Source organism: Ovis aries, chromosome 1 (assembly GCF_016772045.2).
Source record: "Ovis aries strain OAR_USU_Benz2616 breed Rambouillet chromosome 1, ARS-UI_Ramb_v3.0, whole genome shotgun sequence".
NCBI classification, from domain to species: Eukaryota; Metazoa; Chordata; class Mammalia; order Artiodactyla; family Bovidae; genus Ovis; species Ovis aries.
Window position 1 is genome coordinate 185309248 of NC_056054.1, and position 469858 is coordinate 185779105.

Genomic DNA, 469858 nt, shown 5'->3' on the forward strand with positions numbered 1-469858 from the left:
AGGGATTTCCAGAAAAGCATCTATCTGTTTTATTCACTATGCTAAACCCTTTGACTGTGTGGATTACAACAAACTGGAAAATTATGAAAGAGTTGGAAATACCAGACCATGTTACCTGCCTCCTGAAAAACCTGTATACAGTCCAGGAGGCAACAGTTAGAACTAGATATGGAACAACAGGCTGGTTCAAAATTGAGAAAGGAGTTCATTAGGCTCTATATTGTCACCTTGCTTATTTAACTTATATGCAGTGTGCATGGGTGCTAAGTCACTTCACTCATGTCCAACTCTTTGCAACCCTATTAACTGTAGCCTGCCAGCTCCACTGTCCATGGGGACTCTCCAGGCAAGAATATTGGAGTGGGTTCCCATGCCCTCCTCCAGGGGATCGTTCTCATCCAGGGATCAAACCTGCATCTCTTAAGTTTCCTACATTGGCAGGTGGGTTCTTTATCATTAGCGCCACCTGGGAAGTGCCTATATGCAGAGTAGTTGTTCAGTCGCCCAGTCATGTCTGACTCTGTGTGATCCCATGGATTGCAGCATACCAGGCCTCCCTGTCCCTCACCATCTCCCAAAGTTTGCCCAAGTTCATGTCCATTGCGTAGGTGATGCCATCCAGCCATCTCTTCCTCTGATGCCCTCTTCTCCTTCTGTCCTCAATCTTTCCCAGCATCAGGGACTTTTCCAATGAGTCAGCTATTCTCATTGGATGACCGAAATACTGGAGCTTCAGCTTCATCATCAGTCCTTCCAAGGAATATCCAGGGTTGATTTCACTTAAGATTGACTGATTTGATCTCCTTGCTGTCCAAGGGACTTTCAGAAGTCTTCTCCAGCACCACAGATTGAAGGCATCAATTCTTCGGTGTTCTGTCTTCTTTACCGCCCAGCTCTCACAACCATACATGACAGCTGGGAAGACCATAAATAAGCCTTGACTACACAAACCTTTATCGACAGAGACATTACGTCTCTGCTTTTCAATGCACTGTCTAGGTTTGTCATAGCTTTCCTGCCAAGAAGCAATCGCCTCTGATTTCATGAATGCAGCATCCACAGTAATTTTTAGAGCCCAAGAAGAGGAAACCTGTCGCAACTTTCACCCTTTCCCCTCTATTTGCCATGAAGTAATAGGGCCAGACACCATGATTTTAGTTTTTTTAATATTTAGTTTTAGGCTGGCTCTTTCACTCTCCTCCTTCACCCTCATCAAGAGGCTCTTTAGCTCCTCTTCGCTTTCTGCCATTAGAGTGGTGTGATCCACATGTCTGAGGTTTTTCACATTTCTCCCACCTATCTTGATTCCAAATTGTAACTCATCCAGCCCGGCTTTTCTCATGACATGCTCAGCAAACAGGGTGGCAGCAGACAGCCCTGTTGTACTCCTTTCTCAGTCTTGAGCCCCGTCAGTAGTTCCATGCAGGGTTCTAGCTGCTGCTTCTTGACCCACAGACAGGTTTCTCAGTAGACAGGTAAGATGGTCTGGTATTCCCATCTCTTTAAGAGCTTTTCACAATTTGTTATGATCCACACAAAGGCTTTAGCGTAGTCGATGAAACAGAGGTAGATGTTTTTTTTGGAATATGCGGAGTATATCATGAGAAATGCCAGGCTGGATGACTCATAAGCTGGAATCAAGATTGCTGGTGGAAATATCAACAACCTTAGATACGCATATGCTGCTGCTGCTAAGTCGCTTCGGTCGTGTCCGACTCTGTGCGACCCCATAGACGGCAGCCCACCAAGCTCCTCCACCCATGGGATTTTCCAGGCAAGAGTACTGGAGTGGGGTGCCATTGCCTTCTCCGAGATATGCATATAATACCATGCTAATGGCAGAAAGTGAAGAGAAACTTAAGAGCTTCTTGATGAAGGTGAAATAGAGTGAAAAGGCTGGCTTACAACTCAACATTAAAAAAATAAGATTGTGGCATCTGGTCCCAACACTTCATGGCAAATAGATGGGGAAACAGTGGAAACAGTAACAGATTTTACTTTCTTGGGCTCCAAAATCACTGAGGATGGTGATTGCAGCCATAAAATTAAAAGATGCTTGGCCCTTGGATACAAACCTAGACAATGTATTAAAACACAGAGATATTAGTTTGCCAACAAATGCACATATAGTCAAAGCTCTGGTTTTTCCAGTAGTCATGTATGGATGTGAGAGTTGGACCATAAAGAAGGCTGAGCACCGAAGAATCGATGCTTTTGAATTGTGTTGCTGGAGAAGATTCTTGAGAGTTTGATGGACTGCAAGGAGATCAAACCAGTTGATCCTAAAGGAAATCAAACCTGAATATTCATTGGAAGGACTGATACGGAAGCTGAAACTCCAATACTTTGGCCACCTGATGTGAAGAACTGACTCACTGGAAAAGACCCTGATGTTGGGAAAGGTTGAGGGCAGGAAAAGATAAGGGTGACAGAGGGTGAGATGGTTGCTTGGCATCACTGACTCAATGGACATGAGTTTGAACAAACTCCAGGAGATAGTGTAGAACAGGGAAGCCTGATGTGCTGCAGTCCGTGGGGCTGCAAAGAGTCAGACACAACTTAGTGACTGAACAGCAACACAAAGAAGGAAAGTAGTAAGGCAGCTCGGCTCTCTCAACCCTGCACCCACCACAAATGATGACAGCTGAACGAGAGTAACCGCTAGTGTAAGCCATTTCCTCTTGAATATCACATTAGCTCCCAGTGTTTTACGCTCAGCATTATTTGCCATCTTATTGTCCTTCCTACCCCCTTCACTGATGTAGTTAAAAGACATTTGAACAATCCAATCCACAAGTCTTGAAAAAAAATTCCCCACTACTCATACCTCACCCGACTCAATTTAAATTCTCAATTTATAGCTCATTCTCTTACTGATTTGATTTCAGTATGAATTGTCCAATCATAGGGCAAATATGCCAGTTAGTAAAACTGAAAATTGCCTTTTCCTTGTTATTTCTCAAAGTCAAGTAATACCTATCTTCCTAGGTAGTTAAGTAAACTGGTGCTTATGTTACTTGCAATAAAATGCGCATAGCCACTGCTTTTTTCCCTGCAATGAATTGTTGGAGGAAGAATGAATGTATTTTTTAAAGCAAGATTTCCATACATTATTTAAGTAGCTGCCTAGAGATAGATATTTTGGGTGATCAAGCTTTCAGGATCACCTAACTGAGGTTTCTTTCTGTATTTCAGAGATTTAGCTTAGGGAATCCTGAGGTGTATCTGTGACCTGGTGCTGTGGAGTAATTTCTATATGTACATTTTCAAAGATACTAAAACCATACCCATTTTGTCATCTAAAAACTACTAATAAGCATGATTTTTACTTCATTCTGGGCTGATATGTTTAATAACACAATATATTTGTTGTTGTTTAATCACTAAGTCATGTCTGACTCTTTTTCTACCCCAGGGGATCTTCCCAAGCCAGGGATTGGCTCCTGCATTGGTGGCATATTCTTTACCACTGAGCCACCAGGTGAGTCCTTACATTCTCTCGAATTCACCTTTATCCACCATTCCTTCAGCTAGCTGTTCACTCCCATTGTTCAGTTATCTTGTTATTCATACAGTGCTTCTTGAACTAGCAACATCAACATCACTTGGAAATGGAATCTACAATAAACACAGTTCAAGTCAATGGGGAAAAGAAAAATAAACTAGAAAAAATTAAGTACTGCATCTACATGTAAAAGACCAAACTATACCAAGAGGTGGGGAACTACCTTTTTGACAACACTTCAAAAGCATAAATTGTAAGTAAAAAACTTCATGAAATTGATTACATGAAAATAAAGGCTTGAGGATGTACAAAGGACATGTTAAATTACTTAAACTGTACCCATACCTGCCCCCGAGAATTAATGGATGCTTGCCTTGATTTATCTCTTTACTTATTTCAAAACACCTGGTGTTTGTCAAGGATGTTTTGCAGCTGTGCTTCAAGAAATGTGCAATGGTCAACCATACTGGGCTGGCTCTGACATAACCACAGGAATCTTTCGGAGTAGATGAAACCTGGCAGAGTGCAAAAGTTACTTTTTGCTTCATTATTATGTTAAAATCTCCACCCAGGCAGGAGACTTGTGCTTTGCTAGGCATGATTCATGCTGTGGGCAAAGAAGCATGGAAGACTGTGTGTGCCCCAGCTGCCACTGAAAATCTCCCCCCATTTCCTAGAGCCTTGATGATGTCCCTACCTCCTAACCCATTTCCCCCTCCCCCAGGGGAGAAGGTGTATTTAGAGAATGAACTCTCTCTTCTCCATTTCTTGATCAATGAATGAAGTGTATGCTTTGCTATACTGAACCCCATGTTTGTTTGATTGGTATTGGCAACTCAAGGCCAAGGACCCACTGAGGAGGTCACTGACCCATTGGGGATCTGTAACAATAAGGAGACTGTTAGACTCATGTGGTTCTGATGCCATGACAACCTATGTAGGCAAACCAAAATTTAAGCCTATTAATGCCTCAGAGTTACAGACTTAAAATGCTAAAGGCAGAGTACATCAGGAGAAACCCTGGGCTGGAGGAAGCACAAGCTGGAATCAAGACTGCCCGGAGATATATCAATAACCTCAGATATGCAGAGAACACCACCCTTATGGCAGAAAGTGAAGAGGAACTAAAAAGCCTCTTGATGAAAGTGACACAGGAGAGTGAAAAAGTTGGCTTAAAGCTCAACATTCAGAAAACTAAGACCATGGCATCTGGTCCCATCACTTCATGGGAAATAGATGGGGAAACAGTGGAAACGGTGGCTGACTTTATTTTTCTGGGTTCCAAAATCACTGCAGATGGTGACTGCAGCCATGAAATTGAAAGACGCTTACTCCTTGGAAGGAAAGTTATGAGCAACCTAGACAGCATATTGAAAAGCAGAGACATTACTTTGCCAACAAAGGTCCATCTAGTCAAGGCTATGGTTTTTCCAGTGGTCATGTATGGATGTGAGAGTTGGACTGTAAAGAAAGCTGAATGCCGAAGAATTGATGCTTTTGAACTGTGGTGTTGGAGGAGACTCTTGAGAGTCCCTTGGACTGCAAGGAGATCCAACCAGTCCATCCTAAAGGAGATCAGTCCTGGGTGTTCATTGGAAGGACTGATGCTGAAGCTGAAACTCGTACATTTTGGTCACCTGATATGAAGAGCTGACTCATTTGAAAAGACCCTGATGCTGGGAAAGATTGAAGGCAGGAGGAGAAGGGGACAACAGAGGATGAGATGGTTGAATGGCATCACTGACACAATGGACATGGGTTTGGGTAAACTCCGGGAATTGGTGATGGACAGGGAGGCCTGGTGTGCTTCGGTTCATGGGGTTGCAAAGAGTTGGACACGAGCGACTGAACTGAACTGAACTGAAAGGCAACCAATCACAAGTAGTTAACAAGGCTTTATACTGCAGCCAGGCCATAACTAATATCCTTACTTTTCCTTCACCTTTTTTCTGTTAAAGCATCTCCCTAAGCTTATGCCAGTGAAGCTTTCCTAACGACTTCTTATTTGGTGCTACTGAATGGAATCAATTTTTGCTCAAATAAACTCTTAAAAATTTTAATATGTCTCAGTGTCTTTTAACAGACACTGTAGACCAAGTTAACAAGTTGATGACAAACTGGTAAAAGATACCTGAAACAATCAAGTCCAACAAGGTAGTAATGTCAAGAATATTTAAGGAACTTACATAAAATAACAAGAAAATAACAACCTCAATAGGAAAATGGAGAAGAGATATTAAAACTGTGTCTCAGATTGGGACTTGAACTCAGTCTTTTAACTGAGATCACACCTGATGTCAGGATTTAATGAAGCTCAGGTTCTTAATGTCTCATCACAGCTTGGTGAAAGACAAAGTGATAGATAAGAAGTAGATTTATCTAGAGAAAATCCACTTCATAAACAGAGTGTGGGTCATCTCAGAACGTGAGAGTGGCCTTAGGGTATAGGGGGTTGTCAGTTTTTATAGGGGTGGGTAATTTCATAGCCTGTGAGTAGGAGTAGTATTCCAGCTATTTGGGGGAAGGGGTGGGGATTTCCAGAAATTGGGTCACCGCCCACTTTTTGACCTTTATGATCAGCCTTGGAACTGTCATGGTGCTTATGGGTGTATCATTTAGCTTGCTTGTGTTAAAGTGAGTGTATGAAAGTGAAAGTGTTAGTCATTCAGTCATGTCTGACTCTTGGCAACCCCATGACTGTAGCCCACCAGGCTCCTCTGTCCATGGAATTCTCTAGGCAAGAATACTGGAATGGATAGCCATTCCCTTCTCCAGAGGATCTTCCCAATACAGGGATTGAACCTGGTCTCCTGCACTGCAGGCAGACTCTTTATCATCTGAGCCACCAGGAAGCCCAATGAACGTATTAGTGAGGCTCAAGGTCTAGTGTAAGTGTACTTGCAGCCCATTCCAGAATTCTTGCCTGGAGAATCCCATGGACAGAGGAGGGGTCACAGGAGTCAGACACGATAGCAACTAAACCACCTGCAGAAGAATGGAAAGGGGAGCAGGAGCGCTAATGTTGTTTTGGGACTTCCCTGGGTGGCTTAGACAGTAAAGAATCTGCCTGCAATGCAGAAGACCTGTGTTCAATACCTGGGTCAGGAAGATCCCCTGGAGAAGGGAATGGCAACCCACTCCAGTATTCTTGCCTGGAGAATCCCATGGACAGAGGAGCCTGGTGGGCTACACTCTATGTGGCTGCAAAGAGTTGGACATGACTGAGCGACTAACACACACTTGTCTACCATCTTGGAGCTCTTTGGTTCAAACTAGTTTATTTTGTGTCCTTGGGCTATGTCATTCTTTTAAAGGCTGTGTCCTGCCCCCTTCCTTCCTGTTTCAATATGAACAGACAATATATAGAAGCACAAATAGTCAACCAGTTTTTTTGTTTTTCTGCTTATTTAACACAGGAGAATATGTAGAATATATAGTAGCAAAAAACCAAGGTCAACACTCATGAGCTGTTCCAAGAGTACTAATCATAAAAATGGAAAATAAATTAACAATGAGGTATCACTTTACAGCCATTAGACTGAAATTAAACAACTGGATAATGCCAAGTACTCGTGAGTATGCAGGAATCCTTGGGAATGGAGACTGGTCCTGCCATTTTGGAAGGCAGTTAGGCAGTACCTAGTTAATTTAAGAATGGGTGCATACCTGCTGCTGCTGCTGCTGCTAAGTCGCTTCAGTCGTGTCCGACTCTGTGCCACCCCACAGACAGCAGCCCACCAGATTCCCCTGTCCCTGGGATTCTCCAGGCAAGAACACTGGAGAGGGTTGCCATTTCCTTCTCCAATGCATGAAAGCGAAAAGGGAAAGTGAAGTCGCTCAGTCGTGTCCGACTCTTCGTGACCCCGTGGACTGCAGCCCACCAGGCTCCTCTGCCCATGGGATTTTCCAGGCAAGAGTACTGGAGTGGGGTGCCATTGCCTTCTCCAGGGTGAATACCTATGACACAGCAATTCTATTCCTGGATCTATATTCCAAGTCCATAATGGAACATGTTATCGCGATCATTGTCATAGCATATTTATGTAGCAAGGAATTGAAGGCAATCCGGGCATTCATACTGGGGAGGTAGATAGGTATATGTGGAGTTCAAGGCCCAAACTAGAAGAAACTAACAACATACACACAGAGTGAAATGGATGCATTTTAAAAATGCATGGGTAGTGGGAAAAAGTCAGAACGAGAATAGATACACAGCCCAATACTATTTGCATAAATTTAAAGAAGGTGTTTGGGGGCAGGAGGAGAAGGGGATGACGGAGGATGAGATGGCTGGATGGCATTACCAACTCAATGGACATGAGTTTAAGTGAACTCAGAGTTGGTGATGGACAGGGAGGCCTGGCATGCTGCGATTCATGAGGTTGCAAAGAGTTGGACACGACTGAGCAACTGAACTGAACAAAAACAAAAATACATGTTTGAACACAATGTGTGAAACAGTTTGCTTATTTAAACAGAGTGGTTGCTTATAAGCAGAGGTAAGTTGGGGCAGAGAACAGAGATAAATGCAAATAAAGTGCCCATGCAGGGACCAATAATGATAATGCGTCCTGCACAGAGGAGGACAATTAAGTCAAACGTTTGTACCTGAGGTCCAAGGACAACTATGCTGACTGCATCCTACTCCATGAAGTTTAGAAAGCACTGCTTTATGGGGTAAAAATGGAATTTAATCATTTTAATATCCTCTTTCCTTGCTTTTAAGTGAAAACAGTCATGTTGTCATGATCAGATACTGTGACTTTCTAGATGTGTGGTCATCCTGTCATATGCGTTTTGGCCTCCCAATAGTAGTGAGCACATGAGACACGGCACAAATGTTTTTACTCAAATTATTCCCCCCAAACTATTTTTCCCTGCCAAGAATCTAGAAGTCCTTTTTCCCATAGTAAGAGCTCTCTTAAATAAGCAGAGAAACAAACAAAAGAAAGAAAATGTTGTCTGAACTGATTTTCTCTTCTAGTACTGTCCAATAACTCATATTGGCACAGAAAATTCTTAATAGAGAACCCAGATTTTTTAGAATGTGCTTACTTAGAATGAATTATCAGTTGAAATGATGACATAAATCTTCAGCTACATTACCTTCTTACGTATAGAACTACATACCTTCCTTACATATAGAACTGTTGAGTTTGTCAGCCATCATTTAATCTTCACAGTAGTTGTGAAACCGAGCAGGGACCCTTTGGGGCCTTCCTGGGTACAAAAGTCTTTCTAGGTCCCCCATTTCTTGTTTATAGGAAAAATGCTTCAGCCTCTTAGACCTTGAGTTCTCGAGGTACAGAGTCAAACAGTTAGTGATTAGAAATAGTTTCTCCTAAAGAGATATACCGGCTCAGAGGTTAAAGTGTCTGCCTGCAAATGCAGGAGACCTGGGTTTGATCCCTGGGTTGGGAAGATCCCCTGGAGAAGGAAATAGCAACCCACTCCGGTATCCTTGCCTGGAGAATCCCATGGACACAGGAGCCTGGTGGGCTACAGTCCGCGGGGTCGCAAAGAGTCGGACACGACTGAGTGACTTCACTTTCACTTTCAAAGAGATATACATAACAACCTGATACAGATCGCAGTTCTACTACAAGAACTAAGGTCCCCACCCAGGTGGAGGATGGTATCTTCAGGCTGAACACAAGCACATGGACCTCCGACTGGTTGGAACCGGAATGCTGATTAAGATTTCTGGAGCACTACCTCACCACCAACCAATCAGAACAAAGTCACACACCCTGTGGCTATCCCCACAAATTTGCCTGAAACCCTTGGGGGAGTTCAGGTCTTTTCCACAGGAGCCGCCCATTCTCTTTGTTTGGCCCTAGCAATAAACCTTTCTCGGCTCCAAACTCCAGCGTTTCAGTTTGTTTGGCCTCATTGTGCATCCAGCATGTGAACCTGGGTTCAAAAACAGTTGAATGTGTTATCTACATCTCAGTCGGTCTAAATGAAAGATGAATATCATTTTAAAATCAATCATTATTATTACATATTTAATTGTGCTACTGAACTTTTGTGTCTAGCAAATGAACAAAGAAGAAATGAGAAATAGCCACGTGTTTAGGAAATTAAGAGAATTGTGATAAGCTGTAGATGCAGGTTATAGACTGAAAAGCTGAAGCAGCCTTTCTGTAACCGAGGAAAGATTTTTCTTGCCCACTGTCCTTTGGTGCTTCAGTGAAGACAGGGTTCTTGCAGTGACCACACTGACTTTCTCAGGGTAAGCTAGTGTCGGCAGGTCTTGTCCCACCCACACTTCCTTTAAGCTGTTGCATTCAAGACATAAACAAGACCTTGTTTTCCTCCCTGAGCACTGTGGGTCTTAAACTCTTTCAACAAGCACTTCTTTCTGATGAATGTTCTCCTGCCCTTGAATACCAAGGATATTCCTTTTCAAAGTGAAATATATAGCCATTTATATTCAGCTACTGAACTCTTGTTTCAGAAAAGTACAGCTAACCTACACATGTGGGTTGCTTTTTTTCTGCTTTTTAATCTATGAATAAGTAAGATTTCAGATCAACTGTTGATTTTTACTTTGACATCATGCTTTACTTTTCTTACCCAGCTTAAATGCCTTTAGATTTATGGTGACCTTAGTTAAAGAAAAAGGAGGATTATAAAATATTGTAATTCAATGTTTCCCATTCTACCCTAGGGAAAATCTCAATAATTCACTTCCCCCTGGAAAAACACAGCAGTTCGGGAAACCTGTAATTGGAGATTAAGCTGAGTAGGTAGCACATGGAGACAAAAATGAAAGATTGGATTCAACCAGCCACCTCTGTAAAGATGGGGGACACTTGGAGGTTCTATCTGTGGGGTTCCCTGGTGGCTCAGGTGGTAAAGAATCTGCCTGCAGTGCAGGAGACCCAGGTTCAGTCCCTGGGTTGGGAAGATCCCCTGGCGAAAGAAATGGGTGGCAATTCACTCCAGTGTTCTCACCCAGAAAATTCTGTGGACAGAATTTTGTATCACATTCTCACTTCCCAGTTACAGTTTTACCCAGCAGTACTTTACTTTTAAGCCTCTGGCACTCTTCGCTGTTGCTGTAATTGCTAAATTAGTAGGCAGCAAGAGTTGCAATAGTTACTGTAATGGATTTTTCACAATACAGTGGATATATTACTGTATGGTGCGATGGGAATGCGAGCTACAGATGGAACTAAGCGGGCATCTGTGGCTAGGATGACCAGCCTGGTGATATAACAAGCAACAACTAAGGGAATACTTTCTAAAATCTCTCCCATGATCAAGGTATTAGCCATTTTTCAAGCCTAACTAACTCCAGGTGTGGAGACTATTGAGGGTGGGTAATTGAGGTTGGTAGAGAAGGAGTGACACCATATGCTGAGAGAGAGGAATTACAAGGCTTGAATTCTCAAGTTTCGCTAGAAATAATAGGTTCAGTGGAAACTTTGTATAGTATTTACATTTCTGCCCCTGGGGGGAAAAATGCTTTCCAATTGCCGCAATAAATACGTGCTGTGCATAAATTCTCAATAGCTTTTTAGGAAGTCTGAAGGGTCTGAGATTTACTGTGTCTGCCACAGTTTCATGAATGCTGGTAGAAACCGGCAAACTGTTGAGTCAGAGATGAAGGATCATTTATTATTTATAGCAGAAATGGCAAGTATCAGTATTTTTGCAACACTTCTCTAAGCCCCGAGTTCCACAGAAAGCCTGGTGACATCACAGGTGTTACAACACAGGAAAGGAAGCTTAGGAAATTCAAATCTTTGACAATGGGCAGTGAGAAATATTGCCATTTGCTCAAAGGGAGACAGGATCTCTGATTTCTAAGGCAGCAAGCCAACTTGCCCCTTGCTCCAGAGACAGACACTACCTCTATTGTCCAAGGTTACTCCCTACACAAACAAAGGAAAAGACAGACAGCTACTTCCTTGCAAGACAAGTAGAAGCAAGAGACCCATGGAGAACTGTCTCCCAAATGTGCATGGTGTATGTGCATGGTATAATTTTGATTTTAATGAAGCTGTGTTATTAAGGAGCACCCCTCTCCAGCCTAATTTCATAAAGATTGCACATTTGTCACTTTTTGCTGTGCAATATTGTTACCACAAACCTAGTTGTAACACATGTATTTTTTTTTAAAGGTAATTGGATTCTTTAAAAAGTTTTTTTTAATTCATTTTTTAATTGAAGGATAATTGCTTTCCACAATTGTGTTGGTTTGTGCCATTTCACAGTTTCTGCACTCAGGCACCTGGGAATGGCTTAAATGGCTCCTCTGATTAGGGTCTCACAAAATGCACTGAGAATTTTGGCTGAGACTGTGGTCTCATCTGAGATTCTACTGGAGAAAAAATATGCTTTTAATCTCATTCAGGTTGTTGGCAGTATTCAGTTTCTTGCAGTTATAGGACTGAAGAATTTGATTTCTTCCTTGCTGTGGTCAGAGGCCACCCTCATTTCTGAGAAGCTACCTGTAGTTCCTTGCCATTTGGGGTTTTCAAATACGGCCACCTGCTTCCCCCAAGCCAGCAAGGGAGAGGTTGAGCAACTCCAGCAAAATGACCACTATGGTGTATGTAGAACAATCATGTTTGATATATATTAATATAATATATAAACCATTATGTTTTACATATTCTATTGGTTAGTGTCTTCCAATATGTTTATCAAGGGGGCTGGCTGTTGGCTACTTCAGATAATTTATCTGAGAGATGAAAAGTCTTTCTGAGGAGGGGACATCATTCTAGCTGAGACCACAGATGATGAGGACAGGATAAGATAGGGGTGAGGAGCATTTTAGGGAAAAGGAACAGAAAATGGGAAATGCAGCTGTCCCCAGAGATAGAAAAATATCATCATGCCATTATAAGACCATATTTTACATGTTTTTTAAATCTGTTTTTTCCCATCATACAGTGAGTTGTACCAATATCTTAGATCTTCAGTACCTATTTCATAGTAGACAGTGTTGTTGTTATTCAGTCACTAAGTCATGTCTGATTCTTTGTGATCCCATGGACTGCAACATGCCAGGCCTCCCTGTTCCTCACCATCTCCTGGAGTTTACCCAAGTTCATGTCCATTGAATTGGTGATGCCATCCAATCATCTCATCCTCTGCTGCTCTCTTCTCCTTTTGCCTTCAATCTTTCCCAGCATCAGGTGGCCAAAGTATTGGAGCTTCAGCTTCAGAATCAGTCCTTCCAATGAGTACTCAGGGTTGATTTCCCTTAGGATAGCCTGGTTTGATCTTGCAGGTCAAGGGACTCTCAAAAGAATCTTTTCCAGCACCACAATTCAAAAGAATCAATTCTTCAGTGTTCAGCCTTCTTTACGGTCCAGTAAATTTATATAATAAATGGATAGATTTATTCATTTAGGAAACATTTGACTAAGCTTTCATGTACTAGGTGCCAAAGAATGCTCAAACTACCTGCACAGTTGCACTCATCTCACACGCTAGTAAAGTGATGCTTAAAATTCTCCAAGCCAGGCTTCAGCAATACGTGAACCATGAACTTCCAGATGTTCAAGCTGGTTTTAGAAAAGGCAGAAGAACCAGAGATCAAATTGCCAACATCCACTGGATCACTGAAAAAGCAAGAGAGTTCCAGAAAACATATATTTCTGCTTTATTGACTATGCCAAAGCCTTTGACTGTGTGGATCACAATAAACTGTGGAAAATTCAGAAAGAGATGGGAATACCAGACCACCTGACCTATCTCTTGAGAAACCTATATGCAGGTCAGGAAGCAACAGTTAGAACTGGACATGGAACAACAGACTGGTTCCACATAGGTAAAGGAGTACGTCAAGGATGTATATTGTCACCCTGCTTATTTAACTTACATGCAGAGTACATCACAAGAAATGCTGGGCTGGAGGAAGCACAAGCTGGAATCAAGACTGCCGGGAGAAATATCAATAGCTTCAGATATGCAGATGACACCACCCTTATGGCAGAAAGTGAAGAACTAAAGAGCCTCTTGATGAAAGTGAAAGAGGAGTGAAAAAGTTGGCTTAAAGCTCAACATTCAGAAAACTAAGATCATGGCATCCGGTCCCATCACTTCATGGCAAATAGATGGGGAAACAGTGGAGTGGCTGACTTTATTTTTCTGGGCTCCAAAATCACTGCAGATGGTGATTGCAGCCATGAAATTAAAGACGCTTACTTCTTGGAAGGAAAGTTATGAGTAACCTAGACAGCATATTTAAAAGCAGAGACATTACTTTGTCAACAAAAGTCCGTCTACTGAAGCCTATGGTTTTTCCAGTAGTCATGTATGGATGTGTGAGTTGGACTATGAAGAAAGATGAGCGCTGAAGAATTGGTACATTTGAACTGTGGTGTTGGAGAAGACTCTTGAGAGTCACTCGGACTGCAAGGAGATACAACCAGTCCATCCTAAAGGAGATCAGTCCTGAATATTCTTTGCAAGGACTGATGTTGAAGCTGAAACTCCAATACTTTGGCCACCTGATGCAAAGAGCTGATTCATTTGAAAAGACCCTGATGCTGGGAAAGATTGAGGGCAGGAGAAGAAGGGGACGACAGAGGATGAGATGGTTGGATGGCATCACTGACTCGATGGACGTGAATCTGAGTGAACTCCGGGAGTTGGTGATGGACAGGGAGGCCTGGTGTGCTGTGGTTCATGGGGCCATAAAGAGTCGGACATGACTGAGGACTGAACTGAACTAGGTACTTCAGAGATACAAAATGACCATGTGAAGGCCTGTGCCCTCAATGAGCTCACAGTTGCGGGGAGCAAAGTTACAATTACTAATACAAAGTGGTCAATGCCACTGGTGCTACATAACAGCACTGGAATAAAGAAGTCTGGGTCTACTTGCAGAACTTGGGAGGCTACATAAAGGTGGCAAAATTAGCATTAAGTCTTGAAGGATACCTAAATTAATTGAGGGGCATAAGTACGAAAAGGCATTTTAGGCAAAGCAATCAGTTTGAGCAAAGGCTTGGAACTGGCGAAATACATGGCTGATTGGCAAAAAAACCCAAGAAGTTCACGAGTAGAGTAAAATAAAACCAAGAATATGTGTGAAAAGAAGAATAGAAGGCAGGAGGCTTGTTGAAGTGCCGATGGATTACATGAAAAAGACAAAGAAGCTAACTAACGTGTGTCACTAGCCAAATGGGATAATTCAAACATCACAAAGTATAATGATCATAACGGACGAAAAGAATCTGATATGTAAAATGCACTCATTCCTAGTGATACTAAGCAAACAATATCTTTTTGGTTAACACTGGTGGTTACTAGGGCACCACCAATTTCTCTTAAATTTGATAACTAAAGTGTAAAAATCCGTATCAGTTTGAAATGCAGAATCTGCCTGCAATGCAGGAGACCTAGGTTCCATTTCTGGGTGGAGAAGATCCCTCGGAGAAGGGAATGGCAACCCACTCCAGTATTTCTGCCTGGAAAATCCCATGGAGAGATGAGCCTGGAGGGTCACAGGCCATGGGATCGCAAAGAGTTGAACACGGCTGATAATCAGGACCAGAGCTCATAGTGTGCCAAAGGCTGACGCTCAGATTCTTTAGTTCGAACAAGCCCTGCGGAAAGGGGATGTCCGAAATGAAAAGTCCCCAACTATTCTAGAAGGCTCTAAGATTTCCCAGGGATTCCCGAAAGAGGCTACGGAGTGTGATTGGTAAATGGCTGCAAGGATTTCAGCAGCAACCTTCTCCCCAATCTGCGGCCTCCTGGCGTTGACCGTGGGTGGGCCGCTAAATGCTCGTAACTTTATCACCGGAGTGCAACTGGGAAGTGAGGCAGTCCCTCTCCCACCCCGCCCTTCTCTCCCCCTCCTCGCCTTTCTCTCCACCGAGCCCTCCGTCCTTCTCTACCCTCGCCCCGCCCTTCTCTCCTTCCCCTCCCCTCCCTAGGCCAGCCCCTCCTTTTCTCCTTTCTCCCCTCCTCTTCCCCCACCCCTCACGCTCCACCCCTCTGCGCACGTCCCCGTCCTTCCGCTTCTGCTCCTCGCCCCGCCCCTTCCTGTCGTCACTCGACCCCGCCTCTCTGACGCTAGTCCCGCCCCTCTCCTCTGGACTAGCTGCCTATCTTCGCCTGGCGTTTGCTCTCTGGTCCCTGCGGAGGTTACCATAGCTACGGTGCACGCAGCAGCTAGGTTTCCCTAGTTGAACCTGGCTGGCGGCAGGGAAGAGCCGGCACCATGAGTCACGTAGTGACTATCGAAGAACCCCAGGCCAAGTCGCAGGTGTCTCAAACCCGGTTCAGAGGGAAATCAGGGGCCTGGGGCAAAGTCTCTGCCAGTCGAACGTATGATTTCTTATACGGTAAGGGCGGCTCCAAACCTCCCTCCTGAGTTGTCGACACCTGGGCCAGGTGGGCGTCGAGACTGTCGGACCTGGCCGGGAACGCGGCGGACGAAAGACAAACCTCAGGAGGGATCTCTAGCCCGGGTTGTCTTTTGTTGTTTAGGGGCAGCTCCACGCCCTGCAGGAGGTGGCTCTTGGGCTGGCTGGGGGGAGGAGGCGGTCTCGGAAGCCGCAGGTGCGCTCTGCATCTCAGAGTAGCGAGCAGGAACACCTCATTCTTCTTTACCCTGACAATTTGCACAGCCCTAAGCAATTGTCCTGAATGCCGTTCCTGGCGTTCTGACTTGGAGATTCACACGACACTCCGTCATTCAAACTGCATAAAATGCCCAATTCTCTGGGCAACTTCAAACCTGTCATTCTGGGTAGGTAAAGGAGGGCCAGGTTGTCTCATCTTTGTTTTTAGGTTTCTCTTTTTATTTGAGCTTGTTCTTATCCGTCAAAGTATTGCTTGTAAACTAGGTCCACTAGGTCTTTTGGGCCAGTAAAGCCCCAGTTTATTTAATGCCCTGATTGTTCATTTATATTCTGTCTCTTCTACTGGACCATAAATTCCTGAGTTAAGTTCTTGTTCTCTCCATTTTTGTAGCTTTCTCAGCACCTTTTCCAGTGCTGGTACATGTGTTGGGTGCTATATAATTTGTTATGAATCATTTATTTAATTTACTACTACAATAAGTATAATCAGTAAAGCATGATTTCCCTCCCCCGCTCCCCGTTTTGCCCTCTTTGCCCTTCTTTTAACGGTGTGGTATCTCCTCTGAGAATCCCAGGGTTTCCTTTGGATGGGAGTCTTTAGGGTAGCCGTTCCCTGCTGTTGGGAATATGTAATGATTGCTTACATTTGTGTATGCTTCACAGTTCATAGCATTCTTTTCTAAATCTTACCTCATTTATATACTGTTTCACATTTGACTGAATGTTACATGAATACTTTGTATCTCTAAAGTGCCTCACTTGAAGTGCCTACAGTACTCTGTCGCTTCCCTGAATCTACATTTGTTGATGGATTAATAGCTACACTATTGCACTGCTAATTATAAAGTCTTTTAAATATGATATATTTTCCTAGCATCCAAAAATATCGTTTTTAAAAATATTTATTTATTGGTTGTGCTGGGTCTTCATTGCTGCGAGGGGGCCTTCTCTAGTTGCAGTGTGAGGGCTTCTCATTGCAGTGGTTTCTCTTGTTGCGAAGCACAGGCTCTAGGGACAGGGCCTTCAGTAGCTGTGGGCTGTGGGCTTAGTAGTTGTGGTGCACGGGCTTATTGTCCCATGGCATGTGGGATCTTCCTGGACCAGGAATCGAACCCATGTCCCCTGCATTGCCCGGCACATTCTTCACCACTGAGCTACCATGGAAGCCCCCAAAATATCTTAAATACTTCTTGGGTTTATCATTTATCATGAGCTCTTTTCCTCCTTTCTTTTCTTTCTCTATAGAATAAACAACAAGGACCTACTGTATTTATGTTAATTCCAAAGTCCTAATTTATTTCTCCCCTCCCCTCCTCTGCTATCCCCTTTGATAACCATAAATTTGTTTTCTATTTCCATGAGTTTCTCTGTTTTGTAAATAAGTTTATTTGCATTTTTAAAAAATTCTACACATAAGTGATACAATATTTGTCTTTGATTTACTTCACTTAATAGGATAATCTCTAGGTCCATCCATGTTGCTGCAAATGGCATTATTTCATTCTTTTTTATGGCTAGTAATAGTCCATTGTGTGCTTGTATACATATGCATATATATATGTTATTTATTTTATACATTTTCTTTATCCATTCATCTGTTGATAGACATTTAGGTTGCTTCCAGGGCTTGGCCTTTGTAAATATGAGTTGCTGTGAACATTGGGGTGCATGTATCTTTTCAAATTAGAGTTTTCTCTGGATATATGCCCATGAGTGGGATTGCAAGATTATATGGTAACTCTGTTTTTAGTTGTTGTTTTTTTTTTAATGAAACCTCCATGATCTTCTCCACAGTGGTTGCACCAACTTTCATTCCCACTAACAGCGCAGGAGAGTTTCTTTTTCTTCACTCTCTCTCCAGCATTTATTTGTAGGCTTGTTAATAATGGCCATTCTGATGTGAGATGATACCTCACTGTAGTTTTGGTTTGCATTTCTCTAATAATTAGTGATATTGAACATCTTTTCATGTGCCTGTGGGTCATCTGTATGTCTTCTTGGAGAAATGTTTAGGTCTTCTGGCTATTTTTTTAATTGGGTTGTTTGTTTTTTTGATGTTAAGCTATATGAGCTGTTGGTATATTTTGGAAACTAATCATTGTTGTAGCATCATTTAGAAATATTTTCTCCCACTTTGTAGGCTGTCATTTTGTTTATGTTTTCCTTTGTTGCGCTAAAGCTTTTAGACTTAATTATATACTGTTTATTTCTGTTCCAGAAACATCTTGCTGCAGTGTATGTCAGAGTCTTCTGCCCATATTTTCCTCTAGAAGTTTTATCCAGACTTATATTTAAGTCTTTAATCAATTTGAGTTTATTTTTGTATATGGTATTGGAAAATGTTCTAATTTCATTCTTTTACATGTAGCTGTCCAATTTTTCTCAGAACCATTTAGTGAAAAGGCTGTCTTTTCTCCACTGTGTATTCTTACCTACTTTTCTTAGATTAATTGGCCGTAAGTGTATTGGTTTACTTCTGGACTGTCTGTTCTGTTCAGCTGATCTCTATGTCCGTTTCTGTGTCAGTGTCAGACGGTTTTGATTATGGTAGCTTTATAATATTGTCTGAAGGCATAGAGTGTGATTTCTACAGCTCTGTTCTTCTCTCTCAAGATAATTTTCATTATTCAGGGTCTTTTGTGTTTTCAAACAAATTAAAAATTCAGTTCAGTTCAGTTGCTCAGTTGTGTCTGACTCTTTGTGACCCCATGAATCGCAGCATGCCAGGCCTTCCTGTCCATCACCAACTCCTGGAGTCTATCCAAACCCATGTCCATCGAGTCAGTGATGTCATGCAACCATCTCATCCCCTGTCGTCCCCTTCTCCTCCTGCCCCCAGTCCTTCCCAGCATTCGGGTCTTTTCCAATGAGTCAGCTCTTTGTATGAGGCGGCCAAAGTATTGGAGTTTCAGCTTCAACATCAGTCCTTCCAATGAATAGCCAGGACTGATCTCCTTTAGGATGGACTGGTTGGATCTTCTTGCAGTTCAAGGGATTCTCAAGAGTCTCCAGCACCACACTTCAAAGCATCAATTCTTTGGCGCTCAGCTTTCTTCACCATCCAACTCTCACATCCATAAATGACCACTGGAAAAACCATAGCCTTGACTAGACAGACCTTTGTTGGCAAAGTAATGTCTCTGCTTTTCAACATGCTATCTAGGTTGGTCATAACTTTCCTTCCAAGGAGTAAGCGTCTTTTAATTTCATGGCTGCAGTCACCATCTGCAGTGATTTTGGAACCCCCCAAAATAAAGTCTGACACTGTTTCCACTGTTTCCCCATCTATTTCCCATGAAGTGATGGGACTAGATGCCATGATCTTCATTTTCTGAATGTTGAGTTTTAAGCCAACTTTTCCACTCTCCTCTTTTACTTTCATCAAGGGGCTTTTTAGTTCTTTTTCACTTTCTGCCATAAGGTGGTGTCATCTGCATATCTGAGGTTATTGATATTTCTCCAGGCAATCTTGATTCCAGCTTGTGCTTCCTCCAGCCCAGTGTTTCTTGTGATGTACTCTGCATAGAAGTTAAATAAGCAGGGTGACAATATACAGCCTTGATGTACTCCTTTTCCTATTTGGAACCAATCTGTTGTTCCATGTCCAGTTCTATCTGTTGCTTCCTGACCTGCATACAGATTTCTGAAGAGGCAGGTCAGGTGGTCTGGTATTCCCATCTCTCTCAGAATTTTCCACAGTTTATTGTGATCCACACAGTCAAAGGCTTTGGCAGAGTCAATAAAGCAGAAATAGATGTTTTTATGGAACTCTCTTACTTTTTCCATGATCCAGTGGGTGTTGGCAATTTGATCTCTGGTTCCTCTGCCTTTTTGAAAACCAGCTTGAACATCTGGAAGTTCACGGTTCACATATTGCTGAAGCCTGGCTTGGAGAATTATTTTGTCCTAATTCTGTGATAATGCCATTGGTAATGTAATAGGGATTGCATTGAGTCTGTAGATTCCATTGAGTAGTATGGTCATTTTAACAATATGGGTTCTCCCATTTCAGGAACACATATATCTTTCCATTTATTTGTGTCATCTTCAGTTTCTTTCATTAGTGTCCTATAGTTTTCAGAGTAGAGATCTTTTGCCTTCTTAGGTAGGTTTATTCTAGGTATTTTATTCTTTTTAATGCAATGGTAAATGAAATTGTTTCCTTAATTGTTTTCGATATTTCCTTGTTAGTGTACAGAAATGCAATAGATTTCTATATATTAATTTTGTATCTAGCAGCTTTATCACATTTATTGATGAGCTTTAGTAGTTTTCTGGTAGTTTCTTTAAGGTTTTCTATGTGTAGCATCATGTTATGTACAAACAGCGACAACTCTGTTTTTTTGTAATTTGGATTCCTTTTTTTAAAAAAATATACTTATTTTTATTTATTTGGCTGCACTGGGTCTTAGTTGCAGAATGTGATATCTTTTGAATGGTAGCATGTGAACTCTTAGTTGTAGCATGTGGGATCCAGTTCCCTCACTGGGGACTGAACCCAGGCCCCTTGCATTGGGAGCACAGAGTCTCAGCCACTGGACCAGCAGAGAAGTCCCTGGATTCCTTTTCTTTTTCTCCTCTGATTGCCGTGACTAGGACATCCAAAACTATGTTGAATCAGAGTGGTGAGAATGAGCATCCTTGTCTTGTTCCTGATCTTAGAGGAAATATTTCAGCTTTTACGTTGAGTATGATGTTAGCTATGGCTTTGTCATATATGGCCTTTGTTATGGTTAGGTAAGTTCCCTCTATGCCCACTTTCTGAAGCATTTTTTAAAAATCATAAATGGATATTGAATTTTATAAAAAGTTTTTTCTGAATCTATTGAGATGTTCATATGGTTTTTATCTTCAGTTTGTTAATGTGGTGTATCACACTGACTGATTTGCAGATATTGAAAACTCCTTGTATCTGGAATAAATCCTACTTTATTACGGTGTATGCTCCTTTTAATGTGTTGTTGGAGTCAGTTTGCTGGTATCTTGTTGAGAATTTTTGCATCTATGTTCATTTGTGATATTGGCCTTAATTTTCTGTTTTTGTGATCTTTCCTGGTGGCTCAGACAGTAAAGAATCTTTCTGCAGTGTGGGGGAACTGGGTTCAATCTCTGGGTCGGGAAGATCCCTGGAAAAGGAAATGGCTACCCATTCCAGTATTTTTGCCTGGAGAATTCCATGGACAGAGGAGCCGAGTTGGATACGACTGAGCGACTAACACTTTCACTTTTGTTTGGTTTTGGTATCAGGTTGATGGTGGCCTCGTGGAATGAGTTTGGAAGTGTTCTTTCTTCTGCAATTTTTGGGAATAGTTTCAGAAGGATAGGTGTTAACTGTTCTCTGAATGTTTCATGACATTCCCTTGTGAAGCCGTCTGGTCCTGGACTTTTGTTTGTTGGGCTTGTTTTGTTGTATATTGCTTTTGGCTGTGTCATGTAGCTTGTGGGATCTTAGTGCCCTGACCAGGGATTGAACCCACACCCCCTGCGTTGAAAGGCAAAGTATTAACCACTGGACCACCAGGGAAGTCCCTAAAATACATTTTTTCATCCATTCTCTCTTTCTTCTTCTAGAACCCCTATTATGTGTGGGTTGGCACATTTTGTATTATCCCGTAGAGTTCAGTTGTTGCCTTTACTTTTTTCATTTGTCTTTCCACTGTTCTGATTGAATAATTTACTATTCTGTCTTCCAGATCACTTATCATTCTTCTGTGTCCTTTAGTTTGCTATTCATTGCTTCTAGATTGGTTTTTATCTCAGCAATGGAATTGTCTAATTTTGATTGGTTCACCTTTATAGATTCCATTAATAGTTCCTTGTTACAGAGATCTGCATTTCTTTTGATATGTTTCTTAATTCATTTAGCATTTTTATTACCTTCTCTTAACTCAAAAGTTTAGACCTTTTAACTCAAGGTCTAAAAGACTGATGAGGACTGTTTCATTATTTGTTCTTTCAGGGCATTTCTCTTGTTCTTTTGATTTGAAATAGTTCCTATGCTTTTTAATTTTACTTACCTTTTTCTGTCTCTCTGAATTTAGGAGAATCTGCTCTCCACTGTGGTCTTGAAGGGATGTTTTTATGTAGGGTTGTCCCTGCATAGACTCTGTGTCTCCAGTCCTTTGGTGGGAGACTGATTTTGGTATGGATGCCCACCATGTCTTTCCTCACTCTGGACTGGTTGTTATCCCCTGGATAGGAAGTGTGGTTGGCTTGTAGCGTCTACAGCCTGTGCTGGATGTGAGGCAGGGCTTCTTCTCAGCTCCATGGCTGTCATCATCCTATTGGGAGTGGGGTGCACTCCCCAGTTGTTTGAATAGAAGGCTTGAGGGTTATTTGATCATGCTCTGTAGCCCTTGAGTGTGCACGCTGCCCCAAGGGAGGTGAATCCTGAAGCAAGTAAGGTCTGTGAGGTCACAGAATACCTGTGTCTCACCTGTGTAGACATTGTGCTCAGAAGCAGCCCAGATTCACGTCCCTTTCTCTGTTGTAACATCCCAGATCTAGGGCAGGGCTGTGTTGTGCAGTGACTGGGAGTCAGGTGGTTGTGGCTGCAGGAGCTGCTTTGCCACCTGAGATCTGGGCTGCCTCTATGGTGGTCTTCTCCCAGTCTTCTCTTTCTGCCCCAGATGTAGTGCTGAGCTGTGGTGTGGTGTGGAGTGGGTGGAGCCACTCCAGCACAGCCAGCGTGCTCTTGCTGGGAAATAAACTGCTGCGTACTAGTATCTGCACCCTCTTATGATGCCACCAGTTATGCATGCTGGCAATATCTGCCCAGCTAGACCCACAACCCGCCATGCACCCGTTTATAATGGGGCCTGCAGTGCCCCCAGATCACACCTCAGGCCCTCTGGTCTGTCTCTGCATGGCTAGACCAAGCCTCTGCCCAGATCTCACACTAGGCTGTGGTGTAGACTGAGGGGGCTGGGGCATTTGCCTGTTGGGGTTGGAAAGTGTGGTAAAGTGGCAACCATCACTTCCAGTGGCTCTCTTGGCCCTGACTGTTAGTGAGCCGGCACACATACACTCCTTATGAGTAGAGTCCAGCCTTCTTCAGTCTGTCTGTCTCAGTGAATTTCCTCGCAAATGAGGGGGTTTTTCTTGTCTGTGCAGGAGCCCAGGAATGGGATGCCAAAATTGTGGCTTGACCTGCTTGCTCCCCAGAGTGAAGGTCCACCCATGTGGACCTTCTCTTCCTTTCAGATCCCTCCCAGGGATGCAGGTCCCAACCTGATGCCTTTTTTTTTTTTTTTCCCACATCCTACCTTGCTTCCCAAATGTTGCTAGTAGTAAAGAATCCACCTGCCAATGCAGGAGACTTAAAGAGATGTGGGTTTGATCCCTGGTCAGGAGGATCCACTGGAGGAGGGCATGGCAACCCACTCCATGCCTGGAGAATCCCATGGACAGAGGAGCCTTGTAGGCTACAGTTCATAGGGTCGCAAAGAGTTGGACATGACTGAAGCGACTTAGCACACTCCCTGTTACATGGAGCTATTTGCTGCAGCTCCGGTTGTTTGTATAGAAGTCCTGCTGCCAGTTTCCAGCTAGTTTTCACTGAGAATTGTTCTGCATGTAGATATATCTTTGATGTGTTTTGGGGGGAAGGAGAGCTCTCTGTCCTCTTATTCCACCATCTTGATCCCCTTGGTTGCTGACTTCTTGAAGCCTTGGTTTCCTTTTCTGTAAAATGGAGGCCTCGTGCTTACCTTATTAACTTTTTGAGAATTAAAAGGAATACCACACACGAAGCACTCAATACTGTCTAGGAATAAGTAAGTGATAACCGGGTGATTGCTATTGCTTGGGGCTTCCCTCCGTGACTCATGTTGATGTATGGCAAAACCAATGCAATATTGTAAAGTAAAAATAATAATAATAAATTTAAAAAATCTACAAAAAAAAAAAAAAAAGAATACACTTGCAATGCAGGAGCCACAGGAGATGCGAGTTTGATTCCTGGATTGGGAAGATTCCCCAGAGGAGAGCATGACAACCCACTCCAGTATTCCTTTTTTAAAAATATTAATTTATTTTAATTGGAGGCTAATTACTTTACAATATTGTAGTGGTTTCTGCCATACATTGACATGATTCAGCCATCCACTCCAGTATTCTTGCCTGGAAAATTCCATGGGCAGAGGAGCCTGGCAGGCTAAAGTCTATAGGGTCACAAAGAGCTGGACATGATTGAAGCGACACTGCATGCATGCTATTGCTTGGGCATCTCAGAGGCCTCTTCAGTGCCGTTTGAGCACTGATTTTGAGCACAGTTGTAGACTATGCTTATTTAACTTATGCAGAGTACATCATGAGAAATGCTGGGCTGGTTGAAACACAAGCTGGAATCAAGATTGCTCGGAGAAATATCAATAACCTGAGATAAGCAGATGACACCACCTTTATGGCAGAAAGCAAAGAAGAACTAAAGAGCCTCTTGTTGAAAGTGAAGAGGAGAGTGGAGAAGTTGGCTTAAAACTCAACATTCAGAAAACTAAGATCATGGCATCTGGTCTCATCACTTCATGGCAAATAGATGGGGAAGCAATGGGAGACAGTTACAGACTATTTTTGGGGGCTCCAAAATCACTGCAGATGGTGACTGCAGCCATGAAATTAAAAGACGCTTACTTCTTGGGAGAAAGGTTATGACCAACCTAGGCAGTATATTAAAAAGCAGAGACATTACTTTGCGAACAAAGGTCCGTCTAGTCAAGGCTATGGTTTTCCAGTGGTCATGTATGGATGTGGGAGTTGGACTATAAGGAAAGTTGAGTGCTGAAGAATTGATGCTTTTGAACTGTGGTGTTGGAGAAGACTCTTGAGAGTCCTTTGAACTGCAGGGAGATCCAACCAGTCCATCCTAAAGGAAATCAGTCCTGAATATTCATTGGAAGGACTGATGCTGAAGCTGAAACTCCAATACTTTGGCCACCTTATGCGAAGAACTGACTCATTTGAAAAGACTTTGATGCTGGGAAAGATTGAAGGCAGTTAGGAGAAGGGGACAACAGAGGATGAGATGGTTGAATGGCATCACTGACTCAATGGACATGAGTTCAAGTAAACTTCAGGAGTTGGTGATGGACAAGGGAGGCTTGGCCTGCTGCAGTCCATGGGATCGCAGAGTCGAACATAACTGAGTGACTGAACTGAACTGTAGACTATGTTGTAGAATGTATAGTCACAAATCATACAGTATTGTGTTGTTGTCTGTAGATTAAAAAATGTTTCTATAGATATCATTTTCACATTCCTTATGGAAATATTAATAAGAAGAGAATGGTTCATTATCCAGACTTAGGGGAAATGTGGGTTAAATTAATTTCAGATGACCAGCACAATTGCAGCCATTGACCCAGTGATATCAAGTTGAGGAGTGATGGAAATTGGGCTGATTAGGAATGAAGAGGCCAAATTTTATGCCCTCAAATTATAGGCTACTGAATTTGGAGAATGAATGCACCTATTTAGACAGAAGAATATATCTTCATCATCGCTAATATGTTGGAAATCGTATAAGACAAAGTGAAATTTCTACATTCTCTTGTCTCTTGTTTTAAGTGATTTAGAAGGTATCACTGGACCAGTGGTTGTGATTGTTTGTGTTGGCCAGCTGGGTCTTCACTGGTGCACGGGTTTCTCTGGCGGCGAAGCACAGGCTCTAGAACGTGTGGGCGTGGTGTGTGCAGGATGCAGGCTCAGTGGTCGCAGCTCGTGGGCTTCTCTCGTTGTGGTGCATGGGCTCAGTTGTCCCACAGCATGTGGGATCTTAGTTCCCAGACCAGGGATTGAACCCATGCCCCCTGTGTTGGAAGGTGGATTTTCAACCACTGGGCCACCGGGGAAGTCCTCAATGGTTGTGACTGTGCTGTTCGCCTGAAATTGGGTAACTGAGGAAGTAACTAAGTTCCAGAAATTGACAAATCGTCTAAATTCAAGAGACTTAATTCTAAATCACAATAACAATTTAATGATTTCTGCAGAGAAATATACGTTACCAAGATGTCTAGACTAGTTCAAGGTATTTGTCTAGACATATCTACTTGAGAAATCAAGTCTATATCTGAAGATTGCTTGTGATTTCAATGTCAAATTGTTTGATTTTTAAGTGATAGTAAAATCAATCATGAATTTCATTGTCACTTTAAAGGTATACCTAACAAATACATACTTACAGCAACAGGGCAATCTTATTTAAACTTGGAGGAAATAGCTTTGTTCCATTTTAAGGGGTGAATTCTAAAAATAGCTGATCTTATTTATGTCTTACTAGAGAATGACTTTTTTTTTTTGACCCTGTCTACCAGCTCTGGGTGATACACTGTTAAGTTTGTATCTTCCCTGTGAGCTGAAGATGGGAGGCAGTGCCCAAAGTTATTGTTTCTTTACCCTGGAAAAGGGTGTAGTGTCTGTGTACACATGGTCCTTCCTCTTAGAGTATTTCCAGAGCTACCCAGACCCAGAAGGTGGTTTGTTCATAAGAGAGGAGAGCCTGTTGAGGTTATGGTGCTTGAAAACATGTTCAGCCTTCTTTTTGCATTCTGATTCTATTCACTGACATTGGAGCGTACAGCGAACACATGCATCTCACAGACTCACTGATGGTGAGTAATAGAGCTATGAGCTGCTGCAGAATTAGATGATATCTGAATTTTCTAATTTGTTTTCCAATTAAGAAATTACATTTCTTTACTGTTTTTTTTCTACCTGGGAGTAGATATGTGCTAGATTTGTGGTCTTCCTTATACTGCTTTATTGTTTATTTCACAGACCCGTTGTTTATTGTATCAAGCGAGAAAGACCACAACCAGGCAAATATTCAGGCCACTGTGATTCGAAGCAAACTGGTAGGTCTTACTCATCTGCTAAGGCAGCCTAATGAACCTGAACCATCTAGTTTGGCTAACTGTGCTGATCAAATTTTCTAATCACCAAATCTCCACTGGATTTTATGTTCTTCAGAAATTTCTTTGCCATGGTTACCAGGGGACAAGATGTTTTAATACTTGTGGCCTAATGTGAGGATTAACTAACTAATAGTGAATAAAGGATCAGACGATAACCTAAATTATTTCAATGAGAAAAGTAATAGATGTCTGTGTTGAAAAAATTCCAGTAGTGCAAAAGCATATATAGTATAAAATAAATGCTACCCTTAGCCCTCTTCACATAATCACCCCTTGTCATCAGTTTCTTCAGTATCCTTCTAGAGATAGTCTATACATATACCAATAGCCTATGCCATATAGATGGTTTTGTACCTTTCAAAAGTTTGCAGTAGTAAAATGCTTTAGAAAATCTGGTGTAATTTTGTCCTTTTTCCCTCTGCCCTCCTGTCTTAACATTAGAGAAGGGTTCCCAGGTTTAGAACCATGTTCAGCAGCATGTTCCATTATCCAAGATATTCTGTTTATTGGAGCAAGGCAGATCCTGTTCCATCATTCATCAGCCGGGACTGGAAGCGACATGAGCAACGGCACAGAGAGGCCCTCCAGCAACTTGCCGCGTAAGTGTCAGGTGGCTCCAGCTGCTATTCATGTGTTTGATGGATGCATTTTTCTTCTTAAAAAGTTTTGTTTATTCATTCTGTATTATTTTAAAATGTACAATTGTGATGTTATACCTAGACCAGTTGAGCTCAAGTTCTCTTTCTTAACCCCTTTGACCAAAACAATCTGGATTTGGGAGCAACAGTTATAGGTTTATTGGTTAGTAATAGGTTGGTACAAAAGTAATTGTGATTTCAGACTGTGAATTTTAAATCATTATAACGAGGCTCAAACACATCTTTATTAATCACAATAGGAACCATTACAGTCAACACATTTGTGCCAATGAGAAATAAGTTGGTTGGTTCCTGTAGTGTAAAAACACATGTTTCAGGATTTGATGAACTCTTGGAAAGCATTTTCTGCCTTCTGCTGGTTTTGGAAGTGTTTTCCTGGCAAAAAGTTGTTGAGATGCTTGAAGAAGTGGTGGTTGGTTGGAGAGAGGTCAGGTAAATATGGCAGATAAGGTAAAACTTTTTAGCCCAATTTGTTCAAGTTTTGGATTGCTGGTTGTGAAACTTGCAGTCAGGCACTGTGGAGAAGAACTGGGTCCATTCTGTTGACCAATAGTGGCTGCAGGTGTTGCAGTTTTTGGTGCATTTCATTATTTGCTGAGCGTACTTCTCAGATGTAAAGGTTTTGCTGGGACTCAGAAAAATGTAGTGGATCAGACAGACAGCAGACCACCAAAACAATGACCATGACCTTTTTTTGGTGCACGTTTGGTTTTGGGAAGTGTTTTAGGAGCTTCTTCTCCATCCAACCACTGAGCTAGTTGTTGCCAGTTGTTTTATAAAATCCACTTTTTGTCATGCATCATAATCTGATCGAGAAGTGGTTCAGTGTCGCGTAGAATAAGAGGTGACATTTCAAAATGATGGTTTTTTTGATTTGCAGTCAGTTCATGAGGCACGACTGAGCGACTTCACTTTCACTTTTCACTTTCCTGCGTTGGAGAAGGCAATGGCAACCCACTCCAGTGTTCTTGCCTAGAGAATCCCAGGGACGGTGGAGCCTTGTGGGCTGCCGTCTATGGGGTCGCACAGAGTTCGACACGACTGAAGCAACTTAGCAGCAGCAGCAGCAGCATGAGGCACCGTTATCAAGCTTTTTCACGTTTCCAATTTGCTTCAAAGGCCAAATGACCATAGAAAGGTTGACGCTGAGTTCTTAGGCAGCTTCTTATGTAGTTGTATGAGGATCAGTTTCGATGATGGCTGTCAGTTGGTCATTGTCAACTGCGGATGACTGGCTACTATGCTCCTCATCTTCAAGGCTCTTGTCTCCTTTGCAAAATTTCTTTAATCACCACTGCACTGTATGTTTGTTAGCAGTTTCTGGGCCAAATGCATTGTTGATGTTGCTAGTTTCCTGCTCTGCTTTATGACCCATTTTGAACTTGAATAAGAAAATTGCTTGAACTTGCTTTTTATTTAACATCATTTCCATAGTCTAAAATAAATATAAAATAAACAGCAAGTGATAAGTCATTAGCAAAAGAAAATATAAAGCAAGAAATGAGCATTAAAATGGTGTATAACATAACCACATTCCAGTATCAAATGGCAAAGTTCAACAGTGCAAAACCGCAGTTACTTTTGCACCAACCTAATAGGTGTTCTCCAAAGGTTATAGTATATATTACATGATAACTTACCACCAAAGGTAGAGGTGACTGCATTTTGATCCATCAAATTTCTTTGATCCGTCTTAGAAATTGCAAGTGTACTTTTCTGCTAGTATCCAAGTAGACTTTTTGGAGACCTGCCACCAAAGTACCTTCAGCGATAGGTCTGTCAAATTCCTTATTTGTTTAAAGAATATTTACAAGTTCATACATAGCAAATTTCTTTTACAGTGCTACCTTACAGCCTAGACATAAAATTTTGTGGTTTTTTTTTTTAAATTTTGTAATTCTCATGCACTGTTAACTAAAAATGAACATTTTTGTATGTGGAATTTCATAAATTTACTCATTTATTAGCTTTCAGCTCCTCTTGTTGGCTCCTGGTTTCCTGGCTCAGGAAAAGTAATTATTGAGGTGTAGGACAGTAAGACACATGTTATAGAAGACTTTGCTCTCAGTCTCACGTGTATCTCCTACTTTATAGACATATAAATATGAAATAGGGGCTTCCCAGTGGTGCTAGTGGTAAAGAATCTGTCTGTCAATGCAGGAGATGCGAGAGACATGGGTTCGATCCCTGGGGTGGGAAAATTCCCTGGAGTAGAAAGTGGCAACCACTTCAGTATTCTTGCCTGGAAAACTCCATGGACAGAGAAACCTGGTGGGCTATAGTCCATAGGATCCAAAGAGTCAGACATGATTTAGCAACTGAGAATGAATATGAAATAAAAATTATATTTGGAAATAATATGTTTGACTTGAATAATGTTTTCCTGCTTCGTTTTAGAATTGATGCTTCTTTTCAGATGCCTAAAGTTTATGAAGATCCTGATGTTACTGGAAAGAATCGCTATAAATATTTTGAAAGGTAGGAAATAATTACTGATGAATATGAGCCCTAATATTATTAGAGACCTCTTTGTAATAATGATAGCAGCTCTCATATTTAAGTCATGCAATACGCCAGGTATCACTTTATAAGTGCTTTACGTATATAACATCAATTTTCAGAACAGAAATATAGGATAGGATATATTATCCCCATTTTACCAGTTAGGAAGCTGAGACCAAAAGAGGAGAAGTAAATTGCTCAAGGTTACTCTATTATGAATTAGCAAGTGTAGAGCTGCGATTCCAACTAAGTCTGCCTGACCTTAGAGATACTAATTGCAAATAAGAATGTATCTTTGAGAACAAAATGAAGTCATCAGATGAGGTGAGACAGAGGAAAGACACATGACAGCGATAGTGCAGGGAAAAGTGTTAAAAGAGGGCAAGTAGGTGACATTTGCTGTCTTTGTGTCAATGTTACCAAAACCAACATGGTCAAAAGATTCACCTTGTTTCATTCGCAATGAATACACACATGTGATAATCATACACTCAGATTAGAAAAAAATTAGATGCGGATTTCCCTTTAGGTCCTATCTGAGTTAGCAAAATAGCTAACTTAGATGTATAACTTGATGTCATACCTACATAAGTTCATTAGAGAAAGTAAATTTGTAATGCACATTATTTATGAACAACCTCCTTATGGATGTTTTATGATGCTGAGTTTTTCAGAGGAATGAAATTCTTTACATAGCATACTCAGTTCCTAGACTTTCGGGGCGGGGGTGGGGGGGCGGCCTAAAGTAAATCACTGGAAATTTCAGAACATCTCAGGGCACTTGAGAAGTTGCTGGGAACTAATGACCAGCTGAAGCCTAAGTATAAGGCACTGTTTCTCAGGTGTGGCTTGTTTCCCATCTGCAGCAAACACATGGGGATGTTTATTACAAATGCAGATTAATTGGCTCTACCTTGTATCCACTGAGTCTGCTGGGCTAGACCTGTGGATTTGAATTTTAAACAAGAATCTTCCCACTCCCACCCACTCCAGCGTTCTTGCCTGGAGAATCCCAGGGATGGGGGAGCCTGGTGGGTGCCGTCTCTGGGGTTGCACAGAGTCGGACATGACTGAAGCGACTTAGCAGCAGCAGCAGCAGCTTTCCACTCCCCAGTGATTTTGTGTGCCAAAGTTTGAGAATCGCTGATACACAAAGTATTCAAACTCACTGATTTTAAGGGACAAATATTGGCAGTGGCAGGAAGCTTAGCAAACACACAGTGCAGAAGTCCCACGTTTGTGTTTTCCTTTCTTCCCCAGGCCTTTCCTTCCATTTTATCAGCAGATGCCATTCAATGTTGTTTTTGCATCAACCAGGTAAGTAACCATTATTTTAAAACTTTTTTCCAGTTTATTTATTATTTGCTTCCATATTTGTTTCTAGAAGATAGTTCTCTGAATCATTATTTTTAAAGAATGGATCATAAATCATTAGAACATTTTCTGGTGGTCATTAGCAGCATTTAAAAAAACAAAATAGAAAATAACCAAGAGCTTCAGATGTATTGAGGGTAGTTATGTCTTTGCTTATAACTTTTGATTTAAATAGATAAATGTATATGTTCATAGGTATATAATTGTTATGGTATATAGTGTAGTTATTATGAGTTATGGTAAAAATGAAAGTTGAAAGTGCTCTAAATGTTCTCTTTTGCTTCTCTGAAGTGTACTTATTTGACAACAGTTCTTCAACGTTTGATCAAGAAAACCAGTGAAAATATTTTTTAATAGTAGAATTTATAATTTAATCATCTAATGGACACAAGGCAGTGTGCTATACAAAGATACATCCAACGTGGTGTCTGTCCCACAAAGGAATGTGAACCAAGGTGAAAAGAAAGTAAAGGACAAGAGCTGACTCTGGGATTATTGTGCAGTTCCTGGGTCTTTTGTTTTAGGGCAAGATAGCAGGTTTGGTAAAGTGTCCCATTAAAAAACTAACTTTTGCTATACTCTTCCCCATGTCAATATAACTTAATGTTTCTATAAGAGAAGAAAATCCAAGGTATTCATGAAATGAATGAGAAGATAAACATTTTTCAAGGCCTAAGATTTCTGAATAGAAAGTTAAATAGGTCTGGATTTTCAAACATGCATGCATTTAAAAGGTATGGTTACTCTTAATGATACAGCATCTTATAAATAAGATATATGTTATCAAAGGTCTGTAATCCTCAATATAAGTGCCAATTATGATTCCAGTTTCTCAAATTTTTTAAGACTATGTATGGATTCCTTTGGCTCTTATATGGATGTAGGAAAGATGCTTTGCTTATTGCAGCAATATTTTGGGGGATCAGTCTCCTAAAGCAAAGGAAATAAAAGCAAAAATAAATAGAACATAATTAAACTCAAAAGCTTTTGCACAGTAAGGGAAACCATTGACAGTATGAAAAGATAGCCCACTGAATGGGAGAAAATATTGGCAAATGATATGACCCATAAAGGGTTAATGTCCAAAATATATAAACAGCTCATACAATTCAACATAAAAAAATCCAAAGCAACCTGATTAAAAAAATGTGTGGAAGACCTGAATAGACATTTCTCCAAAGAGGACATGCAGATGGCCAATAGGCACATGAAAAGACGTTCAACATTGCTAATCCATCAAAACCATAAGGAGATGTTACTTCCACTCCTGGGTGTGTGTCTGAAAAAACCCACTATTTTGAAAAGATACATGCACCTCAATGTTCATAGCAGCATTATTCACCATTGCCAAAATATGGGAGCAACTCACATGTCCATCAACAAATGAATGGATAAATAAAATGTGGTTTATATACGCAATGGACTATTTGCCATAAAAAAGAATGAAAATTTTCCACTTGGAACAACATGGATGATTTAGAAAATATGCTAAGTGAAGTTAGCAAAAGACAAATGCTGTATGATATTACTTATTTTTGGAGTCTAAAAAATACAACAAACTAGTGAATGTAACAAAAAAGAAATAGACTCACAGATTTAGGGCACAAATCTGGGTGGTTAGCAGAGGGGAAAGGGAAAAAGGAATGGCCAGTATAGGAACAGGGGATTAAGAGATACAAACTACAATACATATTACATAAAATATTATATAAAATAATCTACAGGGATATATTGAACAACACAAGAAATATAGCCAATATTTTAAACTATAAATGAAATATAACATTTAAAAATTGTGAAATACTATATTGTATTTGTTGTCGTTCCATTGCTAAGTTGTGTCCAACTCTTTGTTAACACCATGGGCTACAGCACGCCAGGCTTCACTGTCCCTTCACTATCTCCTTGAGTTTGCTCAAACTCATGTCCATTGAGTCAGTGATGCCATCCAACCATCTCATCCTCTGTCACCCACTTCTCCTGCCCTCTGTCTGTAAGTTCTTGGTTCACGTGCTGATGAGGCCTAGCTTGAAGGATTTTGAGCATATTCTTGCTAGCATGTGAAATGAGTGCAATTGTACGATAATTTGAACATTCTTTGGCATTGCTCTTCTCTTTGGGATTGGAATGGAAACTGACCTTTTCCAGTCCTGTGGCCCCTGCTGAGTTTTCCAGATTTACCAGCGTATTGAGTGAAGCACTGTTAAAGTGCTGCTAAAGCATCATCTTTGACGATTTGAAGTAACTCAGCTAGAATTCCATCACCTCCACTCGCTTTATCTGTAGTGATGCTTCCTAAGGTCCGCTTGACTTCACACTCCAGGATGTCTGGCTCTAGGTGAGTGACCACACCATTGTGGTTATCCAGGTCATTAAGACCTTTTTTGTACAGTTCTTCTGTGTATTCTTGCCACCTCTTCTTAATGTCTTCTGCTTCTGTTAGCTCCTTGCTGTTTGTGTCTTATATTGTGCCCATCTTTGCATGAAATGGTCCCTTGGTATCTCCATCTTGAAGAGATCTCTAGTCTTTCTCTTTCTGTTGTTTGCCTCTGTTTCTTTTCATTGTTCATTTAAGAAGGCTTTCTTTTTTCTCCTTACTATTCTCTGGAACTTTGCATTCAGTTGGGTATATCTTTCCCTTTCTCCTTTGCCTTTCGCTGCTCTTTTCCCAGTTATTTGTATGGCCTCTTCAGACAATCACTTTGCCTTCTTGCGTTTCTTTTTCTTGGGGATAGTTCTGGTCACCACCTTCTATAAACAATGTTCCGAACCTCCATCCATACTTCCTCAGGCACTCTTGTCCACCAGATCTAATCCCTTGAATCTGTTTGTCACCTCCACTGTATAATCATAAGGGATTTGATTTAGGTCATACCTGAATGGCCTAGTAGTTTTCCCTGCTTTGTTCAATTTGAGCCCAAATTTTGCAGTAAGGAGCTGATGATCTGAGTCACAATCAACTCCAGATTTTGTTTTGCTGACTGTTTAGAGCTTCTCCTTCTTTGGCTACAAAGAATATAATCAATCTGATTTTGATATTGACCATCTGGTGATGGCCATGTGTAGAGTCATTTCTTGTGTTGTTGAAAGAGGATGTTTGCTATGACCAATGTGTTCTTTTGGCAAAGCTCTGTTAGCCTTTGTCCTACTTCATTTTGTATTCCAAGGCCAAACTTGCCTGTTACTCTAGGTGTCTCTTGGCTTCCTATTTTTGCATTCCAGTCCTTGTGATGAAAAGGACATCGTTTTTTGGTGTTAGTTCTAGAAGGACTTCTAGATCTTCATAAAACTGTTCAACTTCATCTTCTTCAGCATTAGTGGTTAGGGCATAGACTTGGATTACTGTAATGCTGAATGGTTTGCCTTAGAAATGAACTGAGATCATCCTGTAACTTTTGAGATTACCCCCAAGTACTGCATTTCGGATTCTTTTGTTGACTATGAGGGCCACTCCATTCCTTCTAAGGGATTCTTGCCCACCTATAACATGTTATACATCAACTATATTTCAGTAAAAATGTTAAAAGAAAATAAATGGATAGAGGAAAATATAGCATGCTAACATTAAAAGAAAGCAACAGTAGCTATAATAATTTCAGACAGAGCAGACTTCAAGGAGGATTATCAGGGATAAAGAGAGGCATTATGTAATGAAAAAGAGGTCAGTTCTCCAAGAAGACATAATAATCCTTAATGTATATATACCTAATGACAGAGTGTCAGACTGCATGTGACAAAAACTAATAGAATTACAAAGTAAATGAATCACTATCACAGTGGGGGCTTCAATACCCTCATGTAGAAAGTGGATACATCTAACAGGCAGAAAGTCAGTAAGGCCCTAGCATACCATTTATCAGCTGGAGATAATTGGTATCCATAGACTACTTATTCAGCAACAATAGAGTATACATTCTTCTGAAGCTGGAACATTCAGCAAGATAAACCACATTCTGGACCATTAAACATACTTTAATAAATGTAAAAAGCACAGAAGTTATACAATGTCTTCTCTCAGATCATAGTGATATTAAACTAGAAATTAAGAACAGAGAGATAACTGAAAACCCCCAAATCTGTTGATATTAAACAATACATTTCTAAATAGCATGGGTTAAAGCAGATGTTTCAAGAGAAATTTTAAAATATTTTAAACTTAATGAAAATGACAATGTAGATTATGAAAACTTGTGGAATGAAACAAAAGCAGTGCTTAGTGGGAAATTTATAGCATTGAATACATGTATTAGAAAAGAAGACAGATTTAAATCAATCATATAAGCTTCCACCTTGAGAAACTAGAAAAAGAAGAGCAAATTACATCCAAAGCAAGCAGAAGAAGATAAGAAATCAATGGACTTGACCAAGGAAATTGATAGAAAAAGTAAATGAAACCAGAGAGTTCTTTGAAAAGCTCACAAAAACTGGTAAGTCTCTAGGCAGACCTAACTAAGAGAAAAAGAGAGAGGACACAATTTACTAACATCAGAAAAGAAAAAGGATCACTATAGATCCTATGGCACTAAACAGATAATGAAGGGATATTGTGAGTAACTCTTTGCCTACAATAGAATTGATAATGTAGATGAAAAGGGCTAATTACTTGAAATACAACTTGCCAAAACTCGGAAGAAATAGGAAATCTGAATAGGCCTTAATCTATTAAACTTCTTTGACACAATAATTAATAGCTTTCTAAAACATAAAGCACCAGGCCCGGAAGGGGTCTCTGGTGATTCTACCAAACATTCAAGGAAGAAATTATACCATTCTCTACAATCTGTTTCAGGTAGTAGAAGCTCACTCATTCTATAAGGCCAGCATTACCCTAATACCAAAATCAGACAAAGACATTAAGAAAGAAAGAAAGAAAGAAAGTGCTAAGTCATGTACCTCTCTTGAGATCCCATGAACTATAGCCTGCCAGGCTTGTCTGTCCATGGGATTCTCCAGGCAAGAATACTGGAGTGAGTTGCCATAAAGAAAACTACAAACCAACATCCCTCATAAATGTAGGCATGGAAATCCAACAATGTATAATAAGAGTTATACACCACATCCAAGTGGAATTTATCCCAGGCATGCAAGGTGGCACTGCATTTTAAAATCAGTTAATGTAATGGATCATGTCAACAGACTGAAAAAGAACATGATCATATTAATAGAGGCAGAAAAACTACTTGACAGTACCAAATACCCTTCATGACAAAAACTCTCGGTTATCTAGAATTAGAGAGGAGCATCTTCAACCTTATGAAGAATGTGTACTAAAAACCTACCTCATACTTAATGGTTATTCTGCCATTTTTGTAGATTTTTGAGTTGCACATCAAATCTGGGCTGATCACTCCACACTTACTTAGCCTGCCTGTGAGGTTCATGACAGTTTCCCTAGCCCTGTGATCATCAATGATTTCAAACTCACCAATGCAACCATGCTTCATCGTTACAGTTAGAAACCCGGTGATGACTTTGGAGCATGGCCTAATAGGGACCTGGCGTTTGCCTCTCTTTTCAGCATTGTTGATACTCTTGAGAGCGTCAGCCAGGACATTCATGTGCACCATTCTGGCAGCATGGAAAGGTGGCGGAAAGAGCAGTGATAAAACTTTTAGCAGGTGGCATGTTCATCTTTGTAGAAAATCAGAATGAATTGACTTAAAAAAAATAAGTGGGGTTAATAAGTAAACAAGTGATTATAGCAGGGTTGTAGGATGCAAGGTTAGTATACAAAAGTCAGCTGCTTTCCTATATACCTATATAGAACAAGTGGAATTTGAAATATAAAACACAGTGCCATTTAAATTAGCATCAACAAATGAAATACTTAAGTATAAATTTAATAAAATACAAGATTTATTTAAGGAAAACTATAACAAAATTGGACGAAAAGTGGATGAAATCAGAGAACTATTAATAAGTGGAGAAATATTCCATGGTTGTCGATGGGAAGATTCAATGGTGTCAGTATGTCAGGTCTTCCCAGTTTGAAGTACAGAGTCCGTGTAATCTCAACCAAAATTCCTGCAAGTTATTTTGTGGATATTGACAAGGTGATTCTAAAGCTTACCTGAAGAAACAAGAAACCTGAGAATAAGCAGCACAGTATTAGAGAAGGGCAGAGTTGGAGGACTGACACAACATGACTTCAGGCTATTATAATCAAGAAAGGGTGGTGTTGACCTTCCCTGGTAGCTATTATAATCAAGAAAGGGTGGTGTTGACCTTCCCTGCCCTCCTCAACAAGAGAAGCCACTGCAAGGGAGGCCTGTGCACAACGACTAGAGAGTAGCCCCTGCTTGGTACCACTAGAGGGAAGCCCCCCTAGCAACAAAGATCCCGCACAGCCAAAAATAAATAAATAATTTTTTAAAAAGCTGCAATGTTACAGAAAGAGTAGACAGATGAAATAGCCCAGAGATAGACCCATATCCTTATAATCAGCTAATCTTTCACAAAAGAGGAGATGGTTCGATAGCATCACTGACTCAATGGACATGAATGTGAGCAAAGTCCAGGAGGTAGTGAAGGACAAGAAAGCCTGGTGTGCTATAGTCCATGGGGTCGCAAAGAGTTGGACATGACTTAGTGACTGAATAACAATCTTTGGCAAAAAGAGCAAAGACAATACAATGGAGCAAAGATAGTCTTTTTAACAAGTGATGTTGGAACAACTGGACATCTACATTTAAAAATGAATTTAGATACAACTCTTACACCTTTCACAAAATTAACTTAAAATGGATCACAGACCTCAGTGTAGAATACAAAAATATAAAATTCTTAGATCACATGGGAAAAACCTAGATGGTCTTGGGTAGGGTGATGACTTTTTAGATATAACATCAAAATCACGATCCATTAAAGAAATAATGGGTAATTTGGACTTCATTAAAAAAAGGTCAAAGACCATAACAGACACCTCACAAAAGAAGATATACAAATGGCAAATAAGTAGAAATGCAAATTAAAACAATATACCACTATACAACTGTTAGAATGGCCAAAATCTGGAACACTAACACCACCAAATATTGACCAACAGGAATTTTCATTTTTGATGGAAGTGCAAAATGCTATAGTCACTTCACGTTGTCAGTTTCTTACAAGACTGTGCATACTCTATACAATATGTTATTATCTTCTGTTCTGAACAATGCACTTCATGGAAATGAGACATCTGTAAATGACTATCTGGATTGAACTTTAATCCCTATGCACTCAAGACACATTTATTTAATGAGTGAAAATTACTAATACTATTATGACTCATCTGTAGAAATGTTAGTGATTCTAACTTGAATCATGAATGTTAATGTATTGACACACCAAAATAAAATTTCTCTAAACTCTTAAAAAAAGTCTATACACATACTCTTAACATATGATTCGGCAGTCCTACTCCTTGGTATTTACCTGAAGGGGTTGAAAATTCATGTCTACACAAAAGCCTGCACACAAATGTTTATAGCAGCTTTATTCATAGTTGCTGAATCGTGGAAGCAACCAAAATGACCTTCAGCAGGTGAGTGGATAAGTAACCCATGGTACATTGAGACAACAAAATATTATTCAGCACTAAAAAGAAATGAGCTATCAAGTCATGAAAAGACATGGAGGAACCTTAAGTGCATATTGTTAAGAGAAAGAAGCTAATTGAAAGGGCTGCATATGTATGATTCCAACCATATGACATTCTGGAAAAGGTAAAACTATGGAGATGATAAAAAGATTATTGGTTGCCAGGGGGCTGGGGAGAATGGGGAAAGGATGAATAGGAGCACAGAGGATTTAAAGGGAGGGCAAATATACATCATGAGAAACGCTGGACTGGAAGAAACACAAGCTGGAATCAAGATTGCCGGGAGAAATATCAATAACCTCAGATATGCAGATGACACCACCCTTATGGCAGAAAGTGAAGAGGAACTAAAAGCCTCTTGATGAAAGTGAAAGTGGAAAGTGAAAAAGTTGGCCTAAAGCTCAACATTCAGAAAACGAAGATCATGGTATCTGGTCCCATCACTTTATGGGAAATAGATGGGGAAACAGTGTCAGACTTTATTTTTTGGGGCTCCAAAATCACTGCAGATGGTGATTGCAGCCATGAAATTAAAAGACGCTTACTCCTTGGAAGAAAAGTTATGACCAACCTAGATAGCATATTCAAAAGCAGAGACATTACTTTGCTGACTAAGGTCCGTCTAGTCAAGGCTATGGTTTTTCCAGTAGTCATGTATGGATGTGAGAGTTGGACTGTGAAGAAGGCTGAGCACCGAAGAATTGATGCTTTTGAACTGTGGTGTTGGAGAAGACTCTTGAGAGTCCCTTGGACTGCAAGGAGATCCAACCAGTCCATTTTGAAGGAGATCAGCCCTGGGATTTCTTTGGAAGGACTGATGCTAAAGCTGAAACTCCAGTACTTTGGCCACCTCATGAGAAGAGTTGACTCATTGGAAAAGACTCTGATGCTGGGAGGGATTGGGGGCAGGAGAAGAAGGGGACAACAGAGGATGAGATGGCTGGATGGCATCACGGATTCGATGGACGTGAGTCTGAGTGGACTTCGGGAGTTGGTGATGGACAGGGAGGCCTGGCGTGCTGCGATTCATGGGTTCGCAATGAGTCGGACACGACTGAGCGACTGAACTGAACTGAAATACTCTGCATGTTACTATGTGGTGGATACAGATTATTATACATGTCTATTTCAAATCCTGAAAGATGATGCTGTGAAAGTGCTGCACTCAATGTGCCAGGAAATTTGGAAAACTCAGCAGTGGCCACAGGACTGGAAAAGGTCAGTTTTCATTCCAATCCCAAAGAAAGGCAATGCCAAAGAATGCTCAAACTACCGCACAATTACACTCATCTCACATGCTAGTAAAGTAATGCTCAAAATTCTCCAAGCCAGGCTTCAGCAATACGTGAACTGTGAACTTCCTGATGTTCAAGCTGGTTTTAGAAAAGGCAGAGGAACCAGAGATCAAATTACCAACATCTGCTGGATCATGGAAAAAGCAAGAGTTCCAGAAAAACATCTATTTCTGCTTTATTGACTATGCCAAAGCCTTTGACTGTGTGAATCACAATAAACTGTGGATAATTCTTCAGGAGATGGGAATACCAGACCACGTGACCTGCCTCTTGAGAAATCTGTATGCAGGTCAGGAAGCAACAGTTAGAACTGGACATGGAACAACAGACTGGTTCCAAATAGGAAAAGGAGTACATCAAGGCTGTATATTGTCACCCTGCTTATTTAACTTTTATGCAGAGTACATCATGAGAAACGCTAGACTGGAAGAAACACAAGCTGGAATCAAGGTTGCTGGGAGAAATATCAATAACCTCAGATATGCAGATGACACCACCCTTATGGCAGAAAATGAAGAGGAACTAAAAAGCCTTTTGATGAAAGTGAAAGAGGAAAGTGAAAAAGTTGGCTTAAAATTCAACATTCAGAAAACAAAGATCATGGCATCCAGTCCCATCACTTCATGGGAAATAGATGGGGAAACAGTGTCAGACTTTATTTTGGGGGGTTCCAAAATCACTGCAGATGGTGACTGCAGCCATGAAATTAAAAGACGCTTACTCCTTGGAAGAAAAGTTATGCCCAACCTAGATAGCACGTTGAAAAGCAGAGACATTACTTTGCCAACAAAGGTCTGTCTAGTCAAGGCTATGATTTTCCCTGTGGTCATGTTTGGATGTGAGAGTTGGACTGTGAAGAAAGCTGAGCGCCGAAGAATTGATGCTTTTGAACTGTGGTGTTGGAGAAGACTCTTGAGAGTCCCTTGGACTGCAAGGAGATCCAACTAGTCCATTCTAAAGGAGATCAGCCCTGGGATTTCTTTGGAAGGAATGATGCTAAAGCTGAAACTCCAGTACTTTGGCCACCTCATGCGAAGAGTTGACTCGTTAGAAAAGACTGATGCTGGGAGGGATTGGAGGCAGGAGGAGAAGGGGACGACAGAGGATGAGATGGCTGGATGGCATCACTGACTCGATGGACGTGAATCTGAGTGAACTCTGGGAGTTGGTGATGGACAGGGAGGCCTGGTGTGCTGTGATTCATGGGGTTGCAAAGAGTCAGACATGACTGAGCAACTGAACTGAACAGTGACATGTAAGGATTTGTCTATACCCATGTAATATACGACACCAAGAGTGAACCTTAACAGGGAACTATACTCAATATCTTGTAATAAACTATAATGGAAATAATCTAAAAAATTATGTGTGTATATAAAAAAATATATATATAACTGAATCACATTGCTGCGCACCTGAAACATTGTAAGTCAGCCATACTTTAATACAGTATATATATTTAAAAAAGAAAAAACTGAACCTTAATGTAAACTGTGTATTTTGGGTGACTGTGAAGTGCCAGTGTAGGTACATCAGTTTTAACAAAGGTACCGCCTGGTCAGTGATGTTGATGGTGGGTCAGGCTATACACATGATGGGGAAGGGGTATATGGGAAGTTTTTGTGCCTTCTCAATTTTGCTGTGACTTAAGATTGCTCTAAAAATTGTCTTTAAAAATGCGAATGTTCAATAGAGTTCATAATAAGATTTGCTAGCTTTGTGAAACTCCTCTTTGTGTGTAGGTTTTTAAGTGTGTATTTATTATTCATTTTTAGTTGAGTGGGTCTTTGTTGCTGTGCTTGCTTTTCTCTAGTTGCAGAGAGCAGGGGCTCTTCTTTGTTGCATTGCAAGGGCTTCTCATTGTGGTGGCTTCTCTTGTTGACGGGCTCTAGGGCACACGGGCTTCAGTTGCCGCGTGTGGGTTCAGTGGTTGTAGTCCCTGAGCTCTAGAGCAAGCCTTAGTAGTTGTGGTGCAGGGCTTAGATGCTCCATGGCGTGTGGGATCTTCCTGGACCAGGGATCAAACCTGTGTCTCCTGCACTGGTTTACCGCTGTATTCTTTACCACTGGACCACCAGGGAAGGCCTGCATGTAGTTTTGTTGAGACTAGAAGGGGAAAATTTGTGGGTGTGGCAGACAGTGTCATTATATTTTCATATCATTGTTAGAAGTTTTACTTTTTGTTTTCTGACTGTCCTTTACTCATTTTTCTGTGGCTATTTAACTGTCTTATTGATTCACAAGGGCATTTTACATAGAGAGACTATTTAACTCTTAATCATATATGGTGCAAAACCTATTGATAGGTATAAAGTGATTATATCAGGTTTCAATTTTTAAAATAATTTTCCCTTTTAGGGCAGATCCATATACTTTTCCTCCTCCTCCAACTAAGTACCTGCCCCTTCCTTCGAAGTACACAGTGGGCACTCAGACTGATTATCGGGATGCTGAAGTTCAAACAGACCCATATTCTCCAGAATATGTAGTATGTCAAGATTCCATCCCTGAGCTCCTGACCCTGGCTACTCTCACGTGGGGTGAGTTGGAAATTCTTTTGAATATTTGCAGATGACAGTCCTGATGACCACGCATGCTATTGAGTTCTTGGAAATGACACACACAGGCAACTGTGTTTTAAAGTATTGCTGTTTAAAGTGTCTTGCTCAGTAGAGCTACTTCATGGACTCATACACTTTCTGATAGATTTGTTCAAAGAGAGATACCCCATTATCATTGTAAGGACACTTCTTGTCCTTTTTCCCTGAAGTTGAAGTTACATTTAGACTTAATTTTGTGGTTACTTTGCTGACGATTCACCTCCCGCTTCTCACTGTTTCTCTCAGTGAATCAGCTCCTTTTCACTGAGAAATTTATATTCTTTCTTTACACATAAGTTTTTTTGAGTATATAATACTGAATGCATATTCCAACATGTAATAAGCATGACATATTCATATTCCAACAAGAAATAATGTTGTCTTATAATATACATTATGTATATTGTAAATATAGCAATAATATGCATTTTGCATTTTCCAACAAGTAATAATATCCTCTTACTTTGCTAAAATATCTTGGGATTTATCAAGACTCTCTTATATACTTTATTTGATGATTTGGGTGATTTCTTTTGATATTATATCTGAAATGCTCAGAAATTCACTCTCAGAGTATAGAAATTCACTCTGGTCTAGGCCTTTATAATGTGAAACTATAAAAATTAATAAGAGAAGGGGCCTTTAGAAATTGTTAGAAATTACCTTATTAAACTCATTTGATTGTGCTTAGGAAGCTGAGAACCAGAGACTGATCCCTTAAAGGTCATGGAAATACTTAGTGCTTTGTAATGATTTTTATTAAAATCATTTTATCAAAATGAGGTTGCTTTTGTTTCCCCAATGTAATGAATTGCTGTGATCAAATCTGTGTTAGTAGCAACAAGGATGTTCACGTCTGAGTTCTAGTTTTGATTCTTGTTTCTTGGCTCACTTCTTAGATCCAGATTAAGCATTCTTGACACCCACAGTTTAAAGGAGAGACTCTACCTTAAGTCTAGATGACAGATTCAGAGTATGCTGAAATCTTTCCTTCTCCTTTGAACACACAGAAAACATAATTATGAAAATTAATAACCACACTTAAAATCAAGAAAATCGATCATTTAGCAGTGAAGACTTCTTCCTAAAAGGGAATCTGTGATGATGAGCAGGGACTCTGAATGGTGAGGAGCCAGACCTGAGTTACCTGATTAAACTAAAGGAGGGAGAAACTTCTCTCCTGCCCGCAGGTAGGACTGAAGCCCAGTGCTTGCCAGTCTTTGCCAGGTACTCCTACCTGCGGCCTTGAGCTTTACCTCTTGGTGTGGGAAGGGCTTAGCTTTGAGCTGCAGACCGACTGGGGCCACACCCTCGAAAACAAGAGGTTTAGGTAGGGGCTCAGAAATGCTTCACTTGGTAAAGACCTAATTGGAGCCCTGCCCTGGCAGCTCGGGTTGAAGTATCAATAAAAAGCTCCATGAGTCAGGCCTACCTCCTTGTTGGTGAGGTCCTGGGTAAAAGTTTAAATGGAGGCCTACATATTATGTGTGTAGACGTTTAAACATTATAAATCAAGCTACTGTCCTTTAGATACAATACAGTCTATATTTTTCACAATTTTTTCTAAAAAGCTGGAAGGACAAGTGTACATTTGAAACTCTTAGACTCCTTGGGATTGCACGCTGGCATGTGGCCGCAGTGGGAGAGGCTGCCTGGTGGCTGGCCCTTTTCTCTGGCTCTGTTCCTCATCATGAGGGCTTGCTGTGCATGCCTGTGATTGCCTCTCCTGTCCTGCTCTTCCATTTTCTGTTTAGACATCCTTGCAAACAGCTGCTATGTGGCCACCCCTTGGGCTTAAGGGTGAACAAACAGCAGCATGTAGTCTGCCCTCAGGAGTCTGAATCCTGCAAAGTGGCCCATATAGATTTTGGAAGTGGGCATGGGGCCGTTTACACAAGGAATTCCAGGCTCCCTAAGAGATGGAGTACCTCCAGGTGGGCATTCTGTAGTATCTTTAAAGTGCTGTGGGAGAATAAGCCAAATCTAGAATTCTTCCACCAGCCAAACTCTTACTCAGGAGAGAAGGTGAAATAAAGACACTTTCATAGGACAGAACATTTCATAGGTCTATCTCATAGGATATTGTAAACACTAATTAAATTCATTTATGTAATGTGCTTAGGCCAATGCCTAGTATGGAAATAAGCATTCTATAAATGTTAGCTATTGATCTGAATAAGGTAAGAATAAAAGGACATCCTTGAACATACTTCCAAGTTCAGTCGCTCAGTCATGTCCAACTCTTTGCAGCCCCATGGACCGCCAGGCCTCCCTGTCCCTCACCAACTCCCAGATCTTACTCAAACTCATGTCCATTGAGTCGGTGATGCCATCCAGCCATCTCATCCTCTGTCATCCCCTTCTCCTCCTGCCTTCAATCTTTCCCAGCATCAGGGTCTTTTCCAATCAAGTGGCCAAAATATTGGAGTTTCAGCTTCAACATCAGTCCTTCCAATGAATATTCAGGATTGATTTCCTTTAGGAAGGACTGGTTGGATCGCCTTGCTGTCCAAGGGACTCTCAAGAGTCTTCTCCAACACCACAGTTCAAAAGCATCAATTCTTCAGTGCTCAGCTTTCTTTATAGTCCAACTCTCACATCCATACATGACTACTGGAAAACCATAGCTTTGACTAAATGGATCTTTGTTGGCAAAGTAATGTCTCTGCTTTTGAATATGCTATTTAGGTTGGTCATAACTTTTCTTCCAAGGAGTAAGTGTCTTTTAATTTCATGGCTGCAATCACCATCAGCATTAATTTTGGAGCACCCCAAAATAAAGTCTGTCACTGTTTCCACTGTTTCTCCATCTATTTCCCATGAAGTGATGGGACCATATGCCATGATCTTAGCTTTCTGAATGTTGAGTTTTAAGCCAGCTTTTTTCATTCTCCTCTTTCACTTTCATCAAGAGGCTCTTTAGTTCTTCTTCACTTTTTGCCATAAGGGTGGTATCATCTGCGTATCTGAGGTTATTGATATTTCTCCTGGCAATCTTGATTCCAGCTCGTGTTTCTTCCAGTCCAGCGTTTCTCATGATGTACTCTGCATAAAAGTTAAATAAGCAGGGTGACAATATACAGCCTTGACGTACTCCTTTCCCTATTTGGAACCAGTCTGTTGTTCCATGTCCAGTTCTAACTGTTGCTTCTTGACCTGCATACAGACTTCTCAGGAGGCAAGTCAGGTGTTCTGGCATTCCAATCTTTTGAAGAATTTTCCATAGTTTATTGTGATCCACACAGTCAAAGGCTTTGGCAGAGTCAATAAAGCAGAAGTAGATGTTTTTCTGGAACTCTCTTGAAAAGATCTCTAGTCTTTCCCATTCTATTGTTTTCCTCTATTTCGTTGCACTAATCACTGAGAAAGGCTTTCTTATCTCTCCTAGCTATTCTTTGGAATTCTGCTTTCACATGGGTATATCTTTCCTTTTCTCCTTTGCCTTTCGCTTGTCTTCTTTTCATAGCTGTTTGTAAAGCCTCCTCGGACAACCATTTTGCTTTTTTGCATTTCTTGGGGATGGTCTTGATTCCTGTCTCCTGTACAGTGTCCCGAACCTCTGTCCGTAGTTCTTCAGGCACTCTATCAGATCTAATCCCTTGAATCTATTTGTTGCTTCCATTGTATAGTCATAAGGGATTTGATTTAGGTCATACCTGAATGATCTAATGGTTTTTCCCTACTTTCTTCAATTTAAGTCTGAATTTGGCAATAAGGAGTTCAGGATCTGAGCCACAGTCAACTCCCAGTCTTGTGTTTGCTGACTGTATAGAGCTTCTTCATCTTTGGCTGCAAATAATATAATTAATCTGATTTCGGTATGGACCATCTGGTGATGTCCACGTGTAGAGTCTTCTCTTTTGTTGTTGGAAGAGGATGTTTGCTATGACCAGTGCATTCTCTTGGCAAAACCCTGCTTCATTCTGTACTCCAAGGCCCAATTTGCCCATTACTCCAGGTATTTCTTGACTTCCTACTTTTGCATTCCAGTCCCCTATAATGAAAAGGACATCTATTTTGGGTGATAGTTCCAGAAAGTCTTGTAGGTCTTCATGTATGCATGCATGCTAAGTCACTTCAGTCATGCCTGATTCTTTGTGACCCTATGGATTGTAGCCTGCCAGGCTCTCTTGTCTAAGGGATTCTCTAGCCAAGAATACTTGAGTGGGTTGCCACTCCCTCCTCTGGGGGATCCTCCAGAACCAGGGATCGAACCTTTGTCTCTTGCATCTCCTGCATTGGGAGGTGGGTTCTTTACCATTAGCACCACCTGGGAAGCCCATAGGTATTCATAGAACCTTTCAACTCAGCCTCTTTGGCATTAGTGGTTGGGGCATAGACTTGGATTACTATGATGTTGAATGGTTTGCTTTGCAAACAAACAGAAAATTCTGTCATTTTTGTGATTGGACCCAAGTGCTGCATTTCAGACTCTTTTGTTGGCTATGAAGACTACTCCATTTCTCCTAAGGGATTCTTGCCCACAGTAGTAGATATAATGGTCTTCTGAATTATTTTTGCCTTTCCTGCCCATTTTAGTTCACTGATTCATAAAATGTTGATGTTTACTCTTGCCATCTCCTGTTTGACCACTTCCAGTTTATCTTGATTATGGCCTGACATTCCAGGTTCCTGTACAATATTGTTGTTTACAGTATGAGACTTTACTTTCACCACCAGACATCCACAACTGGGCATCATCTCCACTTTGGCTCAGTCTCTTCTTTCCTTCTGGAGCTATTTCTCCACTCTTCTCCAGTAGCATATTGGACACCTACCAATCCAGGGGGCTCATCTTTCAGTGTCATCTCTTTTTGCCTTTTCATACTGTTCATGGGGTTCTCAGGGCAAGAATGCCGAAGTGGTTTGTCATCTTCTCCAGTGGACCTCGTTTTGTCATATCTCTCTGCCATAACCCAGCAGTCTTGCGTGGTCCTATATGGCATGGTTCAAAGTTTCATTGAGTTATACAAGGCCACCATTTTGGTTCATTTTCTGTGATTGTGGTTTCCATTCTGTCTGCCCTCTGATGGATGGGGGTGCAAGCTTCCTGATGGGAGGGACTGGCTGTGGGGGAAACTAGGTCTTTCTCTGGTGGGCAGGGCCATGCCCAGTATATCTTTAATCCAGTTTTCTGCTGATGGGTGGGGCTGTGCTCCCTCTCTGTAGGTTGGACTAAGGTGGCCCAGTCCCTTGAGTTTGCAGGCACTATGGTGGAGCTATAGGGTCTATGGGAGGGGTAATGGTGACCTCCTCCACAAGGACTCATGCCAGTACATTGTGCCTCCCAGGACTATTGCTGTCAATACCTCTGACCCTGTGGCAGGCCACTGTTGACCCGTGCCTCTGTTGGAGACTCCCAAACACTCATAGGCAAGTCTGGCTCAGTCTCTGTGGGGTCACTGCTCCTTTCTCCTGGGTCCTGGAGCACATATGGTTTTGTCTTTTCCTTCCAACAGTTTATTTCCCCAGTGCTGTGGGAGCTTTATAATCAAATCCAACTGAGATTCTTATCATTAATGATAAGGCAAATGGGTTGGGTTTGGGGGAGCTAGGCTGGTGTGGATACTAAACATCCTGCCCTGCATGGGGCAGGCCCATCCAAAAATTAATTGTTGGCCCAATACGGTATTAATAGCATCCTGGTTGAGAAATAATTGAGTTAATGCAGTAAAGTAAGAGAAGAAAAATTAGGTTTGTGGATTAGAAAGAAGAAGCAAAACTATTTTCACTTGTAGGCAATGCACTCATTTTAAAAATTTTAATGAACTGAACTAAGAACCTCAGTTCAGTAAGGTAGCTTATTGTGAAATCTGCATATAATTTTACTTCTTCCTTCCCTGGTAGCAGTACAGGAGACACTGGTTCTATCCCTGAGTTGGAAAGATCCCCTGGAGAAGGTCATGGCAACCCACTCCAGTATTCTTGCCTGGAAGGCAACCCACTCCAGTATTCTTGCCTGGAGAATTCTGTGGACAGCCCATGCGATTGCAAGAAGTCAGACATGACTGAGCGACTCACACTTTCACTTTCTGACTTGGATGCATTTTTCTTTATTTCTTTCTCTCTCTCTCTTTTTTCCCCCCAATTTCTCTGGTTAGGGTTTCCAGTACTATGTTGAATAGGAGTGGTGAGAGTGTGCACTGTTACCTTGTTCCTGATCTTAGAGAAAAAGCTTTTAACCTTTCACTGTTGAGTATAGTATTAGCTGTGGGATTCTCTGTATAGTTCATTTTTGTTTAATATTTGTTTCTAGAGAGGGAGTATAGTATAGTATGTAAGACTGCAAGGGCCAGATTGTCATGGGCAAATTATGGGTTTCTTCTGCAAGTTATTTTGATATTTCTTTGTATTTCAAAAGATGGATTTTTCCAATACGGAACGTTCCAAGGTGTGATTATTTAGTAATCACCTAATATCTTTAAATACTTCCATGCAAATGAAATGTCTTCTGACTGAGTTGCTAATAAGAAAGAGTGCAGGGCACAGATACTACATTCTCAGGCACATGTGGAGACGTATTCCAATATCATTTCATCTTGTCATAACCTTGTATTTAAAGAGGACAGGAGCTGAGAGGGAGTCAATTAAATACTAGTAGGTATGTGAGTGTGTCTGTGTGTTTATTAAGTGTTCTGCCTCATCCTCTAGGTCGAGGTCTCCCGGCAGGACAAGCTGAAGTAGAGATGATAGAACGTGCCCGGGAGAAGCGTGCTTGGGAAGACACCCTGCCCTCTCTGAGTGACACCTCCCAGTTTGAGAAAAGGAGGCGGATGATGAATGCCATGGAGAGGAAGGAGTGGGCCTTCAGAGAGCAGGAGATTGAGAAGTAGGTTCTCAGTTACCCAGACAATTGCTCCTACACTGATGGGATTACTGTTAATACTTTTATTTATTTATTTAAATTTTTAAAATTTTTTAAATTTTAAAATCTTTAATTCTTACATGCGTTCCCAAACATGAACCCCCTCCCACCTCCCTCCCCATAACATCTCTGTGGGTCATGCCCATGCACCAGCCCCAAGCATGCTGTATCCTGTGTCAGACATAGACTGGCGATTCAATTCTTACATGACGGTATACATGTTAGAATGCCAAGCAACAGAGTAAATAGAGTTCCCAAATGTAAGGGTTTAAAAGCAATCCTTAACCTGTAGAGTTAGGAGACTGGGTTTCAGGAGCAATAACTCCATTATTTTTTCTCCAATAATATAAACATATATATAATGCCTTCTTTATGTGTGAAGTTCAGTGTGGAACCCAGATTTGAACAACTCCTCACAGCATCTCTGATCTTCTCTTTTCTCTTTAGTAACTTATCTAGACTGTCACAGAATTCCACTGATTTTTGCAAAATGTCTTTCAGACTGATCCTTTCTGTTCTTTACCAGCTCCAGGGTCCCTCGACTTTGACCCTCTTCCTATCCATCAAACAGCCTCCTGGCTGACCCTGTCTCTTCCCCCTGGTACCGGATTCAGTCAGGACCTCTTGGGTTCTAGCTGCAGCTAATAAGGCATTTATGTTTAAAAGACAAACTGTGGAATGTTTCAGTTAAGAGATGACCTCACAGTACATAAGTAACAATATGCTAGGGTATTTCTGGTTGAATTTTTAGCCATTTTAACTGATGTATTTTCAGTAATGAGATTATCTCTGAATATGTAGAAATGATGAGGACCAAAAAATTCCAGCTCCTTAGCAAGAAGAGGGGAGAGGGAAATTCTTGAGGTGCCCTTTGTTCCTGTGCTGAGGTGCTTCATTGCTCATAGCATTGCTACCAAGCCCCTGACAATGTACTGTCTCTGCTGAGGCCCCACTTCTCGCTTGTCAGTGTGGCGAATCTCAACCCTTTTGATCCTCAAGTGCCGAGTTAATGGCTACTTTTAAGAAGCCTTTCCCACTACCCCGCTCCTTCCTTCTGATCAACTGGGAATAGCACTGAAAGGTGCTCTGCCATTTCTTCCCCTGCAGGAGTCTTTTCATTCTCTACCCTGGGGTTTTGATCCCTGTATTGTAAATGTTGGCTTATAGGCCTACTTCATAGAAACAGTGCTCCTTGAGACAGTGCATTTTATCTTGTTCACCATTGTTTTATTCCCTGCCTGGCATACGTGTTTGACAAATAAGTGATTGGATAAATTATGATGTAAAATTTTAAGTAAGAGTAAAATGTTCACATCTCCATTTTAGAAAGGAAAATCTTGACCACGACATGGAGCAAAGATTGGAAGGTGGCGAGACTAGACTAACACGTAGAGTCCGAGTCAGGAGAGAGGTGACCAAGACATGAGCTAGGGGACAGGTGCAAGAAGCGTTTCAGAGGAGGGAAGGAGGCAGGAGAAGGAGTAGGTTTCCGGGGGAATAAAGTGAGTGAGGTTTCTTTGAAGGGATGATTGGAGATTCGAGTAGATGGAAGTTCCGGTTCAGAGCTATCTGGGCTGAAGCAGATACTTTGAAGTCGTATGTGCACATAAGCAAGGTAGTCCTGGAGGACAGTGAGAAGGTGAGGTAAAGGGAGTGAAGAATGAATATCCGTATGTGTCAGATGCTGGCATTTTCGCACTCACCACTTAAGGTAGCGTGCCACAACCACGTTTTTTCTCAATCCTCCTGTTTCTTAACTCTCCAGCAATACCTGTCGGCCTGAGACTGTGGACAAACATTTTTCTGTTCACTTAGGCCCTTCTGCCTAGAGATGCACCCATATAATATTCTTCTTATATAAAGCCTATAGAGTGCCTACCCCAACCCCCAACTCATTTCCCACAGTTTTGCCAGAGTGGTCTTTTTAAAATGCATGAATATGGTGCCAGCCTGAAGAGAAGGTCCTATTTATGGCAAATGTTCCCTTTCTCTAATAGAGCATCCCGTTTGAGAGACCGTAGGCTTCTTTATGATTGTAATTTGCTTGAAGATTGCAGGAGATTCGCCTGGAAGTTCTAAAAGAGCTGCTGAAGAAGCGTGACGAGAATCAAAAAGAAGTGAACATGGCACGCTTGAATGCCCAGTGGTCTAAACTACAGGAAGCGAAGGAGGCAAAGTTGGCGCAGATTCAGCGCAAGCACGTGTCAGGTGATGGTGCAGCACCAGCCCGCAAGGGGTGGAAAAGCTGGCTCCGCTTTGGATTTTTGGCCAAAGCTGATTTAACAGTGATAGAATTATTTTTTGGTCCTAGTGTTATTTAACTGATAAGTAACAATATGATAAGGAGATGAGTTATTTCTCAAAAGTAGAAAAGTGGAGGAAAATTCATCACTAAGAAAATCAAGTAATGGTATTCTAACAGGTAGCAAGGTGTTGGCATTTATGGACTCTGTGTGTGTGTGTTGTGTGTAGGTATTGGGCTACCCACATTCATAGGCTGAAGCCCTGGATAGCTTTATTTCTCAACCTGTTTTTCATTGTTTCCCACTAAAAGAGGCATTCAGATATCTTTTTTCCTATTTATCCCCCTTCCAGGAAATTAAAATTTTTTTAAAAGCCCCCTGTGCTGGGTCTTCTTTTCCATGCAGGGGCTTCAGTATTGTGGCACGTGGGCTTAGTTGCCCCATGCCTGGCGTGTGAGATCTTAGTTCCCTGACCAGGGATCAAATTCATATCCCATGCATTGCAAGGCAGACTCTTAACCACTGGACCAGTAGGGAAGTCCCTCTCATGAAATTTTAATACCATAGGTGTACTATATATCTGTTTATATATTATAAATATATCTGTACTTTATACATAAAAGAGAAGTCAGTGGAGGATTAAAAATGACTTAATAAAAATTTTTAGTTAGAATTTAAAGTAAAAAATTTTAATTTAGCATTTAGCTTTATAGCTGTAGTTGCTGAGTAACTTTTAATATAATTTATTTACTTATAAAAGTTATACTGTACCATTTATATATGCAGATTAGCAATCTCTACACATAATAATAGCAATGTAATCACAGTAAAGAAGTATTCAAAAACTTCCTAGTAAAACAATTACAAAAATTAATTTCTTAAAAATTATTTTTAGTGAACTTTTAACTTTATTGACGTGAGAAAATAACTTTTAACTTAATTAGCTGCCGCATATGCATTTAGATACTGCCAACATTTTTTTCTGTTCAGCAGTTGACATAATTAGCAATGGGTTGACTCTTTTTTTCTTGTTACTCCTTCTATCCCTCTCTCTCCATCCTCTGGGATCACCTCCCAATAAACTACCCGCACACATGCCCTTATCTCAGGTTCTGTCTTTGGGGGAACCCAGGCTAAGAAACAACTCAAATGTCACTTCCTCCCGGAAGACCTTCAAGGACCCCTGCCCCCAGAAAGTCAAGTGCTTGTTGTCTGCTCTCAGTGTTATATGCCCCTGAATTTTTTTGAGTGTGTAAGAAAATGACTTTTCACTTAACTGGCTTTTAGGTATGCATTTAGATATTGTCAACAGTTTTTTCTTTTCAGTCCTTGAAATAACCAGTGATGGGTTGACTAATTTTCATAAATAACTAAGGCTTCCCAGGTGGCTCAATGGTAAAGAATCTGCCTGCTAGTGCCGGAGACACCAGTTTGATCCCTGGGTGAAAAAGATCCCCTGTAGAAGGAAATGGCAACCCACTTCAATATTCTTGCCTGGGAAATCCCATGGACAGAGAAACTTGGCGGGTACAGTTCATGAGGTTGCAAAAGAGTCGGACACAACTTAGCAATTAAACAAAAACAAAATAAAATATACAGTATTTTAATCATGAAATTCCAACTCACACACAAAAGCCCTGAGGGTCACATATAGATAACATTCAAAAGGCAGCAGTGGTACATGCAGCCACCTCTTACAATATGGCTTCAAAATCTCACAATCTGATTTTACACCCGTTGAGAGTACCTGATGTAGAGCCTTCAAAAGGGGGTGGGTCTGTGATGGGTTTGAAAGAAAAGGAGCATGTAGAGGTAGTAATCCTGATTCCTTAAATTAGTAAACTAGTATGTACAGCTGAGCCTGCCAAATAATTCTGAAACTATAAGCTTAGGTATATTCTAATTTATTCTGGTGTTAGCCAAGATGACCAGAGATTTTTTGAAGAGCTTGTAGCCTTCCTTTCCTTTTAATTATTCTCTTAGGAGAAAATAATTCCCTCATCTCTATTGAAGACATGTATTTTTCAGTTACTTTGAGTTTCTTTCATTCATTGCACAAACTTATTTCTGGCCCAGAGCTTAGAATGCAGTTATAAAAGATTTTTGATGAGTACCAGTTGAGGACACTAGCTGATTCAGCTTCTGTCATATCCACCTGTTCTTTGTCTTAAGTGTTATATTCGGGCTGCAGTTAGTGATCATGATGAAATTTATTCAGCTCAATAATCTCCTTGTGAATAAAACTACAGCTGGTTTACTAGCCTGTATTTGGATCATTCAGAAAAATATTTTAGAGATAGTCATGGAGGTATGTTTTATTTTAGCAATCAGAAAACTTATGGGAAAGGGAAAGAATATAGAAGGGAAGTTGGAGAGAAGAAATATCATCAAGGATTATTGTGATTATGCATCACAGGTCTATGGACCTCTATCTCGCCTTGGTCGTTTCCCAGACAACAATTCAGAGGACTTTGTAGTAAAAAACCACTATCTCAACACCTATGAAGGTAAGCAGTTCCCATAATTACAAGCCTAGTATAAGAGAGTTATCTTAGAAATATGAAATATAGCAATTTAGATTAAAAGCTAATCAAAAATAAAATATTTGCAAGAAATAGCCATTACACATTTAGTATTATTAATAATGAGTTCATAGAAACCAATAAAAACTATAAAGACCCAAATAAATGGATACACTATGCAACAATTTACCAAGCAGTAAAGTCAATAAACTACTAAACATTTAAACATGTTTAATGTCACTAAAATCAAAGTTATGCAAAAATAAAATAGAAAAAGTTTTTATACCAGGTTTATGATGCAAACAAGAAATATGTAATGAAATCAGCCCTTTATGAAGAAACACCAGAATACTAGTGGGCAAGGGAATGGATAAACTAGGGGATAAATTAATGGAGAGGGTTATACCTGTTGTATACCTGGAGAAGGGAATGGCAACCCACTCCAGTATTCTTGCCTGGAGGATCCCACAGACAGAGGAGCCTAGCAGGCTTCAGTCCATGGGGTCACAAAGAGTCGGACGACTGTGTGACTACCACCACTATGCTGCTAAGTCACTTCAGTCGTGTCCGACTCTGTGTGACCCCATAGATGGCAGCCCACCAGGCTCCCCTGTCCCTGGGATTCTCCAGGCAAGAACACTGGAGTGGGTTGCCATTTCCTTCTCCAATGCATGAAAGTGAAGTAGCTCAGTCGTGTCCGACCCTCAGTGACCCCATGGACTGCAGCCTTCCAGGCTCCTCCATCCATGGGATTTTCCAGGCAAGAGTACTGGAGTGGGGTGCCATTGCCTTCTCCAACCACCACTATACCTGTTGTAAAGTCCAAGAGAGCCTTAATTAAATTATTTAAATTTCAGTTGAGAGGTTGGAGAATCATATGGCCAAGATCGTGCATTGACGGTCACACCACTGAACTTGTACCTCTGGCTGACCCTCTCTAGAGCTGAATATGATAACCTGGTGTACAGCCACTTTAGAATGGTGGTGCCATGTATCATATGATCATTAACTTCCTGTTTATTATTGTGGTATTATTACTTTTTCGTAGGACAGTGGTTTCATTTTAGACTGCATTTCTTATTTTACAATCTAAGTTACCAAGAATATAAGTTAATTATATAGAAATTTCCTTTGTATTTCAAGGACAATTCAATTATATGAGGTCAATAATTCTAAATAAAACCACTTGGCAAACTGCTAATAAAATTAACAGTATGCTTTCAAATGATATATTTAAGCACCAGATGCTAATCATGTACTTCCTTTCCATAGGATTAGTTGAGCTTGAGTCATGTCTCCCAGATTTTGTGACACAACCCCGAGTTAAACCACCAAAACCAAAAGTCACTACTACCAAAGATGGTTTTCTAAAGAGGGCTGCAAGGGTGGACCGTGAGTTGGCAGAGGTTCATAAGGTATGCTGCTGCTGCTGCTTCTTTTTTTTTTAACTTTCTTAGCAAATTTTATTTATTTTTATTTATTGGAGGATAATTGCTTTACAATGTTGTGTTGGTTTCTGTTGTACAACATGAATCAGCTATAAGTATACATATATCCCCTTCCTCTTAGCCTCCCTCCCACCCCTCTTGATCATCACAGAGCACTCAGGTGAGTTCCTATCTGGATGACAAGATGCTTCTAGTGGGGCTTTTGCAGAGTTATACTACACTCCAAAACTGCACTTTGTCTTGGGCAGCAATGGGCACAACACACAAGCCTACATTTTTTTTCTCCTCTCTAGACCTTTCTGGTGGTTGCCTGTGTTGTGCTGAATCAGAGTTTTACCCCCACATTTCAAAACGTAGGAAAACCTCTTGGAGTGTATTCTCCCCATTTGCAGAAGTCATGGTACTTTCTAAAAATGGTTCTGACTTGGTATCTACCCAATAAAATATGACACAGCATTGATGCATAACAAGTTTCTAGCATTCAGGATTACTGTTGGTTTTAATAGTGTAATAGGCCTTATTTTTCTCCTTTAAATTTGTTAGCATCATGAATAAAGGGAGTCATGTTCAGCATCCCTCTCATCTAGTTTAAACTCAGCTAAATAAGAAAGTTTGGTGGTCATCCCATGAGCCAACTGTACAGCTTCATCCATTAGCTGGCCTTTCTCTTTTCTTAATTGGACTATAGGTGTTCAGACTTGTATACTTTTGAATCTGTAGGTTATGATTGTAGTGCTCAGTCTTTATGCTGCATCAGAATCACCCGGAGGGCTTGTTAAGACATGTGCTGCTGGGCCCCACCCCCAAAGTTTCTGATTCAGTAGGGGAGAGAGGCCTGGAGTATTGGCATTTTTCGCAAGTTTCCAGGGGATGCTGATGCTGCAAGGACCACACTTTGAGACTCACTGATTTCTGACATACCCTCCTCACTGGTCCAAGCATGTTTGTTCAGTTAGTAGTAGCATAAGGATCCAGGGCTTCCCTGGTGGCTCAGACAGTGAAGAATTTACCTGCAATGCAGGAGATGTGGGTTGAATCCCTCAACTGGAAAGATCCCCTGGAGAAGGAAATGAACCTGCTCCAGTATTCTTCCCTGGAGAATTCCATGGATAGAGGAGCCTGGTGGGGTTGCAAAGGGTCGGACACTACTGAGCAACTAACACTTCCACTTTCCAGGGAGCTCACACTGAAGATAAAAATTAGGTCCTTGACAATATAAGAATTAAGACATTTAAATAGTATATCTATGTGGTTCTTTCCTACCTCATCCTGCAGTCTCTTTACTGATTCTAAATTCTATATTCATCATTTTCTCACTTTCTATAAGATTGTTTTGTAGATATTCTTATTAGAGTGTGGAAGTTCCCATCTATTCCTAACATACTGAAGCTTTTAATGATGTGTTTATGTTGAATTTTATCCGATGTTTTATCTGCATTTATTGAGATAATTATACAGTGTTTCTTTTAAAAAATTACTATTCTAATAAGGAACATTTATAGCTTTTTATTAATGTTAATTTGTGCTCACATACTTAGTACTTCCCTGAAGTACTTCCCTTAGTACTTCACATACTTAGCCATATTTGGGCTTCCCTGGTGGCTTAGCTGGTAAAGGATCCACCTACAATTCGGGAGACCTAGGTTTGATCCCTGGGTTGGAAAGATCCCCTGGAGAAGGGAAAAACTACTCACTCCAGTTTTCTGGCCTGGAGAATTGCCTGGACTGTATAGTCCATGGGCTTGCAAAGAGTTGGACATGACCGGGTTACTTTCACTTAGTATGAACGTAACATGGTCAGAGTGTATTATTTTTATTACATTGTTGGATTTGATATACTGATATTTTGCTCAGAATTTTTATTGTATATTCATGAGGGAAATGGCTTTATTTTTCTTAGAAAGAAGAACTATATGACTGTATGTGACACTGGTCTTAGAGTTATACATATCTTCTGAAATGGACTGGAGAGTATTCCTTCTTTCTTCCTTTGGAAAGAGTTTAAATAAGTTTAAGATGATCTGTTTCTTCAGTTTGGCACCTATTCGTATAAAATTATCTGAGACAGATGTTTTCTTCATGGGAAAAATTCTTAAATACTCCTTCAGTTTTCTTACAGCTTACAGAACTTTGTGCATCGTATTGGTAAATTATATTTTCTTTACAAATTCTATTTCACCTAACCTTTCAGTATTTTTGCATATGGTTGTTGATAGTATTACTTTAAAATCTTTTTTAGTGTTTATCTATAATCATGCCCATTCTTTTCATTCATCAAGTTATTTATTTGTCCTTTAACTCTTTTTCCGTAATCAACTTTACTGAGGGGTTGTTTATTTTCTTGGTATTTTCTTCAAACATTGAACTTTTGATTTTGTTGATTTTCTCTGTTGTGTATATATTTTCAGTTTCATTAGTTCCCACTCATATTTATTTTATCTTTCTTTAGACTTTCTTTGGTTCTGTTTTGTGGTTCTTTTCCTAACTTAAAATAGAAACATAGCTCATTAATTTTCAGGTACTCATCAGTTTCGTTTAATATTTAAAGCTAACCATTTTCCTTCAAAACACTGATTTTGGTACTTTCCATTAGTTTTGGTATATAGTTTGACATTATTGTTAATATCTTTTTAAAAAAACATTCATTATGATTTTTGAAACTGTGAGTATTTAACAATGTGTTTTAAAATTTCCAAACATGCAGGAATTGTACTCAATTGCTCTGTGGTCAGAGATCCTACCTAGCCTGTATGATACCTATTCTTTGAAATTTAGTGAGACTTGCTTTGTGAACTAGTATAATGATTTTACGTATAAAATAATCTGAGTCCACCTTCAAATAATATGTCATGTGGTCACCGTATAGCAGATTATTCTAATTCCTCCGTACCATCCCTGTGACGTTGCTGTCATTTATTTCACTGATTCCTATGCCATAATCACCCAGTACATTTTTACTCTTACAGTTTTAGCAGTTATCCTTTAGAGCAATTAAAAATAAAACATTTTATTTTACCTTTATTTATTCCACCTCTTCCACTCTTCCTTTTTTTAAAAAAAAAAAATTATTTATTTATTTATTTATTTATGGTGGCGCTGGGTCTTTGTTGACGTGCTCAGCTTTCCCCAGTGGCGGAGAACAGGGAACACTCTCTAGTTGCAGTGTGTGGGCTTCTGGTTGTGGTGACTTCTCTTGCTGTGGAGCACAGGCTCGAGGGCTCACAGCCTCAGTAGCTGTGCTCCCAGGCTCTGGAGCACAGGGGCTTACTCCATGGCATGTGGAATCTTCCCAGACCAGGGATCGAACCCTTGTCTCCTGCATTGGCAGGAGGCTTCTTTACCAATGGGCCGCCTGGGAAACCTCACTCTTCCTTTCTTAAATAGATCCAAGTTTCTGACCTATGTTATTTTATCTCCTTCCTAAAGAACTTGTTTCACTATTTATTACAGGGCAGGTCTACTGGGAGTGAACTCCCTCGGTTTTATCTGGAAGTCTTTACTCCTCCTTTACTTTTTATTGAGATATAATTCATGTACCATAAACTTAACCTTATAAAGTATACAATTCATTTACTTTTAGCATACTTAAAGATTGTTCTCCCACTTACCTGTGGTAATAGGATGATAGGCAGTTTCTGAAATTATGAGAGAAAAGCATTCAGTATGGTAATGTATTGGAGAAGGAAATGGCAACCCACTCCAGTGTTCTTGCCTGGAGAATCCCAGGGACGGGGGAGCCTGGTGGGCTGCTGTCTATGGGGTCGCACAGAATTGGGCACGACTGAAGTGACTTAGCAGCATGGTAATGTAATTCTTTGAAAGCAAAGTTATAAAACAGTAATAAAACTTATGTTAATTTCATATTAAATGTCACTCACCTTGTGTCTGTGTTAAGATAGGCTATCCATTCCAAGACAGTCTTTTTTTTTTTTCATTAAAGTACAGTTGATTTACATTGTTAGTTTCAGGTATACAATACAGTGATTCAGTAGGTTGTCTTTTCATCTTGTTGATGGTTTCCTGTGCAAAAGCTCAAGTTTAATTAGGTCCTGTTTGTTTATTTTTGCTTTTGGTTCTTTTGCCTTAGGAGTTGTGACTGTTGTTTAGTTACTAAGTCATGTCCAACTCTTTTGTGAACCCATGGACTGTAGTCCACCAGGTTCCTCTGTCCGTGAGATTTCCCAGGCAAGAATATTGGAGTGGGCTGCCATTTCCTTCTCTAGGGGATCTTCCCAACCCAAGGATTAAACCCGTGTCTCCTGCACTGGCAGGTGGATTCTTTACCATTGAGCCACGTGGGAAGCCCTTGGCTTAGGAGACAGATCCATAAAAGACATGGCTACAATTTATGTCAGAGTGTTCTGCTTATGTTCTTTACTAGGAATTTTATGGTCTCCAGTCTTAGATGGAGGTCTTTAATCCATTTATTTTTGTATATGATGTGAGCAAAGTTTCTAGTATTATCCTTTTTAAAAATTATTTATTAATTTTTTGGTTGGACTGGATCTTCATTGTTGTGCGTGGGCTTTCTCCAGTTGCAATGAACAGGGGCTACTCTTTTTTGCAGTGCACAGACTTCTCATTGCAGTGGCATCTCTTGTACAGCACAAGCTCTAGGCACACAGCCTTCAGTGACTGTGACACAGGGGCTCATTAGTTGTGGCTCACAGGTCCTAGAGTGCATGAGCTCAGTAGTAGTGGTGTATGGGCTTAGTTGCCTGCAGCATGTGGAATTTTCCTGGACCAGTGATCAAACCTGTGTCTCTTACACTGGCAGGCAGATTCCTATCGACTGTACCACCAGGGAAGTCCTCTAATATTATCCTTTTACATGTTAGTGTCCAGTTTTTGCAGCGCCACTTACTGAAGAGATTGTCATATCTCTATTGTATATTCTTGTGTCTTTCGTCAAAGATTAATTGAAAATAAGTGCATGGGTTTATTTCTGAGCTCTTTATTCTGTTCTGTTGATCTATGTGTGTCTCTTCATGGCAGTATCATACTGTCTTGATTACTATAGCTTTGTAGTATAGTCTGAAGCCAGGGAGCATGTTAATTCCAGATTTATCCTTTTTTCTTAAGATTGCATTAGTAATTTGGGGTCTTTTGGGATTCATATGAATTTTGGGGTTGTTTCTTTTGGTTCTGTTGAAAATGTCTTGGATATTTTGATAGGGATTACATTAAATATGCAGATGGCTTTGGGTAGTATGGACATTTTAACTATTAATTCTTCCAATCCAAGAACACAGGTTATATTTCCATTTCTTTGTATCATTTTCAGATTTCTTCATCAGTGTTTTATAGTTTCAGAGTATAGGTATTTGACCTCAGTGGTAAGTTTATTCTTTGGGTATTTTATTCTTTTTGGTGTGTTTTCAAATGGGACCATTTCTTTATTTTCTCTTTATGATATTTCATTATTAGTATATAGAAAAGCAACAGATTTCTGTATATTACTCTTGTATCTTACAACTTTAGTGAATTAATTCATTGGTTCTAATAGTTTCTTTTGTGGAAACTTTAGGTTTTCTATATATGGTATCATATCATTTGCAAATAGTGACAGTTTTACTTCTTCTGTTCCAGTTTGGATGGATTTTTTCCTTGTCTGATTGCTGTGATGAGAACTTCCAATACTATATTAAATAGAAGTGGCAACAGTGGGCATTCTTATCTTGTTTCTGATTTTGGAGAAAAAACTTTCAGTTTTTCACCATAGAGTATGTTAGTCCTTGTGGGTTTGTGATAAATGACTTTTATTATATTGAGATATGTTCCCTCTGTATCCACATTACTGAGAGTTTTTATCATGAATGGATGTTGAATTTTATCATGAATGGATGTTGAATTTTGTCAAATGCTTTTTCTGTGTCTGTTGAAATGAATATATGATTGTTGCCTTTCCTTTTGTTAATGTGGTGTATCATATTGATTGGTGAATACTGAACCATCTTTGCATCACCTCAAACAAATCCCATTTGATCATGGTGTGTGATCCTTTTTATTATTGTTGATTGGGTTTGCTGATATTTTGTTGAGGATTTTTGTATCTATATTCATTAAATTTATTGGCTTGTAATTTCCTTTTTTTTCAGTCTGGTTTTGATATCAGGGTAATGGTAGCTTGAGAATGATTTTGAAAGTGTTCCATCCTCATCTATATTTTGGAAAAGTTTGAGAAGGTTACCTTGGTAGAATTCCCTTGTGAAGCCATCTCATTCTGAACTTTTGTTTCCTGGGAATTTTATTGTTTTTATTTTGTTCATTTGGTTTTGATGGGGTTTTTTTGTTTGTTTTTACAAATTCAAGTCACTAGTAGTGATCTATCTGTTCAGATTATCTGTTTCTTCCTGATTCAGTCTTGGAAAGTTATATGTTTCTAGACTTTTGTCCATTTCTTTAGACTGTCCAATTTGTCATATAACTATTCACATTATTTTCAAAATTTTGTTTGTTTTTAGCTGTGCCGAGTCCTGATTGCTGTGCCAGCTTTCTCTTGTTGCAGAGAGCAGGGGCTGCTCTCTAGTTGCAGTGCACGGCTCCTCATTGCAGTGGCTTTTCATGTTGTGGAGTGCGGGCTCTAGGGTGCACGGGCTTCAGGAGTTGTGGCGTGTAGGCTCAGTAACTGTTGCAGCTTCCAGACTCTAGGGCACAGGCTCAGTGGTTGTTGCACACAGGCTTAGTTACTCCACGGCATGTGGGATCTTCCCAGATCAGGGGTTGAACCTGTGTCTTCTGAATTGCCATGTAGATTCGTTACCACTGAGCCACCAGGGAAGCCCAGTATTTTCTTATTTTTGTGTCTTTGTGACATCTGTTGTTATTTTTCCTCTTTCATTTCTCTTTGTGTTGATTTGGGTCCTCTCTCTCTTCCTCTTGATGAGCCTGGCTAAAGGTTTGTCAGTTGTGTTTATCTTTTCAAAAACCAGTCCTTGGTTGTTGTTTTTAATTGTTTATTTGGTCTCTGTTTATTTCCTAATGTTTATTATTTCCTTCCTTATGCTGACTTAGGGCTTTATTTGGTTTTCTTTTTCTAATTACTTTTGATGGAAGGTTAGGTTGTTCATTTTAGATTTTTGTTTGTTTGTTTGTTTCTTGAGGTGGGCCTGTATCATTATAAACTTTCCTGTTAGGACTGCTTTTGCTGAATTCCATCAGTTCTGAAAAGTTGTGTGTCCGTTTTCATTTGTCTTGGGGTGTTTCATCTTTGACATCCTTGTTGACCTATTCTTTTTTTCAGTAACACATATTTTAGTCTCCATGTGTTTGTGCTCCCCCCTCCTTTTGTTTTGCTATAACTGATTTTTAGTTTCATAGGTTTATGGTCAAAAAAATTTCTATTCTCTTAAATTTACTGGGGACTTGTTTTGTGGCCTAACATGTGATCCATCCTGGAGAATGTTCCCTGTGCATTAGAAAACAAAGTATATTCTGCTGTTTTTGAATAGAGCATCCTTCAGTTCAGTTCAGTTGCTCAGTTGTGTCCGACTCTTTGCGACCCCATGAATCACAGCACATCAGGCCTCCCTGTCCATCACCAACTCCCAGAGTTCACTCAGACTCACATCCATCAAGTCAGTGATGCCATCCAGCCATCTCATCCTCTGTCGTCCCCTTCTCCACCTGGACCCCCTCTCCCAGTATCACAGTCTTTTCCAATGAGTCAACTCTTCGCATAAGGTTCTTAGATATCTATTAAGTCTAACTGGTTAATTGTATCATTTGAAATTGCTATTTAGTTATTGATATTCTGTCTGGGTGATCTATCCATTGATATAAGTCAGGTGTAAGCCCCTACTATTATTATATTATTATCAATTTCTCCCTTTATGTCTATTAATGTTTAATTTAAATATTTATATTTAGTTGTTCCTTTAATGGGTACATATATGTTAATGAGTGTAATATCTTCTTCTTTATTGATCTTTTTTCTTTATATAAAGCTCTTCATCTCTTGATAGACTTTTTAAAAAACCCTATTTTATCTGATATGAGCATTGCTACCCCTGCTTTCTTATTTCTATTTGAATGAAGTATCTTTTTCCACCACTCACTTTCAATCTGTATGTGTCTTTAGCTATGAAGTGAATCTCTTCTAAGTAGCATGTAGATGGGTCTTATTTTTAATCTTCTAAGTAGTATATAGATGGGTCTTATTTTTAATCCACGTCTTTTGTTTGGACCCTTTATTCCATTGATATTTAAAGTAATTATTGGTAGGTATATATTTATTACTATTTTATTACTTGTTTTCTGGTTGTTTCTGTAGTTCTCCGTTCATTCTCCTTTTTGCTTCTTCTCTAGCAGTTTGATGATTTCCTTTAGTAGAATGCTTATGTTCCTTTCCTCTCCATTTTTGTATATCTATTGTAAGGTTTTGATTTGTGGTTACCATGGGATTCATACATGTTGATCTATAACTAAATCTGCTTCTTTCAAACCGGTAGTGACAAGTTCAGATACATTCTAAAAGATTTACCTTTTTCACTCCTTCCTCACATTTTGTGTTTTAATATCCTGTTTTATGTCTTCATGTTTATACCTTCTTTGTGTGTCGTAGTTACAGTTACTTTTGCAGTTGTTATCTTTTAACCTTGGTCCTTGCTTATTCAAGTGGCTGAAACTTAGCCCTTACTATTTGCCTTTCTTAGTGGGATTTTTCCTTGACTATAGTTTCTAAATTCTTGTCATAGGGTTTTTTAATTGAGAGAAGACCCCTTAACATTTCTTTTAGTGTAAGTCTAGTACTGAACTTCTTTAGTTTTTGTTTGTCTGAGAAATTCTTTGTCTCTCCTTCAATTCTAAATGATAATCTTGCTAGATGACAGATTTTTCTCTTTGGACACATTATAAATATATTATGGCCCTCCCTTCTGATTTGCAGAGTTTCTGCTGAAAAATCAGCTGACAGCTTTATGGGGGTTCCGTTGTATATGACTCTTTGTTTTTCTCTTGCTCCTTTCAGAATCCCGAGTTTAACCATTGCCATTTTAATTATGTCTTAGTGTGGGTCTGTTTGGGTTCATCTTGTTTGGGACAGTATGTGCTTCCTGTACCTGAATATATTTCCTTCGTCAAGTTTGGAAAGTTTTCAGTCATACTTTTAACAAATATACTTTGACCCCTTTTTCTCTCTTTTCTTCTGCAACCCTTATAACATAAATGTTGATATCTTTGATGTTGTCCCATAGATCCATTAAACTATTCTCATTTTTTTTTCCTTTTCCTGTTCTGATTAAATGACTTCTGTTATTCTATCTTCCAGATCACTTATGTCTCTTCTTTATCACCAGTAACCTATTCATGCCTTCTAATGTGTTTTCTTTATTTCAGTTATTGTATTCTTTGTTCTGACTAGTCCTTTTTTATATTTTTTAGTTCTTGTTAAAATTCTCATGATGTTCATCTATCCTTTTTCCTAATTCAATTAGCGCACTTATTACTGATGCTTCAAATTCTTTATCTGGTAAATTGTTTATTTCTGTTTAGTTAGTTGTTTTTTTCAGGTTTTTTAAAAAATGTCTATATTTATTTAGTTGGCTGTGCTGGGTCTTAGTTGCACTGTGTGGGATCTTTAGTCATGGCACACTGACTCTGCAGCGTGTGGGATCTAATTCCTAACAAGGGATCAAACTCGGGCTGCTGCGTTGGGAACATGGAGCCTTAGCCACTGGACCACCAAGGAAGGCTCTTTCAGGGGTTTTGACTTACTTTCAATTAAGACACATTCCTCTGTCTTCTCATTTTGGTTTTCTTTCTGCTTCTATGGAATTAGATGAAACAGTTACCTATTGTGGTCTTGAAGGGGTGTCCTTATGTGGGAGCACCCCTAACAGCCTGTCTGTACCCAATGGCTTTGGTGGGAGAGTTGGGTTTGACATGAACTCAAGTGATGTTTTCTCAGGGCATGTTGGCATCTATCCCTTGGTAGGAGGTGAGGCTAGAGGTGGAGGTGCTAGGGCTGAAGCCAGTTGTAAGACAAAGTTTCCCTTCTGCTTGGTGGCCATACTGCCCTGTTGAGGGTTAACTCCTATACCATGTTGTAGCAGAAGCCCTGAGGATCGGGTCAAAGCTGGCTCCATTCCTTCCAAGTGTACACTCTCCCCCTTCTCAGCTCTGACATGCTTGCCCCAGATGAAAACAATGCTGAAGCAAGGGGGGTGGCAGGGGTAGTTGGCATGGATTAAAGTGCAAACCTTGGCACAGGCCATAGTGGCCCACTAGGACCAGAGATCTGGACTATCCCTGCTGCCCTGCCTCTGTAAGCACCAGAGATGGCTGTCCCCCCACCGTGTTCAGATGCTGCTTTATGTTGAACCACTTCTGTATCTCACAGCCACGTTCCCAAGAGGGCTGGAGTGTTCTCTTGGCTCAGGCTGGTCTGCATGCCAAGGCATTCATGAGAAACCAACCAGCCACCCATGCGATTTTCAGCCCACCCTCTTTGTTCTGCTTTATGAGCAATCAAGCATGCATGTGCTCTTTACAAGCAGAGTCCAGGCTTCCTACAGTCCTCCTGTTACTCCCACTGGCTCTCTAACCAGCCAAGGAGACTTGTCATCCCTGTGTCAGGGATGTCCCCTTGTCACCCCAGGGCTGGGATGCCCAATATGTGACTCAAACTGTTCACTCTCTTGGGAAGATCTCTGCCTGTGTTAAACTCCTCCTCTTCTGAAGCCCCTGGGAAATCTTGCCTTAATCACTTCTCTTTTCTTTCTGCCCAGTTCAGTATAGGTCTTACAGCTGTGTTTGTGCAAGAGTCCGTGAGTCTCCAGGTAGTTTTCACTGAGAATTGTTCCACATGTATATTTGTAGAACAGTTTTTGGAAAAATTAAATATATTTTTGATATGCTCAGTGGAGGAAGTGAGTTCTGTGTCCCACTCCACCATCTTGATCTCTTTCTTCGGACAAATTAGACTTTAAAACAGACTCTCCAGTGAGTCTGCTGTTGTCCAGCAGTGCCCTCTGCATTGCTAGCTCCCACACAGCAGTCAGATCTCTGTAGTATATGACTGGTGATTCTTTCCTTCTTGAAACTTTTTTCAATTGAAATCTGTAGCACAGCTTCCTTATTTGGCCTTACTTCACTGAATTTAATACAAGTCTTGGGCACGATGCTCCATATGATAAATACTTAGGTGATCATGATGACATGAAAATGTATAGTTATTCGATTTTTACACAGAGACAGTTGCACGCGTGCATAACAGATAAATTTATTAACTGTATGGCATGGTGATTATTTACCGTTCATTAGATGGAAGTGGATCACAATAAAGGTCTTCATCTTTGTGGTCTCTGTGTTGAATAGACTGAGGATGAGGAAGATGAGAGGTTGGTCTTGCTGTCTCAGAGGAGGCAGAGATGGAAGAGATAGAGGAGGTGGAAGGGGAGGCCAGAGAGGTAGGCACATCCAGTGTAACTTTACAGAAATACATTTAATTGCTGTCTGACTTTTTTGGTTTTTCATTTCTCCAAAAATGTTTCTATACAGTACCAATCCTTCTTTCATCATTTGCTTTTTGTTTCAGTGCCATAGCACTGAACATAGAAGGGTCTGTGTCTTACATGAAGTCACGTGCAGCCTTGAGTAATCAAAATTGCTCTCCCGGGTCATCCATCAGTTGTTTCCTGTCGCTGGCTCTTCTACACGCTCTTCCTCACTGTGTGGCCCTCATTTGGAAGCAGTCCCCTCCATCAGGTCATCTTCTGTTCATTCCTCTGGTGTGGTATCCTTCTGTTGTTGTTCAGTCACTAAGTTGTGTCTGACTCTGCGACCCCCATGAACTGCAGTCTGTGAGGCTCCCCTGTCCTTCACTGTCTTCCCAAGTTTGCTCAAACTCATGTCCATTGAGTCAGTGATGCCATCCAACCATCTCATCCTCGTCACCTCCTTCTCCACTTAGTGTTTCCCAGCATCAGGGTCTTTTCCAGTAAGTCAGCTCTTCACATCAGGTGGCCTAAGTATTGGAGCTTCAGCTTCAGCACCAGCCCTTCCAATGAATATTCAGGGTTGATTTCCTTTAGGTTCCTGGTTTGATCCACCTGCTGTCCAGGAGACTCTCAAGTCTTCTCTAGCACCACAGTTCAAAAGCACCAATTCTTTGGCACTCAGATCCATGTCTTGAAACCCTTCACCCCCACCACCACCTGTTTAGCCAACTCCAGAATCTCTTTCGTGATTTCCTTGAATGGCTTTGTCATAAATCCTGTGAAGTCATGCATAAAATCTGAACACAGTTTTCTCCAGCAGGAATTCATTGTTTGGGGCTTATTGACTTTTACAACTTTTTCTGTAACAGTGATGGCATCTTCAATGGCAGACTTGCATGGTGTCTGCATTAATAATCCTTTAATAAATAATCCTTTCCATAAAGTACCATGTGTAACAAGCCTTAAAGGTCCTTATGGCCCACTGATCTAGAGGCTGAATTACAGCCATTGTGTTCAGGGGCAAGTAGATCACTTTGATGCCTTTGTTGTTGAACTCATGGGATTCTGAATGGCCAGGTATGACCTAAATCAAATCCCTAATGATTATACAGTGGAAATAACAAATAGACTCAAGGGATTATATCTGATAGAGTCCCTGAAGAACTGTGGATGGAGGTTTATAACACTGTATGTGAGGCAGTGATCAAAACCATCCCTAAGAAAAAGAAATGCAAGAAGGCACAGTGGTTGTCTGAGGAGGCCTTACAGATAGCTGAGAAAAGAAGAGATGAGAAAGGAAAAGATATGTCCATCTGAATGAAGATTTCCAAAGAATAGCAAGGAGAGGTAAGAAAGCTTTCTTAACAATGCAAAGATATGAAGGAAAATGATAGAATGGGAAAGACTAGATATCCCTTCAAGAAAATCAGAGATACGTTTCATACAATGATGGGCGCAATAAAGGACAGACATGGTAAGGACCAAACAGAAACAGAAGACATTAAGAAGAGGTGTTAAGAATACCCAGAACTGTACCAAAAAAGGTCTTAATGACCCAGATAACCACAATGATGTAGTCACAGACCTAGAGCCAGACATCCTGGAGTGTGAAGTCAAGTGGACCTTATTAGGAAGTGTTACTACAAACAAAGCTAATGGAGGTGATTGAATTCCAGCTGAGCTATTTCAAATCTTAAAAGATGATGCTATTAAAGCACTGTATCAATATGCCACCAAATTTGGAAAACTTATCAGTGGCCACAGGACTAAACAAGGTCAGTTTTCATTCCAACCCCAAAGAAGGGTAGAGTCAAAGAATGTTTAAACTACCATACAGCTATGTTCATTTCACATGCTAGCCAAGTAATGCTTAAACTCTTTCAAGCTAGGCTTCAACAGTATGTGAACCAAGAATTTCCAGATGTACAAGCTGCTGGATTTAGAAAAGGCAGAGAAACCAGAGATCAAATTGCCAACATCCATTGGATCACAGAAAAAGCAAGAGAATTCCAGAAAAAAACATCTGCTTCTGCTTTGTTGATTATGCTTAAGGTTTTGACGGTGTGGATCACAACAAACTGTGGAAAATTCTTCAAAAGATGAGAATACCAGACCACCTGACCTGCCTTCCTGAGAAATCTGTATGCAGGTCAACAGTTAGAACTGGACATGGAACAACAGACTAGTTTCAAATTGGGAAAGGAGTACATCAAGGCTGTATATTGTCACCCTGCTTATTTAACTTATATGGAGAGTATATCATGTGAAATGCTGGGCTGGATGGAGCTCAAGCTGGAATCAAGATTGCTGGGAGAAATATCAACAACCTCAGATATGCAGATGACACAACCCTGATGGCACAAAGCAAAGAGGAACTGAAGAGCCTCTTGATGAAAGAAAAAGATGAAGGTGATGAAGGTGAAAGAGGAAAGTGTAAATACTGACTTAAAAATCAACATTCAAAATATTAAGATTATGGCTTCTGGTCCCGTCACTTTCATGGCAAATAGATGGGGTAAAAATGAAAACAGTACAGACTATTTTCTTGGGCTCCAAAATCACTGCCGATGGTGACTACAGCCATGAAATTAAAAGATGCTTGCTCCTTGGAAGAAAAGCTATGACAATCCAAGACAGCGTATTAAAAAGCAGAGACATAACTTTGCTGACAAATCCTTTGAGGATTTCCCAACCCAGGGATTGAACCCACATCTCTTGCATTGGCAGGCATATTCTTTAGCACTAGTGGCATCTGGTAAGCTCTTTTGAATCATATTAGAGTCTATAGATGTGCCTTTCTTTTTTCCCCAAAAAACTCAGACTTTTGACTCTGTTGAGTCAAAGTATGGTTTTTCCATTGGTCATGTATGGATGTGAGAGTTGAACTATAAAGAAAGCTGAGTGCCAAATAATTGGTGCTTTTGAACTGTGGTGCTGGAGGAGACTCTTGAGAGTCCCTTGGGCTGCAAGGAGATCAAACCAGTTGATTCTAAAGGAAATCAACCCTGAATATTCTTTGGAAGGACTGATGCTGAGGCTGAAGCTCCAATACTTTGGCTACCTGATGTGAAGAACTGACTCATTGGAAAAGACCTTGATGCTGGGAAAGATTGAAGGCAAAGGAGAAGGGGACAACAGAGGATGAGATGGTTGAATGGCATCACTGACTCAATGGACATAAATTTGAGCAAACTCTGGGATATGGTGAAGGACAGGGACGCCTGGTGTCTGTAGTTCATGGGGTTGCAGAGTTGGACATGACTTAGTGACTGAAAAACAATGAACGTCAACAGGGACATTGTCCAATATCTAAAGAACTTTAAGAGGCAGTTCTTTTTTGGCAAGGTACTTCCTGACTTTAGGAACAACACATTAATAAATGGAACCAATCCAGAAACCTGGAACCTGTCCAGGCTTTCTTTTACAGCTAGAAGATTGGCAACTGGTGATTGTCATTTTCCCTTCAAGGCTGGGGTCTTAGCAGCTTTGTAGATAAGGCAGTTCTGATCATAACCTAACTGCATTTGCACAAAACAGAGTTAGCATTTCCTCTCCTGCCTTGAATCCTGGTGCTTACTTCTCCTCCTTACTAAAAAGTATCTTTTGTGGCATTTTCCCCCAGAGCAGGGTACTTTCATCAGCATTAAAAACCTGTTCAGGAAGATATTCTTTCCCCTCAATGATTTTCTTAATGGTGTCTGGGAATCTTCTGCCTTTTGGTCAGCAGAAGCTACTTCTGTTACCTTGGTTTAAGCCAAACCTCTTTAGAAAATTATCAAACCATCCTTTGCTGACATTAAATTCTCCAGCTTTAGATCCTCACCTTCCTTGTACTTAAAGTTCTCATATAATGACTTCAATTTTATTTTAATCATGTGTGTGTGCACGTGCATGCTCAATCATGTCTAACTCTGTGCTACCCATGGAATATAGCCTACCATACTTCTCTGTCCAGGAATTTCCCAGGCAAGAATACTGGAGTGGGTTGCCATTTCCTACTCTAGAGGATTTCCCAACCCAGGGATTGAACCCACATCTCTTGCATTGGCAGGCGTATTCTTTACCACTAGTGGCATCTGGTAAGCTCTTTTGAATCATATTAGAGTCTATAGGTGTGCCTTTCTTTTATCCCCCCCAAAGCTCATCAAATTATGCTCTGTCCTTTACTTTTGACTGTGCCGGTCTTTGTTTTGCATTTCTCCAGTTGTAGCCAGTGGGCTACTCTCTGGTTGAAGTGTGCAGGCCTCTCATCGCAGCGGCTTCTCTTGTTGCAGAGCACGGGCTCTAGAGCACATGGGTGTCAGTAGTTGCGGCACGTGGGCTTAGTTGTTCGATGGCAGGTGGAATCTTCTTGGACCAGGGATTGAACCTATAATCCCTGTACTGGCAGGCAGATTCTTAACCCACTGAACCACCAGGGAAGTCCAAGTGTGCCTTTCTTATAGCAATCCTGCATCCACATGAAAGCTTCATTTTCAACATGAGATAAGGTGTTTTGCAAATGGTGCAAGGTTTTCAATCTGCTTGTAACCATGGCTTCTTGAATTTCCTTTTCTTTTTTCACAGTGGTCCTAACACTAGATTCATTTATCCTGAAATGGTGGGGAACTGCGGCTGCAAGCCTCCATTTATGGTGAATATAAAGCACTTCACCTTTTTCTTGTTAATATCATGACTTTTCTCTCCTTCTTGGGAGCAAACCCAGCATCACTAGTGGCATTTCATATGGGTCCCATATTGTTATTCAAGGTTTATGGTATTGCACTAAACACAGTGAAAAATATACAAGAACTGCTAGAGATCACTTGTTACCATGACATGCAGGTTATTGCAGAGACGAATTTCTCCTTCAGATGCTTGGCATCACCTTACATTTTAAGTGGACACTCACAATGCTTGTTGTTCAGTCGCTCAGTCATGTCCGACTCTTTGTGACTCCGTAGACTGCAGAACACCAGGTTTCCCTGTCCTTCACCATCTCCTGGAGCTTGCTCAAACTCATGTCCATTGAATTGGTGATGCCATCCAACCATCTTGTCCTCTATCGTCCCCTTCTCCTCTGCCTTCAATCTTTCCCAACATCAGGGTCTTTTCCAGTGAGTCAGCTCTTCACATCAGGTGACCAAAGTATTGAAGCTTTAGCCTCAGTCTCAGTCCTTCCAGTGAATATTCAGGGTTGATTTCTTTTAGGATTGACTGGCTTGATCTCCTTGCTGTTCCAGGGACTCTTCAAGTGTCTTCTCCAGCACCGCAATTCAAAAGCATCAATTCTTCAGCACTCAGCCTTCTGTATGGTCTGACTCTCACATCCATACTTGACTCCTGGAAAAGCCATAGCTGTGACTATATGGACCTTTGAAGGCAAAGTAATGTCTCTGCTTTTTAATGCCTCTAGGTTTGTCACAACACTTAAGTTCATAGCAAAAGCAACAGGAGTTAGTTATGAATTTATTATAGTAGTATAGTATGTCCTACAGCTTTGTGCAGTTATCATTTAATATTGCATCTTTGTTTACGTTTCTCTTGACTTTGAATGGCATCATGTATGGTCTGTAAGTGTCTGTGTGCATAAGTTCAATAAACTTTAACTTTTCATAATAGATTTGTGTGTAGTCTTGGGAAAGATTGAGGGCAGGAGGAGAAGGGGGTGACAGAGGATAAGATGGTTGGATGGCAACAATGACTCAATGCACAAGAGTTTGAGCAATCTCTAGGAGATGGTGAAAGACAGGGAAACCTGGTGTGATGCAGTCCATGGGGTTGCAAAGAGTCAGACATGACTTAGCGACTGAACAACAACAAAGGGATAACACAGAATAATAGCTACAAATATTTTATGCATTCATGACATACCTGACTTTTTCTATATTTCTGGGCTGTGTGGTTCATATGGAAGTTTCTTCAAATTGTCAAAAATCTCCAAAAAATTTTCCAATATATTTATTGAAAAAAAATCTGTATATAAGTGGATCCATGCAGTTCAAACCTATGTCATTCAAGGGTCAACTCTACTTTTAAACCACTGCTGCTTCCTGTTGATCCGGTAGTTTTGGCTATTATAGAGCTGTTATATATATATATTTGCCATCAGATTTATTTTCAAGAAACTCAGAGCCTCCATTACAGCCATGGTAATTGGATGTGGCTCCAAATTTTACTCATAATTAGCATATTTTTTATAAATCTTAACTCTTGACTTAGTGTTTGTTTTGTCACTTATTTATGTTTTTGTGGAAAAATAGTGTAAAAATTATTAAATGATGAAAAAGTAATTAAAGTGTGGTTTTAAAATTTAAAATCACAGAGATCACATTTTTTGATACTTTTAAGCTAAAAACATCCCCCTATGTCTGAAAATGGAACCAATGAACAAAACCTTATGTATAATTCTGTCAGGATTTTTTGATGATCAAAAGTAAAATGTATGTGTATATATATATATATAATGCATGTTGAAATAGAAACACATTCTTTCACAAGGAACCAGATTTAAAAAATTTGATGTGCTTGGCTTCAAGCCCAAAGTCAAGCTGTCTTCACTTGAAAACAATTGCCAATTAATACTCTTCATTTCCCCCATTACAATAAAATATATTCTATGTTTCAGTCAGACACTGCACAGGACAATTTTCTATTGCCCCAGGCAAGTCATTTAAAACAGCAGATTAGCTTATGTGCAAGAACAGAAGTTGGGGGATTTGCTTGCATACACACATCATAGAACCTTTTAAAAACTCAAAAACATTTTAAAAGTCTCTAAAACGTTTCATTAAAATGGACGCATCCAGAATGTTTCATGTTTGTTTAGTGGTTAACTTACTCATGGAATATCATAGGTGCACCCTGGTTTGTACTTTCTCAAACTGTCCTAGCATGGCCGTAGAGAAGATTGTTTCTGACTGATCTGGTAGTAGGAAAAAATACAGATGTAAGAAATGACACTGATTTTTTTTTTTAAAGACTTCACTTTTCAGAGCAATTTTAGATTCACAGCTAAATTAAGAGGAAGGTAGAGATACTTTCTTATTCCCACATACGTATAACCTTCCCCATTATCAATATCCACCACCAGAGCAGTACACTTGTTACAGTTGATGAACGTATATTGACATATCATTGTCAGACACTGGTGTTATTTCAGGCACTGTTGGAAAAGAAGAATAAGGATTTCGAAGCAAAGAAACCTATGCGTTTTCTTCAAAGAAAGCCAGTACCTCAACCTCGACTTCCAACTCCAACCCTGGAGATGAGTTCCAATGTAAGTTTGAGGCTTTTTTAATTTGAAAAGCTAAATTCAGCTTCGCTATTTGTTTGTTCTCCAGATAGTTTGGGTTAAAAACAAACCTAATATAACCATGTTCATTTCCCAAGATCTGAATTACATTTCCTTTATCCTTATATTTAAAATGCACACAGGAAAAAAAAAGCAAAATGAAATCTAAATCCAGTCCTTTTCAAGAATAAAAACACAAAGAATGAAATCTTCCCAAGAAAAATAGGCATCAGAAGGTAATCCTGATGTATGTCGAACAAGAAGATAGAATGATGATCAGATACTGTAACTGTATTCCCACATGAAGTGGTTGATGATAGCTGGAATTAGCAAGGAATCATCAAGACAGGCCAGCTTCTGGGTTAAGATTGGCCAGAGAGCTCACTCTGACTCCAGGGCTGTGCCTTACCTTCTCAGGGCCCCCACACTCAGTTTAGTCAGCATTTCCAGAGTTGATTAGGATTTAAAGGACTGACTCAGAAAACTCACAAGAAACTGCTGGAGATGCCACAAATTTGCAAGTTTGTTATTTATAGTCAAAGCTATGGTTTTTCTAGTAGTCATGTACAGATGTGAAAGTTAGACCATAAAGAAGGTTGAGCACTGAAGAATTGATGCTTTTGCACTATGGTGCTGGAAAAGACTCTTGAGAGTCCCTTGGACTACACAGAGATCAAACCTGTCTGTCCTAAAGGAAAGCAACTCTGAATATTCATTGGAAGGACTGATGCTAAAGTTAAAACTCCAATACTTTGGCCACCTGATGCAAAGAGCGAAGTCACTGGGAAAGACCCTGATGTCGGAAAGATTGCAGCCAAAAGGAGAAGAGGGCAGCAAAGGATGAGATAGTTAGATAGCATCACCAACTCACGGGACATGAGTCTGAGCAAACTCCGGGAGATGGTGAAGGACAGGGGCCTGGCATCCTGCAGTCCATGGGATTGCAAAGAGTTGACACAACTTAGCAACTGAACAACAACAACATACTTTACTGAGAGAACTATAACTGCCTGGTATATCAGGATGTTGCTCTCGGGAAGTCAGCTTGTTCTCTCCCAACACAGGGACATTCTCACACAAAGCCAAACTGCACATAAGGTTGTGCTTTGCCAGAGCGGGGGAGTTGATGGGAGACCTCACTAGCACCTCCAATGGCTCTGAGATCTCTGGAGGAGTGGGAATGTTCCTGCTGACTGGCCACAATGCACTTCTGGGCAGCATCCTCTCTTCTAGACTTTGTGCTGACCACTGCCTGTGGTTAACATGTCTTTCACAAGTGTTAATGCCATTGATTCCACTATTGATGTCTTTTGCATTCAGAGGGGCTTTAATTTGTAGACTCTGCTCTTTTTGCCTGTACACATACTTATTTAAGGTGACTTTTGTAGATTGCTGATTTTGTCCATTATATTCTGATTTTACCAGTTTAGCTAAATTCTTCTGAAAAGCACCTCATTTTTGACTCCAATGTACCCCATCTGCATTCTTTGTCTCATGTTCATGCTCAATCACTAAGTTGTGTCTGACCTTTTCAACTCCATGGACTGTAGCCTGCCAGGCTCCTCTGTTCATGGGATTTCTCTGACAAGAATACTGGAGAGGGTTGCCGTTTCCTTCTCCAGGGGATCTTCTCCCTTCTCCCAGGGATCAAACCCTTGTCTCCTACATCTCCTGCATTGACAGGTAGATTCTTTACCACTGACCCACCAGGGAAGCCTGCATTCTTTGTCTACTCATGATTAAACATGAAAAAAAAAAAAACTATTGCAAAAGGGTTGTTATTAACAATACGTACTGCTTCAAGAAAGATTTTGTTGGAAAGGAATATAGAAAAAATGAAAATGGCTTAACTTGTAAGGATAGCATGACAGTGGGTGAATTTTTTGCTTTTGATATAATTTACCAATGAGATCTTATCATGAAAAATATAATGAATTTTGACAATACTTTAATGTCATGTTTAAAGTCCTATATGTTCAAAGAAGGGTGATTTTTTGCTTCTCTTTAAATCCTTCTGATGTCTAGCTTTTTTGCTAGATATAAATCTTCAAAAAAGTATTTGATGCCAACTGCTGCAGTTCTCAAGCTGCTTCATTCTCTCTTTGTTTTTTTAGGAAGAAGAAGATATAGAAATGGCTGTGATCTACCTTCAAAAGTTGCTCCGGGGCAGAGTTGTTCAAAACATGGTGTGTAGGGTGGACCCTGGTCCTGTTCTTCTCCTTTGAGGCCAGATTCACAGAGTGCACCTGTGCTTGTTTCCTTGGGGTGAATTGCCTCCCACACCCTGCTGTCCTGTGGAACGATGCTGTTGAGTTACCTACTCTTTCCCTTTTCCTGCCATAGCTGGCCCAAGTGAGTGGCGCAGTATCAAGGAAAGAAAGGAGCCACCTGCTGTTTCCTGTGTGTAACCAAAGCAGTGTGAAGCTAGTGTCGTCCATGGAACTGCTGAATCCAGCAGTTTTCATACATGAATTTTGACTATTAAGCATTGCAAACTAAGTGGATTCTCTAATTTTCCACAGTCATAATAATCTGAGTTTGTATATTAGCTAGCAATGCATGAATAATAAATGAAATAGCTAAGTAAATAAATAACTATAGTTTTGAACTCTTAGTGTATGCTCACATTATATATTCTTTGCTCTACATATATCAGCATATTTTTTTTCTATCAATTACCCATTTTATAGGTGAGTAATACGAGCCTGAATGAGATTATGTTAAGTGCCAGCAAATTCAACTCTGGTCTTCCTGACCGTAAAGCCTTAGTCAGATCATTGTGCTTCTTAAGTTTAAAAAGGGACTATTGTAAAGCCTCAGCTAAAACATTTTTTCTTCCCCAGACAGCTATAACTTAAGAGACTCAGTTATGGTGAGTCAGTCCAGGGAGGCTGGATGAGCGTCTTGTGTTCACCGCTATTCCCTGTCCTGCCAGTATTTCTGCAGGAGAAACGCCGCAGTGAAGTTCAGACAGCAGATTGTGTGTTCCAGACCAGGAGCAGATCTCTCAGAAAAGAAAAATGACAATGAAAAATACCCCCCAGGCTTCTTAGGGGAAGAGCCAGGAAACGAAGGGAAGGTTCCAGTTTCTTAACATGACCCTAGAATTGTCACCTTGTCTTTGAGAGGCATTTTAAGAAATTCAGTCAACGGTTACCTGATAGTTGAGTTCCTGTCTGCCTGAATAGCTGAAGGAGCTTTAGAAAACAGGGCTGACGCCTGGCTCGGTGGCATACACCTGGTGCATGGCCCTGAATGGTGGAGCAGAACCCGCGGTTCATGAGCGCCTCACCGATCACTGCCTGCAAGGCCTTGTGCTTGCACTGGTAATGCTGATTTATGGGTCTCTGATTTGATTTGATACAGATGTTTGAAGGTAAAGAGAAGCGACTGGAGTTGATCCAGGAGCTGCGCACCAGCCACGCACTGCAAGAAGATGACAGGCTGGTGAAGAAAGCGGAGAAGCAGGTGACCCTGGCCCTGCAGCGGCAGAGGAACTTGCACGAGCACAAGGTTCTTTCCTCTCCTTTCTTCTCCCATTTTCACCCTTGATTTTTATTACTGTGCAAACAACAGATGAGGTGATGTAGAAGAAACACCCCCCACAATCCCAGCATTTTTCACCAGTGGTACGACAGTCCACAATTTGAATGGACTGTATCCTCCCTGAGTTGAATGTGCTTTTCTTTTTTTTTAATTCGCAAAAAGGAAAGGAAAAAAGCTTCACTGTTTTAAAAGGTTTTCTTTTCCAATTTTTCTTAACTATTTAGTGACTCTATTACATTTCAGTGGAAGCTAAGTAGAATGAATAAATGCTGAAAGCAATAAGAAAAAGTGAGAAATGAGATTTTAAAAACTGTCCACACTCATGTATGAGTTTTGGAGCTGTACATAGCTCATGCTCCTTAAACTGCACATTAAATATATTAATGTGTTATTCTGTGACTTTCCTCAGGTTCTCTGAGCTCTGTGTGACTGACAGTAGCTGGTGATTGCAGGTCTAACCCAACAACTGGAAATGTGTTTCCTACTTTCTGCTGGTGTTTGTGTATATATACACAGTATTTAACATTGACTAAAGTGGAGGTATACTTTTACTGTCTCTCCCACTTATCTGTAAATCAATGTGAAAAGAATCAATTTGCAACGTGTTGTAAGGAAGTAGACGTACAGCAAAGTTAATATTACCCACCTTTAGTGACACACACAGCTCTGGTGCTGTGAACTGGGCACAAATGGTCAGCAGCTCTGAAGCGAGCATCCCTGTGCTCCCTTCATGCGACAGCAGGGCTGAGAGTGCTCTCTGAGTGATGGGGGCTGGTTTAGGGGAGGGAAGAAGAAAGCCACAGATGGTGAGACCCAGCCAAGGGACCAGAGAAGGAAGAGGAGAATGTAGTCGCTGGAGTCTCTGAATCTGGGGGCCCTGGAGCCCTGGATATGATGGAAACGAGCTGCACATCTGTTCAGAGAGAGAGCAGAATGCTCAGGCAGTGGAATGCCCAGGACCTGGATGCAAGAATGCCCGCTTTGGCCCCTTCAAGGTTTCTGATTATAGACTTGAGCGGCTATAGCTAAGACAATCCAGAGTTTTTAATTCATCTATCCCATTGAGTGGATAAATACTTGACTGATAGACATGATGACGGCTAAGAGCTAAGAGAGGAATTAATGGGAAGAGCTGTCACATAGCCACAGACGCGCCCTGTTTACCTTCGGCTGCTCCTGGCTACGCCTGTGGGATGCAGGCATCTGGGGCAGTGGGCGTCTCGCGTACCTATAGCAGCTCTGATCCTCTCATTTTCTCCCTCTCTTATATCAAGGGGAATCGTCAGTGTGAGAGCAGCAAGTGTCTGGGAGAAGAGCCTTTCCCCCTTACCACTGAGGCTAGGAGCAGGAACACAGTACAGGCTTCTTAAACACTTTTATTCTCATTGTGCCAAAGCCAGGACAAAGGGATCCATAAATAAACACAGTGGCTTATTCCTGGCCAGGAACTCTGGGCCCCAGCTACCTCAGTGACTATATAGACATGTAGGCTTATTTCCTACTCTGTTTCAAAGGCAGTTCTTAATGACTTTGAAGTTACTTAAATTAATAAAAAGTACCAAGGTTTTCTACTTTCATGTTACTGAAAAGCTTGAAAACTTGGTGTTAAAGGACCAAGCATTGAAAAATTAAAAGGTATCATGAGTGAATTTCTAGGAGATTCTATTTTTTTGAACTCCAATATTATCTTTTAATCAAAACCTTGACATTTCCCTTCATGTCTGGGGAGACAGAAGCACTTTACCTTCTGGATAAAATTGAAAGGAAAAAAAAAATTGTGTGGATGCTAACTAATGTTTTGCTAAACGATCATCCATTGCTGAACAATCCGCTTTCTCAAGTCTAAGTTTGTATTGTAAGTTTTCCTAGTAAAACCATTGCGTCCTGAAAGGGAAGTGCCTGCCGAGGGTAATCCAGCATCCCTCCTGATGAATCACACTTCTTAGTGGAATCTGTATCCTCATAGTCATATTATTATTTTTAAGGTGTCGCTGGTTGAAAACCACTTGGCTGGACTGGAAGGAAGGGTGCTGGCAGACATGTTTGACTTCCTGTCCAAAGAGCTGGTGAGACTGCAGGAGGAGAGGCGGGTCCACGCCCTGGCCATGCTGGCCGAGCGGCAGCGCCGGATGCGCGAAGCTGAAGAGAGCGGCCGGCGCCAGGTGGAGCAGAGGCGCCTGCAGGAGGAGGACCAGATATTTAAGGAGGCAAGTGGGGACGTCGTAAGGAAGCCGTTTATAAGGAGCTGAGTCAAACCCAAGGAACCTCAAGATAGGAGATGGCTTTCATTTCTTAATTGTCTTCAACAGATAATATATTGGGTTCCTAGGATATGCCCAGCAGTATGTAAAGGCATTGTGGGATACTTTGGAGGGAAATACCAGGCATGGCCCCTTCTCTCCTGGAGCTTAAATCCTATATAACATGCAAATAAGGGTAGAATAAGAAAAGATGGTGTTTTGTGTGGTGTTTCATGCGGGAAACAAATGGGGCCCAGTGACACATTTTTACAGAGGTCATTGGGGGTACTTGTTGTATGAACAGGTTGGAGGGAGGACAGGGTGGAAATAAGGGACTTGAAAGGAGGCTGATGAACTAACTTAGAGCAGAGTGAGAAATAGGGTGAAGTCAAGTATAAAGTCCAGTTTCCGGTGTCAGTGAGTAGGGAGATGACGGTTGTTTTCCGAGGCAGGAAAGCTGAGGGCGGAATAGGTTTGGGGCAGGGGTGGAATCAGGAGTTTGATTTACATTAGGTTGAGACATCTTGGTAGAGGTGTCATTTCAGCAAATGAATATATCAGATGGAATTTAGAAGAGATTTTTTTGACTAAAGATACAAACGTGGGAGTTAGGAATGCCAGGCTGGTAAATTAGAATTCTGACCGAGTCCCAGTGGATGTGAAATTCCAGACTGACCCAGATGCAAACTCAGAGGAAATTTGAGGAATCAATAATATCTCAAAGCACTCTTGCCCTCATCAAGAATGCAAAAGCTCAAGTGATAAAATTGGAGGGAATTTGTGAGGAAGATTTCTTTAAGGGGAGCTGTGCTGTGACTAATACCCGCCCCCCCATATCACACCTAGAGTCTGGGGAGTGCATGTCCCCTTTCTTGGGGAGCTTGATGTGTGTTCTTTCAGTTAGAGTGTCTGACCCCCAGGAATGCAGAGGTGGAAGCTGGGCAGGCTGAGGGGTTTGAGCACAAAAGAGGCTGCGTGGGCGGCCAGCACACCCAGAATATGTCAAAGCAAAGACTGTGTGAGTCTCCCTTGGGCCAGATGGGAAAGATGGAAAGTGCCAACCTTTTTTAAAAAGTGCCAATTTAAAAAAAAAAAAAAAATTCCTGTCCAGGAGGCTATCTGAATTGTAAATATGGATACTACTTTTGAGCTCCTCGGGTAAGAAAAAATAATGCTATGTCAACTGGAGGTTTTATTTGATCTGTGATCTTAAGGATTTACCCAATTCCCAGGGAATTAGGATTGATTCATAAATAGTATTTGCTGTTTTTTCTAATTAAAAAATTGATTAAAATTAAAGATTTTCCATCTTCTGTACAGCTTAAAAACTTGTAGGTTGTATATTGTCAAGTTCAGCTTTTTTTTTTTTTACTTAACAGTGTTATATTGGTTTTGCCATACATCAACATGAGTCCGCCATGGGTGTACACACGTTCCCCATCCTGAACCCCCCTCCCCTCTCCCTCCCCAAGTTTTTAATTGGAGTGGAGGATCATTTCTGGTGTCAAACAGCCTATAATAATAATTCGTATTCTAGTTTCCTGTCATCCTAACAGCTTTTCTTTAAATAGGATTACTGAGATTTAGCAATTTTTAGCAAACAGGAGCATACTATCCCCTACTGAAATCACTAAGGAAAAACCAGCTGGGATGGGAAGAACCAGTTGGGAGTGAGAATAAAAGGAGAGAGACAAAGGAACTACTATACTCAGAAATACGAAGAGGAAGATACTGGTCAAAGACTTCTAGGAAGGTGTCTTTTAGATGGGAACAGCCCCAGGAAATGTCAGCACGTCTGGGAGGGGCATGAAAGGGTTAAAATGACCCTTCTGGCCTGATTTAAGGATCGTTTATGTAAAGAATGTATCCATCCAGGGACGCCCCCATGCATCATTTAAATTCCCTATCTTCCGTCATATGATCCTTTTCTAGATAAATATACTTGCATGCACATAAGTATACCAAAAACTAGAAATGTACACATTAGTAAATTTCCAGAAAAATAACATATATTGAGAAATATAGTCATAGACTCATATTTAAATGCATATGCACTTCATGTCCATACATGAAGACACATTCACAAACATGATCCCGTGAGCACAGTATTAGCAAAGATGTGGAGGAACGTATAGACACACACACAGCCACCCGAGCGTTTCCTTTACTCACTTATGCACATACAAGCACAAATGTGTCCACACACACACATTTATAGAGATGCATGTAAACACACAAGTACATATATTGTTAGAAGTAGACCACATTAAACTTCCCACCTCTGAACAAGACTCAACTGTCTCATTGTTCCGTTCTAGGTGTGACTTGTCTCCTGAATAAGATTGTGGTCTCCATGGTAGCAGCCATGTTGTATATCCCTTTGTGCCTTCCGCAGCGCCAGCGTAGCCCTCTGTACAGAACAAGCATTGAGAAAATATATGTTGGTTTGTTGGTTGATACCATATTGAACTATGGTCCCTGGGTCTCTCCCATAGGGAGCCACAGGGATTCAAGGATATGGACTTGGTATTTCACGGGTAGATACACAGTAGACATGTCATATTCAGAGTCCTGCTGCAGTGCCAGTCAAGATACAGGTACTAAGTTGTTACTGAGTCCCAAGCATTATCTCAGATATAAAGAAATATTTAGACATTAAATAGAAAGTACTCTTATCCCCCAAAGCTCAAAATCTATTGAGACTACATAGAGAACAAAGTATGCCACCCTTGATGTTTGTGATACTTCCTGGGTATCTACCTATCAAACAGGCAAAACTAAATTGTATTATTTATGACTGAAATCTTAAGGAGCAAACCTCTAAAGAAAATGAAGTCTACCATAAACTCATGAGAATGGAAAGGAGCTGTGCTCAGATGGAACCCACTGTGGCCTCTGGGCTACTACCAGTGGCTTGACCAGAATTCATTACACTGTACATTTGTGTGCTGTGCACTTTTCTAAATGTATATTCTATTTCACAATTTCAGAAAGCTTTAAAAAGAAGCAGTCCAGGACTGGTATGATAGTTTAAAAAAGTTCATCAGAGACCCAGAATCCTTCTAGACTTGTGCTTTTCTGTCCCTGGGGCGTGACCCTCACGGCAGTTTAAGATGACTGGTGCCTCCTGCACTTTGTCCCCATGAAATGAGAAATGAGAAGAAAATAAGCTAGGTCTTTCCCTTTAAGAATCCTTTAAGAGGAAGGAGAGAAAGGATGTTGCGTAAGTCTTAGTCTCTGCCACAATTAGGTAGCCTGACCAAGTCACACTGCTGTAAGAACAAAGCCAGGACCTAAAACAGAGTTCCTGAGGCAAGCCTGTGATCTTTTTGCAGTGTTTTGTATTGCCCACCCCAAACTGAGACCCATAATTCTAAAATGAGCCAAATATGTAGGGTCTGCCCAGAATGGGTAGATATAGGTGGATGAGAAATGGACTAAAGGAACGTACAGTGCAGGGACTGTGGACTGGATAAATGAAATGGGGATGCTAAGAATCTTGGCCAGTGTTTGTGCGTTTTTCTTGTCTTGTTTATGGTAGTAGCATCCCTTTTCTGAGTAGCCGGCGTATTTGGGACTTTTGCAGGTGATTAAAGTTCACCAAAGCACCGTGACTTCCTATCTGGAGGACATAATACTGAACACTGAAGAGAACACTGCAGAAGAACAAGCCAGGGCGGAAATAGAGAAGATGGCTGAGGAAATCAATGACATTGCTTATGAAATGGAAAGCCGGTGTGTACCAAGGGGACAGATGGTGGGATGGACAGCCCCTTTGCTGTTACTCATGTGTGTTTTTCAAGGGCCTAAGATTTCACCACCAAGGAGAAACAAATAACTGACTCATGCTTCAGCATGCTTTGTTTTAACGGCTGCCAGCAGACCTGTACTTTTGTATGTCAGGAGCCACACGCTGGGAATAGAATTTTCAGTTATCCTCTGCAGTCTGGATCACTTTCATATTTCTTACTTTTAGAATATCACAAAGCTTGAAAGAAATGTGAGTATGTCCAATTTTACTTGGCTGTCACCCCAAGGTTTTTGGCTTCCATGTGTAAATTGTGTCTCTTAACACTCCTTTCCTGGGAGGCAGGGGAAATAAAGGACAAATTTGGATTTTCCATGGAGTTAAGGAAACTCACCAGGAATGCGCTATTTCAGATCACTCAAGGAAAAGGCAGTCATAGGAGCTGAGCAGTGGAGCTCCTTAACACGCGAGTAGGATCCAAGTGTCAATCGGCAGCTCAAGCAAGGCAGCAAAGGAAACGCTTTTAATATGTTCTTATTTTTCAGTCGCACTCAGCTTCAGTCAGAGGAGATTGTGGCCGAGCTGGTTTACAGTTTCCTAATCCCACAGGTGCAAAAGGACTTTGTCAAAGAAAAGGGTAAGTCAACATAAATGCTTCATTTGATAATCTTTTTAAAGATAGAAGCTATTTTCAATATTACAGAGATTTAAAACTGAGCAGAGGTATGGGGGAAATTCTGAAGAGGAATCAGAGTTATCTTCAAAGTTTGTCAAGTTCCCTTGATGCTGTCCAGTGGCAAAATATAATCTCCTCCAGTATGGATGCGTGCAGTTCTAATAAGTTTGATGAAGCATTAAATTCAAACCAAACCTTAAGATACAGTTCTCAGAAGAGGTGTATTTTGGGGTTTTTGTTTTTGATTGAAATAGTTGATTCACAGTATTATGTTAGTTTCAGGTATATAGCAAAATCATTGTTATTTATATATGTATATATACACACACAAATCTTCTGATTCTTTTCCACTATAGGTTAACAAGATATTGAATATAGTTCCCTGTGCTATACAGCGAATCTTTGTTTATTTTATATATACTTGTGTGTATATGTTAATCCCATATTCCTAATTTATCCCTCCCCCATCTCGTTCCTCTTTGGTAACCATCAGCTTGTGTTTTGTGATTTGATTTTTTTCAACGTGAAACAAATGTTGAGAGTATGCAGGGTTTTCCAACTGTGGCCGCCTTTTGGAGGCAGGGCATGTGCAAGTCAGGTGCTGAAAAGCAGGAAGCCTGACAGACCTAACGCTATTCTGCAGCTCTGCTGAGTCACAATATCTTTTGTTCCTGCCAGAGCTCATCTCAGTAGAAGTAGCCTCACTTATCATTTGCCAAAAGTGGCATGTTTTTAAAGATTGCTGCTTTTATTCAGTAGAGGAGGAGAAGGAAAAAAAAGGGGTTTTAAAGAAACAATGTTCTTCCAGAGCTTTCAGGGTACTAGTGATAGTCCTGAGCCCAGAGGGAGGGGGGCGACCAGTAGATCAATATTAAGTGAAATACGAGCCTGGGAGGTTTCAAGAGTTTGCAAGAGAATTCTAGATGAGTTTGAGAGAAATGTAATATTTCAGATCATGTAACTAGGGAGTAAGGAATGGTAGAGTTCTAATGCATTAGAAGAGAACAAAGAAATACCCTGTTTTCCCATTACACGATTGTACCGTAGTTTTTAAACCACTACCCCCAGCAGTAAGCACTTAGTTTATTCCTGTGTGTTTTCCTATAAAAAGCTGTGAACACCCTGGTCATTCGTCTGAGAGTAAACTCCTAGTAGTACAATGCTGGAAATACAGTGTGTGTGTTTTACATTTTGATAGATACAACCAAACTGCCCCCAACAAAAAAAACTTCAATTCATATCCCCATCAACAATGTATGATAATGCCTCTACCGAAAGAACTTCAATTTTCAGATCAAATAATAAGTATCCCTGTATCACTTTTTATTATAAAAGGGATCTTATGTTTTCTAGATCCTTAAGAAAATAAGTAACTCCTTTCTCCTCCTCAGTGCAAAGTGAGGCCAGCCTGTTTCATATCAGTTCACCTGAAGAAGAGGAGAAATCCTGTGTTTAACAGTTACTGGTTTATGACCCTCTCGCCCAGCTTCTCCTGACTCTGAGAGGAAGGAGCTGAAGGAGTCTTGATCTATAGAGATCAGTGGAAGTCATCTGTAGGCAAACTGAGCAAACCTAACCTCTTCCCTTTATATGGATGTAGCCCAAATGAAGAAAGCCATCTGGATGGGGAGTACACATTATATTTCTTTCTCTTTCCAAGTAAGGTGTCCATGCGTTATAAATACTCTATACCCCAAATTAAGAACTATCACATACAGACCGTTTGAGATATCTCATTATTGATTTATTTGGATGCATTAAAAAAAATTTATTGAGGTCTAGTTGACTTACTCGTTTCAGCTGTACAACAATGATTTAAAATTTTCATAGATTACATTGTTTAAAGTTATGATAATATATTGGCTATATTCCCTGTGCTGTGCAATATATCCTTGTAGCTTACTTACTTTATACATGGTGGTTTGTATCTCTTAATCCCTTATCCCCATCTTGCCCCTCCCAGCTTCCCTTTCCTCACTGGTAACCACTTGCTTTTTCTCTGTATCTGGGGATCTGTTTTGTTAAATTCATTTGTTTGATTTTTTGAGATTCCACATGTAAGTGATAACTGCAGTATTTGTCTGTCTGATTTATTTCACGGAGCACAGTACCGTCCACATCAATCCATGTTGTTGCAAATGGCAAGCTTGTTTTCTGTATATGGTTCTGTAGTATTCCATGCGGCTTCACTCTCACTTTTCACTTTCATGCATTGGAGAAGGAGGTGGCAACCCACTCCAGAGTCGCAGAGTCGGACACGACTGAAGCGACTTTGCAGCAGCAGCAGCAGCAGCAGCAGTATTCCATTATATATGTGTGTAAACACACACACACCCATGTCTTTTTATGCTTTCACCTGTTGATGGACTTGTAAGTTGCTTCCATATCCTGTCTATTGTAAATAATGTGAGGAGCCAGCTCATTGGAAAAGACCCTGATCCTGGGAAGGACTGACGGCAGGAGGAGAAGGGGAAGCAGAAGATGAGGTGGTTAAGAAGCATTCCTCCCGCAGCAGTTTTTTGAAAAGTTTGAGAGTAGGTATTTACCTGTGAAGCCATCTGGTCCAGACTTTTGTTTGTTGGGAATGTTCTTTTATTACTTATTCAATTTCAGTAGTGGTACTTGCTCTTTTATACTTTCTATGTTCCCTGTTTTAGCCTTGTGAGATTCTACATTACTAGTAATCTGTCCATTACTTCTTGGTTCTTTATTTTATTGGCATACAGTTGTTCATATTGTTCTCTTATTTCTGTGGTGTTGGTTATAGCTTCTCCTTTTCATTTCTGATTTTATTTATTTGGTCCCTCTTTTTTTCTTGAATTTCACGAAGGATTTATCAATTTTATCTTCTCAAAGCAAGAGCTCTTATTTTCATTGATCTTTTCTACTGCATAAGAAATAGGCTACCTTTCAATTATTTCTTCTCTGATCTTTGATTTCTTTTCTTCTGCTGACTTCTGTTAGTTGCTTGGTGTACGATCAGGTTCTTGGTTTGAGATATTTCTTTCCTGAGGTAGGCTTGTATCACTTTGAACTTTTATGAGCTGCTTTTGCGACATCCCAGAGATTTGGATCGTTGCATGTTTTACTTCATATGTCTCCATGTATTTTTTAAATTTCTTCTTTGATTTCTTTAGTGATCCATTGGTTGTTAGTGGCATATTGTTTGGCCTCTGCATGTTTTTAGTATTTTCTCATAGTTGGCTTTTAGTTTCAGAGTTGTACTTATAAAAGATGTGAGATTTAAGTTTTATTAAATTTATTGAGACGTCTTGTGGCCTCAGTTCAGTTCAGTCGCTCAGTCATGTCTGACTCTTTGCAACCCCATGACTGCAGCACGCCAGGCCTCCCTGTCCATCACCAATTCCCCGAGTTTACTCAAACTCATGTCCATTGAGTCGGTGATGCCATCCAACCATCTCATCCTGTCGTCCCCTTCTCCCACTTTCAATCTTTCCCAGCATCAGGGTCTTTTGAAATAAGTCAGTTCTTTGCATCAGGTGGCCAAAGTATTGGAGTTTTAGCTTCAGCATCAGTCCTTCCAATGAATATTCAGGACTGATTTCCTTTAGGATGGACTGGTTGGATCTCCTTGCAGTCCAAGAGACTCTTAAGAGTCTTCTCCAACATCATGGTTCAAAAGCATCAATTTTTCAGTGCTCAACTTTCTTTATAGTCCAACTCTCATGCCCATACACAACTACTGGAAAAACCATAGCTTTGACTAGACAGACTTGCTGGCAAAGTAATGTCTCTGCTTTTTAATATGCTGTCTAGGTTGGTCATAACTTTTCTTCCAAGGAGTTAGCGTCTTTTAATTTCATGGCTGCAGTCACCATCTACATTGATTTTGGAGCCCCCCAAAATAAAGTCTGTCACTGTTTCCCCATCTATTTGCCATGAAATGATGGGACCAGATGCCATGATCTTAGTATTCTGAATGCTGAGTTTTAAGCCAACTTTTTCTCTCTCCTCTTTCAATTTCATCAGGAGGCTCTTTTGTTCTTCTTCGCTTTCTGCCATAAGGGTGGTGTCATCTGCATATATGAGGTTATTGATATTTCTTCCGGCAATCTTGATTCCAGCTTGTGCCTTATCCAGCCCAGTGTTTCTCATGATGTACTCTGCATATAAATTAAATAAGCAGGGTGGCAATATACAGCCTTGATGTACTCCTTTCCTGACTTGGAAACAATCTGTTGTTCCATGTCCAGTTCTAACTGTTGCTTCCTGACGTGCATACAGATTTCTCAAGAGGCAGGCCAGGTAGTCTGGTATTCCCATCTTTTGAGGAATTTTCCACAGTTTGTTGTGATCCACATAGTCAAAGGCTTTGGCATAGTCAATAAAGCAGAAATAGATGTTTTTTTCTGGAACTCTGTTATTTCTTCGATGATCCAGCAGATGTTGGCAGTTTGATCTCAGGTTCCTCTGCCTTTTCTAAAACCAGCTTGAACATCTGGAACTTCATGGTTCACGTACTATTGAAGCCTGGCTTGGAGAATTTTGAGCATGACTTTGCTAGCATGTGAGATGAGTGCAATTTTGCGGTAGTTTGAGCATTCTTTGGCATTGCCTTTCTTTGGGATTGGAATGAAAACTGACCTTTTCCAGTCCTGTGCCCACTGCTGAGTTTTCCAAATTTGCTGGCATATTGAGTGCAGCACTTTCACAGCATCATCTTTTAGGATTTGAAACAGCTCAACTGAAATTCCATCACCTCCACTAACTTTGTTCATAGTGATGCTTCGTAAGGCCCACCTGACTTCACATTCCAGGATGTCTGGCTCTAGGTGAGTGATCATACCATCATGATTATCTGGGTCATGAAGATGTTTTTGTACAGTTCTTCTGTGTGTTCTTGCCACCACTTCTTAATATCTTCTGCTTCTGTTAAGTCCATACCGTTTCTGTCCTTTATTGTGCCCATCTTTGCCTGAAATGTTCCCTTGGTATGTCGAATTTTCTTGAAGAGATCTCTAGTCTTTCCCATTCTATTGTTTTCCTCTATATCTTTGCACTGATCACTGAAGAAGACTTTCTTATCTCTCCTTGCTATCCTTTTGGGACTCTGCATTCAAATGGATATATCTTTCCTTTTCTCCTTTGCCTTTAGCTTCTCTTCTTTTCTCAGCTATTTGTAAGGCCTCCTCAGACAACCATTTTGCTTTTTTGCATTTCATTTTCTTGAGCGTGGTCTTAATCCCTGTCTCCTATACAATGTTATGAATCTCCATCCATAGTTCTTCAGGCACTCTTAGTTCTAATCCCTTGAATCTATTTCTCACTTCCACTGTATAGTCATATGGGATTTTATTTAGGTCATACCTGAATGGTCTAGTGGTTTTCCCTACTTTCTTCAATTTAAGTCTGAATTTGACAATAGGCATCTTGTGGCCTAGCATGTAATTTATTCTGGGGAATGTTCCTGTGCACTTGGAAGGAATGTATATTCTTCTGCTTTTGGATTACATGTTCTGTATACATATCTAGTAAGTTCATCTGGTCTGGTGTGTCATTTAAGGCCAGTGTTTCCTTATTAATTATATATGTGGATGACCTGTTCATTGATGTAAGTGGGGTATTAAAGTGCCTAGTATTGGAAACCTGGAAGGAGTCAAACAAACAAAGATTAAAATGTTTTGGGGTTTTCTATAAATATGGAAATTTCTAGATGAAGAGAAGACTGTTCTTGCAGGAAAGCTGTTTGTAATTCACTGCAGAGAAATTTCTGAATAATTTCATTTTTCATTGCCTGTGACAGAGGGACCCATATCCTAGGTCTTGCTGTAAAATAAATTCTTACACACACACATACACGCCCTAGTATTGTGTGTTACTGTTGACTTCTGTCTTCATGTCTGTTAATATTTGCCTTATGAATTAAAGTGCTCCTGTGTTGGGTATATCTATAATTATTTCTTCCCTTGATTATTATATAATGTCCTTCTTTGGCTCTTGTAACAACCTTTGTTTTAATATTTGTTTATAAGTATTTCACCCCTGCTTTTCTGTTGATTTCTTTCTGCATATAACACCTTTTTCTATCCTCTGATGTCAGGTGAATCTTTTTTTTTTTTTAATTTATTTTTATTTTCGACTGCACTGGGTCTCCATTGCTTTGTATGGGCTTTTCTCTGGTTGCGACAAGGCGGCGCTATTCTGTTGCAGTGCTCAGGTCCCTTGTTGTGATGGCTTCTCCTGGTGGAGCATAGGCTGTAGGCAAGCGGGCTTCAGTAGTTGCAGCGTGCAGGCCCAGTAGCTGTGTGCATAGTAGCTGTGTGCACAGGCTTAGTTTCTCCGAGGCATATGAAATCTTCCCAGACCAAGGATCGACCCCGAGTCCCCTGTACTGGCAGACAGATTCTTATCCAGTGCACTATCAGGGAAGTCCCAAGTGAGTCTCTTATAGGCAGCATTTATATGGTTCTTTTGTGCATACATTCAGTCACTGTGTCTTTTGATTGGAGCATTTAGTTCATTTACATTTAAAGTAATTATTGATAGGTAAGGAAGATCCCCTGGAGAAGGGAATGGCAACCCACTCCAATATTCTTGACTGGAGAATTCCAGAGACAGAGGAGCCTGGTGAGCTACAGTCCATGGGGTCACAAAGAGTTGGACACAACTGAGCAACACGCACGCACGCACGCACGCGCGCGCGCACACACACGTTGATAGGTAGGTATTAGCATTTTGTTCATTGTTTCGGGATTGTTTTGGTAATTCTTTTGTTTATTCTTGCCTTCTCTTCCCTTTTAATGATTATTCTTTGTGTTATTTGGATTTCTTTCTCTGTGTGTATCTATTGTAGATTTTTGGGTTTTGGGTACCATTAGGTTTATACATAGATGTAGACAACTCTGTCTATATATAATTAAGTGCTTTATCTCTTAATTTCAAATGCATTTTAACAAGTCTGAATTTTTATTGTGCTCCCTTCATAATTACTGTTTTTCTCATATTTTGTGTCTAATTGCTTTGTGTATCCCTTAGCTGCTTATTGTGGCGATAGGTGATTTTAGTGCTTTTCTCTTTTAGCCTTCCTACTAGCTTTCTACGTGGTTGATTTGCTACCTTAACTATATGTTTACCTTTACCAATGAGTTTCCCCCCCACCCCATGATTTTCATGTTTCTAGTTTGATCTTTTCTTTTTTACTTAGAGAAGTCCCTTTAACCTTTCTTGTAAAGCTGCTTTGGTGGTACTGAACCCTTTTAGCTTTTGCCTATCTGAAAACTTTTGATCTATCAAATCCAAATGAAAGCCTTGCCAGGTATAATATTCTTGGTTGTAGATTTTCCCTTTCATCATGTTAACTGTATCTTGCCACTCTTTTCTGGGCTGCAGAGTTTCTGCTGCAAAGTCAGCTTGATAGCCTTATGGGAGTTCCCTAGTACATAACTTGTTTCTTTTCCCTTGCTGCTTTTAATAATCTCTATCTTTGATTTTTGCAATTTTAATTACAGTATGTTTTGATGTGGTCCTCTTTGGGTTGACCCTGTTTGGGGCTCTCTCTGTGCTTCCTTGACTTGCATGTTTCATCCATTTCACAGGTTAGGGAAGTCTTCAGCTATTATGTCTTCAAGCATGTTCTCTGCCACTTCCTCTGTCTTCTCTTTCTGGGACTCCTGTAAGGTAAATGTTAGTGTGTGTGGTGATATCCCAGAGGTCTTTTATACTGTCCTTATTTCTTTTTTTCTGTTTAGCTTGAGTAATTTCCACTACTCTCTTACAGCTTACTGATCTATTCCTCGGTATTACTTAATCTTCTGTTAATTCCATCTGTTTAGCTATTTATATTTTCTAACTCTTGGTTAAAAACATTTACTGCTCACTCTGTTCATCCATTCTTCTGTAGAGTTCCCTTTTTTGTTGCTAGTCTGCCTATTTTTTTTTAATTGAAGTATAGTTGATTTACAGTGTTAATTTCTGCTGGACAGCAAAGTGATTCAGTTATACATATATATACATCCTCTTTTTACATTCTTTTCTGCTATGGCTTATCACAGGATCGTGAGTATAATTCCTTATGCTTTACAGTAAGACCTTATTTATTCATTCTGTGTCTGGTGAATGGGGGCTACATTCTGGGGAGGCTGTCTGGGGGGCCCAAAGTGTCTCAGAGCTGGTGGTGTCCTGTTGGTTGGTGTGGCTGGGACCCAGTGGGTCCAGGACTGGTGCCAGCCTACCAGTGGGTTGAGCCAGGATCCAAGGTCTCTTGCTGTAGTAGGCCCTGGGGGTCCCAGTTCTATATTACCTGTGTCCTGGTGTGTAGGGCCAGGTCCTGGGCCCTCTGGTGGACAAGACTATGTCCATGGGTGGCTGTGGGCTTAGGGTGTTCTAATGCAACCTGCCCACTGGTAGGTGGTGCTTAGTCTCTGCCCACCTACTTGCTTGGCCTGAGGTATTCCATTACTGGTGCCTATAGGCTGATGGGTATAGCCTAGGTCCCAAGGCAAATAAGTTACAGGGAGGATTACAAAATAGTGCTCACTAGCACTAGTATTCATGTGGTAGGGCAAGCTCCCCCAAGTAGTTCCTGCCAGTGTCTTTATCCCCAGGGGTGAGGTCCTGTTGCCTTCTACTACCCCGGGAGACTCTCCAAGATTAACGGGTGGGCCGGACCCATGGTCCTGTCAGAGTATTTCTTCTGCCCTAGATTGCACAATGTATAAGATCTTGTGTGTGTCCTTTAAGAGTGGAGTCTATTTCTCACAGCTCACAGGGTCTGCAGAAAGCAAGCCCTGCTGGTCTTCAAAGCCAAATGTTCCAGTACTGTCTTACCAGTGCTGGTACCCTGTGCTGTGGAGCCCAGTATGGGGCTCAGACTCCTCACTCCTTTGGTGAATCTCTGCAGTTGTAGTAATTTTCCTGTTTGAGGGTCGCCTACTAGGGGTACGGCTCTTGACTATAACACAACTCTGCCCATCCTACCCATCTATCATGGTTTGTTCTATATTATCTTTAGTTGTAGAGGTCTTTTCTGGTAGATTCTGGCCTTTCTTATCCATAGTTTCTCTGTAAATAGCTGTAATTTTGCTGTGCCCATGAGAGGAGTTGAGCTTAGAGTCTTCCTAATCCAACTCTTATTTTTCTAAAATTTGATAGATGGGAATGACCTTGAAGACCTGTATATAGATGAAAACAATAGTAACAACCAAGGTTTAAATGCATACCAAGTTCCAGAAAATGTATTAAGCATTTTTAGAAATACCTTATCTAAATTTCTTATAACTTCTATAGATGTGTTCTCATACTTTAGTTAAGGAAATTAGTGCTTAGAGAAGTTACACAATTTGCAGATTGCACCATGGTCTATGTGGCTCCAAAGTCCCCATTCTTTCAACCATACTACTGTGAAGTGTTCTAAGTTTCTATGTGATTTACCCTATATAAACTAGCTGACATCTGAACAGCATAGAAGCCATGGTACTTATTGTGCTTTACTAGCTGTATGACTTCGGAGAAGGCGATGGCACCCCACTCCAGTACTCTTGCCTGGAAAATCCCATGGACGGAGGAGTCTGGTGGTCTGCAGTCCATGTGGTCACTAAGGGTCGGACACGACTGAGCAACTTCACTTTCACTTTTCACTTTCATGCATTGGAGAAGGAAATGGCAACCCACTCCAGTGTTCTTGCCTGGAGAATCCCAGGGACGGGGAGCCTGGTGGGCTGCCGTCTATGGGGTCACACAGAGTCAGACACGACTGAAGTGACTTAGCAGTAGCAGCTGTATGACTTTAGGCAAATCACCTAATCTCAGCTGCCTCATCCGAAAATGGGGATAGTAATAATACTCTTTTAGGGTTGTGATTAGTTTAAATGAATAATTATATGCCAGCTATTTAAAACCATACCTGGCGCGAAGTAAGGACAAATGCTAACTGCTACCCCCATCATCATCACGGTTACTACTTTTCAAAAGGGAAATGGGATGCTTAATGTACTAAGCCTTGATAATAAATATTCTTAGAATGTAACACTAAGAACAACTGCTAAAGCCATGAACTCAAATTCATCAGTCAACAAGTACCCTTCATATTAGGGACTGAAGCACAAAGAGAAGCGTGAGACAAGATCTTTACCTTTAGGTCATTTATAATCTAGGTGAAAAGCAAAATGAAACTCCCCTGAAGCACTTGAATACTGAATAGACTGGCACAGACTCAAGCGTGGTCATGAGAAATGTGAGCTGCCTCAGTCAAAGACTTCCTGGAGGAGCTGGACTTGGGCTGGGCTTTGCAGAAGGGCAGGATCTGGAGTACAGGTATTCCAGGTGAGGGAGGCCACTCAGCCGTGGAGTGAAGGCCAACCTAGTGGGAGGAACATGACTGGACTGAACAGAGAGTGAGCAGCAATATTGAGATTTAGGTTGAATTACCTTTGGAATGTGTCCTTCCAAAATCACAGAAAATTTTCTTTAATCCAGTTAGCTTTAAGCAAGAGAATATGTGGCCTGCAAAGTTATCATTTCTGTCTCTACTCTTTTGAAAACCTTTGGGAATGATCTGTTCTGACGTCCAGAGTAACACGTCTCCCGTCCCTTCGGCACAGTAAGGAACTCTCAGCGGAAGCACATCCTGGCAGCCCATCAGATCATCCACAGGCACACAGAGGACATGCTCAAGACGCATTTTGCTCAGCAATGGCGGACATCAGACACTGAGCTACTTGAGGGAGAAACTGAAAATGAGCAAGATACCTAAGGTGAGTTTGATTTTTCCTTTGGAAGGGAGCAGGAGGACAAGCAGCATCACTGAGCTCTGTGCTGTACGCTAACAATCATAATGTGGAAAATGAAGCACTCCCATTTAAATTGGTGCATTTCATGCATCTGTTTGACAGGCCTGAAGCAGTTCCTGTCTGCCAAGGTTTCCACTACAAATTCAAGAAAAAAATACCCTTGTGCTTTCTGTCTGTGGCAGCCCAGACTGAATGCAGGAATACAACAGGGAAAATATTGGTGCATTGCATCTCGGTTATGGAATCTGCTATTGAGACTGTTAGTTGATATGACAGCAGTTAGACTGTTTTGACCAAAAAACAGGACTCAAAATTATTTTTGTAGGTTTTGTTAGCAAATGACTATACTCTATCACAAATAAAGCTACAAAACATGTTTGTGTTATTTAAAACAAAAGCCTTGTTCTCATGGAGTTAGATGAGGTACCCCTGTCGCACTGAGCTGGATGCTCAGCGTGGCATGAGGCACAGCCTGCCCAATTCGAGCCCTGATGCCCTCTACAGTAACCACAAGGCTGGGTCTTAGGTGCACCTAACATTCATACTCACAAGATGAACACAGGCCATGTTTGGTATGATTTGAGTATCGATCTCCTCAGAAAGCCATAAGGCCCCACAGCTTCCAACAGCACAGCATCGGGGGTCTCTCTTCCTGTGGGAGCTCTTGCTGAATCTACACAGAGGACCATGTATCAGAATCCTTTAGTCCCCAGGTTACAAAGCTCAGATGCAAGGAAAAGAGCTTCGCGTTGGATGGGTGCAGAAGCTGCCTTGGTTTACATGCCCTGGGACGACTCTCTCTCATAATTCCATTGGCATAGTTTTCAGGGTCCCCCCAATGGATCTGCCTAGTTGCAAAAGTCGGCACACTCAGGAAACCTCAAAGTTACAGTTTCCTGTTAGGTATTAATAGTTTATTTAAAATCCCTCCCTGTCAGATGCTAGTTACTAATTGGGTCATTTTTACCTTTAGTAATGTTGCTTACATGTGTTCAGTCACTCAGTGGTGTCCAGCTCTTTGTGGCCCCATGGACCATAGCCTGCCAGGTTTCTCTGTCCATGGAATTTTCCAAGCAAGAATACTGGAGTGGGTTGCCATTTCCTCTTCTGGGGGATTTTCCTGACCCAGGGATCGAACCCACATCTCCTATGTCTCCTGCATTAGCAGGCAGATTATTTACTACTAGCACTACCTGGGAAGTCCAGTGTTGCTTAGTGACGTAGTTGACACATATACCGCCTTACCAGATTACTGGAGACCAGAGCTACCCTCTAAAATTTCAGAGTAAAATTTTTATGAGAAGGGGTACAGAATGAACCTTTACCTGTAACTTTTCCCTTAAGCCTTCCATGGTAAGAGGCACACTGTTTGCTATTTTACCCTTGAGGCTGTGCTATCTGGTTAGGGAAGGCACTAAGGCCTAGGGAGCAATCTGAACCTGGCATTGAGGAGGTTTGGGTGTTGGCAGCCTACCACTAACTGTACAATCTTATTCTTTCATTGAGGTTTCCTTAAGGAAATTCATTAATAATGAAATAACCTCTGAAATCACTGAAAATATAAGCCATATATTTACATGTAATGTAACATCTATATAATAGCTATATAGTATAAATTCAAGAATCAAAGCATTTTGCCTAACTTACTGTGTTAAAAATCAGCCTTAGAAGTGCAATTCCTCCGCTGGGTCCCTTGGATCTCTCCCTATCCAGTTGATGTATGAGAGTGAGGGAAAGAATCTGAGCATGCACTGGGAAGAACTCAGCTGTAAGGCATTGCCAGCCAGTGCTCCAGATGGATGAAGGACTGAGTGCTTTGGTCTTGAAACAGTGATCTGGGCAGCATATCACAGCATCCTGTGGACGTATAAAGACCCAGATTTCTGGTGGAAGATAGGAGATGGTGAAAGGGAAAGTCGCTCAGTCGTGTCCGACTCTTCTCGAGTCCACGGACTATATAGTCCATGGAATTCTCCAGAGAGGTGATGAGGGCTGACTTAAGGCAATAATATAAATTATAACAGTGAGCCGAGACACACCACTGAGACAGGATGGTGGAGTAGGACATGAGTTCACCTCTTCTTATGGAAACATCAAAATCACAACTAACTGCTGAAACCCCATCAGCAGAAAATCGGAACCTATCAGAAAAGATACCCTGCATCCAAAGACAAAGCAGCCACGGTGAGACGACTGGAGGGGCACAATACAGTCAAATCCCATCCATGCCAGGTGGGCGACCCAGTACTGGAAAATAATTTTACCGTAGACGCTCTCCTACATGAGTGAAAGATCCGAGCTCCATGTCAGGCTCCCTACCTTGGGATCTGGCAGTGGGAGGAGGAGCCCCCGAAAACCTAGCTTTGAAAGCAAGCAAGATTTGATGAGAGAAATTCCACAGGACTAGGGAAAACAAACTCTGCGTGTGGAGGGTGCACTCATGGTCTCATGTGGCCCAAGGGGAAAGCGGTAACCTCTAAGAGACTGGGCCAGACTTCTCTGCTAGTACTGGAAGTCTCCTGCAGAGGCGGGGAGCAACTGTGGCTCAGTGTGGGGACAAGAACGCGGGCAGCAGTAGTTCTGGGGAGTGCTCATTGGTGTGACCCTCCTAGAGGTTGCCATTTTCTCACTGAGACCTGGCCCCACCCCACAGCCTGTAGGTTTCAGTGTTGGGTGCCTTGGGCCAAATAGCCAACAGGTCAGGAACAAAGCCCTACCCATCAGCAGACATGCTACATGTAAAAGGATGAAATTAGAACACTCAACACCATACACAAAAATAAACTCAAAAGAGATGAAAGCTCTAAATGTAAAGCCAGACACTATAAAACTCTTAGAGGAAACAAAGAATATTCTTTGGCATAAATTGCAACAAGATCTTTTTTGACCCACCACCTAGAGTAATGAAAATAAAAATAAACAAATGAAACCTAATTAAAAGCTTTTACACAGCAAAGGAAACCATAAATGAGGCAGAAAGACATCCCTTAGAATGGAAGAAAATATTTGCAAATGAAGTAAGTGACAAGGGATTAACCTCCAAAATATACAAACAGTTCACGCAGCTCAGTATCAAAAGCACAAACCCAATCAAAAAAAAAAAAAAAAAAGGAAGAAGGCCTAAAAAGACATTTCTCCAAAGAAGATATATAGATGGCCAATGGCCAAGAGGCACATGAAAAGGTGCTCATTACTAATTATTGGAAAAATACAAATCAAAGCTACAATGAGATCATCACCTCACACTAATCACAATGGCCACCATGAAAGAGCCTACAACAGTAAATGCTGGAGAGGGTATGAAGAAAAGGGAACCCTCCTGCACTGTCGGTAGGAATGTCAGTTGGTGCAGCCACTATGGAAAACAGTGTGGAAGTTCCTTAAAAACCTAAACAGAGAACTACTCTGTGATCCAGCAATTCCACTCCTGGGCATACATCCAGAAAAAACCATGGTTCAAAAGGATACATTCACCAATGTTCATTAAAGCACTGTTTACAGTAATCAAGGCATGGAAGCAACCTAGACGTCCATCAACAGATGAATGGATAAAGATGTGGTGCATGTATACAGTGGAATATTACTCAGCCATAAAAAGGAGTGAATAAGCCACTTGCAGCAGCATAGGTGGACCTGGAGGTTATCATATCAAGGGAAGTAAGCCAGCCAGCCATTATCATGATTATCATGCTGTCACTTACACATGGAATCTTTTAAAAATGATACAACTAAACTTATCCACAAAACAGAAATAGACTCACAGACTTAGAGAAAAAAAGCATGGTTACCAGGGGGGAAGGCTGGGAGGGATAGATTAGGAGTTTGAGACTGACATGTACACATTGCTATATTTAAAATAAAATGCCTTTCCCTGAGGAAAAAAGAAAATGTAGCAGGAGAAAGAAAAGTATGGTACTGGCAAGAAAAAAAAAGGAAATATAGATCAATGGAACTAGATAAAAAGCCCAGATATAAACCTGCACCTGTGGTCAGTTAATCTACAGCAAAGGAGGCAAGAACATAACAGTGGAGAAAGAGCAGTCTCTTCAGTAAGTGGTGCTTACTGAACTGGATAGCTACATGTAAAAAATGAAATTAGAGTATTCTTTAACACTATACACAAAAGTAAATTCAGAATACACTAAAGACCTAAATGTAAGGTCAGATACTATAAAACTCAGAGGAAGACACAGGCAGAATACTCGGACGTAAATCACAGCAATAACTTTTTCAGTCCATCTCGAAGAGTAATGGAAATAAAAACAAAAATGGATAAACGGGGAATTAAAGGCTTTTGCACAGCAAAGGAAACCATAAACAAAACAAAAAGACAACCCACAGAATGGGAGAAAATATTTGCAAGCACTGTGACCAGAAAGGGGTAAGTTTCCAAAATTTATAACCAGCTTATGAGGCTCAATATAAAAAAACTCAAACAATCAAAAAATAAATTATGCTTATCAGTGAGGAATGGTGGTGGGGGAGGGATAAATTGGGAGTTTGAGACTGACATACACACACACACACACACACACACACAGCTGTATTAAAATAGGTAACCAATTAAGACCTATTGTATAGCACAGGGAATCTGCTCAGTACTCATAAAAACCTACGTGGGAAAAGAATCTGAGAAAGGATACACAGGTGTGTATAACTCAGTCACTTTGCTGGACACCTGAAATGTACACAACATTGTTAAGCAGCTATACTCCAATATAAAATAAATTTAAATAGTAAATCAGCCTTAATGTTAGAGCAGTCACTATTTCTACATGCAAATTTAATAAGATTAATAATTATTCTCATAATAGGTGGCTGAAAAGCTGAGCAGTGCTTCCACAAGCTTTATAAGACCAGAGGGACAAAAACTGGAGTCAAGGTTGAGACCCTGGTGAACGTCCTCTGTTTAGGCTGGGACTCCACAAGGCTGTGCCCTAGTAGAAAGTGTCCATTAGAAGTAACCATCCTTGAATAGACTACAGTTTAGCTTCTAATCACCTGAATGATCCCCAGAACCCTCAGTTGCACAAAATGAATTTAAAAGATCCTTGATTCCTGTTGCCTCAAAGAAATTATCAGAAACAAAACTTAAATTCTCCTTGGAGAAAGTTGGCATCATCCTAGACCTGAATTTATTTTCAGAATTTTTCATGAATAATTTCCAAGCAAGGATATACAGGTACATGAAGGATATACAGGTCCATGACAGCTTGAGCAAGTAGCAGAAAGCACAGATAATAGAAACAAACCTAAAGGGATCTAAAATTGGAATTATTAGACACAGACTTTAGAATAACTATGCTTACCGCTATACACTCCTAGCCTCCAGAATTGTGAGAAAATACATTTTTGTTGTTTAAATCACCCAGTGCATGGTATTTCATTATGGCAGTCCGAGCCAAGACAGATTTCGGTACCAAAAGTGAAGCTGCTGTAATAATACCTAAATCTGTGGAAGCAACTTTGGAACTGGATAATGTGTAGAGATGGGAAGATTTTTGAGGTGCATGCTGAGAATATGGATGTTAAGGGCAGTTCTGGCGAGGTCTTAGATGGAAATGTGGAATGTGTTACTAGAAACTGGAGGAAGGGCAATCCATGTTATAAAGTGGCAAAGAACTTGGCTGAACTGTGTTCTAGTGTTTTGTGGAAGATAGAACTTCTAAGCAATGAAACGATATTTAGCTGAGAAGATGTCTATGCAAAGTGTTGAAGGAGCAACTTGGTTCCTTCTGACTGCTTTTATGGTAAAATATGAAAGGAGAGAGATAAACTGGAGAAGGAATGGTTAAGCAAAAAGACAAGGATTTGTAGATTTGGAAAATTCTCAGCCTAGCCATATTTCAAAAAGTGAGAAAGTCCATTCTGAGAAAGAATTCTAAGGGTATAGCTGAGCAGCTATCTAATAAAGAGTCTATGGAATTAGAAGAGCAAGAACACTGCTGGTTTGGAATGAAGGAATGGATACGCTGTGAAATGAAGGAAGGCTGTCAGACTTGTCCGGTTTGACAGGATTATACAATAGAGCCATTATGCTGCAAATGTGCACCATTATTTAAGAAGAGAGAAAACTAATGCTAAAGGTGATTCAGAGCTTGTCAACCAGTGTTCCAGTTTCCACAGGTCAGATGGCCTCTGCCCAGAACTGAAGGGCAGGACTGCCCATGGCACCCACCTGGATCTCCGAAGTGGCCATGAAGATGGGGTACACCAGAGCTGGAGGGGCGGGCCACTCCGAGAGCCATGGAGAAATGCTGCCATCCCAGTGGACCTAGTAGGCAGGACATTGCACCAAAGGGAATTAAGCTCAAGCTTCAAGATCCAATAGAATTTGTCTAGCTAAACCTTGCACTTGCTTGGGACCCATTAGTCCTTTCTTCCTTCTGATTTCTCCCTTTTGGAATGGGACTATCTTTCCTATGCCTGTCCCACCGCTGTATTTTGGAAGTGCATAATGTATCTGGTTCACAGCTGGAGAGGTATATTGCCTCTGGAAGAATCATACCTTTGAGTCTCCCCCATTTCTGATTTAGATGACAATTTGGATTTCAGACCTTAGAATTGGTGCCTGAATGAGTTAAGACTCTGGGGGCTGTTGAGGTGGAACGAATGTATCCTGCATGTGAGAAGAACATGATTTGGGGAGGCTTTGGTGGAATGCAATACAGTGAACTGTGTCCTCCCCAAATTCATATGTTGAAGCCCTAACCTCCTATATGATGTCATTTGGAAATGAGGACTCTGAGATAGAATTAGATGGGACACAGCAAGAAGGCAGCCATCTACAAGCCATGAAGAGAGTTCTCCCCAGAAACTGATCATGCTGGCACCTGATCTTGGACTTCAGCCCTCCAGAACTGTGAGAAAATAAATTTCTAATAACTAAAACAATCTTGAGAAGAATAAAGCTGGAGATATAATTCACCCTGATTTCAAACTATACTACAGGGCTACAGTAATCAAAACTGTATAGTACTGGCATGAAAACAGACAAATAGATCAATGGGAAAGAACAGAGAGCCCATAAATCTACACTTATATAGGCAATTAATCTACAACAAAAGAGGCAAGAATATACAATGGGGAAAATGCAGCTTTTTCAATAAACGGTGTTGGGGAAACAAGACAGCTGCACGGAAAAGAAACTGGACTGCTTCCTCACATCATGCACAGAAATAAATATAAGACCTGAAACCATAAAACTTCTAGAAGAAAACATAAGCAGGATGCTCTTTGACACTGACCTTCATATTATACACATATAAAGAGAGAGAGAGGCGCAAGGGAACCAAAGCAAAAATAAATAGGACCACATCAAATTAAAAATCTTTCCATCAGTTAAAGAAATGATCAACAAAATGAAAAGGCCACATACTGAATGGGAGAAGACATTTGCAAATTTATGCATATTTGCCAGATGTTTGCAAGTTTATAAATATATATATTTACATATATATAAGGGGTTAATATCCAATACATATGAAGAACTCACATAACTTCAGAAAAAATAATAGAGGATCTGAGTAGACTTTCCAAAAAAGACACACAGATGGCCAACAAGCACATGAAAAGATCCTCAACATCAATAATCAGAGAAATGCAAATCAAAACCACAGTGAGATATCATTTCATATCTCACATTTGTCAGAATGGCTGTTATAAAAAAGACCACAAATAACAAGTGTTGGAGAGGTTGTAGAGAAAAGAGAATCTCGTGCACTATCAGCAAAAATGTGAATTGGTACAGCCACTATGGAAAACAGTATGGAGATTCCTCAAAAAATTAAAAATAGGCTACTGTATGATCCAGCAATTCCATTGCTGGTATTTATCCAAAGAAAATGAAAACGATAATTAGGAAAGGTATGTGTACCCCTATTTTCATAGCAGCATTATTTACAATTGTTAAGATGTAAAAGTAACATAAATACCCATTAGTAGATGAATGGGTAAAGACGTGGTAAATATACACAGTGGAATATTACTCAGAAGAAAGAAGGAAACTTTGCCATTTGTGACAACATGGACGGAACCAGAGACTATTATGCTAAGTGAAATAAACCAGACAGAGAAAGACAAATACTGTCTGATTTCACTTACATGGGAGATCTAAAAAACAAAAGGAGACAGAAAATATAACCATACAGAAACAGTGTCGTAGCTATAGAGACAAACAGGTGGTTGCCATGGTTTCCAGAAGGGAAGGGGTGGGTGGGAGAGAGAAATAGGTGAGGGAGATAAGAGGTTCAAACTTCTAGCTGCAAAATAAATGAGTCACGGGTATGAAATATACAGTTTGGAGAATATAGTCAATAATTATGTTATATCTTTGCATGGTGACAGATCATAACCAGACTTATCATGCTGATCATTTTGACATGTATAGAAATTGAATCACTTTGTTATGTAACTGGAACTAACATAATTTTGTAGGTCAAGTATACTTGAAAAACAAACTCAGAAAAAGAGATCAGATTTGTGGTTACCAGAGGTGTTAGGAGGAAAAGGGGAAATCGGACAAATGCAATCCAAAGGTATAAACTTTCAGTTATAAGATAAATAAGTACCAGGGATGAAATAAACATGATAAATATAGTCAACATTGCTGTTTGTTACATATGAAAAATTTTAAGAGAGTAAATACTAAGGGTTCTCATTTAAAAAAGAAAAGAAAAAGAAAATATGTTTCTGCTATTTAAGCTACCTAGTCTAAGGTATTTTGTTCTGGCATCCTGAGCTAAGGCACTTAGTATGTTCAAAGAAATGAAAGTCAATATTGAAATTTTTAAGAGAAAAAGAAATGACTTAAAAAAACAATATATAGCAGATTTTGAAGAAAGTAGGAATTCTAGAATTTAAAAATATAGCAGTCAACATGAGAAACTCAAAGAGCAGGATATATACAGCTGAAGGAAAACTAGCAAAGTAGATCAGAATAATTTATGTAGAAAGAATCAGAGAGCCAGAGTTGGAAACGACAGAAGAGGATAGAGTAGGATGACTTAATCCTTAGGAAGGGACAAAAGAGTAGTAGGCATGGGCTAATTCAAGAGCGTTGACTTCTAACAGAAGATATGTGTTGGGAAATTATATAAAATATGAATTTTCTGAAACTGATAAAAGTCAGTGTTTTAGAAGGCTTCTCAACCCTGAGTAGACAAAAAGAAATCTATATCTATATACATGTTAAAGTGACTACTGAAAAGAAATCTAAAGTGTTAAGAAAGAAAAGATTAATTACCTTCAGAAGAGTAAAAATTATGCTGGCAGTTAACTTCTCACCAGAAACAAAAACAGAAAATAATGGAATGATATATTCAGTGTGCTAAAATAGTGCTAATAAAGTAGAATTCTATACCTTGCAAAAATACTCTTTGAGAATGACAGTAAAAAGACATTTTCATATAAATGAAACAAAATTTGTCACTATGAGATGTTCTTTAAGCAAAAGGAAAATTGGAAGGCTGGAGATAAATGAAGGATTAACATATGGATAAATATGTATTGACTGCATATAACAACAACAAGAAGAAACAGCAACAATGGCAGTAACTCAGTTATACAACAAGAGCAGTATGTAAGTTAGAAAGGGCATAGATGGATTAAATTGTCCTAAGGCACTTGCTTTGTCTAGGAGGATAAAAGTATCATCTAATATTATGACTGATAACTCAAGGATACATTTTGTATCCTTTAGGGTAACTCCTAAAGGATACTGAAAACATTTAAACCAATAGAAGAAAATGGAATAAACAAAAAACATTGAATACAAAAGGAGGGCAGAAAGGACAGGAAAAAGGAAACAGAACCAATAGAAAGCACTGAATAAAATGATAGGTGTTTATCACTGATTTGTCATTAATTACACTAAATGTCGATGGACTAAATGCTCAAAATCAGAATTTGTCAGACTGAATTAAAAAAAACTCAATCGTATACCTAAAATTTTATGAGACATATATAAAGTCTAAATAGAATGGTTAGAAAAAGAGTAAAAGATACCATGAAAACATCATCCACAAGAAAGCTGATGTAACTATATTAATAACAAGGTTTTAAGCCAGAAAGCACTTATTAGAGCAAAAGAGGGACATTTCAAGTTTAATTCACTGGGAAGGCAAAGTGATTCACACTTTTAATATATCTAGTAACATGGCCTTTTTGGAGGAGGCCAAACTACAGGTTGCTGGGAGGGATTGGGGAACAGGAGGAGAAGGAGACGACAGAGGATGAGATGGTTGGATGGCATCACCGACTCAATGGACATGAGTTTGAGTAAACTCCGGGAGTTGGTGATGGACAAGGAGGCCTGTTGTGCTGGGATTCATGTGGTCGCAAAGAGTCCGATAGGACTGAGCAACTGAACTGAAACTACAGGGAGGGAACACAGTCCCACCCATAGCAGAAAACTGGATTAAAGGTTTACTGAGCACAGCCTTGCCCACTAGAGCAAGACAGAAAAGGCAGAGGAACCAGAGATCAAACTGCCAACATCCGCTGGATCATGGGAAAAGCAAGAGATACCGGGGTCCAGCCCCGGTGGATCCAGGGTGATTCGAAGGTGGGGGGACGGAGTTGGCGTCTTTGGAAAAATACATATTTAATCACAGATATAGAGAGATTAGAAATGGATAGTGTAGTAGGAAGATTAGTGGAGAAAAAGAGGCTGAATAACTTGGATTACGTGGAATAGCATCCATGCTCCAGATGGGAATTCAGCCAGAAAAACGGGAGCAAGAAAGAAGCGACATGAGGGAATCAGTCTTTCCGGAAACTGATCTGATGTCTTTATTTTTGGGTTAGCTTATATACCTTTTGTTACACATAGGGATGAATACAGAGTCACGCGGGGGTCAGCAGTCCTGACCTTTATCAAAATCAGGTGCTTCACATAAATGTATAAAAAAAGGTCTTTAGGGATATTACATCATCTTCCGGCCATGAGTGAGACCTGCTGACATTTTATGATCCTTTCTTTCTGATAACCAAACAACTTATTTCTTCCAAGGGTGTTTTTTCTTAAACCAGGCACCACCCTCCAAATAAAGTTACATTCCTATAGGGTGAGGGTGTAGTGAGTTACAATCAAGAAAGGAATTTATTTAACCCAAGGTTAACATGATTAATCTTAAAGGTTAATACTTATTTCTCCTATATGTTAGTTATATGCATTATAAGGGTAGGGAACATGGAGATTTAGCAGCAAACATCAGCCCAACAAATGAAAATCCTTTCACCAATGCTCCCCTTAAGATCTATTTAGTCTTAAGATATGATAGAGTTACATTTTTACATAGCAAGGACACAGTGATTTATAACAAAGTACAGTGATCTATTACAAAAGAGAAAATCCATTAACTCAAAAAGTCTAGTATTGCTAACATCAAAAACTACTATATTTCCTTTGCTATATTCCAAATACAATGATTAATATATTCCCAGGTGCCTAAGGATATAGAGGCCTGGCGGCAATCATTGACTCAACAAGAAGAAAAAGCCCTATGCTAATTAAGACTCTCAAAATACTCCAAAACTCTCTGTGCTGTTTACGGTTGAGAGGTAGTAAACAATCATGTGCCTAGTGGCAGCAGTATGGATAATCCTGTCACACAAGCTAGTCTGTCAGCAGAGAGGTTTGACCTGAGACATCCTTGTCCTACCCAGAGCAGGGAATTAGCAGCAATTATTGACACAACAAATGAAAAAAACCCTTCACCAATATAATTCCTAACCAACAAACTATACTAATAATTTCTAACTCCCTAAAATAATTTGCCTTTAGTAAGTCTAAAACATCTCATGCCTCTCAGATTTGGAGGCTGTAAACAATCACATGTGGCCGGACAAACCTATACAGGTGGGCTAGATAACCTTCAGAGGAGTCCGTAAGCTGAAACACTCTTGTCACGCCCAGGAATTTTTATTGCCTTGGAGCTGCACGTTTACTCCTTCTCTGAGAGAAACGGTTATGGGGAGAGCCCCCCGTAAAGTCAGAGGAGTAGGTGAGAGCATAAAACAGACTCTGGCTGTGGGGTTAGATGCTCGGGAACAGGGGGTTTCCTGAGGCTTGATCACGCCTTTGCGTATGCCCAGCCTCGTTCCTCATGACCTTTGCCATGGGCGGAGTTCCTCACGCTGGCCCCCGGCAAAGAGAGTTCCAGAAAAACATCTATTTCTGCTTTATTGACTATGCCAAAGCCTTTGACTGTGTGGATCACAATAAACTCTGGAAAATTCTTCAAGAGATGGGAATACCAGACCACCTAACCTGCCTCTTGAGAAATCTGTATGCAGGTCAGGAAGCAACAGTTAGAACTGGACATGGAACAACAACAGTGGTTCCAAATAGGAAAAGGAGTACGTCAAGGCTGTATATTGTCACCCTGCTTATTTAACTTATATGCAGAGTACATCATGAGAAACGCTGGACTGGAAGAAACACAAGCTGGAATCAAGATTGCTGGGAGAAATATCAATAACCTCAGATATGCAGATGACACCACCCTTATGGCAGAAAGTGAAGAGGAACTAAAAAGCCTCTTGATGAAAATGAAAGAGGAGAGCGAAAAAGTTGGCTTAAAGCTCAACATTCAGAAAACGTAGATCATGGCATCCGGTCCCATCACTTCATGGGAAATAGATGAGGAAACAGTAGAAACAGTGTCAGACTTTTATTTTTTGGGGCTCCAAAATCACTGCAGATGGTGACTGCAGCCATGAAATTAAAAGACACTTAATCCTTGGAAGAAAAGTTATGACCAACCTAGATAGCATATTCAAAAGCAGAGATATTACTTTGCCGACTAAGGTCCATCTAGTCAAGGCTATGGTTTTTCCAGTGGTCATGTATGGATGTGAGAGTTGGACTGTGAAGAAGGCTGAGCACCGAAGAATTGATGCTTTTGAGCTGTGGTGTTGGAGAAGACTCTTGAGAGTCCCTTGGACTGCAAGGAGATCCGACCAGTCCATTCTGAAGGAGATCAACCCTGGGATTTCTTTGGAAGGACTGATGCTGAAGCTGAAGCTCCAGTACTTTGGCCAGTTGACTCATTGGAAAAGACTCTGATGCTCGGAGGGATTGGGGGCAGGAGGAGAAGGGGATGACCGAGGATGAGATGGCTGGATGGCATCACGGACTCGACGGACATGAGTCTGAGTGAACTCTGGGAGATGGTGATGGACAGGGAGGCCTGGCATGCTGCGATTCATGGGGTCACAAAGAGTCAGACACGACTGAGCAACTGAACTGAACTGAACTGAACAGACCCTCCCATCAGGAAGCTTCTATAAGCTTCTTATCCTCATCCATCAGAGGGCAGACAGAATGAAAACCACAATCACAGAAAACTAACCAAACTAATCACATGGACCACAGCCTTGTCTAACTCAATAAAACTATTAAGCTATGCTATGTAGGGCCACCCAAGACAGATGGGCCATGGTGGAGAGTTCTGACAAAATGTGGTCCACTGGAGAAGGGAATGGCAAACCATTTCAGCATTCTTGCCCTGAGAACCCCATGAACAGTATGAAAAGGCAAAAAGATAGGACACTGAAAGATGAGCTCCCCAGGTCTGTAGGTGCTCAATATGCTACTGGAGAAGAGCCGAGAAATAGCTCCAGAAGGAATGAAGAGGCTGAGCCAAAGCAGAAACAGCGCCCAGCTGTGGATGTGCCTGGTGGTGAAAGTAAAGCCAATGCTGTAAAGAACAATACTGCATAGGAACCCAGAATGTTAGGTCCATGAATCGAGGAAAATCGGAAGTGATCAAACAAGAGATGGCAAAAGTAAACATCGACATTTTAGGAATCAGTAAGTTAAAATGGACGGGACTGTGAGGATTTAATTCAAATGACCATTATATCTACTACTGTGGGCAAGAATCCCTTAAAAGAAATGGAGTAGCCCTCATAGTCAACAAGAGTCCAAAATGCAATACTCAGGTGTAATCGCAAAAAACAACAGAATTATCTCTGTTCATTTCCAGGGCAAACCATTCAGTATCACAGTAATCCCAGTATGCCCCAACCAGTAATGCTGAAGAAGCTGAAGTTGAATGGTTCTATGAAGACCTAAAAAAAAAAATGTTGGAGAGGATGTGGAGAACCTAGAAAGCATATTAAAAAGCAGAGACATCACTTTGCCAACAAAGGTCTGTCTAGTCAAAGCTATGGTTTTTCCAGTAGTCATGTATGGATGTGAGAGTTGGACCATAAATAAGGCTGTGTGCCAAAGAATTAATGCTTTTAAGTGTGGTGTTGGAGAAGACTCTTGAGAGTCCCTTGGACTGCAAGGAGATCAAACCAGTCAATCCTAAAAGAAATCAACCTTGAATATTCATTGGAAGGACTGATGCTCAAGTTGAAGCTCCAATACTTGGGCCACCTGATGCAAAGAGCTGACTCATTGGAAAAGACCCTGATGCTGGGAAAGACTGAAAGTGGGAGGAGAAGGGGGACAACAGGACAAGATGATTCAGTGGTATCACCGACTCAATGGACATGAGTTTGAGCAGGCTCCAGGAGATGATGAAGGACAGGAAAGCATGGTGTGCTACGGTGCACTGGGTCGCAAAGAGTCAGACATGACTGAATGACTGAATAACAACATGATTCTAGGAAATGTTAATCTGTATCAAGGACTGATATACTGAGCAAAGGGAAAAAAACATTTAAAAATGGAAGATTTGAGATACATAGTTAAGAAACTTAAATGGGCATTTTAGAATACAATACCCAACAACTCCAGGATGCGTATTATTTTTAAGCACACATAGAACATTTGCAAAAACTGATTATATACTGTGTCATAAAACAAGTATCAACTATTTCAAAGAGTTGAAATCATGCCCGTGTGTCCTCTGATTTAAAAAAAAAAAAAAGCAATGAAACTAGAAATCAACGACAAGATAATTGTAATATGTTTGGAAATTAAATGCAAATGTAAATAATCTGTTCAAAGGAAGTATCATAACAGAAACTAGAAAATATTTTGAGCTGAAAATGACAAAAGTGCATCCAATTTGTGAAATGCTGCTGATGTGATGCTTAGGAGGAAATTTGTAGGCTTAGAGGCATTTATTAGAACAGAAAAGATGAAAATAAGATTAAGGATCCTTTTTTAGAAGTTAGAAAAAGAAATTAGATGCAAAAAAAGTAAAAAGAAGGAAATTAAATTAACAGAAAACAGAAAATAAACATCTTCTGGTGCTGGAAAGGATATAGTAGGTAGCTGCAACAATTAGAAAAAATAATTGATATATTGTAAGTGTCATTTTTAAACAGGGAAGAGCTGTGGAAATAAAGGGGACTCAAAGAACTAAAGGATAGACAGGAAAGAGTTCTAAGTGATCTAAGATCACTGGCCATTTTTTCCCCCTCAGGGCATCGGTAACCTCTAGGCACAAGACTTCACTAGGGGAAACAGAAACCAGCAAGGCTTTTAGAGTCTATGGTGGGGGGTGGGGGGTATGGATTGGAATCTAGAGGAGCCCCAAATGTAAGGCCGATTTCCCCCCAGAGCTTTAGGGTTTTGGTAGACAACTCTTTTACTAATGGAAAAATGTTTGAATCTATCATGTGTTATTTACCTAGCTGTGTTAATGTGATCCTCACTCAGTCTTGAGGATTTAATCATTGTTGAATCCATGTTCCACGATTTTTTCCTTTTGTCAGAAATAGTGGAATATCTTAAATTGCCCTGTGACTCTGATGTTCAATGGCTTAGCAATAGTAACACTGTAGTGTGATTTTTTTTTGAACTCAAAACAAGATTGAGATTTTTCTAAGTAAGAAAGCGACCCTCAACCACTATCATGGAATACTGAGTGACTTTGGAATCAGCTTTTGCTACAGACTTGGTAATATTTTTTTAATGAATCCAACCTAAAATTACAAAGTAACACAGAGCTTACATGCAGAATTTATACTATGGTAAAGCCATTTCAGTGGCAACTAACAGTGTCTGAATCACAAATAATGGTAAGCTACTTTATATACTTCCCCTGCTGCCAAAGCTAAAAAAATAAGGTCTCCATTCCCATGTGTATTTGCAGTGAATGTATTTTCTGAACTTAAACTATAATTCCAGGAACACTTTTTGGACCTTGAAACAAGTGCAAAGAAAATTTCCATATTCAAAGTTATTTAAGTGTGCAATGGAAGCATGTCCACCTAACCTTCAATTGGAAGTGATTAATCTACATTGTAATGATGTGCTAAAAGGCGTTAAATATCAAGAGAAGAAGTGATTGGAATTCTGTAGGTGCCTTCCAGACAATAAATATGCACAATTAAAAGTATGTGCTTGGGGCTTCCCTGGTGGCTCAGTGATAAGGAATCTGCCTGCTGATGTAGGAGACTCGGGTTCGATCTCTGATCCAGGAAGATAAAGCCCATACACAATTATTGAGCCTGTGCTCTAGAGTCTGGGAGCCTTTGGCACAACTATTTAAGCCCGCACGCTCTAGAGTCTGTTGTCCGCAACAAGAGAAGCCATGGCAATAAGAAACCCACACACCAAAAGTAGAGCAGCCCTTGCTTTCTGAAACTAGGGAAGAGCCCGCATGGCAGTGAAGACCCAGCACAGTCAAAAATAAACAAACAGTATTTCTTTTAAAAAAGCATATGTTTAGGGATTGAGATCAGTACTGCCAGCACCTATCTGTGAAAGACTTTTCTGAAATTGATTTACGCATTGTGTTGGTTTCAAGTATACAGCAAAAAGATTTGGTTTTAAAATTGTTTGCCATTATATGTTATTGCAAGCTACTGAATATAGTTCCCTGGCTATACAGTAAATCCTTGTTTTTTTATACATGGTCGTGTGTATCTATTAATCACACATTCCTAATTTATCCCTCCTTTGCCCCTTTCCTCTTTGGTTAAGTTTCTTTCCTATGGCTGTGAGTCTGTTTCTGTTTTGTAAATAAGTTCATTTGTACTGTTTATTAGATTCCACATATAGGTGATACCATATATTTGTCTAAAAACCATTTTCAAAACTGAAATAGGGGAAAGTCTCATTGCCTATCACCATTAACAGATGATCATCTGCAGTCAGGTTTAATATGTGAATCCCAATTAATCCAAATGGTGTTCCCTACATAAGTTTCATTCTTTTCTTCAGGAGATGCGTATTGCAAAAAAAAAAAAAAAAAACAAAAAAACCTGTAGTCAGTTATTATTGCTATCTTTTGAGTTTTATCAATGAATTTGTTTTCTTGTTATTTTAGTACCTACATACTATGCGCACTTTTGTATTTCGGCCCATAAAGTCTAAAATATTTACCGTGAGGCCCTTTGAAGAAAAAGTCTGTTAATTCCTATCCTACAGCAGATAAAAGAATGAAGAACTAAATGTAAACACATGGATGAATCTCAAAAATATAATAAGTATTGAAAAAAGTGAAATTAAGAAAAATCTACAGTATAAGACTATATCAAGGTCAAAATCAGCACTAAACTCCTGTATTGCAGAATAGTGATTATTTTTAGAGGGTCAGGAGAGGGTTGTGACTGGGACTAAGTGGGAGCTTATGGGATTTCTTGACCTGGGTGATATCTACAGAGATTAGTAGTACACATTTATTCATTAAGTTGCACATTGATTTTTTTAATACTTTCCTTTATGTGTCATATTCTGTAGTTAAAAGTTAGAAATATCTATGTGTATATACAAACATGTACACAGATGTCTTATGCCTGCATATACAGAATAATCCTGGAAAGGTCAACAAGATCTTGACAAGCAACTATTGCTGGGCATGGAAACTGAGGACTGGAGGTCAGACTGAAGGGAAAGAGGCTTACCTTCCTCACATTTCTGTCCTTTTGTAGTCTCAATTTTTTTTTTTTTTACAATATGTATGTATTAATTTTTCAGTTATAACCCAGTTAATATAAAGTGTTTTTAAGTGCTAGAATTTAGAAACTGAGACCCTCTGAGTTAGGAAATGTTTGGATCATGGGGCCCCAAAGCAACAGAACTGAGCTATGTCTAGACTCTGTAATTATATCACAGTAATTTTTTGGATGTGTTGATCTGATAATGGTTGTTTCTAGAAAGATGACAAAATCATAAACATTTGTGTGTGTGTTTTTTACAGACTATGATCTTTTTAAAGAGAAGCTGTACAAATCACCGTCATAGAGAATTCCAGTTGTCTGCCCTTCTACCGAGATGTGCAGCTCTTAGGGCTTGTCAGTGTGTGATGCATGAGGAAACGGATTTCTTTTCTTTAAACTCCCAATGGTTTAAAGTGGTTTTCAGTAATAATCAAATGAAGGAGGTTTATTCTCTCTGGTATTTCCTAGATGCTCTACTTAAAGAGAAAATTTTCTCATGTCTCATTTCAACATTTTGTTCACTACAAAGATATACCGGCTTGTTGAGTCAAATATAAATAAGTAAAAAAAAAATGTTACTGAATACTTCTTAAGTGGTTTTGGTTTGCTGTTCAGAGTGTTTGGGCATTATCTGTTAAGGTTGAAAATATGCAATCCCCATGGCCCAGCATTTCACTGTCCAGTAAATGCAGAGTATGTGCGCTAACAGGTGTGACAAGACTGCCGTAGCAGTACTGTTTATGCTGGCTCAGAACTGGAATCCAAACATCTGGCTACAGAGAAACAGAAAAACAAGCCCTAGGATATCCATGCGATGTCACGTCAAGTCACCATTGAGCTCTAGCTCTGAGAAGTATATTCATGAAACACCCATGGAGAGGGTGCTGCTGGAGAGCTATCTGCCCATCCCACATGCTGACAAGAGTCGGGGTTGGATGGAACTCTCCTCATTTAAAGATCAGAAAACAGGAAAAACAGGGACTTCCCTGGTGCTCCAGTGACTAAGACTCTGCATGCCCAGCGCAGGAGGCCTGGGGTTAGATCCCTGGTCAGGGAACTAGATCCCACATGCCACAAGTAAAGAGCCAGTGTGCCACAAGTAAAGCTAAATGGATGGATAAATATTTTAAAAAAGAAAATAGGAAAAACAATATAAAAAAAAAACCCAAAGCATCAGCAAAAAAAATCAACATGGGACTCATGTAAAGAGCTTATAAAAGAAAGTGTATGTTATGTGAACACAGAATAAAAGCCTATCTTAGAAAATATCTTACTATGGAAATAAGAAAAGCTTCAGACTATCTGTTTGGTGTTTTTAATAGGATGCAAAAAGAAATGGCCCCTTAGAAAACTGAAGCAAGGATTAATAAGAACAGAGGTTAGCCCTGAATGACCAATCCTACAAGCAACTAGAATTCTTTTTTTTTTTTTTTTTTAAGAATTCTTATAATAAGAGTTTTTCTGAGCTGAAAAAAACACTGATCATACAAACCTGAAAGAGTTTTACCTTATCCAAGGAAAACTATGACTGGGGCAACATTTTTATATTTTTGTTTTGTTTGCCTTGAGGATCACTGATCAACAGAAAAGTAGTACAGTTAAGCGGCAATTTAAAAATGCTAACCCGGGGTCTTTCCTGGTAGTCCTGTGGCTAAGACTCCACACTCCCAATGCAGGGGGCCTGAGTTCAATTCCTGCTCAGGGAACTAGATCCCACATGCCAAAACTAAGAGGTTCACATGCCACAATGAAAGATTCCACATGTCGCAACTAAGACCTTGTGCAGCACCCCCCAAAAATGCTAACATTAACTAGGTAAAGGTATTAGTCACTTTTGAAATGAAAAATCAGGAAGACAAAATGAGAACACATGAGTCGGATGATGGGAGAGAAGGTGGGAGGAAGACTGTGGTACAGCGGGGAACATGACACTTTCGGTCAAGAGCCAGTTAGTAACTTTTTAGACTTTGCAGGGAAGATGGTCTCTGTTGCAGCTACTCAACTCTGCCATTTTAGGACAGAAAGGGTAACAAATGAACACTGCTGTGTTCCAAAAATAAGCTTTTTATACAAAAATTGGCAGGCCAGATTTGGTCCCTGAGCCATAGTTTGCCCGTCCCTGCTATACCGCAGTGAACTGTAAAATCAATACCTACTTTAATAAAGGATTTAAAGCAGCTTATAATAACGTAAAATGAAATTGCAGTTCAGTTCAGTCACTCAGTCGTGTCCAACTCTTTGCGACCCCATGAATCACAGCATGCCAGGCCTCCCTGTCTATCACCATCTCCCGGAGTTCACTCAGACTTACATGTATCGACTCCGTGATGCCATCCAGCCATCTCATCCTCTGTCGTCCCCTTCTCCTCCTGCCCCCAATCCCTCCCAGCATCAAAGTCTTTTCCAATGAGTCAAAGTACTGGAGTTTCAGCTTCAGCATCGTTCCTTCCAAAGAAATCCCAGGGCTGGTCTCCTTTAGAAGGGACTGGTTGGATCTCCTTGCAGTCCAAGGGACTCTCAAGAGTCTTCTCCAACACCACAGTTCAAAAGCATCAATTCTTCGGCACTCAGCTTTCTTCACAGTCCAACTCTCACATCCATACATGACCACAGGAAAAACCATAGCCTTGACTAGATGGACCTTTGTTGGCAAAGTAATGTCTCTGCTTTTCAACATGCTATCTAGGTTGGTCATAAATTTTCTTCCAAGGAGTAAGCGTCTTTTAATTTCATGGCTGCAGTCACCATCTGCAGTGATTTTGGAGCCCCCATAAATAAAGTCTGACACTGTTTCCACTGTTTCCCCATCTATTTCACATGAAGTGATAGGACCAGATGCCATGATCTTCATTTTCTGAATGTTGAGCTTTAAGCCAACTTTTTCACTCTCCTCTTTCACTTTCATCAAGAGGCTTTTTAGTTCCTCTTCACTTTCTGCCATAAGGGTGGTGTCATCTGCATATCTGAGGTTATTGATATTTCTCCCAGCAATCTTGATTATAGCTTGTGCTTCTTCCAGCCCAGCTTTTCTCATGATGTACTCTACATAGAAGTTAAATAAGCAGGGTGACAATATACAGCCTTGACATACTCCTTTCCTATTTGGAACCAGTCTGTTGTTCCATGTCCAGTTCTAACTGTTGCTTCCTGACCTGCATATAGGTTTCTCAAGAGGCAGGTCAGGTGGTCTGGTATTCCATCTCTTTCAGAATTAATTTACAACAGAATATTTTCTAAAAACTCTTTTTATCCTTATATTATCTTCTAAACTAAGCTTTGTGTTTAGACAAGAAAAAAACTATATAAGATATTACAACATTATCATTAGCTAATTGAAATTTACTAAGAAAGGAAAGCTTTTTCTTGATACTGGCAACTCTGTTTTTAATGACTTAAGTCAAAACACCCCCACCTTAGTCTTTGCTCGTGATAAAATATCCTGAGTGATGAGCAAAACTTGTGTTTACAGCCCTGTGAGCGCGATAGCTGGAGCCATGAAGTGGGTTAGGGCCGCTACACTAGTACAGTCAGTAGTAATGTACAATCACAACAGACTAATTTCTGAGGTAGGAAATGGTTTTTGCATGGAAGCATAATTAGTTACAGTGAATCCGTGTGCTTTTTGACAAAGGCATTGACTCTCTTCAAAATGCTTAAAAATAGGCAAGGTGCAGTCCAAGGAAGAAGTTTGTAGTGTGACTAAAGGATCTTTTGGGGATGAGAAACTGTTGGCACGAAATTGTTGGGGAGTCCAAATTCCTGAAGCGCAGAGCTCTCAGGCAGATTGACTTCTGAGTATATGTTAGTTTAGGACAGCTCCCGCTACTAACTCTCATCCCTCTCCTCAATCCTAGATCCTGGTACCCACCTGGAAGTAGAGTTGCATCTTCTAAGACTTGGAGTGCTTTTATACAGCAAGCATACATGGAAAGTAGCCCAGTAGATTTCAGTCTCTAACCAGTCAGATGCGTTTCTCCATCTCACTTGAAGAAGAGTAAGAGAGAGAATACAGATATGCTGTCCTAAGTGGGGAAGGGGGAGGAGTGAGTGCCCCATGTTCTGTAAAATCTTAAAGTGTTGACAGTAAGGGATCCCTCACTACCAGATGACAGAAGAATTTCCCAGAAAACTAAAACCATTGAAGGAGGTATCTTTTATTCAGTTCAGTTGCTCAGTCGTATCCAACTCTGTGACCTCATGTGCTGCAGCACGCCAGACTTCCCTGTGCTTCACCATCTCCTGGAGCTTGCTCAAACTCATGTCCATCGAGTTGGTGAGGTCATCAAACCATCTCATCCTATCATCCCCTTCTCCTGCCTTCTATATTTCCCAGCATAGGGTTTTTCTAAGGAGTCAGTTCTTTGCATCAGGTGGCTAAAGTATTGGAGCTTCAGCTTCAGCACCAGCCCTTCCAAAGAATACTCAGGACCGATTTCCTTTAAGATGGACTGGTTTGATCTCCTTGTAGTCTAAGGGACTCTCAAGAGTCTTCTCCAACACCACAGTTCAAAGGCATCAATTCTTCAGTGCTCAGCTTTCTTTATAGTCCAACTCTGACATCCATACATGACTACTGAAAAAAACCATAGCTTTGACTAGATGGACCTTTGTTGGCAAAGTAATGCTTTTTAATATGCTGCCTAGGTTGGTCATAGCTTTTCTTTCAAAGAGAAAGTTTGTCTTTTAATTTTATTGTGGCAGTCATCATCTGCAGTGATTTTGGAGCCCAAAATTAATTAATTAATTAATTGTAGGTATCAAATATTAAGAAAACTGGAAACAAGGGCCAGTTCTCAACTGTGGCTGCATGTTAAAATCATCTGAATCCTTTAAAAAACTGGCTCTTCAGCCTCTCTCTAGACCATTTAAGATAGATCTTTAGAAAAGGAACAAGTTGGGGTATCTTAAAAAAAAAAAATCTTTCTAAGTGATCTGCTGTGCATTCAAGGTTTAGAATTGGAAAAGACTTTCCCAAAGACACTGTCCCTCCCCAAGCATTTACCATTCAGAGAGATTTACCATGGAAGACATGTCATCAGTACAGGTTTCAATGATATTTTGAAGGGGAGGGCAGGAGCTGTATCTCATATGTTCATCTGTTTATATCCTGGTGCCTGGCACAATCTCTGGCACGTTACTAATCTCTCAATAAGCATTTACTGCATGAAGTTCTACATACCTAAGGTTTGTATTAGGTCTTGAAAGTCACTCAGTTGTGTCTGACTCTGTGACCCCATATACTGTACAGTCCATGGAATTCTCTAGGCCAGAATACTGGCGTGGGTAGCCTTTCCCTTTCTAGGAGATTTTCCCAACCCAGGGATCGAACCCAGGTCTCCTGCATTGCAGGCAGATTCTTTACCAGCTGAGCCACAAGGGAAGCCCAAGAATACTGGAGTGGGTAGCTTATCCCGCCTCCAGTGGATCTTCCTGACCCAGGAATCAAACCGGGATCTCCTGCATTGCAGGCAGGTTCTTTACCAACTGAGCTATCAGGGAAGCCCAAAGCAAACATTTGTGTGGTTTTGGAAATCATTTATGATGTCTTGGTATTTTATGGTATGAGTTTTTAAGAACATAATTCTAATTTATAACATCAATTTCAAGTAAATAATATTTAACTTTTTATGATTCAACTGCTGAATATTATCTAGAAATCAGGAAAATCATAAAAGGAGTAAGGGATCTCTGTATTATATCCTGAAAGGGACTTATCCCATTTATCCTTGCGTAAACAGCATTCAACAATCTGAGAAACCTCCAACAGAGGATTTAGAGAAGATGCAGAGATATTCTCACTGTTTTAATTATGACAGAAAGAAGAGGTCAGCAATCCACTTTACTAAAAAAAAAAAAAAAGTATATAACTGGACAAAACTGTCAAAAGCACCTATTTTAGGGTGGTAGAAAGCTACCAAAGATGGACAAAAAATTGAAAACCTGCTGAAGATTCAAGTAAGAATAGCTTAAGTCTAGGAAATAGCACCCCACTCCAGTGTTCTTGCCTGGAGAATCCCAGGGACGGGGGAGCCTGGTGGGCTGCTGTCTCTGGGGTCGCACAGAGTCAGACACGACTGAAGCGACTTAGCAGCAGCAGCAGCAGCAGCAGTACCCACCCCACCCCACCCAACCCCTCACCTAGCTCAGTCAGCAAAATGGTAGTCTTCTAACCGAGCAGCTTTTGGTGCCAGACTTGGAAGACTTAGATTTAGGGTAGACAGTGGGGGTGAAATCTTGTGACTTCATATGAGAATTAGTGAACTTAGTTAGAAATGAACAGGGAAAATCCACAGCTGTGTTAGCCCAAAGATGTAGTCTCAGTTGGGATGAGTAGCAGACCAACCAGAAATTAAATGGAAGAAATCACAGAAGTGTTAAGATGAGTTCTCCATGCATCATTAGGTGTCTAGGAATACCGAAAATTGACCCAGATGTGGGAAAGAATGGAAAACAGAAAACCGCAACACTGGTGGGACAAATAGAAAACAAAAAACAAAATAGTGCACCTATACTCAACTATTGTTCAGTCACTGAGTCGTGTCCAACTCTTTATGACCCCGTGGACTGTCTAGCCCCCCAGGCTCCTCTGTCCACAGTATTTCCCAGGCAAGAATACTGGAATGGGTTGCCATTTCCCTCTCCAGGGGTTCTTACCGTCCCAGGGATCAAATCTGCATCTCCTGCATTTCAGGCGGATTCTTTACAGCTGAGCCACCAGGGAAACCCGAACTCCGCTATAACATGCATTAAATACAAGTGGATTAAGCACTCCAAATAAAAAGCACACACTGTCAAAATGGATTTTTTTAAAAGAAATGCAAAACCCAACTATATGATACTTATAAGGGAACTTTAAGTATAAAAAGAGAAATAATCAAAGTAAATAGATGGAAGAAGTATACCAGGAACACATTTAACATAGGGAAACTAGAGAGGCTCTATTCTTATGGTTGGTAAAGATATTTTCAAGGCAAAGAATATTAACAAAGATTTAATAAGTTGTTTTATAATGATAAAAGGATCAATTCATCAAGAAAAGGAATCTTAATTATTTATGCTTCTAATAACTGAGCTTCAAAACTCATGAAGCAAAGCTGACACAAGAAAAAGACAAATCTAAAATCACAGTTGGAAATTTAATAGCTTTTTCTCAACAGATGACAGAATAATTAGACAAGGAATCAGTAAAATTATGAAAGATTTGAAAACACTGTCCACCACCTTGATCTAATACTAATCAGAACACTACACCCAACCATGAAGGCTATATTCTTTCAAATGTACATAGGGCATTTACCAAGATGGGCCATAAAACAAGTCTCAATAAATGTCCAAAGAGTGACAGCTTATGGAATGTTCTCTGATTGCAAAAATAATTAAATTAGAAATCAGGAGCCCTGAAAAATTGTTTTAAAATCCCCCAAACATTCGGAAGTTAAATAATATATTTCTAATCTTTGGTTCAGAGAACTCACACTGCAAATGAGAAAATACTTCAACCTTAATGCTTGAGAAAATACAACTTTGGGTTTTATGGGATGCAGCTAAAGCAGTGCTTAGAAATGTACAACTTTATATACTCATATTAGAAAAGAAGTTTAAAACCCAATTAACTAAGTCCCTACCTTGGGAAGACACAAAAAGAAAAGCAAAGTAAATTCAAATTAAGCCTTAGGAGGGATATTTTAAGATAAGAGCAGAAATCAATGAAACAGAAAACTTAAAAACAATAATCAGCAAAATAGAAATTTTGTTTTTTAAAAAGATTGATAAAATTAATAAAGCCCTAGCTTCTCTGGTGGCTCAGATGGTAAAGAATCTGCCGGCAAGGCAGGAGATCCGGGTTCAATCCTTGGGTTGGGAAGATCCCCTAGAGAAAGAAAGACAGAAAAAGAAAGTGAAGTCGCTTAGTTGTGTCTGACTCTATACGACCCCATGGACTGTAGCCTAACAGGCTCCTCCCTCCATGGGATTGTCCAGGCGAGAGTACTGGAGTGGGTTACCATTTCCTTCTCCAGGGGATCTTCCCAACCCAGGGATCGAACCCAGGTCTCCTGCATTCCAGGCAGAGGCTTTAACCTCTGAGCCACCAGGGAAGAAAATAGCAACTCCAGTATTCTTGCTTGGAAAACCCCATGGACAGAAGAGCCTGGCAGGCTGCAATCCCTGGGGTCACAGAGTCAGACACGACTGAGTGACTTTCACAGCAGTACTGATTTTAAAGAGAGATTGTAAATGATCAATGTCAAGAATGAGAAGAGACTTCAATCAAGAGGGTGAAGTAAGAGGATGTAGAACTCACCTTCCCCCACAAACACACCAAAAATACATCTACATGTGGGAGAATTCTCACTGAATACTAACTGGAGATAGCAGAAAAACTCTTGTACAACCAAGGGGGAAAGAAAGATGCCGGCAGAATCAGGTAGAAAGGGAAGACAAGGGGTCAGGCCAGGATCTGTGCCCATAGGAGCAGAACCAGGGGAAAGGAAGATTATATGGGGGGACTCTTCCCTAGGGAGTGAGCAGTCTGAGCCACTTATTGAGTTGCCCAGCCCTGGGGTCTGACAAAAAGAAGAGGAATTCTGCTGGCTGATCAGAGGGCCAGTGGGACTAACAGGAGGGTTGTGGAAAACCCAGACTCTGCCCATGAGAAGTGAGGGAATGGCTGTTTGCTTGCAAAGCAGGGCGCAAATGGCAAATTGAAACCACGAGGTTGGCTGACTGGTTTTGCATGATAGCACCAGCACAATCCCAGCCTGACTGAGTGGATGTTGCAGCGCTGATCTGCCTCACATTGCAGCTCACACTGGAGGGATGGCTGCGATAACCATGGATCACTATAGTGGCTCAAACTCCAAGCAGCATCTGAGCTGAGGGAGGAAGCCAAGCAATGGCACAGGCAGTGCATCAGAAGCAGACACATCTCTGATACTGGCCTGATCACAACACCCTCTGAACTAACCCTTGTCAAATACCCAGTCAGCCCCTCCTGCTCCAGCACTGGTCCCCTTGGAGAGGAGGGCGCTACTGTCTTGAGCAGGAAGAGCACACACTTAAAGGGAACTGAACCTGCTTGGGCCTGAACCTCGGGGCTCGGTTTCCAAAACTTGGGTCCAGACCCTGCCCCCAATAGGTGTGTGACAGTCACTGAGCAGAGAGAAAGCCCCATCTCACATCCTGTTACTGTCTTCAGTTCAGTTCAGTTGCTCAGTTGTGTCCATCTCTTTGAGATCCCATGGACTGCAGCATGCCAGGCTTCCCTGTCCATCACCAACTCCTGGAGCTTACTCAAATTCATGTCCATCGAGTCAGTGATGCCAACCAACCATCTCATCCTCTGTCTTCCCCTTCTCCTCCCACTTTCAAATCTTTCCTAGCATCAGGGTCTTTTCCAATGAAAAAAGGTTACTGTCTCAGCCTCTTCTTCTCCAGACCCACCTCCAACCAAGGTGATAACTGCTAGCACAGCCCGAAGACAGGCATGACTTGTGTTCACATCAAATCCAGCTCTCCCACCAAAGCCACTGAAAACACACAGGCAGTATAGGGATGCTCCCACATAAGGACACCCCTTCAGGACCACAATAGGTAACTGTCTCAGCAATTTCATAGAGAAAGAGAAACGATCATAAGCAAAATGAAGAAAGACGAATATATCTCAACTGAAAGAGCAAGAGAAAACCCCTGAAAAACAACGAATGAAACAGAAATAAACAATTTACTAGATAAAGAATTCAAAGCATTAGTAGTAAGAATGCTAACTGAATTAGGGAAAAGAATAGATGAGCACAGTGAGAATTTTGATGAGGAATTAGAAAATACAGAAAAAGAACCAGTCAGAACTGAATTATACAATAACTGAAATGAAAAACACACCAGAAGGAATGAATAGCAGACTAGGTATTACAGACCTTGTAAGTGATTTGGAAGACAGAATAATGGAAATCACTCAATCAGAATGGCAAAAAGAAAAACAAATTTTTAAAAATGAGACCAGTTTAAGGGATTTCTGGATAATATCAAGTATACCAATATTCACAGTAAAGGGGTCCAGAAAGAGAAAAGGGGGTAAAGAATGTATATAATGAAATTATGGCTAAAAAATTTCCCATGCCTGAAGAAGGAAATGGATTATGTAGGTACATGGAGCACAGAAGTTCCCAAATAGATGATCCCAAACAGATCCACACATGTATGTCTATACCATAACTAAAATGGCAGAAGTTAAAGAAAGAATTCTAAAAGCAGCAGAAGAAAAACAAAGAATCACATACAAGGGAATCCCCATAAAGCTATTAGCTGATTTTTTCTGGTGAACTGTTGTAGGCCAGAAAGAAGTGACATGATATACTTAAAATGCTGAAAAAGAAAACCTGCAAAATAGGATACTCTATCCAGAAAACTATCATTTAGAACTGAAGGAGAGATAGAGAACTTTTGAGTCCATCAATATCAGGCTAACTGTAAAAGAAATGTTAGAGGAGCTTCTCTAGAGGAAAGGAAAAGTCTATAATAAGAAGGAAATATCTACAGGAAAGGAAAAATCCCACTAGTAAAGGCAAATATAAAAGGAAGTCTGATCATCAACCACTCAAACTGGCAAGAATAGTGAAACACCAAAAAAAATTATAAAATTAAGTGTAACTACAATAATCAGTAATGGGATAAACATGAAGATGTGAAATATGACATCAAAAACACTAAGTGTGGGGGAAGGGAACAAAAAGCTGGATTTTTAGAATGTTTGAACTTAAAGGACTACCTGTTTCAAAAAACAGATATATATATACCCCATGGTAACCACAAATCAAAAATCTACAACAGATACACAAAAACAGAGAGGAAAGGAACACAAGCACACCATTAAAAGAATTGTCACAAACTACAAGGGAGGAAACTAAATGAAGAAGAACAGAGAACTACAAAAACAAACAGAAAACAAGAAACTGGTGCTAAGTACAAACTGACAACTACTTTAAATGTCAATGGACTAAATGCCCCCATCAAAAGACACAGGGTGGACTGGTTAGATAGGAACACACGGCCCATCGACACTCTGTTTACAAAAGACTCACTGCGCAACTAAAGACACACGCAGACTGAAAAAGAAGGCATAGAAAAATATTTCATGCAAATTAAAATGACCAAAAAATTGGGGGTAACATTTTTTATTAGATAAAATACACAATAACAGAAAAGTAACCAAACTCACATGGGTCACAGCCTTATCTGACTCAATGAAACTACAAGCCATGCGTGTAGGGCCCCCCAAGATGGACGGGTCACGGTGGAGAGTTTTGACAAAACGTGGTCCACTGGAGAAGGGAGTGGCAAACCACTTCAGCATTCTTGCCTTGAGAACCCCATTAATAGTATGAAAAGGCAAAAAGATAGGACACTGGAAGGGTTAGGGTTAGGGTTAGATGGAAGATGTACCATATGGGGTACCACCTGGTGACTGACCTAGTGAGTACCCAATATGCTATGGAAGAAGAGCTGAGAAATAGCTCCAGAAGGAATGAAGAGGCTAAGCCAAAGTGGAAACAATGCCCAGTTATGGATGTGTCTGGTAGTGAAAGTAAAGTCCAATGCTATAAAGAACAATAGTGCATAGGAACCCGGAATGCTAGGTTCACGAATCAAGGCAAATTGGACGTGGTCAAACAGGAGGTGGCAAGAGTAAACATCGACATTTTTGGAATCAGTTTACTAAAATGGATTGGGTTGGGAGAATTTAATTCAGATGACCATTGTATCTACTAAGGTGGGCAAGAATCCCTTAGAAGAAATGGAGTAGCCCTCACAGTCAACAAAAGAGTCCAAAATGCAATACTTGGGTACAATCTCAAAAATGACAATGATCTCAATTAATTTCCAAGGCAAACCATTCAGTACCACAGTAATCCAAGTCTATGCCCCAGCCACTAATGCCGAAGAAGCTGAAGTTGAATGGTTCTATGAAGACCTACAAGACCTCCTAGAACTAACACCAAAGAAAGATGTCCCTTTCATCACAGGGGACTGGAATGCAAAGAAGTCCGGAGATACTTGGAGTAACGGGCAAATTTGGCCTGGGAGTACAAAACAAAGCAGGGCAAAGGCTAACAGAGTTTTGCCAAGAGAATGCACTGGTCATAGCAAACACAGGAACACAAGAGACGACTCTACATATGGACATCGCCAGATGGTCAAAATCAAAATCAGACTGATGATGTTCTTTGCAGCTGAAGATGGAGAAGCTCTATACAGTCAGATCATGAACCTCTTATTGCAAAATTCAGACTTGAAGAAACTAGGGAAACCCACTAAACCATTCAGGGATTACCTAAATCAAATCCCTTAGAATTAAACAGTGGAAGTGACAAATAAATTCAAGGGATTAGATCTGATAGACAGAGTACCTGAAGAAATGTGGACAGAGGTTCATAACACTGTACAAAAGGTGATCAAAACCATCTCCAAGAGAAGAATTGCAAAAAGGCAAAATGGTTGTCTGAGGAGGACTTACAAATAGCTGAGAAAAGAAGTGAAACAAAAGACAAAGGAGAAAGGAAACAATACACCCATTTGAATGCAGAGTACCAAAGCATAGCTAGGAAAGATATAAAGCATTCCTAAGTGAACAATGCAAAGAAATAGGGCGAAACTAGAAAGTAGAATGGGAAAGACTAGAGATCTCTTCAAGAAAATTAGGGATACTAAGGGAACCTTTCATGTGAAGATGGGAACAGTAAAGGACAGAAATGGTATGGAAATAACAGAAGCAGAAGATATTAAGAAGAGGTGGCAAGCATACATGGAACTGTACAAAAACCTCTTAGTGACCTGGATAACCACTATGATGTGATCACTCACCTAGGGCCAGACATCCTGGAATGTGAAATCAAGTGGGCCTTAGGAAACATCATTATGAACAAAGCTGGTGGAGGTGACGGAATTCCAGTTGAGCTATTTCAAATCCTAAAAGATGATGCTGTGAAAGTGCTGCACTCAATATGCCAGCAAATTTGGAAAACTCAGCAGTGGCCTCAGGACTGGAAAAGGTCAGTTTCCATTCTGGTCCCAGGAAAGGCAATGCCAAAGAATGTTCAGACTACCACACAATTGCACTTATTTCACATGCTAGTAAAGTAATGCTCGAAATTCTTCAAGCTAGTATTCAACAGTATGCGAACCAAGAACTTCCAGATGTACAAGCTGGATTTAGAAAAGGTAGAGGAACCAGAGATTAAATTGCCAACATCTCTTGGGTCATAGAAAAAGCAAGAGAACTCCATTGCCTCATTGACTGTGTGGATCACAACAAACTGTGGAAAATTCTTCAATAGATGGGAATATCAGATCACCTGACACGCCTCCTGAGAAAACTGTATGCAGGTCAAGAAGCAACAGTTAGAACCGGATATGCAGCAATGGACTGGTTCCAAACTGGGAAAATAGCACGTCAAGGCTGTATACTGTCACCCTGCCTATTTAACATATATGCAGAGTACATCATGCAAAATACTGGGCTGGAAGAAGCACAAGCTGGAATCAAGATTGCCGGGAGAAATATCAATAACCTCAGATATGCAGATGACACCATCCTTATGGCACCTAAAGACCCTCTTGATGAAGGTGAAAGAGGAGAGTGAAAAAGCTGGACTAAAATTCAACAGTCAAAAAATTAACATCATGGCATCCAGTTCCATCAATTTATGGCAAATTGTTGTTGTTGTTCAGTCACTCAAGTCTCGTGTCCAACTCTTTGTGACCACGTGGACTGCAGGATGCTAGGCCTCCGTGTCCCTCACCATCTCCCAGAGTTTGCCCAAGTTCGTGTGCATTGCATCAGTGATGCCATCCAGCTGTCTCATCCTCTGACTCCCTCTTCTCCTGCCCTCAATTTTTCCCAGCATCAGGGACTTTTCCAGTGAGTCATCTTTTTGGATCAGATGACCAAAACACTGGAGCTTCAGCTTTAGCATCAGTCTCCCAGTGAATATTCAGGGTTGATCTCCCTTAAGATTGACTGGTTTGATCTCTTTGCTGTCCAAGTGACTTTCAGGAGTCTTCTCCAGCACCACAGTTCGAAGGCATCAATTCTTTGGCATTCTGCCTTCTTTGTGGTCCAGCTCTCACAACCATACATGACCACTGCAAAGACCATAGCCTTGACTATACAGACCTTTGCTGGCAGAGTAATGTCTCCACTTTTCAACACACTAAGTATCACTTTTTTTTTTTTTCCTGCCAAGAAGAAATCTTCTGATTTCATGGCTTCAGTCACCATCTGCAGTGATTTTGGAGCCCAAGAAGAATAAATCTGTCACTACTTCCACCTTTTTCCCTTCTATTTGCCATGCAGAAATCCCATGGATAGAGGAGCCTGGTAGGCTGCAGTCCATGAGGTCGCTAGGAGTCAGACACGACTGAGCGACTTCACTTTGACTTTTCACTTTCATGCATTGGAGAAGGAAATGGCAACCCACTCCAGTATTCTTGCCTGGAGAATCCCATGGACAGGGGAGCCTGGCTGGTTTCTGTCTATGGGGTTGCACAAAGTCGGACACGACTGAAGCACTGCAGCAGCAGCAGCAGCAGCAATGGGGCTGGATGTCACAATCTTAGTTTTTTTTAATATGGCAAGTAGATGGGGAAAAAATGGAAATAGTGACAGACTCTTTTCTTGGGCTCCAAAATCACTGCAGATGGTGACTGCAGCCATGAAATTAAAAGACGCTTGCTCTTTGGAAGAATAGCTGTGGCAAACCTAGATAGCATATTAAAAAAACAGAGACATTACTTTGCCAACGAAGGTATAGTCAAAGCTATGGCTTTTCCAGTAGTCATGTATGGATGTGACAGTTGGACCATAAAGAAGGTTGAGTACCAAAGAATCAGTGCTTTCGAACTGTGGTGTTGGGGAAGACTCTTGAGAGTCCCTTGGACTGCAAGCAGATCAAACCAGCCAATCCTAAAGGAAATCAACACTGAATATTCATTGAAAGGGCTGATGCTGAAGTTCTAATATTTTGGCCACCTGATGTGAAGAGGCTGAGTCACTGGAAAAGGCCCTGATGCTGGGAAAGATTGAAAGCAAGGGCTAAACGGATGATAGAGGATGAGATGGTTGGATGGCATGAGTTGAGCAAACTCTAGGAGATGGTGAAGGACAGGGAATCCTGGCATGCTGCAGTTCATGGGTAGCAAAGAGTCAGACATGACGGAGCAACTGAACAACAACAATAACAGAAGACAAAGCATTATGTGGTGACAAAGGAATCAATACAAGAAGAGGATGCTACCCTCATTAACATATATGCACCTGATATATAGAGCAGATATTGACAGATGCAATAGGAGACACTGGCAAAACAATAAAATAGGGGACTTTAACACTCCACTTGTATAATGGACATATTATTTAGGCAAAAAATCAATAATGCAATAGTGGTCTTAGATGAACAAAACATCAGTTGAACTTAATACATACAGGACATCCATCCAAAACCAGCAGAATACTCATTATTTTCAAGTGCACATGGAACATTCTCCAGAATAGATCACATGAGGACAAAAGAAGTTTCGACAAATTTAACAAGATAGAAATTATATCAAGTATGTTTTGTAACCACGATGGTGTGAAAGGAAAAACTAATTACAGAAAGAAAAATGAGAAAAGTGCAAACAATGGGAACATACAACTAAAAACATCAGTGGGTCAATGAAGAAATCATTGAGGAAATCAGAAACTAACCTGACAAATGTAAATGGAAACACAACCATCGAAAAGCCTATGGGATGCAGCAAAAGCACTTCTCAGAGTTAAGTTTATAGCAATATTTGAAACAAAAGAAAAATCTCAAATAAACAACCTAACTTTCCATCTAAAGAAATCAGAAAAAGAACAAATGAAGCCCAAAGTCAGCAGAAAGAAGGAAATAACAAAGATCAGAGAAGAAATATATAACACAGAGATCAAAACTAAAGAAAAAAAAGATCAGTGAAACCAAGAGGTGGTTCTTTGAAAAGATAAACAAAATTGATAAACCTTTAGTCAGTCTTAGCCAGTCTCATCAAGAAGGAAAGAGAGTGGGCCCAAATCAACAAAACAAGAAATGACAGAGGTATCAAAACAGGAAATAACAAATGGTATCAGAGAGATTTTTTAAAAAAATTGTAAAAGAATACCATGAACAGTTTAATACCAACAAATTTTACAACCTAGAAGAAATGGACACATTTCTAAAATCATACAAACTTCCAAGACTGAAGCAAGAAGAAATTGAATCAGGAAGAAATTGACAATCTGAACATACCAATCACCTGTAGTAAATAGAATTGATAATAAAAATATCAAAGCAAACAAAAGTCCTGAACCAGATGGCTTCACAGGGGAATCCTACCAAACATATAAAGAAGAGTTAATATCTATACTTTTCAAAATATTCCAAAATGTTGAAAAGGGACAGAACATTTCCACATTGATTCTGTGATGCTACCATTACTCTGATATCCAACACCAGACAAAGATAAAAAAGAAAATTATAGGCCAATTTTTTTATGAATATAGATGCAAACACCCTGAACAATATATTAGCAAACTGAATCCAACAATATAAAAAAAGGATTACACACCATAATCAAGTGGGATTTATTCTAAGGATGCAAGGATGGTTCACAAATCAATCACTGTTACACCACATTAACAAGTGAAAGGATAAAAATCACACAATTATCTCAACAGAGAAAAGCATTTGACAAAACTCAACATCCTTTCATGATTAAAAACTCTCAAAGTGCCAACATAATAAAGGCCATCTATGACAAACCCACAACTAACATTATATTCAATGGTAAAAAACTGAAAGCATTTCCTCTAAAATCAGAAACAAGACAAAAATGTCCACTCTTGCCACATATATTTAGCAAATTATTGGAAATTCTAGCAAGAGCAATTAGACAAGAAAAACAGGGAAAGGGCATCCAAACTGGAAGGGAAGAAGTAAAATTGTCACTATTTGCAGATGACATAAGACTATATATAAAAAACCCTAACATCTCCACCAAAAGCTATTGAAACTAATAAATTAACTCAGTAAAGCTGCCAGACACAAGATTATTATATAGAAATCTATTGCTTTTGTACACACAAATACTATCAGAAAGAGAAGTTAAGGAAACAATCCCATTTACAATCACACCAAAAAGAATAAAATACCTAGAAATAAACTTCACCAAAGAAGCGAAACAACTATACTTTGAAACTATAATATATACTTATGAAAGAATTTGAAAATTGATAAAGAAATGGAAAGACATCCTGTGTTTTTGGGTTGGAAGAATTAATATTGTTTAAATGAAGATACTACCCAAAGCAATCTATAGATTTAATATAACCACTATCAAAATAGCCAGGATATTTTTCACATAACTAGAACAAAAAATTTATATGGAGCCACAGAAGATCCCAAATTATCAAAGCAATCCTGAAAAAAGAGAGAACAAAGCTGGAGGTATAACTCATCCAGACTTCCAGACTATAGTACAAAGCTACAGTAATCAAAACTGCATGCTGCTGGCACAGAAACAGATACACAGACCAATGGAACAGAATAGAGAGCTCAGAAATAAAGCCACACATCTACAGCCAATTAATCCAGAACAAAGGAGGCAAGAATATATAATGAGGAAAAGACAGTTTCTTCAACAAATTGGGCTGGGAAAACTGGACAGCTACATATAAAACGAGTAATTGGAACATTCCTTCACACTATATACAAAAACAAAATGGCTCAAAGACCTAAATTTAAGACATGAAATAATAACACTTCTAGAAGAGAACATGATGGTAAACTCTTTGACGTAAATTATACTAATATTTCTTTGGATCAGTCTCCTAAGGCAAAAGATATAAAAGCAAAAATAGACAAATGGGACCAAATTAAACTTAAGAGCTTTTGCCAACAAAGGAAATGACTGACAAAATGAAAAGGCAATCTACAACCAAAGAAAACATTTGTAAATGATATGACAGATTAGTGGTTAGTGTCCAAATTTATAAACATTTCATATAACTCAACATCAAAAAACCAAGAACCCAATTAGAAGATAGGCAGAAAATCTGAATTGACATTTTTACAAAGAAGATATACAGATGGCCAACAGGCACATGAATAAAAATCCTCAACATTACTTATCATCAGAGAAATGTAAATCAAAACACACAATGAGATATTACCTCACACCTGTCTAAAACCGGGTACCATCAAAAGTATACAAACATTGGTGAGGGTGTAGAGAAAAGGGAACTCTAGTATACTATTGGTGAGATTTTAAATTGGTATAGCCACTATGGAAAACCGTATGTAATTTCCTTAGAAAACTAAAAGTAGCACTGCTGTATGATTCAGCAAAGCCACTGCTGGGTATATATTCAGAGAAAATGAAAGCACTAATTCAAAAAGATACGCACACCCAAATATTTGCAGTAGCATTATTTACAATAGCCAAGATACAGAAGCAGCCTCAGTATCCATCAAGAGATGAATGGATACGTAAGGTGTGCTACACACACACACACACAGAGGAATATTACTCATCTAAGTAAAAGAACTGAATTCAACTGCTTGCAACAACATGGATTGACTTAAGAGAATATTAGGCTTAGTGTAATAAAGACAAATACTCTACATTAGTACTTGTATGTGAATTCTGAAAAATGAATAACAAAACAGAAACAGACTCACAGATATAAAGATACAACTAGTGGCTACCAGTGGAAAGAGGGAAGTGGGGAGGGGCAAGATGGGGTATAGGCTTAAAAGACACAAATTACTGTTATAAAATATGTAAGTAACAGGGATATATTGTACAACACAGGAAAAATATAGCCATTATTTTCTAATAACTTTAAATGGGCTACAATCTATAAAAATATTGAATCACTATATTGCTTACCTGGAACTAATGCAATATTGTAAATCAACTATGTTAAAAAAAAAACAAAAACCCTAAGGTTACCATCCAGAAAAAAAAAAGAGAGAGAGAGAGAGAGACTAGGGAAGGGTATCACTACAATGAAGAAAAGAATGTCACTACAGATCATATAGGCATTAAACAACTAATAAGAGCACTTATGACAATAAGTTTGGTAGTTTAGCTGGAATGGACGATGCCCTTGAAATATAGAATTTACCAAAACAGATATGAGAATAGAAAATCTGAATAACTCCATACCCATTAAGTAAAATGAATTCATTATCAAAAAACCTCTAGGACCAGATGGTTTAAATGGTAAATTCAAATATTTAAAGATTCCAATACCAATTTCTTCAAAAAATAAAGAGGAAACATTTAACTATTATATTTCAAGGACCAATATAAGCATGATACCCAAAAAATAACAAAGAAAATAAGTTTACAGATCTATATGGGTCATTAATGCGTATGCAAAAGTCATGAACAAAATGTGACCAATTCAAGTCCAGCCCTACAAAAACAAAAACCTGGACAATATATCAGAGCCAAGTGGATTCATTCCAAAGATGCAAGGTTGGTTCAACGTTCAACAGATCAGTATAATTTACCATAATAATGGAGAAAAGGGGGATTATCATTATGATCTCAGTAACTGAAGAAAAAAATTCCACTCATTCAAAGTCAGAAATTCTCAAAAAAAAAAAAAACAAACCCAACTAGGAATAGAAAAATATTTCCTCCATTTGGTGAAAGCATCTTAAAAAAACCCTAAAACTAATATCACAGACAATGGTGAAATAGTGGATGCCCCCACCTCAAACCTGAGAACAAGACAACCCCCATCACACTTCTATTTGATTTTGTATTAATGGTTCTAAATGGTGTCATAAAGAAAGAAAAAAGCATAATGATTAGAAAGGAACAAGTGAAACTGTCATTATTTGCAGAAAACTTTTTTTTTTTTTTTAACATGGAAGACCCTAAGGAATACTAAGGAGCAACTACTGGAACTACTTAACAAAGTCATGGGACATCGGGCAATATACAGAAGAAGGAAAACATATGTATATGTGTGTGTATGTATTTACATACTTGTAACAACTAGATGAAAAATTTTCATTTATAATAACAGTAATGTAAAGAAATCCTGAATACTTAATAATAAATTTAACAAAAGACATGCAAGATCTCTGAACTGAGAAGTATAAAACACTGTGAAACAGTGACCTAAATAAATAAATAGATGTAACACATTCATGTATTGGAGCACTTAACATAATGATGATGTTGATTCTCCCTAAATTGATCTATAACAATAAAAATACCACAAACACTTTAGTAACTTTGGTAAGTTTATCTTAAATTTTATATGGTAATGGACATAGGTCAATTTTAAGCACAGTTGAATGGTCCATGCTACCTGATTGCAAAAATTTGCCGTAAAGCTTTCATCAAAACACTGTGATACTGGCATAAGGAAAGATAACTAGATAAACGTTACAGAATAGGGAGGCCAAATTTAGGCCCAGACATATACAGTTAAATGATTTTTGACTAATGTGCCAGAGCTGTGTAGTAGGGAAAGAATCCTCTTTTCAACAAATGATGCTGGAACTATTGAATAAATGAAAGGGGGGAAATTAATCTTAACACCTATATCACACCAAACAATTAATTTGCAGTGGGCCTCAGAATTAAGTTAAGAGCTTAGCTTACAAAGTTCCTAGAAGAAAACACAGAAGAACATCTTCATGATCTACTTGCACAGAAACCAAAAAATACTAATCATAAACAAACAAACTGACAGATGCCTACAGCTCCTTTTGGGGAGAGGCCATTCATCATTATGGCCAATGTGGACACAAAGCCCAACACAGAAAGTCTTTGGCTTACAGACCAAAAAAAAAAAAAAAAACCAAAAAAAAATGTTGTCAGCCGGTTTAGAAAACAAAGAATGCAACCATCAAGCCATCAGTCACGGCAGCTACCACCAGTGGGAAACCCCGAGGAACATTCAAGACGGAAAAAAATAGGCTATTGGCCCTAGATACTTAAAATGCATATCAGAGGAATAATTTCAGTGAAACTAGACTCCTGCATCTTCCCATATATAGAAAGGCACGAAAATTATGAACTTGAAATGCCTGGGTTTTTTTGTGTGTGATTAAGGGCGATACAGGAGGGAAGGGGACAGGGCACAACCTTGGAAAGAATGGCAGAGCCACATGACACAGACTGGTTAGAATCAACTAGGTTCAAGGTGGTGGAAGATGCGACTTCCAGAAGACCTTGAGTCTCATTAAACACTCCCTGTGATACATTAGCATGCTGAAAGACACATCCCCCAGCACCATGACAGTTCTGAGGCTACCCACCAAAGACCAAGAACTGGCAGTGGCCCAATTCCTGGAAACCCCCACCATTTTCCCCAAAATGATTGGAATAATCCTCCCACTCATTAGCCTATGAAATTACCCCAGTCCATAAAAACTAACCACGCCACATCTGAAAGCTCACGCTCTCTTGCCTTCTGAGATGGCCCACACTCTGCCTACAGAACGTAATGCCCTCTAAATAAATACACTTCTTATCTATTACTTCATCTCCAAATTCTTGCACAACAAAGCAAGAATCTCAAATTCACTGGCAATAGCAGTAATCTCTTCATGTTCAACTACATTTTTTTCCCCCAGCAAAGTCTGCTTTATATCCTGGCTCCTCCCTTACCTCTTTGGAAACTTCCACAAAGCTATCTGAGAGGCTGTTTACATGCTATAGTCCTTAGCAAGAGCCTCAAATGAACTGTAATTCTCAACTTTTAGGCTGTGTGTTTTTTTCAGTTGACAGACTTCTGGGTTAGGCTCTTGTTTTGTTTTATCGGTCATTTCTCTCAGAAGGAAAGCCTCACTAGTAGCTACCTATCTCATCTCCTGTACAGAAAAAAGAACTGAGACACAGAAGTTGAGAAATGAGTCATCCATGAGCATTGGTGATGTCAGCAAAATGGCAGAGTGGGCGGCTCCAAACTCCTATCCCTCCACATAAACACTGAAAAACAAGCAGCAACTGTGAGAATCAGTTTCTCCAGAACTTTTGAAAAGGGTCGAAAGTTTATAGCAACAAACAAATGCTGAATTAAGAAAAATGCAACTTTAAAATGGTAGGAAAGCTTTGTGGCATTTTTACTTGTTCTTGCTATATCCCATCCCTGGCTCAGCAGCAATCTTGACATCAGCAGCCTCTACTCCCACTGTGGCGCCCTGTCCCTGGTTCCAGAGGGAGCAGAACAGACCTTACTCACAAATTATTGTTTGTCTGTCCTAACCTGTCTAGGGGGTGACAGAAGGACTGCTGCACAGCGCTCTCTCTGTTTTTTGGTTCATTTAGAACCCACACAGGGAAGAGGGTGTATGTGACAAGCACTGCTGAGAACTCTCTAAAACAAACAAAAAATCCACAGCTTCCTGGGCACAAAAGATTAAGGCTGAGGTGTACAATAGAGTGCCAAAAGCCTGGGAGGAAAGCCAGGGAGAGATTCTTTGGGAAATTAAGGCAATTCAAAGTGTCTGTGTATACTGGAAAATTCAGAAAGCAATATCCATGCCCGGTTCAGAAAAGAACTGAGAAGACCCTAAGCCTTTACAGTTGGCTGCTCTCCAGGCTCAGGGGAAGCAGGAAGTGAGGGCTGACAGAGTCTAAATCATTAGGTGTAAAGAGATGGAAATACCAGGCCACCTTATCTGTCTACTGAGCAACGTGTATACAGATCAAGAAGCAACAGTTAGAACCAGACTCGGAACAACAGACTCATTCAAAATTGGGAAAATGGTCGTCAAGGCTGTATACTGTCACCTGCTTATTTAACTTATAAGCAGAATATATTATGTGAAATGCTGGGCTGGATGAACCACAAGCTGGAATCAAGACTGCTAGGAGAAATACCAACAACCTCAGATACACAGATTACCACTCTAAATGGCAGAAAGCGAAGAGGAACTAAAGAACCTCTTGATGAGGGTGAAAGAGTTAGAGTGAAATGCTGGCTTAAAACTCAACACTCAAAGACACTAGGATTGTGGCATCCGGTCACATCACTTTATGGCAAATAGAAGGGGAAACGATAGGAACAGTGACAGACTTTATTTTCATAGCCTCCAAAATCATTGTGGACAGTGACTGCAGCCATGAAATTAGAAGATGCCTGCTCCCTGGAAAAACTATGACAAAACTAGATAGTGTATTAAAAAGCAGAGGCATCACTTTGGTGGCAAAGGTCCATCTAGCCAAAGCTATGCTTTTTCCAGTAGTCATGTATGGATGTGAAAGTTGGACTATAAGACAGCTGAGTGCTGAAGAATTGATACTTTTGAACTGTGGTGTTGGAGAAGACTCTTGAGAGTCCCTTGAACTGCAAGGAGATCAAACCAGCATCCTAAAAGAAATCAGTCCTGAATATTCACTGAAAGGACTGATGCTGAAGCTGAAACTCCAATGCTTTGGCCACTGGATGTGAATAACTGACTCCTTGGAAAAGACCCTGGTGCTGGGGAAGATTGAGGGCAGGAAGACAAGTGGGCAACAGAGGATAAGATGGTTGGGTGGCATCATCGAATCAATGGACATGAGTTTGAACAACCTCTAGGAGATAGTGAAGGACAGGAAAGCCTGGAGTGCTGCAGTCCATGGGGTCACAAAGAGTCAGACACAACTGAGTGACTGAACAACAACACATGTTTAAAGCAGTGCTCTCAACACAAAGAGTAGGAAAGGTATAGGTTTTGTTTGCTTTATTTAGTTTCTGCATTTCAAGAAAATCTGTCAAACACTAACTGAATACAAGCTAAGTCTTCAACAATTAAACCCTGGGGGAGAGGCAAAATCTATCTTCCAGAGTTAACACGTTATAATATTTGATTGTCCAATTTTGAGCAATAACAAAATTATAAATCATATAAAGATTCAGAGAAGTATGATCCATTCAAAGGGAAAAAAAATGAATTGTCCATGAGGAAACTCAGATACTGGACTTATTGGACAAAACTTTTAAGGTTATTTTAACTTTACACCTAAAGCAACTAGAAAAAGAAGAATAAAAAACTCCAAAATTAGTAGAAGGAAAGAAATCATAAAGATCCAAGCAGAAATAAATGAAAAAGAAATGAAAAAAAATAGTAAAGATTAATAAAACTAAAAGCTGGTTTTTTGAGAAGACACACAAAATTGACAAACCCTTAGCCAGATTCATCAAGAAAAAAAGAGAAAAGAATAAAATCAACAAAATTAGAAATGAAAAAGGAGAGGTTATAACAGACAATGCAGAAATACAAAGGATTATAAGAGACTATTGTGAACAACAACATGGCAATAAAATAGATAACCAGGAAGAAAAGGACAGATTCTTAGAAAAGTTGAATCTTCCAAGACTGAACCAGGAAGATAATAGAAATTGTGAACAACCCAATTATGAGCACTGAAATTGAAGCTGTGATAAAAAATCTCCTAAAAAACAAAAGCCCAGAACCAGATGGCTTCACGGGAGAGTTCTATCAAACATTTAGAGAAGAGCTAATGCCTATCCTTCTAAAACTCTTTCAAAAAATTGCAGAGGAAGGAACACTTCCAAATTCACTCTGTGAGGCCACCATCACCCTGATACCAAAACAAGACAAAGAAAACACAAAAAAGGAAAACTACAGGGCAATATCACTGATGAACATAGATGCAAAAATCCGCAACAAAATTTTAGCAAACAGAATTCAGCAACACATCAAAAAGCTCATACACCATAATCAAGTTGGGCTGCAAGGATTCTTCAGTATACGGAAATCAATGTGATACACCATGTTAACAAATTGAAAGATAAAAACCATATGATCACCTCAATAGATGCAGAAAAAGCCTTTGACAAAACTGAGCACCTATTCATGATTCAGTTCAGTTAAGTTCAGCCTCTCAGTCGTGTCCAACTCTTTGTGACCCCATGAATTGCAGCATGCCAGGCCTTCCTGTCCAACACCAGCTCCTGGAATTCACTCAAACTAACGTCCATCAAGTCGGTAATGCCATCCAGCCATCTCATCCTCTGTCCTCCCCTTCTCCTCCTGCCCCCAATCCCTCCCAGCATCAGAGTCTTTTCCAGCGAGTCAGCTCTTCACATGCGGTAGCCAAAGTACTGGAGTTTCAGCTTTAGCATCATTCCTTTCAAAGAACACCCAGGGCGGATCTCCTTTAGAATGGACTGGTTGGATCTCCTTGCAGTCCAAGGGACTCTCAAGAGTCTTCTCCAACAACACAGTTCAAAAGCATCAATTCTTTGGCGCTCAGCCTTCTTCACAGTCCAACTCTCACATCCATACATGACCACAGGAAAAACCATAGCCTTGACTAGATGGACCTTTGTTGGCAAGGTAATGTCTCTGCTTTTGAATATGCTATCTAGGTTGGTCATAACTTTCCTTCCAAGGAGTAAGCGTCTTTTAATTTCATGGCTGCAGTCACCATCTGCAGTGATTTTGGAGCCCAAAAATAAAGTCTGACACTGTTTCCACTGGTTCCCCATCTATTTCCCATGAAGTGATGGGACTGGATGCCATGATCTTCATTTTCTGAATGTTGAGCTTTAAGCCAACTTTTTCACTCTCCACTTTCACTCTCCTCAAGAGGCTTTTTAGTTCCTCTTCACTTTCTGCCATAAGGGTGGTGTCATCTGCATATCTGAGGTTATTGATATTTCTCCTGGCAATCGTGATTCCAGTTTGTGCTTCTTCCAGCCCAGCGTTTCTCATGATGTACTCTGCATAGAAGTTAAATAAGCAGGGTGACAATATAGAGCCTTGACATCCTCCTTTTCCTATTTGGAACCAGTCTGTTGTTCCATGTCCAATTCTAACTGTTGCTTCCTGACCTGCATACAGGTTCCTCAAGAGGCAGGTCAGGTGGTCTGGTATTCCCATAGTCAATAAAGCAGAAATAGATGTTTTCTGGAACTCTCTTCCAAAAATGGGCATAGAAGGAACCTACCTCAACATAGTAAAGGCCGTATATGATAAGCCTAGAGCAAACATTATTCTCAATGGTGAAAAACTGAAAGCATTCCTCCTAAGATCAGGAACAAGACAAGGGTATCCACTTTCACCACTATTATTCAACATAGTTCTGGAAGTCCTACCTACAGCAATCAGAGAAGGAAAACAAATCAATAAACAAAGGAAATCCAGGTTGGAAAAGAAGAAGCTCTAACTGCAGATGACATGATACTGTACATAGAAAACCCTAAATATAGTATCATAAAATTGCTAGAGCTAATCAGTGAATTTAGCAAAGTTGCAGGATACAAAGTCAATACACAGAAATCACTTGCATTTCTATATACTAAAAATGAAAAATCAGAAACAAAAATTAAGGAATCAATCCCATTCATCATTGCAACAAAAATAATTAAATAGCTAGGAATAAACTTACCTAAGGAGATGAAAGAACTGTACACAGAAAATTATAAGACACTAATGAAAGAAATCAAAGATGAAATAAACAGATGGAGGGCTATTCCATGTTCCTGGATAGGAAGATTCATTATTGTGAAAATCGCTATACTACCAAATGCAATCTACAAATTCAGTGCAATCTCTATCAAATTACCAATGGCATTTTTCACAGAACTAGAACAAAAACTTTCACAGTTCATATGGAAACACAAAAGACCCCGAAGAGCCAAAGCAGTCTCAACAGAGAAGCATGGATCTGGAGGAATCAAGCTTCCTGACTTCAGGTTATACTACAAAGCTACAGTCATCAAGACAGTATGGTATGGGCAAAAAACCAGAAATATAGACCAATGGAACAAGATAGAAAGCCCAGAAATAAACCCATGTACCTATGGGGACCTTATTTTTGACAAAGGAGGCAAGAATATATAATGGGGCAAAGACAGCCTCTTCAATAAAAGGTTCTGGGAAAACTGGACAGGTACATGTAAAAGAATGAAATTAGAACACTTCCTAACACCATACACAAAGATAAACTCAAAATGGATTAAAGACCTAAATGTAAGACCAGAAACTAAAACTCTTAGAGGAAAACAGAAGCAGAGCACTCGATGACATAAATCAAAGCAAGATTCTCTATGACCCACCTCCTAGAGTAACAGAAATAAAAACAAAAGTAAACAAGTGGGACCTGATTAAACTTAAAGGCTTTTGCACAGCAAAGGAAACTATAAGCAAGTTGAAAAGAAAACCCTTAGAATGAGAGAAAATAATAGCAAGTGAAACAACAAAGGATTAATTTCCAAAATATACAAGCAGCTCATACAACTCAATACCAGAAAACAACCCAATCAAAAAGTAGGAAAAAGACCATACACAAAGATAAACTCAAAATGGATTAAAGACCTAAATGTAAGACCAGAAACTAAAACTCTTAGAGGAAAACAGAAGCAGAGCACTCGATGACATAAATCAAAGCAAGATTCTCTATGACCCACCTCCTAGAGTAACAGAGAAGATGTACAGGTGGCTAACAAACACATGAAAAGATGCTCAACATCATTCATTATTAGAGAAATGCAAATCAAAACATTAATGAGATATCACCCCACACCAGTCAGAATTCAGTTCAGTTCAGTTCAGTCACTCAGTCGTGTCCAACTCTTTGAGACCCCATGAACTGCAGCATGCCAGGCCTCCCTGTCCAACACCAACTCCCAGAGTTCACCCAAACCCATGTCCATCGAGTCAGTGATGCCATCCAACCATGTCATCTTCTGTGGTTCCCTTCTCCTCCTGCCCTCAATCTTTCCCAGCATCAGGGTCTTTTCCAATGAGTCAGCTCTTCACATGAGGTGGCCAAAGTATTGGAGTTTCAGCTTTACCATCAGTCCTTCCAATGAACACCCAGGACTGATCTCTTTTAGGATGGACTGGTTGGATCTCCTTGCAGTCCAAGGGACTCTCAAGAGTCTTCTCCAACACCACAGTTCAAAAGCATCAGTTCTTCGGCACTCAGCTTTCTTCACAGTCCAACTCTCACATCCATACATGACTACTGGAAAAACCATAGCCTTGACTAGATGGACCTTTGTTGGCAAAGTAATGTCTCTGCTTTTTAATATGCTATCTGTTGGTCATAACTTTCCTTCCAAGGAGTAAGTGTCTTTAATTTCATGGCTGCAATTGCCATCTGCAGTGATTTTTGGAGCCCCAAAAAATAAAGTCAGCCACTGCTTCCACTGTTTCCCCATCTATTTCACATGAGGTGATGGGACCAGACACCATGATCTTCATTTTCTGAATGTTGAGCTTTAAGCCAACTTTTTTTACTCCCCTCTTTCATTTTCATCAAGAGGCTCTTTAGTTCCTCTTCACTTTCTGCCATAAGGATGGTGTCATCTGCATATCTGAGGTGATTGATATTTCTCCCGGCAATCTTAATTCCCGCTTGTGCTTCCTCTAGCCCAGCATTTCTCATGAGGTACTCTGCATATAAGTTAAATAAGCAGGGTGACAATATACAGCCTTGACATCCTCCTTTTCCTATTTGGAACCAGTCTGTTGTTCCATGTCCAGTTCTAACTGTTGCTTCCTGACCTGCATACAGGTTCCTCAAGAGGCAGGTCAGGTGGTCTGGTAGTCCCATCTCTTTCAGAATTTCCCGCAGTTTACTGTGATCCACAGTCAAAGGCTTTGGCATAGTCAGTAAAGCAGAAATAGATGTTTTTCTGGAACTCTCTTGCTTTTTCCATGATCCAGCAGATGTTAGCAATTTGATCTCTGGTTCCTCTGCCTTTTGATGCCTTTCAACCAGCTTGAACATCTGGAAGTTCGCAGTTCATGTCTTGCTGAAGCCTGGCTTGGAGAATTTTAAGCATCACTTTACTAGTGTGTGAGATGAGTGCAATTGTGTGGTAGTTTGAGCATTCTTTGGCATTGCCTTTCTTTGGAACTGGAATGAAAACTGACCTTTTCCAGTCCTATGGCCACTGCTGAGTTTTCCAAATTTGCTGGCATATTGAGTGCAGCACTTTCACAGCGTCATCTTTCAGGATTTGAAATAGCTCAACTGGTATTCCATCACCCCTACTAGCTTTGTTCATAGTGATGCTTCCTAAGGCCCACTTGACTTCACATTCCAGGATGTCTGGCTCTAGGTGAGTGATCACACCATCGTGATTATCTGGATCATGAAGATCTGTTTTGTACAGTTCTTCTGTGTATTCTTGCCACCTCTTCTTAATATCTTCTGCTTCTTTAGGTCTCTACCATTTCTGTCCTTTATTGTGCCCATATTTGCGTGAAATTTTCCCTTGGTATTTTTCTTGAAGAGATTACTAGTCTTTCCCATTCTGTTGTTTTCCTCTATTTCTTTGCACTGATCACTGAGGAAGGCTTTCTTATCTCTCCTTGCTATTCTTTGGAACTCTGCATTCAAATGGATATAGCTTTCCTTTTCTCCTTTGCTTTTCGCCTCTCTTCTTTTCACAGCTATTTGTAAGGCCTCCTCAGACAGCCATTTTGCTTTTTTGCATTTCTTTTTCTTGGGGATGGTCTTGATTCCTGTCTCCTGTACAATGTCACAAACGTCCATCCACAGTTCATCAGGCACTCTGTCTATCAGATCTAGTTCCTTAAATCTATTTCTCACTTCCACTGAATAGTCATATGGGATTTGATTTAGGTCATACCTGAAAGGTCTAGTGGTTTTTTCCACTTTCTTCAATTTCAGTCTGAATTTGGCAATAAGGAGTTCATGATCCAAGCCACAGTCAGGTTCCAGTCTTGTTTTTGCTGACTTTATAGAGCTTCTCCATCTTTGGCTGCAAAGAATAAAATCAATCTGATTTCGGTATCAACCTTCTGGTGATGTCCATGTAGAGTCTTCTCTTGTGTTGTTGGAAGAGGGTGTTTGCTACGACCAGTGTGTTCTCTTGGTAGAACTCTATTAACATTTGCCCTGCTTCATTCTGTACTCCAAGGCCAAATTTGCCTGTTACTCCAGGTGTTTCTTGAATTCCTACTTTTGCATTCCAGTCCCCTATAATGAAAAGGACATCTTTTTTGGGTGTTAGTTCTAGAAGGTCTTGAAGGTCTTCATAGAACTGTCCAAATTCAGCTTCTTCAGATTTACTGGTCCGGGAATAGACTTGGATTACTGTGATGCTGAATGGTTTGCCTTGGAAACGAACAGAGATCATTCTGTTGTATTTGAGATTGCGTCTAAGTACTGCATTTTGGACTCTTTTGTGGATGATGATGGCTACTCCATTTCTTCTAAGGGATTCCTGCCCGCAGTAGCAGATATAATGGTCATCTGAGTTAAATTCACCCATTCCAGTCCATCTTAGTTCACTGAGTTTCAGAATGTTGATGTTCACTCTTGTCATCACCTGTTTGACCACTTCAATTTTCCTTGATTCATGGACCTCACATTCCAGGTTCCTATACAATATTGCTCTTTATAGCATCAAACCCTGCTTCCATCACCAGTCCCATTCACAACTGGGTGCTATCTTTGCTTTGGCTCCATCCCTTCATTCTTTCTGGAGTTATTTCTCCACTGATCTCCAGTAGCATATTGGGCACCTACCAACCTGAGGAGTTCATGTTTCAGTGTCCTATCTTTTTGCCTTTTCATACTGTTCATGAGGTTCTCAAGGCAAAAATAGTGAAGTGGTTTGCCATTCCCTTCTCCAGTGGATCACATTCTGTCAGACCTCTCCACCATAACCAAGAGGAGCTACCCCACATCAGAGGTAAGGAGCAGTAGCTGTGCTTTGCTGGAACAGCTGTGAAGAGAGACCCCACGTCCAAGGTAAGAGAAACCCAAGTAAGACAGTAGGCACTGAGAGAGGGGATCAGAGGGCAGACTGAAACTACAATCACAGACAACCAGCCAATGTGATCACATGGACCACCAATCAGAATGGCCCTCATCAAAAAGTCTACAAACAATAAATGCTGGAGAGGGTGTGGAGAAAAGGGAACATTCTTGCACTGTTAATGGGAATGTAAATTGATACAACAACTATGGAAGACAGTATGGAGATTCCTTAAAACACTAGGAATAAAACCACCATAGTGAAGTTGAAGTTGCTCAGTCGTGTCCGACTCTTTGCGACCCCATGGACGGTAGCCTACCAGGCTCCTCTGTTCATGGGATTTTCCAGGCAATAGTACTGGAGTGGATTGCCATTTCCTTCTCCAGCAGATCTTCCCAATCCAGGGATCGAACCCAGGTCTCCTGCATTGTAGACAGACGCTTTACCATCTGAGCCACCAGGGAAGTCCTAAAACCACCATATGACCCAACAATTCCACTCCTAGGCATATACCCCGAGGAAAACAAAATTGAAATAGAAACATGTATCCCATGGTTCATTGCAGCACTATTTGCAATAGCTAGAACATGGAAGCAACCTAGATTTCCATCAACAGATGAATGGATAAAGAAGTTGTGGTATATATACACAATGGAATATTACTCAGCCATAAAAAGGAATGCATTTGAGTCTGTTCTGATGAGGTGGATGAACCTAGAACCTATTTACAGAGTGAAGTGAGTCAGAAAGAGAAAGATAAATACCATATTCTAACACATATATGCGGAATCTAGAAAAATGGTACTGAAGAGCAACAATGGAGAAACAGACAGAGAATAGACTTACAACATGGGGAGAGGGGAGGAGAGGGTGAGATGTATGGAAAGAGTAACATGGAAATTTACATTACCATATGTAAAATAGATAGCCAACAGGAATTTGCTGTATGGCTCAGAAACTCAAACAGGGCTCTGTATCAACCTAGAGGGGTGGGATGGGGAGGGAGATGGGAGGGAGTTTCAAAAGGGAGAGGATATATGTATACCTATGGTGGAGTCATGTTGAGGTTTGACAGAAAACAGCAAAATTCTGTAAAGCAGTTATCCTTCAATAAAAAATAAATTAATTAAAAACAAACTTTTAAGGTTATTTTAAATATATGCAAAGTATAAAGGACTTCCCAGGTGGCACTAGAGGTAAAGAACCCATCTGCTAATGCAGAAGACATGAGAGACACAGGTTTGATCCCTGGGTTGGGAAGAGCTCCTGGAGGAGGAAATGGCAACCCACTCCAGTATTCTTGCCTGGAGAATCCCGCGGACAGAGAGCCTGGTGGGCTATGGTCCATGGGGTCACAAAGAGTTGGACATGACTGAAGTGACTTAGCACACATGCAAAGAATAAAAGAAAACTAAGGACTAAAGGAAACAAGCTACAGCTGTTGAGAGAAGGTCACTGTCATTAATATTGCCAGAAAGAGGCACTGTTGTGTTATCAGATTCCAGATTTTCACCTTTTCCCCTCAATTCCTTTCTCCCTCTTAAACATTACAGTGGTTTATTTTAGTTTTTAGATAATTCTGTTAGAGGAAACACTAACTGAAACTGCCCTCACTGGACAGGCAAGACAGTAGCCACTTGCACGAATTACCAGGAGGTGCTGGTACGGAACACGGAACTAACAAGCTACCACCAACTGGAAGAATTCAGGAAAGGTACATATGTCCTACCAGCCTCCCAGAATCCTTCTCACTGGAATCCATCTTGGCTAAGCAATACGCTCACCACCAGGAAGGACTCTGAGTCAGAATGATTGGCTGAAGACAATCTGGAAACTAATCCTATCACCATAAAACCTGAGACTCTGAGCCACATGGCAGAGCAGTCCTCCTGGGTTCCCTTACCCTTCTGCTCTCCACCAAGTGCCCCTTTCTAATAATCTCTTGCTTTGTCAGTCCTTGTGTCTCCTCTGACAATTCATTTCCAAGTGTTAGACAAAAGCCCTCTTTCGGGCCCTGGAATGGGTCCCCTTTCCTGCAACAATTCCATATATATATTTAATATTCAATTATTTCATTATTGTCAAAATATAATTTATCTCTACTATGACATCTACCATCACTGTGTAAGTTTTAAAAATTGAAATTTAAGAGGTTCTACTCATTTGAGTATTAATTAATTTAGTAATAAATCAAAAGTAGGTTTTAATGATGTTGATTATGAGGACTACGCCATTTCTTCTATGAGACTCTTGCCCACAGTAGTAGATGCAATGGGCATCTGAATTAAACCCATTCCCATCCATTTTATTTCACGGATTCCTAAGATGTAGATGTTTATTCTTACCATCTCCTGCTTGACCATGTATAATTTTCCTTGATTCATGGATCAGACATTCCAGGTTCCTATGCAATACTGTTCTTTGCAGCATCAGATTTTACTTTCATCACCATCAAAGGTTTTGCGTTCATTGTCAGCAAATCTGGAAGACACAGCAGTGGCCACAGGACTGGAAAAAGTCAATCTTCATCCCAATCCCCAAATAATGTGCTAACCATCCAACAGCTGCACTCATCTTCCATGCTAGTAAGGTCATGCTTAAAATCTTGCATACTAGGCTTCAGCATTATGTGAACCAAGAACTTCCAAGCTGGGTTTAGAAAAGGAAGAGGAACTAGAGATCAAACTGCCAACATTTGCTGGGTTATAGAGGAAAGCAAGGGAATTTCAGAAAAACATCTACCTCTGCTTCATTGACTACAATAAAGCTTCTTTCTGTCTGGATCATGATAAACTGTGGAAAGCTCTTAGAGAGATGGGAATACCAGACCATCTGACCTGTCTCCTGAGAAACCTGTATGCAGGTCAAGAAGCAACAGTTAGAACCCTGTATGGAACAACTGATTGGTTCAAGATGGAGAAAGGAGTACTACAGGGCTGTCAGCTGTCACCTGTTTGTTTAATCTATACACTGAGCACATCATGAGAAATGCCAGGTTGGATGAGTTACAAGCTGGAATCAAGAGAGGCAGGAGAAACATCAACGGCCTCAGATATGCAGATGATACCACTCTAATGGCAGAAAGCGAAGAGGAACTAAAGAGCCTCTTGATGAGCATGAAGGAAGAGAGTGAAGGAGATGGCTTAAGACTAATTATTAAAAAAAAAAACTAAGATTGTAGCATCTGGTCCCATTACTGCATGGCAATTAGGAGGGGAAAAGGTGGAAGTAGTGACAGATTTCCTCTTCTTGGTCTCCAAAATCACTGCGGATGGTGACTGCAGCCATGAAATCAGAAGACGATTTCTTCTTGGCAGGAAGGCAATGACAAACCTAGACAATGTGTTGAAAAGCAGAGACATTACCCTGCCAACAAAGATCCATATAGTCAAGGCGATAGTTTTCACAGTGATCATATGTGGTAGTGAGAGCTGGAGCTAAAGAAGGCAGAACACCAAAGCATTGATGCCTTCAAACTGTGGTGTTGAAGAAGACTCCTGAAAGTCCCTTGGACAGGAAGATCAAACCAGTCAATCTTAAGGGAGATCAACCCTGACTGTTCACTGAAAGGACTTATGCTGAAGCGGAAACTCCAGTGTTTTGTTCATCTGATGCAAAAAGATGACTCACTGGAAAAGTCCCTGATGCTGGGAAAAATTGAGGGCAGAAGGAGAAGAGGGAGTCAGAGGATGAGATGGCTGGATGGCATCACAGATGCAATGAACATGAACTTGGGAAAACTCTGGGAGATGATTAAGGACAGGGAGGCCTGGTGCACTGCATTCCATGGGGTTGCAAGAGTCGGACATGGCTGGGCAACTGAACAACTCATTTGAGCATTAATTCATTTAATAATAAATTAGAAGCATGAGTTTCATTTAATGATATCATGAACTGCAAAGAAAAGTCTTTCAAGATGGTTATGAGCTGATTTTTTTTTCTCCTTTTCATTCAAAACAGAGCTCATTGTCAGGAAAGACTATCTTTAAAAGAATTGCTGAACCAAACAGAGCACCCACCAAATGAACGTGGTACAGGTCAGGGGCTCCACCCTCAGGGGGATTACCATCAGGGACAGGTATCATATTCTGCAGTATAGTTCACAAATGAGTTCCAAGACTCTGAGAAGATAGATACTGGGGCTCCAACTGATACTGTGAGCAGGACCTGTGGGGCTCACGGGCACAAAAGCCTTTCTGTGTCCTCCACTTACTGATTACAGGAAACAGGCTTCATTCAGCCTCCATGACCTTCCCTGAGTTCCAAGGGCAGCTTCAAACAGATGCTAAGTAGGGAAGAGAGGGATTATAGAGACAGCGGAGAACAGTCAAGAAATAGTAGTGCAATCTCAGGACAAGATTCTGGTTCCCCCTCAAGAGATATACATAACAATATCTTTCAGCTGTTTTGCAGATACAGAAACTTCACCAGATGGGAGAAGTTAATGGCATGCTGCCCACAAATACATAGACCTCAGAAGACATAGAAGCTTGATGGTGCTGACTCCCATTACCTACCACCAACCAATCAGAAGAACAGCCGCAAACTGATCACACCCTCTTTGAACCATTGTAATAAAACTCTTCACTACCCCCTCTGCATAAGGACACACTGCATTTGAGGGGCCCACTGTGGCCCCCTTTGCCTGGCAGAGCAATAAAGCTGTTCTTTTCTACTTCACCCAAAATCTGTCTGCAAGATTTAAATTGGTGTCGGGGTACAGAGGCCAGACTCAGCTTCACAAGTATGATTGATGATGGTGCCTTGGAGCAATTATAGGGTCTGAAACAGCTGAAGCTCAAGTTTAGTGACTCCCCTAAGTCATTTCTAGGAAGGGAATATTCTTGGCACTGCTTCCACTTATGAAAAATGGAACCATGTTCAAAGAGAAGGTTCCTATTCTTAGTCTTCTTGGGGCCTCCTCTACTGTCTCCACCCAAGGACAAAAAGGGAGAGGGTTCCCCCAAGACCGCCCCATGAGGACAAGAGCTGCACCTCCATAAGCCCTGCCTGGCTGCCCCCTTTTCCAGGGGCCTCCTTGAGCACACCCCAGAGGAATCCCAAGAGATTTTGAGAAGGATACCTGTCTGGCTGATTAATATCTATTTCCCTCAGGCTCAACCTGAATTTATACCATTGGTGAAAATTTTTACTGAGGATTATAGCCTCCTGAAAGACAGCTTCTCAAATAGCACTGGGAAGCTACTCTGAAGAGGTAAAGGATGAGCCAGGATATAATGGAGTTCGAGGTTGGAAAACAAACACATGGTCAAGCATCAAAAGATTACTGTGAATCACAAAGAACAGACATCTTAAGTGAATGATGTTAGTGCTTTTCTATACAGGAAGATGCAAGAGTCTGGACACTGAAATTACTCCTTAGATATGCATCTTAAGTATCAAGGGCCAGTGTCCGAAGCACAGGATGCTCCCTATTTTTCTCCTCCCTGAACTCCCCTCAGGAGCACTGCTGCAGTCCTTGTAGACCTGGGAGGGGCGCCCAACATTCCCTGTCCACACATGACTCCTTTAGTTGACTCTCTCTGTTCTGTTTTTAAATACAAATACTCCACCTTACATTGGTCACCCTATATCTGGAAGAGGATGACTTAACCTGCTGCTCTTGAAAGCACCACTGACTGCTATGAAAAGTGTAAAATACTGCCAAGGATTCACAGTGAAAGACATTGTAAACTGGAAGAGGAAAGGTGAGACTTATCTGATTCAGAAAGAAATGGACTATGTGAGCCATAAATAAGGTGAAACGACTATGCTTTATGATCTCTTCTTTGCCTTCCTACAAATAGGAAACTACAGAGGCCAAGAAGATTACTGAGGTGGTGCAGTGGTAAAGAATCTGCCCACCAGTGCATGGACTCAAGAGATGCAGGTTTAACCCAGGGTTGGGGAGAACCCCTGGAGAAGGAAACGGCAACCCCCTCCAGTATTCTTGCCTGGAGAATCCCACGGACAGGGGGTCATGTGTCCATGGGGTCACAAAGAGTCGGGCACAACCGACCAAGCATAAGCACAATTCCTCAGAGGGAGGTAAAACATGAAGTGGATTCACACTAAGGAAACTCCCTATGCTTATTAGATCTGCTTTTCCCTTGCCAGTGGCTTAAGGGTTTCACTCTTCTTCAGATCAGCTCAGTTCAGTTCAGTCTCTCAGTCGTGTCCGACTCTTTGCAACCCCATGAACCGCAACATGCCAGGCCTCCCTGTCCATCAACAACTCCCGGAGTTCACCCAAACTCATGTCGATTGAATCGGTGTTCTGGCTGCTGCAAAAGAACGGAGGCCGAGAACTCACATTTCTCCTACTTCTCAGCTGTGCTTGAGGCTGCTATCTGGGAGCATCAGTGTGGTCTTCTTAATAACTAGAGTGCACTCTCTGGTTGTTTCTTAGTTTAGAGCTGAGTTAAAATTGCCGTTACAGACTCCAGAAGCCAGGCGGTCCTGACACCTTTCTTCTGCCTTTTGCTCACACAAGAGATCCAGAGGAAAAGGAATCCAGAAGATCCTGCAGAAACCTGAGAGCAGTTTCTCTACCTCATGGTTTTATGACCACTGAGTGGTTCTCAGTTTCTGCTCCTCCTGTAAATAATCCACTGTTTTTATAAGAGAGATAAGGCCAGGACCGTGTGAGCCAGGAAGAAATGAGAGAGGAAAGCTATGTTTTTCACCTGTGACTCAAGCTTCTGGCAAGCTGCCTTACCTAAGCTGTGTGCATGCCAAGTCGCTTCAGTCGTGTCCAACTCTGTGACTCCATGGATTGTCGCCCACCAGGCTCCTCTGTCCATGGGATTTTCCAGGCATGAATCTTGGAGTGGGTTGCCATGCCTTCCTCCAGGGGATCTTCCCAACCCAGGGATTGAACCCATTTCTCCCATGTTCCTGCACTGCAGGCAGATTCTTTGCTGTTGAGCCACCAGGGAAGCCTCTAACTAAGCTGGGATCTGCCTTTGTTTTTTTTTTTCCCTGACTCTGGAAATGCTTGTCTTTACAAAAAGGCCTAGTTTTTTCTTCTAAGACTTTGGGTATTTTTAGAGAAGCTTTAGTTTCACAGCAAAATTCAGAGGAAGGTACAGAGATTTCCCATATACTCTCTGCTCTCAACATTCACAGGGTCCCCATTATCAACACCCCTCACCAAAATGGGACATTTGTTACAATCAATGAACATACATTGACATATCATAATTACCCAAAATCCAGAGTTTACTGTAGAGCTCACTCTTGGTGTTGTACATTCTTTGGGTTTGGACAAATGTATAATGACATGTATCTAACATTACAGTATCTTATAAGAATATTTTCACTACCCTTAAAGATCTTCTGTGCTCCCAGAAAGACCTACTTAGAATCTTGCAAATTAAGTTTCCTGGGATGAGCTCTTAACCATCTTCAGCTTTCCAACCCCTAAGGCTGTGTTCAGGATCTTTAGATTATAGCTTCTCAGGGCACCAGAGGCACCACCACCCCCAGCCAGCACTCCCCAGGGCACACCAGAGAGGCTGCATCCCCTGGGACCCAAATACAGTATTTCACTAGGTCCTTCCTACCCAAGTCCACCTCCCAACCATGTAATTCCACATTTCCCAGTCTTAACAGAATCCCCTGTGGACAATCAGAAACTTGACTGAAAGAAAAGAGCCCCCTGCTCGGGGGTGCAGGTCACCACCCCTGCTGCAGACCTCTCACAGCGGGCTGTACGAGCTGCTCTATTTTCTGCACTTGGCTGGGAAGAGCAAAGCAAGCAAGCACTTGAGAAATGCTCACCCCTGACTCACTGGAAAAGACTCTGATGCTGGGAGGGATTGGGGGCAGGAGAAGAAGGGGATGACCGAGGATGAGATAGCTGGATGGCATCACGGACTCCATGGACGTGAGTCTGAGTGAACTCCGGGAGATGGTGATGGACAGGGAGGCCTGGCGTGCTGAGATTCATGTGGTCACAAAGAGCTGGACACGACTGAGCGACTGAACTGAATTGAGGAAACCCTGGACTCAAATCCTCCTTATCCCTTGGGAGGGGCAAAATGAGTGGAAGAGAAGAAACCAACTTAACTAAAGACCAAACAAAAACTGTACTTAGATATTCTTGCTTTTCTCATCAGGAGGACTGGATTAAGACATGAGTTCAAAATAAAAACAGTTTAAATCAGGAAATAGTGTGAGGAAGCCCCAGTCTTCACACAGCTCTCTCCCCCACCTGTCTAACCAGCAGGTCTTCTCCCCTTTCTCTCCGCTTCCCCCGTTCCTTTCTCTTCGTGGCCAGCACCCTGCTTACTGTTGTCTGAAGCATGTACCTAGCTCACTCCGCACATCTCCATAAAGCATCCTTAAAAACAGAGCAAGTGAAAAACATATCCTGTGACACTCAGCACTTCGGGCTCTCGTCTCCTCTTTTCCCTTGAGAGCTAGAACAGCCATCAGCAGCTGGTGCTGGGAACCTGAGGCTCAGGCTGAGGAGTAAGGGGCTGCTGGGAGGGCCTGGAGGAAGGAAGAACCCTGAGAACTTCTCCCAGTGGTCCATGCAGGCTGAGGAGTAAGGGGCTGCTGGGAGGGTGTGGTGGAAGGAAGAACCCTGAGGACTTGTCCCAGTGGTCCATGCTGCCTGCTCCTGGTCAGCTGGCTGTCCTTAGGCCAGAGCCACAGGTTACACTCCTGTGAGCTGTGCTCAGACCCCTCATTTCACAGTCTTTCCCTCTCCCTGTATGCTTGCCGCTCTCTTACACAAACATGCAGTATCAAGTCAAGTAACACTGTCAGGCAAAGTAGCTTCAGACAAAGGAAGAAGTGTTTGAGACCTAAGTTCAAATTAACTTTACCTCAGGGTCTAAAATGCAAAGCCCTTCAGACACATGAAATTTGCTCAGAACTGATTAGACAAAGCAGAAGCTAGCAACATTCCTCCCCTTCTCCTGTTTTACAGTGAAGACATCTGAGGAAAAGTAGGGGGCACATAATGAGAGTAAATACGGTAATCTGGTCATTTGCAAGTTCAAGCGCTGGACTTGGGACTTAGGAGTGCCAGATGGAGGCCATTACAGCCTACCTCTGGCCTGGACTGAAATGTGGGTGAGAGACAAGATTGGCTCAGATCCTGGGAAATAATAACCTATGACTATAGTACAGGGAAGAGGAAGCACTGTCCTGACTGCAGCAGGAGCTGTAGCCGTAGCCTCTTACCCGAGTGAAGTGTTCACTCCTGAGGAAAGCTAATGTTCCAGTCTTTAACAAGGCAGCTACTTCAGGGATATTGATGTTCTGATTGCTCCTTTATTCCTGATTGTTCAAAGTGGACCTCAAAGGGGAAGAAAGTAGACCTCAAAGGAGAAGTCGGAGCAAAGAAGTCACTACCTAACAGGTATGGTTTTTCCTCTCTCTTTTGCTGATGGCGAATCACCCCCAGTTCCATGTGAAAGAAGCGTGGGAACACAAGTGTATCTCAAGTTTGAGGTCAGCAGTCACAATGGGGTGTGTATGTATTGGCCTTGCTGTTCTCCACATTTCCAGAATGAAAAAAAGCCACAAAGGCAATCACTTAATATTGTCTCATTAATGATGCTTCCTTATCCCTCACTTGCCGCCTAGAGAAATAATCACAGTGGAAGCCTCAACCGCACATGCACCACCATAAGTCATACATACAATCAGCTCTGTTGTACAGTTGGAGTCTCCTGATCCAGAAAATACCAGTGTCGGGGACTGCAAGCGCTGGAGCTACAGGAGCCGGGAGCGCCCCAGCCCTGGTTCCTCGCAACCTGCTGAGTTAGAGCTGGCAGACCTTGGAATCAAGGCTGAGACAAAGCAGCTTGACCGTCACAGGGCCTCACACCCTCAGAGTGGGGTCCCTCCAAGGCCAGCCGCACCCTGTGTAGCCCTGGGGCAGAGCTGGCTTTGGACCGGTGAGTTTGCTGTCTCTCATGCCAGGAGAGGCACCTTGCCCCACAGAATGGAGCCTCTCCTCCATCAAGCCCTCTTAACCCCACCTCACAGCTCAGCGTGGCTGAGCCTATGGCCAGAGACTCTGCTTTAAGGCAACTCCACATCTGGGGAGGTTCAGGAGTCACCTCTGAGGCCACCAAAGCTTGACTCTGTTGGCAAGCACTGTCCTCCCCATTGCCATCCCATGGATAGTTGTGCAACTCTGAGGCTGGGAAGGGTGCTGGTCACCACCAAGATGGTCATGGTCAAGGGATTATCTCCACTGCGATGGGTGTTTGGTCTCTAATGGCAGCCCACCAGGCTCCCCCGTCCCTGGGATTCTCCAGGCAAGAACACTGGAGTGGGTTGCCATTTCCTTCTCCAATGCAGGAAAGTGAAGTCGCTCAGTCAGGCTGACTCTTAGCAACCCCATGGACTGCAGCCTACCAGGCTCCCCCGTCCATGGGATTTTCCAGGCAAGAGTACTGGAGTGGGTTGCCATTGCCTTCTCCAATTAGTTGGTTAATAAGAAAGATTATTTTTCTATAAATATTCAAATGCATTTTAAAATATTTAAACGCATTTAAATATTTATTTAAAATAGTTTTAGTTATGTAATAAACTTAGTCTAAACAAGGAATTGGCAGACTACGGCTCACAGGTGAAATGTGAGCCATGTTTTCATAAAGTTTGATGAGAACGCAGCCGTGCCCATTCATTATGTGGCATTAGCTATAGCTGATTTTGCCTTATAACAGTGGAACTGAGTAGTTACAAAAGAGCTGATGTAGCCACCAAAGCCTGAAGTATTAACTGCCTGGCCTTTTACAGAAAAAGTCTGCCAATTCCTAGTCTCAAAGTATTAACTTGTCTCTCAGTTATTATGGAATAAACCTAATAGACAACCACAAAACTGACTAAACCATGGTTAGTAATAGCTTGTAAAAATTACAAATGCAAGAAGTGATACACACTTCTTGTGAAGTGAAAAAGTCTTACAGATGAAGCGAAATTCTCTGTTAGCCATCCTGCTAGTGCAGCTCCCCTGTTCCTCCAAAAGTAACTGATCAGTTTGGTGTGCTTACTGCTGGATGGTCTCCTTTGCATTCACATACACATATATGTCCTAACATACTACATGCATCGTCTTATTATTCTCCTTGATATTCCACTCAAATTTTCCCTTCCCATATTCCATATGGAGACTTTCTGTATTTACGGAAATTTTAACTGCTACACACTATTGCAGAGCACAATTCTTTCATTTAGCCATTTCCTTTTTGATAAATATTTTAGCTGTTTCCAAGTTTTTACTCTTACCAACAACACTACAGTGACTTTTCCTGTTTACGTCTTCTCATGCCCACCTTCAAGTGTTTCCCTTTAGGAGCTACTGAGAAGCTGGATCACTCCATCATAGAATACATGCGTTTTAATTTTTAAGACTGTCAGATGGCCTGCCACAGTGCCTGTACCATTTTATATTCCCTCCAGCTGAGAACAACAGTTACTATTCCTCCACACCCTGATGCTTGCTACTTATTAAACATTTGATTACTTTCCCAATTGGATGTATCAGAATAGTAGCCCATTTAAGAAAATATTCAAATTTCCCTGATTACTAATATATTAGTTTGCCAGACTGGAAGTACCACAGACTAGATGGCTTACACTAAAGAAATTTATTTTCTCACACAAAGGGCAGAAAGTGCAAGATTAAGGTGTCGGCAGGTTTGGTTTCTCCTGAGCCTTCTTTCCTTGGCTCACTGATGGCGCCTTCCTCTGTGAGTCCATCCCGGTGTCTCTCTGTGTCCACATTCCTCTTCTTACAGGGAGACTCATCACATTGTGTTAGGGCTCAGCCTAACAACCAGACTTGAGCTTAATCCACTGTCTAAAGAGTCTGTCTCCAAATACAGTCTGAGGTCCTCGGAGACACAATCCATAACAACCAGTGAGGCTGGGCATTTAAAAAAAAAAATAATTCATCACCATCCTATTTCCCTCTTAATTGTCTGTTCTTTAACTCATTTTATACCGCTCTGTCTTTTCCCACTCATTTGTAGGAGTCTGATATTTCTTCCTGATGACAACCCTTTGATTTACATACAGTACTCTAAAACTGTCACTTGTGTTTTTAACTTTGCATCATGTTTTTAGTCAGCAGAAGTATTTACTAATTTTGCTATTATTATTTTGATGTAGGTCTTTTTATTGATTTTCTCCTTTATGGACTATGCTCTTTACTTCTCATATGAGAAAGCCTTTTCAACAGCTAAGATTATATCAATATTTTGCCACACTTTTATCATTTAAAAAATAGGCTTTCCATCTACCTGGAACTTATTTCTATTAATTATTTCAATTGCATTTATTGAAAAGTCTGTCCTTATTCATTTGAAATGTAAACCTCTATCACATACTAAGTTCTCTGTTTTGCATGTCTATCCTTGGATTCTATATTATTTTGTATTTATTTCCCATTCTTGAGCCAGTTTCCATTATAGCTTTATTGTTTCTAATTTATTTTTTTCCACTAAAATCTGTTTTGTTTAGATTTTCCATGATATTTCATCTTGTTACCTCACTGAATTCTCTTAACTGTTGTAAAAGTTGATCTGCTGATTCCTTTGGAATTTCTTGGTAGACTTCTTAAACATATGTAACAAGCATTTTGCTCTTTCTAATCTTTACACAGTGTTTTTTCCCTCCTGGTCTTGCTGCCTTCATGGCCTTCTGGCACAGTGCTAAATTGGAGCCATGCCAGAGGACAGCCACAGGGCTGATGCACCCAGTTGTATATGTTGTACACTGCACAATTCTAGGAATACCGTTTGCACTTAGATGTCTTAATTGTTTTTGTCACGTTCCTGATTTTAATTCATTGTTATTTCACACTGTGAACTCATATTTCTTGGAGACGTCTCTGCAGGATTCTTTGGGGCTGGGGTTGTGCCCTGGTCACAACCTGGGAATAACCCAAGAGTGTGTGTGGGACTCCTTCTTGCACACTGGGGCCTTTTGATCTGAAGAGGGTTGGGAAGAATTGTCTGCCACCTGATACCCGCTCATCTACCTGCCATACCTCCGGGAGCGTCTGTGAAACATCAAAATAACAAACTGAATACCCAACTGATAGTTAAGATGAGGAGACACAGCTAAACCTTTCATGTAATATATGAAACAATTCTCCTAGGTCTCTATGGATTCCAAACAAAGAGCCAAACTATAAAACTACTGGAATAAGAGCACTTCACATGCATGTTTAAGAGACAGGCAGCTAAATCAGAGGTCAATGTGCCTTGTTAAATATTGGAAGAGCGTAGAGGCGTACTTTTGACTTGGGCTGATCCAAGTCGAGGAATGAACCTTCTGACCTCTTTGATGACTGTGTCCCAGGAAGCACAAAGGCCAAATTTCATTTATGGCCAAAGATAGCAGCCAGCCTCTCATAAGCAAATTCATACAAGGTGATTTTTGCTGTTTCCTCTGGGTGTCTGTCCCTTGCCAGGGCCAAGGAGTGGGAGTCTTGTTCAGAGTATTTGATTTATTTGAATAAAAATTATAAATATATGATCTCATTTTATCTGCATGAGTTTTGTGACAAAAATTTAACTTACATATTGTATCTATTTGCACTATAGAAATAATCAGAAAACAGAGGAAAGAAAAGGCCTATCACTTACTACCTTTGTGACCTTGGACACACTTCGAAGCCCCAATTTCCTCATTTGTTAAAAACATAATGCAACCTGCCCTGCCCAACTGGGGATAAGCCCTGCTCTGCCCACCTCAGTATCTCCACATGAGATGATTTTGAAATCATTTGGTAAACAAAAAAACCTGTGTAATGTGAGTTGGTAAGTTTACCAAACATCTCCCTTCATTGAACAAAACAAAGGTTTTTAAGCTTCACTGTTGATTTCTTAAAAATTCAGTTCTTATGTAATTTCCTTTAACCTGCTTTTTTTCCCTCTTTACCCTCTGGGCACACACACACACGTGTGTGTGCATGCACAGATATATACATGTTATAAAATATACATGCTACATATGCAGAAATAAGAAGTATTTACACAAAATATAAAAAAACAATCCTGCTGTTTCTGAGACTTTCTATACCTAAGGACACGATTTTTCTACCATTTTCCCTTTCATTTAGACTCTCTATGGCTTCAGCTCCAAAATGCTCACTCTTTCTTCCCCTTAATCTCAGTAACCAGATTTCAAAGCTTTTCAACTCGACTCATTTCAAGATTAACTGTATATGTAACTCCTCCCCACACCCTTTTCCTGGGAAGGGTCTGTCTTACCCCAAAATGGATGTTGACTTTAAACAACAATTTATGACGCCAGTCATTTTGTGTGTATTTGCCCATCTCCTCTATTTTCCAGAACGCCAAAGATGTTTTTATTATCTTACCCTCTACCCACTACTCCATCATGTTCTCCATCACATCCTTTTTGTGTCCTGCTGATTTTCTGTCTGGCTGGTTGACTCCGTAGGTCTTTGCTGCTCAGTGTGGATGCAAACCAGCAGACCCAGGAAGTGGTCAGAAAGGCAGGAAGGGCTCAAGCCCACCCTGATCCGGGGATTGGAATTTGCATTTTAACAAGCTCCTCAGGTGATCTGTATTCTTGGAAAGCTGGAGAACCCGCATCCTAGATGAGAAGCAGGTGCAGGGTTAGCTTAAGCAGTGGAGCTTCTGAAGCAGCCCTGGAGAGAAGGGGCACAACTTTCATGCCTCACGGAGGCTAAAATGTGGTTTAAAAACTAAGGCCATCCAGGGTCAAATGCAGCTTAACTCACCTGGGTACCTTTTGATCCCTCCCTGTAGAGCTTTTAGCCACTGTTGGTACTTTTCCTTTTTGCTGCTTCCCCGCCTCATGGCTCTGGCCTCCTCACAGCCCTTCCTGGCTGTCCACCTTCTCTGTGTGCCTGGGATCTGTGGCACCCACACTGGCCCAGTATCTTGGCTTTTCTCTCTTCTTTGAAATAGAGTATAATCACTTTTAAAAACACATGTTTATTTGGCTGTGTCAGGTCTTATTTGCAGCCTGTGGGCTCTGTAGTTGCAGGAAGCAAACTGTTAGTTGCAGCATGTGGGATCTAGTTCCCCGAACAGGGATCAAACCAGGGCCCCTGCATTGGGAGAGCGAAGTCTTAGCCACTGACCAGAGGAGATACTTGGCTTCTCTTTCCACATTCTCTAAATATTTGATCAACAGCTGCTTGGTGACATGTGATTTTTTAAAACTGTGTACAATATACTGAGTATTCACCTACTACCTTAACATTCAAGTCTGTGGTTTGGTAATGTTAGGTGTATGCATATTACGCAATCATTCTCCAGAATGTTTTCATCCTATAAGACTGAAAGTCTATACTCACGAAACAACAACTTGCCTTTCCCTTCTTCCCACAAGCCCCTGGCAACCACCATCCTACTTATTTTAACTTTATTGAAAAAACAATTGCACTATAATTGTGTGAGTTTAAAGTGTACAACGTGACGATTTGATATACGTTTACACTGTAGAGCAATTATCAAGGTCAAGATAATTAACACATCTGACCCCTCACAAAGTGAACAAAGTTAACTCCTGTGTGTGTGGTAAGAATGCTTAAGACATGCTCTCAGTGACTTTCAAATAATAGTGTTACTAACTGCAGTCACCACGCTGTACACTGCCACCATTCCACTTCCTGTTTCTGTGAGTTTGATTACCCTAGGTACGTCATGTAAGTCAAATCATACAGTATTTGTCCTTTTGACTGGCTTATTTCACTTAGCATAATGTTCTTAAGTTTCATTCATGTTGTAATATATGTCAGAATTACCTTCCTTTTCAAGACTGAAAATATTTCATTATGTATATATCATATTTTATTTATCCATTTATCTGTTGATGGATATTTTGGTTGCTTCTTCCTGCTGACTGTTGTGAATAATGCTGTTGTGAACAAGGGTGTGCAAATATCTCAAGACCCTGCTTTCAATCCAGAAGTAGAATTGCTCAGTCTTTGGCAATCCTATTTTTTTTTCTGAGGAATCTCCTTACTGTTTTCCATGGTGCCTGCACCATTCTGTATTCCCACTAGCAATACACAAGAGTTCTAACTTCTCCACATCCTTGCCATCACTTGTTATTCTGTTTTTGTGAGAGCAGCCCTCCTGTCTGTAAGATAGGATGTAAGATGAGTTCTCATTGTGATTCTGAGTTGCCTTTCCCTAGTGATTAGTAATATGAGCATCTTTTCACATGTCTGTGGACGTGCTCTTCACAGTCAAAATATGTCATTTATTCTGCACAGTTTTCCACCCAGATGACTTCTTGAAAAGTAAAATGTTTAGATAATAAAGTAGTCCACTCATTCCATGCCAACAGCCCTCCAGCACACACGACCCGACTCCGTTTCTGACCCCGTATGCCTCCAGGTGGTCGGGTGAGTGGCCCTGTGTATAGGCACAGGAGTGCTCCTGGACAGAGAGTAGTCGGCACTGTTAAGGAGGCTTTAAAAAAAAATTTTTTTTTTTTTTTTGTGGTAGGAGTCACATAATATAAAACACACGATTTGAACCATACTTAACTGTGCAGTTCAGGGGCACTAAGTACATTCACATTCTTGTGCTCTCTCGCTGTTACCCACCTCTTGACTTTTCACCTTCCTAAACTGAAACTCTCTCCTCATTAAACATTAACTCCCCATTCCCACTCCCCGCCTCCCAGCCCCTGGCATCTACCAGTGTCCTTTCTGATGCTATGAATTTGACTATTCTAGGTACTTTGTGTACGTAGAATCAATATTTATCTGCACCTAATGTCTGTTGGAATTCATCTTTAAGGTTAACTTAATATATGTTTTAAATCTGCACCTCAGGGTGAGGACTACCTTGGTAGGGAAGAAAACAATTTAGGCTTGCCTCATTACTGATCTGTTCCAACAACATGATAGTATTCTTGGAATCTGGTGGCCCCCTAGGCAACAGCCCAGACATCAGGCCCTTTAACTTGGCCTCGTCTGTGTTTCTGACATTCAGATTCACCAGGAAAGGATCTGAACAGGTCAATAGATCCCATGCCACTGGAGGGAGCAATTACCCCATGCCCCACAGGCCCAGGAAGCTGATGGACCACTGGCAGGCACTTGGACCTGGTCCAACCAGCAGCCCCTGTGAGGGCAGTGTGGGTGGGACAGGCCTACCTAGCCTCATGCTCCGCCAGCAGGCTCAGACTGGCTAGTTTATGAGTCTCTTTCACAAGGACAGAGACGGGAGGCTTTGAACATGCGAACGTAACACCGTTTAACCCCTCATATAACTGTGTCACAAACAGTGGCACTTTATCTGACACATCCTGTCTTTTTCCAACATGAGGAGAGGGGAAAGTAGCACTTTTTTCTAACAAAAGCTTTCTCTGATCTCATGCATTTCAAAATCTCAGATCTCACTGTAACTCCCACTTGCTGCCAATCCATTCTTCTCCAGTGGAAGCCCACTCCTCCCGCCTCAGAACTGCTAGAAGGAAGTGTGCATGCCAAGTCACTTTAGTCACGTCCAACTCTTTACGACCCCATGGACTGTAGCCCACCAGGCTCCTCTCTCCAAGGGATCCTCCAGGCAAGAATACTGGAACGGGTTGGCATGCCCTCCTCCAGGGAATCTTCCTGACTCAGGGATTGAACCTGCGTCTCTTTTGCCTCCTGTATTGGCAGGCAGGTTCTCTATCACTAGCGCCACCTATGAAGCCTGCCAGAAGGGAGTGCCACTCAAGCAAGAAGAAGGGTTAATGTGCAGCAGGGAAGCAGCGGTGTTGACCACAGGCCAGGCAGTCCCTCCCTCTCTGATGCCTGATCCATAGAAGGGGCCTCTCTGAAACGCTTTGTTTTGACACTTTTGTCAATGTGTTCAGACCTGACAACAGCATCAAAATGGAACACAGAGAGACTGGGCAGTCAAGGCTTCATTGGTCTGAGGTGTAAGCTCCCCTGGAGACTGCAGCAGGCTATGCGGCTTAGTTTTATAGGGTGTATATGTGTGTGTGTGTGTGTTTTATACATATATATGTGTAGTTTTACAGGTTTTATATTATATATATATATATATATATATATATAAAAAATACATATAAACATGTAGTTTTATAGGTGCAACAGAACCAGAGCAGAGGTGGATTTTAGATAATGAGGCTTAGGTTTCTGGGCCCTCATTCACATGTACTCTTCCGAATCACATCATATGCTTTTGTAACATTTTCAAAAGTCAGACATGAATCACAGCTGTTTCGGAGATTTCTACTCACCGTCACATTTTCCTTGAAGTTGAGTGGGGATGGAATGGCCCTGGGCATGTCCGGGGCCAGGCTAAGGGCAATGATCTGGGGACACACGCAGCATGGGCGCGTGGCTGCAGCTCCGGACGCAGAGCAGGGCTGCTAGCCAGCCAGCGTGGCTGCAGTTCCAGGAAGGCCCCCTCCGCCGGCTCGCCCACCGTCCTGACAGGGAAGCACAGGGCCTGCCTGTGGCCACATCACCACGCCCCGTGGCGTCCAGCACAGGCTAGAGGAGGGGACAGAGGTCTGAAATGGGTGAAGGCAGAGTTTAACTGACGGAGAATTCCTCCAAATATAAAACTTCCATGAAAAATATCTTGACAGAGGTTTTCTTAAGTTGACAACAATCCTTGACTTAGTTGTAAAGATGAAACTTTTCTCTATTATCATAATAAAAAGCAAATTTTGATCACCAGTGTTAGAGGAATGATCTTTCTACTCTTTATATTTAAAATGACATTACAAAATCATTGTTCTACAAGGAATATAATTCACTCACTATTGCTGTTATAGTAGTACCAGAAACTGGTGGCTTAAATAATGCAAAATGAACTGTCTTATAGTTCTGGATGTTCTAAGGCCAAAATCAGTGCCACTGAGCTAAAATCAAGGTGTCGCCAGACTGGTCTCTTCAGGCAGGGACCCCCTTGGCTCTTCTAGATGCCACCCACACTCCTGGTCTCTTCTCCCATCTTCAAAGCCGGCAGAACTGACCTCTTGTCCGTCATCACATCTCTTTCTTTGAATAAATCCAAGAAAGTCTTCTGAGGATTCAGGTGATTAGACAGAGCCCACCTGGGTAATTCCCCATCTCAAGGCCTGCACTCTCAATCACAGCCGCAGAGACCCTTGTGCCACGTAAGGAAACATATTCACGTGCTCCAGGGATCAGGACACAGACGTCTTTGGGTCGTTATTCTGTCTCCCACAAGGAGACAATCAAAGATACCATAGAGGAGTGTCAGACAGTTAATCAAAATGTTACGCTGTCTTTCTGGATTTCATGACGTTTGCTACTATCCTTTTTAATATTTGTAATTTATTGTGATTTCTCTTCTCATTCTTTCTCACAAACGCATATTTTCTTGATACCTAACTACACATCTGCAACTCTGCATTCTGTTTTATAAAGAAAACGCCCACAATTGTATAAGCCTCAGACCCCACATAAGCTGACTCACGGCACCTCTACTCACCCACTGACTTAAATGAAAACTTGATGAAGTCTCTCCCACGGCCAGCTGGAGAGAGTCTGCAGCTGGCCAGAGTGGGTGACTTGTGGACTCATGGGCCAGAAGGAAGGCCAGGGAGTGCCAAGTGGGGCTGACCGGTGTCTCAGAGTGACCCTCCTCCCATCTGTGCCCTGGAGAGTCACCTCCTGAAGCAGATGCAGCGTGTGGACACTCCCCAAGACAGGGGTCCCCAGCCTCCAGGATCTAATACCTGATGGAGCGGATACAGTAATAATAGAAACCGAGTGCACAATGAATGTGATGTGCTTGAATCCCTCTGAAACCATCCCTTCCACCTCACCCCCGACTCCTGGTCCTTGGAAAAACTGTCTTCTATGAAAACGAAGCCTGGAAAGGTGGGGAACCGCTGCCCTAAGCGTTGCCCAGAATGACAGATAGGGCCTGGGGGTGAGGAGAGAGTGGGCCAGGCACAGAGGGACTCGGGCCTCTGAACTGCTACCCTGGGAACAGCATAAATCTCCTGCTTGGCAAATGTTAGGATTCTCCTGGGTTCAGAGTTAGCTATTTCTCCCTTGTTATGGCTAAAACTCTGCACTTGGTCTGATTTTCTCTCTGGGGTTCTTTCTGGGGCTCAGCATGAACCAGCAGCCCCCAAGCCTTTCTCGAGCTCCCTTACGAAAAGCATTCGTCACCTGCGGTTTCTCTTCCACTGCCGTTCATCTGCCCTTTTTATCTCCTAACCTGCCTGCACTCCTCCCCTGGAGCAATGCTCACAGCTGGGACCCTCATTCTGGCTTCAGTTTCTTTCACTCCGCTCTCGACTCTTTCCAAACCACAGTTCCCCATTCTCACTTCTTCGGTGATTATTCTTTGTGTCTCTCAAGCACATTCCAACACCCTGACGAGGGGTCCTCTCCCGCTCTAGTGAGAATTCCTCCTTCTTGTTCAGTTCAGTCGCTCAGTCGTGTCCGACTCTTTGTGACCCCGTGAATCACAACACGCCAGACCTCCCTGTCCATCACCAACTCCCGGAGTTCACTCAGACTCACGTCCATCAAGTCCATGATGCCATCCGGCCATCTCATCCTCTGTTGTCCCCTTTTCCTCCTGCCCCCAATCCCTCCCAGCATCACAGTCTTTTCCAACGAGTCAACTCTTTGCATGAGGTAGCCAAAGTACTGGAGTTTCAGAAGAACACCCAGGGCTGATCTCCTTCAGAATGGACTGGTTGGATCTCCTTGCAGTCCAAGGGACTCTCAAGAGTCTTCTCCAGCACCACAGTTCAAAAGCATCAATTCGTTGGCTCTCAGCCTTCTTCACAGTCCAACTCTCACATCCATACATGACCACAGGAAAAACCATAGCCTTGACTAGATGGACCTTAGTCAGCAAAGTAATGTCTCTGCTTTTGAATATGCTATCTAGGTTGGTCATAACTTTTCTTCCAAGAAGTGCGCGTCTTTTAATTTCATGGCTGCAGTCACCATCTGCAGTGATTTGGGAGCCCAAAAAAATAAAGTCTGACACTGTTTCCCCACCTATTTCCCATGAAGTGATGGGACCGGATGCCATGATCTTCATTTTCTGAATGTTGAGCTTGAAGCCAACTTTTTCACTCTCCTCTTTCACTTTCCTCAAGAGGCTTTTTAGTTCCTCTTCACTTTCTGCCATAAGGGTGGTGTCATCTGCATATCTGAGGTTATTGATATTTCTTCCAGCAATCTTGATTCCAGCTTGTGTTTCTTCCAGTCCAGCGTTTCTCATGATGTACTCTGCATAGAAGTTAAATAAGCAGGGTGACGATATACAGCTTTCCCCTCCTTTTCCTATTTGGAACCAATCTGTTGTTCCATGTCCAGTTCTAACTGTTGCTTCCTGACATGCATACAGATTTCTCAAGAGACAGGTCAGGTGGTCTGGTATTCCCATCTCTCTCAGAATTTTCCACAGGTTATTGTGATCCACACAGTCAAAGGCTTTGGCATAGTCAATAAAGCACTACATCTCTGCTCAACTTCAAAACCCTGGACCTCCTACTGGGCATCTTTCTTGCTCATCAAGATGTCCAAGGCCCACATCAATACCTTATTTCTGGACTGCTGGCCCAGATATAGCCACAGCACCGCTCATATCGTCTCCATGTGACTCCAAATGTCACTAGCTGATGGCTTCCCACCTTCCTACTCGGCCCCAGGCAAAGTCTTCCCAGCAGCTTCTGGTCCTTCCCTTTCACGTGTTCCTTTTGCGGCTGAGCAGCATTCACATCATGTTTTTTTCTCATGTTTTCTAATCTGGAGTCATGATCAGCCACCTATCCTGTATCACTGGCCATCTCAGATCGTTTTAACATTGGAGCTGGGGGGCGCTGCATCTCACAGCTTAACCCCAAGGATCCTGAAATCCCAGGTCCTGAAGCAGAGTCTCAATCAGCTAATTTCAGAACCTGAAACTTCCGGGTGCTCTCACAGCACCAGGCTCCCGTTGTGAGCCTCCTGTAACCCATCGTCCTTCTCTGTCGGTCCCGGTTCGCCCCGGATTCTGTCTAGCTCCCATCCTGAAGCCTGCTTCTGCTGTCCTCTCCTTGCTCCCCTGTCACCTGCGAGCCCTGTGCTGCTCCCCTCGCTCCCCACTCCAGGGATCCTGGCTCCTTCTACAGCAGAAACAAGTCACATGTTCTTTAGAATGTGCCCCCTTAGCCCCTGGTCTCTGGACACACCACTCTCCTACCTTTCTCCCCAAGTTCAAATCTGTCTCCCTGAATAGCCTGCCCTCCACTCCGGGGGTCCCTCTGGGCTGGCTTCTGAGTGGCATGTGTCTCCACAGACCCTTCTTCACTTCTTTCCCTGCTGGATCAGCCTATGGATAGACAGGTGAGCTGGTAACACCCCCAGAACAGCACGCTCTGCTCTTCCTTTTCATTCTTGCCAAAGGCCATGTAGGCCTTTTCCATTTTATTTATGAGGCTCCCGAGAACCAGAGAAGTGAGTTGAGTAGAGAAAGTGAGTCAAAGGTCAGTGGCAGGGGCTAGGCCATCTTGACAGCGACAGCGGGACAGTACCTGCCACATCTCACGCCCCAGGGAGCAAAATCCAAAGTCCTCTGACCTTCCAATGTGGGACAGCTGGGTCCTATTTGGTTACGGTTAATCATCCCCATGTGTACACCCATGTATGTCATTCCCTTCTTCCTAATTTAACAGCGACCTGCAGACCGTAGCAGATGAAGTAACTGTATTCTTTACATCAGCCTGGTCAGGCCACGCTCCATGCACAGAGGACTGAGCCTTCAGCAGTCTCAGCAGTTTCCTACGCAGCACGCTGTGGAACCAGCCTGAATGTGCAGACCACCCCAAAGCTCTCCAAAGAGCCCTCGCTGAAGCTGGTTTTTCTAAGGGCTTAATTAAGACCATGACGGGTGAGAAAAAAAGGAAAAGGCTCCAATATATACAATGACAAAAACATTAATACAAAGGCTGAGAACCAATGAGTCCGCATCAACCCTGGAAAAAATGCAGGTGCTTTTAGTGGTATGGCCATCTGCTCACATGAACCTCTGCTTAGAAAGTGAAGGATCTGGAATACAGATGGAGCTTCCCTGCAATTGGTCAAGAGCCAGTGGGCAGACACATGCTCCTCTGACTGTGAGAGGGAAGACCCGCAGCTCTCCAGAGGGTGTGGGACCAGAAGCCTCTGGATGTGGTTGGAGCGGCAGCAGAGTTCCTTGGTTCCTCCTGCTATAATCAGCATTGAGATGGCCAGACCTGAGCATCTCAGGGAATCGCCTTCTGCCCAAGAACAGAGAGCTACCTCAAAGGGATTCCATGACATGGAGGACCTGCCTAGGAACAAGTCTGCGCAGAAAGTGGGTTTAACAAATGGCTCACCCATTCAGAAACACACCTTGTGAAGGATAGAGCAGGATGCTGAATTAAGAACACAGGCTCCGGAGTCAGGCTGACCTGGGTTCAAATTCTGGCTCCACCTCCTTCTAGCTAAGCAATGTCAATTCATCACTCACCCTAAGAGTGGGTGAGGACGTGTGCACCCAGGGCAGCAAGCCCCAGTCATGTATAACTTATTAATTTATTCAATCAGTTATTGATGGCCTTTCCTTGCTGAGAACTTAATTTATCCCTTCTTTAGTATATTCAGCCTTAATACTGCATTTTACAATTAATTATTTTTGCAAAGCCCTCACTAAAGGAATATTTTACTTTCAGGGAATACAAGAATTGTTCATTTCAGTCCTCTGCTAGAGTTCACACTTTCACAGGCAGCGAGGCAGTTGCACTTTCACAGTGCAAACCTCAGAGTAAACACGGCTAGATTGGATGGAAGCTGCACAGGTAACTGGTCTTATTAAATTCATATGAAAGAGAGATGTGGCTGGCACGTACCATCACCTAGTCGCTGTCATTTTCCTGCCCACACAGTGTCATTCTATAAGGAGGACTGATGTGAGAGTGGAATAGGAACAAGTCTGGGGGTGCCAGCTGGCACCCTGTTCACCCCAGTTCAGGCCTACATCTAACAGAGCTCCAAGTGACCTGCTTCCTTAATGTCTTGCCAAGTGACAAACCTCCCCCAAACTTACCAATTAAACCAACCACCATTTCACTTTCTGTCGAACTACTGTGCCTTGATGGGGCTCGGCTGGGAGTTCTTCCACTCTACATGACACTAAGCTGGGCTGGGACATCTGAGACTGCTCACTCACATGTCCAGAGCCTGATGGGGACAGCTGGCAGAAGAGGCAACAGGCCTCCACCATCCGGGCCATCCCAGACGGCCATCCCTCTCCATGTGGACTCAGTGTGTGGCATCAGGGTAGACAAACTTTCTCACATGGTGGTCAAGGCTCTCCAAGGGGCAAAAGCAGAAGCAGCCAGACCTTCCTATGACTCGGGCCCAGGACTGGCACTGTGTCACTTCCACTATTCTTATTGGTTTTAGCAAGTCACAGACCATCCCTGGTTCATCCTGAGAGGGATGATACCAGGGTATGCAAGTGAGAGGTATGCTTTATTGGGGACCATCTTCGGAGAAAACACCTTTTACACCTCTCATATGACACCTGTTGTTACACCTCAATTTGAGAGGATGAACTACAGAATGTACTAGATCTGCTTATTTAACTTGGGCCAAACAAAGCAAGCTACATCAAAAGTACTATGGACTGAGATCCTGGTGTTAACTCTAATGTCACCTCATTAGGAGCTGGGGGATGCATCAGTCAGACGCGGATTAAGTGTATCTCCCTCCTCTGTCCTTTTGGAAACAGTTCTTTCACCCTCTTGATGTGTCTCTACTGAGCTCCTGCTGTGACACATGCATTGCGTGTCACACCCCCTCTTAGGAAGGGCACTCATGCCAGTGGCGGACCGACTGCCACCTGTCTCCTACTCCAAAGCTGCTAGTTTATGTGCAGAATACCTGCCACTGTCTCCGCAGCCCCAAGTTCCGCCATGCCTAATGGCTCCTGAATGAAGCTGAACACCTCCTCCAACAGCCTCAGTTCAGTTCAGTTCATTTCAGTTGCTCAGTCATGTCCGACTCTTTGCGACCCCATGAATCGCAGCATGCCAGGCCTCCCTGTCCATCACCAACTCCTGGAGTTCACTCAGACTCACGTCCATCAAGTCCATGATGCCATCCAGCCACCTCATCCTCTGTCATCCCCTTTTCCTCCTACCCCCAATCCCTCCCAGCATCAAAGTCTTTTCCAACGAGTCAACCCTTCGCATGGGGTGGCCAAAGTACTGGAGTTTCAGCTTTAGCATCATTCCTTCCAAAGAACGCCCAGGGCTGATCTCCTTCAGAATGGACTGGTTGGATCTCCTTGCAGTCCAAGGGACTCTCAAGAGTCTTCTCCAACACCACAGTTCAAAAGCATCAATTTTTCAGTGCTCAGCCTTCTCCATAGTCCAACTCTCACATCCGTACATGACTACTGGAAAACCATAGCCTTGACTAGACGGACCTTAGTCGGCAAAGTAATGTCTCTGCTTTTGAATATACTATCTAGGTTGGTCATAACTTTTCTTCCAAGGAGTAAGCGTCTTTTAATTTCATGGCTGCAGTCACCATCTGCAGTGATTTTGGAGCCCAAAAAATAAAGTCTGACACTGTTTCCACTATTTCCCCACCTATTTCCCATGAAGTGATGGAACCACATGCCATGATCTTCGTTTTCTGAATGTTGAGCTTGAAGCCAACTTTTTCACTCTCCTCTTTCACTTTCCTCAAGAGGCTTTTTAGTTCCTCTTCACTTTCTGCCGTAAGGGTGGTGTCATCTGCATATCTGAGGATATTGATATTTCTCCCGGCAATCTTGATTCCAGCTTGTGTTTCTTCCAGTCCAGCATTTCTCATGATGTACTTTGCATAGAAGTTAAATAAGCAGGGTGACAATATACAGCCTTGACGCACTCCTTTTCCTATTTGGAACCAGTCTGTGGTTCCATGTCCAGTTCTAACTGTTGCTTCCTGACCTGCATACAGATTTCTCGAGAGGCAGGTCAGGTGGTTTGGTATTCCCATCTCTTTCTGAATTTTCCACAGTTTCTTGTGATCCACACAGTCAAAGGCTTTGGCATAGTCAATAAAGCAGAAATAGATGGTTTTTTTGGAACTCTCTTGCTTTTTCCATGATCCAGCGGATGTTGCCAATTTGATCTCTGGTTCCTCTGCCTTTTCTAAAACCAGCTTGAACATCAGGAAGTTCACAGTTCACGTATTGCTGAAGCCCGGCTTGGAGAATTTTGAGCATTACTTTACTAGCGTGTGAGATGAGTGCAATTGTGCGGTAGTTTGAGCATTCTTTGGCTTTGCCTTTCTTTGGGATTGGAATGAAAACTGACCTTACTTATAAAATTTTCCCTTCCTGTAAAGCTCTTTGATTTGGGAACACTTTTTGCATCTGTGGAGCAGTTAGAGTGTTTCACAGCAGACCCTGGAGTTCTGCCAAAAGAGTGACTTTCAGCTCCTGGAGAATCTGAAAAAAGACCAGCATAACAGAGTATCTGGTGTGTGCAAGATATTCAACACATATTTGCTGTTGTGATAATTGTTATGATGAATAAATGAGTTATCTTTTGCAAAGGACCTAGAACACTGAGCTTCAATAATTCTTAGTAATGATTTTAGTATCTTTCTGCCTCATCCCTTTAAAAAAGTATGTATGTTTATGTGTTTACCACGGAGAAGGCAATGGCACCCCACTCCAGTACTTTTGCCTGGAAAATCCCATGGACGGAGGAGCCTGGAAGGCTGCAGTCCATGGGGTCACTGAGGGTCGGACACGACTGAGTGACTTCACTTTCCCTTTTCACTTTCATGCATTGGAGAAGGAAATGGCAGCCCACTCCAGTGTTCTTGCCTGGAGAATCCCAGGGATAGGGGAGCCTGGTGGGCTGCCGTCTATGGGGTCGCACAGAGTCAGACAAGACTGAAGCAACTTAGTAGTAGTAGTATGTGTTTATCGAGGTATAACTGACATAAGTTTACACTAGTTTCAGATGTAGAATGTAATAATTTTGTACTTGTACATATTGTGAAATGATCATCACAGTCAGTGCAGTTAATATCCATCACCATCCGTTATTCTCTAGCACTAATCCTGAACCTTAGGTAGCCCCAGGTATCTGTTGAAACCATTTGTCTCCTTTAAAGAGAATGTTTAATATACAGTAAACTGCCTGAACAACACAGGGGTTAGGGGCACTGATCTGCACAGTCAAAAATCCATTTATAAGGTTTGACTCCCCCACAACTGCATTACTGAGTCTGCTGTTGACCGAAAGACTTACCAATAACAACCACTGATTAACACGTGCTTTGTATGTTATATATATCAGTCTTCCAAAAAAGTATCTCACAATAATGTAGACTAAAGAAAAGAAAATGTTATTAATAAAATCATAAGATAAAATAAATTTATAGCACTGTACTGTATGGATACTGTAAGTTTCCATCATCTGCTTACAAGATGAATTATTGATCAGTAGCTACATCATTATGATATAGATGTTATACATATTACTAACAGTAGATATAAAATGAAAAGATAATGTGAAAAAGAAATTCATATTTATTTATAGGTATAATGATTCATGCATTGATAAGTAAGAAACAGCAATATGATTGTTTTATGATTGTCTAATGCAAGTGAAAGGGTTGTTTCACAGAGCCTGGACTATACTCTAAATGAATCATCATTTGGTTTTTATGGCAAACATATTATTGAAAGCACTGTGACATTAAAAAAAGTACCTGTGATGACAGGATACCCAATGTTTTCAATTACAAGAGCGGCATACTGTATGGGAATGTAAACAAAGTTATAAAACAGTGAGAGAACTAACACATTACTGATTTTTATATTAACTACCTCTCATCTTATGCCTATGTAAGGAAGACTAATATCTACACATGTTTTATGCATTCAGGAGATACCTTTAATTTTTTCAATATTTCTAAGCTATGTGGTTCATCTTATGAGTTTTTCAAATTGCCACCCATCTCCAAAAATTTTTCCAATACATTTACTGAAAAAAATCTCCATACAAGTGGACCACCCAATTCAAACTTGTGCTGTTCAAGGATCAACTGCATTTACATATAATTATCAATATATTTGCTCTTTCCATCATGCTATTTCAGTTTCTCTTCTCTCTATGGTGGACTTTTCTTTATTCTTCCATTTTTTCCCTTTCTACGAGCTTTTAAGCTACGCATTCTATTTCCAGACTTTTAGGGGTTGCCTAGAAATCTTATGCAGTTTCAGTCCCTGAGTTGGGAAGATCCCCTGGAGACAGGAATGGCTCCCTACTCCAGTATTCTTGCTTGGAGAATTCCACGGACAGAGGAGCCTGGTGGACTACAGTCTACAGAATCACAAAGAGTTTGATATGATCGAGCAACTAAAAAACTTCAGGAATCTTAACAGGCACACTCTACTAATTAAAATCTGATTTATTATCTTTCTCCTCCCTCAACAATATTGAACCTTAGAAAACTTTCATAGTGATCATCCATCTTCTGACTTACATGTTTTTGCGTATTTTAGCTGTGTGTTGCTTTTCAACTCCCAAGCATTGTTATCATTGGTTTATATAGCTGTTTGTTCAGATTTTATGGTCAGTTTTTATTCATTTTACAAATCTGATTGGTCAGTTGTTTCACAGGCTTTTTCTCTTTCTTTGATTGTCAGCCTCTTCTATTTATTTAAACATTCTTTGCTTGATAATTCAGGCGTCTTTGCAGATCTAATCTTGCTGTAAATTGTTTTCACTGTCTCCTGCTCATGGTGCCATGTTAGCTTTTTATTCATGATTATGAGTTTTTGCTCATATTCCTTGAAAATTACTTGTGTGATTCTTTGTGTCCAGGTGGAAGGTGAGTTCCTCTACGGGGTGAGGTGGGGGGTGGGGAGGATTAATTCTGCTTCTGTGGATGTCTAGGAGCACTAACAACCTACAATCAAATTCTTTGTGGCTTTTCTGGACACACAAAGTATATACATTTTTTTTCCTGCAAGCCTGTATGAGGTCAGAATTATAATTCAAAAAAATCAGAAAAAATTTCCACATACCTGGTCAGTTCAAGTTTCCAGTCAGTCAATTTTATTTGCAGTTTTCTGAAGGGTCAGGGTCATGGAACAGATTCATTTCTAATTCATTCTTATATGTGAAATGGTCAGCTCTCATCTGCTATGCTGTTAAAAAACAGAAATTTGTGTGTTGAAATGTGGTGTGGTGGCCTAGAGAGTCTCTGGGGAAGAGCAGCGAATAGGGCAGTTTCCAGTGTCTGCCCACCATCCGCTATGCCTACTCCCAGGTAGAACTAAAGTCACACCCTCCAGGTGAAAGTCGCCTGGAGAGGACATCTAGAGTACAGCTCTGTGAGTGGGTGTGAGTTCTTGACTCATTTACCCCCCAGCTTGACTGGGACCTGGGTATTCTCTCTCTGCGCTGTGAGCCTGGCTCCTCTCTCTCCTCATCTGCTTATTTACGCAATTGAAAACAGGTTTTCTGCTCAGCCTTTCCAGTTCTCTCTGGGAGTCTGGGCCACAACACACTTGAGGGGCCAGCTCTTTGGGTCTCCTCAATTCCAGAACAAGTGTCCTGTCCCACAGACTTCCCTGCGTTCAGGCCGTGTGACCAGCTCATGGCCTCCTAATCTGAGTCTATCCAAGTATTCATTCTTTGGTCCAACCCAGAGACTCCTTTCTTTTTCCTTCTCATTTCTTCCTCTACCTTTTCTCTCTCCCATGTTCTTCGTCCATGTGTTTTACTCCAGGGCCCCCTTATTGAACACAAATATCACGCTAACATCTTTCTCTCTAGCTCTAGTCCTCTACCCCCGTTTCTTCTATGGAAAGTCAGCTCTTGTGTCCACAAAACCAAACAGGAGAGATGCACACTGCGGCTGCCTCCGCACACCCCCGTCCAGGGTTCTCATGCTCTGTGGTGTCCTCACTTCTAGTCCAAGAGGCTCAGAAGCAAAGCTGGAGGTGGGCCGTGAAGAACAGTGGAACCATGCTGACCTCGTGCACTGTGGAGAAGCTGACTCTGCATCTACAAATCCCATCCTTGGCGCAGACGAGGATGAAGAGGGTCCCCAGATTTGCCGTGTATGTGGGGACAAGGCCACTGGTTATCACTTCAATGTCATGACATGTGAAGGATGCAAGGGCTTTTTCAGGTAGAGTTACCTATCAACTTTCACCCACCTGCTGCAAAATGGGTCACCTCTAACTGGGGCTCTGCCACTAGTTTCCTGGGTACCATCTCAGGGCCTCAGCTTCAGAGGCCCAGGTTCAGAGCATGGGCTGGTGGCCCATCCAAAGTCCTCCTAATTAGTCTCAGGAGAACCATTAACATCTGAGAGGAAATCATCTTCTATTTTCCTACTCTACTCAGGAAAGGCCCCTTTCCATTAAGATCTCCCTTTGTTTCTCCATGTGCTCTTGTGTAAGAATTGAATCGCCAGTCCAGGTCTGTCGTAGGGTGCAGCATGCTTGGGGCTGGTGCATGGTGGGGATGACCCAGAGAGATGTTGTGGGGAGGGAGGTGGGAGGGGGGGTCATGTTTGGGAACGCATGTAAGAATTAAAGATTTTAAATTTTAAAAAATTTAAAAAAAAAATAGCAAAGACAGCAAGTGAGTCAGTAAAAGAGGAGAAAGAATTTGAAAATCCACAAAATTCAAGAGTTCAAATCACTCTTAAGGAGCGGTGTTAAATAAAGAATGGCATAAAATAACCAAAGAATATGACGCACCCGCTCACCTAGAAACAGAGATCCAAAATATTAAGGACTAAAAGTCCCAGCTCATAGCAAGACAGGCTCGGACAGAAAGGTCACATTGTTCAGCTGACGAAAGAACAATGACACTGCTCAGTGCAGGCTCAGACGAAGAGGAAGAGAAGCCAGCCAGGAAAGAAGGGAGGGCCAGGTGTGTAGAGGGCAGCTCCCGCTGCAGGGGCACACTTGGGCCCCTCGTGCATCCTGAGGACAGCCAGCTGACTTGACCTCTGCAGAGTTCCTCCTGATGGCTGGACATTTAAATGGAAATGGACCCCAGCACAAAGATCCAGCTTGCAGTCCCATCAAAGCTGGGCTGCCAGACAGTTGGGTGTAGGAAAAAACCCACAGTGGGGTGTCCAGGCCAGGAGGAGCCCAGTAATGCACTGCAGCAGCCCAGGACCCACCCAGCCCCGCCCCGACTCCTGACCAGAGTGAAGAAACCCTGGTTTAGGAGCCGATGGGGTCAAGTTTGAGGTCCCAGGCATGAGGTCAGCTCAGGAAGCCCTCATGCTCCAGGGAGAAATGAACATCCGTGTGGGGTGCTCAGCCTATGCGAAGCTACGAGCAACAACTCTCCACTCACGGTGCTGAACAACAAGGAGAACATGTCACCTCTCACATCTAGAAGTCCGAGGCCTTCAAGGCGTTGGTGAGCCCAGCAGTCAGTCCTTTTTCCTCTTCTGCCATCAGAGAGTGGCTACCCTGCCTGCTCCACTGAGGGCAGCAAAGTGCCAGGGGTTCAGGCTGCGAACCACAGGGCTCAGCTGAGGAATAGAAAGGCCCCTCTTGTCTTCTAAGAGCAAAGAAATCTTTCCCAGAAGATCCTTCAATTCACATCACCTAGACCAGAGCCCCAGACAGCTCTAGAACTGGTCACTAGCAAAGAGCCCCAGACAGATCCCTGAGCTGGGCATCCACCAATGAGGTCGCACAGAGGAGGAAGGACACCTGAGCCAGATCTGGATTCTCCCTGTGGCTCACTGTAGGGGTCAGAGCTTGGATCCTGGTATCAGGCAGACCTGAATTCAAACTTCAGTCTGTCCTCTACCTGAGGACAGCGAGCGGTGTCTTCTCACAGACTCCATTTCCTCATCTGTGCCAGGCAGATGACCAAATGAATTTCGTAGGGTTCTAAGAACTAAGTTTGCAAAGCTCTGCACAATCTGTAGCCCTGCATCCAATCCACAGTATGGCTGATAAACGTGGGCTCCTTCCCTCAGTTACCAGGGGTCTCTTACCCAGCAGGGGAGGGGATGGGGCCTGAGAAATACACCCCCTGGCTGTCTGGCTCCTGGCCTTAGGTCTCCCGGATCAGCCCCAAGGGTCCACTCAGTAGCCACAACTGTCCATTTTTCATTTTCCACACTGCTGGATCAGAGCCAGAGGCTAGATCCAAAGAAGAATTTGTTTCCATCTATTCAGCTGTGAACGGAGAAGGCGATGGCACCCCACTCCAGTACTCTTGCCTGGAAAATCCCATAGATGGAGGAGCCTGGTGGGCTGCAGTCCATGGGGTCGCTAAGAGTCGGACGCGACTGAGCAAATTCACCTGCACTTTTCACTTTCATGCATTGGAGAATGAAATGGCAACCCACTCCAGTGTTCTTTCCTGGAGAATCCCGGGGATGGGGGGGCCTGGTGGGCTGCCGTCTATGGGGTCGCACAGAGTCAGACACGACTGAAGTGACTTAGCAGCAGCAGCATTCAGCTGTGAAAACTCGGGACAGGGGGATAAAGTTAGGGGCCCACTGGCTGGGTCTTCTGGTGAAGTGCAGGATGGCTGGGCTGTGGGGGAGGATGTGTGTGTGCTGGGGTCTCTAGCAGGAATTTACCACCTTGTCTCCCATCTGGCACAGCTGTCTGGGGACACGAGGATACAGTGCCCAGACACTCCACCATTATGGGGCTCTGAGCCTCCCTTTTCCCCTGCGGCAGTTAGCAAGGTGAAGCCTTTTTCCAGTGAGGTAGAAAGTTTCCCGTAGCGTACGCATCCTCTGACCTCCCAATCTAGAATGGGGACTGGGGAAGGCAGGAGGCTTATGTTTCTTACACACCCGGGGCCAGATTTCCTCCAGTCCCCTCTTCCAAGGAGAAATCCAGGAAGAAGCCACCTCCACAGAGACTTGGTCCAGTTCTCCTGGGGTTCCTGGGCATTAGGAAAAAGAAGGGGAGAGGGTACGGGCCTCAGGGTGCTGAAGCATCCCACGAAGCAGCTCCGGTGCAGGCCCTGAGCAGCATCCGCCTCCCATGTGGAGGCTGAGGACAGTCTAGTACCTAGCTCCCCTTCTCCAGCAGGCTTGGAGGCCTCTGGGCACCCACAGAAGCCTGAAGAGCCCTGGTCTGTACCTTTCCTATGAACCCCACCCAACTCAGAGGCAAAGGCAGAGCCCACAGAGGGTGTGACCAGTGTCCGTGTCAGGGGCGGACAAGAAGCCAGGGTACACAACGTGTCCTATCTTCTGCTCTCTGTCCTCTTGCAGAAGGGCCATGAAACGCAATGCCCGGCCCCGGTGCCCCTTCCGGAAGGGCACCTGTGAGATCACCCGGAAGACCCGGCGTCAATGCCAGGCCTGCCGCCTTCGCAAGTGCCTGGAGAGCGGCATGAGGAAAGAGAGTGAGCAAAGGCCACGGGAGCGGGAATGGGCATGTGAGCCACGTGTGTGCAAGAACATCCATGTGCGCGTGCACACAGGGGCAGACAGCAACCTGAGGTCCCCGGCTTGTCCTGGAGGGACTGGAGAAGTGGAGTGTTATCGCCATTCTCTGTTCTTGGAGGCCTGATTCTCTCTGGCCAGGGTCGTACCCCACTCTGCCCTCAGTTGCACTCGCGTGATTCGTGTTGTGCCCTTCATAATAGTTTTAGCCAAATCAGGGGAGCTGAATTGGGAACGAGAAGCTGGAGACTCATGGTGTGCTTGACCTGCACCTTCTACCAGTGGCCCAGACCTAGCATCCTCAAGGAATTGTGTGCAGCCAGTGACAGAAGGGTTCTCAATTCCCCTGTCCATCTTTGGTATAATTGTGCTCCCAGGGACTCTGAGATTAAAGAGCATGGGAAAAGGCTGGAAGTTTCCAAGGTGTATTTCTCTCCAACAGTCACAGAGGGCTGCGAGACCTTGGGCAACCTTTAAGGGGCCAGGTTCCCTGGGCACTGGCAGAGAGCCTTTCCTACAGACGAGCTGTGCCTGTTGTCCCCTCCCTACCAGGACCCCCTCCCCCAGAGCTCTGCTCTACACACACAAGTGGGCTCCAGAAATCCGTGGATGACCTTAAAGGCCCAGGCTACACAGGAAGTGTCTGGAGAAGATACCTCTTGCTAAGCAGTAGCCCCGCTCTCTGAGACCCAGAGATCTTGGGGGACTCTCGGGAGTCTTAACGGAATCTGATACACCAGAAACAAATAATCAGGTACATTTATGAAACAACTATGACATAGAAGCAGTTATATTAGGCACTTCCCATGCAGTGTCTCATGCTACGAGCAGTGTGAGGTGAGCACTGTCACTCCAGCTTACCAGGAAGGAAAGAGAGGGAAGAAGCCCATCAAGGTCACCACTACAAAGTGGCAAAGCCGTCAGTGAAGCCTGGTGCCTTAAGATCCAGAAGCCGGAGCAATAACCACTGTTCCACAGAGTTGTCTTGAACCCCACGGTCATAGGCAGCACACCCGTCCTTCCCCGCAAGGGTTTCTCCAGAGGAGCCCAGAGTCTTTGACTGTCTGGAAAAGGGCAGGATTTTTGTCACCAGGCTGTCCCCATCCCCTGCTGCTGCCTGAGTCTGCTCCTGGCTGTCTTTGCAGTGATCATGTCCGATGCAGCTGTGGAGCAGAGACGGGCCTTGATCAGGAGGAAGAAGAGAGAACGGACTGAAACTCAGCCCCCTGGAGCCAAGGGTCTGACTGAAGAGCAGCTAATGATGATCCAGGAGCTGACGACTGCCCAGATGAACACCTTTGACAGCACCTTCATTCATTTCAAGAATTTCCGGGTATGAGGCTTTCGAGATGGCTCTGCTCCTGTGCTTGCTCCTCAGAACCCCAATCTCTTTCCCAGGGATTCTCGAAGAGCGGCCCCTGGACTCTCAGGAGAAGCAGCGGCACCTGGAAACTTATTAGAAAAGCAGATCCTCAGTTCACCCCTGAATCAGAACCTTTGAGGGCAGGGCCCAGCAGTCTGTGCTATGACAAGACCCCTCAGGTGATTCTAACTCATGCTCAGGTCTGAGACACTCTGCTCTCTCCTTCTACAGCCTGTAGAAATGGAGTCTGAGTCAGCAGTGGAGTTACGGACGGCTGAGTTGCACCAGGGTTGCTGGCATTCAGACGCAGAGGGGACATGGCATTTGTGCACTGCTTTCACTGATCCAGGAAACTTCAGTGACCTCAGCAATGGCAGCTTGTCTGACCCCAGTGCCCCTTTTCACCTGCGCTCACAGGCATCTCATGACCCACCCAGCTCACAGACTTGGTAGCCAGCGGCCCCCAGAGTCTGTTCTTTCCATCTCCAGCTCTCAGATCCTTTTCTGAGTTTCCTGAGTGCAAGTTCAGGGACACTCGGGACACACCCCTCGATGGAGGCCCCCTCACCTTCCACCAAAGCAGGAAGCGAACCCATCTCTGACCAGGCAGGAATGTGAGGGATCGTGAAGTCAGAGGCCCACCAAAGAGAAGAGAAGAAACCAGCGCTCTGTGTGTGTGTGGGGGGGTGGTGGGCGGGGTGGGGGCTGGACACGCCGGCCACGGTGCGTCCTCTCAGGGAGCAGCTGTGGTTGCGTGCACCTGTCTGGGCCGAGGGGAAATTCCTGTTTGGGAGAATATATATTCTGTCTCTCCTCTCTCCTCTCCCACTTCCGGCTCATGCCCCAGCTGCCAGATGTGCTCAGTAGTGGCCGCCAGAATCCAGAGCCTCTGCAGATTCAGTCCAGGGAAGAAGCCGCCAAGTGGAGAAAGATCAGGGAAGAGCTATGTTCAGTGAAGCTCTCCTTGCAGCTTCGGGGGGAGGACGGCAGCGTCTGGAACTACAAGCCCCCAGCCGGCAATGGCGGGAAAGAGATCTTCTCCCTGTTGCCCCACATCGCTGACGTGTCCACCTACATGTTCAAAGGCATCATCAACTTTGCCAAGGTCATCTCCTGTTTCAGGTAGGACACGGGCTGGGTGGACGGTGTGGAAAGGAGCAGGGTGTGGCCAGGAGGTTCAGAGGGTCTGGGATGGACTGCTCTGCATTTGGAGACACTGGTGCCAAAAGACACGCCTTTACCTCTGCCCCCAGGGCACCTGGTCGTGTGGGGGAGTGGTGCCCTCTCTGTCTATGTGGCTCATTAGCTTTCTGACTGCGGCCTGCTATCTAACCTGTGGCTCAGCTGCCTTATCTGCTGCTGCTAAGTCGCTTCAATCGTGTCTGACTCTGTGCGACCCCATAGATGGCAGTCCACCAGGCTCCCCTGTCCTGGGGATTCTCCAGGCAAGAACACTGGAGTGGGTTGCCATTTCCTTCTCCAATGCATGAAAGTGAAAAGTGAAAGTGAAGTTGATCAGTTGTGTCCAACTCTTAGTGACCCCATGGACTGCAGCCCACCAGGCTCCTCCGCCGTAGGATTTTCCAGGCAAGAGTACTGGAGTGGGATGCCATTGCCTTCTCCAGCCTCATCTGCTAGACTGGGGCTAATGATGCCTGCCTTGCAGGGCTGTTAAGTGAAATAAAAAAACCTCTGGAAGAGCATTCAGCACACACATGTGGATGTTCAGAGAGTGATGCCCCTTCCCCATTTTCCTGCCAAGGGGTGGGAGTCACAAGTTGATAGTTCAAGAGCAATGGAAGAGTTGGAAGGAAAAGGAAGGAGGCCCACAGAGAGAAGAAGAGGGCTAGGAAGAGATGCTGTGTCGCCAGCAGTCTGCTGCTAGAGAAGGCTGAGAAGGAGGACAATGGGCTGGGACTCCCCAACTAGGCATGTAGGCAACAACCACCGGGCAACTGGGGTGACTGAAAAGCTCTGGGCCCTACTGGTGTGGTGGCAACCACAGCCCCACAATAGGGAGCCTGTCACAGTGTGAGGCAGCACCAGGCGTGTCTTCCCTGGGGGTCAGGCCCACCAGGCTGGGCCTGGGCAGGTGGAACTGAATCACACAAGGAGCCCTGACTCCATCCGCTGGCAGAGGGCAGGTTCTTTTCCAGGAGCCCATGGGTTCCCCTGTGGGTGACATGCAGGACTTATTTACTGGAGTGAGGGTTGTCACAGGCTGGAGTGGGGTTCAGATTGTGGCAAAGTAGGTCAAGGGAGCAGGGAGAGGGACTCACTTTCACCCATGGACCCAGCAGATCCCCCTTGACCATCCGATGACCCAGGACTTACCACCAGGGTGGGAGGGCACTCATTTCTTGTGACGATCAGCTTTGAGCACAACCACTCCAGGAGGCAGGTGTTACTCTCACCTTCATTCCACAGACAGAAAACTGAGGTTCACCGAGGTTAAGGCAGGTGCACAGGATCTCAGTTAATCAGAGAGGCCAGCTTTGGAAGCATACAGCCTTCAGAGCTGGCCCCCTGCCAGGTCCTGGGCAGGGGACTGGGGGGGACACAGAAGGAAATGATCAACTTTGTGGCATTTGTGGCTCAACATTGCAGATCTAAAAGAAGAGGCTAAACGCCTGAGGAGACCAAAGCCAGGCACAGGTCCTCCTCAAGGACTCCCTCCTGGGCTTTTAGGTAGAATGCCTCCGTTAGTGGGGCATGGTGGTGGGGGGCTTTCAGGTAGGGAGGGCTTCCCTGGTGGCTCAGACGGTAAAGAATCTACCTGCAATGCGGGTTTGATCCCTGGATTGGAAAGATCCCCTGGAGGAAGGCATGGCAACCCACTCCAGTGTTCTTGCCTGGAGAATCCCCATGGACAGAGGGGCCTGGTGGGCTACAATCCATGGGGTCACAAAGAATCAGACATGACTGAGTGACTAAGCGCAGCACAGCACTCAGGTGGGGAAGTCACTGTGTCAGTCTAACACAGAGACTGGAAGCAGCCACTGTGGCTGGGCCTGTGCTCAGTGCTGGGGGTGGGGTTCAGGGCACTCAGCCTGCCTGGAAAGAGCAGACACAGCTAATTCATAACAGACAGCAGGAAGCAGACTGCCCTGCTGCATGGCACTCACGCTGGAGGCACCTGCAGGACTGCACTCCGGAAAGACCTCTAGGAGGCATAGGGACTGCTTGGCCTGAAGGACTAGCAGGATTTACTTAAGTGAAACTAAAGGGCTTCCCTGGTGCTCAGCAGTAAAGAATCTGCCTACAGTGCAGGAGACCTGTGTTCGATCCCTGGATTGGGAGGATCCCCCAGAGAAGGGAATGACTACCCACTACAGTATTCTTACCTGGAGAATTCCATCCACAGAGGAGCCTGGTGGGCTACAGTCTATGGGGTTGCAAAAGAGACATGACTGAGCGACTAACAACACTTCACTTCAAAGGCGTAATCATTCCAAATGGGGAAACCTAGGCAGAAAGTATGAAGCCGGGAACCAGGAGCCCAGGCTGTGCAGGGAGCTGGAGGAGATGGGGCTGGGCTGTAAGGGGCCCAGACACCCAGCCACATCAGCAGTGGAGAGTCCCTGAAGGTGGCAGGGGCCCTGAAGGTGGCAGTGAGGAGGAATCTGCTTGCTGGATTGTGAGCGGGAGAGAGTGGAGGCAATTCGAAGGCTACTGCAATCGTGCTCAGGGGCAGGACCCATCCCGCCTCTTCTCTTCGCCACCCCTACCCTGATTCAGGATTACAGGAGTGGGTGCGGGCCTGTGGCAGCTTCCTTGGAAGCCAGCATCCCCTCCTTATCCTTGCTGCCAGGGACCTGCCCATAGAGGACCAGATCTCCCTGCTGAAGGGGGCCGCCTTTGAGTTGTGCCAGCTGAGATTCAACACGGTGTTCAATGCAGAGACCAGGACCTGGGAGTGTGGTCGGCTGTCCTACTGCGTGGAAGACCCTGCAGGTGCCTGAGAGATGCCTGTCTGTCCTGCCAGAGGGTGGGAAAACAACCTGGAGGGAGGAGAGGAGCCATACCAGGATCCGTGGATCCTGGGATCGCAGTGCAGGAGATCGGGCCATGGGAAAGGGGGCCTTGGTGAGGGAAATCTGAGTCCTGGGTCAGTTCCCTGAGAAGTGGCCCCTCCAGCCTGCACCCACCCACAGGTGGCTTCCAGCAGCTTCTCCTGGAGCCTGTGCTGAAATTCCACTATATGCTGAAGAAGCTGCAGCTGCATAAGGAGGAGTACGTTCTTATGCAGGCCATCTCCCTTTTCTCTCCAGGTGAGAGCCACATCTGCCTTGCCTGGCTTCCCCTTGCCCCTCCCTTAGTCTCCCAGGCTTGCTCACACCCCATCAGCTTCAGCCAAGGGCGGGGGCAGCATTCCTTCCTTTGCTTTCCCCAGGGAAGGCTCCCAACTGATGGCCTTGCCTTCCACTCACTGCTCAGCCAGGAAGGGGACTGCAGCTCTTTGCTCCCAGGGTCAGAGGGTGATGCAAAGCCCTCTTAGCAACCCCCTCACTTCCTTGCCTGGGAATCCTTGGCTCTGGAAGGTGGTTGGCTAGCCATTTGTCCCCTCTGGGATGGACCAAGCCTATCTTGGCCCCCGTGGCCTTCCCCTCCCCACCAGACCGCCCAGGTGTGGTGCAGCGCCTCGTGGTAGACCAGCTGCAGGAACAGTTCGCCATGACCCTGAAGGCCTACATCGAGTTCAACCGGCCCCAGCCCGCCCACAGGTGAGCCGCAAACAGGGAGGGTGAGGGTGTGAGCCCTGCCCCCAGGGCCCTGCTCATCCTGAGGCAGCCTCTGATTACCAGGGCTTTGGGGCCCTGTTTTGTGGCCTTCATTGAGGTCTCCAGTCAGTCAACTAGAACTACTATTTGTTGAGAAGAGCCAGCCCTGGTGCCAAGCAGTTTACATGCACATCATATTTAATCCTGAAAACAGCCCCATGCAGCAAGTGCTACCATATCCTGCCAGGGACTGGAGGCTCAGGGTGGCTGACCCCGGGGCCCACAGCCAGACAGGTGGGGTCGGAGGAAGGTCCTTGCCGGTCAAGTCTACGGCCCACACCCTGGAGCACTAACTGCCTAACCACCTCCCAGGACAAACTCCAGGTAACAGGGGAGGAAACTCCTTGGACCTGGTCACCCAAGGGAGGAGGGCTGCTTGTTCAGGGCTTGGCCAGACAGGGGCTCCCACCCTATTCACTGGGCCCCACATGGCCCCAGTACCGAGCCTGGGCCATGACCAGGGAAGGCCAGCGCTGGGTGTGCTTGCGCGAACGTAAAACCTCGAGTCCTTACTTGGCCTGCTGCGGCTGGCTTTTGAGCTTGGCTTCATGGGATGCTGGGTGTCTTGCTTTGCTCAGTCCTCCCCTGTATGGAGCCATGAGGCATCGTGGGGAACCTGAGGCATGAGGTGTGTCTCAGACACTGGATCCCAGGCTAGATCCAGGGAGGGATTGCTGCCTGCAGCCCCCACCTCCATGGCTTCTCCCCTTGGTCCTGATGCCCATTCATTAGCCATGGCAGTGAGGATCCCCCCAAACTGTCCTGTTCATGCAGTGTCTGGATTGCCTGTTTCCCCATGATGTCCCTGTGTGCGGAGACTGAAGCCTGGAGGAGGAGATGTGGGTGGGGAGAGTGGTCCACACCTCAACGGTGCCAGGCTGCTCTGCCCCCTTGTCCACAGACTGCCGTGGAAGCTTAAGGAGTTCAGCTGAGCCTTGTCTCTTGGCTTACCTGAGATGAAAACCCTCAAACATGCGCAGTTGCAGAGGGGCTCCAGCTCTGGTGGGTGGGGGCAGGGCAGGCTGTACTGCCAACTGTTCCCCTGATTGGCCGGCAGGTTCTTGTTCCTGAAGATCATGGCCATACTCACCGAGCTCCGCAGCATCAGCGCCGAGCACACCCAGCAGCTACTGCGCATCCATGACGTTCACCCCTTCGCCACCCCACTCATGCAGGAGCTCTTCAGCACCACAAATGCCTGACTGGCCACCCCAGGGCAGGCAGAGCTGGGGCCCTCGCAGCCAGAGCCGCCATTCCTGGGGCTAGACAGACGGACGCTGACAGTGACAGACGGTCCTGCCTCCCCAGGGGTCTCACAGAGACAGCTGTGATGACGGCGGGCTAGCGTTCCTCAGCCCCCAGCTCGGTCTGGGGAGAGCCAAGCCCAAGTGCCTTACATGGAGACTGTGCTGGCCCCTAGGTCAGGCCCTTAGAGAGGCAAGGCACTCCTCTCCCCTTAGAAGGGGCCCTGGGTCTGGGCATCTAGTGTCATGGTGGGAGAGGGGATAGGACACCTGGGGCTGGGCATTTGAGGGTCTGTGCCCACACCCAAGTTCATTAGCTTCTTGGGTTTTTTCACTGCTTCATCTGTTACCCCTCCTCTCCCACTTGCCAGCCATTCCCAACCCACAACCTCTAGTCCCAAGTTGCTCTGTGAGTTCCAGGCCTGTGTGCGCTAATGCAGGTGCATTAGAGTTGAGGGAGTCCTTTAAAGAGAGGCCAGAAGGCCTGCACTCAGTGTCACAAGCTTGTCATATCCTCTTCTGTTTATTCTTCCCTCATCCTGTCTCCATTCATGAAAACACATCATTACACACAGACAATATGCTACCTGTTGTGGGGAGTACACGCTGACTCAGACATGGATCCTGACCTTGATGGGGCTATGTGACTTGATGCAGGTCAGCTTCACAACCGAACTGGGACTGGTTCCTCCTGAGACTGGAACACTGAGGACTCCGTGGTGAGGCTATACGGACAGCAGTTAATAAATGTGTTCCTGTTTACACATGTTTTCAAAGCTAAAGAGTATGACAGCCTTTCCTTTATAACCATTTTGAGTAAAAATGTTTCTGTATTTTTCACAAATTATGGGCATCCCATACCTAAGAACCAGGCTTATCATATATGATCCTATGTTTAATGTCAAATCAGGGCAAGAGGACTTAAATAACTAACTTTTGGTTAGAGATTTAAACTTTTTTGGCCTTCCTTTCTGGGGGGAAAAAGAAATACGGGGATGGTGAAAGAGAAATATATTTGTATATATTTCTATTTTTATAATACATATTTTACTATTGCCCTTTACATATATGAAGACTTTTGGTGTGAGAACATAAAAAATGCATTATTTAACTTGGCTTGTTCATAAAAATAATTATTCCATATAAAACCTTTACATACCATTCAAAATGTAGTAATTTTAAATGATTGTTTTTATGCAAATGAAGCTACAAGTTAACTGAATTTTAAGGAACAGATATTCACTTTTACCATTTTTCAAGATCACACTTGGAGAACTTGTCATTAAGACTATACATCAAAGCAAACAAACATATTCTCTGTCACCCCTCCAGATTCCCCAGCCTCTTCTGCATCAAGGGGATGTAGAACCCACTAATTTTTAGAAAAGAATCTGAGGGAAAAGTTCTTCTTTCCAAACACATTGCAGATTTTGCCCCCAGTAATTGTGTCTAATTATACTCATTTAGAAATATAAATATATTCCTGTACCATATACATCTCTTCTTTCCCATTGAAATAATTTTGAGTGTGCCATTCACTCAAGAGTCTGAAATGGTTGTTAAGTGTAGACTATGGTAAGGTAAGAGCAAGGTGATTAAGGTGGGATGTAGAAACACCCATCTCCCAGTATTGATTTTAAAAATACCCGGGCAGTTTCACAAATATTGAATTGATATGTACGTATGGATGACACATATTATAAAAACTAAGTGTAGTCCAAGTGCAGTTACGGTTCAAGGTTAGGTGCACCAAAGAGCTCACACAGCAGTCTTCCTTTCAGCAGCTTTGTGGATGTCCAGTTTATAGGGCTAGGAGCCAAAGTCGACTTTCCTGCTCTTGAATGTTTGGATTTCCCTGTTACTCCCTTCACTGAGCTCTTGAGCAGTAGAACTTAGCATCAGTTTCTAGGTATCCCTGAGACCCCCATTCTTTTTCTAGGTCTTGCCTCAGTCAGGTGAGGATGGAGTCAGTCTCCAAAGCTCAGGAGAGAAGCCCAAGTTAAGTTACTGCTTACCTTCTGGCTCCATTAAGACAGAGCCACTCTGCCACCAATCTCTACCTGGTCTGGACTATAAGGATCCAGTTAAAGCTTGGATATCAGCAACTCGTGAGAATGCCCATTGTGTCCTCTTTTCTGAGAAGAGAAACATACACTTAATGGACCATTCCTTCACAGCCTGTGACAACTCGTGGGCTTCATCATACCATTTTCCATGACAGCTTCAGTCTTCCCCTTAACATAACTGCAACCCTCCTAAACCTAAAGGTGCTAGTGAGTGGGTGAAATAGTCCTGTACCCGAGAGAGGGGTGAACACCCCACTGCTTTTGTTCACTTCAGACTTCTCCACAAAGGGGAGTTGCAACCTGAGTGCTCCTTTTCATAACTACCCTTCTCAATGGGCACCCAGGGTCACTGCTCACCTGAGAGATGATCTCAAAAGACGGGTTCATCACTACTTCTTTTAAAGTCCTTAACCCATTACACAAGTGACATCTTGCCTATTTGTGCTGACACCCACCCTTCCCCCCAAACCCCTGCAACTGGTAAAAGTGTTTATTTTATAAATATTAGCCAGGCCGACCACCACAACAATAAATACAGGACCAGACTTTATCCAATATAAATTTGTTTTTATTGAAGCAGCAGTCACATGACTTTATATCTAGCCTTTAGATTAGGCCTGACGGAGTGAGCCAGCCCCCCAAAAAAGATGTTTCTTTTTGCACTAAGAGACATAACATGTTTACATACATCATCCAGTATTGGAAATGAGCAGACTCAAACACAACATGTGTTGGTTTACCTGGGAGGTACAGCCCCACTATTTGTGGTGTTCATATAATTCACAGATACTCCCAAAGACCATTACTAATGGGATGAAAGTTAAAAGAAAATAACAGCTACACCAGACCATGAACACAGGAATCAAAGACAGCAGCTTATACACATTTTAAAAAACTTGTCCCTTTCAGGCTTGTATTCTTTCTTTTCAAAGCAATGTTTGCATAGCTTCCTCAACATCAACTCCAAAGGTTTCCAAGATGGAAGCTGCACCTCTTGGGGCTATACAATGGAATAAGATCATTTAAGAGAATGAGAATTAGTGTTCATATCTTGACTTTTGTTAACAGCTTTGTGTTTCTCTAATTCGAGGAATGAAGTGGTGATGTGACTACATAATGCATTGGCAAAATAGATAGGGTGAAGGAAATAAGGTTGGGTACTGAAATAAAGACCACACACTTGTGAATTTTAATTTCATTTCCAGGCTAACCTACTTTTTATTTAATGCAAATTACAGTACCAGTTAACTATTTCCAAACCAAGTCACATAGAACGAAATGTATTTACAAGGGAATGGGGGAAGGGAAAAAAAAACATTGAGCATACTTTTCACAAAAAAGTTTATATTTAAAATGAAAAAAAAAAAATCAGTCACAGAGGCATTCAAGTAGTAATAATGTTATACAGATTTTGCTTTTCCTTTATATCAAGACAGATTTGCACAAGTGTTTGCAATAGTTTGTATACAACCCACAGTCCTTTATATATATATATATATATAATAATAAATTTTGTTTTTTAGATTTGATTTTAAGATGGAAGTGGTCACGCTAATTGGTATGTGTACAGGCCCAAGTGATCCATCGGCAACACATTTATGAATGCAAATTTTACAGGCAAGCACATTTTCATACATCTATCTGTATCTGCCTGTAGACAGATATAGTTAAGAAAAAAAAAACTTAAAAATTAACACAAGGAAGTCTACTTTGTCAAGTTAACCCCTTATGTACTGGTTGTCATTTTGCTTTTATTGCAGAGGTGCAAATGGAGCAACAAACTTGAATAAAACGTCATAACCCTTGTGAAAATAATCCAAACCCCAGAGATTACTTTCAAAGCCTCTCAAACACAGACCTTAGTCTGGGGCTCTACTCTGCTTCTAGTTGTCTTATTTTCAGTGGCTCAGGTTTCTACCAGAAAAGACAGATTTTACTGTAAAGCATACTTATTTTTCTATATAAGGGATATAAGGGAGAAAGTGTTCGACTCTGTGATTAGATGATCAACTAACATGAACAAGAAATCCGATACAATTTTGGTTTAAAACAAAGAAAAACCCCCAAGCTCCTGGGGATCTGGCATTGGCCAAACTTCCTTTGGAAGATTCCAAAGTTAAATCCCTTAAAAAGGAAAGGGAAAAAGAAATGAAATGCCAGTGTCTTTATATCCACAGGGATAGAGAATACAATAGTCCTCTTAGAAACCTTTGCATTGGTGTAGACAAGATGACGGGTTAGGCAGGCTTTGTTAAAACACAAATAAAAAATATGTGTCTAAAAATTAAGAGGACTTTAAAAAAAGGACACAACATGTTGCTAGAAAGAAGGTGCAGTCTTCTGCCTTGCTGGAATGAACACATGATATTTCAAAAATAGCAAGCTTTGGTTTGGTAAAGTTTTTTTTTTTTTTTTTTTTTCTTCTACTTGAGACATCTTATATGGAGTACTTGGAGGCAAAACAAGTAATTTTGATTTTTTTTTTTCTTTCAAAAAAGGCCTTCATGATGGGCACACAGTAAGAAACAGATTTTTTAAAAAGATAAATTAAAATGACATTTCATTGAACAGGAGTAGAGGTGACAGGGGGGAGGAAAGTTCCCTTGTGAAAACAACAGTCCCCACCGCGCAGGTGGCAATCATGCAGCGGCCGCTAGTAATTGCACCACAGCATTTTAGACCACTCGTGTATCAAAACCGATACAAGTATTAAGAAACATCGATTTACAAAAACCAGTTCTCTCTCTCTCTTTTTTCTCTCATTTGGGAGGGAAGTAGATGAAATGGAGAGAGAGAGAGAGAGAGAGAGGGCAGAAGGCTCCCGGAATCTGCTGTTTGTAAGACCCATGGTTAGGGTTTAGGGGAAGAGACGAGCAAAATCTACTCTATTCCATATTCTCCGGCTCGAGGGCTCCCTGGCACTACACTAAGTCCCTGGGTGAAATGGAACTGGTCACTGCTACTGAGGAGGAAACAGATGTTCAGAACCAAAACAAAGGTAGGGCTTGAATGAAATGAGATTATGAAAATGATTATGGTTTCCTCTTTCCACTCCTGAGCATGGTAACTGTGGAAGGGGCAAAGACACTGTTATGAGTGAGCCATTATTTCAAAGGGAAGGGGGTGGGACAGGGAGACATGGATATTGAGACCAATTAGTATCTGCAAAATGAAAAACAGAAACGAAAAAACAAACACATGGAAGCGAAGGCACTCCAAACTATATAGATACACTATACATTGCTAGAGTTATTGTTACAATAATACAGGCCGGTACCTACTGTACAGAGTTAAAACTATATGGCTTTAAAAAGCTCGTCTACAATTTGTCTGATTATTAAACAGAATCACTGCCCTGAACAGTAACTTTTTGCTCATTAATAACAGTTCCTGGGTCCACATATTTACATACAAAACAATAGAACTTAAATTTAAAAACATTGAAAGAAAATATAATGTACAAGCTTGAATTTGGTGAGGAGCTTTTATTATTATTATTTACAAAAAACATTATTCAGAGACCTGGATCCCACTTGTATAAGAGTTCTGTGATCCCACCATGATCCTTGAGAAAGAAAAATCACGAACCTCAGCCCTCACACATACACAATTAAAATGAGAGAAAAACTTGACTTTTCTCTCTTCTCTTATCCCATTTACGGCGGGAAGTGTTTCCTAAAAGAAGCACAGATTTTTGCATTCTCCAGCAAGTATATCAGTTCAGAGCACTGTCTGTGTCCACGTCTGGCTGGGTAGTTTGGTCTCAAAGTAGGTCCACTTCTCTGTCACAGACCTGCCATCCAGCTTCTTTATCAACCCTTTCTGAAATGGTCTATCAAAGCCATTCCCTTTAAGAATTAATGCTGTCAAATACTTTGATTCAGACTTCTTTCAAATCTTAATTTGCTCTCAGAAGCTCATTACGAAAAGTAAAATGCAATTTGTTTGATTTGGTTTGAGTGAGTGTGTTTCCTTTCTCATGAACTCTGATATAACCAGAGGTTGGAGAAACCCTTCTGTGGCTTAAGAGCTTAGCTAGACAGTGAGTGAAAACCAGGATGGCTCACAGGTGCCTCTCTGGGTACTGGTTCACGTCAGCAGGCAGTACGACTCTCTTGGAGAGTCACACACACTTGGTTAAGAAGCAGGACAGGGTGCTGGGACCTGCGTGAGGGCTGCCAAGAGACTCCACTTCCGAATCACCTGGAGGGCAACGCCCCTAACATGACCTAAGGTGACAACAAGGAGGGTGAAAGGTTACAGTCTGGGGCTCAGCTCTGCAGCCCAACAGTTATCAGCTAACCTTGGAAAGGTGTGTGGGGAAGGAAGGTAGGCGGGAAAGGCGGCCATCACTCAAGTGATCTTTAAATGTAAAGTACAACTGATTGTGCCTTAAAGATTCATAGGTCAAGTAATGGCCCATAAGCACCAAGGTGTCTAAGGTTCATTTTAGAGTATATAAGGCCCACATAGATGTCAACCTTAAAAATATAAAACAAACCAGCTGTGAAAATCTATTTCCTTACTGCCAACGTAATCCTTCAATTCTCCTTGCTTTCCAAGGAATATTGCTTTTTCTTCAAAAACAGAGACTGAGTCTTACACTGTTCACTGATTATATGAAGAAAACAAAAACTCTTAACTAGGTGTAGGGGGAAACATCCTCATGCTTCAACTGGTCAATTTTGATATTGTGGACAAAAACAGAAAGACAGAACAAAACAAAAAAACCCCAAACAAAAGGCAGTACTGAATCTATGTATATAACACATATACACACATTTATATAATCAGCTTTCCTATAAAGTCAGCAGGTACAAGTGACTGTTTATGTCATTTTCATGTGTAGTTTTTACTATTCCTACCATCTAAAATCATCACGGCCTATCTCACATGCATCAATAAATAAAATTTAAAAAGCTTGAGGTTAAAAAAGCTGAAATTAAATACAGATTCTGGATTTGGAGTTAAAATTAGAACTATATGCAGAAAGTGGCAATTTCTGCAAGCTCAATTTGCAATTAAAAAATAGGAAAAATAAACCAGTAGACTGTTACAATTCACATTATTTAACTACAATGTCCTCTCAAGTGTATCTTTCCAAGGGAAGCAACTTTAGAAAATAAAATCTGGACAAGTTCATTCACAGTGGTGAGATCTGCCCGGCCCACCCTTCTCCAGGTTCATCAGCTTTTGACCTCTGCAGCCAGAGTGGCCAGCTCAACACCCTTCTCAGTCTTCTCCTAGGTCACGAGATTAAAACTGTACTAAGTTTTATAGAGAACCTTTGGTCAGGCAAACAAAGACCCACACAAAGAGCACACACGCTTCTCCCCTGACAGCTTCGGAAGTTTCTTTACCTACAGAAGTTTCTTCACTACTAGCACTGATTAAGAGTAAAATAAAACCTTGACGTCAATTAAGAATTTTCCCCATATAGATTCAAACTTTATTGACCTCCTGGGTTACAAATGACACACATTTCCTTTGTCTGCCACACCTGCCATTGACATGCCAAAGGCAAGTCTTCAAGTACCCGAGGATATGGATTAATTTTACAAGTGACATTTAAGTCCCCAATGAGTTACACCTGCTAAGCTCCCAACCAATTTCAAGCTGTGCACTATACCCAAGTCTTACACTTGACTTTAAAAGAAAACAAAGTTCAAAAAAACTTCAGCACAGAACAAAGTCTTCTTTTGTGGAAGGGGCATGAGGCAGGAGTCCTGTTTTTAAAGTATACAACAGCAGACTTTTGATAAAAAAAGATTGTCGTGGGAGAGAGATTGTGTGTTCTAGTGCTCCGCTTTCCCCCTCCCCACAACCCCTCCCACCCCCTGGATCTCCCTCAAGTGAGAATACAATGAAACTGGTTTGTATTTATAGATATTTTACAAGGTTAAATAAGAACAACAATAATAATAAAAAAAATTGAACACTAAAATGAATAGGTTTTTTTTTCTCTTTTTAATTTTCTTTCCAATCGTGACCAGTGTTGCTGAGTGACACTCAAGTAAACTGGTGGTTGTTCCTGTGCAGCTGGCTGCTCGGGACTGTTCAGGAGGAGTCGGAAGCTGATGCAGAAGCGGCATTATTGGTCTGTCCACGGTCTCCAGCATTAGCATCTGCAAATTGAAAGCCCCAAGAGAGAGCATGAACAGTGCTGTAATACACCAGAGAGAAAAGAATGTGGCCTCAACTGTGGACTGAGAGCTGTATCTGGAATGCTGTTTTAAATATGGCCAATACTATGATATTTCAGTCCCTCTGCTGGATCCTCAGGTTGGGAAATCTGTTGTGGGCCCTAGAACTTTTGCAGCAGTGCGAGAACTTCTTTGGTATAATTGTTCTCCAGTTTGTGGGTTGTCTGCTAGGCAGTCTACGGTGGGGCTAATGGTGACCTCCTCCAAGAGGATTTATGCCACATGCTGCACCACCCAGGTCTGCTGTAGCCAGAGTCCCTCTCTCTGTGGCAGGCCACTGCTGACCCGTGACTCCACAAGAGGCGCTCAGACACTCAAAGACAGGTCTGGCTCAGTCTCTTGTGGAAAATTCTTAAAGAGTCGGGAATACCAGACCACCTTACCTGCCTCCTGGGAAACCTGTATGCAGGTCAAGAAGCAACAGTTAGAACCAGACAAGGAGCAATGGACTGGTTCCAAATTGGGAAAGGAGTACGTCAAGGCTGTACATTGTCACCCTGCTTATTTAACTTATATGCAGAGTACACCATGCGAAATGCAGGGCTGGATGAAGCACAAGCTGGAATCAAGACTGCTGGGAGAAATATCAATAACCTCAGATAAGCAGATAACACCACCCTATGGCAGAAAGTAAACAGGAACTAAAGAGCCTCTTGATGAAGAAAAGAGTGAAAAAGCTGGCTTAAAACTCAACATTCAAAAAAATTAAGATTATGGTATCCGGTCCCATCACTTCATGGCAAAGAGATGGGGAAACAATGCAGTGACAGACTTTCTTTTCTTGGGCTCCAAAATCACCGTGGACAGTGACTACAGCCGTGAGATTAAAAGACATTTGCTCCTTGGAAGAAAATGATAAACCTCAACAGCATATTAAAAAGCAGAGATGTTACTTTGCCAACAAAGTTACGTCTAGTCATAGTTATGGGTCATAGTTTTTCCAGTAGTCATGTATGGATGTGAGAGTTGAGATATAGAAGGCTGAGCACTGAAGAATTGATGCTTTTAAACTGCAGTGTTGGAGAAGACTCTTGAGAGTCCCTTGGACTGCAAGGAGATCAAACCAGTCCATCCTAAAGGAATCAGTCCTGAACATTCATTGGAAGGACGGATGCTAAAGCTGAAGCTCCAATACTTTGGCCACCTGAAGTGAAGTGTTGACTCACTGGAAAAGACCCTGTGCTGGGAAAGACTGAAGGCAAGAGGAGAAGGGGACAACAGAGAAGATGGTTGGATGCCATCACTGACTTGATGGACACAGCTCCAGGAGATGGTGAAGGACAGGGAAGCTTGGCATGTTGCCGTCCACGGGGTTGCAAAGAGTCGGAGTCACGACTGAGTGACTGAATGACAACAACAATGCTATGAAATATGAATTTCTTTCTGCATAGATCTAAGTATGTGCCTTGGATGAGTCTCAGTGCAGGGAAGATGGTGCCTCTGCATAAGCTACAGACTTATGCCAGAGAACATTTCTATCAAAGCTCTTGCCATAGCTGGGATTAGCACAGGATGAATATGCAATTGGAATCCAGCTTACCTGAAAATAAATGAACAGTGCACAGCTTGGAAAGCTTGCTAGAAATTCTGAATGGTGTTATAATATGCCATCTGCTTAAGTGGGTGAATGAGTGGAGGCAATGAAAGCAATATGGGTCAGTGTTGACAGGCAGAAGCACTAAGCGTAAATCAAACTCAACTGCTTGCTTTCTAAGTATAGTCCTTCTCCATTTTTCACAGAAATGGAAGACACAACCAGCAAAGAAATAGCCACTGAAGGACCAATTTCATTATTCAATTCAATAAAGCATCTTAGAGTGAAACGTCAGAGAACTTGAGCTTACTTTGCCTAATACTCTGGGAATACATATATCTTTACTACTTAATCCACGCCCTCCCCCCAACACATATACTTTTTAAGCTTCACTATTATTTCATAGCCTCCAGTAACATTTAAAAAGGTATTTAACTGTGTCCAGATTGGCTCTCCATCGTGGGTAGGCAACATACTGCTGTTTCAGTGGCTAGTCAAGTTGCGTTTGTCTTACACACATGACTGGGATATATGGCTAGGCAAATTTCCTCTCAAAAACTTCACACTAAGCCCTGATCAAGATGAGAGGTGGCCTGACTGAGATGGGCAACTTCCAAGAGCCACCATCCTAGAAGTCCGCCACTCTTGGCCATTCAGGCTGGTGACACCAACAAAACAGACTCGAAGTTCTATCTCCCTCTGGAGACTGTAGCTCTCTTGTATCCTGAGTAAATTTTATGCAACATTTGGTCCTTGAATCTTTCTACTTTGAATTTTTTAGCTGAACAGGAAACGGACCCCAAGGACACACAGCAATTCTAGCTTAAGGAACTCTTGCTGTTCAGTTGCCCAGTCGTGTCTGACTCTGCGACCCCACGGACTGCAGCACACCAGGCCTCCCTGTCCCTCACCATCTCCTAAAGTTTGCCAAGTTCATGTCCACTGGATCGGTGATACCATCTTACCATCTCATCCTCTGACACCCTCTTCTGCCCTTAATCTTTCCCAGCAATAGGGACTTTTTCAGTAAGCTGCTCCCACCAGGTGACTAAAATACTGGAACTCTTAAGGATTAGATACTCAGCTTATCATTTTGATAGCTACTCTTTAAAAACTATACTTCCTTCCAAAGTATCTGATTATTCCTTTAAACAATCTGCCCTTAAACTTAACTCAACCTTTGGGGAAGAAACGTTTCCATCTCTTAATATGAATGGTTGTGTCCATTCGTTTTATTTCCTTCAAAACAGCTTCTAATCCTCTTTTCATGCAAGTAAGTGCAGGCATTATGACATGAGGGTCCATCCATTAGGTCCACATTGCCCATGGCATGGCATCACATTAATTTATCTGTACGGCTCAAGGACAGGTGGCAAGAAAGGATACATCTTATTTAACGTAGAACCTATGTTCCAAAGGCAGGTAAACAGTCTCTCACATTAACCAGTTAGTAACTGTACCTAATACTTCATTCATAACCCCTGTTTTTTCTTGTACATGCCCTGTTTATCAGGAGTTTTGTTCTCAATGATCATTCAAATTCTGTGTCTCAATAACCTAACATCAATTCCTATTCAGGCCACAGGTTCCTATAAGGCTTCTGCAGGAAAAATGTTTGTTTTCATAATTTAGGCACAGGCTGTGTTAAAAACTCCTGAGAAAGCCTGGAAGGCACGAACGTATGTCAGAACATAACGCTCCTCACAAGCCCTGCCATTGCAGCATCTCTCATGCTCTGGACGGCCCTCAGAGCCTATGCATGATTGTCATCAAACAGAACTTCTCTCTCCTTTTTAACATGTAAGGGTGACAGGTGAAACTGTCAGATTACGGTCTTCCTCAGGTCTTCGAGATCCACCAGTCATCAGTAATTTATCAGCACACATACTAGCATCGTCACACCCCTGGCCATGCTGGTCATTAGCTATCGGCCAGCACTCACCAGGACTCATCCACGTTTCCAGCCAGCCCATTATTACTCTTTGGCAATATCCTATTTAGCTACTAATCTGCCAATGACCTTGCATTGGCTACTACCTATGACTTTATGACATTCCCAAAACTAGTCTCCTCTTCCTTGGATAAATCCAAAGACCTGCTGAAATGATTATAATAAAAAGCACAAGCCTTTTAAGTGGACATATAATCAGAAACAAAATCACCTTCTGAATGATAAAATTTAAGACATTCATATTCCTCAGGTTTGTAATTTAATGATCTCTTATTTTTCTTTGAGTCATTTCCAAATCATCTGATAAGTAAAATTTTAACAGCTAATTACTTTGATTAAATTATTCCTGATATCTAAAATCACAGCACTGAATTCATTCATCAAAAACAAAACCGAAAAAAACCCCCAAAATCTTTGCCTAGTGCAATGAACTCTACTTAAAACCAGGTTATAAAAGTCTTTGCTGAGAAAAAGAACAGAGTTCTCTATTTTTCAGAGGGATATAAAACAAACATAGGGAGGAGAAAAGCAAAACAAAAAAACGATGTGAACTTCCGTAAACTCAACAGTAGCTCCAACAGACTGTCTGGTTTATTGAATTAGCAAAGCTATGTTTTTAAAGTTCTTCTTGGTATATGCTTATTTTGATCCCACTGTCAGTTTTGTATATTTGTTTACAGAGTTGAATCTGAATTAACATGGACCCTCTATAATTTAAATGTTCATTAATTTAAAAATTCTGATAAATGGTCGCTAGACTTTGTTTACTGAAATTTCTATAACTTTTCAAACATTTAAATAGTAACTATTTTTTTATATTCTTTTCTAAAAATATTCTTTTCCACTATGTTTAATCATCGGATACTGAATATAGTTTCCTGCGCTGTGCAGGAGGACCCTCTTGTTTGTCTGTCCTGTGAAAGAGTTTACATGTGCTAATCCAAAACTCCCAGTCCTTCCCTCCCCTCCCCTCTTCCGCTATGGCAACCGCAAGTCTGCTCTCTATGTCTAAACAACAACTCTTTAAAAGCAACAAAACTCATCTTGATTCTTCATTCCCTTCCCTTTACATATGTACTGATAAAAGTGATGAAATCTGGCATTATGATTTTAAAAAAGGCTAAGATTGTTTATCTTCCTTAAGTCGTATCCAATTTCACAAATGTTTTTTCACAAATATTTACTAAGTATGAAACTCCATTGTACAACTTAATAGCTGTGTGATTATGGAACAAGTTATTTAACCTCTCTACCCACAATTTCCCCATATGTAAAATGGTGATAATACTACCGTCTATGTAATAAGGCCTAAGAAGTGCTTAGTAATTGTGCAATAAATGGAAAGATAAAAGAGACATCTAGAAATACACAAATGTGTAATTTAGTGTGACTGCAATAACCACCACCATCACCACAGCATCATTGATGGCAGCTGCTGACATCTGGGTGCTTATCAATGTGCCAGATACCATACCAAGTGCATGGCAAACATGTCATTCAGCCCACACTATAAGAAATAGGCACAATTGTTGCACTCATTTTGAAAACAGGAAAAACGAATGCACAAAGAAATGATATAATTTGCCCAAGGGTACAGAGGTAACAAAACTGGGAGAGCAGAGCACAGAGGGAACAGAAGAACAGAATGATTACCTTTAAGGGCTGTAGGAGACAAGCAGAAAAGATTTCCTATCAAAGGGAGAAGAGAGGGCTTTTATTCAGACCTAACCCCTATGTAATCCAATATAATTTACAGAGTCTACTTCTATTAACCAAAGGGTTATTACATTAAAATAGATCAGTGAATTTATAATAATAAAAATCACCAGTATGGTTATTTTATTATCTAATTTTCAAATAGTTTGAATAGGATACACAGAGATAAAGGTGTTTTGTAAACAACTCTAAGTGCAGTCACTCACTCTTTGTGACCCCATGGACTGTTGCCTACAAGGTTCCTCTGTCCATGGAATTCTCTAGGCAAGAATGGGTTGCCATTTCCTTCTCCAGGGAATCTTCCCAACCCAGGGATCAAACCTGGATATCCCACATTGTAGGCAGACACTTTACTGTCTGAGCCACTAGGGAAGATTATTTACTGATTTCCAACATTCCTAGAAACCAATGCTCATGACCAGCCCTCTGATATACCATAAACCAACAAACCAATGATGGATTTAAGGGTGAAAGGTGAGAACAGTCAGCTTTGGGGGAAGAAGGGATAAGATCATTCTTTTTACACTGTGGTAGCCACCCTCCAAGATAGCCTCAATGAGGCATGCACCTCTTGATATCTATATCCTCGTGTAATCCCTTCCTCTAATAAATAGGGCCGGCCTATCTAACACACAGGATATCAAAGAAATAATGGTGTGTGACTTCCAAAAGTCTGGACATAAAAGACACTGTGGCCTCCACCTTGTCCTCCTTGGATCACTTGGTCTAGGGGAAGCCAGCTGCCACCACATTAGAAACTTGTATAGTGCTACAGAGAGGTTCACACAATGACGGGCTGGGCCTTCTGCAAATGCCAGCACAGATTCACTCCCCACAGGAATGAGTCATCCTGGAAGTAAAGCTTCCAACTCCAGGCAACAATCCTTCAGATGCCTGCAGTCCTGGTCAACATTTTGGCTACAACCTCATGAGAAACCCTCACCCAGAATTTCACAGCTAGGCTGCACAAAAGCTGTGTGAGATAATAAATGTTTACTGTTAAGCTGTTAAATTTGGGGGTATCTTGATACATGGCAGTAGATAACTAATGAATACATTTTCACAAGCCAATGAGAGCACTACCAAGCAAGTTCCTCTACATTTGGTATGCTCCTGATAAACTGTTTAAGACACGAAGACTGCACCAGTTGTTCATTTGGTTTTCCCCTAATCCTGAGAAGAGTCTATGGTTCTATGGCTCTGGTACTGGGTATGGCAAAGGGAGCTTGTACATGTATTGAGACCCATTTTATTCTGTATGACCTCAGAGGTAAAAATGACAAGTTGGGCAATCCTATAGTGAAACTAAGGGCAAAGCTCTAAAGTATTAGGTTCCCCCAAGAGTACACCAGGCTGTGACTTTTGTCCTAGAGTAGATTTTTATGTACAGAATTCCATATCTGATATACATATTTTCCAGGAGAGGAGTCACAGTTTTATTTTCAGAGTCTTAAGAGATCTGTAAGAGCTGCTAGATAACTGAGTCATGGATTTGATGGGCAGCTGTCTCAATACTGAGGAAACTGCACCATCTGGTTGCTTAGGTGGTAAACCAAAAGTTCTCACTGTGATCCTTTACTCTTACACTCCTGCCAACGCATCACCAAGTCCTGTCCATTCTCCCTCCAAATGTGTCTGATCAAATGTGCAAAATGGGGAGGGGAAGGAGTGTGAAGGGAAGGTCCCACATTTATAAACGGGCCAAAAGGTTTAAACAGAAAAGCAGAAAATAAAGGAACAGGTCAGGTGGAAAAGGACGGAGAACAAACAAGGGAGCTGGGGTTCCAAGGGTTCAATATTCCAGAACTATAAGTCTATAAAAGTTAAACCTAACTGATACAAGTGTTCACCGTCTGGCCCAACAGCAATAATGGAAATGTTCTATCTGTACTCTCAAATAGGATGACTGCAAGCTACATTTGGTTATTTAAATTTAACTGAAATTAAATAAAAATAAAACAAAGTTCCTTATTTACTCTAAACACGTTTTCAGTTTCTCAAAAGCTATAAAATCATTATTGGCATATCAGTGAAAGAGCACATTTCAGATATATCAAATCCTTTTTTGTGCTTTATGTGTAAAATATACTTGGGAACTTTAAGTATACTTTACTTACTTTATTATGCTCACCTAAGCCCATTTTGTGCATTTCTATTCATGAGCCATCCTAGTTTTATAATTTAGAACTGGCTCATGACAGCTCAACTCCTCTAAAAGATAAAGTTTTGGAGCCTTGGGCTATGTTGTATGTACTGTTTACACCCTAAGATCCTAAGCCTCTTGATGAAAGTGAAAGAGGAGAGTGAAAAAGTTGGCTTAAAGCTCAACATTCAGAAAATGAAGATCATGGCATCTGGTCCCATCACTTCATGGCAAATAGATGGGGACAGTGGAAACAGTGTCAGACTTTATTTTTGGGGGCTCCAAAATCACTGCAGATGGTGACTGCAGCCATGAAATTAAAAGACACTTACTCCTTGGAAGGAAAGTTATGACTAACCTAGATAGCATATTCAAAAGCAGAGACATTACTTTGTCAACAAAGGTCTAATCTAGTCAAGGCTATGGTTTTTCCAGTATGGATGTGAGAGTTGGACTGTGAAGAAAGCTGAATGCCGAAGAATTGATGCTTTTGAACTGTGGTGTTGGAGAAGACTCTTGAGAGTCCCGTGGACTGCAAGGAGATCCAACCAGTCCATTCTAAAGAAGATCAGTCCTGGGTGTTCTTTGGAAGGTATGATGCTGAAGCTGAAACTCCAGTACTTTGGCTACCTCATGCGAAGAGTTGACTCACTGGGAAAGACTGATGCTGGGAGGGATTGGGGGTAGGAGGAAAAGGGGACGACAGAGGATGAGATGGCTGGATGGCATCACTGACTCGATGGACATGAGTTTGAGTGAACTCTGGGAGTTGGTGATGGACAGGGAGGCGTGGCGTACTGCAATTCATGGGGTCGCAAAGAGTCAGACATGACTGAGCGACTGAACTGATAAGGTCCTAATCTTAGATGTTCCCATTCAAGCCTGTTCCAAGTGGAAATGCCTCTACTTAAAACTAGGTCTCACATTAGTGTTATTAACTGACACATGAACAAGCAACACTGTTACTCACAAAGAAAGGTATATCCCAATGTTACATTTAAACTAAAATCATACTCTACACTAATGAAATCAAAGTATCAGCAGTAAGGAAAAGGATTTGATTTTTGTTTTTTCTCTTTATAATGTCTATCATGATTTTGATAATTTTGTGTGTATCATAATGAGGAAGCACTTCTCAGCAAAATTATCAGCACCTCTCTTATCATAATAATATTACAAGGAAAAGGTGTGGCATGAGATACCATGGTGCATCCAGTCATTTAAAAAACAGAACCGAAATTCAGGAACCAGTGAGGCAATCAATCCAGCAGCAAACCTGGAGGGCTTATCAACAATACTGTTTATACTTGGTCAGCTGGCAGCAGAGAGATCTTAACTGCTGTTGTGTTCAGGGGCAGAACACTTAATTAGGAGGCTTGGTTGTTCAAGGTAAAAAACTGAAAGCCATGGAGACAAAGGATGTGTTTTCTATCTTTTAAGTTAAAAAACTTAGTTGAGGAATGAAGAATAAGAAAAGGCATATGAATATAAACAGGTGACTTCAAGTAAGGAACTGAGGAACACTGGAAGAATACCCAGAAGAATGTCTGATAGGATATTCACCAACTCAATCAAGATTTTACAATACTTTTGGAGGAAGGAGGAAAAACCCAGGTAAAAGTTTTGACTTAACAGGAAACAACATGTTTTACATTAAAATAAGCAATTTCCTAGAAGTGATACTTGGTACTGCTGTGGTGAAAATAATACCAAGATGGTATGACTCTAGGTATCTATATGCAAACTCAGTAAGTGAACTTGAAATCCTAACAGAGGGTAGATACAGTCTTAGATACAGTCTCATCAGTGTCAGTGACATATGGATGGAAGTCTATACTTCAAAACTTCAAACACAGAGCCAATAGGAGGAAATGGGCATAGAACTGTCCCTAACAAAGATACCCACCTTCTTCATCTACTAAGTTGGAAATGCATAAAAATACAGATGTGCTCATGTACATGCTGTCCTCCCACCTCCCTCACCCTGCCCCCCACCACTCTGGGCCGGCTAGTGCTGAAGTAATGGAGAAATGAAAAAATATGTGCATTACCAGTATAAAATGGGACAAGCTTTCTGGACGACAATTTGACAGTATGTACTAAAAATTTTAAACTTCCTTACACCTTTTGACTCAGGAATTCCTCTAAAAACTGAGGCACAACTCAAATGTCCATTAAGGAATTAGTTAAATAAATTATGGTATAGGCTTAGAATACTAGTTGAATACTATAAAGTCATATATCACCTTCCTCCATATACTATAAGCCCATTAAAAAAAAAAAGCCAGTCTCTGCCCACTCATAACTAGACTAAAATATACAATATAGTGTTACCTTTGATTTTCTTTGGAAGTGAGAATATGGAGAGTCTTATTTTCTACAATAACTAGATATTATGGGTTTTTTTTTCATACATAACTAGACACTATGTTTTTAATAGAGAAAAATCCTTACATTCAGATTAAGATAAAGCGAAAACAGACAGGAAGAGTTCCGAAGACCACTACCTGAGGGCATGCACTGTGGATTCCACAACTAGACAGGAGATGGGTGCAGCTTTCCCAGTGCACATTAGGAAAGTGCCACAGGCCGCGATACTTGGGGAGGGGGTGAGGGGAGGGGACTGTCACTTCAGAAAAGTAGATATTCAATACACTGACTCAACGTAACACTTTATTTGTCAAATGCAGTGGAGACAAACAATCGGAGAAATTATTCTGGGTTTAATTCTGTCCAGCTAGAAAAAAACTGGCTGGTGATGGAGAAGGTGGCAAGGTGACAGGAATTCTGTGGTAAAAAATAAGTGTAACAGAAAAAGGGACCACTAGTCCTGGCTAAATCTGAACCATGACTTTAGCAAAATGCATTTCAAAAAGTTCAGGGAACAGATAAGTATGATTTTGTAGTTAGAATCTTCAAAAGGGGCTAATACCTGACAGGAAATAGAAAATTATAAAAACCAAAATTCTGACCAACCAAATAACTGCATACACTCTCTCTGCAAAGTAAAACGAGAAGGACCAAAGAACCCAAATAAAAGGGTTTTTCTTGATGAGCTCATAATTTATAAAGTAGGGCACACATCCCAGGAAGAATAGAAAAATAAAACTGTGAACCTGTCAGAACAAGCCAAATTCAGTTTAAATGAGGTTAACAGTAAAAGGTTTTCAAAGCAAGACCAAGAAAAGTTAAGCCCCCTGACCAGGTAAAAAGACAGAGAAGACAGACCTTGTCCAACTCTTATCATGATTCCCTTTTCTGTTAGAAGGGTTTTCAACCTGGAAAGGATATAACAAAAATCCTAATAAACAAAATGCAGCCCAAGGAAGGTGAGGGAAATCTATACATTTTAAATGTCTTTAAACCCAGAATCTATAGTCTAAAAACACATTCTAAAACGAATTACAGAAATTCAATTTACAAATATTTAAGCACTAGAAATTCCCTGTAAGTCTTCAACAAAATTTTTTCATTTCCATCTTTGACACAGTTTCTTTCTTGATGGAAAAAAATCTGAAAGTTTTCTTGACAAAAACAAAGATTTTTTTTACTAATTTCCATAACATTAGTATATAAATGAATATTGTACAGTTGGTCTCTAGTTAAGCAAACAACAAGAAGGGTAATTTAGAGTTATTTACAGAGCATTAGAAGAATAATCCCTAGTAAGCCTTGTCTAGTCCCATTTAACATCAGTAACCTTGGTAAAGGCAAAAAAAAAAAAAAAAAATCTAGTAGGCTCTACCTTGTCCTCTTTGATATATTTTATTAGTTGCTTAGAGACAGGCCAAAAATTGGTATGTTTATAAAATGTGCAGATGACAAATAACTATATAGAAAATCTAACATTCTGATATTTTAGAACATATTCAGGATTAGGATTTAAAATTCTCATTAGTATGGAGAAGATGCTAGCCATAGCCATTATTAAAATCTGAAGGACTTTTGCAAATAAGAATTGGGTTGGTTTTCTATAATGCCAGAGTAGGATCATTGAGTGGAAGAGATATATATAAGGGAATAAATTTCTAACAAAGTGATATAAAGATCGAATGTGCTACTGAATATTCTAGTTTCTGAATATATACAAGTATGGGACACTAGCTTTCAGGAGATAATAAGGAGAGTAAAATGAAGTCAGTGGTTTTCAAATTTCTTTTAATAGCAGAACCAATGCACTGGAAGAAACCTTACCCAGAGGACTAATACGAAACAGAGAGAAAATTGCTTCAGCTGAAATTCCCAACTACATCTTATACTTATCTGGCACTGGATCAGATGATCTCTAAAGTAATTCATATATGATCAGTAAAACTATAACTCCTGAAGATTTACTATTCTACAGGGTCCAGATGAATGGTCTCCCAAATGGAATGAATGGGAGGATCTGTTGGGGGTGTGGAGAAAAATCAGATAGATACAAACACTGAAATCAGAAATTATACCTTATGGTCTGAGAACAGTGTGTACACTTTTCAGAAGTTTCTTGTGTCAGTCAGAGCCATGGTCAGATATAATGCCCCCAGGAACTGACATGTTTTAAAAACGATTTAAACAATGAAAGTTTTTGAGAAAAAAACCACCTCCATATCCACTGATTAACCACAACTGTTTTAATATTTGTATATTTCTATCTAGTCCTATCCACATGCAAATACACATTTAAGTCCAGTTACCAACATGGTTCGTAGGATTTTAAACTTTTCTCCACATAATTTAAGATGAATACTTCCACAAATCTAAGTTTTATAATAACTGTCTTTTATAGTTACATAAAAATGGAGATTTCATAATGTATTGAATCATTTTCCTACTGCTGACCACTCAGGTCATATTTGCTCTCCTTGTTGTTATTATGTAACTTGTTTACTCACTAAGTCTGACTCTTGCAACCCCATGGACTGCAGTGTGTGTCCCATGTCGGTAACTGCCTAAACATATATTTGCATGTGGACAGGACTGGATAGAACTAACTACTCTTATTTAGTTAGAGGTACATATTGCAATTCATTCACCCAAACGTGAATTACTGTGATGCTGTAACTAGGGTGGGTGATTAGAAATTCTAATTTTGAAAATTCTAAATTAGAAAAACTTCCAGGTTCAGATTTTCAAGGTCAGAGGCTTTGGAGTTTTGTTTTTTTTTTTTTCCCCACGGCTTTGGAGTTTAATATTTTACTTCTTCATACCTTGAAGCAGACCTGGAAATGCTTTGTCATGTCGGCAGGCATTCACTTCCTCCCTGCTTGGGTGGAGATGGGATGTCCATTTATTCAGGTGAAGCGAGTCATATATTCTTTTGTCATAAAAGGATGGATGTCAACCCTGTCTTTCACATGGTTGGTTTTTAACATTTACGAATCTGTCCTTACTTGGCAATAACAATAAAATGGTGTTAACAGTTTCCTTTCACTGAAGGCCCACCATGTGACCAGGCAAAGTGTTAAGCAGTTTGTACACTTTATATCTTACTTCTCATAACTCTATGTGGTGGCTATTTACTATTCCTATTGTACAGATAAAGAAATTGATGCTAAGAGAGACAGCAAACAACATGTATATTTTAAGATCTTACTAAAGAATGTAACTTATACTACCAAATACTTATTTAAAATATGTATACATGCACATACATATGTATTTACTTAAATCTGGGCCATTAAGGCCATTCAGTCAACCCCTTCATCTAGATGAGCATTTCCTAAGTTATGTTAGGTGACATTACTTGGCTCCCATAACTTTGGCCCCAAAGAAAACTGTTTTGCTTTAACCATATTGTAGTGTTGTGCCTTCAGCTCATACTGAGGGGCATTTAAAAGTTTCCAAATGGAGTCACCATTACATTTACTGCTGAAATAGTGACAAGAGTTTCATTTACTCTCTCTTGTGTGTGCACATGCTCAGTCGTGTCCAATTCTCTGAGACCCAGTGAACTCTAGCCCACCAAGCTGTTCTAGCCATGGAGATTTCCAGGCAAGAATACTGGAGTGGGCTGCCATTTCCTCTTCCAGGGGATCTTCCTGACCCAGGGATTGAACTTATACCTCTTTCGTCTCCTGACTGGCAGGCGGATTCTTTACTACTAGCTTATAGTACCAAATTTGCAGCCCTAAAGGAGAACTACTTCTCAAACAGCAGGGTCAGAAATACTGTGCTTCTCGTAAGCCACCAGTGTGCTTTTCATCTAATGAAATATATGGGAAATTTTAAACAGATAACACTTTTTTATTTAGCCACTAGGAAGCTTACTGAAATATCTGAAATCCTTCCTGGTATTAAGATACACAAGGCATGTATTTCTTTAAACTAATTTTAGCTCTGCCCTTAGTCTACTATTCCTATAAAATTCCTCATATCCTGATCTACTTCAACTTTAAAGTAAACCCTCAGGATCAAAGCCCAATGCCAGTTTCCATATTTATGTTGAAATCTGATTTCAACAGCTATAAAAATGTATATACAGCAGTAAAATTATTTTTTGATGACTGCTGTAACTTGTATCAAAGCAACATCAAAATCAGATTATACTACGCTCCTACCAGGCAGACAATTTGCCCCAAATCTTAGCTATAATCATTAACTAGTATTTCACATTAAGAAAATGATTTAAAATTACCCAAAACTTACCAATCATAATTCTTATTGTATTCATAGTCTAAAACAATTCCTATAAACTAGCTCAACAAGTCAATGTGCTAGTTTGGGATTAGGGCCTATTCAATGTTTTAAATAATCAACACAGTCTATAACCTAGGCCAGTGATTTAAGTTGATTAATAGCTCACTGAAGTAATTCTGTTTTCCTTCTAAATACAGGTCATAGTTAAAAGCAAAACAAAAAACCTCTATTTTTTCATTTAAAAACTTCAAAGCATATTTCAGTACATATTTGATTTGTACCATATTACTTGAGGAGAGCATTGCCACTCACTTTATAGATTGAGAAAATGAACAGGATATTACTAAAATTAATGAAGTTCAAATGACTTTCTCAAGGTAGCATGTGCTGATGAAACTAGAACTAGAGAAGAGACCTTTTTTCCTAGACTTTTTCTGGAATGAAGATGGGCCACAGATTAGAATGAAATGTTGTCAATCTTTATTAGCAACATTCAAAAGATTAAGATTGGATAGGAACAAACAACTCTGTCAGACAACAGGAGGTAGATTTTGACCTCACTGTTGAATGCTAAGAACTAGTAAAAGTGAAGTGGCTCAGTCGTGTCTGATTCTTTGCAACCCCATGGACTGTAGCCCATCAGACTCCTCCATCCATGGAATTTTCTAGGCAAGAGTACTGGAGTGGGTTACCATTTCCTTCTCCAGGGGATCTTCCTAACCTAGGGATTGAACCCGGGTCTCCTGCATTGCAGGTAGATGCTTTACCATCTGAGCCACCAGGGAAGCCGTAAGAACTAGTCAATGCAAGGTTTTATTTCCTGGAGCATAAATGCCCCTGGGCAAACATTAATCTGATCCAACTAGGTTCAATGCAACAGATGATTAAGTAAAAATGGAGTCAGCTCCTGACATCTGCATTTTGGAGGCTGTGGGGGGAGTCCAATTGTGCTACCTATTTCTAACTTCATTTTAGCTGTCCTTCGGAGGACCTTCAGTTCACTCAAGGGTTGAGTATTTTCAGAACATTGTAATGCGAGTAATTTTAATTAAATGAGGTCCCAACATGAACCAGCTCCAGGACCAGCAGTATGCTGCTGCTGCTGCAGTATACCTGAGCTCTAACCTGGGAGATCATTTGGGTATTTTTGGGGGGCAGGGGATAGAAAAGATTTAGTCATATTCTGATCTAAGTCTTAGCTAAATGAATTTGCATTGCAGTTTCAGCCCTTTAAATGATTAAATTACACCAATCTACATTCCAATTTCTTGAACATTTGCCTCTTTAGTATATTAATATAATTTACATTCAGGGTAATGGAATTAAAGTGAATTATCTTCAATAAGATTACATTTCTGAAGACCATTTTCTGCTATAAGCATCTCATTTAATATATTAATCAAGAAATTATACGGAAAGCATGACTTTTAAAATAACAAAGTGACATCACTTATATTATAATAAGATATTTATACCTTATATATAAAGCATTTATGGGGTCCTTTCAGCTTTTTGGAAATTAAAGCAACACTTTATTCACATTTAATCATTTGGCTATGCTATGTTTTTGATAGCTGGAAGGTACTAAACATTCACATTCAACAAATGAGATAAAATGGAGACAAAACCAAATCATGTGTTTTTAGAAGAGACTTCTGTGTCCTCACCTGAGGCTGCTGTGGTATTTGAAGGAGTTGAAGCAGCTGCTTGAATCCGAGCATGAGGAGGAATAAGGATGGTAGCTAGAGGTGGATTACTTGACAGTTCTAGAGAAAAGGTAAAACATATGTGTTAGAGTCCATTCTTAACCCTGTTGTGAAACTATTTTATTGGTATCACTAAACAGAAGACACGGCATTACAACACTGGCTTAACAGAAAAAAAGACACGGTAAACCTGCATCGGAAACTGAATCATGAGCTAGTAATTGGCCTATAGAGAAAGGCCACCAGTATGTTGTGATACACGACAAAAGCACTGTCTGCTAAAATATCCGTGTATCTCTGAGAACTAAAGATAGGCTGGGGGAAGATACTGGCCAGAAGTCTGAGGATAAGCGTATTAATAAGCTATATTTCCATCGTTCATTAACTTAAATATACTAGGTTTCCCCCCGCTACTCTAACAATATTTGACTGCAGGAGTTGACAGTGATAGGGTCACAGAAAAGAAAATATAACTGCAGTCTGTACACTGGCATGCACAGACCAACTTACTTGATAGCAGGTATGATTTATCCAAACAGTAGTGGAAACAGGATTTAAGAAACATGTTAATTCTCATTGCTTTTATTGAAAACAAAAATGTCTACTGAATCCTATTTTGCTTTTTAACTTACTGAGACTGTTACTTTTTAAAAGTTAAAAGTAGGCTTTTATCTGCATGTGAAAGTCTTTGTCAACTGTGTACAAACTGGCTTTCTTTAAAGAATCAAGTGCTGTATATGAATCTTGAGAAATAATTTTAAGATGATATTTGATCTAATAATGTAAACAGTTACTGAGATGTGGTGGTGAGCTTGTACATAAAAGCATCTGGTGTTAATTTCAGGTAACATGATTGTTCTTCCAGTCTGCCTGGGATAACCCTGGTTTGTTCTGGCATTTAACTAGTGAGCGCTCATTTCTACTCTAGTAAGTGTTATTATAAACAATTCTACCTATTATTCTAATAATTTAAAGGAATAATTATACAACCATACTAGCTACAGGAAGGTGTTATCCTCTGAGCTACAAGTAATAATTACAGCATGAACTAAAAAAGTCAGGAAATAGTGTTTTCTTTAAAGCAAAATTCATATAATGTAGAATTAATAATTTTAAAGTATACAATTTTGTTGCCAACCAGTCCATCCTAAAGGAGATCAGTTCTGGGTGTTCACTGGAAGGACTGATGTTGAAACTGAAATTCCAATACTTTGGCCACCTGATGCGAAGAGCTGACTCAATGGAAAAGACCCTGACGCTGGGAAAGATTGGGGGCAGGAGGAGAAGGGGACGACAGAGGACGAGATGGTTGGATGGCATCACCGACTCAATGGACATGGGTCTGAGTGGACTCTGGGGGTTGGTGATGGACAGGGAGGCCTGGTGTGCTGCAGTTCATGGGGTCGCAAAGAGACAGACACGACTGAGCAACTGAACTGAAATGAACTGAATTTTGTGGCATTCAGTACATTCACAATGTTGTACAACCATCACCTCTACCTAGTTTCAAAAAATTTTTATCACCCTAAAGGGAAACCTTTAAGCAATTACTCACCATTCATCCCTCCCGCCAGCACCTAACAAGGGGAATGTCATTTTAATGCAGAACTTTTAAAATGTTCTGGTACAAAGTCCCTGGAAATATTGACTTATTCAACTTGGTGCCTAAATATCTAAATTTTGTACTAAATCTGATACTCAGATTCTGGTAAAAAGAAGCAACATGCTGATGTCAAGATATACGGAAAATGAATGGCAGGAAAAGCTCAAAACTGAGAGAAGACTATTCATTATCTTTTCCCCTTCAAAGAGAAGACTTAGGTCATCTCATCAAATAATAACCTTCTCTGAGTTGGAAAACCACTGCCTTAATGATCAGGTTTGAAGAAATGCTGTTTTCTCATAATCAGCTGTAGTAGCTATTTCACTTCTCACTGAGATACAGAAAGAAGCTATGTAGTTTTACTTAAATCAGTCCAATTTTAACGCATCTCACACCTACAAAAACAGGAGAATCCCTGATAATTGTCGGGGCTGATGACTTTACGGTTCTAGGAACAGAAATTAGTGCAAGATGTGGTAATTACTCTTTGGTAATCTAAAAGACCGTCAGACTTACCATCCCAATTAAGACTAAAATTTCCTAAAATAGCTTCTTTAAAGTCCACCCATCCATCTACCCACCCACACCCTCATCCAACTAACAATACTGAGCATGAAAGACTGTGTTAGGTCCCGGATAAACCGATAAAAAGATAGTTGTCTCTGTCTATTCAACAGAAATAGAAAAATGGAAGGACAATTATACAAATAAGCTGGCAAGAAAGGTACTGAATCAATTCAAGACAGGTGCACTTTTAAATTAAGAGATCCCTATGGCCATGTACCCAACATCTAAAAGAAAATCCAGGGACTTCCCTGGTGGCCCAGTTGCTAAGACTTCATGCTCCCAGTGCAGGGAGCACAGGTCTGATCCCTGGCCACCAGGGAATTAGATCCCACATGCCACAACTAAGACTTCACACGCCGCAAGTAAAGATCCCACCTGTCGCAAAGAAGACCGAAAATCCTGTGTGCCACAACTAGGACACAGCACAGCCAAGTAAAAACATTAAAAAAAAAATAAGAAACCATATTATCTTCATTTAAATATTTTTAAAAAGCATATACAGCCTTTTAATTACAGTCCTGTTGTTGACTTTGGGGCACAGATGCTGTGAGGCTATTTTCTTCCTTTTGTAAAGGTATTTAAATTTATTTACTTTTAATTGGAGGACAGTCGCTTTACAGTATTGTGTTGGTTTCTGCCGTATATCAGTATGAATCAGCCAGAGGCATATGTATGTCCCTCCACTCAAGCAAAACATTTGAAAAAAAGTAAATGCAAAAAAAGAAAAGATGACCAGATATTTTAAGAGCTACCGTTGAGATAATCTTTAAAATAAATTGAATATAAGTGGTTTGTGGTCACATACTGCCCACTTTCTCCCATTCACTCACTCATTTACCAAATCATCTATTCTTGTGTATATGCATATCCAATTGAGGGCCATGGTGGTTCTGCATCTAATTCTGGGTAAGGGTGTATATATGCGTGTATGTGTACACACATACATGTGCAAGGCTTGAGAAAAACAATCTTCTTTTTCTCTAGATAATATAGGAAACAAGGAAGCCCATAATAGTACAGTGGGGCTAGCCATGGAGAAGAAGTGGGAAGAATGAGACTGTGTTATCCCAGAGACATGGATCAAAACAAAATGGAAACAGGTTCCAGAAGGTTTTAGAAAACTTAATGTGTGATAATGATTTCTTCAACCAACTAAAGATGCCATAAAACTACTCATTAAAAAAAATCACAGTTTATCAGTAAACATTATGAATGCTTTGACGGTGAATTAATCATTATATGGTCCACCATCAAAACACAATGCACAATTTGAGCAAGATCAAAATGAATTTAAAGATAGCTATCAATAAGCCAACCAAGATAGGTATCAACTGACCAAAAAGATAACCAAACTCATTAAACTAAAATTGGCTGCACAGTTTATATTAAAAGCTATAGAAGAAAAATTCCCATGAAAAGACCACCATTAAGTTAAGCAATCTTTTTAAATGTTAAAAACAACAAAACCTAAATCTAGTTGCTGATAAAACCTGAAGTTTTCCTTAAAGTCTCTTTTCATCTAAGTGTAAGATTTCCAAATTTATTGATAAGGCCAGGTTTTTTATTTTTAATTTAAATTTTCGGGGGTAAGGGGTAGGAGTAGGTGTAGGAAGAGGTAACATATATATGTTCAAACTGTGTTGAATGAAAACTGAGGATAAATTTGAGAACAGTAATCAATGTAGAAACCAGAAGGAAGAAATCAACCCTTTAGTAACTAAACCTACTCTTATAGTAATAATAAAATACCAGGCATAGGGTAGAAGGGGATCTTCTTTCTTTGTTAACTTTGAAAGGGCTCAACCTGCAAACCCCCAGAAAGAGTCACTAAGAGAGGCAAATTTTCTTTTTCCTCTACGAAGAATTTGAGGCCTTCATGTGTGTATGAGGTCTCTTAAGTATAGATGAAAATGGCCAGTGGTTGTCTATATAGTCAAAACCGCTATTTTTTTTTCTATTCACAAAAAGGTTTAAATGATTTAACAATGGCATGCACATTTTATTTGTACTTTTCTGAGGGGTAATTCAAATGTTAGGATGGTACACTTTGCTCTTACACATAATGAATTCTAATGTTGCTTATCTGAATATATACTGTTTAGATGAACAAGTAACTCCATCACAACCGCTTCTCTCCTAACAATTTCAAAGTGCCCAGGAAACCTCTCAGGTTTCTGTTGTTGACGACATACTCCACACTCACCCAGAAAAGTAAACACTAAACTAAACAGAGGATCAGACAAATAGTCAACAAACTGCAAAGCCTGCTCCTGATGCTTGATAATACTGGCAATGTTTCATAAGCGGACTACATGATAGCTGTATAATCCCATGACTACTTTGCCTTGGAACTGCCCAAGAGGGAGGGTCACAATTTATACTAGTCATCCAAATATGTGTGAATGTATTTTGTACTAAATTAATAGTAATGATACACTTAGAAGTTATCTAGCAAAATGTTAGTATTTTTAAAGTCCTGGTGATTAAAAAGAATAAGCTTTAGTAACCTGAAAATGTTATATTCAGAACCCCATTCTTTTTCTTTTTAATTAGAGGATAATTGCTTTACAAGGCTGTGTTGGTTTCTACTGTACAACAATGTGAAGAAGCCATGTGTATATATAAATCCCTTCCCTCTTGAGCCTCCTCCCTCACATCTCATCCCTCTTGGTTGTCCCAGAGCATCGAGTTGAGCTCCCTGTGTACACAGCAGCTTCCCACTAGCTCTTTCACACATGGTAATGTATATATGTCAATGCTTCTCTCTAGAGAATGGACCCATCCATGGGCACAGTGGGGGAAGGAGAAGGTGGGACAAATGGAAAGAGTAGCAGAACTCATTCTTAATGAAATGTAATTAATGTAACATTACTGTAAGTTCTTTTATCCAACTAAATATAACCTTTTTGAGCATTTAATAATACCAGGTACTGCTAATATGTTGAATTCTATAGGAATTATCTTTTTTTGGTATCCATTTATACCATAATTTTACATATCACATGCTTTCAAGCTCTGTGTTTTTAGCTTTATTTCTCATTTTTTCCTTTGTCTTTCTGGAGTCAATTCATTTTTATAATCAGAATTCTGGAGCTATAAGTGTACTTAAATATCTTTTAATCCAACTACCTTATTTTTGTTAAATCAGGAAACTCAGAAATAGTGCATGGCCAAGGTCTGCACCTAGTTAGAGAGAGACTAGGAAGGAGACTTTAGGTCTGACTTATTCTATATGCAATACTGCATCACTTTATTATTGCATCTTTATTACCTTGGCTATAAATCACATACCACTAATATTCTGATCTTCCTGGAAGTGTATCTGTCCAAACTACCCACAGAACTTTAAGTCAAGATATTAGTCTTTCACCGTTTGTTCCTACACCATTCCACATTCTCTCTAGTAGTACAGTTAAGGCAGCAGAGCCACTCAAACTTCTGGGAAAGAGAAAACAATTCTTACAAATAGTTTGATAATTTAGATCCTAAAATTCTGAGTACATTCAATGTTATACATCAGTAATACTCTGGCTGCCACTGCTGCTAAGTCACTTCAGTTGTGTCCGACTCTGGGCGACCCCACAACTAAAACTAACTTGCCCACCTTTAGCAGCACTCATGACTTTCCTAGGCATTCCCTGCAGTGTATTTCCCTGGTTTAGTTTTCAATAACCTAGAAGAGTATAGCTTACCTAGAAATTTTACACTTCTAAGTTGACTCTTACTCTAAATTTTACTCTTCTCTTCTTTAGCTATAGAGTATGAAAGAATAATTCTGACACCAAATCCTCTAATAAGTATAAACAGCTCTTATCAGAATATCCACTTACTTATACCCAGATTTCCTGAAGTCCATTTATAAAGATCTTTTATAGATATTTTTCATCCAAAAGACCACAACAGAGAAACAGGGATAGTCACATTAGAAGTCTATAGTTTATTTATTTTTAAAAAGGGACTTCCCTGGTGGTGCAGTGGATAAGAATCCACCTGCCAATGTGCCAATGGAGGCAACACAGGTTCAATTCCTGGTCCAGGAAGATACTACATGTCATGCAGCAACTAAGTCTTTGTGCTACAATTACTGAGCCTATGTGATTCAACCACTGAGCCCACGCCCCACAACAAGAGAAGTCACCACAAGAGAAGCCTGCACACTGCAATGAAGAGTAGCCCCTGCTCGCTGTAACTAGAGAAAAGCCTGCGTGCAGCGATGATGATCCAGCACAACCAAAAAATTAAAAATAAATATTTTTTAAAAATTAAAAAAAATTTTTTTTAAGGAGGGGCATTGTAAATTAAAGCAGTGCATGAGTTTCTGTTCAGGATTTGATTTATTTGTTGTTGTTTAGTCTAAGTTGTGGCCGACTCATCTGTGACCCCATGGACTGTAGTTGGCCAGGCTCCTCTGTCCATGGGATTTTCCAGGCAAGAATTACTGGAGTGGGTTGCCATTTCCTTCTCCAGGGGATCTTCCTGTCCCAGGGATCGAACCCACGTCTCCTGCATTGGCACGGGGATTCTCTACCACTGGACCATCAAGGTAGTCCCATTTGACTCATATCCTACATATTAATATAAATCAAGAGCCCCTATCTTATGTAGACTTATTCTTGCTATTATCAGTTCAGTTCAGTTCAGTTCAGTTACTCAGTCATGTCCGACTCTCTGTGACCCCATGAACTGCAGCACGCCAGGCCTCCCTGTCCACCACCAACTCCCGTGTTTACCCAAACTCACATCCATCGAGTAGGTGATGCCATCCAGCCATCTCATCCTCTGTCATCCACTTTTCCTCCTGCCCCTAATCCCTCCCAGCATCAGTCTTTTCCAATGAGTCAACTCTTCACACGAGGTGGCCAAAGTACTGGAGTTTCAGCTTTAGCATCATTCCTTCCAAAAGAACACCCAGGGCTGATCTCCTTTAGAATGGACTGGTTGGATCTCCTTGCAGTCCAAGGGACTCTCAAGAGTCTTCAACAAATAAATCAAACCCCCAAAAGCCCCTACTCGACGTAAGAATATCAGAAGACATTTTACAATCTCAAGGTGGTTGAAGTACTATATCTACCACTTTAGATGTGGCCTAGGATAAAGTAGGCTAGAAGAAAATGCCCAGGATATAGAAAACCTGATAAGCAGGCGGGCTGATGGTATTTCTGTGTATCTCTATTTCATAACAGAAAAACTGATTTAAAAATCATTGCCTTAAAGATATGGAGCCTCCAAATCATCAATAACGAGTCACAATAGATTTTATCAACAAGGAGTCTACTACTCTCAAATGAAGAAGCGCAGCACTCTCGTAAGCTGGCCTTCTCGAACACTTGCTGTGTTGCTACCTCTAACATGTCCTCAGCCCCAACACAATCCTGCACTCATCTAAGACATCTTTCTTTGATCCCTTCCCCATTTCCTTTTGTTTTCTGTCACTCTTCCTTTACTGTCCTTTTTTTATTTGTCCTGGAACTCGTCTGCTATCTCATCATTGCTTTCCTCATGTCTGGACACTCCTGTTCCTGTATTCAAAGACATCTGCAGCCTGCCTGAGTTTCATGTTGCTTTCCAGATGCTCCAAATATCCTGTTTTAACTTGCATTTAAGCAGCTGCCCCTTCTTCTGGCCTAACCAATAAGCCACTATTCCTCCTACTTCCCCACAAATCTACCATCCCCTCAGATAATCCAGCTAATTGGTAGAGTGGTAGATTCTTCAAACTAAGTCACACTAATGTAAACAGTTGATAATCTTTACTTGTATCTGCCCAACACCCATCCTATGATATGACCTTGGAGGGAGCAGGGAGACAATGTTTTACTGGATAAAAATCTCATAAAAATTGGACAGAAAATTTGAATTGAGGATGTGTGTGGTGGAATTAGTTGGAAACTCATCTTTAAACACACAAAATCACTTATTTCCCTATACATTTCAGCCTTGGAATAGTAAAGAATTGGTAAACAAAGAAAATTGATTTCTGTTGGGAATTCCTGATTCTATTTGCTTCCTAAGGTCTTACTCAGTCATGTCTAACCTTTGAGATCCCAATGACTGAGGGAAAGCAAGAGAATGGTTACTTTACAGTATGCTGAAGGTCTGTGCTGGCCTCCAAGTCCTGGAAGTAGATAACACAGTCAGTCAGGGGATCCTAGTACACTGAAGCCCTAGTTCTAGAAAAAAGAGAGGTGTAAGAGTCTACGAGTTATAGATCCAGAAGGTCAGAAAGATCTCAAAGTTTTTTTGTCCGGTATCTGTTCACCTCTCTTCTCCCTCTAGTTAATTACAGAAACACTTGTTTTGATTATATGAAAGTAATATTAATTACCATTTATGGCTATTTACTTATGGCACAGTAACAAACATCAAATTGTAGTTAGCTATAAGCTTGACTATATTTTGTGGCTTCCCTTGTAGCTCAGTTGGTAAAGAATCTGCCTGTAATACAGATCAGGGTTCGATTCCTAGGTCAGGAAGATCCCCTGAAGAAGGAAATGGCAACCCACTCCAATATTCTTGCCTGGAGAATTACATGGACAGAGGAGCCTGGCAGGCTACAGCCCACGAACTCGCAAGAGTTGGACACGACTTAGTGACCAAACCACTACCAACTTACTATATTTTACTCAAATGTTTGATCTTTGTAGTTCTGTTCATATGGTAGTTTGCTTTACTAATTAAAACAACAGTTCCAACAAGAAAAAGGAAAATTAGAAATGCCCAACAAGTATTGGCTGAATGGATTAATAAATATTGTGTATATTTAAAGTGGGTATCAACTGCTCAAACATTGAGCAACTAGTATATGTAGATCAAGGACTACCTTTGGTTCATCTGGGGAAAGTAGTACAGACTTCACTGAAAATTTGCTGAGGATAGAGAAGGGTTTTATTCTACCTACAGTAGGATACCCACTAATGACACCCACCATCCCTCTATTCTCTCTAGCTATACAACCAACTGGAAAGTTAGTTCTCTTTCTTTAATGTCTTATTCTGATCATCCATTAATTGTTATTCGTATGATTCAGTAATACCCCCCAAACTGAAAACGTGTAATCAAATGAATTCATACTTGTACACAATAGTCATAGGAGAACTATTCACAATAGCTGGAAGGTAGTGACAAACCAAATGTCAATCAACAGATGAATGGATAAACAAAATGTGGCATATCCCTAAACGGCATATTCCATGGACTGAATGTTTGTGTCCCCCATGCAAAGAGTTGACTCATTGGAAAAGACTTTGATGCTGGGAGGGATTGGGGGCAGGAGGAGAAGGGGAGGACAGAGATGAGATGGCTGGATGGCATCACTGACGCAATGGACGTGAATCTGAGTGAACTCCGGCAGTTGGTGATGGACAGGGAGGCCTGGCGTGCTGCGACTCATCGGGTCGCAAAGAGTCGGACACAACTGAGCGACTGAACTGAACTGAACTGAAATGAAAACTTCATATGCTAAAGCCTAAATCCCCAATGTGATGGTATTTGAAGGTGGAACCTTTGGGAGGAAATTAGGTCATGAATAGGATTAGTAAGAAGAGACACAAAAGAGGTGATCTGTCTCCACCATATGAGCAAGAAAAGTAGCTGTCTGCAAACCAGGAAGCAGCCCTCATCAAACACTGAATTTGTCAGCATCTTGATCTTGATGTTCCCAGCCTCCAGAACTCTGAGAAATAAATGTTTGTTGTTTAGTCACCCAGTTCATGGGTGTTAGAGTTGCCTGAACTAATTAAGACATGATATAACGAAAATTATATTTGTTGTTGCTTAGTCACTAAGCTGGGTGACTCTTTTGCAACCACATGGATTGTAGCCCACTAGGCTCCCGTCCATGGGATTTCCCAGGCAAGGATACTGGAGTGGGTTGCCATTTCCTTCTCAAGGGGATCGTCCTGACCCAGGGATCAAACCTATGTCTCCTGCATTGGCAAGTGGGTTCTTTACCACTGAGCCACCTGGGAAGCCCATAATGAAATATTATTCTGCCATAAAAAGGAATGAAATACTGATACATGCTACAACATGGATAAACCCTGAAAACATGCTAACTGAAAGAAGCCAGACACAAAAGGTCACATATTATGTGGTTCCATTATATGAAATATCCAGAAGAGGTAAATCCATAGAGACAGAAAGCAGACTGGTGGCTGCCAAGGGTCAAAAAAGGAGATAGTGGAGACTGAATGCTTAATGGGTATGGAGTTTTCTTCATGAGCAATGAAAATGTGGAATCTGAGAGAGCTGATAGCTGTATAACACTGTGAATGTATTAAACACCACTGGATTGTTTACTGTAAAATGGTTTATCTTATGCTACATGAATTTTATCTCAGTTTTTAAAAAAGCTTAGAAATTCATAAAATAACTTAGTTGTTTTAAACTTTATTTTCTTTAGTAATAATGGAAAATTATTAGTGAGTGACTAAAGAATCAAATGTGATTACTTAAGAAATGATGTATGTGAACAGCGAGACAATCTTGATTTTTAAAATCTGAACAAATACAAGGTTTAAGCAGTATCTCAGTTTCAATGAATACAAACAGGTGCACACACACATTGAAGAGTATGGATCAAAATATGTCTCAATTTAAGGAGAATTATTTTCCAAAATCTATCCATCACAAATATCACAAGATGCACCATGTGTATGCATCTGAGTTTCTACCAAGTTGTTTACTTAACAAGGGGCTGTCTTGATTTGTATATTTTGAGAAACAAAGTGCTTGCTGGAGGAAATCCTTACCGTGGAAAAAAAAAGATCAAGATACCCTTTAAACTTTGGGAAACTTTAGTTATCTGACAGAAATGGTAAAAAATGAGGCAAAAAAAAAAAAAAATCTAGCACTGACTTAGTAGTTTCTCATTTCAAGATCCACGGTTTTACTGGATGTCACCGTATTCAAACGAAATGCAGTGAGTGCAAACCCAGTGCTCTATGACAACCTAGAGGAGTGGGATGGGGTGGGAGGTGGGAGGGAAGTTGAAGAGGGAGGGGACATATGAATGCCTAGGGCTGATTCATGCTGATGTATGGCAAAAACCAACACAATATTGTAAAGCAAATATCCTCCAATTAAAAATAAATAAAAATTAAAAAAAATCTCATAGATACTACTTTATAAAGCAATCCACTAGTTATATTATGCATAACATGATACATTTATGTAAATAGATAAATGTAGATTTTCCAACAGTGGTCTGAGATTCAAAAAGAGCTTCATATCAAAAAATTTAGGTAATATAAATAAAAAACTATATAGATGGTTCAAAAAGTAGCTCTACTGATTACAAAGACACAGATGTGAAAGATGCATATAGAGTTTGAAAAAAATTGTTCTATAAAATTTGAGATATAAAAAACAATTCTTAAAGTACTGTGTGTGTGCTCAGTCTGACTCTTTGTGACCAACCCCATGGACTATAGCCCACCAGACTCCTCTGTCCATGGATTCTCCAGGCAAGAATACTGGAGTGGGTTGCTATTTTGTTCTCCAGGGGATCTTCACGACCCAGGGATCTCTTGCCTCTGCTTCACTGACAGGTGGATTCTTTACCACTGAGCCATTTGGGAAGCCCAAACTATATTAACTTTGTATAATATATAATTTAAATCTATTTGAATTAACAGAAAGAACCCTTCTGGGATCTTCTAAATGGGAAAACAGAAGATCACTTTATATTCAAGGGTTATCAGCATTAGCATTAGAAAAGAGCTACACGATAAAATCATAAAGTGATTTTGAAAGCTAAAAGTAATTCTTTCAGGACTGTGATTGATTAAAATTTCTCTACACTTCCTCTATATTTTAAACATTTTCTTCCATCTAAACGTATCACTCTTGATTAAAACAAAAGCAGTTAAGAATTAAAAATAAAATTTATTTTAAGATCTCTAAAATTTTTATGACACAGAATTAATGAATTTCTGTTGTGGAAGAGAACAACAGTCTCCCAGTCAAACCTTCTGCCAAACTGGAATAATCTTACCTACAATATTTGACATCACCCAGCTTTTCCCTGATATACAGATCAGTATTTTGAAAACATCTTGTTCCACTATTATCAGTTGAAAACATCTTTATTGATTCCTAAATATTTATTTAGTCTCTCTTTATTTGAGGTATTTTTCTCAGGAGTCCCTTAAGTCTTCACTTTCGAGGCTCTATATTTAATTCTGCCCCTTTGCATACTCTACCTGGTGTTCATTAACATCTTAGAGGCACAGCCAGGACTTAAAACAACATTCCAAATGATTTCTGATCAGCCCAAGTTAAAATTAACAGTCGCAGGAAACCTGCAGATTTTCTTTGATGAATGAGATTACATAAGCATTGTTAGTAGCTACATAATATTGACAGTTAAGATTATAGTCAACTGAACCATCCTATAGTCAACTGAATCATCCAAATCTAGTCTACTAGCAACTCACATCTTCCACATCTAAAGTTTAAGAAATGCATTTTCCCACAGTTTTAGAAAAGCTTAAAAGGGGAAAATTTTTTACTTTATAATAAAGTAAATTATATTTATTTCCTGATCACAGAAAGCTTTCTATCCCCCCTTCTATATTTTTAGCTTGACTAATTAATCAAAACAAGCAATCTATTTACTCCTTGTTTTATCCATAGGGAACTGTACATGTTTAATGTTCATCTAAGGAAGAAAACCACAGCATCAGAGGCAGTGTGGCTGATGAATGAATGAAAAATGACCATCCCTGGGCTTTTTAGAAATCACTAATACACAAACTCAGTTTTCTTATCAGTGTTTTCTTAGCAGCAGCAATGATGCCAAAGCTCAGAAGGGAAGAAAATTTCTCTTCTATATCCCTTATATAAGTGCTAAGATGGGCTTTATAAGACTTCAGTTTTCTCTGTCTGTATGGCATCTAAAATTACACAAATATAGCTACCAATTTACTTCCAGGTTAAGAAAACTTGATATACATCCTTGGGAAGCAAGAAATTTTAACATTCTAGACACAAATCTGAAGATTAAATTGTACGTCAATCTTATTATTAAACCTTACTCAGGGAAATCTCTGTAACTTCTCCAGTACCAAGATTTATCAGAACCTGCTAAAAATTAGAGAAGCTATGCCTATTTGAAAAATTTAATCTGCTTTTATTTTGTTCAAAACCATGTAAGTGTGGTAGCCTAGTAAGTGGTTATATAGGATGCTCCCTTCCTGTATAAGTACTTAATATGCTTACTTTTACCCTACAAAGATTTAATAGAAAATTAAAGCTACACATGTGTAACTTTCCCAGAAAATGGTAAAAGGATTAAGTGTTAGGAGCTACCTTGAGTGGTGAAGTTGAAGAGTGCAGGTGTGTCTCGCCCATTTGGTAGTTTGACATTTGGGTCCCGTAATTCATCAAAAAATGAATGTGCACAAGCTTCCAGTGGTGTCAGTCGGGCAGTTGGTGTATACTCCAGCAGACGGCTACAAAGTGCAATCGCCTCGGGTGGAGTTCGGGGTCGGAAGACCTACAGAATACAAAAAAAAAGAGAGAGAGAGAAAGTACAGTTAATGTTTCATGTAAGAATCTTTGCAAATTATCGTCTGAGTACTGAGTTAATTCCCACCATGTACAAAAACATGGTTGCATTTGTGAAAGAAACCTTTTAGAATGAAAGGAGTTAACTGCATACAATTTACCACATTGGGGTGAACTGCTAATTAAAGACTATATGAAAAAGGCTCAGAGAAAAAACTGGGGAAAATAGGGGGAAAAAAATCTATACAAGCTAATCATAAGGCAGTACAATCAAACATGCACACAAAATATGACAAGCACAAAAGAAAGTCTCGTTTCTGGGAGCAGTCACAACTAGAAGAATGCGAAGTTAATGGTAAAGTTTTGACTGCTGCGGTAATAGTTATAAAGTTTGCCTCTTTGGTGTGACTTTTCTTTTTAGCAGAACAATTGTTGATAATCAACAGCACTGTACAAATCTGGCAATTAATATCTTTTAAAAAGGAAAAGCTGTTTATTCTTCATGATTTGGTATTAACTTTTCAATAAACAGAGCCTATTATTATTTGAAGAAATTCTTGAATATCCAGAACTTCTCAAAATGTCCAAAATTGTTTTCTCAGGTAGCTGTTATCTTAACACGGCCAGTTTACCCCTCATTTGAATAAATATTCTAGGGTTTTAATCAGGAATAGAGAAACTTATTTTTCATTAAGAACATTAACTCACAGAAAAAGTAAACTGAAAGCTATAATGAGGCAAAATGCAAATAAATAAACTTATTTAAAGGAACAGAAAGCTTTCTACTCATCTATGTCTTAAAACTCCGAATAAATACACAGAACTATGAAAAATATACTTTGTTCTAAATTATGGATAGTTAAAGAATAAAAGCAGAAAGGGAAAAACAGAAATAAACATAAACATCTTGGCAGAAAGCTTTTGAAATGAAAGAAAAATGAAACACATATCCCTTGACAGAAGAACACAGACTCAAATAGAAGGTTAGTAGTGGCAATGGTGGAAGTTGACAGACACAAAAAGGAAAACAGAGGCATAAAAATGGAGGGAGAGAGACCTACAGGTGAGGAAAGGACATGCAGACTGTGACAAGGCACAGAGGCGTCTGAGAGGCTTAGGTTTCCTAATGAGAAAGGCTCATATAACATTTGGCTATCCACCTAGGCTGAAAGCAGGAGAACTGGTTACTACTACAGAGCTCATTCGATTATGAGACTATTTGTAAGAGTACTTTCTACACTGAAAATCCTTTTTTCACTCTGAAACAAAGTTTATTATTAACAAAGATATTTTCCTTGGAAATTGAGAAATTTTGGCTTGAGTAGGATATTAGAAATTTATTTCTGAACATTAAAGATCTTAGTTAATTTATTTGGTTGTGTTAGAAAACCCTGTCCACAGTTACAAGCTGCTTTATCTTTATTCTTTTGAATAATCTGACTTGCCTCAGTCAAAGAGCTAACGTACTGTATTATTTGAAATGTTTAGATCTTCCACTGTTTGTGGTCATTTCCCCCGTCTCTTGCTTCCCAGCCAGAACCATAATCAAACTCAAAATGTAGAAGAAAATAATCAGTGGAAATATTTAGAAAAAATTTTATGAAAATACTAAGCACTACTGACTCTCCCCTGAGGGAAATCTGTATTTATTTGACAGCATATGGATTTACTTTGTTAGCCAGTCTAATAAAAATGCCTCTGACCAATATGGAAGCACAGAAGTAGGATTAAAAGCACCACCACCAAAAGTGGAAACAAGAACCTTTTAACATTCAAATGTAGGACAGGTGGACAGTGAGTATATTTTAAATGAGAAAATTCTGTGTTACGTCTATTAATAAACCACTATTGTAAGCTTACTTCCGATTACTAAGAAGAAAATCATCCACATCTTTTTTGATTTCTCACTGACTAAAAGTCACCATCCATGTTGGTACTAAGATACATAATAGCTTATTCTGCCAGGGAACCCTAACTCACAGAATCAAAGAGTTAGAAAAATAAGGATAAGAATTCATTTTAAGAACCTACATTAAAATCAAGACTTAACCTGCCTTTTAAAAAAGTACCCATTATTATTTCTAATCCTTGAGAGATTCCTGATGAGAAAAGCCTTGGTTCTGTAATATACAGATAAAGGTTAAGAAAATTATGTGGGTCAAATCCCAGCATACCCAAAGTCCAGATTTCTGACTGTAAGACAGGGTGTGGTAGCATGCAACTTTCAAAAATTGTAGGCCAAACTAGAAAAAGGTTTTCTGAATTATCTTTGTGTCTAAAGAAAAGGAAAACAATAACTACTGTCACTTGGCTTTTAATAATGAAGTTTCTGCTGCTTTTCATTCCATACCAAATTGTTTAACACTCGAAATCTTGGGTTCTGTGGGGTTTTGTCAATATTTATTCTTGTAAAAATACTTTTCAAACCCCACTCCTAAACTTCAGCTTAGTTATCAATAAATCATTCAAGAAACTGAGAGTCTAAATATATACCACAAGCGAAACCTATACCACACAGCTACCTACTTTGTTTTTATCATTAATTTCAAGAATGAATAACTCAGCTTTTCAAAAAAGTTTTCCCCCCGAGTTTTATCGACCTGCCCTGAAATTTTGGGAAAAAAAAATTAAGTACATACCCGCACTCCTGAGGTGAAATGTCCTGTTCCTGACGAATCCTAAAGATGAGAATGCAGTGAAATAATCCAAACAGGGGAAGTCAATCCAAAAGAGAATAGTCCAGCAAGGAAAAATATATCCAATGTTATAAGAAATCCATGGTGTGGAGGGGGGGACATAGAAAATGTTTATACAGTTATAAACTTTAAACATCAGTCTGCACAGTAGCAAGTCCAAGTTTTAAAAATTATTTCACCACAGTGTATGCAAAAAAAATTTGATTGCGCAATGGTGAGGCACAGTAAAGAAATTAAATTTTAATTTAATTATGTTCCAATGCCAGTGCATTTATTAAAAAAATACAAAACCAAAAAAAGTTAAAATCAAAATGAAATCTAGAAGTAAAATTCCCAAAGTAAAGTGTTTGGTCTTCTACGACCTGGATTCATTGTCCATTGACATGGCTGGGAGGGGGCGTATCAGCCTGCTTGTCAAGATGTGAGTTCCCAATATGCTAATATTTCTCTATTAATGAATTCCAGTAACACAGTATAAACATTTTTGCTAAATTATTAGTGATGAGAGGAAAGTGATAAATTTATTTAATTTATAGATTTCAAGCCAGATATTTTAAATTTGTGTGAGCTAAGAAGGATCAGGCCACCGCGGATTATTCTCCATTTTGGATTGACTTCCCTGATAAAAGATATTTACTGACATTCTCATTATCTTAGGACTCTTCAAGAAACTGACATATCACCTCAGAAGTGCGGGTATAAACTTACTTTTTCTACTGTGGGCTTTGCCCCCTCATACCCGTTCCTTTTTGGAAAAACTCACTGAAAAAAATTCTGTACCTCTGAGCACTATAAATTCAACACAGTTCCATCTGCAAATATGCCCAATTCACCCACCAAAAGCTAAACAAAAATATATACAATGAACAATACAACTAAGGGACAGTCACAGTTATAGGTGACATGCATAGTAAGTAATGTAAACCAACACCTAGGCACAACGGAGCCAAATATGCAAAAGGGAGGTAGCAGGGTCTATTATGTCTAGGTATTGAGAACAAAAAATGGCAGAACTCACCAGTAGCTGTGAATTCCCTTGGCTATTCTAAGAGAATTTAACATTCTTTTAGGATAGTTTCCAGTGGGGGAATTAAATATTTTGCAAAAATAAATAATCCGCGGATTACTTTTAGTCTGCAGACTAAAATTTAGTTCACGGATTAAAATCCGGCCCATCAGGATAAAAATCTCTCATGAACTTAAAACACAACCAGGTGGACAAAAATAGAAAACCAGACTAAAAAAAATGAGAGCACAAAGTAAGACTCAACTGGGCCAACTAACAATTAGTGCGCAGACTAAATATGGCCAGCCAAGAATGTTAGCAAGGCCATGAAGAGCCAGCCCAAAACACTCCCTGTAAAAACTAAAACCAGAAGTAAATAAATAAAACAAAACAGAACAAAGCAAAAAATAAAGAAATAAACAAAAGGAAGAAAGAAAACAAAAGAGAAAAGAAAAACTGAAAAGAACCAAAACACTGACATGAACTTTTAGGTGATTCAACTTCTACCTCACCTGTGCAGCAACTCATTTTCTTAAATTGCAACAAACTCTTATCACAAATACTAGTCTAGAGAAGAAACTAGGAGGAAAAATAATTTTTTCCCCCAAAAATAAAGTCTCTGTGGTACTGAACAAATGCAAATGAGTTCTTAACGGAAGAATTATTCAAAATAAATTTGCATTTGGATAACTCAGAAAGGACACAGGCCATTTTCTCCTTCACATGTCCTATAATAGACTTTTGCCATCAGACATCAAATTTCAACCTGGAGCTAACTGTCATGACTGAATCTTAAGCCCCTTAAAATTACCATTTATATACCACATCAAGGCTTATGGTTGATTTTCATAGCATCAGCTCTCAACAATTCCACTATATTAAACAGCCAACCAGAGCAATGTAAAAATGCCTATGGGGCAATGATAATTAATCTAAGTAGAATGGAGAACAAGTACTGTGCCTTGTTCAGTAGCTCAAACAGCTATTCCTCTTCAAGTTTTCATTGTGATAAATGTTCAGTACAGACACTGTTCGCTGGTCATACACAAAATACACAAGCATTCAATGTTAAAAACCGATAAACCATGAACACTTCTGAAGAGCAACCCCAGTATATAAAATTATTTGCAATTTGTAAGGCTATATGCAGGACTAAAAGTGAGACAATGTCATGGATTTGCTGACTAGTTAATTAACTGAGTTAATTAACTAAGAAAAGAATTTAAGTCTACTGAAGCGCTCATGTACAGCACATAATTCATAAGAAACACAAACACCCTTTCCTTAGCCACAATTCAATAAATTTTAGCTTCACTAATTAAAATACACATAAGAAATATAATGTTGGTATCAGCATTAAACTATGCCACAAATTCCTCCCTCTAATCTCATTTGCTCATAAAATACTACAGAAGTGTGATTTACCAAATGTCTACTTATCTAACTTAATCTTTCATTGTTCATAAAATGGTTACTATAGTCAGGTTGATCTCCCTAAGAATATAGAAATATTTCCTTTTCATCCATACCTCCTTATCTTAAGGGATAGTCCCCTAAGCTACAATTCCTAACTTTAGCAGCACCTAAACAAACCCAAGGGCTTCCCAGGTGTAAAGAATCCACCTGTTAATACAGGAGACACAAGAGACGTGGGTTTGATCCCTGAGTCGGGAAGATCCCATGGAGCAGGAAATGGTAACCCACTCCAGTATCCTCGCCTGGAAAATTCCATGGACAGAGGAGCTTGGTGGGCTCTAGTCCATGGGGTTACAAAGAGTGCGACACGATTAAGCAACTGAGCACACAGGCACACAAGCAAATCTAGACTGTCTGTCAAAAGGACCCACCCTCATTCACCAGTCCTATCGCCTTTAAAGGAGGCCCCTTTTCTCCTCCACCACCCACACTGAAGATCCTCCCAATGATACCTATAGTACGTGAAACACCTTGGAACACCAACCGCACATAATCAAGGATATGGTTATTATTCAGTACTTGCTTCAACTGACTCAGATATATATCACCCTTAAGTGTTTCAAAGATGGAGACTAAATATTTCAGGCGGTTTTTTTTTTGGTATCCTTTATGGTGTCTAGCACAGCACTGATACACAGGAGGTTAAGTGTTTTAAAGAACAAATGTTAAGTCACAAATTTTTTCCTTCTTTTTTAATTCACCCTCAACCCTATCCTCTGCTCCCCACAAGTGATCCATTCTTTCCTTTTTACCTTATTCTTCTCACATATAGATTCACCACCTTAGTAGTTGGATTTTAATGTGCAATAGTTTCCAAAGAAGTAGGGTAAAGCCAGTATAAACAGAAAAGTGAGGAGGTCTATTCACATAGCAAAATAGTTGTTAGAGAAGAAGTGATTATTCTAGCACTAATGAAGATGGAGGTAGAAAATTCAGTAGGGAACACAGTGCATTTATGAGACAAGTGATAATCTACTAGTTGGCAGATGGGTTGAATAGTAATATTGAAATTGATTACCTGAACAGCAGACAAAACAGACAAATGACAAACTTAGGAACCAACAGAAATCCCCAACATAGTTTCATGCTTCCTGGAATACATGAGCAAAACAAGGCAGAAAGGCCAGAAAAGGTAGAGTGGATCAGCAAAGCAACAACAAAATGTTTGACAGGGATTTTTGCTTTGTGCTAAGACCTTTTGAGAAGGCAATGGCACCCCACTCCAGTACTCTTGCCTGGAAAATCCCATGGATGGAGGAGCCTGGTGGGCTATAGTCCATGGGGTTGCTAAGAGTCAGACACGACTGAGTGACTTCACTTTCACTTTACACTTTCATGCACTGGAGAAGGAAATGGCAACCCACTCCAGTATTCTTGCCTGGAGAATCCCAGGGACAGGGGAGCCTGGTGGGCTGTCATCTATGGGGTCGCACAGAGTTGGACATGACTGAAGCGACTTAGCAGCAGCAGCAGCAGCAAGACCCTTTGAACGTATTTTTGGTAATGGATGAAACTAGTTAAAACAGGTAAGTTTACCAAATGAAAATTCATCTTCTAGTCAAAGACTCAGGAAAAAACATGAAGAAAGTCATTAAAAAAAATTATAGTGCACCTTTTGGTTTAGCTTTAAGCATAGCGAATAATACATGTAATAACTAATTCAGCTAGTCTGATTCCTTTGATGGCTGAAATGACCTCAATTTTTTGCTTACTCTGTTAGCTAGTTAGAAACACTAGTATTCACTCATTTCACAGCATGTGGACTGTGTTCTAAGAAATCAAGTATGTAAGGATTGATTTTTGTGGATAATGGTTTCTGGGATACTTAAATCAATGATCTAAGGTCCCTGCATATCCTACGGACAATTAGCTATTAATCATGTATACCCAAGTCTCAGCAACAAACATTTTGAGGTAACATATTCATTTTATTATTAACAGAAGAGAAATGAGAAGCTGCTATGGTACATATACGGTATGACTTAGAAGGTACTACAGGAGTTATACGGTGGGAATAATCACATAAGAGCTTGGATAATTAGATGTTTCATGGGAGAAGGAGATCTGAAGTCTTGACAAAGGTCAAGACTTAGTAAGCAGAGAGAAAGAACAACACTCTAAGTGTTCACTAGTAAGATGTAGAAATGAATGTGGTTTTTCCGGGGAACAATCAGGAGAACAGTTTGATCAGATCAAGAAATTCAGCATGACTGCATGATCCCTTCAAAGTGAGCAGGACAACACTCTCACATGTAGCTAAGTTATTAAACTACTCAGTCAGTTGAAAGAAACCAAGGCCCTTGGGATTCTAATCTACTTCCTCTACTAACTAGATATGAATTTCATTACTCTGAAAGAATATACAGACATCTGCGTTACCTAACTCAGGGGTCCCCAACCTCCAAGATGTAATGCCTGATGATCTGAGGTGGCGCTGACGTAATAATAGACATAAACTGCACAGTAAATGTAATGCGTCTGAATCATCCTGAAACCATCCCACCCCTGGTCCATGGTCTTCTCTGAAACCGGTCCCAGGTGCCAAAACGGCTGGGTACTGCTGATCTAACTGACCTCACAGGATTATTTAATACTGGAATAATATAGGGGACTATCTGCTTTAACTTTAACAAAAAGTTAGCACAATCAGATACTCAAAATAGGGAATAAACATATACAACCATTACAATGTTAACTTTATTAGAAATCCTTAATCTATCCTAACCGAACACTAAACTTTTAAATTCACTGCCTAATTACATGCATTTAAGGGTGAGGGAGCTGGAGAACTTGGGAAAGATTAGGTTTAACTGACTAAATGCCTCAGGAAAGGTTAAGAGCAGGACAAAGAACTAAATTTCTCGTTTTTCTGGAAAGAGAAGCAGAAATAATTAGGAAGAGAGTGACTGGATAATCATCTGAACTGGGACAGTGAAGAGTGTGAAGAACATGCCATTAATAATCATATTGGGCAAACATAAATTGGGACATATAAGCACTCTTCTCATTATATGTATGGCATATAAAATTTTTCCTATAGGCAAAGAGGAATCAGAAATTTCAGACAAGAGAGACAGTATCACATGTGCTTTAAGGAAGATGACTTTGACAGCAGTGAGGATGTGAAAGATATAAAGGGGGGAAATCAGGAGGTAGGAGGTTGTTTCAGCAGTTCTATGACATGATGTTGGGCTAAAGTCAGGGCAGTGGAGATAGAGAAGATAAATCCTCTATATGCATATTTGTTTTCAAAAGAACCTGAAGAAAAGACACAACAGCTAACTGCTTTCCTACAAAAGCAAAAAATAACATGAGGGACAAAGAATGGGAGCAATGCTTATACTAGATCCTTACTTCATACCTAAATAGACTGTCATTTACCCAAATCTCCATGTACCAAATGCAGAATTTCAGCTTCTTCTCTTCTTCCAACCGACCTCCACCTCTATGTAATTCTCAATTTGCTTTCGCTATCATTTCCTTTTGTGTCCCATCTGGCTTTTATTCTTTTAACTGTATAACATACACCAAAAAGCAAGTATTTATCTTCCCCACCATCACTCTCAATACTGGTCCTCTTTTCAAAACATTACTCTATATATATATTTCCTTTCCAACTTAAGTCACAAATGCTTATTCAATGAATTAGGTTGTTCTGGCTATCAGGGAATAGTCAAGAGTATCTTACAGGATTTCTGAATTCTCAAGATCCTTGCAATATATCACACTAGGATTATTTCATTGTTTTGTTCTTCTGTTTGCTATCTTTCTTATTCATCTGAATACCCTCACTCAGTGCTTCCAAGGAAGACATTTTCTCCCTTTAACTTTTTGTCTGCCTACTTTTTTTGAGAACAGGAGCTCCCAGTTCTGAGGATATAGCTGTACTACACTATAACATGGTAGGAAAAAAAAAAGGGTTTCAGCAAATGGGGCTAAAGTAGGTTTTAACAGAAGACTTCGATAAAGGCAAAGCAGATTTTGTTTCCAGACTCCCGTTTACCTGCCTTCCAAAGGCAAAAAGCTTTTTCCTTTAGAGAACAACATTATGTACGTTTTAAAAAAAAAAAACAAAAAAACCCAAAAAACTCCACTGGCTGCCTAGCATAAAAGAGTATTTCTCAAGCTGACATTCACTATCACAAAGGGGGAGACTTTCCTCTAGAAATTTAAAATTTTGTATTCTTATTTTGACAATAACCTACTCTTAATAATCAATGTAAATATATTCTGGATCATCTGCAAGACAGAGTACTGCCACGGAATTTCTATGTCTGAATTTGGTTTTATGTTTACAACCACAGTAACAGCAACCTAATGGTGTGCACTAATGAGAAATTAATGTAAGTGTCCTATTATATAATAAATGCATTTGTACCAAGTGAGAACCAAATTATGGCACATATATGAGTGAAGAATTCACAAGAGTTTGAAGACACAAAATAGGTGGGAGAATTGAATTATTATTCTATATATGGTACAAGAATGGAAGCCTAAATAAAACAAAAGGGCTTTGTGTATATTATTCAAGTTGGAAAAGCATCAGTGTGAGCTACAGAAACATCTGGAATTCACAAGGGTAAAAGATGTAAAGCATGCAAATTCACCATTAATCTTCTATTGCTCGTATGGTAATTATAATGAATCATTCCTCACATTCCATCCTGGCTAATACTTGAAGAGATATAATCAAGGGGAAAAAGTACAGAATATGACACACACTAATACTGGTGGCAGTCTTGATTTAAAAGAAAAACGAGGATAAGGACTACTAAATAAGATCTCATGACCTCATTTCAGCACTGTATTGCTTAGAAACCCTATACACAGGATGAACACTTAGAACAGATTTGACCAAAAAGAATTTTACTTTTCTTTCTACCTTAACATGCTTATTAAAAAAAATATATATATGGAAATGCAGAACAAAGAAAATAAAATCACCTATACTCTTCTTATTCAAACTACCATTAGCATTTTGGAATACTTCCCTGTATTAATCCAATACACAGAATTCTCTTTGCTTCTTGTTCTTTAACATGGCTGAAATCATAGTATACTACAAATCACTTATTACACTGTAACTTGGAATGACTTTGTGGATTCAAACTGCAGCTCGATTCTAAATCCAAATAGGGCACCTACGATTCTCTGAGTTTAGTGAGAGAACCTAAATATCTTCTGACTCAGATTCAAAATAAACTTTAAATACCAAGACCAAAGGATGACTTATCTCAGAACATTTAGTGTTTACTGAAAACTTAAAAAGAGGGTAGGGGAGAGAGCAATATCTTGGTCAGTGAAAGCTACAACTTATAATTCTGGCAGTAAAATTATTACTGAGGTCTTTGTTTTTAAATAATGAATAATTGGTAATAAGAGGATTTTCTGAAGTGAAGAGATGTGAAGATATTTGACGAGTTGAAGTAAAGAAACTTGAATAATACAACTTAGCAAGAGACCTACTTTGAATCTGTTAAATTACTTTACCTCTTATTATAAAAGATATATAACCAATTAAATGAACTTGTTAATGTTCAAAACAAACTGTTCTATGTACATTTTTAAATATACAAGATCTCTGATTGAAATATGTATTAAAAAGTTGAATATGTCCAACCCACAAAATATATAATGAAATATAAGAATAAACTGGGAAGGGGGATATATAGATGGCACATAACTAGAAGGTTAAAAAACTTGGTATTAAACACACACACACACACACATACACACACACACAGAGAAGAAGCTTAATCCTGACTTTGTCAGTCACATATGGAAACATGGATAAATCATTTGGCATGTTTAGCTAGAGTTTCAGAATCTATAAAACAAAAGAGTCACTCTAGCTCTAAGCCTTATTGAGATTTTTTTCCCCTCTGCATACAATCTCACAAATCAGACATGAAAAAAACTTAATAAAATCTCTCTACAATCATTTCAATTAACTATCAAAACAAAAGCTAAAGTCTTCTCATAAGTTAGTACTTATGCTCTTAGAATGGGCTCCAACTAAAAGTTGAAGTTAGGCTTTTCCAATGGCTAGTGACATCCTGTGAGTATTATCAACTGCTTTCAATGTATACTATTCATGAGACCAAATCTTCATTTTACTATTGCTCCCAAAACACCAACAGGAAAGTAAACAAGAGAAGAACACAAAATATAATCTATATATTAGTAGTTTAAAAAGAATAAAAATATATGTGATACTGAATGCTATATGATACTGAATGTATGTAAGTACCCCTAACTATGTAAAGAAATTACTTCTGAATTTTAAAGAGTAAAAATTTACATATAAGATCCTGTACTTAACGAAATTCTTTATTTGAATACTATGCATATGTACTGTCCTCATCCTACAAATAAAAACCCAGACTGGAAACTTTCTACAGGAAATCAGTGGGAATGAAGCTATTTACAATCAGTAAAACACTGATGTATAATTATCCAATTATTTTTACATGCAGAAGTCCTGTTGTACTTTGTATTCTGATAGCCACCTAGTCTCAAAATAGTTTAGTTCAAGAACAATGAGAAATCCAACTTCTAATTAACTACTGGTTAATGTATTTTTTAAAAAACTCTTTTTGACTCACCTTAGTCCAAGGATGTGCCTTAATTTGAGGGAATTTGAATTCCGTGTAGTTTGGGTTCATTTCTCTAATTTGCTCCCTTGTTGGTGTTCCCAGGACCTAGATAAAGAAAGAAAGAAATTGCCGTAATTTTCTATATACTTATAAATATAGTCTTTATGTTTTAATGTACTGGTTTCACTGGAAAAAGGAATTCCAAAGTTATAAAATATGTAACTCATTAAACAGAGCAGACTTTATAAAAAACTTCAATTTCTGACTAGAGGACCCAAGCTATAGGTAGTATACAGACTGTTATGGTAACAGTCATCAAGTTTGTATAAGAAAGGTCACTCAAAAATATTCAACTAAAAATCAGGCATCTTCGTTCTGTCTAGAAAAACAATCTATTGTGATGGCATCTGAAATGAGAGTATCTTTTATTCATTTATTCATCAGTAAAGTAAGACAAAGGTTTTATTATCAAAAAGCTAATTAGGAGAACCTTAGTCAAACATGGTCATCAATAATTCCATTCAATCACTGAATATTAAGTGAATGTCCCCGTGTACTAGGAACTATATGAAGAATACTAAGAACAAGAGAGATTCTAACTATGAGAAACTTACATATTTGTGTGCAAAAAAGTATAATACAAGATGAAATTATATTGAGCACTTCATTACCTCCAGAGCTGTATTAGGCATCAAAAGAAGGAAAGTATACGGATTTGACTGCATAAGACAGATGATGGGAAGAGACATTAAGTACTAAAAGGAGTACTTTGAAGAAAAATGACACTTATTACGTATCTTTATAACTCTAGTACCCAATATAAAACAAGTCTGTTGAAATAAAATGTTAATCCATTTAATTCAAGGACAGCTGCACAGAGGAGCAGAATGTAAAGTACTTGACCAGTGGTGAACAAACAGGGCAAACTAAGAATTTCAGGTGTTTGTTGTTATTGTTTCTAATTCTCTACTGCATTAAAACTTTCAGAACTTAGGCAAATTTTTTAAAGTTTTATTCTTCAAAAGACACTCATATGAAAACAAAACGTAAGCTAGACTGAATAGGTACTGTATAATTTAATTAATATAGAATTCTAGAACATCTTCTGCCTACAGTGACGGAAGATTCATGGTTGTGAGGAGCTGGAACAAAGTATTACAAAGAGGTACTAGGAAATTATTAGGGGTAATAAATATAATACAACTTCCTTTCCTTCCTGTAGTAGAATTCCAGCTTTACAAGAAACAAAGAGTATTGAGAAGGAAAATATCTGGTCTTTGTAACTGTAGCTATCAGATTATTTGTAAATTGGACTCTTGATGAAGGGTGTGTATGTGTACATGTATGGGAAAAAGGGGAAAGAGTGAAAAAGAAGAGAGAGTGAACTTATTGATAATTCTGCCTTCCAAATCCAACTCCTCTGGATTTTTTTAAATGCTAAAGAAAAACAACAGCAATGTTAAAAAATGAGTATTTAAAATGCATCCTTTTAGTGATGCTACAATCCACTAATTTCATTTTAAGACATATACTCTAATCTAGAGAAACTCTTTATAATGTATATTAGTCTGTAATAGGGGCCTCCCTGATGGCTCAAGCAGTAAAGAATCTGCCTGCAATGAAGGAGACATAGGAAACGGGGGTTTGATTCCTGGGTCGGGAAGATTCCCTGGAGGAGGGCTTGGCAACCCACTCTAGTCTTCTTCCCAGGAAAACACCATGGATAGAGGAGCCCCGTGGCTAAGGTCCACGGGGTCACAAAGCGTAGGACACAACTGAAGTGACTGAGCACACACACAGTCTGTAATAATACAGCACTGCAGGCAAAAGCAAAAATCCAAAAGTGGAATTAATAAATAAAGTGTGGCACAGTCATACAATGATATACTAACCGGCAATGAAAATAAATGAACTAGAGCAACACATACCTTATTGGATGAATTTCACACAGTGGTGAATTTTCACTCAAGAATAGCTTTATGTAAAGTTTAAAAACTGGAAACACTAAACTATGTTTTAATTTACATGAAAGTGAAAGGGAAGTGAAGTGAAAGTTGCTCAACCATGTTTGACTCTGCGAATCCATGAATTCCATACACTCCATGGAATTCTCCAGGCCAGAACACTGGAGAAGGTAGCTGTTCCCTTCTCCAGGGGATCTTCCCAACCCAGGGATCAGACCCAGATCTCCCACACTGCAGGCAGATTCTTTAACCAGCTGAGCCACTAGGGAAGCCCAAGAATACGGCAGTGGGTAGCTTATCCCTTCTCCAGGAGATCTTCCCAACCCAGGAATTGAACTGGGGTCTCCTGCATTGCAGGTGGATTCTTTACCAGCTGAGTTACCAGGGAATCCTTTAGTTTACATAGTTAAACTAAATCAAAAGCATGGGAATATTCACTAGAAAAATCAAGTATAGATTATTTAGCTTACTAGAAATAATAGAGGAGGAGGGACTATGCCTGGGGTGGGCATAAGTAGTTCTCTAATTCTAATTCTTAGTATGAGTAGTACTTACATGGATAGTCATTTTATTATTATGCTTTAAACTTAATACATTTTTATATATTTTTGTATTATGATATATTTCACAATAAATAATAATGACACTTAAGAAATGCCCACTCTCAAATCAGTATTTTTTGTGCAGTCTCCCCTTATTTATTCAGCACTTTGTTAGCACAAGGCACAGTCCTAACTCCCTACAAGCTGGTAGAAATGCCAAAAGAAATGAAGGGTTGTATATAGACCATCAGTAAATCCATCTTTTTACTGTATGAACATAGACCATATGAATTTATCGGCTATTTGGCTGACTTTTCCATATTGCATAATGGAAAATGTATAATACTGTATAATGAAAAAGGCAGGATGCTCCTTGAAGTGAATGTTTCAATTTGTATATGCTTTTTATTATAACCTAAGAATATTCCTGGTGGAAGTAAATCTGTGAAATACACAACAAACATGTGTGAGAAACACATGACATGAACACAAGGTTTGCTTAAATAAACATATGTTACAATAACTTATTTTATGTGAAAGCAAGAAAGTATATTATATGTGTGCATATGTGAAGTCACTCCCATATTCTCCCTAAACTGTCTCACAGCCACTTAGATCTAAACATTTATCCCAAATTTTATATGTGAAAAATTTCACATATGAAAAAGCTGCATCTTTTTTAAAACAGTGAAAATGTCTTCCCTTTATACTACCAATTCTCTAATATTTTTCAATACTACATTTGTTTCATCACATTTCCACTCCTCCATGCATATATCAATCCACTTTATTTTCTGATGCATCTGAATATCAGTTGCAGACATTTAATTATGTAGTATATATATAATTAACTAAGGTTCAGTATTTCTGACCTTTTCATCTAAGCATTTTTTATATAACTAGAATTCTCACTCAATATATACCAGTGCATGGATGTGGAAAAAATCTTTTATCACAATGGGAGATTATCTGCTTAGATGAATAGTTATGATACAAAAAAGATTCTTAATTATACTTCTGATTGATGGTCAGAGTTTGTGTTCTTTATCTTTAAACTGTGGATATTTGTGACTTTTAAGAAACTTAATTACTATTAATATCTAGTAAATGGAATCATTGATATATTCACTATTAATTACTTAAAAGCAATTAACCAAATAAACTAGCATATCACCACAAAATGGCAAAGGGTATCTTATTATTGTTACAGCCACATGACCTTGAATCACTAGAGCTATTTGATGGACAAAGTGAAATTCCAATGTAGCTATCTGTTTTATGTTTAATTTCTCCTGTCAAATATACAACTATTGTAATAATTTTTCTATTCTTTTTCTTGTCATCTTGAAAAGCACATTCTCCCCAGGCTAGCTAATAGAGATGAAAAGTAGATGGGAGATCCAGGGATTAGCCAACTTTTTTTAAGGGCCAGAAAGTAAATACCTTAGGCTTTGTGGGCCAGAGAGCCTCTATTACTAGTCACTTCCACTACTGTAGCACATGTGATTATTTCACATGTAGAATTTTGATTGGAATGTTAAATGGCAGGAAGTCCTATGGATGTGCACATTGTAAGTAATGTATTGCCTAGAATTTTTAAACTCAGGGCCTAAGTTGTAGAACATCCTTGTTATAGAATTACTTTGTGTATAAATACTGTGCTAACTAACAGCCTTACATAATAAAGTATAATTCTGTATAAGTTGGCATCAGTAGCTCAATAAATCTGGAATATCATGCAAAAGTTTGCATTATTTTAAAAAAGACATCTCTTTTTAGTAATTGCTAAGTAACTGATATTAGAATTATTCTCTACAGTAAAACAATTAGAAAACTGACTGACAAAATATTCTTTAAAGGAGAAGGTAAATATGATTCAAAAGAAGGGAGTAGGAAACTCGTCAACAAATATAGGTACAAAAATGACAGAGGGCAGAATTGACAAATGAGGGCATAAAACAGCTATTATAATGAGGAGACAAACAGAGGATTAAAAAAGAAATACAGTAACTGCACAGTTGAAAAGTATGATATGTGAAGTTAAAATTTTCCTGGAGGTCTAACAACAGATGAGACATCACAGAAGATAATCAGTGAACTTAAAAAACAAAACAAAACAACAGAAACAATCCAAGCTGAAGCATGGAGGTACAACAAGCTCGAAAAACATAGGTACATGTGACTGGAGTCTAAGAAGGGGCTCGGGGGAACAGATGTCAAAAAAATATTTGAAGAAATAGTGGCCAGCATTTTCCCAAATTTGATGAAAATGCCATGAAATCTAAACAGTATAAAAGCCACTGATAAAGGGAAAGTTTTCACCAAAGCAAAGAGATACATTTTATACAGTCAACAATAATACCAGCCAACTTATCAGAATCAATGCAAGCCAGAAGAAAACAGAGACCCCTCTCAAAAAAAAAAAAAAAAAAGAAAGAAAGAAAGAAAGAAAGAAAGAAATGAGAAACTGGAAACCAAGAAATTCCATATCCAGTAAAAATATCCTTCAAAAGAATGACGGGAACAGAACCAAGATGTCTTGATTTCCAGTTCTCTCCATCAATCAAACCACATAATAAAACTCAGGGCTACTTCTCTCCTTGAAACAGTGAAAAAAATAAAATAAGACATTGTTAAGCGAACAAAAGCTAAGAGAGTTTGTCTCCAGATTTTCACTACAAGAAAATACTTTAGGATGAAAGAAAACGAATGGTCATTCCTATCTACACTAAGGAATAAAGACCACCAAAAATTATAAATATGGACTATATGTATGACATTTCCCTTTTGCTTTTATTTTTTTGAGTTGGTCACTACTGTATTCATTTGTTTTTTATTTTTAATTGAAGGGTAATTGCTTTACAGTATTGCATTGGTTTCTACCAAACATCATCATGAATCTCCCCCTTGCTTTTAAACTGGTTTAGAAGAAAACAGTGTTTAAAGCAAAATAAAGTATTATAGAAGTAAAATGTATGACAACAAGAGCACAATGGACAGGAAGGGGAAATGGAAATACACTATTGTAAGGTTCTTACTTTATATGCAAAGTGGTATATCTGTATACTGTGGTATATTTGTAGACTGTATCTGATAGAGTAGGATGCCTATGTTCAATCTTAGAACAAATTTTAAAAAATGTAACATGGCAATCAATATAGCTTAAAAAGCCAACAGGGAAAATGAAAAACACTCATTATAAGCTACAAGATAGCAGTAAAAAGGGAGAGGAAGAAACAAACAACAAAAAGAAAACAATTACCAAGGTGGAATACTTAAACCCAACCATATTAATAATTACACTGAGTGTAAATGGTCCAAACACTCCAATTAAAGGCAAAAATTATCAGACTCAATGCAATATCAGGAAACTGTAGACTTCAGTACAAGGAAATTAAACAAAAATAAAAAGGGACATTTCCTAATGATAAAGGCAAGTTTAAGACTAAATTTAAAATTATTATAAATACTGTATGTTGATGAAAATGTAAAACACTGAAACTCTTATACACTGCTGGTGGAAGTGCAGAACAGTGAAACTGCTCTGGAAAACAGTTTGATGATTTCTTACAAAGTTTACACACATTTATCATACGACAGCAATTTCAGTCCTGTTCTTTATTGAAGAGAAATGTAAACACAGGTTTGTTTAGACAAAAAGAGAAGCTTTACTCATAACAGCCAAAACAGAAACAAGTCAAACACTAATCCACAGGTAAATGGATAAACAACTCTTAGAATAGGTAATACAAAGATGGAAAAATCACAAAAACATGATGTTGAACTAAAAAAGCCAGATACAAAACACACACACACACACACGAAACCATTCATATGAAATTCTAGAACAGGAAAAACTAACCTGCAGTGACAGAAAGCAGACTAATGGTAACCTGAAACAAAAGATGGGAGACTGCAAAGGTACACAAACAGGGTGATCAACTGTCCCAGCTTACCTGGGACTATCCTGGCAGATCCCTCAGTCTTGAGACATTTGGTTACCCTAGGCTGTACACAAGAACATGTTTGGGTATGACGGAAATGTTCTAAATCTTGACCAGGACAGTAGATATGTCTGTCAAAACTCATTAAACTGTACACTTAAAATTGTTATATTTTATTGTATGTAAACTACATCACTATGAAATTAATTTAAAAAGTAAAAAACAGACCATTATGTAATTCGTGATGCCATTACTATACTAAATACAACCATGTTTATCTTTCTTCTGTTGCTATTTTAAGCCTAGCATTAAAAGTATCAGAGTCTGCCAAACCTTAAAATCAGAATTATTTTATATACAGTACACAGTCTTTAAGAAAGCAAAGATGTGAGTTAAGATGCAAAGGAATGTAAGGATGCAAAGGTAAGACATAATTGAAAGGCATTAAAAAATTTTTTTCAGTCTAAGTCACTCCACTCAATAAAAATATTTACTGAGTGCCCTTGCTCAAGGAACTATAGGGCAGAAAGACTTGTACATTATAGTTAGTTGTTCAGTCATATCTGACTCTTTGCGACCCCATGGACTGTAGCCCTCCAGGCTCCTCTATCCATAGAATTCTCCAGGCAAGAATACCCACTGGAGTGGGTAGCCATTCCCTTCTTCAAGGGATCTTCCCAACCCAGGGACTGAATCTGCGTTTCCTACATTGCAGGCAGATTCTTTACCACCTGAGCCAACAGGGAACCCCCGTACATTATAAATCAACTTCAAACAGCCAAGATCAGTACAACAAAATAAGCACAGACATCTATGAGGTGAAAGTGCTACAATGAACTGGAGTAAGAAAAAGTTTCAGGAAAGGATGCTGGAAAGAGAGACAAGAGCTAATTTTACTAAAGGAATCTAGGAAGCAAATGAATCAGATGCACGTTCTATGCACTCTAGATATGAGGTAGGAAATAGCATGATTTGGGTAACTGTATCAGTTGAGTGTTGACAGAGAATAAGGATTAGATAATGGATGAATGGCAACATTAAAGTCTTAAAGGTTAACAAGTGAAAGATTATGAAGAGCAAAGATTCTGAATGCATCATAATCTGCAATCAATAATAAACTACTACAACAAAAAACAAGTCAACTATCCCATTTCTATTTCTGAGTATATCTTTCATATATTAAGCTTCTACTAGGTTCAGAGTATATTTCTACTTGATTTATTTTAGCTGATTTATATTTGGAAACCCTGAAATCATATACTTAAAACTTTTCCATTTTACAGATTAAAAAAAAAAAAATGAATGTTTGACATGGACCTTAACACTTCAGACACAAAACAAGTCTCAGGGTTCCCTCAAATTTTAAGAGATGGAAGCTTAGTTTTTCCCCAGAAACTTTTAAGACTAAAGGTACATTTAAAAAATAATTATTATTTCTGGACTTTCTAAAAACTGAGTGCCCACAACTTAAAGGAAATGAAACTGCACATAATAGTTTTACGTACTTTTCTATAATTATGGTATCTCTTACATAGTAAAAGGAGGGGGATGTTCAAAATAATCACACTATTGGAAAGAGTATGTACTCTGAGTTATCTGCTAATTAGAATATGATCTTTCCATTTATTGCAAAAAAGCATTTTTTAAGTCTACTATCCTAGAACGTCAAGGGGGGTAGGTGGTGCAAAGACTCAAAGATCAGAGATTAGCCTGTCACAACCCTTTGGGAAGTTGCTCATCTTTTATGATTAAATCAATTATTCCAGTCCCGTCACATTTGTTGTACCATTTTTTTTCATTCATTTAGCTTCAAGTTTATCTAGACACCAATAAATATCAAGTGATGAATTACGATTCATGTCTTCAAAGAAATAAAGCCAAGAATCATCTGACAAAAGCTCTGAAATACACTTCTTTCACAGCTTTGCGTTTTAATAGCCCAACACCAGAGGTCGCCAAACTTCAGCAATAGAACTTCACGTGTGGCCTTTAAAACAAACGTGAAGCCAAAGAAATTCTATTAGAAATCTCTGTTACTCCTCTGCTTAAAATCCTTCAGTGGCTTCCAAGTGCTTACAGGCTAAATGAATGAAAAAAAATGGTACAATACAATAGACCTGACTTCACTAAGCATCCTTGTCCAAATTAGCATGTACACCCTCCATTCCCTTCCTTTCTCTCAATGGTGAGTATCTTTGCATGTTTCAAGATTCAGTTCAAGAATTTCCTCTTAAATGAAATCTTTCCAGATAGGATTCTCTTCGAATAGCATACTTCTGCCTCTGTACTCTGATCGGACTTCTGGGGTCAGACCTGCCTTACCTCCCCTCAATAAGTCTCTGAACTCCTTGAGGGCAAATAGGCCCAAATGGTTCACTAAATCAACATGCTGTTAACGTGATGTACCCTGAACGACTGAAAGGATACATGGCCATAATGAATTAAATCAAAGCTTTTAAAATAAGCAGATAAAAAATTGTATAACAGAGGCAAGAGGGATTTCTGCATAAAAGAAATGTTTATTCAAATTGGATAACTGTCAGGTTGACTGTCTATATCGTAAATGTGACAATGTGAAAATCAAAAAACATGTCACTGAGCTACTCTATTTCAAAATATCAGTACTCTACTGACATTCCTGGAATCACCACATTTTCACTTCCAAAGGACTGATATGATATATTATGCTCTCTGGTATATCCCTACAAGTTACAGGTTTTAAACTTTTTAAATACACTATAGGTAGGCAGCTAAAATCCATCAAAACAAGACAAGTGAAGTCGCTCAGTCGTGTCTGACTCCTCGCAACCCATGGACTGTAGCCTACCAGGTCCTCCAACCCATGGGATTTTCCAGGCTAGAGTACTGGAGTTGGTTGCCATTTCCTTCTCCAGGGGATCTTCCCAACCTAGGAATCGAACCCGGGTCTCCCACATTGCAGGCAGACGCTTACATGCAGATTTTATACAGTTTCTATCGACCTCTCCTATAATAAATGAGTGAGATTTTGGTATAAGGATTTTTTGGTGAGGTTTGCAATGTTTCTTTCTCAGGGTTTTCCTCTGATTTCCAAAAGGCAAGGAACCCACCCCGCCCAACCCATCCCCAAAGCTATAGCAGCAGCAGTAGCACAATCATTAAAATCCCATTAGGAATATCAGTGAAGAAAAGAACATCAAGCTGTCATGTTATTTTGAATACAACAAAAGTATCTGAATAAATCATTCAAAAGTATTTGGCTAAAGTATTTATTCAACCGAAACTAGTACAGGAGGGTCCCTTTATGTGTCCATGATTTACTCTATTTACCCCCGTGCCACCTGTCACTTAACTGGATCTGAGTGCTTTGCAAAGCTATGGTCAGTTTACTGCCTTTCTTAAAATATGGTGGAAACAGCAACACACCCTTATTGGAAGTTCTGCAGGTAGATGTCTTCAAGCTTGTCTTAAAAAACAAAGCTTTGAGATTTACACCCCTCTACAGAACTTCCTTCTTTTTTAGTATATTCAGTGCTGTACAACCATCAACTGCTATCTGATTTCAGAACATGTTTTCATCCCCAAATTAAACCCTGAACCCATGAGCAGTCACTTCCATTTCTACTCTCCCCAATTATTGACGACCATTAATCTACTTTCTGTCTCTACAGATGTGCTTATTCTGGACATTTCATATAAATGGAATCACATTAACATGTGTTCTTTTGTGTTTGATATTTTCTGTGATAGTGTCTGTATTTGACACTTTTCATTCATCAGCTGATGGACAACTGAAATGTTTATACTTTTTTGGCTATAAATAATACTGCACAAACCTTTATGTGTAAGTTTTTTTGCAGATAAATGTTTTCAAATTCCTATGAAGGGAATTGCTGGGTTGTGTGGTAACCCTATTATTTTGAGGAAGTGCAAAACCATTTTTTGTTTATACCATTTTACCATCCCTCGGGCAATGTATCAAAGTTTCAACTTCTCCACATCCTTTGGTAAGGGTTCCCAGGTGGCTCAGAGGGTAAAGATTCCGCCTGCAACGCAGGAGACGCAGATTGAATCCCTGGGTTGGGAAGATCCACTGGAGGAGGGCATGGCAACGCACTCCAGTAATCTTGCCTAGAGAATCCCATGACAGAGAAGCCTGGTAGGCTACAGCCCATAAGGTTGCAAAGAGTCAGACACAACTGAAAAACTAAGCACGCACAGTACCAATACCAGTCATTGTGGGTCTTTCTAATACCAGTCATTGTGGGTCTGTATCTTGGCCACCCTAATAAATATGACCTAGTACTCACTGTGGATCTGACTTGCGTTTCCCTAATGACCAACAATGTCAAGCATCTTTTTGTGTGTGTCCTCACTGGTCACCTGTATGTCTTCTTTCGAGAAATGTTAATTCGGATCTTTTGCCCATTTTTCTCTTGGGCTGTCTCTTTATGGTTGAGTTGTAAGAGTTTCTTATCCTAGATACAAAGTCCTTATCAACAACGTTCTGTGTATTGTCTTCTAATTTTCTGGATGGTAGCCTTTGGGAAACAAATTTTTAAATTTTGATGGAGTTCAATATGTACATTTTTTCTATTGTCACTTGTGCTTTTGGTTTTGTATCTAAAAAAAAAATCATTTACACTTATGTTTCTTTCTAAGAGTTTTACAATCTTGGCTCTAGGCCTATACATTTTGAGTTAATTTGTGTACATGGTGTGAGACGTAGGGGTCCAACTTCATTCTTTTGCATATGGATATCCAGTTGCCCAAATATAATCTGTTAAAAAACTACTGTTTCCCCATTGAACTGCCCTGGAACCCTTGTCAAAGGTCATCGGACCATAAACATAAAGATTTATTTGTAGACATTCAATTGTACTGCATTGACCTACATGCCTACACTCATGTCGGGACTAAACATTCTTACCCCCCTTTCTTGAGGTTTAACTGACAAAACTGTAAGACATACTAAATGAACACAGTGGTGATTTTATATACATACACATTGTGAAAGTATACTTATCATCTAGTTAATTAACATATTCATCACCTCACACTTTTCTTTCTTCTCTTCCTTCTTCTGGTGAGAACATTTAGGTCAATAGTGTTATCAACTATAACCACCATGTTTTACATCAGATTCTCAGACCTCATTCATCTTAGGAAATCTGTCCTCTTTACCAACCTCTCCTCATTTCCTCCACTCCCTAAACCCCAGGGACAGCCACTTTTCTACTCTCTATGATTGACTTTTTTCCTTTTCCTTTTAGAATCTACATACAGGTGGATGCCATGGAGTAGTTGTCTTTCTCTGTCTGGCTTATTTCATTTAGTATAATGCCCTAAGGTCCATCCATCCATGTTATCAAAAATGGCAGAATTTCCTTCCTTCTAGTGGCTTAATAATATTCCACTGTAGATGCACTATCTTGATTACTGCAGTTATAAAATGAGTTTCAAAAGTGGGAAGTATGACTTTTCTTCCCTAATAAAATTTTATATTTGGCAACAAGTACTTTCCTTCCCCCAAAAAGTTGATTACTGTTTCGATTATGCAAATTATTCACCATAAAGTAAAACAAAGTCATTCTTGGTTAATACATATTTATGGTGGTCATTTTTTTTCCCCCTAGGTGAATGACAGCTATAGTTGTATGTTCAAGGTAAGGGTATAGAACAAAAAGAGGGGTGGCAGATGGGATGAGAATCCCTTGGGTTAAAAAAAAACAAACACCTCACTATATTTTCCAAACTTGTAAAAAAAAAAATCACACTCCCGTTTGAGACACGTAAACATTTTATACACACATCCCCCAGCTCTTGCTTCCTCTGAGAATCACTAACACTATAGTTCTTAGTGTTATAGCTTTTGTGGTGGTACAGCACCACAAGCCAAGATTTTCTTTGTGTTTTCCTTCTATTATACTTATCAATAAAACAGTAAGAATTATGTTTTTTAAATATGAAATATCAATCAGTATGCTTTTAACAAAATAAATGCCCCTCTACAAGAGTCCAGTGTTTCTTTATGTTGAACCCTGAAAATAAACAAATATACAGAGGAACTCAAATTGCCACCATGGAGAAGAATCTACAGTTGGTAAGTAAAGTGTATTATATTCCTCAAAGAGTAATTTTGTGGATGGTCTTCTGACTCAGGTTCTAAAATCTAACTATTAACACAACAGTTTTGACGTGACAATGTCATGAAACTTAGGTTTATGAGAAAAAAGTTTCTTTGAATAAATAAAACATATTCTGGCAACTTAGTAAATCATTTTATATACTTATTTTGGGTAAATTAATTTCAAATGAATGTCATTATTCTCAAGTCAAAAGCTAACTAGGTCACATTGCCATGACACCACTTTTTCATGCCTGGGCACACTTACATAGAAGCATATAGCGATTTAACCAAGTATGAGTAAGTTACTACAGAGTCAGTAAAGTTTCATAGTAGCAACATAAAATTGATGTTTCTTCTGGCCTATATACAACATATTAATGTAAAGATGCAGTTGAGAAATTTTACATTAAAATGATTTTTCTAACACTCATTTACTTATTTTTAAAATGTTGACATTATGTGTGTAGTATTTATACTGCAGGCAGTTACTATAAACTGTAACCATTATCCTTTGCATCTAGTATAGGGATATTTAATCTAGATATTAGACATGAGCTTCAGGAAGTCCAAGGTTCACCTAATATTATATGCCAAATTTTGGCATATATGTTTTTCTGGGGGAGAGTCCATTGCTATGAAAGATTTTCAAAGAGGTCCATGATGCAAAAGTGACTAAAAGTCACTGCTCCAGTCAGTAATAAACACAGAAAAATGTAAACAATAAAACAAGAATGAAAAAAGCAATAAAATATTTACATATATATTGCATATTATATATTACAAGTAAAAATCTGTACCATGTGGTATGCTTACTAGTTCTGGCGAGTGGAAAAGGAAGAGAGAACTAAGTTTAACATGTTGTCCCTGTAGTCTGTTAACAAGAAGAGCTCTATGACAACAAAAGAAATACCATCAGGTAACATATGCTGCTGCTGCTGCTGTTCCAAATACATGTTAGCAAAGATATATCATGGATCCATCAAAAAACTTGGGAAGAAAAGTATTTTATACTTATTAAATTCTCATTAAATTAGTCTCTTAGACCTCTGTCTGAAAGACTATTTGATGGTGAAAATGTCAAGCCAGGAGACAGGGCATACACAGGTGCTAAACAATCCATAATATGGAGATAACGGAAAGCTAGTGTTTGCAAAGCAAAGTGATGAAGATAACACTGAGCTGTACTTGAAAGCAAAGGAATCCACTTTTATAACCTTGACTAATTTAGATGAAGTACAATTAAACTTAATCCAAAGACATCATAAACTGATTTAGTATATTCATTACAATAGGATTTAGGAGCATTTTCCTTTATTTTGTGGTCACACTTGAAAAACACTAAATTAAGTGGGTTCTAGATAATAAGCTGACATTAAGTATTATATTGTTTCTCCTAGAGCTACAAAATTCCATGAATAGAGGACACCAACTTAGCTAAAGATGAATCAGACAGGATTTTCCTACCACCCAACCCTTCCCAGATATGGCAGTCATAATATTCATCTTCATCATCATCATCACCTTGCTAGGATTAAACGGTTAAATGTGGTAATATGTGTAAAGTGCTGAGGTCAGTGCCTGGTGCAGAGGAAGTTCTCACTGAGTAGCAGCTTTTATGATTAGCAGTATTTTACCAATATTTGAAAATGCAGACTTCTGAGGGGGCAGATAATCACTCATCTATTTGTCTAAATTATCCTGCAAAGCCCCTGGTGGCTCAGACAGTAAAGAATCTGCCTGCAATGCAGAAGACCTGAGTTTGATCCCTGGGTTGGGAAGGTTCCTTGGAGAAGGCAATGGCAACCCACTCCAATATTCTTGCCTGGAGAATTCCATGGACAGAGGAGTCTGGCAGGCTATAGTCCATGGGGTTGCAAAGAGTCACAGAGGACTGAGTGACTAACACATACTGCAAAGAGCCATCAGTCAAATCGAAAGACCAGGAAAACAATGATTTAGATAGATATTTGTAATAAAATGCAGCCCTCTTAACTCTATGTAACTGTATTTATTTGTTTACTAACAAAAGATTCTGGCATAAAACAACTGAAAACATCTATTTTTTTCAGTTCCTGGGATTACAAAAAGATGATTTTTTTTTTTAAAAAATCAGTATCACAGAACAGTAAAAAATGAACCCCCCGACTCTCTTTTAAAAATAATTTTATTTTATTTGTTTTTGGCTGTGCTTGGTCTTCACTGCTACATGCAGGCTACTCTAGCTGCAGCGCATGGGCTTCTCACTGTGGTGCTTCTTCTGCTGCAAAGCATCGGCTCTAGGGTGCATGGGCTCAGTAGTTGTAGAGCACAGGCTTAGTTGCCCTGTGGCGTGTGGAATCTTCCCAGATCAGGGATTGAACCTAATCCCCTGCACTGGCAGGTAAGACTCTTAACCACTGAACCACCAGGGAAGTCCCTCTCTCTCTTTAATCTCACTCTCCACTGCTAAATCTTTTTCTTTCTCAAGCTTTTTAGGTACCACAAGAAATGAAGTTCACCTACTTAACTATAATAAAATAATCGAAAGATTATTTGGATCTCACTGTTTTCCAGAAACTTTCAAATTCCTAAAGTTTCTGCTAGAGGTAAGATTCTGCTAGTTCTTACCTGTCTAAGAACCATTTATGTAAATATCTAAAATGAGATTTAATTACTACTAAGAGAAAAGTATGACATGAACTTATTTACCAAAGAGAACCAAACTCACAGACTTTGAAAACAAACGTATGGTTACCAAAGAGGCAAAGGACAGGGGAGGGATAAATTAGGAGTTTGAGATTTGAGATTAGCAGATACAAACTACTATTATATATAAAATGACATACAGCAAAGTCCTACTGCATAGCACCGGGAACGATATTCACTATCCTGTAATAAACTATAATGGAAAAGAATACACACACCCCCACACACACCCGAATCACTTTGTCCTACTGCATAGCACCGGGAACGATATTCACACACACACACCCGAATCACTTTGTCCTACCGGGAACGATATTCACACACACACACACACACACACACACACACCCCCGAATCACTTTGTCCTACCGGGAACGATATTCACACACACACACACACACACACACACACACACACACCCCCGAATCACTTTGTCCTACCGGGAACGATATTCACACACACACACACACACACACACACACACACACACCCCCGAATCACTTTGTCCTACCGGGAACGATATTCACACACACACACCCCACCCGAATCACTTTGTCCTACTGCATAGCACCGGGAACGATATTCACTATCCTGTAATAAACTATAATGGAAAAGAATACACACACACACACACACACACACACCCACCGGGAACGATATTCACACACACACACACACACACACACACACACACACACACACACACACACCCCCGAATCACTTTGTCCTACTGCATAGCACCGGGAACGATATTCACTATCCTGTAATAAACTATAATGGAAAAGAATACACACACACACACACACACACACACACCCCGGAATCACTTTGCAGTACATCATAAACTGACACAATGTTGTAAACCAACTATACTTCAACAAAAATTTTTTAAAAGCATCTACATGCTCAATGTCATGTTTTTCTAAAAGACATCTATCCAAATTTAAAAGTCTAGTTACTATAGCTATGAAGGCTATAGAGAAAGTCTATTATCAGAGAGGTGTACTCTAACTACTTCTGCCTTTAAAACTTCCATTAATTAGAAAGACATGGTCAACTTATTACAAAGCATAAGTAAATATTTATGAAATAAATTATATCTCTAGGAACATTTATACATTTAAAATTAGAAATTCTACAAAATGACTGGTTTCTATCAAACATTCAGTTCTGTGATATTTTAATCCCAAAACTGAACTCTAGACTGAAGCTCACCTTTCCTTACTTGAAATTTGTGTTTTAAAATTTGGAGGGGGAAAAGAAACTATTAGTAAAAACTACAGCAGTCCCAGTTCCAGAATTTCTAGACTGCATCATCTTCAGTTCATCTGGGGAATTTGAGGGACATCTTACATTTATGTAAGGAGTTAATCAAATCTTTGAGAAGCTAAATATATAATTTTTTTAAAGCAATCATTTATCACTGTACTTTCACATTATTCTTCTCAGAATCAATTATATAATTCAGAATAGAATCTACAGTCAAATCCATGCAGTCAAAAAAAAAATCATTTCGTCAACATACACTTCTTCACATGAGAAATACAATTAATTATTTAGTAAAACAAAAAAGTCCAGAAAACAGATGGCACTTTTGTTTCATCATACATATGCACAGAAAAGAGTATAAAATATTCATAGAAGTTATTTTTCATGATGTACTAGAACAGTGATTACTTTTGTTCTTCTTGTATTTGTGTCTGGGTATGTTTTCTGCATTGAGCACATAAAATTATAGCATACATAATGATAAAAAAAGCAATCAACATAAAAAAAAATACTACCTTCTTTAAATCTTCAGAAGACTTTTTCTAAATAACCCCATTGGTATGACTGACGACAGAGGTGCCAATGGACAATGCTATATCACTGAACCTATGCTTGTGAAGTTTCTGACAGATGTTCTCCCAAAATGTTTTATTTTCCCCAGGTATCTGAAACCACATCAGATATTTCTTAAGATTATTTTAACTAGTATGTTAAGGAATAATTTAAGAAATCTTATTATCTGAGCCTTCCCAAACAAAATCTCTCTTATCTACAAATGCTTTGAAAAGTTAAGAACTTTTTGATACTCGGAGATTAAAAGGTAAATGAGATTCTGATTTGATAAGCCTCTGTATGAAATCAGTCTCAGAAAGCTAGGTGTTTTTCATGCTTAAAAATGATTTTTCATGACTTTCAATGCCATATTGCCCTATACTTCAAATTTACTCTGAAGATATTTTAATTTTACTCTCAATATTCTGTAAAAGCGTTGTTTGAGGATAGACAGGGAGAAGACTTAAAGGTTATGCTAAGTTAGCTCAGTTTATAATACTCTATGTTACTTATTCTATGAATTATTGGCATTGACATCCAAGTCAATGAAGTTTAATAAACAACATATACAATAACAATCACACTAACTTTTCTTATTAATTCATAGATAATTCCAAATTCATGGATGAACACTAATCTAGCAGCTTAATTTAGCTTAAATATTCCTTCAAAACTATTGTGGTGCCTCTGGATATTAAAACATAACAATAAAAGAAAGTTCCTGCTCAGAAAGTTTGTCGTTCAGTCACTAAGTCATGTCTGACTCTTCGTGACCCCATGGACTGCAGCACGCCAGGCTTCCCTGTCCTTCACTATCTCCTGGAGTTTGCTCACACTCATGTCCATTGATTGAGTCAATGATGCTATCCAATCATCTCATCCTCTATGGCCACTTTCTCCTCCTGCCCTCAATCTTTCCCAGCATCAGGGTCTTTTCCAATGAATCAGTTTCTCACATCAGATTAGAGCTTCAGCTTCAGTTCAGAAAGTTTATAATTAGGCAATTCTACTACTTATAAAATTTATAAGTATGATTGTTCCTTTTCTGAATAAACTCAAATTCAAAGAAAAGAGTGACTATTTTATGGGTTTGGGGGTATATCAGCTACCTCCAGATACTCAAGAGGAATATGCTCATGAGGTTTTCAAGAAAGAAAATGGACAGAGAGCAGAGAAGAACAGTAACATAGATTCCCTAGTTTTCAAAAGAACTAAGGGCTCATGACTAATATCTCAGAAAAACTGAGACTGGAGTTGGGCACCTGGGAGATCACTTTTCACAGAAAACTCAGATTTATTCTTGAAGTCCTGATTAGCAGAAATGGCAATATTTGCTTAAAATATGAAACGTCTTAATAACATTTAACTTTGAAAGCTAACCTATACAACTCTTTTCTGACATACAACTTAGATCAGGAAAACTGGAACAGTTACATTAGAATTAGTTATGCATTCTTATTTCAATGAAACATCATAGATATTCAATATGTAAAGTACAAATGTACAGATAGGATCAACAAGATTTAGAGCAATATTAAACACATAAAATTACACGCACAAAATTCCTACAATGTTTATTAACTTCCATGCAGTAAGATTTAAGAGCTATACTACAATGTTTATTAACCTCCATGCAATAAGATTTAAGAGCTATACTACACACACACCACACCCTTACAATGTCTATTAATTAACCTCAATGAAATGTATAACTTTGGGTCACCAAATGGGTGGTAATTAATACTGATATTTTATCTACTCTGGGTGGTATTGCTTAAAAACTGTAAAAAGGGCTGAGAAGTTTGATATTTCAAACTGCCCTGGGATGTTGTTTAACATCCATTATAACACCTTCAAAGTATCTATAGATAGTGATCTCGGACCTTATCTAGGTGATGACAATGTATAAGCGCAAGATGACAAGATAATATATAAATGAGAAGTGTTTTGTTTTAGAGTTGTCCTACTACAACAAATTAATCATGGACAACCTGCAACAAATAAGCCCTAAATAAAAATGAAGTCATAAACCATCAATAACAAACTGACAGTGTCTACTAAAATTAAATAAGAACAGATATTAGTAGAAAACAGAATTAGGAAGGCTGACAAAAAGTGGTAAAATAAGATTTGGACTTAAAGGTTTGTAAGATATGATGGCAAGCATGAAATATATGACTTATCATAGTTATCCAGCTTAGCTTCTAAGCAATTTCATCTGTGTTAATCTCATGTATGAATTCATCAAAATTAGTGACAAAGAATAAACCATCACACGGTTCTAAACTATAACTGGTAGAGAAATGACACAGTTCTAATAAGCTAAATATAAATGCCAAATTGAATGGTGATATGTACAGAGAACTGCAGTGTGGTAAATTCAAATACATCAAACTGAAAGCCTGGGGATAGAAGAAATGCTGATTAGTTGTGCTGACTTGATTGGTCAGTAAACTATGGCCCAATCCTGTTTACATAGGACCCATGACTGTGTGGACCACAATAAATTGTGGAAGATTCTGAAAGAGATGGGCATACCAGACCACCTGACCTGCCTCTTGAGAAACCTATATGCAGGTCAGGAAGCAACAGTTAGAACTGGACATGAACAACAGACTGGTTCCAAATAGGAAAAGGAGTCCGTCAAGGCTGTATATTGTCACTCTGCTTATTTAACTTATATGCAGAGTACATCATGAGAAACGCTGGGCTGAAAGAAGCACAAGCTGGAATCAAGATTGCCAGAGAAATATCAATAACCTCAGATATGCAGATGACACCACCCTTATGGCAGAAAGTGAAGAAGAACTAAAGAGCCTCTTGATGAAAGTGAAAGAGGAGAGTGAAAAAGTTGGCTTCAAGCTCAACATTCAGAAAACTAAGATCATGGCATCTGGTCCCATCACTTCATGGCAATTAGATGGGGAAGCAGTGGAAATAGCGGCTGCCTTTATTTTTGGGGGCTCACTGCAGATGGTGATTGCAGCCATGAAATTAAAAGACGCTTACTCCTTGGAAGGAAAGTTATGACCAACCTAGACAGCATATTAAAAAGCAGAGACATTACTTTGCCAACAAAGGTCCGTCTAATCAAGGCTATGGTTTTCCAGTAGTCATGTATGGATGTGAGAGCTGGACTATAAAGAAAGCTGAGCACCGAAGAATTGATGCTTTTGAACTGTGGTGTTGGAGAAGACTCTTGAGAGTCCCTTGGACTGCAAGGAGATCCAACCAGCCCATCCTAAAGGAGATCAGTCCCGGGTGTTCATTGGAAAGGCTGATGTTGAGGCTTAAACTTCAACACTTTGGCCACCTGATGCAAAGAGCTGACTCATTTAAAAAGACCCTGATGCTGGGAAAGATTGAGGGAGGGAGGAGAAGGGGATAACAGAGCATGAGATGGTTGGATGGCATCACCGACTCAATGGACATGGATTTGGGTGGACTCTAGGAGTTGGTGATGGACAGGGAGGCCTGGCGTGCTGCAGTTCATGGGGTTGCAAAGAGTTAGACACAACTGAGCGAATGAAATAACATGAACTAAGAACTGATTTTAAAGATAAACATTTGCCATCAATTCGAGGCTATGAAACACTGACTTTGAACCATGATTAAGAGAAATTTCACAGGCTCCTCAAAAGAAATTCATTCTTCTAATCAGCAGACTTGCATTACTCAACTATTACATTAATTTGAATTTCATCAATGAAAAATTTATGAAAATTTGTTTTTCTGTTTTCTGTTCTGTATCTCAGACATCCTTGACTTCCATTTTTGCCGACAAAGCCTAAAACGTTTTATCTAGCCCTTTACAGAAAGTTTGCCAACTCCTGTATTAGAATACTAATTTGAATAGTAACAAAGAATACAAAGGCTTTTAGGAAACAAGAAAATCAAACTATCTGAACTTAGATCTGAGTGTAGTGTAGGCATCAGAAAGGAAGCAGACCTGCTGAACTAAGCTGAAAGCTTCAATTTGAAACTGAAAGATGAGTTACTGAAAAAAGACGGCAAATATCAGTGATCTCAGGTTCAAATCTTAAGAAACTATATGGATAGTAAGGAAGATTCTTGATCACACATGGTGTTTTCAATCACACTTGCACAGAGTGATACCTAGCAAAATCATTTTTTCAAAAATATTTTTGCAAATCAGGTATAAGGATTTTAAAACAACTTAATCACAGTCCAGGGAATAACTAGCAAAAGTTAAAAAGAACCAACAAGGACATACTGTACAATACAGGGAAATTTGTTCAATATGCTGTAATAACCTAAATGGGAAAAGAATTTGAAAAAGAATGGATACATGTATATGTATAACTGAATCACTGTACCCGGAAATCAATGCAACAGTGTTAATCAACCACATGCCAACATAAAATAAAAATTTTTTTAATAAAAAAAATAAATACATAAAAACAAAAACTTCTGAGGCTCACTCAGCACAATAAAAACTAAATTCAAGCTGTCCAGATACAGAACAGGCTGCATTCCAAAGCAGTGCTATGATGCTTGAAATATTCAAGAAAACACTGAAAAACCACCTCCCAGGAATGTAACTAAGTAGGTTCTTTCAATGGATAGAGAATTGGAACTATAAAACTGCTAAGGAGATTTTCAATTTTCCACTTCTATGAAACATTTGGAAAATCAAGACTAAAACCCAATAGAAGGTAGGTGTTGCTTTAGACAAATTAAGCTTATAATCAACCATCTAGTGGTCTAAATATAGAAACACTGCTGCTGCTAAGTCGCTTTAGTCATGTCCGACTCTGTGCGACCCCACAGATGGCAGCCCACCAGGCTCCCCCGTCTCTGGGATTCTCCAGGCAAGAACACTGGAGTGGGTTGCCATTTCCTTCTCCAATGCGTGAAACTGAAAAGTGAAAGTGAAGTCGCTCAGTCATGTCCGACCCCCAGCGACCCCATGGACTGCAGCCTTCCAGGCTCCTCTGTCCATGGGACTCTCCAGGCAAGAGTGGGGTGCCATTGCCTTCTCCAAATATAGAAACACTAGATATTTCTAAAGGGGGAGGTTTAAGAACTTATTTAAGATATCAATATTAAAAGCTTTAAAATCTTAGTGCTGGTATTCTTAAGAGATAATATCCAATATCCAAGATAATAATACTTTGCTATGATGTTGTTAACAAAGGTTTTGATAGACCTAATAAATAAAATTATATTAAACCCATATGTAAAAATTCTGCTTCTATCAAGTGGTCTAGTAATACATACTCATTTTTTCATTTTATAAATATTTAAATACTGACTAAATATAAGCATCTCCTATGTGCTCAGCAGAGTATTACGAGCAGAGCACATGATGAACAAAAACAGAAAACAGACAGTTTCTCACCTTGATTATTTCCACCAATTGATCCACACCACTGTCTCCTGGAAATATTGGCTGTCCTAGCAACAGCTCAGCCAACACACAGCCTGCAGACCATACATCTGAAGAGAAAAGAAAATAAGAGCTTATTAATATTATACTTTGTAGCTTACATTGTGTTAAAAACTGTTTGATACATTTTTAAATTTTACTTTGATCAGAGTAAATACCATAAGGAAAAGATGGTATAACCCAAAGCAGAGGGGAAAAGTCATCAAATAATCCTTAATAGATTTTAAAACTGTGTTCAACTTACGAAACAGGAAACAGGGCAATAAGAATATTCTAATAAAGGGTAATATCTTTATTATATGTAATATCTACATTAATTATACAGTATGAGATGTTCAAGTCTTCAACAACCAAGACAGAGATTATAGTATGAAAGCATAGAGCATGATTATTTACTCATTATACTTGAAAATAAGTTAAAGTAATACAATCTCTGCACATTAGCAGGTGCTTATAGAGAGTAGCAAGAAGGGTTCAATCTCCTATACACAGGAGAGTAAGCCAAATGCACATTTCAGAAAAAGAAAATTTTAATATTTTAAATGGCTAACTTTTGTCTTATAACTGACAGAAAATGTGCTTAAATATATGAATATTTTAAAATGCAAAGACAGAAGAATACATTGTATTTTACAAATTGTACAATATAATTCACTTCTGAGTCAACAAGAAACCTCAATCTTGACAGAAAACTTAAATAAATGAATTTTAATGATTTATAAATAAATTTACAAAAGGAAAAAATAAAGCATATATCCTGGCTTACCCACAACAGTCAGTCCTGGTCTAGATGACTTCCTGATAATAATGAAGAGCATCCCCTTTATCTCTTAAAAGTATTACCAAATGGAAAGATACATTTTATGGGCACTTTATTTAGAGCCCACTACTTAAGAGTTCCTGCCAAAAAAAAAAGCTAATTTTCTGGATTCCTCGGTTTTATATGAACCAACAAACATGGCTTTAGGGAGATGAACATAAATCGTCGCTGGGCTTTCCATCTATCACTAGGGAGGGAGAAAAATGACTAATGGCATGCGTGACAACAAATAATTTAATCAGTTTAATGCAATAAGATGCACTATCATGAAGAATTGGAAGCTAACACAATATTGTAAATCAGCTATCCTCCAATATTTAAAAAAAAAAAAAAGAATTGGAAATCCTTGCTCCAATAACTACTTTTTACTGGCCTAGACAAATAATGATACAAAATTCATTTAAGAAATTTAAGTTGATTTTGCCCAGCAACTCTTTTAACATCATTGTTAAAAAATATTTCTAAAATGTATTTGTATTAGTACACTTTTAAATATCTTTTTGTTTATTTACAAATCTTTCAGAGTCTTAAGAAGCAAGTACCCTAAATCTAAACAGGGAGGCCAAATCTTGGCTTGAGAGGGTTCAATGGCCCCAGCTGCGTCAGGAGACTATGGGGAATCCTAAATTCAGCAAGTCAGAATCTGGTTTTAGGAGATTTACTTTACTTTAGACAAGTAAATGTGAAGGTGACTGCTGGAAAGCAGGTACTCATCCAAAAAATGGATTCCTAGTAGAGAAAACACACTACACTGGCCCTTCTTCTGTGAGAAGATTCCCAAAGAACTGCTAAGCACATGGACATTTACAGAAGTAATAAACTCTTAAGAGGGTCAAAGGTTTATATAAACATGCCTTAATACGTCAGATGATATTGTCATGACTTTTTAGAAAGAAGCAAACCACATTTATTTTAGGTGAGGTTGGCAAAACTCACCCCAGTATGAATCTCATTCCTGGTATGCAGATGATTAATTTCATATATGCGAATAAAACATAAAGCATCTAGAAAATCCAAAGACTGTCCAAAGATAAAGGGCTGAAATTTGCTCTTTGGGAAGAGTCAAGTTAATAAATACCACAAAAAGAACACCACTTTTTCTACAGTACTTTCACTAACATTTTATTTAACCCTCACGGCCACTCAGAAAGGTAAGCAAAACTGTTACTAATCTCTTTTACAGTTTAGCTAAGTAGTAATAAACCTGGAATTCAAATTCAGGTCTACTCTTAACCAAAATATCCCTTTCACTATTTCTCATTTGTTCCTGAACAGAATAGGCCATATAACATAGCCATGATGAAACTCTAAGCATTATGAACAACACACACTCTCTCTCTCTCTCATATTCTCTATCCAGGGGAGCGGGACACACAAATACTCACTCACTCACTCACTCTATTATACTCTCTATCCAGTGCAGCAGGTCTCAAAGTATGATCTGTAGAGCCCTGAACCTCCTGGACTTTTTCAGAGCTACTGAGGGCAAAGTTATTTTCATAAGAATACTCAGATGTTATATCTTTTTCACTATGCTGACATTTGCACTGATGGTGCAAAAGAAATGGTGGGTAAAACTGTTGCCTCTTGGCACAAATCAAATTGTTCCTTGGCATTTAGCCCTTGGGCAAAAAAAAAAAAAAAAAAGGTAATATTAGTAATATATATTTCTGTGTAGAGGTCTTTGTTCATATTAGAGAATTTTAACTTGTATAAAAGACAAATGGTCCAAGTTCTGATTTTTCCTTGACTTTCTGTTATTGTGGGTTTTTTTTTAAATTTTTTGGTTGGTCTTTGTATGCTTTGTTTGTTTTTAGACTAAGGAATTCTCTTCAAAAACAACATATAACAATAAGGTAAACTACCTGCATGCCTAAGATTGTTCCTTTCTTAGCTTCTTATTCACATCCAACTGTTCACACTCTGTATGTTCACTCCTACTAGTGGGCTAAAATGAGGTAGAAGAGGTGATCAACAAAGAATGAAGCAAACTGTCTCTATTCAATGCCTTCTATCCTTAAAGATCTTTTGTGACAACTGCTGCAGAATCTGAATTTATTCAAACCACTAATGAAAAAATTAGTGAATTTTTCAAAGCTGACTTAAAATTAAATAATCAATTGAGTCAGCACAGTATGAGTGTCAGTAATATCATAATCCTATCACTTTAATCATAAACTTAATGGATGAAAATTCTCCAACTGGTGATCAAGCTCAGAGAGAACTATTTCAGGGGAATTTTTTAAGTGAAGAAAAGGTATACTTAGAATTTATTTAAAATTTTAAGTTTAAAATAACTGTAATCTTAAATCATACAATCACAGAAGAGTAGCTTTATTATTCTCTCATAATCCAAGAAACCTAAAAGTAGAATAGTAAATATATTTTAAATTCTGTATATTTTTACAGAATAAATCTTCAGGAAGAAACATATTTCAGGGCATATTTATCTTTATATTTAAGTATAGATTGGTACTACTAAATTACTAAAACCAAGATATAATGCATAATTATAAGCTATTATATTCAGATACAGTACTTACCTATACTAGAGGTATAATCAGTGGCTCCAAAGATCAACTCTGGTGCCCTATAGTACCGAGAACAGATATACGAAACATTGGGTTCTCCACGGACCAGCTGCTTTGCACTAATAAAAAAAAATCAAAAGCAGAAATTCCTTAAATTAAATCTAAACCATTAAAGAATCTTAACTGCTATCATTTGCAATACAATATTTAATCTAAGAGTCTCATAATTCCAATCATGCAACATATAAAAAAAGAAAATATGAGCCGTAACTCTCTTATAACAAAAGAAACATAATTTTAACATATCACTCCGAAAAAAGAATAGTAACTTTTAAAGAATGCATTTGTCAACTATCACTTGAAGAAAGAGTTTAAAAAAAGTTTAAAAATGATAAATGTTGAATTTCTTCTGCTATTTTCCCCTGAATTTCACTCTAAAATACAAAGAAGGAAGGTCAGAAATATAAGAGGTACCTTCCCTCACCAAAAAGCACTATAATTGATTATAAGAATGAATATTGCTTACCCAATATGTTTTTTAAATGGGTAAGAAATTGGCCACTATTAAAATTTGACTTCTGATTCACAGCGAGTATCCCATGGCTTGCAGACCCAACCTACTTTATTTTTTCCACCATTTGGTCAATTTATTAGCTGTCTTAACATCTGCTATCCAATAAAAAAGATAGGTCCTTTCCTGTAGGGCAGAGATAATTCACAGCCTATGAATTCTAATTCCACTGTTGTAAATTATTAACAAATCACATATTCTCTAATTCAACGTTCCTTTCCAAATATTTTGTGGCATGTATTTTAAATATTAAATTAAAATTAGTTTCTTTTGAAATGTCTCAAAATTACTTAAAGATACACTGAAATAAACTGCTATAGAAGCTAATCATTTTGACATACAATAACAGGGAAGATAAATACAGCAAATAAATACAAACAACAAAATTAAAATAGTAAAAAATAAAGTAACAAAACAAGTAAAAAAAAATCTTTTTAGGTAAAGGTACAAGAAAATCAGAGTAGAGGCAGATGAAAATAGTCACAAAGGTTTCAGTTTGGGCGTTCTTTTCTTCCATTTATTTCTGTTCACTGATAACGCTGACCATAACCTGATCTTTCTTCATCACAAGTTTTGAAGGTGGGAAACAGTTTATCCACATACAGCAACCACTTCATAAATTAATAAATACTAATCCCTTAATGAAAATTAAGACACTTTCATAGCATAACTGATAAAAGTTTCTACCTTATAAAGGATTTATTAAATTAACAAGACAGATTCCAATTACATTGTCAGAAAATTCACTATAAGATAAAGGTAATATTAGAAATACCACAGCCTACAGATTTTTTTCACTACTTGATGAAGCTGCCTTCAAAGTGTGTCCCAAACTCTACTTGCTCAAATCAGACGTTAACAACAAAACAGTAGCTCTGTTATCAGAGCCATTAAAAGTGAACTCTTCTTACCACAGAAATGAAATCCCTATTCCAAACATATTAAAACAAAGTGATTTCTATGTCCCAATAAAACTCCCATAGCAACAGTGTTCTAAAACTATGGTGAGAACAGAAACTCCACTAACTTGGTATCTCAAAAGCATTTTTACAGTGCACACAAGTCACTCTCAAGCAGGGGAAAGACATCCCATAACAATAAAATTCATCTGATTTGGGCGTTTTATCCTATAGACGCTTGTTTCAAGCACCAAATAAAGAGTTTTTGATTTAAAATCCTTTACCCATTTCTTATAGTCGAAGGAACAGTTAACAGCCCTGCAAAATGAGTTGGATCCTGTGATAGATGTCTGAAATCAGAAAACTGTGAAAAGGAGATGATCTAAAAGGACACTTTTGTGAGACTAAGAATTAACTCATGACAAAACAGATGTGTATTTTTTTTAAAGACTTTTCCCCAAGAGACAACCTGTGGAAAATATATACTGTAATAAAACCAAAATTTAATCTGTGGGTTGACATAAACAGCATTACAAAGAAGGAATACCAATATTAGCAGGTGTGGGTCAACATTTATAAGCAGCTGAGATAGAAAGCAAGAATTTGTGAGGATAAAAAACTGGTGAGAATTCAAGGCATATGATGTCTTGGGGATTACAAGAAGAGAGAGTGCTAAAGGTAATTACACTAGAGAGGAAGTGAAAGTTTAACTGCCTGAGTTACATGTGGATACAGGCCTGATTTCATGTTGAAAAGTCAGATCAGAGAGGCACAAAATGCTCAATACTATAAGATGAAAAAGATTAATTCTTATTACACTGTATATTTTACCAAGCAATACATTTAAAAAGACAGAAAGAAAACTGTAACCTGCAATAAAGAAGAGAAAAATAAACTAAATTGTAGAGGAAAAGGAAGAACACACAGCTACTAAGCCTTTTACCTAATCTCTAAATTGAGGTTAACTCAATAGAGAGTAAGGTATAATAATATTTTTTAAAAAATTAGTTCTTACTGAAAAAGGAATATATACACATGATAAATGGGAACAATTTCTAGGAGTTAAATTGCTGGGTGAAAGACTATATACATGTATAATTCTGAGAGAATTTACCAAAACTATCCTCACAAGAACTGAACTAGTTGATACTCCCTAAGTAAGTATAACAAAAGGTAACTGAAAGAACAGATAGGGTAGAAGGGTGGGGTTGAAGATTATAGAAAGGAAAAGAGAGCTAGTTTACCTTCCAAAGTCACAGAGTTTCAAGACAGCTGTATCAGGATCCAACAAGAGGTTCTGTGGTTTAATATCCCGATGGCAGATTCCAAAGGAATGGATATAGGCTAAACTTCGGAACAGCTGATACATATACAACTGGAATAGAGAGTAAACATTAAATGAATATTTATTTTCTATCCCAAACAACTCAGAATCCTTAAGCAGGAAACAAAGTATTCCAGAAAAGAATAAGTGAAATGCTGGGGATTGTTAGCACTCACTCTTTCTTTAACAAGCTTCATGGCATTTCTATCAACTAGCTAATTATAGTTTAGTTACCCAATGTTATATTTGTAACATTTATATAAAACATCTTCTAACAACTTAAGAAAGGACATTTTACAATTTGCTTTCATAATTTTTTATTTTACTAACCACAAGACTGTTTTTTTCCCCCTAAGCACAAATTTAAAAACTCACAGGGATATTTCAAATCATATGACTACTAAGTAACAATTAGATCATAAGCTAGTCTTCTGTTTTGTTTTGTTTTGTTTTCCAATTTATCATCCTTTGTCAGGCCCAGAGGTTATTGACACAAGAGGTCTGGGAAAATTCATATGTGAACTGAGAAAATTTATAATCAATGATCTATTAAAGACATCAGTAAATCTATTAAGAGCATCACTACTCTTCTGCTAATATCCTTCGGAATTAGGTAGACTTCAAAATGCCATTTAAAAGCATATCTGAGATGACAACTGACATCAGTCAAAAAAAAAGTCAATTTTATTACAAAACAAGATACACCGAAAAACTGGGTCTGTGTAAAAGAAAGAATTAAGACTCTTGACTGGTGAAAAGGGGGTTTTTGTGTAAAGCATGTGAGTGTATCTTAAACTTTCTCTTTGTTTCAAGGTCAGTGTTTTGATTCACTTATAAATTTTTCTGACTACTCACCTTCTGACTTCTAACCCAAAGTTATATACCATGAAAAGAACTTTGACATGATTCAAATCAAAGATACCAGTGTCTTCGTGAAAAATAACAAAAAACAGTTAAAGGTAAGATAAAGCACTGAAATAAGGTATCATCTATAAATGAAATGTTCTGACTTCTACTAAAATATATCTCATCACCAATTAACATGAAATACTTAGGACAGAGGAACATACTAACAATACTATAGTAATCTCATCAGAAAAATCCATTTTATTATTATAAAGCTTAAACTGTAACTACTAAGTGAATCTTTTGATACTCAAAACATTTACAGTCAATGCCATATAATTTTCTAGAGTTATTTGTATAAAAAGTAAAATGTAAAAAATTGTACTTAAGATATCTGAACTTTTAAACTTGGTGAAAGTCACTCAGTCGTGTCCAACTCTTTACAGTCCACAGAATTCTCCAGGCCAGAATACTGGAGTGGCTAGGCTTTCCCTTCTCCAGGGTTTAAACTTAAACTCCTAGTTAATTTTCACAATGTCATAGTTAAACAAATAATAATCTGTTTCTAATAATCTACTACAACTTCATAATTCAGTTCAGTCAGTCGCTCAGTTGTGTCTGACTGTTTGCGACCCCATGGACTGCAGCACGCCAGGTCTCCCTGTCCATCACCACTCCTGCAGTTCACTCAAACTCATGTCCATTGAATTAGTGATGCCATCCAGCCATCTCATCCTCTGCTGTCCGCTTCTCTGTCCCCTCCAACCATCTCATCCTCTGCTGTCTGCTTCTCTGTCCCCTTCTCCTCCTGCCTTCAATCATTCCCAGCATCAGGGTCTTTTCAAATGAGTCAGCTTTTCGCATCAGGTGGCCAAAGTATTGGAGTTTTAGCTTCAACATCAGTCCTTCCAATGAATATTCAGGACTGATTTCCTTTAGGATGGACTGGTTGGATTTCCTTGCAGTCCAAGGGACTCTCAAGAGTCTTCTCCAATACCACAGTTCAAAAGCATCAATTCTTCAGCGCTTAGCTTTCTTTATAGTTCAACTCTCACATCCACTCATGACTACTGGAAAAACCATAGCCTTAACTAGAAAGACCTTTGTTGGCAAAGTAATGGCTCTGCTTTTAATATGCTGTCTAAGTTGGGAATAACTTTTCTCCCAAGGAGTAAGCATCTTTTAATTTCATGGTCGCAGTCACGATCTGCAGTGATTTTGGAGGCCCCAAAATAAAGCCTGTCACTGTTTCCACTGTGTCCCCATCTATTTGCCATGAAGTGATGGGACTGGATGCCATGATCTTAGTTTTCTGAATGTTGAGCTTTAAGCCAACTTTTTCACTCTCTTCTTTCACTTTCATCAACTAAAGAGGCTCTTTAGTTTTTCACTTTCTGCCATAAGGGTGGTGTCATCTGCATATCTGAGGGTATTGATATTTCTCCCTGCAATCTTGATTTCAGCTTGTACTTCATCCAGCCCAGCAATCTGCATTATCTATTTGGCATATAAATTATATATATATTGATATTTCTCCCAGCAACAACTTCATAATTATGCTGGATCAATTACCAGCCACTCTTAACATGGGTTGTAGGCTTCCCAGGTGGTTCAGTGGTAAAAGAATCCGCCTGCCAATGCAGGAGACCCGGAGACATAGGTTTGATCCCTGGGATGGGAAGTTCCCCAAGAGGAGGAAATGGCAACCCACTCCACTATTCTTGCCTGAAAAATTCCATGGACAGAGCAGCCTGGCAGGCTACAGTCCATGGGATCACAAAGAGTTGCACATAACTAACCATAAGCACTATTAACATGAGTTTCAGCAAAGAAATAAGATTACTATTGTTATCAGGTCCCCCAAATTAAATAACACCTCAACAAAGTCTCTGCATATTTAAAATCACCAAAAGTTTAAACTTCAGCTAAAGATACACTAATCTATAAATGGCAATAAAACACTGAATTTATTAATGTTTATAACCATATTTTTATAATTTTATATGATATGCTTGCTCTGCACAATAAGGGATTTAAGAAATTAAATAAAAAGGTGCTATGGGTATCTAAATTAAAATCCATAATTATTTGTGAAAAAATTCATTTCTCAGAAAGATTACAAGTATTTTTAGTACCTGGGTCATGAAAGTTTAAAAGGTAAAGGCTTCACACTTAAACTGTAAACAATTATAATGAAACTCTAGAAATACCTACTTTGCAGCTTTCTCCCCTCAGTATGATGCAATAATATAGTTAAAACACACCCAGCACTCTCCTCTGCTCATAATAAATACCTCTAAAATGGGAAACTGCTCGATTTTTACGTACCTTGACATAGATCACAGGGAGCGTCTGTTTGGCTCGACTATAGTGTCTGGCAACTCTGTAGACTGTTTCCGGAACGTAGTCCAGCACCAGATTAAGATAGACCTCATCTTTCTGAAAGAGTTTATTAAAAACAAACCAAAGAAACAAAATTAGGAACTAGTCTTTAAATATTCAAATTAGAGTAAATTCTCTACACATTCACTTATTTGGATTTTTAAAGCAAAGATTTATGTGGTCAATTTTAATTATAAAAAATAAATTCAGAATATAACCATAATAGCAAAAACAAATCTACTACATTTTTTTAAACTAACAATTTCATGGCAAAAACACAGTCATTTCAATACTGGTACAATTTCTAATCACATTTAAACTATTATTTTGGTTATACGATTTTAGAAGGTATCATCTGTCATAAAATTTAGTATTTTCTAGTTTGAGAATCATGGCCCTCACCTCATCCTATCAGGAAAGGTGTCACGGTAGGAGAGCAAGCACAGACCGGGGATCTAAGAGATGTGCATTGCTGCCCTCACTCTGCTGACTGACGCATCAGTGCAGTGCAGTCCAGTCGCTCAGATGCGTCCACTCTTTGCGACCCCATGAATCGCAGCACGCCAGGCCTCCCTGTCCATCACTATCTCCCGGAGTCCACTCAGACTCACGTCCATCGAGTCCGTGATGCCATCCAGCCATCTCATCCTCTGTCGTCCCCTTCTCCTCCTGCCCCAATCCCTCCCAGCATCAGGGTCTTTTCCAATGAGTCAACTCTTCGCATGAGGTGGCCAAAGTACTGATGCATGCAAGGCATTTAATCTGTATATGCTTCCATTTCTTCAACTACAACATGAAAAGCGGGACTTCAAAATTTCTTTACCCTTACAAAAAGATTTTATAGTTATCTGTAGCCTGTAATTAGTAAAATAACCACTTGTATTCTACAATTAACTGAACAAAAAGAAAAGAATAACTTATAAGGCACTGAGTTACCATACTCATAAGAATACTACAAGTCTTAATGTTTAAACATTCATTCACAGCAGCATAAAGACACCAACCCAAGAGCAGGGGAAAGAAAGAAGGGAATTCCAACTAAGTACCAAGGAGGAAAGAAGAACAGAGTGCTACCTTCACCATGTTCATGTGACTATCAGATAAGAAAACTGAAGCAGAACACAAAGCTGAGAATCCCTGTGTTCAAGTCTAGAACTGGTTACTGAGTGGGTAAATCTGGAGGCAAAACTTCACAATCTTCCCAGTTTGAAGTCATCTTATCTAACAAACTAAAGTGGAGAATTTCAATTTTCAGCATTTATTATGGCAGCAGTCACTGCAGAGGAAGTAAGGAAATAAGTTCAGTTCAGTTCAGTCGCTCAGTCCTGTCTGACTCTTTGTGACACCATGAATCGCAGCACGCCAGGCCTCCCTGTCCATCACCAACTCCTGGAGTTCACTCAGACTCACGTCCATCGAGTCCGTGATGCCATCCAGCCATCTCATCCTCTGTCGTCCCCTTCTCCTCCTGCCCTCAATCCCTCCCAGCATCAGAGTCTTTTCCAATGAGTCAACTATTCGCATGAGGTGGCCAAAGTACTGGAGTTTCAGCTTTAGCATCATTCCTTCCAAAGAACACCCAGGGCTGATCTTCAGAATGGACTGGTTGGATCTCCTTGCAGTCCAAGGGACTCTCAAGAGTCTTCTCCAACACCACAGTTCAAAAGCATCAATTCTTCGGTGCTCAGCTTTCTTCACAGTCCGACTCTCACATCCATACATGACCACAGGAAAAACCATAGCCTTGACTAGACGGACCTTAGTCGGCAAAGTAATGTCTCTGCTTTTGAATATGCTATCTAGGTTGGTCGTAACTTTTCTCCCAAGGAGTAAGCGTCTTTTAATTTCATGGCTGCAGTCACCATCTGCAGTGATTTTGGAGCCCCCCAAAATAAAGTCTGACACTGTTTCTACTGTTTCCCCATCTATTTTCCATGAAGTGATGGGACCAGATGCCATGCTCTTCGTCTTCTGAATGTTGAGCTTTAAGCCAACTTTTTCACTCTCCTCTTTCACTTTCATCAAGAGGCTTTTTAGTTCCTCTTCACTTTCTGCCATAAGGGTGGTGTCATCTGCATATCAGAGGTTATTGATATGTCTCCCGGAAACCTTGATTCCAGCTTGTGTTTCTTCCAGCCCAGAGTTTCTCATGACGTACACTGCATATAAGTTAAATAAGCAGAGTGACAACATACAGCCTTGAGGTACTCCTTTTCCTATTTGGAACCAGTCTGTTTTTCCATGTCCAGTTCTAATCATTGCTTCCTGACCAGCATAAAGATTTCTCAAGAGGTAGGTCAGGTGGTGTAGTATTCCCATCTCTTTCAGAATTTTCCAATACCCAGCTGCTGATGTGACTGGTGATAGAAGCAAGGAAGTAGGGTGCAGGTAAAAGACATATCATCTAAAGTCAGTATGAAAGGGCATTTCAGTTCAGTTCAGTCGCTCAGTTTTGTCCGACTCTTTGCATCCCCATGAACTGCAAGCACGCCAGGCCTCCCTGTCCATCACCAACACCCGGAGTTCATCCAAACCCATGTCCATCGAGTTGGTCATGCCATCTAACCATCTCATCCTCTGTCATCCCCTTCTCCTACCCTCAATCTTTCCCAGCATCAGGGTCCTTTCCAATGAGTAAGTTTTTCGCATCAGATGGCCAAAGTATTAGAGTTTCAGCCTCAACATCAGTCTTTCCAATGAACACCCAGGACTGATCTCCTTTAGGATGGACTGGTTGGATCTCCTTGCAGTCCAAGGGACTTTCAAGAGTCTTCTCCAGCACCACAGTCCAAATGCATCAATTCTTCGGCTCTCAGCTTTCTTCACAGTCCAACTCTCACAGCCATACATGACCACTGGAAAAACCATAGCCTTGACTAGACGGACCTTTGTTGGCAAAGTAATGTCTCTGCTTTTTAATATGCTATCTGCTGCTACTGCTAAGTTGCTTCAGTCGTGTCCAACTCTGTGCAACCCCACAGACAGCAGTCCAACAGGCTCCCCCATCCCTGGGATTTCCAGGCAAAGAACACTGGAGTGGGTTACCATTTCCTTCTCCAAATATGCTATCTAGGTTGGTCATAACTTTCCTTCTAAGGAGTAAGCATCTTTCAATTTCATGGCTGCAATCACCATCTGCAGTGATTTTGGAGCCCCAAAAAATAAAGTCTGCCGCTGTCTCCACTATTTCCCCATCTAATTGCCATGAAGTGATGGGACCAGATGCCATGATCTTCGTTTTCTGAATGTTGAGCTTTAAGCCAACATTTTCACTCTCCTCTTTCACCTTCATCAAGAGGCTCTTTAGTTCTTCTTTTCTTTCTGCTATAAGGGTGGTGTCATCAAGACAGAAAACTACATTCAAGATGTGTGCATCAAAGAACACAGCAGATCTCAGCAAACAGTTTATTAAGACAGGATGCCATTGACACTACTACCTTTACACTTTTCCCCAGTCTTTCATGGTCTCCTCTCCTTCCTCCATACCTAGCTTAAATTCCCTGATCCAGAATTACCCTCACTTTCTAACAAGGGATTTGGTAAAGAACAGCAAAGCCCCGCTCCCTGTTTTTATAACTCTTTTTTCATCCTCACCCTCAGTTTGTAACCTTGCTTGCACCACTACATGTACCCATTTTCCAGCTTCTGTCCCTATATACTTTTCTTCACTACTCTAAGTAGAGATACGCTGACCAAGCCCCTTTCTAAGCCAAACTCTGCTGCATGTAAACAAACTACTCTGCTCTTCCTACTCATACTCATGGCTTTAGTAATTTTTTTTTCTGTCGATTATTTTCTTTTTCTGAGAGCATTACGTGCTATTATTTCGATAAAACAAACAAACAAACTTTCTCTCTAATCACCCTGATAACCACCATCCTATTTTCTGGCACCTTTTAACAGCAAAATTCTTCAGAAAAGGGGTCTAAATTGACTTCCTCCAATACCTTGTTCTTCTCCTTCTCTATAAAACTTACTCCAGTAGAATTTCACCACCACTATTCCCTCAGAATTATTCATTAAGGTCAATAATCTCCTTGTTGCTATATTCAATGCCAATTTTCAGACATCATCTTTCCCCTCTCTTATACCTGACTTAGCAATGATCTGAAATAATCAATCATGTTCCCTTCTTTGAAATACTTGCTTCAGTTGGATTTTAGGACACTACGCTCTTTTGGCTTTCGTCCTATCTTACGGACAGTTCTCTGGCTCTCTATTTCTTCTATGCTTTATCTCTTAAGGAACAGAAGATTCTAAGGCTCAGTCCTCAGATCTCTGTTCTCTGTGTAAGCCCACTCATCCAGTCTAATGGCTCGGTATTACTAAACACTGATGACTTCCAAATTCATATGTATCCTGGATCTCTGCCTCTAAGGATATACTCTCCAGGCTAGTATTTCCAATATGCACTTGACACTGTTCAGGCTAAAAAGCTTAGAATCATCATTTCTTCTCCACTCTCTTTCTCCCAAACATATACATACATTCCCATATCAAAAGAGTCTAATAGTTCCATCTGTAAAATTTATCCAGGATCCAGCCACTACTTACCATCTTCACTGCTACAACCCTGGTCTGAGCTACTCTGAACTCTCACCTGGATTACTGCAATACCCTCCTAAACAGTCTCCCTGCTTCCAACTCCAGCCCTTTACAATCCAACATCAATAAAATATAAAGTAGCTTGTATCTCTTCTACTCCACTTCATTAAGATTTATTCTTACAGATAAATGGTCTACAAACTCCTACACATACACTTCCTTACTTCCCTCTGCTCACTCCTCTCTGGAGACAAGAGCGTCCTGCTGTTTGTTGAACACATTTGGCAGGCTCTGGCATTCAGGGACTCTGAACTGATCAGTCTTTCAGTCTGGAATGTTATTCCCCAGATATACACACAGCTCACTCTATTCAACTCCTTCAAATCTTTGCTCTAGTGTGACTTTTAGAGTGGCTTTCCCTAGTTCTCCCATTCCAAATTGTAATCCATTCCTCTACCCCCAGTTCCCATCAGCATTCATCATTTTCCCAGGGATACTTATCACGTTCTAACCAGAGTTTACTTTTTATTGTTGGCTTCTGCCCCATGAGGACTGAGCTCCACGAAGGAAAACTTTTTTTTTGTTTTGTCCTCTGCTCTATTTTCAACTAGAATAGTGTCCAGCACACAGTAGGTATTCAAAAAACACTTGCTGAATTAATGAAGATCAGAGGGAATGGATACTACCTAAAAATTAGGATGATGGTCTGCCAAGTTTTAACTAAACAACACTATGAAAAGTGGCTATGGAGAAGAGGGAAATTGGGAAAATGAGAATCAAAGTAGCATGAGCAGCTGGAAACCTAGAAGAATCCAAGGCCTGGACCAGGACATAGGCAATAAGGATTTTTTAAAAATGAGCCATAGGGCAGGTATACTGTATACTGGCTAGTTAAATCAGACAGTAATAGAGAACCTGGGAAACAAAGAAGTTTGGATTAATTTAGCAGTCTCTAAACTTGGGCAATTAGGTAGGTAATGAGACAAGGAACATAGAAAGAGCAAAAAGGTGTGAGGGGGAAAAAGTTAGTTGAACTTTTACTTAATGAATATGAGGATATTTTAGGTAGCTATGTTTTGTAGGTGACTGGAAATACCTAGATGGTTGGTCAAGTCAAATTCAGGAAACTAGAGTAGAGCATAGTTAGAGACTCAGGCAGTAGCTGAAACTATAAGAACAGAACCATTCACTTAAAAGCGAGGAAAGGAGTATAAGATCCTTGAAATTTAAGAAGCAGGAGGCCTTAGGGGGAAAACTCAGCAACAAGAACTAAGAGAAATAAAGGAGCAAGGGACGACTAGCACAGAAAGACCCAAAGCTGAGTTTTAATAATCTTGAGATGGGGAATGGCAAAGTGTTTCAACAGCAGGAAGGATGCAACTGAAAAGGCTTCTGAATCTGGTATGAAGTGGTTCAGTGATGGTGCTGGAAAGAGTAGTTTCAGTCCATGGTGCCAGCAGCAACCAACCTGTACTGAGTTCAAGAGTGAGCAGATGGCAGGTGAGAAATAGGAGGCAGTTAATCTAGTTTGTTCTTACAAAATCCCTAATAGTACAAGTAAGGAGAGAACTGGTAACTTGAGGGGAAATAGAAGTCAAATTTAAAAAAAGTTAATGTGCTTTTTGTTTGTACTTTTTAATGGCTAAGAGAACCAAATTTATTTTTAAGATAAAAATAGAATAAAGTTTTAAGAAAGGAAAGGGATAACTGATGAACCAAGGTTCTAGAACATGACAAGAAGAGGAAATCAAAAACGCAGAGAAGGTATACTCTGTAGTAATTAAGAGGCAAGGTTAGCATGAGTCACACGAACTACACAGAAGTCCCAACTCTGCTACTACCAGTTATGTGACCACAGCAGGTTACCTTACCGCTTGAAGCCACAGTCCACTGTAACACAGTACTGCTAATGATACATACTTTAAAAGACTGTCATGAAATTGTAAGATACGATCCATATACAACTCTTGAAGCATATTACCTGGCACAGAATAAAGATTTAGCTTTAACTATCCATTTTAAAAAGAAAAAATACCGTATTTTTTTCTGTACATCTAAAATAAGTGATTAGGTGTTAGGCAGAATACGTAAAATGAATGCTATGTCTGATGACCCCATTTCTTATAAAAAGGTGATTAATACAGATGTCAAAATTATTCTTTTTTAACTATTATATGATTACAGGTTTCTTGATTTAAAAAAAATCTTTTGACAAAGCTAATCACAATGAGTGACCTGGAAATATGTATGGTAATTTAATACATTTGCTAAATAATCATACCAAAAGTGAAGAACAAACAGACTAAAAAATGAATACCAAGTTCAAGGAAGATTGAACTTGGAGGGTCCAATTATATTTGGAGCAATAGTTTACAGATTAATATAAGTCTATTTTTGTACATGTTTTCCTTTATTAAGGGTTGCAAAAGCCTAAACAACACACGTAGATGTGTGAAGCCAAAATGTTTAACACAGTAAGAGGTGGTAGCTGGTAAAAATAGATTAGATTAAGATATAATTAAAAGAATGTTACTTAAAAAAAAAAAAAAAAAAAAAACAATGTGCCTGTCAAACAAAACATATCAGGGGATGGATCTGGCAGTCAATTTATAATTTACTGACTTTAACAAACCACCTAATATTGCCACAAATCTAGGGAAAATGCCTTAAAATGGAAGACCAAATTAGAATTTAAAGACGCTAGTAGTCTAGAATGCTAAGCCAAATCAACAATAAAAAATTTAAGAAAGATAAATACAAAACCCAATCAAAGTATCAATTCATTACATAAAAAGACAGATAAGACTTGATAGTAATTCATCTGGAAAATAAATGATAGGTGTAACTGAATAGAGCTCAAAAGGAATCAACATTGAGATGTAGCTAATGAAAAAATTTGATGCAATATTAGGTGTTACAGAAGAAGTACCGTGTTCAGATCAACAAAGATAATTCCACTCTACTTTGCATAATTCAGGCTTTATTTGATGTATGAATGATATCCATTTTTAGGCGCTATATTTTATTCATAACATTAACAAAATACCACAAAGGAAGGTTACTAAAACCAGGTCAACTGTTTTCATTTATTACACTCTGAGAAATATGGAGATTCATATTATATTTGTAGTAGTACTTTGCAGATTAATATGTCTATCTTTTTGCTCAAATAAATTCTATTTATTCACTCTATTAATTAATCAAAAGCTTGTCAGTTTTCTTTAGAACCACCGTGGAGGTCTGTCCATTTTTTGTAGGTATAGTGTTAACTGTCCCTTGACATTCAAAAGTTGTTGTTTTAACTATCTTCATTTTCTGAGACACAGGAGGTATCTTATATTCAAAGGCTCTTTGAACAACCTTTCACTTTTCATGCTTATATTCAAATCAAATCCACTTTAAAAAATGTATATGTAACTGGGTCCTAAGACTAAAACAAACAAAAAAACAAACCAAGAAATACTACCACCAATAGTGTTTTGAAATAAATGGGCTCAAAATCATATTCTTTAAATGCTCTTGTTACACCTGGAGATGTTCTGCCATAAATTAAACAACCTCAGGAATAATCCTCCCTGAGGGGAAAGTGCCCATTCCTAGGAAATGTCATCACAGCAGAGATATAATATTTTCATGTTCCTGAAGTAGTTTTGTAGCAGTTATCTTTTTATCAAAAGATAATTTAAGAGACTGAGGATACTTAATATTTGAAGAAGAAAGAAAGACCAGGATTCTGCATTCCTATCATTTCTAATTTTTTGGAAAATCTCAGGCCTGTTGTTTTCTTAACACAATGTCTTTTGAGTTATCAAACAGAATGCCTGAATATTCATAGATTAGCAGAAAATTTTAAAAATAAGTGTAAAACACAACATATAAAGAGTATCATTTAGCTGGAGACACTGAAAACAGTCTCCTAACATAATAAGAAAGTAGATTTCAAAAAACAGTTACTAGGCTTCCAAACTACATGATGTATAATTCTAAGAATATTTCTCTCCATGGTTCAGTTATCATTTTTATTAACAAACTATTCTCTAACCAGTCAATCCTAAAGGAAATCAACCCTGAATATTCACTGGAAGGACTGATGCTGAAGCTGAAGGTCCAAGACTTTAGCCACCTGATGCAAAGAGCCGACTCACTGGAAAAGACTCCGATGCTAGGAAAGATTGAGGGCAGGAGAAGGGGGCAACAGGGATGAGATGGTTAGATGGCATCACCAACCCAATGAACATGAGTTTGAGCAAACTCTGGGAGACAGCGAAGGACAGGGAGGCTTGGCGTGCTGCAGTCCATGTCATGTCCAGTTAAGAGTCATGTCTGACTCTTTGCTTGAGTCGCAAAGAATCGGACATGACTTAGTGACTGAACAACAACAAACTGCTGATAGCTCCTCCTCTATGAGCTCCACTCTAAAATTGTTCACTTTTAAGTTAAGAAATTTAGATGACAAAATCTCTGCAAAAGCTGGGATAATTTCGTCCACTGGAAAACAGATACAACTTACTATGATGCTCTTACCCCAAGTTTTCAACTTGAGCAAACAAAGTTGCTTGAAGATGCAGTTGTAAGTAGAACTGCGTTATCATTCTAAAAATTTGATGGGATGCAAAGCAGCATGCAAGAGAACCCAGTAAAAAAGCATCCAGCAAACTATCATGGTGACCCAGGGTTCTCCTCAGAGTTGAGTTTAGGGTACCTGCACTGCAGAAAAATCTTCAAAGCAGATGCCTTTCCTCTGATGAATGTGCCAGGCTGGTTAAAGATGGAAATAATACTAACAGGAAACAGTATGGATTAGGAAAAAGAGAAATATTCTTTTGCCTGGGAGACTGGGGGAGGGGATGGGGAAGGTGCTGAGCACCTAGCATACAACAATGATTAAGGCAAGCTTCATCTTTATCTCACTCCTTCAAAGAAAAGAAATACTAAAATGATACAAAATCTTGAAAAAAACTGTACCAGAAGAAAAAAAATATGTGTGTTTGCAAATACTGGAGGACAAAATATTTATATGCTATTAAGGAAAACAATGCCAATCTGACTACATAAAAATGTAAAGCTTAAAAAGAAACAGAACCAAATAAAAATATGACAATTTGGGGGAAAAACTGTTTACACATCATAAAGAGCTTACTTGTTTTTGTTTAAAATACAAATAGCTCCTGTACATCAATAAGAAAAGACTAACATTCTAATAGAAGAAAATGGAAAGGGGCACAAATATATGGCCATACAAATGGCAAACAAAAATGTAGAAAGATGCTCACTCTCATTCATAATTAAAGAAAGGCCATAAAATAACAATGAGCTACCGTTTCTTACATATCAAATTGGAAAAGAAATTAAACCTGAGAAAACTAAGTATTGGAAAGCTGTCTGTCCAAAATGCACCATTATACACTTCTGGTGAAAGCCCCAATTCTTGCAATCTTTGGGGAAGTCAGTGGGCTAAAATATTCACCCCAAAGTGAAGATGAACAGACACATCCAATTTGACTCAGCAATGCCATGTCTAGGAATGAAGTCTATGAAAACAATTCTGTGCCTGTGCCTCTGTGTATGTACATGCACACACACAAAGATGACTAAAGATTTGTGAAAAGAAATTTAAAATAATCTACATGCCAGAAAGTAAAGACATGTTCAAAATCCAAAACCAAAGCAAAACTGAAGCCCACAGTAATTGAGTTATGACAAAGGAAAACAGACGGTTAGCCGCAAAGAGCTCCCAACGACCAAAGCAGGAGCATTTGATTAATAATAATAATAAAAATAGAATGTTTAAAATTATGAATGAGATTGAGCATCTTTCTACAATTTTTTTTTTAATTTTTCTAATACTACAAAAAAGTACTATTACATTATGCTGCTGCTACTGCTGCTAAGTCACGTCAGTCGTGTCGGACTCTGTGCGACCCCATAGACGGCAACCCACCAGGCTCCTCTGTCCCTATTACATTATAACTCAAAGTATAAAGTAAATATGCATGAGTCCACACTGATATAAACAACAGCTTAATAAAGAAACAATCATCACCCAAAAGAAATCCAAATAATCTACACAGCGACTTTACCCTTAAGGAAAATAACTGCCCTCTTCTTAGGTGTGGGCTGTGGATAGCGACTTCCTTTCAAAGGATACAGCATGGAAGAGGGGAGAGAGTAACTTTACAGTAGAGAAAACTGAAAAATTCAAGGTCAGCCAGGTGATGAAGATTAATAGCAAATCGTGTTGACAGCACATACCCTTGATGTGATATGCTGAAAATGGCACTCTGTGGTCTTTTTCCAAATAACCTATAGCTCTAGTTTCTTATGAGAAAAATTCCAATAGTGAGGCAGTCTACAAAATATCTACCTACCACTACTCAAAACCGCCAATGTCATCAGAAACAAAGGAAGTCTGAGAAACTGTCATGGCCAAGCGGAACCTAGGGGACATAGTAACTAAATGCACTAAGATAGCTTCAATGGGATTATGGAAGAGAAAAAAGACATTAGGTAAAAACTAAGGAAACCTGAATAAACTTTGGACACTAGTTAATAATTATCTATCAGTAATGGTTCATTAATTGTAATAAATGTACCATACTGATATTACATGTTAACAATAAAGGAAATTGGGTGCAGGGTCTAGGCACACAGACATAAAAGGCCATATTATTATGCTATTATGGTAACATATGATATGCTGCTGCTGCTGCTAAGTCGCTTTAGTCGTGTCCAGCTCTGTGCGATCCCACAGACGGCAACCCAGCAGGCTCCTCCAGCCCTGGGATTTTCCAGGCAAGAATACTGGAGTGGGTTGCCATGTCCTTCTCCTACATATGACATATGTGCTCATATATGCATATAGGAAATTTGCCTATGTGGAAAGAGATTTGGGGATTTTAAGGATTAGGGTTAACATCTTATTTTTGTCTTCTACCCCTCTGTTATTTCAAATTTTTTTTTTATAGTATGAATGTAGAAATATTTTAGTTTCACTAAAATATTATGATAACATAAAAACAAGGTGATAATTAATAATAAAAAGGAACTTATAGATTCACATTTTCAAGCAGATGATAGTCGGCATCTTACTGCTGTAAATAACATTTATAACTCAAGAGGAGGTCTAGATAATTCATCCACTTCAGGGAGTTTTACATTACCTATATATTTATTCTTTAGGTCACACTCCAACAAAAATGTCAGCATTTCTTCACTAAAAGTTTCATCGGATTATCTATTTCTATTATACTGTAAGATAAATCACCATGAAACTTAAAGAAAGATACAAAACTGGTCTTATTTAGGCAACCTCTCTATTTCAGTGAATAAAATTCTTGTTATCAATCATTTTCACACAGTAAAAAGGTGAGAATGAAAAAAGCCAGAGGCATTAATTTTGTAAACTTGACTACATATATACTTAGCCACAACTCTGTATAACATTTCTGCATGTATGTCATTTCTGTAACAGGATTTCATTTAATTTAAAACGGCAACACACCAAAAAATCCTTTTCTTATAGGGAAGTTGACAAACAATTATGAAACTACTTTTACTTTCTCAGCTTCACATCCCACTACTGGCCCCATAACTCCCTACTTTATATATCTGAAATATTGAAATACCTGTATCTCCTCTACATAGACTATGCTGTTTAACTCCAACAAACTTTTCAAAAATCCTGTACTTCTAAACTTGACACATACCTATTCTGCACTATATATCAAAATAGCTCTTATTTGGGCTTCAAACCCTGAATAACCATCACCTCTCCTATGTAATTCATTTGCTGACCCCTCTGTATAATTTATTACTTTCCTCCATACTGTTTCTACTCCTAATACAAGTAAGTGTCATTCCATGTATCATTTTGCAGTATATTTCCCTCCTGTCCTCCTTCAAATTCAAGATTTTACACTTTGTACCTAAAACACTATACAATGCAGGTAAATTGAAGTAAGTTTTACAATTTGAAAAGAATAGGTGGTTGGAAAGAAAACACACTTTACAGCTGAAGAATCTACGTTTGAAAATGGTTCCTATGATTACTAACTATACAACACCAGGCAAATTCTTTAATCACACAAGACTTCCATTTTTCCAATGATAAAACTAACAAAATAGAATATCAGCTATCTAGTAGTACTACATGATGGAGAAGGAAATGGCAACCCACTCCAGTATTCTTGCTTGGAGAATCCCAGGGACGGGGGATCCTGGTGGGCTGCCGTCTACGGGGTCGCACAGAGTCAGACACGACTAGAGTGACTTAGCAGCAGTACTACATGATTTTTAAATGAGAAAAATGTATTTCAAAAGCAGTTTATAAATCATAAAATATTAAGAAAAATTGCATATTTAAGATTTAAGACATTATGTAATTCCAGTTAACCAAATGAATATCTCTAGGAATTTGAATTTGATTAAATTATACATAAAGTGTATTTATCTAATATTTTAAAATATTTATTTTTGTATATGTTTAATAAAGTGTTAGTAAAACGGTGCTAATTTTTTGTGTTTGCTTAAACAAAACTAATGAGGTAAAAAGACATAAGATGATTAGCATATGCTCAGTCATTACTTTTTAAATTTATCCCTCTACAATACAGTATGCACCCACTACAGTTGGAGGCCTCTATTTTATTAAACTTTTCTACCTAGAATAACAATTTCACTAAGTAGTCCACAAAGTGAGGAAAACAATAAGAGGGGGAGCAAGACTTCTGGAACAGCAGTACAAGGAGTTTAGATCTTCTCCTCAGCAAAGCAAAATGATAAAATGCTTAGCCAGCAACTGTGAAATATCTAGAAATTGTTCTAAGGGCACACAGCAAGTAAGAAACAAATCTTGATAACAACTGCAAGAATCTATGGCATTTTAGCAAAGACCTGCACCTTTACCCTGTCATCCTATCTCCATGTATGGGAAGCTCTATTCAGGACTCTCTCTGCGAAAGAGTTGAACATGACTGAGCGATTGAACAACAATCCAGCACTCTACTCCAGACAGCACCCTCTCCTCTCAGCTCCTAGTCAAGGACTACGGTTTCACCCCAGGAGGGACAAGCTGCACCCCAAGTTGCAAAAGATTTATCCTAGCCAAGAGAACTGTCTCTCCCTTCCCCCACTCAGCCCCCACAAGTAAGTCAGAGAAGCCCTACTCCAGGCATAGCAGGCTGAAGCCCTTGACAGTCTCATCCTCAATTTGCTCACAGGAACAGCTACCATGCTGGGAGGGCCAACTTGTGAAGACTAGGGGGTGCAATTGCTACTGCCCGTCTTTCGGTGCCTTCTCATACAGTGGGAGTGTAACTCTGGGAAAAGTGAGTCCTCATCCAGTTCTAGGGTATGAGCGCAGGGGTTCTATCCAGGGAGAAAGGCAGGCTATGTGCTCTATTGCAAGACATTAACTATTTGTAATACAGAAGAAAGAACTCTAGCCTATAACTGTTGCCTGAAACCAACGGAGATCTTTGCTGTTGTTCAGTTGTCCAGTCATTGTCTGACTCTTTGTGACCCCATGGACTGCAGCACACCAGGCCTCCTTGTCCCTCATCATCTCCTGAAATTTGCCCAAGTTCATGTCCATTGCATCCATCCATGGGGATGCCATCCAGCCATCTCATTCTCTGATGCCCTCTTCTCTTTCTGCCCTCAATCTTTCCCCTTCATGGATCACTGCCTTGTCGTGGCAAAGGGGCTTGCATAACTCAATGAAGCTATGAGACATGCCATGCAGGGCCATCCAATATGGACAGGTTGTAACAGAGAGTTCTGACAAATGTGATCCACTAGAGGAAGGAATGGCAAACTATCCCAGCATATTTGCCGTGAGAACCTCATGAACTGTATAAAAGGAGATCTTTGTAGACAGCAGGCTGGTAGGCTCATGGCACAAACAAGGCAAGGCATCATTAAGTTTAATAGAAAGAACCAAGGGAAAATATAGTCAAGAAGAGCCTACTTGGAATTACAGTCATCTCTGTAAGTTGATAAGGATGTGCACAGCTGCTAGCTGAGCAGGATGTGGGAAAACCTGAAGCACTCCCTGAGTTGCTCAGATACATCAACATACAGCAGAAGTACTATTGCCACAAGTGGCTTACAAACAACCTCTGACCATACACTTGAGTAAACAATAAGCCACTCTGAGGCAATAGCAACTCCCAGGAAGTAAAATCACATTCATCCTGGCAGAGAAAAAGACTGAGTGTCCAAGGCTACAGCCTCTCAGGAGCAATGAGAGGGGAAATTCCGATCTATCAGTCCCTAGTTCAACATGTGGCAAACAAATAATGAACTTCCTGAACTATGACAACAGCATTCAAGCCAATCACACATCCAATGGTAAAGGATAAAAATATAACTATGTTTCAAGTCATAGCCTTTGACCAATATATGACATTTAAAAGAGGAACGATCTCTAATCAATCTCTAATCAAACTGATCTCTAATCAATAACCTTAACTTCTACTTGAAAAATTAGGGGGAAAAAAGGGCAAAATAAAACCATAGGAAGGAAATAATGAAGACTAGAACAGCAATAAATACACTGGAGAACAGAAAAGCAATTAAAAAATTAATGAAACCAAAAGTTGGTTCATTGGGGAAAAAAAATCAACAAAATTGATAGGCCTTTAGCTGACTGACCAAGAAAAAAAAAGAGAGAAGACTCAAATTATCAAACCAGGAATGAAAGCAGAGACATCACAACTGACCTTACAGAAACAAAAATAATTCTAAGGGAAAAGTATTAACTTTATGTCAATATATAAGACAATTTAGATGAAATGAAAAAATCACCAAAATGGACAAAAGAAGAAATGAAAAATCTAAGTATACTTATTACAAGCAGAGTAAGTGAATTAGTAATTTTAAATTTACCACAATAAGTCATCTGTTGTAAATGGCTTCACTGGAAAAATCTGCCAAACTTTCAAAGAAACAATACCAATTCTTCAGGAAATTTTTCAAAAAAATAGAAGAGGAAAACACTTTCTAACTTATTCTATGAGGCCAGTATTACTCTGATACCAAAACCAGACAAAGTCATCATGAACTGGGAAAAGAAAGAAAGATGGCTAAAGAACATGAATAAAGATGCAAAAATCCAGAGAGAGTACTCTATCCCAAAACAGAAGAATACTTATTCTTCTCAAGTGCACATGGGATATTATCCAGAATAGCTCATATATTAGGCCATGAGACAAATCTCAGTAAGTTTTAAAAGACTAAAATTATACAAAGCATCTTCTCTAACCACAATGAAATTAAAACCAGAAATTAAAAAATTCAAAACGTGTGGAAATTTTAGCACAGTGTTACAGCAAACTGTTACAGCAAACTTTAGCACACTGTTAACAACCAAACGGCCAAAGAGGAAATAAAGCGAACACATCTTTAAACAAGAAAAATCAGAAAACACTTAAGAGATAAATGAAAACAAAAACAAAAACTCAATGGAGGCAGCAAAGCAGTACTCGGGAATATACAGAGAGAAGATCTTAAATCAATAACCTAACTTTATACACTAAAGAACAGAAAAAGAAGAGAAACTAAACCTAAAGCTACCAGAAGAAAGAAAATAATAAAGATTAAACCAGAAATAGGTAGCTCAGTGGTAAAAGAATCTGCCTGCCAATCAATGCTAGAGACACAGGTTTGATCCCTAGGTTGGGAAGATCCCCTAGAGGTGTGGAAATGGTAACCCACTCCAGGATTCTTGCCTGGAGAACCCCACAGACAGAGGGAGCCTGGAGGACGACAGTCCACTGGGCTGCAAAGAGTCGGACACGGCTGAGCGCACACCTAAAATAAGAGAACAGAAAAAACAACAGGTTTGAGGAAACCAAAAGTTGGTTCTTTGAAAAGATCAACAAAACTGACAAACTTTCAGTTAGACTGACAAAGAAAAAAGAGAGAAGACACAAAAAACTAAATCAGAAATCAAAGTAAGGATATTAGTATCGACCTTACAGATATAAGGACTATAACAGAATATGGTGAATAAACTGTATACCAACAAATTCGATAATGTAGATGAAACTGATAAATTACTAGAAACACACCAATTGATAAAGTGACTCAAGATGAAATACAAAATCTCAACAAACTTATTTAACAAAAGATTCAATCAGCGGTCAAAAACTTCCCCAAAAGTAAAGGCCAGTGCCGAATGGTTTCAATGATAAATTCTAACAAACATTTAAAGAAGAATTAAGAACAACCCTCTCAAAAACTCTTCCAAAAATACAGAAAAGAAAAAAACTGCCAAGTGTTTAGGTTAATTCCTTTCATATAGTAAGCACCATGTAAGTCTGGGCTATTATTACTATTTATTTACTATTACTATTATTATTATTGGGCTTTCCCAGTCACACATTGGTAAAGAATCCGCCTGCAATGCAGGAGATGCATGTTTGATTCTGGGGTCAAGATGATCCCTTGGAGAAGGAAATGGCAGCCCACTCCAGTATTCTTGCCTGGGAAATCCCATGGACAAAGAAGCCTGGTGGGCTACAGTCCATGGAATCACAAAGAGTCAGACACAACTGAATGAGCACATATACACTATTATTATCATACAGCAAAAGGCTGCTGCTAAGCTGCTAAGTCACTTCAGTCGTGTCTGACTCTGTGCGACCCCACAGACAGCAGCCCACCAGGCTCCGCCATCCCTGGGATTCTCCAGGCAAGAACACTGGAGTGGGTTGCCATTGCCTTCTCCGAGCAAAAGGCTATTTACTTCTAAAAGTTCCCCAAAGTAGACACTATATAATCTCCCCTTGCCCAACGATCATTACTAAGATACACTGCTTCTAGTGCTAAACTGTATAGCAATAACACACAAAATCTGGAGACAGACTGTGGAGTTGACTCCTAATTTCGCCACTCCGTAGCTGTATGAGTCTTAGGTCATACAGCTTACTTAACTCTGACTGCCTTAATTTCTTCTTCTATAAAACAGGAAAAGCAACCCATTCTTTACTGGGTTACAGTAAGGGTGAAGTGAGGTATAAAGTATGTGTAAAAGGGCTTAGAGCAATGTTTGGACACACAGCAAGTGCAATATATATTTGCTATTACTTAGTAATTTGTAAGCTAATGTGTTAATTATATACCATGTGCTATGATAAGCACTTATATTACATTTTTTTTCCTAGCAAAATCCCTACTATACAGATGACAAGGGTTGAAAAGGGCTTTCAAAGGTAATACTACCTGTCATACTGCTATGAAGTGACGGAAACAGGATGCAAACCCAAGTATTTCTGGATACAAAGCCAGAGCTCTTTACTTTTCATAATGGATTCACCTCAACCGTTTTCTCGCCAGGGCTAGTGACAAACAGGCAAAATCAAGCATACCATTCTTCTCCCTGATCCCAGAGGAAGTTGTACAAACCTCCCTTTCGGAACACAGCCCTTTGCACAGTTACTATCGACAGCAAAGTCGGTATGAGGAATAATATCAACTGGACATCCTTGCTATTTATAAACCGTCTCTCATACAAAAAGAGGGGGAGTCTTATTTAAGGAAGATAGCTTTTATTACTCCATAATCAAACTATGATGAACCACAGGTAAAACAATTTTATATGTAAGGTTAGAGAAATATTTCTTTAAGAAAACTATTACTTGATTTAAATAAAATCTAAGTCTCTTGTAAAAACAAAAAACGGTTTCCATACTTCTGCAGAGTCCCAGGCTTCTACAAACATAAGCTGCAACTCAGAGAAGGCAAAGTCAGTTGCCTCATACTCCAGTTTCAATCAGGAACAACTTTGCTTTTTATCTTTTCTACAGGTAGAACAGAGGTTCTTCATAAATTTCATTTAGGAGGGAAAGGTTTCTACTGCTGAATACTGACACTAAGAAACACTATTCTATAAGATACTTGGAATTCACTAAAGTATTATAAACCCAGAGTTTCAAAACATTGAAAAAATGTTTCTCTATGATCAAGGACAAAGTACTATTTATTCTGAACTAAATCAGAGTCAATAAAATCTATTGGGTAACTTGGAGTATAATAACTGACTACATGATGCTCCAATTACTGAATACTAATAATTCCAACCAGAAGACTATCTGCCAGAGACTAATCTGGTCACATCTCTAGTCCCTGTCCTGACTTAATTCCTCCTTCTAGTTATATTGGCTACTCTCTTCCACTACCATAGGCTAAAAGTATGTTCTGTTTAACTCCCAAAGACAGCTTTTAAAATGGCAGGGTGGCACAAAGAGACAAGGTCACCAAGATGGCTATTTCTATAACCATTCAGTCAAACTGTGGTCAGTGGAAATATCTGTCAAACAAAATAACCACCCTACTTGAACTTTACCCAGAACTACAAAGTGCTTATGGACAAAAATTATGATAAAGTCTTTGGGTAGCTTAACTATATTCTCAAAAATAACAATGGGGAACAGTTAAGAATATTATGTAATACAAAAACTCAGTGGAATATTACATAACCAATAACTAAAAATATTATGAGGCAACAAGGGAAAGCTTTTGAAATTCTGAATTCTTAGTAAGGTTATAATTAATTATTCATACAACTATGTAGAACGTGAACATACAGAATAATATATGTAGTACTGAAGTAAAACGCCAGGATAGTGAGTGAAAATTTTTCCTTCTTTAAAAATTTCCCCCAAAGTAGTAAAGGCTCAGAGAGAAGAGACTCCAAGAAAGAGAGAAAAAGAAAACGGCTCAGGACGGATGGAAATCCACACAAAAATTTAGAAATGATCAAATATTCAAAGAGAGTAGGATGAGTAGAAATCCAACGAACGATGGGTACACAAACCCAGAGAAAGAGGTTGAAATCCACAGAGTAACCAACAGAGAGAGAAACGGACCAACAGACACCAGAGTTATAATGGGAAAATAAATTTGAGGGGTTGCCAGACAGGTAAGCCTTTGGGTGTTACCATAAAAGGTTTGTTTGAAAGATTTGTTCTTCCCTTTCTGCTCTTTATCTTTGTGAGAAGTAGATGAGTTAGTATTTGTAAAACACTAAAACAGTGCCTGGCATATAGGGAAAGCTATATACATATATATATATAATTTTTTCTTTTCAATTATGGTTTATTAGTAGGATATTGAATGTAGTTTCCCGAGCTATACAACAGGACCTTGTTGATTATTCAGGGAAAGCTATATCAATTAAGCAATCAAAAGATGTTCAAGGGGTTTTGTAGGGAGGCCTGTGCAAATGAATCCCCACGCAATTCAGTGGTTCATGGAACAAATAATCCTGACCTTTATTTATTCTCCTCTGTGGGGTATTATAATGTCTAGCATCTAATAACAAAACCCATAGGGATGCAAAATTCCATTATAATGGTGCTGTGAACATAACAGATGCTCCATAATTTTATTTGGAAAGGGGCAGGAAAAAGAAATGACATGTCAAAACAGGTAAGATCAAAGATGTAACAGGCAGTTTGTAGGTTAAAAAAAAAAGGTAGCATGAACCAAGTAAAGGGCTTAGGAAATAAAAGAGCTCAAATACTTACGAGGGCTTATAATCCCTAAAACAAGCAAATGGATCATTTAAACTTGGGGGAAAAAATTGAGAAAACACCTAAGAAATGAGAGTCACTAAAGGGCCAATTTGCTAATTATGGTTGTTAAAACCTTAGCTATGACACACACACACACATACATACATACACATGTAACAATTATATATCTGTAGGTATGTACATCACAATCCTGGCTTAATACACAGGTACTTTCCCATATTATAGGCTCTGTCATGGAAAAAAAAAGATTTCTAAGGAAATAATCTAAATAAAATTCAATGGAAAATAACTAAATGGTACACTAGGAAATACGTGAAGTAAAAAAGAACTGGGCTAAAAATCAAGAGGTATTATGAATCGAAGGAATTTGGGAAGTATATGCATGGTATGTGGGCTTCCCTGGTAGCTCAGAGAGTAGAGAATCTGCCTGCAATGCAGGAGACCTGGGCTGGATTCCTGGAAGATCCTCTGGAGAAGGGAATAGCTACCCACTCCAGTATTCTTGCCTGGAGAATTCCATGGACAAAGGAACCCGATAGGCTACGGTCCATAGCGTCTCACATGACTGAGTGACTCAAACACACATGAAGAAACACATACACAGAAGGGTCTAAAATATTAAATGAACTTATTCAAAGTGATGTTAATTTAGCCAAAGAGTTTAAGTGCTTATTACTTGTCTTCCCTCTTCACCCAAACCAGTGAAGGAAGAATGTAAAGAAAAGACTGAATCTGGGAAGGAGGAACAGTGAACAGACAGAAAGAAAAAGACCATGGCAAAACTGAGGAAAACGATTTTCTATGATTCCAACTCCAGTGAGTATAAGGTATTAGTCACTGTATCTTTTAAAGAGAAAATCCAAGGGTAGGAGGCTAAGGGGAGTTCAAAGCAGATCTTCTTTCCTTATCCTTTGCTTTTACTGAATTAAATGTGATAATAAATAGTGATCACTTACAAGAAGTTCTGTAATATTACATCTTTTCCAACTTTTTAATGCAATCTATCCCTAGAACAGGTTAAACTTGCTCCTAATGTTTAAGTCTCATTCCGGTCCAAAGTCTTCCTGCTTCCTATTCCCCTGCAATACTTCCAACTTCAACAAACTGACATCATTTTCCTCCCTCCAACAAACACGTAAACTATCACGGGCTCTGGGAGCACGTAAGAAAGACGAAAGTTTTTGAAATATAGAACTTTAGAGCTAAAGAAGAAAATTCTTAAAAATTATTCCCCTCTATCATTTCATTAGGGATTTCCCTTGTGGCTCAGTGGTAAAGAATCCATCTGCCAATGCAGGAGACATGGGCTCGATGCCTGGGTCTGGAAGATCCCCTGGAGAAGGAAATAACAACCCACTCCAGTATTCTTGCCTGGGAAATCCCATGGACAGAGGAGCTGACGGGCTACACTCCATGGGGTCACAAAAGAGTCGGACATGACTTAGTGACTAAACAACGACATCATTTCATGAACATTTTCCTGTAAAGATATTCAATAATCATATTGTGAAGTTAGAAAAACTAGGACATGTGTTTTGGAATTCTTCCATTCAATAAGCAAAGCTGTTTTGATGGGAGGACAGGATACAAACTTTTCCTAGAAGACTATCAAGTCAATCACAATATTCGGTAAACACATCCTAAAGACCTACCTTTTCACCACTTGAGTAGAAGAAATAACGCAATCGGACTATGTTACAGTGATCTAGCTTTCTCATGATCTGGAGCTCTCGGTTCTGAAAAGGAAACACATGAAAATATTTTTTAAAGGCTACCTGCTATTCATATTGACTAAGATACTTCTGAAATAACATTAAGCACTTCAAAAAGCAGGCCACAAATATGTTACTAAAAGGTAACATCCATATATTACTAAAAAGTATCACCAGTCGGACCATTGCTCTGCAGTAAGATAAATACAGAAATAGAAAATAAGTGTTCAGAATCTTTTATTGCAATTTGAAAGAACAATTTTACAACCATGAGTCTTGCAGTTAAAAGTAGGGCCTATATTTCCCTAAGTTTCACTTTTCTCATAATTCATTTTTATTGTATTGCATAAAAATACCAATCTTCAATGAACTGAAAAATTTTAAAACTGTTACCTCACTACAAATAGCTTTAGAAGGACTGGTTTATGTATGCAAGAGATATTTGAAATGAGTTGTTATTACCATAATTTTCTGCAACTATAATAATAATCAACTTCTCATCAAACAAATGAGTAATGGGTACAAAGAAAACTCTCACATGCCCTGTTTTCCAAAATGCAGTGAAAAATCTAAGTTAGCCCTATTAGAAGGGCTCAGTTGCTAGAGTTAAAATATGATATACTAGAAGGTGTACAGTCTGGAAAATTTATAGATAACACAAATAATTTTTCCTTTGGGGAGTTTCAAAGTTATGCTTCAAGAAAATAAAACATTAAACAATATGACAACTTTCCCAACACAGCAACACAAATTTGAGGAGTACATATTAATATATATATATATAAATAAAGACATTAACTGTCAGAAATCTAGTTAACAAAGTCCAAAATATATAACACAGAAAAAGAATACCAAAATACTAGCTAAATGGACAGAAATATAAAATCTCTGTTAAAACGATGATTTAGAAGAACTACAATCATAAAGTACATACCTGGGAATTTGGAAGATAAATGCTATTATGTTTAGAAAATAAGGCCAAAATAAAGGGGCTGGGGATGTATTATAGCCAAAAGGTCCAATAAGCAGAACTGTCTTAGAGCAGAGTGGGCTCCAGCTCTTGGAAGATGACAGTACAAATAAACAAACATTCCTCTTCCCTAGAAACTTTCAGTAAACTTCATGATGGTTCTAGCATGTTCTCTAAAAGGAAATAGGAAACTTAAGATGACTCTCCTTCTGACTCTTTAAACAGAGTACAAGAGCTGGGCTTATGTATACAGTGATACTTAAAATACTTTTTATAAAACATCTATCTTTCATTCCATTACTTGTTACGTTTATAGCTGAAAGCAATAAGCAAAGAAACTCAAGACAGTGCAGGATACTCACTTTAACAAGGATAACACATAGTATCAGACTCTGAGTTCTGACTATTATAGATGACAGAAAATTTTACAAATTTCAAAACTGTCCATTTTCTATTCCAATTGAGCTGTTTTTTGAAGTATGTCTATACTCTGTCAATTCACATCTAGGTAGCTACTTTTGTGGGAGAACTGCTACTAAGTTAAGACTCCTCTCAGATATTGTTTTTTTAACATCGACGGATATATTAAAATAAGCTATTTTCCCAGACCCAGTAACCAAGGTAACAGAGAACTATTAAATGAAATTTCCACGTAATGGAATTTGTATTAAGACTATGCATATAGGGCTTCCCCGGTGGCTAAGCAGTAAAGAATCCGCCTGCAATGCAGGAGATGCAAGAGACGTGGGTTCCATCCCTGGGTTGGGAAGATCCCCTGGTGGAGGGCACGGCAACCCACTAGAGTATTTTTGCCTGGAGAATCCCATGGACGGAGGATCCTGGTGGGCTACAATCTAAAGGGTCACAGATAATTAGACACAACTGAAGTGACTGAGCGTGTACACATATACTATGTATATGATCCTTTATCCAAAAGAATATAACTGAAGAAAGTATAAGGACTCAAATATTTATCTACCCTTACTTCCTGTTCATATTCTACTATTTTTGAAAGGAGGCTTAAATTTTCTCATTTTACAATTGCACTCATCTCACATGCTAGTCAAGTAATGCTCAAAATTATCCAAGCCAGGCTTCAGCAATAATGAACCATGAACTTCCAGATGTTCAAGCTGGTTTTAGAAAAGGCAGAGGAACCAGAGATCAAATTGCTAACATCCACTGGATCATGGAAAAAGCAAGCGAGTTCCAGAAAAACATCTATTTCCGCTTTATTGACTATGCCAAAGCCTTTGACTGTGTGAATCACAGTAAACTGTGGAAAATTCTGAAAGAGATGGGAATACCAGACCACCTGACCTGCCTCTTGAGAAACCTGTATGCAGGTCAGGAAGCAACAGTTAAAATTGGACATGGAACAACAGACTGGTTCCAAACAGGAAAAGGAGTACGTCAAGGCTGTATATTGTCACCCTGCTTATTTACCTAATATGCAGAGTACATCATGAGAAACACTGGGCTGGAGGAAGCACAAGCTGGAATCAAGACTGCCGGAAGAAATATCAATAACCTCAGATATGCAGATGACACCACCCTTATGGCAGAAAGTGAAGAACTAAACAGCCTCTTGATGAAAGTGAAAGAGGAGAGTGAAAAAGTTGGCTTAAAGCTCAACATTCAGAAAACGAAGATCATGGCTTCCAGTCCCATCACTTCATGGCAAGTAGATGGGGAAACAGTGGAGACAGCGGCAGACTTTATTTTTCTGGGCTCAAAAATAACTGCAGATGGTGACTGCAGCCTTGAAATTAACAGATGCTTGCTCCTTGGAAGGAAAGTTATGACCAACCTAGACAGCATATTAAAAAGCAGAGACATTACTTTGCCAGCAAAGGTCCATCTAGTCAAAGCTACGGTTTTTCCAGTAGTCATGTATGGATGTGAGAGTTGGGCTATAAAGAAAGCTGAGTGCCAGAGAACTGATGCTTTTGAACTTTGGTGTTGGTGAAGACTCTTGAGAGTCCCTTGAACTGTGAGGAGATCCAACCAGTCCATCCTAAAGGAAATCAGTCCTGAATATTCACTGGAAGGATGGATGCTGAAGCTGAAAACTCCAATACTTTGGCTACCTTCTGTGAAGAACTGACTCATTTGAAAAGACCCTAATGCTGAGAAAGACTGAAGGCAGGAGGAGAAGGGGATGACAGAGGATGAGATGACTGGATGGCAACACCGACTCAATGGACATGAGTTTGAGTAAACTCTGGGAGTTGGTGATGGACAAGGAGGCCTGGTGTGCTGCAGTCCATGGGGTTGCAAAGAGTCAGACATGACTGAGCGACTGAACTGAACTGAACTGTCCTCCATAGGCTGAAAGTTTCATGAGGTTAAAAACTTTGCTATTCTTATTCACTGCCATATCCTTAATATTGCAAATGATGCTTGGCACAGAAAAGGTACACTATATTTATAGAATAAATTTTTTCTGTAGAATTAGGATGTCATCATACACTAATAAAGAATGACTCAGTAAAAAGTTAGGCTTGGGATAGTTGTGTATTAAATGTATCTTAGGCATAAGGTTTGTCTAATATTGGCTTGATTAATACTTTAAAAATTGCTCTGTGAAATTTATCTTTTGGATCTTTTCAGTTCAGTCACTCAGTCATGAAGTAATGGGACCAGATGCCAGGGAGGAATAAACAATATATTTTCATGTAAAGTAAAAGGACAGATCATGATAGAGAGAAGGGGCTATTATTTTAGATAGGAAAGTCAGAGCAGATCTCACAAAGAAGGTTAAGATCTAAAGACAAATCTGAATCATATGAAGATGAGAACCATGTGAGGCTATGGGGGGGAAGCATTACAGTTATAGGGAACTTCAAACACAAATGCCCAGAGGTGGGCTTGAAAGTGAAAGTCACGTAGTCGTGTCCGACTCTTTGCGACCCCTGGACTATACAGTCTATGGAATTTTCTAGGCCAGAATACTGGAGTGGGTAGCCTTTCCCTTCTCCAGGGGCTCTTCCCAACCCAGGGATTGAACCCAGGTCTCCCACATTGCAGGCAGATTCTTTACCAGCTGAGCCACAAGAGAAGACCAGAGGTGAACTTGGCATATTCAAAAATAGCTAGAAGAATAATGTGATTTCACCACTGAGTAAAGGAAGAGGCAGGAAACAAGTACGGAGAGACAGGCAGGACAGTATGTCATATTAACTCTAATGAAACTGAATTCTAAACTAAATGAAAGGAAAGCCAAAGCGGGCAAGCAAATGACATAATCTAATTCACCTTTTTAAATGATCATTTTAAAACTAAAAATAAATTTGGGGGAGAAAGTGGATCACAAGTTGTTTTTTGTTTGACAGTGTATCAAGAGTTCTATTTGAAATCCTAATATTAGACATCCAAGTAACAATACTGAGGCTCAAGGCAGAAATCTGAGCTGGAAATCTGTGTCTAGGAATCATTTGTATAAAGGGGACTCAAAGCAAGAGGACCTAATAACATCACCTAGGGAAGAAGTTTAGACAAATACACACACACACTCATATATCTGTATCTCTCTGCCAACCTATCTATCCATCTATCCATCCATCCATAGGTATGAAAAGGAGTATATCAAGTGGAGCAATCGATAAAGTAGTATAAAAAACAAGAGGTTACCATACAGGCCAAATGAAATAAGTTTTCAGAAAAAGGCACTGACCATTTATAGCAAAAGCTGCTAAATAAGAAATTAAGATGAAAACATGACAAATGGATATGGCAAATGCAGGATGTTAGTGACTCTTACAAGTGTGATTTCAGTGGTGATAAAAGTCTGACTAGAGTGAATTAAATTGGGGTTGGGAAGGAGACACAGGGAAATAACTAAAAAGTCAGAAGGTTCAAAAAGAAATGATTTTCAGCTCTAGCAGAATGAACAGATCAGCAAATTTGCTCCCAAAACACATATAAAAAGAACTGTATTGTAGAAAACAATCATTTCAGGGCTCTGGAAACCAACCAAAAGCAACAACAAATCAAGAAGCATTTATTCAAGAAACATAGCTAAGACACTGGAGTTAAGACAGTGGGGTCCGGTGATCTTCTTGCTAGTGACCTCCCCTCTCAATCACCTCTCAGCTCAGCTACAGCTCTGCTACCCTGAGAATGCAACACCAGGTGGGGAAAATGACAGACTGGCAGAACATTAAGGAATACAAAGGGAGATCTTAGAAATGAAAGAGGCTAAATAAACTCTCTACATAGCCCTGTGCTGATTTACAGGCTGTGCACACATGGGAGATCCAAGAGGGCCTTCAAGAAAGTAAATGCTGAGGCTGACTTAAAAACTGTCTGAATTTCAAATGTATTTCCCAACCCATGAACAGAATCATCTAATAAATGATGGAAGCTTTATAAATTCAAAATATTTGAACACAATCTCTAACCAATAACTGGCTGGTCACTAAGCAATGCAGACAAAGAGTCAAATCCTAAGAAATCAGGCTAAAAAATGAAAACTTGAATAAAAATTTAACACAGATTTCAGGGGTTTCAAACTGGCAGAAAACGAGTCTAGATTAGATGCAGGTAAATTGCAAAAAAAAAAAAAAAAAAAAGGAAAAGAAAGAAAACTCCCAAAACAAAACAACAAGTTTCAGGAGGATAAAAAAAATGTTAACAGAATCCAGAGTTCTACAATATATTATCTAAAATTTTTCACTGTCTAAAAAAATTGTGAGACATGCAAACAATAGGGAAAGCTGATTTATACTCAAGTTAAGAAAGAAAAGGAGCCAATAGACATTGACTCTGGGTGGACACAGCCATTGGATTTAGCAGACAAGAATAAAAAACTGTTATTATGTTCAAAGAATATTAAGCTTCTCAACACTAGACTAGCCTTGACAATGAGTTTTTATATTTGACACCAAAAGCAAAGGCAATAAAAACAAAAGTAAGCAAATGGGACTATCTCAAATTAAAAAACTTCTGCAGAACAAAGGAAATCATCAACAAAATGAAAAGACAACCTATGAAATGGGATAAAACATTTGCAAATCATGTATTAGATAAGGGGTTAATATTCAAAATGTAAAGAACTCATACAACTTAATAGGAAAAAAAAACTTCAAATAATCTAAATTTAAAATGGTTAAAGGACTTGAACAGACATTTTCCCAAAAAAGACATACAGATGGCCAACAAAACATGAAAAGATGGCTTAACATCACTAATTATCAGGGAATGTGAATCAAAACCCCACCTGTTAGAATGGATATTATTAAAAAGGGGCAAGAAATAACCAATGTTGGTTAGAATGTACAGAAAGAGAACCCTGGAAATGTACACTGGTGCGGCATCTACAGAAGATAATAGTACACTGGTGGACGTACTATTGGTAGAAATGTACACTGGTGCAACCACTCTGGAAAACAGTATGGAAGTTTCTCAAAGTACTAAAAATAGAACTACCATAGGATCCAGCAATTCCATTACTGGGTATATACCCAAAGAAAATGAAATGACTAACTCACAGAGATACCCGTATTCCAAAGTGAACTGCAGTTATTATTTACAATAGCCAAGACATAGAAATAATCTAAGCATGCATCAACAATTGAGTGGATAAAGAAAATATGGTGTGTGTGCGCACACACATATATGTGTGAGAGAGAGGACTATGCCACAATTAAAAAGGATACCATGCCACCTACAGCAACATGGATGGATTTTGAGTGCATCATGCTAAATGAAATAAGTCATACAGAGAAAGACAAATATTGTATGATAACACTTAAATGTGGAATCTAAAAAAGCCCAACTCATATAAACAGACTAGAAAGGTGGCTACCAGAGGCTGGAGATTGGGGAAAAGGGGGAGGTGATCGAAGAATATAAACTTCAAATTATAACAGAAACAAGTTCTGAGAATTTCATAGTATGGTGACTATAGTTAATAATTCTATACTGTATATGTGAAGGCTGCTGAAATAGTAGACCTTAAATGTTCTCACTACAAAAAAGTAATAATAATTACAAGCTGTGATATGTTAGCAGATGCTATGATGTTAATCATTTTGCAGTACAAAACTGCATGAAATCAAAATGTTAACCTTAAAGTTACACAATATTATACATCAACTATATCTCAATAAAGCTGAAAAAATTAATATATACTAAATAAATATGTTCAAAGAATTAAAGAAATTGTCGATGACCACCTCACAACAAGTAGAAAATTTCAGTAAAGAAATATTAATATTGAAAACCTGGAAATACTAGAGCTGAAAAGTGTAGTAACAGAAGTAAAGGATTCACTACGGGCTCATGATAAGATTTAAGGTAACATTTTAAAATATCACACCTACTGAACAATCTAGAAATATGTATAAAGTTAATCAAAAAAAGACCTACCAAAAAACGGATACAGGCAATATCATCAGAAGAGAGGAAAAAATAAAAGAAAATATATTTGAAGAAGTAATTGTTGATAAGTTACCAAATCTGATGAAAAGCACTAATCTACTGAACCATGAAGCTTAATGAACTCCCAATAGGATAAATACAGAAAGATTCACACTGAGGAACACCCCTTTTGAACTGAAACCACAAAGGAAAAATAATGAAAGCAATAACAAAAAATGATTCATCACATACATGCAGAAAACAATATAATTAACAGCAGACTAATCATCAGCTTAACAGAGGGAAAAAAAGCAGTAAAATTAAAAAAAATTCAAAATGCAGAAAGAAAAAAAAAAGCTGTCAACCAAGAATGCTATATACAGAAAAATTACTTTTTAAATAGGAAAAGATTTTTTTTTTTAATTTCAGGCTAAAAGAAAAAGACACCAGAAGGTATTTCAAATACACAAGCACAAACAGGACCACTAGAAATGTTAAATATAAATGGGAAAATAGAAAAGATTATACATTTTCTCATTTCATCAGACACAAACTGTATGAAACAATTATGATAATAGTGTGTTATTACGCTTATAACAGAAATATGACAATAACAGCAGGAAGGAGAGAAGAGAAAATGAAGCTATATTGGAAAAAAAAAGTACTATATTACTCTGGAATTAAGTCAGTAACTAACCAGAAGCAGACTGTAATACATTGAAATGTACAATGCAATTCCTAAAGCAGCCACTAAGAAAATAATTATTTTAATATTAAAAATCAACACTGGACCCAAAATGGTACACTAAAAAACTTGTTCAACACAAAAGGAGGAAATAAATGAGAATGGAGGAACAAGAACAACGTGAGAGGACTTCCCTGGCGGTGCAGTGGATAAGAATCTCCCAAGCCATTGCAACGAGAAGCAACGAGAAGGCTACTGCAACAAAGAGTAGCCTTGCTTGCTGCAACTAGAGAAAGCCCGCCCAGAGCAACAAAGACCCAGCACAGCCAAACATAAATAAATAAATAAATAAATTTTAAAAATACATGAGAGATAGAGAAAACAAAAAGCAACATGGCAGGGGCAATTTCTTTCTATTTTTTGGAGGCTAATTACTTTACAATATTGTATTGGTTTTGCCATACACTGACATGGATCCACCAGGGGTGTACTTGTGTTTCCCATCCTGAACCCCCCTCCCCATCTCATCCCTCTGGGTCATCCCAGTGCACCAGCCCCAAGCACCATGTCTCACGCATCGAACCTGGACTGGCAAACCATTTCACATATGATAATATACATGTTTCTCCCAAACCATCGCACCCTTGCCCTCTTCCAGAGTCCAAAAAACTGTTCTATACATCTGTGTCTCTTTTGGTGTCTCGCATACAGGGTTATCGTTACCATCTTTCTAAATTCCATATATATGCGTTAGCATACACTTTGGTGTTTTTCTTTCTGGCTTACTTCACTCAGTATAATAGGCTCCAGTTTCATCCACCTCATTAGAACTGATTCAAATGCATTCTTTTTAATGGCTGAGTAATATTCCATTGTGTATATGCACTACCGCTTTCTTATCCATCTGTCTGCTGATGGACATCTAGGTTGCTTCCATGTCCTGCCTATTATAAACAGTGTTGCAATGAACATTTTGGGGTACACGTGTCTCTTTTGATTCTGGTTTCCTCAGTGTATATGCCCAGCAGTGGGATTGCTGGGTCATATGGCAGTTGTATTTCCAGTTTTTTAAAAAATCTCCACACTCTTCTCCATAGTGGTTGTACTAATTTACATTCCTACAAACAGTATAAGAGTGTTCCCTTTTCTCCACACCCTCTCCAGCATTTACTGCTTGTAAACTTTTGGATCGCAGCCATTCTGACTGGTATGAAATGGTACCTGATTGTGCTTTTGATTTGCATTTCTCTAATAATGAGTGATGTGAGCATCTTTTCATGTGTTTGTTAGCTATCTGTATGTCTTCTTTGGAGAAATGTTGGTTTAGTTCTTTGGCCTATTTTTTTATTGGGTCATTTATTTTTCTGGAATTGAGCTGCAGGAGTTTGTATATTTTTCAGATTAATTTTTTGTCAGGTGCTTCGTTGGCTATTATTCTCTCCCATTCTGAAGACTGTCTTTTCACCTTGTTTATAGTTTCCTTTGTTGTGCAAAAGCTTTTAATTTTAATTAGGTCCCTTTTGTTTATTTTTGCTTTTATTCCCAATATTCTGAGAGGTGGGTCATAGGGGATCCTGCTGTGATTTATGTCAGAGAGTGTTTTGCCTATGGTTTCTTTCCTCTAATACTTTTGGTTTCTGGCCTTATGTTTAGATCTTTAATCCATTATGAGTTTATTCTTGTGTATGGTGTTAGAAAGTGTTGTAGTTTCATTTTTTTTACAAGTCGTTGACCAGTTTTCCCAGCACCACTTGTTAAAAAGATTGTCTTTTCTCCATTGCATATTCTTGCCTTCTTTGTCAAAGATAAGGTGTCCACAGGTGCGTGGATTTATCTCTGGGCTTTCTGTTTTGTTCCATTGACCTATATTTCTGTCTTTGTGCCAGTACCATACTGTCTTGATGACTGTGGCTTTGTAGGAGAGCCTGAAGTCAAGCAGGTTGATTCCTCCTGTTCCAGTCTTCTTTCTCAAGATTGCTTTGGCTGTTTGAGGTTTTTTGTATTTCTATACAAATTCTGAAATTATTTGTTTTAGCTCTGTGAAAAATACCATTGGTAGCTTGATAAGGATCACATTGAATCTATAGATTGCTTTTGGTAGTATAGTCATTTTCACTATATTGATTCTTCAGATCTATGAACACGGTATATTTCTCCATCTATTTGTGTCTTCTTTGATTTCTTTCACCACTGTTTTACAGTTTTCTATATATAGGTCTTTTGTTTCTTTAGGGAGATAAATTCCTAAATATTTTATTCTTTTCATTGCAATGATGAATGGAATTGTTTCCTTAATTTCTCTGCCTTCTGTTAGTGTATAGGAATGCAAGGGATTTCTGTGTGTTGATTTTATATCCTGCAAATTTACTATATTGATTGATTAGCTCTAGTAATTTTCTGGTGGAGTCTTTAGGGTTTTCTATGTATAGGATCACATCATCTGCAAACAGAGTTTTACTTCTTTTCCAATCCAGATTCCTTTCATTTCTTTTTCTGCTCTGACTGCTATGGCCAAAACTTCTAAAACTATGTTGAATAGCAGTGGTGAGAGTGGGCACCTTTGTCTTGTTCCCAACTTCAGGGGAAATGCTTTCAATTTTTCACCATTGAGGATAATGTTTGCTGTGGGTTTATCATATGTGGTTTTTCTTATGTTATATTCTTTCTATTCCTGCTTTCTGAAGGGTTTTTTTTTTTTTTAAATCATGAATGGATGTTGAATTTTGTCAAAGGCTTTCTCTGCATCTATTGAGATAGTCATACGGCTTTTATTTTTCAATTTGTTAATGTGGTGTATTACATTGATTGATTTGCAGATATTGAAGAATCCTTGCATCCTTGGGATTAAGCCCACTTGGTCATGATGTATCATCTTTCTAATATGTTGATGGCTTCTGTTTGCTAGAATTTTGTTAAGAATTTTTGCATCTATGTTCATCAGTGATATTGGCCTGTAGTTTTCTTTTTTTGTGGCATCTTTGTCAAGTTTTGGTATTAGGGTGATGGTGGCCTCGTAGAATGAGTTTGGAAGTTTACCTTCCTCTACAATTTTCTGGAAGAGTTTGAGTAAGATAGGAGTTAGGTCTTCTCTAAATTTTTGGTAGAATTCAGCTGTGAAGCCATCTGGACCTGGGCTTTTGTTTGCTTGTAAGATTTCTGATTGAAAGTGAAGTCGCTCAGTCGTGTCTAACTCACTGCGACCCAGTGGACTGTAGCCCACCATGCTCCTCTGTCCATGGGATTTTCCAGGCAAGAGTACTGGAGTGGGTTGCCATTTCCTTCTCCAGAGGATGTTCCCGACCCAGGGATCAAACCCAGGTCTCCCGCATTGTAAGCAAGACGCTTTACCGTCTGAGCCACCAGGGAAGTCCTGGTTACAGTTTCAATTTACGTGCTTGTGACAGACATATAGATCAACGGAACAAAATAGAAAGCCCAGAGATAAATCCACACACATATGGACACCTTATCTTTGACAAAGGAGGCAAGAATATACAATGGAGTAAAGACAATCTCTTTAACAAGTGGTGCTGGGAAAACTGGTCAAATACTTGTAAAAGAATGAAACTAGATCACTTTCTAACACCACACACAAAAATAAACTCAAAATGGATTAAAGATCTAAATGTAAGACCAGAAACTATAAAACTCCTAGAGGAGAACATAGGCAAAACACTCTCAGACATAAATCACAGCAGGATCCTCTATGATCCACCTCCCAGAATTCTGGAAATAAAAGCAAAAATAAACAAATGGGATCTAATTAAAATTAAAAGCTTCTGCACAACAAAGGAAAATATAAGCAAGGTGAAAAGACAGCCTTCGGAATGGGAGAAAATAATAGCAAATGAAGCAACTGACAAACAACTAATCTCAAAAATATACAAGCAACTTATGCAGCTCAACTCCAGAAAATAAACGACCCAATCAAAAAATGGGCCAAAGAACTAAATAGACATTTCTCCAAAGAAGACATACGGATGGCTAACAAACACATGAAAAGATGCTCAACATCACTCATTATTAGAGAAATGCAAATCAAAACCACAATGAGGTACCACTTCACACCAGTCAGAATGGCTGCGATCCAAAAATCTGCAAGCAATAAGTGCTGGGGAGGGTGTGGGGAAAAGGGAACCCTCCTACACTGTTGGTGGGAATGCAAACTAGTACAGCCACTATGGAAAACAGTGTGGAGATTCCTTAAAAATTGCAAATAGAACTACCTTATGACCCAGCAATCCCACTGCTGGGCATACACACCGAGGAAACCAGAATTGAAAGAGACACATGTACCCCAATGTTCATCGCAGCACTGTTTATAATAGCCAGGACATGGAAACAACCTAGATGTCCATCAGCAGATGAATGGATAAGAAAGCTGTGGTACATATACACAATGGAGTATTACTCAGCCGTTAAAAAGAATTCATTTGAATCAGTTCTGATGAGATGGATGAAACTGGAGCCAATTATACAGAGTGAAGTAAGCCAGAAAGAAAAACACCAATACAGTATACTAACACATATATATGGAATTTAGGAAGATGGCAATGATGACCCTGTATGCAAGACAGCAAAAACGACACAGATGTGTATAATGGACTTTTGGACTCAGAAGGAGAGGGAGAGGGTGGGATGATTTGGGAGAATGGCATTCTAACATGTATACTATCATGTAAGAATTGAATCGCCAGTCTATGTCTGACGCAGGATATAGCATGCTTGGGGCTGGTGCATGGGGATGACCCACAGAGATGTTATGGGGAGGGAGGTGGGAGGGGGGTTCATGTTTGGGAACACATGTAAGAATTAAAGATTTTAAAATTAAAAAAATAAAAAACTAATCTTAAAAAAAAAATTGATGTGCTTGTGATGGGTCTGTTAAGATTTTTCATTTCTTCCTGGTTCAGTTTTGGAAAGTTGCACTTTTCTAAGAATTTGTCCATTTCTTCCAAGCTATCCATTTTATTGGCATATAGTTGCTGATAGTAGTCTCTTATGATCCTTTGCATTTCTGTGTTGTCTGTTGTGATCTCTTCATTTTCATTTCTAATTTTGTTGACTTGATTTTTTTCCCTTTGTTTCTTGATGAGTCTGGCTAATGGTTTGTCAATTTTATTTATCCTTTCAAAGAACCAGCTTTTGGCTTTGTTGATTTTTGCTATGGTCTCTTTTGTTTCTTTTGCATTTATTTCTGCCCTAATTTTTAAGATTTCTTTCCTTCTACTAACACTGGGGTTCTTCATTTCTTCCTTTTCTAGTTGCTTTAGGTGTAGAGTTAGGTTATTTATTTGACTTTTTCCTTGTTTCTTGAGGTATGCCTGTATTGCTATAAACCTTCTCCTTAGCATTGCTTTTACAGTGTCCCATAGGTTTTCGGTTGTTGTGTTTTCATTTTCATTCATTTCTATGCATATTTTGATTTCTTTTTTGATCTGTTCTATGATTTGTTGGTTATTCAGCAGCGTGTTGTTCAGCCTCCATATGTTGGAATTTTTAATACTTTTTCTCCTGTAATTGACATCTAATCTTACTGTACTGTAGTCAGAAAAGATGCCTGGAATGATTTCAATTTTTTTTAATTTACCAAGGCTAGATTTATTGCCCAGGATGTGATCTATCCTGGAGAAGGTTCCATGTGCACTTGAGAAAAAGGTGAAATTCATTGTTTTGGGGTGAAATGTCCTATAGATATCAATTAGGTCTAACTGGTCTATTGTATCATTTAAAGTTTGTGTTTCCTTATTAATTTTCTGTTTAGTTGATCTATCCATAGGTGTGAGTAGGGTATTAATGTCTCCTACTATTATTGTGTTATTATTAATTTCCCCTTTCATACTTGTTAGGGGTGCTCCTATGTTGCATGCATATATATTTCCAGCCCTTCACTTTCAGTCTGTTGTGTCCCTTATTTCGAGGTGGGTCTCTTGTAGACAACATATATAGGGGTCTTGTTTTTGTATCCATTCAGCCAGTCTTTGTCTTTTGGTTGGAGCATTCAGCCCATTTACATTTAAGGTAATTATTGGTAAGTATGATCCCATAGCCATTTACTTTGTTTTGGGTTCGAGTTTACACACCCTTTCTGTGTTTCCTGTCTAGAGAAGATCCTTTAGCATTTGTTGGAGAGCTGGTTTGGTGGTGTTTGAGTTCTCTCAGCTTTTGCTTGTCTGTAAAGCTTTTGATTGCTTCTTCATATTTGAATGAGATCCTTGCTGGGTACAGTAATCTGGGCTGTAGGTTATTTTCTTCCATCACTTTAAGTATGTCCTGCCATTCCCTTCTGGCCTGAAGAGTTTCTATTGAAAGACCAGCTGCTCTCCTTATGGGAATCCCCTTGTGTGTTATTTGTTGTTTTTCCCTTGCTGCTTTTAATATTTGTTCTTTGTGTTTTATCTTTGTTAATTTGATTTATATGTATCTTAGGGTGTTTTGCCTTGGGTTTATCCTGTTTGGGACTCTGGGTTTCTTGGACTTGGGTGACTATTTCCTTCCCATTTTAGGAAAGTTTTCAAGCATTATCTTCTCAAGTATTTTCTCATGACCTTTTTTTTGTCTTCTTCTGGGACGCCTATGATTCGAATGTTGGGGTGTTTAACATTGTCCCAGAGGTCTCTGAGGTTGTCCTCATTTCTTTTAATTCTTTTTTCTTCTCTGCTTCATTGATTTCTACCATTCTACCTCACTAATCCTATATTCTGCCTCCATTATTCTACTGTCGGTTCCCTCCAGAGTGTTTCTGATCTCATTTATTGCATTATTCATTATATAGTGACTCTTTTTTATTTCTTTCAGGTCCTTGTTAAAACATTTCTAGCATCTTTTCGATCCTTGTCTCCAGGCTATTTATCTGTAACTCCATTTTGTTTTCAAGATTTTGGATCATTTTCATATCATTATTTGGAATTCTTTATCAGGTAGATTCCCTATCTCTTCCTCTTTTGTTTGGTTTGGTGGGCATTTATCCTGTTCCTTTACCTGCTGGGTATTTCTCTGCCTTTTAATCTTGTTTATATTGCTGTGTTTGGGGTGGCCTTTATCTTCCCTGTGTTGTTGGAGCATTTACATGGCATGTCTTTCTCTGGAACTTGTTGGCCCTTGGGTGGTGCTTGGTTTCAGTGTAGGTATGGAGGCATTTGATGAGCTCCTATCGATTAATATTCCCTGGAGTCAGGAGTTCTGTGGTGTTCTCAGGATTTGGACTTAAGCCTCCTGCCTCTGGTTTTCAGTCTTATTCTTACAGTAGCCTCAAGACTTCTCCATCTATACAGCACCGATGATAAAACATCTAGGTTAATGATGAAAAGTTTCTCCACAGTGAGGGACACCCAGAGAGGTACACAGAGTTACATGGAGAAAAGAGGGAAGAAGGAGATAGAAGTGACCAGGAGGAGAAGAGGGGGAATCAAAAGGGGCGAGAGTAAGCTAGCCAGTAATCACTTCCCTACGTGCTCTCCACAGTCTGGATCCCTCAGAGATGTTCATGGAGTTACACAGAGAAAAGAAGAGGGAGGAAGGAGACAAGAGGTGGCCAGGAGGATAAAAGGGGGAATCAAAAGGAGCCAGACAGATCCAGTCAATAGTCAGTTCCCTAGGTGTTCTCCATAACCCGGAACACACAAAGAGATTCAGAGTTGGGTAGAGAAGAGAAGGGGGAGGGAAGAGATAGAGGAGACCTGATGGAGAAAAGGGAGAGTCAAAGCGGGAGAGAGCAATCCAGCCAGTAATCTCACTCCCAAGTAAAAATGTGTACTGAAGATTAGGTTCTTAAAGGTACAAAATTGATAACAAATATCAAAAAGCAAAGATTAAAGATCTAGAGTAGAGGTTCAGTTCAGTTCAGTTCAGTTCAGTTGCTCAGTCATGTCTGACTCTTTGCGACCCCATGAATTGCAGCACGCCAGGCCTCCCTGTTCATCACCATCTCCTGGAGTTCACTGAGACTCATGTCCATCGAGTCCATGATGCCATCCAGCCATCTCATCCTCGGTCGTCCCTTTCTCCTCCTGCCCCCAATCCCCCCCAGCATCAGAGTCTTTTCCAATGAGTTAACTCTTCCCATGAGGTGCCCAAAGTACTGGACTTTCAGCTTTAGCATCATTCCTTCCAAAGAAATCCCAGGGCTGATCTCCTTCAGAATGGACTGGTTGGATCTCCTTGCAGTCCAAGGGACTCTCAAGAGTCTTCTCCAACACCACAGCTCAAAAGCATCGATTCTTTGGCGCTCAGCCTTCTTCACAGTCCAACTCTCACATCCATACATGACCACAGGAAAAACCATAGCCTTGACTAGATGGACCTTAGTCGGCAAAGTAATGTCTCTGTTTTTGTATATGCTATCTAGGTTGGTCATAACTTTTCTTCCAAGGAGTAAGCGTCTTTCAATTTCATGGCTGCAGTCACCATCTGCGGTGATTTTGGAGCCCCAAAAAAATAAACTCTGACACTGTTTCCACTGTTTCCCCGTCTATTTCCCATGAAGTGATGGGACCGGATGCCATGATCTTCATTTTCTGAATGTTGAGCTTTAAGCCAACTTTTTCACTCTCCAACATTCTCAAAAATACAATATTAAAGGAAAAAACAAAGTCACAAACATTATAAAATATATATCTATGAAGTTTTTGCTTTAAAAACTGGGTCTTTTTTTTCTGCAAAGTAATAGTAGGTTATAAAAATGAAAATTAAAGGAGTAATAGTTAGTGACTAAGTGAAGTCGCTCAGTCATATCCAACTCTTTGCAACCCCATGGACTGGTAGCCTACCATGATCCTCCATCCATGGGATTTTCCAGGCAAGAGTACTGGAGTGGGTTGCCATTTCCTTCTCCAGAGGATCTTCCCGACCCAGGGATCGAACCCGGGTCTCCCGCATTGTAGGCAGACACTTTACCATCTGAGCCACAAGGGAATAGAGGACTTTAAAATAAAAATTAAAAATTTTTTGATTAAAAAAATGACGATAGTAAAAATACATCTAGGACTTTCTCTGGTGTTGTTGTGGACAGTGTGGGGTCAGTTCATTTTCAGATAGTTCCTTGATCTGGCTTACTCTTCTGCAGGGGCAATTCCAATCAAATGAAAAACTATATAAAATACGATTAAACATACAATCAAAGGCAGGTTGTCGCACTAGATTAAGAAAAAGCAGCAAGCTCCAACTATATTCTTTTGGTAACAGGCATGCTTCATATTCAGATTCAAAGACAACAGCTTGAGCATAAAAACATGGGAAAAGATATATCATGCAAACAGCAACAAATGAGATCTGGAATGGCAATGTTATTAGCAGACAAAGTAAATTTTAAGAGAGCTAGAAATATTCCCATTTCTTGTAAGATAAAGCCTAAATCACTTCATAATCCAATCCCTCTTTATCAACTCAATCTTTTCCTCCATTCAAGGCCAATGTGGTAACTAGATCCCACTTCTCACTCTTCGAGTGTATCATTTCACTCCCAGTTCTAAGCCACTCATCACATTTAGCATGACTGGAATGTCTCTACCCTCCCTCCCTCCTACACACATGCTATCCATCCTTTAAGTTCCTATTAAACTCCCATCTCTTTCACAAGGCCATCTCCAGCTGCCCTGACTCACACTAATCTTTTCCAACATCTAAATTACTTAGCACCTAAGAATTAGTTTGGAATTTATTATATATAATCTCTTGGCTTTGTTTTACTTTACAACCATAGTTCAATACTATTATATAACATACTGCTTTTCTAAAAGTAGCTTATGAAAATCAGATATTATATCACTGGAGACATACACACAACTTGCCCAACTAGCTTACTCTAAGTGCCTGTAGAGCAAAATATGAATTTTGTCTCTATTAATACATCACCCACAGGGCTCTCAAGGCCTGGCCAAATTCACCTTATTTTCTAGACAGTGAAGTAGCCAGGGCTTCGTCTCTCACCTCTTTTCAGCTATCTCAATTACCTCTTCCAGTGTCAGGGCTTCAAGGCTGATGACTCCCAGTGCTATACTGCCAGACCAGACCATCTCTCCTGCGTACTCCAAAATCTTTGAGCCAACTGCCTACTTGACAGTTCCTCTAATGCACATCGTAATGTGACCCAGCATGAGCAGAATCCCTCATCTTCCTTAAACCCGTTCAACCGGTCTTGGTGTTGACAACTCTACCATTCCAGCTGTGCAGGCCCAAAATTCTGAAGTCGTGATTCTTCTCTCTCTCTGACCTCACCTTCAATTTGTCAAGAAATACTGTTGACTTCACCTACAAAATATATTCAAGATCACAACAACTGTACTCTGAAGCATTTAACATAAATGGAAATTTACATTTACACAAAAACCCTGCAGCTGAATGTTCACAGGTTTATTCAATAGCTACCAGATGTCTTTCAATGGGTGAATGGATAAACAAATTACGGTAAACCCATACTATGGAATACCAGTTAGTAATTAAAAAAAAAGAGAACTAACCATCGACACATGCAACAGCTTTAGTGAATCTATAGAGAATTATGCTGAGCAAACAAAGCCAATCTCAATAGGCTGTATATTGTATATGATTTCATTTATACAGCACTCTTGAAATAACATTAGAGAAATGGGGTACGGGTCACTGATCGTTGCACGGGGTTAAACTGGAGTTTAGGAGTGGAGAGATGGTGGGAGAGAAATGAGTATGGTCATGAAAGGGCAGAAGAGGGTCCTTGGTGGAATTGTTCCGTATCTTGACGTCGGTAAATACACAAACCTACACATATAATAAAACTGGGTAGAATTAAATACACACACACACATACAAAGTAGTATACGAAAATATGGAGAATGTGAACATTCTCCATATGGAGACTGCTGGATCACACTAATATCAATAATCCTGGTTGATACTGCACTATAGTTTTGCAAGATGTTATCAAATGAGTAAAACTGGGAAAGAGGTACAGTACTGTCTTAGTATTAACTGCATGGTTATCTACAACTATCTCAATATAAAAACTATGTATGTATGTGTACCTCCAGGATTTGATCATTTCTCAATACCTCCCTAGTGCAAGTCTATTTGGAGTCTTTTGCTTAAATTACTAAATAACTTCCTAAATGCTCTTTCAACCTCCTGTTACCTTCCATATGCTCAACAAAGTAGGCAGAGTGATCTTATATTCTAAAATGTAAGGTAGGGGATTTCCCTGGTGGTCTAGTGGTTTAGAATCTGCCTGCCAGTGCAGGGCACACAAGTTCGATTCCTGACCTGGAAATATTACATGTGCCATGAGGCAACTAATAAGCCCATGCACCAGAATCCACAAGCTCTAGCTACTGAAGCCTGCACACCTAGAGCCTGCACTCTGCAATGAGAGAAGCCACCAAAATGTGAAGCCCACGCACTGCAATTAGAGAGTAGCCCCTGCTCACCACATCTACAGAAACCCGGAGCACAGCAAAGATCTAAGTCAGACAGTGGTATCTCTCTTGATTAAAATCTCCAGTAGCTCCCCAGTCTGAACAGAGTGAAAGCCCAAAATCCTTACTATAGCTAACAAGGCTCCTACCAACTGCCCCCTCACACCCCTCACTATCCTCACTCAGTGACTTCACTGCTTGATGCTCCCTCATGCCCCACCTACTATACTGTCTCCCTGTTCCTCATGTACTTTAGAAACCCTGTAAGTTTTTGTATTTGCTATTCCCTCCATCTGGAACCACCTGCTCCTTAGTATCTAAATATCTAGTCCCTTTCACAGACTTCACTGTTTCCTCAAATACCACGTTGTTACACCTTAAGTACTCATTCTTAGCATTCCTTCTCTTTGCTTTTCCTCCTCTCTAGAACAGCAAACCATTGAAAATATTATATCTATTTCAGATATTTATTCATTATTGTCCACCTCTTCCCATTAATAGATTTTTGTTTTATACAATATTGTCTTATCCCCCAAACCTAGAACAAGACCCAAGACAGAAGAGGTACTCAATAATCAACTGTTGAATGATTTAAATTGATGACATAAAATAATACCTCTACTGACAAAAATGATACATCACAATGATGCAATTCATTGTAAGAAATTTCACGGCCAGTCAAAATAATGAAGGAGGAACTACAAAGATGAGTAAATTCTCAAATTATGAACCCCTCAACCCCTCACATCACAAAGACTCCGTCCCAATTCAGGAGGAAAAAGCTGTGATATCTACCTTCTTTAAAAATCACTCACCAACTTAACATTCAAGACAAGACATAGTAAAGGACCCCATACTCAAAGGGCAATGATGCAGGCCTGAAAATAAGCCCATTCGGCCAGGCTCTAGCCCATGAAAAAGTATATACATATTTCTTCATTGACATATACTCAATGAAAAAATATACTTATGTGTCAATGAAAGAAATATTCTTAAGAGTATATGTCAACAAAAGAACTCAGGAAGCTACAATTACCTTAATAAAGCCTTGCAAGATGCACTAATGTGCATGGAATTCTCCAGGCAAGAATACTGGAGTGGGTTGCCATGCCCTCATCCAGGGCTCTTCTCGACCCAGGATTGAACCTGGGTCTCTTGCAGTACAGGCAGACTCTTTTTACTGTCTGAGCCACCAGGGAAGGATGAGGTTAGAACTGGTTATTTCCCCTTCCTCTACTTGGAATTCTAGAGAAGGGTAGAGGTGGGCATTTTTTTCCTCCCAGTTCAGTTAGCTCTGATAGAATAGTTTTTGGTTTGTTTTTTTTTTTTTTAAGGGAAGTCTTAAGGAGAAGAGGGCTCTAGGTCCATTTTTAAATTACTACTTTTTTCTTCATCCTGCTTCCAGCAGATATTTTGTAGCTCTTCACTGGGAGAACCTGGTAGGTCTCTCGGAGGTAAAACTGAAAAAAGTGTGATGGTGGCACAGAAATCTCTGTGACCCTGGGTTAGGCAAAGATTCTTAGGTATTAACACCAGAGTGCACGCACACACACACACACACACACACACACACACACACACACAGAAAAATTAGATAAATTGGGTTTCATCAAAATGAAAAACACATGTGCTTCAAAGGAAACTATCAAGAAAGTTGAAAGACAACCTACAAACTGAAGAAAACATTTGTAAATTATACACCTGTAAAGAAAGGGTCAGTATCCAGAATTAAGAACTCTATTCAACAATGAAGAGATAAATAAATCTATTCTTTCTTTTTTTTTTTAGTTTTTATTTTTAAATTTTAAAATCTTTAATTCTTACATGCATTCCCAAACATGAACCCCCTCCCACCTCCCTCCCCATAACATCTTCCTGGGTCATCCCCATGCACCAGCCCCAAGCATGCTGCATCCTGCGTCAGTCATAGACTGGCGATTCAATTCACATGATAGTATACATGTTAGAATGTCATTCTCCCAAATCATCCCACCCTCTCCCTCTCCCTCTGAGTCCAAAAGTCCGTTATACACATCTGTGTCTCTTTCCCTGTCTTGCATACAGGGTCGTCATTGCCATCTTCCTAAATTCCATATATATGTGTTAGTATACTGTATTGGTGTTTTTCTTTCTGGCTTACTTCACTCTGTATAATCGGCTCCAGTTTCATCCATCTCATCAGAACTGATTCAAATGAATTCTTTTAACGGCTGAGTAATACTCCATTGTGTATATGTACCACAGCTTTCTTATCCATTCATCTGCTGATGGACATCTAGGTTGTTTCCATGTCCTGGCTATTATAAACAGTGCTGCGATGAACATTGGGGTACATGTGTCTCTTTCAATTCTGGTTTCCTCGGTGTGTATGCCCAGAAGTGGGATTGCTGGGTCATAAGGTAGTTCTATTTGCAATTTTTTAAGGAATCTCCACACTGTTTTCCATAGTGGCTGTACTAGTTTGCATTCCCACCAACAGTGTAGGAGGGTTCCTTTCTCCACACCCTCTCCAGCATTTATTGCTTGCAGATTTTTGGATCGCAGCCATTCTGACTGGTGTGAAGTGGTACCTCATTGTGGTTTTGATTTGCATTTCTCTAATAATGAGTGATGTTGAGCATCTTTTCATGTGTTTGTTAGCCATCCGTATGTCTTCTTTGGAGAAATGTCTATTTAGTTCTTTGGCCCATTTTTTGATTGGGTCGTTTATTTTCTGGAGTTGAGCTGCATAAGTTGCTTGTATATTTTTGAGATTAGTTGTTTGTCAGTTGCTTCATTTGCTATTATTTTCTCCCATTCCGAAGGCTGTCTTTTCACCTTGCTTATATTTTCCTTTGTTGTGCAGAAGCTTTTAATTTTAATTAGATCCCATTTGTTTATTTTTGCTTTTATTTCCAGAATTCTGGGAGGTGGATCATAGAGGATCCTGCTGTGATTTATGTCTGAGAGTGTTTTGCCTATGTTCTCCTCTAGGAGTTTTATAGTTTCTGATCTTACATTTAGATCTTTAATCCATTTTGAGTTTATTTTTGTGTGCGGTGTTAGAAAGTGATCTAGTTTCATTCTTTTACAAGTGGTTGACCAGTTTTCCCAGCACCACTTGTTAAAGAGATTGTCTTTACTCCATTGTATATTCTTGCCTCCTTTGTCAAAGATAAGGTGTCCATATGTGTGTGGATTTATCTCTGGGCTTTCTATTCTTAAATAAGCAAAGGAAGGACTTCTGGTCTCCAGTTTGGCATAGAAGCTTGGAATTTGTCTCTCCCACCTTCATAAGAGCGGAACAAACTGAAAACCAAAGCTCTTCTTAATTCCATCAGAGAATTGATGTCACAGGCAAGCTGCTTCCCTAAAAGCTGCAGACAAACAGGCAGAGATAATCACAGCTTATTGGAGGAGAAGCCCAGGAGCAGAAATTGCCTGTGGAACCACTCCAGCCCAGGAAGCCTTTAACTGTATTGGACAGAGGTGCAAGTGTGAACAAAACTCAGAGTTTAAAAACTCCAGTGGGTAGACCACACTTTCTTTAGTTTTATCTTCAGGACACCTAGACAGTGTATTAAAAAGCAAAGATATTACTGTGCTGACAAAGGTCCATATAGTCAAAGCTATGGCTTTTCTAGTGGTATGGATGACAGAGTTGGACCATAAAAAGGCTGAGCATCAAATAACTGATGCCTTCAAACCATGGTGCTAGAGAAGGCTCTTCAGTGTCCTGTGGATTGCAAGGAGATCAAACCTGTCAATCCTAAAGGAAATCAACCTTGAATGTTCATTGGAAGGACTGATGCTAAAGCTCCAATATTTTGGTCACTTGATGCAAAGAGTCGACTCATTGGAAAAGACCCTGATGCTGGGAAAGACTGAAGGCAAAAGGAGAAGAGGGTGGCAGTGGATGAGATGGTTAGATAGCATAACTGACTCAATGAACATGAATCTGAGCAAACTCCAGAAGACACTGAAGATGAGCGAAGCCCACGCTGTACCCCACAGGGTCACAAAGACTTGGTCACAACTTAACAACTGAACAACAACAATATGATAGCAGAGAAATATAATGAAGAGACATGCATGCCTCAAGCTTTATTTAAGAATTTTCTAAGGAAACCCAAAGAGAAAAGGAGAGACAAAATAAAAGACACCAGAAAAAATTTTAACTTCTGACACCTATAGCTATAGTAAACAATAATAATAAATCTAACTCAGGCCAGATAAACACAAATTCTCATGCTAAAGGTCTATTTACTTAAGTGACTTTTACTCAGTATATCATGTTCAGTTTTCATTATAACATTGCAAAGAATACTAAAAGACAAAAATCAGTGTGACTACATAGAGAGTAGGCATTAGAACCAAACAACAGAGATTTTGGAATTATCAGACTAAGAATTTAAAACAACTATGAGTATTATGCTTAGGGCTTTAATTTAAAAAGTAGATAATACACAAGAACAAGTGAGTAATGTACACAGAGAAATTTAGAAACCCTAAGGAAGATTCAAAAGAAATAAAAATGTCTGTAACAGAAATTAACAATGCCTTTGATGAGTTCATCATATACTGGACATGGCCAAGTAAGGAATCAGTGGGCTTGAAGAAATGTCAATGGAAACTCACAAATATGAAATGCAAAGAGAAAAAAGAATGAAAAAGACAGAACAGAATATCAAAGTACAATGCAGGACGATTACAAAAGGTATAGCATATGCGTAATAGAAATAACACAGGGAGGAAAAACAGATGAAAAAAGTTATCTGAAGGGATAAATTGAGACTTTCTCAAAAATTAATGTCAGAAACTAAACCACAGATGCAGAAAGAGGACAAATACCAAAAAATCTACACCGAGGTATATCATATTTAAAATGCAAAAGATCAAAGACAAAGGGGAAATCTTGAGAGAAGCCAGAGGAGGGGAAAGAAAACCTCACCTATTGACAAGCAAAGATAAAAATCACACTGAACTTCTCTTCAAAAGTCATGCAAATAAGAGTAAAATAAAATATTAAAAGTGTTGAAAGGAAAAAAAAACCCCACAGGAATAATTTTGCTTTGTACCCAGGAAAATTATTCTTCAAAAAGGATAAATAAAGATTTTTCTCAAAAAAACAAAAATTGACATAATGTGTCAACAGTAGACGTGTCATCCAGGAAAGGTTAAAATACAAAATTCATCAGAAAGAAAAATGACACAGGTAAGATAGGGTCTGCAAAAAGAAAGAGCATTAGAAAAAGTTGATCTTTTTACCTGTTAGTTCATCTAACAAGTAACCATTTGTTCAAACAAATAATAGTAACAATGCATTCAGTGATGCTATCTTATAAACGAGTGATATTAATGACAGCAATGTCATAAGGAATGGAGAGGAGGAATTAGGAATACTGTGCCATCAGGTACTTTCACTATCTGTGCAGCAATATGGTGTTGATTGAAAATGGATGTCAAAAGGTGTAACATGTACAACTGTAGACTCAAGTATAACCACGAAAAAAGGTTTAAAAGTATAAAAAATATGCTGAGGGGAGAAAGAATTGTATAAAATGCTCAGTTAAAAACAGAGTAAGAAAAAAAAGACAAAAGAATAAACAAAGAACTAACTTCAATGAATAGAAACAGTAACAAATATAACAAAAATATGATTCAACTATATTAATAATCTCTTTAAACATCAGTGCCATAAATGTACCACATGAAAGACAAGAGACTGTAAGTGGATTGAAAAAAAGCAAAAACAGAAAAACATTTAAGTTGCACAACTAGCTATAAATCAATTATACCACAAATTTAAAACATAAAAAAAGTTTTTTAAAGCCCCAATTCTATATTAATCAGAAAGAAATCCATTTAAAATTCACTAATTTTAAACGACAGAGATACATTAAAAGTAGAGATGGAGGGCTTCCCTGGGGGCTCAGTGGTAACGAACCTACCTGCCAACACAGGAGACACGAGTTTGATCACTGATCTGGGAAGATCCCATATGCCAAAGAGCAACTAAGTCCATGTACCACAACTACTGAACCTGTGCTCTGAAGCTGGGGAGCCACAACCACTGGGCCCACGTGCTGCAACTACTGAAGCGCATACATCCTAGAGCTCATGCTCCACAAGAGAAGTCACTGTAATGAGAAGCCCACCCACTGCAACAAGAGAGGAGCCCCTGCTCACCAAAACTAGAGAAAAGCCCATGCAGCAACAGAGACCCACGACAGCCAAAAATAAATTAACTCATTAATTCCTTTAAAACAGCAGGGATGGAAACATCAAGAAAAGTTCAGACCAACATTGCTGGCAGATACTGATGCAAAAACTGTCAATAAAATGCTAGCAAACAAAACTCTAAAACTCACTGAAAGGATTATATACCATTACCAAAATTTTAAAACTTTTTATTTTATATTGGAATACACTTAATTAACAATGTTGTGATAGTTTCAGCTGTATAGCAAAATGATTCAGAAGATCTTGTACGTCTTTGTCATTTTTGGTATTAGTGCTTGGAGCACAGACTTGGATTACTGTGATCCTGAATGGTTTGCCTTGGAAAGGAACCAAGATTATTCTGTTGTTTTTGAGAATTATACCCAAGAACTGCATTTCGGACTCTTTTGTTGAATATTAGGGCTACTCCTTTTCTTCTAAGAGATTCTTGCCTGCAGTAGTAGATACAATGGTCATCTTAATTAAACGCACCCATTCTCGTCCATTTTAGTTTCAGTTCAGTTGCTCAGTCGTATTCAACACTTTGTGACCCATGGACTGCAGCACGCCAGGCTTCCCTGTCCATCACCAGCTCCTGGAGCTTGCTCAAACTCATGTCCATCCAGTCAGTGATGCCATCCAACCATCTCATCCTCTGTCGTCCTCTTCTCCTCCCACCTTCAGTCTTTCCCAGTATCAGAGTCTTTTCCAATGAGTCAGTTTATTGTATCAGGTGGCCGAAGTATTGGGAGTTTCAGCTTCAGCATCAGTCCTTCCAATGAATATTCAGGACTGACTTCCTTTAGGATTGATTGATTTGATCTCCTTGCAGTCCAAGGGACTCTCAAGAGTATTCTCCAACACCACAATTCAAAAACATCAATTTGTCGGTGCTCAGCTTTCTTTATAGTCCAACTCTCACATCCATACATGACTCCTGGAAAAACCATAGCTTTCACTAAAGGGCCCACTGTTGGTAATGCCTCTGCTTTTAATATGCTGTCTAGGTTGGTCATAACTTTTCTTCCAAGAAGCAAGCATCTTTTCATCTCCTGGCTGCAGTCACCATCTGCAGTGATTATGGAGCCCAAGAAAATAAAGTCTGTTACTGTTACCACTGTGTCCCCATCTGTTTGCCATGAACTGATGGGACCAGATGCCACGATCTTAGTTTTCTGAATGTTGGGTTTTAAGCCAACTTTTTCACTCTCCTCCTTCACTTTCATCAAGAGGCTCTTTAGTTCTTCTTTGCTTTCTGCCATAAGAGTGGAGAAGGCAATGACACTCCAGTACTCTTGCCTGGAAAATCCCATGGACGGAGGAGCCTGGTGGGCTGCAGTCCATGGGGTCGCTAGGAGTCAGACAAGACTGAGCGACTTCACTTTCACTTTCCACTTTAATGCACGGAGAAGGAAATGGCAACCCACTCCAGTGTTCTCGTCTGGAGAATCCCAGGGATGGGCGAGCGTGGTGGGCTGCCGTCTATGGGGTTGCACAGAGTCGGACACGACTGAAGTGACTTAGCAGCAGCAGCAGCAGCGTGAGAGTGGTGTCATCTGCATATCTGAGGTTATTGATACTTCTCCCAGCAGTCTTGATTCCAGCTTGTGCTTCATCCATCCTGGCATTTTGCATGATGTACTCTGTGTAGAAGTTAAATAAAAAAGGTGACAATTCACAGCCTTGACGTGCTCCTTTCCCAATTTGGAACCAACCTGTTGCTCCATGTCTAGTTCTAACTGTTGCTTCTTGACCTGCATACAGATTTCTTAGGAGGCAGGAAAGGTGGTCTGGTATTCCCATCTCTTTCAGAATTTTCCACAGTTTGTTGTGACACACAAAATGTTTAGCATAGTCAATGAAATAGAAGTAGATGCTTTTTTGGAATTCCCTTGCTTTTTTGATGATCCAACGGATGCTGGCAATTTGATCTCTGGTTCCTCTGCCTTTTCTAAATCTAGCTTGAACATCTGGAAGTTCTCGATTCATGTACTGTTGAAGTCTAGCTTGGAGAATTTTCAGCATTACCTTGCTAGGGTGTGAGATGAGTACAACTGTGTGGTAGTCTGAACATTCTTTGGCACTCCCTTTCTTTGGGATTGGAATGAAAAGTGACCATTTCCCATCCTGTGGCCACTGCTGAGTTTTCCAAATTTGCTGGCATATTGAGTGCAGCACTTTCATAGCATCATCTTTGAGGATATGAAATAGCTCAACTGGAATTCCATCACCTTCCACTAGCTTTGTTCATAGTGATTCTTCCTAAGGCCCACTTGACTTCCCACTCCAGGATGTCTGGCTCTAGGTTAGTGATCACACAGTCATGGTTATCTGGGTCATGAAGATCTTTTTTGCATAGTTCTTTTTTTTTGGGGGGGGGGTGGTTTAATTTATTTATTTTTTTACTTTACAATACTGTATTGGTTTTGCCTTTTTTTTTTACTTTACAATACTGTATTGGTTTTGCCTGCATAGTTCTTCTGTGTATCCTTGCCATCTTGTATCCTTGTATCTTTTGCTTCTGTTAGGTCCATACCATTTCTGTCCTTTATTGAGCCCATTTTTGCATGAAATATTCCCTGAGTATCTCTAATTTTCTTGAAGAGATCTCGAGTCTTTCCCATTCTACTGTTTTCCTCTATTTCTTTGCATTGATCACTGAGAAAGGCTTTCTTCTCTCTCCTTGCTATGCTTTGGAACTCTGCATTCAGATGGATATATCGTTCCTTTTCTCCTTTGCCTTTCACTTCTCTTCTCAGCTTTTGGAAGGCCTCTTCAGACCACCATTTTACCTTTTTGCATTGCTTGGGGACGGTTTGATCACCGCCTCTTGTACAATGTTAGGAACTTCTGTCCACAGTTCTTCACGCACTCTATCAGATCTAATCCCTTGAATCTATTTGTCATTTCCACTGTACAATCGTAAGGGATTTTATTTAGGTCATACCTGAATGGAGTAGTGGTTTTCCCTATTTTCTTCAATTTAAGTCTGAATTTTGCAAGTTCACTAATTCCTAAGATGGTGATGTTCACTCTTGCCATCTCCTGCTTGACCACGTCCAATTTACCTTGATTCATGGACCTAACATTCTAGGTTCCTATGTAATACTGTTCTTTACAGCAACAGACCTTACTTTCACCATTAGACACATCCTCAACTGAGTGTTGTTTCCACCCAAAAATCATCTTCATCTACAGGTTCAATCCAAATCCCTATCAAAACCCCAATATGGCATTTTTTTTGCAGTAATAGAAAAGAAAAACCCCAAAATCTATAGATAGTCCCAAAATACCCCAAAGATTCAAATCTATCTTGAAAAAGGAGAACAAAATCTCACACTTTCTGATTTGAAAACAAGCTACAAAGCAACAGTAATCAAGACAGTAAATCTAGCATAAACACAGAATAGAGAAATTAGAAATAAGCCCTTTTGTATACTTTAAACAAGAGTGACAGGACTACACAATGGGAAAAGAATGCTTTCTGAAGCAAAAGGTGTTGGGAAAATAGGATGTTCACAGGCAGCCACCCTCACACACATAAAATACAACAATATCTCAAGATGGATCCTTACGGTACACCACACACAAAAATTTAACTCAAAATACATCAAAGCCCTAAACATAAGACCTAAAACTACAAATATCCTAGAAGAAAACACAGGAGAAACAATTCATGGCATCAGCATTGGCAACATACTTGACATTTGGTGACCAGCTTATTTCACTCAGCATATTTTTTGAAGCTCATTCATGCTGTGGCAGGTAACAGAATTTCTTTTTATTGATGACACCAAAAAGCTCAAGTGACTAAAGCAAAAACAGTGACTATATCAAACTTTAAAACTTCTAAGTGTCAAAGAAAATTAAAGCATAAGCTAACTTGTATGTGAAATCAAAATTAAACTCAAATCAAAGAGAGTAGAATGATGGTTACAATGGGTTGGGGTGTGGGAGAAATAAAAGACACTGATCAAAGGTACTTATGTTTAGTCATGAGATGACATAGTTTTGGGGATCTGATGTACACCATGGTTATTAACAGTACCGTACTGTATACTTGGAATTTGCTAACAGAGTAGATCTCAAGTGTTCCTGCCATGCCCATATTAAAAAGGTAATTATGTGAGGTGATGAATATATTAACTTATTAGGGCAATCATTTCATGATTTATACATATAATTGATTATAACACATTGACCACTTCAAATATATACAATTTTGTCAATTTATACTCAATAAAACTGGGGAGAAAAAAGAGCAAAAAACAATAATAGTTAAGTACAGAAGTTTAATGTTACTTTTTTAATAAAATAAAGAAAAGTAAAAGGATGGAGAACAATATACCATACTAAGACTAATCAAAAGCTGAAGTAGTTACATTAATTTTGGACAAAGAAGACTACACAGCAAGAATAATTATGATGGATAAAGACTGGCATTACATAATGAAAAAGGACAACTCTTAATGGGTATGCACCTAACAACAGAGTATCAAAATTTTTTGAGGCAAAAACTAACAGAATCACAAGGAGGAGACAGATTTACTACTTAAGAGATTTTGACACCCTTTCATTAGTTATCAGTTACTGAAAGTTACAGTAACTAATATCCAGATAACTTAACTGATATCTGGAGCCAAAAACCAGTAAGGACATAACAGAACTGAATACTATTAATCAACTGGATCTAACTAACATATTTACATAAAATTTCATCCAACAGCAGCTGAATACATATTTTCCTCAAGCTCATATAGAATATTCATCAAGATAGACCTAATTCTGGGCCATCTAAGCAAATTAAAAAGAGCAGATATTACAGAAAATATGCTCTCAAACCATAGTGAAATTAGACTAGAAATCAGTAACAGAAAAAAACGCAAAATATTTGGAGCATAAACAACATACTTTTAAATAACATTTTGGTCAAAGAAGTCTCAAGAAAAAAATAAAAAGTATTTTGAGCTAAATCAAAATTTGTGGATGCTGTGAAGCCAGTGTCTAGTGGGAAATTTACAGCAGTGACTGCATATATTAAATAAGAAAATTCAAAATCAATCTTTAGCCTGCAACTTAGAAAACCAGAGAAAGAACACATTAAATTCAAAGCAAGCAGGGGAAAAAATCTAAAGCAGAGACCAAACTGAAAAAAGAAAATCAATAGAGAAAAATCAGAAAACTCAAAAGATAGTTCTTCGAAAGATCAATAAAACTGATAAGCTTCTAGCCAGGTTAACTGAAAAAAGGAGAGAGTAGACAGAAATTACTAGCATCAAAAGCAAAAAGATCCCATCACCACAGATCTCATGGATATTAACAGAAAAAATAAATGGATATGATGATAAACTCCATACTTACAAATCTAATAACCTAGATAAATGGACCAATTTCTTGAAAAATACAATATACCAGAGCACACACAAGGAGAACTAAATAAACTGAACAAGCCTGTATCTGTTAAACAACTTGACATACAATTAATCATCTTCCAAAATAGAAAACACCACACTTAGATGGGTTCACTGGTGAATTTCACCAATCACTTAAGAAAGAAATTGTATCAGTTCTCTAGAGTCTTCTCTAGAAGACAAAAGCAAAGGGAATATAGTCCAATTCATTCTATGAGACCAGCATTATCCTAATACCTAAGACAGATGTATTACAATGAAAACTACAAACCAATATCTCAGCAAACTAATTCCAGCAATGTATAAAAATAAGATACACCAAGACCATGTGGGATTTATCCTAGCTATGAAAAGCTGGTTCAACATTTAAAATTAATTAATACAATTCATCTCATCAACTGGCTACAGAATTATCTGACCATATCTGTAGAGGTAGAAAATGTATTTGACAAAATTCAACATCTATTCATGATTAAAAAAAAAAAAAAAACCTCTTGGCAAACTAGGAATAGAGGGGAACATCTTCATCTTGATTAAGAACATCTACAAAATATTCTACAGCTAACTATGTACTTCATGAGGAGAAATTGTTTGCTGCTGATATCAAAAACAAGCCAAGAAAAACTAGACTCTCACCACTCCTATTCAACACTTCATATGCATTAAAACAACCCCCCTCAAAAATAAAGTGTATACAGATTGGGAAAGAAGAAGTAAAACTATCTTTATTCACAGATGACATGATTGTTCACATAAAAAAATCCCAAGTCATCAAAAACGGAAAACAACCACCATAGCAAGATTGCAGGATATAACATTAAGGTACAAAAGTCAACTTCCTTTTCACATACCAGCAATGAACAATTTATATTTGAAACTAAAAAACACAATACAATTTACATTAGCACTCAAAAAAGAAAAACAGAAATACTCAGGTACAAAGCAAATAAACTATATACAAGATTTATAGGAGGACAACTATAAAATTCTGAAGTAAGAAATCAAAGATCTAAATAAATGAAAACATATTTTATGCATTAATACATGGACAGTACTGCATATTGTCGAGATGCCAGTTTTTCAACATAAAATATAAATTTAAAGCAGTTCCAATCAAAATACCAGCAAGTTATTTTGTGGATATGGATTAGTCAACACAATATTGAAGAATAGTCAAAAGACTGATACCAACTGATTTCAAGACATACTGTAAAGCTAGAGTAAAAACAGACAATGTTAACAAATGGTGCTGGGAAAACTGGTCAACCACTTGTAAAAGAATGAAATTAGAACACTTTCTAACACCACACACAAAAATAAACTCAAAATGGATTAAAGATCTAAACGTAAGACCAGAAACTATAAAACTCCTAGAGGAGAACAGGCAAAACACTCCCCGACATAAATCACAGCAGGATCCTCTATGACCCACCTCCCAGAATATTGGAAATAAAAGCAAAAATAAACAAACAGGACCTAGTAAAAAAGCTTCTGCACAACAAAGGAAACTATAAGCAAGGTGAAAAGACAGCTTTCAGAATGGGAGAAAATAATGACAAATGAAGCAACTGACAAAGGACTAATCTCAAAAATATACAAGCAACTCCTGCAGCTCAATTCCAGAGAAATAAACAATCCAATCAAAAATGGGCCAAAGACCTAAATAGACATTTCTCCAAAGAAGACATACAGATGGCTAACAAACACATGAAAAGATGCTCAACATCACTCATTATCACTGAAATGCAAATCAAAACCACAATGAGGTACCATTTCACACCAGTCAGAATGGTTGCGATCCAAAAGTCTACAAGCAATAAATGCTGGAGAGGGTGTGGAGAAAAGGGAACCCTCTTACACTGTTGGTGGGAATGCAAACTAGTACAGTCACTATGGAGAACAGTGTGGAGATGCCTTAAAAAACTGGAAATAGAACTGTCATATGACCCAGCAATCCCACTGCTGGGCATACACACTGAGGAAACCAGAACTGAAAGAGACACATGTACCCCAATGTTCATCACAGCACTGTTTATAATAGCCAGGACATGGAAGCACCCTAGATGTCCATCAGTAGACGAATGGATAAGAAGGCTGTGGTACATATACACAATGGAGTATTACTCAGCCATTAAAAACAATACATTTGAATCAGTTCTAATGAGGTGGATGAAACTGGAGCCTATTATACAGAGTGAAATAAGCCAGAAAGAAAAACACCAATACAGGATACTAACGCATATATATGGAATTTAGAAAGATGGTAATGATAACCCTGTATGCGAGACACCAAGGAGACACAGATGTACTGAACAGTCTTTGGACTCTGTGGGAAAGGGAGAGGGTGGGATGATTTGGGAGAGTGGCATTGAAACATGTATAATATCATATATGAAACAAATCGCCAGTCCAGGTTCGATGCATGATACAGGATGCTCGGGGCTGGTGCACTGGGATGACCCAGAGGGATGGTACAGGGAGGGAGGTGGGAAGGGGGTTCAGGATGGGGAACACATGTATACCTGTGGCAGATTCATGTTGATGTATGGCAAAACCAATACAATATTGTAAAGTAATTAACCTCCAATTAAAATAAATAAATTTATATTTAAAAAAATAAATAAAAGAGTGCTGCCAAAAAAAAAAAACAAAAAACAGACAACGTGATATTAGAGAAAGAAACAAACAGATCACTGGAAGAGAACAGTAAGCCCAGAAATAGCCACCAGATATAATCAACTGAACTTTGTCAAAGGAAGAAAGGCATTTCAAAGGAGAAAGTATAGTCTTTTCAACAAACAGTGCTGCAACAACTGAAAAACAAAGAAATTAATCTAGATACAGATCTTACATCTTTTTCAAAAATTAACTCAAATGGATCACAGACTTAAATGTAAGAGAAAAAACTATAAACACTACAAGATAACATGGAAGAAAATTTAGGCATCCTTGGATTTGACAGCGTCCTTAGTTTTTTAGATCCAACAGCCAAAGCACAATCCATGAAAGAAAAAAATTATAAATTGGACTATTCATGAAAATTAAAAATTTCTGCTCTAAGACACTAATGAAAACACAAGTCACAGACTGGGAGAAAATCTCTGTAAAACACTTATCTGATAAAGAATTTTTATCCAAAATATACAAAGAACCCTTAAAACTCAACTGCAAGAAAACACTCAACCATTTGAAATGGGCAAAAGACTTGAAAAGACACCACACCAAAGAAGATATACTAATATGGGCATATTAACAGATGCTCAACATGGTATTTCATCAGGGAACTGCAAATGTAAACAACAGTGAGATATTACTGCTCAGACTAGACATTAATGTCTCACTGTTCAGTCAGAATTACTTTGCCAACAAAGATCCGTTCAGTCAAAGCTATAGTTTTACAACAGTCATGTACGGATGTGAGAGTTGGCATAAAGAAAGCTGAGCACTGAAAAATTGATGCTTCTGAACTGTGGTGTTGGAGAAGACTGTTGAGAGTTCCTTGGATAGCAAGGAGATCCAACCAGTCAATCATAAAGGAAATCAACCCTGATATTCACTGGAAAGACTGATGCTCAAGCTGAAGCTCCAACACTTTGGCCACCTGATGAGAAGAGCCAACTCAGTAGAAAAGACCCTGATGCTGGGAAAGATTGAAGGCAGGAGGAAAAGGGGATGACAGAAGATGAGATGGTTGGATGGCATCACCGACTCAATGGACATGAATTTGAGCAAATTCCGGGAGATGGTGAAGAACAGGGAAGCTTGGCTTGCTTCAGTCCATGGGGTTGCTAAGAGTCAGACACAAATAAGTGACTGAACAACAACTGCTCAGATGGCAAAGAATCTGCCTGCAATACAGAAGACCTGGGTTTGATCCCTGGGTCAGGAAGATCCCCTGGAGAACGGAATGGTAATCCATTCCAGTATTCTTGCTGGAGAATTCCATGGACAGAGGAGCCTGGTACATCCCATGGGGTCTCAAATAATCTGAAAGGCTGAGCAATTAACACTTTCACTTCCACTGCACTCCTCTCAAAATGGCCAAACCCCCAAACACTGACACCACCAAAGGCTGGTGAGGATGCAGAGCAACAGGAACTCTCATCAATGCTAATGAGAATATAAAATTATTTTGCACTGCCAAGTCAGAATATAGATGGGCAGTTTCCTGCAAAACTGAACCATACTCTTACCATACAATCTAGCAACAATCTAGCAATTGTGCTACTTAATATTTACCCAAATCAACTGAAAACTTATAGTCACACAAAAACCTGTACAGGAATGTCTAGAAGAAACTTTATTTATAACTGCAAGAACCTGGAAGCAACCAAGATGTCCTTCAATAAGCAAATAAAAGAACAAAACGTAGTATATGCATACAGAGGTATTTGTTCTGAGAGAAAAAGAAATGAGCTATCATGCCAAGAAAAGCTAAGCAAGTACATTAAGTGCACACTGCTAAGTGAAAAAGTCAATCTGAAAAGGCTGCAGTGTATGATTCCAAGCATATGACATTCTAGAATAGACAAAACTGTGGAAACTTTTTTTTTTTATAATCAATGGTTGCAAGGGTTGGGGTGAAGGAGGGAGAGATGAATAGGTGGAGCTCAGGGAATTTTTAGGACACTGAAACTATGCCACATGACACTGTAACGATGGAAACATGTCATTATACATTTGCCAAAGCCCACAGATTATACAACACAAATAACGAACAATAATGAAAACTACTACTAGTTTAGGACTATTACTAGGACTTTACTACTAACACATCAATACTGCTTCAACTTTAACAAATCTACATTCATCCAAACGTGCTACATTAATAGCAGGGGGGACTGATGAGAAGAAGAGTACATATAAACACACTGTACTTTTCATTCATTGCTCTGTAGAACTAAAACTTCTTCACAGTTATCTGTTAAAAAAGGAAAATTTTAAAGTTTTAGTGGGCGAAGAAATTCAACAGAAATTTCTTCAAAGAATACACACTAAAGGTCAATAAAAGAAAAGATGAAATGATGTTCAACCTCATTAGCCATCAGGAAAGGTGAAACAGTTCACTCTCAGACAGATATCATCAAAACTCAGATAATAACAAGTACTGGCAACAATGTGGAGAAACTGCAGTGTTTATCCAGTGCTCACAGACTAAAATGGTACAGTGGCTCTGGAAAGCAAGTTAGTACTTTCTCAAAATGTTAATCCCAGAGTCACCATAGGATCCACAACACTTCTAAGTATATACCCAAGAGGGGAAAGTACCCGCAAAAACTTGTATGCAAGTAATGTTCACAGCAGCATCATTCATTATAGCCAAAATGTAACGACAACGCAAATGTTCATCAACTAGTGAGCTGATTAACAAAATGCAGTATATCCACAAAACGTAGTATCATTCAGCCACAAAAAGGACTGAAATACTGAGACATGATAAACATGGATGAACTTTGAATATTTTTTCCAAGTGAAACAAGACAGAAACAAAAAGGTCATATATTATTATTCCATTTATATGAAATGTCCAGATGGGCAAATCCATGAAGATAGAAAGCAGGTTAGTGATTGCCAGGGCATAGGTGAAGAGGAGGATGGGAAGAGACTGTTAATAAGAATTTAATAGAGCACTATTTAAAAGTTTCTTTCTGAGGTGATGAAAATATCCTAGAATTAGTAGTGACCGCTACACAACTCTGTGATTATATTAAAACCAATGGGTTGTATACTGTAATAAAAGTGTGAAATTCATGTTATAGACATTATATCTCAATGAAGCTCTCATATAAAAACAATCAAGCAGCTGACCATCCACAAAAACTGCAAAGGCTTTAGAGAAACCAGTCAAAAAAGCAAACCTAACTCCTAATGCTAAACACTTATTTGGAACTTACCACAGACATACAGGATTTTAAAAGGTATAAACATAATAATATAAAAATTATTATAATATAAAAATATAACTAAAGATAATAAAAACTTTTTAAAAAGTAAGAAAATTTAGAAGCGTACTGTGACTCATATTGAGGTTTTTGTTTTGCTTTTTCACCCACTTCCCCTATTTCTCCCACCTCCTGCCTCCGGCAACCATCAATCTGTTTTCTGTATTTACAAGTTTGTTCTTTGTTGTTGCTGAGGGTAGGATTTCATACATAAGAGAGAGCATGTGCATTTGTGTTTTTCTGTCTAGCTTATTTCACTTAGCATAATACGTTCAAGGTCTAGCCACGTAGCCACGATATCAGGATAATCTTCTCTTATAGCTGAATAATGTTCCATCACACACACACACACACACACACACACACACACACACACATACTCACTCACTCACTCACTCCACGATTTCTTTATCCACTCATCCATTGATAAATTCTTAGACTGTTTCTGCTGCTGCTAAGTCACTTCAGTAGTGTCCGACTCTGTGCGACCCCATAGACGGCAGCCCACCAGGCTCCCCCGTCTCTGGGATTCTCCAGGCAAGAATAATGGAGTTGGTTGCCATTTCCTTCTCCAGTGCATGAAAGTGAAAAGTGAAAGGGAAGTCGCTCAGTCGTATCCGACTCTTAGCGACCCCATGGACTGCAGCCTATCAGGCTCCTTCGTTCATAGGATTTTTGAGGCAAGAGTACTGGAGTGGGGTGCTATTGCCTTCTCCGTAGGCTGTTTCTATATCTTAACTAGCACAAATAATTCTGCAATGAGCGTGGGGTACATATATCTTTTCGAGTTAGTACTTTGATTTCTTTTGATAAATACCCCGAAGTAGAACTGATGGATCGTATGTGTTAGTTGCTCAGTTGTGTCCAACTCTTTGCAACCCCATGGATTGTAGCCCACCAGTCTCCTCTGTCAGTGGAATTTCCCAGGCAATACTGGAGTGGGTTGCCATTTCCTTCTCCAGGGGATCTTCCCAACCCAGGGATCGAACCTGGGTCTCCTGCATTGCAGGTAGACACTTTACTGTATGCTAGTTCTATTTTTAATATTTTGAGGAACTTCCATACTGTTTTCCACAGTGCCTGCACCAATCTACATTCCCACAAACAGCACACAAAGATTCTCTTTCTCCACTTCCTTGCCAACACTTGTGACTTTTTGCCTTATGAAAAATCAGCCATTCTAAAAGGTATGAGGTGATACCTCATTCTGTATTGTTTTTTTTTTTTTTTTTTTTTGCTGTATCAGGTCTTAGATGTGGCACATGGGATCTTTGTTGTGTCATGCAGGATCTTTCATTGTAGCACCTGGATGCCCTAGTTATGGCACATGAGCTCAGTAGTTGCAACATATAGGCTTAGTTGCGCATGGCATGTGGGATCTTGCAATGCAGGTCACCAGGGATTGAACCCACATCCTTTGTACTGCAAGGAATATTCTTAACCACCGGACCACCACGGAAATCCTTTGTTGTGGTTTTGATTTCCATTCCCTGATAATTTGTGATGTTGAGCATCTTTTCAAGGACTTGTTGGCCACCTGCATGTCTTCCTCAGAAAAATGTTCAGGTCCTATGCCCATTTTTAAACTAGAATGTTGGGGGTTTTGATATTAGCCCCTTACTAGATACGTGATTCACAAATATTTTATCCCATTCAATGCGTTGCCTTTTCATTTTGTAGATGGTTTTCTTTACTGTGCAGAAGCTTTTTAATTTGATAAGTCCCACTTGTTTATTTTTGCTTCTGGTGCTTTTTAAAATCTGGTCAGATTTAAAAAATCATTGCCGAGACCTATGTCAAAGCATTTACCATTTACATTTTCTTCTAGGAGTTTTATGCTTTCAGGTCTTACATTCAGATCTTTAATCCATCTAGAGTTAATTTCTGTGTACAGTGTAAGACAGTTGTTGAGTTTATTTTTTTGCATGTGCTATCCAGTTTTCCCAATACCATTTATTGAAAAGGCTGTCCTTTCCCCCCTGTATATTCTTGTCTCCTTTGTTGTAAATTAACTGGCCATAAATGCATAAGTTTATCTCTGGGCTGTCTATTCTGTCTCACTGATCTATGTGTCTGCTTTTATGTCAGTACCATACTGCTTTAATTACTGTAGCTCTCTAATATAGTTTGAAATCACGACGCATTATGTCTCTGACTTGGTTCTTTTGTTTTGACTATTTGAAATTTTTTGTCATTCCATACAAATTTTAGTGCTATTTGTTCTATTTCTTTGAAAAATTTCTTTGAATTATTAGAATTTTGATAGGAATTGTAGTGAATCTGTAGGTTGTTTTGGGTAGTATGGATGTTTTAATAATATTGATTCAGTCATGATTCATCCAATAGCATCTTTTCATCTATTTGTGTCTTCATCAATTTCTTTCATTAATGGCTTTCATCTATAGGTCTTCATCTCCTTGGTCAAATGCATTCCTAGATAATTCTTTTCAGGGTAACATTAATGCGGTTGTTTTTTTTTCTCTTTCTGTAGTTTGTTTTAAGTGTATAGAAATGCAAGAGATTTGTGTACACTGATATGTATCTTGCAACTTTGCTGAATTGGTTTTTCTAATATTTTTTAAAAACGGAGTCTTTAGGATTTTCCATACATATCATGTCATCTAACATATAAAATAGTGACAGTTTTATTTCTTCCTTTCCAATTTCGATGGCTTTTTATTTTTCTTGCCTAATTGCTCTTGCTACCTTCTATTAAGTTTTATTTCTCCTTCTCTCAAGCCATTCAAGTCACTGAGAAGCAGAACGGAGGCATTCAGGACCACAAACATCATGCCACCATATTTCTTCTCTCTGGAATAATAGAGGTAATAAAACTATATATAATTGTAAAAGCAAAATCAAATAGAATCCTTACTCACTAACCTCTGTACAGTCTTTGAAAGTTTAATCCAGTTAAAAGTAACATTTTACCAGTCATTCTACATGGCTTGGAAAGGTAGCATAAAACAGTCTGTATCCTTAGGAAGTTTGGCATGTTAACTATGAAAATGTTCCTCTCAAACATTATTGACCAGGGGTCCTAGCTGCTGAGCTCTCAAAACCATTTTCTTCTTTGGTGATAAGCCAAGCTTCCCATGAACTGTTCCCTGCCAATGACTCAGCACAGCATGGCAGACATATTTAATGAAGCCCTTTTCCCAGGAGACTACTGGACTCTTCTGATGGTTCAACCTTGGACTGATGATTCTCTGTTGGTTTTTCTGTAACTTTCTTAGAGCTACACTGAAGTACAAGGCTTTTCCTACTCAGCATGCCATTGTCCTAACCTCCTTCCCCCACAGCGGTTAAGCCTTGGTTTTTACCTTCCACTTGATAATTACAAGTTTTCATGACTCAAAGAAATAGTTCCATATGACATAACTAAAGATTAATATTTATTTTAAGCTGTCTATAAGTTTTATCTAGAATAGATTTTCCACAATGACTTAAAATAGCTATGTAAGTACAAATAATTAGGTATCTCAGAATAAGACTACCAAATAAAAGAGGAAGCAAACAAAAGAGGAAGCAAAACAAAAAGGTGGAGAAGGAAATGGCAACCCACTCCAGTATTCCTGCCTGGAGAATCCCAGGGACAGGGGAGCCTGGTGGGCTGCCGTCTATGGGGTCGCACAGAGTCGGACACGACTGAAGCGACTTAGCAGTAGCAGCAAAACAAAACGGAAGAAATCCAAAGTAAATAGCAGTTTGTAGTAATTCAGATCTAAAATTAAAACCAATAGAATTTAATTATAAAGAGTTTTAAAATTTACTGGATGTTCTCATATTGTTTCATTTGATTCACACAACCTTGGAGTAAAAAGAAAGCACAAGACTTACTGAGTTCCTTTACACACCAAACACTGGACTGGGGTACCACTGTAATAACCGTATTTCCATCTTACACATGATGAAATTGAAGCTCATAAAGTTAATGGATATACTTAAGCTCACAAAACTACTAACAGTGGACCAAGGTCTTATTTCCCCTATGTCGTCTCCAAAATATCATATAGAGAATAATCATATCCCTAAAGATTGAGCCCATACATTTATCCCTTCTCACTCTCCAAAACAGTATATATTAAAAGCAGGGCTCAAAAATCACTCTCCATCCACAACAGAGCAGGAGTGACACTTCACTTCTCTACTCTCACATTCTAGCGACAGAAAAAGTGAAACCAAGCAGGACACCTGAAACCTATGACTTAGTTCAAAGGAGAACTGAAATTAATAGTTAATGAAGCTAAGATCACTAATTAATTTAAAATGTAGCTTACTGATTTTCAACTTGGAAAAGCCACCCTCAACAACGATCAGTATTGGGATTGATTCATCTTCCTGATCTAAGACCAAAGGTATCCTACATAAGGTACCTAGCTGGACTCTACTGTTAGTACCACAACAGCATTTTCTATCACCAGCACATCCAAACTGGCCAGTTGAGGTTAGTTTAATTTTAGTATGATGAGTACAGAGGGAAAAAGGCATTCAAATTGTAGGTAAAACACCATTGAAACTTGTTGTACCAGAAACAACTTGAAAATATACAGTTTTTAGGACTAATGAGCAGGGGTAATTAGTTACTCTTGGTATTCTTCCTGTCTCTAACCATTCTTTCTCTTCTTATTTTTTCACCAAAACAAACTGCCTCTCACTGACACCAGTAGGTTTAGCATGCTGGTTTACAAAACAATGCAAGGAGAAGACCCTATTCTAACTTCTAAAAATATATCATTATTTAATGCAAAATACATCCTTGGTAGCAGTGATGTAAAAATTACAAATGTGAATAGAATTTTAAGTTGTCAGAAAAATGCCTATTTTATCACCATCAAAGGAAATGGTCAATACATCAATTTTTTTTTTTAATAGCTAACATTTAGCAAGGAGAACAAAGAATACTGAAGTTTCACAAAGAAAAGGTGATATAATGGAAAGAACTGAACTTTGTCTAAGACAGCCTGCCACTTTTCAGCACTTTTAGGAGAAAAAATAAAAATAAAAACAAAATTATGTAATAGCTACAAAAACAATTAAAATACTTAGGAATAAGCTTAACAAGAAATGTCAAATCTATATAAGTAAAACTCCTGAAAGTTTACAAAAGTAAACTTGAACAAATGGAAAGCTATCTCCTATTTCTGGATAAGGTAACTCAACATCATGGAGAGTTAATTAACTCCTTATAAAGTTGATGAAATTCCAATTAAAAATAAACAAGTTTTCTCAAGGAGTTAGTCAAAATGATACCAAAATTAACAGTGAAAAATATACATCCAAACATAGCTAGAGTAACATGAAAAAGAAAAGCTACAAGGGCAGACTAGCCCTACCAGACACTGAAACATATTACAAAATGAAATTAGAACAGTGTGGTTACTGACTTAGGAACATGCAAATGACCCAGCAGAACAGAACAGAAAGTCCAGAAATAGACCAAATTCCATGTGGAAATTTAGCATATAATAACAATAGCATCTCAAATCATTCTAACATAGACTATTTAAAAAACTGTATTAAGACAAATGATTAATGCTTTAGAATGGATAAAATTAGATCAATAACTCATACTATACATAGTTATAAATAAACTCCACACACAGGAATAAACTTCAAATGGATCAGGGGTCTAAATGTACAAAGGGAAACCTTACAACTGCAAGAAAATATGAATGAATTTCTCTTTAACTTGAGGAAAAGGCTTTCTAATCACAACTAAAATCTAGATAGGATAAAAAATGGAAAGTGAACACATGAAAAAATATAAATTAAAACTATAATGAGATACCATTTCTCCCCTATCAGATTGACAAAAATTGAAAAAGTAAATCAATTCATGTTATCAATGTGAATAAATAGGCATTCATATATTACTGGAGAGAATATAAATCTATATAAGCTCTTGTGCAGAGGAATTTAGCAATATCATATAAAACTTCATGTGTTTCTGTTTTGATTCAGCAGTCCTATCTAGTTCTCTTAGTTTATATGAATATACACATCTAATAAAAAATACTTATGCACAAAGGTTTTCATACCAGCCCGCTGGGAGATTACTAAATATTGAAAAGTAATTCCATATCCATATATAGAAGAGTGGTTGGAATCAATGCTGAAATACTATGAAATTCTAAAAAGGATGAGAAAAATCTCTGAACTGATATGCAGTGACTTTCAGGAACTATAGTTAACAGGAAAAGCAAAGTATAAAGAGTATCTCTCCCTATTATATTTTGTGTAAGAAAGAAATCAAGAAAATTACAGTTACCCTCTGTGTCCCTGGGTTCCACAGCCAGGGATTCAACCAAGCTGGAATCAAAAATACACAGGGGAGAAAAGCTCCAGAAAGTTTCAAACATCAAAACGCCACATCATCAACTATTTACATAGTATTTAAATTGTATTTACAACTATTCACATAGCATCAACACTGTATTAGGTATTATAAGCTATCTAGAAATGATTTAAAGTATATGGGAGACTTAGTTATATGGAAATACCATGCCATTTTATACATGGGACTTGAGCACCTGCAAACTTTGGTATCTACTACAGGTCCTGGAACCAGTCCCCTGTGGATAACAAGAGATGATTATACACTGACTGTTCATTTGAGCAAAAGAAACCCAGAAAAAGTAAAGTACAACATAAAGAGACTGGCTATCCAGAGGGAGTGAGAGAGAATAAGACAGAGGGAATGACATCTGTTGTATCTGACCTTTAGAACCACATTACACAGACTGAAAATACAATTTTTTCAAAAATTCAAAAAGAATGGAGATACAGCTCTATGAAGGGATACGAGCAAAAATAGATGAACCAAACTGTATTTCAGATGAGTAACTATGATAAAGGAAAAGATTAAAACTTTTTCAAAAAGCAAGGAAAAGAACTCACCCAAGTATCTACTGGACAGAATGTACTGGTTCGATACAGCAATGACAAACTGTAATAAAGCACTCTGAAGTCAGACTGCTTGGATTCAAATACCTGACCATCTAACCACTTGCTAACTGTGTGACTTTGGACAAGTTAATTTATAATCTCTTTGTTGTGTAGGTTTCCTTATCTAAATAATAACAGTATCAATATCACAGTACTAACAGGAAAACTCCTATAAAACTGCTCACATAAAAACTTTAGATTACTGATAATATTTTCAGGATTTGATAAGTATCTGTTATCGTGCATGCGTGCTAATTTGCTTCAGTCATCTCCAACTTTTTGCAACCCTGTGGACTGAAGCCTGTCAGGCTCCTCTGTCCATGGGATTCTCTAGGCAAGAATATTGGAGTGGACTGCGATGCCCTCCTTCAGAGGATCTTCCCAACCCAGGGATCAACCCTCATCTCTTATGTCTCCTGCACTGGCAGGTGGGGTCTTTACCACTAGCACCACCTGGGAAGGATATTAATTTGAAAACACATTAAGTGTGTGGATATCAGGAGACACACATAATAAAAATCCAGTTCTTATGAAAGAAAATCAGAGAGACTATAACACCAGTATGTCTCAAATATAGTGATACAAAAGGATTATAAAAATTAAGTATTTGGAAAGAAGGCAAGACTATGGAAGCTCCTGAATGCACAATTAAAACTGGGCAGGCTTTATTTTCTAGACTATGAGGAACCACAGAAGACGTGTGTGTAGTAGAAACAATATGACCAAAATGAGCTATGGGATTATTCTAAAGTTGGAATGCAAGATTTTAAGAAGATCAGATGTAGAGTTACTAGTGATAAAGCCAAATAATGACAAAGGTCTGGCTAGAACAGTAGTGATGAGAAAAGGAAATGGTGGTGGTGGTGGGGGGGGGGGGGACAGCAGGCAGCACAAAATTAACCAAGTTTGGTAATGACTAGATATGAGGTATGAGAGAACAGAAGAATATGGATGACAGTGAATGAGAAAACCGTTAGAAGGGAAGAACAAGAAGGAATGGGAACCAACAGAAAGAATTTCCTTTAAGACTGACAGTTAAGTCAGAGTTACATAAGAAGACGTGTCAATTGGAAAATAACGGTATCTGCAGATATCAAGACTGAGTGGGCGTTTGGCAACATGGGACTAGTGCTCAGAAGAGAATAAACTGAAGACAAAAACTTTAGATTTTTTTTTTTTAAACCTCTTTAGAATGTTCAATGTTGGAGAAGGAAATGGCAACCCACTCCAGTGTTCTTGCCTGGAGAATCCCAGGGACGGGGGAGCCTCGTGGGCTTCCATCTATGGGGTCACACAAAGTAGGACACAACTGAAGTGACTTAGCAGCAGCAGTAGCAGCAGAATGTTCAAAACATCCTGCAGCATACAGACACCAGAATGTGTGCTATTTCAGAGCAGTGATAACCTCTTAATTTTTCATTCCTTAATGTTAAGCACAGTTCCTAGAACACAGGAGACTCTCAGTAGAATGCTGCAGAGGTGGGCAGAGTAGAGAAGGGAACAGAGCTGCATGGCCTGTTAATGGCAGAGGCTCGATGAGAGCCCAGGTCTCCTGACTCTCCACTGTATCGTGATGAAGAGATGACCTCTGATTAGCCATACACAGGACACTCTAAGGGGATCTTGTAAGAAAAAAAAATGAACTGTGGGAATTATCGCTTTCAAGGGGCAGATGGAAGGGAGATATAAGAATATAGCAGGAAAGAAATTTCAGTTATGGAGGAAAAAAAATGACAGTGTTGTATCATAGACTCGAAGGAAATTTTTCAAGAAAGGAAGCATAGTCAACTGTATCAAACGAACATATGCTACAGGCACTGTTTCTCTGGTCTCCTATAACAACGAGACCCAAGGCAGAGAGAGGGCACATTTTAAAGTAAGGAACTAATAAATTTTAATCTATCTTTCACAACATTTTAAATACATATATCACTCTTAGCTACAGTTCAAAAAAAATCTTCAGTAAATTTTATCTCCACATGATACACAATGCAAAGGTCACTACAGCAGTTGAGCTGAACAAATGCTTGTGCAATAAATGAAATCTGAAGCAAAAGGAAATGCCTGAGAAAGTAATTACTTACATGTATTGGCAGCAACAAAAACACATGAACTACTGAAGGTCTTACCTTAAATCTCTTGTCCTGCAATACTTTCTTGATGGCAACCAGTTCTCCTGAATCACAAAGTTTGGCTTGATACACCACACCAAATGACCCATTTCCAATCACTTTAGTGTCTGTATAGCTGACTTCTTGTGGCCTGTCTGGACCCTGCCCAGGAGTTGCCACCACTGTGGTTACCTTGCTGCCATCTTTGTCTCCTAAAAGAAAAAAGGGATAGAAAAATGAGAACTGCAAAGAATTCAACCAAGACAATCGCCAAGTATACCAAGTAAACTAGGTGCGTCTTAAGCCCCTTCAGTTGTGCCCGACTCTTTGTGACCCTATGGACTGTAGCCACCAGGCTCCTCTGCCTATGGGATTCTCCAGGCAAGAATAATGGAGTGGGTTGCCATACCCTCCTCCAGGGGATCTTCTCAACCCAGAGATCGAACCTGCATCTCATGTCTCCTGCACTGGCAGGCGGGTTCCTTACCACTAGCGCCACCTGGGAAGCCCAAGTATTCTATAATTATTTTTAAATGCTCATGTTAGTTTATCATAACTATCATCACAGAATTATTTCAACTATTTGTTTCAATTATAAGTAATTATATTATTCAGTCACTCTATAGAGCAGGCACCATACTTAGTTTATATCCATGACTTCATTTAATGAAAAAAATCCCATGAAGTAGATAGACTGTTCCTATATAAACATAATAAGAAAAATGCTAAATTTGTCCAGTCAAAAAGCAAATGATGGACTCACCAAAGAATCCTTATCTGTCCAACTCTAAAAGCCCTAATTTTTTCCTCAGGCTTTCTTCTTGTACTTGAAAATAAGATACGTGCAACTGAAAACATCTAATTCTGTTTCTATTCAGACCACTCTTCCTTTAGGAAGGTAAAGCTTTAAGTTTTTGCTTCTCCACATCTTATTTCTTCTTAAGAAAATAGTGATACATTTCCAAGAAAAGTCAGATGGAAAAAAGAAACAGGGGAATGTTAATTTGGGGGTAAGAGACACAAACCTTATAAGAAAAATCAAACCCATTCTGAACTGAGCCTCATTCATAACTAGCTCACCAGCACTAGGGTCTCTGCCCACTCATGGCCATCTCCTTATTTCTTCTGCCTTCATTTCCCACCAGTAACAATCCAAAGACTATTTCCAAGTTCAAGAGCCACCTCCTTTCTTGACTAAACAATCACCTTACTCTCTGAATTCTTAAGCTATTTGAAATCATTCTATACCACTGAGCACTCGATTTTAAAAAGCTTTAAACTGTTCCTTTAGTGATTTCAGAACACACACAGATTCTAGCGACTACAATCTTTGCAAAGCAGCAATTATGACTTGTACTTCTTTTCTCTTTGCTGCCATTTCTAAAACCAGTTCTCACTGACAAAACTGCACATTTGTTCTAACTGACAAAACTGCACATTGCTTTTTCTCTCTCCTACTCTTCCATTATAGCAATTTTAAGATGTTAGTTGAATTCCTTTGGCCACCTCATGCAAAAAGTTGACTCACTGGAAAAGACTTTGATGCTGGGAGGGATTGGGGGGCAGGAGAAGGGGACGACAGAGGATGAGATGGCTGGATGGCAGCACTGACTCGATGGACGTGAGTCTGAGTGAACTCCGGGAGTTGGTGATGGACAGGGAGGCCTGGCGTGCTGCGATTCATGGGGTCACAAAGAGTCGGACCCGACTGAGCGACTGAACTGAACCTCATAAAAGAAAAATGATGCAATATTTAAACCCAAATCCCAAACCAAGATGATGAAATATGTATTCATTTGTCTCGCATATTAAAATATATATATAATAATCTGATTTTCCAATGGTTTGAGACTTTCCTCTACTCAATTTAAGACTGCCAGAAAAACGAATATCCAAATGTTAGTGGTATATTGTAAACAATATTTACAGCCATTTAAGCTCACAGAGTTAATATATACAAAAGCCAAAAAGCAGTATCTGCAACTGATTAACTCTCTTGTGTGTAAGGCAGCCTTCATGACAGATACGAAAACAATGCATGATTCCTACATACAACAGCTAGGTGGATTATAGGCAGTCTATACTGTATCACAGCCAGCTATCTGAAATGCATATGTCTTTAGTTTTAAGGTGAAACACCCGAACAGATATGATTTAGTTAGCAAAAATCCGATATGACTTGTAGAAAGAATAAATCAAATATTGTCAATACCATGATTTTATTTCCAACAGTTTTATATATGCTTTAAATGTACATAAACTTCAGCACAAGACAACAACATACATAAGTTTCCTCTCACCTCTAGTTATCTAGTAAAACAGATCTTAAACATACACGCTAAAAACTTAATTAAATCTAATCTGAGTACTAAATGATCATGCCTCACTCCCCCTAAATATCCCACAGAACTCATTTTTGATCATGTTAATCAACCTGTATGCAGATCAAGAAACAATCAGAACCAGACGTGGAACAAGGGACTAGCCGAAAACTGGGAAAGGAGTACAACAAAGCTATATACTGTCACCCTACTTATTTAACTTATATACAGAGAACGTCATGCAAAATCCTGGGCTGGGTGAATCACAAGCTGTAATCAAGACTGCCAAGAGAAATATCAATAATCTGAGATATGCAAATGATACCACTCTAATAGCAGAAAGTGAAGAGGAACTGAAGAGCCTATTGATGAGGGTGAAAGATGAGAGTGAGAAAGCTGGCTTAAAACTCAATATTCAAAAAAACTAAGATCATGGCGTCTGGTCCCATCACTTCATGGCAAATAGATAGGGAAAAAATGGAAACAAAAACCATCTGGGCATAACCAAAAATCATGATTTCCTACTCTATAATCATATTTCAGGCTGCCCAGGTGGCCCAGTTGTAAAGAATCCACCTGCCAATACAAGAGACATAAGAGATCCAAGTTCGATTCCTGGGTTGGGAAGACTCCCCTGGAGAACGAAATGGCAACACACTTCAGTATTCTTGCCTGGAAAACTCCATGGACAGAGGAGCATGGCAGGCTACAGTCCACGGAGCCACAAAGAGTTGGACACGACTGAGGGACTGAGCACCATCTACTACTGTTAAACTTGTAAATGTTTATCCCAACATTATGATTTGCCTACAGAAAGAGGCACAAATAAGAAGGTAATTCTACAGAAATATTAAAAGCAGACTTGAAAGATCAACAGGTCCTACAGAGGCTATAGCTGAAAGAGAGTCTTGAAGCCTCAATTTTAAACTGAATGGATGTGGACAGAGACCAATCTTTTCACCCTCTTACACATCTAGTAAAAACAACAACAAAAAAAACCCTGCTTACTATCTTAGCAAAAATTAAAAGGTTTACTCTCTTCTCTTTTGAGCAGTGAAAGAAACCGCTGAGAACTCTTACAGGCTAACAGGAATTCTTCCTCCACTAGCAGGAAATCCTGGGTATACAAGCAACAATGAATGGCTCTAAGACCTTTTGCCCAAGCATCCTGGAATTTTTATTCAAAAATCATTCAAGCTCTTCAAGACTGTTCCATCAGATACCTGAAATAGCAGAGCTGTAGAGAATGGCACGATAACACTGGCGGTGACTTCGTATGAGCATCAGTAGTGCATGGGACGGTCAGCAGCTAGTGCGCCAGGGAAAAGCATGTCACCATTTGGCACTGCAATTTGCTGACTCGGCAATAAGGTAACAGCTGTATAAAATTTCACTGTACAAAAAGAACTTTCTGATTCATTGTTTCATCTACTCTAATATGATAAATGGAGGGAACATATTTATTATGCTTCAAATGCAAATAAGAAAAATAAGAGAAGCAGACTTGTCCAATATAACAGAGCTTTAGGTGACAGAACTCTTCACTCGCCTCAGGCTGCCTCTGCCATATTTTACAACCTTCCCACTACTACTGAGAGGCCAACTTCATATACCATCACCCACTCCATCCCGTCCCGACCAAAGGAGGAGATGCTTCTGAAAATACAATGTGAAAAGGTCAGCTCCAGACTAACAAAAGAACAAATAAGTAATCTTCTGTAGTTCAGTCCTCAAACATTCATTTATTAATAGTTGAAGAGCTATTTCCAAAGATCCTTTGGCAACATTAAGAGTTTGAAATTTATCCTAATTGGAAACCAAAATATGGAAAACAAAAATGTAAAACAACTGATTCTGTGATGTTCAATTTAGAAATTGGTTAACTTTGAATCTTAACAATAGAGCATCATTTTAAACACTACTACCAAAAATCCTCATGAAAAGCCAGAATTCATAACAAATGTGCCTTAAAAAAAAAAAAAAAAAACCCACCACTTTGTCCAATATTAAATTTCCCAGAATGCAGGGTATCATGAGTCTCACATCAACTACAATAAAATTGGTCTCCAAAAAATGCCACTTTATCTCAGCAGCAACAACAGCAGAGCAGTGGGAGCAGCTCAGGTTCAGGCCTCTCTTCTGGCCAGAGAATTCCTAGGATCCTCTATTGCAATCAAAATTCACTCAAGTAGTATGAATGTCCCATTCTAATTAAACATAGAATTAAACTCCCTACTCTTCACCACAATGGTCAAATCTTAAAAATACAAACCATAAAACAGTCCTCATGAAGCAATGCAAAGGTGGTATGCAACAGAACAACCACTTTCCATTGAAGGCTGTTAAATAGAGAATACAATTTTACAAAAGCCTTACATGTATCCATAATATGTGCAGCCTAGTTCTCAATCTCTCAAAGTTGTACCTATAAACTATATCTTGTGGTTACATTTTTTTCATCTTCTGAAATCAATCCTCAGAATGGACCCTGAGATGAACAAATGTTACAGGGTAACACAATCCATGTCTAAAGTGTGGACTGAGCAGCCAAAACCCAAAAGGCCACTTCAGGGGTACATAAAGATGTTGGAGGTATCTGACACTGATACTCTAATGTTTCTTAAGATTCAGAGCTCAGAGGACGCAACAACTGTGATACTGCTTAACTGGGAGGCTTTTAGAGATGTTAGTAAGTCATACTAACATAAACTGAGCAAAGTTAGCAATGACTGCTGCTGCTGCTGCTGCTAAGGTGCTTCAGTCATGTCCAACTCTGTGCGACCCCATAGACGGCAGCCCACCAGGCTCCCCTGTTCCTGGGATTCTCCAGGCAAGAACACCGGAGTGGGTTGCCATTTCCTTCTTCAATGCATGAAACTAACTCTATAAAATCTCCCTTTACCTCAAAAATAACGCCTCCATGTAGAAATAACAGAAAATATCAAGTCTATAAATTCCAGAGAAACCAGCACATCAGGTATGATACAAGATACAAGGTATTTTTAATGAAGCTTTTCAATCTAACAATAAGGATTTGTAGGGAAACTAGCTCACACTATTGCTTCTCATAAAGAGAAATAACATCTATTTTTTATGGATGCCCAATAGCAATATAACACTCTATTGAAAAATATTACATAAATTTTTAAAAGAACAACAACAAAAAAATCACCTTATCAAGCATGTAAGATAGTCTGAAAGGGAACCACTGACACTGTCAAATTTTCAGGTTTTTAAATTAAAGTTCAAACAACTCTTTATCCTAAGTAAATGGCTAAGAAACTTCTATTAACTTCAATATACTTCCAAAATAAACACAACTTAGAAACATGAAAACAATATAAAAATAAGTTAAAAAAAAAAAGCAATGAACTGAGGTCCACAGAAAATCAGACACAAATTCTAAAATAAACTCATTGCTGTCATGAAATAGGGGCTTTACTCAACGATGTGGAAGCTCTAGCAAGAGTACAATTGCTCTCATACCTTGAAGTAAAACTATTAACAAAGCAAAGGAACGCCAACTAAGCACCTCAATCAGTCACCTCAAGCCGAATGGTCAATAGCCTCATTAAAATTTTTAGGGCGATTTCTATGTAAACTTGTGGTAAAAATATTTCCAGCAGAGTCTTTTCCCTTAGATGTCTATCTAAAAGACTGGACACACAAAACAAAAAATTACTAAATTCCCTTTGGGGATAGGAAAAGTAAACAAAAGGAGAAGCAGGGAAAACAAAATGGACAGATGTCATACATGAGCTAGCCGGGGGAGATGTTTTCCTGTATTTCACGTCTAGAAATAAAAGGAAAACACATGGTAATAGAGGATAACAATGAGACAGGAAAGATTCTAGAGTCCTGGACAGCACAATAATACCACACTTTCAATCACAGGCAGATACCACCCCAGTATTCACAAGCGTTGATTCTGAAGAACCATAAAATAACCTTAAGAAAAAAAGAAACCAGTCAAGGGCTTGTCCTTAGATGCAGAATGGTGTTAATATTTAAGTACATGCCACACAGTGAGTGCTCAACAAATTAGATTCTCTGAACTTGAATTATTGGCAGTGGCAACAGTTTACAAACAACAACAACAACACATTCTTCTGTTCTGCTATGCTCTTTTACCACCAGGTACATACCCTACTACAGTGCCTACTGCAATGTCTGGTAACTATTAAGAGCCCAAGCCCCTCACTTGACTATGAGCTCTTAGGAAAGCCAGACATTATTAAATTATTAAATTCATTTCCCTAGTGCTTATTAGCAGAGGGTTCAGCATAACGCAGGTGGTCAGCAAATGTCTGGTCTTGAATTTATATAAAAGTCAATCAAGCAGAATTATTAGTATTTGGGAATTGACTCCTCCCTGCTAAACATTTAGCAGTGTTTTCACTTCTTATGCTTGCCATTGATCAGATACAAAGCCCTAGGATAAGGTATGCAGAAGCCTTACAAATAGCAAAGCAGAATGGTGGGTTTACTGAAAACAAGGCAACAACAAGTAGCCAAAACAAAAAACACAATTTGCCACATGTGAATCTATTTACAGGTAGAATTACTCTACTTCATAATCCTTTTCCAACTAATTCTGGTTTCTCTGGGGCATCAATATGTAGCAATGGATAAGAAATAGACAGGGACATCGCTGAGGTCTTAAGTTTAATTTACATCAATATATATGTAAGTGTATTTCTTACCTACTATTTTATGTAAGCACCACTCAAACAGTGGACTTAGTTATCTAGGAGAGTTTATTAAAAATAAAGATTCTAGAATCTCACCATAGAAAGACTCAGTAGGTCTGCAGTAAAGCCCAGGAAACTGTATTTCTAATAAGCCACCCACGTGCTTCTTAATGCAGTTTCAACTTCCATACACTGAGAATCATCAGTTCAGTTCAGTTGCTCAGTCATATCCGACTCTTTGTGACCCCATGAATCGCAGCACGCCAGGCCTCCCTGTCCATCACCAACTCCCGGCGTTTACCCAAACTCACGTCCATTGAGTCGGTGATGCCATCCAGCCATCTCATCCTCTGTCGTCCCCTTCTCCTCCTGCCCTCAATCCCTCCCAGCATCAGGGTCTTTTCCAACGAGTCAACTCTTCTCATGAGGTGGCCGAAGTATTGGAATTTCAGCATCAGCATCAGTTCTTCCAATGAATACCCAGGACTGATCTCCTTTAGGATGGACTCGTTAGATCTCCAAGCAGTCCAAGGGACTCTCAAGAGTCTTCTCCAACACCACAGTTCAAAAGCATCAATTCTTCAGGGCTCAGCTTTCTTCACAGACCAACTCTCACATCTATACATGACCACAGGAAAAACCACAGCCTTGACTAGACGGACCTTAGTCGGCAAAGTAATGTCTCTGCTTTTGAATATGCTGTCTAGGTTGGTCATAACTTTCTTTCCAAGGAGTAAGCGACTTTAATTTCATGGCTGCAGTCACCATCTGCAGTGATTTTCGAGACCCCAAAATAAAGTCTGACACTGTTTCCACTGTTTCCCCATCTATTTCCCATGAAGTGATGGGACCAGATGCCATGATCTTCGTTTTCTGAATGTTGAGCTTTAAGCCAACTTTTTCACTCTCCTCTTTCACTTTCATCAAGAGGCTTTTTAGTTCCTCTTCACTTTCTGCTACAAAGGTGGTGTCATCTGCATATCTGAAGTTATTGATATTTCTCCCTGCAATCTTGATTCCAGCTTGTGCTTCTTCTAGCCCAGTGTTTCTCGTGATGAACTCTGCATATAAGTTAAATAAGCAGGGTGACCATATACAGCCTTGAAGGACTCCTTTTCCTATTTGGAACCAGTCTGTTTTTCCATGGCCAGTTCTAACTGTTGCTTCCTGACCTGCATAATACCACTTAATTCATACAACAACTCTGTGATGTACTCATAATAATCACTTAACAAATGAGTGAAACTAAGATGTTTGAAAGGTTTACTGGCAATATGCCCAAAGTAACCTCTTCAATAAAGTGTACCCATGGGATTCAGATCTAACCATTTACTCTAAAACTTGTACCCTACTACATTACATTGCTTAAGACTATGCCTTGAAAATAATACATAGGGTCAAGGTCCTAAAATCAACCTTCTATTTTCAGCAAAATTGAAAATTTTAAATACTTTACAGAAGGTTCTGATGCAAAATTCTTACTCTAAAATATCTAGTCTCCTTTGAACTAATTTTAATTGACTCTATTTTAAAATCTTGTCTTAAAACCCAAATTTTACTTTAAGCCAAAAACTAGAATGAACCATGCTAACTTTCAAACGTCTGAACCTAAATATTATTTTACTCCTGGTCCTTTCTTCTAACTTGAGTGAACTGGAATAAAATCAAACCAAAACCAAAATGAATAAATATTTTACTTGGTCTTAAGCCCTCACTTGAAACACTATCAAGATGTATTTTAGAAACAGGTTTATTTCCCATAAAAGTAAAAGGCTTGCAGCATGTGTGTAAAGAGCTTTGGCTTTCAGGAATTAACATCAGAATGTAAGCCTTAAACATGCTTATCTGTTTGATTTACCAAAACTACTTGACATGGGCAGGGAGAAAGTAGACAAATACACCAAATTTTTCTTAATGAAGAGGTTTACCATATCACCAAAGAAAAGAGTACGCCACACACAAGTGTAAAGAATAAATGCTAGACAGACTTAAGAAACAGACGTGTATGTGTGTTCTCAGTCCCTCAGTCATGTCCAACTGTTTGCAACCCCATGGACTGCAGCCCGCCAGGTTCCTCTGTCCATGGGATTCTCCAGGCAAGAATACTGGAGTAGGTTGCCAAGCCCTTCTCCAGGGGATCATCCCGACCCAGGGATCGAACCCAGGTCTTCTGCATCGCACGTGGATTCTTTACCATCTGAGCCACCCCCAAAAAACAAATAATTACTTTAAAAACACAATGACTCACTGATCAGGGCTCACACTTGTGGCAACTTCAATCTTGAGCCATCGTGAATCCTCAAAAAATAGCTCTCACAAAGCTGATATATTTTACTCTAGCTTTTAGTGAGTATAATGTTAAAATTAGGACTCGACAACTTTTTTTAATGGATTTCAACTGTTCCTGGCCTGATATACATCCCCCTCAATCCTCTCAATACTACCTTCTGACAACCCAAATCTATGCAGTGGGACAGCTGATTCATCAGTCTTGCTTTCCCCTGAATTACTCACCAAAGTTATCACCACTCCTAAATCCACACTGCTTTTCCAATATCACAGCGTACAAACTGACATACATTTTACATGCATTTCAAAGTGGAGGTTATTAACCTATCATTTTCTGCTATATTTCAAACAGTAGTAAAGGAGAGAACGGGAAGGATGGGATCTGTTTTATCCCATTAGACCTGCTTACTCTAGGTTGACCCCGTATGCTTTATTAGTTACAATTTAACAACTAATATCCAATCCATGAGGGCAACCATGACATTTATCACACATTTATTGCGGTAGCTCATTTTATGCCTATGCACATAGCAGGCTGTAAAATATCTGCTCTTGTAAGTGAACAACTTCCTCTAGGACTCCTCTAAACACTGAAGACTGGTAAAAGTCTTAAGGTCACTAAAACAAGTACCTCTAACATGATACAATACCATGTAATCTCAAAAGGGCTGAGTCACTCAAGAGACTGAAAAGAAAAAATGCAAAGACAAAACTCAGTGATTTGACAGTCTTCCCGAGGCCAGCTTTGATCACCACACAACATTATCAACAATAACATATTTGTGGAGCACTTCTTAGTTTACAAACATGTTTAGACCCATAACCTCACTTTATCTAGGCAACAGTCCTACAAGCAAGGTAGAACCAATAATGAACTGTAGAACTGAAGCTCAAAGGTAAGCAAAACTGCTCAAGATTACAGTAATATTGAAACTACAACCCAGGGTCATCCAATATCCAAGTTCAATACACTTTCTGATGCCTAAGAAAAAAAAGAAAGTTAACTAATCCATTTCCTTCTATTCCAAAATAAATCCATAAAAATAATTCTGCCAAGAGAAACATACATTTTAATATAAACTGCAAAAATACTTTTAATAAAAAAATTGCTTCATTTTGCCTGAGCTATAAAGCTACCTGAGAGACAAATCATCTAAAATGAGTAAAATAAGTGAATATTCCCCTGAGGAAAATCAAATCAGTGACCTGACAGCAAACATTTATGTATTTGAACAGATTTATCACAAAATAACCATCCAGTGATTAGCAACAGCTGCTACTTTAGCAGGAACACATTTCCTGCCCTTTTTGTTTTTCTTTTGCGGGGTGTGTGTACAGGGACAAGGGGACTGGTTAATTCTAAATAAGAAACCTACTGGGGACAGAGAAAGCAAGGAAGCATGAGTTTTCCAATCAAGAAACAAAAAAGAAATATGAAGACTACAGCTCTCTACATACACAGCTTTAGGAATCTCCTACTGACCTGGCTGAACTATAGTATGTTGCTTTTATATGCTTTTTTATGTGCCAGGTTTTAGCTGTGGCACTTGGGTTCTTCAGCTGCAGCATATGGGATCTAGTGGCAGATTCCCAGGTGGCGGAGTGGTAAAGAATCCGCCTGCCACTGCAGGAGACACAAGACAAACAGGCTCCATCCCTGGGTTGGGAAGATCCCCTGGAGTAGGAAATGGCAAACCACTCCAGTATTCTTGCCTGGAAAATTCCATGGAGAGAAGGAATCTGGTAGGCTACAGTTGATTGGGTCACTAAGAGTCGGACATGACTGAGCGACTAAACACACACACGGGCTCTAGTTCCCAAAAGAAAGAAAGAAAGTGCTAAGTTGTGTCCGACTCTTTCAATCCCATGAACTGCAGTGTGCCAGGCTCCTCTATCCATAGGATTCTCCAGGCAAGAATACTGGAGTGGGTTGCCATTTCCTTCTCCAGGGAAACTTCCCAACCCAGGAACTGAACCCAACTTTACTGACTGAACTACACGAGAAGCCCCAACCAATGATTAAACCTGAGCCCCTTGCATTGGAGTCACAGAATCTTAGCCACTGGACCACCAGGGAAGTCCCCAGTATTTTAGTTTTCATAAATATAAAGATAACATATTTCCTTGATAATAATTTATGGGAAGATGCACCCATTTGAATGCAGAATTCCAAAGAACAGTAGGGAGAGATAAGAAAGCCCTCCTCCGTGATCAATGCAAAGAAATAGAGGAAAACAACAGAACGGGAAAGACTAGAGATCTCTTCAAGAAAATTCAAGATACCAAGGGAACATTCCATGCAAAGATGGGCACAATAAAGGACAGAAATGGTATGGACCTAACAGAAACAGAAGATATTAAGAAGAGGTGGCAAGAATACACAGAATTACACAAAGATGATTTTCATGCCCCAGAGAACCACAGTGGTGTGATCACTCACCTAGAGCCCGACATCAAGTGAAGTCAAGTGGGCCTTAGGAAGCATCACTACGAACAAAGCTAGTGGAAATGATGAATTCCAGTTGAGCTATTTCAAATCCTAAAAGATGCTGCTGCTAAAGTGCTGTATTCAAAATGCCATCAAATGTGGAAAACTCAGCAATGGTCACAGGACTGCAAAAGGTCAGTTTTCATTCCAATCCCAAAGAAAAGCAGTGCCAAAGAATGTTCAAACTACCGCACAATTGCACTCATCTCACACACTAACAAAGTAAAGCTTATATTGCCAACATTCGCTGGATCATTGAAAAAGCAAGATGGTTCCAGAAAAACATCTATTTCTGCTTTATTGACTATGCCAAAGCCTTAAGAAATGGGAATAACAGACCACCTTACCTGCCTCCTGAGAAATCTGTATGCAGGTCAAGAAACAACAGTTAGAATTGAACATGGAATAACAGACTGGTTCCAAATCAGGAAAGGAGTACATTAAGGCTGTATATTGTCATCCTGCTTATTTAACTTATATGCAGAGCACATCATGCGAAATGCCAGGATGGATGAAGCACAAGCTAGAATCAAAATTGATGGGAGAAATATCAGTAACCTCAGATATGCAGATGATACCACCCTTAGGGCAGAAAGCGAAGAAGACTTACTAAAGAGCCTCTTGATGAAAGTGAAGAAGGAAAGTGAAAAAGTTGGCTTAAAACTCAACATTCAAAAAACTGAGATCATGGCATCTGGTCCCATCATATCATGGCAAACAGATGGGGAAACAATGAAAATAGTGAGAGATTTTATTTTGGGGGGTTCCAAAATCACTGCAGATGGTGACTGCAGCCATGAAATTAAAAGACACTTGCTCCTTGGAAGAAAAGCTATGACCAACCTAGACAGCATATTAAAAAACAGAGATATTCCTTTGCCAACAAAGGTCCATGTAGTCAAAGCTATGATTTTTCCAGTAGTCATGTACGGATGTTGAGAGTTGGACTATAAAGAAGGCTGAGTGCCAAAGAACTGATGCTTTTCAATTGTGGTATTGGAGAAGACTCTTGAGAGTCCCTTGGACAGCAAGGAGATCAAACCAGTCAATCCTAAAGGGAATCAGTCCTGAATATTCATTGGAAGGACTGATGCTGAAGCTGATACTCTGATACTTTGGCCACTTCATGCGAAGGGTCTTTAAAAAGACCGTGATGCTGGGAAAGATTTAAGACAGGAGGAGAAGGGGACAACAGAGGATGAGATATGGTTGGATGGCATCACTGACTCTATGGACATGAGTTTGAGTAAGCTCTGGGAGTTGGTGATGGACAGGGAAGCCTGGCATGCTGCAGTCCATATGGTCGCAAAGAGTCAGACACAACTGAGCGACTGAACTAAGCTTATTTTTAAAAATACCCCAAATGTGTATAATATTTGGTTGGTAGATGCTGAAATATGTACATATATAAATAGTAAATTAGCCACTGTTTCTCATTCCTAGTTTTAAACAGCTTCCGAAGATATTCAGCACCAGCCACTAATTAACACAGGGATGTCTAACTTAATACAGTATCTTATCATCACCTTCTCTCTCGTGGAAAAGGAATCATCCACATTGTTATGCTCTCCTCCACTCTGTTAAACTTGGATTATTCTTTGGACAATTAAATCCACCTCAGACGACAGACATTCTAAGTTACTTTGCCTTTTTTTTAAAAATTGTAGTTAACAGAAGAAACTTTCTCTCCCTTTCTTTTCCCTATCACTTCATTCCGTTCAAAAACTAAAAGAAGCAACCTTAACCACAGCTGGTAAGCAAAAGGAGAGCACTTTTGTGCTTACACCAGTGTCAACAGAAAATAAAGCCATGAGCTAAAAAGCCAATTCTATCAACCTATTAAACTCCTGAAACTACCCAGAAAGATTTGTCAGCCTCCTATAGTCTCTATTTACTCCTTATCTCCCTCAGATTAAATCCCTCTATCAATCTAGTAATACCAGAATTCGGAAGAAATTTTTGACACTAATTTTTAGAGGGGGTTTAAGTTTTACTTACTCTTAGTAGTAATATAAAATGATACGTAGAAAATATTATTATTCTCCATTATTTTTCACTGTAGTATGTAGATATTTGAGTTAATTATGGATTTTGTAGAAAAGCCCAGCAATCTAATTATTATAGTACATATTTGCAAAATTTTCAATGGAAAATCATGTTCTCAGTTCCAAAACTACTGATGAAATTTAAGAACACAATCTGTTTTTATGGGATAAGGCTATTCTGTATAACCTGGGAGGAAAAGAAACATAAAATATTACAGTTTTTTAACTTCTTACACTGTTAAAGTGGAAATGAGATAGGGTACCTCCTAAAACCTTTAATAATTAGGTAATAAGAGTTCTGTCAATTTCATTCCTATAAGGAACACCACACACTTTCAACTAGTGATTTTTACTTTACATTTATAACTACATGAGAAATGACACTATATTTAGCTCAGACAGTAAAGAATCTGCCTGCAATGCAGAGACCCAGGTTCGATTCCTGGGTTGGGAAGATCTCCCTGGAGAAGCGAATGATGATCCACTTCAGTATTCTTTCCTAGAGAATTCCACGGATAAAGGAGCCTGACGGGCTACAGTCCATGGGGTGGGAGTTGGACATGACGGAGCCATTTCACTTTCACTTTGTCCTGCCTAAGAGAAAAATACATTAAAACAGTATTGTACCAACTTCAGTTCAGTTCAGTCGCTCAGTCGTGTCCGACTCTTTACGACCCCATGAATCACAGCACGCCAGGCCTCCCTGTCCATCACCAACTCCCGGAGTTCACTCAGACTCACGTCCATCGAGTCCGTGATGACATCCAGCCATCTCATCCTCTGTCGTCCCCTTCTCCTCCTGCCCCCAACCCCTCCCAGCATCAGGGTCTTTTCCAATGAGTCAACTCTTCCCATGAGGTGGCCAAAGTACTGGAGTTTCAGCTTTAGCATCATTCCTTCCAAAGAACACCCAGGGCTGATCTCCTTCAGAATGGACTGGTTGGATCTCCTTGCAGTCCAAGGGACTCTCAAGAGTCTTCTCCAACACCACAGTTCAAAAGCATCAATTCTTCAGCGCTCAGCTTTCTTCACAGTCCGACTCTCACATCCATACATGACCACAGGAAAAACCATAGCCTTGACTAGACGGACCTTAGTCGGCAAAGTAATGTCTCTGCTTTTGAATATGCTATCTAGGTTGGTCATAACTTTTCTTCCAAGGAGTAAGCGTCTTTTAATTTCATGGCTGCAATCACCATCTGCAGTGATTTTGGAGCCCAAAAAAATAAAGTCTAGCACTGTTTCCCCATCTATTTTCCATGAAGTGATAGGACCAGATGCCATGATCTTCGTTTTCTGAATGTTGAGCTTTAAGCCAACTTTTTCACTCTCCTCTTTCACTTTCATCAAGAGGCTCTTTAGTTCTTCTTCACTTTCTGCCATAAGGGTGGTGTCATCTGCATATCTGAAGTTATTGATATTTCTCCCTGCAATCTTGATTCCAGCCAACTTCAGTTACTTGAATTTAAATCCATATTGGTTTTTACTTTTGCCCTTTCCTCCTTTCTCTAAGAGCTGACATCCCCCAAAACTCTCCCCACAAAAATAAACTTCACAGAATTGAGCAATGCCATTCAGATATGACAGGCCCAGACCCATCTCTCCATGGAGAAGAGCACTGATAGACCAACTGGGTGAACTCACAGAGCAGAGTCTGCTTTGCCTTTCTTCTGACGAAACTGAGCTACAAGGGAAGCTAACTGGACCCTGTTAAATAGAGAGCCCTGGAATGACAGTCCAATACTCACAGTGGGACTACAGTAAGACTTGGCTCCAACTGCTACTGCCTAAGAAGTAGGGCTGATCCTCTTCTAGCGTCATAAAGAGCATGCTTGGACACCCCCATTCCAGGGGAAAGTAATTCTCATACTGTTAGCTGATAACTTATAATGTAAGAAGCGTTCTGCTGTTGTTGTACAGTTGCTAAATCGTGACCCTTTGTGACCCCATGGACTACAGAAGACCATGTTTCCCTGTCACTCACTATTTCCCGGAGTTTGCTCAGATTCATATCCAATGAGTCAGTGACGCTATCTAACCTTCTTATCCTCTGTGGTCTTCCTTTTCCTGTTGCCTTCAATATTTCCCAGAATCAGGGTCTTCTCTCATGAGTTGACTCTTCACATCATGTGGCCAAAGTATCGGAGCTTCAGCTTCAGCATCAGTTCTTTCAGTGAATATTCAGGTTGATTTCCTTTAGGACTAACTGGTTTGATCTCCTTGTAAGTCCAGGGGATTCTCAAGAGTCTTCTCCAGCACTCCAATTTGAAAGCATCAATTCTTTGGCACTCAGTCTTCTTTATGGTCCAATTCTCACATCCGTACATGATTACTGAAAAAAACATGGTTTGACTATAAGGACATTTGCTGCCTAAGTAATGTCTCTGCTTTTTAATATGCTCTAGGTTGGTCATAGCTTTTCTTCCAAGGAGCAAGCATCTTTTAATTTCATGGTTGCAGTCATCATGTTGGAGTGGTGATGTTGGAGCCCAAAAAAGTAATCTATCACTGCTTCCACTTTTCCCCCTTCTATTTGCCATGAAGTGATGGGACCAGATGCCATGATCTTAATTATTTTGAATGCTGAGTTTTAAGACAGCTTTTTCACTCTCCTCTTTCACCTCCATCAAGAGGCTATTCAGTTCCTCTTCACTTTCTGCCACTAAAGTGGTATCTGTGTATCTGAGGTTGTTGATATTTCTCCTGGAAATCTTGATTCTAGCTTGTCCAGTTCAGCATTTCGCATGATGTACTCTGCATATAAGTTAAACAAGCAGGGTGACAATACCTTTCCCAATTGTGAACCAGTCCATTGTTTCATGTCTGGTTCTAACTGCTGCTTCTTGATCCGCATACAGGTTTCTCAGGAGACAGGTAAGGGAGTCTGGCACTTTGTTGTGATATACACAGCCAAAGCTTTTAGCGTAGTCAATGAAGCAGAAGTAGATGGTTCCCTGGAATTTCCTTGTTTTCTCCATGACCCACCAAACATTGACAATTTGATCTCTGGTTCATCTTTTCTAAATCTAGCTTACACATCTGGAATTCCTTGGTTCACATACTGCTGAAGTCTAGACTGAAGGATTTTAAGTGTTACTTTGCTAGCATGTGAAATGAGTGCAATGGTATAGTAGTTAGAAAATTCTTTGGCATTGCCCTTCTTTGGGATTAGAATGAAAACTGACCTTTTCCAGTCCTGTGGCCACTGCTGTTTTCCAAATTCACTGGCAAATTGAGTGCAGCACTCTTAACAGCATCATCTTTTAGGATCTGAAATAACTCACCTGGAATTTCATCACCTCCACTAGCTTTGATCTCAGTTATGAATCCCAGGGACAGAGGTGCCTGGTGGGCTACCGTCTATGGGGTCACACAGAATTGGAAACGACTGAAGCAACTTAGCAGCAGCAGTATGCTTCCTAAGGCCCACTTGACTTCACACTCCAGGAGGCCTGGCCCAAGGTGAGTGACTGCACCACCATGATTATCCAAGTCATTAAGACCTTTTCTGTATAGTTTTTCTGTGTATTCTTGCCAACTCTTCTTTATCTTTTGCTTGTTAGTTCTTTATCATGTCCATTCTTGCATGAAATGTTCCCTTGATAGCTTCAATTTTCTTGAAGAGATCTCTAGTCTTCCCCCATTCTATTGTTTTCCTCTTCTTTGAACTGCTCATTTAAGAAGGTCTTCTTATTTCTCCTTGCTATTCTCTGGAACTCTGTATGCAGTTGGATATATTTTTCCCCTTCTCCTTTGCCTTTCACTTTTCTTCTTTCCTCAGATATTCATAAAGCCTCCTCAGAAAAGCACTTTGCCTTCTTTCTTTGGGGGGATGCTTTTGGTCACCGCCTCCTGCACAATGTTACAAACTTCTGTTCATAGTTCAGCAGGTACTCTGTCTACCAGATCTATTTATTACCTCTGCTATATAATCATAAGGAATTTGATTTAGGTCATACCTCAATGGTCTAATGGTTTTTCCCTACTTTATTCAATTAAATGCCTAAATTTTGCAATACGAAGCTCCTGATCTGAGCCACATTCAGCCCCTGGTCTTGTTTTTGCTGACTTCATAGAGATTTGCCATCTTCAGGTGCAAAGACTATAATCAATCTGATTTTGGTATTAACCATTTGGTGATATCCATGTGTAGAGTCATCTCTTGGGTTACTGGAAGAAGGTGTTTGCTACAACTAGTGTGTTCTCTTGACAAAACTGTTAGCCTTTGCCCTGCTTCATTTTTGTACTCCAAGGCCAAATTTGCCTGTTACTCCAGGTTATCTCTTGACTTCCTCCTTTTGCATTCCAGTCCCCTGTGATGAGGAGATATATATATATATATATATATACATACATACATATACACACACACACACACACACACACACATATTTTTGGTGTTAGTTCTAGAAGTTCTTGTAGGTCTTCACAGACCGGTCAATTTCAGCTTCTTCAGCATCACTGGTTAGGGTACAGACTTGAATTACTGTGATAATGAATGGTTTGCCTTGGAAACGAACCAAGATCCTTCTGTCGTTTTTTTTAGATTGCACCCAAGTACTGCATTTCAGACTCTTTTGTTGACTATGAGGGCTACTCCATGTCTTCTAAGGGATTCTTGCATACAGTAGTAGATATAATGGTCATCTGAATTAAATTCATCCATTCCCATCCATTTTAGTTCACTGATTCCTAAAATGTCAATGTTCACTCTTGCCATCTCCTGTCTGACCATGTCCAAGAAGCCTAAGAGGCCTTAAATAGAACTCTCATTCTTGGGAAACACCCACCTTATGGTCTTTGTCATCTCCTAGTTTTACCTACTTGACCCGACGATAAAGAAGGGTGGAACCAGCTTAAGTCTGTTAACAGTAACTGCTGGACAAGTCCCTTTTTATACCACACCGCCAAAATCTGCAGAAGCACTGGAACACATACGCTAAAGTCAGTGCAAAAGTTTGCTCCATTTAAAATAACAGCAAGAGAGAGAGAGAGAAATGCAATCCTGTACTTCAAGTACTTGTATTTTAATAAATATCTGGGTGTGGTTTTATAAAATACTCTCATATGTGTTTATGCTATATGCATCCTTTCTGTTTTGTAAGTATTCGCATACTAATGGCACACAGTAGTCTATCTGTACAAAGTCTCAAAAATCTTGAGAACAAAAAAAGAAGATCCAGCTGAAATTTTGGTTCAAATACACTATTACTAATGAATTCATTACATGCTTAATAAGCATTATCTGTGTATTAAACAGTTACTGTGCTAAGAAATGGAGTCCCCCAAAATGAAGAAGATAAGCAAGAACCCTTCCTTGATGGAGCTTTCTGTCAAACAGAATTTACTTATTAATGAAATCTCGATACAATATGTATTCAAAATCTGAGTTCAGTATTTCCTATAACATAACAGAGCCAAATACCTCACTATTAACATTCTTAATAATAATATATATGAGCATGTAATCTATATAATAATATAATTATATATTATTATATAATATTATATAATAATCTTACTTAATATTAATCCTGTAAAAGGTATGAAATTACTTTCACCTCACAGATGAAGGAACTGTACCTCCAGGAAATCAGAGATTCACTGGAAATCACAAACTATTAAAAGAGGCCACATTAAAACTCCTATACTAACTCCAAGTAATGACTCTGTTATTACTATAATCAATCTGCTTCTAAGAAAAGGCCAACAGGAAAAGGTACTACTGGCTGCTCAGATTATGAAATTAACTTTAACTAGAGACAATGTTCTAAAAATCTTTAAAAACATTCTGGTGCAAATATATACAAATTAACAGGACCAAGACTGCACTGAAGACTTCTCTAAGTTGATTCCCTCTAAGACTCCATCCAATGTAATCATCTAGTATATGTACACTCATGCTTCACTGATGAAATATATTGTAATAATAATTATAAAATATATATGTGTAGAAACATCATACTTTTCACCAGTCTCCATTATAAAAAGTGAAACTATGTAATCACAGAAGGGCTTAACAGTAGAGTTTAAAGTTTCAGAGATTTTATTTGGTGAACACTCCTGTGCTACTTGTGATCTGGTAGATCAACAAGGTCAACCAGAAGTCATGTGAACTACTACTTTTAAAATGTTACTTTAAATCTTATCAAGAAGAACTATACCATGTCCCCTATTTTTGAGACACCCATACATACAACCCATAGTCACATATCTTTGTCCCAGATCCCTGCATTATCCAAAAGGAGCAAGTAAACCTTAAGGGAGAAAAGAACAAATGTACCAAACAATCCACGCAACAAGAAAAATAAAGGAAAAACAGTGGACCTCAGAGACCAGTAAAAGCCATTGAATCCAAATTCATTAATACATCCATCAAAGCAAGTGAAGCAATACCCTCCTGCCACAAACTCTTTCCCAAGTAGACAACAGAACTCATAACTTTGGAAAACTGAAATGTATGAATTCAAATTTTATTTAGTTGGGTTATTCCACTTGTAGAGTAGGATAAATAGTCCAGACAATCTTGTCAACAACATGCATGGGCTCCAGAAATTAACCAACCACTGACATCTTAAGTTTTCCTTCAGTGATAAATTTTCTGGAGTCGTATTTCTGACAGAGTGTACTAGACAATTCTTATGTCCAAAACATGTACATCAAGTCTAATTTATCACAAATTTTGTAATTTTTCATCTTACATTTTCAACTACAAGTAGTGTTCTTACATTAAGAGTTAATACATACAATTAATTAATACCCTCTCACTCTTCTCTAAAAACTTCTCCCCTCCCACTGGGTTGAGCAAAGTATTCATCCATAAATAAGTACTTAAATAAGCCCATAAATAAGTACTTATTTATTCCTAGACAGTGGAAAATCAACAATAAACTCCATCCTGTCATGGACCTAGAGCTTAGTGAGGAAAGCAAAAATTATTTATACAAATAATTGCCCTGCTATATGAGGTGAGGGTACATAAAAGAAAATTACAGGATGCAAGAACCTAATTGGGGTTGGGTCACCTAGAGAAAGTGATATATTCTGGTTTAAATTTGAAAAGCATGAAGACGGGAGGGGACAGCTGGATGGGAAAAGCAAATAAAGCCTTGTCAAAAGACACTGAAGGAGTTCAGGAACACAGGAATAAAAGAAGGGGGTGTGTGCTTGGTTCCTAAGTCACATCCAACTCTTGTGACCCCCTGGACTATACCTCACCAGGCCTCTCTGTCCATGGGATTTGCCAGGAAGGATACTGGAGTGGGTTGCCATCTCCTTCTCCAGGGGATCTTCCCAACCCAGGGATCAAACCTACATCTCTTGCATTGTGGGCAGATCATTTATCGCTGAGCCACCAGGGAAGCCCTCTTACCTTTGAGGTTTCAGCTTAAGTATCACCTTCTTAGACAAGCTTACTCTAGGACCATCCTAACAAAGTATTTTCCTTTGTTATTATCCTCGCAATGTAATCACCTCTTTTCCTTTAAAGCAATTATCACAACTTGTAAATACACAAAAAATGTCCTGATCACATTAAGTATTCAAACTAAGTCTTTCAAATGAATTAAAAATCAGTGAATGCATGGACTTAGCCACAACCATATAGCTAACACACAGGAGAGCAAGATCTGCACAACCTAAATCCATTGTTCAAGATACAATAAAAATGTCACTACAACTCATCTCAAACTTGACATAACTTTAAAATTAAACTAGATTTAATAATACTTGGGCTTCCCAGGTGGCTCAGTGGTAAAGAATATGCCTGCCCAATTCAGGAGATGCACGTTCAATCCCTGAGTCAAGAAGATCCCCTGGAGAAGGAAACGGCACCCCACTCCAGTGTTCTTGCCTAGAAAATCTCACGTACAGAGAAGCCTGGTGGGCTACAGTCCAAGGGGCCACAAAGAGTTCGACACAACTTAGCAACTGCTGCTGCTGTTGCTAAGTCGCTTCAGTCGTGTCTGCCTGTGCGACCCCATAGATGGCAGCCTACCAGGCTCCCCTGTCCCTGGGATTCTCCAGGCAAGAACACTGGAGTGGGTTGCCATTCCCTTCTCCAATGCAGGAAAGTAAAAAGTCAAAGTGAAGACGCTCAGTTGTGTCCGACTCTTTGCAACCCCATGGACTGCAGCCTACCAGGCTCCTCTGCCCATGGGATTTTCCAGGCAAGAGTACTGGAGTGGGGTGCCATCGCCTTCTCCAAATTAGCAACTAAACAACAACAAATAATACTTCCTGTAATAAAAAAAAGAAAGGTATTTATAAGTTTCTAGATATCTTAAAATGTAAAAATTACAAAGACCAAAGTGCTCAGAAATGTAATGGGAAGTCTGAACTTGTGAAAAAGTAATAAAATAGTTTTACTTTAATACTTCTCAAAATATTTCTAAAAGACTATCTGAATAAGCAAGAGACTTTAATGAATTCAGCAGATAGAACTTCAAATTTTCACTAATAGAACAATTGCTTGGAATGAAACACAGATTAAAATTTCCAGAAAAAGCAATAATTTATATTCTTAATTCAGTACACAAAAGAATATTTAACACTGGTTAAACAGACACCGGGCTTCCCTGGTGCCTCAGACAGTGAAAGAATCTGCCTGCAATGCTAGGAGACCTGAGTTTGAGCTCTAGGTTTGGAAGATCCCCTGGAGAAGGGAATGGCAACCCACTCCACTACTCTTGCCTGGAGAATTCAATGGACAGAGGAGCCTGGCGGGCTATAGTCCACAGTGTCACAGAGAGTCAGACACAACTGAGTGACTAACACTTTTAAACACCTTTCTGACAAAGGTTCGTATAGTCAAAGCTATGGTTTTTCCAGAAGTCATGTACAGATGTGAGAGTTGGACCAATAAGAAGGCTGAGCTCCGAAGAATTGATGGTTTCGAACTGCAGTGCTTAAGACTTGTCAGAGTCCCTTGAACAGCAAGGAGATCAAATCAGTAATCCTAAAGGAAATCAACCCTGGGTATTCAATGGAAGGACTAATGCTGAAGCTGAAGCTCTAATATTTTAGCCACCTGATGTATAGAGTCAACTCACTGAAAAAGACCCTGATGCTGGGAAAGACTGAGGGAAGGAGGAGAAGGGGACGACAGAGGATGAGACGGTTGGATGGCATCACTGACTCAATGGACACGAGTTTGAGCAAAGTCCAGGAGATAGTGAAGGACAGGGAATCCTGAAGTGATGCAGTCCACAGGGTTGCAAAGAGTCAGACATGACTTACTGACCGAAAAACAAAACAAACCTTATACTAATAGTACAAAGCTGAGTTCTGTTCCCCAAAAGCAGGACCATGTAGTGAAAGAAGGTTGAGGATAAATGAAGGGAAGAGCTCATCAAAGTCCGTGGGTAGCCTACTTGTTTTCTGACTGCCATCTCCTAACCTTCTTTTCCCCATGCCCTGATACATGCATTCAACAAGGGACACAGGATGAAGTGAGAGGAAATAGAAGAGCAGTATCTATTAAATATTTGACAACAAGTACAGTATTGGGCATATCGTATTTCACTTATTCCCACCAACCAACCCCCACAATGCACTTATCATCATTCTTTGTTTCACGGGAAATAATTAAGTCTATATTCTTTCTACTATCTACTTCTTAAACTATTCTAATAAAATAATTGTATAATTAACTGTTTAATGTACTATCCACAAGGAGATGAGACAGGTCTGCATTTTATACCAGCTTTCATAAACAGTAAGAGCTCAAAATTACTTGAACAAATAAATGAATCGATAAATGAATAAATGAGCAAAATAAACTAAAACTCCATCTCCTCCAAGATTTGCCCTAACCATTCTAAACTACAATGATTATTCCTCCTCTGGAGTCATACTGAGTGTCTCTACCTATGCTGTCCAACCCAACAGTCACCAGCTCTATGAAACTATCGAACACTAGAAACTGGTTAGTCTGAACTGAAACAGGCTGCCAATAATAACACAATTTGAAGACTCAGTATAAAAAATAGAATGTAAAATCTCTCAAAAACTTTTATATGCATTACATGTTAAAATGTTAGTATCTTTATATACTGGGTTAAATAAGATATATTACTACAATTAATTCCATTTGTTTTTTTTAATTGGAATTGACCATTAGAATTTTTTATTATACATGTGCCTTACAACATATTTTTACTGAACAACACTGGTAACTTACATATTTCTATTTTATAGCATCTCTTTATGTTGCAGAAGATGAGATGGCTGGATGGCATCACTGACTCAAAGGACATGAGTTTGACTGAACTCCAGGAGTCGGTGATGGACAGGGAGGCCTGGTGTGCTGCAGTCCATGGTTCGCAAAGAGTTGGATGCAACTGAGCGACTGAACTTAACTTTATGTTATTTAAACAGTTATATGTGATGTTTCCTTACAATGAAGTGCCCCTAGCTTTATAAAATGACAGTAGGAACTGGAATGCACTTTTAAAAACCGTTTTATTAAACTGTACTTTACATACACATAATTCACCCACTTACAGTGTACGGTTCTGTGACTTTTAGCATATTTACAGGCTTCTGCATCCATCATCTCAATTTCAGAACATTTTCATCCCATCAAAAAGAAACTGTATACCCCTTAGCTGTCCTCCTCCAGTCCCTCCATCTCTACTAGTCCTAGGAAAATATTAACCTACTTTCTATCTCTACAGATTTGCCTCTTCTAAACATGCCATACCAATGGAATCATGTGGTATTTTCTGACTGGCTTCTTTCACTTTCAGTGTTTTCCAAGTTCTTCCATGTTGAGGTACTTTGATTTATGTATATATATACATTTTTTATTACTGAATACTATTCCATGTTATGGGTATTCTCCATTTTGTCTGTCCATTCATCAGTGGATGAAAATTTGGGTGTTTCTACTTTTGGCTACTATGAATAGCAAAGCTATGAATATTCATATACATGAACATATGGGTATATATTTGTTTAATGTCTACCGAGGAGTGGAACTGTTAGAGCATATGGTAACTCTGGGCTTCCCTAGTGGCTCAAACAGTAAAGAATCTGCCTGTAATGAAGGAGACCCAGGTTCAATTCCTAGGTCTGGAAGATACCCTGGAGAAGGGAATTGCTACCCACTCCAGTATTCCTGCCTGGAGCATTCCATGGACAGAGGAGCCTGGCAGGCTACAGTACATGGGGTTTCAAAGAGTAGGTATTTTGAAGCATAAATGTTTGTTTTTAATAATGTTCAATTTATTTATTTTCTCTTTTGTTCCTTGTGCTCTTGATGTCATCATATCTAAGAAGTCACCGCCTAATTCAAAGTCACAAAGAGTTACTCCTGCTTTATTATCCTAAAAGTGTCACAGTTTTAACCCTTGCAGAGGTTTGTAATTTATCTTGAGACAATTTTTACATTGGTGTGAGGTAGAGATTCCACTTTACTCTTCTTACATGCAGTTATCCAGTTGTCTTAGACCATCTCTCAAAAATACAATTCTTGTCAAAATCAACTGACCACAGATATAGGGGTTTATTTCTAAACTCTCAAATCTATTATACTGATGTACATGTCAATCATTATGCCAGTACCATGATGTGTAAATTATTGTACCTTTGTAGTAAGTTTTGAAATTGGGACGTCCTCCAACTTTGTTCTTTCTCTTTTCAAGATATTTTTGGTTATTGAGGGGCTGTTATGCACTGAACTGAATCCGCCCCACAAAAGACACGGGACAGACTGCAAAAGAAAGAGAAGCCTGGTGTGCTGTCATTCACCAGGTCACAAAGAGTTGGACACAACTGAGCAACTGAACAACAACAAAAGACGTACAGAAGTTCTAACCCTCAATACCTCAAAATGTGACTTTACAGAGAGGGATTTTACAGAAGTAATCACGTTAAAATGAGGTGATTCTCATGGCCCCTAATCAGTCCCCTCTAGGGACTGGTGTCCTTATAAAAGAACTGAATTTCAGAAACAGAAATGAACACATACAGGGCAGACAATGTGAAGACTCACACGGAGAAGACATGCAGGTGAACCGAGTGATTCATCTGCAAGCCAAGGAATGCAGAGGATCGTCAGCAAACGCCAGAAACCACAACAGTCAGGGGGGATTCTCCCAAGAGCTGCCACAGAGCATGGCCCAGCCAGCATCTTGATTTTGGACTTTTAGCTTCTGGAACGTGAGACAATAAATTTCTGTTCTTTTAAGCCACCTGGCTTTTGGTACTTTGTTACGGAAGCCATAAAACACTAATGCAAGATCACTTGCATTTCCACTGAATTTTAGGGTCAGTTCATCAATTTTTGCACAGAAAAGCAGTTTTGATAGGGATTGCACTGAATCTGCAAATCAATTAGGAGTACTGTCACCTAAACAAAATTAAGTCTTCCAATCCACGAACATGGAATGTCTTTCCATTTATGTCTTTTTAAATTTCTTTCAACAGTGGTTTCTAATTTCCAGAGTGTAAGTTTTATATTTCTTTTGCTAAATTTGTTAAACAATTTATTAAATTTACTGTTAAACTTACAGGTATTTTAATTCTTTTGATGTTATTGTAAATGAAATTGTTTTCTTAATTTCATTTTCAGTTCACTCGTTTCTACTGCACAGAAATACAACTTACTTTTATACAGTGATTCTCTGTCTTGCTAACAAACTCATTTATTAGCTATAATAGCAGATTAACAGTGGATTTCTCAGGACTTCCCCTAAAGGTGAGCAGTAAAGAAACTGCCTGCAAAGCAGGAGACACAGGTTTGATCCCTGGGTCAGGAAGACCCCCTGTAGGAGGAAATGGCAACCCATTCCAGTATTCTTGACTGAAGAATCCCATGGACACAGAAGCCTGGTGGGCTACAGTCCATAGGGTTGCAAAGAGTCCCACGCAACTGAACATACACAGTGGATTTCCTGGACTTTCTGTACCCATCTGATCTGCAAATGGAGACAGTTTGACTTCTTCCTTGCCAATCTGAATGCCTTTTTTTTTTACTTGCTGAACTGCCCTTGTTAGAACCTCCAATACAATGTCAAATAGAAATGACAAGAGTGGACATTCTTACCTTGCTCCAGATGTTAAGGGAAAGCATTCAGTCTTTCACCAATAGGCATAATGTTAGCTCGTGGTTTTTTCACAGATACTCTTTATGTGGTTGAAAAAGTTCCTTCTTATTCCTGATTTGCTGAGTATTTGTATCATGAATAAAATTTTACATTTAAAAGTCTCTATATTTCACACAACATGTAGCTCACTGGTGCTCTATGATATACTGAATGACTGAAAGTGGTATCAAGTACAACTTGCCAAAAAAAAGGTCTTGTTTTTGAACATATAGCAGAAAAATACAAATACTACCTTATTCTGATAATTCAGAAGATATCCTTATGAAGAAAATATATATTAAACTAAATCCAATCGTAATTTTGCTGTTTTTCTTTTTTTTTTTTTTTCAAACATCCTCAGTATATTCCCAATTAATGTATTCTAAGATAAGGCGTTGTTGTTGTTTAGTAACTAAGTCCTGTCGGACTCTTTTGAGACCTCATGGACTATAGCCTGCCAGGCTCCTCTGTCCATGGGATTCCGCAGGCAAGAATACCAGAGTGGGCTGCCATTTCCTTCTCCAGGGGATCTTCTGGACTCAGGGATGGAACTCAAGTCTCCTGCATTACAGGCAGATTCTTTACCACTAAGCCACTGGGGAACCAAGACTCATTTAACTGCCAAATGACTCTGAGAATAAAGATTTAATTTCAAAAGCAAGTCTATGCCATGTAGCAGTTTTAGGAAAGGATATAGTTACAGAAAGGTCAAAGTAATAGTATGTCTTAATAAAAGTTTATAAGTTTAGGACATATTTACAAATTCCTTATCATAGAAACAAAGTTAACCTAAAAATCAAATCTCCTTTAGTCAACAAAACTTAAAACTTTATGGTAACTCAGCAGGAGAGCAATTTCTATCAGTGCATTAAACAATTATCATCCCAGTATCTTGTTTAGTTACTAAACATAGAATAATGTTTAACATGGTAGTATAGAAATACTCATCATCACTAGAAATTACTTGCATCAATAAAAAACTTCATGGTTTTTACTCAAGGTATTACCCTAAAGAATTCTTATTTATGCCTCTAGTTGATCCAGTCAAAACTTTAAAAACAGGCAAGCATTTCTTAATTATACTGTAAATTGTTCATTCATCCACGTTTTGGAATAAATGATCAAATCATAAGAAAAAAGGTAAAAATATTTTGAAGTAACAGCTTACCCACCACAATTAAGAAACATATACTCTATCCAGAAGTTTCATAACATTGAAGAGCTAAAGATGCATTACCTTAAGGAACTTGTACTCCTCTTAGAAAGATTAAATTAAACATAAGCTAAAATAAATCATTCCAAATATATAAGCAAGCAGACAGTGTGTAATACATCATATACAAAGTAGTTATGTTTTCATAAACACTACAGCTTTTGCTTCAACATCACCTTTTACATGTAACTTACTTCTGAGCAGTTGAGTATTTACTGAGTTTAGAAAACACTGAGCTTATAGAATGAAGCACCCAGTTTTTTATACTTTATGCACTTTAAATGATGATTATACTAGGTCAATCATTAAACTCCCTTATGTAAACCTGCTTCTGCCAGAAAGTCATCAGCAACAACAGAAACAGCCCAAGTATAATGTTTATTCTCACCTAGATTAACACGTTATTTCCCTAGAATATCCTATAGGGAATAAGGTAACAGATTAGTAAATTAAAAGTACATAAAGAATTTGGGGATTCCTTATTATTATGAATAACCTTCTATAACTACAATATAGGCAACATACTGTACTGTTTTATATTAGTATTTTTCATTTAGTGTAAGAATAGTTTTTATACATGAGGATACTGAGGTACAGTTAAGTAACTTGTCCAAGGTCACGGCTAGTAAATGGCACATTCAGAATCTGAATAAAAGAACTGACTGTCTTAGAGCCAAGCTCTTACTCAATATGCTACTACCTCCTAAACGATTTTTAAGCTCTATAAATCAAAATAACAATGATAATCTCAAGTTTCTTATTTTAATAATCGTAATTCACACTTGAGCATGGTTTCATGGAAAGAGGACATAAAAAAGGCATGACAGGTTTTCAAAAACTTGTGGTAGATCAATTAGACATCTACATGCAAAAAAACTGAATATAAACTGAACTTACACCTTTCAAAATATGAACTTAAAATGGATCACAGATCTAAAGTAAAAGTATGAAACTTTTAAGAAATCTAGGTGACCATAGGTCTGGTGATGACTTTTTAGATACAACACCAGTATTAAATTCCATGAAGGAAAAACTGGTAAGCTGACTTCTGCTCAACAAAAGATGAAAAGCCAAAAGCTGGGAGAAAATATCTGCAAAACACATATCTAATAAAGAATATATACCCAAAATGTATGAAGGGTTCTTAAAATTCAATAGTAAGAAAACAATCCAATTAAAAACAAGCAAAAGACTTAGACACCGCAGCAAAGAAGATATACAGATGGAAAATAAACTATGGAAATACGCTCAACATCGTATGTTATCAGAGAATTGCAAGATTAAAATAAAGATACTACTACAAATCTATTAGGATGGCTAAAATCCTACAAGATTTTAGATTGAAAGATTGAAGGCAGGAGGAGAAGGGGATGACAGAGGATCAGATGCTTGGATGGCATCACCAATTCCATGGATGTGAGTTTGAGCAAGCTCCAGGAGCTGTTGATGGACAGGGAAGCCTGGCGTGCTGCAGTCCATGGGGTCGCAAAGAGCCTGACACGACTAAGGTGACTGAACTGAACTGAACTGAACTGAAAATCCTAAATACTGACAACACCAAAGGCTGTTGAGGCTATAACAGGAAATTTCGTTAACTGCAATGTTAACTGCAGTAACGAATTGAGAATGCAAAACTGTACAGCTACTTTAAAAGACAATTTGGCATCTTCCTATGGAACATATTCATATCATACATTCCAGCAACTGCATTCAAAGATATTTACCCAAATGAGTTGAAAACATATCCACTCGGAAACCTGCACACAACTATTTACAGCAACTTTATTTATATTCACCAAAATGTGGACAATAGAACCAAGATGTCCTTCGATAGGTGAACAGATAAATCTAGGTATAATCAATACAATGGAACAGTACTGAGCAACAAAGATACATGAGCAATGAAAGCCACCGAAGACATGGAGGAACTTAAGGTGAATATTGCTGTGTCAAAGAAAGAAGTCTACAAAGACCACAATACTATATGATTCCAACTACATGGCATTCTGGAAAAGACAAAACTATAGAGATAGTAAAAAGATTCCTGACTGCCAGAAATAGGATGGGAGTAGGAGTTAATAGGGACTTCCCTGGTGGCTCAGATGGTAAAGCGTGTCTACAATGCGGGAGACCCAGGTTCGGTCCCTGGGTTGGGAAGATCTGCTGGAGAAGGAGATGGCAATCCACTCCAGTACTATTGCCTGGAAAATGCCATGGACAGAGGAGCCTGGTAGGCTACAGTCCATGGGGTCACAAAGAGTCGGACACGAATGAGCAACTTCACTTACTTACTTACTTAGGAGTTAACAGAAGAGCTCAAACTAAAGGCAGTGAAACTATTCTGTATGATCAAGTAATGGTGGATGCATGACATTATGCATTTGTCAAAAACCACAGAACTATCCAACAATAAGAGCAGGCCCTAATGGCAATTATGAATAATGAACTATGGATTCTGCTTAATAATAATGAATAATAATGTGTCAATATTGGTTCATCAATCTTAACAATGCAAGATGTTAATAATGGGAAATCGTGGGTGTGGGCAGGAGTATGTGAGAATTCTCTGTACCTCCTCTGTACAGAATTCTTCTGAAAACCTGAAACCACTCTAAGAAATAAAATCTATTAATGTTTTTAAAAAGGCATCACAACACAATGGTTCTAAGCCAATAGAGCATGTATTGCTTGGAAAATTTATTCTTTATTAAAAATTTGAGGCAACAGAGTGGTTTGAGTTTTTGTTTGCTTTGTTTTGTTACCTTATTACACATGCCTGGTACCTATCCCAAATCTAATAAAAACTAAAAGCTTTTGGGAGTAGGACCCTAACATGTTTACATTTATAAAACTCCCCCAAGTGATTCTATTAATATGATGCAAAAGAACCGGGAATTTTGAGTTAAACAGACCAGTCTGACTGTGGCTTTGTACTGAACTAGCAGGAACGTAACTTCTGTGCACCCCATTTCCTCAAATGTAAAATGAGAGGATTAAACCTGACAAACGAGTATGAACCAGAACACTAGGGTCGCTTTCAGCTCAAAACTTCCTTCTCCTCTACATGAACATAAGTTTGAACTAAAATGATTTCTAAACTACGTACTCCTTATCTTAATCAAGATAGACAATTTTTATTGTTTTAACTGAAATAATACAAAACACCTATAAACTACACCTACACTGCCTTACCTGATCAAATAAACCAATGCTTTTTCTATCCCAATTCTCTCCCTACAAGAGTAAGAGCATTTAGTCTCTTGCAACTGTATGGGGTATTCAAAAAGATCATCAAGAGTGTAAGTTAAGAATTCGAGATAATGAGATAACTAAGAAATCAGATACTGTCAAGAAGGCAATCCAAGAGATAGACCGCCATTATCTCTCACTGGTAGCAAATTTCCCATATTCCCTAACATTCACAAGAGCAAAGACAAGCACACTATATTCAATGTCACCACGGTTCAATTTCTTTGTTTTAAAACACTGGCCTAAGTATCGCACTGTACATCAAAATCCTCTTCTGAGAAAACAAAAGGACTTTCTCAGGTGGCTCAGCGGTAAAGAATCCGCCTGCCAAAGCTGGAGACCTGCATTCAAGTTGATACCCTGGGTTGAAGACCAGCTGGAAAAGGAAATGGCAACCACGCCAGTATTCTTGCCTGGGAAATCCCCCGGAGAGAGCAACCAGGTGGGCTACAGTCCAGGGGGTAACGAAAGAGTCAGAAATGACTTAGCGACTAAACAACAACAAAGGAAACTGAAACTTATCATCTACCCTCAGCAGTAAGTGTAAACAGCACCTGTGTGCCATATAATACACACACAGTTAACAATAATGTATTTTTCAATTTACAGTTAGCAAATACTTGTTGAACATTTACGATATATCAGGCACAATGAATGGAATAGCGAGTAAAATCAAGTCTCTGCTCTTGTGAAGTTTACACTCTAAGTAGAGGCCAAGCAGTAATAACTCCAATGTTTAAAAACAAAGCAAGGTAATGGACGGGGCATTTATTGACTGGGAGGGGCCACAAGAGTTTTATGGAATGATGAGGAAAATGCTGTATTCTGCACTTGATCTCTGTGGTAGTATATTCACTGAATTGTACACTTAGGTTCTGAGTAACCTGCATCTCCAGGTGGGTTTTCTTTGTTTTTAAGCCTGCTAAAAGCAACACCTAGGAGACCAACTTTGCCAAGCTCCAATGATGATTTCCTCTTGATCACCACAATTATGAATGTATTTCCAGGTTGAAGGACTACATATACTCAGCTAAATAAAATTCTACTTCCTACAGCTACATACCTGAATTTGTTTCATGATATATAAACACAATCATTTAGTAAGCACTTATTGTATATATACAAGTGTTCTGCTTTCGTTGTTGAGTCACTCAGTCATGTCCAACTCTTTTGTGATCCCATGGACTATAGCCCACCAGGTTCCTCTGTCCATGAGATTTCCCAGGCAAGAATACTGGAGTGGGACGCCATTTCCTTCTCCGGGGGATCTTCCCAACTCAGGGATCAAACCTGAATCTCTCCATCTCCTGCACTGCAGGTGGATTCTACACCACTGAGCCACCAGGGAAGCATCCACACCAGTTAAGCCAAAACAAAACCAAACTCTTGCCTCAACTTCCAGAAAAGGCAAAAGCGATTCTATAACTAATTATGATAATATAAAATAGGATATACATGTCCTTTTTAAAGAACGATTTTTAACCATTTAGTACTTCCTCCTCTCCCCATTGGCCCCAAATCCTAGAATTTTGTTTTAAAGAGGAAGGCAATGAACACAAGAATTGTGCACTCAAATCATTCCACGATCCATAAGAAAAAGTCCAGCATACTGACCAAGAGCACCTAGTCTGGGGCCAGAGGGCTGGGGTTAAATTCTGGCTTCATCATTTATTAGCTGTATTATCTGAGCCACGTTTATTTGTGTCATTTTCCTGTGCCTCAGGCCCCTCATCTGTAAAATCAGGGTAACAGAATTTAATTCACAGGTTATAAATGAGCTAATTTATACACCGTGCTTAGAACAGTTACTGACACATAGAAAGTATTAGACAGGCGTCAACAATCACAACTCTGACTCCTTCTCCTCTTTCTACTTCTACTGGTAGGAATCTTACCAGGACCAGCACCCAGGTCCCACAAACAGGTACTGATCTAGAAAAGAAAAAGTAAAGATAGCTAACAGCAAATGGCAACAGTAACACATTCCATTTCTGCTCCCGTCTACACCCAGGCTAACTTAGTACTTTTAGAATGACTTTGTCCTGTAATAATGCATCTACTGAGCAAATTCTAATAACCCCACTATGCAAAACAGACCATATAAACACTTAATTAATGGCCCAAAATATTAAATTAAAATCTATTAAATTCCCCAGAAGAAGAAAAACATGCCAATAGAAGAAAAGGGGGAGAAGTTAGTAATCAGAGCAAATCAAGTCCCCTTTTAATAGGTTTAGCCAGATAGCCTCTCTTTGATAATGTCCATTCTCTCCAATGGACTTTCCTTGTGGCTCAGACAGTAAAGAATCTGCCTGCAATGCAGGAGACCTGAGTTTGATTCCTGGGTCAGGAAGTTTCCTTGGAGAAGGGATAGGCTATCCACTCCAGTATGCTTGCCCAGAGAATCCCCATGGACAGAGGAGCCTGGTGGGCTATAGTCCACGGGGTCTCAAAGAATCGGACACGACTGAGCAACGAAGCACAGCACATTCTCTCCAAAAGGAATCTTTTGATTCATCACTTTATCTAGATGACAATTAAAATCAAGAATTTAACCGAGGACTTTCCTGGTAGTGCAATGGTTAAGAATCTGCCTGCCAATGCAGGGACACAGGTTTGATTCCTGGTCCAGAAAGACCCCACATACAGTGGAGCAACTAAGCCTACACCCCACAACTACAGAGCCTGCACACCACACTACTGAAGTCCAAGCCTAGAGCTCCTGGTCCACAACAAGAGAGAGCACCACAATGAGAAGCCCAGCGCCACAACTAGAGTATATAAGCCCATGCATAGCAATGAAGACCCAGAGCAGCCATAAATGAATCAATCTTTTTAAAAAATTACTTAGAGCCTTATGGTCCCCAGAAAGCAAAATATTTAAGAAAAAAAGAATTTACCAATAATTGTACCGTAACACTTCTCTAGATATAATCAGAGGTCATAAAACTTAAGATATAATTCCTGCCAGGACAGACTAGTGAGGAAAAATTTAAGACAAAAGCAATCAATTCATTTTGTCAACAGACACTTCTTGAAGAAGTGATTCAATATCTGGCTCCAGGCCTGGCCCTGGGATGGTTTTAAAGTCTACTAGAGGAATACTGACAAACTGAGATAGCAGGTTGAAAAGCAGAGACATCACTTTGCAGACAAAAGTTCATATAGTCAAAGCTATGGTTTTTCTAGTAGTCATGTAGGGATCTGAGTGTTGGACCAGAAAAAAGGCTGATTGCAGAAGAACTAATGCTTTTCAACTGTGGTGCTGAAGAAGACTCTTGAGAGTCCTATGGACTGCAAGGAGATCAAACCAATCAATCCTGAAGGAAATTCATTGGACTGATGTTCAAGCTCCAATACTTTGGCCACCTGTTGTTAAGAAAGACCCACTGGAAAAGACCCTGATACTGGGAAAGACCGAACGCAACGTGAGAAGCGGGTAACAGAGGATGAGATGGTTAGACAGCATCACCAACTCAACGGACATGAATTTGAGTAAACTCTGGGAGACAGTGGAGGACAGAGGAGCCTGGCGTGCTGCAGTCCATGGGGTCGCAAAGAGTAGGACATGACTTAGCAACTGAACAGCAACAGGAAAGCTGTAACTATGGAGAAAATAATATAAAAGCTGTTTGGAGGTACAGCACAGCTACTCAGTGGAGTGGGCATGTGCTTTATCACTAACAATGGCTAAAAAGTATATGACTGGGTAATTGAAAAAGATCACTATACTGTATGTGGGAGATTTTTTAAAATGAGTACAGCTGATTAAATGAGGGAGACTGACTGCAAAAGTTCCCCCAATTTTCCAGGTCTCCCTACATTACACACTTCACAACGTTACTTTGTAGTCTCTCCCCACCTCTTGAATTGGAATTGGACTAATAACATGCTTTGGCAATTAATGAAAGTCGTTCTGTCATGTCCGACTCTTTGAGACCCCACAGACTATACAGTCCATGGAATTCTCCAGGCCAGAATATTGGAATGGGTAGCCTTTCCCTTCTCCAGGGGATCTTCCCAACCCAGGGATAGAACCCAGGTCTCCTGCACTGCAGGTGGATTCTTTACTAGCTGAGCCACAATAGACGGCAAAAAAAATGACAGTCTGCCAGTTTTAAGCCTAGGACTCAACAATTCCTGCATGTTTCCATATCTCTCTCTTGAAAATATGCTCTACCACAGTGAAACAAGCCTAAGCCAGCCTGCTGGATATCTAAAACATGTGGCCCAGTCACCCTGTTACCCCAGCTGAAACGCAGCCAACCAACCACCAGACATAAGTAAGACTACACTAGAAAAGTTATTCTTAGCCAATCTACTGGGTATGTTATGAGAAATATGAGCAAGCCCATGTAACATACTTAAGCCTGGCCTAGATTAGCAGAACTACGTAGCTGATCGAAAGACTCACAGAAAATAACAAATGGTAATTCTTTTAAACCAAGTTTTCAGTGGTTTGTTATATGTCAATAGCTAATATACACTGAACATAGCAGTGATGACATTAAAGGCCATTAATCTTGTGTAAAAACTAGATTTATGTCATCAAATATTCATTTGTTCCTTGTGGTTTCGGTTTTCTAGATATATAACCTACATTTTAAAGAGAAAAAGAAAATCTACCTATTAAGTTTTTACAATTACTTTGTGACTGGGAATCTGAAAACCAATCCACTAAGCCACCACCAATCTTTTCCCTAAAATTTTAGCAACTTAAAACCATTAAAAACATAATGCAATTTTTGATAACATGACATGTGTTTGGAAAACAACTAACACATAATGGCCTCTGACTGAAATTAGAGGGGAGGTATTTTGGCTAAGTGAAATTGGAGTTTTTTCCTCTTGTTTAAGTAAGGAAATTCTCCAAGAGTTTCTAAATTTTCCAGAAGAACGGTATCATGAGAGCAACTTTTTAATGCAAGACAGTTAAATCTTACTTTGACAAGTCAAAAATGCTAAACCTTTTTAATCCAATACCTCCCACAAATGGTACAACAGTTTTCCCAACAGGCAAGCCCCTAACCCATTTCAGCAGAGGACAGAGAGCTCATCTCCCCTTCAATGAAAAGGCAGCAGTGCTTCAATGGTCAAGTCACTGACCCAGCACTGCCAGCGCCAACAAGCCCTACCTACTGCCCAGAGTTAACTTTACACACAAAGCAAGAACCAAGGCACTCATGATTCATTTGGTACGACTGCAGATATGGAGAGACTTGCAAATAGGAAGTACCTTTTTTTAAAAAAGCAATGAAACCTTTAACAATTTCTTAAATCATTCCTGAATTTAACAGTCTTTTTACTAAGCCAGTTATCAATAAAAATAAAACTTGTTTTTATGGCTTTTAGCAAAGTGAAAATTTCTGTGTGGGTTCAGCAGCTTTAAATTTTCAACTCTATTAACACATCCAGAGATATTCTCAGAAGGCAACAATTTAGTTTACTATTTTTAAACATCATAAATGCTCCTCTCCTTTATAAAGGCGGTCTGTGGGTGTGAGAGAAGTTCAATGGCGAGAGCTACCTTACATGCATACTTGTACATTCACCAAAGCTAAAAAACAGGATTTTCCATCCATCAGAATCTATACCAAAAAAGGTATAGGTTCTCAAAAGAACTCTTAAATGTTTAAAAGAATAGTACAATGTATGTGACAGAGGGAAGAAAAGAATGACTAAACTGACGGATATAAATATTGGATAATTTCATTTTCTGTCTCTTTTAAGAGCTCAAGTCTCATATAAAAAAGGTGAATAGACACTTTCTCAGACCAAGGCACAAACTGTAACTTCCTGCCCTCCAAGGATTGCCCTGGGTTAAATTACAGGTTACCCAGTAGTTTTGATACTAAGCCTGCAATATTCACGAGTCTCACCAGGTTACATTAATTTCCTGCCCTAAAATAGCAACCTACAACAACCCCTGTTCTACACAAAGACACACACACTCTCTTTCCAAGTAAAATACCCCATAACATAATTCCAGGTCATTCTTAACTCCTTTCTCATTTTAAAATACTTTTTAGTATCCGATTCAAAAATAAATAAATAAATAAAATTACAGAACCAATTTAGAGGTATACAGAGTTTCAAATATGTCTAAGAACAACTTGCCCTGAACAGGTATAACAAGCAACCTATCTCAGGATATAACCCTTCTTGTATATATATGCTGCAAATTCTCATTGCCTTCCCAGACACATAAAATCTACACTATGACTCTATTTTAACCTATCTTCTTTTTAAATAAGTAACACCCTTCTAATCAAGATGTTCAGAAACGTCAAGCTTAGAGAATAAAAACTCTGGAGACAAGAGAAAATAATTACTAACAGCTAACAATTGCTGAATTTACCTGCTCTGAAACAAGCTGTGTTTATCATACATTATATCATTTATCTTTCATAATGGTTCTGTAAGTACTATTATCATCATTTTAAAAATAAAGTCAAATTTTGAAAACTTTTTGTTCAAGTCCGGAGTTAGTAAGTGTTGGAGTTGGCATTCTAAAGCAAACTAACTATAGAGCTCCACATCTGTTAAGTGAAATAGCAGTAGAAAACCTTGCTATATAGATAAGTGAAACAGCAGTAGAAAACCTTGATAAACAGATAAATTAAGTCACAGATTAAGGGAGCTTTTATGGACGCAACCTCCAGATCTTCCTTGCAATCTACTAAAATCAGTAATCTCATTCAAAGCACAATTTTTAACTATTGATTAATAGATTTTCCATTCCAGGTACTTAGGAACAAGTGGTATTACTGCCAGCACCAGTCATATTAATGAGTTGAGGGGAGTGGACACATAAACATGCAAGGAAAAGATGAAATTAACCATCAAAAAGCTACATGATTATATTAAATGGCCCTAAGCTACTATATTTTAGAATGCAGTTCTAAGTCCTTCAGTAGAACAGAAGATTATCTCATATTCATGACAACTGAACTACCATAAAAAGCTATCAGAAACCACAGTATTATCTAAAATATATATTTTAGAACAATTTTAACAAAATAGCAAAATGTTTAAAATAATTTCTCTACAAAGCTTAAGACCACTGTACCTCCCCAGCTCTTAGTTCAATCTTATTCTCTCCTCTCTTCTTCCTTAGAACATAAACACTCTCAAATCCGTTTTTGTCCACTTCTAATTCACACTCCCCTAGCTTCATAGGCAAGCTTCTCAAAGAGCAGCCAACACTATCTTCCACTTCTTCACCTTTACCCTCTTTGCTATAACTTCTGTTCCTAGCACCCCAGGTAAGCTGGTTTTGCTTTAGTCAATAATGCTTCCTTATTCCTAAACCTAATGAACCGTTTTCAGTCTTATCTGTCCTTTTTAAATCAGGATTTAACATTTCAGATCCCCTTCTCTCCTACCCTCATCCTTCTTTAAATTCTGGTCAGGTGCAGTCTACACCACCAACTCTTCCATTTCCTCCTCTTCTGACTACTTTTTGCTGGATTCATTTCCCTCTGCATGTCTCTCAAATGTTGGAGGGTCCCTATCCTTCTCTTTTCCTGTTAAGAAGTCTCAAAGGATGATCTTAATCCTCATTCAACCACTTACGCTACACTGCCAACTCTAGCCCACACACTCTCCTAGCAGCTTTCCAATGCCTCCCACACCTCTTCACCTGAATATTTCCTGGCCTAACAAGGCCACGATTGAACTCATCTTGGAAAGCAAGAGAACAGAGCCTTGGAAAGTGCAGAGGTGCTGGGAGTTCTATTTTATTGGGAGCAGAGTATACTCCCTATTTTAGTAAACATCAGTATCCACCCTGTCTTTCAAGCCAAAGAGCCGGGAGTCACTCTTTTGATTCCTAGCTTCTCTGGACCCAGACAGTCAAACAAACCATCAAATACTAAAGAAAGATTATACAACCTTAATCTTTTCAAGATCACTCCCTACTCTTCACTTTCTCATTATTTTTCAACAGCTTGCTTAGGTTCTCCCATAATATTCATAATTGCTTATAGCTATAACAATACTTATATAATGTTTATTATTTCATTAACCTGCAAACTTAGTGACAGAGGAAACAATGTCTTGTTCTTTTTATCCAAAGTACCTAAGAATACACAAAAAGTAATATATGTAAGTCTGGTGAGCAAGGGATTCCAAGAAGCTAAGCAGCACATCAAAAGATGTTCAATTTATTAAGAGTGGAAGAAGAATTTATGTATAGTTCAACTTGCTAGCATTTTTTAATACTGAAGTAATTTTCATTACAGGACAGCAATAATAACACGTCTGCAGTGCTCTGCATATTCAAAGCAACAGAATATTCTTTTCTTGTTTATGCTTCCAACGCACAGTTCAGATTTCCTACAAGGATTATACATCACTTTCATAACTGGTAAGCAAACAATACTATTTAGAGCAATATGCTACAATCGCTGACAGAAATAAAAAGTTTTAGGACAATATGTGCGAAATTGAAAGTTGAGGTTGGGAGAATGCATCGGGAACCTAGGAGAATACACCGAAATAGAGATACAACACTAAGCAAAGATTGCGAAGGACTACAGTTTTTGATCCACAGTTAAGCTCACGTAGTAACATCTGAGACAGGTGGACAGGTTTACAGCTTCATTCCAGGCAGTCAGTCAAAGATTTACAAGAAAATGGGACTTTCAAAAGATGTTGACTAACAGCTAACGGCCTGGGGTGGAGGCAGGGATGGGGGGTTAGGGATGGGGACGGGGGTGGTTTTAATCAAATTCATTCCAGATTAAAATTGGGTCATAAAAATACAAATAATAATAATAATAATTGAATACTTATATCAGCAGTTCTCAAAGTGTAGTCCACATCTCTGGATTTTTCAGGGGGTCCATGAGGCCAAAATTATTTTCATAACAATAATATTTCACATAACAATGCCTTTTTCATCCTCACTCTCGTTGCAAAGAGATTTGCAAAAATGTAAAATTTCTCAATTTTCTAATTTGATTTTATTAAAACATTACTGCTAAATTTATTAATTTAATTTTTAATTTCTCAATTTTAAATTTAATTTTTATTAAAAATGGTGTTATGTTAACATGTAAAGGATTTACTGTTTCCTAATATTTCATGAGTTTCTCAGTTTTCTAATGTGGCAAATATCTATAGATGTAATTCACATGAACAAGAGCTCTTCGGTGTCCTCAATCATTTTTAAGAATTTAAAGGGGTCCAAAAAGGGCTGATTTATATAGTCTGGGGGAAGGGTAAGCTTCTCTAATAATGACCCCAAAGCTAGGAGACCAACAGATATGTCGACATAATTATTTCAAACGTTCATACACTCAAACATAAACATAAATAAAATGACAAGAAAAATTGAACTGGGGGGAAACAACATAAAATGAGTTCACAGTATTCATATACAAACAGCTCTTTCACATCACTAAGGAAAAGACAAATAAATGCCCTACAAACGAGCATGAGGACAAGAAAACTAATGAATTAACAGTGTAATAACCAAGGAGCCAATATGCACGCAGGAAAAAAAAACCCTCAAAGTTATTAGTATCAAAGCTATGTAAAAATTAAACCTGATCAGATCAACAATGTTGTTTTAAATTTATAATATCTAATTTAGTAAGAGTGCAGGAAAAAACATAAATAGTTACAACCTCTCCAGAAGGCAATACAGCAACATGGATCAGAAACTAACTGTACATATTCCTCTCAACCTCCAACTCTAAAGAAATAAAAATACACACAAAGGTGTCCTACAAGAGTATTTATTGAGGCATTATTTATAATCGCAAAAGAGAAAATTAGAAACATTGACCAAGAAGGACGTAGCTGAATATATTATAGCATCTTATTGTGTGAATTAATCAGTATCTAATGATTTAAAATGTTTGTGCTTTATATGAAAAGATATCTCTGATATATTAAGGTTTTTAAAAAGGCAGTTATAATTTTTTGGTGATTCATTTCAGTAGGAGATAGTATATCTCTGTGCAAAAGAGCTAGAATGTGCCTGGAATTATAGGTATGTGTTAAGAATCTCTCATGCGTTAAATCTTCACAACTGTATGTGCAGGCTGCCCTCTCTAAACTTCAACTCTTTCATCTGCAAAACTGAAATAATTACCTTCAAACCATGAAAGTCTCAAATCACAAAACTATTAGATGGCAGAGCCCAGAAACTCTGGAACCCAAATCACACTATGTTAAACATCACCTGTACACTGAAATGTTACGGCTTCCCAGGTGGCTCAGTGGAATCTGCCTGCCAGTGCAGGAGACACAGGCGACAGGGGTTCAATCCCAGGGAAGACACCCTAGAGGAGGAAATGTCAACCTACCCCAGTACTTCTTACCAGGATAACCCCATGGACAGAGGAGCCTGGTGGGCTACGGTCCACAGGGTCGCAAAGAGCTGGACACTCCTGAAGGACCGAGCACACACGCATGAGCACACACACATGTGCAAGCACGCACGCACACCTGAAGGCCAACAATGGACTGACAGCACTGCTCTCCCCATCCCAGCTAGCTTTCTTCTTTCTGTCTTTTCACTTCTCTGTAGTAGTGTATTTTTTGCCATAATGAGTATGTTTTATTTTTTAATAAGAAAAGCAAAGGATTTTATTTTGAAATACTCTGACTCAAAAGGCAGAGATTTAATTTGAGAGAAAAAATTTGCGGAAGAGCTTACAAATTTAGTACATTTTTTTTATTTTACATTACTGACATCCCCCTTTCCTGCCCTGCCCTCCTCCTCCCCCCTCCAAAAAAAAGCACATTCCTCCGGGGAAGTGTAAGTTTATGGACTTCAACACCAATGGGCCTGGTTGAAAATCCACAACTTAAAAGCTATGAACCCTAAGCAAATGACTTAACCTCTCTGAAACTCAATCTTCTTATTTGTAAAATACTGATAATAACTCCTATCTCCCAGGATTGTTATAAAGACTACATTAAAAGAATAAAGCAGGTAAAAAGTATGCAATAAATTATAATACCTTCAAAAAGATATTACATTTATACAAAGTCTAGCTCAACAGCAAATTGATATTAGAATTATACTGTGATTATACATCTCTTCTCAATACTAGTTAATGCCTCAGTTTCTATTTCAATTTAAATCAAAACCAAAAATACCCAAGAAACTAAATCTCCTGCTCTTGGGAAACCTCACACCTAGGAGAAGCACTATGAAACAAACATTTCTACTGTCTCCTCATTATCTGTATGCTCAGTAGTTTCACAGAGTGCCCAGAATATAGCTGACCTTAAGTGTTGGATGAATAAATGGAACACCTTATACTCTCTCTCTAATAATGAGTCTCATTATCACACAAGTCTAAAAGCCTTCACACAAAGCTGTGGTGCTAATTAACATTCAGCAACAGTTTTGATTTCAAAAAAGCAATCATGCAGCAGTTTCATCCAACTCCTCTCCTCACAACTTGTTACTTCCAAAGAAATAACTAAAAACACAAAATCCCTGGGATGAATCTCAAAGTCAAAGAGAGAGCTAGCAAGAAAGCTCTTAAGACTTCAGTCCAGTTTCCTCATAAGGACCAAAAAGACCAGACATTCACCACAAATGAAAAGGTTTTTTTCCCTACTCATTAGCCTTTTTGGTATTCATTTCCCTGGTGGCTCAAAAGGTAAAGAATCTGCCTGTGATGCAAAAGACCGGGGTTGGATCCCTGGGTGGGGAAGATCTCCTGGAGAAGGGAATGGCAACCCCCTCCAGAATTCTTATCTGGAAAATTCCATGGACAGAGGAGCCTGGTGTGCTAGAGTCCATGGGGTTGCAAAGAGTTGGACATGACTGAGCAACTAACACTAGCAACAGTTAGTAAACAATATCATAAAGTTAAATTAATAATTAAAGAATAATCCCTGTTCTGGAATTATTCAGAATTCAGAAATTTCAACTTGTCTATAAATTTATTTATTACTAGACTGACAATGAAGCAACCATACTATAAAACAACTATGAAATCCTAATCTTTAAACACTTAGAATTTCACCTCCATCAACTAAACAGAACATTCAATCATTCTACAAATACAGAGTACTCTGTTCATTGTTCAATACATACTGTATTTACTGAAATTCTATTATCCAGGCATTGCTCTGAGCTCTGGAAATACACAAAGCACTGAAGAAACAAAAATCTCATACTCACTGTAACATATTTTAAACAGGGGAGGAGAGAAGAGTAGACACAAACAAAACAAATCACATATAATAAGGTGATAAATGCTATTTTCTCAAAGTGCAGAGAAGGGGAATGCAAAGTGCAGAACTGTGGAGTGGCTACAATTTTCACAATAAGGGTCAAAGAAGACTTGACTGAGAAAAACATTTAAATAAGGTCTTCAAGATGAAACTAAGTAAAACTAGCACAAGCTCTAGTCCTACACACATCAGATGCATCAGCAGCAATGTGGTGAACTAAGTTTCTCAAGTCCTCAAAAGAGTGGGAACAAGACTGAAACTATAAGACTTGGATGATTTCAAAGAAACCAGTACTTAAGAAGGAGAAGCAAAAATTATAAGAATTACTAAATTCCTACTGGGAAAGAGTATATTCCAGATTATAATACCACGAAAACATAGCTAGTCTCTTTCTATTTCCTTCCTTCTTTCCTTATTTCTCCCCTCCTCCCTTCCTTCTTTCATTATTTATGGTAAAGCTTCACTGCCAGCAACCACAAAACTAACACTTAAAAAACTTTGTCATTAGGCCATTGTCAGGTTTCAAATTTTATTTGCTTCTGTTACAATAACTCTCTACTCTTTCCATTTCTAATCCCCAGAAAACATCAGCAAATTAACAGAAATCAAAAGATGAAGCTTCATTTTGATTTCTATTTTATGTGTTCACCAGAAGTAAGTTACAGATTTAAACTGTTACTAATGGATTTCTATATAGAGAATTTACTGTTCAGGAACCCTGAATTAAACTCTTCTGTAAAATCAAAGAATATTTTAAAAATAACAGGTTTCATAGTAGACAATATATATTCTCTGTAAAGAGAAACTTAGAAAAATTAAGATTAGCAAAAAGAATAAAAGTGACATATTTGAACAGGATTCTAATTGTCTTATAAATCAAATAAATGATTACAAGCATAAATATTTGGAGAATATTCAGTTTTCTCTATTTTGTTGCAGTTAATGCAATCACACTGCATATACTCCTTTGCAATGCATTATTTTCACTCATTCCTATTATGAAAGCATTGCTATGTTAAATGTTCTTGTACATCATCATTTTTAATCCTATTGTATAAATACTATAGGATTGCTGAGACAAGTAAATAAATGTATGGCATGGATGAAGCACTATTTAGGTACTATTACTGTTATTAATACTGGGATTAAATTTTTCATAAACATTCATATATATCTAAATTTACAAGCATAGCCTTAATTTTTCCTTAAGTCTCAGAATTAGAACTTCTGAAACTCTCCAAACAGCCCTCCAAAAAGAATATATAAATTTACTTTCCCTCAGCAAAACATCTCCCAAAACCACTGTCACCAACTAAATATTATATTTCTAATCTTTGCCAATTTCAATGGGGAGGAAAGGGTACAATTTTGTCTCTATTTTGTGTTTCATCAACATACTATATTGAACACTTTTTTCACACACTAACTTTTTATTTCTCACTATGTGAATTGCTTATCAAAATCTTTTGAAGTGACTGAATTTAATATTCATGATCAAAACACTCGGATCTGTTTAAAGCATGTTAACTCACACTGGCATTCTCCATAAATATTTGCTTATGTTATGTTTTAAGAAAGGGAGTTATACACGTTCATTCCAGTCATCATAATCCTCTACCTGGTATCTTTCAGTAATATCTGAAAAACAGAACACCAGTATCAAAGTCTGGGTGGTGAGGAGGGGTCAAATGAAAAACTACCTAATTATGTAATATATAGTAGCCCCATTAAAGCATTCATTTAAAAGAATGAAGTAGATACTTAAATACTGACAAGGAAAAGTTCTATGATATATTAACATATGAAAAAAGGATACAGAACATGATCCATTTATAATTCATGGCAAAACAAAACAAGTACAGAGTAAGAATACCAGGTAACCAGTTGCTGTCCGAGGTGCTAGGGACCCAGTGATGAACAAGATAGGCTTTCCCCCCCATTTTTACAAAGATCACTAGCTGTTAGCAGATACTTAAATTTCCTTTTAGTGTTAAGCCACAATAGAATACAATAAAATTTTTTCTCAATAGCTTTCCAAACATAAGTTTGAGGGGGATATAGCTACACAAACTACACACCTTCTGGATTTTAGAGCAGAATTAACAACACAAAAAATTTAATAAGCTATATATATACAGGATCCCTGGTAGCTCAGAGGTTAAAGCGTCGGCCTGCAACGCAGGAGACCTGGGTTCGATTCCTGGGTTGGGAAGATCCCCTGGAGAAGGAAATGGCAATCCACTCCAGTATTCTTGCCTGGAGAATCCCATGGATGGAGGAGCCTGGCGGGCTACAGTCCATGGGGTTGCAAAGAATCAGACACGACTGAGTGACTTCACTTTCACTTTCTTTCACTTTATATATATATACATACACACAAAATATATTATTGCCTAGTGTTAATGAAAGAAAAAAGTCACAAATCATTTTTGTCTTATACTCCTGAGTCTTCTTCACTATCCAAATTAAAAGTTCAATTGATAATATTACGCTAAAAAAAATCAAGTTACAAAATATTCATGACACGATCCCAATTTTGTCTGAAAAGTGTTCATAGTATATTAAATCCTATGCACTTCTATAAAAATATCTTGAACTCACTCACTAGTAGTAATTTCTGGAGACAGGAATAAAGGGAAAGTGAGCAGATGGGAAACAAATTGTACATATTTTATTGTGTATACTTCTATACTGTTTTGATTATATGTGGTAAAATAGTATCTTTATTTCATAAATAAAATACTTTATAAAGTTTCACTACCATATGAAGAACCAGGAACCTGGGTCCCATCAAAATTTCTCTATGTAATATATTAATGTCATCAATATGGAACTGCTTAAATTAAAATATCAGAGTGTTAGACAGGTATAGAAAGCAGTAAGGGAGAGCACTCTATACTATGAGTGATTTCTGGGATTTTCATTAAGCCAAAAAAAAACACAAGGTGCAAAACTTTATCTAAGAAGGAAAGAGAAATATGACTAAGTATTATACATTTTTTTGGTTAAAAAAAAAAGATCAACTACAGGGAAGGAGAAGATAGAACTTGATTTTTCTGACTATACTTCATACTGTAGCTTTGGAGCCATGAAAATGTTTTATATAACAAAAGTAATCAAAAGTAAATCAAAATGAAAATACTATTCCCAATAACTGACAGTAAAATGAATAAACCAAACTAGTATCAAAAGGGCAGCTTAAACCTGAAGAAAAATCATTTCAAATGACTTTTAAAACATGACTATTAAAAAAAATGACTGTAAATGTCTAGTAGAATTTGTATTAATTATAAGAATTCTTAGACTGTTTTTGCCATTTTCTAAAATAGGCTCAAAATAATAACATTAAGAAGCATATGTATACATAAAATAACATAGCAAGTAATTCACTATTCTCCAATACTTGCAGCTTAAAAGAGTTATAAATTTAAATAAAGTTAAAGGGAAAATATTATAATCCTAAATGCTTAAATTTGCAACAAAATCTTATTTGAAAATATTGGTATGCACTCATGGTGTATTTTCTCATATTTAAATGAGAAATAACAGGACAAATATAGTCAAGTTGTAGAATATAAGATCAACACAAAATTCATCTGCATTTTTACACACTAAGCAATGAACACTCAAAAAAGAGTATCAGGAAACAGCTCAGTCCACAATAGCATGAAAAAATTTAATTTAATAGTATGAAATACTATTTATGAATAAATTTAACCAAAGAGGTACAAGACCTGAAAACTACAAAACGTTACTGAAAGAAATTAGATAACACTTAAATAAATAGAAAGAAATGCCATGTTCATAGATCAAAAGACTTATTAAAATGTCAATACTACCCAAAGCAATCTACAGAAGATTGCAAAATTCAAATGAAACTGCAAAGGACTCTGAATAGCCCAAACAACCTTTCTAAAAACATAAGACTACCTAAACTTTCCAATATCAAGACTTATTACAAAGCTATAGTAATCAAGAGTGTGCATACACGCTAAGTCACTTCAGTTGTGACTCTCTGCAACCCTATGGAATGTAGCCCACCAGGCTCCTCTGTCCATGGGATTCTCCATGCAAGAATACTGAAGTGGGTTGCCATGCTCTCCTCCAAGGAAATATTCAGTCCCAAGGATTGAACCCATATCTCTTATGTCTCCTGCAATGGCAGGTGGGTTCTTTACCACTAGCACCACCTGGGAAGCCCCCAAGACAGTACAGTACCTAAAGCCAGAAATATAGAGCAGTGGAACAGAACTGAGAGTCCACAAATAAACCCATGAATCTATAGCCAACTGATCATCAACAAGGGTGCCAAGACTTTAATAGGAAAAGAACAGGCTCTTCAACAAATGAAATTTTGTTATGACCCAGCAATCCCACTGCTGGGCATACACACCGAGGAAACCAGAATTGAAAGAGACACATGTACCCCAATGTTCATCGCAGCACTGTTTATAATAGCCAGGACATGGAAACAACCTAGATGTCCATCAGCAGATGAATGGATAAGAAAGCTGTGGTACATATACACAATGGAGTATTACTCAGCCGTTAAAAAGAATACATTTGAATCAGTTCTGATGAGATGGATGAAACTGGAGCCGATTATACAGAGTGAAGTAAGCCAGAAAGGAAAACACCAATACAGTATACTAACACATACATATGGAATTTAGAAAGATGGCAATGACGACCCTGTATGCAAGACAGCAAAAAAGACACAGATGTGTATAATGGACTTTTGGACTCGGAGAGGGAGAGGGTGGGATGATTTGGGAGAATGGCATTCTAACATGTATACTATCATGTAAGAATTGAATCGCCAGTCTATGTCCGATGCAGGATACAGCATGCTTGGGGCTGGTGCACGGTGATGACCCAGAGAGACGTTATGGGGAGGGAGGCGGGTGGGGGGTTCATGTTTGGGAACGCATGTACACCCGTGGTGGATTCATGTCAATGTATGGCAAAACCAATACAGTACTGTAAATTAAAATAAAGGAAAAAAAAAATAAAAAAATAAAATGCAAAAAAAAAATGAAATTTTGGACAACTAGTACCCTTACACCTCATACCATATATAAAAATATACTCAAAAATGGTTCAGGGGCCAAAAATAAGAGAAAAGATTATTAAATCCTTAGAAAAAAACATGGGTAAATGTAGATCTTCATGATTTGGGATTTGGGAATACTTTTTCAGATATGACACCTGAAGCATAAGGAAGAAAGAAGTGGTATATTCAGCTTGATCAAAATGTAAAACTTTTGTGCATCTAAATACATTGTCAAGAGTGTGAAAAGATTATTCACAGATGACAGAATTTATTTTCAAATCATGTATATGATAAAAGTCTAGTATCCAGAATATTAAAGAAGCTTTGCAACTCAACAACAAAAAGACAAATTCAATTTAAAAATGGGAAAAGAAGTTAAATAGACATTCCTCCAAAGAAGATATACCAGTGATAGCAAGCCTACTAAAAGATGGTGAACATCATTAATTGTTAGGGAAATGCAAATCAAAATCACAATGAGATATCACTTCACACTAACTAGGACGGCCATTACCAAAACATGGAGAATAACAAATGCTGCACAAGATGTGGGAAAATTAGCACCCTTATACACTGCTGGTGGAAATGTAAAATGATGCACCCACTACGGAAAACTGGCAGTTCCTCAGTTAAATACCCAAGAAAGACAAGTGTTCAGAAATGATCTGTACACAAATGTTCACAGCAGCAGTATTCACAATAGCCAAAATCTGGAAACAACCCAAACCTCCATCAGCTGAATAAACAAAATATGGTACATCCATACAATGGAATGTAATTCAACCCTAAGAAGGAATGAAGTATGGATACTTGCTACATGTATGAACCTTGAAAACATTATGCTAAGTGAAAGAGGCCAGACACAAAGACCACATGTTACATGAACACACTTATGAATGGTCCAGAACAAGCAAGTCCACAATCAGAAAGCAGATTAGCGCCAGTGTCTTGCAGGGTGGCAGGGAAGGAATGCAGAGTACCTACTTTGCAGAGTTTCTTTCGGGATGTGAAAAAGTTCTGGAACTAGATAGTGGTGATGGACACACAATACTGTAAACGTCCTTAATGTCAAGGAATTGTATACTTTAAAATACAAATGTTCAATTTATATTGTTTATTTTACCACAAAAAGAAAAATCACTCACACATACATATCCTGGCTCTGTCCAATAAAAGGGCCTACAAAAAACTCAACAGTAGCAACAAAGATAATGGTCTTTAAATATTATTTTATACTATAAAGAATCAGAAACCCCTTAGAGAAATAACTGGCTCTAGATCTGAGGCAGGTGATGTACAAGATAAGCCTGGAATACCTTTCTATACTAGAAAACAAGGTTATCAACTGTGGTTTTATGGAGGAATACAGGAGCCAAAAGGAAGGGGCTCCCACTAGATGGGACAATTTGAGAATTTAAAAGAGCAATCACAATGGATTAAAACAAACACATTCAAAATCAGGTGTTCATATTCATACTAAAAAACAAAAACCCACCTCACTGGCCACTGCCTGCCTGCGTCAGATACTGGGAAAAGAAAGGGCATTTATTCTGCTGTACCTCAGAATAATCATACAATTGACTGAGGTAAAGAAGTTCTTTTCTACAGAAGAACTCCAGCAAATAAAACAGAAGGAATAATAAAATATCACCACTATCAGATACTGTGATCTATTAATAGATCAGGGTCAGCAAACTTTTTCAATGCCAATAAAGAACTAAGTGGAAGGGAAAGGGAGAAGAGGAGAATACGAGAAAGGAACCTATGACTCATTCTTCCCTTCCTTCAGCCTAGTTAGTGACAAGGCAGTGAGGTGCTGCTACCAGCTGTTTCTTTAAAAATGTCCTGGCAAGGACAAAGAGCATTTTATTTTATAAAAAAAGGTTTCCCAAGAAAATTACTCTGCCTCAAGCTGTGAAAACTATTTGGTGTTCTTAGAGCCCCCAAGGATCTTGGCTATTTCAAAGCAGGAAATAAAAAGCTAGGAAAACAAAAAAATTTTCAGGGTGGGGTGGGGATGGGGAGGCTCTCTCCCTCATTTCCTCAGAACTGGAGGAGGAATAAAAATTGAAGGAGGAAAAAAAAAAAATCTCTCCTTAACGTAATCCACTGTTAATAGTCTTGGTGGTTTTCAATGGTTCTAAACAGTTCTCCAGATTTTCAGAGGATACTTCACACTATTTAACTCTACTGAACAAGACCATTAGACATTCAAGTTGGAAGAAAAACATCTTCACGTTCCATAGTAATCTGGTCTTTCCATCACAGTTAAACATTTAGCAACTGATGATCAAATACAAACCAAAGTGTCACCACATACAAACTAGCCTGAAAACAGTTTTCAAGAGAAAAATAAGCAGTATAAAAAGACTGAATCACAGACATCAGATCTACTCAAAATACATATCTCGTATTAAAAACAAATGAAAACTTTATGGACATTAAGTCAACACCTGCTAATTAAACAGTACTCACTAAAAAAGTGCCGCAGATCCCTAACAGGAATTGTAGCTGTCTTAATGCCCTATATATTCAAGATTCCATTACAGACATACCTCGGAGGCTACTGCAGGCTCAGTTCCAGATCATCACAATAAAGTGAATATTGCAAAACAGTGAGTCAGATGAAATTCTGGTTTCTCAGCACACATAGAAGTTATGCTTACACTACACTGTAGTCTATTAAGTATGTAATACCCTTATGTCTTTAAAAATTGTATATACCTTAATTAAAAATACTTTATTGTTAAAAATGCTAACCATCATCTGACAATACAAGGTTGCCACAAATCACCAGGCTGAAAAAAAAAAAAAAAAAAGGTATCTGCAAAATGCAATAAAGCAAAGTGCAGTAAGGTACAACTGTACTTTATAAAGGCATCTGATGATTTTTCCTCAAATAAGTTTAAAGAAAGACTGGAGGCTTTCCTTATGACCACCCTACACATACTCATTAAAAAACAAAACAAAAAAACAGGAACAGAGAGGTAACCTACACCTAAACATTACTTATTTTTATTAATACTAATAGCAGCTAAGGTTACTCTGTGCCAAACACTGTCAAGCACCCTACATGCATAATCACCTCCTTTAAGCATCACAATTACACAAAGGTTGGTATTAATATCACCATGTCCAGATTATGAAAATGAAGCTATAAAAAGTTAGTAATTAAGCCCACTATAGCTGATCAAAGAGGGGGTCCTGGTCTTATAATCCCAAAAATAGACATAAAGACTACAGGTAACTAAAGTGAAAGAAAGTGAAGTCGCTTAGTTGTGTCCGACTCTTTGTGACCCCATGGACTGTAGCCTACCAGGCTCTTCTGTCCATGGGATTCTCCAGGCAAGAATACTGGAGTGGCTAAAGATATTATCAAATCTCACTCCAAAAGCACTTTAATCTACCCAGTATTCTCTGAAGCTTCCCCTCTGGAGCATCGAGTTAGCAAAGAACACACGTCATGTGTCAAGTAGTAAATTTATTATCCTTTCTTTCTTCCCTAAGTCGGGCACAGCTTTAGTCTCTTTCCTAGTATTACTGCTAAACTGCTGCTTCTAAAGTGTAAAACCCAAGTAGGTAGTTCATTACAATTATACAGTAGCACAGTAAAGTCAAAAGAGGAAAGATATAGGAATCAGATTAAGGATCCATTCCTAGTTTTGCCCTGCTACCAGTTTTGTGTTCTTAATCCTCCAGAAGGGCCTCAGGTTCCTTGTCTGTTAAATGGAGATATCACCTAGGTTCTACAAAGTAATGTTCTTTAAATGTTGGCTCCGCTCCCTTCTCTGCTAATGTAAAAGCAAGGGACAAATACCTTAGGCAAAGACTCCAAAGCGTGATTCAAGGAATACAAACCCTTAAGAGGGATCCAGTAAATAGCATTTCCTAAAATTCTATAGTCACAGAACAGTTATTACAGTTTAACACTGATTAGAGTGACTAGTGTAGGAAATGTTGACCAAAGGACCTTTATGTAGGTTAAAAAACAAAATGACACTTTGCTTCAGATTCTGTGATAGCTCTTTTGGGTCTTCAGTGTTCATTTTTATCCACAATCTAGTTCCTGCCTGCATTCTGGATAGTTGAGCTGGCAGGTAAGTGTCCTGTGCATATACGAATATTCCAACTTGAAGTGATGCAGTCCATGGGTCGCAAAGAGTCAGCTATGAGTTACTTATTGAACAACAAAAATTTATAAACTACTATACATTAAAACCCAGACATCTTCTTATAAGTGTGGTCTGAAAAATACAACAGAGCCTGTTCCTGCAATGTTAACAAAAAAATAAAACAGTTTTCCACTCATCTTCCAGTTATAGAGTAGAGGGGACAGGGAATAAAAAGTTCATTTACCAGAATTATAGGAAAAAAACCCTAAATTATTACAAACATAATGTATACCTAACTTCATCTGTAGAGATAAAAAGCAGTAGAGAGAATGGGAGCCAATTATACTATATCTGAGTTTTGTATCATCAAAGGATTTTATTGTAATCTGACACTTAAAAGACAACTAACAGAAGTTCCTCAGAAGCACAGAAAATTTACTCCAAGTCATGAAAACTGTAAATCAACCTTTAAAAATAATATTTGCTGCTGCTGCTAAGTTGCTTCATTCATGTCTGACTGTGTGCGACCCCACAGACAGTAGCCCACCAGGGTCTCCAGTCTCTGGGATTCTCCAGGCAAGAACACTGGAGTGGGTAAAAATAATATTTAACTACCCTCAAAAGCTAGAAAAATACTCCTTAGTAAAACATGATTATGAACTGATGTAATAAAATCTGGTCTCTATGTTCAAGATTCAACACTTTATATTTCTGATTTTTCAACATTCAACACTTACTTAAGCACCAACTAGATGAAGAGGATCTTCATGTGCAAGAATAATGAAAAGAAACAACAAAAATTATTGAGACAAGTGATCTTAGGAAACAATAAAGACTGAAACAGGTGGCTGAACTCTAATGCCTGTCTTGAGTCAAGCTACAATGTGTTAAACTAGAAATTGGTGTCTTCAAGTTACCAGAGGTAGCAAGGCTCCATTTCTGCACATCATTCACATTCACTTAGGACAGTAAAGTAGTTAATAAGAGCTCAAGATTAAATTACCTTGGTTGGAATCCAAGCTCTGCCATCTGCTGGTTATGAAATCTTGGCAAAGTGACCTACCCTGTCTAAGCCTCAATTTCCTCAGTGATAATGGGATCTGGCTTATAACTGACTTTGCAATATGGATTTCAACCAAATTTGTTACCCATCTCTTATAGCCACTAATTCATAGACAGCTTGTATTAATTTTAAAGCAAGGTATTTGCTCTTAAAAGTTTTACTTCAAAAGGATACAACAATTTACTTATATATGACTGACAATTTACTTTCTCCTTGGTAAGCAAAATTAACAAAAAGTAAAAGTGTCAACACCTTACCCTAGGAAACCTTAGTACAACCAATTCCCCAGAATTTTCCTATTCTCTTTCCAAATTATAAACAGCATACAGAGCAGCAGTTAAAAGTATAAATTCAAAGTATGACTACAATATTTCCTGGCTGCGTTAAGGCCCTCTAAGCCTCAGTTTCCTCATTTGTAAATTATATTTGCCTTTCCAAATTGTGGTAAAGATGAAATAAGATAGTAATGAATTGTTTAGTATAGTGTACTGACCTACCAAGTACTGAAAAACTTTTTGTCTTTCACTTAAATGGTGGCCTGAGTTCAACATGCTGAAACTATTGCCTACTAGCTGTGAGTTTCGGAATAACTCAAATAAAGTGTTTTTAACTCCATTATCCATTAAATGAAGAGACTATTACCTCAAAACATATGAAAGTTAAATGAAGTAATAGTGCTTGGCACACAGTAAACACGCAAAGGGTAGCTGAATCTGAATTATTCTAGTTCTAAGATCTGAGCTACCATCATTAGCATTTAGGGATGCTAGATGCTACTGAGTTAGCTAATGCTAACTCAATACTCGTCATTACCATAAACTTTTTTCTATTAACTTCTTCCCCAACTCTCACTCCTATGGTCAAACGCAGCATTTAAAGTACACAGACTTTCCCAAGTATATGTGAGAAACAAAAATATGTTGTTGTTGTTAATTGGGACACAAAGTAAAGATACAATTTTAAACAATATCTTACTCTCAAATTAACATGATAGTTGAAAAGCTGTATACTTTACACTGATGTCATATAAAGACAATGGGATCAGAGATCCTCTGCCTCTGGGGATCTTTCTTCTCTAAGGACCCCAGGAACTGGCCCACCTGCTCCTACTTTAGAAATCATACCATTTGTTTCTTACTAAGTACTCATTCACCACTATGGCTGAAATATAATACTAGAACATTTCCTCTATCCTTTGAAAGTGCAGAGCCATTCTTTAATTTTCTATAACTTAACAGGAGGTAAACATATACTGTAAAGTCTCAAAACCCTCCCAATAAAGGTTATCCTTGATATTCAACTGAATTTAAATTATCCTTTCTTCATTAGTAACTCCTACCCTTAGATTTCAATGGCACAGCAAGCATTTGGTACTTACAGAGAAAACAGAATCTCTTCCAAGAATCATGCCCTAGTCAGCCAAATATCTCACAATGTATACAACCAGTCAAAGAAGCAGATAGAATGTTGATCAGTAAAAACCAAATTATTACCCTGACAACATGCTTTCTCAAAACTCAATATAGACAGCTAAAATTTACAGCTATTTAAGAACTGGATTATTTAGTAAAGAAAGCCCAAATTGTTTACTAATATTTCTTACTTTCTCTGGGAAAGCTCTTCAATTGATATACTAATAAACACTAGCATATCAGACAAAAAAATTACTGAGAGACATAAAAAGAGGCCCTGTAAAAATTAAAGTTTTCATAAATCCCTACAAGATAATTACATGTCCAAGTATACCTAGGGTGAAAGGGCCGGTTCATATATAAATAGGCCTGTTTACTTACTTTGTCTATTTACTTTGTCTCTCACAGAATAAACTATTTGGTAAAAATAAGGAAACTGACATCACTTTTCATCACTCTAAATCTCTCTTCTACCCTCACCCACTCCAAATAAAATTCTGGAAGGCTTGGGGGTACTGCACTAGCTGGACAAGCTCAATGTTTCTAAGGTATTATGGTGATCAACCAGTACAACCGAGCACCTGAGCTCTTTCATTCACTCCATCCAGAATTCACACTCCTCTTGTGCTAAGCACATAGTATAAAACAGTGTCTATCTCTCTCTTTTCTTTCCTTACTATTGCTCCTTTGTGCTTAAACAAAAACCTAGGTTTAACTTCATAAACTAATTTCTTATATCAAAGCTTTAAAATGTGTCTAAAAACCTCAGTGATCGTTTGATGATTTAGAAACTCTAACATCATGTAACTAGCATGTATAGTATTCAGGTAACTATCACAACAAATTGCCTTCAACTCAAAATATGTGTTAACTAAACTACTATAGAAAGCACTGTGTTCCACACTGAGGAAATACAAAAGTGACTAAAATACTGTTACTGCCATACTCAAATTTATACTGACCTGGGAAAGACAAAACAAGGAAAGTAGATAAAGCAGAACACAAGAAAAGTGTGCCATAGGAGGTACATGCAACTGACTGCATTTCATGCTCTGGGGTAAAATGTGTGGAAAACTAAGTAGCTGAGGTGGTATATGGAACTCTGAACGCTGAGTGAGTCTCCAAAACAGCAAGAGGAGAGAATTTATGCCAAAGAATATTTAGACAAATAAGAACCCACTGGGACCAGGTCAATCATGGCAGTATATCTAGCAAGTATATCAATAACAGTTTTAACATACATTTTAAGTGTACCAAAATAAGGGGGAAAAATCATTACCTCCTACACCAAGCAACTTTCTGAAGAACATAAATCTCTCAACCTCTTTAATGTGGCATAAAATTTCAAAAATCTGAAGACATGACTAAAAACAAAACAAAGCAATTAGACAAATCAATGAAGTGTTTTTAAACTACATATATATATCTTATCTATTCCTTATTTATTCCTTTAGAATAAGTAGACTATACACATATATATGTATTTGAATATATGATTAGACAGATTGACAACAATATTATACAATAACATAATTCCTGAAAAATTCTAAACTGCTCAACCTGTGGCTACTAAGCACTTAAAATGTGACTACTCCAAATCAGGATGTGCTGTAAGAGTAAAATACCCACTAGGTTGTGAAGTCAGCAAAAACAAGACCAGGAGCTGACTTTGGCTCACACCATTTTCCTTATTGCAAAATTCAGACTTAAATTGAAGAAAGTAGGGAAAACCACTAGACCATTCAGGTATGACCTAAATCAAATCCCTCACGAATATACAGTGGAAGTGACAAATAGATTCAAGGGATTAGACCTGATAGAGTGCCTGAAGAACTATGGACAGAGGTTCGTGACGTTGTACAGGAGGCAGTGACCAAGACCATCCCCCAAAAAAGAAATGCAAAAAGGCAAAACGGTTGTCTGAGGAGGCCTTACAAACAGCTGAGAAAAGAAGAGAAGCTAAAGGCAAAGAAGTTGTGGGGAGGGAGGTGGGAGGGGGTTCATGTTTGGGAACGCATGTAAGAATTAAAGATTTTAAAATTTAAAAAATAAAAAACTAAAAAAAAAAAAGAAAAGGAAAGATATACCCATCTGAATGCAGAGTTCAAAACAATAGCAAGGAGAGATAGGAAAGACTTCCTCTATGATCAATGCAAAGACCAATGGAACAAGATAGAAAGCCAATAAATAAACCCATGCACCTTCGGGTAACCTTAGTTTTGACAAAGGAGGCAAGAATATACCACGGGGCAAAGACAGTCTCTTCAATAAATGGTGCTCGAAAAACTGGACAGCTACATGTAACAGAATGAAATTAGAACACTTCCTAACACCATACACAAAGATGAACTCAAAATGGATTAAAGACCTAAACGTAAGACCAGGAACTATAAAACTCTTAGAGCAAAACATAGGCAGAACACTCGACGACATAAATCAAAGCAAGATCCTCTATGACTCAACTCCTAGAGTAATGGAAGTAAAAAAGTGGGACCTGATTAAACCTAAAAAGCTTTGGCACAGCCAAGGAAACTATAAGCAAGGTGAAAATGCAACCCTCAGAATGGGAGAAAATAATAGCAAATGAAACAACTGGCAAAGGGTTAATTTCCAAAATATACAAGCAGCTCATACAACTCAATACCAGAAAAACAAACAACCCAATCAAAAAGTGGGAAAAAGATCTAAACAGACATTTCTCCAGCGAAGACACATAGATGGCTAACACATGAAAAGATGCTCAACATCACTTATTATTAGAGAAATACAAATTAAAACTTCAATGAGATATCACCTCACACAAGTCAGAATGGCCATTATCAAAAAGTTCACAAACAATAAACACTGGAGAGGGTATGGAGAAATGGGAACACTCTTGCACTGTTGATGGGAATGTAAACTGATACAGCCACTATGGGAGACTGTATGGACATTCCTTTAAAACTAGGAATAAAACCACCATATGACCCAGCAATCCCACTTCTAGGTATATACGCTGAGGAAACCAAACTGAAAAAGAATGTATCCCATTGTTCACTGCAGCACTATTTACAATAGCTAGAACATGGAAGCAACCTAGATGTCCATCGACAGATGAATGGATAAAGAAGCTGTGGTACATATACACAATGGAATATTATTCAGCGATAAAAAGGAATGCATTTGAGACAGTTCTAACGAGGTGGATGAATCTAGAACCTATCATACAGAGTGAAGTAAGTCAGAAAGAGAAAGACAAATATCATATTCTAACATATATACTGGAGAAGGCAATGGCAACCCACTCCAGTACTCTTGCCTGGAAAATCCCATGGATGGAAGAGCCTGGTAGGCTGTAGTCCATGAGGTTGCTAAGAGTCGGACACAACTGAGCAACTTCACTTTTACTTTTCACTTTCATGCATTGGAGAAGGAAATGGCAACCCACTCCAGTGTTCTTGCCTGGAGAATCCCAGGGACAGAGGAGCCAGGTAGGAGGCCGTCTGTGGGGTTACACAGAGTCAGACACGACTGAAGTGACTTAGCAGCAATGCATATATACAGAATCTAGACAAATGGTACTGAAACATTTATTTACAGGGTAGTAATGGAGAAACAGACATAGAGAATAGACTTATGGGCACGGGGAGAGGTGAGGAGACGGTGAGATGTGTGGAAAGAGTACCATGGAAACTTACATTGCCATTCGTAAAATCGATAGCCAATGGGAATTTGCTATATGGCTCAGGAAACTCAAACAGGGGCTCTGTATCAGCCTGGAAGGGTAGGATGGGGAGAAGATGGAAGGGAGGTTCAAAAGGGAGGGGATATACGTATACCTATGGCTGATTCATGTTGAGGTTTGACAGAAAACAACAAAATTCCGTAAAGCAATTAGCCTTCAATTAAAACAAAATGCAAAGAAATAGCGGAAAACAACAGAATGGGAAAGACTAGAGATCTCAAGAAAATTAGCGATACCAGGGAACATTTCATGCAAAGATGGGCACAATAAAGGACAGAAATAGTATGGACCTAACAGAAGTAGAAGATATTAAGAAGAGGTGGCAAGAATACACAGAAGAACTATTAAAAAAAAGATCTTCACGACCCAGATAACCATGACTGTGTGATCACTCACCTAGAGCCAGACATCCTAGAGTGTGAAGCCAAGTGGGTCTTAGGGAAGCATCACTATGAACAAAGTTGGTGGAGGTGATGGAATTCCAGTTGAGCTATTTCAAATCCTAAAAGATGATGCTATGAAAGTACTGCACTCAATATGCCAGCAAATTTGGAAAACTCAGCAGTGGCCAAAGGACTGGAAAAGGTCACTTTTCATTCCAATCTCAAAGAAAAGCAATGCCAAAGAATGTTCAAACTATCACACAATTGCACTCATCTCACACGCTAGCTAAGTAATGCTCAAAATTCTCCAAAGCAGGCTTCAACAGTACATGAACTAAGAACTTGCAGGTGTTCAAGCTGGTTTTAGAAAAGGCACAGGAACCAGAGATCAAATTGCCAATATCCATTGGATCGTAGAAAAAGCAAGAGAGTTGCAGAAAAACATCTACTTCTGTGTTACTGACTATGCCAAAGCCTTTGTGACTGTGTGGATCACAACTGGAAAATTCTTAAAGAAATGAGAATACCAGACCACCTGACGTGACTCCTGAGAAATCTGTATGAAGGTCAAGAAGCAACAGTTAGAACCGGATGTGGAACAATGGACTGGTTCCAAATGGGGAAAGGAGTACGTCAAGGCTGTATACTGTCAACCTGCTTATTTAACTTACATGCAGAGTACATCATGCAAAATGCCAGGCTGGATGAAGCCTGGCATCAGATTCCAGCTTGAAGACTGGCAGGAGAAATATCAAAAACTTCAGATATGCAGATAACATCACCATTATGGCAGAAGAACTGAAGAGCTTCTTGATGAAAGTGAAAGAGGAGACTGAAAAAGTTGGCTTAAAGCTCAACATTCAAAAACTGAGATCATGGCATCCGGTCCCATCACTTCATGGCAAATAGATGGGGAAACAATGGAAACAGTAACAAGACTTTATTCTCTCAGGCTCCAAAATCACCGCAGACAGTGACAGCAGTCATGAAATTAAAAGATGCTTGCTCCTTGGAAGAAAAGTTACGATCAACCTAGACAACATATTAAAAAGCAGAGACATTACCTTGCCAACAAAGGTCAGTCTAGAAAGCTGTGGTTTTTCCAGTGGTCATGTATGGATGTGCGAGTTGGACTATAAGGAAAGCTGAGCACTGAAGAATTGATGCTTTTGATCTGCGGTGTTGGAGAAGACTCTTGAGAGTCTCTTGGACTGCAAAGAGATCCAACCAGCCCATCCTAAAGGAAATCAGTCCTGAATATTCATTAGAAGGACTGATGCTGAAGCTCCAATACTTTGGCTACTTGATGTGAAGAACTGACTTCCCTATAAAAGACCCTGATGCTGGGAAAGACTGAAGGCAGGAGGAGAAGGAGATGACAGAGGATAAGACTCGATGGACATAAGTTTGAACAAGCTCCAGAAGTTGGTGATGGACAGGGAAGCCTGGCGTGCTGCAGTCCATGGTGTCACAAAGAGTCAGACACAACTGAGCAACTGAACTGAACTGAGGTTGTGAAGATTTAGTACCAAATAAAGAATGCAAAATTTATCATTAGTAAATTACATGTTGAAATAATACTTTGGGGATACACTACTCTTAAATAAAATATACTCTTAAAATTAAGTTCACCTGTCTTTTTAACTCTTTTTTTTAAGTGGCTCCTAGAAAATTTTAAATCACACATGTGATTCACATTTGTGTCTTGCATTATATTTCTGTTGAAGAGGTCTGGTTTAAACAACTACTTAACATTTATATTGTTCTGTACTTGCTTCATATTGTTCCTTCATGTTGGCATAGTAATCACTTGATCGTGATACAAATAACCTTCCAAACATCTATGCCTCAATGTCTAGACACTAAAATGATGAGACACCTGCCAAAAGAGTGTGTCAGTTTCTTAACTACTCTTTTGGAGCAAATGTGAAAAAAACAACTGACTATAAGCTTTTCCAGATACATTTACCAAACAGTTAATACTCCAGGCACTGCTGGCTGATGTCATGAAACTATGTTAGGCAAGAACTGCTCAGAGATGCAAAGACATGGGATCCAGGAAATAAAGAGCCACGAAAGAAGTTAGAGGATGACAGCTGTACAGCAGGGGCCTGGAGAGGAACCAGGCCAGATCCCAGTAGGAGAGGACTCTAGGAAAAGGGACACTCCAGGAAAAGAAAGTAGGGTAGGGCAGTCTAGACAATGCTTAAAAAATCTGAGGGGGAAAAAAAACCAAAACCAAGTCTGTGATCTTTGCCAAGCTGTGCAAGAATAAGAAAATGTCAACCAAAAAGTATATTTAAACAGTGAAAGAAAACAAAGGAAATGTGATTGTCATTCAAAAACAACGTAACTCTTTAAAATGTTAAACAGAGTTCCCATACCTTAGCAATCCCACTCCTAGGTATATACCCCAAAGATCTGAAAACATGTCCACACAAAAACTTGTTCACAAATGTTCATTTCAGTATTATTCATAATAGCCAAAAAGCAGAAACTATCCAAATGTTCACTGATGAATGGATAAACAAATATATGCATATTATTCAGCAATAAAAAGTAATGGAATAACAATAAATGCTATAACACAGATCAACCTAGCAGACATTATGAAAAGTAAAAGAAACCAGTCACAAAAGGCCACATATTTTATGATTCAATTTATAAGAAATATCAAGAACAGGGAAATTCACAGACAGAGAGTAGATTAATGGTCGCCTAGAACTGGGAGGAAGGGAAATATGACTACTACTGGATACAGGGTTTCTTTTGGAGCTGATTAAAAATATTCTAAAATTAGATTGTGGTGACAGTTTCATCACTCTGTGAGTACTGGATACCACTGAGCTGTATACCTTAAATTAATAAATTTTATGGTATGTGAATTACATCTCAATAATGCATTTTTAAAAAGGAAACGTAATCACTGTACACTATTCACTTTTGCAAAGAATACTGCTTGATGTCTAGATAGAGTATTAATCATTTAATGATTTAAATAAAATAATTAACTAAAAATGGTGGTATAGTTATGTTAGTAAGATAATAAGAGGAACAATGGAAAAGGCAATGGCACCCCACTCCAGTACTCTTGCCTGGAAAATCCCATGGACGGAAGAGCCTGGTAGGGTGCAGTCCATGGGGTTGCTTAGAGTCAGACACGACTGAGCGACTTCACTTTCAATTTTCACTTTCATGCATTGGAGAAGGAAATGGCAACCCACTCCAGTGTTCTTGCCTAGAGAATCCCAGGGATAGGGGAGCCTGGTGGGCTGCCGTCTACGGGGTCGCACAGAGTCGGACACGACTGAAGCGACTTAGCAGCAGCAGCAGGGATGACAGTGAATAATATCAAGAATAGTTTTAAGAAGCAGAGAAATATTATACTATTAAAATTATGATAAAATTACTAGAGGCAATAGTTATCATAGTTAAGAGTGCCTCTAAGAAACAGAAATGAAGTTAAAATTCCATAATAAGACTTTCTGCACTATTTGATTTTTTAAATCATATGATACAGTGGATTACTGAATAAAAACATTTTAATTTTTTAAGACTAAGGAATGCTTGGTTTAGAAGCAGAATGAAACCGTGCGCTCTTAAAGAGGTAAAAGGCACAGGCTTCATTGACATTGACGCACTCTGCGCCTCTGATCTCTCAAGAGAACAGGTTTACTCATCTAAGATGTTCAAAAAATGGCAAGTTAAAGGAAGAGTATCAATTACCTTTTGTCTTTTTCTTTACCATGAAACAACTATTTCCAGCAAGAAAACATATAACATCTATATGACACTATAGATCACTTCTCAAATACACACAGAGTAGCAAATAATTTAAATGTGCCGCTAAGTATTCACGGGTCATGACTATTATTTCACCTCTTATGAAGAGAAGCACTCTCTCGTTTTTGTATTTACTCTCCATCTAACTCATACTCAGAAAAATTAGAGTTTGGTGATCTACTAGAATGAAAAACAATGCCAATTTTCTAGAATAACTGATTTAAAGTTTAACATCTTATGCTAAAGGAAACGTTACTTTAGGTCTGTATACACAAAATATAATTCCATAGCAGAAATAACCTGTAAAAGTGGCTCAGCTGGTAAAGAATCTGCCCGCAATGCGGGAGACCTGGATTCAATCCCTGGGTTGGGAAGACTCCCTGGAGAAGGGAAAGGCTACCCATTCCAGTATTCTGGCCTGGAGAATTCCATGGACTATATAGTCCATAGGGTTGCAAAGAGTCTGAGCGACTTTCACTTTCACATGGAAGGATACCTAAGAAATTAGAAGGCTGACTCTCTAGGAAAGAGAACTGATAGTTCCTTACAGAGCAGGAGGAGGAGAAAGACATCACTAAATACTTTTAAAATTTTGAATCATGTGAGTAAATCCCATTTTTAAATGCAAAATATGTAAATAAGACAAGCATGGAATTGTCTATCATACAGCATCCAATTAATACTATTATTGTGGTTGTTACTATACATTATGTAAATATGAAATACATATACATATTATTGTTAAAACCCTACAAACTCAAAGTTTCCCTCTTTCCTTCAGAGTTTAAATACTGTGTAAAATGTGAAAGCTTTGAAATTCCAATGAGATACCAAATGCACCCACAATACTGTCAGTCTGGTGCCAAAAGCATAAATAACTCCAGCACTTCTTTAGGTGCTGCCTCTACAGACTCAAAAGTTTAGTAGTAGCAATTTGACTCAGCTCAATAACTTCCACACAGATCATGAAGACAGTGCTTAATCAATTAAAAAGAATTAGCTGATTTTATGGAATAAGGGAAGTAGAGGGAGCTACATTTTTAAAACATAGGTTAGCCTGCCTTGGAAAGAAATCTGAAACATCTTCTCACTTATATTAGTCAATTAAGCCCTTAAGAATTTCTTCCCTTATAGCTCAGATGGTAAAGAATTTCTTAGACCTTCAAAAGAGAAAAAAGTACTTGATCATGACTGTTCTTTTTCTTCAAGTTAACAATTAAGATATCCACCTTTTCAATTCCAAAAGTGTGTTTGGTAAAATTACTCTAACAGCCAATCATAAGAAAGATTACATGACTCTATGCAGTGCCTTCTAAGTATTCCACAAGGATCAACAGAAGGTATGAGCATATCAAAATCCTAACAGCAACTCCATATATACAAAAGAAAAAATAAGACAACAAATCTTAAATCACATAAAATGCTGTTGCTGAGAAATAATATATAGATGGACAATGGAAGAAAGAGCAGGACATGATAGTCTGGGGTAGCATACTGAAAACTTCAGTATCTTTAGCCGTATCACTGAAAATCAACCAGAGTTGGTCAACCAGACAGAGATGATCGAGTTCTCTTCCTCATCACGTCAGTGAAAAGAAATGAGAGGCTGTTTAATGCAGTGAGAAGTTATTAGAGAACCCCAGCTAACCAGAAGAGACTTTTCTGCCTTTCGTCTTTTTAAAAGAGTGAAGTTACTATAATGTGACCTTCTTGAAATCAAAATTTTGAACAATTATCAGAGTGATCTCCCCAAAGTTTTATAAGGCTACACCAAGTAATCCCAATATGCCTGTTCTCCCGCATTGTCTGTCTAAACTTTTCAGGTGTAATGCTTAATACCAGCGTAATTCATTCCCTTCTAATTTGCACTTAAAAAAAAAAAAAGACAACTGAATGATTCAGAACTATGTGTTAAATGAAAAATGAACTCTAAATAAAAGCCGAAAAATAACTTATAAGGAAAAGTGCATGCACCATTTGTGGGAGGCTTTTCACTGCTCAGGAACCTTTTTGGTTCACTTCCTGACTGTAAAATACCAAACAATTCCAACAAGGTGATACTCCAAATAACCCAACTGAACACTGATGCATAGCTGTTATTCTTTAATAACAATAACAAACTGTGAAGGTTCACAGTTCCAGACAAAACAAGTGTCCAATTGATACTTGAATAATTGGTTGTGTACATACAGTAATAAAAAAAAGTCCTCAAGTTTGCTGTCAAATATTAAAAGGACGAGTAGAACACTTCACAATCTATAGGAAGAGATGGAGAGAAATAATAATCCTTAATAATGGCTAATTTGGAGAATCACATTTTAATATTACCTGGAAACATCAAATTTACTGTGGACAATCAGTACTTTTCAATAAAAACTAGTGCTCCAACTGAACATTAAACAAAAAATATACATATACACTACTTATTTTTCTTTTTGTGCTGCCATAAGCCTTAACATTTTCAATTCAACCTTTGTCTTAACAAGTTTTCCCTGAAATCTTAAAAGAATTGAGAGGTTTTTTCCCCAATATAAGTATTGAAGTACTATATTTGCTAACAGGCATGCCTGAAACTAATTTCAACAGCATTACTAATCATGTAAGTCTTACACAATCACTGCTAAATTATCAATGAAAGACTATCCTAAAAGCAAAGGTAGCTTATCTCTGGAATCCAAGTGTTAACATAACAGCAATCCATTCTCTATAAAATATACAATAAAGGAAAATCTAGAATCAGAATGCTTATATTTGAATTCCATTATAACAGAAAAATTTTCCGGCCAGGTAATCTTGGACAAGTTGCTTCCCCTCCCTAAATCTCATTTACCTATCTATAAAGTGAGAATAAAGGTACTAGCTACTTTTTGAGTTGTAATGATTAAAGTGAGCAGCTGCATTTGGTAGAGTGCTTATTAGCACATAATAAACATTCAATAGGCATATCACATGTCAATCATGTATTATTCATGGCCCCTTTTAATTAAAGCAACCTAGTTATTTTTGGCTTCCTGAGACAACGAATTCAACATGATACAATTAATGGTAATGAAAAATGAAGTACTACTGTTAATGCTTTGCACCAATGTTACTAATATTTTTGCCTGCCTTCCTACCTACCATCTCTTTGGCTTTAGGGCATACTTATTCAATACTAGGCCTGTAAATTCATTTAAATTATATCACCATCTAAAACGTAAGTTTCTGTGGGAGCTCCCTGGTGGCCCTAGTAGTAAGAATTCTGGGCTGTTACTGTCGTGGCCCAGGTTCAATCCCTGGTCCAGGAACTGAGATCCGGCAAGCTACACAGAGCAGCCAAAAAAAAAAAAAAAAAAGGTTTAATTTAAAAATAAAATACAAATTTCTAGGAAAATAATATGTCCTTCGTCAGGAATGTTTACTTTTCATTATTAAACTGATCTGAAAGTACAATCAAGAAATTAACAACTCCAGACTATGTTAATAAGGGAAATGTTAAAGGTTCATATTTGTGCCATTGTTGGTCATGGTATCCTGAAGTCATGGAAAAGGAAAAGTTGGTTTGACAAAATTAGTTTCAAAATAACCAAAACATCACTGTCTTAATACAACCAAATTAAAATGCTTCTAAGGAAAGTATTTAATCCAAAAATATAAGATACAACCATTTATGGAATTTCAACTTGCATTTCAACTTTGAAACTAGACCTTTCTCCCCAAAACATAAGCACAAGTGAGAAAAGCGACTGTAAATTAAGAATCCAAATCTACAAAGTTACGTCCTTGTATCTTAGGCCAGACCAAGTATACTACAGACATAGATATAAACTGAAATAATTTACTGAATGTCCATTGTGTGCTGAATATTAACTCATTAAAAAAAAAACTAGAATAAAAACTGTAATAATAAATAGAAATAAACACCGATTTTTATCAATTTAATGATAAGAAACTTCTGGGGAAACAAATTGTTCTCCTTTATGTCAGGTTTTCCTTGCTTTTCTATTCACATGAGAGTATGTGCTCAGTCCTGTCTGACTCTTTGGGACCCCATGGACTGCAGCCCACCAGGCTCCTCCGTCCATGGACTTCTCCAGGCAAGAGTGCTGGAGTGGGCTGCCGTGCCCTCCTCCAGGGGATCCTGCAGACTCAAGAGATGAACCTGTGTCCCTTGCACTGCAGGCAGATTCTTTACCATCTGAGTCACCAGGGAAGCTCTCTATTCACATAGGTCTTCACATAAATAAACATTTCTATATCACACTCAACCGAAGTCAAAGACAATTATATAACTAAGGATGATTTGTACAACCCAAGATAGAAGCAAAGATTGCAACCTCTACTTTAAAATCAATGAACCATGAAAACATTTCTATCCTCACAATCATGCAAGATTTCCCTCCTCTCCACACCACTCCCTTCAACTGCCGCCCCTCAAAATAGGCTACAAAAATGATGCTAAACATACCAATAAACTTATTTACTCATGGTGATTATGTTCTTAGTAGAACAATATCTGGGAAATCAGGTTGGTCCTGTTAGTACCAGATATAATCCCATCACACCCACATGCTCTGCCCCTCCATTCTCCTCTTGCAGGGTGGAGCATCACAAGAGACTCCACAGTCCCACAGCCTGCCCACTATCCCATGAGTGTTAAGCATGGAACTGTGGTACAGCCTTCTCTATACATAAAGAAAAAACACACACAAAAGCAGACCTCCCCTGATCTCAGAATCTGCTGCTGACACTTAAGCTGGCTTCCCCAGCCTGCCTGTCTCTCCAAAACAGTGTCTCACACTGGCAACCCAAGTCCACAACACGGGGCAGACAGCACAGGGTACAAGTATGTGATGATTTCCAGCTGAAGCACGCAAATGAAATGAGAAGATGTCACCTCGTTTTCTAAACGCAATTCCCAATCAGTCGTGAATTGATTTATGAATCTCTGGGTTCCCTTGTGCCTTTAAGTCATTTCACAATTAGCACTCTAGGGGTACATTTAACAAGACAGCATGCAATTCTTATATGAGGGTCTAGTTTTTTAACAACTCTGGAAAGGTCTGGTTGGGAAGGGAATGAAATTTTAACGAAGATAAAATTCTGGTTTTCAGTTTCACACATGAGCTCTCTTTCACATTGGAAAATCTAGAAACTAGTGAAATTCTAATAACCTGATTTTTATATGACACAAAGAGATTAAACTCTCTCAGGAATAGAGTAACTCTAAGTTGCCACCTACTCTTTGGCTTTAGCCACCATGCAACTAAATACTGCACAGCAATATGCAACTACTATTATTCTCTTCACTAAAGAAATTTGATATAAAAAATCCTGTATGAGGAAATAACTTCTCATGACTTAGCTAGGCAACTAGCTAAATTTTCACTAACAGTTTATCAAAAGACTTATTACTAATATTTTAATAAAAAATCACCATAGCACCTTACTGCCTCCATTTTGAGTAAAATATCATGTGACTCTACAGAAGAACTGTCTAGCTATTAACATTTATCTAATAACACTTGAATATGAATGCAGACCAAAAAAAAAAATAGTTACACAACATTGAGGTTTAAAAAAAAAAAATCAAATATACTCTTCTAAACCGGATGAACACTTAGCGCAACCAAAACACAAAAAGTAAATAAATGAATAAATCAACTTTTAATTTCTGCTGAAGTCTGCATATTAACATTATTTTAAACAGCAAGGTTTACCTAAAATAACCATTATTTATGAAACTAGTTTTAAGAATGTACCAAAGATTGAAGGCTGTATAAAATACCTAAAATGCTTATGTTACAGCTTAGTCCAAAAAATATTTTCATTGTTTTCAAATAAATTACCATCGGGTTATTATAACTAGGTTTCAAGTATGAGATCTTTTGAATTTACATTAAAAATTATTTTCTTTTTGAGAAATGGAAAGAATATAAATAAAAACTTTCAGTTTACTACTCCTGAAAATAAATCCAGCATTTTTAGACATAGAAAAATTAGAGACAGTGCAATAAACAGACTGTTAAGTTAAATACGATAGCCAGTAACCAACTGCTGTCTGCTGAATTTCAAGAAAATCTAAATATTAAATTTTTAAAAAGTGAACTCATCTATCCTCCCATCTCAGCACTTTCTCAACTTTCCCATTACAATCAACAATATAACTTGGCGGTCAAATCTTCCAGACCAGTAACATCAGAATTTATTTTTAACTCCTGACTCCTTCCCAAATACTCCCCCCTTCAATCCAATCCAAAGTCCTACCAGTTCATTCACGCTGTCTCTCAAATGTGTTCTTTTCATCCGATTTTCAATTTTGCTTTATATTGCCTCACTATTCACAACATACTCTACTACTCCCTAAAAGGGCTCTGACGTCTGGTTTCTAATTCATCAACTTTGCTGCCCAAACCATCTTCAAATATTTTGTTCATCAACCTATAGTAAATTCCAAACTCTCTTGAATCTCAACCATAATCATAAGCCCCCTCTGCTTTCCATCAGTTAACATATTTCTCAAATTCCATCTCTTCTTATTTTCCTATTTAGGCCCCTTTTATTCAGATTTACTAACCTGCTTTATAAATACAAAAATACAAAAGTCACCATCTCTGTGCCTCTGTCCATTCTGTCCACCTAGAATCCTTTATGCTTCTCAATATAAGTTACTGCCTCCTTTAACACCTGCCTTAAAACATACCTCTGTAAGAAGTCTTCTCTCCAAGCCATCTACCTCATGCCTTTATTTTTTGTTCCTCTGAACAAAGTATTCTATTTGCATTTATAATCTTGCAGTCATCATATTACTGTTTTCACGTTTTGTCCCATAATCTGCCTCAAAAACTGATAAGCTTTTCAAGGCAAGGACTATAATTTCTTATCGCTTAAACAGGGGTCCCTTAGAACACCAGCATTCCAACAAAGGCTTTCTTCCAAAATGTATTTAAAGTTACGGTTGTCAAAAACACATAGTCAACACTGAACTCCAATCTTTTAAATGTTAAGCTGACCTATATGGTAACAGAAAAGTCAACATTTTCACCTGCACTTTGCAAGAGTTACTCCATCTTCAGTCAACATCCACAAAGGATTCATAGAAAATCCTGTGAACTAAATGAAAAGTCCCCAAATTTAATATTATTAGGTATCCCATTCTGCTCTCTGAATAAACTAATTACCTAAAATTGATTTCAAGTGGTCTTTAAACCAAGATGAAAAACATCCTAACACTCCAGTACCACAAGAGGCTCTTAAGGAGCTATTATAAGATTTGCTTCATCATAGCTGAAAATTACCCCAGAATTTTAAAATATTCCTCTCAAATGACCCCATGAAGTGCTTAGAAAGCTTGACCATTCCCTGAAAGATGCATCATCAGCTTCCCTCTTCACATACTCTGCATTCTGAACTAGCTAGTCACCAAAAAAAAAATTTAACTCTCAAAAATAATCTCCCATTCAGCTATTACCTTAGACTACCCTGTTTCAGACAAGTTCCAAAAGCCACCATGAACTGAAATCCTGAGTTCAAGTAAGAGTGTTCATTTTATAATCAATTTCACATAACAGCATATACCTTTTTAAAAAAAATCTCAATTCAATTCTCTCCTTCTTCTAAGCAGTAAAAGTTTTTCTTTGCCCTCATTCATGCTCCTTTCTGAAGGAATAAGGAAACTATAATAGATATTTTTGTCGAATTCTTTAAGTATATTTAAATAAACTGACATTAAATATCACATAAACATATCCATAACTAGAGATACGTTAAAACACTGGATACTTAGTATACCAAACACTCAAAATAGACTTTTTGAGCACAAATCTGGGAAGAGAGTATAGACGTCTAGCAACAGCCTTGAACAAAGCCCAAATACCTCTATTAAATCTGGGACCACAACCTTCTGCAAAACCTATGATGATAAAGTCTAAATCCATATTCTTCTAACTTCATAGCCTTATCTGAATTCGAAAGGAAAACAATGCGAGAGTATTGTAAGCAGTCCTAAGAAGGAACATCTGAACTCTAGATCATTTAGCAAGTACTGAAAGCAATGGCACCCCAAAGCTGAACTTTAATGATGAGTCAGTGACAATTAACATTCAACTTACTATTTAGCAACATGACAATATAAGCCCCATTCAAAACTCGGACCTACTTTCAAGTTACCTTTTGATTAAACATTAACTCTATAGTGGTAGATTGGCAATGTCAAAACGGTAAGGTTAAGAGATAACATATTAAACCGCGTATCCAATTTAGAACAATGCATGTTGAGATACTACTGCTACTGAGTATCTATCAGCGGTACCCGTCCCTTCTAAAGAGACAAATCAAAGCTCGCCTTCCAACCGAAATGTGGTTACTTAGCGAGTTCATCTCTGGATTAAGAACAAACACTTTGTATAGTCACACAAGTAAGAAAGAAATGTTAGGAGACGGTGACATTCACCTCTTCCATTAAGTATACAAAACTATGGTAACCCTCGAGACCTGAGCGAACTAAACTATCCCTCATTCCAAAAGACACACTCTGGAAAAGCACATAATGGTTTATGAGTCTTGTCCTTCGCTTTAATCAAAAGGATGAGCAAGTAAACACTTCCATCACTATTTTAAGGTGGAAACACTCAACCACTTAATAAAGCTGACTATCAATTGCTAGAAAACTGTAAGAAAAGAACTAAGTTTCAGACAGAATCATCTAAATAAAAATCCCATTCCCCCGATTCAAGGTTAATGAGACCGGAGAAGGGATATGGGAGGAGGAAAAAAGGAAGCTGCCTCATCCTTGACTGAAGACAGGTTTTTGCCCTTTCCCATTACCTCTGTTTTATCAGCAGGTCTCGTATTTTAAGATCCTGGTATTTCAAAGTCTCTTATTCAAAGGGGAGGTGGAGAAGGGGTGTAAAATAAAATCAATACTCACTGCTAACTTTCATGCTGCCAAAAGCTGAAGGCTGCTGCACTGGCTTGCAGCTCTCCGCAAAGGAGGTGGTTCTGGGCCGCCCTGACATGATCACTCTTTTACCGAATCACCTTTTTTCCTTCCTTCCTCCTTTTCTTCCTTTTGTTTTATGTTGGGGTGTTAGGTTAATGATAAATGCAGCATTAAGTTTTCCCACAGGAAAAAGACTTCGTCCTCTTGCCTTTTCACTCCTTTTGTACAGCTATTTAAAAAAGCGAGCGATGTATTTCTCCTTGAAGACAGATCAGTACGGATATTTAACATATAGACGATCCGGGGCTGGGAAAAAATTACAATTCTTTCCCCTCCTTTTCCTTGGAGGGCAGAAATGGGTGGGAGATCCTAAAAAATATATATCACGTGAAACGGGGACAAATACTGGATTGAAAATAAGTACTCTGAATATTATATTTTCCTCGGGGATTTTTTTTCCGAGTCAATGAAGAAGGGAAGCGGCGGAAGGATCACGAGTCTCACGCTTGAAAAGAAGGGGGGATGGGAAGGAGGGAGGGAGAGGGAGGGGTGGCTCGGAGATGCGTCGGGAAACGCTGCGGCTCCGGCAGCGGCAAGGATCCGGCGGGCTGACGGTGGGGGCCCGGCGAACTGGAAGGCGGCGGAGTCGCGAGTCAGTCAGAGTCGGGCGGTGGCGGCGGCTCTTCCCCTCATTGCGCCAGGAGCAGCTGCAGGCGGCGGCTGGATCCAGCGGCCATGGCGGCGGCGGCGGCGGAGGCAGCTCCCTTCAGACCCCAGGCAGCGGCTCCTCGACTGCTCCCCATACGCCGGGGACATGGGAACCCGGCAACCGCTTCCGTCCCTCGGGGGCCCCCTCCCCCGTCCAAGGCACCAGCGCGGCCGCCCTCCCGCCCCTCGCTTCTGCACAGTCCCGCTCAGGAAGTGTCCGCGCTTTGCCCCCAGTCCGGAGCCCTGTCAGCGGCTGCGGGGTCGGCTCCTCCTCGCTTCCTTCCTTCCTTCCTTTGTCACTCGGCCCGGGCGGCGGCGGCGGCGGCGGCAGCAGCAGCAGCAGCAGCAGCAGCACGAGCCCGCATTCGCCCGGGTCGGGGGCTGCTCTCTGTGAGGAGTGCCGTCTGCGCAGCCGCCTAGCTCTTCCCCACTCCCCCTCCCCCCTCCTACTCGTCCTCCGCCTCCTTCCTCCCCCACCCAGCCTTACACCGCCCAGCGCCCCGCCGCCCGCGTAAGAGGCGTCTGGGAATCGCCGGCCGAGCGGGGCGTCCGCCCCCTTCGACAGGGGAGCCGAAACCCGAGCGGAACCAATCACGGATGTCGTTTGTTTGCGGATCCTCCCGGAAAAAGCCGATCGACCTGAAGAGCCAATCAGAAAGTGTCGCTGGAAATTCACGCCCAAGGACGGAAAATGCCGAAGATAGCCGACCGAGGAAAAGGTGGGTTCGCCTTGTTCTGTGGCTGGCTGGAGGAGAAATTCGGCAGTGACCAATCAGAGTCGCTGGCCCTCAGGAAAAGCTTGAAGAGTTAAGGACAGTGAAGCCCGGAGTCGCTGGCGAAACCGCACGGCTGGGCGCCGTGGCCGCTTTGTAATTGGCCGAAACTCCGCTGGGAGTGCAGCACCCTCGGTGATTGGTGAAGGGAATGGGGCTTCCGAGGACAGTCTGGCCAGTCAGGACGCCTCCTCCCTCGCCGAGGTGGGGAGAAGTAGAGAGCGAAGGGAGGGCGTCTATAAAGCGCTTTTTCATTGGCCTGAAGCTCAGGAGCTGGAATGGGGGCAAAAGGGAAAGGGAGGGAGGCCGAAACTCGTAGCAGTAGCCAATCTGCACTCGCTGCTGTCTAATCGCAAGACCTAGCTGCAGTATGATTGGCCTTCAGCCTCCGGCGGCAGTCCTAGGAGCGGGGAGAAGCGCGACTGGGGTCGTGGCGGACGGTCTGACGGCCTCGCCTGCGGCTACTCGCAGCTGGTGTGGAAACCGCATATAGGGAGCGCGAGGCGGTGCGAAACTGGTGTGGTCGGTGGCGCTGGGTCCCTCGCTCCAACAAACTGATTGAGGGGCTTTCCCCACCCACTGGAGGCTCTCTGTGGGGCGGGGCTAATTCTGCGCGCCCGGGGTTCCCCTCCGCCCGGGAGAGCGCATCCCGAGTACGGGCGTCTTTCCCGAAACGGTCAGACAGATCCAGGGCGCTTCTCAGGCCGAGTGCGAGTTTTCAGACATTAAACTGAGAACAAAGCTTCTAGAGAGGCAGCGCCCCTGGGCGACCGCGCCCCGCCCAGTCGCGGAGGCCATTGATAAGAGTGAGGGCGACTGCGCCTCGTGCGCGCTGCCAAGCCCGGCCTTCCAGAAAGGCCCCTGAGAAATGAGCTCATGCTGGCTGAGCGCCCTTCTGGGGTGCGACCAGTCGGCGCAGAACGGCCCCCGAAAGCAGGTGAGGGGAAGTGCAGTCAGGCCGGATATCCCGAAGCCTCTGAGGCAACGGGGAGCCAGAATAGCCCTTGATAGTTTTTAGTTTTTTGGAACGAGGGTGATCTATAAAAGTACTATTTAAGTAGGTTTCGCACATAGGCCAGTGTTCAGATTCCTGGGGTGTGCCCAAGGACAGTGAGTTACGGTTACAGAAAAAGTAAAATGAACAGTTGCCATCCTAATTGTAATCCCATGGTGCCTGTAATTTCCACCTGCAGAGTCATCCCTTTCTATTCAGATACCATCTGTAGCGAGCACATATAAAAATTACTTGATCAGGTTAACTAGCTATTGCTTTGGAAAACTGATGAGGAACTTAGGACAGAACAGAGTAATCTTTGATGGAGGACAGGAAAGGTCTAGATAGGGTTTGCAAACTCACATGTTTTTAGGGGCCAGAAAAGTAAAGTAAATGAGTGAAACTGGCCTGGTGTAGACAATGGGGAGTGACAAGCAACGTGGCAAATTGGAGTGTCTGTGCTGTAACTGAAAGGAGCAGCTGTTCGGCTCCAGCAGATTGTTGCCCTGAAGAATGTGGATACAGTGGTCTGAGATATTCTGTCCCCTTCCCCCCATCCCCACCAGGAGAAACCCTTATAAAGCACGATTTTTGTATGAAATCTCTCGATTTTTACACCAGTATTTCCAAACTCTGCAGGCCAAACTAAAAACATTCCAGGGTAGATGTGACCAACCTGCAATCAATTTGTAATCTCAAATCTGGACATAGGTTTTTGATAGTCCAGGAGTGGTAGAAGCTCTTGTTCTTTGCAGTGAAGACAGAACATGAGGTCTCTGGATGTCATGGAGAAGGGTAAAGAATGTTGAAAGCAAACTCAGTGCATGGCACCTTTGTCAAATGATTGTTGCCTCTCCCTGCAAACTACCATGTAGACCTTTGCCACTAGTCCCTAAACTGCTGTGAGGTAAAGCTAGAAATCCTGCCTTTACTCCCCATCTCAACTCCCAGTTATACTGGCAGGAAGCTGAATGACAAATGTTTAGGTTATACAAATTGGAAACAGCTATTCTATTTTATATAATAAAGTACAAAAATAGTCTACCTTGAGGTTATGATTAGTAGCTCTACTGTTGCTGCCTTCAATTTTGAACTGACACTTAAAAAAAAATCTGATCGGGGGATAGGGTGGGGAGGTGAGTCTTATAGGAAAACAAAAAGTAGTTCAATTTAGAATTAGGACATAAGGAGGGGAGAAATTTATGAGAAAATACAGTATCACTGAAAGTAACATTCAATGATTCTCTGACCTTTCAAACTTACTCTACCTTCTCACTTGCTGTTAACCACTTATCAGTTTATAGTAATTTTAATATTTATGTGTTTATAATGTGCCAGACACTGTTCTTAAGTGTTTCACACATGCTATCTCAGATTATAATCATACAGTATAAGTACTGTTATCACCTCCACTTAAAGGAAACTAAAGGTCAGAAATATATACTGACTTACCTAAGGTCCACAGAGCTAAAGTAAGCAGACCTAGGATTCAGGTTCCTTGTACTTCTCTCAAACACAGTCCTCACCTTCCCTGGTCTTGCTTTATCTTAAAGTCTAAGCCTTATGTCTTCAACTGTGTGTGCTTTGGGTTCTGTTAGGGCTCATCAGTTGGTCCCTTGGAGAGATCAGTGATTCCGAGCCAAAGTAACCAGAGGGCTAGAAAAAGATACAAGAAAGCTGAGTGACACAGAACAGGTGAGTATTGTAGTTGGGGGAAGGAGGTGGGTAAGCCTGTCCAAAGGATAAAATGCACAATGAACTGGGTTCTAGAGTAATAATAAGTATTTGTATAATATGTTAAGTTTACAGAGTACCATTATGGAACTATTATTCTGTTTTTACAGATGAGGAAACTACAGATGTCTTGCTCAGAATAAGTTAGCTACATTTTTAACTGAAACTAGAAGAAAGTATAGGCAGGTGTAATAATGAGGATAGCAAATAGAATATGAGATGCTGTTTATTTAGATGAACCCAGGGCCTGTCAGTTCACACACAAGCCCACAAGCAAACTCCTAGGATCTCCTTTACTTAGCCAATGTATATTAAATACCTAAATGATGTTGGGTGCTGGTTTTCAAAATTTAATAAGTATGGTCTCTGCTCTAGATACTTGCACTCAGATACTATGAGATACAGAAGTTGTTTAGTAATAAACCCTAGGAAAGCCTTCCAGTATCAAGGTCAATGTGAAGATTAAGAGGAAGGAAAAATAAATGTGCATTTACTGAATGCCTGTTCAGTGCTTCCCTAAACCTCAAGAGACAGGCATTATTAACTCCTGTTAACAGATGTGGGGTAAATGAGCAATAGATACGTTGCACAAGGTCACACAATTAAAAAATGGCAGCACTGGGATGAAATCTATAGCCAAGTATATTTGATCCAGCCTCTTTCTATTAATACTAGATCTCTGTCTTCCATCAACAAATAACATTGTTTATCCCAATTATGTAAAACGGCATGTGTGTGTGTGTCTGCCCACACACAGAAGTCTAGAAATACTAATTTTGATGGCATTTTGGATGATGCTTATTGTATTAATGCTTTCCAGTATTGTCTTCATTTTCCACCTTTACATAAGAAACAAAATACTTAAAAAGAGAAAACAAAGATAAGACTGCAAAAGAATCAAAGAAAAGAAGTAGCAGTGTGAAACTACTCAGTGTGGTTAAATCAATTTGATTTACAGGATGCTGTGCCAAATTTTAGGAATATGGGAGTGTGAGGATGAATAAAAGTCATTCAGAGATGACTGTCTTGCTCCAGTCTTAGAGGAGCTCTTATAGAGTGGAGATGTGTAAACAGAGAACACCATAATGTCATCTGAACAACTATGGAAGAAAAGTGGCCCAGAGATCATTTTCCAAGCTGGATTTAAATGACTGGTCTCCAAAGTTGACTGTATATACCCAGAGGTTATATAGGATGATCATTTGGAATGCTGGAACTACTAGATCTTATTTTTACCTTTAAAAGTAAGAAATTACCTTTCTAATGGTTAATTTACTGGTAGACACTAATGCCCTCTCCTCAGTCCCTACATCAAAGGAAGAGGTGTCACATGGTCCATAATACAGGGAAACAATACAGGAGATGAATCCACAGCCTAGAAGGGACTGTGAATATGATGTATGCTCCTGCTTTTTAAATTTTTCAGCAACATATGACACTTTGCTGCTGCTGCTGCTAAGTCACTTCAGTCGTGTCCGACTCTGTGCGACCCCATAGACGGCAGCCCACCAGGCTCCACTTGTGCTTAATTAATTGGATTTCAAGTCCTATTATTTGACTTTTAACTAACTTGACTCTCATGCATCGAAAATGATTTTCTACAATAAAGTATAGATAAGTGAACATACAAAAAGCAAAGCTGACATTCTACTGTCAGTAGGAACTCTATATCAGTCGCATCAATAAAGTCATTAGGTTAAAATCAATAATGAGCTAATCAAATCTGACAAGATACAGGCCTGAAATTTTTGGAATTCTCAAGAATTTTTGAAATATGAAGATACTATCCACTGATTTTGAGTCAAAGGCTACCCTAAGTATGAGGTGTAGCTAATGCTGATGTGAAGTTACGTATATATTATTATAATATAGTAATAATGACAATATTTTAAAACAATTCTTACTTTATTTAAGGCCCTAAACTTTTTATTCTTCTAACACCCTCACCCCACCGTCAAATTATTAACTCTCCAAGAGTTAATAATTACCAATGTTTTGGTAATTGTGAAGATGTCACACTGGCATAAGCTACATCTCAATCATACTTAGGGTAACCTTTGACAAAAACGAGTGGATAGTAACTTCATATTTCAAAAATTCCTGAGACCAAAAATTTCAGGTCTATATCTTATCAAAGTTCACAATCAATAATGATTGATTTTAACCTATTGATGTGAAATGCCAGGCTGGATGAATCACAAGCTGCAATCAAAATTGCCAAGTGAAATATCAGCAACCTCAGATCTGCAGATGATACCACTCCAGTGGCAGAAAACAGAGGACTAAAGAGCCTCTTGATGAGGGTGAAAGAAGACAGTGGGAAAAGCTGTTTAAAACTCAGAATTCGTGGGGAACACATGTACACCCATGGCTGTACATGTCAATGTATGGCAAAAACCACTACAATATTGTAACTAGCCTCCAATTAAAATAAATAATTTTTTTTAAAAACTCAAAATTCAGAAAACTAAGATCATGGCATCCAGTCCCATCACTGCATGGCAAATAGAAGAGGAAAAAGTGGAAACAGTGACAGGTTTTATTTTCTTGGGATTCAAAATCACTGCAGACAGTGACTGCAGTCACAAAATTAAAAGATTCTTACTCTTCAAAAAGAAAGCTATGACAAACCTAGACCGCATATTAAAAACCAGAGACATCACTTTGCCAACAAAGGTCCATATAGTTAAAGCTGTGGTTTTTCCACTAGACATTACAGATGTGAGAGTTGGACCATAAAAAAGTATGAGTGCTGAAGAATTGATGCTTTCGAACTGTGGTGCTGGAGAAGACCAGATGTTTTATAAATCTGTTTTGTGGTGCTGGAGAGGACCACATGTTTTATAAATAGGCATAATATTTGAGGGCTGATATTAAAATATTTTGCTAGTAGAGTAGAAGAACAAAAAAGTTTGTAGACCACTGTTCTAAACAAAAATTCGTTTTTTTAGATGATGGAAGGGAAGAACATTCTAGGCAAAAAGAAATTATGCAGTGGCAGAAATGTATGTATCAAGGTATTCAGAGAGCTGGAGTAGTTTGAAATTATGTGGCAGAAAAGATCTGGATGAACAGAAAGGGAAACAGTTTCAGATAGTAAAGGTATAGTTAAGTAAATTACGTTCTATGAAATGCATATTATGCAACCAGAAAAAAGAATAAATACAAAGACTAGGAGCAACTCAAACAATACTAATTTTTAAATATAGAACTTCAGATTGTATGTTACCATATTTCCAATTCTGCAAAATATATGAACATTTTGGTCAAGATTGAGAAGGAAGACAAAAATTAGAATAATTTTGTTAATACATTGGCATATTTAATTACAAATGAAAATATTCACTTTAAATGTTTTCATTTCATTTTTACAATAAATTTTCTACAGTTACTGTGATCCACACAGTCAAAAGCTTTGACATAGTCAATAAAGCAGAAGTAGATGTTTTTCCAGAACTCTCTTGGTTTTTTCAATGATCCAACAGATGTTGGCAGTTTGATCTCTGGTTCCTTTGCCTTTTCTAAAACCAGCTTGAACAACTGGAAGTTCATCTTTCACGTACTGTTGAACCCTGGCTTGGAGAATTTTAAGCATTACTTTGCTAGTGTGTGAGATGAGTGCAGTTGTGCAGTAGTTTGAACATTCTTTGGCATTGCCTTCTTTGGGATAAGAATGGGATTGGAATGAAAAGTGACCTTTACCAGTTCTGTGGCCACTGCTGCATTTTCCAAATTTGCAACACTTTTCACAGCATCATCTTTTAGGATTTGAAATAGCTCAACTGGAATTCCCTCTACTAGCTTTGTTCATAGTGATGAACAAAGGCCCACTTGACTTTGCATCCCAGGATGTATGGCTCTAGGTGAGCGATCACACCATCATGATTATCTGGATTATGAAGACCTTCTGTGTATTCTTGCCACCTCTTAATGTCTTCTGCTTCTGTTAGGTCCATACCATTTCTATCCTTTATTGTGCCCATCTTTGCATGAAATGTTCCCTTGGTATCTCTCATTTTCTTGAAGACATCTCTAGTTTTTTCCATTCTATTGTTTTCCTCTATTTCTTTGCATTGCACTTTAGGAATGCTTTCTTATTTCTTTTTGCTATTCTTTGGAGCTCTGCATTCAGATAGGTATATCTTTCCTTTTCTCTTGTCTTTTGCTTCTCTTCTTTTCTCAGCTATTTGTAAGGCCTCCTCAGACAACCATTTTGCTTTTCTGCATTTCTTTTTCTTGGGGATGGTCTTGATCACTGCCTCCTGTACAGTGTTACAAACCTGCATCCACAGTTCTTCAGGCACTCTTTCAGATCTAATCCCAAGAATCTATTTGTCACTTCTGCTGTATAATCGTTAGAGATTTGATGTAGGTCATAGAATGGTCTAGTGCTTTTCTCTACTTTCTTCAATTTAAGTCTGGATTTTGCAATAAGGAGTCCATGATGTGAGCCACAGTCAGTTCCTGGTCTTGTTTTTGCTGACTGTATAGAGCTTTTCCTGTTTGACTGCAAAGAATATGATCAATCTGATTTTGGTACTGACCATCTGGTGATGTCCATGTATAGAGTCTTCTCCTGTGTTGTTGCAAGAGGGTGTTTGCTATAACCAGTGTGTTTTCTTGGCAAAACTCTTAGCTTTTGACCTGCTTCATTTTATATTCCAAGGCCAAACTTGCCTGTTACTCCAGGTGTTTCTTGACTACTTCTTTTGCTTTCCAGTCCGCTATAATGAAAAGGACATCTTTTTTGGGTGTTAGTTCTAGAAGGTCTTGTAGGTCTTAGAACTATTCAACTTCAGCTTCTTCATCATTACTGGTCAGGGGGTAGACTTGGATTACTGTGATATTGAATTGTTTGCCTTAGAAACAAACAGAAATCTTCTTTCATTTTTGAGATTGTATCTAATTACTGCATTTTGGACTCTTTTGTTGACTATGATGGCTGGCTACTCCATTTCTTCCAAGGGAGCTTGCCCACAGTAGTAGATACAGTGGTCATCTGAGTTAAATTCACCCATTCCAGTCCATTTTAGTTCACTGATTCCTAAAATGTCAATGTTCACTCTTGTCATCTCCTGTTTGACTACTTCCAATTAGCCTTGATTCATGGACCTAACATTCCAGGTTCCTACGCAATATTGCTCTTTACAGCATCAGACTTTAGTTCCATCACCAGTCACATCCACTACTGGGCGTTGTTGTTGCTCTGGCTCGTCATACTTTGTGGAGTTATTTCTCCACTGATCTTCAATAGCATATTGGGCACTTACTGACCCAGGGAGTTCATCTTTCAGTGTCCTATCGTTTTGCCTTTTCATGCTGTTCATGGGGTTTTCAAGGCAAGAATACTGAAGTGGTTTGCTATTCCCTTCTCCAGTGGACCACATTTTGTCAGAACTGTGCACATTTTGTCACAACTTTCCACTGTGAAAAATTCTTAAAGAGATGGGAATACCAGACCGCCTAACCTGCCTCCTGAGAAATCCACATGCAGGTCAAGAAGCAACAGTTAGAACTGGACATGGAACAACAGACTGGTTCCAAGTCAGGAAAGGAGTTTGTTGAGGCTGTATATTGTCACCTTGCTTATTTAACTGATATGCAGGGTACATTATGTGAAATTCCAGCACAAGCTGGAATCAAAATTTCTGGGAGAAGTTATCAATAACCTCAGATATGCAGATGATACCACCCTTATGGCAGAAAGCAAAGAAGAACTAAAGAGCCTCTTGATGAAAGTGAAAGAGGAGAGTGAAAAAGTTGGCTTAAAGCTCAACATTCAGAAAAGGAAGATCATGACATCCAGTCCCATCACTTCATGGAAATTAGATGGGGAAACAGTGAGAGACTTTATTTTTATGGGCTCCAAAATCACTGCAGATGGTGACTGCAGCCATGAAATTAAAAGACGCTTGCTCCTTGGGAGAAAAGTTATGACCAACCTAGACAGCATATTAAAAAGCAGAGGCATTACTTTGCCAACAAAGGTCCGTCTAGTCAAAACTATGGTTTTTCCAGTAATCATGTATGGATGGGAGAGTGGGACTATAAAGAAAGCTGAGCATCAAAAAATTGATGCTTTTGAACTGTGGTGTTGGAGAACACTCTTGAGGGTCCCTTGGACTGCAAGGAGATCCAACCAGTCAATTCTAAAGGAAATCAGTCCTAAATGTTCGTTGGAAGGACTGATGCTAAAGCTCCAATACTTTGGCCACCTGATGCAAAGAACTGACTCATTTGAAAAGATGCTGATGCTGGGAAAGACTGAAGGTAGGAAGAGAAGGGGACGACAAAGGATGAGATGGTCCGACTCTATGAACTTGAGTTTGAGCAAGGTCTGGGATTTGGTGATGGACAGGGAAGCCTGGCATGCTGCAGTCCAAGGGGTTGCAAAGAGTCTGACATGACTGAGCAACTGAGCTGAAATTAATCTTTATTTGGTTTTAAAAATACATTGTGCTTGCTGAGTCACTTCAGTTGCGTCCAACTGTCTGCCACCCCATGGGCTGTAGCCTTCCAGGTTCCTCTGTCCATGGGATTCTCCAGGCAAAAATAGTAGAGTAGGTTGTCATGCCCTCCTCCAGGGGATCTTCCTGGCCCAGGGATTGAACCCACGTCTCTTATGCTCCTGCATTGGCAGGTGGGTTCTTTACCACTAGCACCACCTGGGAAGCCCTTAAAAGGAAATTGGCTCCCCAGTAACTCATTTCTTCACTGTGATTCACATATTCCTCAGAAAGTCTCTCTTTATATGGAATTCTTAACAAAAATTCCAAATTTCTCAGCAACCGTTTCAACACTAAACATTTTTACTGATAATCCTTTGTAGTATGAGTTAAACTGTATTAATAAGACTAGGCAATATTCATTATATGCAAGACATCTGCTAGGCACCTGATATGAAGTACATGAGCCACCTGAGTGGCTCTGTGCCCTTAAGGAGCTTATCCTCTGGTGAAACAACCTCATGAAAAGCTAAAAAATAATTATTTTAGATAACACTTGAGTCCATTAAAAAAAAGGCAGAACTTAATTTGCTAATATAACTGTTGTTTGGGAGGTGAGTGCATGCTCTGTCATGTCTGACTCTTTGTGACCCAATGGACTATAGCCCACTAGGCTCCTCTGTCCATGGGATTTTCCAGGCAAGAGTATTGAAGTGGGTTGCCATTTCCTCCTCCAGGGGATCTTCCCAACCCAAGGATCGAATCTGCATCTCTTGCATCTCCTGCACTGGCAGGCAGATTCTTTACCACTGCACCACCTGGGAAGCAATATGGTTGTTACTTGAGGCTCAATGAATTGCTCATGCTGTCCTAAATATAACAGGTAAACGAAGGACACTTTGATCTAAAGTGAAACTTAAAGGATGAGTAGTAAGATTTGGAAATGAAATAGAGAGGAAGTAAATTATTTTCTACCACTTCATCTCCAACCCATCAGACAAAGCCCCTTCTTAGTAAATGTAAGTTGGTCAAGGTGTCAGAGCAATTAAGGACAATGTAAGTCTCTTCATTTGACTTTAGGAAAACCAGTTTGGCTAAAAGAGAAGCTGATAGAGGAGGATAATGAAAGATAAAGCTTAATAGGTGGTTTGGGGCCAGATTTGAAAAAGCATTGAATGTTACACCAGGAAATTTGAGCTTTGTCTTGTAGATATTGCAGAATTATGGGAGGTATTTAAGCAGGTATAAGACATTGTCATTGCAGGAGAGCCTCTGAGATAACACACATTGTTGTTTTTTTCCATTGCTTAAAATGTGCCCATGGTAACAAGACAGCATATTTGGTCATGCTTCTTATAACCAACAAGAGAGTGATAGTTGCTCAGTTGTATCCGACTCTGGGACCCCATGGACTATAGCCTGACAGGCTCCTGTGTCCATAGGATTCTCCAGTCAAGAATACTGGAGTGGGCTGCCATTTCCTTCTCCAGGAGATCTTTCTGACGCTGGGATTGAACATGGGTCTCCTGCATTGCAGGCAGATTCTTTACCACCTGAGCCACCAGGGAAGCCTTTATAACCAATGAGGTATGTCCTAAAGGGAAAATAGAGGACTACTTGAAAAGGTACAGTTTTTGAAACATTGCCACTATGAAGTAGACTCTGGTTGTATTATAAGTTTCATGATCAAGCCTTTGATAGATCATGTAAATAATTTTAACATGTAAAGGAACATACTATTAAAAAGGAAGAAAACTCTCAGTGAATGCTTTTAGTTTTTTATGCTTGTCATACTTTTGCTCCAGAGAGGGTATAATCATGTGATTAATACATTATAACTGATTAGATTACTTTGGGCTGTTTCAGTTTTCTTTCTTTCACTCCATTTCTATTCACAATCTTAAGAAAGAGCTTCTTTAGACAAGAGGGTAAATATTTCCACATTGAATTGGGTAAGTGAATTCACATGAATTGAAAATAATATGTATTGATCGAATTCTTTGACTTAAGTATACCTCTTTACAATGTTCTAGGTAATTCAACCTTGTGCATTAAATGTATTAAATAAGGGTCTGCAAAATTCTCAGTTGAAGCAAATACTTTAAGAACTCATTGTCGTTCAGTCGCTAAGTCGTGCCGACTCTTTGCGACCCTATGAACTGCCTCTTGCCAGCTTCCCTGTCCTTCATTAGCCAGCAGTAAATAAAAAATGGGTCATACTTTCTTTTTCACATAGAAATAGGACTCACATCTCAGAATACAACAAAAATCGTTAGTTCTTTATATCTGGTTGATGGTGAGTGTGAAAGTTACAAGAAAATTGTCCTTCTGTTTCTTGGCTATTGAATAGCTTAACTTGGAATAGAGGGAAAGACTTGAAGAGAAATCAAGTCCTGTGGATTATTTAAGAAGGAATCCAGAATGCAGAGAGAGCCTGTTCCTCAGGCCACAGTTTTTATCTGAGTTGTGGCCATCAAGATGCATCATTGTTCTTACTTCATTCCTGTGTCCTGTGGGGTGGAATTCTGAAAGGGGATGGGAGAGAATGCACAAAGCGCTTAAGTATGTGTGTCCCTGTATAACATCCAGATCAGACAGTAGTAGGAAGTACCACAAATCAGACCAGCAAGGATTCTTGGCAGAGAGGACTTATAGCTCAGTTTTTTAAATCCATTAATATTTCACTATGCCTGTTGTTCATTATTGTTATAATCTATATTGTATATGCACTGGTAGTACCCAGTAGTTGAAGATAAAAGTAATAACTTAGGAAGAAGAACCCTAAATCTTACTTTTTTAGGAAGGTCAATAACACAGATTTTTTTCCCTTTTTAAGGAATCATCATGTCTGAGACAGCTGAGTACCTCCTCTTATCAGTACTCTTCTACTTTCTCAAATTATTTCTTTATAATCTGAGTACAGTTTTCACATAAAACTGTAAATTCCTATCAAAAGTGATCCACTTACTCCAAATTTTATCATAAATACTTTGACTGTGGTTCTATAAAATTTTTATAAATCTTGTTTATTTGTGTCAGAAAACAAATGAAAGGCAATACTGAATATCCTGATTCCATTACTATGTACCCAGCTGAGCTATTTCAAGTCCAAAAAGATGATGCTGTTAAGTGCTACACTTAACATGCCAGCAAATTTGAAAAACTCAGAAGTAGCCACAGGAATGGAAAAGGTCACTTTTCATTCCAATCCCAAAGAAAGCAATGCTAAACAATGTTCAAACTACCGCATAATTGCACTCATCTCACACGCTAGCAAAGTAATGCTCAAAATTCTCCAAGCTAGGCTTCAACAGTACGTGAACCAAGAACTTCCAGATGTTCAAGCTGGATTTAGAAATGGCAGAGGAATGAGAAATCAAATTGCCAGTGTCCACTGGATCATAAAAAAGCAAGAGAGTTCCAGAAAAAAAAATCTATTTCTGCTTTATTGACTACACCAAAGCCTTTGGTCATAGCAAACACCTTTTTCCAACAACACAAGAGAAGACTGTGCACATGGACATCACCAGATGGTCAACACTGAAATCAGATTGATTATATTCTTTGCAGCCAAAGATGGAGAAGCTCTATACAGTCAGCAGAAACAAGACTGGGAGCTGACTGTGGCTCAGATCATGAATTCCTTGCTGCCAAATTCAGACTTAAATTGAAGAAAGTAGGGAAAAGTACTGGACCATTCAAGTATGACCTAAATCAAATCCCTAACAATTATACAGTGAAAGTGACAAATAAATTTGAGGGACTAGATCTGATAGAGTGCCTGAAAAACTATGCACGGAGGTTCGTGACATTGTACAGGAGACAGGGAGCAAAACCATCCCCAAGAAAAAATGCAAAAAAGGCAAAATGGCTGTCTGAGGAGGTCTTACAAATAGCTGTGAAAAGAAGAGGAGCAAAAAGCAAAGGAGAAAAGGAAAGATATACCCATTTGAATGCAGAGTTCCAAAGAATAGCAAGGAGAGATAAGAAAGCCTTCCTCGGTGATCATTGCAAAGAAATAGAGGAAAACAATAGAATGGAAAAGACTAGAGATCTTTTCAAGAAAATTAGAAATACCAAGGGAACATTTCATACGAAGATGGGCTCAATAAAGGACAGAAATGGTATGGACCTAACAGAAGCAGAAGATATTAAGAAGAGGTGGCAAGAATACACAGAACTGTACAAAAAACGTCTTCATGACCCAGATAATCACGACGGTGTGATCACTCACCTAGAGCCAGACATCTTGGAATGTGAAGTCAAGTGGGGCTTGGGAAGCATCACTACGAACAAAACTAGTGGAGGTGATGGAATTCCAGTTGAGCTATTTCAAATCCTGAAAGATGATGCTGTGAAAGTGCTTCCCTCAATATGCCAGCAAATTTGGAAAACTCAGCAGTGGCCGCAGAACTAGTAAAGGTCACTTATCATTCTAATCCCTAAGAAAGGCAATACCAAAAAATGCTCAAACTACCACACAATTGCACTCATCTCACATGCTAGTAAAGTCATGCTCAAAATTCTCCAAGCCAGGCTTCAACAATACATGAACTGTAAACTTCCAGATGTTCAAGCTGGTTTTAGAAAAGGCAGCGGAACTAAAGATCAAATCCAGCCAACATCCACTGGATCACTGAAAAACGAAGAGTTCCAGAAAACATCTATTTCTGCTTTATTGACTATGCCAAATCGTTTGTGTGGATCACAATAAACTGTGGAAAATTCTTAAAGAGATGGGAATACAGACCACCTGACCTGCCTCTTGAGAAATCTGTATGCAGGTCAGGAAGCAACAGTTAGAACTGGACATGAAACAACAGACTGGTTCCAAATAGGAAAAGGAGTACGTCAAGGCTGTATATTGTCACCCTGCTTATTTAACTTATATGCAGAGTACATCATGAGAAATGCTGGGCTGGATGAAGCACAGGCTGGAATCAAGATTGCCGGGAGAAATATCAGTAACCTCAGATATGCAAATAGCACCACACTTAGCAGAAAGCAAAGAAGAACTGAAGAACCTCTTGTTGAAAGTGAAAGAAGAGAGTGAAAAAGCTGGCTTAAAACTCAACATTCAAAAAACAAAGATCATGGCATCTGGTCCCATCACTTCATGGCAAATGGATGAGGAAACAATGGAAACGGTGACAGACTTTATTTTCTTGGGCTCCAAGATCACTGCAGATGGTGACTGCAGCCATGAAATAGAAACTTGCTCCTTGGAAGAAAAGCTATGACCAACCTAGACAGCATATTAAAAAGCAGAGTCATTTCTTTGCCAACAAAGGTCCACATAGTCAAAGCTATGGTTTTTCCAGTAGTCATGTATGGATGTGAGAATTGGACTCTAAAGAAAGCTGAGCACCAAAGAATTGATGCTTTTGGACTGTGGTGTTGGCAAAGACTCTTAAGAGTCCCTTGGACAGCAAGGAGCTTCTAAACCAGTCAGTCCTTAAGGAAATCAATATTCATTGGAAGGACTGATGCTGAAGCTCCAGTACACTGACCACCTGATGCAAAGAACTGACTCATTTGAAAAGATGCTGATGTTGGGAAAGATTGAAGGTGGGAGGAGAAGGGGATGACAGAGGATGAGATGATTGGATGGCATCACCGACTCAAAGGATATGAGTCTGAGCAAGCTCTGAGAGTTGGTGATGAACAGGGAAGCCTGGCGTGCTGCAGTCCATGGGGTTGCAAAGAGTCAAATACGACTGAGGGACTGAACTGAAACGTGTGCCCAGAACTACCAGATACGGTGGGAAACCGCTTCCCATGTTTTTAAAACTAGCTATAGTCTGTTTAAGTGCATTTTAAAATATATTTTCAAGGACAAAGGTTATGGGTTCCTTCAGAATTTAAAACAAATCTCTTATAGGGTCAAGTCAGCTGGAACTCTATGTAAGTAAGCTATTCTGTGGAGGTTAAGCTTTTAATCTAGCATGAGAGGAGTTAAAGTAAAGTACTTCTAAGCACCAGGGGAATGATCAAGTGAAAAATTCATCAACAGGAGTTGCCAGAAGACAGACAGTTTACCTTTATATCTTTCTTTCCACTTCAGTGAATTATGTGAAAATGTAAAGCATTTCTCTTGATATCAGTTGATGCTGTGCACATAATAGGAACTTGCTAAAGACTCTTGAGAGTCCCTTAGACTGCAAGGAGATCCAACCAATCCATTCTGAAGGAGATCAGCCCTGGGATTTCTTTGGAAGGAATGATGGTAAAACTGAAACTCCAGTACTTTGGCTACCTCATGCAAAGATTGACTCTGGAAAAGACTCTGATGCTGGGAGGGATTGGGGGCAGGAGGAGAAGGAGACGACAGAGGATGAGATGGCTGGATGGCATCACTGACTCGATGGCCATGAGTCTGAGGAACTCCGGGAGTTGGTGATGGACAGGGAGGCCTGGCGTGCTGGGATTCATGGGGTCGCAAAGAGTCGGACACGACTGAGGAACTAAACTGAACTGAAATGCTGGCAAAATGAGCAATATGATTACAACTGTTAAAGTGAAACCTAATTATAACCATTAAAATTACAACTTTATATTTGCATGTGGTGAAGGACGCTGAGGAATTGTCAGAATAAAAACATTTGTTTTATTCATTTGTTGGTTTTCTGAAAGTTTTTTCTTACATTAAATTTTCCATTATTGTTGCTGGAATATTACTTTGGTATCAAATTTTATAAAGATATTCAGATATTTAACAGAGTCACAGCTTGAGACAAACTTTTCTGTCCACCAGTGGGATTCAAACATATCTTGGCATATCTGGCAAATTAGGTTTATACTGCCAAGATGGTGATTTACTGAAGGGTTTTGGCAGAAAGATTGTCAAGAAGTACAGGTACCATCAAGGAGAAGGGTTGGCGCCAGGCTACTTTTTTGATCACTTTGCACTGTTAGAATGTACTAGTCAGTATTTCAGAAGGTTACTCTTGGATTGAGTGGACAAAGCTTACCTATCTTAAAGATCCATATTCTAATGCAGTCTTGTGGACTCCTGGAAAATACCATAACCAGGAATAGGAGTGCACTAAAATCTTCATTACATCAAAAAATACAATTTAGAGATGAGTAAATGGGCCTTGTTTCTACCTCTGCAGGAAATATATATAATTAGCTTTTCTGGCTCAACTTTACCACATTGATCGGTAAATATTCACTGAGTAGTCACAGTTGTATGACATTCCACTATGTTCTTGGAATAACACTTTTTTAAGGCATGAAGGTATTCTTTGAGCAGGCAAGAGAAGTCACTCATAAAATGAAAGTAGTATGTAACCTGATATTCTTTAAAAATTTTTTTCATGGGCCTTCTTTTTCTCATTGGTCTGTTTACTCCCTTTATGTGTTATGGTAAATTGGTGGCTTTTTTAAGAAAAAAATATTTTAATGTATTTATTTTTAATTGGAGGATAATTGCTTTACAATCTCATGTTGGTTTCTGCCATATATCAACATGAATCAGCCATAAGTATATTTGAACCTACTTTCTACCTCCCATCCCATCCCACCCAGTAATTGGTGTTTAGTAACTGCATAAAAATAAACAGACACCTTGAAAGCCAGTACTCTTAAGAGTTCAGAAGAATATTCATGGATCAACCATGTGAATCAGAGATTTTTTTTTTTTTTAAGGAAAGATGTACGTGCAGAGTTCTACCAGATTTGAAATACGGTTTCAATTGGAGTTTAACTAGTGAATACACTAAATACTATGTATAAAGTACTTTTCTTAATGAGAGTAAATCAAGAAGATGAGACATGACCACTGCCTTTGGTAATTTTTAATCTGGCTAGGAAGGGATGAGACAGATATATAGAAAATAAATAGATGAACAAAGTCCTATTGTACACCACAGGGAACTATATTCGCTATCATACAAAAACCCATAGTGGAAAAGAATATGAAAACAAATATATGAAAAAAATGAATCACTATAATATATCAGAAACTAACACATGAAAAAAGCCTCAATAAATATTTGCTGAATGGATACATGCTAAGATAATGAGAGAATGTCATAAATATATATATACATATATTCAGTGACAGTTGAACTTGGAGAATGGAATACTCTACTGATCAGACCCATCTTGCATATTCACTCCTGCATACATAACGTTTCCACGAGAGAAAGAAAAATTCTCTTATCAAAAACTTTTAAGTTAAAAGGCTAGAACAGCACACTGACGAAACTATAGTTACCCCTAGTCACTATAATCATATTACATTTAAAATTTTCAATAGGATATTTGCCATACCCAGAAAAGAAGCCAGAGGTGTAAGGCCAGCATCTAGAAGGAAATCTGGACATATCAAGAGAACAAGGGATTATCCACTGACTCTAGGATGAGTGAAGCATCTGAAAAACAGTAGAATTCGAGAACAGAGTTGAGATGCTGACTCATATTTAAGGATTACAAAGGTATGGAAATAGTAGAACAGTTCAAGAGGATAAGCACTAGACCGTTATATCATTTTTTTAAAAGAATGCAAAATGATATATTTATCATTAGAAAGTCATTAGAGTCCTTTATAACTAGAGTCAGAATTATGGAGGTGAAGTCAAGTTGCAGATTAATTTTGAATAAATGAAAGAATAAGCTAAGGAAATCAGGGAATAGAGGCAAATTAAGAGTATACTAAGAAGATATAAAGATACTAATATTTATCTTGGAAGCAAAAGAGAAACTATCCTGATACCAGGAGTGTCTCAGAGGAGCAACTTGAGATCAGCATGATCACTCTAGAAGCCACAAGTCGGCCCACAGACAGGTGGTCTTCTGAGTCAAGATTTGCATTACTTGCTAATACAATGGAAAATTGAGCATAGTTTGGAATCTCCTTCATGGAAAAGAGTACAATTTTAGATAATCCACATTGATATTTTGTACATTTGCAGGGAACTTAATACTCTATAGGATTTGTGAAAGTGAAAGTCTCTCAGTTGTGTCCGATTCTTTGCAACCCCATGGACTATACAGTCCATGGAATTCTTCAGGTCAGAATACTGGAGTGGGTAGCCTTTCCCTTCTCCAGGGGATCTTCCCAACCCAGGGATCAAAGCCAGGTCTCCTGAATTGCGGGCGGATTCTTTACCAGCTGAGCCACAAGGGAAGCCTGGATTTTGGGAAAAGGACACACTAAAATTTATCTCCAAAGTGAGTGAGTCAAAAGTTGCAAATTTTAGAGACTGGCTAAAGCATCATCAAGCATTTCGATAGATTTTTTTTTTTTTCTTTTGGAAAGTGGCTCAGGACCCAGTGAATCTGGGGACAAACTTGAGTGCTTTTGCCAGGTGTCCATTTAAAAGACCAGTAGCTCTCCTTGAACTTCAATGTTAAGGCCATAACATTGGCATTCAAATGACAACTTATGAAAGAGGCCTCCTCATGCTGCCTAAAGAAACAATGTGTTCCCTGCCAAAATTAGGATTACCTTGTTTTAGGAAGAGGGTGCATTCTATGCTGACAGCCAAAGGATGATTTGCCAAAAATATCAAACTGCCATCATGGATGGCAAAGGAGCCTCATATAACCCAGAAAGGAGAGAGCCTTAGGGACTGGTCTTCCAGACAGTTGATAAGGGACTGTCTGAGGCCTGTGCTGAAAGCAAAATAGTCATAACTGGGCATGGTGCTAACTTAATGACCTGGCAAATCAAAAACTACATTGGTAAAGGTAAATCATTGAGCAGGGATTTTAAGCCCCAAGAGTTAAGGCCTAGGGCAGGCATAGCAAAAATGAGGACCTGTGGCACCACTTATTCCATTTCGATACATGTGGAAGACATGGATGATGGGTAACTGAGTCTCAGGGTCCTTCTCAATAGATACAGCATTCTATTTAAGTAGGCACTGCCTGCTAGTAGGAACTGTCAGGTCATTTGAAACCTACTTCCTTGCCTCTGAATTGCTCCCATATGACAGATGCCTGGTCTACCCTTAGATGAGAGGACAACAGTCCCCAAATGCAGTTGGCTGTGGGAGGGGCTTTCATCTACCAAGAGGTTGGACAACACAGCCTAGTGAATGTCCACTCATGAGGATGTCCAGGAGCTCAGGGATACTCAGTGGACCCCAAGAGGTAAACTGCCATGTCTCATTACTTATGGCCCACTGCCCAAGAATACCTGCTCTGAGTAGACATCAGCTGAGCAAACCTTTCCATAAAGAAACACTAATGAAGGGAATGACTACCCACTCTAGTATTCTTCCTGGAGAATTCCATGGACCTTGGAGGGCTACATTCAAGTGAATGGCAAAGAATCACACACACACACACACACACACACACACACACACACACACGGACCTTGGAGGGCTACATTCAAGTGAATGGCAAAGAATCACACACACACACACACACACACACTACAGCCAGGTTGCCTAAAGTCTCTGGTTGGTTTCTTCTTGGCTTTGGCTGAGGACTGCTTCTGTTGTTGGGAAATACTTGGTTTTTAACAGGGATGAAATGTAATGGTACCTGTGAAAATATTTTGAAAACTTTAAAGGCCTGAATTCAAGTAGGGAATGTGGGTGAGGATGTTTATTAGAAGATAACAAAAAGTTAAGCCCAGAATTTTTCTTCAGTTCAGTTCAGTTCAGTCGCTCAGTCGTGTCTGACTCTTTGCAACCCCATGAATCACAGCACAGGTTTGCTATTTCTTTCTTATTAGTTCTTTTCCACAAGACAGGAGTGGAATCTTTTCCCTTCTGGGAGGCAAAAATAATTGGATGAATGCTTGATTTTGTTATTATTGTGTATGTGTCGTGTCTTGTCTTGTTCAGTCACTCAATCATGTCTGACTCTTGGAGACCCCATGGATGGCAATACACCTGGCTTCCCTGTCCTTCACCATCTCCTAGAGTTTGCTCAAACTCATGTCCATTAAGTCGATGTTGCCATCCAACCATCTCGTCCTCTGCCATCCCCTTCTCCTCATGCCTTCACTCTTTCCCAGCATCAGGGTCTTTTCCAGTGACTCGGCTCTTCGTATCAGGTGGAAAAGTCTTGGAGCTTCTTTAGCATCAGTCCTTCCAATGAATACTCAGGGTTGATTTTCTGTAGAATTGACTAGTTAGATTTCCTTGCAGTCCAAGGAACTCTCAAGAGTTTTCTCCAACATCATAGTTCAAAAGCATCAGTTCTTTAGCAGTCAGCCTTCTTTATGGTCCAGCTCTCACATACATACATGACTACTGGAAAAACCGTAGCTTTGACTATGTGGACCTTTGTAGGCAAAATTATGTCTCTGCTTTTTAATACGCTGTCTAGGTTTATCATAGCTTTTCTTCCAAGGAGCAAGAGTCTTAATTTTATAGCTACAGTCACCGTCTGCAGTGATCTTGGAGCCATTTGCCATGAAGTGATGGGACCAGAATGCCATAATCTTTTTTTTTTTGAATGTTGAGTTTTAAGCCAGTTTTTTCACTCTCCTCTTTTACTTTCATCAAGAGGCTCTTCAGTTCTTTTTCGCTTTCTGCCGTAAGGGTGGTGTCATCTGCATATCTGAGGCTATTAATACTTTTCCCACTAATCTTGATTCCAGCTTGTGCTTCATCCAGCCCAGCATTTCACATGATGAACTCTGCATATAAGTTAAATAAGCAGGGTGACAATGTACAGCCTTGACGTACTCCTTTCCCAATTTGGAACCAGTCCGTTGTTCCATGTCTGATTCTAACTGCTGCTTCTTGATCTGCATGCAGATTTCTCAGGAGGCAGGTAAGGTGGTCTGGTATTCCCATCTCTTTAAGAATTTCCCAGTTTGTTGTGATCCACACAATCACAAAGGCTTTGGTGTAGTCAATAAAGCAGATATTTTTCTGGAACTCTTGCTTTTTCTATGATCCAACAGATGTTGGCAATTTGGTTTCTCTGCCTTTTCTCAATCCAGCTTGAATATCTGGAACTTTTTGACTCACCTACTGTTGAAGCCTAGCTTGCAGAATTTTGAGCATTACCTTGCTAGCATGTGAAATGAGTGCAATTATTTGATAGTTTGAACATTCTTTGGGATTGCCTTTCTTTGGGATTGGAATGAAAACTGACCTTTTCCAGTTCTGTGGCCACTGCTGAGTTTTCCAAATTTGCTAGCATATTGAGTACAGTACTTTAACAGTATCAGCTTTTAGGATTTGAAATATCTCAGTTGGAATTCCATCACCTCCACTAACTTTGTTCATAGTGATGCTTCCTAAGGCCCACTTGACCTCACACTCCAGGATGTCTGACTCTATCTGGGTCATGAAGACCTTTTTTGTATAGTTTTTCTGTGTATTCTTGCCACCTCTTCTTAATATTTTATGCTTCTGTTAGGTCCATGCCATTTCTGTCTTTTATTGTGCCCATCTTTGCATGAAATGTTCCCTTGGTATCTCTCATTTTCTTGGAGAGATCTCTAGTCTTTCCGATTCTATTGTTTTCCTCTATTTCTTTGCATTGCACTTTAGGAATGCTTTCTTATTTCTTTTTGCTATTCTTTGGAGCTCTACATTCAGATAGGTATGTCTTTCCTTTTCTCCTTTGTCTTTTGTTTCTCTTCTTTTCTCACCTTTTTGTAAGGCCTCCTCAGGCAACCGTTTTGCCTTTTTGCATTTCTTTTTCTTGGGGATGTCTTGATCACTGCCTCCTGTACAATGTTACAAATCTCCATCCATAGTTCTTCAGGCACTGTGTCTATCAGATCTAATCCCTTGAATCTGTTTGTCACTTCCACTGTATAATCATAAGAGATTTATGTCATACCTGAATGGTCTAGTGGTTTTCCCTACTTTCTTCAATTTCAGTCTGAATTTGGCAATAAGGAGTTCATGATCTGAGCCACAGTCAGCTCCTGGTCTTGTTTTTTGCTGACTATATAGAGCTTCTCCATCTTTGGCTGCAAAGAATATGATCAATCTGATTTCGGTATTGACCATCTGATGATATCCATGTTTAGATTCTTTTCCTGTGTTGTGGAAGAGGGTGTTTGCTATGACCAGTGTGTTCTCTTAGAAAAACTGTGTTAGCCTTTGACCTGCTTCGTTTTGTACTTCAAGTCCAAATTTGCCTGTTAATCCAGGTATCTCTTGACTTCCTATTTTTGCATTCCAGTCTCCTATGATGAAAAGGACATCTTTTTTGGTGTTAGTTCCAGGTCTTATAGGTCTTTATAGAACTGTTCAACTTCAGCATCTTCAGTGTTAGTGGTTGGGGCATAGACTTGGATTACTGTGATGTTGAAAGGTTTGCGTTGGAACAAAGCAAGATCATTCTGTCATTTCTGAAATCACCTCCAAGTACTGAATTGTGTATGTGTAACATCCTTAAATCTATTCCAACACATCCTAAACATTAGTCAGATTGTTTTAACTCTCACACCCCTGTCATCACTTCACCCAGCTGCTCAGGAACTGAAATTGATTTCCCCTGCTTGTTGTAGAAAATTTAAGCTCTTCTGTGTTGCATTCAAAGTCCTCCTTCAACTATGCACCCTTGCTACTCACCCACCAGGCTCCACCACCTTTCCAGTCTCACCTCTTCCTGCTTCATATTTTAGAAGCAGGTACTGTTGGACCTGGCAGTCATCAAAAAGATGGTGTTCCTGATGTTCATAGCAGTATTATTTACAATTGCCAAGATATGAAAGCAACCTAAGTGTCCATGAATGGATGAATGGATAGAGAAGATGTCGTGTGTGTATATATATATATATGTGTGTGTATATATATACACACACACACACACATATATATATATATATATATGAGACAGACATATATACAATGGAATTCTATTCAACCATAAAAGAGAATGAAACTTTTCTCCATTTGTAGCAACATGGATGGACTTGGAGAGTATTATGCTAAGTGAAATAAATCAGACAGAGAAAGACAAATACTGTATCACTTATATGCAGAATCTAAAAATATATAACTAGAGAACATAACAAAAAAGAAGCAGATTCACAGATATAGAGAACAAACTAGTTTAGTGCTTACCAGTGGGGAGAGGGAAGGCGTGGGAAGCAATAGCAGTAGGGGAATAAGACATAAAAACTATTAAGCATAAAATAAGCTACAAGGATATATCATACAACACAGAGAATATAGCCAATAGTTTATCATAACTATAAATGTAGTAAACTCTTTAAATTGTGATGCTTATGCAATATTGAGAATTAATGACATACACAGCAGTATTGAGAATTAAAAACCGAATGTGCACGACTTCCCTGGGCATCCAATGGTTAAGAATCCACCTGTCAATGCAGGGTAATGGGTTCAATCCCTGGTTCAGGAACTAAGATGCCACATGCTGTGAGGCAACTAAACCTGAAAGCTGCAACTACTAAACCCACACATGCTGGAGACTGTGCTCCACAGCAAGAGAAGCCACCATGAGAAGCCTGCAGATCATGACTAGAGAGTAACCTCCACTCTCTGAAACTAGAGAAAGCCCACACACAGCAACAAAGATCCAACACAGCCAAAAAGAATTAATAAAAAAAAATTGATTTTTTTAAAAAACCAATGTGCTTGCAACATACTGTGTGTGCAGCCAATTTCCTTCATGTAGAATTTGCCATTCTCTTAATTGGGAATTCTATAAAGATGGAAATTAAACTGTAAACTTTGTTTTACTGGCTTTGGAAGGAATATTTGTGACAATTGTCATCTGTCTAAATAGAATGACTTGTTCAGGGCTACAAATGATTAAAGGTTTCCCTGGGGAATGGCCTATTGGGTTATTATTTGCCAAGTTTTTTCTCTGAATTGAAGCTTACAAGGTCATTCCAAGGGTAACTGTATTGAGGAACCTCAGTACAATAACCCTGTTACAACTTGCCCAACTAGAAGCTAGGAAACCACACCTTCTTTAGAAAGTTTATGTGGTAGAAAATGGGAGGTGGTTGGTGATTTAAACGTTACTGATTATCACGAATGGCAGGAAGAGAAATAAAGTAAAGGAAAAGCCCTGATTACAAAAATATTGTTCAAGAACATCAAAGGAAGTTTTATAAACATTCAGAAACATAATGTCATTCAAAATGAGACTGATGAGATTTTTACATTTGCTTTGATGGGTAGATAAGAATACTTATAATCCATGTATTAAGTATTTGAATACAAATTGCTCCTTATAAAGTGTTTGTGGGTGTTTTTCGTAAGCTTTTTTTACTATTTAAATCAACATCATGAAAATTAAATGAAGTAGTTCTCATCATCATTTTTATATATACATAGACTATAGTACTTCTGCATATTATTAAAATTCCAAATAAATGGAGCCTGAATTAATGAAATTTTAATATGCCTATTGCCGGGAAAAATATCAATAACCTCAGATATGCAGATGACACCACCCTTAAGGCAGAAAGTGAAGAGGAACTAAAAAGCCTCTTGATGAAAGTGAAAGTGAAAAGTGAAAAAGTTGGCTTAAAGCTCAACATTCAGAAAACGAAGATCATGGCATCTGGTCCCATCACTTCATGGGAAATAGATGGGGAAACAGTGGAAACAGTGTCAGACTTTATTTTTGGGGGCTCCAAAATCACTGCAGCCATGAAATTAAAAGATGCTTACTACTTGGAAGAAAAGTTATGACCAACCTAGATAGCATATTCAAAAGCAGAGACATTACTTTGCTGACTAAGGTCCATCTAGTCAAGGCTATGGTTTTTCCTGTGGTCATGTATGGATGTGAGAGTTGGACTGTGAAGAAAGCTGAGCACCGAAGAATTGATGCTTTTGAACTGTGGTGTTGGAGAAGACTCTTGAGAGTCCCTTGGACTGCAAGGAGATCCAACCAGTCCATTCTGAAGGAGATCAACCCTGGGATTTCTTTAGAAGGAATGATGCTAAAGCTGAAACTCCAGTACTTTGGCCACCTCATGCGAAGAGTTGACTCATTTGAAAAGACTCTGATGCTGGGAGGGATTGGGGGCAGGAGTAGAAGGGGACAACAGAGGATGAGATGGCTGGATGGCATCACTGACTCGATGGACGTGAGTCTGAGTGAACTCCGGGAGTTGGTGATGGACAGGGAGGCCTGGCGTCCTGCGATTCATGGGGTTGCAAAGAGTCAGACATGACTGAGCGACTGAACTGAACTGAAGTGCATTAATGGGGCTGTTCTGGTGGCTCAGTGGTAACAAATCCACCTGCCAATGTAGGACATGCAGGTTCAAACCCTGGGTCAGGAAGATCCCCTGGAGAAGAAAATAGCAACCACTCCAGTATTCTTGCCTGGGAAATCCCATGGACAGAGGAGTCGGGTGGGCTACAGTCCATGGGGTCACAAGAGTTGGACACAACTTAGTGACTAAACAACAAAGTGCATTAATCTGAACATCTATGTTAGGATTTAGTACTTTTCACATTTTACCACTAACAAAAAAGTCTCTATTACACTAGAACCTGCCCGCAAAGCCCAAAGAAGCAGACTCTGTCCTCTACTCCACAAAACAGAAAATGGTTGTTTTAATACAAAAATTCACCCTTCACCCACACTTAAACACACATACACAAAACCTCAAGTAATTTACTCCTCAGGAAGATGCTTCATTTCATCCATGGCTTCCCTCTTTCATGGCAGAGCAGCCTCCATAACCTAGAGTGAGAAGCAGGGCATGCTTGATCCATATTTAGGAAAGACTTTACAAATCCTGTCATCCCATTTGAGTGGGGAGAAGTGGTCACACTTTGCATAAGCAAAATCTCACTAAATGTTTATTAATTGGAATATTGTTGACTATTGAAATAAGAGCTCGTTGTAGCTGAACAAGTGCATTTAGACATAATGTATTAATAATATAAAGATCAATATTAGCCAGTTATTCTCTTGTTACATAATTCCTTTAAGGTCATGATTCAAGAAAAATAGCAAGATGTGATTTACCCTTTCTCCTCTCAGTGGGCTCTCGTCTCTTCTCTCTGTTTATTCTCACTTCTGCAGCTGAACATTCCCCTGCTTAAGATCAGAGTAACTTTACCTCTTTTCACATTTTGTTAGCATCCACCACTTCTCAAAGAGCAAGGGGATGAGAGCTATCCTTCCTGATTTTTGCTTCCTGCTCTAGGCATAGATTGAAAATCCTTTTCTTTTTTTGGCTGCACAACATGTGGGATCTTAGTTCCCTGACCAAAGCACAGAGTCTTAGCCACTGGACCATCAGGGAAGTCCTGAGAATCTTTTTATTTTAAATGGAAGCACAGTTGATTTTAAATGTGTTAGTTTCAGTGATTCACAGAACATATATATATATGTGTGTGTGTGTGTGTGTGTGTATATATATATATATATATTCTTTTTCAGATTCTTTACCATTATAGTTTATTGCAAGATATTGAAAATAGTTCCCTGTGCCGTATAGTAGGTCCTTGTTATTTGTCTATTTTATATATAATATCTGTTAATCCCAAGTTCCTAATTTATCCCTCTCCACTTTCCCCTTTGGTAACAGTAAGTTTGTTTTCTATGTTTGTAAATCTATTTGTGTTTTGTAAATAAGTTCCTGAAAATTCTTTTTTTGCTTGGGTTTGGCATTATGGGTACATCTTGATCCACTCCGCAGTTTGTCTTCCTGACACACTAGATGCAGAACGGTGTAGTGCTGTCTTTCTTTTCCTGGGTTAAATGCACATCAGCTCAGATCTTCTGCCTTTGCCATGCCTCCAGCCTTTCACAGGAGCTTCCCAGGTGGTACAGTGGTAAAGAATCCACCTGCCAATCCAGGAGACACAAGAGAGGCGGGTTCGACCCCTGGGTCAGGAAGATACCCTGGAGTACAAAATGGCAACCAACTCCAATATTCTTGCCTGGGAAATTCCATGGACAGAGGCGGCTACAGTCCAGGGAGTCGCAAAGAGTCAGACAGAACACACACACGCAGGCTTTCACAGATGGAACCCTAGATAACCTTCACCTGCAGGCTCCAGCCTGTCTCAGCCATGAGTCAGTTCTCCCTAAGGCTGGAAGAGTATCAGCAGCCTCAGCTCTAACAGTATGAAATTAGGCGTGCTGCCCAGAGAATGCTGGCAGTGAAGAATTGAGGCCTGTGAGGCTTTGGAGTAACATCATCTCTAATCTGTGTCGGCCTCATCCACGTAGCTGAGAGGCAGCAGGGTGCAGTAGAAAGAGCAGTGGCTAAGGAGCCAGGCAGACCTGGAATGTTACAGTTAATCTGCCCCTTAGCTGTGTGACCTCAGGCAAGTCACTGAACCTCTCTGAACCGTCTATTTCTTTTTCATAAAGAGGAAGTTGTTTCTAATGCCCATCCCCTATAAAGGCTCTTGCTGGTAAATGTATTTAGTTTTTCTTTTATACTATTTAACAATTCAGTATAAGTAGAGGCTTCCTTCTTAATTTTCTGTCTCACATTATCTTTGCCTGATAGGATGATGGAAATTTTCCCTAATATCAAACGAGTATTTAAACTCTTTAAACTAGACCTTTAAACCATAAAACTATTGGAGGGCAGGATGCCTAATCTTAATAATAATTGTTAATATTTAATGAGGACTAATTATGTGGTAAGTACTGACCTAGGCACTTGACTTGGACTGTTGTACTTAATCCTTACAACAATCTTCTTGGACTATTATACTTAATCCTTACAACAATCTTAGAAGTAGATACTATTTTTCTTGCCATTTTGTAGATGAAGAAACTGAGTCTTAAAGATGTTAGGCAACCTGCTCATCATAGCTAGTAGGCAGAGGAAGATACAGAAGAGACTGAGAGGGAGAGTCATTAGCTAAACCCAGTAAGTTCTTCTTTTCCTACTTAAAGCAGTCTAATTCACTCCAGATAATAATGAATACATATATTGCCTATGTCACATTTATTTGTTGAATATCTTCTTGATGCTAACCAATGACTGGGAAATTTGCTCTACAGAACATTATAAAAGGAGGAATATATGGTTCCTGCCCTCAAAAAAATCAGAAACTAATAGGGAAGTAGACAGAGATATAGTGAACTATGATACAGGTAAAATACAGTAAGTGCTTTAATAGTGCTACAAGCTATTAGCCACTGGGCCCAGAGCAGAGAACAACATATCTCAGTGGTATCCAGAATGCTTGGTTATAAGCTTATCTTTGAGTTGAGCCTTGATGGGCAAGAAGAATTTTGAGAGGCAAAGAAGTGAGAGAAAGACATTCCAAGCAAAGAAACCACACGGGCAAATACTCACACTGAGTCACTGTTGACTCACTAACCTCAATGCAGGGCTTGTTCCTGGAATAGCAAGGAGTTTGGGGTTTCTAAGCCTCAGGGTATCTGTGAGGAAGTCCTAGTTTGGTAGCTGATAGTAGAAGGGAAGAACCATAAAATCTTGGAGTTGAAGGGTCCCCTAAGGTCATCTATTCCAATGCCTAACTTTCTTCTAAAATCTTCCTGCCAAATGATCATAAAATCTAGCCCACACCATCCTAGCAAAAGATATATTATTATTATCCTAAGGCAGCTGATCCCATCACTATCTGAAATTATATTACTCAATTATTTATTTGTTTACTCACTTATTTTCTGTCAGACTAGAACTCAGATTCCATCAGGGTGTGGCCTATCTCGTCTATCAGTGCCTAGCATAGAGTAAGCTTACAATAAATATTTGTTGAAACGAATGCATTCAATTTCAAGACAACTCTGACATTCACAAAGTTCTTAGATGATTTCCACAAGATGGTCTTTTACGTATGTGAAAACAACTATAATAATTCCCTTATGTTTTCTCTAAGTTGAATATCTTCAGTTGATATCTAAAATGCCAACAGTTCCTCAGGGCCCAGTTCCTTTAGGGCCCTTCACTATCTTAGTTACTCTCTCAAATAGACTCCACATCATCCCTGTAATGCATTGTTCAAAGAAAAAAAGACAGTAGTCCAATTTTTGTGACACGCTTCAACTGGAGAGGCCCAATCACCTCTCTTACTCTAGGTCTTCCAGACTGACCCAAGTTAGCCTAACTTTGCTGAGGCCCACGTCACACTGTTGTCTTACGTGTCTAACTGCCAGCTAAGCACCCTTCTTTCCACTCCCTCTGCCCCTACTATGTCCTGTTGCTTGCTCACATCAATCCTGTTTTAACTTGTACAGGTAGATTTTGAAAATCAAGCCCAAGGCCTTACATTTAGCAGGCTATTACAAGAAGCCAGGACAAAAGACACAAATTACTGAGCCAGTGCAGTGTGGCCAAAAAGGAAGAGACAAAAAGAGAAACATACTCGAGGCATTATCCGTGGAACTTGCAATCCACTGATTAAGTGACTGTGAGCACGCTTTCTCAATGGGTTCCTCTCCCTCCAGCCCACTTATGAATTAGGAATTCATTCCCAGTTTCTCCCTCCCTCACTATCCCTGAAGCAAGCATAGAGTTCTTTATTACTTTACTACTCTTTATAAGGCCTTAATATAGTTTTCCTAGTTATCATATAGAAGCATATTGGAAAAAGTCAAAGGCAGAAAGATTTCTAGCCTAGACAACTAAGGCAATGATGGTCTCATGAACAGAGTTAGGAAAATTCAGGGTTGGACTTTAATTGGTTTGGAACATACTGAATTTGAAGATAGATATCTGAAGATATCGAGGAGCAAATGCTTTGGAGCACAAACCTGAAGTGTTGGTTTGTTAGTCATCAACAGAGGTTCTAGAAGGTTTCTCCAGAGAATAAGGATGTTGAAGATCATTTAGACTAAAAAAAAGACTTAGATAAGAACAAAATCTTTACCAGTGGCCATATATAATTAGTATTTGGAGAAAGAATCTCCAAGAGAGAGAAGAGTGCTCAGAAATATGAGGAAAAGTTAACGAGTTTAATATTGGGTCAAAGCTGGACATTATTGCAGGAAGGAAAAGACAAATCAGGCACATCAAATGCGTCAGAAAGCTCGCGAAGAACAAAAATTCTTAAAATGTTACTGAGTTTATCAATGAGGGAGTAGTTTGATAACCTTGGAGAAAATAATTCTAGTGAGGTTGGACCCATGTTGCAAGTAGTTAAGAAATAAGGAGTAATTTATAGCAATGAAGTCAAAGCAGTATACATAGATTACTATTTTGAGAAACTGATGCATGTAAAGTTAAAAGGAATAAATCTTTATGAGGTTCATCTGATCCACATATTCTAAAATATCATACAAGCTTAGTTACCGCTGGGCTTCCCCAGTGGCACAAACAGTAAAGAGTGTGCCTGCAGTGCAGGAGACCCAGGTTCAATCCCTGGGTCAGGAAGATCCCCTGGAGAATCCCATGGACAGAGAAGCCTAGTGGACTACAATCCATGGGATCACAAAGAGTTGGATTCCACTTGGTTACCATTTCACTGTAATTTCTAACTGATTCTAGAATTAGGCACTTTATAGGCCTATGGCACGCAACAGATCTACTATATAAAAAAGAAAAATGGAAGTAGATTGTTATGGATAGATTTCATTGAACCTAAATAGGCCTGTGTGTATTTTCTTGTTTTTTAACATATTCCCTTTTACTCTTTTTCAAAACTTGATTTTCTACTGGAGTATAGCTGATTAACAATATTGTGATAGTTTAGGTAAATAGCAAAGGGACTCTGCCATACTTATACATGTATCCCTTCTCCTCCAAACTCCCCTCCCATCCAGGCTGCCACACATCATTGAGCAGAATTCCCTGTGCTATACAGTAGGTCCTTGTTGGTCCTTCTTCCCTTTTAGATATCAAGTGACTAGATGCCCACTAATTTTTTTAAGATCAGTTATCACTTAATTCTGTCTGGGGTGAATACCAGGTCAAGCTCTTTAGACTTTAGTGCAACATATATTCTGTTGAAATCACCAGTAGGTCCGGTGAACTTCTGAATCTCTTCTATATTGTCTCTTAAAACCATGTGGTGTAAATCTCTAGAAGTCCCTTTCACCTAGGTTTGGCCTCCAGAGCACATCAACTCACAGGGTATCAACTCTGGAAGCAACTTTATGTTTCTTCTAGCTCCTCTCCCTAAGTTTCACAGGTGAATGAACTGAGGCCCATGGTGGGAAAAAGACTTGTTCAAGGGAGTATTCTCACAGAGTGATTGCAGCATGGCTTTACAGTCAGAACTGGAATTAAATCTTGGATTTATCATTACCTATTTGCATAGCACACAAACCAGGCCCTTTATCTCCTGAGCCTCAGTTTTCCCATTTAAAAATGGGCCTAATGATCATCCTATCTATAGTTGCTGTGTGTAGTGAGTGGTTAACATGTGAAGCATATTATCAGTGCTTGGCACATGGATAAAAACTAAAAAAAATGTTGATTCCCTCCACTTTGCATCAGATTCCATAGCTAATGTGACAGAAACAAAATTCAAAACAAACCTAGGTCTTCTGACTTCCAGGTCAGAATCCTTTTCATACACAGGGATCTTCAAACTCCACTCCTGGGGGTATGTGGAGACTTTCCAAGGGGTACAGGGGCATAGACAGTTTTAAAGGAATTGATTTCCAGATCCTTAAGTTCCACATGAACTCTTTCCTAAAACTGATCTGAGTATTCACCTGCCTTTGAGAGGTTCTTTTTCTCATTATCATAATGATTCTTCTACTTTGTAAAAGAAAGACATTTCAAATTTTATTATAATTGTACATCACCTAGAAGAGTTAAAGCTACAAACAAAAGGACATGTGACAATCCCTTTAATCAAGATACTATAAACTGTATCTTGATCAATCTCATTAAGAGGGACTTCCAAAAAATCATACTTTTTCCAACTCATCATCTCCTAATTTTTTGTTTTGAAAAATACTAAGTCTTCAGAAAAGTTAGAAGACTAGTACATGAGCACCTAGATTCACCAATGGTTAAGAGTTTGCCATATTACAGTATCACCTTCTATCTCTGTGTGCCTCTCTTCATATTCATCTATTCCTTTTTAAAAATATTATATTTGTATAACTTTTAAATGTTACTTTCCATTAGTTTTACATTTTAGATTTTAAAAGACTTAAAATTTATACACTGTTCTGCTCAGTTGTGTACTCCTAATAATTATTTCAGTGTTAAGTGCAAAAGAAACTTTTAAACACTTAGAGCTTTAGGGAAATGTTTTAAGCTTGTAACTTATACATGTGTATATTTTTATGAAGAATGATAGGATGATCAATAAAAGACTTCCAAAAGTAGAAATATGTTACACAAGGTTAAAATCTCAAGGAAATGGAATGGAAATGCAAGTTCAAGCAGGAAAAATGAGCCATGTGAAATTTTCAACTGTGAAAGAAGAACTTGTTATAAACTTTCAAAATGAATGATGTGGGTATCAAGATACTCTGGCATTTAGGTATCACTGGTAAAACTTAAAAGCAATGAAATAGATTTATTTATAAGATGCTGGAAACTATATCCTTTTTGAGCTCTTTTATTATGAAACATTTAAACATCAACTTAAAAATATATCAAGAAGAACATAACTTTTCAAAAAAATTTTAGAGGTTACTACCTACAGTACCACCTAAGAGTCTTACCCTTACTCTTCCTGGCTAAGGGAGGTCGTTCTCTTTCTGGTTTTCAGGCAGTAGGCACACACACATGCATGCAAGCATGCATGTGCAGACACACACCATATCCCTAGGGCTTTAGATCCTTTTCCTCTGACCTCACATTCTCTCCTTTGCCCTTTAGGGATGTATCTTTGACTCCAAGCCCTGTAAGTTTACACATTACCTTTTTTAACCCCCTTACCCCCATCCCATACACACTTTCTCCTGAACTTTTTATTTACCTTCAACATGGCTGAATTGGAGAGTTATTATGAGACAGTTGACATCTTCGTCTTTTGCTCCAGCGTTAATTCTCAAGCTTTAGCATGCATCGGAATTACCTGGAGGGCTTGTTAAGACACGGACTGCTGAGTCCTACCTCAAGAGCTTCTTAGCTAGTATGTCCAAATTAGGGCCTAAATTTTGCATTTCTAATAAATTTCCAGGTATTGTTGATGATGGTGGACTGAGGACCTCAGTTTGAGAACCACTACACTAAGTTAAATCTGGTCTGTTCACCACAGATCATGTGGCCTAATTGCAGGTAACATCATGTCTGAAGCTAAGAGTGGCACCAAAAGAGATATACCAGGCAAAAGTATACGAACTTTCTCAAATAGATTTCTCATACCATCTAAAAATTATTCAGAATTAGATTGATTCAGAGCAGAATTCAGAAAAAGGGCCACTAGTAGGGAGATACAGACAGTTTCACAGCATTCACACCCCTATCCCTCCGAATAGAGGAAATCATATTCATGGTGGATCTTCTACATGCCAGGTATTCTGTCAGGCAGGTTCTGAAATGCTAACTCTCTTAACCCTCACAAATTCTTGTGATCTAAGTTTTACTAGATGAGTGAAAGTTGTTCGGTCGTGTCTGACTCTGCGACCCCATGGACTATACAGTCCATGGAATTCTCCAGGCCAGAATACTGGAGTGGGTAAACTTTCCCTTCTCCAGGGGATCTTCCAAACCCAGGGACTGAACCCAGGTCTCCCACATTGCAGGTGGATTCTTTACCAGTTGAGCCACAGGGAAGCCCAAGAATACTGGAGTGGGTAGCCTATCCCTTCTCCAGGGGATCTTCCTGACCCAATAATCAAACTGGGGTTGCCTGCATTGTAGGCGGATTCTTTACCAACTGAGCCATGAGGGTTTATTATTTATTATTAAATATAATAATATAATATTATATTTAAGTAATACATAAGATTTATTATTTATTCTTTTTACCCATAACAAAATCAAAGATCAGAAAGGCTAAATCTATTGGAAATTCTCCTTTAAACTATGTATTAATTTCAGGTGACAGTATACAGAAGGATGAAAAAAATCATCAGTTTGTCAACCTGCTACTACAAATAAGTAAATACTTCAAGAAAACCATGGGAAGTTACTTAACAAATTAATAAAATGAATAGGAAGATTTCTACTAAAGTATAAACAGTTGATCCTATTCATCAGTCAACAGAGAAGAGATTCTAGAATCTCATTCCATCTACCACCCTATTGATTATTAAAAGAGGCACTTGATTCCATCAGCCATAACTTAATTCTTTCAGCGTTATTGTCCAAAAATAATAATAATACTATATGATTTTAAAACTCAACATATATAAGCCACAAAAGAACCTGGTTATCAGAATATTCTAGTATCCTACAGAATAAGCTGATGGACACTAATAATTACAAAAAATTAGGAAATGTTTCCCTTTGTATGGAGAAATTACACGTGTGTGTGTGTGTGTGTAGTGTGTTCTCAAGTCATTATTATTCTCAATTTCTGGAATCCAATGAAAACTTACCAGGAAAGGAAAAAACCAGAATATTGTGAAAAGATGTATCAATCAATAAAAACCAACTCAGGATTGACATGTATTTTAGGATTATTGGATAAAGATATTAAGATGGTATTCCACAGGTTCAAAACTTAAGTTGAGACATGAAAATTATTTTTAAAAAGATCAAATATTAAAGATCAAAAATACAACATGTGCGAAGAAAACTACCATGGATATGATTAACAACTGAGTAGACATTGCAGGAGAAAAGATCAGTGAACTTGAAGACAGCAATAGATGCTACCCAAAATAGAACAAAAAAGAAAAGTGAATTGGAAAACAAATTTGATGGAGCATCAGTGAGCTGTGGGACAACTTCAGTAGTAATTGGACTTCCTGAAGGAGAGGAGAAGGGTGTACAGGAAAAATGTTTGAAGAAATAATGGCTACAATTTTTATGAAAACTGTAAATCCACTGCTCCAAAAAGTCTGGCAGACCCTAAGCACAAGACGCATAAAGAAAATGACATGAAGACACCAATAAGTTGTTCAAAATATGATAAAGATAAAAGCTTAAAAGAAGTTAGACTTTGTTTAAACAAAGATGAGAATGATAAGAAATTTCTGTTGGAAACAATATAAGTGAAAGGACAGTATAATAACATCTTTAAGGTACTGAAAGGAAACAAATATCAACCTAGAATTCTATATCAGGGAAAATACCTTTCAAAAATAAAGGTGGAATAAAGAATTTCCTCTAGGTAGTAGGCAAATAAGAGTCACAGCGGCTTCCCTGGTGGCTCAGTCAGTCTGCAATGCGGGAGACCTGGGTTTGATCCCTGGGCTGGGAAGATCACCTGGAGAAGGAAATGGCAACCCACTCCAGTACTCTTGACTGGAGAACTCCATGGACAGAGGAGCCTGGTGGGCTACAGTCCATGGGGTCACAAAGAGTTGGACACAACTGAGTGATTCACTTTCACTTTCAAGAATCACAGGATGGAAATTACAAAAGACAGTGTCTTGACATTGCAAAAACAAAAACCACTTTCTAATAGTGAGAGAATCATCAGGAAATGGAAATTGTTGCCTTGGGAGAGGAAGTACCTGTCTAGAATTTCTAGGGGACCCTCTGCTATGAATAGGGTGGCAATGATTTTAATCCTTCATGGAAGAAGAAACAAGCTGACCTCTACAGTTTTCTTATGGCTTTGTTATGTGATGCTTCTGTAATAAAATGAGGTGTTTCCTCAAATAAGGGAATTATAAGCAAACTATATATTTATAGGCTTATGGACAGTGTTACATACAGGCAATTTAACATATCACAATTTTTCCAAGCATTTTTTTTCTGTATTTTATTAAACCCTCAAATTTCTGTAGCTTTGTTTCTCAGCTTATTAATTAGATTCTGTTGGGGTTTCTTTTTAAGATATTTTTTAAAGAGCAGTTTTAGGTTCACAGCAAAATTGAGAGGAAGGGATAGAGATTTCCCATCCACTGCCTACTTCCCCCACATGCATAACCTTCACATTGTCAACATCCCATACAGAAGTGGTACATTTGTTACAATTGATGAACCTACATTGACACTCATAATAACCAAAGTTCAGTTTATATTACAGTTCACACTTGACGTTCGTTGTACCTTCTACAAGTTTAAATATTCCATTATTTTTACATATATATGTTATGTTCAAATTATGTTTTAAATTCACTCTTAAAATCTTTCTCAAGGAATCTTAACCAGTCATATTTCATTGTAAACCCCCAACACTTCATTGCTCAATAAAGATGTTCCATCTCACAGAAGTATTTGTATTTGGTAGGCTTCACACAGCTTGCTAGAAGAAATTCTCCTTGTGAAAAGAAATTCCTAACTGGATGAAACCGAAAGGAAACATGGTGCTGAGTGTTCTGATGGTACTAGATTCTGGGATGTGTTTGCTTGCTTTGTTGGGTATCTCTCTGACTTTATTAGGTCAGCAGAAAAAGAACAAAGGCCTCTTCTCTTGCTGATTACACCACCAGGAAGCCCCAGGTAGTTGAAATGAGAATGCTTTAAAATACAGGAATAGATACATTCCCAGAGAAAAAATAGGACAAACACTAATTAAGAGCTGACCACCGGAAAGAAGACCGACAGAACAGCCCTAGAAACCAAAGCAGTAATGTGAATTAGGCCTGCGAAAGATTTGCAGTGAGTGTCACACTTAGATCTGGGTTGACATCACAGATAATTCGGCAACAATTAACAGTGCACAAGATTTAGGTAGACTGGGATTCCCTTTGAACCTATTCATATTTCATTATTTAAGAATGAATAAATGCAAAAGTGTATAAAGAAAAGTCAATCTACTCTTTTACCTAATCTCTGTAACCTCAATCAACCAAGCCCAGAGGCAACTTCCAGAGATAATCTTTGAACATACAAACTGCGGAGGAGGGGAGGCATAACTAGCACAATGTATCTCACATTTATATTTTAATAATATATGTTTGAGACATTTTGTATTTGTACATAGGGTTCTGCCTCATTAAAAAAAAAAAAAACAAAACAGCAGCATGGTTTTCCATTGTGTGAAAGTACAATTACTTGATCAGTCTGAAAAAATGGTGAATATTTAGGTTCTTTCTCAGTTCAGTTCAGTCGCTCAGTCATGTCCGACTCTTTGCGACCCCACGGACTGCAGCATGCCAGGCTTCCCTGTCCATCACCAACTCACGGAGTTTACTCAAACTCATGTCCATTGAGTTGGTAATACCATCCAACCATCTCATCCTCTGTTGTCCCCTTCTCCTCCCACCTTCAATCTTTCCCAGCATCAGCGTCTTTTCAGAAGAGTCAGTTCATCGCATCAGGTGGCCAAACTATTGGAGTTTCAGCTTCAGCATCAGTCCTTCCAATGGATATTCAGGACTGATTTCCTTTAGGATTGACTGATTTGATCTCCTTGCAGTCCAAGGGACTCTCAAGAGTCTTCTCCAACACCACAGTTCAAAAGCATCAATTCTTCAGTGCTCAGCTTTCTTTATAGTCCAACTCTCACATCCATACACGATTACTGGAAAAACCATAGCTTTGACTAGACGGACCTTTGCTGGCAAAGTAATGTCTCTGCTTTTTAATATGCTGTCTAGGTTGGTTATAACTTTTCTTCCAAGGAGCAAGTGTCTCTTAATTTCATGATTGCAGTCACCATCTGCAGTGATTTTGGAGCCCTCCCCCAAAATAAAGTCTCTCACTGTTTCCACTGTTTCCCCAACTATTTGCCATGAAGTGATGGGACCAAATGCCATGATCTTAGTTTTCTGAATGTCGAGTTTTCAGCCAACTTTTTCACTCTCCTCTTTCACTTTCATCAAGAGGCTCTTTAGTTCTTCTTCACTTTCTGCCATAGGGTGGTATCATCTGCATATCTGAGGTTATTGATGTTTCTCCTGGCAGTCTTAATTCCAGCTTGTGCTTCATCCAACCCAGCATTTCTTATGATGTACTCTACATATAAGTTAAATAAGCAGGGTGACAATATACAGCTTTGATGTACTCCTTTTCCTATTTGGAACCAGTCTGTTGTTCCACGTCTAGTTCTAACTGTTGCTTCATGACCTGCATACAGATTTCTCAAGAGGCAGGTCAGGTGGTCTGGTAGTCCCATCTCTTTCAGAATTTTCCACAGTTTATTGTGATCCACACAGTCGAAGGCTTTGGCATAGTCAATAAAGCAGAAACAGATGTTTTTCTGGAACTCTCTTGCTTTTCCTATGATCCAACAGATGTTGGCAATTTGATCTCTGGTTCCTCTTCCTTGTCTAAATCCAGCTTTCTAGTTGTTTACTAACATTTTTTCTGCTTTTTAAAAAGTATGTATCTTAATGGTACCTTTTAATGAATATGTTCTATAAACGTTATTAACTAGAAAGTAACATTTCATACTTAACAAATTGGGATTCCCAGGTGGTTCTAGTGGTAAAGAATTCACCTGCCAATACAGGAGAAAATCCCTGGTCAGGAAGATCCCCTGGAGAATGGCATGGCAATCAACTCCAGTATTCTTGAGAACCCCGTGGACAGAGGAGTCTGGCAGGCTACAGTCCATAGGGTCACAAAGAGTTGGACATGACTGAAGTGACATAGCACATACCTAAAAATTAGCTGAAATAAAAGATTTTATTTAGTGGTTATGGAAAACAGGCAAACTGTTATTTTATTCATTTGTTTGTTTTCAAACATATCTATTTATCACAATTTCCTAGAGTTTCTTTCTTTTTTTCCTGAAAATACAGATGATACTTGGGTCACTTTCCTGGAGATTCTGATTTAGAAAGACTGAATTAAGTTCTCTATATCAAGAAGCAGGGTTGAAAGACCTTTCTATTATCCTAGCACCAGGCTCAGATACGCACATATATATTGGCAGGTACTAACACTCTAGAATTGGTTCTCAGAGGAAATGACCTTTATAGACCTTGCTTCATGAATTTGGCCTTATTAAGAGATGATATAATCACTGTCCCTGTTATTACACATTTTTTAAAATTTAAAGGAAATAAAGCACAAAGATTTTATTGTGCTAACAGAGCTAGGGGAGGAAAAGGGGATGACAGAGGATGAGATAGGTGGATGTCATCACCAACTCAATGGACATGAATTTGAGCAACCTCCAGGAGATGGTGAGGGACAGAGAAGCCTGGCATGCTGCATGCAATCCATGGGGTCGCAAAGAGATGGACATGACTGAGCAACTGAACAACAACAGCAGAGCTAACCATTTATGTAAATCTCTTGGTCCTTATCTGCTATAGCAAAAGTATAACATCTAATTTAAATGACTGTGTATGTATTGGTTTGGATCTTTTTCCACTTAAGATTCTATGCACATTGAGATACACAAATGTAGATCACCAAGTTATCATTTTAGTAGTTATATGCTTACATTATTTTACTTTATATTTTGCCAAACCAACCCTCAAATCAGGGCATTTGCATCATACTCATATTGTTTTTGTTATTAATGGTACAGATATAAATATTTAAACAACCTTTTTGTTTAAAATTATTTCCTTGTGCATTACTAAAATAAGTTGTATATGAAAATATAAAGTTCTAATACTTTTTGCCTGTATAGACTACACTATAGAAAGATTCTTATTTGCTGTGTTCTGAAGACTGGACTAGTATGCCTGTTTTTCCATTGCCACTCCAGCAAGGGTTTTACTCCTTTTATTTTAATCTGATGTATGAGTGCATGCTAAGTCTCTTCAGTTGTACCTGAATCCTTGTGACTCTACGAATTGTAGGCCACCAGGCTCCTCTGTCCATGAGATTCTCTAGGCAAGAATACTGGAGTAGGTTGAAATGTCCTCCTTCAGAGGATCTTCCTGACCCAGCAATTGAACCTGCATCTCTTATCTCCTGCACTGGCAGGCGGGTTCTTTACTACTAGCACCATTGGGAAGCCCTGTTTTAATCTGAAAAATATTGTTTTATATCATTCCTGATGAATTTCTTAAATATATTTATTAAAAGGAAATATCATGGCTTAAGTTGACTCTGGCACAAGACTGCCAGGGTTCAAATTGTTGTTCTGATATATGACTTTCATTAATTTACTTTCATTCTGCCTCAGTACTCTATGTTTAAAATGGCAACAATAATGGTACTTACCTCAAAGGCATATTGTGAAGATAAAATGAGTTAAGCCCTTAGAATTCTTCCTGACATTTGGTAAACACTCCTGGTAAAGAATCTGCCTGCAGTGTAGGAGATGCAGGTTCAATCCCTGGGTCAGGAAGATCCCCTGCAGAAGGAAATGGCAACCCACTCCAGTATTCTTGCCTGGAAAATTCCACGGACAGAGGAGCCTGGCAGGCTACAGTCCATGGGGTCTCAAAGAGTAGGTATTTTGAAGCATAAATGTTTAACTACTGTATAATTCTGCAAAGTAGTATGAACTCTAGTTTATTCAGTTTTTCTTAAATAGACATTTGAATGATTTCTAGTTTGTTGCTATCACCAGCAATAACATGTAATAGCATATCTATCTTCATGTAATTGTGGTTTTTTGATAGAACTTAAAATTTATTTTAAGTATTGAGATTCATCCATTATATTTATTGCAAATATTTGTTTATTCTTATATTTCACTTTCTGCATGTGTCAAAACCTCAAACTGAAAATGAAAATACATCTCTCTCTCCCCCCATCCACCACTTCCCCTTTACTCACATATCTCACAGATAGTACATGTAAAGTTTATATAATGGAAGGAAAAGTTTCAATGAAACATACTCTTTACCACATTCCATATACTTTGATACTTTCTGTTCTAGCTTATCTTATGCATTTCATTTCATTTTTAAAAATGCTTATAGAGACCCTTTAAATTGATTTCAAATTACTAGTTCATTGAGCCCCACAGTCTGAAAAGTTCTTCCCTCTTTCTCTCCCACCCTGTGGTGAACTAATCTATAGATGCTGGCACCCATTTGAGTTTCCCTGTCTGGTAAACTGGTAGCCTATTAGAACTGGAGACTTCCCTAGAACCTCAGGCCAATTAAGTTCTTATCCATCTTTCATTGAGTTAGACAAGGCTGTGGTCCTAGTGTGATTAGATTGACTAGTTTTCTGTGAGTATGGTTTCAGTGTGTCTGTCCTCTTCTGCCCTGTTGCAACACCTACCATCTTACTTGGGTTTCTCTTACCTTGGGCGTGGGGTATCTCTTCACGCTGCTGTTCCTGACCTTCAACATGGGATGGCTCCTCTAGGCCCTCCTGTGCCTGCTCAGGCATCACTCCTTGAGTTGCTCCTCCCGGCCACTGGCCCTGGCCCTTGTCTAACTCAATGAAACCAAGCCATGCCTGTGGGGCAACCCAAGACGGGCAGGTCATGGTGGAGAGGTCTGACAGAGCGTGGTCCACTGGAGAAGGGAATGGCAAGCCACTTCAGTATCTTGCCTTGAGAACTTTTGAACAGTATGAAAAGACAAAATGATAGGATACCAAAAGAGGAACTCACCAGGTCATGAGGTGCCCAATATGCTACTGGAGATCAGTGGAGAAATAACTCCAGAAAAATTGAAGGGGTAGAGCCAAAGCAAAAACAATACCCAGCTGTGGATGTGACTGGTGATAGAAGCAAGATCTGATGCTGTAAAGAGCAATATTGCATAGGAACCTGGAATGTCAGGTCCATGAATCAAGGCAAACTGGAAGTGGTCAAACAAGAGAGGGCAAGGGTGAACGTTGACATTCTAGGAATCAGCGAACTAAAATGGACTGGAATGGGTGAATTTAACTCAGATGACCATTATATCTACTACTGCGGGCAGGAATCCCTCAGAAGAAATGGAGTAGCCATCATGGTCAACAAAAGAGTCTGAAATGCAGTACTTGGATGCAATCTCAAAACGACAGAATGATCTCTGTTCGTCTCCAAGGCAAACCATTCAATATCACAGTAATCCAAGTCTATGCCCCAACCAGTAACACTGAAGAAGCTGAAGTTGAATGGTTTTATGAAGACCTACAAGACCTTTTAGAACTAACACCCAAAAAAGATGTCCTTTTCATTATAGGGGACTGGAATGCAAAAGTAGGAAGTCAAGAAACACCTGGAGTAACAGGCAAATTTGGCCTTGGAATGCGGAATGAAGCAGGGCAAAGACTAGTAGAGTTTTGCCAAGAAAATGCACTGGTCATAGCAAACACCCTCTTCCAACAACACAAGAGAAGACTCTACACATGGACATCACCAGATGGTCAACACCGAAATCAGATTGATTATATTCTATGCAGCCAAAGATGGAGAAGCTCTATACAGTCAATAAAAACAAGACCAGGAGCTGACTGTGGCTCAGATCATGAACTCCTTATTACCAAATTCAGACTTAAATTGAAGAAAGTAGGGAAAACCACTAGACCATTCAGGTATGACCTAAATCAAATCCCTTATGCTTATACAGTGGAAGTGAGAAATAGATTTAAGGGCCTATATCTGATAGAGTGCCTGATGAACTATGGAATGAGGTTCATAACATTGTACAGGAGACAGGAATCAAGACCATTCCCATGGAAAAGAAATGCAAAAAAGCAAAATGGCTGTCTGGGGAGGCCTTACAAATAGCTGTAAAAAGAAGAGAGGTGAAAAGCAAAGGAGAAAAGGAAAGATATAAGCACCTGAATGCAGAGTTCCAAAGAATAGCAAGAAGAAATAAGAAAGCCTTCCTCAGCGATCAATGCAAAGAAATAGAGGAAAAGAACAGAATGGGAACGACTAGAGATCTCTTCAAGAAAATTAGAGATACCAAGGGAACATTTCATGCAAAGATGGGTTCGATAAAGGACAGAAATGGTATGGACCTAACAGAAGCAGAAGATATCAAGAAGAGGTGGCAAGAATACATGGAAGAACTGTACAAAAAAGATCTTCACGACCCAGATAATCATGAAGATGTGATCACTAATCTAGCGCCAGGCATCTTGGAAAGTGAAGTCAAGTGGGCCTTAGAAAGCATCACTACGAACAAAGCTAGTGGAGGTGATGGAATTCCAGTTGAGCTATTTCAAATCCTGAAAGATGATGCTGAGAAAGTGCTGCACTCAATATGCCAGCAAATTTGGAAAACTCAGCAGTGGCCACAGGACGGGAAAAAGTCAGTTTTCATTCCTATTCCAAAGAAAGGAAATGCAAAAGAATGCTCAAACTACTGCACAATTGCACTCATCTCACATGCTAGTAAAGTAATGCTCAAAATTCTCCAAGCCAGGCTTCAGCAATACGTGAACCGTGAACTTCCTGATGTTCAAGCTGGTTTTAGAAAAGGCAGAGGAACCAGAGATCAAATTGCCAACATCCGCTGGATCATGGAAAAAGCAAGAGAGTTGCAGAAAAACATCTATTTCTGCTTTATTAACTATGCCAAAGCCTTTGACCATGTGGATCACAATGAACTGTGGAAAATTCTGAGAGAGATGGGAATACCAGACCACCTAACCTGCCTCTTGAGAAATCTGTATGCAGGTCAGGAAGCAACAATTAGAACTGGACATAGAACAACAGACTGGTTCCAAATAGGAAAAGGAGTACATCAAAGCTGTATATTGTCACCCTGCTTATTTAACTTATATGTAGAGTACATCATAAGAAATGCCGGGTTGGATGAAGCACAAGCTGGAATCAAGATTGCTGGGAGAAATATCAATAACCTCAGATATGCAGATGACACCACCCTTATGGCAGAAAGTGAAGAGGAGCTAAAAAGCCTCTTGATGAAAGTGAAAGAGGAGAGCGAAAAGTTGGCTTAAAGCTCAACATTCAGAAGACGAAGATCATGGCATCTGGTCCCATCACTTCATGGGAAAAAGATGGAGAAACAGTAGAAACAGTGTCAGACTTTATTTTTTTGGACTCCAAAATCACTGCAGATGGTGACTGCAGCCATGAAATTAAAAGACGCTTACTACTTGGAAGAAAAGTTATGACCAACCTAGATAGCATATTCAAAAGCAGAGACATTACTTTGCCGACTAAAGTCCGTCTAGTCAAGGCTATGGTTTTTCCTGTGGTCATGTATGGGTGTGAGAGTCGGACTGTAAAGAAGGCTGAGCTCCAAAGAGTTGATGCTTTTGAACTGTGGTGTTGGAGAAGACTCTTGAGAGTCCCGTGGACTGCAAGGAGATCCAACCAGTCCATTCTGAAGGAGATCAGCCCTGGGATTTCTTTGGAAGGAATGATGCTAAAGCTGAAACTCCAGTACTTTGGCCACCTCATGCGAAGAGTTGACTCATTGGAAAAGACTCTGATGCTGGGCGGGATTGGGGGCAGGAGGAGAAGGTGACGACAGAGGATGAGATGGCTGGATGTCATCACGGACTCGATGGACATGAGTCTGAGTGAACTCCGGGAGATGGTGATGAACAGGGAGGCCTGGCGTGCTGTGATTCATGGGGTCGCAAAGAGTCAGACACGACTGAGCGACTGAACTGAACTGAACTATCCATCTTTTCCCAAGAGTTGAGACCCAGCTACTGTACCTGCCCAAAACAAACAGATGGTCTCAAAGTAAACCACTGCCCTAGATGTCAACCACCTGTCCTTGAATGTCACTGTCTGCTGCCATGCCTAACCCACCAGACTGATATTAGCCCCACTTGCCCCCATCTGCCTAAGATTAACAGGGAAATAATTTTAAGACTGTTGGCTCACTTCCATGTTGACACTTAAGGGAGGTCACTCTGTCAGAAGGGAACTGTTTCCAGGCAATGCTAGCACTTAAAATCCGGTAGGGACAGGATCATGGTTTTCCAAGTTCAGTTTATTCAAATCTCTGCCCAGCCTGAGTTTGGGAGTACAGGAATGGGGGTGGGGAGATGGAACTGTGTTACTAAGATCCAGGTAGAATTGGAGCTCTAGCCAAATGGACTAGAATCCAGGGCAGAACTCTGGGCAAACAGGAGGAGGTCAAGTACAGATGACTAAGCATAGCATGTTGAGGTATGCAGTACTATAGTGACACTTGGGTTGCTAAGGCCCACCTGAAACTCGCAATAAATGACAAGATTATATCTAGGTCCCACCAGGTGGTGGATCTAGGCTCCTGCCTTGATCAAGATCAGCTCAGGAATAGGGTGACCCTAAGCATGTAGATTGGGGGCATCCAGGCCTTCAGCTGAGAGTGCCAGGGCAGGCAGGGACTCATAGGAAATAATCATGAAGAAAAATTCCTTGACTGCTACATTAAAGCTGGGAATATAATTCTTCCCCTGGGCATTTGACTCAGGACCTGTAAGGAGACCATACTGATTAAACAATTTAAATGATATGATCAAGATTGGAGGAGCATATCAGATCAGCAGATTTTTCTCAATTAGGAAAAGAAGGAAAGAAACTTGTTCTACTCTTGAAAAGAGTTTTCTGACAGGTAAGTTTACTCATTCACTCCCTCCTCCGCCCATTCATTCATTTATAATGTAGGACACACTTAACTGAGGGATACCTGCTTTCATTTACTCTTGCACTGTCAGATGTGCACACTCTCATCTTTTCTTGGTATCATTGGATGTTACAAACAGAAGGGCCAGGTGTAAGGTACTTGTATTATACAACTTAAATGTGCAGATTTCTCAGGCAACATTGTTTGACTTTAGTGTCAGTGGGCCCCTGATGACAACTGAAAAGTGCTCAAAAGTCAGTTTTACATGAAAAGTAAGTTTATGTTTTTCCTCTGTTGGTAGGTAACTCCCTATATAGCAGCGAAATACAGATAGTAATGACAAACTCCTGAAAACAAACTGTAGGAGGTGGAAATATTCAACACCTAAACCCAGATGTCAGCAGAGATGACACCTCTGCTTATGTTCTTTAAGATTTAAGAAATCACTTGTCCCTTACTCCGTCCACTTCCTGCCCGCATTTCGAGGAGGCAGCACTGTGCTCTGCCATCCTCGGGTAGCAAGGCCAGGGAACTCAGGTGGTCAGGGTCACTAGGCTTCAGTTCTGGTTTTCAGTGTCTCGTTTTCATCTCCCCTTAGCAGCTCTTTCTTCCCCATGTTCTACTGTCTGACCCAATGTAAAGCTCAGTTCTCTTGTCTCTCCCCTCTTCTCTTTCCCACCTCCCAAATGTCACATGAGAGATTTGAGTATGCAGAGATCTAATTGCCAGCATCCGCTGGATCATCAAAAAAGCAAGAGAGTTTTAGAAAAGCATCTATTTCTGCTTTATTGACTATGTCAAAGACTTTGACTGTGTGGATCACAATGAACTGTGGGAAATTCTTAAAGAGATGGGAATACCAGACCACCTGACCTGCCTCTTGAGAAATCTGTATGCAGGTCATGAAGCAACAGTTAGAACTAGACATGGAACAACAGACTGGTTCCAAATAGGGAAAGGTGTATGTTAAGGCTGTATATTGTCACCCTGCTTATTTAACTTATATGTAGAGTACATCATGAGAAATGCTGGGTTGGATGAAGCGCAAGCTGGAATTAAGACTGCCAGGAAAAACATCAATAACCTCAGATATGCAGATGACACCACCCTTATGGCAGAAAGTGAAGAAGAACTAAAGAGCCTCTTGATGAAAGTGAAAGAGAAGAGCGAGAAAGTTGGCTGAAAACTTGACATTCAGAAAACGAAGATCATGGCATCTGGTCCCATCACTTCATGGCAAATAGTTGGGGAAACAGTGGAAACAGTGAGAGACTTTATTTTGGGGGAGGGCTCCAAAATCACTGCAGATGGTGACTGCAATCATGAAATTAAAAGATGCTTGATCCTTGGAAGAAAAGTTATAACTAACCTAGACAGCATATTCAAAAGCAGAGACATTACTTTGCCAACATAGGTCTGTCTAGTCAAAGCTATGGTTTTTCCCGTAGTCACGTAGGGATGTGAGAGTTGGACTATAAAGAAGCTGAGTGCTGAAGAATTGATGCTTTTGAACTGTGGTGTTGGAGGAGACTCTTGAGAGTCCCTTGGACTGCAAGGATATCCAACCAGTCCATCCTAAAGGAAATCAGTCCTGAATATTCATTGGAAGGACTGATGCTGAAGCTGAAACTCCAATACTTTGGCCACCTGATGCAAAGAACTGACTCATTTGAAAAGATGCTGATGTTGGGAAAGATTGAAGGTGGGAGGAGAAGGGAACAACAGAGGATGAGATGGTTGGATGGTATCACCAACTCAATGGACATGAGTTTGAGTAAACTCCGTGAGTTGGTGAGAGACAGGGAGGCCTAGCATGCTGCAGTCCATGGGGTTGCAGAGTTGGACATGACTGAGCGACTGAACTGAACTGAAAGTTCACTGAAAACTTGGGTGAAATGGAGTTTTATAAAAACTTATATATTGCTTATCCTGTATCATTTCTTCCTCCTTCTTCCTTTCTCTTCCTCCCAAACCAAAACTCATGGACTTTTAGTCTGTAGGTAGGGAGAGGGTGGTGTCTGCTTGATATCATAAAAACTCCCTAAAATCTAAAACAAAGGGACCCATTCTGCAATTAACAGCACCCAATAAACTGGTAGATGTTTTGACTTCTCAGTCTTTCTTTCTATATATCAATTGGAACAATTAATGTCACCCTGTAAAAGGGAGGGTAAAGGTCAGTTGGGTTTAAAATATACTTGAAAAATCATTATGCTAATATGGATTTATTAATATAGACAAACCCTATGTTAGCTTTCAATGGATTACATGTGATCATAGTTATTACACTGTTTAAAAATACATAAATTTTTAGTATAGACAACTGCAAAGAGGAAAAACATAGCCCATAATTTTCCCAGGTTGCCTCTGTTGATATAGTACCCAGATTTTGATGATTTTTTTCTGCTACCTTTCTGGCTTGTTGGAATTAGGTCCTCATACCATTGAGTACAAGGGGAAATGATACTTTGACCAAGAATCCTCACCTGGATCTGTCAGTGGGACTGAAAACATCAAATCACAAATCAGGAACTGGCTGGGCTAAGGCAATGGAACAGTTGATGGTAGAAAGTCTCTGTGGAAAGGGTGAAATTAAAGGTGGTCCATGGCTAGAATTCAAGGCAACCATAGATGATGCCAGACCCAAGAAAGACATGCATGGAAATCAAGATCCAAGGAAAACTCTTAGATCTGAGCAGGAAAGGTTGAAAGAGACTAGGGAGGAGAACAAGAGTGAGTGTCACAGATTCAGATGCTGTGGTCTAGGAAGTGTTTGTCACAACAGAGCTCTACTTAGAGGCCCTTGGGTGTCCCCTATGGGTGAGCCTCTGCTGTCCCATAAAACCTTAGCCTTTGTAGGTAGGCAGCTGCTGGTTCTACACTCAGTCAAGAGGCAGTCACTGTAATTAGTGGAGTCCAAGATCTCCTGGCTCTATGGAATGATATTGGTAGATTCATAATAGGATTAGGACAGTCAGAATCATTAAGGATAGCTAGGAGGTCAGTCTACTCTTCAGTCTATAAGGCCTAGGTGAGGCTGAAGGTCAGGAAACTAAGAATAGCAGCTGTGTTACAGACAATTTGAGTTGAAGTTTCTGTCACTTGCATCTAAAAGCACCTTAACTAATTGCATGTACACACACATGCACATGTGTGTAGTTTAATACATATGGATGTATGAAACAAATTATGAATGCCTTTATAAATAAAATGTTAAAGGTTGTTATCATAAAGGAGCTTATGTGTGGCTTTATTTTTTGCCTTTTCTAAACAATAAAGTTATACATATCAGCCAAGGTTCTTACAAACAACAGAGGATGACCAAGGCTGATTTTAGGGGAAAAGGAAATTATTTAAAGGACATTGGGAACTCACAGAACTCACAGTCTGTAAGAACAAGTTTGTAAGAACAGTCTGTAAGAACTAAAGAAAAGTCACTCAGTCATGTCCGACTCTTTGCGACTCCATGGACTGTAGCCCACCAGGCTCCTCCGTCCATGGAATTCTCCAGGCAAGAATACTGGAGTGGGTTGCCATTTCCTTCTCCAGGGGATCTTCCTGACCCAGGGATCGAACCCAGGTCTCCCGCATTGCGGGCAGATGCTTTTAACCTCTGAGCCACCAGGGAAGCCCCAAGAACAAGTTTAAGAGGAAGGAAATAACCAGGGAACCCCAACCTGAACCAGGAACTGTTCTGATAAGGACATTGGTGTTGCTGCCACTAACTCCTGGTCACCACGGCTCACAGTGCTGCCCAGCTTTAAGTGCTGGATACTACTGCTGCTAACTGGAAGCTCTTCTGCCTTCACCTGTCACCAAAAATGGACACATGCTTCTTTGTGATAACCCATTCTTCAAGGTCCAGTGAGTTCACATTTGTTTGACTGAGCTTAGGGCATTCTCCCACACTCAAGGACAAAGAAACTGGAAAGTGAGAATCTGCAAGATTTGCTCCCATCAAGACTCATAGATAGGGAGTTCTCCAAATACAGAAAGGCAAGATAATAATAAAACATTTTCTTTAGTTTTGTAATTGTTTCAAATGGAGAAGGAAATGGCAATCCACTCCAGCACTCTTGCCTGGAAAATCCCATGGATGGAGGACCATGATAGGCTAAAGTAAAAGTAATAAAGCAAAACAAAACAAAAAACCCCAACCCATACAAAACCAAATCAAACTAAACCAAAACAAGAGTGTAACATCCATGTAAGCACTTCGAGAAAGATCATTATCTTTGTAAATAAGAAAAATAGATGCACACATATTTTACACATTTGAGGGAAAAAAAATTCATGAAGTCATCTGAATGTGTATACCTTTCATATTTGAAACATATTTATCTCACATTTTCTGGTTTGCTAACCAGAAGTTCAGCCCTAAATACATGCCATTTTTACACTCTCTGATGAATTTATAGTTACTAAAAGCTATTTATTCTAACGTACTAACAGGTAAATTATATATAGTCTGATGTTTTAAGCAGCTGACCTTCCTATAAGTATGGTTAAGGGAATAACAAAGAGTGCTACTCTACTCAGTAATTTTTTGCCATCAAAAATAGAAATTTTTAAATTGTCAAAGAATCATATGTACTTGGAATATTCACTAGAATTAGCGATAACTATATTTAAATAATCAATTTAGAGCAAGATCCAAAGAAATCAAGTTAGATTTATCCCAGTGATGTAAGGATGGTACATTCACAAATCAGTGTGCCCCACCACATTAACAAAAGGAAGAATAAAAATAACATGATCAACTCAATAGATGCAGAAAAAGAGTTTGACAACATTCAACAACATTTCATGATAAATACTCTCATCAAAGTGGATATAGAGGGAACATATCTCAACGTAATGTAGGCTATTTATAACAAACCCACCACTAAACTCACACTCAATGGTGAAAAACTGAAAGCCTTTCCTCTAAATTTAGAAACAAGATAAGGATGCTCACTCTTACCACTTCTATTTAACAGAGTATTGGAAATCCTAGCCGTAACAGTCAGACAAGAAAAAGAAATAAAAAGCATACAAATTGGAAGGGAAGAACTAAAACTGTCACTATTTACAGATGACCTGATACTTTGTATAGAAAAATCTAAAGTCTCCAACCACAAAACTATTAGAACTAATAAACAAATTCAGTAAAGTTTCAGAATACAAGATTAATTTAGAGAAAAAAGTTGTATTTCTATATACTAATAATGAACTATCAGAAAGAGAAAGCTAAGGGGAATTCTCTGTTGGTCCAGTGGCTAGAACTCAGTGCTTTTCCTGACAGGGCCTGGGTTTGGTCTCTGGTTGGCGAACTAAGACCCCGCAAGTGGTAAGATGCAGCCACGCCCCTTCCCCCCCCCCACCACAAAAAGAGAAAGTTTGTTTAAAATCATGCTAAAATTACATCAAAAAGATTAAAATAGAAATCAGTTTAACCAAGGAAGTGAAAGAAGTATAATTTGAAAAATATGAAATATCGATGGAGGAAATTGGAAGATGATACAAATAAACGAAGATTATCCTGTGCTCTTGGATTGGAAGAACTGATATCCTATGTCCACACTACCCAAAGTAATCTACAAGTTTAGCGCAATATCTCTCAAAATAGCCATGACATTTTTCACAGAACAATAAAAAATAATTCCAAAATTCATATGGAGACCACAAAAGATCCTAAATTGTCAAAACAATCTTGAGAAAAAAAAAGCAAAGCTGATGGTATCACCCTTCCTGACTTCAGACCATTCTACAAAGCTACATAATCAAAACATAGTGGTACTGACACAAAACAGACGCATGGACCAATAGAACCTAATAGAGCATGGAAGTAAACCCATGCACCTGCAGTCAATTAACCTATGGCAAAGGAGGCAAGAATATGCAGTGAAGAAAACAATCTCTTCAACAAATGGTGCGGGGAAAACTGGATGGTTACATATAAAAATGAAATTAAAACATTTTCTCAAACCATACAAATATAAACTTGAAATGGATTAAAGACCGAAATGTAAGATCTGAAACTATAAAAGTCCTAGAACAAAAATAGGTGGAAAACTCTTTGACATAAACCATAGCAATATATTTTTGGATCTGTCTTCTAAGGCAAAAGAAATAAAAACAAAATAAACAAATGGGACCTAATTAAACTTAAAAGTTTTTGCACAGCAAAGGAAGCCATTGACAAAATGAGAAGACAACCTATGAAATGCAAAAAAAAAAAAAAAAAAACAAAAAAAAAAACACAAAACCACCACCAAAACTGTAGATGATATGGCTGCCAAGGGGTTAATATCCAAACCATAAATAGCTCATATGAAAAGTGAAAGTGAAAGTGAAGTCGCTCAGTCGTGTCCGACTCTTTGCGACCCCATGGACTGTAGCCTACCAGGCTCCTTTGTCCATGGGATTCTCCAGGCAATAGTACTGGAGTGGATTGCCATTCCCTTCTCCAACCCGGGTCTCCCACATTGTAGACAGACGCTTTACCGTCTGAGCCACCAGGGAAGTCCTAAATAGCTCATATATCTTATATACCTTAATACTAAAAATTCAAACAACTTAATAAAAAAATAGGCAGAAGACCTAAATAGACATTTCTTCAAGGAAGATATACAGATGTTTAATGCACATGAAAAGATGCTCAACATTGCTAATTATCAGAGGAATGTTATTCAAAACAATGAGATATCACCTCACACCTGTCAGAATGACTATCATTAAAAAGATTACAGGCAACCAATGTTGGAGAGAATATGGAGAACCTAGCACTTTAAAAAACAGAGACACCACTTTGTTGACAAAGGTCCATGTAGTCAAAGCTATGGTTTTTCCAGTAATCATATATGGATGTGAGACTTGGACCATAAAGAAGGCTGAATGCCGAAGAATTGATGCTTTCTAATTGTGGTGCTGGAGAAGACTCTTGAGAGTCCCTTGGACAACAATGAGATCAAAACAGTCAATCCTAAAGAAAATCAATGTTTAGGATTCATTGGAAGGACTGATGCTAATGCTGAAGCCCCAATACTTTCATCACCTGATGCAAAGAGCTGACTCATTGGAAAAGACTCTGATGCTGGGAAAGACTGGGGCCAGAAGGAGAAAGGGGCAATAGAGGATGAGATGGTTGGATGGCATCATTGACTCAATGGACATGAGTTTGAGAAAACTCTGGGAGAAAGTGAAGGACAGGGAAGCCTGGTGTGCTGCAGTTTATGGGGTCGCAAAGAGTTGGACACTACTTGGCAAGTGAAACACAACAACGTGGAGAAAAGAGAACCCTTGTACATTGTTTGTGGGAATGTACACTGATGCAGCCATTATGGAAAACAGTTTGGAAGGTCTTCAAAAAACTAAAAATAAAATTACCTTGTGATCCAGCAATTCTACTTCTGAGTAGATATCTAGAAAAAAAAAATGAAAACACTATTTCAAAAAGATACATGCACTGCAATCTTCACAGCAGTACTACTTACAATGGCCAAGATATGGAAGCAACCTAAATGCCCATCAACAAACTGAATGGATAAGGAAGATGTGGTATATATAGACAGACACACACAAAGAAATATCATAAAAAAGAATGAAATTCTGCCATTTACAGCAACATGTAGGGCAGAACTACAGAATATTATGCTTAGTAAAATAAGTCAGACAGAGAGAAATAAATATCATGAGTCATTTATATATGGAATCAAGAAAATAAAATAAACAAACATAAATAACAAAACAGAAACAGCCTCACAGATGTGAAAACAAACCAGTGGTTACTGAAGGGGAGAGAGGAGGGGGAGAAGCAAGTTAGGGTATGGGATTAGGACATACAAACTACTATGTATAAAATAGATAAAAACCAGGATATATCGTATAGTGCAGGGAACTGTGGCCATTATCTTGTAATAATTTTTAAGGGAGTATAATCTGTAAAAATACTGAATCACTATGCTGTCTACCTAAAACTAATATTATAAATCAACTATATGTTAATTTAGAAAGTAACATTTCAAAAATTGTGAAGAATAATTTGTATCCAAAGCATTCACTGGAATTAGCAATAACTATATTTAAACAAGCAATTTTTAAAAAATTATTTTTATATATTAATTATTTATTTATTTTTGGCTGCATCTTCGTTGCTGAACTCATTGTGGCAAGTGGCGGCTAATGTCTAGTTGCAGTCTGCAGACTTCTCATTGCAGCGACTTCTCTTGTTGTGGAATATAGGCTCTAGGGCACAGGCTCTGCAGTTGTGCCCAGGGCTTAGCTGCCTCACAACATGTGGGATCTTCCCAGGTCAGAGACTGAACCCACGTCCCTTGCATTGGCCGGTAGATTCTCAATGTTTGGACTATCAGGGAAGCCCTAAACAAGCAATTTAAAGCAAGATTCAAAGAAATCTAAAGACCTCAGTACAATAAGAATATTTGTCTTGATCTCCGTCAGATTTTCTCTCCTATGTTTTCTGAATCCAAGCACTAGAACAATTTTCTTTAAAATGCCAATTTCATCATGTCATTGATGTGCAGAAAATCTTTTGCTGTCTCTCTGTGCCTTTAGGAAAAATCCAGACACCTGCGCTGGCATTAAGACTTCTCTTCAGTGTGGCAGTCCCTGTATCTTTCCAGCTACATGTCTCACTCCCATAGTTAGAGCCAAATAGATCACTGAACTAGCCTTGTGCTTTCCTGCATCTGTGCTCTGTTCATATGGTCTTCTCCACACAGTAAGCTTTCACCAGCTCCTCCTACCCACATCAATTTTACTTATTTCTAAAAACTGGACAGCAAGAAGATCAAACCAGTCAATCCTAAAGGAAATCAACCATGAATATTCATTGCAAGGACTGATGCTCAAGCTGAAGCTCCAATACTTTGGCCGCCTGATGGGAAAAGCTGACTCATTGGAAAAGACCCTGATGCTGGGAAAGATTGAGAGCAGGGGGAGAAGTGGGCAACAGAGAGAGAAGATGGTTGGATGGTATCACCAACTCAATGGGTAAGAGTTTGAGCAAACTCTGGGAGATAGTGAACACAGGGAAGCCTGGCGTGCTGCAGTCCATGGGGTCACAAACAGTTGGACATAGCATTGTTTGAACAGAAACCGGGCTCATATCTCATGTTCTGTGTAGACTTCTCTGACTCTCAGCCTAGTTGAATCAATCCTTTGAATTCCAATAGCAAAACCCATCCTCCTTTCCAGCTTTCCAGTTCTTAATGGTGATGTCAGGTTGTGAATTGTATCTCCATTTGTGCCCACTAAGAATTAAAGCAGGAGATTGCAAACTTTAATTGAAACAATTAATTAATTGAAGCAATTTTAAGGTTCTTTCCTACTTTAACACCACCCTCTATCACTTGAGTTCTGATGGACTTGCTAGATGGAGAGCCATCTCTGCAGCACTGGCAATTACACACAACCATACCCAGAAACCGATATGCAGGTCAGGAAGCAACAGTTAGAACTGGACATGGAACAACAGACTGGTTCCAAATAGGAAAAGGAGTACATCAAGGCTGTATATTGTCACCCTGCTTATTTAACTTATATGCAGAGTACCTCATAAGAAACGCTGAGCTGGAGGAAGCACAAGCTGGGAGAAATATCAATAACCTCAGATGTGCAGATGACACAACCCTTATGGCAGAAAGTGAAGAAGTAAAGAGCCTCTTGATGAAAGTGAAAGAGGAGAGTGAAAATGTTGGCTTAAAGCCCAACATTCAGAAAACTAAGATCATGGCATCCGGTCCCATCACTCCATGGGAAATAGATGGGGAAACAGTGGAAATAGTGGCTGAGTTTATTTTTCTGGGCTCCAAAATCACTGCAGATGGTGATTGCAGCCATGAAATTAAAAGACGCTTACTCCTTAGAAGGAAAGTTATGACCAACCTAGACAGCATACTAAAAAGCAGAGACATTACTTTGTCCACAAAGGTCCATATAGTCAAGGCTATGGTTTTTCCAGTGGTCATGTATGGATGTGAGAGTTGGACTATAAAGAAAGCTGAGGGCCGAAGAATTGATGCTTTTGAACTGTGGTGTTGGAGAAGACTCTTGAGAGTCCCTTGGACTGCAAGAAATACAACCAGTCCATCCTAAAGCAGATCAGTCCAGGGTGTTCATTAGAAGGACTGATGTTGAAGAGGAAATGCCAATACTTTGGCTATCTGATGCGAAGAGCTGACTCATTGGAAAAGACCCTAATGATGGGAAAGATTGAGGGCAGGAGGAGAAGGGAATGACAGAGGATGAGATGGTTGGATGGCATCACCGAATCAGTGGTCATGGGTTTGGGCAGACTGCGGCAGTTGGTGATGGACAAGGAGGCCGGGTGTGCTGCAGTTCATGGGGTTGCAAAGAGTCAGACACGACTGAGCGACTGAACTAAAACTAAAAAATGGGTCTACCCAGGCACTGGGAAAGGGCATGGCAACCCAGTCCAGTATTTTTGCCTGGAAAATCCCATGAACAGAGGAGCCTGGCGGGCTACAGTCCCTAGAGCCACAAAGAGTCAGACACGACTAAAGCAATTTAGCACACACATGCATGGTCATGGGTCTGCCCAGGAGTATATCTCACTGTGTGATTCTAAGTGCAGCATCCCATCATTCACTCAGTGTGCCTTTTCATCCAGTACTCAGGGATCACGGTGGAGACCTGAAGTCTTTTAAGACATTGAGAGCCTTGTACAAGGATAAAGGCTGGGGGGCACAGCTATCTCCTGGGTGCAGATATTAGGGAAGAAGTTACAGTTTGAGAGGCGTGCAGGAGGTAACACCAAAACTCGTTCAGAACAGGAAGGGAGAGACAGATGATAGTAAAGATCACTTTGTAACTGAAAAAACCTTCTTTGGGAAAACACAAGAGACCTCCCCCACCCCACCCTTGGTTAGGGACTCCCAGAAATAGGTGGGTGGAATTTGAGAGCGGTCAGATTTCCCAGAATTGAAGATGACAGCAGAGCCAGAGAAATGCCTGTTTCACCATTACTGTGACCCTGTTTTATTTCAGACAGGTATGGCCTCGGACAACATGGGTTCTATTCAGCTGTGTTTATTTGTCATTCTAAGGCACACAGGAATGACTGAGAAAAATGGTTTTATTTAGGTGAAGGGGTTATGGGTAATTTTTGTGGTTTTATAACAAACAAAGTTTAAATAAAGTATAAAAAATTTAATAACAACTATATATAGTTATTATTAAGTTGTTACCATAAAATTAAGAAATATTTTTAAATGAAAATATTATTAAAGTTACCATAAAATTTTATATGTAAAATATAAAATATAAAATATTATATATATGAGGCTTGATGCTAGTGGTAAAGAACCCACCTGCCAATGCAGAAGACATAAGAGCCACAGGTTCAATCCCTGATTTGGGAAGACTCCCTGGAGGAGGGCATGGCAACCCATTCCAGTATTCTTGTCTGGAGAATCCCACGGACAGAGGAGCCTGGTGGGCTACAGTCCATAGCGCTGCACAGAGTCGGACACCACTGGAGTGACTTAGCATGCACACAGCACACACACACATATGTATGAAATGTATAGTTAAAGACACACATTGTTCAAATTGGTCTGGGAACAGTTTCTGACCAGATACTTCATGGGTCAATGACAGCTTCCATACCAGGGGCTGTTGGCAAATTGTTAGGAAAGCCATTGTGGTTGGAAATATAGGAACAAAGGGCTCTATTAGGACCTGAGTGGGAGAAAAGGGGCAAAGAGCCTCTTCCTGCATACCGAGAGAAAGGCAAAAAGAAGAAACTGAATGATACAAGCGTTCTACACTCAAGGTCAACTCAGGGTAAAATTTGGGTTGTAACAGAACAGGTCTTAAGTTTCAATTCCATCTTACTTTTTATCTCCTCGGACCTCATTTTTTTTCCATTTCTACTTTGAATCTTTATTAAAGTCTTTGAAAGTATGCTTCCTTTCTTTGCCTCACTTTGTTCTGTTTCTTGGAACTGTCTTAGTACAACAGCTCAGTCTCTGCCTGTCTCCTGAGCACCAGCTCTGGCTTTATTGTCAAGTCCGCACAATGCCTTTCAGATCCTCAAGCGATTCCTCACATTAAGCGAGCCATGCACACTGGCTGCCTCACCCACAGGCTGCCACCTGCTGTCTGCCCTGTGGATGTTCCTCCACCAGGGATGCACCCTGGGCAATCTGCACACTTATGTGAGTGGCACGCCCTCCTTTCCCAGGTGGACTCAATTCCTATCATCCCTGAGAACATGCTCAGCTCTGATCCGTAACTCATCTGACCTCAAGAAGTCCTGGGAACAGTGTCCTGCATTACAGAAACCAGAGTGTGGCTGAGGTCAGTCCCAGGCCATCCTTGCTGGGCCTACTGCCCTGCAGAGGATTCCTGGGGTTGACCACAGTTTAGCTCATGGACTTCTTCAGATTTTGTGAGTATCACTGAAGTAAGTCCAGGCTGTAAAGCTCCACAGGTCATGTGACTCCCTCACTCCCACCCCAAGTGGCTTGCTAATTCTTAGATTTGTCTGATGCAGTTACTAAGAAAACCTCATTGGACTGCAATGGTTCTCCAACGCTTGTCAGAAAACCTTCATTTTGTCCTTACCTTGTCTATACATTTCCCCTCAGTGACCACAGGGATTATGGCCTGGTTAATGCTGAAGAATATTTTGAGAGTCTGGCAAGAGACTATGGTCTGGGGTATAGGTTGCCACAAGTTGGGGCTTTATGGTTAACTCCCAATAAACTAAAAATGTGCCAGCGCTGTTTAATGCCTAAACATTGCCAAATAACAGGCCCTCTTAAACACCGAAAGTGTGCAGAATTTGACTTATCCCACTGTGACCCTGACTTTCTGCAATGAGATAGAGCACCCCAGAGTTTACAGAGATACCACACCCACTATGAAATACTGTGGCTTCAAGGTACATTGTAGATCAGTTCTCTTACAATTTATTGTGCATATGAATCACCTGGGGATTTTTGTAGAAATGTAGATTCTGATCCAGTATATCTGGATGGGGCCTGAGATTCTGCATTTCTAGCAAGTTCCCAAGTGATATTAATACTGTTGTTCTGAGGACCATACTTGGAGTAGCAAGACTCTGAAGGAAGCAGAGCAGGTGGAAAATATTCCAGGACATAATTCCGAATTGTGTCCTTCTATGGACAATTTTCTTGTAGCTGGAAAGGAAGTCAGCTTTGAGACAGACGGAAATGGCCTTCATCCAGTTGGCCACTTTTCCCAGACAGATGATAGTTCTTTGTGAGCAAGAAGAGATAAGGGAGCAGATTAGTGTCCAAAAGGAATCCAACCATATGTCAGGCACTTCCACACCACCACACATATACCTCCTCAAATCCAACCTAAACACACCCCATTCCTCACCTACCCACCTAGTGATTCAGCTCTTTAGGCCCTAGGACAGGGCAGAAGAGATGATGTGAAATTGCTCAGCGACTGGATAATGGTTAGTTCTGACAGCTGGCATTTTCAGAGAGGTAACAGGCTTCTTTTTGATCTCCACCTGCTCTCCAGGTGGTGGATGGCAGCTTGCTGGGCTGGGCACTATGAGGATCAGAAATAAATTAAGACTATCTGTTGCTCTCTAGACACTTGCCGTTGAGTGAGGAAGACACATTTGGACAAATAACAGTGGAATGATATGTTAATGCTTGAGAAGTCTCATGACAAATATCTATTTTGATCATATTTGGTGAGAAGGTGGGGCTAAGGTCTGGGAAAGGACTCAAAAAAGGCTTCACAGAAGAGTGGCTGGGGAGCTAGGAGTTTTCCAGGTGCAGAAGGAAGCATGGGAGGGTAGTCTAACCAGACTATCCCTGACAGCCCACCTTGAAAGGAAGGCTAGCATGAGAGGGCATCTCCAAAGAGGAATCCCCAGGACCCAGGTTTTCCAAAGCACACAACGTAATGAAGGCTCTTCCTTAATATCAGAAAAATATTTGGTCAGATAGAATTCCTACTGAGGTATGAAGGTTTTCTCTTTTCCTTTAAAGGTTTCTCTGAGTGATTTTAGAAGTATTTTCCAGTGAAGTTAAAAGTAGATAAGAAAGAGTCGGTTGCTGTAATGAAAGGGTATTTATGAGCATCTCAGAGATCTTTGCCCCAGAAAGATACACAGGTCAGACCTCGGTGTTCCAGGGACAGGCCTGTTGTCCAGGGCCAGCTGCAACACTGAAAGGGGGGATGGAATTGTCACCTAGTGGCCCAAACCCACAAGTGTGAGCTCCACTGAGGTATCTGGAGTTGCTTCAGGTGTGGAATCATGTCCTCTACAAGTCACTTAGCCTAACCTCCTCTATCCACTTTCAGGGCCTGAACCTTAGTTTGGTTACTGGAGAATATTGACCCAACTCTGAAAATGTCAAATGGGCCATGTATACAAAAAATTAATTCATGGTAAAGTGTAAAGAATCACTGAAAAAATGTTGGTGACGGATGCTGCACCTGTGTCTAATTTGACGGAGGAGAGGAATTGATGGCTGAACCGTGGAGAGTAGGAAAAGCAGGGGTGGGGGTGGGGGAGTGGGTTGTCCCTGAGAGAAGAAACAAATACAGGAAGAGGCTGCTGGAGCAGCAGCTGCCTTTGATTTTACTTGTTTACCTTCTCCTGGGATGGGGCAAACAAGAGCTGCTCATGATATTATTTTTAGAGCTATTTTCAAACAGTGTGGCTAGAAAGGGTTGTGCTGCTGTTTGGCTATGAAGAATGTTTAGCATGCCTAATCTTCTTACAGAAGGGCTTTGTTCCCAGGTGCGCCAGCATGTTAAATTAAACAGCCTGAAGAAAGAATCCTATATTAGTGCTCCCAAATGATGTTTGGTGACTCCTCTAGCACCATGAGGGGCCCTGCCATGGTCTTATTCTGGTGCCAGCTGGGGGCGGTCTGACTTGCTGTTTCCCCCAGACTCCACTTCTCCAGGGTCCCTTACTATTTTCCAAATTCTTACATTACTCAGAGAGAGCCCAAGGGCTCCTTTTCGCCTGGGAAAAGGGTAATTTCAGATAAGGAGGCTGTAGCGAGGCAGAGCCGTTACAGAGCAGGTGAGAGCAAGGCCAGGGAGGCTGCAACAAGGAAGCAGGAGGGGCAGGGACCAGGGATTTGACAGCCAGGCAGACCCCATTCTCATCCTGGCTTCTTGTGACCTGTGTGACCACTTGGGCAAATTAGCTCATCTCTCTGACCTTAGTTTCCTCTTCTACAAACCGGAGATTAAAAACAGTGAGTGTTATTGTGAAGATTTAAAAGAGAAGAATGTAAAGTCTAGAATCTAGCACCTAGAGTGTACGAAATCATTTCCTTTCAATGCCTACCTTCAAATCTCCCTTCTCATCGCCCCATTTCCTTCACTATTTGTTTCCACTTCTTGTTGGAAGGGTTCCTCAGTCTCCAGCATTGCATCAAGATCCCTGTCTTCTAGGAGTTTTCATTTGGTATGAAACAAAAAGATATGTTACAGCTGAAACTTCTGAGTGCCTCCAGGTGGAGGCCTTCTCCTTTTAGAATGCTCAGCTCCTCTCCGGAATCACTTCCTCCCTCCCAGGCTCTGGGGCTTTCAGGGGCCCCTTACCAAAAAGGGTGGGTGGCTTAGGCTGAGAAACAGATGCTCTTTCTCAGGGCCCTGATTCTTTGGTGCCATTTCCAAAGGACCTCTTTTCACCTTCTGAGTGTTCAAACCTTGAGAGTCTAGGTTAAGCATCTTGACTTGAGGGAAAGGTCCCAGAGACATCCTCAGCTACTTTTAGTTTGAGCTGAGATTTCTCATATTTAAGTAAGGTATAGTGCCCCAAGAAAGGGCGCTCCCCTGCCCTTTCTTGTTCAGTTGCTAAGTAGTTTCTGACTCTTTGTGACTTCGTGGACTACAGCATGCCAGTCTTCCCTGTCCTTCAGTATCTCCCAGAGTTTGCTCAAACTCATGTCCATTGAGTCAGTGACGCCATCCAACCATCTCATTCTCTGTCACCCTCTTCTCACCCTGCCCTTAATCTTTCCCAGCATCAGGGTCTTTTCCAGTGAGTTGGCTCTTTGCATCAGGTGGTCTAAGTGTTGGAGCTTTAGCTTCAGCATCATCCTTTCCAATGAATATTCAAGATTGATTTCCTTTAGGATTGACTGGTTTTTATCTCCTTGCAGTCCAAGGGATTCTCAAGAGTCTTCTCTAGCACCACAGTTTGAAAGCATCAATTCTTTGCTGCTCAGCTTTATGATCTAACTCTCACATCCGTACATGATTACTAGGAAAAGCACAGCTTTGACTATATTGACCTATGTTGCCAAAGCGATGTCTCTGCTTTTTAAAATGCTATCTAGGTTTGCCATAGCTTCCCTTCCAAGGAACAAGCATCTTTTAATCATGTCTGCAGTCACCATCTGCAGTGATTTTGGAGCCCAAGAAAATAAAATCTGTCACTGTTTTCACTTTTTCTCCATTTGCCATCACTTCTCCATGAAGTGATGGGACCAGATGCCATGATCTTACTTTTCTGAATGTTGAGTTTTAAGTCAGCTTTTTCACTCTCCTCTTTCACCTTCATTAAGAGATACTTTATTCCTCTTCACTTTCTGCCATTAGAATTGTATCATCTGCATATCTGAGGTTATTGATATTTCTCCCTGCAATTTTGATTCCAGCTTGTGCTTCATCCAGCTTGGCATTTCTCATGATGTACTCTGCATATAAGTTAAATAAGCAGGGTGACAATATACAGCCTT

At 39.4% G+C, this 469858-nt stretch overlaps 3 protein-coding genes, 3 long non-coding RNA genes and 1 other non-coding gene across 16 annotated transcripts; 4 read left to right on the forward strand and 3 right to left on the reverse strand.

Moving 5' to 3' along the window:
• The first annotated feature begins 15571 nt into the window (after positions 1–15571).
• On the forward strand, positions 15572–114164 carry CFAP91 (cilia and flagella associated protein 91). 5 transcript variants are annotated; one of them, XR_006056139.2, is made up of 18 exons: positions 15572–15822; positions 26836–26912; positions 27414–27571; positions 30029–30109; positions 31394–31450; positions 42743–42924; positions 49636–49813; positions 51900–52057; positions 54417–54599; positions 55887–56029; positions 74642–74758; positions 76888–76959; positions 78140–78286; positions 80305–80526; positions 84146–84294; positions 84853–84944; positions 95096–95264; positions 95543–95649. XR_006056139.2 is itself a non-coding variant. In XM_004002950.6 (18 exons), exons 1-17 carry the CDS (start codon positions 15699–15701, stop codon positions 95692–95694), a joined length of 2292 nt encoding a protein of 763 aa, XP_004002999.1. In that variant the 5' UTR covers positions 15572–15698; the 3' UTR covers position 95695; positions 113842–114164. The 5 variants fall into 5 exon arrangements, 4 of the variants coding, with proteins under 4 accessions (XP_004002999.1, XP_042087804.1, XP_027836060.1 ...); XM_004002950.6 differs by lacking the exon at positions 95096–95264 and adding an exon at positions 113842–114164 and having other exon boundaries at positions 95543–95695; XM_042231870.2 differs by lacking the exons at positions 26836–26912; positions 95096–95264 and adding an exon at positions 113842–114164 and having other exon boundaries at positions 95543–95695.
• Positions 95817–95939, forward strand: LOC121817984 (small nucleolar RNA SNORA31). Its single transcript, XR_006058085.1, has one exon. It is a non-coding gene; the product is annotated as a small nucleolar RNA SNORA31 (small nucleolar RNA).
• A 39299-nt stretch (positions 114165–153463) lies between the features above and the next one.
• Positions 153464–171721, forward strand: LOC132660082 (uncharacterized). Its single transcript, XR_009601301.1, has 3 exons — positions 153464–153732; positions 167019–167233; positions 168039–171721. It is a non-coding gene; the product is annotated as an uncharacterized LOC132660082 (long non-coding RNA).
• On the reverse strand, positions 155956–158877 carry LOC121816503 (uncharacterized). The gene is made up of 2 exons (XR_006056145.2): positions 158716–158877; positions 155956–156252 (listed from the first exon to the last, which is right to left on the reverse strand). It is a non-coding gene; the product is annotated as an uncharacterized LOC121816503 (long non-coding RNA).
• Positions 171722–173153: 1432 nt separating the features above from the next.
• Positions 173154–185950, forward strand: NR1I2 (nuclear receptor subfamily 1 group I member 2). The gene is made up of 9 exons (XM_060397210.1): positions 173154–173214; positions 174165–174522; positions 177607–177740; positions 178926–179113; positions 179991–180265; positions 182955–183097; positions 183298–183414; positions 183762–183867; positions 184982–185950. The coding sequence occupies exons 1-9, from the start codon at positions 173154–173156 to the stop codon at positions 185124–185126; spliced, it is 1527 nt and encodes a 508-aa protein (XP_060253193.1). The 3' UTR covers positions 185127–185950.
• Positions 185951–188421: 2471 nt separating this feature from the next.
• Positions 188422–407397, reverse strand: GSK3B (glycogen synthase kinase 3 beta). 6 transcript variants are annotated; one of them, XM_012180332.5, is made up of 13 exons: positions 406246–407397; positions 334235–334428; positions 288142–288225; positions 266352–266462; positions 263098–263228; positions 260396–260502; positions 256985–257082; positions 234567–234662; positions 225423–225461; positions 222586–222772; positions 209067–209165; positions 205971–206023; positions 193183–193359 (listed from the first exon to the last, which is right to left on the reverse strand). In XM_012180332.5, exons 1-12 carry the CDS (start codon positions 406331–406333, stop codon positions 206013–206015), a joined length of 1245 nt encoding a protein of 414 aa, XP_012035722.1. In that variant the 5' UTR covers positions 406334–407397; the 3' UTR covers positions 193183–193359; positions 205971–206012. The 6 variants fall into 6 exon arrangements, with proteins under 6 accessions (XP_012034039.1, XP_012035722.1, XP_012034491.1 ...); XM_012179101.5 differs by having other exon boundaries at positions 205971–206026; XM_012178649.5 differs by lacking the exon at positions 205971–206023 and having other exon boundaries at positions 188422–193359.
• On the reverse strand, positions 238139–256976 carry LOC132660083 (uncharacterized). Its single transcript, XR_009601302.1, has 2 exons — positions 250446–256976; positions 238139–250308 (listed from the first exon to the last, which is right to left on the reverse strand). It is a non-coding gene; the product is annotated as an uncharacterized LOC132660083 (long non-coding RNA).
• Positions 407398–469858: the final 62461 nt, after the last annotated feature.

Bases quoted from the DNA above. Each gene is read 5' to 3' on its own strand.
- CFAP91 (XM_004002950.6), top strand. From the start codon at position 15,699: ATGAGTCACGTAGTGACTATCGAAGAACCCCAGGCCAAGTCGCAGGTG. The intron at 26,913-27,413 runs GTAGGTCTTACT...TCTTAACATTAG, and splicing joins CTGTGATTCGAAGCAAACTG to AGAAGGGTTCCCAGGTTTAG. The intron at 30,110-31,393 runs GTAGGAAATAAT...TTTCTTCCCCAG, and splicing joins CGCTATAAATATTTTGAAAG to GCCTTTCCTTCCATTTTATC.
- NR1I2 (XM_060397210.1), top strand. From the start codon at position 173,154: ATGAGTTTTTGCTCATATTCCTTGAAAATTACTTGTGTGATTCTTTGT. The intron at 180,266-182,954 runs GTAGGACACGGG...CCTTGCTGCCAG, and splicing joins AAGGTCATCTCCTGTTTCAG to GGACCTGCCCATAGAGGACC. The intron at 183,415-183,761 runs GTGAGAGCCACA...CCTCCCCACCAG, and splicing joins CATCTCCCTTTTCTCTCCAG to ACCGCCCAGGTGTGGTGCAG.
- GSK3B (XM_012178649.5), bottom strand. From the start codon at position 406,333: ATGTCAGGGCGGCCCAGAACCACCTCCTTTGCGGAGAGCTGCAAGCCA. The intron at 334,429-406,245 runs GTGAGTATTGAT...TTTTTCTTTTAG, and splicing joins TGGCAGCATGAAAGTTAGCA to GAGACAAAGATGGCAGCAAG. The intron at 257,083-260,395 runs GTAAGTACTGTA...TTTTCTCTTCAG, and splicing joins TGATTATACCTCTAGTATAG to ATGTATGGTCTGCAGGCTGT.